We start from the raw sequence: 576,716 nt of genomic DNA, 5'->3' as shown, positions 1-576,716 counted from the left end.
ACTTTGCAAATACACAGACCCACCTGGTGCTATTTCCCAAGACCTAGGATTCACTGCTCTTGCTAGGATATCCCTTTGTCCAATTCCATTGAAGTGTCTCTCATCTCCCCTATACCTCGCAGTACATGGAAGCCAAAGACAGATCTATTCAGAGGCTGAAGGTCAGGGGTACTTCTTGTACATTGGAAACTGGGGCGGGGGGGGACTGAGGCTTACCTGCTTAAAAATACCTCCTTACCAACCTAAAATTTTAACATTTTTGTCTCTAGGTTTCATCAAGAAAATGTAAGACTGATACATTAATAGGACTGCACATTAACTCAGAATTTTTTCTGGGACGTGATGGGTATGTCATATTTCTTATCACATTTCTGAGATTTAGAAAAGAAATTTGTGCTATGCAGATGGAGTGTGGAGAAATTGTTAGGGCTTTGGATTGTTAAATTAATTAAACAAGGAGGTCATTAGACTGAGGAGGCTTTAATACCTTAGTAGCCTAAGTAAGAAAACCAAATCCTAAACCTGTAAATGCCTCAAGGTTAAGAAATCAAAACCTAAGGACAACCAATCACAAACAGCCAGCTAATCTTTCCCAAATAAGGCAGCTGCTTAAGGTATAACCAATCAAATAAATTCCTTGCTTTGCTTCTGTGACTTCTCTATAAAAGTCTTTTCGCTGGCTCTTTTCTGTGGTGCACCCAAAGCACTTTTGGTTTAGCACTGCCCAACTGGAATTGATTTTTGCTTAAATAAACTTAAAATTTTAATATGCCTCAGTTTATCTTTTTTTTTTTTTTTTTTTTTTTGCGGTATGCGGGCCTCTCACTGTTGTGGCCTCTCCTGTTGCGGAGCACAGGCTCTGGACGCGCAGGCCCAGCGGCCATGGCTCGCGGGCCCAGCCGCTCCACGGCATGTGGGATCTTCCCAGACTGGGACATGAACCCGTGTCCCCTGCATCAGCAGGCGGACTCTCAACCACTGCGCCACCAGGGAAGCCCTCAGTTTATCTTTTAACACGATAAACTCAATCTATACATTTTTGGTTAGGAGTTTCCTTCATGGACCAAGCTTTTCCATGGATAGTAAATGACACAGGACTTCAACAAATAGGTAAAAATTGGTTGAGTAAGCTTTGGAATTTTTGAGATAATATATGTAGTAGAGGAGGGACTTCCCTGGTGGTCCAGTGGGTAAGAATCTGTGCTCCCAATGCAGGGGGCCTGGGTTCGATCCCTGGTTGGGGACCTAGATCCCACATGTATGCCGCAACTAAGAAGCCCGCATGCCGCAATGAAGATCCTGTGTGCCAGAGCTAAGACCAGTGCAGCATAAATAAAGAAATATTTAAACAAAAAGTTTAAAAAATATATAGGTAGTAGAGGAAAAATATTAGTTTAATACAATATTCTTATTTATTTATTTTTTTGGTTAGAGTATAGATGATTTACAATCGGAATTCTTTTTAGGGAGGAAAATGACCTACAATAAGCAAAATATCTTTTGGGAGTAGAAAGTCCATGTTCATCAGCGCTGAGCTAGGCTGAGGTCTGGAGTGGTAGATTGACTAATTCACAGAATAAATGGACAGGAACGAGATGGTTCAGGTGGTAGGCAAACAGAGCTAAACTTGAGAAGAGGGGAAGTGGTAGGAGAGGGATCCAGCATCTGGAGGGAGATGTGAGCCCAAGTGGGATTGAAGAGGATTATGGCCAAAGGTTGTCTGCTATTATCTACAATGATGTCTGCATATTTTGTACTATGTCAGAAAATTCTTACTCAATAGTAGTTGTGGGTATATGACTGTTAATACACTAAAGTTATCACTAAAAATTTGACTTGTTACTTATAACCGTTGTGTTTAGGTTTAACTTCACACAACCCAAACCCCTAAATAGCAATGGTTATAAATACACAAAAGATTAGTTTCCTCTCTTGTAAAAGGTCTGAGGTAGGCAGTTCAGGACTCCTGTGGTTGCTCCACAGTTATCAGGGACCAGATTCCTTTTATCTTTCTGATCTGCCACCATTAGTGCACTCATTTTGAAAGATGCCTCATGGTCCAAGATGTCTGGGAGTGCTAGTCATCACCTCCGAGATCCAGCAAAACAAAGAGGAAATGGCAAAAGGGCTTGCCCAGCTGTCTGTCCCTTTTTTTTTAATAGACAGCCAATATTTTATTTTAAAAGATATATTTCTATTCACTTACTAATCAGTCTCCTTGAATTTGACTATTTTTTATTTTAATTTTTTTAACATCTTTTTTTTTTAATTAATTTTTTTTTTGGCTCTGTTGGGTCTGTTGCTGCACGCTGGCTTTCTCTAGTTGCGGCTAGCAGGGGCTGCTCTTCGTTGTGGTGTGCAGGCTTCTCATTGTGGTGGCTTCTCTTGTTGTGGAGCACGTGCTCTAGGTGCATGGGCTTCAATAGTTGTGGCATGTGGGCTCAGTAGTTGTGGCTCACAGGCTCTAGAGCACAGGCTCAGTAGTTGTGGCACACGGGCTTAGCCGCTCCGTGGCATGTGGGATCTTCCCGGATCAGGGCTCGAACCCATGTCCCGTGCACTGGCAGGCGGATTCTCAACCACTGCGCCACCAGGGTAGCCCAATTTTTTTAACATCTTTATTGGAGTGTAATTGCTTTACAGTGGTGCGTTAGTTTCTGCTTTATAACAAAGTGAATCAGCTATACATATACATATATCCCCATATCTCCTCCCTCTTGCGTCTCCCTCCCACCCTCCCTATCCCACCCCTCTAGGTGGTCACAAAGCACCAAGCTGATCTCCCTGTGCTATGTGGCTGCTTCCCACTAGCTATCTATTTCACATTTGGTAGTGTATATATGTCCATGACACTCTCTCACTTTGTCCCAGCTTACCTTTCCCCCTCCCCAGCTCGTCAAGTCCATTCTCTACGTCTGCAACTTTATTCCTGTCCTGCCCCTAGGTTCTTCAGAACCATTTTTTCTTTCTTTCTTTTTTTTTTTTAGATTCCATATATATGTGTTACCATACGGTATTTGTTTTTCTCTTTCTGACTTACTTCACTCTCTATGACAGACTCTAGGTCTATCCACTTCACTACAAATAACTCAATTTCATTTCTTTTTATGGCTGAGTAATAATCCATTGTATATATGTGTCACATCTTCTTTTTTCTTTTTTTGGAGATGATCACGGCCAATATTTTATTTTATTATTATTATTTTTTTATTAGTTTCTGCTTTATAACAAAGTGAATCAGTTATACATATACATCTGTTCCCATGTCCCTTCCCTCTTGTGTCTCCCTGCCTCCCACCCTCCCTATCCCACCCCTCCAGGCGGTCACAAAGCACCGAGCTGATCTCCCTGTGCTATGCAGCTGCTTCCCACTAGCTATCTACCTTACGTTTGGTACTGTATATATGTCCATGCCTCTCTCTCACTTTGTCACAGCTTACCCTTCCCCCTTCCCATATCCTCAAGTCCATTCTCAAGTAGGTCTGTGTCTTTATTCCTGTTTTACCCTTAGGTTCTTCATGACATTTTTTTTTCTTAAATTCCATATATATGTGTTAGCATATGGTATTTGTCTTTCTCTTTCTGACTTACTTCACTCTGTATGACAGACTCTAGGTCCATCCACCTCATTACAAATAGCTCAATTTTGTTTCTTTTTATGGCAGAGTAGTATTCCATTGTATATATGTGCCACATCTTCTTTATCCATTCTTCTGATGATGGTGTGTCACATCTTCTTTATCCATTCATCTGTTGATGGACACTTAGGTTGCTTCCATGTTCTGGCTATTGTAAATAGTGCTGCAATGAACATTGTGGTACACGACTCTTTTTGAATTATGGTTTTCTCGGGGTATATGCCCAGTAGTGAGATTGCTGGGTCATATGGTAGTTCTATTTTTAGTTTTTTAAGGAACCTCCATACTGTTCTCCATAGTGTCTGTATCAGTTTACATTCCCACCAACAGTGCAAGAGGGTTCCCTTTTCTCCACACCCTCTCCAGCATTTATTGTTTGTAGATTTTTTGATGATGGCCATTCTGACTGGTGTGAGGTGATACCTCATAGTTTTGATTTGCATTTCTGTAATGGTTGGTGATGTTGAGCATCGTTTCATGTGTTTGTTGGCAATCTGTATCTTCTTTGGAGAAATATCTATTTAGGTCTTCTGCTCATTTTTGGATTGACTTCTTCATTTTTTTGATATTGAGCTTCATGAGCTGCTTGTAAATTAATTAATTTAATCCTTTGTCAGTTGCTTCATTTGCAAATATTTTCTCCCATTCTGAGGGTTGTCTTTTCATCTTGTTTATGGTTTCCTTTGCTGTGCAAAAGCTTTTAAGTTTCATTAGGTCCCATTTGTTTATCTTTGTTTTTATTTCCATTTCTCTAGGAGGTGGGTCAAAAAGGATCTTGCTGTGATTTATATCATAGAGTGTTCTGCCTATGTTTTCCTCTAAGAGTTTTATAGTGTCTGGCCTTACATTTAGGTCTATAATCCATTTTGAGTTTCTTATTGTGTATGGTGTTAGGAAGTGTTCTAACTTCATTCCTTTACATGTAGCTGTCCAGTTTACCCAGCACCACTTATTGAAGAGACTGTCTTTGCTCCATTGTATATTCTTGCCACCTTTATAAAAAATAAGGTGACCATATTTGCGTGGGTTTATCCCTGGGCTTTCTATCCTGTTCCATTGATCTATACTTCTGTTTTTGTGCCAGTACCCTACTATCTTGATTGCTGTAGCTTTGTAGTATAGTCTGAAGTAAGGGAGCCTGATTCCTCCAGCTCTGTTTTTCTTTCTCAAGATTGCTTTGCTATTCGGGGTCTTTTGTGTTTCCATACAAATTGTGAAATTTTTTGTTCTACTTCTGTGAAAAATGCCCAGTGGTAGTTGATAGGGATTGCATTGAATCTGTATATTGCTGTAGGTAGTATAGTCTTTTTCACAATGTTGATTCTTCCAATCAAAGAACATGGTATATCTCTCCATCTGTTTGTATCATCTTTAATTTCTTTCATCAGTGTCTTATACTTTTCTGCATACAGGTCTTTTGTCCCCTTAGGCAGGTTTATTCCTAGGTATTTTATTCTTTTTGTTGCAATGGTAAATGGGCGTGTTTCCTTAATTTCTCTTTCAGATTTTTCATCATTAGTGTATAGGAATGCAAGAGATTTCTGTGCATTAATTTTGTATCCTGCTACTTTATCAAATTCATTGATTAGCTCTAGTAGTTTTCTGGTACCATCTATAGGATTCTCTATGTATAGTATCATGTCATCTGCAAACAGTGACAGCTTTACTTCTTCTTTTCTGATTTGGATTCCTTTTATTTCTTTTTATTCTCTGATTGTTGTGGCTAAAACTTCCAAAACTATGTTGAATAATAGTGGTGAGAGTGGACATCCTTGTCTTTTTCCTGATCTTAGTGGAAATGGTTTCAGTTTTTCACCCTTGAGAACGATGTTGGCTGTGGGTTTGTCATATATGGCCTTTATTATGTTGAGGTAAGTTCCCTCTATGCCTACTTTCTGGAGGGTTTTTATCATACATGGGTGTTAAATTTTGTCAAAAGCTTTTCTGCATCTATTGAGATGATCATATGGTTTTTCTCCTTCAGTTTGTTAAAATGGCTTATCATATTGATTGATTTGTGTATATTGAAGAATCCTTACATTCCTGGGATAAACCCCACTTGATCATGGTGTATGATCCTTTTTATGTGCTGTTGGATTCTATTGCTACTATTTTGTTCAGGATTTTTGCATCTATGTTCATCAGTGATATTGGCCTGTAGTTTTCTTTCTTTGTGACATCTTTGTCTGGTTTTGGTATCAGGGTGATGGTGGCCTCATAGAATGAGTTTGGAAGTGTTCCTCTCTCTGCTATATTTTGGAAGTGTTTGAGAAGGATAGGTGTTAGCTCTTCTCTAAATGTTGGATATAATTCTCCTGTGAAGCCATCTGGTCCTGGTCTTTTGTTTGTTGGAAGATTTTTAATCACAGTCTCAACTTCAGTGCTTGTGATTGGTCTATTTACATTTTCTCTTTCTTCCTGGTTCAGTCTCAAAACACTGTGCTTTTCTAAGAATTTTTCCAATTCTTCCAGGTTGTCCATTTTATTGGCATAATAGTTGCTTGTAGTAATCTCTCATGATCCTTTATATTTCTGCAGTGTCAGTTGTTATTTCTCCTTTTTCATTTCTAATTCTATTGATTTGAGTCTTCTCCCTTTTTTTCTTGAGGAGTCTGGCTAATGGTTTATCAATTTTGCTTATCTTCTCAAAGAACCAGCTTTTAGTTTTATTGATCTTTGCTATTGTTCCCTTCATTTCTTTTTCATTTATTTCTGATCTGATCTTTATGATTTCTTTCCTTCTGCTAACTTTGGGGGTTTTTTGTTCTTCTTTCTCTAATTGCTTTAGGTGTAAGGTTAAGTTGTTTATTTGAGATGTTTCTTGTTTCTTGAGGTAGGATTGTATTGCTGTAAACTTCCCTCTTAGAACTGCTTTGGCTACATCCCATAGGTTTTGGGCCCTCGTGTTTTCATTGTCATTTGTTTCTAGGTATTTTTTGATTTCCTCTTTGATTTCTTCAGTGATCTCTTGGTTATTCAGTAGTGTATTGTTTAGCCTCCATGTGTTTGTAAATTTTTTACAGTTTTTTTCCTCTAATTGATATCTAGTCTTATAGCACTGTGGTCAGAAAAGATACTTGATAAGATTTCAATTTTGTTAAATTCACCAAGGCTTGATTTGTGACCCAAGATATGATCTATACTGGAGAATGTTCCATGAGCACTTGAGAAGAAAGTGTATTCTGTTGTTTTTGGATGGAATGTCCTATAAATATCAGTTAAGTCCATCTTGTTTAATGTATCATTTAAAGCTTTTGTTTCCTTATTTATTTTCATTTTGGATGAGCTGTCCATTGGTGAAAGTGGGGTGTTAAAGTCCCCTACTATGATTGTCTTACTGTCGATTTCCCCTTTTATGGCTGTTAGCATTTGCATTGTATATTGAGGTTCTCCTATGTTGGGTGCATAAATATTTACAATTGTTATATCTTCTTGGATTGATCCCTTCATCATTACATAGTGTTCTTCTTTGTCTCTTGTAATAGTCTTTATTTTAAAGTCTATTTTTTCTGATATGAGAATTGCTACTCCATCTTTCTTTTGATTTCCATTTGCATGGAATATCTTTTTCCATCCCCTCACTTTCAGTCTGTATGTGTCCCTAGGTCTGAAGTGGGTCTCTTGTAGACAGCATATAGGTGGGTCTTGTTTTTGTATCCATTCAGCCAGTCTATGTCTTTTGGTTGGAGCATTTAATCCATTTACATTTAAGATAGTTATCGATATGTATGTTCCTGTTACCATTTTCTTAATTGTTTTGGGTTTGTTCTTAGGTCTTTTCCTTCACTTGTGTTTCCTGCCTAGAGAAGTTCTTTTAGCATTTGTTGTAAAGCTGGTTTGGTGGCACTGAATTCTCTTAGCTTTTGCTTGTCTGTAAAGGTTTTAATTTCTCTGTTGAATCTGAATGAGATCCTTCCTGGGTAGAGTAATCTTGGTTGTAGGTTTTTCTCTTTCATCACTTTAAATATGTCCTGCCACTCCCTTCTGGTTTGCAGAGTTTCTGCTGAAAGATCAGGTGTTAACATTATGGAGATTCCCTTGTATATTATTTGTTGTTTTGCCCTTGCCGCTTTTAATATTTTTTCTTTGTATTTAATTTTTTATAGTTTGATTAATATGTGTCTTGGCATGTTTCTCCTTGGATTTATCCTGTATGGGACTCTCTGTGCTTCCTGGACTTGACTGACTATTTCCTTTCCCATATTAGGGAAGTTTTCAACTATAATCTCTTCAAATATTTTCTCAGTCCCTTTCTTTTTCTCTTCTTCTTCTGGGACCTCTATAATTAGAATGTTGGTGTGTTTAATGTTGTCCTAGAGGTCTCTAAGACTGTCCTTAATTCTTTTCATTCTTTTTTCTTTATTCTGCTCTGTGGTAGTTATTTCCAATATCTTATCTTCCAGGTCACTTATCCATTCTCCTGCCTCAGTTATTCTGCATTGATTCCTTCTAGAGAATTTTAAATTTCATTTATTGTGTTGCTCATCATTGTTTGCTTGCTCTTTAGTTCTTCTAGGTCCTTGTTAAACGTTTCTTGTATTTTCTCCATTCTATTCCCAAGATTTTGGATCATCTTTACTATCATTACTCTGAATTCTTTTTCAGGTAGACTGCCTATTTCCTCTTCATTTGTTTGGTCTGCTGGGTTTTTGCCTTGCTCCTTCATCTGCTGTGTGTTTCTCTGTCTTCTCATTTTGCTTAACCTACTGTATTTGGGGTCTCCTTTGAACAGGCTGCAGGTTTGTAGTTCCCGTTGTTTTTGGTGTCTGCCCCCAGTGGCTAAGTTTGGTTCAGTGGGTTGTGTAGGCTTCCTGGTGGAGGGGACTGGTGCCTGTGTTCTGGTGGATGAGGCTGGATCTTGTCTTTATGGTGGGTAGGACCACATCTGGTGGTGTGTTTTGGGGTGTCTGTGACCTTATTATGATTTTAGGCAGCCTGTCTGCTAATGGGTGGGGTTGTGTTCCTGTCTTGCTAGTTGTTTGGCATAGGGTGTCCAGTACTCTAGCTTGCTGGTCATTGAGTGGAGCTGGGTCTTAGCATTGAGATGGAGATCTCTGGGAGAGCTTTTGCCATTTGATATTACATGGAGTTGGGAGGTCTCTGCTTGACCAATGTCCTTAACTCGTCTCTCCCACCTCAGAGGCACAGGCCTGACACCCAGCCGGAGCACCAAGACCCTGTCAGCCACACAGCTGCTAGTGTTGGAGGGTCTCCTGCAGAGGCAGGTGCTGGCTGTAGCTCACCGTGGGGACAAGGACACTTTGTCTGTCCCTTTTAATCAGTCTTCCCACCCATCCAACAACTTCTGTTTGCATTTCTTTAGCCAGAACTACTAGAACTTGTTTCTGTGTGGGAGAAAGATTCAGATAAAAATTTCATAAAAGATAAGAAATCATGAATAATGAGCATCCTTTTCCTGGATTTGTTTTATACTGATCTTCTGTTCAGATGAAAGTTCCATTAAAAAGGAAGGATTCAGAGGCAACTACTCAGCAACTTCCCTGCTTGATGAATATCTAATCATTTTTAAGATGCAGATCAAATGTCCCCTTCTCTATGAAGCCCTTTCCTAAATCACCCAGTACCTTAAATTACTTCTTCTTCTGCATTCCCAAAATATTTCACACTTACCTCTTCAACTGAATGTACTATACTGTATTATAATTAGATTTATACATCTGTCTCCTTTAGTAGATGAAAACTTCCTGATCCGACTACTCTTTGTACTTCTCCAACACCTAACATTATACTTGACACATACTGGACAACAAATGACACATGAGAATGAAAGTAGAAAGGTAGCGGTAGATAAAAACTGAGAAGCTCTGAGAAAAGAAATAGGATAACATATTTTAAGTGTAACAGTGTGACCAACTATCCCGGTTTGATCAGGAATCGGGTTTTCTGTGATTCCAGGCTTTCAGTGCCTTTTTGTTTTTTAAACATCTTTATTGGAATATAGTTGCTTTACAATGTTGTGTTAGTTTCTGCTGTATAACAAAGTGAATCAGCTATATGTATACATATATCCCATATCCCCTCCCTCTTGCGTCTCCCTCCCACCCTCCCTTATCCCACCCCTCTAGGTGGTCACAAAGCACTGAGCTGATCTCCTGGGCAGATCCCAGGCAAACTGGGCTGGTTGTCACCTAACACTAGAACCTGGTTGTCAACTCCAGAGATTCGAACCCTGAATCAAGCAAGAAAAAAACAAAGTCAAAGAGAGTGGCAAGATCATTTCTCTAATCGTGGTAGACGGAGTCCTTGACAGCTACAGAAAGGAATCTGGAGGCTTTGAGACTATAAGTCATCAGGAAGGGGTCTGATTACAGGAAAGATTCAGGGTTGTTTTTATTCAAATGTGGGATTTTCCCTATTCAACCCAGAGTTATACAACAGTGATGGATGTCAAAGATTGCTGAGTCAGGTAAGTCATGCAGGATACGAACATGATTTGATTGACATTTGCATTTCTTTAGGTCTGGCTCTGATTGTATACCTCAGTTGTATTAATTAGAATTAATTAATAGGCTCTGCTGCCAATAATAGCGGTCCAAAATACCAGTGACTTCGGAATTCCCTCACGGTCCAGTGGTTAAGACTCGGTGCTTTCACTGCCATGGCCAGGGTTCAATCCCTGGTCTGGGAACTAGGATCCCACATGCCATGTAGTATGGCCAAAACCAAAAAAAAAAAAACAAAAAAGGAAACAAAACCAGAAACCCCCCAAAACCCCAAAATACCAGTGGCTTAAACAACAGAGGAGTTTATTTCTCTCTTGAGTATATGACTGGATTAATAAGGTGGCTTTGCTCTGTAATGTCACTAAAGCTCCAGGCTCCATCCATCTGGTTGTTCCACCATCTCTAGGGGACTGCTCTTTCTACATGGTCCATTATGTTCCCATTCCAGGGCATGAGAAATGAGATGCAACCTGGGAGTTGTATACATCCCCTCCATTCACATCCCACTGACCAGGACTCTGTGGCCTCATCTAAGTGTGAGAGTGGCTGGAAGTGTCATTATTCAGAGTGGCCATGTGCCCAGGTTAATAATAGCATCTGTTACTTTAGAAGAAGGGGAGCAGGGATACAGGAATATCTAGAATTCTCTGCCACACTAGTCAACATAGTACCAGCAAATGATTATGCCTCACTGTTATAATAAACACAAAAGCAAAAAGATTTTGCTTTTCAAAAAGCATCAAGTGTAAACATTAATCATCCCTACAGAGAACCTGCCTCCAGCGGACTATGAGGTCTGAACCCAGGAATCACCTCCTCACAGGTGAGAAGAAGAAGAAATACACAGCCTGGCAAAGCAAAGACTTTAAACACCCAAACTCACAGGGTGATAGCAACTATCACAGAAACCCAAAGGCTGGAGTGAGGAGGAGGATGAAGAATGAAGAAAAATATACTAAAGCAAAGTTAAAGTGTGGTTGTTAAGAGCTAGAACACCTGGATTAATCCTGGCTCTGCCACTCACTAATCCTGATTGTGTGATCTTGGACAAGTGACCTAGCTTATCTGTGCCTTCTGTACCTAGAAAACTACTATAATAATAGTTTCCCACCTATGGAATTATTATCATAATAATCATATGTTATAGGATGGTAGTAAGAATTAAATCAGTTAACAAATTTCTTAGAACAGTGACTGGCACATAGAGGGCATTCAAAAACTGTTAGCTATCATCATTGTCTTATGGTTTCGTCGAGGGCTAGATATCACAAAGTCCAACCTAATTTTTTAATCAATCTGTAAACTGTTTACTTTCCTGGAACAAGGCATAATAAATTGGCAGATAAGTAACAGTAAAACCAACAAAAGCAAGGTTCTCATTTATGTACATTCTGAAGTGAGACGGATAGAATGATAAGAGTTTCCCATTTAGTTATTCAACAAATTTTTTAAATCTTTTTTTAAATTAAGTTAAGTTTAATTTTTATATAGTATGTTCTTACTAGTTATCTGTTTTATACATATCAGTGTATACATGTCAATCCCAACCTCCCAATTCATCCCAACACCACCCCCCCCCAACAAATTTCTATTAAATAGTTTCCATATTCCGGGTACCATGCAGGGTATTTGGAATTATTCCTTTCATTTATATGCCTTAAGTAGAATGCACTCTATAACGTGAAATGCAAAGAAAATATAAAGGATCATTCTTCTTACCCAATAAGAGGTCTGGGTGTGGCAGAGCTGGTCTAGAGTGACTTGGCAATACTATCAATGAACAAGGTCCCATCTCTCTTCCTCTTCTGCCATCAGAGTGATGACTGAAGTACTGCAAGAAAGGTATAGCAGAGAACAGTTTGACCAAATGCTTTGCCTTGCTGAAACAGGGACCACTAGCCATCCAGGCTCCAGTAGGTGGATCTTTAAAGCCCTCTGTCAAACACTTAGTTTCCCATTTTACTTGCAGCATTCCACTACAGCTTAGGAACTGGCGTTTGGCTTCTAATGACAGAGACTCAAACACCAGTGGCTCAGTAAATTGTTTCACTTTTCTCAAATAATGGCAGGCTGGGGTGAGGTGATCCAGGGCTGGAACAGAGGTTCTGCTGTGTCACTGGGGACTCAGGATCTTCATATCTTTCTGCTCAGTTATCCTGAGCATGTGCTTGTGGTACAAGATGGCTAATCCACTTCGTGACCTCTGCATTCTTAGCAAGAGAAAGAATGTGAAGGGCAGGAGACACCTATAGGCTGAGCACCTATCTTCCCCTTTCAAAGGCCTTTCCCAGAAGTGCCACCTAGCAACGGATACCTCATTGGACAGAATATGTGATCATTGCAGCTCCAGGAAACTTGGACAGTATATGTGATCATTGCAGCTCCAGGAAACTTGGAAAATTTGTGTTTTTAGCCAAGTCCAGGCACACTGCCTCTCTGAACTAAGTTGGAGATATTTCAGTAAAAAAAAGAAGGGGAGAAATAATATTGGGTAGGCATCTAGCAGTGACTTCCAGAAACCAATGGTCCACCAAGTACTGGGCTTCATCTCACTATATGAAGATGCATGACTGGCTTTTAAGATTTGATCCTGCAAAGGACCAACCATGGTCTTGAAAACATCAGATCAATACAGATTCGCCTATATCTTCCCAGACATCTCTTCTGGTAATAAAGATGTTTTCAATTTATATAAGATTCTTTCTCTGGTTATTTAACAAGTTAGTGGGATTTAAAAATGTATGAAAGTTGCTTCAGATCCATCACTGTCATGAATGATGTTCGGAAATATTTGCCAGAAGCCAAACATTTGAACAGCTTTAAGCATGGCATCAGAAAAACTACAATTACATTCAGGAAAGAACTGCTTGACATGTGACATTAAAATGCAGTTCCCCAGGCAACTGAGACGGAGATACATTCAATAACTCAGAGCTTCCAAGAATTGCTAAGATCATCCAGAATTTGCAACACTATTTATTTATTTTTCATTGACAGTTAAATTACCACTTGAAAGCATCTGCTGACTAGCAAACAAATCCTTTACTCCGGATAAACTAGGCATCCTCCAGAAGTAACTCCCACACTAACTGATAGAGGGGATCAGGGAGAAGGCATGAGCAGTGGAAATATGTGGCTGGATGTACAGCCTTGCCATCAGACATGGCTGTGTTGGAGATGGCACTCTTTGCAGATAAATGTTGGTCAGTGTTCAGATCATCTTTGTCTCAGATGACAGAACGCCAGCCCAGTGTTCTCATCATACATGAGTCTGACAACCTTTTACTGAACTGTGCCATTTCAGAATGCCTGGTTGGGAACTCAACAAATAGGTGTTTACTAGGAAACAATATTCAGCAAAATGCATTGTCTAAAGTATAATTCTGTACTTCCATGATCAGGGGTTGCACAAACTGTGCTTAAAAAAAAAAAAGAAAAAAACCAAACTCACAGTATTTACAATACAGTTTTACCTCACTTAACACAATCTATTACTGAAAAGCTTGAAACAAATCATATTCTTATGGATTTACATTATAATTTCAGAAATATTTTATTTCAACTTCTGATTAGTTTTCAGTTAATAAGAGATAACACTAAGTTTTTTCTGGTCTGTACTTAGGTTCCCTTAAGTAAATTAGCAGTTAAATACTCATTTTCCAAGGGATCTTTCTATAATCAGAATATTCTTTTTGTATTTTAAACACTCTTGCCATTAACAATGGCTAACATTTTTCACCCAATTGTTCTGTCTCTAGTACTGTTGCTAAATTCTCTACATAGATTATCTCAAACTCCCACAACAAGCCTATGAAGAATATTCTATTATTAGTATACTCATTTTACAGATGAGGAAACTGAGGCTTAAAGAAGTTAGGAAACGTGCCCATGGTCAACAAGCTGATAACGGATGGAGGCAAGGGCATGAACCCAGGGAGTGTGACACCTCAAATTGTTTCTTAACCACTACATGACATGGCCCTTATTTTTTCTAATTTGTGAGCTTACCCGGTTTTACTTTTTTTTTTTCCTTAATAAGTTTATTTACTTATTTATTTATTTTTGGCTGCATTGGGCCTTCGTTGCTGTGCCCGGACTTTCTCTAGTTGTGGCGAGTGGGGGCTACTCTTCATTGCAGTGTGCAGGCTTCTCGTTGCAGTGGCTTCTCTTGTTGTGGAGTGTGGGCTCTAGGCACGCTGGCTCAGTAGTTGTGGCTCATGGGCTCCAAAACGTAGGCTCAGTAGTTGTGGCCCACGGGCTTAGTTGCTCCGTGGCATGTGGGATCTTCCAGGACCAGGGCTCGAACCCATGTCCCCTGCACTGGCAGGCGGATTCTTAACCACTGTGCCACCAGGGAAGTCCCAACTTATTTCTTTTGCTACATGCAAAAGGATATACAATTGTCCCAGTACCATTTGTTGAAAAGGCTCTTTTTTACCCCCATTGAATTGTCTTGGCACCCTTGTTGAAAATCAGTTGAGATTAGGAACCAAGATGGCGGAGTAGAAGGACGTGCTCTCACTCCCTCTTGTGAGAACACCAGAATCACAACTAGCTGCTGGACAGTCATTGACAGGAAGACACTGGAACTCACCAAAAAAGATACCCCACATCCAAAGACAAAGGAAAAGCCACTTTGAGATGGTAGGAGGGGCGCAAACACAGTAAAATCAAATCCCATAACTGCTGAGTGGGTGACTCACAGACTGGAGAACACTTATACCAAAGAAGTCCACTCACTGGAGTGAAGGTTCTGAGCCACACGTCAGGTTCCCAACCTGGGGGTCTGGCAATGGGAGGAGGAATTCCTAGAGAATCAGACTTTGAAGGCTAGTGGGATTTGACTGCAGGACTTTGACAGGACTGGGGGAAACAAAGACTTCACTCTTGGAGGGCACACACAAAGTGGTGTGTGCATCGGGACCCAGGGGAAGGAGCAGTGACCCCAGGGGAGACTGAACCAGACCTACCTGCTAGTGTTGGAGGGTCTCCTGCAGAGGCGGGCTGTGGCTGTGGCTCACAGTGGGGACTAGGACACTGGCAGCAGAAGTTCTGGGAAGTACTCCTTGGCGTGAGCCCTCCCAGAGTCCGCCATTAGCCCCATCAAAGAGCCCAGGTAGGCTCCAGTGTTGGGTTGCCTCAGGCCAAACAACTAACAGGGAGGGAACCCAGCCCCACCCATCAGCAGTCAAGCAGATTAAAGTTTTACTGAGCTCTGCCCACCAGAGCAACAGTCAGCTCTACCCACCACCAGTCCCTCCCATCAGGAAACTTGCACAAGCCTCTCAGATAGCCTCATCCACCAGAGGGCAGACAGCAGAAGCAAGAAGAACTACAATCCTGCAGCTTGTGGAACAAAAATGACATTCATAGAAAGATAGACAAGATGAAAAGGCAGAGGGCTATGTACCAGATGAAGGAACAAGATAAAACCCCAGAAAAACAACTAAATGAAGTGGAGATAGGCAACCTTCCAGAAAAAGAATTCAGAATAATGATTGTGAAGATGATCCAGGACCTCGGAAAAAGAATGGAGGCAAAGATCGAGAAGATGCAAGAAATGTTTAACAAAGCCCTAGAATTAAAGGACAAACAAACGGAGATGACCAATACAATAACTGAAATGAAAGCTACACTAGAAGGAATCAATAGCAGAATACCTGAGGCAGAAGAACGGATAAGGGGCCTGGAAGACAGAATGGTGGAATTCACTGCTGCGGAACAGAATAAAGAAAAAAGAATGAAAAGAAATGAAGACAACCTAAGAGACCTCTGGGACAACATTAAACATAACAACATTCTCATTATAGGGGTCCCAGAAGGAGAAGACAGAGAGAAAGGACCTGACAAAATATTTGAAGAGATTACAGTTGAAAACTTCCCTAACATGGGAAAGGAAATAGCCACCCAAGTCCAGGAAGCACATGCCATACAGGATAAACCCAAGGAGAAACACACCGAGACACACAGTAATCAAACTGGCAAAAGTTAAAGACAAAGAAAAATTATTGAAAGTAGCAAGGGAAAAATGACAAATAACATACAAGGGAACTCCCATAAGGTTAACAGCTGATTTCTCAGCAGAAACTCTACAAGCCAGAAGGGAGTGGCATGATATACTTAAAGTGATGAAAGGTAAGAACCTACAACCAAGATTACTCTACCCGGCAAGGATCTCATTCAGATTCGATGGAGAAATCAAAAGCTTTACAGACAAGCAAAAGCTAAGAGAATTCAGCACCACCAAAGCAGCTCTACAACAAATGCTAAAGGAACTTCTCAAAGTGGGAAACACAAGAGAAGAAAAGGACCTACAAAAACAAACCCAAAACAATTAAGAAAATGGTCATAGGAACATACATATCGATAATTACCTTAAACGTGAATGGATTAAATGCTCCAACCAAAAGACACAGGCTCGGTGAATGGATACAAAAACAAGACCCATCTATATGCTGTCTACAAGAGACCCACTTCAGACACATACAGACTGAAAGTGAGGGGATGGAAAAAGATATTCCATGCAAATGGAAATCAAAAGAAAGCTGGAGTAGCAATACTCATTTCAGATAAAATAGACTTTAAAAGAAAGAATGTTACAAGAGACAAGGAAGGACACTACATAATGATCAAGGGATCAATCAAAGAAGAAGATATAACAATTATAAATATATATGCACCCAACATAAGAGTACCTCAACATATAAGGCAACAGCTAAGAGCTATAAAAGAGGAAATTGACAGTAACACAGTAGTAGTGGGGGACTTTAACACCTCACTTACACCAATGGACAGATCATCCAAAATGAAAGTAAATAAGGAAACACAAGTTTTAAATGACACAATAGACCAGATAGATTTTATTGATATTTATAGGACATTCCATCCAGAAACAGCAGATTACACTTTCTTCTCAAGTGCGCACGGAACATTCTCCAGGATAGATCACATCTTGGGTCACAATTCAAGCCACGGTAAATTAAAAAAAACTGAAATCATATCAAATATCTTTTCTGACCACAGCACTATGAGATTAGAAATGAATTACAGGGGAAAAAACGTAAAAAACACAAACACATGGAGGCTAAACAATATGTTACTAAATAAACGAGATCACTGAAGAAATCAAAGAGGAAATCAAAAAATACCTAGAGACAAATGACAATGAAAACACGATGATCGAAAACCTATGGGATGCAGCAAAAGCAGTTCTAAGAGGGAAGTTTATAGCTATACACCCCTACCTCAAGAAACAAGAAAAATCTCAAATAAACAATCTAACCTTACACCTAAAGGAACTAGAGAAAGAAGAGAAAACAAAACCGAAAGTTAGCAGAAGGAAAGAAATCATAAAGATCAGAGCAGAAATAAATGAAATAGAAACAAATAAAACAATAGCAAAGATCAATAAAACTAAAAGCTGGTTGTTTGAGAAGATAAACAAAATTGATAAACCATTAGCCTGACTCATCAAGAAAAAGACGGAGGGCTTCCCTGGTGGCGCAGTGGTTGAGAGTCCGCCTGCCGATGCAGGGGACACGGATTCGTGTCCCGGTCCGGGAAGATCCCACGTGCCGCGGAGCGGCTGGGCCCGTGAGCTATGGCTGCTGAGCCTGTGCGTCCGGAGCCTGTGCTCCGTAACGGGAGAGGCCACAACAGTGAGAGGCCCGCGTACCACAAAAAAAAAAACAAAAAAACAGGGAGAGGACTCAAATCAATAAAATTAGAAATGAAAAAGAAGTTACAATAGACACCGCAGAAATACAAAGCATACTAAGAGACTACTACAGGCAACTCTATGCCAATAAAATGGACAACCTGGAAGAAATGTACAAATTCTTAGAAAGGTATAGCCTTCCAAGACTGAACCAGGAAGAAATAGAAAATATGAACAGACCAATCACAAGTAATGAAATTGAAACTGTGATTCAAAATCTTCCAACAAACAAAAGTCCAGGACCAGATGGCTTCACAGGTGAATTCTATCAAACATTTAGAGAAGAGCTAACACCCATACTTCTCAAACTCTTCCAAAAAATGTCACAGGAAGGAACACTCCCAAACTCATTCTATTAGGCCACCATCACCCTGATACCAAAACCAGACAAAGATACTACAAAAAAAGAAAAGTACAGAACAATATCCCTGATGAATATAGATGCAAAAATCCTCAACAAAATACCAGCAAACAGCATTCAACAACACATTAGAAGGATCACACACCATGATCAAGTGGGATTTATCCCAGGGATGCAAGGATTCTTCAATATATGTAAATCAATCAATGTGATAAATCATATTAACAAATTGAAGAATAAAAATCATATGATCATCTCAATAGATGCCAAAAAAGCTTTTGACAAAATTCAACACCCATTTATGATTAAAAACTCTCCAGTAAGTGGGCATAGAGGGAAACTACCTCAACATAATAAAGGCCATATATGACAAACCCACAGCAAACATCATTCTCAATAGTGAAAAACTGAAAGCATTTCCTCTAAGATCAGGATCAAGACAAGGATGTCCACTCTCACCAATATTGTTCAACATAGTTTTGGAAGTCCTAGCCATGGCAATCAGAGAAGAAAAAGAAATAAAAGGAATACAAATTGGAAAATAAGAAGTAAAACTGTCACTGTTTGCAGATGACATGATACTGTAAATAGAGAATCCTAAAGATGCCACCAGAAAACTACTAGAGCTAATCAATGAATTTGGTAAAGTTGCAGGATACAAAATTAATGCACAGAAATCTCTCGCATTCTTATACACTAACAATGAAAAATCTGAAAGAGAAATTAAGGAAACACTCCCATTTACCACTGCAACAAAAAGAATAAAATAACTAGGAATAAACCTACCCAGGGAGACAAAAGACCTGTATGCAGAAAAGTATAAGACACTGATGAAAGAAATTAGAGATGATAGCAACAGATGGAGAGATATACCATGTTCTTGGATTAGAAGAATCAATATTGTGAAAATGACTATACTACCCAAAGCAATCTACAGATTCAGTGCAATCCCTATCAAATTACCAATGGCATTTTTTACAGAACTAGAACAAAAACTCTTAAAATTTGTATGGAGACACAAAAGACCCCGAATAGCCAAAGCAGTCTTGAGGGAAAAAAATGGAGCTGGAGGAATCAGACTCCCTGACTTCAGACTATCCTACAAAGGTACAGTAATCAAGACAATATGGTACTGGCACAAAAACAGAAACATAGATCAATGGAAGAAGATAGAAAGCCCAGAGATAAACCCACGCACCTATGGTCAACTAATCTATGACAAAAGAGGCAAGGATATACAATGGAGAAAAGACAGCCTCTTCAATTAGTGGTGCTGGGAAAACTGTACAGCTACATGTAAAAGAATGATATTAGAACACTCCCTAACACCATACACAAAAATAAACTCAAAATGGATTCGAGACCTAAATGTAAGACCCGACACTATAAAACTCTTAGAGGAAAACATAGGAAGAACAGTCTTTGACATAAATCACAGCAAGATCTTTTTTGATCCACCTCCTAGAGTAATGGAAATAAAAACAAAAATAAACAAATGGGACCTAATGAAACCTAAAAGCTTTTGCACAGCAAAGGAAAACATAAACAAGACGAAAAGTCAACCCTCAGAATGGGAGAAAATATTTGCAAATGAATCAACAGACAAAGGATTAATCTCCAAAATATATAAACAGCTTATGCAGCTCAATATTAAAAAAACAAATAACCCCATCCAAAAATGGGCAGAAGACCTAGACATTTCTCCAAAGAAGACATACAGATGGCCAGGAAGCACATGAAAAGCTGCTCAACATCACTAATTATTAGATAAATGCAAATCAAAACTACAATGATGTATCACCTCACACAGGTTAGAATGGGCATCATCAGAAAATCTACAAACAACAAATGCTGGAGAGGGTGTGGAGAAAAGGGAACCCTCTTACACTGTTGGTGGGAATGTAAATTGATACAGCCACTATGGAGAACAGTATGCAGGTTCCTTAAAAAACTAAAAATAGAATTACCATGTGATCCAGCAATCCCACTACTGGGCATATACCCAGAGAAAACCATAATTCAAAATGACACATGCACCCCAATGTTCATTGCAGCACTATTTACAATAGCCAGGTCATGGAAGCAACCTAAATTCCCATCGACAGACGAATGGATAAAGAAGATGTGGTACATATATACAATGGAATATTACTCAGCCATAAAAAGGAACGAAATTGGGTCATTTGTAGAGATGTGGATGGATCTAGAGCCTGTCATACACAGCGAAGTAAGTCAGAATGAGAAAAGCAAATATCGTATACTAACGCATATATGTGGAACCTAGAAAAATGGTACAGATGAACCGGTTTGCAGGGCAGAAATTGAGACACAGATGTAGAGAACAAACGTATGGACACCAAGGGGGAAAGCTGCGGGGCATGGGGGTGGTGGTGTGATGAATTGGGTGATTGGGATTGACATGTATACACTGATGTGTATAAAATGGATGACTAATAAGGACCTGCTGTATAAAAAGATAAATAAAATTTAAAAAAAAAGAAAATCAGTTGAACATAAATACAAATGTTTATTTCTGGTAGAGAAATATGCTTATATTATATCTTTGACTACATTCTTTCATTTGTTGGGTTCTCTACCTCAGAAACACTGATTATTCTTATGCTAGATCATCCTTGTCTTCTCTAACAGCTTTCATCTTTGTCTTTTATTCTGCATTCATTCCCATGCCTTTCTTCATGTCAACAATTACATTTTCAACAGTGTCTATTTTGTACATGGTTCTAATTAATCCCATAATAATGATGGTCCTCTATTTCCTTAGATCTGCAACTTCTTTTTCAATTCTATCATTTTATTATATTGGTTTTTATCTTTTTTTTTTTTTTTGCAGTACGCGGGCCTCTCACTGCTGTGGCCTCTCCCGTTGTGGAGCACAGGCTCCGGACGCGCAGGCTCAGCGGCCATGGCTCACGGGCCCAGCCGCTCCGCGGCATGTGGGATCTTCCCGGAGCGGGGCACGAACCCATGTCCCCTGCATCGGCAGGCGGACTCTCAACCACTGCGCCACCAGGGAAGCCCTTGGTTTTTGTCTTATTGAACTCAATGTTTTTATTAAGTTTTTCTGTAGCAGAAAACATTTGTGAGCCTCCATCTCCCGCCCTGCGCCAGCTGTCAGTGCGACCATAGTCATGTTCCATCATCGCTCTGCCCTTGCAGCACCCCAGCCTGCAATGTTGGGCCCCAGTGGGGACCTGGGCATGCCGGTGGAGGCAGGCGTGGAAGGCGAGGACAATGACTTCGGGGAAGCAGAATACACTGCCATTAACTCCATGTTGGACCAGATCAACTCCTGTCTGGACCACCTGGAGGAGAAGAATGACAACCTCCATGCCTGCCTCCAGGAGCTGCTTGAATCCAACTGAGGAGGCCCCCAGTGATGCCAGCCCCTAAGCTCGGGAGCCCCCAGCCAGGCCCCAGCCCTGCCTCTGTGGGCCAGGCTCTGGCCTGAGCACTCATCCTCTGGCTTAGACACCTTCTCCAGGGCTGGCCTATGGGTCTCCTTGTGGGTCTGCCTGCCTAGGCCACCCTCTGGTACTTCCCTTGGCGTGCCTGGGTCAGCCCCCACCTCCAGCATCCCCTCTTGGGGCCAGGCGTGGGCCAGTGACCCACCCACTTTGCCCACCTGCCCAACTCCTGCGTGCTCCCTAGTCTGCCCAGGCCTTGAGTGTCTGCATTAAACGGGTGTCAACACCAAGCAAGCAAACAAAACATTTGTGAAGAATTTTCTTCTATTCTGTGAGTTTGTTTTCAGTTGTATTTTTTGATGTTGTGCTTTTTACATGCTACATTATTATCTTTGTTTAGTTTTGTTCCATCTGGCCATTGTACAGTATGTTTGCACGGTTGCCATGCTGCTTCTCTGCCTCCTGTCCCTGCCTCAGATTATTGAGGGTGACTTCTTTGTGTTTCCTATTACAGTGGAAGCCTGTTTGTTTCCCTCATTCTGCTACAGTTTGGGGCTGGAGGAGATTATGTTGTATCTCGTTTTCCCTGAGGGATTTTGACGATTAGGACAGAATTCAGCTGTGGTGGCTGGACTCTCCATTAACATCCCCTTTTTAGCATCTGCCCTTTCTTCCGAGATGGTATTAAAGATCCTCTACCAGGGGCAGGTGACTATCTGGGGTATGTCTATTCTTCCCTTGTGAGGTACCTTTGGGCTGTGGATAGTTTTCTCAACTCAGTGAGGTGCCCTCGAGCCTTCCCTTCCATCTCAGAAAGTCAGCTCAGTGTTCACATCCTCCCATTTTCTCTCTTGTTCCATTCCTCCTCATTCAGAAGAGAAGAAACATAAGGGCTTCCATTCACTTTGCTTCTCCCTACACTTGGGGGATTTAGTGAGACATCTCAGGATTGCATTGACTCCACAGGCTAGCTTTTGGAAGTTAGGAGTGGAACAAGGACACTTTTCTTGTGTCCACCTTGTTATTATCTATGTCCAATCTTTAAATTATTTTTATTTATTTATTTATTTTTATAAATTTATTTATTTATTCATTTATTTAATTTTTGGCTGCATTGGGTCTTTGCTGCTGCACGCCGGTTTTCTGTAGTTGCTGAGAGCGGGGGCTACCCTTTGTTGCAGTGCATGGGCTTCTCATTGCGGTGGCTTCTCTTGTTGCGGAGCACAGGCTCTAGGCACGCGGGCTTCAGTAGTTGTGGCACACGGGCTTCAGTAGTTGTGGCGCGCAGGCTCAGTAGTTGTGGTGCACGGGCTTAGTTGCTCTGCGGCATGTGGGATCTTCCCAGACCAGGGTTCAAACCCATGTCCCCTGCATTGGCAGGCAGATTCTTAACCACTGTGCCACCAGGGAAGCCCTATGTCCAATCTTGATCCAGAATCTCCTCCAAAGTTTGGATTTCAAATAAAGAACCTTCATCAAGCACACTTAGAGAACTTTGCATTTTTTCCAATTACCATTGCCAAATGCCTAATGTTAGTTTACCTGTTACCCTTGGCAAGTGACTACGTATGTCTGTAGCCCTGCAGTATTTTCAGTCTTTGGTGCTGTGTATCTCACTCATCTGCCTCTCTGTTTTGCTACTGCCCTAGAAATGGGAGAACTTAAAAAAAAAAAAATTCCTTGGCTTTTTGACAGAAAGCAACTCACAGGTTGGGTCCAAGGTGAAAATGAGTCCCCTTACTGGGTTAAAAACATGAATGCTGTTGTAATTCCTGGGTGAATGCTCATAGTTTCACTGCTGAACCATTTTATGCTAATTAATTCTGTGGGATATATCCCTCCTCTTTTAATTTATTCCCTCTTCTTCTTCCTGCCAACTGCCAACTACCTACCTCCCAACCATCCCTGCCAACTACCTACATTTCACTGTTAAACAGTTTGCATAGTGTTCATGATTTTAAAGCTTCCTCGTATTGCCTTTGGGCATTTGGCTGAAATACACTGCCTCTAATTTACAAGTAAATATGGAACAAATCCAGAGACCTTGTACTAGTAACTGGCAATAAAAATGGTAATGCCTGGGCCTCCCTGGTGGCGCAGTGGTTGAGAGTCCGCCTGCCGATGCAGGGGATACGGGTTCGTGCCCCGGTCTGGGAGGATCCCATATGCCGCGGAGCGGCTGGGCCCGTGAGCCATGGCTGCTGAGCCTGCGCATCCGGAGCCTGTGCTCCGCAACGGGAGAGGCCACAACAGTGAGAGGCCCGCGTACCACAAAAAAAAAAAAAAAAAAAAAAAAAAAAAAAAAAAAAAATGGTAATGCCTTAGTGGCAGTGTTTATAAGAAAATGTTAATTTTTAGGGTAAAAATTTCATTAGAAATTGCTTTGGGAAATATATTAGTTAATGTTTACAAGTGTTTTTAAAGGAAGGCAAATGATTGCCACTAAAAAGAAAAATCTCATGGAAAGCATCTCCATTGAATCCCTCTGTTTTAAAAATGCTTCACTTGGTATCTTTATTTTCATTTGTTAAATACAAGGCCATCCTTTAATGTTGTCTCCAGCTTGAAATAGTTTGAGACCCAGTGGATAATTCTGACCAGGAAGTATCATTGGACAGTGGGCAGTGCAGTTAGAGGGAAAAAATATTATAGGACCTTGACGATGGGGATGGGTTGGAACACTGACAATAAATAGTAAGAGAGTGACAAAGAGTGACAAACATCCCTTTCCAAGGGATGTTCATATTTCTTGATCTATGTAATTTGATATTTAATGTATATAGAAATCCAATAACTATTTTGAAAAACCCCACTTACACCAATAATTCTTCTACTGCAGACTAAAAGTACCTAGGAGGCTAGGTATTTCCCATATTTCTTTCCTTAATGTTTAGAACAGGAATATGCCTGGAGCAGACATCCAATAAATACAAATTACTAATAATAATGACTGAGCTACTTTATTAGCATAGAATAATTCCAGGGGCTTCCCTCCTGGTTTGTCTGATCCTAAGCCTTAAATACGTGTTTATATGTCAGAAAATCAGCATTAGAAACTCTCTGGGGCAAATCATAAAATATTAATTTGATACATGTTTTAAAACTCATCTTTGGTGTTATGAAATAAACCCTCTAGTAAGAAAAAAAAGTCCATTTAAAAAATCTTAAACAGTCATAGCAGATGTCACTGGTTAAGAGTCCAGTTGATCAATAACATTTCACAATCTCTATCAGCATCAGGAGAAAGGCACTTAGCATGTCACTCTTAAAACGATCAGCACCAAATTTCCACAGCTGGGTTTCCACAAAGCGCAAATTGGTTTTTAATGAGACCCCTAATTTTTCTTCGCTCGCAAACCAATTTCTGCAGGGTCAAAGTTCTGGCCACCACAGATACCGTCCTCCTAGATATAGGGACTCACTTAAGGACCACTTGGTGTAACATTCCTCCTGACAGCGGCTGGAGGCAGGTGCGTTGGACATGTTTTTAACTAACGAAGCAATCGTTTCAATTCATATTATTCTCCTGCCCTAAAAGTATGAGTTGGTTTCCATACCTACATTTTAACCCAGTCTCTTCCCCGGCGAGGCCACCTGTTTGCTCATCTTTCACAGGGCGAGGCGACCAGAACACTCTTGATGCAGTGTACTCTTTGCCCTAAGAGGAGAGGGCTGACGGGGCACCCAGCCCTTGCCTCCCCTCGCCGAGGTTTCAGCTCCGAACACCTGCCCCCTTTAGGATTCGGTTCATCCGGCAACGGCCAGAGGGGTCCAACCCAATCCTCCTGCCTGGCGCGGGAGGGACTCGGACAAGGTCTGCGCCACGGACTCGGACAAAGTCCACGCCACGGACTCGGACAAAGTCCACGCCACGGACTCAGACAAAGTCCGCGCCACAGGAGCCGGCTTCCAGTGTACCCGGCGGAGGGCAGGGCGAAGGGGCGGAGCGAGCGCCATGACGCCAGGAGCCTCGGCCAATGGAAACGCCCCGCGGCGCCGGCCGAGCCGCCAGCCCATAAAAAGGAGGCGCTCCGGCACTCCTCAGTCTCTTCTGTTCCGGGCTCGGAGCGTACCCCTGTCCCGAGGCCTGCCTTATTCAGGTGACTGCGGTCCCAGCTCATTGCCCGCCGGCGAAGTTCAGTTGCAGCCCCTGACGCGTCCGAGGGTCCCTCCGGGGCGGCAGCGGCAGGTCCATGGAGAAGGGCCCGGGGAGGGTGCAGGCGAAGCCGCGGGACGCTCGGTGCAGCAATGGGTTCCCCGAGGGGGAGCCGCCGCGGCCCAGGCCCAGCACGCCCACCGAGAAGCAGCCGCGGCCGGAGAGCAAGAGCGTCCAGCCGGCGGACGGCTGGAAGGGCGAGCGGCCCCGCAGCGAGGAGGACAACGAGCTGAACCTCCCCAACCTGGCGGCTGCCTACTCCTCCATCCTGCGCTCGCTGGGCGAGGACCCCCAGCGGCAGGGGCTGCTCAAGACGCCCTGGAGGGCGGCCACGGCCATGCAGTTCTTCACCAAGGGCTACCAGGAGACCATCTCAGGTCAGTGCGCCCGCCGGCCGGCGTGCTGGGCACTGGGGAGGTGGCTGCAGGAAGCGCGCGCCGGCTCCGGGAAGTTTCCGGAGTTCCTCACTCTTGGCGGAGGAAGCCGAGTGCTGTCACTTTCCGAACCCCGCCCTCGGCCCTGGCCCAGCCGTCCGGCCAAGGAGAGGGCCCTGCGTGGGACGCATTTCGGGCGCGGTGGGAGTCAGCGGCCTCTCCACCCGGGGACTGGTTCAAGCGGCCCTCGCGGGGTCCTCCCCGCTCGCTGCACGCGGCCCTCTCCTCTAGCCTCGGGTTGGCGGGACCGCAGTCACAGAGCCTCCCCACGCCCCTTACCCCCGCCCCCGGGTGGGAGCCTGGACCCCTTGTCGCCTGAGCGCCCAGGGCCGGATGCCCGAGGAACGTGCACCTGGGCTCGTTGAAGTGACGGCTTCCTAGGTCATCTCTGCTCTGGAGGTCTCATTTTTGGTAGGTCTGGGGTGAAGCCTTGGCTTTGTGTGTCTGAAGCCGGGGGTGATTCTTTGCTGCAATCTCGGGGACCCTCACTCTCGCTGACTTGCCGGGGTACCCGGGTGTTCCGAAAGTCGTAGTTCTCTTTTGTTCACATCCAGTTCACTCGAGCTCAGGACTTTGCAGAATTTGGCATAGTTCTGGGCATGGGCTTTCCTGGAGTTTGAAGTGTGAGGTTTTTGGGGGGTTAGTTTGATGCTTAAAGCCTTCTCCGCCTTTTCTCCCCCACTCCCTAAACCCCAAAGCAGGAAAGCGGCTTCCTGGGAGTCGGGGAGTTTCGCTGGGCTGTGGGACCCGGAGTCCCTCTATCACCCACTTCCCACCCACGCATCCCAAAGGAGCCGGGTTGGCCCAGTGCTTTCGGCGCCTGAGGAGGGTCAGGCTTTTGCCCAGGAGGCCGGGAAGTAGGGGGCGCGGGGTGGCGGTAGAAAATGATTGAGGACTTCGCTGCCTAATTGCTGGGTGAGCGATGTTGGTCATTAATTAGAAAAAAAAAAAAATTAAAAAAGATCTGACTTGCACAGCTCGGACCAAGGGCGTTGTTTACCAGTTCACATCTTCTGTACCTCTTGGTGACATTTATTCCTTTGGCCTAAGAAGCCTTCTGCCTTCACCATTTCTCAAAGAATAACAGTGCTGCTTTGCAAGGTAACCTCCCTGCTCAGGTTATTTCCCCAATCAAGTTTCTGGAGACTTCCTGAATAGATTCTGGGAAGAACAGTTATTTTTGCCCAGTCTCCCCCACCCCAAAGGAAGAGTGAGAAATCAGTGTGAGAGGGGTGAGGCACATAAAGGAAATGACACTACATCTTAAAGCCAAGAAATGGGTATCTAGTTCTGTGTCCAAGTTTACTTTTTAAACCTTTGTTGGTAAAAGTTTGGAGCCTCAAATATAGAATTTCAAAATACAAAGACTGAAGAATAAACATTCTTCATTTGGTGAATATTCTACCATTTGGTGATATTCCACGATGTAATGAAGAAACATCTTCTTAGGGCCTTGCTCAGTCTGCCCCTTGTGGACACTGAAAGTGTCCACCGCACTTGGTCAGGCTTTGGGAATCGCCCTAATAGAATTCACAGGAGAGAGGGATTTCTGACCTCGAGAGTCAGGTCCTCCTGACTTTTGAGACCTAAAGTGTCTCAAAAGGTTTACTTAAGAAATGATTAGCAGAAGTTTGTCTCATGAGCCATAGGACTATTGACTGCAAAGAACACTTCATTCTACCTTAGAAGACAGTTCTAGTCAAGTATTAATTTATTATTTAAAAAGTCCATGGACCTAGGAACAGAAATCAGATGAGGGGGTCTCTAATCATCTCCCTACCCAAGAGGACCTGGGGGACAGGGTGGAATGGGGAGTGACTGCTTAATGGGTTCCAGGTTTCCTTTTGGGAAGATGAAAATGTTCTAGGACTAGAGAGTGGTGATGGTTGCACACATTGTGAATGTGCTAAATGCCACTGAATTGCACATTTTAAAATGGTTAAGGTGATGAGTGTTATATGTATTTTACGATAGTGAAAATGTCACACACCATTTAAGAATTATTAATAGCCATTAATTGAATATTTTTTATGCTCTAAGTGCTTTATGTGGATTGTCTTTGGTTAATCCTCATTTTTGAGGTAAACACTATTCTTTTACCCCATGTTAAGGAAACTGAGGCAGAGAGGTTGACAGCTTCAGATGGTAGAGCTGGTGTTGGAATCTAGGCAGCCTGAATGCAGAACTCTTACCTGCTTCCTTATGTTGCTACTTGGTGAGATATGTCAGTGTATCTTCTCTACTAAGCATTTCACACTGAGTTTGGACCTAATACTTGGGTCACCAGCATTAAAATAAGGTGGAGTAGAATGGAGAAAATCGGTCTATCATATGTAGTAAGGGTAAATGTTTTGAGAAGCTTACAAGTAGGTTTTATAGGTATGATTTTTTTTCTGTTATGTACTGGCTCCAGTGTAGAATGTAGTATTTCTTGTATTTGTTGTGGTCAAAAGTTTGAAAGCCTCTGTCTAGAGGATCACACTTAAGGGCTTAATATTGATTTCTTAGAGGTACATAAATAAAAGACAGAGAGGAGAGGATGACAAGGATGATGCTGAACTTAAAGGAATGAACCTGAAATGGTGGTGGTCCAGGCCTTGGACCAACCTGGGTGGGAGAAGGAAGGATACTTTAAATCTATAGAAAATACAGAAGTAAGTAATAGAGAAAACACTCCTATCCAATCCCTAATTTTTATTTCTTTAGAGAGTATAAGTCAATGACCACTATAGATTTTTTTGGATAGAAGCAAACTTCTTTGAAACTGTCACTTTTCTATGCTTGTAGATAAGATACTTAACATCTTTTATATCTCTGTATATTAATTAGTTGTTACTAGTGTTGACTTAAGTTTTGTAAAACATAAAATAAGTTGGTACTTTACATTCCCCAAATTATTTTTTTTAGCTCCTCTTGAGTGAATTGATGCTAATTTCTGGTGTTTGGGGAATTTGTCAGTTCTCCCTGCACTGCAGTGTATTTTCATGACCCTTGCGTGGTACACCTTTCTTTACTTTCCAGTATGTACCTTATTATGGGTGCATCTATGGTCACCTGTAATGGGGCTCTGTCAAGGTTGTGCAAGTCTCCTGGTTACTGTTCACCACTGAGCTGTAGCTTGTAGTAGAGGGAGGGCTGGAAGAGACACTATTCACCTCTCCCAGGAATGGCTGTCCTTTGAATAGCATCACAGGGTGATCCTTGGACCAGCTCATCTTTATCTGTTGCTATCCCATTTCAATTTAACCACATCCTAGTTCTCTTACACATTCAGAGAACCTTTGATGAGGTCTTCTTTTCTATATATTTCCTGTATTTCCACTATTTTTTAAATTCAGAATCCTAATTAAATCGGAGGGTCTGCTGTTGCCTGAGGTCTTTGATCTTCATGTTCTTGTGTCTGACCCTTCCCTTTCCCTGTCCTCTCCTGGGTATAAATGGGAACAACCTCTTAGATCGTATTATCCATCAAAGGTTAAGTGAATGTAACTTGTCTCATCAGTTGTCCTTTTTATAAGTTTATGGGAGTACACAAGAGTCTTGAGTCTTCTGTCACATTTCTAGTTGAAGTAGATTTTAGCTTGTCTTATCCAGGTTGCCAAGGCAGTTTTCATGAGTCAAGTTGACAGTGTCCCAAATTTGGGAAGCCTGTGAGCCTGTATATAATGCAGGAAGAGGGGATGGTATCACAGGTGATGGACTTCTTATAAATTTATTTATTTTATTTTTTAAATTTATTTTTCGCTGTGTTGGGTCTTCGTTGCCGTGCGCGGGTTTAGTTGCTGCGAGCGGGGGCTACTCTTCATTGCAGTGCGCGGGCTTCATTGCGGTGGATTCTCTTGTTGCGGAGCACGGGCTCTAGGCACGCGGGCTTTGGTAGTTGTGTCACACGGGCTCAGTAGTTGTGGCGCACGGGCTTAGTTGCTCCGCGGCATGTGGTGTCTTCCTAAACCAGGGATCGAACCCATGTCCCCTTCATTGGCAGGCGGATTCTTAACCACTGCACCACATGGGAAGTCCCAGTGATGGACTTCTTGACTGTTTCCCCACCCGCCTCAACCATGTTCACTACAAGATGACAACTATTCTCTAAAGCTAAAGCGAGGCAATTAGATAGTTTATTTACACAAAAATGAGCCTTAGCCACTTCATACTGAAATGTGCTAGCACTCACAAAAGGTTTTTCTTTTTGAATCATGAACATCTGTGATTTACCAAATCATACTGCCATGATGAACTAAGAATTGTAACAACTTCTAAGATGTGATAATACTTATTTATCATAGCCTCCCATATTGTGGCCTAAAGATGAGTTTATGTCCCATGTTTTAAAGTAGGTTGTAGAAAAGTTAATCTCATTATTGAGAGGTGCTATTTTAGATGTGTATAGTTCATTTAAATCTTGATTCACTAATAAGTTTCATTTCCATTTTGTTAATGAATACTTCTTACATAGGACTTAGTTCTGTGTATTGCCAGAAAAGGTACTATGAATAAAGAAGAAAAAATAACAAGACTATTGAAGTTTATGACTGGAACTTGGGAGTAGTCAAAGTTGATTAAAGCTGTTAAGAGTCATTGAGAATGGAGGAGAAAATCTGGTCTTACTAGTTTCTTTTAAAAATGTATTCTGTTAACATTTTTTTCTGGCCTGGGAGGAAAAGTCCTACACATAACTTTGCAATACTAAACAAACTGGTACTTGTTTTTGTTTCACTGGACTGCCATAAGAAAGTAAGTACCACATGGGGCTTCCCTGGTGGCGCAGTGGTTGAGAGTCCGCCTGCTGATGCAGGGGACACGGGTTCGTGCCCCGGTCCGGGAGGATTCCACGTGCCATGGAGCGGCTGGGCCCATGAGCCATGGCCGCTGAGCCTGTGCAGAGCCTGTGCTCCGCAACGGGAGAGGCCACAACAGTGAGAGGCCTGCGTACCGCAAAAAAAAAAAAAAAAAAAAAAAAAAGCAAGTACCACAGACTGGACTGTTGAAACAACAGAAAGCTATTGTCTCACAGTTCTGGAGACTAGAAGTCTGAAATCAAGGTGTTGGTGGAACCATACTCCCTCTGAAAATCACAGGGAATGGGGAGGGGAGTGCGGTCCTTCCTTGCCTCTTCCCAGCTTCTGGTGGTAGCTGTCAATCCTTGGTGTTCCTTAGCTTGCAACTGCATTACTCCCATCTCTGCTTTTGTCGCTGTCCAAATTTCCCTCTTTTAAGGACATCAGTCACATAGGAGTGAATCCACTTTATGCCTTATCTTACCATACGGTATGCCTTATCTTAAGTTAGCTAATTACGTTTGCAGTTACTCTATTTCCAAGGTCACATTCTGAGGTACTGAGCTTTAGGACTTCAACTTAACCTTCAACACAGTTTAACCTATACCAATGTTAAATGCTATTATTCATAAGACTGACTGGGAACTTTATAATTTCATTTAATTTATTCACTGAGTGCCAACCACTAAACTGAATGCTGGGAAACAGGCTCAGCAAAACCAGATATGGTTCCTTCCCTCATGGAACAGAGTCTTTTAGACTAAAACAGATATTCATCAGAATCACATGAATGACTGTGATTATAGATGGAGAAATCTAGTGATAAAAAGAACACAGCGGGGCTTCCCTGGTGGCGCAGTGGTTGAGAGCCCGCCTGCCGATGCAGGGGACATGGGTTCGTGCCCCGGTCCGGGAAGATCCCACATGCCGTGGAGCGGCTGGGCCCGTGAGCCATGGCCGCTGAGCTTGCGCGTCCGGAGCCTGTGCTCCGCAACGGGAGAGGCCACAACGGTGAGAGGCCCGCGTACCGCAAAAAAAAAAAAAAAAAAAAAAAAAAAAAGAACACAGCTCAGTGAGAGCATTTACCAAAGGAACTTGATCTACGCTAGGAGATGGGAAGTGTGGATGCTTGAACTGACATCTGAATAACAACAAACACTCCTGATTACTATGTGCTGAACACAGTTGTGAGTTCTTTACATGTATTGCCTCACTGATCCTCACAATAACCCTACGGGGTAGGTAATATTAGCCCTGTTTTTAGGGATAAGGAAACTGGGGCACAGAGAGAACTTGCACAAGATCATATCTGAAAAGTAGCAGCACTGGGAGAATGATAGAGAATGAGAATCATCATAATGTATTTAATTTTAATCATAGTATTGTACTGATTTATTTGAATCACCTCCCCTCCCCTTCCCTTTTTGTATCTTCTCTGCTGTTTTCTTCTCTTTTCTTTTCATTATTTTTGGCTGCGTTGGGTCTTCATTGCTGCGTGCAGGCTTTCTCTCATCACAGGGAGTGGGGGCTACTCTTCATTGCGGTGCGCGGGCTTCTCATTGCGGCGGCTTCCCTTGTTGTGGAGCACAGGCTCTAGGCACATGGGCTTCGGTAGTTGTGGCACGTGGGCTCAGTAGTTGTGGTTCGTGGGCTCTAGAGAGCAGGTTCAGTAGTTGTGGCGCATGAGCTTAGTTGCTCCGCGGCATGTGGGATCTTCCTGGACCAGGGCTTGAACCCGTGTCCCCTGCATTGGCAGGCGTATTCTTAACCACTGTGCCAGCAGGGAAGCCCTCTGCTGTTTTCTTTGTCCAGCTCTAGAAACTCTTCTATGCCTGGGCATTCCCCCACTGACTCATTTGCAGTATACCTCTATTTGTGTCCAGTATTTGGTTGAGTCAGACTGCAGTAATAAAATTTGCCAGGAGAGGGCAACTATCTAATCTTTGATGAATCCTAGGTTATGAATCCTAGATTATATGAACAATTCATAACTCCAGCTTATGTAATGAATATGTTCCCTATGGTTATACATTCTCTACTGAGTTTATGGCAATTAGGTTGAGGGATAATTTAGATTGGGGTTAATCAAAGATTGTCTGAATCAAGGTAAATTTGTTATACTCAAGATTGAGAGGACATTTACTCACTAGAATTTGGTTGTTATAGCCTCAGTCACAGTTTTTTAGAAGAGGGACTGTCTGTACTCACCTTTGAATGCCTAGCAAATTGCCCAGCACATGTAGATGACTTGATAAATGTTTGAATTAATTTCTTAAAGACAAGGACCCCTTCTTGGGACTTCCCTGGTGGTCCAGTGGTTAAGACTCCGTGCTCCCAATGCAGGGGGCCCGGGTTCGATCCCTGGTCAGGGGACTAGATCCCCCATGCCGCAGCTAAGAGCCCGCATGCTACAACTAAAGATCCCGCAGGCCACAACAAAGATTCCGTGTGCAGCAACTAAGACCTGGCGCAGACAAATAAATAAATAAATAAATATTGAAGGAAAAAAAAGACAAGGACCCCTTCTTAACACTTGTCTTTCTTCTACCACAGTGCTCTGTGCGTAGATGCTCAATAAATGCTGGCTTTTTTATACACTGAAGAAAAACATAGGGGATTAGCTTTATGGAAAAGCCATGGAAGTTATCTCTACTGGATCTCCTGAACACTTCTATTCTAGGCCAGAGGTCATCCTTTAGACATCTTTGTGTCCCTCATAGAGTCCTGTGCCTGTAGAAACTCACCTGTTTGGCGAAATGGCTTCTTCTATATCCAGTCAACATATTATTCCAAGGTATCAATTGAAGCAATTGGGGGGTTTCCCTGGCACATCAAAATTCTCATGGGGAAGAATCTCTAGAAAATCTGTCAGGATTGCAGTCAGTTTTTAAATTATTGTAGAAGTGTTCAAATGTACACAAAATTAGAATAGTATAATGAGTTTCTATGTGCCCATCACCCAACCTTTAACATAAACATAGGTCTTGCTTTGTTCCTCTTGTCACACACCTTCCCCCACTGAATTATTTTAAAGCAAATCCTAGGTATGTCACTTCATTGATAAATACTTTACTATATCTTGAAAATAGAGACTTAAAAATATTATCATACTTGAAATCAACAGTAATTCCTTAATATCAAATATCTAACCAATATTTACATTTCTTTGATTTTTCTCACAGGTATCTCTTTACAAATTGGTTTGTTTGAATAAGGATTCAGACAAGATTCACGTATTATATTTGATAAATGTTTTCAAGTTTTTTTTAAATTTGTTAGTTTGGTATTCTTTTTTATCCCCTAACAATTTGTTGAAGAAACAGGGTCATTTGTCCTATAGAATTTCCCACATTCTGCGTTCTGCTCGTTATTTTTCTCACGATTTAATTTAACATGTTCCTTTAGCGCCTGTGTTGATTATATACTAGCAGTTAGATTTAGACGCTTGCCTTCCTGCTTCTCCCCACTTCCTCCCCCACCAAATAACTCTTAAATTTAGTCAAGAATACTTCATAGGTGGTGGCAGGTGCTTCCATTGGTAAGCAGTTAAATATCTAGTTGTCTTTTTGTGATGTTATAATCGATTAGCTTTAAGTGTTATCGGTCTAAGTTGTCCATTACAGAGCTTTTCACCGGCATTTCACTTCACTTTAGAAGCCATTGGTGATTGCCTAGATCCAGTATTTTTTAGAAATTGAAAAATAATGATGTTTGGTTCTTTAATTCCTTCTGAATTTATTAACTGGAGTTCTTCTATAAAGAAGATATATGGGAACTCTTTAGGCCATCTTTGCAACTATTCAGTAAGTTTAAAAGTATTTTAAATAAAGCTTAAAGATATATAAGGTTGTTAATTTCTCTAATATATTTCCTTAATTCTGCACTGGAGATTGACCTAATTATGCCTCAATCTAGAACCCATAAAAGAAAATAATTGTTACTTTATATAAAAACTAAGAACTTTCACAGGTCAGATACCAACAGAAATGACAAACTGGGAAGAAATATTTACAATTCATATTGTAGACAACAGGATAATCATACTAATATAAAAGAGATGCTAGAAATTAATGTGAGAGAAAGGCAAAAAACACAATTGAAAAATTGGCAAGACATGTAAGCAGAGAATTCACAGGAAAGGAAATACAAATGACTTTTAAATACATGGAAAGATGCTTGACCTCACCTTCAATAAGAGAAATGCACACAGACCACCCAAAGATATACTTTTTCCTTGTTTGATTGGCCGAAGTCTAGAAACTTGATACTGCATTACATTATGGAAGTTATAGGGAAACAAATATTACTGTTGAGAGTGTAGCTATCTTTATGGAGGATAGTTTGGCAACATTTATTAAATACAAATACACATATCCTATTTGAAAATCCTCCCTCTGGGAATTGCATACACGAAATGACATATGCTCAAGGTTAGTCACTGCCGCCATGAAAAGAACCATCCTATATGTCTAGTCCCTTAGAATGGCTAAATGATGCAGAGGAGTTATGTTGGGGGGGACAATAAAATGTTTATATTGACATTAAGAATTGGAGGATACACAAGTGGTTATATGTCAATCAGAGATATGAACTGGGCAGATGGCAGACCAGAGTAGAAGCAAGACTTTTCACTATATTTTCAGTTTTTTATTTTTGAAGTATGTACGTGTATTTTCAGATAGATAAATTAAAAACATTGTGACAAAGTTGTTTCAAATCTAGAAGCAAAGGAAATACAACTTTTTAAGGGCTAGCTAATAAGAAAAATCTGGTTACTGAAAACCTTTACCCTGGAATTAGAGAAAAATAGTTAAATGTATATATTTGCAAGCTTGATCTTCATTGTGATCCATATAGTGTAAAGAAAGAGACTGAGTCTGAATGTGACCTTGTCCCTTAACTATCTGTATAATTACTGGCATGTCTCCAAACTTAATTTTCATCTTTCTCTTTTTATAAAGAATGGTAATACCTGCTTTGCCTGGGCTCTTACAAGAATTAAGAAGGTATGCGAAAAGCACCTGATGCTTAATATATTCCTTCTTTTATGATGAGGAAGAACTATGGGGTTGGATTAATTGGAAAGTGTTTTAAGAATGTGGGATACTCTGGAGCCCTGAGCCACCATGTAAAAAGTCCAGTTACTCTGAGGCTGCCATGCTGTGAGGAAGCTCTGCCACATGGCGAGGCCACAACTGGGTGTTCCAGCTGATGGCTTTAGCTGGGGTCCCACCCAACAGCTAGCACCAAACACTAGACATATGAGTAAAGATTCCTCCAGGTGATTCCAGTCCCCAGCCAACTGGTCGTCCCCACTGAGCCCCAGACGTTGTGGACCAGAGACCAGTCATCTTTCCTGTGCCTTGTCTGAACTCCTGACCCACAGAATCCCAGGACATAATAAAATAGTTGTACACCACTAAATTCTGGGATGTTTTGTTATGCACCAAAAGCAACTGGACCAGATTTTGAGATGAGGGTGGTTAGAATTTGCATTTGTGCAGAGGAAAAGGGAGTGACTTAAACAGGCCAAAAGATGGCATGGTGGTTTAAGGATAGAAATTCAAATTTGTGAATTATCAGTATAAAGCTGAGAGTTAAGCTTGGAGAGTGCCTGAGCTCCTCAAAGGAGTGAGAAGAGGAGATGTCAGCATTCCGACACTAAGGAGAGCGAGAGGAGAACCAGCAGAGACCGCCCTAAAGGGAGATGTGAGAGGCAGGAGATCCAGGAGTGTAAGTGTTGGCAGAAAATGGTTTTAAAAGGAACGTGGAACAGGAGGAAAAGGTCCCGAGACATAGTAGACTTGAGTCAGATTGCCTGGCTTCAAATCCTGTTACTGACCAGCTGTGCCTTAATTGCTTCATCTGTAAAATGGGGCAGTTAATAGTAATCATCCATCTTATAGGGTTATTGTGAGGATTAAGTGAGTTAGTACATATAAAGTGCTGAGAGAAATGCCCAGCATGTATGAAGTGCTATAGACATTTTGTCTGTGTTAGCAATGAGTACTGAGATTTTATTTGAAGGTGTTGTTAGTAGTTTCAATAGCTTAATGTGCTCAGAAACCAGATTGTAGGACTTTAGGGAGCAATTTAACAAATTACAGAAAATAAAATTTTTGAGGTGTTTTTTCCTGACTGGTAGGATCATGTGAGCTTCCCCTTGGTGTGTATCAAGGCAGCAATGTGCTGGTTGCTGGTGAATGAAAGTGTTAGGTGTTGAAGAGAAGAGTATGGGCACCCAAGCCCTGGGAAGTGGGCCAGGTTGTATGCGTGTGATCTCATATGATCCTCCTGTCAACTTGGAGGCTGTACTCATTATATAATAAGAGTTGGAAACTGAGAGGCCTCTGGTCAAGTCACTTGCCAGAGGGCACAGAGCAAAACCCAGGTGTGTGTGATGACAGTGCTCATGTTCCAATGGACACCGTGCCCCCTCAGGTTTTAAGTGCCTATGTTACATTTTCATATGAGGATCCATTTAAGATGTGAGCAGTGTAATCCATAGGCATTCTGTTTTTCTTCTTGAATTCTAGCAAACAGAAAGCCAAGTAGTTTTAGTTTTGAGGCATTTCTTAACATCCTGACTTTAAGATAGTTCATGAAATTTTTAATCAGGGGAATTTGTGAATAATTGCAAAAAATTTAGCTAAATTACATTCAGTTCAAAGGTGGATTAATACCTAACAGACTTTTCCCCACTTAATCTTTTGAGGGAGATATTTGAAAACCAAAATTTTATACATTTTGTCTAAAGCACATTTAATTATATTTTGATCATTTATACTTTACAAATGTGAGTCTGTTTTAATGGTTTTACTATTTGGAAACTTCAGTTCTGTTTTAAATCTTTGTTTTTAGGGTTTGTACTTTTTCTTAAATGCAGTTATAAATTCTTAATCTTTCCTTTTATTTAAAGTAATTTTTTCTGTAACTACAATGGTATGTAAATTTGAGATACAATTTATTTTATCTTCTCTGAATAATTAGGCAAAATAATACAACATAATTATGTTGCATCTCTACCAACTTACCCAATTGTGTTTCCTACTGCATGTTTGCAACTGTGTTGAAGTGCATACAGTTGAATGTTGTATATTCCTTTTTTTTATTTGTTTGCTTTAAAACATACACGACATAAAGTTTACCATTTTTAAGTATATAGTTCAGTGGCATTAAGTACATTCGCATTGCTGTGCGACCATCACCACAGTCTATTTCCAGAACATTTTCGTTATCCCAAACTGAAACCATATTCATCAACCAATAATAACTCCCTGGTCCCCTTTTCTCTCAGCCCTTGGTAACCTCTATTTTACTTTCTGCATTTGAGTATTCTAGGGACCTCATATGAGTGGAATCATACCATTTTGTCCTTCGTGTCTGGCTTATTTCAGTTAGCATAATGTCTTCAGGGTTCGTCCGTGTTAAGAGCATCTTTTTAAAGTTAGAAAAGAACCGTTTGGTCCTTGTTTGAGCCAGTAACTCATCTGTAGAATGTTGTATGTTCTTAAATTTGTAAGGATTTTATTTTCTTATTTTAAGAAATCTTTAGAATTGAAGATATATTAACTGTGTGCATATTTTTTATTTATCAAACATCAGGCCTGTGAATGACCCTGAGCTAACTGTTAAAAGGGAAGCAAAACTGGTTGGCCTTGGCTTGGCCCTCAGGGAGCCTCTGGTCTGTGCTAGCTGGGACCAGACACTAAGTTCCTGCAGAGAGGAGCAAGTGGGGTCCTGTGTGGTCAGAAGCAAGGTGGGTTCTTATGGTGGAGAGACTTGAAATCACAGATGACTATGGACGAGGTAGATTTTGAGCTGAACCTAGAAGGAAATTCATTTTGAATTTTTTTTTTAAACAAATAGTCCATGATAGTTAAGAGAAGATTATGCTTTTAGCTGTTCTGGAATAAAAAGAATACACTAATATTCATAGTTGTCTGTACCATAGAGTTAAAATTAAATGAAGCTTTCAAAGCAGGTTTACTTTAAACTTTTTAAAGATCAGCATGGGAAGGCATTAGGGCTGGCTTCTTTCTCTGATGTTTCTAAAGTCCATTTTGACCAGTCAGCCCTTCTAATGAGCAACTTTACCTGAACACATGTTGCTTGTCCAGGCTTTATAATCTGGTCGTTCATTTCCTCTTGCAATTCTTCCTTCTCATTAATCCCCTTGGTCACTCATGCCCCAAGTCCTGACTCTTATACTTCCTGAATATCTCTAGACTCTCTTACCTTCTCTTGCTCTGACTCTTAGTCATCTCTCACTTCTTTACTGGCTGTCTTGCCTCCTAGCTTGTCCTGCTCCCATCCATCAGTGCCACAGTGATTTTACAGACATCGAGTAGATCTCTTCCTTCCAGAAACACTTGACTGATTTCCTCCTGTCTTTCCTCACCACGGCTGTAATGTTTTGTTGTGTTCCAGCCTCTTGTCTGCATTTTTAAATTCTCTTCCATCACCACCTCCTCACGAGGGCAAGTGAGCATTTTAGTTTAGTGCATAGCTTAGTGCATAGCTTAGTGCATAGCCTGTTTTGAAAATCCACTCTGTCTCCTTCTCACACTGGAACTGGAGACTGAGGCAGAAGTCCTACATGAAGCTTGTTCTGCAATATTTGGCCCTTATGCCTGCTCTCTTCCTCTAATTGTTCCTCTTTTTTTTTTTTTTTTTTGGTTTTGGCTGCTAACCATGAGAATCCACCCCCCTGCCACCTCCACCAGTCAACACCTTTTGCCTCTCTAGAGTTCTGTGAACAAGCATCCAGGTTTAGGTGAGGGAATTGGCAGTTGCTAAGTTCTGGGTTGAATTTTTTTGAGATCTGGTTGGTCCAGATGCTGTTTCAGTGAAGTTCATGGCTATTGATGTGAGGCATGATCATACATGTATTAGTTTTTATTCTAAATAGGAATCAGAGCCCAGTTCAACAGAGGCCACTGACAAATGTCCCAAACAAGGAATTTGTCACTAAAATAGCTTAAAATACAATTATACCGATGGTATAGTTTGTGCGCTCGCAGTAAGATGTTCATGAGCAGTGATGAAGGTATTGGGTGCTGGAGTTCAACTGAGAGGCTGCTGACTCCGCGAGGACTCTGCAGAACTCCAGACCACTTTAAGGTAGAGCTGCTGTAGATCACACCTCTCTAGCTCACCACCCCTTCAAGATATAAGTGCTTCTGTTAATGCACAGGCAACTGTGGAGGAGTGCCACTCTGGTTGCCCATCAGAAACAATTTGCCTTTCAGCGATAAGGGTAAGGTGCAGTTAGCTGACAGCCTCCAGCTGTCAGCGCCTTCAGGATTTGCCTCAGTGGAGGCCAAGCTTAGCCCATGCTGTTTTTTTCTCTCATTTTAATATCTAACTCTTTCTTTCTATACCCCTCCAGCACAATAAACTGAGCCTTTTCAAGGGTGGCCCTTTACAAGTGAAGTAGTTCATAAGAGGGAGACAAGTCTTTTAGCTACATATTTAGCATGTTAGAAATGTTCACTGATACAATATTGATGCTAAGGGTCCGTTTGGTGTTTCTCAAACCATTTTAGTGTTAACAAAGACTCATCCTGGTATAGTGGGAAGAACAACTACTCTGGACTAGTCACAGCATCTGCACTAACTAGTTTATGACCCTGCACATGTCACTTTCAAGACTATTGTGGATCTGGTCTGCAGGGAAAGGCAGTTAGACTAGAGTTGGATTGTCTCGCCGAGGTCTCTGTAGTATGGGCACGCTTGTCGGCATTCTCTCTTTGCTCAATCTGTTGACTTCCAGCAGCTGACAGGTGAGGTCCTAGCAAGGACCTTAGGCTTCTTTTGTTGCTAGAGGTGCTGTTTTCCTTTGAAACATTCAAGCCACACAGATGGTTTCTATGGTAACAGGTCTCTCTTATTTTTCTTGTGACGCAGATTTTTTAAAAGGTTCTTCATTGATATGCTCTTTAGGGTTGGTGATCTTCTAACCTCTAGCCCCTTTGCTTGGACAAAACATTTATTTAAAGACTTTCCCCTCAGGAGTATTGTAGACATTTCTCCAAGAAGAGTAAGTAGTTGCTAGTCATACTAGCACTTGAGGTTTCAGTCTATTAATAAAGCTTTGTATCAATTAGAAGAGGAACTGTTGGATTCGTTGGTTAAACAGTAATACCAAGAAAACTGATACTCTGTTAGAATCATGACATTTTATTTTACTTTTAATTTTTATTATGTAAAATTTCCAAACACAAAAGTAGACAAAATTGTATGAGGGACAACTGTATACTTACTACCTAGATTCAAAATTAACATTTTGTCATATTGGTATGGTCTGTTCTTTTACTGAAAGCAAATCAGAGATGTGTATTTAGAGGTGAAATGTCACCCTTGGAGGTGTTTTTCTTCTTAACCGTTTATACTATCCTTAGTAAAACTAACTATTAATTCCTTCATATCATTTAGTACCTAATCTACATTCAGATTTCCCCAGTTGTCCCAAATGTCTTTCACTCATGATTTGTTCAAACTAAGACCCACTCAGTATCCATACATTTGCATTTGATTGTTAGGTTTAAATCTAGAAAAGTTCCTACTACCCTCCTCTCCCCGATTTATCAGAGGTTGTCAGCTATCCGGTAAGGTATTCCACCTTTGAGATTTGTGTGATTCTTTTCTTCTTGTTTTCATTTAATTTGTTTCTTTATCCTTCATATTCCTGGAAACTGGAAGTTAGGTCTAAAGACTTGATTAAATTCAGGGAAAACATTTTTATTAGGAATGCTGTTTTCTTCATGCAATATCACAATCAGGAGAGACACAATATTTGGATCTTGAAGATTGTAAGAGTCTAGTTGGTTTGAAAAGCTATCTTTTACTGGTTTCCTAGGATAAACTTCCATAGAGAAGTTCCTTTTTTTAAAAAAAGCCTTTTTATTAGTTTGAAGATTTAATGTGATTCTCCTTTCCCCTGAAACTGTTCCAGTTTGATTTCAGAAAGTAAAGGTCAAAGTAGCATTAAATTACTGAATTTTCCTGCATATAAACCAAATAAATAGTTGGTTAAACAGTATTTTGCAGCTGAGGTGCACCAGCTCTGGGCTCTAGCAGATGGTTGTTATCAGGCCACTCTTTGTAACTGCTCTCCTGGGCTGGCAGTTAGCTTGACCCTCTCTTCTCCTTCAGCCTCCGTATACATAACTATTGATATTTTATATTTCTTTTAGAGAATCTGATTTGCTCTCTTCATTTCCTTTGCTGTTCTAGGCCTTGTCACCTCATGGCTGCAGCAACTCCTGATTTGGCTTTCCAGCCACTGGGCTCACCAGGTTCAGACTTCTGGTGGCTGGTGATCAGGCTCTCATCTGGAAGTCAGAGGACAGGGGTCAAAGTCCAGCCCTCAAACCAGCAGTTGGCTCTTCTTCAGCAGGCACTTAGTCTTTCCAAATAGAGCATCCGTTTCCTCATCTGTCAAATGAGGATAATAACTTTTGACCAATGCAGAGTGTGGCAGGACTTGAAAGAGGTTATGAACTAAATGTAAATTTTAACTTGAACAATGCTCTAAAACAGAGGGGAATTTGGTTTCTGCCCAGTGCATGACCCATTCAGGCAGTGTACCTCTCCTTTTATTGTTTCTCACCTCTGTATTTCATCTCATATAGTACCTCCTTCCCTCACGCCCTCTAGAAAACCCTCTCTTCCTTTCCTCGTATCCATCCTTAAGGCCTGGCTCAAATCTTTATCTTCAATTTAGCCGTATTTCTTCTCCTGGCCCTTATTTTTCCCTTTATGTAAACTATTGCTTTTGTAGTTTAACTATAGTCATTCTCCAAATATTTTTACACATAGACGTCTTATTTCCTCAGATCTTAAGGTTCTTGAGGTCACAGTCTGACATATTTGTGTCCAGCTTGGAAATTAGTACAGGACTTCTATGAAAACATGATCATGTTACCTTTGAAACTGATTTCTAGTGCATTGGCTTTAGGGGCCAATTGGTTTCTTAAATGGCTGATGTTTTTTCTGGGAGATGGGTACAACTTTCTTGTGTGAGGTCCTCCTTCCTCTATTTTTTGCTGGGCCATGTGGTCCTCTCTGTCACCCGCTCTGAAGGTGGCTCCAGCTTCTTCCCTTTGTCTCTCCTTGTCACTCACCCCACCACCTCCCACCTCAGTCTCTCTTCCAGGCCTCCTGTGCAGAGCTCACAGTGTTCCGTGCAAGTTGTCACCCTGTGACTTGGTGACTGCAGTGAGGGTTTATGGTGAGGAATTATATTGCCCACTGTTTGGCCTTGCTGAACAGCAAATTAGAGCCAGTAGTGGGTCCATTTTCAACCTTCATCCACTCTCACCCCTTAAAAACCTACGCTCCCAGCTTGACTGGTTATCGGAATCATTTGGGTTTTTAAAAGACGTAATCCTGGGGTCATCCTGACACCCAGGGAATCAGACTTTGTCAGGGTGGCTTGGGAAGCTGTATTTTCCAAGGCTCCCTATGATTGGCTGCATTTGGGAGCCACTGTTCTAAAAGATGATCCCTTGTCCCTTAATCATTTGTCATGAATGATAGAGACTTGCACACCCTGCTGGGACTTATTTGTCGGATAGCATTACAAATGGTTCCATAACATCCGTCAGTGTGAAATCTCATGGCATAAGTGAAAGTAGGATGATAAGGGATGAGCCTATTAAAGGCTTTGAAGCAAATGGATAGTTTATCAGATTGGTGTGCTCTTTCTTTAGAACTGCTGCACACCAGACCTTGTTACCACCGTCTGTTTCGTAAATTTCATTTTCAGTGAAACAGCTGGATTGTGAAAGGTATACAGAATTATCCAATTAAAAAACTAAATTTGACAGGTGTGTATTTTTTTAATGATTCCTTGAATACACTGTGTTTCTTTCTTTAAACAGCCTTTTAAGGATCTTATTTTCCACAAATAAGGAACTTTTACCACAGATTTTCAGAGTAGTAAACTGTGACCAGAGTGAGAGTTCTTTGGCTTAGGTAACTTTGAGAGTTAATAGTGTATATGATTGGGAACCTTCAGTTTTATCCATGAATAAATCTGAATAGTTTAAAACAGGTGCTTTTCTCTTCCTCAGTACAGAAAGCCACTAGCCATTGCCGTGCACATCTCAGAAGCTCACCAGTGGAGTGGGAGGGGTAATTCTGTTGTAATTTGGCATCGATTTCCAACACTCGCAGAGTTGTGCAAACCAGGAACCTGAGAGTCATGTTGAATTCCTTTTTCAAAACCATCCTCTTACTTGTGAGGACCCTGCCACCCAGGTCACAGACTGCACAGAGCTTGAAAGAGAACTCAGGTCTCTGGACTCTTTTAACTCATTCCTTCTACTTTACCATACTACTTCTTGAACTACTGTGCGTGTGGTTCCCTAAGACCCAGTTAAGTAATTTTGGGTAGAGAGATTTTATGTGCTTCCATTTTCTCATTTCAGTGTTTTAATGTCTTATAGATAAACTGTAACAAACATTACTGTTGTGATCAAGAAAAAGGTCTTAATTAACTTCATATATGAAACTTGTCTCTCAGGGAGAGATGTTGTGTTCATAAAAACAGCTGCTGAGAGGATGGGAAGAGCATACTGCTACTGTATTTGCTGAAACATGCATATCAATACTCTTTTGAGGGCAGCCATCACATTTATTTCCATAGCCTTGGCTATGTATTTTTTCCCCAGCTTCATTAAGATATAATTGACATGTAACATTGTATAAATTTAAGATGTGCAACGTATGGATTTGCTAGACTTATATGTTGCAATATGATTACCACCCTTTTAAGATCTACTCTCTTAGCAACTTTCAAATATTTAATACAGTATTGTTAATTATAATTAAAAAGCTGTGTGTTAAATCCCCAGAACTTATTCATCTTCTGACTTGAAGTTTGTACTCTTTGACTAACCTCTTCCCGTTTCCTCCACCCTCCAGCTTCTTGTAACCACCATTATACTCTCTGTTTCTACAGGTTCGGCTTTTTTAGATTTCACATGTAAGTGAGATCATACACTGTTTGTCTTTCTCCGTCTGACTTATTTCACTTAGCATGATGCCCTCAAGGTCCATTCATGTTGTCTTAGCTATATTTTAGTTGCTTAGTGCAACATGGGAATTTATCTCTGCCAAGGATGGCAGGAAGGGAAATTTCCAAAATAACCGAACTTTGACTTTCTTTGCAATGCACTGGATCTTTCCTGCTGACAAACTTGCAGTTTATGAAGTCAGTTCATGGAGCATATCAAAGCTGTGCAGCTGCTCCGCCTACTTCAGCAGATGGTGCGAATGGTTGTCTAAAGTCATCTTAGTTTCTGTCATTATGTCAGTCTGTGGAATGTTCGGGTTCATGCTTATTTTGGCCAGTTTACAAATGTTAGCTCTGTCTTGTTAAGTGCAAAAAGCTGTGCCTGTTGGAATACTAACAAGAGGTGTATTACCGTGATGGAAATGAAAGCAGAGATAGTGATTTTCTTTTCTCTTTTAATTTGCTTTAATGTTGCTCTTACTCGTAGGACAAACTTTTCAAACAGGAGGTAGAAAACAGAAAGCTTCAGTGCCACACTCAGGGCAGAAGCCTTTGCTTTAATTGCAGAGTGTGATTTAGGGAGGTTTCTGAAGGCGTTTGCAGCATTGCATGAAGCAGGCTGTGTCTTCCCTGTGGAATCCTTCTCTAGTCCCAGTCCTGTGCAAGGGTAACCTCAGTTGCCTGCTTTTTTTTCAGGAGAAAAACAAAACACCAGCCTGTGTATGAACTCCTCAGTTTAAAAAATCTTTTTTTTTTTATTAATGAAATATCTCAAATATACAAGAAAAAGTATAAAGAACTAATTTAGCCAACATTCATCCTATTTTAGCAAACCTTAATATTTTACTATAATTGCTTTTAAAAATACAGATAAAGCTCATAGTTATCTCTCTCTGATCCTGCTAGCCTCCCTCTGCAAAGTTCACCCCCATCCTGAATTTGATCTCTTACTCTCATGCCTATTTTTATACTTTCATTTTATGTGTGTGTCCACAAACAACAGGTAGTATTGTTTCTACTTCATTTAAATGGACATACTCTTGTCAATGAAAAAAATTAATCAAGTCAATCTAAGTAAGAAATGGAAAATTTTATTTGAGCCAACCTGAGGATTATAACCTGAGAGACAGTCTCTCAGAGAACTTTGAGAACTGTTCTGAAGCGGTAAGCGGGGAGGTCAGTACATATGTGATTTTGACAAGGATAATCAAGCACACATCTTGGTCGAAGGTTACTGCTACTCACAAGGAAGAGATACCTTAGTTAATGGTTTTAGTGCTTTTCTAAGTAAGATGTATAATTGTCCTTCTGATGCACATTTAAATTCCTATTATTTGTTATTACCAATAATGTTGCCATGAGAAGTCTTATGTTCCCTTGACCATGTGAGTTTCTTTGGAGTCTTCTATTTTAAGGAAGTAAATCACAGGGTAAAGACTGAGATATTAATTAGATAAAATGGAAGATGTCAGTTTAGCTCTGGCTCTGTGCGTGGTGTGTAGGGTACTGTGTGGAAACTCCAAACTCAGCTACAACACTTACCTCCAAGGTTGGGAGAAATCAACCCAGATAACAGTGGTACCTGGAAGTACAATGAAGTAAGTACTCTATGCTGGTTGAGGCAACTCTAATGTTAGAGGGTTTGGGCCAGTGATTCAGATCTTTCTCCACAAAATCAGGTGGGCTTATCTTTGTTAGCCCCTTGAGTTGATTTAATTCCAGCCAAGAGTGAAGAGGCCTGATGCCTTGTTAGGTCTCACTCTCTGCATCTTGTTCTCTCTTAATTCGAAAACCAGTAAGCAGACCCCATTCTCTCTTTCCTGTCCCTTGGGATGGACGCATGTTCAGCATTCCAGGTCTTCTTCCATTGTCTTTAAATGCTGTCCTCCAGCAAGATGGATCATCTGTGCAATTCTGACTTCCTCAGAGATCTCTAATTTTTGGTGCTGATCACAAAACATCCAGGATAGTGCTAATTACTGTTAACACTCATGCAAAAGAATGTTCCTTAGATATAATTTTTCTTTTGTGTGGAATTTCCCCTAGGAGTTTCCTTTTATCCCAGCAGAAACAGCTCTGTGTTCCTTAATATATATGATGTATCAGTAGGAGCATTTTCAAGGTGTAAAGATTCTATGTAGCAGCACAGAACATGGAATACCTCAAAACAGCAGCTCTCAAAGTGTGGTTCCCAGACCAGGAGCATTAGCATCTTCTGGGAACTTGTTAAAAATGCAAATTCTCAGGCTCACCCAAACCTCCTAAATCAGATGCTCTGGGGGTGGGGTCCAGGGATTTGTGTTTTAACAAGCTCACTGGGGGAGTCAGAACTTCTGCTTCAGAGGGTGCTTAAATACTTACTCTGGGTCATTTGTGGGCCTGCCTTCATGCACTTTCAGGAAGGGACAAAATGCTTGAGGGATGGCTGCCCAGCAGGGTTGTTTGTTGTCATTGCTTAGTCATGAATGACATGAGAAAGGTATACTTTTATACTTTTTGTGTGTGGTGTTGTTATAGATAGGCCTTCAACTTTTGGAGGTGGCTTTGGTTTCTTTTGTTGGTTATGACCAACAGCAGGAAATAGAATGCCATAAATCCTTGTTTCCAGGGTTACCTCCTTGCTGCTGATAACAGACAGGAAATTAAAACAATCCATGATAGTGTTTTGTTCTTATTAGCCACAGATGGTAGCTTTCAGATATGTTGGAGCAAAACATAAATAAATACAGCAGGGAGACTTCATTACTGAAGAAAAATGATTAGGCTGGGTCAAGTTTATAGTCTGGGTCCATTTTAATGAAATGGGATATAGGCAAAGCATCAAGGCTCCGTTATCACACAAAGCATCACAGCGTATGGGGTCGCTAGTTGTTTTCTTTTTAGTTTAGTTTTGAGTATGTAAAACATTTACATGATTTCAAAGTCAAAATTATGTAACAAATTTTATTCAAAGATGTCTCATTTTATCATATCCCTTTTTGCCTGTTCTTTTAGTCCTTTATGGGTAATCATTTTTATTTGCTTTTTGATTTATTCTTCTAGTGTTTCCTTTTGAAGATAAGTGTATATATGTCTGTATATGTTCGTATCTCCTTTCGACTTTTACACAAAAGGTTTCATAATATACCACAGCTTTTAAACTTTTTTTGTTTTTTATTATTTTTTTTGGCCGCACTGCGCAGCACGCGGGATCTTACTTCTCCAACCAGGGATAGAACCAGTGGCCCTGGCAGTGGAAGTGTGGAGTCTTAACCACTGGACTGCCAGGGAAGTCCCTGTATGCCAGTTTTTTTTTAAAGTTAGCTCTATTAAGGTGTAACTTATATTCAATAAAATTTACCAACTTTATGTGCACAATTTGAATTTTGACAAACTCATAGCCACCAGTACAACAAAGGTTTAGATGGTTTCCATCAACCAAAAAAAAATGTCTTTATATCCTTTTGCAGCCAATCCTCTGTCGCACCTCTGTGGTCTCTGGTAAACTTTCTGTCTGCTTTCTATCACTATATTTGCTTTTCCTAGAATCTCACATAGTTTTTTGTGTGTGTATGTCTTTGACTTCTTTTACTTAGTATAATTCTTCGGAGATTCAACCATCTTAGTACATGTATCATTATTTTATCCCACCTTATTGCTGAGTAGTGTTCCATTGCTTATATATTCCAGTTGATGGGTATTGTTCTGTTGTGTGTTTTTTTTAGATTAATTTATTTTTAAAAATTTATTTAGGGCTTCCCTGGTGGCGCAGTGGTTGAGAGTCTGCCTGCCGATGCAGGGGACACGGGTTCGTGCCCCGGTCCAGGAAGATCCCACATGCCGTGGAGCGTCTGGGCCCGTGAGCCATGGCTGCTGAGCCTGCACGTCTGGAGCCTGTGCTCCGCAAAGGGAGAGGCCACAACGGTGAGAGGCCCGCGTACCGCAAAAAAAAAAAAAAAAAAAATATATATATATATATATATATATATATATATATTTATTGGCTGCATTGGGTCTTTGTTGCTGTGCACAGGCTTTCTCTAGTTGCGGTGAGTGGGGGCTACTCTTTGTTGAGCTGTGCGGGCTTCTCATTGTGGTGGCTTCTCTTGTTGTGGAGCACGGGCTCTAGGGGCACGGGCTTCAATAGTTGTGGCTCGTGGGCTCTAGAGTGCAGGCTCAGTAGTTGTGGCGCATGGGCTTAGTTGCTCCGCGGCACATGGGATCCTCCTGGACCAGGGCTTGAACCCGTGTCCCCTGCATTGGCAGGCAGATTCTTAACCACTTCGCCACCAGCGAAGTCCCTCTGTTGTGTTTTTTAAAAGTTTTTATTCTGAAATAATTTTAGACTTACAGAATAATGATAAAAATAGTAAGAGAGATTCTCTATATACCCTTTCCCCAGCTTCCTCTAATGCTAACATCTCCCATGGCCATGGTGCAATCATCAACACTATGAACAAAACTACAGGCTTTATTTGGATTTTAGTTTTTCTGTTGCTTTTAGTTGTCATGTGTCTTTAGTCTCCTCTAGTGTGGACAGTTCCTTAGTCTTTCCATGTCTTTTAATTTTTTAATTAATTAATTATTTTTTTGGCCACGCCGCGTGGCCTGTGGGATCTGAGCTCCCCGACCAGGGATTGAACCCAGGCCCACAGCAGTGAGAGTGCGGAGTCCTAGTCACTGGACCACCAGGAAGTTCCCTCCACGTCTTTTTAAAAAGAGTTCTTCTTTAGGTATTTTGTAGAATGTCCCTCAACTTGTGTGGTGATTAGACTGCAGTTACAGATTTTGGGGAAGAATTCCACAGAGGTGATGTGCCCTTCTCATGGTCTTATGTCAGGAGCTACATGATATCAATATGTCTTATTACTGGTAAAGTTAACCTTAATTATTTGATTAAAGTGGTGTCTGCCAGGTTTCTCCATAGTAAATTTATTACTTTTCCTTTTCTGCAGTCTGTTCCTTAGAAGCAAATTATTGCTTTTTAAATTCTGGTGTACATCAATGTGTATGGGAACATAGTTTAGCAACTCTCTTAATTATAGTAATAGTAATAATATTATCTGTTGCATACCCCACCTGCATATTTCTAAACACAAGTGGATTATCTCATTTAATCCTCAGGATACCTCTTTGAAGTAGATACTTTTTTCATGCCCCTTTTTTTTTTTTTTTTTTTTTTTGCGGTACGCAGGCTTCTCCTTGTTGTGGCCTCTCCCGTTGAGGAGCACAGGCTCCAGACGCGCAGGCTCAGCGGCCATTGCTCACGGGCCAAGCCACTCGGCGGCATGTGGGATCTTCCCGGACCGGGGCACGAACCTGTGTCCCTTGCATCGGCAGGCAGACTCTCAACCACTGCGCCACCAGGGAAGCCCCCCATTTTTTTTTTAAATATTTGTTACTGTTTTTCTATTTCGCTGTCCTTATTCTTTGTTCCTATTTTTTCCACTTTTTCTGCCTTTTGTGGTTTTTAAAATTTTTTAAGATGTTGGGGGTAGGAGTTAATTTATTTATTTATTTTTGCTGTGTTGGGTCTTCGTTTCTGTACGAGGGCTTTCTCTAGTTGTGGCAAGTGGGGGCCACTCTTCATCGCGGTATGTGGGCCTCTCTTGTTGCAGAGCACAGGCTCCAGACGTGCAGGCTCAGTAGTTGTGGCTCACGGGCCTAGTTGCTCCGCGGCATGTGGAATCTTCCCAGACCCGGGCTCGAACCCATGTCCCCTGCATTAGCAGGCAGATTCTCAACCACTGCGCCACCAGGGAAGCCCCTCATGCCCATTTTATAGCTGAGAAGATTGAGGCACAGAGTGCCTTGCCCAAGGTTCAGCAGTTAGCAATGGAGCCAGATGCTAACATAAGCCTAACTTGAGGGCCAGCATTTAACACGTGCCACATGGTTGTTGTCAGAGCTTAGAATGGGGTTGCTCTCATTTTTTGCCAGAGAAAACAAATGAACACTTCCTATATTTGACAATTCTCTTTTGTTCTTTAAGAAAAATTTTTTTGTTTTTACTTTCAGGAAGATTCCTTGTGTGACTAAAGATTTTAGTCAGCTATGCATGGCAGTAACATTACATTAAAATCATGGAAAACTCCAAGATACTTCAGGGAGCATTGAGGATCTATTTTTGGACTTCTTTCAAAAATAGGACTGAAGGTTAGGACAGAGTATTCAGAAGAGAAAACTGCTTTTGGAGGAATATTTACTTAAAGAATGGCCCTGAGCCTTTTCCTCCCTGGATTTTTTTAGCCTTTCTTAACCAGGGTGTCATGTTTATCTGTGTGTCCAAACCCCACATGTTCACTTTTGTTTACCACACTAATAACTGCTGTATTACACAGTCAAATGTGTCTCTGAATAGCCTAAATCGGGGGATGACAACTGCGGTTAAATGATAACTCAATATCTGTGAGCCTCTCTTCTGGTAGCAACGGAGCCACTGAAGGTCAGGCTGTGTGGGTGTACATTTGCACATCTTCCCTGTGACTCACTCAGCAGCTTGCCTTTCCAAGGGGAAATAGCAGTATGTGGCTACAAAGCTCTGTTCTTCTCCTCCCTTCTGTCTCATGCTGTGTAGATTGGGTATCCCTAAATCACTGAAATCACATACCTAGATGACTTGAATGTATCTAGTCTGCCAAGCTGTTCAGATATGAGTGCAGTTTTTAAAAATAAAGTTTTTGTTTCTAAATGTGTGTTGTAAGCCTGGCCATATATGACAGAGTCCACAGGTTAAACAAGACACTGTTCATCACCCAAAGCCAACCTGGACAGGCACACACATAAAAACTATGGAATTAATTTCCTTAGGAAGGGAGGAGGAAGGCAACTGTTTAGAATGAGTCTATGCTTGCATACAATAACTAGAAAATTTTATAAGAATAGAAAATTATTTGGGGTGGTAATAACAGAGGTCAAGTTTATGGGTATCTGGATCTAGCTTCAAAAATCAGAGAGGTAAGAATTGGTTTTATCTCAGATATAGTTTTCTACACATTTGTTATAGAGAAAGTGTTAGGTACAGGAAAATGTAAGGAAGAAAGTGAAAGTAGACCATTCCTATCACCAGAAATACCCACTCTTTTGTTTTGCATAATCTATCTCCTTTCTTCCCTCCCTCTTTTTCTCTCCCTCTCCTATGCTACAAATACATTGGTAATCCTGCATTTTCTATGTAATACCACATCATAAGGATTTTCCCCACCACTTAAAGAAAAAGACTTTGCTAATGTGGTGGGAGAAAAATAACTAGTTTTAATTTGCATGCCATTAATATTTTAGTTAGGATTAACATTCTTACGTTATTCTTATGTTGACTGTCAGTTCACACGTACCTACAGGGTGTTAGCTTTTCTATTCTTTATCTTACTATAAAATTGGAAACGTTACTAAAGCAAGCCTCTGATTTCAGATGTCCTAAATGATGCTATATTTGATGAAGATCATGATGAGATGGTGATTGTGAAGGACATAGACATGTTTTCCATGTGTGAACATCATCTAGTTCCATTTGTTGGAAAGGTAAGTTTTTCTATGTTGTCTCCTAACAGTGTTTAAAAGCACAATGACAGTTTTAAAGTTAGGATAATTATATTTTAAATTATCACCTGCTAATTCCTAATATCCCAGATATTTAGAATTACACATAAACATTTACTCTTTATCAACCCTACTAATCTAATAGCTGGAAATTAACAAAATAAAAACAAAGTAGCACAAGGCCCTCTGGGCAAGCATTTCACAGTAAATACCATGTTAATAGGTTAAAATAATGAGATTAAAGACCATCTTTTTTTTTTTAGGTAGCTGCTGCAGGCTCTGAAAACCTTTGCCCTTTATTTTGACTTGATCCAAGATATACTTTTGTATAATATGACATGAGCAGTAATGATTGCAGAATATCTTGTGGCAGAGGTTATAGTATTAGTGGGTTTAATTTGTTTCCAACCCTTTCTATTTTAGGAAAAATGAATCTGTGAGCTAGATAATGTTATCTAGTCTGCCGTAGTTAAACATACCTTTTGAGAACATGTGGGTTACCAAGAGTTGTCCTTTTCTCTTCCCTCCCCCATATCATAATTTTATTTTATTTTGGCTTTTTATTAACAATTTTCAAATAGAAGACTTACAGGAAATAGTGGTATGAATATCTAAACACCCATCACCTAAATTTAATGTGTTAACATTTGCTTCATATTTTTTTGACCGTAATGGCTTTTATTATGTTGAGATATATTCCCTCTATATCCACTTTGGTGAGAGTTTTTGTCATGAGTGGATGTTGAATTTTATCAAATAATTTTTCTGCATCTATTGAGATAATCATGTGGTTTTTGTCTTTCCTTTTCTTAACGTGGTGTATCACATTGATTTGTATGTTGAACCATCCTTGCAACTCTGGAATGAATCCAACTTGATCGTGGTGTGTGATCCTTTTTATGTATTATTGGATTCAGTTTGCTAACATTTTGTTGAGGATTTTTGCATCTATATTCATCAAAGATATTAGCCTGTAATTTTCTTTTATTTGTAGTGTCTTTGGTTTTGGTATTAGGGTGATGGTGGCTTCCTAGAATGAATTTGAGAGTGCTTCCTCCTCTTCAGTCTTTTGGAATAGTTTGGGAAGGATAGGTATAAGTTCTTTGTATGTTTGGTAGAATTTCCCCAGTGAAGCCATCAAGTCCTGGACTTTTGTTTGCAGGGAGGTTTTGTTTTTAAATTTTTTATTACAGATTCTGTTTCACTTCTAGTGATTGGTCTGTTCAAATTATCTTTCTTCTTGACTCAGTTTTGACAGGCCATAGGTTTCTAGAAACTTGTCCTTTTCTTCCAGGTTGTCCAATTTGTTGGTATACAACTGTTTATAGTATTGTCTTATGATTTTTTTTTTTTTTTTTTTGGTATTTCTGCAGTATTGGTTGTTATTTCTCCTCTTTCACTTCTTGTATATTTGGGTCCTCTCTCTTTTCTTCTTGGTGAGCCTGGCTAGAAATTTGTCTGTTTTATCTTTTCAAAAACCAGCTCTTGGTTTTATTGATCTTTTCTATTTTTTTTAAATCTCTATTTTGTTTTCTTTCTGATCTTTATGATTTCCTTCCTTCTGCTTACTTTGGGTTTTGCCTGTTCTTCTTTTTCTAATTCTTTAGGTAATAGGTTAGGTTGTTTGAGATTTTTCTTATTTGAGGAAATCCTGTATTGCTATGAACTTCTCTCTTAGAACTGCTTTTGCTGCATTCCATAGATTTTTGTAAGGTTGTGTTTTTATTGTTGTTTGTCACAAGGTATTTTCTGATTTCTTCTTTGATTTCATCATTGACCTATTGGGTTTTTAGTAGCATATTATTTAGTCTCCATGTGTTTGTTTTTTTGTTTTGTTTTTTCCTGTGTTTCTTTGTGGTTGATTTCTCATGTCATACCATTGTGGTCAAAAAAGATGCTTGAAATAATTTCTGTCCTCTTAAATTTGTCGAGGTTTGTTTTATGACCTAGTATATGGTCTATTCTAGAGAATGTTCCATGTGTGCTTGAAAAGAATTTTTTTTTTTAATGTAGTGTCCATCCTATAGATATCAGTTAAGGCCAACTAGTCTAGTGTCATTTTAGGACCTCTGTTGCCTTATTGATTTTCTGTCTGGAAGATCTATACATTGATGTCAGTGAGGTGTTAAAAGTCTCCTACTATTATTGTTTTCCTGTCACTTTCTCCCTTTGTTACTATTTTTATATATTTAGGTATTCCAAAATGGATGCATATATGTTAATGAGTATAATATCCTCTTCTTGTATTGATCCCTTTATTATATAATGTCCTTGTCTTTCTTTATGGACTCTGTTTTAAAGTCTATTTTGTTCAATATGAGTATTGCTACCTCTGTTTTCTTGTCATTTCTATTTGGATGAAATATCTCTTTTCATCCCTTCACTTTCAATCTGTGTGTGTATTTTGCCCTGAAGTGAGTCTATTGTAGGCAGTGCATTTTAGTTTCTTGTCTTTTTATTCAGTCTGCCACTCTATGTCTTTTGATGGGAGCATTTAGTCCATTGACATTTAAAGTAATTGTTGATCGGTATGTACTTATTGCCATTTGAAACCCTGTTTTCCAGTTGATTTTGTAGTTCTTCTTTGTTCATCTCTTTATGTTTTTCCTTTTGTGGTTTAATGGTTCTTTTTTATATTATGCTTGAGTTCCTTTCTTTTTGGTTGTTGTGAATCTGTCATGTGTTTTTGATTTGTGGTTATCCTGGTTTTCAAGTATGTTGACCCATAACTATATCTACTTGCTTTAAACTGATATTCATATCATATAAGTTTGAACGTGTTCTAAAAGATCTACATTTTTATACTCTCCTTTCCCATATTTTATGGCTTTGATGTCCCATTTTACATCTTCATGTTTATTCTTTTGCTGTTAATTCTAGTTATAATTGCATTTACAAATTTTTTTGATTTTTTTGCAGTGTAAATAATGTAAACATTATTTACAATGTCATCTTAGTTTCAGGTGTACAGCACAGTGATTCAGTTATTGTTTTTTAATCTATGTACTGGCTTATTTAAGTGATCTTCAGTCCTTTTATATATTTGCTTTTCTTTTTTTTTATATTTTATTTTTGGCTGCATCAGGTGTTAGTTGTAGCATGTGGGATCTTTCATTGTGGCATGCAGGCTCTTCATTGCGGCGCTTGGGCTTCTCTGTAGTTGTGGCACACAGTCTCCAGAGCGCATAGGCTCTGTAGCTGTGGCACACAGGCTCATTAGTTGTGGAGCATGGGCTCAGTTGCCCCATGGCATGTGGGATCTTAGTTCCCTGACCAGGGATCAAACCCACGTCCCTTGCATTGGAAGGTGGATTCTTAACCACTGGACCACCAGGGAAGTCCCATATATTTGCTTTTCCTATTGTGATTTTCCCCTATCCTATAGATTCTTTTTTGTTTTAATTGAGAACATTTTTTTAAATTAATTTAATTTTGGCTGCATTGGGTCTTCATTGCTGCACACAGGCTTTCTCTAGTTGTGGTGAGTGGGGGCTACTCCTTGTTGCAGTGTGCGGGGTTCTCATTGCAGTGGCTTCTCTTTGTTGTGGAGCACGGGCTCTAGGCGCGCAGGCTTCAGTAGTTGTGGCTTGTGGGCTCTAGAGCACAGGCTCAGTAGTTGTGGCGCACGGACTTAGCTGCTCCGCGGCATGTGGGATTTTCCCAGACCAGGGCTCGAACCCGTGTCCCCTGCACTGGCAGGTGGATTCTTAACCACTGTGCCACCAGGGAAGTCTCCCTATAGATTCTTGCTTCTCTGCTATTTAGAGAAGACCTTTCAATATTTCTTTAAGGGTAGGTTTAGTATTGCTGAATTCTTTTAGTTTTTGCTTGTCTGAGAAATTCTTTCTCTCTCCTATTCTAAATTATATTCTTGCTGGGTAGAGTTGCAGGTTTTTCCCTTTCAGGACTTTGAATATATCATGCCACTCACTTCTGGCCTGCAAAGTTTCTGCAGAGAAGTCTGCTGCTAGCCTTATGGGGGTTCCCTGGTAACTGACTGTTTTTCTCTTGCTGTCTTTAGAATCCTTACATTAACTTTTGCCACTTTAATTATCATATATCTTGGTCTGGGTCTGTTTGTGTTCATCTTGTTTGGAACCCTCTATCCTTCCTGTACCTGAATGTATTTCATTCTTTAGGTATGGAAAGTTTTAAGCCATAATTTCTGATACATTTTTGATCTTCTCTCTTTTCTCCATCTGAAACCCGTTACGAGTTGGTTGGCACACCTTATATTATCCCATAGTTCTCATATGGTGCTTTCATTTTTTTTGTTTGTCTTTCCTCCTGCTGTTCTGATTTCCATTATTCTATCTCTCAGATCACTTATTTGTTCTGTTTTATTGCTTCTAGATTGGTTTTTGTCTTGGGAATTGAGTTATCTAATTTTGATTGGTTCCTCTATAGTTGCTAGTTTCCCGTTACAGTGATCTGCATTTCTATCTATAATCCTTTAGCATTTTTATTACCTATATTTTCAACTTGGGGTCTAGTTGACTGGTAAAGCCTGTTTCATTATTAGTTCTTTCAGGGGATTTCTCTTGTCCTTTTAATTGGGAGTAGTTCCTCTGCTTTTTCATTTTACTTAACTGTTTCTCCTAAATTCATAAAGTTAATCTTCTGTGGTCTTGAAGGGGTGTTTTAATGTGGGAGTGTCCCTGTGTAGACTGTGTGAGTCCAGTATTTTTTGATGCAAGGGATGTTTTTGGTATGCATGCCAGCCACGTCTTTCCTCAAAGTGTACTGGCTGTCATCCTCCTGATAGCGGATGTGATTGGTGGTGTGTCCAGAGCCTGAGCTGGATGTCGGGTAAGGCCTCCTCTTTGCTCCGTGGCTGTCACACATGGGGTGGGGTGTGCTCCCCCATTGTTGGAGCAGAAGCCCAGAGGGCCAGGTTCAGTAAGGCTCCATGGCCCTTGAATGCATGCCCTGTCTCAAAGCATGTGACTGCTGAAGCAGGTGAAGCCCACATGGTCACAGTGAACCCAGGCACCGCCCACGCAGGTGTCCGCACCTCTGCTCAGCAGTAGCCCAAGGCCATGTCCCTTTCTCCGTTGTGTTCATCCCAGGCCTAGCTGTAGGCTGTGATGTGGAGTGGGCTGGTGCAGGGGGCCAGGGTGCGATGACTGCAGGAATCCAGGTGCTTGTGCTGCTGCCTGGGACCTGGGCTGCCTCTGTGGTGGACCTCTTCCAGGACCTATCTGCCCCAGATCTGGCACCGAGCTGTAGTGTGGGGTGGGCGGACCTGGAGTGCTCCTGGCAGGTAGTGAGCCACTGTTTACTCCTCCCCAGAGGCTGTCCACCCCAGACGTTTCTGTGGTGCCACCCAGTGTGTGTGCTGACCAAGTCTGCCATGGCTGGACTGCCCCTACTGTGTGAATGCTGACAGTGGACTTTGAGTTTTGGCCCAGACCACACCCCAGGCCCTCTGGACTATCTCTTTGCAGCTAGGCTGGGTCCTCTCTCAGGACTTGTCCATCCGGGATTCAGTGCCTAAGCCCTGTGTGTACTAGCAGCACCCCTCCCGGCCCTGGCAAGCGTTTTGGACTGGCAGTGTGGCCAGGTGGAAGCCAGCGGTGCCCTCTCTCCCGATTGCTGGCCAGCCAGCTTGCGCACTCCTTGCAAGCAGAGTCCAGGCCCCTCTAGCCCCTCTGTCTATTCCAGCAAACCTCCCAGTAGGCAAGGGGGCCCCTCAGGGCTTGGGCCTGCCCCTGTGGACCTTCCCTCCTTCACAGATCCCTCCCAGGGGCACCGGTCCTGTCCTGATGCCTTTTTTTTCTCATCTTACCCGGTTACACAGAGAACTTTCTTATAGCTTTGGTTATATAAGAAATCTGCCAGTTTCCAGTTGGTTTTCTGTATGAATTGTTCCAGGTGTAGATGGATTTTTGATGTGCCTGTTGGGGGAGGTGAGCTCTACATCCTTCTGCTCCGCCCTCTTGATCCTCCTCTTGCATGCATTTCTCTTGGAATATACCTAGGAGTGGATGTACAGGGACACAGGGTATACCTGTGTTCAACTTATTAAATACAGACTTTTAGTTTTCCAAATTGGTTGTATCAGTTTACATTTCATATACTCTCATGAGTCCTAGTCACTTCACATCCTCATCAACATTTGGCACTTTCAGTCTTTTTAAGTTTAGTATTCTGATGTGTATGTAGTGGTATCTCTTTTTAAAACCTTTTATTACAGAAAATTTCAAACATATCTAAGAATAGGTATATTAGTATATAACGTTCCACATTCCCATCAACCAGTTTCAACAGTTATCAGTAAAGGACCAGTCTTGTTCTTTATACGTCCCCACTGGACTATTTTGAAGCAAATCCTAGATAACATTGTTTTTTTTCTATAATTTCTTCCAGCATATTTCTCTAAAAGATAAGGAATTTTTTAAAGAAACATAACTGATTTGATTATCAACCTAAAAAGTTGGCAGTAAATCCTTCAATATATTGAAGTATGTTATAGACAACACGACTCTTCATTACTAATCATTAATACCTATCTCTAAAATATTCTTACTTATCCTCAGTAGCACTACCACAGACAAAAGTAACAGTAATTCCTAAATAGCATCTAATAACTAACTGCTATTTACATGTTTCCAGGTGTCTCAGCTGTCTTGTTGGTTTAAACCAGAATCCAAATAAGGGTTACACATTTGCACTCGCATTGCATTTGGTTGTTATTCATCTTAAGTCTCTTAATCTACAATAATCTCCTCCGCCAGCCCCACCTCCAGCCCCACCCCAATGATGTTCTTTACTGGAGAAACTAGTCCAGTTGTTGTCTAGGCCAGTTGTCTGTAGAGAGTCTCAGTTTCTGTGTTTGCTCCATTCAATCTCTGCATTTTTCTATAAACTGGATTAGATCTAAAACTTCCTAAGTTTAAGGTTAAACATATTTGACAAGAGTAGTTCATCAGGGTGGGGGTGCTGAGGATTCCGTATTCCATCACATGAGGAGGCATATATGATCTGGTAGTCATACAACTAATGATGCTGGGCCGTGACAGCAGGGTTATGTATTTTCAGAAATGAGGGAACCTTTGAGCTCATGGCTACCTTTTATTTTAAGTGAGAATATCAGGCTCAGGAAGCTGTGAATTGTCCAAGAGGACATAGGGAGTTAGTGACTTGGCTGGGGTCAGACCCAGGAACTTGATCCTATACTCAGCCTCTCTCCACTATATCCTCCTACCTTCTGCTTTGATTACTTCTGTGTCTGTGTTCTTACTAAGTCGGTTTTTAAACATACTGTTCAGTGATGATTGCCTAAAGCGGCCATTTACAGGGATTCCCTGGTGGTCCAGTGGTTAGGACTCCGTGCTTTCACTGCCAAGGGCCCAGGTTCGATCCCTGGTCAAGGAGCAAAGATCCCACAAGCCGCATGGCATGACCAAAAAAAATTAAGTGACCATTTAAATGACACGATCTTTGGGAAGACTAAAAATAGTATAAACAAATAAATTATAGCTCTGTATATAAGTGTATAAATTTCAAGTGGTACTTCTGTACCTTGGTTCTATGGGAAAGTTTGAACTCTAATTTTTCTTTGAAATACCCAATGTTCAGGTGCTACTCACCTTTCTCCTTCTGCTGAGCAGGAAGGCAATGAATTGGTATTCTCAGACTCCCAAAGCATAGTGCCTAATAGATGAAAAAAAACCCCCCACTAATTACTCCTGGATTATTCAAGTGTACAGTAAATATTAGGTGAACAAATGCAACAAATGCTGGCAAACCATGATGCAAATGAGTTGATCATTTTATATTAGGTAAATTGATTGCCTATAAGTGACCATTTATTAATCTTTTTGGAGAACTAATATTCTCTCATACTTAACACTTGGCTGAAAGACATGTAACTTTTTCATATTAATCATTGCTTTTTAAGATTATAGAAATGGCTTTGCCTTATAGTAGGTCCTACAAGAACTTAGGTCTTAGGATCCAGATTCTTTCTGAGTCACAACTTGTAGCTGTGTCCTTTTCTTCCTGTCAGGAGGATGGTGTTCTCTAGCAGCTTAGAAATGGGACTGCTCAGGATGACAAAGAGCACAGAGACCCTCTTTCTGTGCAACAGGGCAAGATTTTTAAGGCCACCATGATGAGTAGAATGGCAATATTTATCCCTACAGTTTCAGCCATTTAAAGGAGGTTTTCTTAGCTACATTTTAATGTTGCTGTGGGATAATTAGCACTTTTCTGAGAAAGTTTCCCCTCAACAGAGGAAAGATTTTAAGAATAGTATCAAGAGTTTAACTTCACCAGGAAATACCACAACTATACTTCAAATTTGTCATTTTATTAATAGTCATTCTTATTTTCCTTTTACTTAATTTATGTGATTTTTTAACTGCTTATGTAAGCGCTTCATTTTCTATGTCTTAAAGCTTCTAGATGTTTTAAGAATATGTTTTCATTGTGTTGAACTGCACTGTAAGTATACTGTATTATGTTTCCTTTCATCACAAAGAAGTACTGTGTTTTCACTTAGCTCATGATTTCTGTCTCTTCTCTGAAGGTCCATATCGGTTATCTTCCTAACAAGCAAGTTCTTGGCCTCAGCAAACTTGCTAGGTAAGTATGACTGTGTAATGAATAAGAGGACAGGTTTATAGGACCTGCCCCTACATGGTGAGAATCTTATCAGGCTTTGTCTCTTGATCAATGTGGATCTAACTTGGAAGGTACATTCCAACTTACTTTATAGTTGCAGAGACAATATATAGACAATAAGTATAATCTAAGACAGACTAAGAGGACCTGAAAACACAAATGCCCTTTCCTTCTCGCTCCCCTATTGCCTGCCTTCCTTCTCCATCTCCCACCTGCACATCCTTGAAGCCTTACCTCATACTTCTCTCTGTAGAGCCTTCGCTGACTGGAGAGGACCCGAGGGTGCATTCAGTTCAGCCCCCATTCTTTAAGGGTGTTTTAGCTAACTGCGGGGGAGAGGAAACTGGAACAGAGGTCTAACTGCACTGCTCTTTGATGTGGGGCCCTCAACCCTGCCTTCCACTGTACCTGGGTACCTCCACACATCTCTTCATCCTGTAGGACCAGTTGGTTCACGTCTGGTTCCGTTGCTTCTACAGACCCAAGACCATGCCTTCCTTGGCTTTTTCAGCTTTTTTTTTTTTTTCCCCCCTCAGCTTTATTCTGAGACAATACTAACTCTCTCTATTTCTCTTTCTGCTACAGTCTTTTTTCATTCTTTATCCTGTGGGTTCTGGCCTTTGCTACCATTTTTGAGTTTTAGGAAAGAGTGGTGATATATACAAGCATGGTCTCCTGTGTTTAACTAGAAGTCAAATTGAGGGTTAGTGTTCATATATCTCTGATAGGGACAATAAAATATTGGAGACTAGACCTAAATACCCTTTCGTGTAGTTTCCTTGTATAGAGTTAGCGAGTTGTGGGTGATGGGGAAATATTGGGAGGTGTCTGTGTTAAAGGAGAGTTAAAATGAAGGAGTAGGTAATGAAATGCTAGCAAGAGTCCCCCTCCTTCTAAAAATAAACCAAGCTAAGTTTGGATAACTTGACTGAGGTAAAAGTGACCATATCAAAATTGGAATAAACATACCTTTGTGATCAACTGACTATCTGTGGCTCTGATATGTTCCTGCTTCTTCTCCACTTAGACGGTCCTGAAATGGTGGTCCAGATCTTTTTCAATTCTGTGTTGGACTCTGTAAACACCGCCCCTGCAATCTGACGCCTGCTCTCCACAGCTGTTCTTTTTACTTTGTTTTCACTTCCACTTTCTTACTCATTTCTTCTAGGGATTAAGGAGAAAGTAGGTAGAAGAGACAAATTTAACTTCCCTAGTTTCTGACTAGTTTCCCTAGTTTCATTCCTACTTGGCAATCTCACTACCACACAGGACTACTTGGTAGCATGAAAGGATGTTCTTACATCATAAATATAATTGCTTCACTGCAATCAGGCTCTTAATACAAATGCAAACATGTTGGTGCCTTTCAGTGATCTGTACCCAATGGCAGTGCCAAGGAGTGGCTGAAAAATAGTATTGGTGGTGATGGGGGTAATCAACCTTATTATAATTTCTATTAGCGACCTCCTCTCCAATAACTTACTCCCAAGCGATAGTTATATCAGCTGCATACAAGTGTCTTTATTATAATTGGTTATTCTTACCATTTTATAATACATAGTCTAAGATCAGCAGGCGTGCTGTGCAGACACAGCTGTAGGCTCACTCCCCTGGTTCCCTCTCTTCCAGCAAGATTGCCAATCCTCCACCTTATATAGAAATCCTGGCACTGCTCCTGCCTGTATCAGACTGCCCATGTGTGAAAGGTGTAGCATAGACAGTTTTCATATTATAAAAAGCTTGGCAGACCACACTAGGCCATGGTCTTAATGTAAGCAGTCTTCTCTAGAAGACCATACTGTGTAGGCCGTGGGTAACACTTTATAGAAATGGATTCGAGAGTGATCTAGTGAGATCTTGGAAAAAGTGGTGACTTGGAGGTGGAAGGGAATAGTCTTTGGTTATTTCCTTTCCTAGTGAAAGGAAAAGCTCTCCAATAATTAAGCTTTTATGAGCAATACAAAGGAGTTAATTATTAGCATGGGGATTTGTCCTTACACTAATAGGATTAAAACGTAAGAAAAAAAAAATGGAGCAGTAAACCAAAGAACTGAACTCAGATATTTTGTAAAAATTTTGAATAAAGGGTCTGTTAAATGAAACAGGAGACTAAGATATTATCCAACTGCTTATTCCTTATAAGAAGTTGGAATATTTAGGGAATGAAGAGGAATAAATAAGGCTAAATGTCTTGGCAAAACTTCACTGCTCATTTTAATCTTGTATGTGAAGTTTGTTATATGCTTGCCTTTAAACGAATGACCTTTCAGTGCCAGGGAAGTCAAATATCAAACAGTAAAGCTTTAAGTAACAAGAAAATGCCAAAAGTGAGTTGATCTGGTTTAACTCTAGTAGAATTCTAGAGTAAATTTAGTTTGAATAGAAATTCCTTCTGCTGAAAATCCATTGAACATGTATTTTCTTGAATTAGAAAATTGAGTGAACACAATTAAATCTTGAATATAGAATTGTAGTGCCTCAGGTAGCCATGGTTCAACTGTTGGTCACCTACTGTGAAAGGACAATGTGCCAGTTATCATGGCTGCTAGAGAGAAGTAGGACAGAGCCACTGACCTCAAGGAGAGTGGACAGTACTCGGCAGCAGGTGCCACAGACGTGCCTGGTTAGGAGGTCTGAGTTCAGAGAAGCCAGGATGGCTGTGGCCAGGCAGGACTGAGGAGACCCAGAGGTAGAGGGCTGAACAGAATTCTGAACAGAAGAGAAATTCCTATAGGTATAGTTAATGCATAAACAAAGGCAAATCAGAGGGTAGGAGCAAGACATCTCCCAGTGGATGGGGAGCAGGTTGATTGATACAAGAGATTTAGGCAGAGGTGACTGGGAGATAGTTAACAAGGGTAGATTAGATCACAAAGGGAACATTAGATTACAAAGGGAACATTGTTTTCTTGTTTCTCTATGCTATAAAAGTGACATACCAGTTAAACTTAAATACAAGTGAGTGCGTAAAGGGAAAACTTTTCTTTCCTATTTCCATTCCCCACTAGAGATCTTTCACTATCCTTCTGGAAGATTTCAGTGCAAACACAAACATGTAGCCTTAAAACTACTAGCTAAACAAGGCAAAAGGGGATCATATCCTATATTCTATACTACTTTTTTTTTAAAACTTAAAATACCTTGAAATTCCTTGGACATCTTTTAGTCTAAAAAAGTTCCTTTTAATGGCTACATAGTATTTCTTTAATATAATTCATTTAACCAGTCTTTGATATAAGTATAGCCTACAGTTTGAGACTACTGTCAAAAATGGGAAAAAGAAGAACTTTGGTGAACACGTCCTTATCTATTTCCTTACTCTGAGTCTGTAAGATTGGAGTAGGATTTGCTGGGTTAAGGGTAGCTAAATTTTTGATATTACCAAATCGCTCTCCAGAAAAGATCATACTGATCTATACTCTAATAATAGATTAAAGGTGTGTGTTTCTCTACCCTTTTGCCAACACTGGCAAACACTGAAGAGTGTGAAACCCAAACAGGTAAGTAAAAAATGGTACCTGTTGTTTTAATTTTCATTTAATCGGGTGAGGCTGAATTTTTTCAGGAACTTCCTGCTCTTAGTCTTTGCTAATTTTTCCATTGGGTTGCTTGTCTTTTTATTACTGATCTGTATGAGCTCTCTGAATATTAAAGCTGCAAATAATTTTTCCAGGCTTGTCATTTGTCTGTTTTCTAGTAGTAGTTTTCATGAAGTTTAAAACCTATGTAACCATAAACTCATGTTTTTTGGGGTTATTTTTATGGCTTTATTTTTATATTTAGATCTTTGCTTCATCTGGAAATGTATTTTGGGGCAAAGAGTAAGGAGGAATCCATCCATTGCTGTTGTATGCTCACTGACCCCCTGTAACACCTCCACTTCCCTCACATCATCACCACGCTGCCTTCTTGCTATCCTCGCTGCCACTCTCTGGGCCTTCATGTTCCTCCTGGGTTATGTGTTAAATTCCTAACTCCTGTCCTCTCATATGCTCCTGTCCTCCTCATATGCTGCTAGGATGTTCTTTCGCAAGTGTGGATTTGACAAAAGCTATGGAGCTGCGAAGGGGCAGCATTAATAAAGTTCAAGCTTCTTACCTTAGCTGACAAGTCCCACTGTGATCTGGCTCTATTCTTGCTCTTCTTTCACTTTTTGCTCTAGCCACACTTGAGAATTTGCAGCCCAGTGTCAAGTCTAGCTTGTCAAGTTATATGAAGGCATCAGAAATACTTCTAAGGTTTGCAAGGGTTAAATTATACCATCCATCCATGGGTTCTTCCTGCAAAAGTATCACCAGATTACTTTCCCAGTTGCCAGAGGAGGAAGAGGAGAGAAAGCATAATGCAAGAGAAAACAGAGGATCGAGCACAGATGTTATAAGACCAGTAAGTAGGCTATTGAAATAAGCTGTCCACTGGGTTAAATCTAGTATCCAACCATGTCCCCCTTTTAAAATAATAAAATGTTAATAAAAATCAAGGCAAAATTTGTCAAAGGGGATAAAGTGAGTTCTCTTATTTTGAGAAGGTTGTATAATAAAAGTGGTCATGAATCTTCATCAAATGGGTTCAAAACAAAACATGAACTGGCTGAAATGCATAGAGAAACTGACAAACCTGAAAGGAGTAGGAACACTAATTACCTCTCAGTCTTTGAAGTGGACAAAAAGGATATACACAGCAGAGTAGTAGAATTTTGGCCAAAAGGTAAGCTTAAACTTAAAAAAATTGAACAGGCTGTTGTGTAACAAGATAACTAGAAATTCAAGATTAAAAACCCAACTATTTAGAAGTCAGAATTTTAAAAAATTCCTTAGACATGATAAAAAATCATGATGCTAACACTATATAAATTGTATACAGTCTTTACTACAAAGCCATTCTTTGGAACTAACACCAACCCTCCCCAAACTCTTCCAAAAGATTTAAGAGGAACCCTTCCAAACTCATTTCAAGACATTATCCTGATACCAAACCAGACAAGGCCACTATAAGAAGAAAATTACAAGCCAATACCCCTGATTAATATAGATGCAAAAATCCACAATATATTAGCAAACTGAAATCAGTAATTCATTAAGAGGATCACACACTATGATCAAGTGGGATTTATTCCAGGGCTGCAAGGATGGTTCAACATTTGCAGACCAATCAATGTGATACACCACACTAACAAAATGAATGATAAAATCATATCTCATTAGATGTAGAAAAGCATTTGACAAAATTCAATATCCATTCATGATAAAAACTCAGAGTAGAAAGGCAACCTACCTCATTGCCTGTGTAATAAAGGCTATATATGACAAGCCCACAGCTAACATCTTACTCAATGGTGACAAGCTGAAAGCATGAGCATCTATCATAAGTTGCTTATAAGTCTGAGAGAATAATTCTATTTAGAAATGAGGGGTTATGTAACTAAGAATATGCTTTAAAAACTTTAAAAAACAGGTTAAAGAAAAAGATGGACAGGAATGAAGCAAGCATTAGAAAACCTGGATCAGCTAGTAACCATTAGAAAAAGTAAAATTAATGTTGGGAGAGGGGTGGAGGGGAAGGGGCTGGACCCAGTCAATTTACTAGGCATTCCTTCAAACTTCTAAGTAACCACTAGTTTTCATGTTGTGTAAGTAATTCAAGAGCATGGAAAAACCTGAAAAGCTATACAGTTAATTAGATGAAGCTGTCTGTCCCTGATAACAAAGCCTGATAAAGCTGTTAATTAGAGACTACCCTCAATTATGAGTAGTCATAAAAATCCTAAATATCAAAAAACCTACTTCAGTAGGCTACAAGTACAGTTTTCATCATCCGAGGAGCTTTACTTCAAGAATACAAAAATAGGTTACATTAAAATTTGAGAACTACTGATTCCAAGAGTATGGTAAACTAGATTGTAATGATATCTTGGTATAGCATACTAAGATATAATGTGTTAACATTTCACACATTAGGGGAAATATGAAGCAGTTATTGTAAGAATCCACAAGAATTACCCAGCACTGGGGCCAAAGTCAGGGTTTTGTCCTCCCTATTTTCCCCTAAATATTCTGGGGAGAGCAGGAAGAACCACCCCTAGGCACATAGTCACAGGTGTGGGGTCAGAATTCACCTGTGTGGTCCTCAAAAAACCCAAGGCAGTTATTTAAGATGTCACTAAGGAGGTAGCCTTCTAGCACCTAGCAGAAACAGTGCATGTTTGGATACTTTTATCCAGGCTTCAAAGAATTCCCACAAATGTTCCTAAGAGCATGTGTTCACTGTAAGAAAAAGAAAGTCACCATGAGCTAGATTCAGCTAAAACAATTGGTCAAATAGGGCAGATACCAGAGTTATCAGATACGGAATATACCAGTGTGTTAGAAAAATAAGAGTACTGAGGGGGCTTCCCTGGTGGCGCAGTGGTTGAGAATCTGCCTGCTAATGCAGGGGACACGGGTTCGAGCCCTGGTCCGGGAGGATCCCACATGCCACGGAGCAACTAGGCCCGTGAGCCACAACTACTGAGCCTGCGCGTCTGGAGCCTGTGCTCCGCAACAAGAGAGGCCGCAATAGTGAGAGGCCCGCGCACCGTGATGAAGAGTGGCCCCCGCTTGCCACAACTAGAGAAAGCCCTGGCACAGAAACGAAGACCCAGCACGGCAAAAATAAATAAGTTAATAAACTCCTTAAAAAAATAAATAAATAAAAATAAGAGTACTGGAAGTTTGACAAAGGGGCAAGAAACTTTCAGAATTAGCTAGGCAGATTGGAAAAGGAACCAAATATAACTTGTAGGAAGAATAGATGTGATAATGGAATCTGAAGTCCAGTACACTCACATCAAACAGATTTGGCACAGCTGCAAATGAGTTAACACGAAGAAAGGTCTGAAGAAACTACGTGGAATACAACACAGACAGGTGGGAAGTATGAATGAGAGTGTAAGACATGGAAGACTAAGAAGGTATAATATGCCATTCATTGAAATTCCTGGGGGTAAGAGGCAATGGGGTAGGTGTAGTATTAGAGAAGTTAACAGCTGAGACGTTTCCAGAGCATATGCAGCCTATCAGTCTTCAGATTCAGCAAGCCTAATGGATCCCAAACAGGACAAATGAAATTAACCCCCCATCTAGACACAACATAGGCAAGAGTGCACATACTCAAATACCATAAAAGCAGCCACACAGAAAAGTGTTACCTACAAGGTAACAGCAACTAGACTGACCGGTGATTTGCCTATGGCAGTATTGAAAGGCAGATAAATGTCGGTGTCAAACTAGAATTCTATTCCCAATACTTACCTCTCAGCAAGTTATCTTGACAGATGAGGGCACAATAAAGTTTTTTTTTTAATTCAGTGAAGCTATATGTTGGGCTGCACCTTACAGGCCTGCAAGCCCTGTAGTTGCCCAGCCGCAAAACTGAAGAAAGAACCTAGAAACATCAACAGTTTAGTGGACAGAGGGATCTTCCTAGTCCGAACAAAGGTCCTGGAGCGACACCTCACCGTGCTCGGCAACAACCTTCTCTACTCGGGGTAGAAGGCTACCACTTATAGGGGAAATTGATGTCAGGTTGGCTCATCAGTTACCAGGGAAACTAGTGGCTAGGGCAGGGGGCAAGCACAGAGGCGGAAACTGATGAAGCCCTATAAGTAGGAGGATTGGATAGTCATGTGAGTGAAGCAGGGACTGATCAAGCAAGAGGACAGCCATCTTGAATGGCCTGACCATACCCTCTACCCTTACATACCCTGCACGACCCTTACAATCTTGGTCCACCCCTCTTCCGCAGTGTCCCTGGGGTAAGGTATGTAGAGGGGCACTGCAGCCGGATACCACAAATGCAGTACAGACAGCAGCAGCTAAAGAGTAGCAAGAGAAAGCAAGGTGCTTAGCTGGTCCATTTACCATAGAAGTCCAGAGGAGGAGGACAACGGCATCTCACCGTAGACCCAGCAATCAGACTCATTTTGCGGCGAGCCCACTGTTTGCCACCCAGCCCTGGAACAGATACCCTCCCCTCAGGCAAGGGACAAAATATAAGATGTTTAACAGGCACAACACAGGGGAGGTCATGACCATTAAGCAAAACATAAGCAATAATAGCATCCTGAGATAACGTGGTTTTTGTCCTGGCCTGCGGGACCACACCGCCTGTCCACCCTCAGTCCCCACAGCCATGCCTAGTATTGGAGAGGTGGTGTAACAACCGACCACAGGGTTAATATAAATGCTGCCTTTCTCCAGTAGGGGCCCAGATTAATTACCTCAGCAGTCTTAGGTGGGGCTGGGTAGGAGACAGGTGAAATCACTAAGTCCCTTTCTAATCCTATTCCCCAATGGAGCGGCAAACCCAAACCACCTGGGACTTACTGTCAGTTCCAGGGCCATTTTATAATGTGTTCCCCTTGGGGTTAGATCCTGTGACAAGGGCAAAAATGAGTTATTGTCCTTCTGTGGTCAACAGCTGAACTCGGATGGTGTTGACTAGTTACCTCTGGGTGAACATGATGTAGGCACTGGGACCACTGATCCTGGGATGTTCAGTTATAGTTTGTAGGGCTTGAGTTAGCCTCCTGGCCCATGCATTGAGAGAGCCGGTTTCCCATCTCAGTTGTTAAGTAGTCCATTCAGCCTTTCAATTAGCCGGCAGCAGTGAGGTTGTAGGGCAGGTGAAAATGCCAGTGTGTCATTTCTATCAGCCCATTCCTGAACTTCACAGCTGGCAAAGTGGATTCCTTGGTCACTATCGATGTCCACCAGGGTCCTGTATGTCACAAGCAGCTGTTCTAGACCCCAAATCATGGTTTTGTGCATTACTCAATGACTCGGGTAGGCCTTTTGTAGCGTCTTCCACCTACTGTAATGCACTGTAGACTGCATATGGCTGTTCCATGACACTATATGGTTGCTCCGCCCCCTTCCACAGCTGGGACCAGAAGCCCATGGGTACTCGTATTAGTTTGCCGTTGCCACAGACCCCAACCAAATCCTCCCAGGTAACTGGCCACGTCCAATTCGCAAGCCTGCCCCTGAGTTAGTATCCCTAAAGCCTGTGTCTGTAATTGTTTAGGGATGGTGAGTTGGGGTATGCTTGTATATTCTAGATATTCCAGGTCCTTGAGTTTTGTCTATGTTCACCAGCCAGCCCAGTGCAGTCAGATGAGCTATGAGCACGGGGCTGCTACTTTTAAATTGGAAAGAGACTCTGAGGATAACAGGCTATCATCAATATAATGGAAGAAGAAGGCATCTCTCATGGTAGTCAGCTGCCACAGGGCCCCACATGGCTAGTGGACAGCCACCTCGCGATTCCCGCCCCCCCGCAACTTTCCGTTCCCCACCCGTATTTCCTGACACCTCTGCATTCACGGGAGTTTCCTCGGCCTCCTGGCTGGCTCAGCAATTATTGGGCTGCCCCTCGAAGGCCTGCAAGCCTTATGATTTACCCAGCCTCGAGACTGAGGAACGAGCCCCGAAACAGTGACAGAGACATCAAAGGTTTAGTGGAGAGGAGGATCTTACTAGTCCAAAGCCAGGTCCTGGAGCAACACCTCACCGTGCGCGGCAACAACCTTCACTACCCGGGAGGAGAAGGAGGCTACTATTTATAGGCGGAATTGACATCAGGTTGGTTCATCAGTTACCAGGGAAACCAGCGGCTGGGGCAGCGGGCAAGCATGGAGGCAGTTACTGATTAAGCCCTATAATGAAGAGAATTGGATAGTCATGTGAGTGAAGCAGGGACTCAACAAGCAGGAGATATAGAGAGAGCAAGACAACAGCCATCTTGAATGGCCTTCATACACTATGTGATTATCTTTAATGCTGAGAAGACAAATCCAACACCTATTCTTTACTTGAAAAAGAAAAACTAGGAATAAGAAATGATAAACTGAGCATAGGGACCCTGTTCACCACATAATCATATACACAGTAGGCACTCAATAACGAATGACCCTCTTCTGGCACGGTCGCCAGCAACAGGCAGGCACCCGGGCTGGCAGTGAAATATTAGAGGCATTGCTGTTAGGGTAGGCAGCCCACCTGTGACTGACTTCATTGGCTGTCGCAGGTATAAAGAAGCAAGTCATCAGTTCTGAGTGGCACAGTGGGGGAAAGGGCCATAACATACCTCACAGGTAAGCTGATACTTAAATTGAGTCCAAGTTCATGACTAAAGGGCCAAATTTTAAAGAAAAGACCCTTCCTGTGAATTGCGATCCTCAAATGTGTAATTCTGTAGCCATCTTTACATTTTACAGCCAGAGTAAAAGACGTTGAAAGGGGAAATTCATCACTTGACAGATTGTGTTATGAGCTAAGATCAGGGGCTTTTATTTGGAGGGGGCAGTTAATCCTACTGAGTGCTTATGCAGACCTGTATTATAAAGAGATGTCTGAAGAAGTCTGTTTAACTCTAATCTGATTATCCTAATAGGTTTAGTTGGTACATAGTTGATATTTGTCTGCTATTAATTAACAAATAGTCTTTATTTTTAACGAGCTTTAAGCTCTTATTAAACAATATGATTAATTAGAACACATGAGATGTGACCTAAAATTGATGACATGGGAGCTTGAAAATTACTCACCTCTAATTGTTGTTTTTCCTAAGTGAATGTTACACTTAATTCTGTCTGTCTTTGGAGACTTAGGGAAGCACCACTGTGTCATGGTTGGTGGTCTCCTTTAGACCCTTCCTCTTCTCATTTACGTGTAGTTTTTGTATCTTTCTGTCCTCCTCCTATAAGCATTTATCTCCTGCCCAGACCCTACAATTACTTCAATAAAGCAATTATTCTTTAGACTTATGGGGAAGCCTTGCCAATTTCACTTCAAACAATTTATAATTAACTAAAACAATTCTTTCTTTTCTAGGATTGTAGAAATCTATAGTAGAAGATTACAAGGTAAACTTTGAAACTACTTTATTTACAGAAAAACATTTTTTATTAAGGAAAGAGTATTTTTTGTTCTTATTACAAGTGTAATACATATGGCTTATAAAAATCAAGGGAATTCCCTGGCGGTCCAGTGGTTAGGACTCGGTGCATTTGTTGTGGTGGCCAGGGTTCAATACCTGTTCAGGGAACTAAGATTCCCCCAGGCCGTGTGGTGTGACCAAAAAAAAAAAAAAAAAAAGAAAGAAAGAAATTAAAACTTTATAGGAATATAAAACAGAAAGTCTGCTGTGTTTCAAGCCTCCAGAACAAATCATTGTATTTGCACATTCCTTCACATTTTATTGCATATAGCAACATTTAAAAAATCAATCTACTTTTATTATAGTATTTGAAAATCGGTGTCACCTTCTTTTCCTCCTACTTTTTCACTTACCAAATCTTAAACATTTTTTCACATACATGTAACCATCTCATTCATTTTGCTGGCTGTTCAGCATTCCATTGTACAGCTACGCTGTGGCTTGATTTAACCAGTTCCTTCTCTGATATTTGGGGATTTTGTCAGTTTTCAAATAGAAGCAGTGCTGAACACTTAATGTTTTCAAAGATGTTGTTTATTCAGCACAGGAACTACATTATTTAGGTTAAATCGTTGATTTTCAACATTGCTCTAAGTACAATTCAATAATTGGACTGTAGCTCCTTTGTTAACCCTGCTTCAAGCTATTTATTCATTTACTTTACTCTGCCTCCACGGGGTGCTTGTTATCAATATTTGGTCAGTCTTTCTGCACACCTAAAGAGACATTCATCATCCTGATCTGTTCCCTTCAGTGATGCTGGTGGGCACCGGGGGTTCCTTAGTTCCCCTTGGCACGTGTACTGCAGGTGAGGGGACTGAACAGGGGCATCCTGTGGCCCAGACAGCAGAGCAAGCAAACTGGTAAAAGGTGGTGTGTCTTGGCTCTTAAACCTCACCAAAGTCTTGCTTTTTAAGATGTCAGATATTCTAGAGACAACAAAAGCTTCCAGGTCTCTGTTCGTGTCAGACTCTTAAACTGAGCTCCTTGTCACATCCACAGTTCAAGAGCGCCTTACGAAACAAATTGCTGTAGCAATCACAGAGGCCTTGCGACCTGCTGGAGTGGGGGTAGTGGTTGAAGCGACGTAAGTCCGTGTTTGCCTTTAATAATGTCCCAGTGGTGTTTTGGGCTGGAGGTGTAGAGAGTCATAGACTTAGGTGTAGTGAATTTGCACAACAGTGCAAATCAGTCTTCTCTTGATTTCTTCTTTAGCTCTTTGTTGCTACGAGCAGAGTTTTCCCAATATTTTGTGACACACTTGAAAAATAAAGAGTTGTACTTAAGAATAGGTACACGGGGCAACTGAAGACACTTCTTTAAGTTAGAATGAATTATGAGAATTGCGAACATCTTGTGGGCAGTTTTCACCCATTCTTTTGTCATGGCGTGAACTGTGCACTGTGGGTGCCGTCCAGCTTCACCCACTGGGGTCACCGTTCTCTGGATTCTGCCTGGTGAGACCAGCATGCCTCAGTATTTCTCGGAACACCTAAGCTAGCTTAGTGCTGTCTCGGTCCTGAAGATGGATCAAGTGAGAATCCTGAATTTCTTTTTATCTAGAAGTTGTGTATCTCTGTAGACACTTTGTATTAGTTTCACCCAGGAAGAAAATTCTATTTTTCCCCCTCCGACTGGATGCCTTAAGGACTCAACCACTGATAAGGATAAGAGCTGTAAGGCTTAGGAACTTAAAAAAAAAAAAGTTTTAGACCAAATTTGTCTAAGAAGTGACATTTTGATATACTTGGTAACTGTGAACTCAGTTGAATCAGATTTAATCTTTCGGGCTGCTTGTATTTTAAAAACCAAACCAGCAACTGTCTACTCCTTGAAGCCACGTTTGTTGCCTTGTTTTGTAGACACATGTGTATGGTAATGCGAGGGGTACAGAAAATGAACAGCAGAACCGTGACCAGCACGATGCTGGGGGTGTTCCGCGAGGACCCGAAGACCCGGGAAGAGTTTCTGACTCTCATTAAGAGCTGAACCTCAGCGTGTGCCACATGGTTTACAGATTGTGCAGCTCGTAGCATCATTCGGTCTTAACTGTTTGTACATTCCATTTCCAGTTGTTGCTTATCCCTTGTCATTAATTGTATTTAATAATTATTTAAAGCAAGTCAAATAAAGATAATTAATAAAGGGGTAATTAATCTACTTTCTTCTTGCCACCTTTTAGTGGCAACCTTCAAGCAAACTGCCAATAGTGTAAGTTACTTGCATAAAACCACTGTCTTTCAGGTAACCTGAGGGTGCTGGGAAGGGAGAAGAATTCATGTGTTTTGTTCAGAGTATGGTAATTTGATTCAGAAGCACAGGTGTGTTGGGACTGGGAGAAAACTATGACCAATATATTTATTTTATTCTCCCCAAACAAAAATGGCATAGTGCTTAAAATAATTTATGTACACTGTGCAGCATGGCTCCACTTTAATCATGTTTATTTAACTGCCAGTGATACTTTATTTTTTATATATTTATTTTTTAACTATCCAGTTGTAACATATGTCACCAAGGGAAGGTGGTGGAATATCTATGTTTTTTAATTTCACTGTGAGTTAAAAAAAGCAATTTCTACCTTCTATTCTTTTTAAAATTCAAGTACAGGGAATTAGTTCCTGGAGTTGTTTACGAGTGTATTCTCATGTCAGTATACAGGGATTTAGACATTTAACTCTCTGTGCCTTGATGAGAATATCACACCATTTAGAGTGTAGATACCTTTGCCTTTTTTTTTTTTTTTTTTTTTTTTTTTTGTGGTACGCGGGCCTCTCACTGTCGTGGCCTCTCCCGTTGCGGAGCACAGGCTCCGGACGCGCAGGCTCAGCGGCCATGGCTCACGGGCCCAGCCGCTCCGCGGCATATGGGATCCTCCCAGACCGGGGCACGAACCCGTATCCCCTGCATCGGCAGGCGGACTCTCAACCACTGCGCCACCAGGGAGGCCCACCTTTGCCTTTTTTAAAAAGCCATTATTTTATAAGGCTTAGTACTGACATTGCAAAGCTCTCACAGTTCTACCTTTACACGTTTCTTGGGAGCTTACTTTGTGAGTTCCTTGTAGATGCCTCAAAACTTTTTTTTTAATGTATCAAATATTTTTCTAAGTATTTACAGAAATTTTGAAAGTGTCCATCATTTTCAGGGCTGCAGAACCATAGCTTCCGTGAATATGAGAGAATGCAGAATTGCACTGTGGACTGCATTGAGCTATGTCCCATGTCTAATGAAAGCTGTATTGTTCGTGTCTGTAAAAAATGCACCGTCATTATCTGGAGTGATTGGAAGCTACTGGAAGTCGGTGTTCTGGTTTCCCTTGTGGTCCATGTGGATCTTGTCTTCTGTGTAACTGTTCAAGTGGGATAGGTCTTTTAGTCCAGGAAGCTGCTGCCTTATTAATGATTATCTTAAAATTTCCTCCACTGGGGCAGTGTGGGCCAGATTAAAACAAACAAACAAACAAACCCCAACTCTCTGCAAAAACAAACACAATTATTCTATGGAGAAGTCTCTTATTTGGTTGACATTGTGCTCTTCAAATTTATCCTGTTACCTTAACAAGGATTAACTATAATGCTTGCTGTAACTCTGGTGGTCCTGTCTCTGCCACTCTGATGCCATTTGGCTTATGCTAGGGCCAGATGGCAGTTTTTTTGTTTGTTTTTTTAATTTTAAATCTTCCCTACTTCTAGTTCCTATATATATATATTTTTACTTGGAGTTTCTAAAGTAGAGTGGTGGTTGATTCTGAGTTCCTTTTAAAATCTAACCTGATATAAACATTATCCTGCTTAACATTTAGAGATAGAATTAAACATTCAGCTCACGTTTGGTATTTTAAAGTTTTTACACCTGTGACTTGGAGGACCAAAGAAATTGTTAGCTGTTAATTCATCTTTCTGAGATCAATTGTATTCCTTTTTAATGACTATTTATTCTAACATTCCTTAGAAGTGTTCTCATAGAGGTCTACAGTATCCACAGTATTGGTCTAGAGTATTGATAAATGCAAAGTAATTACCTTGTCTGTTTTACTCTGGTCTGTAGTACTTCAAAATTACCTTTTCATATCCGTGGGCTTGAGTTCATTTTGGGGATTTTTAAGAATTTGATGGATTTAAATACACTGTTCAGTTTAATTGTTCAAATTGTATGTATATTGTTCCTGAAGTTGGTTTTATTCAAATTATTAAAGTGTTAATGACTGTTCTTGTGAAAGTAGTTTCTTTTTGAACCACTGCTATAGATATATCAATCAATTCAATTATTTTTACTACATTCTGTTTTAGCAAAGATACCATTTGTAAGGGCTTCTCTCCGCCATCAAGCTATTAGAATATAAATCCCAGACATAAATTTACCCCAGGCTCTCTGTTTCCCTTTGGTATTCAGTTTGGGTATTTCTGCCCTCACCCTATTGCAGTAATGGGAAGGACAGATCTGGGTTAAGAGTAAGGAATCGGAATGGCCCACGTGTCCCTGTTCTAAGCCTAACTTTGCATAACTGCAGCTCCTGAGAACTCCACTGCTTTCTGTGTGGGAGCAGCTGAGGAGGGAAGAGCTGGCTGGGGCAGGGAGCTGGGCAGTGCAGGGAGTGGAAGAGTTTCCCTCCCTTTTATAGGGAAGAGCCTGCCTGGGCAAAACTTCCAAGTAGGAGGAAAGGTTTTGCTGCCTCTTTTCTGTCCATGCCTGGTGACCACATCATTCCCTCTATTGGGTGGACTTCCCATTCCCTGCTCCACCTAGGCAGAGGCCCCAGCCGTCACTGATTGTCAGCCTGTCCAGGTGCTGGGGCCACTGGAGTGGCCTGCTGCTCTTTGAAGGACCCTGTAGCCTGTAGGTAGTGAACCTAATCACCTAAACTAGGAATGCAAGAAACATTCCTTTTCGTTTTTTGCCCCACCACGCAGCTTGTGGGATCTTAGTTCCTCAACCAGAGATCGAACCCATGCTTTCAGCAGTGAAAGCGCAGAGTCCTAGCCACTGGACCACCAGGGAATTCCTAAAACATTCCTGAAACCACAACTCACATGTCAATAAAACAATGAGCTGCTCAATAAGCCCAAGTTGCTGCTCCTGAGTTTTTTCACTAAAGAGTGAATTGGTTGAAAGAAGAAGAGAGCTGGAGAAATTACACTCCCTGACTTTGGACTATACTACAAAGCTACAGTAATCAAAACAGTATGGTACTGGCACAAAAACACAAATAGATCAGTGGAACAGAATAGAGAGCCCAGAAATAAACCCATGCACTTATGTTCAATTAATTTATGACAAAGGAGGCAAGAATATACAGTAGAGAAAAGACAATCTCTTCAATAAGTGGTGCTGGGAAAACTGGACAGCTACATGTAAAAGAATGAAATTAGACCATTCTGTAACACCATACACAAAAATAAACTCAAAATGGATTAAAGACCTAAATGTAAGACTGGATACTATAAAAACTCCTAGAGGAGAACATAGGCAGAACACTCTTTGACATAAATCGCAGCATATTTTTTTTGGATCTGTCTCCTAGAGTAATAGAAATAAAAGCAAAAATGAACAAATGGGACCTAATTAACTTAAAAGCTTTTGCACAGCAAAGGAAACTATAAACAACATGAAAAGACAACCTATGGAATGGGAGAAAATATTTGCAAACCATGCAACTGAAAAGGGATTAATTTCTAAAATATATAAGCAGCTCATACAGCTCAATATCAAAAAAATAAAAATAAAAAAATGGGCAGAAGACCTAAATAGACATTTTTCCAAAAGACGTACAGATGGCCAACAGGCATATGAAAAGATGCTCAATATTGATAATTATTAGAAAAATGCAAATCAAAACTGCAATGAGGTATCGCCTCACACCAGTCAGAATGGCCATCATCCAAAAGTCTGCAAATAATAAATTCTGGAGAGGGCGTGGGGAAAAGGGAACCCTCTTACACTGTTGGTGGCAATGTAAATTGGTGTAACCACTATGGAGAACAATATGGAAGTTCCTCAAAAAATAAAAGAGTTACCATGTAATCCAGCAATCACACTTCTGGGCATATATATCCAGAAAATATGAAAACTCTAATTCAAAAAGATACATGCACTCCTATGTTCACAGCAGCACTATTTACAATAGCCAAGACATGGAAACAACCTGAATGTCCATGGACAGATGAATGGATAAAGAAGATGTGGTGTATATATATGAATATTACTAAGCCATAAAAAAGAATGAGATGATGCCATTTGCAACAAGATGAATGGACCTAGAGATTATTATACGAAGTGAAGTAAGTCAGACAAAGACAAATATATATCACTTATATATGGAATCTAAAAAAAAATGATACAAATGATCTCATTTACAAAACAGAAATAGACTCACAGACAGAAAACCAACTTATGGTTACCAAATGGGAAAGAAGGAGGGAGAGATAAATTAGGAGTTTAGGATTAACATATACACACTACTATATATAAAATAACAAGGACTTACTGTATAGCACAGGGAACTATATTCAATAACTATAATGGAAAAGAATCTGAAATATATATATATGGATCACTTTGCTGTACACCTTAAACTAACACAATATTGTAAATCAACTACAATAAAAAATTTTTTTAAAGATTAAATTGGGTGAGTTCCTTGTTTTATCACTTAATGGAAGAGCAGTTGCAGACACCAAAGGTTTTAGAGAAGGGTGTCCATCGACACAGAACACCAAGATTCACCATGATAGGCCTGGTCCTGCTGATGGTGAAGAGGAAACTCTCAGTAGATGAGCTCAAGGGCACAGTGTAGATGCCTGACAGCCCCAACCCTTCCAGGGGCACTTGCTTTGTGTTTTAGTCTTTATTATGGAAAAAACGTACAACAGTAGACAGTACATGAGTACATGAGCCTCGCGTACCCATCATCCAGCTTCAGTGAGTCTCAACTCATGGTCATCATGATTCCTCCATCTGGATTTAAAAGCAAATCACAGACATCCTTTCACCCATAAATATTTCAGATTAACTAAAAGAAGAGGAGAGACTTCCCTGGTGTTCCAGTGGGTAAGACCCCGTGCTCCCAATGCAGGGGGCCCGGGTTGATTCCTGGTTGGGAACTAGATCCTGCATGCATGCCACAACTAAGAGTTTGCACGCCACAACTAAGAAGACTGCACACTGCAACTAAAAGGTCCCACGTGCCGCAATGAAGATCCCGTGTGGCATAACTAAGACCCGGCGCAGCCTAAATAAATATTTTAATTAATTAATTAATTAAAAGAAGAGGAATCACATAACCCAAATACCTTCATTATCACACAAAACAGTGCTTTAATATAAAATATTCAGTTGGCATTCAATTTTTCTCTATTGTCCCATAATTTAAAAAAATAGTTATTTGAATCAAAGTACAAATGAGGTCTATACACTGCAATCGCTTGACCTGGGCTTTTAAACTGTGGTTAAAGACACATAAAATTTACCATCTTAACCATTTTTAAGTGTATGGTACAGTAGTAACTATATGCACATTGTACAATAGATCTCTAGAATTTTTCATGTTGCAAAATTGAAACCCTCTACCCATTGAACAACTCCCCCCCTTTTCCCCTCCTCCAGACCCTGGTAACTGTTATTCTATTTTCTAAGAGTTTGCTTCAGATTCCTCATATAAGTAGAATTAGCAGTATTTGTCTTTTTTTTGTGACAGGTTTATTTCAGTTAGCATAATGTCCTCAAGAGTCATTCATTTTGTAGTATAAGGATTTCCTTTTTTTTTTTTTTAAAGAATTTCCTTCTTTTTAAAAGTTGAATAATATTCCACTATATACATATATACTATATTTTCTTTATCCATTCATTTGCTGATGGACATTTAGATTGTTTCCACCTCTTGGCTATTGTGAATAATACTGCAGTGAACATAACTATGCAAATATCTCAAGATCCTGTTTTCAATTATTTTGGATATATACCCCAGAAGTGGAATTGCTAGATCATATAGTAATTCTTTAAAATTTTTTGAGGTAACGCCATACTGTTTTCCATAGCTGCTGTACCATTTTACATTCCCACCAACAATGCACAAGAGTTCCAATTTCTCCACCTTCTTGCCAAAACTTGTTATTTTCCAGTTTTGTGATAGCGGCCATCGGAATGGGTGTGAAGTAGTATTTCATTGTGGTTTTGATTTGCATTTCCCTGGTGATTAGTGTTGTTGAGCATCTTTTCATGTGCATATGACCATTTGTGTATCTTCTTTGGAGAAATGTCTATTCAAGCACTTTTTTTTTTTTTTTTTTTTTTTTTTTTTTTTTTTTTTTGCGGTACACGGGCTTCTCACCGCTGTGGCCTCTCCCTTTGCGGAGCACAGGCTCCGCGGCCACGGCTCTCGGGCCTAGCCGCTTCGCGGCACGTGGGATCTTCCTGGACCGGGGCACGAACCCGTGTCCCCTGCATCGGCAGGCGGACTCTCAACCACTGCGCCACCAGGGAAGCCCAAGCACTTTTTATAAATCAGGTTATTTGATGTTTTTGTTGTTGAGTTGTAGGAGTTCTTTATATATAAATCCCTTATCAGAGAAATAGTTTGCAAATGTTTTCTCCAATTTTGTAGGCTTCCTTTTTACTATGTTGATTGTTTCCTTTGCTGCCCAGAAGTTTTTAGGTTTGGTGTAGTCCCATTTATCTTTTTGCCTTTGTTGCCTATACTTTTGGTGTCATATCCAAGAAATCATTGCTCATTCCAATGTCATGAAGTTTCCACCTCTGTTTTCTCCTGGGAATTTTATAGTTTCAGTTCTTAGGTTTAGGCTTTTAATCCATTTTTAGTTAATTTTTGCATATGATGTAAGGTAAGGGCCCAACTTCATTCTTTTGTATGTAGCTGTCCAGTTTTCCCAGCACATTTGTTGAACAGACTGTCTTTCCCCCATTGTGTAGCACTTGTACCTTTGTCAAAGGTCATTTGATCATACACTTGAGGATTTCTTCTGGACTGTTTGATTCTGTTCCATTGGTTTATATGTCTGTGCTTATGCCAGTACTACATTATTTTGACTACTGTAGCTATTTTTTTTTTTTTTTGCGGTACACGGGCCTCTCACTGCTGTGGCCTCTCCCGCCACGGAGCACAGGCTCCGGACGCGCAGGCTCAGCGGCCATGGCTCACGGGCCCAGCCGCTTCACGGCATGCGGGATCCTCCCGGACCGGGCACGAGCCCATGTCCCCTGCATCGGCAGGCGGACTCTCAACCACTGTGCCACCAGGGAAGCCCTGATTACTGTAGCTTTATAATATGTTTGGAAACCAGATGAGGCCTCCAGCTTTGTTTTTCTTTCTCAAGATTGTTTTGGCTATTTGGGGTCTCAGAGGTTTCATATGAATTTTAGGATTTTTTTTCTATTTCTGCAAAAAAAAAAAAAATGCCATTGGCGTTTTGATACGGATTGCAGTAAATCTGTAGATTGCTGGACATTTTAGCAATATTAAGTCTTGCAACTCATGAACATGGGGTATCTTTCAATTTATTAATGTCTTTAATTTCTTTTATCAATGTTTTATAGTTTTTCAATGTACAAGTCTTTCACCTCCTTAGTTAAGTTTATTCCTAAGTATTCTATTCTTTTTTATTAGCAAACTTTATTTTCTAAAGCAGTTTTAGATTCACAGTAAAATTGAGTGGAAGGTACAGAGATTTCCCATATACCTCCTGCCCCCCCCACATGCCCAGCCTCCCCGTATCAACATTCCACACCACAGTGATACATTTGTTACAACTGATGAACCTACACTGACACATCATAATCACTCAAAGTCCATAGTTTACATTAGTTTTCACTCTTGGTGTTGTACATTCTATGGATTCAGAGAAATGTATAATGATATGTATCCACCATTATAGTGTCCTACAAAGTAGTTTCACTGCCCTAAAAATCATTCATGTTCCACAACCATCACCTATTTTATTCTTGCTGATGCTATTGTAAATGAAAGTATTTTCTTAATTTCTTAATTTTTTATTTTTTTATGAGTTAACTGCATATTTATTCATAGCAAATTCAAGGACATTCAGTTGCAGTTGCCATTCATATAGATGTCAAAAATGCCACTTTTTGTTGTGTATACTGTGAGAGGTTAATTTCCTCTGTAGATTGTTCATTGGTTGATGTGTTTTCAAAGCCTTTAAAAAAATATTTTATTTATTTATTTATTTGTTTATTTGGCTGTGTTGGGTCTTAGTTTTGGCATGCGGGATCTTTGTTGCAGCATGCAGGATCTTTTCGTTGCGGTGCCCAGGCTTCTCCCTAGTTGTGGTGTGGGCTCCAGGGTGTGCAGGCTCAGTAGTTGAGGCATACGGGCTCTCTAGTCGTGGTGCACAGGCTCTAGAGCGCGCGGGCTCAGTAGTTGCAGCACGAGGGCTTAGTTGCCCCATGGCATGTGGGATCTTAGTTCCCCTACCAAGGATTGAACCCGCGTCCTCTGCATTGGAAGGCAGATTCTTAACCACTGGACCACCAGGGAAGTTCCTCAACGCCTTTTTTAAAGCTGTAGATTCACTTCTTGCTCCCTCAGTCCCACATTCTCCTTTACAAATTATTTGGTCATTTGCTTTTGAGAAGCCCTATGTTTACCCCCAAGGAATGTCAAATGCTGGAATGTCCATGGCTGTCCAACTAAGTGAAACTTCAGCTGACCAGAAGACAAAAGGGTTGTTCTCTTCTACAGTACTCCTCCATGACCTTGTATTCCTACTCCTGAGGCAGCCCCCCTCAGCCTGGTCCTGCTCAGCCTTTACCTTAGACACAGCTCTCCTTTGTTTTGTAACTCAGAGTCACCCTCCGAGGTATGGAACAGAGTTCTCTCCTTTTTTGGGAGGGTTTGTCCTTTCTGGACAGGCTTCAGTTTTAAAACATCTACCATGTGACTTCCTTGGCTTCACTGTGGTGTGTTCCTTAGCTGTCAAGATTTGGGTTAAGGAAGAATTGTTATTGTAGGACTGGAATTGGTGAATCCCACAAGACTGGACATCACTTTGTGGGCCTATTCCTGGGGAATTCCAAGGTTTGGGGGACGGTCGGAGTGTTTGGTTGCCTGACTTCAGTTACATGTCCATGGCCCTCTGAGTAAGAAGACCAGGCTCTGGCTGACTGGGGTGGGGAGGGAAGTGACACACCCAGTCTTGTATTTAAGTAGCTTCTTTTATGCTCTCCGTAACAGTGTAGTTATGACTTGCTTACAAATCCTGTTGGGATGACTCCTAGCACATGCAGTACACAGCCCTAATGCATCCATCTGCTTTTCCTCTTATTTCTACATTCTCCTGTTTGGTTTAAGCAATGTGTCCACAACTCTGACCTTTTGAGAAATCCTTGAACTTCAGGCACTGACCGTGCTGCCCAGAGAGCCATGGTTTGGCTGTTGATCAGTGTTGAGAAGGCTGTGTTGAGGGAGAGCTGTGATGAAATGCCAGGGCATGTATGAAAACTTCCTCTGAGGCTGTCACACTTAGGCTTTGTTGAGTTTCTCCTGATTTTAGAATGAGTTTCTTCTTCTTTCTCCCTTTCCTGGATCTTTTCATGTTTGAAAATGTGCCAAATGAATAGACAGATGAGATACTTTTCTTTCTAATTTGTCTTTTCACGTGGTTTCCAATGTCACCCATGTGATGACACTAATCTTTAAAGTCATATTTGATCTTGACTGGTAAATTTCTTTATGGGGATTTTTCTTTTTTGCAGGGCCATTTCACTTCTAAAACCCAGAGATAAACTGAATAAGAAACAGAAAATCTAGTAGATAAAAATCAGTTTAAAACGATCAGGGACCACAGAATTATTTCATAGTGGCCATTTGGAAAGTACCTTTAACTAAGGACAGCTAATTTCAGAGAAAAATTTCTCATTTCTGGGTCCTTCTGAAAGCTGATTCATCTGTGAGCAAGGAACATGTGAGCTTGAAGTTCTCATCCAAATCTTATCTGACCTTGTCTTGCTTAACAGTTGTCAAAATCACCATTTAATGAAGGGGTAGGAAAGAGAGACTTCTTATGTCAGTGCTTGATTATTTTAACAGAATTTCCATATAAATTTAATATTTAGAAAATAATTAGAACATTAAAAGTATCTGGTGTGCTTAAAGTATCGATAGGTCAACAATGAATTCTCGGGACTTCCCTGGTGGCACAGTGGTTAAGAATCCACCTGCCAATGCAGGGGACACAGGTTCGATCCCTGGTCCGGGAAGATCCCACATACCGCGGAGCAACATGCCCATGCGCCACAACTACTGAGCCTGTGCTCTAGAGCCCGTAAGCCACAACTACTGAGCCTGCATGCCACAACTACTGAAGCCTGTGTGCCTACAGCCCGTGCTCCACAAGAGAAGACACCGCAATGAGAAGCCCAGGCACCACAACGAAGAGTAGCCCCTGCTCGCCACAAGAGTAACCCCTGCTTCGCTGCAACTAGAGAAAGCCTGCGCATAGCAATGAAGACCCAATGCAGCCAAAAATAAATAAATAAATACATAAATAAAATTTTAAAAAACCAATGAATTCTCATGGCCTTTTTAACTAGAACACTGTAAAAGAGTGTTAAATTAAAATCAAGGGACTTCCCTGGTGGCACAGTGGTTAAGAATCCGCCTGCCAGTGCAGGGGACATGGGTTCCAGCCCTGGTCTGGGAGGATCCCACATGCCACGGAGCAACTGGGCCCGTGTGCCACAACTGCTGAGCCTGTGCTCTGGAGCCCACGAGCCACAGCTGCTGAGCCTGTGTGACACAACTGCTGAGGCCCCTGCACCTAGAGCCTGTGCTCCAGGCTCAATGAGAAACCCCATGCACCGCAACGAAGAATGGCCCCCGCTCACTGCAACTAGAGAAAGCCCGCGTGCAGCAACAAAGACCCAACGCAGCCAAAAAATAAATAAATTAATTAAAAATATATAAAATCAAGGTGAAACCCTGAATCCTGAGAACTGATAATTTACGTTTCCTGCATTTTAGTTTTTTTGAGGATGGAAGAGAAATCTTCCAGATTTAATGTTTTGTGTGTGTGTGTGTGTGTGTGTGTGTGTATGTGTGTACATGTGTACGTGTGTGTTTGTACCCTACATTAAATCCGGAAAAATTGTTATAAAGTGCTACTTCTTTTATGGGATGTATTAAACTTTTAATAGTACTTTCCACAAGTAGTATTTCCTCAATAGCTTTCTTAAGAATATTTATTTCATTTTATCGGTGAGCAAGTTGGGCCTCAGGGAGGATTAAATGACTTGCGTTCCTGCCACTGGGTTAAAGAGTGGAGGTTCCTGTCTTGACTCTCCATCTGTTGGTCATCTTGTTAACCAATGGGCCTAAACCATGAGGTCACCTCTAGCTCACCATTGTAGCTGGTTAATCTTTTCCAGTTGACCTCTGTAACTCTGAGGCCCCACTTTTTTGAATTGGAATCAGATTTCTTTTTAAATTTTAGATTGTATGATCATGGCGCAGCCACATTTAATTATTGTGCGGTATTTGCTAAAACTGAATTTCCTGCCCACAGAATGTATTGGCCTCAATCTGTGGAATCAGATTTTTGAAGATGTATGCAATTGGCTTTGCCCTTTGAACTCAAAAGTGCTGCTGGGAGTAATTTTAAGATAGGGGTGTGAACTGGCCACCTGTAGTTCCATCTGATCACACAGTCTTAAATGTTCATATTTTAAAAATACTGTGTAGAGATTTTAAACTGGTAATATGTATACTTAGCACAAAATTCAAACAGCACAAAAGGATGTTAAGGAGAAGCTTACCCACCTCCACCCTTGAGTGAGCCAGGCAACTGCTATCACCAGGGGTATTTTATGAAATGCTTTACTATTACTGCACAATGAGAACCCTTCCCTTCTCCAGCCAGCTGACTGTATGTTCTTCCCGATGGTAGGCTGCGTGGCTCTAAAGTGGTGAGTGGTCTCCGTAACTGTCAGAATGTAAGATCCATTACAATGATTATTTCTAGAGTTCTTTTTAAGTCAATGTTAGGTGCTTTCTCAAAAAAATGTTTAGCAAAAACTTCTGCCCCCAAAATGTGTTCATTTTACAGAACTTTGACTATCTTAGCAAAAGAAAAATGCTTCTGGTGAACTGAGTGTCTGAAGCAGAGACTCTTAAAATTTGGTTTTCTTTCACTTTTCACCCTTTTTTTTGGAATAGGCAATACATTCGTTTGCATAAAATGTGAACGCACAAAAGGATATACATTGAAAAGTCTCTCTCTTTTCCCAGCCACTGCTGGGGACACCCAAAACCACTATTTTTGTATCACCTTCTTAAATATACTTCCAAAAATATTTAAGGCACATGTAAGCAAAGTCATACACACAAAATTATTTCTATATTATATATATTACATATCTGTTTGCTTATTTAAATCAGGGGTGCTTGACCATGTGTGTCCATCAAAATCACATGGGGAGCTTTCAGATAATCCATGTGCCTGCACCCTAGGAGGACTTATTCACTATTTGTAATTGTTATTTTGAAATAAATCACAGGACTTCCCTGGTGCACAGTGGTTAAGAATCCACCTGCCAATGCAGGGGACATGGGTTCGAGCCCTGGTCTGGGAAGACCCCACATGACACGGAGCAACTAAACCCGTGTGCCACAACTACTGAGCCTGTGCTCTAGAGCCTGAGAGGCACAACTGCTGAGCCCACGTGCCACAACTACTGAAGGCTGAACACCTAGAGCTCGTGCTCTGCTACAAGAGAAGCCACCGCGATGAGAAGCCCGCGCACTGCAATGAAGAGTAGCCCCCGCTCTCCGCAACTAGAGAAAGCTTGTGCACAGCAACCAAGACCCAATGCAGCCAAAAGTAAATAAATAAATTTATTAAAAATTGCCCTTGATTATTGTGGTGGGCTCCCCCAGTTGTGAACCACCAGCCTAAGATACAACCATTCAGACCTGTGGAACCCACCAGGAAGCTACTGGGCCCATACCTAGGCGATTTGGGCAGGAGAACAGCTGCATGGATCACTCTGTGAGAGATCGGTTCCACCACCCAGGGTTAAGGGCATCTGCAACCACTCAGTTGATAAGTTTAAAGGTAAATTGCCTCTTAAAAGGGACTGTCTCCAGATTAATATGATCAGTGCTGCAATTACCTGTGTATAAATCACTTAGTTCTCTGGCCTGATTTTTCTAAACATATCCTACTTTTCTTCCTCTGATTTTTAGTTGTTCATCATACAAAACATAGAAAATATAGTAAGGCATAAAGAAAAAGATGAGGTACCCATAATTACGTAGCCCAGAAAGAACTACTGTTAACACTTGTTTTATTTTACTTACTTTTTAAACTGTGCAAATAATATATTGACACTTCTGGAGTATTGAAGCAAATCTATCCAGATATTACCTGTATGTGCTTCAGTATGTAACAGTAATGGATAAAGGGTAAGGAAAGATTTAAAACACACACACACACACACACACATTATTACACCCAACAAAAATCTACCATGATTACTTAATAACATACCCATACTGCATTGACTCCCTGGATTGTCTCAAATTTCCTTTTAGCATTCATTATTAACACTTTGATGTCTACTCTGCCAGTCTTTGCCTCCTGCTTCTCCCCATGTAACTGTCTACAATACTTGGATACTGTAAAGTACACATAGCCTTTCCCTCTCTTATCTTGGTATCTTATCCTGTAGATTTGTTTAAATGGTTACATGACATTCCATGGTAGAAATGTCCTAATGTTGTGATCAATTTCATAATGATGGACTTTTAGGTTGTCTCTGGTTTTTTATTACTATAAATAATGCTACAGTAAACATCTCTATTTCTCAAGAATAAAGCTCTAGATATGGATTTACTGGGACAAAGAAGTCACCACCTTTTCTCTCTTCCCTTCCCCTAAGTGACAAGAATAGATGGCTTAGGATGAGCTATTCACTGCTCATCCCCTGCAATGTATAGCTACCCTCTGTCTTATAGATAAAATTTTTATAGCACACAAATTAATTTCTTTCTTTACCTAAAGGTACTTTATACCTCATTTATCTTGGCAGGTTCACATTTTTAAATGGAACATTTTATCAAAACGATTGTAGATTTACATACAGTTGTAAGAAACACTATGCAGAGATCTCTTGTATACTTTGCCAGGTTTTCTTTCCCCAGTACTAAATTTAGCAAAACTATCATACAACCTCTCACAACCAAGATGTTGACATTGATAGAATTCACCAGTCTTATTCAGTTTTCTCCACTTATACTTGTACTGACACATGTGTGTATTAAGTTTAATGCAATTTAATTTTTTTATTTATATATTTTTAAATAAATTTACTTATTTTGGGCTGCATTGGGTCTTCATTGTTGCGCGCGGGCTTTCTCTAGTTGCGGTGAGCGGGGGCTACTCTTCGTTGTGGTGCGTGGGCTCCTCATTGCGGTGGCTTCTCTTGTTGTGGAGCACGGGCTCTAGGCACACAGGTTCAGTAGTTGTGGCTCACGGGCTCTAGAGCGCAGGCTCGGTAGTTGTGGCGCATGGGCTTAGTTGCTCCGCAGCATGTGGGATCTTCCCCGACCAGGGCTCGAACACACATCCCCTGCACTGGCAGGCAGATTCTTAACCACTGTGCCACCAGGGAAGCCCAAGTTTTATGCAATTTTATCACACGTATGGGTTGGTGTATCCACCACCATAGTCGATATTGAATGGTTCCAATGCTGCAAGTCCAGAGATAAAGTCACGCACCTATGGTCACCTAATCTATGATAAAGGAGGAAAGAATATAAATGGAGACAAGACAGTCTCTTCAATAAGTGGTGCTGGGGAAACTGGACAGCCACATGTAAAAGAATGGAATTAGGACACTCCTTAACACCTTACAGAAAAATAAACTCAAAATGGATTAAAGACCTAAAGGTAAGGGCGTATACTATAAAACTCTTAGAAGAAAACATAGGCGGAACACTCTGACATAAATCGCAGCAAGATCTTTTTCGATCCACCCCCTAGAGTAATGAAAATTAAAGCAAAAATAAACAAATGGGACCTAACTAAACTTAAAGCCTTTTGCACAGCAAAGTGAACCATAAACAAAACGAAAAGACAACCCTCAGAATGGGAGAAAATATTTGCAAATGAAGCAACCAACAAGGGATTAATCTCCAAAATATACAAACAGTTTGTGCAGCTCATTATCAAAACAAAGACCCCAAATAACCCAATCAAAAAATGGGTGGAAAATCTAAATAGACATTTCTCCAAAGAAGACATACAGATGGTTAAAAAGCACATGAAAAGATGCTCAACATCACTAATTATTAGAGAAATGTAAATCAAAACTACAATGAGGTATCAGCTCACACCAGTCAGAATGGCCATCATCAAAAAAATCTACAAACAATAAATGCTGGAGAGGGTGTGGAGAAAAGGGAACCCTCTTGCACTGTTGGTGGGAATGTGAACTGGTACAGCCACTATGGAGAACAGTATGGAGGTTCCTTAAAAAACTAAACATAGAGCTACCATATGATCCAGCAATCCTACTCCTGGGCATCTATCCAGAGAAAACCATAATACAAAAAGATACATACACCCCAATGTTCATTGCAGCACTATTTACAATAGCCAGGACATGGAAGCAACCTAAATGTCCATCAACAGAGGAATGGATAAAGAAGATGTGGTACATATATACAATGGAATATTACTCAGCCATAAAAAAGAATGAAATAATGCCATTTGCAGCAACATGGATGGACCTAGAGATTGTCATACTGAGTGAAGTAAGTCAGACAGAGAAAGACAAATATCATATCGCTTATATGTGGAATCTTAAAAAAGGCTACAAATGAACTTATCTACAAAACAAAAATAGAGTTACAGATGTAGAAAATAAACTTACGGTTACCAGCGGGTAAAGGGGGAGGGATAAATTGGAAGATTGGGATTGACAAATACACACTACTATATATAAAATAGATAACTAATAAGGACCTCCTGTATAGCACAGAGAGCTCTACTCAATGCTCTGTAATGGCTTATATGGGAAAATAATCTAAAAAAGATTGGATATATGTACATGTATAACAGATTCACTTTGCTGTACACCTGAAACTAACACAACATTGTAAATCAACTATACCCCAATAAAAATTTTTTAAAAAATCCTTTGTATTCCCTTATTGTAATCACACCCCCTCCCTTCACATTTTAAAAAGACTCTTGATAAATATTCCAGATTACTTCCTGGCAAGGTATTACCAGAATTGGATATCATTTAAAAATGTAATATATTACTAGGGAGACAATATTTTCACTGTCCTACCTTTATTTAACATAAAAGACTTTAACAGTCTTTTAATGCATTTATTATCAAATTGGGTCTCAAAGAGTATTACAAATCCTCTCCTAGAGAATATGGGACAGCCGTTTCTTTCATTTCTCTGGTTATCCAATACTTTGAAACATTATTTTCAGCAAAAATCAAATCACTGAAGCTGCCAAATGCAATAAGCATACAGACTTCTACCTTCAACAAAACTGGTACTAACTTTATAGAAATACTTTTCATGGAGTTGAGACAATAGTATTTTGCTTAATGGGGTTTTCTGGCTAAGGACAGACTGGAAGACTTTGCTAAAAGTATTTCTAAAAGGAATTTGATCTAAGTCAAAGGATATTTACCTTTTCTAAGTACATCTTAATGAAAAATAATTTTAGTTTCTTCGAGTGGGAGGTAATCTCTGGGAGGAGGGGCCCTCACAGTCTCTGTCTCTGAGAAATGAGCATATTCTTTCTGCTTGTTACTGGTCAGGGTAATCCAAGTAATCATGGCAGCAGGCTCCTTTTTTGGGGGTCAGAATTCTTACTGGTCTAAAGTGAATCAGTGGGGATCTACCTTGTATTATAAGCTATCATTTCTCCTAAAGGCAGAGCATTGCTGAACTTGGAATTGAGGCGATCATAAACCACAATATAGGGATGAAATTGGACTAGAAGGGATCTAAAGAAGAGTGTAGGGGGGGATAGGTGGAATTAGAAGGGACTGTCCTCAAACAAATACATCATGGGGAGTTATGTGGGCCAGAAAGGCAATTTAGGATAAATCATTCCCCAGTTAGCCTGGAAAAATGAACACATACAATGCATAGAAGATACAATTTAATTTTAGCCATGTAGTCGTACACATTTTAGATCTAGAAATCATATATGGAATATAAGCAAAGAAGATCTGACTCTGAAAGAGTCTCTCTCTCCATATAGATATATTCAAATTTAAAATATTAAATGCATATATCCCTTGCCTCAACAATTCTACTTTTGGGAATTTATCCCCTACATGTATTTGCATACATGTGAAAGTGACATTTGTGTACAAGGTTATTTGTTGCAGCATTGTTTGTAATAAGAAAGCTCTTATTTATAAGTCAGCTCTGAACCCAAAATATGTGAAATGACCTCATGAAGTTTGGGTTGTGATTTTTAACATACTTCTACCCAGAGATAGATCAGAGTTTGATCCACTGTCCATTTTTATCCCTTGGGCTCCCATGGAACAAAGTTCTGAGGTTGGGCAGGACTCTTGGTTGGTTCTTTTTGAGAACCCTTCAAGGAGATAGTTAGCTTTTCATTATAAGTGTAGCACGTGTCCGGGAGCTGTGGCATTCTCGACTGTATTTTACACTAGAGATTCGAGCAGGGAGGTTTGGGGGAATTTGTTCTTTGATAAAATGTTCTGTAAGCAGAGGAAATGAGGGCTGCAGAACTGTCTTCATCATCATTTCCTTCTTACTCTTTTCCCTCAGGATCAGAAGCAAAAGGCCAAAATCTACCTTATATAAATGCCACATGAGATATTACAATTTGGAAGGGAAGTTCAGGCCTGAGTTCCTGTAATTTTGAACAGACTGTTTATTTTTTTAAGCAACATCTGTGCTTCATAGTCTGTTTTAAAGACATGTAATTGCTCTCATAATTTGCAGCGTCCTGAGTTTGGGGAAGATCATTGTTAGAGGTCTAGAACTTCTGATAATATTGGGACACAGCGTTCCCCTTCTTAGCTTTTAAATACATGGAACAAAACAAAATGAGGTATAACTTAGAAATATAACCATGGAATACTACTTGTCTCTGTGGTGAGAAATATTTACATACTCATCATGTAAACACTGATTACTGAGGTATCTAAAAATTGTGAGAAAAACTCTCTTAGAGGAAGGAATATGAGTTAAATCCTCATCTGTCATGACGCAGCTTAGATAACATCTAAATTGAACAATCAAGAAAGAGCAATTATGCTCAATTTTTAAGTAATAAATACAGGAGAAACAGCTAACTTTTCAACTATTAAGATTTAACAGCGACTTTTAAGGTGTTGTCTGTTTAACTGGGGCGGTGGGGAGGACTTTTGCTTAATTATAAGCCTTCTGTCACTATTTGACTTTTTAAAAAATCATATGCCTGTACTTAATTAAAAGTTAAAAATATATCTATATCTTTATCGACATATATAGAGCCAAGAGAATAGGGTGACTACAGTGTCTGTAATGATTATTTGAAATATCTTTGAATGTTACAACTAAAGTAAAGTTTTTGGGGAAAAATGATAGAAGTGAAGTATGTGAATTCTTGGATGAAATAAAGGGGTCATTGCTTTCATCTAACCTTAGTTGGCCTGAATTTTCACATCTTTATTTCTCTGTAATTCATGGGCCTTCTGTGTTTGAGATCAGGGCTTGGCAAACTTTTTCTGCAAAGGGCCTAATAGTAAATATTTCAGGTTTGGCAGGTTACATGGTTTCTGTTGAGGCCACTCTTTATAGTATGAAAGATACCCTAGACAATACATAAGTGAATGAGTGTGGTTGTGTTTCAGTATAACTTTATCTATGGACACTGAAATTTGAATCTCATATCATTTTTATGTGAATATCTAATATTCACATATAACTTAGTGTTCTTTTGGTTTTTCTTCTTTATCATTAAAAAATGTGAAAATCATTCTTAGCTCCTGGACCTTACAAAAGCAGGTGGTGGGCAGGATTTGGCCAGCAGGCCGTAATTTGCTGACCTCTGCTCTAGCTGTAACACAGTTGTGTGGTTCCCCGCAAGCATAGCAAAGAGCTGTGGCCATCTGGGCTTCAAGGAGGAATTGGCATGGAATAGGTCAGCATCGGTTCCCCAGCATTCACAGTTATGGAAATTATCTTTAAATTCCTCACTGGCTGTAAAGAGTTAAACTCTGTTTCTTGTCTCCTGCTCCCTTATTCTCATTTATTTTTAATGTCTAATTATAGAAACATCTCTGTGAATGAAGCTATATTTCAGTGAGTCCATCATTGCTGGAAATTTCATTACCAGAGATAGGAATAGTAAGGTGGTCATAGATGTAGAGCCCTGAGTTCCCTTTGCTCCAGGAGAGCTGGATTGGGCCACCTTGGCTCCAGCAGCTTCTGAAGGGTTGGGCAGAAAGGAGGCTTCATGGATGTCAGGCTCTGTCTCCACCCACAGGTGACCAGCCCTGGTGAGTCCTGGGAGTGAGGTCCTGCCTGCCCTGAGAAGACCTCCCTAGAGACAGCACATAGCCCCCTTCCTTGTCACCATAGTTGCCATCAATGGGAAGGACACAGATCTTTCCTACATGGCTTTGTTCCCTTCAGTCTGTGTTGTGTGTTGGAATATAAAGATGAGTGAGACTGCCCTGTCCTCAAACCTAGTGAAGGATGCATGTCAATAAATATCTGAAGCACATAAAGAGCTCCAATATAATGTGGAACCCACAATGGAGAGGGGAGAGTGGAGAAAGAATGTGGAAGAGGTAGGCAGAGGCCCAATCACAGAGGTCCCTGCCTATGTCCTGCCCAGGAACTGATCTGGAAGCTGTGGAAAGCTGGCAGAAATGTGGATTGTCATCAGAGTTGGAGGACAGTGAGGTGAGCTATTTCATTAATTCAGAGAGGATAATGAGACCTCAACTAGATCAGTGACAGTGGAGGCTGAGGAGGGGATAGCAGACAGATTTAGGAGGTAGAACATGAAAGAGCTTGTCTGCAAACAGCTGAAGACAATTAGTGCAGGACAACCCCCAGTTTGGGAGGCTTGAGTGTCTGGGAATCACAGCATCACTGATTGCTGAGGTAATGATAATAAGAGAAATGGGCTTCGGAGGGTACTGGGAGTGGGGAGAAAGGTGGCTGTGGAGCCTTTGCTTAGACATGACCATTGAGATGGAACATCCAAGGGCAGATGTCTAGTAAATAAAGTTTAGGAGTGAGGTCTGGGCTGGAGGCAGAGATGTGAAAGTCAAGTGCAGACCAGTGGAGCCGAGGTCAGCCAGGGAGAGGATACAGAGTAGGGAAACTGGAGATGTGAGAACTCCCCAGAGACCATCCACAAAGGGACTCAGGGAACCCTGAGAGATGGGTGTGCCCAATGCAAAGATGGGGTTTCCAAAAAGAGTGAAAATGAGGAAATCAAGATGGATGTGTGCATAGATATGTGTCTGTGAGTATGTTTATTCTGGAGTTGTTCATAATATTGAAAAGTTGACATTGCTTAAATATCTAACAACAGGAACTAAATCATGGCATGACCCTATGGTAGACTACCATGCAGCTGTTAAAATATGAAAATCTATATGTAAAACATCAGCAGCAAATATACCAAAGTGAGTAATAGAAAATTCTCTTTTATTATTTATTTAGTACTCATACAAGTTTTCCTATTTGCCTCTTCTCTTTTTCAAATTATATACCATGAACTTGTATTGCATTGATAAGCACACCCATGTAAGTAGGCAGGACCACACTGCAGAAGTGCTCTTTGGGTCCGGTACCGGGGAAATCATTAACCTGGTAGCGCCAACGCTGCTCAAGGAGCGGATGGGAACAGAGGAGGTAGAGGCTGCAAGTGTAGATTCCTTTTTGAAGAGGGTCGGTTCTAAAGGGAGAGTGAGATAAAGGGGCCATATCTAGAGTGGATGAGGAGTCAGGGAGCTACTTATTCAGGTAGGAGAGTCTTGACCAGGTTCATAGGTTAAAGAAAAGAATTAGTCTCTAGGGAGATGTTGAGGGTTACAGGTATGAGACGGGATTATTGATGGGCTAGGGGCTCAAGGAGAAGGAAGGAGGAAGGGTCTAGAACTTATTTTAGGGATGACTTGTGGGCAGGATATGGGAAAGAGGATGGAAAGCATGCAAAGACATTTGATGGTGTATGAGTATGGGGAGCAAGGGTGGAGCCGGGTGCCTACTGAAGCGTTTCTGGGTGAGATGACTTCATGTCTGGGATTTGCTTTTAAATACTCTGTTGCGGGTGGGGTCAGGATGGGGGGTTGGGATAGATGAGACAAGATTAGCAAATTATTGATAATCATTGAAGCCGGATAATGACGGTTGACCATATAGTCCTAAATACTTTTGTGAACTTTCAAAACATTCCAAAATTAAATATTTAAAAAGCAGTCTTCTTACCCGAGGATAGCTGCTGAGTCTGATCTGACTCCTACCTGTGGCTATTAACCCAACTGTTCCCATTTACCTACCCCTGCATCCCAAAGAGTAGATGCTTCAGCTTCCTGGCTGCCTCATTCTTGTCCCAGCCCCTCTGGGCAGAAAGGGGCCCAGGGAAAGTCCCTGCTACAAATGGCTGGCTGTTTCTGAAGCAAGGGTTCAGTGGCCAAACTAGACACCTTAAAAAAGAAGGGAATCTTGAATGCAGAACCCCCAAGTAATCTTGGGCCAATAACATCGAAACATGCAGTAAACAGTGGGCTGTGGCACCACTTGAGCCCCCCTTTTACCCCCCCACCCCTGTATTATGCTGTCCAGAGGTTCTGTGGGCTGAGGGGTCTCTGGGCTTGAAATCACAGTAGAATGATAATTTGGGGAAGAATCAGCACATTTGTGCTTTGCTCAGATGTCCAATTCTCCGCCCCAGCAGCCGGGCATCATTCTTAGAAACTCATCTTCTCATGTAATTATAGTATCCAGAATAAAAACTTTAGACCTTTTTTCTTGAGATGATGCTTTTAAAGATTTTGTCACAGAATGAACATTCAGTGAATGCTACCTCATCACCATCATTCCCTGACTGCCTAGAATAGAACTTTCAAGCATCATAAAGTTTTAGGGCCGATACCTCAGAGCTCATTCCTTCCAGATCACTCATTTTGTAGATGAAGAAACTGGGGGAGCATGACTGACTTGTCCCAGGTCACACAACTGTTAGTGGCAGGTTTGATGACAAACTTTTCTCCTTGAACATCCCGGAGTGAGTAAATCTGTTTGTAATCCTTTCAAAGCCTGGGCCCAAGTGAAGAGTGATATGGTAAAAGAAACAGTGTCCAGGATCCCAAGGCAACTTACAAACAGCTCAAGTCCATTGCTTAGCCTTCTTTACAACTGTCAAGAGCAATACTACAAAGATACAGTAATCAAAACAGCATGGTATTGGCACAAAAACAGACATATGGATCAGTGGAACAGAATAGAGAGCCCAGAAATAAGCCCACACACTATGGTCAATTAAGCTTCAATAAGTGAGGCAAGAATATACAATGGAGAAAAGACAATCTCTTCAGCAAGTGGTTTTCGGATAGCTGGACAGCCCTGTGTAAATCAATGAAGTTAGAACACACCCTCTCACTATACACAAAAATAAATTCAAAATGGCTTAAAGACTTAAATATAAGACATGACATCATAAAACTCCTAGAAGGGAACATAGCCAAAACATTCTCTGACATAAATTGTATCAATGTTTTCTTAGGTCAGTTACCCCAGGCAATAGAAATAAAAGCAAAAATAAACAAATGGGACCTAATCAAACATAAGCTTTTGCACAGGAAAGGAAACCATAAACAAAACAAAAAGACAACCTACTGAATGGAAGAAAATATTTGCAAATTATGCGACCAACAAGGGTTTAATTTCCAAAATATACAAACAGCTCATATAACTCAATAACAAAAAAATGAAGCAAAACAAAAATCAAAGAACCCAATCGAAAAATGGGCAGAACACCTAGATAGACATTTCTCCAAAGAAGACATACAGATGGCCAACAGGCACATGAAAAGATGCTCAACATTGCTAATTATTAGAGAAATGCAAATAAAAACTATAATGATATATCACCTCATACCAGTCAGAATGGCCATCATAAAAAAATCTACAAATAACAAATGAGGGAGAGGATGTGGAGAAAAGGGAACCCTCTTACACTATTGGTGGGAATGTAAATTGGTGCAACCACTATGGAAAATAGTATGGAGGTACCTCAAAAAACTAAAAATAGAGTTGCCATATGATCCAGCAATTCCACTCCTGGGCATATATCCAGAGAAAACTATAATCCAAAAAGATACATGCACCCCTATGCATAGCAGCACTATTCACAGTAGCCAAGACATTGAAACAACCTAAATGTCCATCGACGGATGAGTGGATAAAGAAGATGTGGTACATAGATACAACGGAATACTACTCAGCCATAAAAACAAATGAAATAATGCCATTTGCAACAACATGGATAGACCTAGAGATTATCATACTAAGCGAAGTAAGTCAGAAAAAGAAAGACAAATACCATATGATATCACTTATATGTGGAATCAAAAATATGACACAAATGAACTTATCTACGAAACAGAAACAGACTCACAGATATAGCGAACAGACTTGTGGTTGCCCAGGGGGCTGGGGGCTGGGAGGAGGGATGGATTGGGAACTTGGGATTAGCATATGCAAACTATTATATATAGAATGGATAAACAGCAAGGTCCTACTGTATAGCACAGGGAACTATATTCAATATCCTGTAATAAACCATAATAGAAAAGAATATATATACGTGTATAACTGAATCACTTTGCTGTACAGCAGAAATTAACACAATATTGTAAATCAATTATACTTCAATAAAATAAATTAAAAAAAATAAAACTGTCCAGAGGATTCCATAAATCACATAATAAATCATAAATCACAGAAACAATGATAAAACCCCTTGCCTTCATCTACCATGTGTGCAGCGTTTCCAACTGCCCAGGAACATCCCTCCCTGTAATTCAAACTGTCCCCAAGTACTGCTCCTCTCTCCCTCCTCTCACCCATTCCTCCAGGAGAAAGGACCCTCCCTGTTTGGGAGGGGGAGGCAGAGGTGAAGTCTCTTGGCATTTGCAGGCTTGGTTTTTGCAGGCTGGCAGAGGAGGCAAGGCTGTGGACACTTTCATAATAAGATCTTATCATATCCTTAGAAGAGCAGCTGGGGGTGAGAAGGTAGTGATGATGGGTGGGGCATACATGCCCAAAGTGAGACCTTTTCAACAAACATTCAAGGAAAAAACATTGACTTGCAAGTTCTGAGACAATGATGAAAAGATGTTGAGAGAGCAAGACTGTGGGATACAGAGAAGGTAGTCAAATGGAGTTGCTTTTTTCACATGCTGGGTCCCTCAGCAAAATGACAAATGGTCCAGTGCATCCCCCAACCATGGCTTAGGACTAAGCTACACATCTATACACCTTCCTAGATCCTCTTCCATCAGCTTTAGAGTTGGTGCTGCTAGATGAAGCCTTTCCCTGCCACACATGGGCATGTCTTATTGGGCCTCTTGGCTATGCTTCCTTCCCAAGTAAACTTGAGATTTGGGGCTGGTCATCCTGATGTCCTGGCTTACCTTCTTGTTGAGCTGGAGCATTTAGTGGCCAAGGAAGGATGAATATCCAAGACATCACCTATGGCTAATCAGGGCGGGCCCTGCCCTCTAGGGATCCTGTGGAGGGCTGACCATGCCATGCTGGGTTCATGGAGGTCCGTGGAGGGAACATGTGTTGAATTACTGCAGCTCTGTCCAGGCTTTCCGGAGGATTTGGATGGAGTTGGAATCATTCAGTCTATAATTCTCTGTTTCTGTCTATGTGAAAGAAATATGAAGGGCTGAATCATATTCAGTCCTTCCTAGAATATATGTGCTTTCAAATAAATATGAAATGAAATTAAGGCCAACAAAGAAATACACACATTCTGCAGATAAATGAGTAAAGAGCGGGCTTCCCTGGTGGCGCAGTGGTTGCGAGTCCGCCTGCCGATGCAGGGGACGCGGGTTCGTGCCCCGGTCCGGGAAGATCCCACATGCCGCGGAGCGGCTGGGCCCGTGAGCCATGGCTGAGCCTGCGCGTCCGGAGCCTGTGCTCCGCAACGGGAGAGGCCACAGCAGTGAGAAGCCCGCGTACCGCAAAAAAAAAAAAAAAAAAAAAAAAAAAAAAAAAAAAATGAGTAAAGAGCTTTTATCTAGTCTTGTAATTAAGGATTAAAATGTTCTACTCTCACGCAAAACCTGCCATGTCTCATCCAGAGTAATTATAAAATTCCTCAACATTGTGACTGAGCCGTGGCTCCTTCCATCCAGGGCAAGATGCTCCCAGATCACCAGCTCCTATTCTACATGGCAGGTGGGTGAGAGCGAGGACTGTCTCCTGGTCAATCAACCTGGCACCCTACTGAGCTGGGATTGTTAAGCAGCAGCCGTGGTGGAGACAACAGTCCCCCAGGTGCACGCAGAGTGTAGAGAAGATGGGACCAAGGCGTGTATAGCGATCTGAGAAGGGAGCGTCTCTCATAAGCGCCCACTGTGTTCATTTCTTCATTCGTTCAACAAATCTTTAATGAATGTCTACTATATACCAGGCACAGTTCTAGACACCAGGGGCAGACCAGAGAAGAAAACAAATTCCCACCTTTTATGAAGGGTGCTTTCTAGTGGGAAGAGAGAAAACAGGAACAGATGATATATGGCCTGTCCTAGGGCTGAGCGAGAAGGACCAGGGGAGGGAGAGGGATGGGGAGGTTTGCTATTTGGGGTAAGTGTCCAGGAAGATCTTTCCAAATAGGTGGCAATTGAACAGAGTGAAGAGAGGATGAGCGATAAGAGGATACCTGTGGGGAGAGACTCCGAGGGAGTAGGAGTGCCAGGGCCTGAGGTGGGAGCGCATTTGAATTTGGTATATTTGAGCTACAGCAAGGAGGAAGCAGTGTATCTGCAGTCCAGGGAGAGAGAGGTGGGAGGTGGGGCCAGTCCGAGGGCCGTTTAGGACTTTCACTGAGTGAGATGGAGCCATTGGAGGGGGGTGATCAGAAAAGTGGCCAGATCTGACTTAGGTTTTACAGGGGCAGGGTAGCTGTTCTGGGGAGAATGGAGTAAGGGGGGAAGCTGGGCGTAGTTGGTGGCTCATTGGCTCATGATTTCCAAGTAAAAGATGATGGTGGGCTTCCCTGGTGGCGCGATGGTTAAGAATTTGCCTGCCAGTGCTGGGGACACGGGTTCGAATCCTGGTCCGGGAAGATCCCACAGGCCGCGGAGCAACTAAGCCCGTGCGCCGCAACTACTGAGCCTGAGCTCTAGAGCCCACGAACCACGACTACTGAGCCCATGTGCCACAATTACTAAGCCTGCATGCCTAGAGCCTGTGCTCTGCAACAAGAGAAGCCACTGCAATGAGAAGCCCGCACACCGCAAAGAAGAGTAGCCCCCACTCACTGCAACTAGAGGAAGCCTGCGCACAGCAACAAAGACCCAACGCAGCCATAAATAAATTAAAAAAAAAAAAAAAAAAAGTCCCTTTAAAAAAAAAAAAAAAAAGAGATGATGGTGACTTGGACCAGGGTGGTTTTGGTGGGGGTGAGAAAAGTGGAAGATTCTGGATAAATTTTAAGGGAGAGCCCACAGGACCTGTTGACAGATTGCCTGTGAGATGTGAGAAAAGAGAAGGTTCCGAGGGTGACACTAAGACCGTTATCCTGAGCTACTGGAAGAATGGAGCTGAGGCTCTAGAAGGGACACAGCTAAACGAGGCTGATCCAAGGGCTGGGGGGCCAGAGGCACATGGAAGCAAGGCTGAAAAACTGGAGTGTACCTATTTATTTATTTATTTTTTACATATACATGCATCTCTTCTTTTTCAAATTCTTTTCCCGGTTAGGTTGTTACAGAATACTGAGCAGAGTTCCCTGTGCTATACAGTAAGTCCTTGTTGCTTATCCATTTTGGAGAGTACTTATTGATGTACAAGTGTACTTGTTCTAATGAGGAAGAAGTTGCAAACTGGTGGCCCATGGGCCAGATCTGGTGGGCAGACGTCCTTGGTTTGGTTCTCAAAGTATTTATTAAACAGCTGAATTAGCTGGTGAGGTTTAAAACTCACGGCATTTTATATAAAAATCTGGATTTCCTGATCTTTTAGAAAAGTGGTAGATCTGGCAACCAGGTAACAGCTGATTGGCCCTGAATGACAGCTGTTCCCTCTGGCAGGGCATGCCCTGTTTAGTGGGCAGTCACGCCACTACTCCTATTATCTTACAACTGAGGCTACCCTTTCAGTGCCCAATTTTCTCATTTGAAAATGGGAATAACAGTAGTACCTACCTCTTGGGGTTGTTAGGAAAATTAACGGAGATAATTCATGTAAAACAACTAGAACGGTGTCTATTAATTGTTCAAAAATGTTTGCTCTTATTACGGTCATTCCTATTGCTGTTATTATTAGCTGTCTGTTCTTACAGGGCTCTGAGTTTGTAATGCTAGCAATGAGGATTTCAGAAAGCTGGAAGAGGATTCTGACAGGGGTTAAGAGGTGAGTGAAGCTTCCCTTAATAAACGATGGCACCAAACCAGAAAGCAGGAGAGGAGGCAGCACAGCTCCCAGACGCTTTAGAAAACCATGACCGCCCGAGCGCCATTGGCCCCACAGATCAGGGTTCATTTCCTTCTTCTGCAGAGCTCGGCACAGTGGCCTCAATCACCCGGTGACTCATCTAATAGCCCCGTGAGTTTGCCCAGCTTGCGGCGTCACAAATTACATTTGCAGTCTGCTTATCAGGCAAGCTAGGAAATTAAACCTAAGCGGCTATGGTGTTGCTAAGTAATATGGCTGCATACACAGACACCCGAGGCTCAGACCATCACAGCCCCATTAAAGCGTCATTTCCCACTGTGGCTAATAAGGTTTGAAACCTTCAAAGGAAACCTGCTGTTCTTTTTTAAGGTCAGAAAATGGGGTAACTTGGTTATAAGCAAGAGATAGAATTTCCCTTCCTAGATGCTAGGGGTGTGTGTGTGTGTGTGTGTCTGTGTGTGTGTGTCTGTGTGTGTATGTATGTGTCTGTGTGTGTGTGTCTGTGTGTGTATGTATGTCTGCAGGTGTGTGTGTGTGTGTGTGTGTGTGTGTGTGCTGGCGATACTAGCTCATGGCTGATGGAGGCGGAGGGTGGGGGTGGGGGGAGATCAGAGACAGCCATCTTGCCCTCAGGACCCCTCTGCCCTGGGCCATGAGGGCCTGGTCAAATCTACCTCTGTGTCTGGCACCTGGCCCTCTGGAGGTGTTTACAGAGTGGCTGTTGGCCTCCTTCTTCCTGGGGATACTTCTCAGTGGGTGTGGCACTAGGTGATGGGAGCATTCCTGGTGATTTCTCCCTCAGGGCAGTCTTTTCTTTAGGGGGCTTTTCTCTTTCTACAGCAGAGCCCTTGGGCCCAGAGTGGGGATCCTGGCCCAGGGGATGCTTGGGCAGCTGAGCTGGTCCAGGGGTTTCCTTTCCTCATTTCTCTCCGGTCAAACCATCTGCGTCCATTTCAGGGTTCAGCTCCTCCTGGATCCACCAAGTTTAGATCTTGAGGGCACAGCTCCCGAGTGAGCCAGTAGCTCCATGGCCACCTTAGTTCAGGCAGGTAGGGACTTAGCATCTTAGTATCTTCACCCACCCCACGTAGCTCTTCTGCAACCCCATAGTTACACTGGGCGGGGAAGTTGTCCAACGATTTGGGGCCATGTGGTCAGAGGTTTGGGGCATCTGGAGCCCTCCCCAGCTCCCCTCTCTGGGAGGACTCCCTCCATCTTCTCTGATTTGGACTCCTGGGATGGGGCAGGAGGGTGAAATTCCTCCTCCTTAATTTGTATTTTAAATCACATCTTCTCCACAATGCTGAGGATTATTCTTCAAGACTCATTCAGATAGGCTGGGCCTCACAGGACTTCTGGTTGCTGAGACAGACTTCTGGTTGCTGAGAAGAGGGTGGGGCTCATAGGCCCCCTGGAGGGAGATTCCTGCAGCACAGAGAATGCGGCCAGATCTGAGCTGTTGATAACCTGGCCTAGCCAGTCCCCATCTTCGCCAAACAGAAGAAAGTGGAAGGGAATTCCTTCTGGCATTTGTTGTATGATATGAGACTTGGCTGTGCCCAGAGGGGACAAAGACTTTCAGACTGGGGATGGCTCCCGATCAAACTTTCCATGAGGACGCATTCTTTCCATTTTTTTGGCCAGCTGCAGGCTTGGAGCCATCTCCCTGGGGAAGAGCTGTTCTTGCTCAAACCAGACTGCCCTGGGGGGCTATCTGGGCTGGTCAGTGGTCTGAAGGTTTTTCTGACATCCCCCTGTTCCACCCTCGCATATCACACCAGGAAACACTTCACCAAGCAGGGGTCAGATTTCAGTTCAGCCTTTTGTTTTAACAAATAATCAAGTTTAGATATTGACATTCAATCCTTAACTGCTAACATCCCATTTTGTAGTGCTTTGCAAACCTTGTGTAGCTGTGGACTGTGATTTGTTTCATAGGAATGTGCCTGGGTGCTTGGGTCTCATTGGTTAGTTCTAATATAACTATTTTTGCCAACGGTTTTCACTACTAATTGGCTACTTAATAAGTTAAAGAGCCGCATGATTTCTATCTCCTCTTCCACTATTTCCATGGAAGAAAATGCTGGCTATATTTAAACAGCGCCCATTTTATTTCTCTGGAGAGCAGACACTTGCTGGGTTGAAAAGATGTGTTTCCTTGGATGGTTCCTTTATGACTTCTGTTTGTCCTGCTGCTGGAAAACCTTCCAAAGTGTGAGCTGGCCCCAAGCTGAGTGTCTCCACGGCTCTGCTGACCTTCTGGTGAGTTGCTAAGCACATACATCTGCCTGTCTATGTACTTGCCCATTTCCAAGATTGTCAACTGCAGCTGAATTCCCTGGGCTGGTAAAGGGACAGGGGGAAGGGACCAGAGGCCCTGCCCACACTGGCAGGGTCCCAGGCCAGGACAAGAACAGCTTCAGGGCATCCTGATCTTCTGAGGGCCTTCAAGGCATCACTCTCAACTGTGGATAGCAGCTCCTTGGTGGAGCAGCCTTTCATTCTTGAGAGAGTCCCACCTCATTTAGAATGGTTTCCATCACTACTGTTGTTGGAATATCCTGGCCAAGTCTAGGGTACCCACCCTTCCTTCCTTTCCTTCAAAGTGAAGACTGGTAAGAACCCTAGAGATGGTGATGCACCTTTAACAGTGATAACCACTGAAGAAATCAAAGAGGAAGTTAAAAAATACCTAGAAACAAATGACAACGGAGACACGACGACCCAAAACCTATGGGACGCAGCAAAAGCAGTTCTAAGGGGGAAGTTTATAGCAATACAATCCCACCTTAAGAAACAGGAAACATTTCGAGTAAACAACCTGACCCTGCACCTAAAGCAATTAGAGAAAGAAGAACAAAAAACCCCCAAAGTTAGCAGAAGGAAAGAAATCATAAAGATCAGATCAGAAATAAATGAAAAAGAAATGAAGGAAACGATAGCAAAGATCAACCAAACTAAAAGCTGGTTCTTTGAGAAGATAAACAAAATTGACAAACCATTAGCCAGACTCATCAAGAAAAGAAGGGAGAAGACTCAAATCAATAGAATTAGAAATGAAAAAGGAGAAGTAACAACTGACACTGCAGAAATACAAAAGATCATGAGAGAGTACTATAAGCAACTCTATGCCAATAAAATGGACAACCTGGAAGAAATGGACAAATTCTTAGAAATGCACAACCTGCCAAGACTGACTCAGGAAGAAATAGAAAATATGAATAGACCAATCACAAGCACTGAAATTGAAACTGTGATTAAAAATCTTCCATCAAACAAAAGCCCAGGACCAGATGGCTTCACAGGCGAATTCTATCAAACATTTAGAGAAGAGCTAACACCCATCCTTCTCAAACTCTTCCAAACAATATCAGAGGAAGGAACACTCCCAAACTCATTCTATGAGGCCACCATCACCTTGATACCAAAACCAGGCAAGGATGTCACAAAGAAAGAACACTACAGGCCAATATCACTGATGAACATAGATGCAAAAATCCTCAACAAAATACTAGCAAACAGAATCCAAGAGCACATTAAAAGGATCATACACCATGATCAAGTGGGGTTTATTCCAGGAATGCAAGGATTCTTCAATATACACAAATCAATCAATGTGATACACCATATTAACAAGTTGAAGGAGAAAAACCATATAATCATCTCAATAGATGCAGAGAAAGCTTTCGACAAAATTCAACACCCATTTATGATAAAAACCCTGCAGAAAGTAGGCATAGAGGGAACTTTCCTCAACATAATAAAGGCCATATATGACAAACCCACAGCCAACATTGTCCTCAATGGTGAAAAACTGAAACCATTTCCACTAAGATCAGGAACAAGACAAGGCTGCCCACTCTCACCACTCTTATTCAACCTAGTTTTGGAAGTTTTAGCCACAGCAATCAGAGAAGAAAAGGAAATAAAAGGAATCCAAATTGGAAAAGAAGAAGTAAAGCTGTCACTGTTTGCAGATGACATGATACTATACATAGAGAATCCTAAAGATGCTACCGAAAAGCTACTAGAGCTAATCAATGAATTTGGTAAAGTAGCAGGATACAAAATTAATGTACAGAAATCTCTGGCATTCCTGTACACTAATGATGAAAAATCTGAAAATGAAATCAAGAAAACACTCCCATTTACCATTGCAACAAAAAGAATAAAATATCTAGGAATAAACCTACCTAAGGAGACAAAAGACCTGTATGCAGAAAATTATAAGACACTGATGAAAGAAATTAAAGATGATACAAATAGATGGAGAGATATACCATGCTCCTGGATTGGAAGAATCAATATTGTGAAAATGACTCTACTACCCAAAGCAATCTACAGATTCAATGCAATCCCTATCAAACTACCACTGGCATTTTTCACAGAACTAGAACAAAAAATTTCAAAATTTGTTTGGAAACACAAAAGACCCCAAATAGCCAAAGCAATCTTGAGCATGAAAAACGGAGCTGGAGGAATCAGGCTCCCAGACTTCAGACTATACTACAAAGCTACAGTAATTAAGACAGTGTGGTACTGGCATAAAAACAGAAAGATAGATCAGTGGATCAGGATAGAAAGCCCAGAGATAAACCCACGCACATATGGCCAACTTATCTTTGAAAAAGGAGGCAGGAATATACAGTGGAGAAAGGACAGTCTCTTCAATAAGTGGTGCTGGGAAAACTGGACAGGGATATGTAAAAGTTTGAGATTAGATGATTCCCTAACACCAACACAAAAATAAGCTCAAAATGGATTAAAGACCTAAATGTAAGGCCAGACACTATCAAACTCTTAGAGGAAAACATAGGTAGAACACTCTATGACATAAATCACAGCAAGATCCTTTTGGACCCACCTCCTAGAGAAATGGAAATAAAAACAAAGATAAACAAATGGGACCTAATGAAACTTCAAAGCTTTTGCACAGCAAAGGAAACCATAAACAAGACCAAAAGACAACCCTCAGAATGGGAGAAAATATTTGCAAATGAGGCAACTGACAAAGGATTAATCTCCAAAATTTATAAACAGCTCATGCAGCTCAATAGCAAAAAAACAACCAACCCAATCCAAAAATGGGCAGAAGACTTAAATAGGCATTTCTCCAAAGAAGATATACAGACTGCCAACAAACACATGAAAGAATGCTCAACATCATTAATCATTAGAAAAATGCAAATCAAAACTACAATGAGATATCATCTCACACCAGTCAGAATGGCCATCATCAAAAAATCTAGAAACAATAAATGCTGGAGAGGGTGTGGAGAAAAGGGAACACTCTTGCACTGCTGGTGGGAATGTGAATTGGTACAGCCACTATGGAGAACAGTATGGAGGTTCCTTAAAAAACTAAAAATAGAACTACCATATGACCCAGCAATCCCACTACTAGGCATATACCTTGAGAAAACCATAATTCAAAAAGAGACATGTACCAAAATGTTCATTGCAGCTCTATTCACAATAGCCCGGAGCTGGAAACAACCTAAGTGTCCATCATCGGATGAATGGATAAAGAAGATGTGGCACATATATACAATGGAATATTACTCAGCCATAAAAAGAAACGAAACTGAGCTATTTGTAATGAGGTGGATAGACCTAGAGTCTGTCATACAGAGTGAAGTAAGTCAGAAAGAGAAAGACAAATACCGTATGCTAACACATATATATGGAATTAAAAAAAAAATGTCATGAAGAACCTAGGGGTAAAACGGGAATAAAGACACAGACCTACTTGAGAATGGACTTGAGGATATGGGGAGGGGGAAGGGTAAGCTGTGACAAAGCGAAAGAGAGGCATGGACATATATACACTACCAAACGTAAGGTAGATAGATAGTGGGAAGCAGCCGCAGAGCACAGGGAGATCAGCTCGGTGCTTTGTGACCGCCTGGAGGGGTGGGATGGGGAGGGTGGGAGGGAGGGAGATGCATGAAGGAAGGGATGTGGGAACAGATGTATATGTATAACTGATTCACTTTGTTATAAAGCAGAAACTAATAAATAAATAAATAAATAAATAAAAATAAAAATAAGAGTAAAAAAAAAACAGTGATAACCTTTTACAAAATTCAGATCATAAACTGTTGCATATTCATGGTGGAAAAATGCTGAAAAAATAGAAAAGCACTATAAAGATGTAAAAATCACCCATAACCCAATGTTAACCCATAGATAACCACTAATAACATTTTGAAACATTTATCTCAGAATATATATATCTATATATACTCATATTTACATAGGTATATATATAATTTAAAAAAATGGGATCATACTATTTTGCACCTGCTTTTCCCATTTAACATTTTACTATAAACATTCTCCCATGTCATCAGATTACACTACATCATCATTTTGATTGCCTAACGTTCATGATATGAAAACGTTCTGATTTATTTAACCAGGTCCCTGTTAGGTGAACTTTAGGTTGATTCCAATATATATATTTTTGCCCTTATAATCACTGCTGTAATGAACATCCTTGAGGTTTCCTCTTTATATCAAAGTTAAGCACATTTTAAAAGACTTTGATTGATATTCCTAAATTATTCTGAAAGTGCATATTCCTGACCAGCTGTGTATAGACGCAATTTAAAATATACTTGTCGGGACTTCCCTGGTGGCACAGTGGTTAGGAATCTACCTGCCTAATGCAGGAGACACAGTTTCAAGCCCTGGTCCAGGAAGATCCCACATGCCGTGGAGCAACTAAGCCCATATGCCACAACTACCACGCCTGCGCTCTGGAGCCCGCGAGCCACAACTACTGAGCCTGCGCGCCTAGAGCCCGTGCTCCGCAACAAGAGAAGCTACCTCAAAGAGAAGCCCACACACTGCAACGAAGAGTAGCCCCTGCTCGCCGCAACTAGAGAAAGCCTGTGCGCAGCAACGAAGACCCAACACAGCCAAAAATAAATAAATAAATTTATAAAGTTAAAAAAAATTTTTTTAATACGAAAGTAAAATATACTTGTCAAGTTTATAGGTGAACAATGAGCATCTCCTTGTTAATATCTTGGATTCTGCGAGGTTAAACATTCTCCTTGCGGTTAATTGGCTGGCAGAGATATCTTGTGCTCTCTTGCTTCCAGACGATGGAATTTAAGTGTCATTACTTATCACTTAGCAAGATGAAATTGGGGTGTGCTGCCAGGGAGCTGAGGGCAGTTAAAGTAGTTGCTAGTAGCCTTCAGAGCCTAAAACCAATCTTCCTAAGTGTCTGTTTTCAGTCATCCCTGAGTGGGCCTTCTAATCTGAGGGCAGGGCTGGATGGAGCATGATTTGGGATGCAAGAGGCTTGGGGTGGCTTTGGGATGCAGGCAGGGTGCCTAGCTAACTAATAGACTGATTTTCTACAGCTCCAGTCCTTGCCCCTTTTCTTCCCCTCATTCATGCAGAAAATCATATGTCAAAAGTTTTTCATTGTGTTTTGTGGTGTCTGTTTCCTTGATGATGGGGTAAATAGAGTGTTTGGGGCCAGGGTTGATATTTCGAGTCTGAGGCTGGTGGATAATCTGTTGAGTAGGTAGTTTAGGCCCAGCTGTGTATGGATGCCAGGCTTCTGGTGTTTCTATGTATGCAGGTCCTCAGGCCCAGGTGATGGGCATGGGATCCACTCTGAATCAGACCTATAACCTGTAATATGTAACCAGCAATGTGTGGGGAGAACTAGCAGTCCTGGGGTGGTGTGGCTGGGCTTTGAGGAAAAGTAGATACTCTGTGCTCTTTTCATGATACAAAAATGACTTTAGTGCAACTCATTCTAGTTAGAAGGTCCAGGGATGAATCTGGATGGCAAAATCACAAGGTGTTTTGCCCCCAGTTCCAATAACTGAGTTTATGAGGAGAAAAGCAATGGCTGTGGCCAAGGCCTGGGAGGCAGGGAAGTCGGAGGGGACACTGGTTTCCCTTCAGCCGAAGCAGGTGGTGTGAGCTACGCACATGAAGCCTGGGCTAGAACAGCCCCTCCATCATCCCAAACCGGTAAGTGCTCCCAGAAGAGCTGCCGAGGTGTGAGAGAAACTGCATCATTACCCGGAATGTGGGAAAGAGGATGGAGGTTTTATGTATAATTTCCTGTCATCAGAATCCAATATAGTCATAAATAAGCTCGGAGAGGCAACCTGTAGGAGAAGTAAACACGAATGCCTCTCGTTTCTGAGGCGCTGGAAACTGAGAGGAATTCAAATTGCATCTTTCACGTTGGGTTATGACACTCAAGTAACTTGGCCAAAGCTAACTACAGTCGGCTGACATAAAGGGCCCTGCAAGGGGACATAATGCCATGGGGATGAAGACTTTTCACAATGGAAAAAGCAGGTGTGGCACAGGTAAGCTCTAAACTCTTCTGAGGTGATAATCCTGGACTCCCCGTAGTTCTTTGAGGGTCAGGGGATGAGGAACCCAGCAGGAACCACCTCACACCAGAGGGCCCATATCACAAAGGGGATGGAAACCCAGCAGGAACCACCTCACACCAACGGACCTGCATCACAAAGGGGATGAGACTAAGAATATCAGAGCATCGTGCGGGGATGTAGTCAGCCCTCCTTGCTGGGAAGGGACTTGGGGTCTTTTGGTGTTGAGTGCACAGAGGAGAGGCTTTGGGAGGATGGGTGGCACACACAGTTGGCTGCCATGGAGAGGAAAACTGCCTCCTGGAAGGCATTTGGTCAAACTTAGCACTGTGCCAGTATTTATTATTAATCACCATGAAACGGCTTTGTGTTTTTCATCGGGCTTTCTTGTAGATCTGGTTTGATCTTCCTAATATAGAATATTTTCCACAGGGTTATTTAATTTCAGTTTTTCAGACGGTATTTGACCAAGTGCTCATCCTCATGGGATGGGCAGTTTTATAACAGGCGTGTTGAGGAAGCTACGTGTGTTTTCCAAGCCCTGGCAGTGCATGTTTGAGGAGTTGGGCATGGACCCCCAGTCCTGATGGGGGCTGCGTACGGCAGGGTGAGGATCACAGAGTCAGACCACAGTAGATGCCATTGGAGGCTTAGCTTCCCTCCGCCTTGTAGACATTGAGACCTTGTTTTCTGCCCCAGGATGTATATGTAACTAGAATAGAGATCCTTTCACCTGAGAGCTGTTGCCTTTGCTGTTTCTGGCGGGTTATTTAAGCTCTCCAGCCCTTAGTTCTCATTTGTAAAATGAGATAATAATAGTATCCATCTCAAGGAATTGTGTGAAGATTAACTGAGTTAATACCTTAAAAAAAAGAGCAGTTAGCACAGGGAGTTTGCACTCAATGCATATTAACTATTATAATAACAATGATGATGACCGTGAATATTGGATTTCACAGATGGAGGCAGCCTAGGATCCTTAGACAGTTTCCCTGTCTCCAAGCAGGGTTCCAACCAATACTTATTTTACACCTTCATGGCCTTGCCAGGGACACGGTCAAGAGCCTAAGGGGAAAGGGCTATGGTTCTATCTACTTCTGGAGGGGGCTGATGGAAAAATAATCAAGCCTGTGAATTCACGAAATAAAAGGTCAAATGGGAAACTTGACCTTGAGAATTTCATTAATCTCTCCAACTACACTGAAGGCAGTAGAGAAGTGACTTCTCACAAGGGACCCCAAGAATTGAAAAAGCAGATGCTGTCCTCAAACTCTTGGCTCTGCTACTTATCAGCTGTGTGACCTTGGGCCAGTTACTTAACCTCTTTGAGATTCAGTTTCCTCATTTGTAAAATAGGAATAATACATTACAGGATTGCTGGAATTACTAAATCAGACGATATCTGTAGAGTTCTTGGAACCTGCTGAGGGCTCAATAAAAGCCAGTTTTCATGTCTGTTGTTGTGTTTATTATAAATGCTTATTATTATAAGCTACTTTATAGCTTACAGTTGACAAGTTGGAAACTGGTTACTTTCACAACAGGGATTGTCCTGTGATGGTCCTCTCTCTCACCTTGAAAGATGTTAACACTCAGGGGAGTTCCCCCACCTTGGCTGGACCTGACTCTCTGAGCCTGGTGCTTGTGCATGTGAAGATGGGGAGAAGGTACTTCCCACTTGGTTGCACAAGGGACCAAGTCATCTTGCCTCTGCACGGGTCAGAAATGGGGAATGGCACATGGTTCCTATTGGATGATAGGGACTTCTGAGGATTTTTTGAGGTGTCCAGACTCAAATCTTCCTCATCATTGGCTCATTTTGCTGGACAAATACATAGGAGTAGAATGGAAGGATTATGGGGTAGATGTGTGCTTAACTTTGTAAGAAGCCGCCAACTGTTTTCCAGCCTGGTTGTCCCACTCGATGTCCCCACCTGTTCAGCTTTATAGTCACTTCGGCCACATTTTCTGGTCTTCCTCATATATCAAAGTCAGTTCTTTCAAACTTTAAAAAATAGATATATATTTTTAAGAAGCAGAACCTTAAAAAATAAAAAAGGTCATACCTACACCCTCAATAAATACAGCAGATAAGCAGGTAGAAGTCTGGCTGAAGGGTTGGGGAGGTGCATGGAGCCTGAAGGCCTCTGTTTGCTCCGGGGCCCAGGGGAGCCCAGAGTGATGACCCCACTCTAGGTACAAGTTTGAGTCAGCTTTCATCAGATTTAACTTTCAGTTCAGTTCTGAGTCGACCACAGGAGCAGTGATACTGGCCAGGCCTGGGCTGCCCGCATCTCTGCCTGCCGTGGCCAGAGTTCTCCTTGGGGCCCTCCAAGCTGGCGGCAGAGCCCAGGCTCCCGGAGGCTGACCAGGCACAGCAGCCCGGCTGCGGGGATGTTTCCTGCTGGTTGGCATTGGTCTTTCCACCACCACGCTGTGTCACTTAAACTAGCTCCATCTCCAAGACAAACATCAGAAGCTGTGCGACTCCAGATACCAGGAACAAAGAAACAAATTGGGAACATCGTGTGCAAAAAAGATTTTAATAAAGATTAAACTGGCTCCGTGCGTAGATGCTGCCACTCTTCTCATTGGGATCTTGACAGTGATGTGGGGCAAGCAGGCAAAGCCTGAGCCCGAGGCGGTTTGCATTCCTGGCACTGACGCCGAGTGTAGCCTGAGTGGCGGCTGACAGCAGACGGGCCTTTGCAGGGGTGCTCCAGGGCTCCAACCCTGAGCTTTCTCAGGGCGTCTGGGAGGGCAGATGCCTGCGCCCTCAGCTTCACTCAGCAACCCCGGGCAGGGGCCTGAGACGCTGCATTTCACCAAGCTCTCCGCACACTCCCTCCTCCTCCTTCTACTTTTTATTATGGAAACATTTAAACATGTACAAAAGTAGATAGAATCGTATCATGAACTCCATCTACCCACAGCCCAGCTTCAGCAGTTACCGATATGATAATCTTGTTTCATCTCTACCCCGACTCATGCCCCTCCAAGTTATTTTGAATCAAGTCGCAGACATCCGATTATTTCATCCATAGACAGCTCAGTACATATGGCTAAGAGATACCTTTTTTTTTTTTTAAGGCATAACCATAGTATCATTATTATGCCTAAAAAATGAGCAATGGTTTCTGGGTGTTTCTAATGCAGAGTCAAGGGTGAGGACCACAGGCCAACTGGGACATCACATCCTCTGGTGGTAGGAGGCATGCCTGACGTGTTAGAGGAAGCTTGGCATTTTTAGAGGAAGCTGGCAGGAGCCTGACTTCTAAAAATCCACACTCACAAGACAAAATAGAGCAAAGTCAGGCTGACAACTTGCACTGCACAAGGGTCCCTGAGTATTAGGCCCAGGAATCTTGTCATCTTGTAGTCGAAGACTTCTAGTTAATTTTCAGACAAATTTTGTATTTTAACCTAAAGGGCAACTGATGTTGGGTTCCATTGGGGACAGTCTCTTGAGGGCTACCGGTCTGATGTCACTCTGCGGGCTCCCTGACATGACCCTAGGTTTCAAATGTCCAGTCAGAAAACTGGGATTTGATTTGTGGCTCTGCCGTATGAAGGGCTGGGTAGTTTCCTTGTCTGTGTTATAAGGATGACAGCATTGCCCCAGTCAGCAGGCAGGGGTGTGTGCTTGAAGTAATGACAGTAGCTGCTGTGCCAGGTGAGCGTGCTGGGAGAGTGCTCCCCTGCCTGGCTGTGCTCACCGCCTGCCCCAGAGCCTGGAGCCCATCCAGGCAGCTTTCCAGGCCTCACCTCCACTCCCAGGTCTCCAGTCATGGCTTCTTCCAGGTGCTGAGCGGGAGCCAGCTGGGCTTCCCTGACAGCCAGAGCCCCCAAGGCTGGTGGGCTGCACAGGCCCTGCTGGGACTCTTGCTTCACGTCCCCACCTTCTGGAACCCTCCAAGTGTATGGTGTGGATCTCCTTGGCTGACTGTCTTCTGTGCTGGTGAAGGTGTCCTTGCCCACACCTCCCAGTCCCCTCAGCAGTAAGACTGCTTTGGCCTTGACTCACCAGGTGTCCCTGGATTCCAGTGGGGGACCGGGAGAGAGGAGAGGGAGCTTTGCTGGTGAAGGAGGCTGCACAAGGGGGCAGCGAGTCACCAGGGCCTTCTTTTGCCGTCTCTCACAGGTGCATGCTGCTTGGTGGTAGAGGCATCCAGCAAGACGGGCTCGTCCGTGTGGAACACAGTGCTGTGAGGCCAAAGTCTCAAAGGCTCCCTGGTAACAGAGCTTCTTCCTCTCAGCAGAGACCAGAGTGTGTGCAGATCCTTGGAGAGTGGCCGAGGGAGGGCCTGGTGACTCTGAAGTCCGGGGATAGAGGTCACTTCTCTGCCTCCTTTTAGATGCTTGGGGAGACCAAGGTGCATCCCCAAAGGGCCATGTCTGTCCAGGAGCTACGGCTGGAGGGACGTTCTTCTACCTTTAGAGCCGGTAAGGCTCCCCTCCCCCATGAATCCCGTGCTTCCAAGGTGGTTCACGAGAGCCTCCTGGCACAGCTCTGGCAAAGGTGTTTAGGGCCTGTCCAGCAGGTCCGAGTTGTGACTTTGAGGGTTTGTCGAGCATGGGCATGCTGTAGGAGAGACAGCCTTGGCTGTGGAGTCAGGAGGCCCTGGGTTCCATTCCCTGCCAGTGGTGGAGCCTGGGGTCACGTGGTACAGCCTTACTGGAGGGAAGAGGGTGACATCTCTCAAAATCACAAATGCACATATCCTTTGACGCAGCAATTCCACTTGGGTGAAAGGAGAATACGTGCAAGGAGGTTCATTGTGCTGTATTTTTTTTTTAAAGAATGGATGCACTTATAAATGTATTTTATTTTTGGCTGCGTTGGGTCTTCGTGCACGGGCTTTCTCTAGTTGCGCTGAGTGGGGGCTACTCTTCGCTGCAGTGTGCGGGCTTCTCATGGCGGTGGCTTCTCTTGTTGCAGAGCACGGGCTCTAGGTGCGCGGGCTTCAGTAGCTGTGGCATGCGTGCTCGGTAGTTGTGACTCGCGGGCTCTAGAGCGCAGGCTCAGTAGTTGTGGCGCACGGGCTTAGTTGCTCCGCGGCATGTGGGATCTTCCCGGACCAGGGCTCGAACCCGTGTCCCCGGCATTGGCAGGCGGATTCTCAACCACTGCGCCACCAGGGAAGTCCCCATTGTGGTGTATTTGTAATAGCAGGAGACTGGCAACATCAAAATGCCCATCCACGGGCCATTAAATGACCTGTGGTTATTACATACAATAGACTCTTGAAAAGAATGAGTCAGCTCTGTACATTTACTGCTACAGAATGACCTTCAGTGATATTGTTGAGTGAAAAAGGCAAGGTTGAAAAGAGCGTATAACATGCTACCTTTTGTGCTTTTTAAAAAGGACTCCTTTGATACGCATAGAATATTTGTGGACAAGTTGCAAGAAACTAAAAACGGAGGTTGTCTCTGGCGTGGTGACCCGGGGGGACAGTGGTGGGGGAGATGTGTTTTTACTGTGAACTCCTTTGTAAGATTTGAGTTTTGCACCATGTGTATGCATTTTAAATAAATACATGTAAATAAAGTCTCTGGCATTTCTCTGGTATTTATGGGCTGGCTGTGTGACTCTGGGCAAGGTGCTTACATGCTCTGAGCCTCATCTGTAAAATCAGATAAGATTAAAGTCACAGTGAGAACTGGTGGATGAGAAGAGCCTTGTGCAGGATGTGGACATAATGGGGGTTCAGTGAGAGGGGCTTCCATGATTGTTTACTGGTTATGTTTAAGCTGTTACCATCCGGATGCCAGGGCGGGGAGAACAAGTCAGGCTAGGAGAGACATGATGGGGGAGGCTGTGGGCCCCTCAGAAGCGAGCGTCGCCTCTTTCTCACCCTCGCCTTCTCTGCAGCACCCCCGTCAGGCACAGAAACGTGTGCTGACTTGTGTTGTGCTGTTGATTTGCGCTGTGCTGTTCCCGAGCACATGTACGGGCAGCTGAGCCAAGACTGTCCACCAGAGGGCATCAGCCGCTGCGCTGCCTCCCCTCCCGTTTCTGGAACCACTTTTTCAGCCGCCAGAATGTGACAGGAGGTTTGCCAGGGAAAAGATTTAAGGTGAGCTTTTCTTCCTTTTTACATCCACTGAATACGCTGATTGGTTTCACTTAGGCCTGGGGGATTCTAGTCACCAAGGTGCTGCAGGAACTGGAGTAACACCCCTGAGGATGTGTGTGTGTGTGCGTGTATGTGTGTGTGTGCATGCATGGGCTCGCAAGCTGTATGACGTGTGTGTGTGTGTGTGCATGTATGGGCTTGCAAGGTGTATGACGTGTGTGTGTGTGTGTGTGTATATGTGCATGCATGAGCTTTCAAGGTGTATGACGTGTGTGTGTATATGTGCATGCATGAGCTTTCAAGGTGTATGACGTGTGTGTGTGTGCACAGGACCCTGGGTTGTGAGTTCTGGGTCAGTTAGCATCTGCCTGGAGGTTGAGTCTGCCCAGAAACAACCAAGCCGCCCCACGCCTCTCTGCCCCCAGCAGTCAGAATGCCTTACGTTCCCAGATCCCACCATCCCACCCTGGACCGCGACCTCTCCCTGGCTCAGAGTCTCCCTCATTTCTTACCTCCCTGTGGCTTTGTCAACAACCTCTGCCCAGACAGGAGAAGGAAGGAATCCCCAAGGAAATGCCATGTCCCAGGTTCATTATACTCCAAATGTTCTTCCCTCTGCAGGATGACGTCCCCCAGCCCTTACTGGCTGGGGCACTTAATAGGCTGTGTCAGCGCCCTTTGCCTCTACCTGCCTGCTCACAGGAGATACAGGGGGCTAGAGGACGTTTTCTCTCAGCAGCCCCTGGGTGGCATCATCACGGGAGCTCACGGTTCCCACCTCTAAGCCTACAGCCACGGCTGTAGATTCCGAGGGGAATGAAGAGATGGTCAATCCATAGGATGCCTGGGTTTGTGGGTTTTTCTAGGCTGGGAAGAGTGCTGGGAACGGCCCTGAGTTCTGACTTTGTAGCTTATGACTCTTGCTGTTGGCTGGTGAGGCTTGGACTGGACTGCACTTGGGGTTTGTAATAATGAAAATAATGTTAGCCAGTAACAGTCAATAAGAGCACAACCTATGGGACGGGCACTGTTCTAGGTCCTCTGCACACATCAGCTCATTTGCTCCTCTGAACAGAGGACTAAATATTTACCTCACTATGTATTTAGAACCCCACTGGGTATTACCCCTATTTCACAGATAAAGAAACTGAAGCACAGAGAGGCAGAGTAATTTCCCCAAGGGCACAGAGCTGGGAAGAGGCATAGCTGGGACTTGAACTCAGGAAATTGGGCTCTGAAGCCCCAGGGATTTGAAGCCAGTCTATTCAGTCTTGCAGCACTTTCTTCAAGGTACCCAGACGGGGAGTAATCCCATTTTCAAGGTGAGAGAAACTAGATTCCAAAATGGGCACAAAGCTTCTGCGTTCCTAAGATCTTCTCAGAGTCCTGGTCAAGGAATACCCACTTCAGAAAAAATATGAAGAGCAAAGTGTCTTGAAAATGTGCCCAAGTTGGGATTTGGGGCCCATCTGGGGGAGCTGAAGGCCCTTTCCAGCTCAAGGCCAGGGTCCTGTGGGCAGCTTCTCTGAAGGGACATCTGAAACCACAATAGGCACCAGGCACCTCCCACACCTCTGTCGGCTGGCAGAGCGGAAGTAGGAAGCAGCTTGTCCTCCTGGGGCTCCGCTGGCTGCAGGGAAGGGTTGAGCTGAAGCCTCTTCACTCCCGGCACATCCAGTGGAAGTGGGTAGGAGGCCGCTGCAGGCACTTCTGCTCTCTAGCACTTGTTCCTTTTTATTTTATTTTTTGGGTCAGATCCTCAGACGGTCAGGTTGCTGGCTTCCTGCTGGCTCTCCATTGAACCCAACCTTTGAATGGGAGATTGAGTCAGAGCTGCCTCAATTGTGCCTGGAAGGTGAGAACCGCTGCTCATAAAAGCACTTTTCCTAGCATTAAATTCCTCTGCGTTGGAGTCTTTGAACCTGGAGTGATCCACAGGTTGCAGCCCAGCTGGAGACGTGTGATAAAAGAAATTGGCCTGCTCAGAGCCCAGGGGGAGCTGACAGAGGAGGAGAATTTAATACAGTTGAGGCTGGGTCTGATTCTGAGGTCTGGCGATTCCACCGTGTGCCACGGGCGGGACAGGAGGTCAACCAGCCAGTCAGGATACCACCTGGTCCCATGAGGCCACATCAAGCTCCTCCAGATTTTGAGAGCTCGAAGAGAGACAGTGAACTTAGATAAAGTGACCAGAGTTTGTCTTGCTAATGTGCCCAGGGGGGTAAGGACACTGGCCAATCAGGGATCCTAGGACCTCACCCACCTGGGCAGAGGGGAGGATTACACTTTCCTGTGCCTGTGAGGAGACAGTGAGGAGAACTTGGGGCTGAGCCGCTGAGCAGTGGCTGAAGTGTTCGTGGCAGAGATGACAGGAGGCCCGACTACCTCCTGAGGGTAGTTCCAGGCACCCTGGGAATTGGGAGCTGCACTGACCATTGCCTCAATCTCTCTTTTTTTTTTTGGCTGCACTGTGCGGCATACAGAATCTTAGTTCCCGGACCAGGGATAGAACTGTGCCCCCTGCAGTGGAAGCACGGAGCCCTAACCACTAGACCGCAAGGGAAGTCCCCAGTGTTGCCTCAGTCTTAATGAAAGTGTCCCTGACAGCGTGGAGTCGAGGCCCCTTCTCAGCCCATCATGTCCCTGAGTTCTACTTGGTGTTTGTTCTCTTGCACCGACTGTATTTTAGTTCCCTAGGGAGCGCTCCATTTCACCAAAGCTGGATGCCCCAGAGCGCCCTACTTTCTCCACCTGTCTGGCTTCACCTACTCTTGCTGCTCTCATTCTGCAGAGGACTCTGCAATTCCTCTTGAGGAATTGGGAAGAATGAGTATTTTTTAGGCACTGACACAGTCTGCAGTTAAACATATATTTTTAAATGCCTGAGAACTTATTAACCACCTTTGTGCATGCTGTGGATTTGATATTTGATCTCAGCTACCTCATTAAATATTTTTGGAAAAATAAATCCTCAACAGGAGATCAGCCAAGATGGCAAAGTAGAAAGACCCTGAGCTCACCTCCTCTCATGGGCACACCAAAATCATAAAAATTTGCAGAACAACCATAGATGAGAAAGACCAGACCCTACCAGAAAAGATGTTCTACAACTAAAGACATAGAGAAGGAACCACAGTGAGACAGGTCGGAGGGGTGGACTCGCGATATAGTCGATTCCCATATCCCTATGGGTGATCCACAACCTGGAGAATAATTACATTGCAGAGGTTCTCCCACAGGAGCGAGAGGTCTGAGTCCTGCATCAGGTTCCCCAGCCTGGAGGTCCTACACTGAGAAGATGAGCCCCCAGAGCATTAGTCTTTGAAGGCCAGCAGGGCTTACTTTCAGGAGTCCCAGAGGGCTGGGCTAAATAGAGACTTCACTCTTAAAGGGTGCACACAAAATCTCACATGGTCTGGGACCCAGGGCAGAAGAAATTTGATAGGAGCCTGAGTCAGACCTACCTGCTAATCCTGGAGAGTTTCCTGGAGAGGCAGGAGGCAACTGCAGCTCACCCTGGGGACACAGACACTGGTGGCAGCCATTTTGGGAACTTGTTCTACCATATGGACACTGATGCTGGCAAGTGCCATTGTAGAATCCTCCCTCTAGCTTATTAACCCCAGGACCCAGCCTTGCCTTGGCCCTACAGCCTGTAGGTGCTTGTGCAGGGACACCTCAGGCAACTAACTGGTGGGGACACAGCCCCACTCATCAGCAGACAGGCTGCCTTAGGACCCCCAGGCCCACAGCCACCTCTGGACATGGCCCGGCCCACCAGAGGGCCCAGGACCCAGCTCCACCGACAGTGGGTAGGCACCAGCCCCAGAATCTCCTGGGCCCTGATCCAGCCCTCCAGAAAGCCTGCTCTAGCCCCTCTACCAGCTTCAACCATCAGGGGGCAGACACCAGACTCAAGAAAATCACTATCCCACAACCTGTGAACCCAGTCTACCCACCAGCAGGCCAGAACCTGCCCTGAGAGCAGCTAGGCCTTGACCCTGCCCATTAGCAGGTCAACACAAGCTTTGAGACACCCCAGACAGTGTACCCAACTGTGTCAAGAACCACCCCACCCCACCCCCAGAAATCTGACACCAGCTCAGGGACCCCTGGGCCCTGAAACCAGACACCAGGACTTGGCTCTGCCCACCTGTAGGCCAGCACTAACCCCAGGACCTGGCTCTGCCCACCAGCGGGCAGGCAACAACAATAGAGTCTTTTGGACCCTGACTCCATCCATCAGTGAGCCAGCACTAGCCCTGGAGCCACCTCCTGGAGTTCTGTAATCAGCCACCTCATGATGTGGTCCTGTCCACCAGCAGCTGGCAGCCTCCACAGGAGGCAGAGCCAGGCAACCAACCGGAATGGGGGCCAGCCAAGTCTACCAGACCACCCACATAGTCAGCATGCCACAATAGAAGGACACACACAGCCCTTGTAGGGGGAACCCTTAGGGCATACAACTCAGGTGATGAGGGGAGTGTGCTGCTGGGAAACATAGGACATCTCCTACAAAAGGCCACTTTTGCAAGGTCGGGAAACATAACCAACCTACAAGATACATAAAAATACAACAGCAAATTAGGCAAAATGAGGTGACAGAGGAACATGTTCCAGATGAAGGAAGAAGATAAAACCCCAGAAGAAGAACTAAGTGAAGTGGAGATAGGCAATCTACCCAAGAAGGAATTTAGGGTAGTGATTGTAAAGATGATTAAAGAACTCAGGAGAAGAATGGATGCACAGAGTGAAAAGTTAGAAGTTTTCAACAAAGAATTAGAAAATATAAAGAACAATCAAACAGAGATGAAGAATACAATAACTGAAATGAAAAAACACACTAGAAGGACTCAACAGTAGACTAAAATGATACAGAGGGATGGATCAGTGAGCTGGAAGACAGAGTAGTGGAAATCACTGATGCTGAACAGAAAAAAAAAAAGAATGAAAAGAAATGAGGACAGTTTAAGAGACCTCTGGGACAACATCAAGTGCACAAATATTTGCATTATAGGGGCTCCAGAAGGAGAAGGGAGAAAGAGAAAGGGGTTGAAAACATATTTGAAGACATAATAGCTGAAAACTTCCCTAACTTGGGAAAGGAAACAGACATCCAAGTCCAGGAAGCCCAGAGATTCCCACACAGTATTAATCAAAGAAGAACACACCAAGACACACAGTAATAAAAATGACAAATATTAAAGATAAAGAGAGAATATTAAAAGCAGCAAGAGAAAAGCAACAAATAACACACAGGGGCATTCGCATAAGGCTATCAGCTGACTTTTCAGCCAAAACTCTGCAGGCTAGAAGGGGGTGGCATGATATATTTAAAGTGATGAAAGGGAAGCACCTACAGTCAAGAATACTCTACCCGGGAAGGCTCTCATTCAGATTTGATGGAGAAATCAAAAGCTTTACAGATAAGCAAAAGCTAAAACTTCAGCACCACCAAATCAGCTTTACAAGAAATGTTTGAGGAACTTCCCTAAGTGAAAAAGAAAAGGCCACAACTAGAAACACAAAAATTATGAAAGGAAAAAGACCATTGGTAAAGGCAAACATACAGTAAAGTTAGGAAATCATCCACACAAAAAGCTAGTAGAAAGGTTAAAAAACAAAAGTAGTAAAATCATCTAGATCCATGATAAGCAGTTAAGCGATACCCAAAACAATTAGATGTAAAATATAATATCAAAAACAGTAATCATGAGGGAAGGACAGTACAATTGTGGGGTTGTTAAAATGCATTTGAGATTAAGAGATCAGCAACTCAAAACCTCATGGTAACCACACACCAAAAACCTATACTAGATACACACACACACGTGCACACACACACACACACACACACACACAGAAAAAGGAATCCAAACATAACACTAAAGATAGTCATAAAATCACAAGAGAAGAGAACAAAGGAAGAAGAAAGAAACAAAAATAGACCTACAAAAACAACCCCCAAACAATTACCAAAATGGTAATAAGAACATATATATCAATAATTACTTTAAATGTAAATGGACTAAATGCTCCAATCAAAAGACATGGAGTGGCTGAATGGATACAAAAACAAGACCCATATATATGCTGCCTACAAGAGACTCACTTCAGATCTAAAGACATACGCAGACTGAAAGTGAGGGGATGGAAAGAAAATCAAAAGAAAGCTGGGGTAACAATACCTTTATCAAATAAAATAGACTTTAAAATAAAGACTGTTACAGGAGACAAAGAAGGATACTACCTAATGATCAAGGGATAAATCCAAGAAGAAGATATAACAATTGTAAATATATATGCACCCAACATAGAAGTACCTAAATATATAAAGGAAATATTAACAGACATAAGGGGAGAAATCAGCAGTAACACAATAATAGTAGGGGACCCCACTTACATCAATGGAAAGATCATCTGGACAGAAAATCAATAAGGAAACACTGGCCTTGAAGTAAGTCAGAAAGAGAAAAACAAATACCGTATGCTAACACATATATATGGAATCTAAACAACAACAACAACAACAAAATGGTCACAAAGAACCTAGGGGCAAGACGGGAATAAAGACGCAGACCTACTAGAGAATGGACTTGAGGATATGGGGAGGGGGAAGTGTAAGCTGGGACAAAGTGAGAGAGAGGCATGGACATATATACACTACCAAATGTAAAATAGATAGCTAGTGGGAAGCAGCCACATAGCACAGGGAGATCAGCTCAGTGTTTTGTGACTACCCAGAGGGGTGGGATATGGAGGGTGGGGGGGAGGGAGATGCAAGAGGGAAGAGATATGGGGACATATGTATATGTATAACTGATTCGCTTTGTTATAAAGCAGAAACTAACACACCACTGTAAAGCAATTATACTCCAATAAAGATGTTAAAAAAAAACTGAACAAATTTTTAACAACAACAACAAAAAAAGGAAACACTGGCCTTAAATGATACATTAGACCAGATGGACTTAATAGATATGTAGAGAACATTCCATCTGAAAGCAGCAGAATACACATTCTTTTCAAGTGCACATGGAACATTCTCCAGGATAGATCACATGCTAGGCCACAAAACAAGCCTCAGTGAATTTAAGAAAATTGAAATCATATCAAGCATCTTTTCCGACCACAATGCTATAAGACTAGAAATCAACTAAAAGAAAAATACTGCAAAAGCACAAATACATGGAGGATTAACAATATGCTACTTAACAACAAATGGGTCACTGAAGAAATCAAAGGGAAATTAAAAAATACCTGGAGACAAATGAAAATGAAAACACAACGATCCAAAATCAATGGGACACAGCAAAAGCAGTTCTAAGGGGAAGTTTGTAGCACTACAATCCTACCTCACGAAACAAGAAAAATCTCAAATAAACAACCTAACATTACAACTAAAGCAACTAGAGAAAGAGGAACAAACGAAACCTAAAGTTAATTAAAGGAAAGAAATCATAAGGATCAGAGCAGAAATAAATGAAATAGAGACTGAAAAAACAATAGAAAAGATCGATGAAACTAAGAGCTGGTTCTTTGAAAATATAAACAGAATTGATAAACCTTTAGCTAGGCTCATTAAGAAAAAAAGAGGACCCACATCAATAAAATCAGAAATGAAAAAAGAGAAGTTACAACCCACTCCACAGAAATACAAAGGATCATAAGAGACTACTATGAACAACTATACACCAATAAAATGGACAACCTAGAAGAAATGGACAAATTCTTAGAAGGGTACAATCTCCCAAGACTGAACCAGGAAGAAATAGAAACTATGAACAGAACAATCACCAGTACTGAAATTGAATCAGTAATTTAAAAACCCCCAACAAACAAAAGTCCAGAACAAGATTGCTTCACAGGTTAATTTTACCAAACATTTAGAGAATAGTTAACACTTATCCTTTTGAAACTATTCCAAAAATTTGCAGAGGGAGGAACACTTCTGAATGTATTCTATGAGGCCACCATCACCCTGATACCAAACCCAGACAAAGATATCACAAAAAAAGAAAATTATAGGCCAATATCACTGATGAACATTCATGCAAAAGTCCTCAACAAAATACTAGCAAATCAAATCCAACAATACACTGAAAGGATCATACACATGATCAAGTGGGATTTATCCAAGGATGCAAGGATTCTTCAATATCCGCAAATCAATCAGTGTGATACACCACATTAACAAACTGAAGAAAAAAATCATATGATCATCTAAATAGATGCAGAAAAAGCTTTTCATAAAATTCAACATTTATTTATGATAAAAACTCTTCAGAAAGTGGGCACAGAGGGAACAAACCTCAACATAATTAAGGTCGTATATGTCAAAACCACAGCAAACATCGTAGTCAATGGTGAAAAACTGAAAGTATACTCTCTAAGATCAAGATCAAGACAAGGATGCCCACTCTCACCACTTTTATTCAACATAGTTTTGGAACTCCTAGCCACAACAATCTGAGAGTAAAAACAAATAAAAGGAAACCAAATGGAAAGGAAGAAGTAAAACTGTCACTGTTTGCAGATGACATGATACTATACACAGAAAATCCTAAAGACACCACTAGAAAACTACTAAAGCTCATCAATGAATTCAGTAAAGTTGCAGGATACCAAATTAATATATAGAAATCTGATGCATTTCTAGACACTAACAGGTACTATTAGAAAGAGAAATTAAGGAAACAATCCCATTTACCATCACCTAGGAATAAACCTACCTAAGGAGGTAAAAGACTTGTACCCAGAAAACTGTAAGACCCTGGTGAAAGAAACTGAAGACAACACCATCAGATGGAAAGATATTCTGTGTTCTTGGATTGGAAGAATTAATATTGTTAAAATGACCATATTACCCAAGGCAATCTATAGATATTGCCTTGGGTAATATGGTCATTTACCATAATATTTCTGTGAAAAATACCAAGGGCATTTTTCACAGAACTAGAATAAATAATTTAAAAATTTGTATGAAAACACAAAAGAACCCAAATAGCCAAAACAATCTTGGGAAAGAACAGAGGTGGAGGAATCATGGTCCCTGACTTCAGACTCTATTACAAAGATACAGTAAGCAAAACTGTGGTACTGGCACAAAAACAGACACATAGATCACTGGAACAGAATAGAGAGCCCAGAAATAAACCCACACACTTATGGTCAATTAATCTATGACAAAGGAGGCAAGAATATACAATGGAGAAAAGATAGTCTCTTCAATAAGCAGCCAGCTACATGTAAAAGAATGAAATTAGAACATTCTTAACACCATATACAAAAATAAACTCCAAATGGATTAAAGACCTAAATGTAAGACTGGAAACCATAAAACTCCTAGATGAAATCATAGGCAGAACACTCTTTGACATAAATCATAGCTATATTTTTTTGGATCTGTCTCCTAAAGTGAAGGATACAAAAGTGAAAATAAACAAATGGGACCTAACTAAACTTAAAAGCTTTTGCACAGCAAAGGAAACCATTGACAAAACGAAAGGACAATCTACTGAATGGTAGAAAATATTTGCAAATGATATGACCAGTAAAGGGTTAACATCCAAAATACATAAAAAGCTCATACAACTCAACAACAAAAAACAAACAACCTAATGAAAAATGGACAAAGGATCTAAGTAGACATGTTTCCAAAGACAAGCAGGTGGCCAACAGGCATATGAAAAGATGCTCAACATCATTAATCATCAGAGAAATGCAAATTAAAATCACAATGAGATATCACCTCACACCTGTCAGAATGGCTATCATCAAAAAGAACACAAATAACAAATGTTGGGAATTCCCTGGTGGCTCAGTGGTTAAGAATCCACCTGCCAATGCAGGGGACACAGGTTCAATCCCTGGTCTGGGAAGATCCCACATGCCACGGAGCAACTAAGTCCATGCACCACAACTACTGAGCCTGCGCTCTAGAGCCCACAAGCCACAACTACTGAGCCCTCGTTCCGTAACTACCGAAACCCACTGCCTAGAGCCCATCCTCCGCAACAAGAGAAACCACCACAGTTAGAAGCCCACACACCACAACGAAGGGTAGTCCCTGCTCGCCACAACTTGAGAAAGCCCGCATGCAGCAACGAAGACCCAACGCAGCCAAAAATAGATAAATTTATAAAAAAAAACAACAACAAACAAATGTTGGCAAGGATGTGGAGAAAAGGGAACCCTCGTACACTGTTGGTGGGAATGTAAATTGGTGCAGCCACTGTGGAAAACAGTATGGAGGTTCCTCATAAAACTAAAAATAGGGACTTCCCTGGTGGCACAGTGGTTAAGAATCCACCTGCCAATGCAGGGGACACGGGTTTGAGCCCTGGTTTGGGAAGATACCACATGCCACGGAGCAACTAAGCCCATGCACCACAACTACTGAGCCTGTGCTCTAGAGTCCACCAGCCACAACTACTGAGCCCACCTGACACAACTACTGAAGCCCATGTGCCTAGAGCCCATGCTCCGCAACAAGAGAAGCCACCGCAGTAAGAAGCCTGTGTGCCACAACGAAGAGTACCCCAGCTCGCCTCAACTAGAGAAAGCCCGCTTGCAGCAATGAAGACCCAATGCAGCCAAAAATAAATAAATAAATTTATTTTAAAAAAACTAAAAATAGAGTTGCCATATGATCTAGCAATTCCACTCCTAGGTATAGGTCCAAAAAACAAAGCAAAAACAAAAACAATAATTCAAAAAGATACACGCACCCTGATGTTCATAGCAGCATTATTTGTAATTGTCAAGACAGGGAAGCAACCTAAGTGTCCATCGACAGATTAATGGATAAAGAAGATGTGGCATATATATATATATATATATATATATATATATATATATATATACACACACACACAATGGAATAAAAAGAGTGAAATTTTGCCGTTTGCAACAACATCGATGAATTTGGAGGGTATTACACCAAGTGAAATAAGTCAGAGAAAGACACTGTGTGATATCACTTATATGTGGAATCTAAAAACTACAACCAACTAGTAAATATAACAAATAAGAAACAAAGTCACAGATATAAAAAACAAACTAGTGGTTACCAGTGGGGAGAGGAAAGGGTATTATTATACAACACAGGGAATTTAGCCAATATTTTATAATACCTATAAATGGAGTATAATCTTTAAAAATTGTGAATTACTATGTTGTACACCCGTAACTTACATAATATTGTACATCAACTATACTTCAATAAAAAAATAAAATTCCCCAACAGTTGGGAATTGGCCAGACAGGGACCCCAGGACCTTACCTACCTGGGTGCAGGGTAGGGCTGTGCATCTCAGCTCCCTTGAAGTCAGACGTGGCCATGTGACTAACTTTGGCGGATGAAGTATGAGCTGCCGCGATACTTCTGGTGGAAGCCTCATCCTTCTTTTCCTCTGCCGTGGTAAACATCAACACTCCAGGTGGTGGCAGTTGTGCCCGCCTCAGTTCCAGGGTGAGCTGTGTGGAGTAGAAGCCCCAGCTGAGCTGGGATGGACGTACTGCTCGGTGAGAAATAAGTCTTTGTGGTTTTAAGCCACTGACATTTTGGGGGTGTCTGTTACTGCAGCATAATCTAACTTACGCTGACAGATATATGGATAATCAGATGGATGAATTCTGGCAGATGGATCCTTCGGCTAATGTGTTATATATCCCAAGAAACAACATGGATTAACCTAATTAAAGTACAAGTCATTTCCAAAATTGAGTCTTTGTGGTAGGCATTGCAAGCACAGTTGCAAGTTAGTCGGGGGGAGAAATTTCGGAAGTGGCTCTGAGCCTGCTGAAACCCCACTGCTTACTCTGCCGGGCCTAGAGGATTCCCATAGGTAGGACGCCCAAGGACTGTGATGGGTCATGTGCTTAGTTCTCTAATGAGTGAATGGAGACAGCTGCCTTTACCCTCATCTACTAAAGAGGCAGAAACACGGTCGCAGACCACTTCGGTAAAAGAGGAGAAGCAGGTCCCTTTAATGGGTGGGTCTCACCCTTGGCTGAGCATTAGAATCACCTGGGAGCTTAAAATCCCCGCCCCTGGGTCACGCCCCAGGCGAAGTCAGAGTCTCTGGAGGTGGGATCAGCTTGAGCAGCTGGTGAAGCTCCCTACGTGATCTGTGTGTGTTCCAGGCTGAGCACCACAGCTGTGAAGGCTCCTCGTCCTCTAGCAGGGGCCATATTTTAACCAATGTTTGAGGCAGTCATTTTATAGAATTCTCCTGCCTATACCTGTGGCCTGTGTCTCAGGCTGCGACAGATGTTGGAAGGAAAAGGCCTGGAGATTCACCGCAGTCTCCTAAGTGCAAGTGCTCATATGGGGAGATCTCGGAGCCTGACAGCCAGCCATGGTCCCCTCCTAGCAGGATTTGAGAGTAGACAGACCTGGACTTGAACCCCTGCCCTGCTCTTCCCCATAACAGTTCTGTGACCTCGGACAAGTTGCTTGACATCTCTGAGCATCAGTTTCCTTGGCTGCAGTGTGGGGATAAGCTAATACCAACCTAACTGGCTTAGCATAATTGTCTCTGCGTAACTACCAGCTAGTAATTATTTCTCTCAGGTGACTTTTCTTGAATGATGAGGTAGGTCCAGTAATATAACAAATTCCACCTGCTGCCCTTACCTGTAGCTCACTCCTTCAGTGGTGAATGGAAGCTCAACTCCCCAGCTGCCTTAGTCAGAAACTGGGGAGGATTCTGGACTCTTCAATTTCTCTTTCAATCCCCACATCCAGTCCGTCATTAACCATGATGCTGTTGCCCACTAAGAATCTCATAGATCCATCCAGTTCTCCCTATCCCTCCCGCCACTCACTCAAGCTTGTGCGTCGTCTGAATGATGCCGTAGCCCCTGGTGGGTCTCCCGCGCGTCACTCTGCCTCTCCTCAAAGCCATTTCCCAGAATGCAGTCAGAGTGATCTTTCTAAAATATAAACCTGCCTATTAGATATTAAAGCAAATTTTTAAGTTGTAATAATTAAAACAGTGGGGATGCTGGTAGATGAACAGACAAACTTATCAATGGAAAGAAAAAATGTAAGTCTAGAAATAGACCTACATACACAGAGGAAGTTGGTATATTACAAAAGTGACATTTCAAATCAGAGGAGGAAAGATAGATTATTCAATAAACAGCATAGGCACAACTGGGTAGCCATTTTTGCATAGAAATAAAATTGGATCCATACCTCATACTTTACACAAGGAATGGTTCAAATGTATAAATGTAAAAAAGTGAATCCATAAAAGTACTAGAGGAAAACATAGTATATCTCAAAGCAAAAAGGGCCTTTTAAAATAAGATTCAAAATACAGAAGCCAAAAAAGAAAGGATCAAGAAATTCAACTACATTAAAAAAATTCTCAGTGGAAACAATCACTATAGGCAAAATCAAAAGACAAACTGGGAAAAGTATTTTAACTCATATCATAGACCAAAGGTAATTTCCACAATATAAAAAGAGCTTCTACCAATTATTAGAAAAAGACCAACAACCTGATAGAAAATGGGCAAATATATGGACAGACAGTTCAAAGGAAATTACGAATGACTATTAAGCATATAAAAATATGCTCACCCTCACTCAAATAAGTGAAATGCAAATGAAAAGGACATATATTATTTTTCACCTATTAGATTGGAAAATATTTTTTAAGTTGGTGACATAGGAATTGCTGAGAGGGTAAGAAATAAAGCACTGTCATCCATTGCTGCCAGATGTATAAATCTATGGAAGACAACTTGGGAAAAGTTAGCCAAATGACAAATGATAAATGTGATGGTTATCAGCTTGGCAAGGCTCTAGTACCAGTTATTTAATCAAACACTAATCTAGGTGCTGCCGTGAAGGTATTTTGTAGATGTGGTTAACAGCACCTAGAGTCAGGTGACATCAAGTAAAGGAGAGTGCCCTTGATGATGTAGGTGGGCCTCATGCAGTCAGTTAAATGTCTTAAGAGCAAGAACTGAAGTTTCTAGGAGGAGAAATTCTGCCTCAAGACTGAAGTATCGGTTCCTGCCTGAGTTTCCAGTCTTCTGGCCTTTCCTACAGATTTCAGACTCACCAGCCCCTACAAATGAGTAACTGCTTACAGTAAGTGCCCCATATCTATCATCTGTCTATCTATCTATCATCTGTCTATCTATCATCTATCTCTCTGTAATTTATCTATCTGACTGGTGTTTCTCTGGAGAACGCTGATATAATACCCTTTAATCTAGCAATTCCACTTTCCCACTTGTGGGAACACTTGTACATATGTGAAACGACCCATGTACAATGTATTTCATCATAGCAGTGCCTGTAACAGACAGAATGAAGGCAGCGTGAGTGCCCATCAGCACAGGACTGGTGAGATCCCACTAGCCCAGAGAGTTGAGCCCGGAGCAGTCCTCAGAAAGTATGAGGCAATGATAGAGAGTGGTTTCCAAAACTGATCTAAGCGGAAAAAAAGAAAAATAGCACGCAATGACAAACACTGTGCGCATTGTGCTCTTTTGTGTGTAAAAAGAGAGAAAATATATCAGTGTTTGTAAATGTATAAAATATCTCTTGGTGGCTACAAAAGAAACTAACCCTGAATGTCTGGGGGTGGGGTGTGCTGAGTGCCTGGGGCAGGAGGGAGGCTTTTCACTTAGGTTCTTTGTTCTATAAAACCAAAAACCTCATATGTGATCACACTGCTGGCAGGCAAGGGCAGCTACAGTAGTTAAGGTGGAGTCTGCACTTTTCACCACGGTTAACAAGGCCCTTTATGCCTCTGTCACTGGTGCCAGCTAGTCCCCAGGCCCTAAACCCACCACTCCCCATTCTCCGTTCCAGTCGTCTGTTTACTTATTTCTGTTCCTCAGATTCACAAGCTCTCTCTTGCCTCCAGATCTGGAATGCTCCCAGGCTCTCTCCAAGAACTACTTTTCATCAGGGTTGCTTCCTCTCTTCAGAGGAAGCTGGGAGGTTTGGTGGGTGTTTGACTTCCGTCTGCTGGGAAGAGAGCAGCAACCCTTATTCCCATGCTGCCCCCTCGTGGACACCCTGAGCCCTGGGCTCATATCATTCAGGCTAAGAGACTAAAAAGACCCCCCAGGGGGCCTGATGGGGCATCTCAGGTTTTCTCTGGGTGGCACAGGACAGATGGCTCACTGTCACTGGACTTTACCTACTGGGTCCAGAAGGACCTTGGTGCTTGTCCCCTGCAAAGTATCCTCTGTTTCCAGACATGTAGCTGGTCAGCACTTGGTCCCCAGGAAATCCTGTTGTAGGAGGAAGACAACAAAACTGGGGTCTGTTTCCTGAAGCCTTTTCTGGGAGATGGGTTGGATCTCAACACTTTGGAAGCACCTCTGGATAAATGCAGTGAGTGCAGGTGAATGAGGGCTTGGGTTCTGTGTCTTAGGAGAGCAAAGTGGAGTCAGTTAGGAGATGAAGCCATCTAGACCCCAAAGCACTGAACAGGAGAAAGCACATAGGGTGTGTTTTCTCCGCCTCAGGTTGGATATGCACCTTTGGTAATGGAGGGAGGGAAATTATGTCATGTATGCATTTTATTTCTCTCATCCACAATTTGCTGTCTTTGGACATATTCCATCTTGGATGAGTAACACAGGTATAGGTCAATGCCAAAAGGGACTCAGTCAGGTAGAGGTACTGGAAATCCATGTTTAGCTTTTTCCCAGTGAACAGATCTGGGATAAGCTTAACAGAAAGCAAAGTGGAGAGGTCCAATTGGACAGATTTGACCTTGGGGCTTTGTAGGTTCGTCTGACTTCACTCCAAGCCTGTTAGAATTTTATGGCATGGAAAACTGGAACTATCTCCCAAGGATGTTGGCACAAACAGGGACACCCAGTCCCGGCTGTGGTCCCCACAGGGAGGTTTAACTGGAACCTTTCAGCTGTCTTGAGTTCCAATAGCTCTGGTGGGACCGTTTCACTCACCAAAGCTCCGATTTTGTTTCTCCTGGATTGGACTTAAAAACATAAAACCTCAAAAAACTGTGGAACACACTATTTAAAAACATGCGCTCTGAGTCAAATGTCAACACAAAGCTGTCTTTTTATAAAGTCTGAGCTTTATAACGTTGCCAAAATATTTCTCTGTGGGTTTTAAAAGTTGAAGTAGAAACCACTGAAGAATGAAAAACATTCCTTGGAGGAAATTCTCAGTCATCAAATGGCCAGGTTCATATCACAGAGAAGTCACTGTCTGTGCACAAGGGCCCCTTGGGCAAGGCTGGTGGGCTGACAACCGGGAGGACAGGGAAAGATCACGCGCTCCAGCGGAGCCCCTTGGTCGTAACTGAGATGTCGTGCTGATGTTTGCCAAAGTTTGCAACTTCCCAGGCACCCGCATTTCCTACTTTATGTACCCGTGTCCCAAATGCGTGGGCAGACCCCCCCACACACGCACACAGAGGGGCCACCCTCCGGTCTCGAGACACTGGGCCAGAAACTGAGAGGAGGAGCATGAAGACCACTGCTCAAAGTTACCATGGAAACGGTGCTCTTTCACGTGACCCATTTCCAGCCCTTTAGGTTTGGGCTCTAACCTCCCACCACCGGTCCCATTACCTTCTGGACCCTCCTCTTCCTTCCCCGCTGACATGTCCCCTTTCTCAAGGATTGCGTTTTTAGCTCTTAGAAATGCCCAGTGAACAAAGCACTTGCCACTTGTTTAAAAGATTGGTTTTTTTGATGTGGGCCATTTTTAAAGTCTTTTCTTGAATTTGTTACAATATTGCTTCTGTTTTATGTTTTGGTTTTTTGGGCGTGAGCCATGTGGGATCCTAGTTCCCCAGCCAGAGATCGAACCCGCACCCCCTGCACTGGAAGGAGAAGTCTTAACCACTGGACTGCCAGGGAAGTCCCAGCACTTGCTGTTCTTGGGCCAATGTCTATGAATCTCTCAGATGTGATGTGATGGTTACTCCTCTGCTGTATTGCAGGCATTGTTAGCCCAGGGGAGGGAGATGTTGGCGTCAGGATTTCCACCGTCTCATCCTGAGGGCAATCTCCCAGTCTGATTTTGCAGGCTGATCCCAGAACTTAGGGAGCCAGAATAGGACTACTTTTTAGCAATTTGACAAAATAATTTTGTCTTTTGAATCTAGCATGAGATTGGGGGATTGTGATTTTTTTCTTTTATTTTTATTGTATTTTAAAAAAGAATTAGACTATGTGGGTTGGAAATAAACAGCCACCCCCTACAACTAAAATTCACATGTGGTTTGAGAAGCACCGAGTGAGCTAGGCCATCCTAGAGCTACAGTTAAGCATCCAGAGGCTGAAATGCCCAGGGAAGTGGTAGTTTTCAAGTTTTGTGATGTGTGGATGGAAGATAGAAAATGAGAGTGCTTGTAGAAGCCTGTGGAACGGTATCTGTGAGATCAGTGCCTGAGTCTGATGTGCTAGCACAGCTCACTGGGAAAAGGGGCCTGGACAAAGTGTGGGCTGACACACTGTGCTTTGGGGTGGGGGTGGGGGCCAGATCCACCCTGACTGTTCATCTTTCTAGAGGATTAGGTTCTGGTTATGGATGAGATTTTCGATACCCCCAGGCCCTCCCCTCAGCCTCTGGGGACAATAGGTCTTGGGCTGATCAGGAGTCAGGGCTACATATAGATGTAGTGACTGTTCAAGGGACAAAACCAAGGTACTTTCACAGGAGTTTGGTCCCTTTTTCTGTTCCCCTGGGCCGCCATTCTCATTAGCTTGGAGAGTATGAGTTGATTGTACCCATCTGTGCTCCTTCTGGATTCCTGGCTCAAACCCATCGCAGCCTCTTCCGAGCCAGTACGCTATATAGATATTCATCCCCTTTCAATAAATGCAATTAAATCTCTTTTTGGGAGGGGCTGCTAGGGGGAGTCCTGAAAACTTTACTACAGGAGTAACCTTTTTTCTAGGATTGAACATTCCATTACAAAGATGGCTGACAAAGAGCTATGGCTCTACTGATAAAAATTGCTAACTAACCCCATTTTGGGCACCGTGCTGAGCCCTTTATGGTCCCTCTAATCTCACAACTCTCTTATCTCCCCTCATTCCACACATTTCAAAAATGAGGCTCAACTTTTCTCTTATACACTATCCCCTCCTCACAGAATACCGAGATAGAGCTCATTTGGGTTATGGGAATTTAACTGTAGGAGGAATTTCATTTAATGTCTCAGCTTACAAGGCATTTCTTCACTTTTCCAGGGATCATTTTGGATTTTGCCAGTCTCTTGAGCAGCTTGAGTCTGGTGGAAAGGCAGTCACCGGATGGTCACTGTCACAATGTTAATTTGTGGTTGCCTCAGAGAAATCTCAGGTTGCTAGGTTTTGGTGGTAATAACCTCTGTATCCTATATTTTATTTTGTCTTTACCTTTCTTTCTTTTTTTTTTTTTTTTTGGACTAGAGTTTTAACTACACAAACCTTGAGTGTCACAGGCCAAAACCCAAACCAAACCCAAGGCTCAGAGAGGTTAAGTAACCTGCTCAAGATCACACAGCCAGAGAATGCTGGAGCCAAATTTAAACCCAGATTTGTCTCTCCAACCATATGCTTAACTGACATTATTTAGAATTTATATTAATGTATATTATATATCTTACTGGAATTACAAGTATTAAAATAAGATTCAAGCCATGTGTATTGAAAACCCCAAGGCTCCAAGGAGGCTACTGTTTATGCTGTGGTTAAGGGGTAAAATATGATTTCAAAGGCACTGAGGGTGGAGAGCAAGCTATAAACAGTACCACCTGCAAGGTTAGAGTTTTTATTTAGAAACATGCCCCTAAGTCAGGTGATACATTTATTGGTTACTCTGGGCACAGATCAAGCTGCATAAAATTTTACACCTCTCTCCCTACCTTTTTGTTAAAAAAAAGTAGCTCATGGTTGGAAGACACAGTTTTCATAGAATGGTCAGGGGGGACCAGTTTACAGGGATGTCAGGCTTATTCTTCCTGGCTGGCTTATTTCTAAGATTCAGTTCTTGTTTTCTAATTGACCATATTGAAGAAAATGAAAAAAGACACACACCAGTGTTACAAAACCTTGTATTAATCATTTCCCTTCACTTTCAATATAACGTTGATATGAAATATAGCCATGATTCTTAGTTACATGGGAGGAAATGAGTAATAAATACATTGTAGCAAGTTTAAACCACAAGGGTGTTTCACTGGTAACATTTGAAAACTGTACACTTGCAAAGAACAGCTTCTTCAAACATTAGTATATCTGTATATCAGTAAAGCTTTTACATGTAACAAACATGCTATTTCCATATATGACAAATTTAAAAAATATGCATTGCTTGGCAACATGAACTAGGCAAAAATAGTTCTTTGTTCACTAACTTTATACAGGAAAACAGGACGAAAGGCATGCATGTACAATAGGGATGCCTGCACGGGGCATGCAACAAAAGAAAGCTTTTTAAAAGTCAGCTTACATTAGGCATAAATACATGAGGGTTATATATTAATAAGGGAGGAAGTCTTCTGTTTGACATTATTAACATTCCTGTTTTCTTCCTATTCCTCCCAGAGGAATACACATTCACCTTTAAGTAAAGATAAAGGAATTACAAAAAAATAAAACTCACTTTGCAAACATCTCTGATGACTTGTAAAACAAAAAATCAACATTAGTGTTATCACAGCCCCATGTGCAAATTATCCTTCCCCAGGGCCTTCTTGTAACAGGCACACCTGAACGCCTTGGTTAGGCTGCTTCCCTGCACCCAAGCTGGGGCCGCCTGCCCAAGACCTCCCCAGAGGGCCACCGAGATGGGGGCTGCTTTCTCCTCCCCTCGCTGCCCTTCTGGTTGTGCGCCTATGCATTCAACCCAGCTCAGCCCCCAGCCCAGGCTCTCAGGGAGATCCCGGTTCCAGAGGGGGAACGTGCATCTACAAACCTTGCACTGGCAGTAGCTACAAGACGGGTAGAAGAACAGAAGACCCGGAGAAGGCTCCCATTCCGTAAAAGGCAGCCAACGACACCTCAAAAGAAAACCTTGTTTCCCTCAGTGTCTCTCCAAATGGCTGGGAGAGGGGCCCAGCTCCAATCCTGAGCACCAGGAAGGGGCCGTCAACACACAGCACTGGAGAGCCTGGCGCACACAGCCGCCCCCTGCAGGGCATCTAGCTTGCGTGCTGGCCCTTGGTTTAAACAGTGAAACTCAAAAAGCATGTGGAAAACAGAACAAAACATATCAGCAGCAATGTTTCATGTCTTGTACACAGTTCATGTGTGTCTTCCTACTGTTTCTGGTAAGAAACCACGATGAATAAAAAGCACCAATAAAACATCATACATGATAACAATATCGTAGAACACCACTGTCCCTGGGACAATGTAGAGATGTCAAATACACACTGCTTAAATCAGAACAAGGGGAGGAAAAAAACCCATGTAGTGAAATAGATTTTACTCTGAGATGTTTAATGTTTACTATTTACTTAATATAAAACAGTTGCATTTGGGGGTCAATGGGTAAATACAAAAAAAAGGCACTGCCGCTTTATTACTAAATATCCGACTTCACAGCCTTATATGCATGCAACTGTTTGATTTTTTTTTTTTTTTTATAAATAAAGTTCTTTTGCTTTAGGATTTTTAGATTGAGCTGTATACCTGCAGTCAACACAGGACTCAAAACAAGGTGGGGACAGGCTCCTAAAATTTATCAGAACACTCAACTTGAAAAAAAATTAAAACACTAAGAGCAAAACACAACTAAGTAGATAAATCTATACACAGTCAATGAAAAATAAGCTTTTCTTTTAAAAAAAGAATTATGTTGTTATTAATAACAGACTTTATCATGGTTACCAGCCATAGCAAGTTAATAAGTAACATATCCAAAATAATATCTCTAATAATCAGATAACCATTGTTTCTATATTCAGTGAAGGAATAAATAGAAATTCAGATTTGCAAATACTTTAAGGTCTTCTTCCTTTTAAAGGATTCATGCTAATGTGATTGTGTTCACAATCTGTTTTCTGAACAACCCGAGTGTTTATGGATATACGTGTTTTGCAGCAGATCTGAATGCTTTTTAATTTCTCCACAAGATGTGTTATACCATTGTTCTTTTTCTTCCATTAACGTTCTTAGCATCCAAAAAACACCTTCGCAAACCCTCTGGTCTTGCCTTTGGCCTTCAACATCTTTGACTTGTCCTTCCCGGCTCACACGATTGTCCATCCCAACACATTCCCCAAGTAACCCTAAGCTTGCTTAGAAAAGGGGAGCGGAGGGTGAATGTTAATGGCACTTGGTTAAAAAATATCAACTAAAAAATGCTGCCTCTTTCTGCAAATGAATTTGCATCTTTAGAACATAGTCACCCATGGAGAGCCCCCCACCTTTTTTAAAAATGCAGTGCAGGATGTTGTGGATTCAAATGTTCTTTGCTTGCTAAAGGCTCTCTGTGGTTAAGATGGTCCCACATTTTAGACCTTAAGAAGACTTTGCAAGCTTCACAACATCCAAGGCTGTGCTGGGTGTACATTTTCAATCTTGAAGGTAGAAGAAAGCTGTTTGGATTTCATTAAGGCCTTTTAAATTGTATTTACTTCATTATTTAAAAAAATAACCCCAAGCAAACGCAGTGATTTTCATGGTCTGATCTCTTTAATTTCGACTCTGACTTTGCTAAAAAACAAACCCCAAAAAATGGTACCAGACACCCATTCAATAAACAGGCCTCCTACCATCTCCCTGATCTCGCCTCTGGCTGAGCTGTCACACCATCACTTACACAACCCAATTTTCCAGCGCAGAGCACAGCTCCTCTTGGATTTCCTCTAATACCCTCCATTGCATTAAATTCCAAATGTAGCCTTTCTTGCCCTTAAGAAATAGAGCTATTACTTTTTGGTAGCGTAGTTTGTTAATCTCTCACCATGTAAGTAGTAGTTTTGTCTCCCTTCCATGTGGGTGGATAAATCAGCCGACAACACAGCAAATCCCTGACGTATGTGATAGAATCATCATTTCCATCATGAAGTCGACCTTTCTCACATCTTCTTCCACTGCCCACCTGGGACGTCTCCCCGCAGCTCTCTCTGCCACTTGCTGACTGACCGTTTATACACTGTTGCCGGACCTTGCTCTTCTCTTCCTCTTCCTCAGCGGTGAGCGAGCCAAGGGGCTGCAGCCCCCAGGCTGGGGTTCCTGCGAGCAACCCCCCAAAAGCGGCCTTTTGAGCTTATTACCTGGGTATTAAGGCCTCTTGCTAGGGAAAAATATCCATCCTTGCCTTTTCTCCTCCAGTGAAACTTGTACCCACCTGTGTGTGTGTGTGTGTGTGTGTGTGGACGAGAACAGGAGTGATAGGATGACACCCCACGGTAGGGTGGGGAGAAAGAGGTTCTCCGGGTGAGAAGCAAATCCAGCGTAGAAAGGGCAGCAGGATTCCTTTAGACTCTCTAGGTGACTGCGCGCAATCCCATAACCGATCACATGGTGGCGCCCTTCCCAGTGCTCCGCCCACTCCAGCCACATCCTCAACTCCACCGACACACCTCTCCCACCCCCACAGGTGGGAGACACAACTCAGGCCTACGTGACCGCTCCGTCTTCCCGAGAAGCAGAGCTTGGCAGCCATTTAAAAAGACAACCCTGCTGCTATTATAAAAATAGAGGGAAAAAATGAATCCATAGCGACAAATCCTTTACAAAAACCATAGTATGAAGAAAAGTTCTATCCCAACTCTTTACACATTATGTACCCTTTAAAGTTGTTATGTAAACAATACACAAATCAAAGTTTATCTGAAATTTTGTTGGAGGGAATTTCTCCCTTCCTGCCCCCGTTGCCATGTGGACTTCTTCTGCGGCTGGATTTCAAGCAGGGGCCTCAGGGAATCCAATCAGGGGAGACATAAAAGAGCGAGCCGCCGTTGTGCTTTGGTCGCAGGCATCCGTGCCTTCCTCCTGGGGCCTGACTCTGAAGGCAGGCTTCTGAGAAGGCTCCCAAGGGCTGGGGCTTCTGCCTCCCTCCCAAGTCTCTCATCTCTTTCCAAGCGGTACCCTCTTTTTTTTTCCCCCTCACTTCCATCCAAGAAGCCACTTGCATTCCCTCCACCCGTTCCCAGTCCTATGTTTCCCTTAGAGATCCCTCCCCATGCCCCACACCAAGCCATCCCACGACAGAAACAAATGACAAAATAACCAGTCCCAGGTCTACTGATATGTTTACAAGGACGACCTACGCTCTCACAAAATCAAAATGGGAGAGGGACCAGGGGAAAAAAAAAGGCTGCAAAGTATCTTGGAGGATTCTGTGCAACCTGAAGATGGCTAACACTGGACCCGCAGCAGTCGATTTCACGGCCAGCGCGGTCACTCTCATCTTCAGCTCTAGATTGTGGAGGTCCGGTCAACCCCGTCTGGGAGAGAAAGGAGGACACAATGGGCACAGGTGAGCAAAGCAATTCCATTCATGCCCACTGATTCCAGCGTCATGCACGTTGGACCTCCCAGTCTCTGAGGACAGATAAGGGTTAAATTCATCCATCCATCCATTCACTCATTCTTCACATACCCACCCACTCAACATAGCTATTTTTGCCAGGAGCCATACTGAGCCTGGAAACCAAGATGAAAAGACCTAATCCTCACACTTAGTCCAAGTATATATATATCCTAGACAGGACACAGACATGTAAACTGACAATGACATATGAGGGATGGTTGCTGTAATGGAGTAGGTACCAGGCACAGCAGGAACATGGGGCAAGGAGTGTTTAGGTTGCCCTTGGAAGTCAAGGATGGTTTCACAGAGAAAGAAAATGACTTTGTAGATGGTCTGGTAGGAGAAGAAAAGAGGAGGCAGGAGAGTATTAGGGTGGGGAGGGCATACAGCTCATGTACAGGCGTGATGCTGTTCATCAAATGGTGGGCCTGGGGGCGGGCTGGAGGTTTAGGATGAGGGACAGGAGGAGTGGCAGGAGATACGGGTAGAGAGCCAGCTAGGTTTTGCAATACACATGCAGGTGGACCTGTCCAGCTCATGTCCCTTTCTTTGGGAGCATCTCCCTTTCCCCCTGAGTCCCTGCTGAAAGGCCGGGGATGAGTGGTGGTGACTGCGATCCCTGATCACAGCTGAGCAGACCGGGGAGATGCAGCTGACCCAAACTGATCCAGATTCTCTGTCTCAAGAATCTGATCAGGGGCAGAGACACCAGGATGAAATTTTTTTTTGGCACCTGGAACTGAAAGATCCAGTGGACATGGAAGAGTGCCGAGGCCACCCAGCATATGCCATGTCGGTGTTATGGAGAATCGGTGAAACCAGGCTATAGAGAAAGTGGGGGACATGCCTGTCAGAGAGGAGAGTCCATGAGTGAGCCAGACCACAGAAGGAGTCGATGCCTGCCCAACCCCTTTTCACACGGGACTGTGGGAGAGTCCCCAGAATCAGACCATAAGGGTCTTGTGTACTATTAACAGGAGCTTGGACATAGGTAATTGGGGATTTATAAGTGGTAGAGTAACCAGATTTGACTTCAGAATGGTTTCTCTGGCATGGCTGGTGGCAGGTGAACCAGTTAAGAGGTCCCTACAATGGTCCATGCTAGAGTTTCTCCAGTGAGCAGAGAGAGGCATGGATTAGTCACAGGAGGTAGAAATGACGATGTTCAGTGACCACTAAATGAGGGCCAGGATGGGATGCAGGATGCCCCCCTGGTTTCGCTGATGTCCACATGTCAGTAGATGTGTCTTGGTCTAAACCTCCGCATCACAAGGCCCGTCTAGCAGAGGTGCGTCTAGATGCAGTGGGCAGAGCTCAGGTGTGAGAGGGGCGTGGCTGACTGTTCCAGGGAAAGCTGGAGAAGCTAAGTGATACAGGGGAGTACTGAGCCCACTGCAGGGGTCTCCTGGCCGCCTCATGGGTGGTGCCAGGCTGGCATCTTGCCAGCAGGGACTTGGAGGAAAAATGTTTCTTTCATTCAGATTTTTAATGAGATCACTGTCCGTCCACATAAGAAAGAGCACCCTGTTTCTGAGTTTGCCCCTAAGGTAACATTTTGCAAAAGTATAGTATAGTATTACCACCAAGATAGTGACATTGATGTAATCTACCCATCTTACAGATTTTCCCAGTTTTACTTGTACTCGTGTGTGTGTGTGTAAAGTTCTACATGATTTTTTGAGAGATTTTAAAGAAGGGAAGCAAATGGCCCCTGAGAGCATCTGTTGTTTCAGATTATCAATCCTAGAGGTCCCCAGATGTGAACGAATCACCTCTCCCTGCCTTCCACGCGTGTCAACCTTAGCCTCTTGAGTGGTGGCTCAGCAGTGGTAACTGGCTGTGGGAGAACAGTGAGTGTGTGTATATGTGCACACACGCATGTGTGGGTGGGGTGAGGGTGCAGACGCCACTCCCTCATCTGTAGAAGCGCAGTGCACACTCTTGCTGGGCCTCACTCGTCCATTCGTTAATGTCAACCTTTCATAGTTGTTGAAGTAGGAGCTGAAAACAAGAAAATCTCAACTAACCCAGCCCCAAGTTGCATTTTCACAGAATTCTCACCCTATACCTCATCCTCCAAGGGTGATGGTCGGTATTCACCTGCAGGGGAAATGACCAGTAGGTTAAGTCCAGACTCACCACTTACAGTTGTGCGGGTCGTGCACTGCACAACTCAAAGGGGCACCATTCACATGCAACCATCATAGGTTTTATCATTATTATGGCAAATTTCAAATGAAAGGCAGAAAAATGTCTTGAGAAAGTGGAGCCTCTTCCCGATTTGCACTTATATCGGCTATAAGTGGAGCTTTAAGTCCCAAGAAGAAGTGAGGAGAGAAGATGAGGAGGAATGACAACGGGATCAGGTGAAGCACAAACCCCAGAACATCCGAGGATGGACCGTGCATTCCTCTTTATGGTTTGATTCACTATGGACGCCATTCTGCCGGGCGGAGCCTCGCAGACTCATTCTGCTGGTACTGAGACTCCCTGAACACCTGGGGCCACCAGTCTCCTAGGAGCAAGCCCAGCAGAGCCAGATGAAAGCCTTAAATAAAGACTCACACACCAAGATGGCAGAGGCAACCCACCCCCTGGGCTTCCTCACCGGTTCTGTCGGAGGGGCCTGAGGATAGAAAAGGAGAGATGGATAGGGAAGGCTAGGGAAAAGTAGCTTAGACCAACACCGAGAGGGCAGCAGTTACTGGAGGAGACTGAAAGAGCAGAGATGCCAGCACAAAAGGATGGGCCCCAAGGCTTGGGGTCCCGGGAGCAGCCCCATTAGAATGGCCATCCTGGGATGTGGTGTCCTAGGAACTTGGACACCTCTCCCCCTCTTTTCTTGAGATGCAAGCAGAGGAACATCTTTTTATTTTTTTAATTTTTTTCTTAATTAATTAATTAATTTATTTAGGGCTGTGTTGGGTCTTCGTTTCTGTGTGAGGGCTTTCTCTAGTTGTGGCAAGCAGGGGCCACTATTCATCGCGGTGCGCGGGCCTCTCACTATCGCGGCCTCTCTTGTTGTGGAGTACAGGCTCCAGACGCGCAGGCTCAGTAGTTGTGGCTCACGGGCCTAGTTGCTCCGCGGCATGTGGGATCCTCCCAGACCAGGGCTCGAACCCATGTCCCCTGCATTAGCAGGCAGATTCTCAACCACTGCGCCACCAGGAAGCCCCGGAACATCTTTTACTGCCCTGCTTTCCTCTCCCTAATCATTTGTCCTCGTGTAAGATAACTTCACTCACTGGCAGAAATTCTGTTCCCAGCAAAGTCATCTCCGTTGGCACCTGGCAGGGGTCGGCCAGCAGAAAGGTGCTGTCACAGTGGGAGGGCACACCGCTGCCGCCGCACCCAACTGGGCCACCCTGAACCTAATTTGCATTCCCTGCTCAGGAAGCTGATTATGAGGCTTCCCACCAGAGAGGATTATTGAAAAAAAAAACACAGCAATAAAAAGGCTTAGGAGATTAACAAGATGAAAACATTAGCAAGCAAAAAAAAAAAAAAAAACAGTTCACAGATGTTTCCTGTAAAAATAGAAGACCAGGCTAAAAATGAAGTCTTTCAATGAAGACCTCCCTTTAATAAAGAGCATTTGGCATTACTGCTATTAATGATGCTATGTTAGTACTTAGTAGATTGATAACAGCTTCCAACACACCAGTTACCTGAGATCTGTCAAGCCCGGGGGGAGGTCAGTCCTCCTGGGTGACTCTCACAGGCAATGCAGGACTCAGTGGAGTCGCCCTGCAAGCCAGCGCCTGTCAGGTGTCAGGTGGGAGGGCACCTGGGCTGCCTACAGGGGGCTGAGCTTGGGCTGAAGGCTCAGGTCCGGAGGCCTTCCGTTTAGGACAAAATTGAGATGTAATTTGCACACCACAAATTTCACCCTTTTAAAGTGTACAGTTCGGTGGTTTTGAGCATATTCACAAGAGCTGCGCAGCCATCACCACCATCTAATTCCAGAATATTCTGTCACCCCCAAAAGAAATCTGGTGCCCATTAGCAGCCACTCTCCATTCCCACCTCCCTCCAAACCCTGGCAGCCACTCATCTGCCTTCTGTCTCTGTAGGTTTGCCTATTCTGGACATGTCACATTAAGGGAATCATACACGGTGTGGCGTTTTGTGTCTGGCTTTTTCACCCATTAGCGTAATGCTTTCACAGATCAGCCAAGTAACAGTACTTCATTCCTTTCCAAGGCTGAATGACATTCCACTGTGTGGCTATAGTGCATCTCGTCCATCCACATTCATCTGCTGATGGACCTTTGGGTTGTTTCCCATTACTCCTCAGGGGCCGTCAGGGTGCTGACCCAATCTCCTCGGTTACCTGGAGAAGAGGGGCTGGTGGCACCACACGCAGAGGTCCCAGGAGTGAACCAGTGGTGCTGCAAAGCTTCTAAGATCTGAACTGAATGGCCAAGGGAGAGAGAGTGGTGCTTGCAAACGGGGTTCCCCGGAACCCCAGCGGGGGGTCACGGAGGGAGCTGTGCACCCCACCGTCTGTCTGCTCAGAAGCCCTGGGAGGCCTTCAGCTAGCTCCCTTCTGGTATTGAGTGGAGGCTTTCTCCAGGCTATGGAGAACCTTGCATGGGTGAGGTCAGGTGGGTGCAGTCCCGGCCTGTAGTCTGCTTCACACAGAGCGTTTACCTTTGTCCTATTTGGTTTCAGGATAAGACTGTGTTTGTAGAGACTGAAAATCTAAACACCCCTGGTCAGGAGGACAAAGCTCTCTGGAGCAGTGGCTTATGACAGCCTTTCTTTTTGCTGCTGCTGGGCTAGCACAAATTGTGCCTCTCCATGTACCCGTCTCTGGCTCTGCGGTGGGTGAGCACGTCCAGACCGGACAGGGCTGTCGGGAAGGGTCACAGGAGGCCTGTCTCAATCTCCATGACTCACAGCCTCCCTGGAGGTTGGCAGGAAGGGGCGGATGTCTCTTCTCTAGTCTGCCAAACATCCCCAGGGCTGGCAGTGAGTCCAGGCCAGAGGAAGGCACCCGTTTAGTACCAGGAGGGCACTGAAGGCCTCCCAGGGCTGTTGTGACAATGCAGGGCTGCAGACCAAACACACAGTGGGATGACCCAGCTGCTTCTGGGAGCTCCTCCAGGGGCTGCAGCCCTGCACACCACTGGCGCATCCAACTAGACCGTCCCTGTCACACTGCGAAGGATGCCTCGGACTGCTTGGGGCTCTGGGCGTCGTGGAAGCCATTGGAACAGCGAGATATAAAAACAAGGAGGGATTTTGGTTTCAGAAATTCTATTTTTAGAGCAAGTTGGGATACGCTTGGACCGGACTGGGGGATCTAGTGCCGAGAAGGAAGGAATCCAGTGCTGTGGGGGAATGTTTCCACTAAAAGCCACGTCTTGTGTTCCTGGCTCCTCCAGTGCCCGCATTGGGCTAGGACAGCTGCGGGGCTGGGACTCCAGTGTGCCCTGGGAGGTGGAGCCCCTGGGGAAAGAGGGCAGCCTTGGTCTCCGGGGCCCCGAGACACCTCCCGGAGGAGGAGCAGCAGGGCGCTGGCGGCCACTGTGTATGGCGAGGCTTGACGAGGGTCCGACAGCACCCTGCAGCCGCTCTCCCTCTCCCTCGCTGTCCCCTGCCTCCTCGGCCTGTGCCCTTCCCTCTCTCCCGAGCTGTGGAGGATGGCACGTGGCTGGGGGTTCTCGCAGGTGTGCAATGCCATGCAGGGAGGGTGCACTCACCTCCCAGGGCGTGCTCGGTCATACTGAGGCACAAGGACTCCAGCCTGTTGTTGATGTCAGGTTCAGTCACGGGAAGCTGGAATTCTGCAAGGGACAAAGGGTTCCGTTGGTGACAGGGACTCTGAGAGCAAGGAGGAAGTAGGCATGGTGTCGCTGGCTCCACCTGCCAGGGTGAGGGTTTGGAGTGCCTCCCTGGGAGGACTCGGGGGGCGGGAGAGACCAACAGGGCCGGCGTGGAGGGTGAGCTGGACTCAGGTTCAACCAACCTCTGAGTCTGTTAGACACACTGAGTCCATTGTAGCTGGAAAAAAACTGGTGACTAAAAATAGCTGTCATGGTCACAGTCTGCCAGGCCTCTGCTCAGACCCCTCCAGCAGCTTCCCATCAGAGTAAAAGCCAACCCCTTGCCATGGCCTGCAAGGCCCCGAAGACCTGGCCTCTTGTTACCTCTCTGCCCTCATACAGCAACCCCTTCCTTCACTCCCTACCAGGCCCTTTTCTACCCCAGGGCCTTTGCACTGCTGTTCCCTCTGCCCAGAATGCTGGTCCCTGGACATTTCCATGGCTCACTCTCTGCCTGCTGTCACGTCTCTGGCTCTACTGTCTCCTTGGAAAGGACTTTCTGTTCATTGTATGTGAACAGAATTTTTCCACCCCATCCCTTTTCTCTGCTTTATTTTTCTTCATAGCCATCACCAACATCTGACATGTGTGTATTTGTCACCTCCTCCCAGTTGAACGTTTGCTTCATTGGAGCAGGACTTGGCTTTGCTCCCTGTGCCTAGAACTGGGGCCTGGTGCATTTCTGCTTCATTGCAAGGAGCAGGAAAGGGAAACCACAGCCTGTCAAGAGCCTCTTCTGAGTCCAAGACCCTGCTGGGTGTCCAGTTCTCAAGTGGGGCTCCCAGAGGCTAAGTGACTTGTCAAGGCTAGCCAGCTGACACGGAGCTGGGACAGGAACCCACATGGGTCTCACCCCAGAGCTGGTGCTCCACTGCACACTGCATGCCTGCCATGCCTGTCAACACTCTTAAACTCCAAGCACTGAGAAGCAAGGGCTGAGACGTCTGCTCTGCGGGTTCCCGCTACCCAGGACAATACTGTGCATTCTAACCACAAAGCCCCCTCTACCATGTGGACCCTCCCTATCTCTCCAGGCTCTGAGTCCTCCTCCTCCAAGGGGGAGGCACCCCTGAGCCTCCTCTGTCGTGCTAGGGCTCACCATCAGCACCTCCCCCATCCTCCCCATCCTGTGGAACTCTTGCACATCCTTAACTAGTTTGGAAGTGCCTTGCAGACAGCGACGATGCTCTCAGATATCTCTGACCCTCCCATGATACCCAGCCATGGCCTTCTGCACCCCTCATACCTGTCTATGGAGTGATGAAAAAGATGGAACTAGAAGGAAACTGACAGCTATTGTGAAACTCGGACAGAACTGTGAAATCCTATGGGGGAAGGCAGAAAAAAATCAGCAGTGGGATATGTTCTGAGTGCCTGGGGAGTCTCAGCGTTGCCACTGCCTTCCTGTGTGACCCTGGGAAGCTGTTCCCTTCGTTGGGCCTTAGCTCTTCTCTCTGTAAAGTAGGGAAAGGATCCTGCGGCCCAAACTGCAGGCCATTTCCTGGCTCCCTCACATCTCCACTAGGGGGCGCTTGGGGCCAGAGCGGGGAGGGAATGAAAAATGAGGTTGATGGTTTGGTGGGAGAGGAAGTTGAAACCAATGGCTAAACCAAAGTATTTGTTTTCCTCGAGGAGCTATACATTTCAGCCTTCCCTGCAATCTGTGTTCCCCATTACCAGCTAATTCAGAGGCAGATGTCGTTTCCGTTATTTAAAATTCTCAAAGAGAAGGTTGGCAAAATGGATCGATATGAACACTGGGGAGAAGATAAGGTTCTTTCTGACACCGGTTCCAGCATCGATGGGTCTGAAAGACAACTGTGCCAGTTCATGAGCAGACAGAGGACGACTGGGCTTCTAGGGAAGCTGGTTTCCCCACACCCCTATCCACCACTGCTCTGAGTAGGGTCGGGCAATTAGACAACCCAGAGGGAAGAGTATTTTAGTATTTTCATCCATTCATGTGAAAATCATATGCATGCAAAAATTAGCAGCCTTCAGGGTGTGAAATCTATAAAATAGAAACACAATTTTATATATAGCCAGTTAGCAAATAAAAAAAAAAAAAACCCAGCAGTTACAGCCATCCATATGCTCATTGTAAAATTTAGTTTACTCTCTAGCACTCCCCTTTAAACAAACACTGTGGAGAGATTTGGATAAATAAAGATGCTCGACATTTGGAGAGAAGTGTTTCAGCTGCAGGATTTCTTGCCAACACGCAGCAAAATGGCATTTTCCAAGCCTGGGATTGCGTGTTCCAAAAAAAGGGGGGCTGAGAAATGTGGGGCTCTCTGCTCCAGAATCTCCAAACCCTAGTGGCTGCTCTTTTAGGTTGAAAGTCGGCATGCTTGCTTTTTATCCTCCAGCTCTTCCCTCTGTTGCACGGGAGAGTCGTGACTCCCAGCCACTCTCAGAGCAGCTTTGAAAAATTCTAAGTCTTGGGAGAAGCCCGTATGTTCACACTCCAGAGTTTCCTAATAGTGTGACTTTTTAATTGTGTATTTGATAAAAACAGATCCGTGGCATCTCCCTGCACACATGAGACAGAGGGAGACCAGACGGGTGAAGAGCAGCTTTCCATCTCGGCTGGAAGCCCTCAGCCACGGGTGGCTTGGTGGGCAGAGCTCTCCATGCCCCGACTGAGCGTGTGGGCAGCTCCTGCCCACAGGTCCACTTGGACCACAGGCCTACTCTTGTCCTTGCTCCTGCTCAGCCTGGGGGCTCATCGCGTTTATCCTGGGCCCCCAGCTGTAATGGACCAGGCAGGTGTAGCTTCGAGTCTTCGGGAGGGCAAAAAGGATAGACTCTGAGCCTTCTGTCCTGTGGCCTGAGCAGGCCTGTTGCCTTAGCTCGGATGGCATCTCTGAGTACGAGGGATTCTTCCCCTCCCCATCAGACCCTTCCAGTATTTAGGATGTATTTGAGGATCCCCAGTTCTAGGATGCCCAAAGTCTAGGCTGACGTGGGACTTTCAAATCGTGCCTTTTCAGAAGTCCCACAAGAACAAGGACCGCCATTCAGGCCCAGGGTCAAGAGGATTCTGGAAGGAAGCAGCGCCCATCCCTAATGAGGTGTTGCTGCAGGGTCCATCTGGGGGACCCCCACGTGGCTTTTCCTTGGCCGAAGCAGCCATTGCAGCTGAGTCTCACGGCTGTGGCACCTGAAGTGTCCTGCCGCTCTCTCCAAGTCCCTGAGGCTGAGGTAGAGAGGCCAATGTTTTTAGGACTTTAGAATAAGAAACAAGTTGGGGCATTCTAGGAAAAACTTTGGGAATCCCACTTTGCCAACGACAGCTGAGGCCACTCTGCTGAGTAAACCAGGAGGGCTTTGAGTCTGGTTGAGTGAGAAGTGGGTGGCTGGAAGGCGAGAAATGAGGAAAGTCAGGCTCTTGAGGAAGGGGCAGGGAATGCAGGAGTGGGAGCTACACAACTGTGATGAGGGGAGGAAGGAAGATAAAGGGAAGGTGGGAACCAAGAGGAAAGGGGGAAAATGGTGTCAAAAAGAAAAGGGATCAGTGCGGGCAGGGAAATGGGCCGATGCGGCCGTGCAGAGCTGGTAGTGGTGGGCAGGCGGCAGGGAACACAGGTACGCAGTTGCTCCCTGAATCTGCTGTGGGGAATGGAGCTCTTCTCTGGGGACCTCACAACTAGACCTGCAGAACTAAGTGCTATGGAAATCCTATGGGACCCACATTTTCACAAAAAATGATGAGGAGGGCTTCCCTGGTGGCGCAGTGGCTGAGAGTCCGTCTGCCGATGCAGGGGACACGGGTTTGTGCCCCGGGCCGAGAAGATCCCACATGCCGTGGGCCATGGCCGCTGAGCCTGCGCGTCCGGAGCCTCTGCTCCACAACGGGAGAGGCCGCAACAGTGAGAGGCCCGCGTACCGCAAAAAAAAAAAATGATGAGGAGACTATGGTACACGACACTATTGTACCATCTTGCCCCAAGTCGGTCTCTCTGAATTTGGCTCTCAGAAGCAGTGGGGCACAGACCCAGCTGGGCTCTTGGCTGTGATAGAACTGATTCATTTGCCAACCTCCCTGGCCCATTCTCTGTCCGTCCTGAGCAGGGCTGTTTGCCTTGGATTACTAGAAGGAGGGAGCAAATGTTGATCAGGTACTCTAAGTGGGTCCCTGTTCTGGCCTCTGCTTCTGCGGGGCGGGGCAGCCCCTTGCACCCCCCCAGTAGAGCCAGTGCACTGACGGCACTCCCCCTCTCCCCTCTCTTCCTAAAGGCAGTTCTCTGGAAGGAGTCTGAAACTCACTCACACTAAGGAGAAGGGAATGATAACCGCTTTGTGCCCTACGCTCCCAGGTGTTCTAATGATGGAAGGATTCCAGTCATGAGCCGCTGCATAGGGGAGGTTTGCGATGCAGAACAGATGTGTCACATCATGAACTGCTGCCAGGTAAGGCACTGCCTTACCCATCTCACATCTGGGTGGTCCAGCACCAAAGGTAGTTTGCACATGGTTTTGTGCAAGGGAAGGACGGGGTCCCCTGTGAGGCTGCCCCGTCTACCTTTCTCCATGCTTTTCCTTTGAAGTCAGCTGCTGGTCCCCTCTGCCCTTTCCCGTCAGGCCCTCTAGGTGGCGGGGAGCCTCCGTGGCCTCCTAGTGTCACACCAGGGCTGCTCTGAGATCCTCTCTGATCCCACGGGTGGCGGAGCCCGGGGCAGCAGGGTCTGCTTCCAAGATAAGGTGTCATTCTGCGAGCAGTTTCCAAACTAATTTTCCAGTTGGGAAAACACCCTACCTCTCGGAGGAATATGATCCCTCTCACCAGGTGCCACCCTGATTTTGAGCTCGTCACCCCCCGGTGATGGTATCAGACCCTGTCCTCCTCTCTCTGGGAGGACCAGCTTCGTGTTTCTTACTCATCCCACAGGCCAGCAAGAGGCAACAATCACCGATGGCTCTCCTGGCTTGTCCTGGGAAACATCTCAAATCTGTCCACATGAGAATGAAGTGAAGAACCACCCCTCCTGCCCTGGCCTCCAAGGGGCCCATGGATTCTGTAGGTCCAGGAAAGAAAGAAGTGTCTCGCAAATTCAAGCAAGGTGACTGATGAATTGATATACAACTTGGAGGCTGGTTCTAGCCCCCAGGCTTTTCTTTATTCTTTGGAGACATTCCATCATCTTGATGGGATTATTTTAAGTTTATAGAACCCAAACTTCCTTAGTATTGTAGTCTTCAAGATTTGCTCAGATGAGTCAAAATGGGTGCTTTAAAGACATCTAATGGCCAGGAGGAAACCACTATGTTGGAATGTAGCACAGTTTTCTGAGTATTTAATTTTGGGTTGGTCGCACATCTCTATTCCACTTTGTGTTCACAATTACTATTGCTTGTGTAAAGATGAAAGCCACTTTCTGCCTTCCTGATTTCTGCCTACCTGATGTGATGCTTATGGTCTAGTCCCAGCCCCTGGCCCTCAGGCCCTAGATGCAAAGCCTGAGGAGGAACTTTCTGCGCCCATGGGGGGTACTTTCTGCAGCCTGCTTTCCCTTTAGCCAGGGATCCTGGGTCACAGCTGTGCCCTGCCTTGTCCTTCATGGCCATGTCTCAGGAATAGCCACGCCACATGGGCCAAGGGTGCTGGGCAGGACTTAGGAGTGGCTTCTGCTGAGCCCTAACCAGGGTATTTGCAATCAGGAAATATGGAGCAGTCCTGTCTCCGTGCCGTGGTTACTAGAAATGCCGTGCCTCATCAGGGCCTTGCTGGAAGTGGGTTTGTCATGCTCGGGTGAGAGGTTAATTAAAACAACAACAATAACCCAAGGGTTCTAGAGTTCTAAGTCCAGTATGTGAAGAATATTATTGAGAGACTTGCAGATAACTACCAGGAAAACTGAAAAGAGTTGGAAGTGCTGCTTCTGGAGATGGGACTATGGGCTGGGAGGGGAGGGCAGGGGGAGTCATTTTCTCTTACAAGCTGTTTGGTATTATTTGATTCTTTAACTATGGGAACAAGAGGCTTCATGGGAAGAGGGTGGAAACAATCTTAGGGCCATAGCTGACCTGAGCATAAGCCACTGTTCAGCACTGCTGTATAACAGCAGAGGGGAAACATAGTGCAGATGGGGGATTCATATCAACAGACCAAATGGTTCTTCTCCCAGGGATGGCCCAGCTCTTCCTGGTGGGCCTGGTCTGCCCAATTGAGATGGGGGACAAAGGGGATGACTGAGGACTTGGAAGAGAGCTGCAGGGAGGAAAAAAGAGGTAGGAAAGAATGGAGAAGTCTACAAGTATGTGAGGATTGGAAGAGAGTGGTCGGCTACGCGAGGGCTCCCGTGAGGTTGCCCGGTGGCTGGGCTGCAGTCCTGGGGCTGAGGTCAGGGTGAACTATTCATTTAAGGTGAAAGGTCTCGTGCCCAGGATGTCTTCAAATCTTGTCCAGATTCTCTTTTTACTGAGAATGGATTATACATAATTCTACATGAAAACAGAGGCTGGGACTAAATGACCCAGGGAGAAGGCCTTCACAACCCCCAAATTTTATCAAGTATTTCTTCCTGGGAAGAAAAATAGCAAGTATCAAAATGAAGAAAAGGCGCTTTAAAACAAAAATGAACAAATAGGTATAGAGTCCTAGAAGTCAAGAAGCAACTTATTATTTTTTTTTTTTGCGGTACGCGGGCCTCTCACTGCCGTGGCCTCTCCCGTTGTGGAGCACAGGCTCCGGACGCGCAGGCTCAGCGGCCATGGCTCACAGGCCCAGCCGCTCCACGGTATGTGGGATCTTCCCGGACCGGGGCACGAACCCGCGTCCCCTGCATCGGCAGGCGGACTCTCAACAACTGCACCACCAGGGAAGCCCGTCAAGAAGCAACTTTAAACCAGCCTCTGGACTATGTGGACGTCCCGTCCTTTCCTGACATACCTTATGCCCTGGTGGCTCCCTGCAATCAGCCCCCGCCCTTCTCCTCGGTGGCCTCTCCTCCTCCAGCCTGCCTTGCCTTCACTCCTCCATGTTTAGCCCTGTCTGACGCCCCCTGCTCAAAATCTTTTATCGATTCCCCACTGAGAGCAGCTGGAGTCTGAGCTCCTCGGCCTTGGATTCAGGGTCCCACCTTTGGCTGCAGTCTTTCCAGCTCCCTCCGTCTACTCGCCGCTACTTCAGCCTGACCCCTCTGCCGAGCCGCCGTGGGACTCGCTGTGGGACTTGATACCCTTGCAGTCTTGCTCTCTTAGCTCCTTCTGCTTGCAACTCCACCCTCCTCTTTCCATCCCTTCACCCTCTGCTCCCTGAAGCTCACCTATGGCTCTAAGAAGCTTCCTTGCCCACCCGGGCCACAGTGACATTTCCCCTCAAACTCCTATAAGACATGGTACAGAGCACGTCTACCCAGGGTGAGGACCTTCCTCTAGGTGCAATCCATGTAGTAATTGCTTGTGGGGCTTTGCATTACTCATGGAGTCTAAGAGGTCACCGTCTGCACAGAAAAACGTGCAGGCATCTGTTGGCTGTATGTAATTCTGGCTACTCTGTTTGAGGAGGCGTGGTCAAAGGTGAAATTGACACGAGGTGCACCAAGCTGCTCTTTAACCAAGTAAAGGGAAGATGGCTGGATCAGCGGTCACGTGTGCAAGGAACTCCCAAACCAGGGGGAGGTCTCTCAGCATCAGCACTGTCAAGTTTTCTTTCCCTGTCTCACTATCTACACATTCTCCCACGTATATACCAGCGACACACACACTACACATGAAACGCCTCCCAACTCCCCCCTGAAAACTCCCCAGTAATATGTCTGGGTGCATCAATCTAGAAATGTAACTAGGATCAAAAACACCCCCAACAGATCGCAACCAACTCGAGCTCCGTGTGCTGGCTCCCAGCCAACCAGCCGCTATTCACGCTGGCAAGGCACCGTTTAAAAAAGGAAAGGCTTCTATAAGCTCAAAAGAATGCATGGTGACAGTTGAGGCTAAGCACTTTCTGCCTGGGTTCACTGGGGCATCTGTTTTGGCGACCTGGCCTCCCCGAGAGGAGAGCGAGGGATGGAGGGCCGGGTCCTACCTGGCTGCTGGAACATCAGCATATTCTGTGGCGAAGTGTGCACAGGCAGCGAGCGGGTCCTTTGGACTGAGCTGTGGGTGCGGCTTGGCATGCTGTTGCTGCCCCCGGGGTTGGCGAACCAGAGGTTCTAGGGAGAAACACGAAAGCAGAACCCGTTAGTCTGGACACCTGGGGGGGCCCCCCAGCCAGAATCCAGGAGGCAAGTACCCTGGGAGGACTCTGCTAACTTCTGGGAAAGGGCTTATAGGCCAGCGCAATCCATCTGCTTACTTAGAGAGAGGGGCTTTCGATTCCGTTCAATCCCCCCCTTCCCCCCGGCGAAACGTCCTCAGCCCCAGCCTCCTCTCTAAGCCTCAGCTTAATCTGGACACCAACCTCCCTTGCTAGCTCCAAAACTCTTTTTATCCCTTCTGTTGCCTTTGCTTTTCCTATCACTTTTCTAGGAAATGGGGGGAGTTCTATAAATGTCTGCGACGAAGAGCACAAACTATTTCAGGGCTCTCATTTGATTTTCTCTGTGAGATTCTTACAATTTACTACAAAGCAAGGAGGAGAAAAAAGAACCTCTCAGCTGGCAAAGAGCTGGCACAACTCAGCTTGTGTGTTTATTATTACGCGGGTGTCCTAGCAGTGATTTCCTCTTGGACCCATCTGGGGGCTTCCCACAATGGTCAGAGAGTGGGGCTTTTTCCTACCCTGTGCTGCTTCCCTGGGGGGAGTGAATCCTGCCTGTCTTGCCAGGAACTGTTTCCTGTTTTTTAAATCAAGCTCTCATCCCTTAGTTTCTCGTGACAACCCAGAACCTCAGACTCACTTGGTGTCCCTCTAACCCCAGCCCCGACCTGCAGAGTCCCCACAAAGCAGGTGCTACATAGGTGGGAGGCGCTGGGTGGGAGGGCGGGAGTACTGGGACGAGGACCCAGGGCACAGGGGTTGTGGCTCTAAATCCCACGGCGAGAATCTCTGGGCAGCCTGGTCTTGACCGCCTGAGAATGTTTCAATTCTCCCTCTGACAGCCTTTCTCAGGCTCCTTCCTGTGGGTTCTCCACCACAGCTGGGACCATGACAAAGGAGCTATTTGCCTCAGATAAAAAGGCTAAGAAAGCCCTTAGATGCTCTGGAAGCCAAATTTGGAAGGCAGTGGGATCTGCTGGGGCAGGTCAAGGATCAAGGCAAAGAAAAAACAGGTCTTGCATTTCTTCCTAAAGGCCCTCCGTGTGCAGGGCCCACAAGGTTAAGGCGGTCGTGGGGCAGCCTAAATAAATCCCCACGAACCCAGTTGCTGCTGTGGCCTCGCTTTGTCTTCCCGAGAAACAGTGCAAACGACCTCTGAGCCACAGGGACAACTGTCCTCAGTCTAGCCTCCCTGGGCCTCTCCTCTCGCCTTGGGGTTGCCTGGGGGGACGTCTGGAGCCTCAGGCCCTGAGCTGGGCCTGCCCACCCTCCTCCCCGGGGCCGAGCAGACCTGTCTTCCTTGTTTCATGATGGTGGGGTTGGCTGCGGTGTTGCGCTGGGTGGAGCTGACGAATCCGCTGGTGCCCAGGAGGCCAAGGCGGGCGGAAGGGACGTTCCGGGAGGGGATCTGGTACTGGCGTGGGTTCCGTCTGCCCATGCCGCCGCCCACAGAGCCAGTCGTCGGGAGGGAGTTGGACTGCCCGAAGCCGCGGCTGTGAGAGCCAAGAGGAAAGAACAGGGGCCATCAGTCTCCCTCAGCCCTTCCCAACCCCCGGGCTGCCAGCAGGATGCCTCCTTGGGGTCTGCTCACATGTTGACCATTATGAGGTCTACAGGGGTCAGGATTCTATGACTAAATGACAGCTAACATCTGAGAGCTAACATCACGTGCACCGCCCTGGGACTTTGATGTTGATTCTTCAATCCTCACGACAATCCTATGAAGTAGGCACTCTATCTCCATTTACAGCTGGAGAAGTAAAACAGAGAGCTTAATCATTTCTCAAAGGTCACACAGCCATTGGGGGGCAGTGCAGGAATACGAGCCCAGAAGGTTAACCCGTGTGCTCTACAGCCTTCTTCCACCGTGTCACGGGCCCTGAGTACTCACGTTCCCGTCAAGAGGCCACACAGTAAGAAAGCGGCAGAGCCAGGATCTGTGCCCCTTCCTTCAGACCACAGTCTGGTTCTGATGTCTGTCTGTCCAGCAGACTTGGAAGGAGTGGCCTCTGAGCCCCACTACGCCGTAAGCTCCATGAGAAAAAGGATGGTGTCTGTCCTTATCAATCCTGCAGGTCCCTCCTGCCTGGATCAGCTCCTGGCAGTAAATGCAGGTGGAGTGAACGAATGAGTGAGTCTCTGGCATTATAATCACCTCTCCAAATGGGAGAGCTGACCCCATGTCTAGGGCTCTGACTCCAGGTGAAGAGGAGGGATATGAGAAGGAAGATGATGATGTTTGCAATCACTCTGGACCTAGGACACCGACTGTTCCCCACTCCTCAGGCCCTCCCCACAGAAAGACCCGGAGGTCACAGGCTTCGCCTGGGTCCACACAGGGAGGCGGCCGCGGACCCGTGGCATCGTGCTCAGACACCGTGCTCCCACTGGTCTGGTGAGCTCAGTGCTGAAGAACTCGTCCTCTCCAGCAGGCCTCAAGTTCTGGGAGGGTGCACAGCAGCCAGCAGGGTTTCAGGAACCAGCACATTCTTTCCAAGAAGAGTCAGCTTTAGTCATTCACCGATGTTTCAGTCAAAATGCTTTACCTCCGATGGCCACAAGATGGAATAGACTTGCTTTCCCAGCCACACAGGGGAGGTTTGTACCAAGCCTGTGTGGAGACTCCAGGAGACAGGGCTGACGTAGTTTAACCAGATGATGGGGAGGGGAGGTGCTGCAAAACAGTTATTTCCTGAGGGAGAAAGGGGTGTTTGTGTGTGTGCGCGCATGTGTGTGTGGTGGGGTGGAGCATCTAAGTCATCAGCACAGTTGATCTCAGAAAGTGTCTCTTCCTTCAAATTCCTAAATTTCCTGGGGGTGGGGTGGGGAGCAGGGAAGAGAATGCCACGGTGAGCTGGTGGCAACTGATTTCTGGGCTATGTTTTTCCACTTCTAGGCTTTTGTGACCCAAAAGAATGGTTCCCGATTCCAGTCAGAGGCTCATGTACACGTGGTGAGAAGGACACTCACGGATTCTAGGGCTCTTGGTTTATCTCATTCTTTCCCCCATTCTCCCCCTTTCTTCCTTCTTTTACTAAGGTTTAAAATGTTTGGTTTGAAAGAAGAAATTCGGGCCCAGAGGAGTCGAAGTAATCTCAAGGGATGGAATAGACCCCTCTGGAGTATGGACAACATGTGACAGGTGGACACAAGGATCAGGGGGCTGTTTTTTTTGGGGGGGGTTTGTTTTTTAAACTATGAAAACTAGTCCTTTGGTTTTTGGAGTCAGAATTTTGGCCACCTGGTATGATGATTTAGTATTCTCCGAAGATTTTTCCTTATTTAGTGCAGACAGCTTTTTTGCTCATCTTCCTTTTTGGTTGGATTTTTTAAAAGTTATTTCATATGCAAAACAGAGCAGTCAGCGAGTGATGCTAAAATGATTTGTGCTTCCAGGCAGGCAAGACTATATTCTTAAGCAATATAATGTAGGCAGAGGATTCTGTAATGGGACATTTAGTCACGGGAGAAACGTGGACTCCTAAAGTTAGCATTCACAGAGCTGGTAGAGCCCAGAACATTTTGGGGATAGGCCGGATGGAGGGGAGAATTTGGTTAGGCCGTCGAATGATGGTGGATCTCATCATGGTGTCCTAAACTTGGTTATTACAAAGTCAGGCTTATTGAGGGTTGCCACTGCTGGTAACTAGAGTGAAAGCTTAAGTCACTTAAGATCACGAGGCTTAATGAAATAATCATTCTTTCTAGGGAGAGAACAAAGTGACAAACGTGAGTTTTCGTTTCTCATTCTCTAGCTCTGCCCATCTGTGTCTTTCTGTGCTTTCCTGAATCTAACCAACTGAGTTCATTTCCTTGAAATGCATGAAAAGACTGATAAAATAACATTAATAAGAACCAATTAATTTGGGATTTGTGGTAATTCAAGGAGGGCCTGGGCTGCAGTTACTTTTGTATTATGGGAAAAACAGGTCTTCAAAGCAAATTAGTAGCATAAAAAGGTCCCAGAGGTAATATTTATGAGAATGAGTTATTTTCTGGAGCTTCAGCAACTTCCAGTTGAACATCCATAATTGATGACTGAATTCATTCTGATCTAATCAATAAAAGGAGGACCAACCTGGCAAACCTTGGGTTAGCCCAATTCAAGCATCAGTTAATAACACTGTAGAGGAGTCAAGGTTAAGGGGAACAGTGATGTGGACCAAGGACAGAGCAGGGCAGACAGAAGCAGCGGATGGCACTTTGTGGGGGGGAAGAGCAAAGAGCTTGAAAGCTCTGTTTTCATCTTCAACTTCTGAATTCCTTCCTCCTCTTGGAACTTGTCTCCCAAGCGCCTGGTGTTGCAAGAGGGGTCCGGATCTTCCTCCTCTTTCTTGGGGGTTTTGCTGACCTTACGAGAAGAGGGAGAGCCTGGGAAGGGGGCAGCCCCAGGGAAGAAGGCTAAGGAGCAGGGCTCGCCTTTCATCTGGGCCCCCAGGAATCCTCAGGGTGCACGGGTGGTCCAGCCCAACCCTCCAGGGAGGCTTGGGGCCAAGGAGCTGGCAATAGAGTATTGTTTTGTCTGACTGTCTTTTCTGCACATCATCCGGGGACCAGGAGAGCTGCCCGGCAACCGCAGTGGTTAAGAGCACTGACTCTGGAGCTGACGCTGGCCTGCCTGGTACAAATCCCGGATGCCACTGCCTCCCAACTCTTCTGTAAATTGGGGTTGATAATAGCACCTCTACCTCATATGGCTGTTGCAAGGATTAAATGTATTAATCTTCTTAAGTGCTTGGATACCCACTTGGCACAAAGTACATGCTAAATGTTTGTTTAATAAATAGCTGTGCTATGTATGCTGGAATATGATAACACTTCAATTTTTACATTAATCTTCAATGAAGACTTTTCACAAATTCCAACTGGCCTTATCTCCCTGAAGTAATTTATAAAACAGTGATGTTTCAAGGCACACTTATGCAAATAAATGCCCAACATTTTAACACAGACAGAGCTTCCACATATGCACTGAGAAATGAATTCAGAACTTGCTAGGTGCAAGCGAAAAAAATGAGTATTTAATCTGCTCATGTTGAAAAAAGTAAAATAGAATGTTGATTTTTCAGCATATCTGCATCATCAGCATTCCCTTGTCCCCCCCAAACTCCCTGTCATTGTTCAAGGCTTCACTGTACCCCTCCCCGTGATTCCTCCCCCAGATTGTCACTGTAATTCACCTTTAATATGCAATTAGATTCCTCAATTTAAAACCAGATTAAGGTAATGGATTCTAAAGTACAACGAGGCTTATTTTTAACTGCATCCAAGAAGCTGAAGTACTATGAAAAATCAAGAATGGTACGGCTCCACTCTTAGATTGCAGCTCAGACCAAAATAGACTAGCACTGGGCTCCTCACCCTGCCACCAACTATAATTAGCTTGTCTGCAGCCAGAAGGGAGAAAAAATTACACTACCACTTAAGGTGCGGAGAGAACAACCCGTTTGTGTCCTTTCAGAGCCCCCTGTTGTGGATAAACCACCAGGTGTTTTGTGGGCATTCATTAAATCGTATCCACTCCCCACTCGATGCCCATCCAGACTAATACCGTCATTTTGACCATGTAAACTGAGTTGCCACAGATCACATTCAGCTCTTCCTCTGGGAATTCTTTCCCTCTACAGCTTTTTCCCAACCCCACCTGTTTAAGGAATGCGATCTGGACTTGTCATAGGGCGCCCTGATAAACAAGGAATGATGCCCTGTGTAGTCCTGCCCCTGGAACCTAAGCAGACAGTGAGGTACTGGAACCACCATGCAGTACAAAGACTGAAATCCCAACATACTTTCTTTGCTGTCGATATCCTGATATGTCTAGAAGGGTTTTCCGAGGGAAAGACCGAAAGAGCTTCTGCACCTGCTGTTTCCATGACAACAATCGTTTTTTCTGTGTCTCTGTAAATGCCTGCAAAACAAACAGGATTTTTTAATGGGTGACGCAGCCTGGCATTAGAGGGAGAAACACGCGATTAATCGGGGAAACATTGGAGTCCTGCAGCTGCCTTTTCTTCACCTTGTTTCCAACCTGCTCCAAACAGCAGTCAGTTTTATTTGGGCACTGCCTGTACTGAAAATTCAAGTTATTTGACATTGGAGGTGCCTGGTAAGGTACATGCATTAAGCTTTCTTTTTTTTTTTTGTGGTACGTGGGCCTCTGTGTCCCCTGCATCGGCAGGCGGACTCTCAACCACTGCGCCACCAGGGAAGCCCCGCATTAAGCTTTTGACAACCTCGTTTTTGGTTGCATTTCTGGCAGATCCATACCCACTTTCCACTTTCCCCTGACTCCACTCTGGACTCTGTTTATTAACCAAGAATGAATTGCAAAATTGATTGTTGACTACTCGGGCTTTTAAAGGCATTTTCATAATCCATGGAAATGCTAAACCACTCCAAAAAATCAATCTGCTTGACGGTGTGTGTTCACCCTGGAGTGGTCTGTGGGGCTTCAGAAAAGGGAATGTACTCTCGGCGTGTCTGGCCTCTGCTGAGAAATCTCCAGTTAAAGGGCCCCATGCTCTATACAACCCCAGTGCACCATTCCTCACCTAAATTTTGTCTAAGGTTTAGGAAAATGGGTAGATCTGATGCCTTCTCAAGTCTTTTCTAGTAAAATTGGTGTTTGGGGATGCTTTACCTACTACTGCTCCATACGTAATGCACTCTCACCTATATCATGTGTCTTTGTGTGTACAGTCTATGTACTCAAGCGAAGCCCAGGGAAGGACTTCACAGGGGCTATGAGACCCCAAGGCGGGGACTCTCAAATTCATGATATATTAGGATCCCCCCAGGATACTGTTAAAATGCAGATTGCTGAACCTCCTCTCCCCACCAGAGCCTGATTTCATAGATATGGAGAGGAGTCTAGGGGGTTTGTGTTTGCAGCAAGTGCCCTGGGAATTCTGCTGCAGATAGGCCATGGCCATGTAGTATTCTAGATGGTGAGGACCCCACATGCAATATAGGAAACCCCTGTCAAGTGCCTAGAACTGTGGTCCACGCACTGTCATAAATCCACCGGATCTGACTGATTAGCAATAACAGTGATGGAGATACCATACCCAAGTAGTTCTGTCAATAAAGCATGAAATACTTTAAGCAGAAATAAATGAATACTTAGAGTAACAGACTATATGTCTGTTTCCCATAAAGGAAACAGATTCCTTAAACAGACAGAAAAAAATGACAGCTTTATTTTCTTCCAATGACATTTCATCTTTAAGGACCTGAACCCAGGAGAGTTATGTGAACAAAAGCAAGAAGACGTTAGTCATATTGTGGAAAAGCTACTGACGACTTGCCAACCCCTTCCTCCTGGCTGACCTTAGCCAGACGCCACTGAGCACAGTCATCAAGAGGGACTTCCCCAGCAGGCACTCAGTGCCCCGTTAGAGAAAAATGTGCTGACACGCCTTAAGGTGCATGGTGGAGGGTCTCACGGCTAAAAGGTGAGGATGTGGTTCTCCTCTGTGGTCCCTCTCACTTGCTGGTGATGCTCAGTGAGTGTCCAGCTATATAGGAATAGCTCCAAAAACTGCAAAAGTCAAGCATTTCTGCTAGACTAATAAAGGGATGGGTAGATTCTGCTTCTGACCAGCTTATTCAGTGAGGACACAAGATGCAGGTGCGCTGGTCAAGATGACTTGGGGAGGAGAGGAGAGTCCAGCCTAGTGGGTCAGTGGAAGCCTCTGGATGCAAATGGGCAGGGCTTGAATCCCTGCACGTTTTTTTTTTTTTTTGCGGCACGCGGGCCTCTCACTGTTGTGGCCTCTCCCATTGCGGAGCACAGGCTCTGGACGCGCAGGCTCAGCGGCCATGGCTCACGGGCCCAGCCACTCCATGTGGGATCCTCCCGGACCGGGGCACGAACCCGCGTCCCCTGCATTGGCAGGAGGACTCTCAACCACGGCGCCACCAGGGAAGCCCCCCCTGCACATCTTTATGCAAGTTACTCTACCTGAGACTCAGCTCCTTCTAAAACCTCAGGTTAATAATACATCATCAAAGGGATCTTATAAGGATTAAATGAAATTCACACACGAAGGGCACTTAGAATACTCAGAACATGCCTGGCTCTTCGTCATGGTTCACTGTGTGCTGCCCACAGACACTTGACTAGGTTTTTCGGTTGCATGGACCAGCCCTTTGGTGGCGGCATATGAATGTCCATCACATTCATAAGGTTTGGTATTTAACCACGGCCTTAAACTCCAACCAATGACTTCGAGGTCTCAAAACTACAACATTGAGCTGGTCTGGAGCCCACCTGAGTTTCCAAGTGACAAAGGAGTATATGGCTCACTTTACAGATGTGCATTCAAAGTGCTTCCAGGGACACTGGTTCATATGTGACATCTCCCATGGTGGCAAAGAGTACCCAAGAAGATGGAAATGTTTATGCCCCCTCAGAGAGGTCAGCTCATCCACTCAGCCGCGGGGCAACAGGCTCACATAGTTGGGGCTGCAGAAGGGAACGGGCCCCTTAGGAGTGCTGAGTGTGTGGCTGTTCCTCTCAGTCCTGGGAGCTGCAGCTGGGAGGCTTGGAGAGGAGCTAGACCATGGCTGGTAATGAGTGATTTCTGAGAGCTGTGTGTGCCTGCAAATAGCACTCAGTTGTGGGAGCTCTGCTATCGGCTGGGATGCCAGCGCCTCACCTCAGCCCGCGCCAGACAGCTCTGGGTTGCGCTGGCAGCAGCTTCCTCGGGGGCTGGAGGGGAAGGAAGACTCCACACTCCAGAATGCCCAGACACAGCCGGTCAGCCACTTCTGAGTTCTCTGTCCCTGTCAGGCCCAGACCCATATGTCTGTCTGGATGAAGATGTGTCCTACAGCTCTTGTGGCTGGATTACAAGGGTCATAAAGGGGGCAAGAGCTCGTCTTCCCAGAACCTTCTCAAGACGGCAAGGAGGTGAGAAGCCTGGGCTTATAGTCCAGGAGACGAAGCGACTGGTCTCAGAAATAAGACTCAGAACTTTCCTGTCCTTTTACTCCTCTAGGGAGTTGGCTCCTTTGTCCCTGGGGAGGAAGGAAGGTGTCTCTGCAGTCAACACCCTCCCATCCACTGGCTAAAGAACAGCAAGATCGGGCTGTGAAAGGGAGCCCTGTGTCTCGGAGCCCCAGTGAGTCTTCAGTCCAGATGGAGGCTGTGCCTCGACAGGGCCTTGCAGGGAGGGTGGGTTCTGCATGCACAGAATAACCCGAGGCTGTGTAAAATTATTCAAACGTGTTTCCTCTACTCAAACTCAAATCATAAAAAGCCTCACACACCATTTTCCCTCCCGAAGCAGAGAGCAGGCCCCTCCATCCTGACACGAATGCAGGCAAGCAGACAGGGCACAAGCTCCTTTCTGCCCGTGACTCCCGTCAATGACGCACCCCCTCCACTGCAGTCAGGGGAGATGAGCCCACACGGGGCCACCCTGGCACCTGTCACTTGGAGCTCCAGGGAGGAAAAGGGGAAAGACACAGAAAGGAGAGCCAGGATGCCCAGGGAGGGCATGCACGACGGCAGGAAAGGGAGAAGCACCAGGCCACAGCGTCGGGGCTGGCGTGGACCAATTAGGAAGCTACTGCACCATCCAACGGAGGCAGCTGGAGGACTCGTTACTTTGTCTCCTGGGCTCAGTAGACTGGAGGCGAGGTGGGAGGGAACTTGTCCTCCAGTACCTTCAAGGCTCAGTGCTGAGCGTGGGTGTGGAAGAGGAAGCAGGGTTCCGGTTTGCTTTTCCAGAAATGTAAATGCTCCCCTGATCAGACCCCGCTGAAGCCTACTCCGAGCATCCTCCGCCCCTCCAAGCGCTGCTCCCTCTGCCTGACTGCTCTCTTCCGCTTCCTCACGGACCAAGACTTTCCCACTAAGATTCTGCTCGCCTTTCAGGTCTAGCTTGGACGGAGTGTCTCTGGGCTCTGGGTAGGTACCCGCCACACCTCCTGGGCTCCAGTTCCTCGGAGGTGGCCTTATTGTCATATGTGTGGTGACCTGTTTTCCTTTTGTCTCACCCACTCCCCTCCCACAGGAAGCTCCCTAGCCAGGGGCAGGACCTAGGTGCTTAATAAGTATCTACAGAATGAATGAGCTCTAAAATCCATCCCCTATTCTTGTCTTCTCTCCTTCCTATCGTTTTTTTGCTGGCCCAAATGAGAGCAGTGTCAGGATTGGACATTGAAAAGGGTGAGTGGGAGTTTGGGTGGAGGTTATCTAGACACTGTCACACTGAGTGAAGTAAGTCAGAGAGAGAAAGACAAATATCGTACGTTATCACTTATATGTGGAATCTAAAAAAAATTGTACAGATGAACTTATTTATAAAACAGAAACAGAGTCACAGATATAAAAAAAAACAAAACTTACGGTTACCAAGGGGGAAAGCGGGGTGGGGGGAGGGATAAATTGGGACTGACATAGACACACTACTCTATATAAAATAGATGACTAATAAGGACCTGCTGCATAGCACAGGGAACTCTACGCAATACTCTGTAATGACCTCTATGGGAAAATAATCTAAAACAGAGTGGATATATGTATATGTATAGCTGATTCACTTTGCTGTACAGCAGAAACTAACACAACATTGTAAATCAACTATACTCCAATAAAAATTAAAAAAAATAAAAACAATTCTTATAAGAATCACAAGTCAAAATACAGCAGAATAACCACCAAACCACATACAACATACACACGGACACACATTATTTCTTCTGAACGCTCTCCTTTTCTCCCCGCCCTCCTCCAATTTTCCTGAGCTCAAAGGGAAGGTGTTTCCACACCCCCGGGGCTAGGTGGCAGGACTGTGGTTGGCCACCCCAGGCTTGGTCCCTCGGGCAGGCTTCTGGAGCCGGATGTTTCTCTCAGGCATTTGCTCCCAAGTCAGAGCTCAGTCCAGGTGAATCTTTGGACCCCAGAGTAATACACAAGCTGCGTTTAGGTTTGAAGCCACCACAGCCAAGTTCTGCCAAGCTATTATTAATGACCGCCCCCCCCCACTCAAACACAAGGTGCTGGAGACCCAAATGATCACACCACAGAAATTCTGAGAACCACTTCTAAGCAATGAGAAAAAGCAATTTCGTGAAACCTGTCACTACTCACCTCATGGATTAGACACTTGTCTATGAGCTGTAAATAGGAACTTATATTCTCCTCGTCGGGTCTGGAGACCAAGAGCTGTGTGCACACTGGGAATTAAGAAAAAAAAAAAAGGGAAGGTGAATTAGAGAAATGTACACCCATCCTGACCTCTGAGATCTACCTCTGATTTCCTTTCAGGACCAATATTTTGAGAGGTATGTGTGACTGTGGGTTTATGTCACGTTCACAAAAAAGGCCAGGAGGCTCCTCATTCCACTGAAGTCAAAGGCTTGGTCACCACAGGAGCCCTTGCCTCCAGAAGCCCCTTTGGTTAATTCCACGCATACCATTCTATATTAAGCCTTCTGCAACCCTGCCCACTCTGGGAGAGGAAGAATGCAGCAGCGTTGGAGCCCTGTCTTTGAAAGAGGTTCCTTTTGAGAGGGAGTTCAAAGGCATTAAAGACCATCAGCCCTTATCAGAGAGCAAGAGCCATAATTTTATGAATGAGCCGCACATCTCATTTGGAGGAGTGAGGCTGGCACATCTTTTAGGATGTGAGGTGTGTGGGCACGCACATGAGCAGGGAGCCTGCTACTCAATCACAGGAGGGTGATTTTCTCAAAGCGACACCCACATTTATACATGCACACCTACACACTCAAGGAAGTTCTCGTAGAGACAGAGCAGAGCTAGTCTGCAGGTGGAGGATACAACCCCCCCTGGACAGGTCATGGCCACGCTAGTGTAGCCCATTCTATTCTCATCCTAGAGGTCCTGATGCTCTGATTTTGATGGGAACGTTTAGAAGGCCAGGTGGAGATGGTTGGACAAAGACGTCAGTGAGAAGTAAAAATGCCTCACCATGAAGCTTGAAACCGGGCATCAGGATTCCTTTCTCTCCCTAATCCTGCATAATGAATCTGTCATAGAATCCCATTTATAGAATTTATTTCACATAGATTTTCAGTATAGCATTGTTGGTAATAACAAAACATGGAAACCATCTCAATGCCCATTGTGGCCCTGTTAAATTATGGTTTATGCATACAGGGGAATAGTATGCAGCCTTTAAAGAAGAATGAGGTGGTGCTTTTGTATTGCTAGAAATACTGAAAGCATATAATGTAAAAAAAACAAGCTGCAGAGAAACATGTAAGCAAGGCCTGTGTGTGTGTAAAAAGGATGCTCATGTGCTTGTATATGATTATAATGTTTTTGAAGGAATATTCCGCACCTTTTAGAGTGGTTACCTCTGAGGATGAAGATGGCAGGGCCTGGGGTGGGGGTGGGCGTATTTTTCACCTTTCACTGTTTTGTTTAGCTTTGATTTTTTATGTAGAGTATGAATTAATTTTATAATTTATTTGAAAGTAGTTAAATTTAAAAAAGACACCATGTCAGAGGACTGTGAGTCCCCTGAGGGCAGAGCCCACATGGGTCTTGTCACAGGGAAGGGGGGTGACGTACCACACTCTCAGATAACCACGCCCACCTGTACCTCCACCCACAGGGCCATCTGCTCTAATCCACACAGCAAAGAGCCCACTTGGGGGTGGGGGAGAGGGAGAAGGTGGCGGGACCCACCCTGACCAGGAAGCTACTGGCATTTCAGCTCCAAGGGATGCTACAAACCATCACCTCTGAGCCAGATTTCTACAGATTTCAGTCTTTTTAAGGACGTGTACTACATGGAGTATCTCACTGCACCTGTAAGATTCAGCTGTCCTTTTCGTTAGAACCCAGTTTTAAATGGTCTGAAATATTGCACAGTGGAAGAGAAAAAACTTGTTTCCCCTTCCCAAAGGAAAAGTACTGGTATTCACTACATTTTAAAAATAATCGAGATTTTTTGAGAAATACCCCATCAAGCACAAATTATTCTAGTGTCAGACAGGGTCAAGGATATGTGCATAAGGGCCGAGCACAGGGCAGTCACAGGCAGAAGGGGCGCTCTTACCCAAAGGACCACGTGGGAATTCTATGCTGCCTTACAGACATACACAGCGTGGCTGTGGTACCTTCTGTGGCCCATGGGAAGGCTGCCTTCAGCCTGAGTGTCCAAAGGCCCAATGAGCGCTCCGCCAGCAGGGCCCAGCAGGCCCTGGTCTGAGGAAGCGGGAGAGAAGGGAGCCAGGGGGAAGGAAGACGCCTTTGGGGATCAGAGAGCTCGGAATTCAGATCCAAATACCTTAACCTCTCCGGGCCGCACTTTCCTCATCTGTAAAATGGGCTAATGACATGTACTCTGGTAGTTCGCCTAGCACCCTGGGGAAGGTCCTCGGGAAATGGGAGCTCTGGTCAGTGGTGTCGAGAAGAGGAAAGGGGAGGCGGGAGAATCGGGTCCTACCTTTCCCCATGACACGTGTGAACTGCCCAGGGAGATCCCCCTCTGGCAGGGGGGTGACAGCCAGCTCCCCATCACAGCTGCTTAGCTGGTGCGGTTGGAGCCCGCCACTGGCCCCAGCCGAGGCAGTGGCTGTGGCTCCCGCGGCCGCGGCGCTGTCTTTGCAGTCGGGGCTCTGGCTCTCCGGGCCCATCAGCGAAGGAGGGTGTGAGGCCTGGGACTCCCGGCGGCGAGCCTCGGGGGTGGCGCTCGGGGAGCTGTAGGCTTTGATGGGAGTCAGGATCATTTGGTGCAGCTCCTGGAGGGGGATGCGCAGGTTGCCCCCCTCGATGATGTCCTGGATGGTCAGGGGGAGAAGACCTCCATGAGGGTCAGGAACTGGGTGACCCTCCTCCATGCCGCCCCGCCTCTTCCCGGAGCTGTTCCCACACAGGGCTCAGGGCTGCCGACCCCTTCATTAGAATGTTCTTTGGAAGAGCAACCATTTAAAACTGAATCATTCTATTGTTAGCCCAGGTAGAAAACTTGGAAAATACATACAGGTATAGCGAGGAAAATATGATCAGTTTAAAATACCACTATCTAGTGATGATCACTAAAATGATTTTGGTACATTTCCTTCCCTGGCTTCCTCAATGTCTTTCTTTAAAATGCATTTATTTAGTTTACATTCACACACTTTAGAAGCTGTATAACAAAGTTATACAGGGTCACATGGTGGCTTCCTGACCTGCGTGTGATTTGTTTTAGATGAAGGAACATGCTTATTCACACCTTCATTCAGCGCATGATACAGGCAACACAGGCAGTGGTTAAAAGCACAGTCTCTAGGACAGATGCCTGCGTTTGAATTCTGACACTGCTGTGTGACCTTGGGTAAATGACTTAACCTCTTTGTACCTCAGTTTCCCTGTGGATAAAATGAAGGTTACAGTAGGACCTGCCTCATCAGGTGGTTGTGATGATGTTAATATTTGTAAAGCTGCAGGTTTCAGTGTTATGTGCTTCTTTGTTAAATCTATAAGTATGTTTTGGGTGCTCTGACCTGCTGTGCACTGGGCTAGGCATGGGGATATGGCGGGAAGGCCAGTAGGGTTCCCTCAGGGACTTTACATCCTGCCATGAGATGAACATTCGTCATGCTAGAGACTAAGGCACAGGGCAGGGCTGCTGGGAGGGGAGGCTCCGTGACGGGGTGACATTGGAGCAGGAACCTAGTTGAGCCTGAGCTGCAGGTTCCCAGGAAAGAGCGCTCCAGGCAGAGGGCACAGGCACTGAGGTGGGAGCCTGGAGTGTGTGAGGAACAGCAAGGAGGCTGGGGTAGAATGGGGTGGGGGAGGGGAGGGGGTGGAAAATGAGGTCCAAGGAGCCAAGGGGGCCTGAGTGTAGGAGTCAGCAGTCCGGGGCAGGGATGCAAGAATTTCTTCTACATGAGATGAGAGCTGTATATACTATACAGGCAGACCTTGGACATATTCCGGGTTTGGTTCCCAACCACCTCAATAAACCAGTTATCTCAATAAAGCAAGTCACACAATTTTTTTTTTGTTTTCTGGTGTATATAAACGTTATGTTTACACTACACTATAGTCTATTAAATACTCGATAGCATTATGTCTAAAAAAGACAATGTACATACCTTAATTAAAAAATACTTATTGGGGCTTCCCTGGTGGCACAGTGGTTAGGAATCTGCCTGCCAATGCAGGCGACACGGGTTCGAGCCCTGGTCCGGGAAGATCCCACATGCCGTGGAGCAACTAAGCCCGTGCGCCACAACTACGGAGCCTGCGCTCTAGAGCCCACAAGCCACAACTACTGAGCCCGCACACCTAGAGCCCGTGCTCCGCAGCAAGAGAAGCCACCGCAATAAGAAGCCCGCGCACCGCAACGAAGAGTAGCCCCCGCTCACCACAACTAGAGAAAGCCCGCGCGCAGCAATGAAGACCCAACACAGCCAAAAAATAAATAAATAAAATAGAAATCTTTTTTTTAAAAAAAGACTCATTGCTAAATAATGCTAGCCATGACCAGAGTCTTTAACGAGTCATATTTTTTTTTGCAATAGTAACATCAAAGATCACCGATCACAGATCACCATAACAAATATAATAATAATGAAAAAGTTTGAAATATTGTGAGAATTACCAAAATGTGACATAGAGACATGAAGTAATAAGCAAATGCTGTTGGAAAAATGTCCCCCAAAGCCTTGTTCAACTCAGAGCTGCCACAAACCTTCAATTTGTTAAAAAGAAAAAAGAAAAAGGCAGTATGTGTGAAGTGCAACAAAGTGAGGTATGCCTGTAATGTATATAGCTGTCTGTAATACATACATGACTTTATATAATAAAATTAGATCCTCCTATACATAGAGTTTTATATCCTGGGCATTATTTATTAGAAAAGGAATGAAAGTTGATTCTGATAGACATCTATCTGTTTGCCAGATGCTCACAGAGGCTCAGAACAGGCTCAGATGCTTGGGGCTGGAGGTCAGGGGTTGGAGGGTCTTCCCTGGTGTGGTGGGTGGACCTGCCTTGCCACAGTGCTGCCCAATGCTTATGCAGGAGACCTCTGCCCGGGACCCGGGAAGGACCGTGACTATCAGGGCCCTGATTACCAATGAAGTATTTAATCTTCTGAGAGCCCAGAATAGCAAGGATCCTCTCTTACCAAGAAAAATTGCTTGATGATATCAAGGAACACAAGCTCATGGAACGTGATCATTTCTACACCCAGACTGCCCATCAATCAGTTAGAAAGAGGAAATCTGAGGGCGCAGCCTTGGACAGGCATGTTTCAGTTCTGGGCAGCAAAACACCGACAGCCTGCCCTGTCGCTGGCGGGAACCTGCTTTGTTCGTGGGTTGGAAGCAGAGCCTGAACTGTGCCTCAGCCTAGTTGGCACCCAGGGATTCGGAGGGAAGTGAAATGTTAAGTAGCCACCAGAACTGTCTCAAACCTGGCCAGGGCCACTATCCGGCCTATTTCAGGGGAGAGAATCCCATTTTCCTTTTAAAGAGGCAGGCTTCTGAGAGTCTACCCTCTTCCTTCTAAACCTGGCGGAGAGGGCCGTGTGTGGTGAGACCAGCCTGCAGCCTGTGTCTGCCAGCCTGATGCATGAGCCAGGACGCTCCTGGTCATTCCCAGTTTTCCCACTGCCCGGGCTGGACCAGCCCTTTCCCAGAGTCTGATGCTGTCACGTGACTGGTTCCTTGACTTTGGACCTGGTGATCTATCAGGGCATGACACAGGGAGGCAAGCTAGCTGACCTATGCCAGGAGAGCCCCTGCCGCCTTTTCTGACCAAACTGTGTGCCAACTGGGCGACCCCTGCCTCGAGGTCCTCCAGTTTCTGCCAGCCGCCCAGCCAGCACCTGGGTGCGGAAGGTCAGCCCTGACTGAGAAGGGGAAGGGAGAGGAGAGAGAAAGGATGAGGCTTCCCCATGAAAGCGAGCTGGGCAGGAGGAGCTGGCAGGCCCCTCTGGGTGACCACATGTACCCCTGCTGTGCCATCCCACGTGGCAGCTACCACTGAGGGAAGCTAATGCACACTTGTGATACTCTGTCAACTGCCACTGAAACCTTGTCTGCTCTTGTCACGTGGCATGAAGGCTTCTGTAGTTACTCAGTGATGGGGAAGGAGACCTGGGTTATGCTAAGAGCTGAACTCCTTCAAACAGGGAGCATATACTTGTCCCAAGTTCAGATCTTATTCTACTGGGGACAACTACACCAAGAAGGAAACCATAAACATAATGAATAACATTGGACACTTTCTGAAAATATCACAACCAGGAATCATGCTTTGTTTGACTTCTGTTTTGACTTCAAAGCCACTGTCTCAAAGACAACACCTGGCTTGTGACCAGATGGCAATACTCCTGCTTATGCCAGCCTCCGTGGGGTGGCACTATGACCATCCGGTTACGTTCCTGACTCCTCAGAGTAAAGTCCAGAACTCAGCACTGAGGGCCTAAGTTGAGAAGGAAGCTAGCTCAATCCTGTACCCTCGACTGGCTGTGGGAATGAATTCTCCATGTTGACAAAAACAGGGAAGCAGCCCAAGTCTCTACTGATCCTTCATACCATAAATATAATCCTGTGTTATGAACACAAAAAGAAGCAAAGCTGCCCGTTAACTCCCGTGCGGAGCCAAGGAGCTCGCGTGCGAGCAGAAGTGGGAAGGCTGGTCCTTCCTGCACAGCAGTCCACTCAGGCAGGCACAGCTCAGGGCCGACAAGTGGGAAGGAGGCTACAATCTGACAATCCCAGCCTTCCTGGCCTGGTTTTCTTGGGTCTTGGAGGAAGACTGGTTCAGAGCCTCTCTAGGGGCATGTAACAGACACAAGGTGCACGTCATCTGGAAGCGAGAGCTTTGGCTGCCAGTGGCGGCCCCGGCACTTACGTAACTTCCCACGGCTCTGTCCTTCTCTCTGTGGGAGAAGAACTGGACTCCTCACCCAACAGATAGCACTCCTGCATCTACTTAACTGTATTCTCCCTACGGACCGGGCACTGTCAGACACTGGGGGTCTAAAAACAAATATGACAGAATCTTCGCCCTAAGATGCTTACGGTTACCGGGACCCATGCAGTGTGAGGATACTGCCAGGACAGGGAGCAGTGGGAACACAGAAGTGTATGTGTGTGAGTGTGTGTGTGTGAGTGTGTGAGAGAGTGTGTGTGAGTGTGTGTGACATTCTGAGTGTGTGTGGGAGAGAGTGTGTGTGAGTGTGTGTGTAGGAGAGAGTGTGTGTGTGAGATTCTGAGTATGTGTGAGTGTGTATGAGTGTGAGTGTGTGTGTGAGTGTGTGTGTGTGTCTCCTTTCTCCAGGCCAGGTTCCCAGGCTCAGAGAATGGTTCAGCTTCATCATTTGGGAGTCAGGTGAAAAAAGACAGTAAATAAAAGCACATGGAAACATTTTCATTATAAAAGATAAATGCTGGAAAATCTGCCCTAGTGACCATTCTAATCTTCCCTTTACCTCTTCTACCAAATACCTTGAGAAGTCTACACTGCCTGACCCCACAGCCTCGATATCCTTTCACGCTCCCCGGTTCTTGGGTTTCTGCTTCCCCTCCCATCTCTCTGAAACCCTACTCATCATGGCTACCAGTGAGCTGCTGGTGGCCACTTCCAGGGGGCAGTGACAGTCCTCATGGGATGTGACCCCTCCATGGTCCCTCCTTCACTCTCTGACCCTCGGGGGTCTGTTGCTGTTTGGCCCCTCCATGTCCTCTGCCGCTCCCCACCCAGGGTCTCTTCTCGGCTCTTACCACTCGCCACACACTTCTGGGGGTACCAACCACCATCCACACACAAACGACCCGCAGCTGAGCCTTTCAAAGCCTTGTGGACTCTAGACTTGTTCTCCTGGACACTGACTTGTCGTTTCTGCCTGGGTGTCCCCCAGGCACCTCAGACTGCATCCGCCAAACTCAACTCCATTTCTCCCACACTATAGCTCCTCCTCTATTTTCAGTTCCCAAATGGCATGACACCGAAGCCCACACCTCCTGCCAATGCCCAGACTCCTGCTACCTGACCCTCTCATCCTTCTCCAGCGTCACGGCCCCCGCCCTGGCTCAGGGGCCCACCACTGGCCACGGGCTCCCAGCGAGTCCTCCCGCCAGCACTGGCTCCCCTCTGCTTTCCATCCTCACCGCGGTGGAGTGGTCTGTTACATCCCAGGAAGACGTCCCCACCAGCCTCAGCGAGGACGCGGATCACGCTGGATTCTGAGAGCACCACTACACATCTATCTGTGGTACCTCATGTCCTGAGCTCCCCGAGGGTGGGAACCACTGGTTTCTCACGGTGAGCCTCCAGTGGACGGGGGAAATCTAGTCCAAGGCAGCTGCTTAGTAAGTGTTCAGTAACTGAGCGTAAGCGCTCTGGACCTAGAGCTTATCTGCAGCAGCTGCTGATTGTGAACTAGCCACGGGCGGGTCCCGGCCATCTCCTTAGAAACCTCTGGGTTCTATGTGAGGTAAGAATGCCATAGGAGGCAAAGGCATGATGACAGCATTTCCAACAGCATAATCAGCTGAGGATGTCTGGGAATGTCAGAGAAATGGCTGATTGGAGCCTGTCGCTGGTGGCCTATGTGGGAACCGGTTACCGACAACCCTCTCCTTGGCAGAGCGGGAGAGGCGTGGCTCCCAGAGAAGAGGGAACAGGGCCAGGGGCTGAGTCCTCAGTGGATGCTGAGGAGAGCTGCACTCCCACCCCCAGGCCATCAGTTCCTGAAGGGACAAGCTCGCAGGGGTCTGGACTCGGGTGTTCCCAAGCAAGCCCAACGTGGTGGTCCACAGCTTCCCTCCTCAAAGAAGTCACACCGAGTAAACTCACCATGCTTTCTGCTTGGCCAGTAGCTGCTTTCAGACTCTGTATTACAGCTGTCATCTTTTTTTTTTTTTTTTTTTTTTGCGGTACGCGGGCCTCTCACTGTTGTGGCCTCTCCCGTTGCGGAGCACAGGCTCTGGACGCGCAGGCCCAGAGGCCATGGCTCACGGGCCCAGCTGCCCCGTGGCATGTGGGATCTTCCCAGACCGGGGCACGAACCCGTGTCCCCTGCATCGGCAGGCGGACTCTCAACCACTGCGCCACCAGGGAAGCCCTGTCATCTTTTTAACATTCCCAGTCCAGTGACCCAGGGAGAAGGTCTTTGTGTGGAGTCAACATTATTCTAGGTGTGAAATATAGGACACAGAAAGTGTCACAGACTTATGACAGGCTAGATAGGAAGTCAGTGGCACGTGAGGGCCGCCCGAGCCACCTTGCTGCCCTTGTGTTTCCACGTGCTGATTTGGTCCAGCGTTGCATGGAGTGGAGTCGACAGCAGCTCCATCTCTCTGTCCCCCAGGTGGGTGCATATCCTCAGTGACAAGAGGATATGAATGAGCTCTTGAAGGATGCTCCAGAAATAAGTGCGGAAAACATCGCTCTTTTACCAGAATGCTTAGCAATCTAATCCTTATGTAAAATGTTTTCTGTGCTTTTTAACAGATAAGGAGAAAACTGGCCTGTTGAATGTTCTCCCAAAGAGAACAGTTATATAAAAACGGCAGTAATCACTCTGTTAGACAAACTGCCTGGTAAAGGAGTTGATATAAAATTAAGAACAACAACAACAACTTCAAGGTCGCTTGGATAGGTTACTTGTCATTTGTGATTCACTTTAATTAAGAACAGGCCTTTCATCAAGGAGGCGCCTATGAGTAGCCTCTATCTATCCATCCAGAGGTTTAAAAACCCACCTTCCTTATAAAGATGTATATTCTGTAACTACATATTACTTTATATTTTATAAGATATGCATTCAGCATAATTTTATGTTGTCACACATCTTTGTGAATAAGGTAAAAAAAATTCCCATGACATTAAAATGTTTATGTGCTTACAAAACTTGCTTTAGCCTCACCTACCTCCATACTTTGCTCCCTTCCAAAGGCACCCTGGGATTACTGGAAGAGATTACAACTCAAGCTCTGAAGGCAGCAAATATCAGTACCTTCCCACCCACCACTCCCAACTGCCTCCTGACAGCAATATACAAGGATCTCCACACTGGGGCCGAGGCAGCACTGGCTCACAAGGTCTGCTCTCTTTTGGACCTTAGATGAACTCATAAAGTCACCAAGCCCTAAAAATGACATCCTTACTATGGTGACATCCAGATACAATGATAGGAAGAGAACATGCTTAGGCAGCACACAAAAAGGGATGGTAGCAGCGAATAAACTGCTTTTAACAATGGAATAAACTCTTTTTCAGCACTGTGCATTTTTTTTTTTTTTTTTTTTTGCGGTACGCGGGCCTCTCACTGTTGTGGCCTCTCCCGTTGCGGAGCATAGGCTCTGGATGCACAGGCTCAGCGGCCATGGCTCACGGGCCCAGCCGCTCCGCGGCACGTGGGATCTTCCCGGACCGGGGCACGAACCTGTGTCTCCTGCATCGGCAGGCGGACTCTCAACCACTGCGCCACCAGGGAAGCCCCACTGTGCATTTTTGAGAGGGTTCCTATCAGAGTCATAGGGACCCATTCTGGTAAGTTAATGTCTGAAATTTTTCTCTGGAGAGCCTACCATGCCTGTCTGTCAAATGATTTTGATCCTCTCTGTTGAAGCCTGGGGTTTACTTGGTGTTTGCCACTCTGGGGGCAGCTTTTCTCAAAATAAGATCCTTCCCTGGGTGGGCAGCAGGAATGAAGCACATCTGTATGTTCGCTACACTGATGTGTCAAGATTGCAGCCTCTAATTGTGGGCTGAACACTCCTTCATCTCTACAAACATATAAAAGGCAGAAGGGAATATATATAAAACATTTCCTCAGAGCTCTGGGATGGCCAGTTGTGGGATGCCTGGATGTAGGGAATAAGTACATTTCAGTGGTTAGATTACACAGAAGCATGTATAACCAGGAAACGTCACTTGAAAATCATTTCATTTTTTTCTGACTTTGGTAAGGAAACAGCATGATACTCTCTACAAGACCTGCTGATGACACTTTCAACTGAGAATCTCCCTTGGCCCATTTTCCCACGATGAAGGTGGAAAGGGTCCATCACCCGGTAATAACTTACCCTTTCCAAAGACTTCAGGAGGTTTTGTCTCTCTTTGAGCTTCTGAATACTGATGACAATTTTGTGTCTTGCACCTTTGGTAACATTCTATAATGAAGTAAAAGTTATATTTAAAAACATATTTTTAAGCATCAGCTTAGAGATTCTTGGAAGCTATTTAGTACTTTACTGCCTTCTTGGTTCCCACATGTGTGCAGACTAGTAAATATCCATTTGTCTCTCTCTTCAACATCCATTGTCATCAACCTCTTCTTACTAAATATTATAACTCCTCAATATCCATTATCATCGACCTCTTCTTACTAAATACTTTAACTCCATCTGGCTACACATCTGCCTGTGGCCTTTAGGAGAATGAGAAATAGCCAATTATCCCATCCAGCATGAAATTTCTTCATAGTCTTAAAAGATCACTTTTAGGTCATACACTCACTCCTTGTGTCCAGGTTTTATCATTTTGGTCCCTTGCAGTTTTCCTGAAGGTTCCAACCCCACACAGAGATATGCATTGCTTTCTCAAAGCTTTCCTATGTTTACCCATCTCGAGGAGACATGAAATCCAGTGCAGTTCTCACCTGGTGTCAGACAACACAGGCTAGTTTTTGTCAGTTTGCAGCCCCTCTTGGTTCTCCATAAGGAAAACTAGAATAGAGAACTTAAACCTATATTTCAGTCATCACTTCAGATAGAAGATTAGGATTCACAGTTAGGATTATGGATTTTATCTCCTTAACTGTGCATCAGTGGTGAGCCCAAGGATTGATTCAGTTAGACATTTGTTGACTAGAGAGACTGCAAATTTCCAAATAGAAGATTCTTTCTCAAATCAGGTCTCTAATGTAAACTTCTGATGACTCTTGCAAATATTCATAAAATTTCTCTTAAAGATGGGAACACCAGAGGTATTGCCTTTACTGAGGAAAACTAAGACTCAAATGATGTCTAAACCCACTCTTTAAGATGAAGCACTGGGGGCATATTTCTGTTTAGCCTTGACTTTGGGTTCAAGTGAATTTTTACTCTGAAAAGTCTGTGCTGGCCTCTGGCTTTGCCCTCTGTGTCAATTATTTCTTGTTTTTTTCTCAAGTCGAACAACTGATGACTGAGATTTTTTTCTCAACTCTGACCCAAACACAAGAATGCTCTTAGAAGAGGTTCTCATCAGTCCTGGGGATCTCAAGGAGTGATCGAGATAAACAAGCAGTGGGAGAAGTGTTAGGAAGTTGAAATTAGGGCCTTTCATTCTCTGAGAATGTGCAGTGACTCTGGGCTTTGTCTTACAACTCAATACTGGTATTCAGCCAGGCTTGCAGAGGTTAACTGTGGATACTGAATATGCAGTGGGAAACCAGGATCTGCTGGGAGGTCTGCGTCCAGACCAGCCATGCCCCAAATGGTATAATCTCCTCTTCCTGCAGGGGAAATACTATTAGCCTATTCAGACCATTAATTCTCTCAAATCACCGCTCAAAGGAAACTGAGGTCAATTTGAAACAGGCAAATAGCATTTTAAACAAGGGAAACAAAGACATTGGTCAGATCTATTTGCCCGAGCACAGCATGGTAGGAAACATGCTTAGTTTCAGGGGCTCTGCTGACTGTCCTGGGCTTCGGTATCCACAGAGGGAAGGAGGAACTTTGTCCTTTTATGGCACACAGAGGGAACTGACATGTGAGACCTGGGGTAATCCCATGCTCGATGGCTGTCCTATGTTATTTAGGGTGGTTAGAAGAAAATATGTTGTACAACTTACTGCATTCCAACTAAGACCAGTCTGAATGTGTTTTTGGACAAGTGTTGGGGAAGGTCTGAGACAGGAGCTGGTGCTTCGACTTCCTAACTACTAGAAGTCAGGTGATTTGTAACCGGACTGGACAATACACAACCAATCTGTCATCCTCCAAACCAGTCCTGGCCGGGCAGACAGAGGGAGGGGCCCAGGAAAACAAAAGCAGGGACACGGACTCTTTGAGGCCTTGGTCAATGTACTTCTTCTGATTCCCCCCTAGCCCCCTAGAAGTGTGCACCTAGGTTATTTCTTTTTCATATCACTCCTCCTCACCCTTATTTGCCCTGTGGTTACCCATCTCCTACTGGACCCTGAAGGCAAGAACCCAGCCCTACTCACCATGGCATGCTGGCCAGCACCTGGCAGTTCCTAGAACAAGGCAAGCTACTAGGTGGGTACAGGTATGGATTCAAACAAGGTCTGCCTTGGACTTGAATGTCAGGTTCCACCCGGGGTACCTTCTCAGGGATAGCCAGCCAAGCACATACCTGAGCCTCCAGCTGGCACTCAGTGAGGGCCATCATCTCCTCGTAGGTCATCTGGGAGAAAAGCGCAGCATACTTGTGCAGGCGGAGGCTTTTTAACCAGGCTGGAACATCTGTGGTGCGAGATGCACAGGAGATGGGAAGAGAAATTCAGAGGGAAACAGAAGAGATGACAAGAGATGTGGGAAGAGAGAAAGGAAAAGAAGGTGGTGGTCAGAGGGAAAAAAACGAAAGAAAAAAAACCTTTGTGTTACTACTTGTTTAATTTTGTCAGCAAATTACAGACTTAGAAGTCTTGATCTAGTTCTGATATTCCCACTGTTGGGCTCCCTTACTCTTTACACCAGGGGGCGGCTGACTTGGGGTCCATGGGCTTCAGAGCATACGGCAATTCTCTAAAATTACATCCCAATTTGTGAATACATGGGTGCTTTTCTGGGCAGAGGGTCATCCACAGCTTCTATAAGATTCTCAAAGGGATTCATGACCCCCACAATGTCAGGGATTCACTGCTTTAGCCAGACTACTTCATTTTTGATTTCGAAAGAAATGACTTAGAACATAAACTACATATGATGAGTCTTCATCCTCAGGATAATTTCTTTCTAGGTTTAGTGCAGATCCCCATATGCTGTTTCTGCCACTTCCACGGTGATAGGAAAAAATCCAGGCAGCAGCACTTTCCCCATGGGTGGAGCTGCTGTCATTCTTAGCCTGATTTTTCTTCTGACGTCCTATACCCCAGTGGGAGTAAGGGCATCCTGCACTCTAAAACTACCACATAGTGTGTGTGTGTGTGTGTGTGTGTGTGTCTGCTGACCATTTCTTCTAGCTAAGTCATGTATCTGGATGTGTCTTTGACCTTCTCCTCGTATGTCAACCACATATCAGGACTTGAAAGGTCCAAAGATTGCCTAGACTATGGGATAATGGGAATTCCAAAGCACATCTGAAATAATTCCTACATTTGGGATTCTAGATTTAGGAAAATTAAACAGTAACTGTATTGAAAATCCACAGGAGAATTATTACCTTGCTAAGTGCAACCAAAACAAAGCACTTGCCCATGCTCTTTTAAAGTCAGGGTTTTTGAGCTGATAGGATCTTTGAGAAGTCTCTAGAATCATCTTCCCCCACCCCAGCTCATTCTACAGATGGCAAAATTAAGTCATTAAATCTAGATCACAGGGCAACTATGTGGTGAAATAGGGACTAGAGCCAGGTTGCCAGATTCCCAGATTTTTCCTACATTGTATCAACTTTTTGTAGAATGAGGACCAAATAGCCCATCAGTGGGAAGGCTGAATAAACAGTGACTGTAAAGTCTTTGAAATGCTGAAGCACTGGATAAACATTATTCATGCTTTCTATGAATTATTATCCATTACTAACCATGTTGATCGCAAGATACTATCTATCGCTAAGTGCTTTATTCTGAGGTGCTGACAGAGTCCACAAACACTACAAAATAAGTGGAAACTTCTAATTTTTTAATGTTTAGAGTAGGTAACAGGGATTGATTAAAGAGGCCTGGCCTACTCTGATTATCAGGCCCTGCCACCTGGGTGAACCCAACCTAGTTTTAGGGAATGGGGGTATGGGGCGATCACCTGAAACTCAAAGATATAGCAGGGGAGAGTGGGCCTGGTGAGGTTACTTCTTGATTTGCAGTAATGTGAAGACCGAAGAGGAGGAATTTCTGGAGAAACAGAATTGGATGGCCAATGGCATTTTAAGAACAGACTCAGTCATCTCAGGCAAGAAGTCACTTGACTCTGTGCTTGCAGGCCCTTCATTCTACTGCGACAAGTGGAGAGTCCTTCTGGGACCATTGTTAACCACAAGAGACAGGGCTTCCCCAGACACATAGTACCAATCCTCACATCCTCCTCAACTCAAGCTGTGGTTGGATCAAGAGTTCAGGAAATCTGCTTGCCTCTGGTGACATCCTGGAACTATTCGACCAGACTTGATTCTCCGTCATGCTTTTGTTGCTGTTAAAACAATGCTAATACTTCCACAGAGTGAGCAGCAAATAGATATATCTCTGGCTTTTAGGCCACTGACATGTTACTGCTTTATCACCAGGTTTCACGTTTGTTGTTTACATCTTTGAAAGGTCCCAAGGAGCTGCTCAGAAAACTCAGTGATCATGATTCAGAGAAGTCTGGGTAACCCAATGCCACGCTTGGGTACAATCTGTCATAAAAGAATATGGAGCAACTTCATGGGCTAAATTTTCACTGGGTGCCCTACAGCTTAATCATGCAAAATCCACTGATGATAAAACAAATAGAATCCCAAGCTACTAAATCACAATGCAAACTGGGTGCTTTATAAGCCAAGGTGACAATACGGTGTTTTAAGAGTCGGGGAGAGTGGGGTGCAAATCTTGGCTTGGCAAGTCTCAGTCCAGTCAGTACTCATTCCTTTTTATAAAGGTATTTTGACAACTAGAATTTCCCTGGTTAGAGGGATGAAGAGCCTGCCTCGCTCATTTAATCAAAATGTAGGTCACTGGGAGTCGTTTCCCCAGAAAAGGTTCCTACACAGCTTTAGAACATGGTGAGTTAGGCCTTCCTGAAGAGTTATTTCTGGCTATGTTCTGGAGAAATGCAAGCTCTTCTTGGCCATATGTGCCTTGGGTAGGCATGTTGAACCTGCTCCTAGAGGGTCAGTTCCTAGCTCAGTGCCATGTGCCATCTCCTCCTGCAACGTGAACTGATGGACAAAGAAGAGGAAATCCCAGTTCTTAAGAACGTAGTTTACTAACCTTTCACCCCCTGGTTGGTGGTGAGGCACCTTCCTTTGCCAGGGATTAAAACAAAACTCCATTAAGAGGGAAACACACCAGAGAACTGAGTGCCTTGACCATTTCACTCCTCTGAAGCCAGGAACTCCAATGACTTGGAGGCTAGATTCTGTAAGATGTTGGCCAGGGATGAATTCTAACTAAAAACTCAGTTCCTTTCCCATGGTCCAGATACTACATGGTTGGATGCAAAGCTGAGAACCAGCTAACATAACCTCAGGCCTATGGTTGGAAGACACAGACCAACAGGGGTGTTTCCTGGAGTGGCTGATATGTGATTGAAAGCATGCATGCCGCCTGGGCTCCTGCCTCTGGCTGGTACACAGCCATTTAACTTCATCTGGGCTGTTTCTGACGGACATGCCAATGGAGGTCCCAGACTAGAAAGTTATTCTCTTATGCAGTGTGAGAAAGATAAAGATGATTTTACTACACGCTGGAACTGACTTCCTTGCCAAGTGTGGGAATCCTGATATTTGCTCACTCAACATTTATTGAATGCCTATAATGGGGGCTAGGCGTGGCCCTGCCATCAAGGAATTTTTAATACAAAAAAACAGGTAACTCACAAAAAATTTATAAAAGTCGCAGGACAAGTGCTAAGTCTACTCAAAGTTCTGCGGGGGGAGGGGGCGGGGGGGGAGGATGGGCACAGAACAATGGGCATTTGGGTTTGCCTTGGGGAGTGGGATAGCTTCACAGTAGCATTGGTCCGGGAGTCACTGGGCAGATCATAATGAGGAAGCCATCTCAGGAAGCAGGAGCAGTGCATAAGCAAAGCAGAGATGCAAGAGAGCATTCTAGGCCAAGCAAAGGCTTGGGTGAATTCTAGAGAAGAGCTTAGACATAAGACGGGACAAATAGGCAAGGGTCAGATGATTGGGATTTCTAATGCCGAACCAAGGAGAGTCAACCTTGGCTTGGGTGATGAGAAACTGTTGAAATCTGAGCAGTAGAGGCACAATCAGATGAGTATGTAAGAATGATGATGGCTGTCGATGTAAAGGCTGGGCTGGATGAAGTGGGAGTGGAGGCCAGGAGATGAATCCAAGCTCAGGAGGGCAGTGGCAGAGGAGAAGGATAGTATGTAAATCCACAGCACTTGAAGGTTAAGGAAGTACAGGGAATAAGGGAGAGAAAGGAGCCTAAAATTGTTCCTCTGAGTAGGTGTGGTAGGAAAGTACAGGGGAGCATCAGATTTGGGGTAAGAGGAGAGAGATGGTGAACTCCACTTTTGGTCAGCTGAGTGTCATCACCTTTGAGCCATCCAGGTGGAGAAGTCAACTGGTCAAAACCTCTGAAGAGGGGGCTGAGCTGGAGAACCACTTTCCTTGTCAGTAGCACATGGTAGTTGTTTTAGCCACGGAAGTGGGTGAGATTACTCAGGGAAGAGGGGAGAGCCAAGGTGGAGCCCTGGGAGCACCAGGCTTTTAGGGGAAGGTGAGCGAAGAGAAGCCCATGAAGGAAACTGACAAGGGCAAAGGGTAGGAAGTTTCTGGGAGAAAGCAGCACCATCCATGTGTGGACAGTGGACTCCCATGCCACAGTGTCCATCCTTATGAAGCTCCTCTATGTCTTGCTGCAGTCCACGGTGGTTTATCTTCTCATGGGCGTTTTTGATAATAGTGCTTCACCCATCTTTTATACGCTGGTATGTCTACCTGTTGGTCTTTACCAATGGGTCAAGTTTCCAATTACGCTTTCTATTTACCTTTTAGAGTTTGGGTAAATCAGCCCCCGAGAGGCTTTGTGGTGCATATTACAGCTCACACAGAAGCTGGGCTCCAGTTAGAACTTGGGCTGCTTTGCTCAAGTGCCTGCTGCTGGAATGGCTGAAAATATCATTCAGGTCAACAAGCCATGCAGCACCTGCCCCACAAACAAGGAGGTCCCACACGAGAGAAACATGGAACCAATATTGCAGAAGAGCTCAATATGGGGAATGATGTAAAGGGTATAGGGAGTAAGGCATCCCTGGAAGACAGAACCATGAACAGCCGCCTTTTCCACAAGAGGCTTCACTGTGGTGGTCCTGGTACCTGCAAATGGAAGAGCAACTCCCATTCGCCATGGAGAGCCAGGCTAATCTCAAACAACTCCCTCTCTCTCTCCAAGACATGACTACATCCTTGGTCTTTGAGGGAGAAGAACCAATGTAGGAGCAAGAAGGGACTAACTCTTCAGGGTTGAAGCAAGAAGGAAAACATGTCTTTCGAAAATGAAGAAGTCTAGCAGCACCATTAAGATAACTGAAGCCTGTCTATTTTTGGCCAGAGCGGAATGAACAGCCCCATTCTGTACCAGCCCCTGAGCAAAAGAGAGAAGATGCCTTGGTCTCGGGTCCCTGTGGAGCTGGAGCAGGCTCCGCCATCCTGGGACGTGTCCATGGTGGCCTCCGGCTTCCACGCTTGTGGGGAGCATGTGTGGGTCTTGGAAGGCACAGAGATGGTCGAGTTTGGGTAAAATACCCTCTTTGAAGTGTTTGATACAAACAGAAGGACTAAATTTCTCCCAGTTTCCATCGGCTATGACACCCGTAAGTGGTGTTCTACTCTTAGCCTGCTTTGCGTCAACAGCAGCTGGGTTCCACATTGACAGCTGTCCTTAAAGCACTTTAGCTGAAGACACACACTTTGTAAGAAATAGCAGCTGTAAGTCTCACAACCTTTAGAATTTGGGGGAATCCTGGGGATTCACTTTTCAAAGATATCAGGGCCTCTCAGCCTATCTGAAAAGAGGGAGCACAAGTCTGAGCCCATTAGGACCTATCCACACAGGTCGTATGTTGGCATTTGGGAATAAAGAAAGGGAAGTAAGTTTACTAAATCCTGGCCTTTAAGTTAGATGGATTCGAGACAGCATCTAGAAAGTCAGCATTCAGAAAATAGTAACTTGTTCCCATGACAGCCATGCTGAAAAGTGTCCCAGCCACAAAAGGGGCTGTGTCACTCCCTTGTCATCACTCACATCCTTATGACCCTCAGAAATGCTGTATTCACAACCTTTCTTACAAAGGTTTCTGATGAGTTCCTTTGTCTTACAAAAATAACACTTCTCCATATTTTGTTTTCCTCATCTCATTCTAAGAGAGGCAGAAGTTCAAAGGTCTACAGCTCAAAACCCCAAACCAGCTATTTCAGAATAGGCAATATATTTCCTTTGCTATGGAGAAAAAAAGTTTACATAAGTTTCATCTAAGAAAGGTTCTTTAGAAAAGAAAACCTGAGCCTATTTTCATGGTTCCCTCCGCTCTTAATCGCTATGTTTCTATCAAGGTTACTGGACCCAAAGGTTTCTTTTTTACCTTTATCATGTCTATATGCAAACAATGTAAGTTTAAATTACCCCTATATTTTTATACTAACGTAGTGCCACACCTCATAAGTATACCAGCCAATGTTCATTCATAATGGTGAGGCTGAAGCTCATCTCAAGAGGAACAGACCCCACCCCCCATCTCTATCCTTCTCACAGCGACAACTGCAATGAGAAAATCATGGAGCTTCTCAGTCTTAGGAGACTAAATCTATGGGCCTTACTAGCCAGAAGTCTAGTGAATTCCCCACATGAACTTCACCACAGGGAGGCAGAATGCTTACTGTGCAGGTGAGGAGGGGAGCCAGGGCTCTTAGGGAGGCTGAGCCAGGGGAGAGCATGGTGCTCTGTGGGCCTGGCTGGCGCGCCTCCACTGGAATCTTCTACAGGTGCCCACACTCAGTCGGCCGCACGCTGTCCTCCCAGTCTGTTTCTTTTCCGATTTACTCTTTGCTGTCGATGACATCACGGGCTACCCAGATGTCCCAGGCAAAAAGCTGGGCATCGTCCTAAATTCCTCATGCTCCATCCCTGTCTACATTCAATCAGTGCAATTCAATTCAGAGCTCTCTCAGGTCTATCTTACGAAGACCCCACGAACACGCTACCTTGTCTCCTTTGTTCGGCTTGGTCCAAATTCATTTTCCTCCTCAGGTACTGAAACATCCCCCACTGCCCAGCTGGCCTCCAAATCCAGAATCCCCTGCCCCTCCCCCACTTTGGTATGTCTCCCACTCTTCTGTTCAGGTCCTATTTCTAATATGTAAATCTAAGCAGTTCATTCTGCTGCTAAATTCCTTCCATGTCAGGATAAAAGCTCCAGTCTTTTGCAGTGCCTAGCATCCGGCTCGTCACTCTCCAGACATTGTTCCCATGTGCCCCTAACACACAAGCCATCGGATGATGCACTTGGTCAAGCTGTCTCATAACCATGCTTTCACGAATAATATTCCCTCTGCATAGAATGCCCTTCCCTCACCTTATATATCTGGCTAATCTGTAATCCTGCTCCGAGCTGAAGCTCCAGGCCTCTCCCCCTCCAGGAACTTTCCTTGACTTCCCTCCACTTTGAATTAGGGCCTTCTTTGCTGCCTGCCTCGACCCAGGGCAAGTCTCTGAGACAAGATGTTTTCACAGATGTGTACATGCATCAGGTCTCTGTTTGTGGCTCGCATGATAGTGAGTCCCTTGAGACAGGGACCATCTCCTTCACCTCTGTCTCCCCAATAACCAGTCCAAAGCCTCTCTCAGCAAGGGCTCCAGAAAGGCAGCTGACTTGCTGAGGACAAAAATGAAACCTGTTAATCGGTCTTTCTTCCCTCGTCTCTGTTCCCATAGAACAGCCATATCACTCATGAACAGCCCTTGCCTTCGGATAAGTCTTTAGGTGTTGGGTTTATACAAAATTTCTGAAGACATGATGCTAATAGGAGGGGCAGATGTACTTCTCCCACCAATGAAATTCTGTTCTCTATTTTCTTCTCCTTTCAGGAATTTATGGGAATGTCATTTTTTTCCCTCTTGGCCACCTGGAGGCTTTGTATGAGCAAAGGGGTAAGAGAGCACATTCTACTCATGTGATATGGAGGGGAGAAGAATAGAATTGAGTGTCAACTTAGAATCAAGAATCTTTCCCCTGGGATAAGTCACAGTGAAGCTTTTGCAAGGAACAAGGACAACTGAATTTAGAAACCACAATCAGCCTATTCCGTCCAAACATGTATTACTAGTAGCCTCCACAGGGCATGTTGAAGGGGAAACTTCCATATTACCATTCAGTGTCCCACTTCTGTTCATTAACTTCTAGTTGAGTAGCTGATCCCATGCTTCCCTGAGCCTGAGATATTAGTTTGAGATCTCTACTGCCAGGGACATCCACTCTGTGCTTCAGAGCTGACTTAAACCTTCAGGATGTGTGTTTACTATAAAAGGAAAAACAAAGCAAAGCAGGCAGATGATGTTAATCCTCTGAGAGCAGGAGCTGGTCTACTTGGGAGAGAACTTAGTGACAATCCCTGGCAGGGAACGCTGACACCAAGACAAAAAGAGGGAGAGATGGATGTTTGTGAAAAATAAAAAGGGCAAGAATGCTGGGCTGTGAGCTTTATTTCCCACTCTGGACCCAAGAGGCACATTCCTAAGGGACGATGTGTAGCCAAACCTGGCTCATCTGTCTGGATGAAAAGGAAGCCTCGGATGAACACAGCGTTTCGGCAAAGTACGCACAGCTGCTGTCAAGAAAGATGAATTCACACTAAATTAAGCTCCATTACGGGAATTTTTATTCTTTCCCCAAGGTGTGGGGTGAGGGCTGACATGCATCCCCTGGAGACTTGGAACTCCTCCAAAGTCTACTACAGATTCCTTGTTGTTCTCATAAACTGGGTGTCTAAAAAGTAGGAAAATAGCAATTAGATGATGGCATCCTGAGGTGGACCAGAAAGTAGCTTTAAAAGGCCAACACTCCTGCCAAAGGGCCAGGTCACAGAAAGGAAGAGACATGGATCCAAGAGGAAGAGCTAGCTCTCTTTAAAAGCACTTCATTTGATTTCAGATTTCATTTCTCAGAAAAATACAAATGAATTTGGAAATTTAAACCGGTGTCTGCTCTTGGACAGGGGAATCGGATGACACACTCTTAGGACTGGCTTGTTAAGGGTTGCTTCTGCGCTCTCCTGGGAGGCCATCCTGAACAGCGCTTGATGGTGGGGGTCCTCAGGGGTGGCCTTCGAGGGAAGCTGTTGCCAGGTGCAGCGGGGGAGGGGCATTCGGGTGGCATAAACACTGGCCCCGACACTCTAGAATGATGCTGTTTTCAGGTGTGGATGTTTCTACGGCTTGACCTACCAGCTGAACTGCAAATATACTTTTCCCACACATAGAACCCTCATCGTCTATTATGTTCCTTCCTTCAAATAGGTTTTGCCAGTTAATTCACTAAGGACTGTATACTTTGGGAGAAGGACCATTCAATAGGTCAGCAGAAGGTGGATATACACAGAAGAGGGTCCTCTGTTTAGTCCTGTCACCAAAGAGCCTGTTTTCTGACCACATGCCTTGGGCCTATAAAGAAAATCTTGGCTATCATATCTTATCTGTATCATTTTCAGATCGAAGAAGCTCTGAGGGGACAATTCTCACCAATTCTAAAAGAAGGAATCAAAGAAGCGGATATATGGCATGTTCCTTGAACTTTGGAATATTTTGGCTTTTATTCTAAAACAGGGATAGGACATTTATTCCATTTTTCTCTCATTCGTTTCTCTTTAAAAGCCTGCTCTCATGACTCATTTCTCACCTCGAAAGGCCAGCATGCAATGAACACACATTTACCTGCTTTGGGAGAATGTCTAAGGTATACAGAGGGCTTCACAACCAAAAACAAAGAAAGAAAACCAAGAAAAGAAAGCAAAAGGAAAAAAGAAAGAAAAGATAACGAAGCTCCTATAAGCAGACAGCAGACCCAGCATTCCTCTGGGTGAGGCCTGTGTCCTGGAGAACAACAGGCTTCCCGCAAGACCCTCCAAGCCCTTCAACGTAAAGGCCAGGCCTCCTTCCCACAGTTACCAATTAGAACTGCATGTAGCTTTCTTGGAAACCATCTGTCCAGACACTCCACTTGTCCAGATGCTCCATTTCACTCGGCAAGAAGCTAGTCCTGAGTAACCATGGCTTCTACCCATCTTGGGCCAAGCGTGGCTGAGCCTCCCATGCTACTCGTCCCCCGGGGCTCAGCTGCTTGAACACAGAACCATGTAGCATAAACTCAAACATGGGTTTTGGTAGGTCTCCAAAATTATGACACATTTCCCCGAGAACTGTGAAAGAGAAAGAAAAGAGGACACACATCCCCACCGTGCCAAAAGGAGCCATTGTTTTTGCTGCCTGTTAAACACCTTTAATGACCGATTTGTATCACCAGAGAGGGGAAAACATCAAGATGTGTCCCACCCACTCTGGGCACTCAGCACAGTATCCACCACAGATTGTGGTGGGTTGGGAGGATGCTGGCCTGAGCAGCTGGGAGGGAGGAATGCTCCAGGGAAGTGTCTTTGTGTCAGATTCATGTCCCCTGGTGGGCAAGCTCCATTTTTCAGCCTGGTGCTCACTTACAACCAGCACCTGGGCAATGGCGGGCATCTCCCTGTGCCACGCTCCTGTGGTGGGGAGGAAACTCAGTACACAGCCTCCTATGTCAACACTAGTTCTTCTCAAGGGTACGATCAGAAACAGCACAACCTCAGGACTATGCATGCCAGCAACGAGGGCACCCTCAGAGCCTCCCCTCAGCATCATAGTCCCAGGAGCACAACTAGCTCTTGTTTCTCCATCTAAGATTGTTATTAATGTGTCTCTGATGAGCATCTTTCCCTAAGGGCTTCCCAGCCCTTGAACAACTTGCATCTGAAACTACAGAATGTGCGTATCTTCTCTGAACCTACCACGGGTAATTTGGAAATCTCTATCTCCCGATGAGTATCTTTAGAAGAGGAGAGATGTACAGGGCAATGTAGGAACATTTACTTATGCTGCACAAAAGGCCTTTATCACCTGTATGCAAATCTGCTATCAGGCTTACAACACTGTCAGAGTCTCAGTGGTATTTTTTTCATGTCCCTTAAACAGATGCAGAGAAAAAGGGTTTGCAAGCTTCTTTGGATATCAAAGGAAAAGGGAGAGAGGAAAGAAAGCAACACTACGATTGTACACTAAGAGAGATTTGAAAAAAGATCCTGTGGTTTGTTTTGCTAAATTATCGACGGTTCCCTGGCCAAAGCAGTGAGGTAGAAGGCTGGAGCAGCTCAGCGTCTTTACAAACAGGGCAGAGCGAACGTACGTGCAAACAGTAGATGCTATCACCGCCAGCTGTGACACATTTAATTGTCTGCAAGTCACTGCATTCGGAAAAAAAAAAAAAGAGGGTGTTGACCTCTCTTGCTCTTCCCAGGTTTTGGCAAGAAGCCCTGGAAGGGGAATCCGAGCCCTTTCCTCCGCGGTCAGCTCCGTCAGCCTGGGGTGGGGTGGGGGGGCTCCTTCCTCTTCACTGCCTATCTCTCTTCTCACCCTCCTGATTCCATATAAAGGGATGGACTCTGTTGCCAGTGGCAGTCACTCACCTTTCATACCACTACCTTCTTCTTGGAATGTGTTACGAGCAGTGGTCTGATCTTCTAAGTGTTCACTCCCACCACTTCCTGAAGAGGCTACACTGCTTTGTGGTGACAGGGGGGCATGATCGGAGGGGAGGCACTGGGGTCCTCTAGCTCGTAAGTCCTCATGAGACATCCATCCATGTCCTAGAGGCTGGCTTGGCACATTGATGGGTGGGGTAAGGGACACAGATCGTTTCAAAGGGCTGTGGTGTGCCTGGCCTGAGAGAACTGGAAAAAAAAAAAAAATGAAATAGGTTATTCCCCCCCCTTTAGCCTGGGCCGCAGAAGAACCCACAGTACCTCTTCACCCTGAGACATGGCGCTGTCTTATTACTGCATCCGTGGGCATGGGGTGGCCCTTCCCTTCGGGGGTGATTAAAAAGGATGCTGTCTGTACCTCTGGGTGGCTTGGCCTTCTCCAGGGAGGCTACATCTAGAGTGCCCAGACCTGTGCTTTTGTGGGTTGGGATCTGGGTTTAGTTCCAACTCTAGAAATCAGGATTTGGAGTAGTAGCCCCATACATCAGGTGAGGCTTGACAGCCTGGCTAAGTGGCCATCTGCCAAGACTGAAAAGAACATGTCCTGGATAATTTTTTTTTTTTGCAGGGGAGGAAACACACAAAACCCGACATTACCCATGTCGTTAAGGGTGGACTTCTGGAAGGGCAGGCAGGCCGGTCATCGTCATTGGGGATCTTTGCTGGGCTGAGCTAGACGAAGTGGACTAGTCCTTCCAACCAGGAATCGGGGGAACCATCACCTCTGAAGGGGGTGCAGGCTCAGCCCAACACTACCAGGGGTACGGGACACAGCAGCTGTCCGTGAAAGGGCCGATTCTTTCTCTTGGCTTCGCAGGTTAACGCCAAGCTTTATACTGAAAACACTTCCAGGTAACAAGGCGTTCATTCAGAAGCCAGTGGGCTGCTCTCAGTAAGCCAGGACTGGTTTCTACCAGCGTGCTCAGCCCTTCCGTGCAGGGGGCAACATCTGCGTAGCCCCCATTTTTAATTTCTTTTCCAGAAAACCAGGAAAAAGCAACAACTCACATATAACTAGCCAAATTAAATTGAGGTCATTCAAGGCAGGGATTTAACCAAAATCAACGCCGAGGGAGCCGACGTTACCCTTGGTTGGTTTTTCTGGGCGTGTAAAGTGACAACCTTACAAAATAAGTCTATTCATAACTTTCTCTCTGAGCTGGCTACTGACAGGTCCAGTTTATTTTGACTGCTGCAGTGTTCACATGGAATTGAGCCACATGCATTTTTAAACATTTTTCAGGGAAGCCATTAAGTTCCATCTCAGGCTCTATCCCCTCCAATGAGGTATGTACCCTCCCAAGTTCGGACTAGCAATGCTTTGCTGGCGTTCATCTTTGTGCGTTTTTTAGTCAGCGGACCTGACATCCCAATGTAAGAAGTTCTGCTTTCTGTTAAACCGCATTCTGGTGGGGCAGCACCGACACAGAGACCTGAACAGCAGGCTCCCTTGCCACCCAGTTAAAAAGATAAAGACCAGAGCTGAAAGCCTGAGTGTTTGCAAAAAGTGTGTTTGGGGCAGTAGAGGTGAGGGCAGGCTGCTCCTGGTCAGCTGGCATTAACCAGGCCCTGAGAGCCATGGGGCTCACACCTCTGCTGTCAGTGTTTCCGTTTGGCTTCATGTGGCCAGAAGGGCCATCTTGTGTGTGAAAGAGGGACAATCAGAAGGGCTAGAAACTTCCTTATTAAGAAAAAAGGGAGGGAAAAAGGGAGCTGCCGCGTTTAGTATCTGTAACCTGAGAAATTTCTAATTTGGGTCAATTCTATCAAAGGCAAGGAATTATCATCTAACTTCAAAATATGCAAAGGGAACACTGTTAAAAATTTTTTTTGGATCCTAACAGGCTGAAACAGCTTGCATTTCCACTAAATTAGACTATGGAAGAAACTATTTAAAAAGGCTCCCTGGAAAATGCATTGCTACCTGGTTGGATCCGAATTAGCAAGAGAAAAAGAAAAAGAAAAAAGAAAAAGCAGAAAAAGAAAAAAAGAAAAAGGAAGCAGCAGCAAAAATGAAGAGGGAAGCCAATAGGAAGAAAAGCCAGACATCCAGAAAATTCATTTCATGCCTGTCTAAGTATTTATACAAAATTGGGCAGACTTGTTCAGGGCTGCCCCAAGTGCTGGGACTTTCCAGCTTAGATGTCTTTGCTTCCTGGTACCTCTGCAACCATTTCAGAATATCTGGTGGATGCTCTGAATGGTGCCAGCCAGGTGTGCCCAGAGGGGAAGCGGGGGCTCCTCTTCACAGCCAGGATTAGAGTGAGCCCGAAACCATAAAAACAGGCCTTGCCAAAGAGAGACGCACAGCTCAGAGCTGCTGGAACCCTTAGCATTCCACCTGGTTAGAGGCTATAACTGAATCCATAACCATGAGTGGTAACACTGCTCAGAGAGTCCCTGTTTCTGGATGTGGAGAACAATACCAGACACAGGTAGCAGTTGAATTCTGTTATTAGATGAAGCCAATTTGTTTCTTTCCACTGAAAGTTTTCTTAAAATCCATGCTCCCTCCCCACTGATGGGTGTCCTTGGGGAGGCTGTCAGTGTCCAAGGAATCTACTAAATGTTTACCTAACTTCCCAGGACTTATAGGGATTTGTTCATAGAAACCTACACCCATTTCTTCATATAACCTTGAGCTTGACCGAAACTACAGGGATTATGGCACAAACTTGGTTGGTCTTTGTCTCCAATAAAAATCAATTATACCTGAGGTACCAGGACCTTTTCCCAGGGACTTTCTACCTAAGGCCCCACCCTGTCTGTATCATAAAGATTCCCACAGCTGGCACCAAACTCAGAAATGTCCCCGTAGGAGCGAACATGCCATAGCAACCAAGCACAATGCCTCTCGTTAAGCTTCTGGTTTGGTTTGCAGAGAAGGCCGTGGATTGAGAGCCAGCGGGGGCCCACATCTACATGAAAGCCAAGTTGTACGGGGCAGACACCTCATTTCTCCAAAGGGAACTGAGGCCTGGAGGCAATACAGGCTCACCTTCCTGCGGGAAGGAGACTGGAGCAGGTGACAGGTCACCTGCCAACAAGGCCACTTTGGCGTGAAGACAAATCTTCAGGTAGAGGTAATGGTGACCGCGGAGCCGAATTTGGTATTACTTCAGGTGCTGGAGTACTTTGTTTGGCATAAAATAGCAGATGAAAGAATAAACGCCATGGACAGAAAGAGTGTGAGAAAACAGGCCACACAGCGGTGGAATGAATGAGGTGGCCCGGGGCAAAGGGTGGATGGCTGTCCCATGGCTCCTTTTTCTTTTCAACCGAAAGAACTCATCTGAAGTGGTGGTAAATAGACGAAGAATGGATATTCAGGCAAAAATAAATAAATAAAATTCCTTTCTCTATGAGTAGGGAGGGGAGAGCAGTGAAGTCAGGCTTCTGAGAAGCTCTTCACACTGTGTTAGCTGCCCCAGAATAACTCTAGCTAGAGGCAGACCTTTGGAATGTTCTCGCTTGCTGACTGCTGCACGCCAGACAACAGCAGTGCTCCATTCAGACTTAAGCTGCCCCAGAGTAATATTCAAATGATGCAGAATTAAACACACCTTGCCAAAAAAATCTCACTATTGATTAGAAGTTGGCGAGTTCCAGCTGAACCGAGGTCCTGAATTTTGTGACTTTATAATAATGAGCACTGGAGGGACAACATATTTCAGGGGGGATTCATTCTAACAATTGCCCAGGGGGGCAAAATTGTGACTCTTGCTCTTGAAAAAACTGAAGCTAAAACTTAATACTGTGTAGAGTGTATAGAGCCCGTATCGCTTATATTTTTAGGAATAGGAAATCTCAGGTATGTACACATATATATGTATGTATGGGTACCTATGACAGTAGAGTACTATAATAGTTGGAACATTTATAACTTCAAGTGAACTAAAAATAAATAATAAATATTGAGCAAGTCTAGTTGAAATATGGGAAAAGCAACTAAAAATAATCTTGCTTCAGCAGTGGAGCAGTATGATGTGAGGACAGAGGGTCTTATAATCTGGCAATAAACTCTGTCATACCTTATGATTTCTTTTTCATCTCCAAGCATCTTTCATGAGACTACTTTCAACACATTTTTAGGGGAAAATACGATACCTGGCGCTGTTCTTTTAAGTATTTTCTTGAAAGCCTGGAAATCAGATTTCTTTCCCCTTTCCTTTGACCAAACTTGACTTTGCCTTGATTTTTAGCTATTGAAATTAGGTTCAGGAAAAGACTTTTCAAGATAGACTCTTTTAAGAAAATTAGGTATAACTACTTCTCCTGCCTTCTAATATGACAAATAATGGGGTGTGTGGAAAGAGGAAGGTTTGGGATACGGGCCCAGCTTTTCCTTGGTCCACTGTTAGGTTAAGGATTGTACCCCACTGTCAAGGAGTGAAGTGATCCTCATACACAAACAGTTCGGACGACTGAAGCTCAACTCTTACACTGAAACTTTCTCCTAACAAACAGTAACGGAGATCTTTCAAAGATACGTTGCATACTCCTCTGTTTTCCTTAAATTTATACAGTGAATGCAAGTAATGCTTTAAAATTAGTATTATGAGCATAGATTAATAACATTTCAGAGCTGCAAGGCCCTGAAAGGCAATGTAATCCAATAATCCCTATGTTGTGAGCTGGGGGCCCCTGGGTAGTGGAAGGACCTGGGAATCCCTACGTGCACCGGTTAGTAGATGAGACGCTGTGCTATACGTGGTTTTTATACGTATGTAGAGAGTATTAAAATTAATAAAATATAAATTCATTTATATTTGCTGAATTCATAGCTCTTTTTGTCATTTTTTTCATCATCAGATTTGAAGTACAATTATTGTTTTACGGGGATCCCAGTTTTTTGTTAAAAACTGAGGCCCAAACTCAATAAATGATAGAGATGACTGCTATTCTCTGCTGTGTTTGCTGAGCTCCACGGGGAACCTAGTGGCCTCGGGAACTCGTATGCTTAAAGTCCTCTGGTGCCTTTCACAGTTACACTACCTCCTCAAGTTCACTCCACCACCAGGTCTCATTGCTACCACTGTGAGTTTCCACCTATCTCCAGGCTCAGCATTTGCCCTGGAGTCTAGAAGCTAGACTGCTGAAGCTGATTTCCTTTTGAATAAGGGCATTAAGTACACCCATACTCCTAATGTCATTCTCTTTCATCAAACCCAATAACCTGTCTTCTCAACCCAAGGTTGGGCTCTGCAGCCTCATCAGGCCCTCATGAGTTCAGCCACATAGACATGATTTGCAATTTCACTCTTCTTTCTTCTTAAGCCAGTCTCTCCATTTCTAATTCAAGAAGTTCACCTTCACAGAAATACTTAATGCTTTGTTAATTTTTCAAATTCTAGACACTCATGTGACAGAATTCAATCTAATTGCTAGTATGACTAAACTTTACAAAAACAACTCATTCTAATTTAGGGATTTTAAAAAATAGAATGAGGAAATCAAATATTTACATATTATTTTAAAATATTAACTTAGAATTTCTTTCCTGAATGAAAAGGTCCAGGTCAATTCCCTACTCGGGTGATACATGTTACGTGTGTCAACAGGCTATGAAAAAGCACGGGGAATATTCTACTTACATGTTGCTAATGGTGTACTTTAACAATATTTTCTAGACCTACTCCCAAAAGAAATTCAGAAGCATCAGTAGAACCTTTGGTGAATACACCAATTTGAGAGTTTTGCTGCAGGAGGTGGTTTGATACTTGTCAAGTTTAAAGGAGAAAAAGCTCAAGCCATTGCCAGCTATAAAATAGCTATGGCTATTGTTTCAAAGTTACTGGGGAGAGTGTTTCTGTTCATTCCCTTAGTTTAGGCCTGCTTAACAGGCATCTTTCGGGTGCCATCCCAAGAGTTTCTTCTGAGAACACTGATTTCAGAGCATCTAAGGAACTGTTACTGAAGGCTTTCCATTTTCAAAGAGTAGAGTTCTGCTAACACCACTTATGCATAATTCTAGGCATCTGCTTTTTAAAAAAGCCAACATCTTTGAGTAAGGCTCAGTGGCGAAATGACATTAGACCCTCGATTCCTCTTCTTTAGTTGGTTTTGTGGTGCCACAACCAGTAATCTGAGGCCCTGTGGTGGGAATCTTTGGGGAAGAAAAGATTAATAGTACTGCAAGAATACATAAAAAAAAAAAAACTTGGGTATTTAATCAGTGACATCATGCAAAAAAAAGACAACACCAGTCACATTCATGGCCAAGAACAGATTTGTGTCGGGGGTTGGAGGGGGAAGGGAATATTAATTATTACGGTTAAAATTAACATGCTCCATCTCATTGCTTCAGGGAATAGATTAAAAGCAAATCTGAAAGGTTATATGCCTCAACTCTGCATGCTTGTGCTCTGCTTCTTGTCCAAAAGTTTGGAAAACCAGTGCTCACAACATCTGGACACCAGAAGATGATTCCCCCAAACAGCTTTAGACTCCACCTCATCCTGGGGGAAGAAGAAAGAGCATGCTACAAAGCAAAGATGTAGGGGGCGGACCGGGTGTTCCCAACAAGCCCAGGGAGGAAGCCACACGCTCTCTGAAGAGAAAGTATACACTCGCCTATGCAACAAAACAAAACAAATGGAGGCTCTAGAAGAAGACAGAGCTGCAAAGAACATGCCAACAAGGCTGACAAATACACACTGCCAAATCTCTTTTTCCCTGTTCAGTCTCATTTTCATACCATATTTAAGTGAACGCATTCTGACGCAGGGAAAAGCACCTGGAGAGGTTTTTCCATGATGTGAGTCCTTGTCACTGGTGTCAGCCCTTATTACTCCACAGAAGGCTTGGCCTTTGGGCAGAGCAAAGATGTATGTTTCTGCCTTCACATTATCACTTAAACATTTAGGCTTTTAAGAAGTAAATTAGAATGTTTCTGGCAGACTTTTATTGCTGCATTAATCTTTTGTACATTTCATTTGTCCTCTTTTGTCAGTTTCTATAATGGCAAAACTGGGTGTCATCCAGTAGAAAATCCATTTTAGAAAACTGCTGTTTGACTTTACATTGTCATTATTTATAAGTTAGACAAGAAGCCAATATATACATTTTATAGAAATCAGTAGAATCTTACAAGTTGAACTTCAAATCAAGCAGTCCTAAAAGGAAACTGCCCAAATCCTCTCATTCCATTCTATCAAAACCAATGACACCAACTATGGAAGTAACTTGACACCACTGAAGCAGATGTTTCAGCCAATTTGAGGGACTGTGGAATCAACCCAGCCATTTGTAAGGTTCCTGTATATTGGGTTCACTTCTACTTTCTTGAAATATTTTCCTTTTCATATCTATAGTTATATCTATATGTGCTTAACCCTTAGGCTTCTTAGACCTTATGTTTGTCCGTGGAATTTCTACTCATGTGGTGAGTGAAGAGTTTAGACAGAGTTGCAGAATTTGAATCATTTTGATTATGACACCAAGTAAAGAAAATATTTGAGCCAAGCAAGTGGCTAGGAGTGGACTGAAGCAGCTATTTCCTTTTTTGTTTACCAGTGTGTCCATAAAAATGCTCCAGTCACTGTGTTTAAGGAAGAGACTAGAGAAACTCAGAAAGTTAGATGTTTGATGACAAAACTACCCTCCTACCCCTTTCTTAAAAGATAACTCTCAAATTGTAATCACTGTTACCTCAGCTCACATGTCTATCCAAGAAGTGCTTCTTAGGTTTACAAAATGCACTGTCCATCCTGTGTTTAACACTCCCCAGCTGCTGACTGATGCGGGTACCAGCAAAGCAATCCAAGTTTGGAACTGCAATAGCCAGGGTTTCATGACTGAGCAACCAAACCCCCCCTCAGAGCATCAATCCCAAGGCCACTACCAGAGTCACTGAACAAATCATCAGGGTATCCTTTTGCATCTTGACACCACCAGCAGCACTTGTCCAGAGGAGAAGGGGGTCACACTTAAAAGGGGCTTACAAAGGATACTTTGGAGTCTTGTCTACTAACTCCTGTCTTGAGCTGAACTACTGGCAAAGTCTTCACTGCCACTGGAGCTTAAAAGGCTCCCAGATAAGAGGGCAAGGTGGCTCTTAAATGCAACAGCACTGATTAGGCAAGGACTGGCATCATTAGAAGATGCCGAAATCCTACTGCCATCAGGGTCTCTACTCAGCACCAGCCAAACGCAGGACCGGTGCCAGGATTTCAGAGTGTGAAACTCTGAACTTGGCCTTGATTAAGCAGCAATCTTTTTTCTTTTCTTTCTAGTGTTAGGAGACGGGTTATAAATAATTAGAAATGTATTATGCAGTCCTGACTAATTCTTAACTTAGTTCCTTGATAGAAGAATGAGAACTGGAGATTCTCAGCATTTCGGCCGGCAATTTACTGATGAGGGAATTGGTTCTTGTTTTCATTAAAGCATTCAATCAAATGTCAAGTGTAACAATACACATAAATGACCATTCAAGAAAAAAAACCCCACAATTTGAGCTTACACTGCTAATTAGATTATTTGGGGGGGGGTGTTAATTAAGAGAAATTGGATGGTTTGGGTTCTCCTGGTTTCTTAATTATATTTGATTGCATCACCATGTGATTCAAGACAAGCTATTGAGGCTTCACGCATCCCAATTCCCACCTTCTCTTCACCTTCAGCCTCTTCTCAAATTCTAAACGGTCACAACCTGACCCTGTGGGTGCTGGGACACAGTGAGATTGGTACTGTGTTTGTAAAATTGATTTACTGCGGTCTGTAATTACACATAACGATTTGAATTTTTGACTTGGCACCGCATTTTTCATTTAAACCGGACCGTTCTTCTCTATCCCAGAGAAACAGCGTTTACGTAATTGCTCTCAACTCATCGACTTGGGTATTATAAATCAGTCCTGCAATAAAAGACTTCCAGAGACACTGCAAGCATGAGGTTCCTGGCATAATTCAGGCCCCAGGACTGTTCTAGTTTAAGGACAGGAATTGAACAGCATTCATTTCTTATTGGGTACGAGATGGGGAGGGCTGTCTGGAGCCTTAAGATCCGGGCAGCAAAGAGAACAGGCTGTAGGGCGATCAGGGGGGCTGGGCTGACCCCAGACAGCCAGCTCAGATCCATAGGTCTCTTTGCTTGTCTACTTCTATGTCCACCTTGACCTGCATACAAACTATACAGTGTGTGTTCCTCTATTATGTCTTATATATCACTGATCCTCCGTATTCACAGATTCTGTATTTGCGAATTCACCTATTTGCTAAAAATTTCTTGTAACCAAAAATGAACATTCGCAGCATTCTCATCGTCATTCACGGACCTGTGCAGACTGGCAAAAAATGAGTCCTTGGAGCACGTGTTCCTGGCTGGAGTTGAACAGGCCTTGTTGCTCAGCCTTCCCATGTCAGTTCTCATACTGTAAACCAGTGTCCTTTACAAGGTTGTTCAGTGCCATGTTTTTCTAACTTCGCTGTTTTTCGTTTGTGATTTACTGTTTAAAATTGCCCCCAAGTGTAGGGCTGGTGTGCTGGCTAGTGTTGCTCAGTGCAAGAGGCTGTGATGTGCTTTAGGGAGAAAACACATGTATTGGACAAGTTTTGTTTAGCATGAGTAAGAGTGCTGTTGGCCTTGAATGCAGATATTAATGAATCAACAATATGTATTAAATAAGATGTCTTTAAACATATATAAAATAATGTTATGTATTGATAGGTCAATGAAAATGTCATGAGGTTTGCAGGAACCTAGCCTAGTATTTCCCCTAGCAGCAGGGGGGTTCAGTGTTCGCTAATTCAGTGTCCACAGGGACTTCATAGAACATCAGCACTGCAACTAATGAGAACTGACTAATATAGATATGGAAAAAATTCTTCATTCCATCCTCCATCCTGGAGCATTTTTGTCTTAGGCTAGCAGTTCTCAACCTTGGCTGCACATTCAACCCCTCTGGAGCCTTAAAAAAAATCCCAATGCCCAGATCCCAGCCCAGACCAAGTAACTGAAAATCCCTGTAATGGAGTCAGAGCATTCATACTTTCTCATGCACATGAGTGGTTTTAATGGCTAGCCAGGCTGAGAACCACCATCCTGGGCTGTCTTCTTACCTCAGTGTTCCCCTCAAACTCTGCCCACATCCTGGACATTGAAAACCTCCCCAGGTTGGCCGCCTGGTCTTAATAAAATGCCCCCAAAGAATGGGCATTTTTTTACTCTTTAAGTCACTTCAAAAGAAAACATACACATCATCGCTTTCGCTTCACATGCAGAATTCTGCTCAGCCTCTTCAGTCCAGGATTTTATCACTCTTGTCCTGCCCTCCAGGTAAAATAGATATTTTGGAACCAGAATTCCAACGTGAATGATATCTGGGCAGAAATTTCTGAAGACTCCCTATACAATGTTTTGACTCCTGGGCAATAGTGCCTGCCTCTTGCTGTGGCCATTTCATCCTTGCTAGGCAGGAAGAGAGGGTCAGGGGTCAGCCTCAGGCTCTCTCTGGACATGAATCAGCTGCAGAAAGCTCTGAGTACATTTTCTCTTGGTCTGGAAATTCGGGAGGTGAGAGCATAACTGATTCACAAACAGCAAAAAATGTGTTCTAGACCCATGGACCAGTTGCATCAGCAACATCTGGGAACTTGTTAGAAAGGCTGGACTCTTAGGCCTCACCCCAGACCCAGAATTAGGACCTGCATTTTAAGATCCCAAGAGATTCGTGTGCACATTCAAGGTTAAGATGTACTGGCTACACACCCAGCTCTGACTTACTGGCTTGACACCTGTTCTGTTGACACTGGGGGAGGCATCATCTACATCAAATGCAGCCTACTGAAGTAAGAATTTGGGATTTGGGTTGGAAGACATATGGCCATTCTGTGCCTCAGTTTTCTCCAGCAGTAGCTATCAAAGGCTCCATCATAAGATTGCTGAAAAATTAAATCATTTACTGTACATGAAAGTGTTTTTTAAACTGTAAAGTCCTACAGAAATATTAGTTGTTAGTCGTCAGAGTAAGAATAAACCAATATAAACCAACACTGCTAACTGAAAGATCAACTCAAAGTACTAGTCAGTCTAATGATATTCATAGAGCATTTTCAGTGTATTATGTGCAGTATGAAAAATATCTCTGATTGCTTGATAGTGTTTCACAGATTTACAAGAGATGAATTTTCTACCATGGCCTGTTATACCAAAAGAAGTGTCTTCCTTGTTTTTTCAGAATTCTTATCTACAGACAATCTTTTCTCTGCCCCAATCAGAATAACGTTCCTTTGATTCAGACTCAACTTGGTCTTTCCTTTCCTCCCACTTATTTTAAGTGCTCGCATTTCATTTCCATTTTGGAGGGTCAGGGCACGTGAATCACCTTATTTTCCATTAAAGAAAAGAACCCCTCGGGCTTCCCTGGTGGCGCAGTGGTTGAGAGTCCACCTGCCGATGCAGGGGACGCGGGTTCGTGCCCTGGTCCGGGAAGATCCCACATGCTGCGGAGCGGCTGGGCCCGTGAGCCATGGCCGCTGAGGCTGCGCGTCCAGAGCCTGTGCTCCGCAACGGGAGGCCACAACAGTGACAGGCCCGCATACCGCCAAAAAAAAAAAAGAAAGAACCCCTCACGAGACCTTCTCTTTGTCCTGATAGTGGTAAGCAACACCGATTGCCAGAAGTCCTTATTGAAGATTCTAAGTACTTCCATTATATTTAGAAATTCAAGCTAAGAACGTATAACACAGCTAGGTGACACTGGGTTCCTCATATACAAAACAAGGAGGTTGGACTAGATGAACTCCTTCCTTCCTTCATTCATCAGACATTTGTTGGGTGCCCATGTGTCAAGCTCTACAAGCTGAGGGCACAACATTGAAAAAGCCATTACAGCCCAGAGGATGATCTCTCAGCCCCTCCCTAAGCCAATCTGCTATGATGCTATTAGCATATATATGCAGTGCCATTCTCATTTGGACAAGATATTTTCCTCACATTGTTTATTTCCCCCTATTTTTTAAAAAAGTCTGCCTTGTAATACTGATAGGACAGCCAGCGAGGGTGTCAGGGTAAAGGAGCTGCCAGCTGCTCACCGCAGACTACATTCTGCACCAGGGAAGGCACTAGCTGATCTCATCCCTCCCCTTCCTGGCTCACCCCAATGCTCTCCTTTCTCCCGCACATTTTAGGCTTTCACGGAAGGGTGACTGAACGAATGAATGCTCTGTGTCTTTAGTCTCTTTCTTTCTTCCCGGCCCTAGGCTGGGGATACTGTACTGTCCTTTCCCCAAACACAAGCCAAAAGCACATCCTTAGGACCACCTTTCCTGAACCTTCTCCCTGAAGAGGAGGCCACACGAGGGCGAGCACCACCGCAGCACCGGCTACCATCACTGAGGCCGGCCGAGTGTGGAGCGCTGCCAAATGCGTCCTCACACTGTTCCAGCCACTCCTCATTTAATGCCCTACGCGGTGGGTCTATCGTTACTCCTCCCCCACGTACAAACACACAAACACACGCTTCCCCGAGAGGAAGCTGAGGTGCAGAGGGTAAGGGGCTTGGCAAAGATCACACAGCTAGGAAGGGGAGAGGACCAGGTTTCAAAGCCCAAGGTTCCCTGACTTGCAAGCTTGCCTTGTGTTCTTTAGCCCAACTCCACACTGTTTCTCATGGAAGAAGGAACTCCAGCCCTGACACTGGGCCTTGACACTGAACACTCAATATCCAAAACCCCGAGCAGGCCCACTGCCTCCTCATTCAGGGTCTCATAGTATTCATCTGGAAAATAGTTCTAACGATGATAATACCTCTCCTACCCACCTCCCAGGGTTGCTGTGGGATCACATGCTGCCTGTATTATCCATCCATCCATCCATCCATCCATCCATCCATCCATCAATCCAATACTCGCTGAGCATCTGCTCTGTGTTGGGCATATGCTGGGTATTAGGAAGGATGACGAAGGCCCACTAAGATGATGTATGCAAGATCCTTTTGAAATAAACTTTTTACCTTCCTGCAACAAGGGTTTAAGCTAACTGCCTTATTCACTCACTCATCCAACAAACACTTAGCTAACATTTCTATGCACAGGGCACTATGCTAGTGACTAGGGCTACAGGCGCCAAAAAAGAGAATAATAAAAGACAGGGCAACAGATGCAAACAGTATCTTCTATCACTTATTAAGCCATCACCTTCTATCATTCAGAAGCACACAGCTGCTAGGAGCTGTAAGGCAGTGTTAATATTTTAAGTAACACTTTGCATGAAGGTGAAGAATTGCTGAAGGAAGTAAAAATTTTAGGTGATTTCAATTTCAATGAACTTGCTACAGTATCTCAAGGACTAATCAGAGTTTTTGAGGAGGTGGTAATGCACCAGGACCAAGAAGCCTCTCTGAATCCTGGCTCTCCATTTTAGAATGACAGTGTCAGGAGAAATGCATTAAAATCAGAAAAGCTCTTCTCTTCTTTCTTGCTTCTATGGTAAATGTGCATGTTGTTTCTTTGGCTATTCCATGCAGTCACTTAAAATCCGCAGCTCTGAGTAGCATGAAGATTCCCCATAACTGAATTAGAAATCACCTGCTCAGCTGCCTGGGAAGCATCTCTTTTCCACTTGGGCTTTCCCTGACTGGCTCACAGAGCTTATGGCTTTGGTCTTCTGTGGGTGTTCTGAGGACAGAGTCAGATGAGCATTTGCATAAAAAAGCCAAACCAAGATCCTTTCATTTTAAGTTAAAGGCTAGAGGGAATTCCCTGGAGGTCCAGTGGTTAGGACTCCATGCTTCCACTGCAGGGGGCACATGTTAGACCCCTGGTCTGGGAACTAAGATCCTGCATGCTGCACAGCATGGCCAAAACAAACAAACAACAAAAAAATTAAATGCTAGAGGAGCAGCAGACTTAAGAGAAATAACCTAGTATTTTTTCCCCCTTCAAAGATGTAAGATAACCATGAAGTTTTCCTAAATAGAAAGCTGTGCTTCAAGAAGCATCCCCATAAAATGAACACGGACTCACCAGGTGCCCAATAGGGTGGCTATAGAGCTCCTCATTCCTGAGTCAAGCCCTTAAGAGAATTGGTAGAGGCATAAAACAATGCCAATGTTTTATTTTTATTTTTACTTTTTTTTAAAAGATTTTTTGATGTGTACCATTTTTAAAGTCTTTATTGAATTTGTTACAATATTGCTTCTGTTCTTTTATGTTTTGTTTTTTTGGCCATGAGGCACGTGGGATCTTAGCTCCCCGACCAGGGATCGAACCTGCACCCCCCGCATTGGAAGGTGAAGTCTTAACCACTGGACCACCAGGGAAGTCCCCCTATGTTTTACTGAAAAGTCGTTGTTGTTGTTTAGATACCCAATGGAGTTGGTCCTGATGGGGTTTTAAAGATGGTGTTGCATTTCTTAGGCCCTTCCTCCAAGAATATTATTTTCAGAAGACTGGAAGGTGTCAGGAGCACCAAAATTTGTTTTCCTCATTTATTTAATCCCCAACTATCTCAGAATTCCAGAACTTTAAAAGAGGAAGGGACTTCTTTAAGAATATGATTTAGAAATCATCCAGTCTACCCCCTCGCCATTTTATCACTTAAGGAACCAGAGGCTGAAAGAGATAACAGCAATTGCCAGGGTCACTCAACAAAATTGATATTGAAGCTAATACTAGAGCCCCTATGTTTTTGGTCTTTATCATTCAAATTATATCAATGGTCATTAGTCTTTATATCAATGTCATTGATAGAGAGGGGGAGATTAATAGATCTGTGATTTAAAACAGATAATCCCTCGTTTAACACCAGAGTAACACACTGCAGGACCCCAATGTTGAGGCCTATGTACAATGTCATAAACAATGTAACCTAAACACAGCAGGGTCTAGGGTCTCCATAAACAACAGTATGCTATTGGGTTTTTCCAGAAGCAGAGCTGTTGCATCTTCACAGTGGGTTGGCATTTTCCAGTTCTGGGCACTCTGTGCACCTGTTTTTCTCATATTGGCTGCCTACCACTGTTCAGCCACCCGCCACTCAAGACCTGCCACAGGACGCTCTTGTTTTTGCCAAAGTGGTCAGAGAGATTGCCAGCACTGATGTGAAGTCAGGTATTGTCTGGAGATTGGAAAAAGCAACACCTTCTTCGGCCAGAATCTTCACCAGTGGAAGGCTGGTTTCTCTACTACAGTTAATCCTATTAATCAGTTTGGGTTGTATTTATTTAATTCTGTGGTTTGTATTGTGACAATATATTTATGCAGCTGTTTAAAACTGGGATGTCTATATGTATACCTGGAAGCCATCATTTATATACCTAATTATCTAATGAATTGACCAATCTGCCATTTGAAAAGATTGGGCAATTTCACAGGGATGTCACTATCGTAACACCTGGGCCCTAGAGATGGTGATTTATTGTTTATTGACAGTTTGTAATGATCAGAACACAGAATCTGTCATTTTAGAGCCTGCAAAAGCTTCAGGGATCATTTAATCAATCTTTCTGTTCGCCCCAGCCTACTTTCCAGATAAGACAATGGAAACTGAGGGAAGGTAGGTGACAGGCAGAAGGTCACATAATGAATGAGGAGAACTAGTTCCAGGAGTGCTTCTACTTGGAAATGGGATCTTCAGGCAGTCTCTTACCTTTCAAATGCAGACCTTAATTTAACAGAAACAGGTGACATCCTATTAGTAAAGAGATCACTATCAGGAAAAGTTTGGGCTTGAAGAAGGAGCTCTAGGGGAGGTAAGATATTTCAGATGCTTCTCAGTAAAGATTTTAACTTAAGAAATAGATTTGTCCCCATTTAAATCAATGGCTGTGAGTAGCATAAAGTTTGGTTTCAATACTTAATCTTCAAAGATTGAAATAATTATGCTTAAGATAGTTATCATTTATTGGGCTGTAAGCATTGTACAAAGAGATCTATATTACATGTCATTCATTCATGCATACATTCATTAAGTATTTATTCAACACCCATGATATGCCAGGGAGTGTTTTGGACAGTAGGAATACTATAGTGAACAAGGCCAGGTTCCCGGCCTCCTGGAATTTATAATCAAGTGGGAGAGATAGATAATAAACAAATCAACAAGTGAAAATAGACTTCCAACATATGGAGATGTTACTGTTCCTTCTGGAAACTCACTAAAAAGATAGCAAAGGCATAAATGCACAAGGAAAAGGACGCAGAGAAATGATGGGAGATGACAATGGGTATCAGCAGACCACTGAAGTCAACAAAATTTTGGAAGCTGGGAAACAGAAGGACATGAAGCTAACTGACTCAGTAGACCAAAGAAAGGGGACACATATGCCCAGAGCAATGGAAGCATGACAACTTACGCTGCAGAATTCCCAAGAAGTTTAGGACTCCAAGATCAGGTACCTCTGAAGGCAGAGGTGCTGGGAGGGGCTGAAGACAGGAGGTTTGGTAGAAAGTATGTCTAAGGTACAGGGACAACCTCAGATTCTCTCTCCCACCCCACAAAATCAGTCAACTATCCTATCTTTTTAGCACCTTTCTCCTGACAGCCCCCAGGACCCAGGCAGCCAGGCCTGTATCTTCCAGAAGGAGAAAAGGATTCCTCTAGGGGAAGTGGACTACTTCATGAGAAAAGAATTACAGCTGTGAGTCCCCAGGAAACAGCCTGGCCAGGCCCAAACAGATCTCTCCATGGTGAAATTCATACACACAAGTTCTAGTGCCTTCCTTTTAAATGAAAGGACATTTGCTTGAGATACAGGGTCCAAAACAAACAGAAAAATTAACTCAAGGAAGCACAGACAATGTTGGGAGCTGAAAAAGACTCCAAAACTCAACTGTAACATCTTTAGAGATATGAGAAAAGGTTTGCACTCATGAAACAAGAACAGAATGCAATACGAAAAGGAACATTCAAAGAACAAGAACACTTGCCATTTGAAAATATAATAGCAAAAATTAAAAATTATATAGTAGGTGTAGAAGACAAAGATATCAACCAGAAAGTAGAACAAGAAGACTAAAAGTAGAGCAAAAAGATTGAAAACAAGAAAGGGAAAGTTAAGGAAATTAGATGATCAAAAGAGAAAAGCTACTACCTGATTAAAATCAGAGAGAATTATTTTTAAAATTTGAGAAAATTTCCTAGAACTGAAGGAGCACAAGTTTTTAGATCAGGAGGGTTGGTGTAAAATCTTTGTCTTCAAAACAAAAAGGACTGTACTTAGGCTCAGAGAGGAATTTCACAATCACTCATGGGTGGGGATTATTACCCCCTTCTTAAATATGAGAAAATAAAGGCCAAGAGAGCTTAAGGCATCTCTCCAAGGTCACACAGCTAGTCATCAGTGGAACTGGGAATCAGTGGAATCAGTCAGACCCAGGTTGGTCTGACTCCAAAGCATGTGCTCTGAACCACAAGTGGATATTGCCTGAGACCTTTCTGGACTCTGATTCTGCCATCAGTGTAAATTAGCAACCCTGCCAGATCCATGCCACCATCATGTGTTCTTGAACTAGCCAAAGTATAACAGAGGAGGGAACGTTGAGAAGTATGGGATTATTTGCCCAAACTCTCCCTTCAATCGTAAAAACTAGGCCACCGCCATGGATAGATTTGGGTGGTGATGCAAACCGGGGCAATTCTGGAGAGTCAGACTCATATTTGAACTGTGGGACTTGAAGAAAAGCAAACTTCTCCAGCACCAAAGGAAGACCCAACTCTACTTGTGATAGGCTTAGAGATCAGGTTCCCAATGGGATCCTTATGACCATCATGGATTTGTTTGAGGTAGAGATTTCATCAAAGTTCCCATTGGAAAGATGTGGTGTTGGGAGTCTATAGATTTTTTTAAAAAATTTTAAATTTAATTTTATTTATTTTATACAGCAGGTTCTTATTAGTTATTCATTTTATACATATTAGTGTATACATGTCAATCCTAATCTCCCAGTTCATCCTACCACCACCACCACCACCCCTGCCACTTCCCCTGCTTGGTGTCTATATGTATGTTCTCTATATCCGTGTCTCTATTTCTGCCCTGCAAACTGGTTCATCTGTAACATTTTTCTAGGTTCCATTAATATACGATATTTGTTTTTCTCTTTCTGACTTACTTCACTCTGTATGACAGTCTCTAGGTCCATCCACGTCTGTACAAACGACCCAATTTTGTTCCTTTTTATGGCTGAGTAATATTCCACTATATATATGTACCACATCTTCTTTATCCATTCATCTGTCGATGGGCATTTAGGTTGCTTCCATGACCTGGCTATTGTAAACAGTCCTGCAATGGACATTGGGGTGCATGTGTCTTTTTGAATTATGGTTTTCTCAGGGTATATGCCCAGTAGTGGGATTGCTGGGTCCTATGGTAATTCTATTTTTAGTTTTTTAAGGAACCTCCGTACTGTTCTCCATAGTGGCTGTATCAATTTACATTTCCACCAACAGTGCAAGAGGGTTCCCTTTTCTCCACACCCTCTCCAGCATTTCTTGTTTGTAGATTTTCTGATGATGCCCGTTCTAACTGGTGTGAGGTGATACCTCATTGTAGTATTTTTGTTTTTGTTTTTGTTTTTTTGCAGTACATGGGGTTCTCACTGTTGTGGCCTCTCCCGTTGCAGAGCACAGGTTCCGGATGCGCAGGCTCAGCGACCATGGCTCACGGGCCCAGCTGCTCCGCAGCATGTGGGATATTCCTGGACCGGGGCACGAACCCGTGTCCCCTGCATCGGCAGGCGGACTCTCAACCACTGTGCCACCAGGGAAGCCCCTCATTGTAGTTTTGATTTGCATTTCTCTAATAATTAGTGGGGAGTCTATAGATTCTTTACATCGAAGACAAATCTGGCTTTCAAGCAGGCTTCTTCTAGAGTTCTAACAGCTCAACCAAGGGCCCCAAGTCTTTGCCAGTCTAGATGATTCCAACAGAATCTAAGCTGATTGATCTAAAAGAGGGAGGGGCAGAGGGGAAAGGTATTTCTCTGTATCCTCTTCCCAAAGTCAGGATTCTTAAGTGTTTCGTATCTCTCAGCCCATGCCATTTAGTTGGCAGAGAGGTCTCATAGGGTCAACATCTCCAGAAGTAAATCAATTACCTGATATGGTGAAGTGGAGTTGAAAAAACTGACCTGCGGGCAAAGCAATCTCCTGGGTCAAGGAATTTCATCAGCCCTTTTGCTTGGAGTCACACCAGTTTGAGAGTTTGACCCCTGAGTGTATAAAGCTTCTTGCTCCTAAGCCAGTGCAGGGGCAGCCAAAAATACAAAACCTGGGTTAAGTATAGGAACATATCTTTGTCCTCGGCCACTTGGTGGCTATTTTTCCAGTGAAGACCTAAGAAGTAAACATGAAATCCTTTACTTGCTCTGTCCTTTAAGAAAAAGCACTTGTTTCTCATGTTGACCTTTCTAAAAAGTTTGTTCATGCAACTGCAAAAGGATGGAAGGCAGCTCACAGGCAGACGTGTGGACGTGAATGAGGAGATGGTCACGAGCATGACCCCGGCGTTGAGCTACCCCAGTCGAGCGCTTAAAGAGCTTTTCTCTGAGCAACTGCTTCTCCAGTACCCCATAATTAGCCTGCTCTCTGAACTGCATACAGATGGAGTGGCTGGGGAAGAGGATCAAGGGAATAACTCTAGAAGCAAATAAAAATTATGCAGCTGTCTCCAGCTAGAGAGAGATCATCACCAACAGAAAATTAGGGAAAGAACTGTGACCATACAAAGCTTTAAATTCTTTCTCACAAATCACACAGATTAAAAAGAAAGCATTCAAGCAACACATCTTTGCTTGCAAGACATCCACCCTCACTGACTATTGACAAAACTCATTCCTGAACAGCCGTGAGCTATATGACAAGGCTTACCTTGAATTTAGGGTCTGTAGCTCAGATCCCGATTCAGGGACTGGCTGACCTCAGTCACACTGTCAGCCTTATAACCAAATTAGAGATACTCTTGGGAATCAAAACCTCTCAGACTTCGTAGGGGAGCCCACAATGCTTTGAGAGTCCAGGTGAATTTGGAGCTACCTTGCCAAAATTTAACAAACGGTCATTTTTAGCCAAAGATGCCATCATTGTACTTGCAGAGAACTCTGACTTTTACAACAATATTTATATATAACATTCAGTCGGGGTATTGAAATTATACTGCTAAGCCTGTCAGAGTTAATAACAATATCACAGGCACCAAACAATTTCTTGGATAACGATGAACATGTGTGAATAATCCCCTTTCTCACAAACTATCTCCCTGAGGCCTAATGACTACTCCAAAATTCTTCCAACTTTCCAAACATGCTGCAGTCCTGAGCTTCCTCCCAATGCACCCAGTGGATGCAGACCAGGCATCACTCTAGCCAGGCCCTCACATCCACATCTTTTCTCAGCAAGTTCTCTCTCCAGCTCCTGAAAGTATTTGGGAAGGCCACATTCTCTGTGTTTAGAAATGCAGCTTGAGGTGGGAGTTAGAGCCACCTGCCTACTAAGTCTGGAAGCATAGAATGAAAGCACCATACAGGATCCTTAGGGGTCACCCAACCTCATGCCTTGATAAAGAAGAGTTCCTGAGAGTGAAGGATCCCACACTGAGTTGGAGAAATCTTATTCTGTTACTTAAGGATCATTTTAATAAATGTGAATAAAATCCTTACACTTATTGCCAATTTAAAAAGTTATTCCTGTTAGCAATGGATCCCAAAGAAGCAACAACAAAATTTTACCTATTCTTATTCTTTCTTTTTCTTCTGGTCCATTTTAAGCTATTTAGTAAGATACATCACTACCACAGTCCTTATGGGGATATAGGTATTTGGGGAAGGCAGCTCTCTACAGAGCTGACTCAAAGTATCTTGATTTCAATTGAGCCTATTGGAAGAGCCGTGTCATAGAGCTGCCCTAGGAAGCCTATTCCACCCTAGTTTACCGCAGAGCCTGGGCTGGTGGATGAACCACCCCTTACTTGTATCAGCATTAACAACCAGTGCAGAAATAATAATAATTAGGGCTATTATCTGCTGGGTATCTCCTATTGGCAAGTGCTTTACATGCATTTTTCATTTAATCTTCACAACCCTAAGAAGCTCTCTTAACTCATCTTCACTTAACCAACTTACTGGACCAACCAGTACTTTCCATTCCCTTCCAACTATTCACAGATGCCTGTGGCTCACGGACTCTTTACAAACTAGAATTTACTTGTGCACTTCTGCTCCCATCAGCTGACTTATTGGTGTACCAAGAGAAGGTTGAATTTGTCACCAAATCTATTTATGCCAGTTGTACTTACTATTGTAAATGTATCACTTTAAAAAGTATAACAGAAATAACATATGAATTATAAATAAAGTTAACTGCTTAAAAACTTTGTTACAAGCTTTAGAAATATCCATTGTTTTACTTTAAAAAAATCTACTGTTGAATTCAGTGTTAGTGAGAAAACTATAAGCTAAATTATAAAAAGAGAAAAACCAGAATCTAGAAAGATTCTGTGCTCTGTTTTTGCAAATGTCTTCAAATTCCGGTTCCATTTTAAGGAAATCACAGACCATAATGCATCAAGGGTGCGATTTATACAGGAAAAACCAATAGCAGCCTCAGTCAGGAACCCTATCCTCAAAGAAAGGACCATCTCACGATACAAAAGATGGCACATGAATGTACTTACACTTTAAGTTAAAATAATATGTTTAAGGTCTTAAGCCTTTTTTATGATTTCCTGCTTTAAACAGCTATTGCAATTAACACATCAACCATCCACCCTATCAAGCCAATTAAGAGATCTCCTACCGAAATGTATTCCCATTTTATGGATGAGGAAAGGAGGTTTAGAGGTCAAGTAACTTGTCCACGGTCACATACCCAGTTATTGGTGGGGCTGGAATTTAAAACCAAGACGTCTGACTTCAAAGCCACGTTCTTGATTTTGATCAAGACTGCCTCATCATTTATACCCCAAACTTGAATACCTAAAATGCCACTTATAGCCTTATAATTCCCTTTGCATTGCAATGTCTTACCGTGCAAAGGAGAAGGCTAAAGTATAAAATAATCTGTTATAAATTTTTAGCTCCGTATGGGTTTTGCTGGGCTTTTCCAAAAGGATGCATCTCAGCAAGGTTGGCTGTGAAACAAATCTCTAAAGCAAACCCTGTGCTCTCATTGGCTCTACTCTCTAATTGTAGCCATGGAATTTGTCTATGGGAATAGTCCAGACTTTTGGCAAAGAATGACTATCCCAGGGTATGTTGGGAGTTTTAGCCTTTCTCCAATCCACAAAAATCCTTTATAGCACTTTCCAGATTTTGGAAGCCCCCTGCCTACCTCACTTCCCCATCTGCATATCCCTTCTCTTACTTGACTTACACCTGAGATTTTCTAAGACCGTATTTTACCTAACAGAATGTCGAGGACTGGGGTGGGGGTAGGTGATGGCAGGAATGAAACCTACAGTGTTCAAGAGTTAGAAAATATACCTCAGATTAATAGTAATTGCTTCTACTAAAATTTATCCTCACCTGTCACCATGAAATTCAAGGGTTTAATTTGCTTAATGTTAACTACATCAAAGATAAGCTACACTCATGATACATCTTTCCTCAGTGTAACCTGAGTTTGTCCCCAGAAATTTTAAAAGTGAGAAAAGAAAAAAAAAAAAGTAAATGCAAGATTAAAAGATTTTTTTGTCCCATTGTTCGTGGAGTAGCCACTGTTAGACTATAACTCTAAATCTTGTGAAATAATAGAAACTCTAAGACTACAGGGCTCAGAAAAAGTCTTAAAGAAGCCAGCCTGTTCATCTTCTTTCTCCCCTCTTCCAGGCTAGTCCAATTTAAGCCATTTATTCCAGCCAGAATCTATCCTATTTTTGAAGTACAGTGGGGAATTAGAAACACTACTGCCTTCCTCTGGAGCTCATCTAGTGTTTAGTAACCCTCACTGTCATTAGAGTCGAAAAAACTCCTCCTGGATAGGGGCCGGATGGTACAGCCTCATGACCCAAGGCATGTGTACCATGGGGGTTTTTGACTTTTCCCAAGCAGTGGGATCTCCGATGCATAATAAACTAGCAGGCTTCTTGCTTACTACAGTGTTTTTTCTGATTGTTCTTCCCCAATCCCCAGAAAACAAACACTAGACACAGCGAGGAAAAGCACTGTCCTGTAAAACCTTTGGACTCTTGGAAACAGGAGAAGGATCAGGCAGTGGCAATATTGGGTCCTCTGAGATATCACTGAGCCATCTTCACAATGTCATATCAGGAAGGCCAGGGCCATATTTAAAAAAAGGTTCCCCCAAAGGGGAAGGAAGCTGAAGCTAAAAATATATCATGCCAGCTGTTATAAATGCTTCTCAAAGGAAGCAAAGCAACTAGAGTTACCTCTTTGAAGAGCAAATGAGGGGTTAAGGATCTAAGGGAATTTTTCAGTTACATGCCAGGTTGGCTATGTTTTGGGGAGGAAGAAATTTTCCACCAAGAAAGAAAGTCTGTTGGTAAAAGACAAAATAATTCCATGAACATTTTAAAGGAACTCCAAAGGACACCAGTGGCTCCCAAGGCTTAGGATGGGGATCACCTGCAGCCTGCAAGACACAAGCAAGGTCTCCAAGCCTTGCCCCTCTTTTCAGTTTCCAGGAGACCACTTGCCAAGACCTCTTCTTATCAGGCCTGCCCAAAGTTGAGTGTTCTCTCTCCTCCCCTTGAGTATTGGTGTCCTAATGGGTTTTTACAGGATGGCTGGAATGAGCTCGAAGTAGCTGGCAGCCTTGTAAGAAAATGGGAAGGGCAGAGAGAAAAGGACTTCTTGCGCCAAATGGGCATCTTTGAAAGAGCTGGCCTTGGCTGCCTAAGGGGCTGATGGAATTGGTTTTTTTTTTTTTTTTCAGTTGCAGATCCAGGGTTCCCAAAGGAGCCCCATTTCCTGAGATCCACAACATCCCTCCTTTTCACCTTGCCCTGCTGAAGTAGTTTTGTTTCAGGTGTTGGCTCTCTGGGGCCCAGCAGCCATCCTTTCCATGAAGGGATGGACCCTCCACCCCACAGGAAGGCTGAGAAACAAGGATCAAAGTCCAAGAAATATCAAGGCACAGGATGCCCCAGTAGTTTTAACATTTTAACTTTCAATTTGAAATAATTACAGATCTACAAGAAACTGCAAAAATACTACATAGAGAGGTCTCATGTACCCATCCCCCCAGCATCGCCCAAGATGACATCTTACACAACTGTAGTGTATTACCAAAACTAGGAAACTGACATTAAACACAACACCCTTAACAAGACTATAGACCTTACTCAGATCTCAGCAGTTTTTGTACACACTATTTTTTTGGTATATATTTGTGCATCTTATCACCTATATAACTTCATATAACTACCTCCACAATCAAGATCACAGTATTTTACTAAAAGCCTGTTAGTATTGAGACCAAGTTGGTAATGTAAGTCAGGATGACTGTAAGGATTATGACAGAATGCTAAATGATCAATATTATCGCCAAATATTTAGTGAATTCCCAAGGACACTTTCTTATTTATTTTGGAAATTCATTAATTTCATGAACATTTGCCTAGTGAGCCCAGGAATTTATTAAGTCCCTACTGTTCAGCAAACGTTTCTGGCAGGGCAGGCAGACAGGCTTCAGCTCACATGCCATCTCTTATTGAATTATAGTGGCTGCCTTGAGGGGCATATTGAGGAGGACGCAGAGGCCACATCTGGGCTTAGCAGGAGACAGCCATTATCTAAGAGATGCTCTACCACAGGAGAGTGGCAGCTGAACACGTGCCAGGAATTTGCCATCTCCAACATTTCTGTGACTTTTTGAGGGTGTGCAAGGTGCTGGGAAAGAGGGATAAAGAAGACAAAACCCCTGTCCCTAAAGAGTTCATAATCAGGAAGGGGAGGCAAATATGTCAACCAAGAACTGGGACACAGAATGCTCAGTATATGAGTCAGTGCAAAGCAAGCATACTTGGGGTATAAGACTTGGATGGTCTGTGACATTGGTCAAGTTGCTTGGCCTCTCTGTGCCTCGGTTTCTTTATCTGTCAAACGGGAATAACAGTAATAGCCACATCGGGGGATTATAAGAATTAAATGAACTAATATTTATGTAAAGCGTTTTGAAGAGTACCCAGCATGTAGTAAGCACGATGCAGCAATTACTGTTAATTTACTTTTCATGATCTATGGTACCCTCAAATTTTTAATGTATTGCTTTTATCATCATAAAAATCAATCTAGATTAATAAAAGAAATACTAAGGTTCCAAGCTACACCATGAGACTGTAGAAGAAGTGGGCAGTTCAAATGGAGCACTTTGGAATAATTTTTGTAACGCAAAGTTTCTGAGTTCTTGCCTCAGTCTAGGCTAGCAAAGCTTGGCATGTTTTCAAATCCAAATGTAAAGAATGCTAAGAAAAATCATGTATTGGCAATGATTTGAATAGAAACAAGTTCCTTTCATTTGTAACTGCAGCACATAGTTTTCTCCCAGGTCAAATTCTGCCAGTGAAGAGTAGAACCTGGTTAGAAAGTCAGTCTGGGGCAATGGAGGTGGCACTGACCTCCCCACAGCGAAATTCTGTGGGCTCTTAAGAAAACCTGGATGGTTCTTTTCCTGGACAGTTTACTTTTTCTATGGAAGACTTAAGACAGAAAGCAAACCTAAAGATGCTAAGCCAGGTTCTAGGCATGTTGTACTTGGAATTGCTTGTGTTGGTCAATACAAAGGCCATGATTTGTGACAGCCAATACCTTGGTCCTTTCTGGTCCCACAGGCTCATGATGAAGAATCTGCACATTCTTGCTTTGAGTCATCAGACCCATGAGTAGCCTTAAAAGGGGAGCTAGGTACTGAAAATAGATTCTCCCCTCTCGTCTGAAACACCTTGATGTTCTCCAAAATGGTGTTTCATAGACTCTCGATTGTCTGAACCCATTCTTCTCTTATCTCATGGAAGAAAAGCCCCAGCTCAAAGATCCTGTGAGATCTCATTTGATTTAACTTCTGTAATCAATAAAAGGTACTCTCTCCTTTGTCTGAATGGATGAAAATTGGTTGATCCTTGTTAGATTAGGACATAGTTTTTGCCCTCTACTCTTAGCCTCATCTTAATCCCTTCCTTCAAAAAATCTGTGTGGTTCCATCATCTATTTTTTAATGTATCATTTTCTCCATCTCAATGTGCCAGCACCTTCTCAAAGTCAATATAAATCCAAAATCAAGCTTATAGCTAGTTTCTCTCCCTATCTTGTTTCTTATCTCTTTGGAATCACTAACTCAACTTTCTTCATCCCTTAAATACCTATCATGTGTGAAGCATTTCCAATTGATCTCTAAGATCTCTCTTTGAGAAATCCAATGGTCACTTCCTGGTCCTCATCTTACTGGACCTATCAGTAGCATTTGACTCAGTTGATCACTTTTTCCTTCTTGAAACCTTTTCTTCATTTGCCTTGACACACACACACACACACATACACACTTGCGTTTTCTCCAACTTCAATGGTTTCTCCTTGGTTTGTTGCTTCCTCTGCTTTTTCCCAGCCTTCATGTTGATGTGCTCAGGCTCAGCCCTTGGTTCTCTTCTCTATCTGCATCTCTACTATGGTAATCTCATCTCATAGTTTCATAGCTTTAAATATCACCCATGTGCTGAACTCCCAGATGTCTATCTTAGGTCAGTCTTCTCTCCCAAACTGCACGCTCATATGTCCAATTGCTTACTAGACATCTCTGATTGTCTAACAGATGTATAAACTCACCATATATGAAACTGAGCACCCAATCTTACCCCCAAACCTCCTCAATAAATAGAGACTTCCTCATTTCAACTGACGGCAGTACCATCCTTCCAAGTTGTGTAAGCAAAAACCCTGAAGTCATTCTTGAATTTTTCCCCTCACAACTCATTTATTCTGTCAGGAAATCCTTTTGGCTGTACTTTCAAAAACACATCTAGACTTGACCACTTCTCCCCCCTTCTACTGCAGCCATTCTGGTGCAAGTCATCAATGTCTTGCCTGGATTACTGGAATAGTCTCTTAACCAGTCTTCATGTTTCTGTCCTTGTCCTGGTACAATCTATTCTTAACACAGCAGCCAAAACAATCCCTTAAAACATGAGTCAGATCACATCACTCGTTTGCCAAAAATCCTCCAATGGGATTGCCGAGAGCAAAAGTCAAAGTTCTTGCAATGGCCCACAATACCCTGTAAGATGACTCCCTCCCTGTTACCTCTGCAACCTCTCCTACCGCTGTCTACCTCACTCACTCTTTTTCAGCCAGCAACCTCCTTTGCTTCTTCTCAAACAGCTGGTACTCTTCTACCTTGGAATCTGAAGACTTAAGGCCAAACCATTTTCTACTGCAGTGAAATGGTCACAGGAGACTCAAGTCCCCCTAGACCATGCTGCATGGTCTGGGCTCAGGAAAGATACAATGCAAATGAAGGCACAGAGTCTGGGGGTTAGTGCTAGCACTTTGCTTCTCACTGTCTTGCCTAGTCTCTCTCATTCATTTAGCAGACACTTACTGAGTGCTTACTGTTGCCAGCCCTAGCCAGGGCTGGGCATTTATGTACATAATCTCATTTACCCTCACCACAACCCTCGCAGGCAGATATCATGAATGTTCCCATTTTACAAGTGGGGACCTTGCTCAGAGAGGTGAAGTAACTCAGCCAAGTTGCAGTTAGCTAATTTCAGGTCTGAGATTTGGATGCAGGAAGCAGTGACACCAAAGTCCTTGTCCTGCCCACTTTGTCAAGCTGCCTCCCAGGTGCTGAGAAGATATTTGATAAAAGCACAAGCGAATGAATGACCCAAAGTATTGCAGTTTTGATAAGCACAATTTAACCACTATCGACAATGCAGAGGGGTAAAGCAATGACACTAATGTTTTGTTAAAGAGATGTTCTTGAAATGCAAGTGCTGATATGACCTAAGTGTTTGAATGAAACTTTCTGGAGGAGAGATCTGAGCTGTTATCTTCTTTAGTGATGCTCTGAAAAGGGGCTCTAACCCCTTTCTTCTCAAGATACATAATATAGTTACTTTGTTAAACCTCCAAGTCCTTTTCAGCTCAAGTACTACACTGGGCTCAAAGGCCTAGGAGGCCATGACAATCATCTAAGCATTTCCTCCCCTCTGCTGGGCGAGGTAGCCACAGTGAAATATGAAAGTGTCTGTTGACTACAATCTGATAACCATCTCAAATTGTACTAATCTTATCAAGACCCCGGAATGTGTAAATCAGCAGAGATGGAAATGTGATGACCCAAGACTAATTTCAAGACAAATGACATAAAACTCAACCCCTTAAAATACAAAAGACCAAGTTTTGAGAGGGTAGGCAGCTCAGAGCCCGCATCTCTCCCAGCTATCAAAGAGTTTTGTAACAATTACTGGATTCTGTCACTGACCCAGGAAACTCCGGCCAAGAAGCTCTGTCATCCCAGCCTGCCTGTGTCTGCTTGAATAGTTCAAGCCATCACTCTCTGTCACACAGAGGTTAGTGAAACTGTTCCCTGGATTACTAGTCTGTGAAAAAAACTGTCACCAGAACCTCTTACACAATAAACTAATGATGCAATAATCACCTAATTCCCCAAATTTGAAAATTATCAATATCTAAATAAAAAAATGGACGAAAGAATTTTAAACTCTCATGTTGTGGCATTATCAATGCAGTATCTTAAGTACTTCTTTGATTATTCCACTAAAGTACTGTTTCAATCAATGTAGTAAAAATTCAACACTCTTATGTATTTGAGAAAGCCATTTAAAAAGGCCCATTAGCCAAAAGATCCGAGTGGAGGTAGAGGCCAAGAAACTGTCACTGACAATCCTTAATCCTCTCAGATCTTTTAATTGGGGGTTCCTGCATGTTGACAGACACATAAGGTCTAACCGCAAAAGCTTTTCCCCAAGAAAGTTATCTATGCACTGACGCTGTCTTCAGGGACACATGCGAACTAGCATCAGGGAACTCTGTTTAATGGCAGGCCACTCTCCCACGTTGCCACTTTACAGAAGCACCAGTGGCATGTTTGTCACTTTGCTCAGCCTAAGTGGGGAGCCATAGAGAGGAGGACTCCTGGCCCTGGTCCCAGCTGTGGGCAGAGTACTTTGCTTTAGTGGTCAAAAGAGGAGGAGGCTGTCCTCTGCTCTCCCCTCCCGCAAAGCCATTCCCGCCCCACCTCTCCTAAGGGGTTAGACTGAGCAAGAGAAGGCCACAGCATCCACACCAGGCCACAGCACAGAGCAGCATTCTCAGTTAGCAAACCTGTTCCCCCTGGTCAGGAGGAAAAGTGACCCTGACAACTGGGGATTAAAACCAGGAGATGCAAGGGAGGGAACATTCCAGGGTGAAATTAAAAAAAAAAAAAAAAAAAGAAGAAGAAAGAAAGAAAGAAAAAAAGAAAGGAAAAGAAACAAAAGAAGTGAAAAGAAAGGAAAACGCACAAAGCCCATGAGGCTGTCTGGTTAACCATGGGTTAGAATCAGGTTTAGAGAATCACAGGGGAACTCAGTGTCTCAGCAAATCCAAAAACCCCAGGTGAAAGATAGCGGGTGAAAGGCATTTCTGTTTGTGGAAACAGGAAGTTTCCTTCTTTCACCACTTAATCTGTCTCATTTAATTTTTTCTCTTTTTTTGGTCTATTTGTAACCCGAATTTGGACCATCAATCATTTTTAGCTGCCCAGCATTTTTCTCTTTCCAGAGTTGAAAGAACAACAAAGATGGGGTCCAAAGAGCCCTTTCCCACAGCCAATTCCAATCAGCCCTTCTCTCCCAGGGTTACAGGGTGCTCAGAGCAGACATTCCCAGTGGGACATGCCACACACAGCAAGTCGCCAAACCAGACCACACTAAAGGGCTTCTCGGGGACTTACTTGTACTGGTGCTGGTTCCAATCGTATTGATTGTGGTGGGGACGGATGAAGAGGAGTAGAGAGGCACGTGGCCATTCTCACACCCCAGGCTTTTGTCCTGCCAGCTGGAGGCATTGATGCAAATCCCAGAATCCCGAGAGTTCTGCCACCCATTAAGCTTGTCGTCGGAGTTCTGTCTTTGGTGATAGTAGTGCGTCTGCCCGTAATCCACAGAGTCCGAGCGGCCTCGGTTCTGGCCGCCAAAGCTGGTCGACGTGCGGTCCTCCAAGTGGTTCAGCCACATGGCCAGAGCACTGCGGTCTTCCAACGAAGTGGCTGGATGGATCAAAGCATAGGACAGCAGCTGCCTGCTCTCCTCAATGTGCTGGTTGTGTTCAATGGAGTGCGCCAGGATTTTGGGCAGCAGTTTCATATACTCTACTTTTGCGTCGAGGTTTCCTGGCTTCAGCAAAGGCAGGTGAGTTAACAGGAGGGAAATCACTTTATCCTTGGACTCCTGTTGCCATTGGTTAATGATTCCTGAAAAGGAAAATATGCAGGGCAAATAAGCAATTACACCCACAGTGGCACCAAGCACCACGCTGTAAAGAGAATTCCTGGGGATTAGAGGCTCAACCTACGTACCCTGCATAAATTTTCTCAAAAACAGTCTCTGCATTGAGTTGGATAACTGACCTCAGGTTGTCAGGGGGCAGTGACTTCAATGAAACGTGAAACAAACGCTCTGAGATGTTTGGGTGCTCAATCTAATTCTCATGCAGGTCTCCAAAGAGGCTATGACCACTTCGGTACAAACAAATACAATTTACAGCCATTTTATTTCTTAGGAAAGTCTAGGCATACCCTCAGATAGGTGAAGAAGGAATAAGAAAATCTCCATGGAAAAGTGAGTATAATCAAGGGTCCATATAGTGGAGTCCGCGAAGGTATGGCTGCTTTCCCTTCCCCAGACATTTGTGGAAAGTAGCTGAGGCCCTGGCAAAGGCATTTGTTTGAAGTTGGTAAAACTTCCTAGATGGAGACATCTGTCAGGGAAAAAAGGACACCCCTCAGCTCGGTGAAGTACGCCTGCACCTTCCTCATGAGAAACTGACTCAGAAAATGACTGTGATCTCAAAGCTAGAATGAACAATAGACCCAAGACTTTGCTACAGTGGCACCTCTGATCACACATGCTAAGCAAGCTATTTTTCTTTAAATATAGAAGATCTGTTTGGTTATTTTTATTATGATAAAATATACATAATATTTGCCATTTTAACCGTGTTTAAGTGTACAGTTCTGTGGCATTAAGTACATTCATATTGTTGTGCAGCCATCACCACTATCCATCTCCATATCTTTATCTTCCCAAACTGAAACTCTGTACCCATGAAACACAGACTCCTCATTCCCTCTCCCATCCCCTGATGACCATCATTCTACTTTCTGTCCCTATATATTTGACTACTCTAGTTACTGTATTTAAGTGGAATTATATAGTATTTGCCCTTTTGTGACAAGCTTATTGCACTTAGCATAATGTCTTCAAGGTTCATCCATGAAAAGATTTGTTTTTCACACTCTCCCAAGGAACCCCTCCTATTCCCTACTATTCAAAACACAAATCTTTTGCTGTTAGGTAAACATGGATTAATTGCCTTAACTGGCCTTTGAAAAGTAGCTTGTTTTGGAGACCGATAGTTATCCATGGGGCCTGGGATGATAGGAAAGAAAGCTCCCTTCAGAAAAGTCATTCCGAACACCTGAACACCTCAACTCTGGCCCAGTGATGACTGTAGAAGGGCTAGGGCTTTCACAAAGTATCTGCAGGGTTGAAAAGGCATTTCTGGAATTTAGCAGAAAGGCTTCACAATTCTAGTGAGGCACAAACATACCAGAACAAGCTCAAGAGTCAGTGTTGACCATAAGCTACAAATGCACCAGCTGTGTAGGAAAAGGCCTCTCAAGACGAAGGGGTGTATTCAATGAAAAGTATCAGGCGAGAAAGACATGGTAGGTAATGAAAGAATGGGCTTCAGAGTCAGGCACACATGGGCATGAATCCCGGCTCTGTCACCTAACTGGCAAAGGAACTTCGCTAAGTTACTCAACCTCTGTGAGCCTCAACTCCCTCATCAGTGAAGAGTGCTACCAAGAGCACCTGTCCCTCCTTGTGTTATAGGATTCAATGAGGTAATGTATCAAAAGGACCAGTCAAGTACTTGATAGTGGAAATAATTCCTTCTATTTGTCTCTGCATTAGTCAGGCCCATGTTAGAGCCATGCTGGGTGGTTTCATATACCAAGTTATAAAAATAATAAAGGCCAGATACTCCAATAAATTTCTATTAAAAAAAACAGAGACCAGAGATGACCCAGGGAAGGTCATTAAAAATTATCAGAGTTGATACAAAGCTACAGTAATCAAGACAGCATGGTACTGGCACAAAAACAGACACATGGATCAGTGGAACAGAACAGAGACCCCAGAAATAAACCCACACACCTACGGTCAATTAATCTTCAAGGAAGGAGGTAAGAATATACAATGGAGAAAAGACAGTCTCTTCAGCAAGTGGTGCTGGGAAGTTGGATAGCCAGCCAGATGTAAATAAATCAATGAAGTTAGAACACACCAGCACACCATACACAAAAATAAACTTAAAATGGCTTAAAGACTTAAATATAAAACATGATACCATAAAACTCCTAGAAGAGAACACAGGCAAAACATTCTCTGACATAAATCATACCAATGTTTTCTTAGGTCAGTCTCCCAAGGCAATAGAAATAAAAGCAAAAATAAACAAATGGAACCTAATCAAACTTGCAAGCTTTTGTACAGCAAAGGAAACCATAAACAAAACGAAAAGACAACCTACAGGCTGGGAGAAATATTTGCAAGTGATGTGACCGACAAGGGCTTAATTTCCAAAATATACAAGCAGCACATACAACTCAATTATGAAAAAAAACAAACAACCCAATCGAAAAATGGGCAGAAGACCTAAATAGACATTTCTCCAAAGAAGACATACAGATGGCCAACAGGCACATGAAAAGATGTTCAACTTCGCTAATTATTAGAGAAATGTGAATCAAAACTACAATGAGGGGGCTTCCCTGGTGGTGCAGTGGTTAAGAATCTGACTGCCAATGCAAGGCACTCAGGTTCAAGCCCTGGTCTGGGAAGATCCCACATGCCATGGAGCAACTAAGCCCGTGCACTGCAACTACTGAGCCTGCGCTCGAGAGCCCGCAAGCCACAGCTACTGAACCTGCATGCCACAACTACTGAAGCCCGTGCACCTAGAGCCCGTGCTCCTCAACAAGAGAAGCCACTGTAATGAGAAGCCTGCATACCTCAACGAAGAGTAGCCCCCGCTAGCCACAACTAGAGAAAGCCTGTGCACGGCAACAAAGACCCAACAAAGCCAAAAATAAATAAAATTTTTTTAAAATTTAAAAACTACAAAGAGGTACCACCTCACACCAGTTAGAACTGTCATCATAAAAAAGTCTACAAATAACAAATGCTAGAGAGGGTGTAGAGAAAAGGGAACCCTCCTACACTGTTGGTGGGAATGTAAATTGGTGTAGCCACTATGCAAAACCATATGGAGGTTCCTCAGAAAGCTAAAAATAGAGTTGCCATGTGATCCAGCAATCCCACTCCTGGGCATATATCTGGACAAAACTGTAATTCAAACAGATACATGCAACTCTATGCATAGCAGCACTATTCACAATAGCCAAGACATGGAAACAACCTAAATGTCCGCTGACAGATGAACGGATAAAGATGTGGTACATATATACAATAGAATACTACTCAGCCACAAAAAAGAATGAAATAATGCCATTTGCAGCAACATGGATGGACCTAGAGATTATGATACTAAGTGAAGTAAGTCAGAAAGAGAAAGACAAATACCATATGATATCACTTATATGTGGAATCTAAAATATGACAAAAATGAACTTATCTACAAAACAGAAACAGACTCACAGATGTAGAGAACAGACTTGTGGTTGCCAAGGGTGGTGGTGGGGGGGGTTGGACTGGGAGTTTGGGATTAGCAGATGCAAACTATTATATATAGAATGGATAAACAACAAGATCCTACTGTATAGCATAGGGAACTATATTCAATATACTGTGATAAGCCATAATTGAAAAGAATATGCAAAAGTATAATATATGTGTGTGTGTGTGTATGTATAACTGAACACTTTGCTGTACAGTGGAAGTTAACACAACACTGCATTAATAACTCAACTATACTTCAATAAAATAAAATTTTAAAATATTATCAGAGTTGGAAAAGAGGTAGAAAGTCAAAGGTAAAAAATAATGGGCTTATAACTGAACAATATGAAGAGATACTTGACTTTTTCCAAGTAGGGATTTCATAAGGAGATGGACAGTCAACTACTTGAAGCAGAAGTCTTCAAATTGAAGCATGAGAGAATAAGATTGGATGTGAAGTGCCAGAATGACAAAAGACTCAGAGGAGTCACCAAGGAAGTCTCTACAACCTCCATCCTCAGGGCTTGAAGAATAGAGATAGATGGTCCAGAGAAGCACTGTCAGATAGAAATATAATGCGAGCATACGCAATTTAAAATTTTCTAGTATTAAAAGAAAAGTAAAAAGGAGGTAAAATTAATTTTAATGATATATTTTATTTAATCCATTATATCATTGTATTATTATTTCAACTTGTAAGCAGTAAAAATTACTGATGAAACATTTTACACTTTCTTTGTATTAAGTCTTCAAAATACAGGGTGCACTTCAGACTACCCAAGGCAAGCTACAGATTCAGTGTAACCTATATCAAAATACTAATGGCATTTTTCACAGAACTAGAACAAATAATTTAAAAATTTGTATGGAAACAAAGAAAACCCCAAATAGACAAATCAATCTTGAGAAAGAAGAACAGAGCTGGAGGAGTCATGCTCCCTGACTTCAGACTATACTACAAAGATACATTAATCAAAACAGTATAGTACTGGCACAAAAAGAGATGCATACATCAATGGATCAGAATGGAGAGTCCAGAAATAAACCCACACACATATGGTCAATTAATATACAACAAAGGAGGCAAGAATATACAATGCAGAAAAGACAGACTCTTCAATAAGTGGTGCTGGGAAAACTGGACAGCTACATGTGAAAGAATGAAATTAGAACATTCTTTAATGCCATATACAAAAATAAACTCAAAATGGATTAAAGACCAAATGTAAGACCAGAGATGATAAAACTCCTAGAAGAAAACACAGGCAGAACACTCTTTGACATAAATCACAGCAATACTTTTTTGGATCCATCCCCTAAAGCAAAGGAAATAAAAGTGAAAATAAATAAATAGAACCTAATTAAACTTAAAAGATTTTGCAGAGCAAAGAAAACCACTGACAAAATGAAAAGACAGCCTACTGAATGGGAGAAAATATTTGCAAATGATATAACCAATAAGGGGTTAATTTCCAAAATATATAAACAGCTCATACAACTCAACATCAAAAGAACAACCTGATTAAAAAATTGGCAACATTTTTCCAAAGAGGAAATGCAGGTGGCCAACGGGCACATGAAAAGATGCTCAACATTGCTAATCATCAGGGAAATGCAAATCAAAACCACAATGAGATATTACCTCACACCTGTCAGATGGCTATCATCAAAAAGAACACAAATAACAAATGTTGGTGAAGATGTGGAGTAAAGGGAACCCTCTGTTGGTGGGAATGTAAATTGGTGCAGCCACTGTGGAAAAGAGTATGGAGCTTTCTCAAAAACTAAAAATAGAACTACTATATGACCCAGAAATTCCACTGCTGGGTATATATCCGAAAAAACCAAAAATGCTAATTTGAAAAGATACATGCACCCCAATGTTCATAGAAGCATTATTTACAATTGCCAAGGTATGGAAGTAACCTAAGTGTCCATCAACAGAGGAATGGATAAAGAAGATGTGGTACATATATACAATGGAATACTACTCAGCCATAAAAAAGAATGAAATTTTGCAACAACATGGATGGACTTGGAGGGTACTATGCTAAGTGAAATAAGTCAGAGAAAGACAAAGACTATATGATATTACTTATATGTGGAATCTAAAAAATACAACAAACGAGTGACTATAATAAAAAAGAAACAGGGCTTCCCTGGTGGTGCAGTGGTTAAGAATCCACCTGCCAATGCAAGGGACACGAGCTCAAGCCCTGGTCTGGGAAGATCCCACACGCTGCGGAGCAACTAAGCCCATGCGCCACAAATACTGAGCCTGCGCTTTAGAGCCCATGAGCCACAACTACTGAAGCCCATGCGCCTAGAGCCCATGCTCCGCAACAAGAGAAGCCACCGCAATGAGAAGCCTGTGCATCGCAATGAAGAGTAGCCCGTGCTCGCTGCAACTACAGAAAGCCTCCTCGCAGCAATGAAGACCCAACACAGCCAAAAAATAATAATAAATAAATAAATTTTTAAAAAAGAAGCAGACTCAGATATGGGGAACAAACTAGTAGTTACCAGTGGGGAGAGGGAAGGAGAAGTGGCAGTACAGGGGTAAGGAATTAAGAGGTACAAACTATTACGTATAAAATAAGCTACAAGAATATCTTGTACAACACATGGAATGTAGCCAGTATTTTATAATAACTATAAATGCAGTATAACCTTTAAAAATTGTGAATCACTATGCTGTACACCTGTAACGTACACAATATTATACATCAACTATACTTCAATAGTTTTTTTTTTTTTTAATCCAGGGAGTACTTTACCACTGACAGCACATCTCAACTTGGACTAGCCACAGCTGAAATGCTCAGAGGCCGTGTGTGGCTGGTGACTCCTGAATTGGCTAGCACAGGGCTGGAGACATTCAGATGGGGAAGGCGGGTGGGAGGGCACAGATGACCTCAGCAGGTCCCTCCAAGCTCCCTATATTTAGCAAATTGCCACCTGACACAAGACAACCCTCATGCATTCCACTAGGTATACAGCCTTTCTTTTAAAGTTGCTCTGGGAGATGAAGAAAGCATCAGTTCTAACTTTCTCATCAATACCTTTTCAGCAAACACCCAGCATGTTTTAAATTATGAACATGCTTAGGACAAAGATAAAATCTATTCATTAAGCCCAAGGAACTAAAGAGGCACTGACAAGAAGCAAAGGGGCCTGAAGTAAAGATGGATCTATGTCCAACGCCAACACTGATCACACATAGCCAGTGTATACCCTGAAAAATGTATGTTTAAAAATAAAATTTGGGAACAACCTTTAATACAAATCCTTGAGGCTGAGGAACTCCCTAGCTTTTTTCCAGGTTAGTTCCCCGTTTGGCTATTCTACCCTTCCACGAAAGGTCAGCCTAAAAACAGTTTAGGAACAAAAACAAAACTTATCAATAAATAGGACTCAGAGTACAAACTAAACATGTTATCTCCAGGTAAGCCCTCTCTGGCAGGGATTAACCTGGGATCCAGAGGAGGAACAAGCACGGCAAAGAGGCTGCTGACCCTTGGTCCCTTCCAGGCCTGAAAAGGTTTTTTCTCTATCCTCGGGACAGGGCTTGGATGCTGTAGGGCTGTGGCATGGCCATGAAGATAACTATGACTTTTGTTTACTACCTCTGGGAACATGGAAATACGATGGCCTTCTGAGGGCTAACTACACCTACTGGATCAAACTGTTTCTGCCACTGCTCCAGCTGCCATGCTGAGAGCTAAGAGTACTGAATGTTTTCTGTGTGCCAGGGACTCTTCTAAGCTCTGTGCATGTAATTCCTCGCTTAATCCTCACACGAAGCTTATGACACAGGTCCTATTACAGCCTTACTTTACGGATGGGGACACAGAGGCACAGAGAGGTCAAGTAACTTGCCCCAGGTCCCCCAGCTAGGGAGGTGGCAGAATGGGGGTATGCAAATTAGCATAAAGATGCATAATGACTATCATACTAGAAGAGCTTGGCTATAAGCTAAATATATTAATATTTATAATGCATACGTAATTATATACTACATACATAATTATATACTACATATATAATTATATACTACACATGTAATTATATAATACATTAAAATATAATTATATAATATATAATTACACATACAATTAAAAAAATTTTTTTAATTAAAAAGAAAAATTTTGGCCGCACCCCATGGCATATGGGATCTTAGCTCCCCGACCAGGGATCCACCCCGCACCCCCTGCATTGGAAGGTGGAGTCTTAACCACTGGACTGCCGGAGAAGTCCCTAAAATGTTTATATGTACATTATATTTACAAATATAATAATGTAACAAAATTTTAAGAATACATGGATCAGCAGAAGAGTTGGGTCGGCTATGGAAGTGTAGAAAAAAAGAAGGTAAGAGGACAACGTACCTTCTGTGGTTTTAAACTATGTCCACTATGTCTTTGTCAGTCCTCTCCAAAAGGTGGAGCCAATCAACTCCCTCTGAGAGCAGGCTGGGGTTAATGAGTCACTTCTATCAAATACAGTGTAGCAGAAGTGACAGTGCGTGACTTCATGGATTAGAAGAGGCACTGCAGCGTTTATCTTGCTCTCTCTTGGGTTACTCCCTCTGGGGGAAGCCAGCTGCCATGCTGCGAGGACTCTCAAGCCACCCAGTAGGGACAGAGGTCTGGATGGTAAGGAACTAAGCCCTGCTGCCTGCAGCACCAACTTGGAAGCAGAACTCTTAGCCTCCGTGAAGCCTTCGGGTGACTACACTCCAGAGAACATCTTGAGGGGCCCTGCGTTGTATTCCTGAGCCAGAGAAACTGTGTGTGATAACATGTTTATTGTTGTATTAAGCTTCTACGTTTGGGGTAAAGATAACTGATACACCTATCTAAGTACCCCTCTAGGAAAAAGGAAGTTTTAGCCCTTTGGCTTCTAGTAATTCAGTCCTTAGTGCGAGGTCATTCCCATTCTGAGCTGGACTCATGAAGCTAACCTGTTGCCACTAAACATTCCCCTCACTTAGCTTCCCTCATCCTGGTTATCCACTCACCAAACAAACTTCAGACTATGATTTAGCTCTCCAGGTACCTTTAGGGAGAGGATGAACTGACCATACAGACAAGGGATTTCTAGATTCTGTGATGATGATTTTTCAGGACAACTGAATAAATGGTTTCTGATGATGATTTGGCTTCCTGTGGAGGCCTTCCTGGACTGAGTATATGGACTTTGAGAACACCTAGTCTCTCTGGCTCCTTTGAGTACATAAGGTCCCTCCTTATGGCAAATTAATCAGCCAGCACTGACTGGCTGAATCAATCTCTCAGGGGGAGTATCCCCAGAGCACTGACGAGAGTGAGAATCTCCACCTTAAAACAGAAGCCAGGCCCTGCGTGCGGGGACTTGGTATAGGAATGGCAGGTACCGCCCAGCTGCCCACTGGCCTTCTTTGTGTCATCCAGACCACCTTCCAGGCAGAAGGAGCCTTTACTGAGATGTGTATTCAAGGAATTCTCCTTACCAGGGAAGACCCAGGAATCCTCAAAATGTTCAACTAATCGATCACTTTTGTGATGCAGTTTCTATTATTATCCAGCCCAATATCACTCTAGTCGGTAGACAGTCTAGAGAACGAAGTCCAAGAACAATAAGGTTCAATGATGCCAACTCACCTCTATTACTTTCTCTGAATATTTTCTTTATTATTTCTCTGGATAAGCAGCAGAGATAAGAGTTTTCTGGATGTTTTATGTGGGTAAAAGCTAATGATTTATAATTTATAAACCAGTGACATGAGTAGTAAAAAAAATCTTGAAAGAGCTATAATTAAAGACCATGAGGATTAGGAAGCAGTCCCAGTGATTCTTGGAGTGACAAAGAAGGTGTTTAAATACCAAGTCTGGTATTATTACTACACAATGGTATGTCAATGTTTAAGGGCTCCAGTTGTTAGTAAATTACCTTCAAATTGTTATTTTATTATACCCTTGTTTTCAGTTTAATAACATTTACCATAACTGAGTTTCTCACAAGTGTATTTAGGCAATTTGCTCACGCGAGAAATGGCTGGAAATTAAATGCACACGTACAAGAAGTACTGGTTAAATAAATGTGCTAAAAAGGCAGGAATACAGTGGGTCTTAAATGGTCAAAAGCTCTCTGGAAGAATTTGTATTACAAACTCAATCCTAGACACATCATGTAATAAAGGCTTCTAACTGTAGTGCATCTTTGCACAAATCAGGGACCGAAGGACAGTGGGAATACCACATGCCATGCATTTGGTAGGGATGGGAGCTGAGAGGGCACCTAAAAAGTCAGGGGGAAAATAGCAAAAACCAACATGGCAAACAATGGGATTCCTGTGTTGGCACCTGCATTTGCCTACTGTCTCCCAAGGGATCCTCTTGAGCTAGAGATGGCTAAAGTAACATCCCAGTAATTTGGTGGAGCCCTGCAAGAGATGTGGATTAGACCAGTTGTGATGGGGGACCCCAGATAACATGGAAGTGGTGCTCAATGCTTTGAGCAGATACAAAAGATTGAGAAGATAGAAACCTCCTCCCTATTTTCAAGGAGGGTGATTTCTGGCTGGCAGTCCCCATGGATCCTTGCCTCCTGGTCTTCATGCCCTTGTGTACTCTCCCTCAACACCGAATCTGAACAGTTGTATGTGACCAACAGAGTGTGAAGGAGGTGTTCTGAGATCAGGTCATAAAAGGCATTGCAGCTTGCACCTCACTCTCTTGGTTCACTCTCTCTGGCGGAAGCTATAGCCACTCCAATTATGAAGACACTCAGGCAGCCCCAGGGGAGGCCGCCGTATGGGGAGGAACCCAGGCCTCCTGCTAACAGTCAGCACCAACTTGCCAGCCATGTGAGTAAGCCACCTTGGAAGTGGATTCTCCAGCTCTAGTCAATATCTTGATTGCAGCCTTGCCAGAGACTTTAAGCCAGAGCCACCCAGCGAGGCCATCTTAAATTTCTGACCCTCAGAAAACTGTGAGATAAACATTATTATGTGAAGCCATTAAGTTTGGGAGTAATTTGTCATATAGCAATAGTTAACTAGTTCAGGGAGCTTCATGTTACTTGGTAAAAAGAATCACTCAAAAATGCTACTGCAGGGCTTCCCTGGTGGCGCAGTGGTTGAGAGTCCGCCTGCCAATGCAGGGGACACGGGTTTGCGCCCTGGTCTGGGAAGATCCCACATGCCGTGGAGCGGCTGGGCCCGTGAGCCATGGCCACTGAGCCTGCACGTCCGGAGCCTGTGCTCCACAACGGGAGAGGCCACAACAGTGAGAGGCCCGCGTACCGCAAAAAAAAAAAAAAAAAAAAAAATGCTATTGCCCCTTGAATTCACTAGAAAGGCAGGGATCTACATAGTGGACTCCATAGCCCATTATAACCACCAGCGATTTCTCTGAAAGTACAATGGTGGTTAGGGGCTGGTCATTCATAGGCACCTGACCTTCCTCAAAGAGCAAGAACCAGACACCTCTGGCCCCAACAGATACCTATAATAATCCCTTACTGCTCCCAAGTGATCTTGTCATCTCTTCAATGGGGACTTTCCATCTTGGTCCCTTTTCTCCAGGGTACCAGCATGGCTGGGCAATCCAGGAGGTCTCCTTTGCTCCTGAAGGACCCAGGTCAGCAGTAACTAGTCCTGAAATCTCAAGTTAGGGTTGGGATTCACCTTCAGGCTTCTGACCTCCTCCTGGCAATGGCTAACTCTCATAGGTCTGAGGCTGCCCCACCCCTGAGGGCACATAAGACAGGCCAACTCCTCCAGCACTTGCCTCAGTTCTGACCTCTGGCCTGACGAGTATGCAGACAACTCCTAGAGTTGTATCTCCAGCACAGGTTAACAAGTCCCAAACTGAACTCTTGCTTTCACTCTCACTAGACCTGCGCCTTTGGTCTTCTTTTCTATCTCAGCAAATGGCTTTTCCATCTTCCCAGTAGTTCAGGTGGAAACCTTGGAGTATCCTCGACTACTTTCATCTGTCAGCAAATCCTATGTGCTGGATCTTCAAAATATTTCCAGAATCTAATTATCAATATAATAAGCAGAATGATCTTTTTATACCAGAAGATAGGTCATGTCATTTCTCTGATCAAACATTCCAATGGTAAAAGCCATAGAACAGACTATTAGCCCCTCTGGGATCTAGCCCACCCCCTACTGCTGTCCTTCATTCATGTCAGTCCATCCTGGCTCCCTTGCTGTTCCTTTACATGCCAGACCTGGGCCGACCTCCCAACATTTGCACCTGCCTGGAACGCTCTTCCCCCAGACCCACATCCAGCCTCTCTCAGTTCCGTCTTTGCTCACGTGTTACCTTCTTAGTGAGACCTTCTCTGTACACAATCTTCAACTGCCCACATCGCCCCCTCACCCTACACTCCCTATCCCCCTGTCCTGCCTTATTGTTCTCCACAGCACTTATCATGTGACCTGCTGTGTACCACACTCAGTTTCCATCTTTCTTTCTCTACTAGAATATAAGCTTCATGAGGGTAGTGATTTGTCTCCATTTTCCCTTGCATTACCATTTCCTTACTAATCATGTTTTAAAATGGCTATATAAAATTGTCCCCAGGCATTTTATTTGATAGTTTATTAGACTTCGGGATTTCTTACTCAAAATCTGAGGTTCTTCCTAGAAATTTCCTTTAAACAAAGACTGATGGACTGGGTGACCTGCAAGCAATAGAAGGTACCAACTGTCACCCCAAAACTCTTCAGTCACCTCTTTCTTGTTTGGCTCTGTGGAATTCTGATTAATTTTAGCTTTAACGTCAAACAGAAACAGGAATATGTAAAAAAGGAAAATAAAATGATTAGCTCAGTTTTCAAAATCTTTACTACATCCCCCATTTCAATATTCTATTTAGGATGGAAAATTTCCCCAAGTGCTAGAAAACAAAAGCATAATGGGAGCTTTTCCTGCTTGTAACTGACACCAATTAAAGTAATCTTCATGATAAAGATTTGTTAGGCTGAGACAGCAGAATTAAATGCATTTAATACGACTCTTTTGCAAACATCTGTTGAAGAAAGAGACAAAACCAATGCCAATAGGGCCGTGTTAAGGCTGTGGCGTGTCCAAATTTTTTTGGCCATAAGTGATTATGCTCTAATAAAACCTCATAGGAATGGGCCTCCTAAGAGTCATATAAATTAGAGATGAAGAAAATGTTACCTTACTCTTGACAAATGCAAGACAAATCTTTGCAAACCACATTCGGCTAGTTTTTTAATACCCAAAACCCCTCCGAGGAGAGGCGTTAAATGTTCCCAAAGCAGGAAGCTTTCCCAGTCGCTAATCTTCAGTGCCCCTCTCGCCGTCCCAGACCACCACTGACAAACCCCACATACCACAAAATGACTTTCCAATTGTATTTCAAAATAATGAATTAGCAATCCTCACGCTGACCTTGCAGAAGAGAAAAACAGGCTTTGCCCTCCTGCGCTTAGATTCAGGCCCTCCTCTATAAGCAGCACTGGAAATGAGAGCATGAAAAGAAGCACACTGTGGTCCGGGGAGCCTAACTGCCATGAGATTTGTTACCGAAGAACTCCAGGACCAAAATCCCTGGCAATGTCCAGACAGAGTCAACCAAGGAGTGTCAGGAGGACTATAAACAAGGCCAAATCACAAAGGAATAGTCTGTGCTCCATCCAGCAGACCCAACTGAACAACAGCCACTTCACACAATAGGTTTGTAAACCTCACAGGTCTGGCAAGGGTCAGAGTGAACCACCTCTGACCACGTGGAGACGTACTATGTCTTGAAATGAGTCTGGACTATTGAGTCACCGGGTCCCACACCTTCTAAAATAATGAGGAAGTTGCTCGACAAAATTTCCCATCTTGAGAGATGGGAATCCAAAGTGTGAGTGTGAATGTGAGAGCCCTGGGATGCATGTAAATATTGTCACCAAGGAACAGCACACACATATGCCCAAAATACCCATGTTGGAAAAGTTGATAGTAACATGTTTGCATCACTCCCTTAGGTAGGAATTCTTAAATACATGTACAAGTTATTCGGCAGAGGATAGAATGGACAAATTTGTGAAAGCAGGATATTTGAATCCATGGTCACAAATTAACTGTTAATGTATTTGAAAAGAAGGGCCTGGTTAACCGCCCAAGGACAGATTTGGTTGACTAACCCTAGGACGGAGCCAATCCCACCCTCTGGTCCTCACTACCCACAGCCCTGCAGAGGGAGTTAGAAGCACACCTCCCTTACTGCGAGTTAGAAGCCCACTTCCCTTACTGGATCTCTTGAGCTATTAGCCAACTCCAGGAATTTATGCAAAGGCAAGCAGAAAAGGCAGGTCATTTTCACCTCTTACTTGTGCACTGAACTCATTTTCAGGTTAGTAGGTCTGTCGAGGCAATCACACAGAATAAGACTTTTCAGATTTTTTGAGAAGGAGGGCTACTTTTTAATTTCTGAAGTTCTCCCGGGCAGTGGGGTCTGAAGGAGAAAAGGATGGTAAAGGATGTGATTCTCTAATCAGAAAGGAGAGAACATTTCCCTCCTTCTGGGCATCTCACTGTAAAATTAAACAGACCCACAGGCCAGTGGCTGGGCCAGAATCAGCAGGACTGACCAGATGAGGGCACTCTGCTTTAGGAGACTTTGTGGGAATGCTGCAGGAGAAGACAAGAGCTCAGAGCCCATAGTTATAATGTCTGTGGACAAGGGCCTCTTGCTCATGCTTCCTGAGTCTCAAACACACCATCTAGAATTCTAAACCCAAGGAAGACACGAAAACAGTGAGAGGACTTAGGCCACACTAATCTAGAGCAGGGAGTGACAGCAACGGCCTGTTTTGTTTTAATCTGGCTTTATGCCACCACCTTTGGAGGTGGATGTATTTATCCACTGGATATTTATCTTTGGTCCCTATCAGTGTATATGGCCTGGTTCTAGGATCCCTCTTTTTCAATGGGGTGTGCAGGGTCAGCGATAGCCATGGGAAAAGTTTTGTACCCCATAGAGAAGTCTGTAATACAAAGAATTTGGAAAGAATCAGACCAGAGGGGTAGAGAAATACTTTAAAGAGCTCTCCATTTATAGAACAGGCAACTCCGTAAGGAGTAGAATCTATTTTCTAAAGTAACTCCAGAACTTCCAGTATACCTCCAGCCAGGATCTGACACATTATTTACTAGAAAAACATGAAGAGCTTAATCAGTTACAACTATACCAAAAGAGACTTAACCTTGGCTGTTCAAATCCTAAGAGACTATTATTTATCATTAAATATTCTTTGCTGTAGATATGCCCTGTATACATCCACACTCACTCCCTCCTGCCCCCGCCATTATCCATGACATGGTTTAAGAATCTACCTCCTTCCTTGAATCCTGTTGATCTACTCTGGCCCTCACTGCTTCTCTACCACACTGTCTACCTCAGTGACATACGATACTCTTTCTCCTCCATTAGACCGTGGGCTCCTTGAGGGCAGGGCCAGTGCCTCCCACTTAAGTCTCTACTGTTTGTTTGCCAAGGACAGTGCTGATCACACATGCTTGCTGGACCAGACTGGAGAAAAGACACATGCACTTTTCTATCACAGCTGATGACGCAGATCTGTTCCTTCTTGGCTTCATCTGTCTCTGGTTAGGGTGCTAAGGGTCCATAGCAGAAATCTCCGGATCAAGGCAGAATGGTGAGGGGACACTGGGCCGCAACAGAAGGGGGGGTCTGGCCTCTCTTCACAAGTGGACGCCCCCCCGGCGTCTTCACATCAGCCCCCTCCCGAGGTCCTATCCACTGAGAGCCCTTCCCACCCACCCACCTACACACACACACACACACACACACACACACACACACACACACACACACACACGGGGAAGCCGAGCCGCCTGGAGACTCGGGCCCCAGTATGCAGATTACAAATGCCTAAGATGGGCTCAGTTGTCTTGGGGCTCCTTTCTGAGGTATTCGCTTCCAAGAACTGTAGGAGTACCAGGTGCTCTAAGTAACTTGAGGAAAAGGAAAAGAAAGATAATAAAGCATTGAGAGCACAGATTCCAGCTCTATTGTTTGGGTCTGGACCTCGACCTTCCTTTTAGTTAGCTGTGTGACCTTGGGCAATTCTGTACACTTCAGGGCCTCATCTGGAAAATGGAACACTTCATAGGATTGCTGTGCTGTTTGAATTATTTAATCTGTGTAAAGCATGGAGACCACTGTCTGGCCCACTGTGAATGTCCTCTAATTGTTAGCAACAGTCCCCATTATCTGAGGACCGAGGCTAAGGCTCCATGGGCCCCTCCCCTACAGGCTGGGGAAGGGGGAGGAGGGGAGAACAGGAGAGCCAAGAAGACCTAACACACTGGTTCTCCAAAGGTAGGGGGCTGCACACCTGGGAACTTGTAAGAAATGTAAATTTGGGACCCCTCCCTAGATCTACTGAATCCAAAACTTTGTGATTAAAAACCCCTTCAGGTGATTCGGATCCAGGCTTAAGTTTGAGAACCCCTGGTCAAAGGAACTAAGAGAAAATCGTAGCCTCCTTGGTTAAGGCAGCTCCGATTAATTTCCAGCCCTGGGATGATCTGCAAGTTAAGGCTGGTGTGAAACCAGATGGGAAAACTAATTTCTTACCAGGAGAAGGGCTGAGAGGAATCAATTCAAAGGGCAAAAGGAATCTTTTTTTTTTTTTTTTCCGGTACGCGGGCCTCTCACTGTCGTGGCCTCTCCCGTTGCGGAGCACAGGCTCCGGACGCGCAGGCTCAGCGGCCATGGCTCACAGGCCCAGCCGCCCCGTGGCATGTGGGATCCTCCCGGACCGGGGCACGAACCCATGTCCCCTGCATTGGCAGGAGGACTCTCAACCACTGCGCCACCAGGGAAGCCCAGGAATCTATTTTTAAGAGGAAGTTGCTGGATTAAAAAGTTAACCAACAAATAAGCCAGCAAAATGCCATAATATTTCCAAGACAGGGCTGATCTCTCAAGTTTTCTATTCATAGCCATCTAGCCAGATAAAAGGAGTGATAGCGCCTTCTAAGACTACATGGGGGAGCCACGATTTGGGCCATGTGGGTTTTAAGAGTGTTGTCAGAACAAGAAACAAAGTCTGACCAGGCCTGGGATGGCTCATGAATACAAAGAAGGTGAAAATTCCTGTTTTAAAGCATTGTTACCATAGAATCACGCCTTCACAAGCCACCCCCTCATCTTCCCAGAGTTCTGTGCGGTCCCATGGAGGAGGGTGGAGAGGGGTCTGCAGGAGACCCAGAGGAGCCTGGACCACAAAGCCAGGGCATTACCTCTAAACGGTTGCTCCGGAGAGCCGTTTAGTGAAGAAGTTATCAACTTACGGGTCTGACAATGAACCACGAGACACGTGCAGCAACAGGAGCAAAATTCTCTTGATTAGAGGACGATGATATTTTGCTGAGTGTGGGAGGGAGGGCGCAGACGCTGTACAGGTTGTATGGGGCTGAACACATTACACCTGAACCAGATGTCAGGTGAAAAAGTTGTGAGTTGATGGGATGGACACATAAGGGATTGCGCCAACTCCTCCCTCTCCACTTCGTCCTCGGCCTTTTCTTTCCTCCTCTGGTGTCCACTGGGCACAGATCAGCACTACTGAGTGTCCAGCTGGGTATTGTGATGTCAGAGGCATCACCCAGAGTGGATGATGCCTGAGGAGACTAGCAGCCCAGCCCTGTTTGGGGACACAGGCCTGATTTGAGCTCCCGTGACACCAAGCTCCCTCCATCTACCTGATCACATCTCACATCTCCTACATCTCCGGAAGTCCTTATCCTCCCCTCCCAAAACCAATATGGTGCTTCAGGGAAACTGAGGCACAGAGAAGCTCAGCCAGGGTCAGGCAGCCATACCCTAGTATGGCCATGAACAGTGCCAGAGCTTCCTGACCGCTTGTCCACACCAGTCCAGGGGACCCAGCTGCCTTTTATAGAAAGTTTCCACACACCTTCTATTCCTAACCCCGATCACAAGCATCGCCAGTCCGCATGCCTCCGAAGCACCAGCAGACTCTGTGTCACAGCCTTAGTAACGTGTCTCATTTAGGACCATGAGCACAACTTGTTTGCACGGGACACTGAATTCCTGATATTCTTCCTGGGCTGCTTTTTTGTTTTTATTTCAAACACGGCTAACTACTCAGGCCTTTTATATATCAAGAACGCTGACTCAATTCTCCAAGAAAAATAAGCAGTTTTACCACACACACAACTGTTCTTGGTCATCCCCAAGGTGCCAAGAATGTCAAGAGTCTGCAGTTTGAGGGTAGAAGAATACTTTGTTCCTAATGGCCCATGGTGAGGCAGGACCCAACTAACAAGTATTTGTTTTTATTTTGCAAGCTAACAGTAACAGTACTGATAAAATGAAAGATAATCTAATAAATAGATAATCTAATAAATAAATATATATATGTACATATACACGCACACATAAACACACATATATGTATTTTAAAGTTACCAGAATGTCTTGACTGAGATCTAAAATGGGTAGAGCCTTTGGAAGAAAAGGAAGCAAGACCCTCAGAATAAGATCTGCATGTGAAGGTGAAGAACAGACATATAACCTTCAGTACATGGCTTGCTCTACTAATCACTGAACAGATTCCAGTACCTAAATAAAGCCTCAGAAAGCACACATATGGGAAGAACTAGCTCATTTATAAAACAACTGATGGGCCAAGACAGGGAGTGCTCACCAGCCAATAAGGTGACTTGGTTCCTCAACATGACAGAAGTGCATTTTAACTGTGTAGTAAATAAAATAAAACTTCATTGTAAAAGAGCCCCAGTGTCCCCCATGTGATCCGTCTTTGCTGCCTCCTCATGTGACCGGCCTCCCAATTTAGAGCGTAACCAACTCCCAATGACCTGTAATAACACCATTCCCAAATTAGAGCTCTCAATTTGACTTGGCCTCGGTCCCTCCCTCAAAGCAAAATAAAGCATCCGTTTTCTTTTTTTCACATTCATAATACTCTCCTTTTGGAGTTGCCAACTCAAACCCTGTTCCAGTCAGATTGAGCCCTTCCTCTATTTTTTTTTTTTTCTGGTTAGCCAAAGAGCCTGATGGAAAAACACCAAGAGCAAAAACAAAAACAAAATCAGATGAAAATTCCAAGTAAGTGACATTCAGCTGGAAAAGCGATGATTCACATGCAAATAAAAATCTCCCTGAATTCACTGTTGTATGACGCAAGCCCCTGGCTTCAACATAAAAAGGGCAGAATGAAATCACCCACAATTAAACTCACTGTGGAATACTGGAATTCTCTGGCTAGGCCTCCCCAATTAATGATAAGAAAACCCCCAACTGTAACAGAATGAAGCTAATTGTGCTGGATCCCAGGGCATCCCCACCTCAGCTGACATTCACTGTTGGATATTCCCCATTCCAGCTTTCTCCACCTTCCCTCAGCCCTGACCTGGACCAGCATAGCCTACATGAAGATGGGGCTCCGGTCTCCCAGGGGCAGCCCTCCTTTCTGGGAAGACATCAGGGGATTGTGCTGAGAACCCTGGCCCTCTCACCCCCACTCACCACCACCAGATGCTAGTGTGCAAGGGAGCTTTCTTAGGAGCTCTGGGAAACTCTCCCCAAGACTAAACAGAGCCTTTGTCTGAGCTTCACACCATCATCAGCCTCTGATCTCAAGTCCAGCCAGAGATAGTTCAGCAAGTCACCTCCCCTGGCTGATAAATAATTTACCATTTCACTTTCCCTTTTGTTCCAAGGGAAAGTTGGTCAGACACCACTTTCTTCTTCTCCAGATGGTTCCCTTTAGGATGCACAGTCCATCTGCCTGAGAATCACAGAATTCTGGAGATGGAAGGGCCCTCAGAGATTCTCTGGCCCTTCCTTTACTAGTTGTGGGCCTCCCACCTTTGTTCCTCCCTGATGGTCACCTGGGCTGAGCCTAGCCACGGGGAGCCCACTTCCACCATCAAAGAGCTAGAATTATCGAAGCCCTAATCCATCTCTCTGCAACTTCTTTCCATTCAACAAAGGTCAGTTTTTCTGAAACTACAGAGAATAAATCTACAGATACTTGTACACTCGTGTTCATAGCAGCGTTATTCACAATGACCAAAAGCAACCCCAAAATCCATCAATAGAGAATAGAGGATGGATAAACAAAAGTGGGCCATACATACAATGGAATATCATTCAGCCCCTAAAAGGAAGAAAATTCTGACACATGCTACAACATGAATGAATCTTGAAAACATTATGCTAAGTGTAAGAAGCCCCATACAACAGACAAATGTTGTATGATTCCACTGAGATAAGGTACTTAGAATAGGCAAATTCATGGAGACAGAAAGCAGAATAGTGGTTACCAGGGGTTCAGGGGAGGGAGGATGCTACTGTTTAAACTGTAAAGAGTTTCTGTTTGGGATGATGAAAAAGTTCTGGAAATGGAGAGTAGTGATGGTAGCACAATATTATAAATATAATTCATGTAATAGAACGGCACACATAAAAACTTTTAAAATGGCACATTTTATGTAATGTCTATTTTATTACAATGCAAAAATACAATAAAAAATCAACTTCCCCTTTCACAAGATAGCCATCCCCCTAAATTTTCTTTTTCAGGCTAAAACTCCCCAGTTCCTTCTAATAATCTTTTTTGGGGGGGCCGCACGTCACGTGGGATCTTAGTTCCCCAACCAGGGATCGAACCCACGTCCCTGCTGTAGAAGTGCAGAGTCTCAGCCACTGGACTGCCGGGAAAGTCCCATCATCTTTAGATAATAGGATTTCTAGACCCCACGCCCTCCTGGCCACCATCCTCTTGGTCCAGGGTCCTCAGTGTCTCCCCAGGGTCTCCCTCAGAGGCACTCAGCTTAACCGCCAATCAAAAGGCTCACAGAATGGGCCCACGGCCTGCCTGTTTTGGCTACCAGGACAGAAAGGTCTAGGTTCAAAACACATGACCTATCCCACCCCACCCACCCTGCGGCTGCTTCCCCAGGCCCAGATCCATTTCCCAGACAGCTGTGGGCAGCTGCGGCTGAGAAGTGAAACCAGCAGAGGCAACTGGCGGAGGGGTGGGAGTGGGGGCAGTATCCCAGCTGAGCACACTCTGGCCTTTACACAGATCTCCCTCGTTTCTGTGGGTGTCTGGCAGATGAAAACGGGGCAGGCACAGGAGGCGTTTCTCTCCAGGCACTCGGGGATGCCTCTTATCAGCCACCCACCAGAACACACCAGCAGCCTGTGGCCAGCATCACGGGGGGCTCAGCCACCCCGGCTAGACCAGCCTCACTGGGCTTGAAGCACTCGCCCCTATCCGACCATCTGGAAAAGGTTTGAAAGTTTGAGGCAGGGAAAGTTCCCTTTTGCATTTTAAAGGATGTTGAAACTGAGCAGCCTGGGTGTTGGTCTGATTCCACAAGTGAGTAATCCATTTCCTGAAAGTAAACTGCTCACCCTTTGGAAGTGGACCAGGGATTTTGGGGTGCCATTTGAAGTGTCACTAGCTGGGTAATATTTACTGGCACAAGCCATGGAGCTTTTCTAGGAATGTCAGTTAATTTACTAAATTAATGACCCTTAAGGTGGCACCCTTAAAAAAAGTTAATTTGTCTTTTATAATGGGTGAGCAGTTTATGCCTGGGACGGGGTATTGGGGGAAGGGTGCTTCTCTGACTGCTTAGAATAACCACATCTAAATTAAAACCAGGCCTGACTTTAAAGTCTCTACCTTCTAACTTTTCTTGACTCCTGATTTTCTATTAAAATCTGAGCCAATGATGGGTTGACTTTGGAAAACTCTGTTTTCTCTGCCAATAATTTGCCTGGAGTTTCAAATGACAGGATTTGAAAAATCCCTTCTCTGTGAGTCTAGTGGCCTCAGGGATTCCATACAGATCTCCTACATCCCCACTTATTCAAAGACTGTGAGCCTCTGGATATACCTGGAGACATGCCTCCCATGCTCCTGTGTGGAACAATTTAGACTTTAATCAGGTGGCTTGGAAAAGCCTTTCACGTTGAAGAATAAAAAAGGTGATTTCTTTTTGGTTCAAATGATCACTTAAACAATCCTCTCAAAAAGACTCCTGTGCCTCATGCTTCATGAAACAGGCAATCTGCAGGAAGTAATCTAAATTTTCTGATTAAAACTGTTCAGACAGAAGAGTGTTTTTGGAGCTCTGCTGGAAGAGGAGTGTGTGTGTGGTGGCCTCTGAGGTAGGAATAAAGCAAACTGAGAAGCGATTCTCAGTGGAAGAATCATAGAAGTTTACGAAGCTGATAGAGAAAAGGTCACTCTGGATTCCCAATCTCATGCTCAGCCTCCCGCCAGCACTCTTCAACCTCTCTCAGAATGAGCCCTTTTAGTAACGAATTTAGGATACGTATGTGACTGTGTTGGGCTCAGGCATCACCGCCGCCACCCTCGGGGGTCTTCCTAGACAGAAATGGGGGTTTCTGTGACCCTGCCTGAACCCTGGCGTGGTCCTGTGCCTCCGACTGTGTTCTACCTCACAACCACTTGTGCCCGGGTTTTAGGCCAACCCTACAGTATCCTAGCATCAGATGCCATCTACCTGCTATTCCAACGCCATCAGGGGTACCCCGGGAGGGAGATGGCTGTGACTCCGAGAGACGACAGCTCTCCCCCAGTGTTCTGGAGCCTGAGCCTGTAAAGGCCAGAGCATCAGCACATACTTCTATCCATGGAGAACCAGGCAGGGTGCTCGCTTGGGTACACAGCTTCCCCCAGCAGGGCCCACCTTTCACAGCACTGCACAGCGGCTGGCTACGGAAGAAAACGATATGCTGGCTGCCAAGAACACAGGCTTGGTGATCCAGGTAGCCAGCGATGCTGAAAATGGTGTTTTTCTTTGTTCATTCGTTTCCTTCCTTTCCAACAGGCCTATGTACAAGGCAGCCTGGCTTAAACAGAAGTCACCGAATGCCTGAAAAATAGGGCTGGCCTATCCTGTTAGTAGAGTGGAAATTTGCTCTTACTTTATTTCCTTTTATGCTTTAATTTGGCACACATTTATTCTCCATTGCATTATCTTTCGTATTTATCTTTTGAAGAATGCAGCCATAGTCAGAGTACAGATCCGGAACAGAACATCATGGGATGTTGACTGTGTGCTGAGAAACTCCATCTTCAATACTTTTTGGAACAAAAGTAAATGCTTAAAATACAAGTGATGATCAGTAAGCATTAATATCAACAGGGTTACCAGGAGTTGGGAAATGTCAGAGAGATTCACAAGATGAGCCTTCAGTGGGATGTGTGCTGGGATGGACACTGGATGAGAGTTAGGGGTCCATGTATGGTGTGTGTCCCTTGGTTACCATTGGCACCAGCACTCAACAGCCCTCAGGAAACCACCTTATTCTATTTTCTGTGACTCTCTCCTGTACAGACCTGGCCTGGGAGATGAAGAGGTCACAGAAGAGAGCAAATGGACTGAAACAGAAGAGACAGGAGGCCGACAGGGAACTGAACAAGCCCCAGCTACTTCTGCTGCTTTCTGAGTCCTGGGAATAGGTATAACTTACAGATGTCTCCCCCTATAAACTCATACCTCAAGATTCTTCCATGCATGCAGCAGGCTCCCTACGACCTCAGACATTAAAGCCCATGTTGGGGGATGAGAACAGGGCTCCTTCTTCACCCAGGGATTCCTGAACCACACGTCCCTTTAATGGAATACCCATCTCAGGGGTATTCATAATATTCACCCCTGCACTCCCTGTAAGGCCAGTCCTGTGACCAACACTGGATGTCATGATAGCTCTCTTCAAGAGCTCTGCATTTCTTCTTAAAGTGGGATATTGCATCCGTCATAAATCTTTTTCCATCATCTGGAGCAGTGGTCCGTCACAACTTACTTCTACTGCTTGTCATTGGGGAGATTTCCAATTCCCACTTTGTTTAAACGTAAGGGAACTGCTGAACTGGTCTCCCTGAATATTTTTCACTTGGGGCTCCAACAAAAAGTGACTAAAAACTTTTCTAAAATCAGCGGTGCCCCACACACATAATGATCAACATGCACACATAATTACATTTACCTCCTCAACCTCTGGTTATGAATATCTAACATCTGTGGAGGACTTTCTTTAAAAGTTGGCAAAATCTCTATCTAAACATTAGCACATCTAATTTTCAAGACAAGTGTGACTAGGCAGGCGGTGAGAAGCTGAGGTTGGTGGAGGTGAAGCAATGCGCCCCGGGTCCTCTGTGCAGGCTTAATCCCCGCTCCCCAGCCTGGCGCTGCTGTCCTCTGGCCTCTCACTGTGAGGCTAGGCTAAGGCTTGCTGGAAGAAGGTCTGCACCGCTCGGCCTGACCTGTTCACTGTTTTCTTAGTTCTTACGAATGACTCTAAATGTCCTGGATGGACATCAGAAATTTAATAATAGTTTAAGCGCACATCCCAGCATGTCTCCAAAGCAATGGAGAATCAGATTCTAAAAGCAAATAAGACACTGCTTTATTCTCCTTTCTCTGGCTCTGCTGGCGGGGTGTGAGTGAGTTGGGTGTGTCCGGTGAGGGGAAAGAGCCTCCAGAACATACCATTATGATTATCTAACAATAACAACACTCTCACTGGCAGCGTCCACTGAAAAGATTAAGAGCCTGAGGCTTCTTTTACTCTACGTGGCCACAAGCTTCTGAAGTAAAAAACATAAAGTAAAAATATAAACTGCTTCATTAGGTCTCAGTGATGCTGGGTACTTTGATTGAGTTTTCTTCAAACTTTAACATGATGAACTGAAAAATGTGTTGGAACAGAAGTTTCTGGATCTTGTTTCAACTAAATCACTTTTCAATTTGCCAGAAAAGGATATTTAACAAATGTGGCTATATTTTAAGTAACTTAATTGAGTTAACTTTCCCTTAAAATAAGCCTATCAAAAAGTAATCATACGCTAAAAAGGCCTCAATACCCACATTACAACCCTAAATATCACCTCTGCTCACAGGCCGGGGACAAACACAATCCAAGTCTCTCAGCCACAGACCTCAAAATTACACCACCTTGGTAAGATGCAACTCCACGGCAGAAGCATTCAAAAGTGAGCGGTAGTTATTAAGGCCCAATTCTCCACGCATTGTCTTATTAAGTTTTATTTTCTCAGAAGTAACTATTTTTTGTCAAACCGAAGAGCTGGCAGTTGTATTAAGACTGTTACTCTTTCACTTGCATAGTTCTTATTCTACAGCTCCATAAAGCCTAAGAAAAGACTTCTGTCTAAAGAAATACACAGCGATGTCAGACATGCTGGCGAGGTTTCCTGCCAAACAACACGGGAATGAATGATGGTGAAGGACTGTGGAACAGTACACACACAAGGGAACGTGGCCCAGCGGGACTCTGAACACACACACTGCATCTTCTCTGGATACACACACACCTGTCCCACCATCTCTGCCTCCAAATCCTCCAGGTCACCACCCCATCCTGTCCTCTCTACCTCAGGTCGCAGACAAGATCCTCTTGTCAAATCCTGAAGGCTATCAAACAGAAAGCAGTACTTCCCCTCACACATTCTGAGAGATGGGTGGATCTGGTAAGGAGAAACAGATGGAAGAGTTACCGTGTGGAAACCAGCAACACGAAACAGCTTGCTTGGAAGTTGTTTCCCAACTGCACACGGGGTCTCGGGGTCATAGCCTTAGGTATTCAGCCTAGGAATGTAATAATCTCTTGTGCCTCAGTTTCCTCATAAGGAAAAAAACACCCTTCCATCACCAGCCACTTCCAAAGAATGACATGGCAAACATGATTTGTACATCTAAAGTCAGCATGAAGTGTAATGATAAGGCATTTGCTCTGAAAGTCCTTGTCTAAAGATCTTTACACCTATGAGCTAAAAGCTTCACTCGGGCTCAGGCCTCAGGGTATACTCTGAAATCCAGTCTTTGCCTAGGATCCTGCATCATCTGGAAAGGGAAGAAAGTTTAAATGTTCTTCGTTGCACATTGGTATTTTTAGCACACTTGGAAAAGATTAGACTGTTTTTCATGTAATTCATTTCTCATAATATTAGCACTTGTGTTTTAAGAGCATGTAGCAGGGACCTATTGTTAGAGAAGACAAGATTAGAATAAAATGGCTGAGTTATCAGGTATATTGCTCATTCTCTTCTGTTGCTGAAAATATCTCCTCAATGTCTACTTTCCAATTAGCAGCGCCCAAATATTCTTGGTCCAATGGACTTTAGACATATAAGAATCACCAAAAGCCAACTTTAAATATTTGACCTTCAGGGCTTCTCTGGTGGTGCAGTGGTTGAGAGTCTGCCTGCCGACGCAGGGGACGCGGGTTCGTGCCCCGGTCCGGGAAGATCCCACATGCCGTGGAGCGGCTGGGCCCGTGAGCCATGACCGCTGAGCCTGAGCGTCCGGAGCCTGTATGCCCCAACGGGGGAGGCCAAAACAGTGAGAGGCCCGCGTACCACAAAAAAAAAAAAAAAAAAAAAAAAATTTTAACCTTCAGTCCCAATCTCCAAGAATGATGGGCAGCCGGCTCATCTGTGAGTTTCCACAAAGTCCAACCAGTCTGTCAGACCCCAAATTCAAACCCAAGTCAGTAAAAAATAAGCGTTTGAATATCTGTCTTCCTTGTTTCTCCCACTTCTTCCTGCTGTCTATTTCTTTGTATTTTTAACTACTTTTAAATGTTACATAGCACAAAGAATGGGGAATGACACTTGAAAAATGTTTGGGGACAAGTTTGGGTCAAGCAGAAGGTAAAATAAAAGGTTGGGATTATCCAGGGTTTCAATCATCCATGCTCTCCCAGTAGACTGTATACTATATATATATATATATATATATATATATATATATATATGTAAATAAATGTGCCACATGCACACACAATTATAGATAGGTAGGTAGAGAGATAGAGGGATAGAGAGAAAAAATGAATGATATTTGGCTGTAAGTCATTAGAGACAATTTAAAAAGAATTCAGATATTAGTATAACCCCCAGGAGACTAATTCAGTAGACAAAAATGCCCTTTCAACCAAATAGTTCCAACATATGAGAGAATTTCCTCCTTTCACCAAAGCCAAATATTTTACTGTGCTTTAAAAGACTAATTAAAACAACATTGTGGTATTCAAGCAAGCGTGGGTTGTGGAGAAGAACCTCCACTTCATGAGCAGACACTGAATCTATGGCAAGAGTTATGCAGTAGGACCAGAGACCTTGCTTTGTTTCATTAATATTCACACATCCACTTGGTAAGAACTGTAGCTTGGAACTATGATTTCCATTACAAAGCCCCTGAAATGCCAGGAATGAGTCATGGCATTGTGCCTGGGCAGTGCACTGATTTTCTCCATTAACCAGGCGTACATACTGACAATTTCCAGGAGAAAAGCTGAATGAGTCAGTTTCAGGAATAAACCACATCAGAATGCTATGTGCGTGGGGGAGGTAGGGTAATAAGAATGGCGTGTTTTGGTTATTGTTTTGTTCTCTTTAAATAGAAGCATTCATAAAATGTATTTCTCCAAAGATTGCCAAAAGCATAGATCCATCCAATTACAAGGATTCTAACACCATGATCCAGTAGTTACCCAAACACTACGCAGTGTGGTAAAACTGCTAGGACCAATAATAGCTTCTCAAGGACAATTCCACAGCCCCTTTCACACACACTGCACTACCTTTTGACCACTTCCAAACACCTTCTCTTGTCCTGACTTTCTTCTTCAGGTGTCTTCCACTAGCCGGCTTTCACAGAGAAATGGGAAGGCGCTCGAAGATAACAAGTTGGATAACAAAATGGCCAGAATTCAAGCAGGTCATGGGCAGTGTTTCAGCAGGTACACACAGGCCTCTGGCTTCAGTGGGAAGCAAAATGCATAACGCAAGGCTCTAGACCATGGGGACCTCTTCTGCATCCTGGCATGCTCTCTCTTGCCATTCTAGCTAAGGAAATTGGAGTCCAGATGCCTTTAGCTGTCCTCTTTCTTGAGAATAGCTTCCTAGGTTTAAGAGATAACGACCTAGAACACTGTCATCCTGGCTATCTATTAAGAAGATTTTTATTTGAGTGTATTTTGGGAAGCCCAGCAAGGTAGAAATATTGAAACTGAGAAGAATCACAATAAACGGAGAATTGTGAATACACCAAAAGCACCTGTAATGCCAGAATGAGCAGTTAACGAACAAGGGTGATTATGAAGAGCCAGCCTATCTCTTTTCTAATAAGGACCTGCTGCAGTATTCAGGGGCTCCTTTGTCCAGGATTATACTCAGTTGTTCTACATCTTTCCTAGGACTGAGCCACAGGCTTGCTTTTTCTTTTTTTGGATTTGGCCTCCAATGTTTAGGCACGAGTCAGTACACAGATGAATAGATTAGCTGAGCTAATTTAAGGGAGCCCTACCATGGAAGGATTCTTTTTTAGCCCTCTATATTTAGGTTAAGGTTTGTGCCTGACGAGCAAGACACTAACTGAAGGGCTGAATTTTCTAAACCGTGCAAGGGAGGAAACGCTTTTATGAGATCTTCCTAACAGGCTACTCGCTTGTTCCCTGGGCTCTGATGTCCCCATAGCCACAGAGCCTTAAAACAGGCCAATTAAGGTGACCTCACTGATATTACGGGGTGGCTCTAGCCTCGTTTTCATAAATGCAGTGAGCACACACTGTGTTGGGGAACCCTGGCTGGTAAATATCCCTGCCAGACAAAACTTGATAAAACTTCATTTGATATGACAGCTTGATTGAATTGCTACCAGAAGTAATCATTGTGATTAAATCACAGAGTTCCTAAATCTTACAGTTGGTAACAAACTCAAGACTTTGAAGCTCTTCACTGCTGAAACATCTATTCGCATGTTCTCACTCTGTTGCTTAATCAGACCTAATGCGTGGCTAAGGAATAAGTTTAAAGTTTGGCCCTCAAGCAAACACTTCAGAAAGATTCCGTGGCTTCCTGGGTATAAAATAAGCTGCTCTCCATGGTAGAGGATGCTGTGCCTTCTTTTAAAATCTCTTCCCATCTCATTGATTTAGGTGTCATTTGGGGCATGGCTACATCGATGCTAAGGGATATACTGCACTGTCACTATGACAATGTGTCAATGGATTTCCTTCTCATTTAAAGGCATCTGCAGAAAGGTAGACTCCATCTGTGTCCTCCTGCTGGCAGAGACTAAACACCCGTAGAGACTAAACCAAGCCAGGATCCACTCAGTGTCAAACGGGCCTTTGGAGAACAGAATCAATTACCCACTGCCTTTTCTTTTGTTTCTCAAGTTTTAAGCAAGCTGCTGTTGCATTCTTACTTGTTAAGAGAATTTATATCCAAAAAGCAACTTAGAAGAGCAGCAAAGCTCCTGCTTCTCTCCCTAAACGTGGACTAGATTGACTTGGCAGCATCTTTGATGCCACTGAATATATTAACTTCTTAAATGAGGCAAACCTCTTTCCAGGTTCTTCTCACTCATTCCACAGGAACATAAGCTTCCTTTGCATAACCTCCTCTTCCCATTGAAAAGAATGAGAATGCCATGATTTAACATTTTGGCATTTCTTTCTGGATGCAAGTGGAATGCTAAAATGGATTTAGGTCCCAGTGGGGAGAAGTAAATGAATTTTTCACACGCCTCCCCTCCTTAACTGCATGTGCCCTAAGCACGGCTTTGTAAGACTCAGAGAGTAGGTTGCATGCTCAGATAGCATCGGAGGCTTCAGAAAGCAGGGAAGAGTGGTCCCCGGAGTTAAGGTCTGAAAAAGAAAGCAATCCAGATCCATGGGCTGAGGTCTGAAGTTTAACAGTAATGGCTGTGACTGTTTACACAGACAGAAGACAGTTATTTAAGGGTGAAATTTGATCTACCTTTAGCTCAGCCAAAATGATGATCCGAGAGAAGCGTTACGCATTTCTTCTTAGACTCAGCTGCTGAAGGGCCCGCACAGCGGCAGGGATGCCATGTGAGAGGCCGCTGCTTCTCCCCAAGGGCCACCCACCCTCACCCCAGGGCACAGGGCCCCACTGTAGAGCTTCCCCCAGTGATGCCTGGGCACCCCTGACAGCAGGTGGGGATTCAGTGGACTTCCCGAATGCCGGCTGAGAGGGTTAATGAAACCAGTCCAAACTTCAAGTGCTAAAAGCAACAGGCAGCCTGCTTTGCTGACACCATCACAAAACCCACGGTCAAGAACAAGACAGCCATTATTTCTTCACGATCCTGAGGGAGCGTCTATTGCCTGTATTGTTTTCTAACTTCGGAAGCACTAAATAAGGATAACTTTTGGTTCAAGGTATGAGACTGAATGTTTCTATGACCTCACTCTTTCTTACATAATATATTAATCAAGACCTTTAGGCCTAAGTTTGATAGAGCCAAATTCTGCCTCTGGACATGTGTCACTCCCACTGAAGTTGATGTGACTTGGCCGTCAGACAGCTGGGGGCAAACTTCACTCTTCATCAAGGATGTGATGGATAAGCAGTGGTTTCCAAGAACAGAATACAATGCTCTGAAAAAGAGCCACCAGAGGCGGATGGAAAAGATGCCTTTAAAGCTCACATCAGCAAACACTCCCCACCATTCCTGAATGTGCATGTCTACCTTCCTAGCTTGCAAGGGAACCTTTGAGCAATGGCCCCAGGCACCTCCCTGGAGATCATTCTAGATCTCAGGTGCACCACGGCTGCAGGCAGAATGCAGCCTGGGCCAGAAGATCTCTCTTCCAACCGTTAATACGGTGATATTTCACTCTCAGTCACTTTGTGGGAAGATGCATAGCAGGTTTCAGAGCCACAAATGAATGTACAGTGGCACTTTATCATTTCATTGTTCCCACTTTACAGACAGACTTTTATGGAAATTGATCTTGATTTGGTACATATATAGATGTATCGTGCTTTACCTTGTTCCAAAAAGAATTTTAAATGGCTTACATGTGGTCTTAGGAACTGCTCCCACATCCCCATAACACTTAAAAAACAATACAGTCGGCCCCGCTATCCACAGGTGCTGCATCCTCAGATTGGAATTGCGGTTCCGGGACCCGAGGACACGGAGGGCTGACTGTATTATCCTGTTGTAACTTGGACGATTCCTTAAAAATTGCATGTAGCCTTTACACAGCTAAAGTTGAAAGCAAATCAAACCTAAGGCATTCCAACCCTCCAATTTTTCACTTAAAAACAAATCCCAAGATGACGGGCATCCTCTCAGGGGCTCTGTGACTTTCTGCAGCCCTTTCTGAAGTCCTACTGACCCAGCTATGAGTGCGGAGAGAACAGGGCAGAGCATGACAGATTCCACGCCCGCACAAAGCGCAACACCCACAGATGACTGAAAACAAAGTCCCCTGTGATTGGTTTTGATCATCCCCACCTCCCCGCCACCCTAGGAAAGAGAGTAAAGAGGACTGGGTGCATCCCGAGGCTTAAAAGAAATAAAACAACAACGAAACAGCTGACTATACGCTAAAGAAAAAAATCTGTAATCTGAAAAGGAAGCAATCGTTGGGGGCAACGTGTAACGTTTCCTGCCCTCACCCCCCACCCCCACCCCGCCATGCCTCTGCACCTCCCACCTCTTTGTCCCTGACTTTAACTTCCTGCTGGGGCTCTGCTGCACATCTTCCCTGAGGTGTCAATTCAGGCCTGATAATCCAAGCTTCGATTTCACGGCCACTGGCATCTGGTTCATCGCCAGGTTCACTGGAACTGAGATGTGGAGACCTACCCTCAGACAGGTTCAGATTCTGGCTTCACGCACACTGAATTCCGGAAGACTGAGTACGTTTCACATTTTCGGTAACGTCCAAGGTTCCTGGCCTGACACTCAAGACCCCCCATGGTCTCATCCCGAGCTGCCTTCCCCCTCTCTCACCTTCCCCAAGCCCGTGTCTCAGTGTGGACTCTGCCTTGGCTCATGCAACACTCCATGTGGAAGAACACCACCCACCTTCCCTTGAAGGGTAAATCCATAGCTGTCCTTTGGCAAATTCATTTAACAAACACTAACAGGGGACTCACTGTGTGCCAGGCGCTGTGCTAAGCACTTTACCTATCTCCCTTAATCCTTGCAACAACCCTGAGAGGTAGGTACTATCGTTATCCTCATTTTAAAGATGAGGAAGCAGAAGCACAGAGATGTGACCTAGCCTAGCACTCAAGGAGCCGCAACCAAGTAGCAAAATGCCAAGGTTCAAACCTGGTGATCCAACTCCAGAATCTGCATTCTTAATGATGAGGCTAGGCTGCCTCTTTCATAAAACCTGCATGTCCCAACTCCAGCTAAAATTTTTCTCTCCTCCTAAATTCCATAGCCCTTTAGTGCTCTCTCTCTTATGGTCCTACCATTTTCTTCCTAACTTTCAAGACGTTTATGGGCGTTTCCTCTTTCCTGGTAGCAGGTAAGCTCCTTGAGGACAGAATCCATGTCTGATTCAACGTTGGCCCCTACGGTTCGCCCCCAAGCCCTGCACATGCTCCATGGGTGCCTGTCAACATTTGCGTGTTTGTAGGTGGAAGAGAGCAGACAAGGAGGGAAGAAGGGACCCACTCGGCTAAGGGATCCCCTGCTAGAGTGAGGAAACACCTCCTTCTTTGTTTTCATCCCTATGTGGCTGTGACTTTTATGTTTACTTTGGTTGTTCTTTTTTTCCTTTTTGGCCGCACCGCGCAGCATGTGGGATTTTAGTTCCCTGACCAGGAATCGAACTCACGCCCCCTGCATTGGGAGCGTGGAGTCTTAACCACTGGACCACCAGGGAAGTCCCTACTTTGGTTGTTTTTGGAGCAACTGTAGCTGCTGTGGTAGGGAAGGCAGGTAGTTTTGAAGACTAAAGCTGTGTGCTATGTGCATGCGAGGCATCAGCAGTCAAGTTCCCCTTTGTTCTTCCCAAATGCACAAGCTGCTTATAGAGGCAGCGCTAATGACAGTGATGTCAAGATCAGCAATAACAACAACAAAAACTCCTATCAATTATCATATACCCGTGCTAGGAGCTTGCTATCCAGTGTTTGCAATCCTTTCAATAACCCTGCATCTAGGCCTTATCATCCTTATTTTACAGATGGGAACCGAGATTCAGAAAGGCTCACTCTTTTGGCCAAGGTCACAAGCTGGTAAAACATATAGTACAGAGTTATAAACCCAGCTCTGCTTCCCTCAGGGTTGATCTGGGCTCCTGCAGGAGCTAAGAAGAGCAAGTCACCTGGCCTGTTCTTTCCCGACTTCCTGGACTCTCTCTGTGTTTTAGTCTTTTAGGTGAAAAGCTACCCTCACACATGCACGGTTCTTGCAAGAAACTAGATGAACAGTAACCTACTTTCACATTGCTCAGAGAGCCCTTAATTACTAGGAACAGACAGGATCACAGTCACAAAAATGTACCATGACATCTACAAGAGGGGGGTGCAGGTGGGGATGGGGGGCAAGGGATGGGACCAGACAGATTTGTTTGGAGTCAAAGAGGCAGAGAGAGAACTAAATGTTTTGCTTAGAAGAAAGAATAAATCACTTTTCATTAATCTATAAAGTTGTCTTAGTTGGGCCACAACAAACACTCAATGCGTTCAGAACTTCGCCACAAAAACATGTTACTGGTCTGGGGCATAAACAACTATTTTTCCTCATATAGGAAAAGCTGTGCTTTTCACCTCGCAGGGGCAGGGCAGGAGGGAATCCCTCAAAATACAGCACACACTTAAACATGGTTCTGCTCTGATTTATCAAATCTGCAATAGTATTCAATTCACTTTAGGATTATTGGCGCAAAGTGTTCTTTAAATGCATGCAAAATCATCTTTCCAATCTCCTAAGTGATAGGCTACTTCCCCTAATGTGCTCTTAAGCTCACGACAAGTTTAAATTAGACTTTTCTGTGTGTGAGAAAAAAGTGGTGCTATCACAAGCAGAAATACTAACAGCTACTGGGGGTTGAGTTAAAAACCAACCACGTTGCAGCTCAGTATCAAAAAAAAACCAAACAAGCCAATCCAAAAATGGGCAGAAGACCTAAATAGACATTTCTCCAAAGAAGATATACAGATTGCCAACAACACATGAAAGGATGCTCAACATCACTAATCATTACAGAAATGCAAATCAAAACTACAATGAGACATCATCTCACACCGGTCAGAATGGCCATCATCAAAAAAATCTACAAACAATAAATGCTGGAGAGGGTGTGGAGAAAAGGGAACCCTCTTGCACTGTTGGTGGGAATGTAAATTGATACAACCACTATGGAGAACAGTATGGAGGTTCCTTAAGAAACTAAAAATAGAACTACCGTATGACCCAGCATCCCACTACTGGGCATATACCCTGAGAAAACCATAATTCAAAGAGAGTCGTGTACCACAATGTTCATTGCAGCACTATTTACAATAGCCAGGACAAGGAAGCAACCAAAGTGTCCATCAACAGATGAATGGATAAAGAAGATGTGGCACATATATACAATGGAATATTACTCAGCCATAAAAAGAAACGAAATTGAGTTATTTGTAGTGAGGTGGATGGACCTAGAGTCTGTCATACAGAGTGAAGTAAGTCAGAAAGAGAAAAACAAATACCGTATGCTAACACATATATATGGAATCTAAAAAAAAATGGTTCTGATGAACCTAGGGGCAGGACAGGAATAAAGACGCAGACGTAGTAGAGAATGGACTTGAGGACACAGGGAGTGGGGAGGGTAAGCTGGGACGAAGTGAGAGAGTAGCACTGACATATATACACTACCAAACGTAAGGTAGATAGCTAGTGAGAAGCAGCCGCATAGCACAGGGAGATCAGCTCGGCGCTTTGTGACCACCTAGAGGGGTGGGATAGGGAGGGTGGGAGGGAGAAGCAAGAGGGAGGGGATATGGGGATATAAGTGTATGTATAGCTGATTCACTTTGTTATACAGCAGAAACTAACACCCTATTGTAAAGCAATTATACTCCAATAAAGATGTTAAAAAAAAACAAAAAACCAACCACACTAACAGTGGGCTTAAATAAAAGAGTCAAGGTCGCGTCTAACGATAAAAGCCCCCATTAAATAGTCTTCATCTGCTTGTTTCGCTGAAGTTGACATATAAGCTACTCATTACTAGTCGTGGTGATTTCAAGTCTATGACTTTTTCTTTAAGAAAGCATTCCACGGAAAGCACACGTTCTAGAGCAGCGGTCCCCAACCTTTTTTGGCAGCAGGGACCAGTTTCAGGGAAGACAATTTTTCCAGGGACCGGAGGGGTGGGGGATGGTTCAGGCTGTAATGCGAGGGATGGGGAGTGGCCCAGGACCCAGGGGTTGGGGACCCCCGTTCTAGAGGGAGCCTCAGAGGAGAAAGTGGCAACCTTCCCCTCTCTAAGGGACTCTGAGTTGGGGGTATGTAGACTCCTTAACAGACCCTGGACTAAGTCTCCTATAATGAAGAGACTATAAAGAAGAAGATGTGGAGCTGTGTTTGGGGAGTTTCACAGTAATTACCTTGCAACAGGGATCCAGGCAGCAGTTACAGACTCAGCAGCCTGGCCACTGCTCTGGCTTATAAGTGGTGCTTCTTCTCAGTTTAAATTAAAGGAAGATGAAACACAGCAGCCTAATCTAAATTTCCTCTGCTCAGTCATCTTGGACACTGAATTAAGCTCCCTGCTTCTTTCCGTTTCCTTCCCTGTCAGTCCTCCCTGACCCTACAGGGGAACACGGTAGAGGAGGAGCACAGACTCGGGGGCCAGACTCCCTGGGTTCAGGTCTTGATAAGTGTCACTCACCAGCTCTGTGACCTTGGGCAAGTTACTTACCTCTCTTGCCTGTAAAATGGGGCTGGTGATAACAGTACCTATTTCATAGGGATGTTATAGGAATAAACTAGAAAGGGGATTAAGTTAAAATAAAATACCTGTATATGTATAACTGATTCACTTTGCTGTGTACCTGAAACTAACACAACATTGTAAATCAACTATAACTATACTCCAATAAAAATTTTAGAAAACAAAAGAAACTTAAATAAATAAAATTAAAATAGAAGTGCATGTCAGTGTTAGCTATTATTATTTTTTTCTTCCTATCTTCTTTCATTTGCTTTCTTTCAACAAATAGTTGCTGACTATTCCCTAGATACAAGCCTCTACCTGGACGCTACATGAACTTTAAATATAGACAGGATAAAGTCTGCGCCCTCCAAGGAAGGACAGAAGGTAAAAAGTTATCACAGGAAAAAATCACCGGTCTGGGATTTGGGGAAACTGAACTCCAGCCCTAACACTGCCAGTAACTTCTTTATGGCTTTCTCGCCTGTGGACAAGATCCTTCTAGGGATCTTGACCAGAGAAAGGAATAGTATGCAGCCAGCCCTCATGTCATCTACCATGTCATCTGAGTGATTACACAGCCAGTACCACAAAAACTCAGAAGGAAGAGAAGAGGTTTCCTGTCCAGCCAGTCACAGAAGGCAGCACAGGCTGCCAATCTGTGCTCGACCCTGGAGCAAGGGGCGGAAGTAGGGAGATGGAGATAGGGGCAGGCTGTTTCCGGTGGAGGAAGGCACACGTGCAGACGCACAAGAGTATTTAGGAACTAGGAAAGACACTATTTCGGCTGTTGCCGAGAACTGGTTTTGGGAAAGCAGGAGCGAAGACACGCGAGGTCAGCTTTTGAAGGGCTGGTGCGTGAAAAAACAAGTGGCAGTTTTTGAAGCGCATGGCACGGTATGGGGAGATCCACCTGCTGGTGGCCACAGGAGGGAGCTGGGTGGAGAGAGAACAGTTGGAGGACAACTGCACCAAGAAGGCACAAGGACACAGGGTGAGGGGTGTCTGCAGCCTCGGGAGAGAGGGGGCCCCCATGGAGCAGCTGTCAGGGGGGTTCTCTTAACCTCTCTTATCCACAGTTCTCTCATGTTAACAAAATGATAACACAGTGAAGTGTAAGCACAGTGCCTACACGTGGTAAGGACTCAGTAAACGTTATCTAGAACATAAAGTGATGGATGTGAGTAAAACTGTCAGTGGAGAATTACTATTCACCTAGAAGTCCCAGTTACTGGTGAAACAAATAGCAGGTGACAGCAAGAAAGAGGGGGACCATGGAGACTTCCTCCAAGTCACCAGCACAGTGGGCTGGGAGAAGATGACCAAGAGAGCAGGCCATCCAGGAGAATGTCAGGATGTGGAGGCATGGCATGCATCTTTCCTTGACTCTTCAATCAGAATGACCTGGGGTGGCAATACTGCAGTTGCCATGGAGACTAGGGAGAGAATAAAAGCCAATGCCCTTCCTGGCCCTGGAGCCCTGATCTCCACACATGGTCCCTGAGGAAGAGATGAGGGGTTCTACCCTCATCTCTCAGCACAAAGCCACTAATGATGCCAGTCACAGATATCACTGCATCCCATAAGAAGACAGTAAGCATTATTGTTTCCATGTTCAAGGTGAGGAAATTGGGCTGAGGTCACTTGGTGAGCTGGTAACAGCTGAACCCAGAGCCTGGACTTTGTCTTGGACTTGAAAGCCTGTTCCTCTCCCAGCTGTTTCTCAGGCTGTTTTTACCCCATTCAGGCTTCACAAACAGATCTAAAACCATACTGCAAAATACAAGAGCATGAAATTGGAAATAAAATAGGTGCGTCTACATCTATTTAAATCCCATTTATTTTTAATAACTACTGAGGCTAAGCTTTGCGTGATAGGTGAGAAGTTGGTTTAAATCTTGATTTATCTCTTGGTTGACTAGTAAAATATTGTCATTCTGCTCAAGTGAAGAAAAGCCCCATCGAAAATGTCACACTTATTTAGCTTTTCTTAAAACTAAGTGTACACCTCTGGGGCACTTTCTTCCAGGGTCTTAAGCACCTGTGATTTGCCAGCTTTTAGTTTGCTGGTATATTCCATTCCTCCAACATGTGGGGGTACATATGTGTCCAAAGGCCTATGGTGACCAAAAGGTCAATGCTTACTCTGTCAATCACAGAGAAATTCTCATCTTAAGTGGGAATCATTTGTCCTTCTAGCTAAGTGTCTTTGACAATATATGCTATTTATAAATCAAAGGCATCTGGCTCTGAATGGAGGCTAATTACAACCACAATAAAAATAATAAATACAAACTGGTTAGCAGGAGGGTCTCCAGTATGAGCAAAAACAATTACGTCAATAGGTCTACCTTAACACGGAAGTTAATGAGACTATCAGGCTGTCGATCAAGGACCTCACAAAGACATTTTAAAATTAAATCCACAAGGCACTGCTGTCCCTAGTACTTCGCATAGGTCCCTCCTTCCATTGATCTTGAGGGTCCCCTCTTGACCTCAGTGGCCCAGAACAACACTTCTGGGGTTTTCCCATAATCATCTGCTGCTTCTTATTCCTTGTTCCACAGTTGGGGTAACCTCTAACTCTCAGTCTTGCTTAGTTACGGGGAACTTCGTGTCTCTCACCAGACTTAATCTAAGAACCCCAAAGTCTCTCTTTTACTAGGTTTTACCTGAACAACAGTGGAAGCAATTTGTCTCTTAAACTCACTCCCTGAGCTTTACGGTTCACACCCTGCCCAGTTGTGTCTTCTTATTACGAGGAAAGAAAATCCACTATTACTCGAAGTAAGGAAAACAAGATTCCAGGTTGAGACAGCCCCTTTCTTCCAAAAGCCTGAAATATCAGGTGAGGAGTTCTTTCAATCTGTTCAGAGTTTAGTCAGCACATTTTGGTTATTCTGGACCCAGAAAATCCTCAGAAACCAGGGTCCATTATGTAGGGTCAGAGAGATGGACATGGATGTTGATCAAACAGGAATTAAGGAGGATTGAGGAAATCCAACCAATTTCACCTGGAGATCTCTGTGGCCATCCATCTTTTCCGCCATCTGCTCCAAATTTGGACCTATGCCCTGAGAGGCAAAAGAAAAATCCATCCATCTTAAAAGTCCACTCAGGTGAAATGCCATTAAATTGCATTACTGCAGAACTGCAGAGAGAAACATTTCTTTTCTAGTTTATCTGGCAGCCATCAGTTGTTCCTCATTACCTTGAGAGAAGCATCTGGTTTATGCTCTAGAATAAAATACCTCACAATCTATCAAAATCAAACCCCTAACAGCTAATACTGAAAGGAAGGACGGCCCCTTACTTGTTGGAGGTGGGTGGATTCATGCTTTCTTATGAAGTTCATATTCTGGCGGACTTATCTTTGGGAGCCGCATTCCCTGGGTGAACAGGAACCCAATCGTCATAACTGTTTTATGATTTTAAGCATTCCACATTAGCATAAATTAAAGCACATTCATATGGCTTCTATTGTTCAAGACGACAGCCACCTCACTGTAAAATATTATTCTTCCTGAGGTTCTCAGATACCTCTGTTAACATGTCCGGAATCCACAGGCATTCTCACATTTTTCCTGCAGTTGTTTGTGCTCTGATACAGAGTCTAGACACAGCACAGAAATAGAGGGAGGTCCTTCCACAATGTTTTTAGACCAAAGAGGATAAAAAATGACTTAAAACACACTGGATTTTAGGACACTTCAAATAAGATTTCTTTCGCTATATCCTGATCTCACTTCATAAGAAATAGGTATATTCCTAAACCACCTAACGTAAGCCACATTGTAATAAAGCAAAGCTCGTTATTTAAAGGAATTCCCTTTCCTTCTCTCTCTCTCTCTCTCTCTGCTTAGTTCACATAAATAAACATATATTCAAACCGTTTTAAGCCAAAGATCTTATCTTTCGTGGAACAAGTGCTTTGAAATATATTGTTGTTCAACTCCAAATGGTTTCTCCTCTATTTCAGAGTTCTTTGACCTCAACTACATTTGCGTAGGGAGAGAGGAATAGAAAGAAGAATGGGAGGTGGTAGAGAGGGGAGAGAGGAAGAAGGGGAGAGAGGATGGGAGACAGAAAGTGAGTGTGCTCCAGAGAGCTTGCGCAAAGGGTTCAGCCTACAGTTTCCCTCAATTAGCATGTGTCCTTGGATGAGGGTGCTAAAGGAGGTGTGTCTGCTCTCTCCTCAGCCTGGCTCAGCTCTCTTGTAAATCACATAGTATAAGCATCTTGATATGCTCAGTAGACATGTATATTTTACACAACATGCCGCAACTAAAAAAGAAACTCTCTAATCCAACACATATAGTAGCTTGGATTGGGTTGACAATCTAAAAAAAAAAACTGGTTAAAGTATGGAATCATAAAAATGATACTCTTGTTATATATATCAACTGACATTTATTCATAGATATTTAAATATATGAGCGCACACTCATTCACAAATTTGGTACAGGAGCAATGCCTTGTCTTTGATGATGGGTCCAACTGTCTGGAATTCCCAATTGTCTTTCCTGTATAAACCAGAGATCTACTACGATTTTCAGGTTTAGTTTCTTAAAGAAGAAAACAACCCCCAAACAACTGAAAAGCAATCTGACTGGGGAAGCTGCCTAGATTTCTATAAATTTTCCCCTAATCTTTTAGAATTATCTTGTTTATACTTAATTTGGCCACAGTTTTTGGTTTTTAAAATCAAATTCATCATTGACAAGTCTTTCCAAGACAACAGTATAGTTTTCATAGAAACACTTCTCCTTTTCACACTCATATATATCTGTTTACATAATATTTAGCTACATGTCCTAAATGGAAAAAGTACAACTGGCATAAACAGGTTTGGCAACAAGCAACTCTCAACTGGCTTCCAACTGAACTGACTGGAGAAGGAGGAGGGCCCACAAGAGACCAGCTGACTACCCCAGCATGCCACAGACATCTGGCACTTGCCAGAAGGAAAAGAGCACAGCTTAATGGCTGAGTGGATCCAATGAGCTTCTCTGTACCTCATCAGAGGCTCATCCAAAGACATAGCTAATGATCTATTCCAATAATGGAGGGGGGAAAATGACCAAGTTGGACCTAGGGAGGAACTGTAGGTCGGTCTCTAACTTGATGCCTTCCTAAGACTTTGAAGGATAATTTGGGCTTAATTTTTTTTTTTGCCATTTGGAAGATTTTTTTTTTTTTTTTTGGTCTGCTTAATTTTTACCTTACAGACTATTGGATAAGCCTCCTCATAAGATGCAATAAGTAACACTGCTATAAACAGGACAGAAAGAAAAAGTAGCTGTGCTTTTGGCTAAACAGAAAGAAAAATGAAAAGACAGGATATACATTATATAAGTATATAAATATATAAGTCTATACTATACAGGTATGTATATACTTTTAAATATATAGTATATTATATGTAAAAGTACATATACTATGTATTTTAAAGTATATGTAGGGCTTCCCTGGTGGCTCAGTGGTTAAGAATCCACCTGCCAGTGCAGGGGACGCGGGTTCGAGCCCTGGTCTGGGAAGATCCCACATGCCGTGGAGCAACTAAGCCCGTGCGCCACAACTGCTGAAGCCCGCGTGCCTAGAGCCCATGCTCCGCAACAAGAGAAGCCACCACAACGAGAAGCCCGTGCATGGCAACAAAGAGCAGCCCCTGCTCGCCACAACTAGAGAAAGCCCTCGCACAGAAATAAAGACCCAACACAGCCAAAAAGAAATAAATAAATTTATAAAAAAATAAAAATAAAAAAATAAAGTATATGTATACTATATACTTTCTATAATATATACTATATACTTAAAAGTAACTATTGTATTTATATAAAAGTATATATGTTATACATTTTAAATACATAGTATCTATTATATAAAAATATATACACTTTAAAATACCTAGTATGTTATATATAAAAGTATATACGCTATATATTTTAAAGTATATATACCTGTCTATATATTATATATAATATACTACCTTTTAGTTATACATGTATATATGTTATAAATATAAGTGCATATACAGATGTCTATGGCATATACGTTATGTGTGTGTGTGTATACTCATCTGATGGTGCTTTATGAGGTGTGGAAGTTCACACTGTATCTTAAGATCCTTTGACTAAAAACTTGAATCCCTAAAATTCCAGCTGGATTGAAAAATCGACTTAGTTGCCTTGGTTCGGTACTTCAGATCTCAGTCTATCACTTTACTCATCATTGCTACTATACAGGGTTTGGATAAAAATATTCTGGATGAAAAGTATCTGAGGCTGAATCCAGTCTCAGTGTTGAGGAGTGAAAGCCCTTAATCGTCCATCCTGGCTAATTCCGCTTTGCAATACTTGCAGCTGTGAGGGATGGTATATTTAAAGGGGGTTTTATTTAGCTCTGGAGTTTTATTTATTTATGATTTATTATTTACATCCTGCCTACTTCCATGAAGGATTTGAGGCAGCTTGGCTCTTCAGTTAAGCCCGTCCTAAATCAGTTCAGTCACTTCTCCATCATACTGCTACATCCAACTTCAATGAGTAGTTTTCCCAGTGTGATCAATTAACTCGGACCCCTGTGGTCCGGGCCTTCCACTGAGCAACAAAGGCGGTGCATTTGCAGAGTCTGTGACCTTTGGTTTGCTGCCCAGTGCAGGAAGCCGCCCCAGCAGCACAGGAAATCCTGGACGAACTTCCCAGGGCATCCCCTTTGGAGGCCAAACCTCTCTGGAGGATGCATGGAGTGTGGAGACCCACAGGGTTGTCAGCAGCTCCACATCCTGTGTAGAGGGAGCAGAAAAGTGGTCTCAGGATCCTCCCTGGTGAGAATGTAGGGTATCAGTAAGTGTCCCAACCAGTAGGGGTCTCCACCGATATGTTCTATGATCACACACCCTTCTGTGTGAAGCAAGAGAATGGGTAAAGCCTTGACCCTGGCTACTATGGATCTCCACTCTGTCACGTCTCTGACTTAAATGGAATAAACGCTTACACAAAACTTTTTAAATAGCCATGATAAAAATGGATACCACCAGGGAAGGTGGCAGGTCTCTTGTGAACTGTGAGACAGTTCTCAACCATGACATGTCTCAAATGCATCTCCATAGGCTGTGGAGATATTGATCCCCTCAGCCCTCGAGCAGTCAGGGACGGCCCAGGGTAGCTGGGTGACCCCAGTGTGCTGAACAAATGTTAGCACTTTCTCACATGCCCGGGCACATAAGGGATTGAGAACCAGCCACAGCCATGTGGAACTGCAATCCTAAACATCTCTCTTTTGTACAGAGTCAGAGATAAGATGGATGCTACATTCCCAAGTGTCATTAATACTTCCTTGCCTGATTCCTCACCTATGATATCAGGCCTTCACAAGCACCCTGTGAGCAAGGCATCCCCAATTACAGGTATGCAAACTGAGCCTCAGAAAAGCCAAGCAACTTGCCCAGAGCCATCTTTTTCAAAGCATCAGACTGGCCCAGTTCTGCTCATTCTCTACTTCCTGCACAGTGTGTAGGACATGCCCAGCCATGAGGTGCACCTAATTCCCCAATCTGACCTCTCTTCTAACGAATAATCTTAAAAGATTATTCGTTAAGAGTAATCTTAACGAATAAAATTAACAGTGGAAATAAAAAATGAAAAGTAAGGACATTATGCTGGGAAGAGTTCCTTGGAGGAAGCCTGTGAATATGGACTGACCCTCATTTGGAGACTGAGTGGACACCACAGTGGGAGCATCACAAATGGCGGAGAGGGCAGGCAATACTGGGTGAGGAGGAGATTCTTCTTGTTGGGCAGGCTGTGATAGGGCCATGGCAACCCAGAGCAGGATGTCATACAAACTTTTGGAAATGTGGGTCTGAGGCTTGGGAGAGGGGCAATCTAAAGATGGGACTTGGCAGTCATTTGCTCAGAGAAGAAGGTTGAAACTTTGGGGCTGGCTAAGGCCTGGCAGGAGAATACAGCCCAGATCCAGACCATGAGGGGGTGTCGCTGAGCCTCTGTGAAAGGTCTGGGAGCTCTGCAGCTCCAGGTTAAAATTTCTAATGAATTAGAAAACAGATAGTTACACCTTCTCTTTAAGCACCTTTCACATCTACTTCGTGGGATTCAATGTAAGAAAATTCTTGATCTCAAGATCCTAGAACCTAAAGCTGAGCTGGGTTGTTAAGGGTAGCTTTACCCCGCAGAGCCTCAGCTCCTGAGATGAACGGAACAATCTTCAGACTATCCACGTCTACCAAATTGCAAAGTAGAACCCAAAGAGGACATTCTCATGCCCAAGGTATAGGTGGGAAAAAGGCTGGCTCTTCATTGGCTGATTTCAAGTCTTCATATGAAGTTTCTTGACATTGTCACTTATTGCACATGGCTGACCTGGCCTACAGGTGCAGCTGACTCCTAGGAAGGAGCTGGTGGTCATTTTACATGACTGCACCACTGCAGAGACAGACAGGTGCCCATGCCTTAGTAGAGAACCCAGCACAACTTTGACAGCAAGATTGCAACACTCTCTACAAAAAATCTTGACCACAAAACTAGAAATAGTACTTCCAGCTGACCTCAACTCTTCCCCTCTGAAAACCTAGCATCTGACTTCTCAACTGGCAATGAACAAGCAAGACCAACAGCCCAATCACATTGCTAATTCTAGCTGCCTTGGAAAATAAGGAAGGGGTCAGGGAGGAAATCTGTGCTTACAGGGATGGGAACACAACAGAGTAGTGAGGAAAAGCATCTATGTGAGCCGATAGTGTTACTTACAGAAGGAAAGTTTTACAAACTTATGGTTACCAAAGGGGAAAGGGGTGGGGGATGGATAAATTAGCAGGTTGGGATTAACATATATACACTACTATACATAAAATAGATAACCTTGGGCTTCCCTGGTGGCGCAGTGGTTGAGAGTCCGCCTGCCGATGCAGGGGACACGGGTTTGTGCCCCGGTCCGGGAGGATCCCACATGCCGCGGAGCGGCTGGACCCGTGAGTCATGGCCGCTGAGCCTGCGCGTCCGGAGCCTGTGCTCCGCAACGGGAGAGGCCACAACAGTGAGAGGCCCGCGTACCGCAAAAAAAAAAAAAAAAAAGATAACCATAAAGGACCTACTGTATAGCACAGGGAACTATACTCAATATTTTGTAATAACCTATAAGGGAAAAGAATCTGAAAAAGAATATATACAACTGAATCACTGTGCTGTACACCTGAAACTAACACAACATTGTGAATCAACTATACTTCAAAAAAAAAAAAAAGGAGAAGGATTAGCTGATTATCAGTTTTAGTTTCTCATTACACCACAGATAGGTGGTAAGTGGATTAATTTGCTTCAGTGGCCAATGTACCTGGAATATTTTATAGTAAAATATTTTAATGGCTAAAAACTTGTAATTTATCACTGTAAGTTTAGTGAAGAAATTGAAAAATGATCACACTACAGGTGCTAAACACATCTATAGATTAGATGGAATGCATGCATTCCTATAAAAGGCATCCTGAATACCAGTCAATCTGGCACTGACTCCCACTGGAAAATAGTTGTTAAGCTTCTCCAGGGGATGGAGAAATGGAATATAATCAGGTTATTTGTCACCTTGCCCTGTGGCTTAGCAAAATATGAGGAAGCACATAAAAAGCTAGTCACAGAATCAGCTTTACAATTATTTTTGCTACTTATTTTAAAGCACATCTACATAAGTGTCTCAGCATCACTCGCTATCTTAGCAGTCAGGTTCACGCCCGTCTGGTATGTCAAGAGCTACCACCTCCAGATAAGGCAAGTTCAAACTCAAGGGGAAAAGTCCGGGAAACAGTGACCTATGGAAGAGACCCAGACAGGAGTCCACCGCACTGAGAACAGAAGCCTCTCCAAAGGTGCACGTTGGGAAGAGAAGACTTGACAGCTTCAGATCAGAGTATCTCTCCATGTCAGCAGGGAACAGTACACAGTGAAAAACAATCTAGACAGAGTGACACGACATGAAAATCTACTGAAATGGTGAAGGGTAAAAACCGAAACCAAAGGTTACCAGAGAGTTGAATTCTACAGTAAGGAAAGTTAAAGGGTAAGAATCTAACCAATTCTGCCCATCTAATTTGTATTCATTTTTCCATGTCCACTAGCTTCCTCAATAATATTAATTATAATAATAATACATATGTATTGATCATTTATTATATGCCAAGCACTCCTAAGCACTTTCCACGTATCAACTCCTTTCCTCATCAAAACAAACCTATGAGGCAAATTCTATTAATATCTCCATTTTACAGATGACAACATTGAAGCAGAGAGGTCAAATAAATTACCCAATGTCACACACCTAGTAAGAGGTAAAGCCCGGATTTCCAGACATTTTGGCTCCAGAGCCTTTGCACTTAACCGCTCTGCTTCACTGTCTCTCAACGAGGAGGAATGTCCAAAGGAGAGAAAAAGAAAAAAAAAAAAACAATGGCAGTGAATACAATGGGCTCCCTAAATTGCTGGAATAAATTCAGTCTACCAGTTCCTGCTACTCTGAGCCTGTCATCCCCAAGGAAAGTGGACGCCATGATTGCCCTCTCCCACACCAGCATCCATCCTCCCTCACCCCCACTGTAGGGAGGACATGGGATTTGGGCAGACTGATTCATCGAGGTGGTCTCTGAAAAAGCATATCTTCTACATGTAAAGCAACAAGCCGGCATTTTTGTTTATGGATTAGCCTCCTCTGAACTTGGGAAGTGTAAGTCTTCCCAGATCATCCATGAGGTAACTGATCAAATCAACCTTCAGATCTACAAAGCTGAAGATCAGATCAGTCTACAAAGAAAAGAAGCAAAGAAAAGCAGTGTCCCTTGAAGCCCAACCTGAAATAGTCATTCTAATGAATAGCCTAATTCGCTTCTCCAAGAGAGAATAAAAATAAACACCATTTACTGAACACTTCCTATTACTGAGGATCTATTTCATAGGCCATCTTCCTCGTGCATTCTTCTGTGCTCTCCCCGGAGAGGGGGCAGGGGTCTACTAGCCATGGAGTGAAGGCTGGCGGTTCCCAAGTATCACAGGTCAACACTGCTTCTAGGACAAAATTTATACTGGCCTGTGGTTTAATAAGAAAAATCTGGACAACCCAATATGAGTTTTTCTGGAAGCTCTATGTGTGTGGTATAGAAGACTCTCCTTTATTCTGAGATTATATTCTTCCTACTTCTGGTGCTGAAATATCTTTTCTTTTATGAAAAGATTATAACATTATATGACAATTTTTCTACTGCTGTTTTTAATATCCTTACTTCCCAAGATGAAAGCTAACAACCCTATACTGAGCCTCCTGAATTAAAAAAAAAAATCGTTGTTAGATCATAAAATACCAAAGTGTAGGGTTCCTAGCCCGGGGGCTGACATCCTGGGTTTTGCTTGACCTCAACCACAGAGAAAATTTAGAAGACAAGGAGACAATTGGGTGGCTGGAATGTCCCCTGTGCTGATGTCTTCCCTGCTAAGTTCCTAGCTGACCTCCAGTTACTCCCTTAGTCCCCGGTGGCTGCTACCAATAGGGTTTCCCTATCCTTCCTGGCCAAGCTGACGTGCTGGGCAGAGTTCAGGACACAGCTTTAACTGTGGTTTCCTGATTAGCAGAGAGACTCCAGTTAGGCAGGAAGGAGTTCAAGTTTGAATATTATATGTCATAGTCATCTACCAGTTCTTAGGAATGAATACATCAACAGAAATGACCTGGAGCAAAAGAGTATTCCTGAGAAGATCCCCAACAACTCAGAGAGAGACTCTTGTCACTGCACTTCATCTTTTGTGTCTTCTTTTGACAAGAAAGTGACACATTTAAGACTCAGTTACTCTAAAATGTCATTTAAGCCAAACAATATTTGAGAAGGTTAACGGTGATTGAGAGACATGAGTGCTAACAGGAACCAGACAAAACATCTACATGACTTCCTGGCTAAGGAAGAGCGTGATGAGAAGAGACCCCAAAACAGGAGTCAGGAAATGGGGTAGTTGAGTGGTTCTGCCATTAGATTGCCTTCGAATCTTAGGAGAAACCATTCTCAGGTCTTCTACTTCCTCACCTGCAAAATAAGATGGCTGGTCACTCTGCATCCTAAAAATTCCCTGATTCTGTTCATTGTCTGGAGAAAAGAACAAAGGACCTTCGTGTGTCAAGAAGGATTGTGAGAAATAATACTGAAAACAAAACCTTGAAGGTAAAGTGGAAAGTTCCTCAGGGGTCTCAAGGCCCTGATCAGACACTGATGAAAGATGAGCCCCAGGATCGGAGCCCCAGGAACACCTCCAGAGGGGTTCTCCCCGGAACAAGCTTCCAGCCAGAGCTGAGAAATGAAGCATAGGGCCTGTATTGCTGAGACCAAGAGGGAGAAGGTAAGGAAGAGAGCAGGAAGAAAATAGGAGGGAAAGAAACATAGAAAAGGCAAAGGCCTAAAATAAGTGGGATCCTATGAGTATCAAAGAGTATGTGAGGAGAGAGCATGGATGAGTAGAACTCTGTAAGGGGTTGATAGCATATGGGGGAGGAGTGGAGAGGAAAGAAGAGAAAGCTGAAAAGAGAGACGGCAGAAGAGCAGAGGGTGAGCAAAGAAAGAAGGAGAAAAGATAATCAAGACCTCTGCCTCTCATTTTGAATACAAGTAGAATTTCTTAACTCTCCCATCACCCATTCATCAAAAAAAGTCACCAGATGTGAGGTCCCAGGGCATCCTGCCAAATTAAATAGAGAAAAGCTGCACCCTTACAAGATAGTATCATTTTCTATAATTCAGTGCATGCAGAGGCAGCCCATCTACACACAGATATGGAAGAAAAAAGTCCACAAAGGGTCCATAGCCTTAAAAAAGAAAAAAAAAAAAAAAGATTCTGGTCTAAGCTATCCAGAAATAGAACATTTTGATTACAAAATAAAAACTAGGTCAATAAGATAATGGACATGATTTAAATGAAAATCACAGTATTTGTAATGGGCTAAAAATGGTATCAATATTACTGCAGAGAAGGAATATAATTAAATGTATTTTTAAACAGCAGCTCCCCGACCCAGCCCTACAAATCCCAGACCGCCACCAGTATTTCTCCACCTCATCGCAGAGGAATGTGCTGGCATGCCACAAGTTGGTCTGAAGAATGCAGAGTTTCCTACTACTTTAGAAGATCCCAAATGACACTGGTGAGCTACATTCTTTCACTCGTAGGTCACTGTGATTCATTTATAAAGCAAAGAAATGGAAAGGTTAGAGATCTGACCATTTCATTCTTTTACCATTTTGACTATATGGCCAGGAAATATGCAATGGAGGTCTGACTGCCACAGTTCTCTCTGGTCCACTGAAACCAGGAGAATTCCAGACCATCATATGAGGTGGTTATAGATCCTAGGAGTTTAGCACAGGCTAGGAATTAAGATAAAGGGTGGAAGTGTAAATTTCTGGTTTTCTTTCTACAATTTGCGGTGTGAACTTGCAGAGAACTTTAACTCCTGAGTATAATTTATCTTCTAAACCCTCACATGGAAGGAAGGAGGCAAAAAGGAGCAAGATGAATTAGCCGGAAGGAATAATGTTCTGCACAGTGAAGACAATTACTACAATAAGCACACAAAAGTCCTTGGGCATCTCCTCCGATGTCTATACAGAAGCCAAGTCCTAGGACTTTGTTTATGAGGAAATATCAACAGCCCTTCCAAATTTGGGAGGCCTTCAGAGGTCAAATAAAGATTAAGTTGAATATATTACCACTCTGGAATATATATGTATACACATATAATGTATAGTATTCCTTATTTAAGGACATTGCATCAATATTTATATCATGGATATCTCAAATAAGCTATCAGCATGACTACATATACATATTAATCATCCAGAAGAGATTATTTACAAAATCTCTTCGTGGGTAGTGCATTTCTACTAGTAAGTTTTTAAAAAGAATCAACTCTTTAATATGCTTAAATTCCAACACACCAATTTAGTTGCAAGGCATTCATTCATCCGTAGAAAGCATAAGCTTACCTCCCATAAGGAAAATCTGTTAAATGACAACTGAACTTGTCAAACAAAAGAAGAGTAGAGAACTTAGTCATTTTATGTTACAACTCATGTAACTGAACTTCCTCAGGGCAATTAAGTGTGTGTGTAAAATATCATTAAGGTAGTGTCCACTTCACCCCCTCTTTACTTTGAGCATTATAATAAAAGGCATTTCAATAAGCAGTGAGTTGACAGATATCATAGCCATGATATGTCACTTTCTGTAAGTGACATAAGGAGCTCTAAAGGCCTGGTATTCTGAGTCAAGTGAAATAAGTCACTATAATAGGTCTTAAGGAATTCTAAACCAAGAGAAAGGCCAAAAATTTAAGGATCATCTGAGCTCATCCTATCACTCTCGGGGTTGTTCTTATTTATAGTTCCTCCCTATCACCAGGGCCTCTAAACCTTGAAACGGAAATAGTGAAGCAAAAGTATGGCAAGGGTTGCCGCAGACAGGGGAAACTTCTGCAATATCCAGAAAGCACGGAGCTCAGTTTTTCAGATGAAAAGCACTCAGTATCGGTTTTAACTCTGACCTTCCACAACCTCAGTCTGGAGATCCTGATAGGGATGAAAGAAAAGAACTAAAAGGCCAAGCAAGTAAAAACTACAGAAAGAATGCTCAGTGCAGGCATATGACATGGGCATGCCTCTCTCTGTTCCGTGAGTCTGGTGGGGGGGAAAACGGATTATTTATAGGGGAAGGGAAGGAGGATGACAAAATAAGCTCTTGACAAAGAGGATAAAAGCTTATGCTGGGAAAAGGCATCGCAGTCATTTGCATTCTCATGGGATGAACTTGGTCTAGCAGTGACTTGGGCATATTCTGGCTTCTCAGCAGGGAGGAACCAGCTGGGGCCTGGGGAAACTGGTGTTTTGGGAGAAACAGCTGCTTGAGCACGAGGGAAGGAAGTCCTCTTCCCTACTGCCAACCCACAAGACACAGAACTGTAATCCAGTCTCAGGAGCTACTATAATGAGACAAAGGGGGACAAGATTGAGTCAGTGCTGATTAGTGACCCAAGAGTTTGACAATGGGACCGTGCCAACAAATGCAAGAAGGGAAAACACCAGCCAGTAACAGTGGGATCCTCATCTAACAACAGGACTTGGGGAAGGAATTCTAATTTTATCTATTTAAGCAACTATTAATTACTTATACAGGTTTAGGAACAGGATGGACTGGTGAGTCAATAAGCGATGTAAAGGTTTCTCTATAAACAATATGTAAACCCTCTATTCCAAGTCTTTTATCTGATAAAAGTTGTGAGTCTGACGGATTTAATTCACTTTCATTCTCTTCTGTCAACTTGTCAGTGAACTACTAGAGAGGAGGTAAGTGGGAAGACAAGAAACTTCTCTCTAGAGCAATCATCCCCTTAGTAAGAGTTCTCGATAACCCTTCCCATTACCCTGTTTGTACGTTATAAGCCAGTAAGAATAATAGAAAACCTTCTCCTCCTTTTTAATAGCTATTCTTTCCAATGGCTAGAAGTCTGAATAGACTAGGAACTAATACCGAGTATATCAACACTGGCCATTTTAATGGGAAAAAATATGAAATATATATATTCATGTACATGGAAATCCTACATTATAAAAGCAGGCAAGATGATTATGTGTGACAAATACTTACAGTCAAATGAGAAAAAGTAGAAAAAAGTTCCCCCTTCTAAACTAATCTTTTTCCAGCGTACAATTCTCCTAAATTCTGACATTTATACTTGCTTCAAAAAACAATTTAAGTCAACACTTCCCACTCTGTTATTCTACCCTGAGGCATAAAAATTTATTAAATAGCCTAAAAATGCTTTCATGCACAAGGAGCAGGCAAAAACTGACTTGCACCATGACAAGGTCAAGCTATAGCCTGACTTCTACCCCGTCCTTGTGCTGGCACCACACTAACCTTCAGTTCTGCTTGCCCACTCTCTCTCCCTACCTTCCCCCTTCTTTGAGAACCACACCAAAGCCTCCCAGTGGTGACCACCACCACACTACGCCAGTGTCTTCAAAACACCTTCTCTGTTTCAACAACATCACAGTCAGAATTACATGTTCCTCTCCTGCTCAACGCCTCCTTCCCAAAACAGGACCCTGCAAATTCCTAAAACCTCTGTCCCACTCTTTTTTTTTTCTCGTTGATTCTTTTTTTTTTTAACATCTTTATTGGAGTATAATTGCTTTACATTCTTGTGTTAGTTTCTGCTGTATAACAAAGTGAATCAGCTATGCATATACATATATCCCCATATCTCCTCCCTCTTGCGTCTCCCTCCCACCCTCCCTATCCCACCCCTCTAGGTGGTCACAAAGCACCAAGCTGATCTCCCTGTGCTATGTGGCTGCTTCCCACTAGCTATCTCTTTTACATTTGGTAGTGTATATAAGTCCATGCCACTCTCTCACTTCGCCCCAGCTTACACTTCCCCTGCTGTGTCGTCAAGTCCATTCTCTACATCTGTGTCTTTATTCCTGTCCTGCCCCTAGGTTAGTCAGAAGCTTTTTTTTTTTTAGATTCCATATATAAATGTGTTAGCATACGGAATTTATTTTTCTCTTTATGACTTACTTCACTCTGTATGACAGTCTCTAGGTCCATCCGCCTCACTACAAATAACTCAATTTCGTTTCTTTTTATGGCTGAGTAATATTCCATTGTATATATGTGCCACATCTTCTTTATCCGTTCATCTGTCCATGGACACTTAGGTTGTTTCCATGTCCTGGCTATCGTAAACAGTGCTGCAATGAACATTGTGGTACATGACTCTTTTTGAGTTACGGTTTTCTCAGGGTATATGCCCAGTAGTGGGATTGCTGGGTCATATGGTAGCTCTATTTTTAGTTTTTTAAGGAACCTTCATACTGTTCTCCATAGTGGTTGTATCAATTTACATTCCCACCAACAGTGCAAGAGGGTTCCCTTTTCTCCATACCCTCTTCAGCATTTATGGTTTGTAGATTTTTTTGATGATGGCCATTCTGACCGGTGTGTTGTGACACCTCATTGTAGTTTACATTTGCATTTCTCTAATGATTAGTGATGTTGAGCATCCTTTCATGTGTTTGTTGGCAATCGGTATATCTTCTTTGGAGAAATGTCTATTTAGGTCTTCTGCCCAGTTTTGGATTGGGTTGTTTGTTTTTTTCATATTGAGCTGCATGAGCTGTTTGTATATTTTGGAGAGTAATCCTTTGTCAGTTGCTTTGTTTGCAAATATTTTCTCCCATTCTGAAGGTTGTCTTTTCATCTTGTTTATGGTTTCCTTTGCTGTGCAAAAGCTTTTAAGTTTCATTAGGTCCCATTTGTTTATTTTTGTTTTTATTTCCATTTCTCTAGGAGGTGGGTCAAAAAGGATCTTGTTGTGATTTATGTCATAGTGTTCTGCCTACGTTTTCCTCTAGGAGTTTGATAGTGTCTGGCCTTACAGTTAGGTCTTTAATCCATTTTGAGTTTATTTTTGTGTATGGTGTTAGGGAGTGTTCTAATTTCATTCTTTTACATATAGCTGTCCAGTTTTCCCAGCACCACTTATTGAAGAGGCTGTCTTTTCTCCACTGTATAGTCCTATTTTTTTTTCAATAATTTTATTTATTTATTTTTGGCCACGTTGGGTCTTCATTATTGCGTGCGGGCCTTCTCCAGTTGTGCGAGCAGGGGGCTACTCTTTGTTGCAGTGTGCGGGCTTCTCATTGCAGTGGCTTCTCTCACTGTGGAGCATCGGCTCTAGTCACGTGGGCTTCAGCAGTTGTGGCTTGCGGGCTCAGTAGTTGTGGCACACGGTCTCCAGAGCACAGGCCCAGTAGCTGTGGCGCATGGGCCCAGCTGCTCCGAGGCATGTGGGACCCTCCCGGGTCAGGGCTTGAACCAGTGTCCCCTGCATTGGCAGGCAGACCCTCAACCACTGCGCCACCAGGGAAGTCCCTCCACTGTATATTCTTGCCTCCTTTATCAAAGATAAGGTGACCATATATGCGTGGGTTTACCTCTGGGCTTTCTATCCTGTTCCATTGATCTATATTTCTGTTTTTGTGCCAGTAGCATACTGTCTTGATTACTGTAGCTTTGTAGTATAGTGTGAAGTCAGGAAGCCTGATTCCTCCAGCTCCGTTTTTCGTTCTCAAGATTGCTTTGGCTATTCGGGGTCTTTTGTGTTTCCAAACACATTGTGAATTTTTTTGTTCTAGTTCTGTGAAAAATGCCATTGGTAGTTTGATAGGGATTGCTCTGTATTTGTAGATTGCTTTGGGTAGTATAGTCATCTTCACAATGTTGATTCTTCCAATCCAAGAACGTGGTATATCTCTCCATTTCTGTGTATCAACTTTAATTTCTTTCATCAGTGTCTTATAGTTTTCTGCATACAGGTCTTTTAACTCCTTAAGTAGGTTTATTCCTAGGTATTGTATTCTTTTTGTTGCAGTGGTAAATGGGAGTGTTTCCTTAATTTCTCTTTCAGATTTTTCATCATTAGTGTATAGGAATACAAGAGATTTCTGTGCATTAATTTTGTATCCTGCTACTTTATCCACTTCATTTATTAGCTCTAGTAGTTTTCTGGTAGCATCTTTAGGATTCTCTATGTATAGTATCATGTCATCTGCAAACAGTGACAGTTTTACTTCTTCTTTTCTGATTTGGATTCCTTTTATTTCTTTTTGGCTAAAACTTCCAAAACTATATTGAATAATAATGGTGAGAGTGGGCAACCTTGCCTTGTTCCTGATCTTAGTGGAAATGGTTTCAGTTTTTCAACATTGAGAATGATGTTGGCTGTGGGTTTGTCATATATGGCCTTTATTATGTTGAGGTAAGTTCCCTCTATGCCTACTTTCTGGAGAGTTTTTATTGTGAATAGTTGTTGAATTTTGTCAAAAGCTTTTTTGTGTGTCTATTGAGACGATCATATGGTTTTTCTCCTTCAATTTGTTAATATGGTGTATCACATTTATTAATTTGCATATATTGAAGAATCCTTGCATTCCTGGGATAAACCCCACTTGATCATGGTGTATGATGCTTTTAATGTGCTGTTGGATTCTGTTTGCTAGTATTTTTTTGAGGATTTTTGCATCTATGTTCATCAGTGATATTGGCCTGTAGTTCTCATTTTTTGTGACATCTTTGTCTAGTTTTGGTATCAGGGTGACAGTGGCCTCGTAGAATGAGTTTGAGACTGTTCCTGCCTCTGCTGGTGTTAGCTCTTCTGTAAATGTTTGGTAGAATTCGCCTGTGAAGCCATCTGGTCCTGGGCTTTTGTTTGTCGGAAAAGTTTTAATCACAGTCTCAATTTCAGTGCTTGTGATTGGTCTGTTTATATTTTCTATTTCTTCCTGGTTCAGTCTCAGAAGGTTGTGCTTTTCTAAGAATTTGTCCATTTCTTCCAGGTTGTCCATTTTATTGGCATATAGTTGCATGTAGTAATCGCTCATGATCCTTTGTATTTCTGCAGTGTCAGTTGTTACTTCTCCGTTTTCATTTCTAATTCTGTTGATTTGAGTCTTCTCCCTTATTTTCTTGCTGAGTCTGGTTAATGGTTTATCAATTTTGTTTATCTTCTCAAAGAACAAGCTTTTTTTTTTTTTTTTTTTTTTTGCGGTACGCCGGCCTCTCACTGTTGTGGCCTCTCCCGTTGCGGAGCACAGGCTCCCGACGCGCAGGCTCAGCGGCCATGGCTCACGGGCCCAGCCGCTCCGCAGCATGCGGGATCCTCCCGGACCGGGGCACGAACCCATGTCCCCTGCAGGCAGACTCTCAACCACTGCACCACCAGGGAGGCCCAAGAACAAGCTTTTAGTTTTACTGATATTTGCTATCATTTCCTTCATTTGTTTTCATTTATTTCTGATCTGATCTTTATGATTTCTTTCCTTCTGCTAACATTGGAGTTTTTTGTTCTTCTTTCTCTAATTGCTTTAGGTGTAAGGTTAGGTTGTTTATTTGAGATGTTTCTTGTTTCTTGAGGTAGGATTTTATTGGTATAAACTTCCCGTTTAGAACTGCTTTGGCTGCATCCCATAGGTTTTGGGTCCTCGTGTTTTCACTGTCATATTTTTCTAGGTATTTTTTGATTTCCTCTTTGATTTCTTCAGTGATCTCTTAGTTATTTAGCAGCGCATTGTTTAGCTTCCATGTGTTTGTATCTTTTACAGTTTTTTTCCTGTGATTAATACCTAGTCTCATAGGATTGTGGTCGGAAAAGATACCTGATGTGATTTCAATTTTCTTAAATTTATCAAGGCTTAGTTTGTGACCCAAGATATGATCTATCCTGGAGAATGTTCCATGAGCCCTTGAGAAGGAAGTGTATTCTGTTGTTTTTGGATGGAATGTCCTATAAATATCAGGTAAATCCATCTTGTTTAATGTGCCATTTAAAGGTTGTGTTTCCTTATTTATTTTTATTTTGGTTGATCTGTCCATTGGTGAAAGTGGGGTGTTAAAGTCCCCTACTACGATTGTGTTACTGTCGATTTCCCCTTTTATGGCTGTTAGTCTTATGTATTGAGGTCCTCCTATGTTGGGTGCATAAATATTTACAATTGTTATATCTTCTTCTTGGATTGACCCCTTGATCATTATGTAGTGTCCTTCTTTGTCTCTTGTAATAGTCTTTTTTTTTTTTTTACAACTTCATTGGAGTATAATTGCTTCACAATGGTGTGTTAGTTTCTGCTTTATAACAAAGTGAATCAGTTATACATATACATCTGTTCCCATATCCCTTCCCTCTTGCGTCTCCCTCCCTCCCACCCTCCCTATCCCACCCCTCCAGGCGGTCACAAAGCACTGATCTGATCTCCCTGTGCTATGCGGCTGCTTCCCACTAGCTATCTACCTTACGTTTGGTAGTGTATATATGTCCATGCCTCTCTGTCGCTTTGTCACAGCTTATCCTTCCCCCTCCCCATATCCTCAAGTCCATTCTCAAGTAGGTCTGTGTCTTTCTTTCTGTTTTACCCCTAGGTTCTTCTTGTAATAGTCTTTATTTTAAAGTCTATTTTGTCTGATATGAGAATTGCTACTCCAGCTTTCTTTTGATTTCCATTTGCATGGAATAGCTTTTTCCATTCCCTCACTTACAGTCTGTATGTGTCCCTAGGTCTGAAGTGGGTGCCTTGCAGACAGCATATATACGGGTCTTGTTTTTGTATTCATTCAGCCTGTCTATGTCTTTTGGTTGGAGCATTTAATCCGTTTACATTTAAGGTAATTATCAATATGTATGTTGCTATTACCATTTTCTTAATTGTTTTGGGTTTGTTATTGTACGTCTTTTCCTTCTCTTGTGTTTCCTGCCTAGAAAAGCTCCTTTAGCATTTGTTGTAAATCTGGTTTGGTGGTGCTGAATTCTCTTAGCTTTTGCTTTTCTGTAAGGGTTTTAATTCCTCCATCGAATCTGAATGAGATCCTTGCTGTGTAGAGTAATCTTGGCTGTAGGTTTTTCCCTTTCATCACTTTAAATATGTCCTGCCACTCCCTTCTGGCTTGCAGAGTTTCTGCTGAAAGATCAGCTGTTAACATTATGGGGATTCCCTTGTATGTTATTTGTTGCTTTCCCCTTGCTGCTTTCAGTATTTTTTCTTTGTATTTAATTTTGATAGTTTGATTAATATGTGTCTTGGCGTGTTTCTCCTTAGATATATCCTGTATGGGACTCTCTGTGCTTCCTGGACTTGATTCACTATCTCCTTTCCCATATTAGGGAAGTTTTCAACTATAATCTCTTCAAATATTTTCTTTGTCCCTTTCTTTTTCTCTTCTTCTTTTGGGACCCCTATAATTCGAATGTTGGTGCATTTAATGTTGTCTCAAAGGTCTCTGCGACTGTCCTCAACTCTTTCATTCTTTTTTCTTTATTCTGCTCTGCAGTAGTTATTTCAACTATTTTATCTTCCAGGTCAATTATCCGTTCTTCTTCCTCAGTTATTCTGCTATTGATTCCTTCTAGAGAATTTTAAATTTCATTTATTGTGTTGTTCATCATTGTTTGTTTGCTCTTTAGTTGCTCTAGGTCCTTGTTAAACATTTCTTGTATTTTCTGCATTCTATTTTCAAGATTTTGGATCATCTTTACTATCATTACTCTGAATTCTTTTTTTTTGTGTGTGTGTGGTACGTGGGCTTCTCACTGCTGTGGCCTCTCCCGTTGTGGAGCACAGGCTCCAGATGCGCAGGCTCAGCGGCCATGGCACACGGACCCAGCCGCTCCACGGCATGTGGGATCTTCCCAGACCGGGGAACGAACCTGTGTCCCCTGCATCGGCAGGCGGACTCTCAACCACTGCGCCACCAGGGAAGCCCCATTACTCTGAATTCTTTTTCAGGTAGGCTGCCTATTTCCTGTTCATTTGTTTGGTCTGCTGGGTTTTTACCTTGCTCCTTCATCTGCTGCGTATTTCTCTGTCTTCTCGTTTTGCTTAATTTACTGTGTTTGGGGTCTCCTTTTTGCAGGCTGCAGGTTCGTAGTTCGTGTTTTTTTTGGTGCCTGCCCCCAGTGGATAAGGTTGGTTAAGTGGGTTGTGTAGGCTTCCTGGTGGAAGGGACTGGTGCCTGTGTTCTGGTGGATGACACTGGATCTTGTCTTTCTGGTGGGCAGGACCGCATCTGGTGGTGTGTTTTGGGGTGTCTGTGATCTTAGCCTGGTTTTAGGCAGCCTCTCTGCTAAGGGGTGGGGTTGTGTTCCTGTCTTGCTAGTTGTTTGGAATGCAGTGTCCAGCACTGGTGCTTGCTGCTCGTTGAGTGGAGCTGGGTCTTAGCGTTGAGACAAAGATGTCTGGGAGAGCTCTCACTGACTGATATTATGTGGGGCCAGGAGGTCTCTGGTGATCCAATGTCCTGAACTCGGCTCTCCCACCTCAGAGGCTCAGGCCTGACAGCTGGCCGGAGCACCAAGACCCTTTTGGGAGGTCTGAGGTCTTCTGCCAGCATTCAGTAGGTGTTCTGTAGGAGGTGTTCCACATGTAGATGTATTTTTCATGTATTTGTGGGGAGGAAGGTGATCTCCACGTCTTACTCCTCCACCATCTGGAAGGTCCTCCTGGTTAAGTCTTAAAATGTATGGATTTCTAGCCTCCAAAGAAACTTTTAAAATTCTCGGGCAGCCGTCCTGTCACGGAGTCACCTGAGGGCCAGGCGTCCTGTTGGGGGTTCCTCTCCTTGGGCCCAGAGACACCTGAGGGGCGGCCTCCTGTCAGGGGCTTCCCTGTCAGGTGTAGTCGCCTGAGGTCCGGGCGTCTGGTCTGAGTCATGCGGGGTGCTGGGGTACTCGCCTTCTCTGCTTCACAGCTCAGCGTCAGGGGGTTCGGCCAGCTTCTGAGGCCCAGGTTACGGCTTCCACCCAGATTTACACCTGGGACCCACGTTTACAACTTGCGGGGGTGGTGTCTATGTCTCCCACTCTTGAATACTCTTGTCAGTCAGCTTCTCTTTCTCTCTTCTGGCTCCTTCCTTCCCCTAAAAACCTTAATAAACCACAACTCATCAAATCATGAGACAACTCCAGGATCACATGTTCAACTGCCCACTTGACAGCCCCACTTGGATGTCTCATAGGCATCTCTAGCTTAATATGTCCAGAACTGAATTCTTGATTTTGGTTGTAAACCCCCAGTATTCCTTCCATGGTCCCCATCTCAATAAACGGTACCACTCACTTACTTAGCGCAAAAGCTTAGAATCACCCCCGACTCCTCTCTGTCTCTCACACCACATATTTCCTCCAACAACAAATTCTGTTGACTCTGCCTTGAAAAATTATCTCCAGAACCCACTGACTTGTCTCCACATCCACCATTGTTATGCTGGTCTAAGCCATCAGCATCCCTCACCTGGAATACTGGAGTAACCTACCTGAGCTCCCCGGTTCCATACTTACTCTTTCACTAAAGTCTATTCTCTGTACCACATTCAGAGTGGTCATTTACAAAGTCCAATGAAATTCACTGTTATCAAACTTTTCCAAAGGCTTCCCATCACACTTAGAATAGAATATAATCCAAAGTTTTACATGGACCATACGGCTCCTGGTAGCTCCATAGCCTATAAGGTTACGCCTCTAACTTCAATTACTACCACACTTTGCCTCACTCACTCCACTCCAGTCACTGACTTTGCTACTATTTTTTAAATGCTGTACAATAACTCTGAATGTTTTCTATGCACATGGATTAAATATTATCACTATGCAAATGTTAAATCTATTTATCCATCTACCAACCTGCTTCTCAGATATAGCCTCAGGATACATACTCTGTTTATAAGGCATCTCAAGCTAGATGTCCCTCTGCCAACAGAAATTAGTGCAGAAAGGAGCTGTTTTTCCATCACCAGGCTAGAAGCCTTGAAGTAGCTGCCAACCTCCACTGTACTTCAACCCACAAATCAGTCAGCTGCCAAATCCTGCCACATTCCCCACCACAGAAGTCCCGCTTGGCCCGTCCCTCTTGTTCCCTCTATTCAGTCTTGTGTCTGCCCCACTCATCTCACGCCTGAAATCCCACACCTCCTCCAGTTGCCCCTTTGCTTCCTCATATTGCTGTAACAAGTGTCCTTCCAGAGGGCTGACAAGGGCTTCTCTCTACACTCAAGTTCAGGTCCATGCATCTCAGCCTCCATTCCTGCCTCCTATGGCTTAATCCTTCTACTGCCTTCTACTGTCCCTCTGCTATCCAGTATGATAGCCACTAGCCACATGTGGCTATTTACATTTCAATTAATTCAAATTTAATAAAACTAAAAATTCAGTTCCTCAGCTAGTCACAGTTCAGGTGCTCAGTGGCCACATGTGACTGGTGGGTACCCTGTCAAACAGCACAGCTATTCAATTAATTGAATATTAATTCAGTTTATATCTTTTTTGATGCTTGCTCAGCTGTTACACCCTACTATCTGCTCAGTAAAGTTTACTATTTTAGACTGAATGCTCTTGGGGGCAAGGCCAATAGTTAATGATGCCAAGCATAGAGAGCTCTTTAAAAAGTATGTTTTAATAAGGGTAATAGCATAGTGGGAAAGCACTTAGGCTTTGGAATTACCCTGCATCTGAGTTCCTTTTCTGCCACTTGCTAGCCAGGGACCTTGGGCAAGTTATTTAATCCCTCATCATTCTTGGTTTAAGCATCTGTAAAACAGAGAAAATAATAACTGTCTTCCTCATAGGGTTGTTGTGATAATCAAATGAGATCAGACCTGTTCATCTCTTAGCAATGTTTGATACATGACGACCCCTCACTTATGTCAGCTGCTGCTGATGATATCAGTTATTTTCAATAGTTGTAAACAAAATAAACTTCAATACTTGAGGAAGTTGGAAGCAAGATGAAAGAGAAATCCTGAATACAATTGCTCTTCTTAGAGAGTCAAATGAATATCTTCACATACAATGTGATGGATATTACTTAAATATCACACTGTGGAAAATATGTATCAGAGTAACATAAATTTGAACATTTCCATTCTGCTTCTTGTATAAAAGCTGCATAGAGTTTCCAGTTCTTTGGAAAATTTATTTCAGGGACAGTGGAACCTTGCTTGGCAACTGAAACAACTTTCCATTAGTTAAATGCAAGAAGGATGATTTCATTTTAAAAGTGAAATGTGGAAAGTGGTTAAATGGGCAGGATATAACTAATCATACTAGTCTTTTAAAAAATCTGAAAAACAAAACAATAATAGAGAGAAGAAAGACTTATAATTGAAAGCACATGTGGGTGTTATTTTATATTGAGTGCTTAAAGGTTCATCATCCCAGTGAACAAATAAAGTGGGTATACACATTCCACGCATTTGGAGCATTAAGATCTCTCTCCCTGTCTTCAGTAGCTGAAATTCAGATGTGGGCCCTGAATGTGGGGTAGCTCAAGCAGAGAAGCCATTCATTAGGCCTCCTCTTGGACAGGTAGTATTAAAAGATCTTCAACTAGCTCTCCCCTGTATAATTGCATGGTTTGGATTCAGCCTCCCTCACTAAAACTTGACTCTCTGATGTGAAAATTAATGAAGTCATTAATGATACTGAGCAGAACCCAGGCAGCAGGGACTACTGTGGCTCTAAGGCACCAGCAAGCTAAGCTGGGTCATGTAGAGGAAGCTAACCCTGGAACCATGCATTCTATCTACACAGAGAATGGAGTCAAAATCATACAGCCCAAAATCGCACGATTCAATTTACTTGAACTTTAGAGGAAGAGTTACTGATTTACAATGAGACACAGAGTAACAATACAAAGGATGGAGTACTGCAACTAATTTAGGAAAGCCCCCAACACTTCTTTACTTTTGATCATTGTGAAAAACAAAAAAATCAAAGAATTATATAACAAAATCCTACCAGCTATACGAAAAACAAAAAAGAAAGATACAGGAAATCCTCTCCAGAGGTTTTTCAAAACATAATACTTCTTAACAGTCAAAACTCATTTAGAGGGAAATGGAGAAGTATCCTGGATTCTCAAAACTTGAATCATCATGCGAAAGTTTTTTTAAGTAAGAATGCCTTAAATGACTTTTGTTGTCATTTTTTAAAAGACCTAAAACAAAAGGAAAGCTTATTTTAATACTTTGATGCTTCCATAATGTTGAAAGTTATATTTTCTCAATTCTAATATTTTCCAGCAGAGTGCCTTATTCATTTTTCAGTGGAAGGAAATAAAATTCAATATGCATAAATTTAAAGTCTTGTGCTTTTTTACAAACAGGTTTTGTTCGAAATGTTTTTTTTACCAAGTGCATACAGTCACATATTGTTTTTATAATTAAGATAATTTAAAGAAACTAGCAGAGTCTTTTATAAATTCACATAAAAGATGTGTTGCATAGTTGTATATGTAGAGCTAATTTCTAACGCTAGTTATGTCTGGGCAGTGGAACTGGGGGTTCCACTGGGGGTTGGGAGGCAGAGAAATAAGACTATTACTTTTTCTTTTTTTCTTTTTAACATCTTTATTGGAGTATAACTGCTTTACAATGGTGTGTTAGTTTCTGTTTTATAACAGAGTGAATCAGCTATATGTATACATATATCCCCATATCTCCTCCCTCTTGTATCTCCCTCTCCCCCTCCCTATCCCACCCCTCTAGGTGGTCACAAAGCACCGAGCTGAACTCCCTGTGCCATGCAGCTGCTTCCCACTAGCTATCTATTTTACATTTGGTAAAGACTATTACTTTTTCACTTTAAATCCTTGAGGCCTATTCAAATTTATTTTTGTACCTATTTTGTATAATTCTTTTAACTGTACTAGTTAGAAATCAAATAAGTTAACTTGAAAATAATTAATCCATATTATTGGACATTAACCTTTTGTATCCATTTCACTGACTGTTACTTAATAACTCTAGGTAGCATTTTCAGCTAACTTTTCCTACAATTTGAGTATGGGATCACCAGATGACAGAGGCTCTCAACTGGTACAACTCAGTCGAGCTGCAAATGAAGAAGCTGAGACCCAGAGAGGTTAAAGGATTTGCCCATTTCTTCAAACTGCCTGACTCTGGAGGCAAGGCTCACCCTCAGCTCTTGGGCTTTTTGGTTTATGCTCCTTCTTTATCATAGCGTGTTGCCCGTCACATGTTCTACAGCACCACTCATGGGTTAATCGAAGGTCTGAATCATAATCATGAAGTTACTACAGTGTTACAAAAACATAACTCCTCTACAACTAAAGTTGTACACTGTAATTAAACCTTGAGCTTAAGGATGGTCTTGTGCAGAGGACCTGTATGTAGGCAGTGATGGGAGGACTCAAGATCAGGGATTCAGCAGTTTTCTGCCTGAATCTGACTCCTCCAGTTCCTAACTGTGTGACTAACTGCGTGTAACTTCTTCTTTTTTTTTTTTTTTTGAATGGTTCTTTTGTTCATTTGTTTATTTATTTATTTTTTGGCCACTCCAAGCAGCATGAGGGCTCTTAGTTCCCCAACCAGGAATAGAACCCGTGCCCCCTGCAGTGGAAGCGTGGAGTCTTAACCACTGGACTGCCAGGGAAGTCCCTGCATGCAACCTCTTATGCCTTCTTTTTCTCATCTGTAATATTGTGATAAAAAACAATATCTACGGGGCTTCCCTGGTGGCGCAGTGGTTGAGACTCCGCCTGCCGATGGAGGGAATATGGGTTCGTGCCCTGGTCTGGGAAGATGCCACATGCCGCGGGGCAGCTGGGCCCATGAGCCATGGCCGCTGAGCCTGAGTGTCCGGAGCCTGTGCTCCGCAATGGGAGAGGCCACAAGAGTGAGAGGCCCGCGTACCACAAAACAAAAACAAAAACAAACAAACAAACAAAAAACAATATCTACCTACTTAATGGAATTGTGAGGATTAAATGAAATCATTTATGTCAAGTACCTAGCCAAATGCCTGGTATATAATAGGTGCTCAATAAAAGTTAGTTATCATCAATCAAAATTTAAATTCATAAACTAGGTATAATTTAGAACCTTCCACACTAATTCCTGTTTTCAATCTATTACAACCATAGCCTCTTCCCCCAAATTTGATTATAAGTGCTCATCTTTGAGAAGATCTGCGTTTACCACAAGTTAGTAACCTCAGAAATGGCACACCTCCCTGTCTCATTCTTCCCAGCAGTGGGACAGACAAGCTCGAATTTAATAAATATGTGTGAAAACTCTACAGAATGGTAAAGTTTTCTAAACAGAAGATATACTTTTGTTTGTAGCCACCCCTGCATCATGGCTGGTCATTATGGTTTGCTCTCAAGTCTCCAGACCACCCAACTGACCTCTGACTGTGTGCCCAGCTCGCCACCAAAATGAGAGCTTGTCCCAATAGGTCTCTCGTGGGCCTGCCTGCCTTCCCAGCGATGTGTGAAGCCTCTTCGCTGGGCACCTCCCATCCATTAGAGCCCTTCTTTTCTCCTTCCCACTGGTGGAGAGGGCTCTTTTCTCTAAGCCAAAAGTGAAAAACAAAAAACAAACAAACAAAAAACCCGTGACTCATTTCTTTTCAATTCTCGAGAAGGCAGTTTTCCACTATTCTCTTCAGTAAAGAAGAAGTCAAATCCCTGTGACCTCCTTAACAAAAACACTCTTTGAAGGCACAACAGAATAAGCAATAACTGACAATTTAAACATACCTGGAATACTTTGCCACACATATTTCTCTGAGTGTCTCATAACACCACAAAACTTCAAACAGCATACCAACCCCTGCCTACCGGCTTAAATGGAAATTAAACTTTCTAAGCCCATTGTCAAGGCATTTCAGGGATATTTTAAAATACTTTCTGGATATGATAACAACAACCTATTGAGAGCTCCGGCTGTAAATCTTCGGGCCTAAGGAGACTTCCTAGCTCCAGGCTGGTACTTCCATTAAAGGGCAGACATTTGCCAACGTCTGGTTTAGCAACAAAGTCAAAGGAGCAGCTTTGGGTTTTGAAACCAAACAATCATGGGTGTGAGGCATGCACTTGCTGTGACCAACAACTGGGTTGAGAAGAAGGTTCACAGTCAATTCATTTGCGTGGAGTTAGACCAATAATGCGCTTACTCAGTGAGTTTCACAATTAGGGCAAACAATTCTGAAGGGTGTATTCCTTTTTTCCCTTTCTTATTGTTCTTTTTCAAAATCAGATTTGTTGAAGAAGAGTAGAAGTAAAGTCAACAGAGCAGGGGATGGAGTTCTTTTTTATAAATTAAGATATAATGGACATATAACATTTTATTTGTTTCAGTCATACTACATAATGATTTAGTATGTAGTATATCTGACACACACACACACAGGGAAATGGTCACCACAATAAGTTTAGTTAATATCCATCACCACACATAGTAACAAATTTTTTCTTGTTCTGAGAACTTTTAAGATCCACTCTCTTAGCATCTTTCTGATATACAATACAATATTGTTAACTATAGTTACCATGCTGTACTCTACACCCCCATTAAGTCCATAGTAAAGACATTTATCTTGTAACTGGAAGTTTGTAACTTTTGACCACCTTCACCCATTTTACCCACTCCTCCCACCTCACCCCTACCTCTGGTAACTACAAATCTGATCTCATTTTCTATGAGTTTGGTTGTTTTTTCTTTGGTTGGTTGTTTGATATTAGATTCACATATAAATGAGATCATACTGTATTTGTCTCTCTCATGTATCTCACTTAGCATAATGCCCTCAATATCTATCCATGTTGTTGCAAATGGCAGGCTTTCCTTTCTTAAGGTTGAATAACACTCCATTTTAATATGTACATCTTCCTTAAGGGATGGAGTTCTTGGAGCGAGGTTCTAACTAACTCCCCTGCTCTTGCCTGTTGTCTACATGATTTTTACCAAGTTGCTTGCTGATTCAATGCCTTATTCTTACTGAATATATGCCTTCCTACCCAGATATTAGAGGAACTAAAGATACAGTTGAATCAGTAAATTGCCTTGAGAAATTTGAGGAAAGGAAGTTATTTTCCTTTACAGTTCAGGGCTTTCCAACTGCATGTTGGATTCACTGCTGGGTTCTCCATCATTCAGAGGTTCTGGCGGGCCAATAACACTGTGTGATATATCTCCTAATATTTATTAGTACTCACCGGCATATGACACCATGTTCAGAAATGCAGGGTTTGCAGGTATGGTTACGGCAGACTTGCCTCCCCCTTGATTCAGAAAGCTTTTCTCTTCATCTGACTCTCTGCCCTTCCTCCTCCTCTCCCCCTCTCCCCCAACACCCCACCCAGGAACCAGGAAGCTGGATCGTCCACTCCACAGGATCTTTCATCCCTGTTATTTCAGTGACTAACACAGCACCAGGCACACGGGTGGTATTGAGTGAATGTCCGCTGAATGAATGAATGAACTTGGTATCTATTGCTGCCCAGGTAGCAGAGCAAAGATTTACCTGGATTTGGGGCCAGGTCAGCACCAGATGAATTAAAAAAGGATTCTTCTACAGCCAATGCCAGGCCAATTTGAGGGCAGCAGTTATGTCAGGTTCGCAGACATCTTGTTTTTGTGTCACCTATATCCACCTCCAATTCTCAGAGTATACCTGGTGCCACTCTTGTTGAATGGAGAGCCCTTGTATCATACTCCACTAAGACTACTTTTCCAGCCTAGACAAAGTCTCATCCTTGGTGTCATGACCTCAGTCCTCAGTGTGATGCCAGGAAAGAAACCTGGTAAGTAAGTTCAAGGCATAGTGCTAGGAGAAGACTAGATATATGCATTTTAGAAAGAGACTTAGAACTAATAGTTACCTTCCAACAACTTAAAATTTACCGACTTTTTAGTTAAAGCCTAGATAGAAAATTAAATGTCTTTGCTCCTCCACACACAATAAATGGCTCCATACGGAAACTACACTGGACTTGGAGTCAGAAGGTGTGGGTTTGCATCTTGGGTCTGCCTTTTACTGGCTGGTTATCATAAGCAAAAGATGTAGTCTCTCTGATCTGAAATGTTATCACATGTAAAATGGAGAAGGTAATGCCCTCATCTCATAGTGCTGTTATATTGATTAAACGCAGTTTAATTTATAGAGCAGCTTTGTTAAATATGATGTAGTAAATGAATGAGTGAGGTGAAAACCATACAGAAAAGAAGGGTCAAGAAGACTAGTCCTTGAAAATCCAAAATATAAGATAGAAGGGAAAATTAGTACCACATGAAATGAGTTCCAGAGGAGACTTGGGTTGTGATCTGTACAGCCTAACACATAATCATACTATCAAAATTACGAGGGGTCCCTGCCTGTAGACCCAGAATTGTTGGTGATGCTGGTGATGAAAAAAGAGATGATGATGATGATGATGATGCCTTTACTGAGTGAAGACCATGTACAGCACTATTCTGAGCACTTTATATGTTTTATCTTGTTCACACTGACAATAACCCTAAGAAGTAAGTAATACTATTATCTCCATTTTACAGATGAGAAAAGAAACAAAGGCCCAGAGAGTTTAATTCATCATACAGCGCAATTCTCTCCGAGCACATATGTTTCTTTTCAATAGACTGTTGAATGAGAGGAGAAAAGCATCAGGAAGTAAAAGCAGACTTTTATTCATCAGGACTGAAAGGTTGAAACCCAGAGTGGTGAAGTTCAAGAGCAGGGGTGGAATGAAGTTATAGACCCTGAGAAGAAACCTGGGAGAAACCTAGTGGAGAAGACCAAAAGGAAATTCTTTATTATGGAAGACAAAACCTAGTCTGCCTGGAAGGCGAAGGCCAGTAGGAAGCAAGGAGAATGTAACTGTTGGGAAATCAACAGAGATCAGACTGTGGCATTTCCCCCACAGCCTGCCCAATGCACAAGGCACACTAACTAGCAGGTGTTATTCTCCGAGGCACGACCTGCTGCTGTGACAATTGAGGACTGGGGTGAGGGCACACTGATGAAGCTGCTGCCATCCCAAAGCCTAGTGCCACCTCTGAGTATTCAGCACCATTCCTGTGAGCGATGACACGGGGAAACAGCTAGAGCTAGCTGTCACCACCAGACTGCTCAGGAAACCAGAAAGTCTGCAAACAAAACTGCCAGCTTCTTCACGACCACCCGGAACAGTCTAAATTCGGAAAAGGAGCCCCTTCTGCTGGGAACAGTTTCCCTCAGTGGTGAGTCCCCAAACAGGCTTGTCTTAGAGACCATCAACCAAAATGAGATCTATAAATCCTGACAATGTCTTTGCTGTTCTGTATTTTTCTCCTTCTAAATCAATAAATAATTGATTCTGTGTCAATTGGGACCTCTTACATCCCAAACACGGGTTAAGAGATTTCAGGGATTAGCTACAGATCTTTATGGTCATGAAACAAATTTACAAACCAGAGTAAAACGTGGAAATCCATGGCACAAAAACTGCCAGATACTGTTATGAGAAAGAGAGAAAGAGACACAGAGAGGCAGAGAGAGATAGAGAGGGAGGGAGAAAAGAAGAGAAGGAAAGAGAAAACACTTCTGAGGAAAGGGTATTTGGTCTTGTTTAATTGGGGGAAGGAAACAGAAGCCACTCTCTGCCTTGACTTGCTTGGGTAAAAGGCTTGCACTGGTGATTTGAAGGCACACGGAAAACAAAATACCAAGGTTATTTTTTTTTTTATCAAACACAAGTACTTTCCTCTAATGAGCCAATTTATGCAGACTTTTTGGCCAAACAGATCCAATGAAAATAAACACAATCACAAGGATTTGGCACTTTTATCAGGGAGTAGTTTGTCAATAGAAGAATGTTAGACCTCTTTACATTCTCATCAGTGAGCCAGATGTATTAGAACTAGAAAGTGGTAGCATGTAAGCATGTGTGTGTGAGTGCATGTGTGTGTGCGTGTGTGTTCTAATCAACGCCGACTTGACATTCAAAACATCTAATCAACGTAGGCAACTAGCAGGCACCACTAGCATCCTGAGGAAATGGATGCAGTGATATGAGCTGGCCTGTCTGAAATCCCAAAGCAAAGGACAAACAACCTAAAAACCGCGGGGTTGAACATGGGGAAGCAGGCTCTGCAGAGAAATGCTGAGAGATTCTGAGAGTGAGAGGAGCCTGTCTGAGGGGCAAGGAGGGAGCCACTGACACCACCACTGACACAGGTCACCCTGGCTGCTGCTGCTTCATGTGGCCCAGCTGGTAGTGGCTGCGAGGGGCGGCCCCCACTTGTGAGGCTGGCTGCCCCCCACCTCCTCCTCTGTCCCCTCACTCCCAACCCTGATGCCTCCATTGGAAGAGAAGATGGGGCTAGATGAGAGCAAGGTGTTTTAGACAAGCATGTAACACACACGGGAGAAACAAAGATGCTGAGATAGTTCACTAAGGCTCAACCACCATGTTTCTCTTCTTACATCTTCAAGACTGCAGGGTAGAGGAGATCACAACAAAAATAATAATAGCTGCCATGTATTCCATGCCCCTACGCACCAGGCACTGTGCTGAGAACTTCACATAAAATATTTAATCCAGTTCTCACGATAACTCTGTGATGCAGGTTATCTACCCCACAACAGAGATGAAGTAACAGGCTTAGAGAGATAAAAGTCACTGCTGGGAGCAATAAGTACCAAGTGGCACAGTCCAGAGCTGCTAAGCCATGTCCCTTCCTCTAGTGTGCCAACTTTGCTCAGCCATTTAGAGAGAGAAATGGGATTCTGTGCCCTAAGGTTAATAAACCTAAACTTGGTCAGATGTTAACAAATAATAAATGCCAAAAGGCAAAATCAACCCTGTCTAATATAAGGAGGAATGTTTTTCAACAGCAGCATTTATAATAGAACTGGCTACATGTCCACTCTCCTAGAACATCAGTAGACACTGGATCCAGATAATAAAACTAACTTTTCAATTTCTAGCTTAGCTACAAATTATTACAAACAGTTTTCATGATAACAGAAATTAATTTCAGGATTCTATTATAACTCAAAGTATAATCTCTCCTGGAACAGTAAGTGACTAGCTTAATCTCCTAGAGAAACCTTTCTTGCTGCTCAAAGATAGTAACGGAAACTGTTTTTTGTTGTTGTTGTTGATGTTGTTTTTTATTGGAGTATAGTTGATTTACAATGTCGTGTTAGTTTCAGGTGTACAGCACAGTGATTCGGTTATATATATATATAGTTATAGTTATATATAGTAATATATATATATAGTCTTTTTCAGATTCTTTTCACTTATAGGTTAATACAAAATATTGAGTATAGTTCCCTGTGCTATACAGTAGGTCCTTGTTGGTAGAAACTGTTTTACTTATAGACGAATCTGCTTTTAAATCAGGAAATTTAAAAAATAGCTTATTTGATCATTTATTATAACTCCTCTTCTTCTTTCACGTTTATTCTCCTTAAGAGGGACTATCCATAAGACTAAAAGTTTATAATATCCCTCACTAAATATTCACCTTCAGAATGGCAATATTCTAGAATTCTATTACTTAGGTTCGAGGTAAAATATTACTGTACACAGAAATTTGGGTAGGATTAACAGCCATCTTAGCATGACAAATGGGGCAAATTCCATGCACAACATTTTGGGAAACATCAGGTTAGAATGCTTCTCAGACCAGCTGCTCTGTGATGTGGCTCCCTGGTACAGTCACCCATGAGTCACGAGGATCACAGTTGCCCTAAGCCTGTGGCATTCACCAAGTGGCCTGCTTAAGCAAAGAAAGACTTTGCTTCTGCTCCTGGAGGGTGAAGACTCCATATGTTGTGCCATATTTTCCTTGTAGCAAAAATAGCCTTGAGGATTCACATCCCTTCAGGAAGGAACGATGTACGGATGGTGACCATTTGGCAAAAAGCTACCAGTGTTAGGTCTCTGTGCAATAACTGAGCTGTTCTGTTGCCCAAGACCTTCCTTAAACATAAGCGCAATGTGTTAGCAGAGAGGCTCTTGAGTCTGGGCATTGTTTATTGGCGTATGAGGAATTCTTAATAAAAATTTCAAGAATTCAAGAGATCCTCAGTGGCACAGGAAACAAAAGGGAAATAAATTTCATCTGCTGGGGATTCTAAAAGGCCATTTAGAACCAATTTAAGACAACCAGTGTCAAAAAAGGGTCAAGAAGTCATCACTGTGTCACTAACCAACCTACCTTCCATCCCTGCTCATTTCTCTTCTTCTTGAGAAGCCAGAACTGCTGGAGGAAGATGCTTCCCTTTTCTTCTGAGGATGCTGTTGACAGCTCTGCATCTACTAGGTGTCTTCCCAGTCTCCTCTATGCTGACACACAGTGCTGACTGCTAGATCTCTATTCCATGTGGAAGAAGGTAAGACTCTCACTTGACCTATGAGCAGCTCTGGACACAGCACATCATTCTCTCTTCCTTGGTGATCCTTCTTCATTTGGCTTCTAGGGCTCCACGCTCTCCTGGCTTTCAGCCAACCTCACTGTTGGCTCCAATTCACCCTCTTTGGCTAGTTCCTACACTTCTCTCTGACTCTTGATACTGAAATGACTCAATTCATAGTCCCTGTCTCTCCTCTATCTTCCCTCTCTCCCTTGGTGATCTCATGCAGTCTCATGCCCTATAGATGATATTTAAGGCAAACAACTTCCAAATTTATATCCCCACCCTTAATCACTCTCTTGAATTCTAGACTTGTATATCCAATTGCTTATTCAACACTGGACTTGGAGATATAATAAACAACTCAAATTCAATATGTCCCAAACTGAAAGCATTTTACACATATTAAGTCATTTATTCATAACCACCAGATGAGAATACTGAAATTACTCTCATTGTATAAAGAACAGTGAAGTACAGAGAGGTGAGATTACCTCCTCAAGGTCATACCTCTAGTGAGTGACAGAACCAAGAAGCCACCATCATCCTGAGTCTTCTCTCTCCCTGTCTTCCTCCCCTCTGACCCCCACACCCAAGCCCTTAGTCCTTTGTGTCCAACTCATTAGCAAAGCTCACAGGCTCCACCGCCCCCATCTCTACCACCACCCCAGGCATCCAAGCACCATGCCCTCTCTTGCATGGGTCACTGCAGTAGCTCCTAAGTAATATCCCTGCCTCCCTCCACTTGCCCCCAATTGTCTACTTTCAACCCCACAACCAGAGTGATCTTATAAAACCAAACTTTATTCCCTCTACTGGCTTCCCTTGCATGTACCAATAGAACACACTCCTGAGTAGAGTCTATGTGAACCTTGTTTTCCTGTCCAACTCACAGCCTGGTACCCTCCTCCTCCCCTGCCAGCCTTCAGCCACACTGGTCTGCTTTCATGCCCTTGGACACACCAGGGCCACTTCTGCCTTGTAGCTTAGCCCCAGCTGTTGTGACCCTAGATCTTACATGGATGGCTCTGTCTTATCATCTAAGATTTAATCTCAATGTCACATCCAAGGAGTGACCTTCCTTGACCACTCAATTTAAAGCAACCCCTCCCTCCACCCCACATACTTTCCCTTATATACTCTAGTTAGGACTGTGGATTGATACAATCTCTTCAGACAGCCAGCTGGCAATATCCATCAATACCTAAAGGCACATACATAGCCATTTGACCCAGCAATTCTACTTCTAAGAATTCATTCTAAATATAAACTTGTACATGTGTGAAATGATATATTTTGCAGGGTTATGTATTGCTGTGCTGCTTCTTATAGACAAACACTGCCAACAACCTTAATGTCCATCCATAGGAGCTCCTTAAATAAACAAGCCTATTACAAAAAATGGGCAAAGGACTTGAATAGACATTTCTCCAAAGACATGCAAATGGCTAATGTACACATGAAAATATGCCCAACATCACTAATCATTAGGGAAATGTAAATCAAAACTACAATGAGGTGTCATCTCATACCCATTAAGACGGCTACTATAAAAAAAAACCCAAGTGTTGGCAAGGATGTGAAGATATTGGAATCCTTGTAGACTGCTGGTGGGAATGTAAAATGATGCAGCTGCTATGGAAAACAGTATGGCAAGTCCTCAAAAAATTAAAAATAGAATTACCATATGATCTAGCAATTCCACTTCTGGGTATACACCCAAAAGAACTGAAAGCAGTATCTCAGAGAGATATTTGTACACCCATGTTCATAGCAGCATTATTCACAATAGCCAAAAGGTGGAAGGAACCCAAGTGTCCGTTGACAGATGAATGGATAAACAAAATGTGGTATACACATACAATGGAATATTATTCAGCCTTAAAAGGAAGAAAATTCTGATGCATGCTACAACATGGATAAAACCTGAGGAGATGTCAAGTGAAATAAGCCAGACACAAAAAGACAAATACTGTATTATTCCACTTATATGAGGTACCTAGAGTAGTAAAATTCCTAGAGACAGAAAGTAGAATGGTAGTTGCCCAGCGCTAGGGGTTAGGGGAAAATGGGGAGTTTTTGTTTAATGGATACAGAGTTTCAGTTTTATAAGATGAAAAGAGCACTGCAGAGGGCTACTGGTGATGGTTACACAACAATGTGAGTGTACTTAATACCACTGAACTGCACACTTAAAAATGGTAAATTCTATGCTACATGTATTTTACAATTTAAAAAAAAGCTAAAGACTTAGAGATCTCTAAGATACATGTGTAAGGTTTAAAAAGAAAAAGTTGCAGTAAAATGCATACAATACAGTCCCATTATATAAAAATGAACGTAAATATACATGCATAGAAAGGAGACAAATTGTCACCAGCAGTTGTCAGTAAGATGGGAAGGGGGAGAGGAAGCAGAATGGGAATGTTCGTGCATCACTGTGTGCCTCTGTATCGACTGAACCTGGTACAATAAGAACATATTTGTATTAGCTTCCTGGGGCGGCAGTAATGAACTGAGTGGCTTAAATAACAAATTTATTCTCTCCCAGTTCTGGAGGCTAGCAGTTTGAGATCAATGTGTCAGCAGGGCCACACTCCCTCTGAGACTCTGGGTGGAGTCCTTCCTTGTCCCTTCCCAGTTTCTAGTGGTGGCTGTCTATCCTTCCTTGGTGTTCCTTGGCTTGCAGCCGCAATCACTCCAACCCCGCTGCTGTTGTCATACGGCATTCACCCTGTGTGTCTCTCTTCACTTGGCATTTTCCCTTCTAATAAGGACACCAGTCATATTGGATTAGGGCCCACCTTAAGGACCTCATCTTAACTTGATCCCATCTGCAAAGACCCTATTTCCAAATAAGGTCACATTCATAGCCACTGGGGGTTAGGACTTCAACGTTTTTGAGGGGAGACAATTCAAACTATAATAATATCTGTGCTTAAAAAAACTATATTGTGTGTGTGTGTGTGTGTGTATGTATGTATGTATATATATATATATATATATATATACCACATCTTCTTTATCCATTCATCTGTCGATGGATATTTAGGCTGTTTCCATGTCTTGGCTATTGTAAATAGTGCTGCTATGAACATTGAGGTGCATGTATTTTTTCTAATTAGAGTTTTCTCCAGATATAGGCCCAGGAGTGGGATTGCTGGATCATATGGCAACTCTATTTTTAGTTTTTAAAGAACCTCCATACTGTTTTCCATAGTGGCTACACCAATTTACATTCCCACCAACGGTGTCGGAGGGTTCCCTTTCCTCCACACCCTCTCCAGCTGGCATTTATTGTTTGTGGACTTTTTGATGATGGCCATTCTGACCAGTGTGAGGTGATACTTCACTGGAGTTTTGATTTGCATTTCTCTGATAATTAGCGATGTTGAGAATTTTTTCATGTATCTATCTGCCATCTGTATGTCTTTTTTTGGGAAATGTCTCTTTAGGTCTTCTGCTCATTTTTCAACAAGACATGGAAGCAACCTAAATGTCCATCAACAGATGAATGGATAAAGAAGATGTGGTATACACACACACACACACACACACACACACACAATGGAATACAACTCAGCCATAAAAAACAGTGAAATAGGGCTTCCCTGGTGGCGCACTGGTTGAGAGTCCCCCTGCTGATGCAGGGGACACGGGTTTGTGCCCCGGTCTGGGAGGATCCCACATGCCGCGGAGTGGCTGGGCCTGTGAGCCATGGCTGCTGAGCCTGCACGTCCGGAGCCTGTGCTCCGCAATGGGAGAGGCCACAACAGTGAGAGGCCCGCGTACCGCAAAAAAAAAACCAAAACAGTGAAATAATGCCATTTGTAGCAACATGGATGGACCTAGAGATTATTATACTAAGTGAAGTAAGCCAGATAGAGAAAGACAAATATCATATGATAACACTTATATGTGGAATCTAAAATATGACACAAATGGACTTATTTACAAAACAGAAAGAGATTCACAGACATAGAAAACAAATTTATGGTTACCAAAGGGGAAGGGGGTGCAGGAGGGATAAATTAGGAGTTTGGTATTAACAGATACAAACTACCGTATATAAAATGGATAAACAACAAGGTCCTACTGTATAGCACAGGGAACTATATTCAATATACTGTAATAAACCATAATGGAAAAGAATATGTATATATATGTACAACTGAATCACTTTGCTGTACACCAGTATCTAATACAACACTGTAAATTAATTATACTTCAATAAAAAAAAGTTTTTAAAAAACTAATTTAAAAAAAACTACAGTTAAGCTCCCTTGAACACTCTACCTATGAGCCTTCAAGAGGATAAGTAAAGATCCTTTAGAGCAGCAGTCCCCAACCTTTTTGGCACCAGGGACCTGTTTCATGGAAGACAATTTTTCCACGGACCGGGGGGGGGGGGGGATGGGTCAGGCGATAATGCGAGGGATGGGGAGCGACAGATGAAGCTTCACTGGCCCACCCGCCGCTCACCTCCTGCTGTGCAGCCCACTTCCTAACATGGGTCCCCAGGGGTTGGGGACCCCTGCTTTAGAGGCAGTATTTCAAGAATTAAGAGCCTGGATTCAGGAGTCACACGGCAAAGGCTCGAATCCCAGTCATCCATTTACAAACTACGTAACCTTGGGGAAGTTTATTAACGTCTCCTTGCCTCAGTTTCCTTGTTTTAAAATAACAGCATCTAGTTCAGATTGTCAGAAGGATCAAACGAGGTACAAAGCGTTTAGGGCAACCTAAGCGCTCAATGTGAGCAATTGTTGTCATGGTTATCACCATCTATAGGATCTCGAAGACCCCTAGAAAGCATTCCTGGGCATAGAGTGCCTTTATGTTTGCAGCACCTACTGAATGCCCTTCTCCATCATTCCTTGCCCAAGAGTGTCATGCCTGACTTCACAGCTCCAGCAATTTCATTTGATATAGGGTTACACTACTGCACTAAATACTCCTCCATACAGCTATCCAACTCTCATCCTGGGTGTGATCCCAGCTGCAGTGTGGCAGTTGAGCCCTCTGTGGCTGACAGGGTCTCTGAGCAGTGCCACCTAAGCCATCAGGGCAGAACGCCCATCATATCACGTGCAGCCCACAGAGGGATGCAGAGTGGTCCTTGGCCTCAGACCTCCCACTTTCTGTGATCAGTGCCCTAAATTTGGATTTTGATCTTGGCCTCACTTGCTGCTAAATCTGTATCCAGTTAATCTTACAGGGTTGTGGGGGAGGAGCCATGTTGCTATGGCGACCCAACAACTCTGGGCAGAAGAAGAGAAGAAATGGAATCTCAGGATGGAGACCACCAAAGGTTCAGAAACTGCCATTTCTGCCTTTGTTTCACAGAAATGAATCTTGATATGCTAAAATAAACGGACCTCTCTTTTCTTTTTTTTATACAAGTTTCCAGCCATTGACAAAAATAAAAGCCTGCTCATACAAGTATTCTATTCACATGTCATTTCCTAACAGGATAGAAACTAAAACTCACACTTCATTCAGCAAGTCAGGAAGTCAGCTGATTTCCTTTAAAGCTCTCTCTCTGCATGAAACGAGCAATTGTCCAGTCTGGATTTTATACATAATATTACTTTTTGACCTGCAGTTTACAAATAAACTAACAGACACAAATAGAACTTGGGCCCTCTCATCTCCCAGTGGTTTAGAGGAGCCGGGGGAGGGCAGAGAAAGATGAAAGAAACTGCCTTGGGACGCTGAGACCTCATCTTCCAGCAACTTTTATGCTGTCCACACTGTGACAGAGCCGCTCACATACAGCAGAGCTGACTCACTAGATTTTCCTGTCTTTGTTTTCCTGTCTACATTCTGGTGGAGCTTCTAAGGAATAGTAAACGATTGAAAAGGTAAATCTCAGTCAAACAAACACATGAACGCAAACCACAGATTGTGTACCAGATATGCAGGCACTAAGTAATCGAAATTTGACCAAAAGGGACTTCCCTGGTGGTCCAGTGGTAGAGAATCTGCCTTACAATGCAGGAGACATGGGTTCGGTCCCTGGTCAGGGAACTAAGATCCCACATATCGCGGGGCAACTAAGCCTGCGTGCTACAACTACTGAGCTCGCGTGCCTCAACTAGAGCCCATGTGCCGCAAACTACAGAGCCTACGCGCTCTGGAGGCTGTGCGCCACACTGAGAGAAGAGAACCCGCAGGCCACAACTAGAGAGAAGCCCGCGCACCCCCAACGAAGAGTCTGAGCGCCCCAACGAAAGATCCCGCGTGCTGCAACTAAGACCCGATGCAGCCAAAAATAAATAAATAAATAATAAATCTTTATAAATAAATAAATAAAATTTGAAAACCGACTAAATAAAGTTCTGGTACACTAGCTCAGGCTAGGACCAGCCAGAGGACAGCAAATGTAACTAACACGTTTTGTCTCTGAAAAACTACTCTGGGTTAGACTGAGAACTGACATCTTAGGCAGCAGTTAAAATTTTCTTTAAAAGAAAAAAGGGTCAGAAGCACCCCTTGACCTGATTTTCTTTACTTTCTATCATTTTTACCTCCTTTTCAAAGACAGTTTTATTTTTGAGCTTGAGTGAGGAACAGAGTCAGTACTGGAGTAGAATTTGTTAACTCAGGGGTCTGGGAGTGGGAAGGTAAAAAGATGATGAGTTAGCTTGGTTATGATTATGTAACTTTTCTGAATTTCTAAGGGAATGGCAATTGCTCAGAATTACACAATAAGATTTTATGCGTAAACAGCTGAGAAAAGCAGGATGTGATCAGGAAAAAAACTCTGGAGCAGAAGTCACAGACTCAAGTCCTTGGTGTGGCTCTATCACTTAACAACAGCCACATAATCACAGACCAGTTAGTTAAACTTCCTGAATCTTGGCTGTTTTAACTATAAAATGGGTATAAAAATACCTGCCTTGACCTCAATAATTCAAATTGAGGAGCAAATGAAACCACATACATGAAATCCTTTTATAAACTATTAGGTACTGCTCAGTGAATGTATTATTATTTCGACTAGAATCTAGATTTACTAGATGTTCTCCTGCTTTGTACATCCTTCAGCCTCCATAGGAGTTCCTTATATCTAGTGGGGACAAAAACGCAACTGAAAACAAAAATATGCCAACCAAATATGCATATAGTTTTTTAGACCAACTTCCCCAAAGTTGGTTTAAAGGTAAGCTGTTCTACTTAGAAAGTCAAAGGAGTCAGCCATCACCCAGAAATCAGCGATGCAGCCACAAGGTACAGAACACCTGTAGGCAAGGCCGTTTTTCTTCCTGAATGGCACTTCCATAATGAGTTCACTCACTGTTGTGCAAGAGATAAAAAGTTTTAGTTCATAAAATTCTAGTTGGTAGCCTGCCATGTCAATTAGCTTCTTACTCTATGTTCATAGCATTAACACTAGATTAGAACTAATTACCCTCCAATTAACAATTTAGAGGCCATTAAAATATAGATTAGCATGAAAGAAATATAGTATCCTGTGGAAAGTTAAATTCTGATGGAAAGGAGATAAACTCTAACATCTAACATTAAGTGTGTTAATCACCCTGTATCAGGTGCTAAAAGAGGACATTAATTAAAGTAGAGCTACTACCTTTCCTGACTTCCTGAAACTTGTGTTTAAAAGGACAAAGTAACTCAGACACGCACACACACACACACGTATGTGTACAAACACCTAGCAGTAGAGCTGCTATCCAGTATGACAATACCAAACCTTGGTATTGTTTGAAACAGACTTTGCTTAGCATGTTTCAGAAACAACTAGAAGTTTTTAAGCAGAAGTCAAAGAGAGATCAAATCAGAGTGGGATCATTTAGAGGTGCGATGTATAGAGAAATGATGCAGGAAAGAAAATGAAGAAAGGAAGTGGGGGGGTCCTTTCTCCAAGAACACTTGCAAATGTGGAAACAGATTTTTAAAGAGGTGTGGAGGGACTTAACATCTCATTGTGTAAACATCACCTGGTGATCAGAAGAGTAACAGTCTGTCAATAAACGAGCCCCACCTGGGTTCACAAACAAATCAAAATGGTTTTTCCAGGTTCTAGAAGGAAACCATATTCTTGCTATTTTCGCCACTGAACTTTGCGGCAGCTAATTACAGAACGGCAGTGTTTACCTTACTTTCCCTACAATCTCACACCTAGTGTAGGGAAGACTAATGACAGTGTGGGGAGGCAGAAACGTGGGAGTAATTGCTCAGCAAGTTGGAGCACTTGCACTCTGGTTGCAACAGCAGGAAAGCCCATTATTCCAGTTGCCAAATTATGTCTCACTGGAGTCAGGTTTACAGAAATATTTATAGGATTAACAGAACACTATCACTGGCAGTTTCTTTGGGTTGCCTGATCTCCTGAAAGCTTTTTTTGTTTGTTTGTTTTGCAAGGGATAGAGGGTTGGGGAAGGAGGAACAAGGGAAGCCACCCACCAAAAAATGCTGTTAAAAAAGAAACGATTGGGCTTTTTGCCGCAGCACTGTAGTGTTCAGAAAAAGCATGGGGACCCAAACTCACGTCACTATTCATCCTAAAGAACAGACAGACTGACGATGGCTGTCAACTCCAGATGTGCGTTCCAAAGACTTCGATTAGCCAACAAAATCCTTACAATTGGAATGCCCTCTGAAAAGTTGTATTTATTTTTCTGATACTTTTTAAAAAATTATTTATTTTTGGCTGCGTTGGGTCTTCGTTGCTGTGTGCAGGCTTTCTCTAGTTGCAGCGAGTGGGGGCTACTCCTCGCTGTGATGCGTGGGCTTCTCATTGCGGTGGCCTCTCCCGTTGTGGAGCACGGGCTCCAGGTGCGTGGGCTTCAGTAGTTGTGGCACACAGGCTCAGCAGTTGTGGAGCATGGGCCCAGTTGCTCCGCGGCATGTGGGATCCTCCCAGACCAGGGCTCAAACCCGTGTCCCCTGCACTGGCAGGCGGGTTCTCAAGCACTGTGCCACCAGGGAAGCTCGATTTTTCTGATACTTTTTAAGAAAAACTACTGCATATCTTTCTGTATGCTTCAAGTTTTAGTCATTTGTGGTCACTTTCCCCCACAAAAATAAAATCTCTTTTCCCAGGTTGTCCTACATATTACAAAGTAATTGTGGTGCGCATCAATTGAATGCAGTAATTGAGAGTAATTGTACAGTCATATGAATAAAACTATTTGCTTTCTTGGCAGTTCTGTCAGTTCTCGGTCTATTAAAAGTCACAAGTGACTCAGAAGGAAAACAGCATTTACTTTCTAGGTCTCAACTGTAGGCTTTTTTACCAAACCTCAGTGAGCACATCATTTGCGCTCAGTTAAATTGGTTGTTTCTGAAATTTCCTGCTAGCATTGAAATAGATGTCAAAGCAGGTGGTCTCCAAAAGGTCTTAGATCAGTAATGCTTGGGATCCCTGGCTCAGTGAGGGTTTGTGTAGTAAGAGTCAATGGAAGTGGTTCTGGAAGAGACGTATGGAGTCATTCAGTAATACTTGATGTCTTTGTCCTTCTCACATTGCACAGTGATGTGTAAGTTACCATGCGACTAGAGAAGATATCATAGAAATTAAATAGGAGTGGACGAAATCAAACCAGTTCCATTAGACTGTCTCTTCACACTAAGTTCTTATGAAGACAGAAATATCCTTCTCATATTTTTCCTGGTTGCAAACTTAGAGGAGAAGGGTCCTGGGCAGCCATAGTCCATTTCCTTCCAACAGTTCAGGGAGAGTAGAAAGAATGAGAATATTCCAGGCCAAGAGATTCTAAAGGAGGTAATGCAGTAACAACTGGGAGCTCCCATATGTTGTCTCCAACTGTGTTCATGATGTTTCCACATTGATACCCTCCCTTAACTCAAATTCAGCAAGTCCAAATCAAGCTCATCCTTGTTCTCTTCAAAACAGATCCTTTTTTTTTTTTTTTTTTTAATGGTACGCGGGCCTCTCACTGTTGTGGCCTCTCCCATTGCGGAGCACAGGCTCCAGACGTGCAGGCTCAGCGGACATGGATCACGGGCCCAGCCGCTCCGCGGCATGTGGGATCTTCCCGGACCGGAGCACGAACCCGTGTCCCCTGCATCGGCAGGCGGACTCTCAACCACTGCGCCACCAGGGGAGCCCCAGACCCCTATCTTGATTTCTCTATTTCCACCAATGAAATTAGCCATCATTTTCCCAGTGTCCAGTGATTAATACTTTGGAACCATCTTTTACACATTTCCTCCGTTTTCACCAATGGCCAAGCTATTTCTGAACAAAGTTGCCATCATAGTTATCATTTAATATCAACAGATTTGGGCCCCCTGCCCCACGCTCCAATATTCACTGATATGGACTTGACTTAGCTGTGAATGTAAATGCTCTCCCACCTGCTCAGGGTCTTTAAAAAATGGAAGTGGGCTTTATGATACTAAAAACAATTTGGAAAGTACACAAGGACTACACCGAGGTCCTGCTGAGAAGCTAGAAACTGGAGAAGTAAGATAGCCTCTGAGAGACAAAACACAGGAGCAATACCTGGGACAGGTGTGTAGGTGAGCAAAGACACCTAATGGGACTAAAGAGCAACCAGGCCATCAAGACGTCAAAAGAAAAGAAGCTGGCCAGCCACGGGGTCACAGCGTATGGAAAGTCACTGGGGAAAGCATTGGCGGAAGCCATGCAAGGCCAGCACGCTCCTGGGAGCTGGGAGAACAGTAGTGAACAGAACAAGTCTCTGCGTTCACAGGGCTGTCAGTCTAGTGGCGGGGACAGAAAACAACCAAACTTAGAACATAATCCTTTCCATCCACCCAATTTCCCTGTTCTGATCCCCTACTCACCAAACAACCTTCTGGTATGATCGGCCTTTTCATCTAGGTCTGCTTGCAAGGAGAAAAAGCACTGCCCTGTGGCAGTCATATTTCTCACTGTAAATTCTCCATGGCCTGTTTTCACACTTTACTCTCATGAGTTTGGAGACCGAGTCTGCTCCTGGAGATGGATCTCCTCCGGGTATGTTGACATATCAGACCAAGGACTGGACCCAGGAGTGTGGTTCATTCATGGCAACATCTTGACATATTTTCACTTAACTTTGCCAAGTTCTCAGTCTACAGTAGAATCATGTGACTCCCAATGATCCCAACTGTACTCAACAAAGTCTGCCTTTATAGAAATGATCTCAGCAGCAGTGATGTTTCTGTTTTCAAAACAACAAAATCTATTCTAGACACTATCCAATGGGTTCCAACAGTTTCTAAATCAATTCATTATTCAGCTACAGAACTAAACCACTTCCATTTGCAGCTGCCATTCAGACCCATCAGCCTAGGAGGGCTGTAAAAAGTGCTCCTCAGACTTGACGGTACATACCTGGGATGTGGGCTCTGATTCTGTAGTGCTGGTGTTGGGCCTGAGATTCTGATTTGTAACAAGCTCCCAGGCGATGAGATGCTGCTGATCTATGAACCCCACTTTGAGGAGCAAAAATCCCATTACCCAGGCTGCATGACAGACCAATGAAATCAGAGTCTCAGGGACGGAGACCAGGAATCAGTAATGCTGAAAGCTCCAGGATGATCCTACAGGCAGCCCAGGCTGAGACAGACCGGCCTAGATGCCAGTCCAGGGCCAGGAGCCTTCCCACAGCCTGAATCACTGCTCCTGACACTCAAGAGCAAATCAGCAAAGCCCTGTCTGCAGAGGCCTGAGCTGATTCCTTTTTTTTTTTTTTTTTTTTTTTTTTTTTTTGCGGTATGCGGGCCTCTCACTGTTGTGGCCTCTCCTGTTGCGGAGCACAGGCTCTGGACGCGCAGGCTCAGCGGCCATGGCTCACAGGCCCAGCCGCTCCGCGGCATGTGGGATCTTCCCGGACCGGAACACGAACCCGTGTCCCCTGCATCGGCAGGTGGACTCTCAACCACTGCGCCACCAGGGAAGCCCTGATTCCATTTTTTGAAGTTCCTAATGCCAAGGCAGAATTACCCAAATTGTGGCATATTGTGAGTGTTTACATTTATTACACCAAAGCCTTTACACAAAGTACAACTTTACATGTAAGTTCATTTGAACATAACATCACAAGTGCACATCTGAGGCCCATGATAATCCTACATCCTACCTCCTCTGCCAGACCCTGAACAGTGCCTCCACCAGTTGCCTGGTTATTTGAGAAAAAATTTCTCTGAGAACTAGATAATAAGAATGCAAAGTGGAAGAGAGACATTATAACTATTCCTTTCTCAGTAAAACATCAAAATTGATGTAACAAAATAACTAACCCTAAATGATTAACTTCTAATTTAAACAAAAACAACAGAATATTAATATAAAGAAATAAGCTTTTTCCCCCACTAACAAGCTGTATCCTAGTGTCACTACCACAAAACTATTCCCATTAAGGAAAATTAGTTTTCTAAGTCAAAATCACGAAGATTGTACAAAGGTAGCACATTCTAATACATGAAAAATCAATGAAATATTTCCCTTCCTCCAGAGGAAAATTTTCATAAAAGAAATACTGATTATTCTATTCCTAAATTTCATAGATTATGAGTTACACAGAAGAACTAAATGAATGAATAAAAATAATTCTTAAAAGATTAATTGCTGCAGAATTCCCTCCAAAATATTGTTGTCCTCTGCTTCACTGACATATCAAAAGTGAGTCTGATTGTATTTGGACACTTTCAAATCAGAAGATTTCCCCCTTTTTTTCTTAGACAATGCGTTAGAAAGCATCAATGTTCTGTACATTTTAGGGAATAGATTTGTTTTTTGTTTTTGTTTGTTTGGGGTTTTTTGGGTAGAGGAAACTAGAAAGAAAGAATCTGATCTGGAATCTAGGGGATGCTTCTGTCCCTCAAAAAGGAGATCTGAAAATAAACACAAATTGAACAGCCTTCGGGCATTTTTAACCCTGAGGGTCTTGCTTGGTGATAGCCTTCTTGGGTTCTCTGTGTTGGTGAGTGCTAGCAAGTGAAGGCTATTCTGTGATTGTGCCATTTGGGTTCAAGAGTTGCTATTTTAAAAATTCAAACAGGAAATCTGGGAGTTGAAATGCACCAAACCTTCCCCTAGAGGTCACACCTTCAAAATAGCTCTCAGATTCATCTCTTCCTTTCTCCCTTCGTCACCTGATCTCATATGAAACTTCAGTTGAACATAAGGAAAAAGAAATGGAACACTGATTTTCCCCCCTAGGTTCAATTTTTAAATTACGCCTACGTTTGCTTATAAAACCCCATAGCTTTAGCCCGTATTCCTTGAGACTTCTTTCCTACCTGGTTTAATTCCAATTAAAAAAAAAAAAAAACACGAGCTCAGATCTAAAAACAGTGAAAATCACTCCACCTTATACCAAGAGAAGCTGTTCCTAAACTGGGAAGGCAGGGCCAATGCCATACAAATCTGCACTACTTATCTGTTGCCTCATTTGGGAATTCTCTGGGTAGACCACAGCCACCATAGCAGAGAGAATGCCACTGACTATTCTATTCACTTGGCACTTTAGGCAGGGCTGTTAGCCCCAATTTGGGGATCAGATTGACCTAGTTTTGATGATGATGATGGAGGCGGCACTTAACCAGTGCCTATTCTTGTTTCAGTCACTGTTCTCAGCAGTTTCCATTTGCTAATTATTTTAATCCTCAAACAACCCTATGGGATGGGCACTGATGTGAGGTCCCTTTACAGATAAGTTTGGGTTTGACAGCTGCTAACTGTGACTCCTAGGATGAGTTAGTTAAACTCCCAAATCCTTCATTTCAACATCTGAAAAGTGAGGGTGATAATATTGTCAATCTCGTGAGATGATGTATGGAAGGCTCTCCACACTGGCCTGGAGTATATATGGTACCCACTGAATGGTAGCCATCTATATTAGTTGGATGCCTGGAGCAAGAGGTGTTCACCAGTCTCATGGCTATACATCACCTCACATCACAGCTGAGGCTGAATTAGGGGGATGCTGTCAGTGGTTAGTGTGGCTAAATTTAAGGTCATCCACATGATAGTTCTCCTGAGATCAATGAAAAAAAGACAAACATCTCCCAAGTCCAAAGGAGAACAATATTTTTTAAAAGTAATTGACTTGCCTACCTTTGTTTTTGTCTTCCAGCTGAAACAAAAAAGGTTATCCCTAGCCACAAGCATGATCTCCTTCCCGATTTCTTAACATGTTCTAGATTAAATTAGTTCGAGTCATTCCTCCAAGTATATGTTATGTAGGGAAAGAACACCTGTTATGTTAAATACACTGAGTGCTAAGGCGTGCCTTACGGACACAGCCAGAAAAGAAAAATGTAAATGAGAAGGCAGGATCTCAAGATTCTCTCTCCTGCCTTCAAGGAATTAAAGAATTTAAAATATAATTTAGAATGCAGTGGTAAGAAAGTTGTTATCATTTTCAAAGTCTTGATAACAACTATATCTGAATACCCGAAACTGATCTTGGCTAATTAACATTTTGACTTGAAGTAATTACCTATTAATTATATCAATAAGTGGATTATCATTCTTAGCAATTTTTCCATTTATAATTCATGCTATTTTAAATCATTAACAGATGATGGCAGTTGTATTCACGTTGGAAAATATTCTACAAACCTACTCTCAAAATATATTTAAAGTGATATATTGATCCATAAAGAGGGGCTTTCTTATCTTCCTATATGAAAACTATATACTTTTTCAGCATTTAAAAAAAGACATGACTTTTTTTATAGAATGTTAGCCCTATTGTATAGTTAGCCTTAGGAAAAACTACATTACTTTATAGAGGTCCAATAAATAGTGAAATAAAACATTTTTCTTTCCTGCCCAAGACACCTCTAAGTAATCTTCCAAAGGACAAGTGTTAGCTTAAAAATAAAACAAACAAAAGGGGAAAAAAAGGAAAGGAAAGCATCTTAGTGATTGGCCAACTTCGGTGAGTACCAGTCAAGATTAGCAGCCCTGAGGGAATATACCTTAGTAACTGTACCTGGCTCTCTCCACACTAGAGAGAGATCCTGGAAAGATCTATTAAATCAAATTAACATTTAAAAATATATTTGGGGCTTCCCTGGTGGCGCAGTGGTTGAGAGTCCGCCTGCCGATGCAGGGGACACGGGTTCGTGCCCTGGTCTGGAAAGATCCCACATGCCACGGAGCGGCTGGGCCCATGAGCCACGGCCGCTGGGCCTGCGCGTCCAGAGCTTGTGCTCCGCAACAGGAGAGGCCACAACAGTGAGAAGCCTGCGTACCCCCCCCCAAAAAAAAAAAATATATATATATATATATATTTGAAGACATATTTATCTATGCTAACATAGGCTTAAAATCTCTAGATCATTTTCAAGTTTGAAGGGAGATGAATTTGATAAATGCTTGGGTGGAGGTAGTTTGGCTAAATCTGTGATTTCTCAATGTCAAAAGACTTATTTGATATTTCCTTTATGATTGATTCTTGGTAGGTATTGTTTAAAACCTCAAAACTGCAAAATGTACTATCTCTTGGTTTTGAAGCAGTAGTATGTTAGTAAATGTTTTAACAACTGATTCTCTGTGGGGTGAAAGGCAGGATTTATAGCATGTGCCAATTTCCCTGGTATTAAGACTACCAACATGGTTGATTTCAGACTACCTAGGTGATGTCATTGAAAGTGCAGTTGGGAAGAGTTGTTCTCTGTCAGCTCGTGGGAGGTGGTGTGAGCTGACCCTAGAACACCACTGGAAATAAAGTACGTCAGCGATACCATATAGCTCTAGGCCAGGTTTATTCTGAGTTGTACCAGAAGCCACCTCATCCAAATTGAAAGCACTGAATTGTTTCTTCTTATGGTGTCTGTCACCAAAAGACTAATAGTTTGGGGGCACAATCAATTGCCTACCCTTGAAAAAAATCAGGGTAATGAATGGAATGGCTCCTTAGAGAACAAATCCTCTCATACTAATCTCCTCCAATAACCCAGGGCCAGGCCTAAAAGGTATCATCTGTCTTGATGTCAGGAAGGCTTTATGTCTTTCCCACACAAGGTAGTCATCAATAAACTTGTGAAAACATAGTTTACATCGTGCTTAAAATCAGGTACCCAATTTTCAAGAAGTTTCTAAGCGAGGCATAGTTATGAGTTGCAGAGAAAAGAATTGTTTTGGGTACACTTACTGAATGGTGATCCAGGTCCAGTTTAAAGTTACCATCATCTGTGCCTGACTATTAATTCTATAGATAATGTGCAAGTAGTGGTAGTTACAACCCTGATGGAAAAAGAGGTAGGATGACTTCTTAAAACGAATCATGAAATCCAATGGCTCATCAGAATGACTACATGCAGTATGGGATACCAGACATTTGCTCATTTACTCAACTTCAAAGAAGACCAAAATGTGAATCCACCAGGGAACGGGCTACACCTAAACTATCTTCCTATACCACTTTTCTCTGAATTGTGAGGTTCTTCTTCCTCACATAATTTTAACAAACTAAGCCTGAGCTCATGTCTTTAAGAATATGGTTTACTGGGCTTCCCTGGTGGCGCAGTGGTTGAGAGCCCGCCTGCTGATGCAGGGTACACGGGTTCGTGCCCCAGTCAGGGAAGATCCCACATGCCGCAGAGCGGCTGGGCCCAGGAGCCATGGCCGCTGAGCCTGCATGTCTGGAGCCTGTGCTCCTCAACGGGAGAGGCCACAACAGTGAGAGGCCCGCGTACCGCAAAAAAAAAAGACTTCCGGGGAAGATGGCGGAAGAGTAAGACGCGGAGATCACCTTCCTCCCCACAGATACACCAGAAATACAGCTACATGTGGAAAAACTCCTACAGAACACCTACTGAACGCTGGAAGAAGACCTCAGACCTCCCAAAAGGCAAGAAACTCCCCACGTACCTGGGTAGGGCAAAGCGGAGAGATTTCTGCACAGAGGATCGGTGCCAACTGGCACTCACCAGCCCGAGAGGCTTGTCTGCTCGCCCGCCGGGGCGGGCAGCGCTGGGAGCTGAGGCTTGGGCTTCAGTCGGAGTGCAGGGAGAGGACTGGGGCTGGCAGCGTGAACACAGCCTGAAGGGGCTAATGCGCCACAGCTAGCCGGGAGGGAGTCCGGGAAAAAGTCTGGACCTGCCAAAGAGGCAAGAGACTTTTTCTTCCCTCTTTGTTTCCTGGTGCGCGAGGAGAGGGCATTAAGAGCGCTGCTTAAAGGAGCTCCAGAGACAGGAGCGAGCCGCGGCTGAAAGCGCGTACCCCAGAGACGGGCGTGGGACGCTGGGGCTGCTGCCGCCGCCACGAGGCCTGTGTGCGAGCACAGGTCACTGTCCATGCCCCCCTTCCGGGGAGCCTGTGCAGCCCGTCACTGCCGGGTTCCGGGATCCAGGGACGGCTTCCCTGGGAGAACACACGGCGCGCCTCAGGCTGGTGCAACGTCACGCCGGCCTCTGCTGCTGGAGGCTCGCCCCGCACTCCGTGCCCCTCCCTCCCCCCCGCCCTGAGTGAGCCAGAGTCCCCGAAGCGGCTGCTCCTTTAACCCCGTCCTGTCTGAGCGAAGAACAGACGCCCTCCAGAGAGCTACACGGAGAGGAGGGGCCAAATCCAAAGCTGAGACCCGGGAGCTGTGAGAAAGAAGAGAAAGGAAATCTCTCCCAGCAGCCTCAGAAGCAGCGGATTAAAGCTCCACAATCAACTTGATGTACCCTGCATCTGTGGAATACATGAATAGACAACGAATCATCCCAAATTGAGGAGCCAGGAGTCAGTGCTGTGCCTCCGAGGTGGGAGAGCCAACTTCAGGACATTGGTCCACAGGAGACCTCCCAGCTCCACATAATATCAAACGGCGAAAATCTTCCAGAGATCTCCATCTCAACACCAGCACCCAGCTTCAGTCAACGACCAGCAAGCTACAGTGCTGGACACCCTATGCCAAACAACTAGCAAGACAGGAACACAACGCCACCCATTAGCAGAGAGGCTGCCTAAAATCATAAAAAATCCACAGACACCCCAAAACACACCACCAGACGTGGACCTGCCCACCAGAAAGACAAGATCCAGCCTCATCCAGCAGAAGACAGGCACTAGTCCCCTCCACCAGGAAACCTACACAACCCAGTTAACCAACCTTAGCCACTGGGGACAGACACCAAAAACAACGGGAACTACGAACCTGCAGCCTTCAAAAAGGAGACCCCAAACACAGTCAGATAAGCAGAATGAGAAGACAGAAAAACACACAGCAGGAGAAGGAGCAAGATAAAAACCCACCAGACCTAACAAATGAAGAGGAAATAGGCAGTCTACCTGAAAAAGAATTCAGAATAATGATAGTAAAGATGATCCAAAATTTTGGAAATAGAATAGACAAAATGCAAGAAACAGTTAACAAGGACCTAGAAGAACTAAAGATGAATCAAGCAATGATTCAAAACACAATAAATGAAATGAAAAATACTCTAGATGGGATCAATAGCAGAATAACTGAGGCAGAAGAACGGATAAGTGAGGTGGAAGATAAAATAGTGGAAATAACTACTGCAGAGCAGAAGAGAAGAAAAAAGAATGAAAAGAACTGAGGACAGTCTCAGAGACCTCTGGGACAACGTTAAATGCACCAACATTCGAATTATAGGGGTTCCACAAGAAGAAGAGAAAAAGAAAGGGACTGAGAAAATATTTGAAGAGATTATAGTTGAAAACTTCCCTAATATGGGAAAGGAAATAGTCAGTCAAGTCCAGGAGGCACAGAGAGTCCCATATAGGATAAATCCAAGGAGAAATACGCCAAGACACATATTAATCAAACTGTCAAAAATTAAATACAAAGAAAACATATTAAAAGCAGCAACGGAAAAACAACAAATAACACACAAGGGAATCCCCATCAGGTTAACAGCTGATCTTTCAGCAGAAACTCTGCAAGCCAGAAGGGAGTGGCAGGACATATTTAAAGTGATGAAGGAGAAAAACCTGCAACCAAGATTACTCTACCCAGCAAGGATCTCATTCAGATTTGATGGAGAAATTAAAACCTTTACAGACAAGCAAAAGCTGAGAGAGTTCAGCACCACCAAACCAGCTTTACAACAAATGCTAAAGGAACTTCTCTAGGCAAGAAACACAACAGAAGGAAAAGACCTACAATAACGAACCCAAAACAATTAAGAAAATGGGAATAGGAACATACATATTGATAATTACCTTAAATGTAAATGGACTAAATGCTCCCACCAAAAGACACAGATTGGCTGAATGGATACAAAAACAAGACCCATATATATGTTGTCTACAAGAGACCCACTTCAGACCTAGAGACACATACAAACTGAAAGTAAGGGGATGGAAAAAGATATTCCATGCAAATGGAAACCAAAAGAAAGCTGGAGTAGCAATTCTCATATCACACAAAATAGACTTTAAAATAAAGACTACTAGAAGAGACAAAGAAGGACATTACATAATGATCAAGGGATCGATCCAAGAAGAAGATATAACAATAGTAAATATTTATGCACCCAACATACGAGCACCTCAATACATAAAGCAAATACTAACAGCCATAAAAGGGGAAATCGACAGTAACACATTCACAGTAGGGGACTTTAACACCCCACTTTCACCAATGGACAGATCATCCAAAATGAAAATAAATAAGGAAACACAAGCTTAAAATGATACATTAAACAAGATGGACTTAATTGATATTTATAGGACATTCCATCCAAAAACAACAGAATACACATTTTTCTCAAGTGCTCATGGAACATTCTCCAGGATAGATCATATCTTGGGTCACAAATCAAGCCTTGGTAAATTTAAGAAAATTGAAATTGTATCAAGTATCTTTTCCGACCACAATGCTATGAGACTAGATATCAATTACAGGAAAAGATCTGTAAAAAATACAAACACATGGAGGCTAAACAATACACTACTTAATAACGAAGTGATCACTGAAGAAATCAAAGAGGAAATTTAAAAATATCTAGAAACAAATGACAATGGAGACACGACGACCCAAAACCTATGGGATGCAGCAAAAGCATTTCTAAGAGGGAAGTTTATAGCAATACAATCCCACCTTAAGAAACAGGAAACATCTCGAATAAACAACCTAACCTTGCACCTAAAGCAATTAGAGAAAGAAGAACAAAAACACCCCAAAGTTAGCACAAGGAAAGAAATCATAAAAATCAGGTCAGAAATAAATGAAAAAGAAATGAAGGAAACGATAGCAAGGATCAATAAAACTAAAAGCTGGTTCTTTGAGAAGATAAACAAAATTGATAGACCATTAGCCAGACTCATCAAGAAAAAAAGGGAGAAGACTCAAATCAATAGAATTAGAAATGAAAAAGGGGAAGTAACAACTGACACTGCAGAAATACAAAAGATTATGAGAGATTACTACAAGCACCTCTATGCCAATAAAATGGACAACCTGGAAGAAATGGACAAATTCTTAGAAATGCACAACCTGCCAAGACTGAATCAGGAAGAAATAGAAAATATGAACAGACCAATCACAAGGACTGAAATTGAAACTGTGATAAAAACTCTTCCAACAAACAAAAGCCCAGGACCAGATGGCTTCACAGGAGAATTCTATCAAACATTTAGAGAAGAGCTAACACCTATCCTTCTCAAAATCTTCCAAAATATAGGAGAGGGAGGAACACTCCCAAACTCATTCTACGAGGCCACCATCACCTTGATACCAAAACCAGACAAAGATGTCACAAAGAAAGAAAACTACAGGCCAATATCACTGATGATCATAGATGCAAAAATCCTCAACAAAATACTAGCAAACAGAATCCAAGAGCACATTAAAAGGATCATACACCATGATCAAGTGAGGTTTATTCCAGGAATGCAAGGATTCTTCAATATATGCAAATCAATCAACGTGATACACCATATTAACAAACTGAAGGAGAAAAACCATATGATCATCTCAATAGATGCAGAGAAAGCTTTCGACAAAATTCAACACCCATTTATGATAAAAACCCTGCAAAAGTAGGCATAGAGGGAACTTTCCTCAACATAATAAAGGCCATATATGACAAACCCACAGCCAACATCGTCCTCAATGCTGAAAAACTGAAAGCATTTCCACTAAGATCAGGAACAAGACAAGGTTGCCCACTCTCACCACTCTTATTCAACATAGTTTTGGAAGTTTTAGCCACAGCAATCAGAGAAGAAAAGGAAATAAAAGGAATCTAAATCGGAAAAGAAGAAGTAAAGCTGTCACTGTTTGCAGATGACATGATACTATACATAGAGAATCCTAAAGATGCTACCAGAAAACTACTAGATCTAATCAATGAATTTTGTAAAGTAGCAGGATACAAAATTAATGCACAGAAATCACTGGCATTCCTATATACTAGTGATGAAAAATCTGAAAATGAAATCAAGAAAACACTCCCATTTACCATTGCAACAAAAAGAATAAAATATCTAGGAATAAACCTACCTAAGGAGACAAAAGACCTGTATGCAGAAAATTATAAGACACTGATGAAAGAAATTAAAGATGATACAAATAGAGATATACCATGTTCCTGGATTGGAAGAATCAACATTGTGAAAATGACTCTACTACCCAAAGCAACGTACAGATTCAATGCAATCCCTATCAAACTACCACTGGCATTTTTCACAGAACTAGAACAAAAAATTTCACAATTTGTATGGAAACACAAAAGACCCCGAATAGCCAAAGCGATCTTGAGAACGAAAAATGGAGCTGGAGGAATCAGGCTCCCTGACTTCAGACTATACTACAAAGCTACAGTAATCAAGACAGTATGGTACTGGCACAAAAACAGAAAGATCAATGGAACAGGATAGAAAGCCCAGAGATAAACCCACGCACATATGGTCACCTAATCTTTGATAAAGGAGGCAGGAATGTACAGTGGAAAAAGGACAGTCTCTTCAATAAGTGGTGCTGGGAAAACTGGACAGGGACATGTAAAAGTATGAGATCAGATCACTCCCTAACACCATACACAAAAATAAGCTCAAAATGGATTAAAGACCTAAATGTAAGGCCAGACACTATCAAACTCTTGGAGGAAAACATAGGCAGAATACTCTATGACATAAATCACAGCAAGATCCTTTTTGACTCACCTCCTAGAGAAATGGAAATAAAGACAAAAATAAACACATGGGACCTAATGAAACTTCAAAGCTTTTGCACAGCAAAGGAAACCATACACAAGACCAAAAGACAACCCTTAGAATGGGAGAAAATATTTGCAAATGAAGCAACTGACAAAGGATTAATCTCCAAAATTTATAAGCAGCTCATGCAGCTCAATAGCAAAAAAACAAACAACCCAATCCAAAAATGGGCAGAAGACCTAAATAGACATTTCTCCACAGAAGATATACAGACTGCCAACAAACACATGAAAGGATGCTCAACATCTTTACTCATTAGAGAAATGCAAATCAAAACTACAATGAGATATCATCTCACACCAGTCAGAATGGCCATCATCAAGAAATCTAGAAACAATAAATGCTGGAGAGGGTGTGGAAAAAAGGGAACACTCTTGCACTGCTGGTGGGAATGTGAATTGGTACAACCACTATGGAGAACAGTATGGAGGTTCCTTAAAAAACTACAAATAGAACTACCATAGGACCCAGCAATCCCACTACTGGGCATATACCCTGAGAAAACCATAATTCAAACAGAGTCATGTACCAAAATGTTCATAGCAGCCCTATTTACAATAGCCCGGAGATGGAAACAACCTAAGTGTCCATCATCGGATGAATGGATAAAGAAGATGTGGCACATATATACAATGGAATATTACTCAGACATAAAAAGGAACGAAATTGAGCTATTTGTAATGAGGTGGATGGACCTAAAGTCTGTCATACAGAGTGAAGTAAGTCAGAAAGAGAAGGGCAAATACTGTATGCTGACACATATATATGGAATTTAAGGAAAAAAATGTCATGAAGAACATAGGGGTAAGACAGGAATAAAGACACAGACCTACTAGAGAGTGGACTTGAGGATATGGGGAGGGGGAAGGGTAAGCTGTGACAAAGCGAAAGAGAGGCATGGACATATATACACTACCAAACGTAAGGTAGATAGCTAGTGGGAAGCAGCCGCATAGCACAGGGAGATCAGCTTGGTGCATTGTGACCGCCTGGAGGGGTGGGATAGGGAGGGTGGGAGGGAGACACAAGAGGGAGGGGATATGAGAACATATGTATATGTATAGCTGATTAATTTTGTTATAAAGCAGAAACTAACGCACCATTGTTAAGCAATTATACTCCAATAAAGATGTAAAAAAATAATAATTAAAAAAAAAGAAAAGAAAATGGTTTATTGCTTTCAGTAAAATTACTGACATAGTAATTCATATTTGCATGTTCGTATAACTTATTGATCATTTATGCATTTTAATGCACAGTTGTATTTCTTTCCGATTGAAAGAACCTACTGTGTTTGGGGAGCCACAATCTTTTCATGCACAATTGAGAAAGAAATACCTATGGAGAAATATCCTATGGAATACATTACCTCAAGGAAATGAATGACCTTTTCACCTTCCTTCCTTTATTCTCAGAGAATTGCAAAAAATGGTACCATATTTACACACCTCCACTTTATTAAATACATAACTTCAGTACCTTTAAAAAACCCTTTGGTTTGTAAATATATATTTTGTTACTCACCACGGTGTTGAATAACTGTTTGACACATAAGTAAATCAAGGATCAATTTTACTCAAGGGTAAGTTGACTGGAAACAAATTCCAGTTCTGGCTTCAGCTTTCACTAGCTCACATTCAAAATTCTCCTTTCTCAATTAAAGAGAATTATTTCTTTATTGCTACCTTATAAAATACAGTTTCAAATTTTTTTGAAAATTCAGAATTCTTGAAGTGTGCATTGTTACTTCAGGAAAAATAAACAAGGTTGGTGACAAGATAGGCATTAAAAGGCTCTGAATTTGTCAAAACAAAATAATTACATCAATTTAGCAATAATAAATCAACAATAATAAGTTTAATTCTATAAAAGCTTAGTTTAATCAAAGGAATTCACAAGTCAAGTTTCCATATTATTAAATTCTGGAATAAGCCAATGAGAGAGATTATGCTGACTATATCCACTTATCTAAGGATGGGGCGATTTGTTTTGGATGATTTGAGATATCACCTTGCCTCAATCAGCAAGCTTGGGACCTCAACCAGAGCCTTCCCACGTGCAGATCCTATGCTTTAAAGAGTACTGACACAACCACCAAGACATATGCAGCTTTATACAATGGCACAAAGCTCTAACCAGCAGAATAGGCTTCTAATGGGATAAGAAGAGCAAAATAGCATAATAGATTAGTATGTAATCTTTCTGGGAGATGGGTCTGTTCATGAAAAACTTAAGTTCTAAAGAGTTAAAAACAAAAACTAGGCCTTGCCACGTAATTCAATAGAGTTATGGAAAAAATTTTTCCCCAGAATATAAGAAAGTGTGGAGTAACTCTGAGTAGTTCTAAAGAGAACAATAAGACAGGTATAAAATGTGCATGAGCACAGGGAGCAAGGCAATTTATAACCTTTCCTATGGGAAGGTTTATATTTTCATTCTCTACACTTAAATAGAGGCAGCTATTTAATGGTAGTTATCTTCTCTGGAAATAATGTGTGGTTGATACAGAGTCTCACAGGATATACTGTAAATTGTATAGCCAAATATAAATACAAGTAAATTTTATTTGAAAGAGGATGGAGTACAATGAAATTTTATTCTTACACAGGAAATTTCTGATGAGAGAAGTTTTTCCCCACTCACTTCTATTATATAATTAAATCTGCCTTCCACGTGGGCAAAAAAGTTCCTGTAATTATTAATAATGTTTTATGTAATATTACATAATAATGTAATATAATAAAATAATGGAGTAAATCTTTTTGAAATAGTATATTTTTAACACTATCACTTTCAGGTAAAATATTCTTACTTATTAGTAATACCATATTGTGATTTCAAATAAGTCACAAAATAAAAATGATAAACATTAAAATAGAGAACAGAGAGTACCTAGCTGCAGATTTTTTTTGTATTCTAAAAGCTTATTTATATACAGGTTATACAGAACTTGCAACACCTTTTTTAAGAAACAATGCTATAAGAGGTGATGAGGGTCCTAGGTCAACCCACAAATATCTATGTAGCCCAGGATGTTCCTGAAATGTAGTACTTAAAGTATCCAGTCCTGAAGAACCACAGGTAACAATATTTCTATATGAAATAATTCAGAGTTCCAACTTGAAAAGTCAAATACATCTCCTGTGCTCTGAACAGGTGTTTCTCAAGGGTCAAGAGACTGGTTCATGTTTTTGTATTGTTAGGAAAAAGAATAAAGTGTCATCATTTACTAATCACATAATCTCAGGTATTTCCTCAACTGCAAAATGAAAGTAATGACACCTGCCCTAGTTACTTCAGAGGTTTGCTGTGAGCATTCAATGAGATAGAGAACCAGAAAATTACATTCTAAAACTACCTCCCTCCTCTCCTGGCAGGTAAGTCCTCATTTGACAGATGACCCAGAGCACACGGGAGGCTGGGTGACTTGTTCAAGGTTGCAAGGTGAGCTTGTGAGAAGCCTAGAGAAGCAGCCAGGGCCCTTGACTTCTGGTCCATCTCCCTCTGCACTAGATGTGGCATCTAACTTACACTTTTGGCAGTTAATCTTTATGGAACACACACTGGGCAGAGCACCGAAGAAAGGTGACAGTAATAATGGTACATTTTGAGATGACTGAGCTGAACTCTGGAGAACCATGTCCCGACCCTGGCCTCACCTCTGACTCTAGGACTTAATTAGACAATCACACAGCCACTTCCCACTTCACAAGCTCTCTCTCTTTAAATTGGGGTAAAAAATGTGGCTTCTCCAGTCTTCCTCTTAGGAGGCTGTTCTCTGGCTCTTATTTTAACGGGTAAATAACTGAAAAATCAATGAAATTTTGTTGTAAAGCTCCGTGTCCCTTAGGCAAAAAGGGCAAAAACTGCTTGCTTTTATTAAAGTATTACTGGCACCTAGAAACATTTTATGAAAAGAGAATAAATAGTAACTGTTTCCCACGTATTTATACAAGGCCTACATCAGGTTTTACAGCTAAGGGGATTCAACTGGTGTGTAAGGGGAAGAATGAAGAGGGAAACACACTAACTGGCACAGAAGACAAGAGAGATCCACACCAAGTGCCTTTTAAAAGTCACTTCTATTATCAATAGCTGATTTTATGGTATATATTTATGTCATTTAACAACCAAATTTTTGCCTTATCCATAAAATGCTTATTTTAAAGCTGAGGTTCTCAAACTTTTTAGTCTTAGGATCCAGTTCCACTCTTAAAAATTATTGAAAACCCCAAAGAACTTTTGTTTATATAGATTATATTTATCCAGATATACTATATTGTAAATCCAGATTAACTATATTATAAATTTAAATGAAGAAATTTTAAAAATATTTATTCATTAATTTATTTTAAAATAAGTAAACCCATTATACATTAAAGTACATAACATATTTTTACGAAAAATGACTGATTTGCAGAAAAAAAATTTAGTGAGAAAGGCCACAGTATTTACATTTTTGCAAATCTCTTTGATGTCTGTCTTAACTGAAGTCAGCTAGATTTTCATATCTCCTTCTGCACTCAGTCTGTTGTGATGTTCTTTCAGTTAAAGTATATGAAGAAAATCTAGCCTCACAGAAATGTAGCTGGAAAAGGAAGGAGTATTTTAATACAGTTTCAGATAACTGTGATATTCTTCTTTGATTAAGGCTAAAACGTCACAACTGGTCATTTCCTTAAAGGTTACTTGAAACGTGGAATCTGAATCTTTACTGATGAACTTGTACTCTAAACAGTCATGAGATAATGAGAGCGAAAAGGCAAATAATGTCTTAGTATTATTGCAAAAATGTGTTTGACCTTGCAGATCCTCTGAAAAGGTCTTAGGGATCTTAGGGTTCCCCAGACCACACTTTGAGAATCTCTGCTTTAAAGATACAAACTGTCTTATGATGGGTAACTGGTAGAATGAGGGATATACTATATGAAACTTAAGGAACATGGTGTGGAAGAAAGATCAAGTGCAAACAAATCAGTCACCCCTTGGTCCACCTTCATGTGGACGTGGGAACTGGAAAGCAGGCGTTATAAGGCAGAAGCCCCAGCTGGAACTCAGAAACAGTAGTTGCACCATAATGGTCCAAATATCTCAGACAGGGTGACCTTTTCAGCAATATGTGAGAACCCTTGGGCACATTGTAAAGACATTTTTATTGCATCATGACTGCTCACAACCAGCCACAGACCTTTAAACCAGCCTAGTATACATACACCATAGCCTACTACCAACAGAGGCAAACCAGAAACACCCAGTCCCATGGGATGCTTCATGTCATCCCAACCTGTTCCCACCTCCCTCCAATCTCCACCCAGCTCCCAAGCCAAGCCTTCTGCCCCTGGTATGCATCCTGTTCTTGCTGTTAGAATCAGCGAGTATATTTGCTTTCCTTGGCTCTTCCTCTTTAGGAGGACTGTGTCTCTTTCCACTACTGACTGTCTCAGGTAGCACCCCATTCCAACCTCCACACTGGTTTTAGCCCCTCACACTCAAGTCCTGATACCCAAGTAGATGAGTGGGTGCAGCTCCCTCAAAAGGGCCATTCAAGAAAACTGATATTTTTCAGTCTTCTTGTACAAATTTTTCTTTTTGTCTGTTTCTTAGCATAGTGTGACAGAGAACAGGGAAATAAGTCATTTTCATGCTATTAGCACATTTAGGAAACAGGCTTCCACAGTAATTAATCTAATGAAGATGACCCTAGACTGAAGAAACAGCAATTAGAGTTGCCGGAATAGACATTAGGGAAAATGAAGACATTTACATTCAAAGAAAGATAAGATTTTTAAATAAGAGGTAAAATTAATAACAGCCCAAATTCTATGGAGCAGGAAAGAGCTTCTAATGACTCAAAGAAGGCTGGGAGACATGCAGATTACACGGTCATATTCAAGTGAATACAAAAGTGATGGTATCCTATCATGAAAATATGGACATTAAGGGATAGGCTAAAAGAAAAGGAAAATTAGAAGAAACTGACTAGCTATATGCAATCTGATGGAAAGGATTTTCTCTGAATAAAAATTTTTTCCAGGTAAATTTTCAGTCGTTATTTTCCAAACATAAATAACCAGCTGTTTAAGTAATAATTCAAATTCTGTGCTATTCAGAGATGCAATTTGGAAACCAACAGAAACCCTGTTCCAGTGGTGTAAGGAACCCACTACTACCTACCCAGCTGACCTCAGCAAGGGGTCTGCACATCTGGGGGGTCAATCAAGGGAAGGCCCATCTGGGGGTTTCCATCCAGATTGAGATCTGTTGACACTAATTATTAGCAATAACAACAGCTCTTGCTGGTTTATTTCCCATCAAACTCAGTATGTTACTAGAATCTAGTATGTCAGGCTCTCTTTTTGACCTTATAGGAAGCCAGGGGACAAAACCAGGGGGGAAAAGCCTAACATAAGGAAGAGTTTCTTCAAATGCCTTCTCTATGCTGATTTCTATGTAAAGCTTGATCAAATGGTTTTCTGGGACCTGGGGCTACCTAGGGAATTTCGGCCCACTCTGGAAGGCAACCAGTGTTCTGAGCACTGCACACCCACCAGGCAGAATGAAGAGCTCTGTGAAACCTCGAAGGCCACTTGTAGGGCAGAGAAGGAATATGATTATTGTTGATGCTGTTACTATTAATAAATGGGGCTTTATGAATAAAAAGGGAAGTGAGCTATGACATTATTAACATCAATTTTCCCTTATTACTTCTTTGGTTTTTAGGATTTTTAGGGTTTTTTTCTTCTTTAAGACCCATATGCCCAGCCAAGAGTCAAAGGCTTCCTTTCGGCTAGAGTACTATATTTCTATGCCATTATTATATATAGCCTTGAGTAATCACAATGAATATGATTTTTAATGTACAAATTAAATGTGCTATAAATTCTAGATATCATCATGCTGGTTTTTAATCATTATTATTAGGGGAAACCTTAGAAAAAATTTAAGCCTATCATGGGCCCTATCAGCTTCTTGTTTTAATTCTGAAGATTTGGGCATATCTGCTGTTCAGAGAGAGAAAGAATCAAAACTTCCTCTTTTCCATCTGGTTACAAGTGCTTTTCATAGCTTATCTTTTCCACACTCATTCCTAAAAAATGCACTAGAGCTGAGCTATCGTGAGATTGTGTCAGAGTCAAACTATTATATCATTGACTATTAGCTATTTCACAGGAGAATCAAACTGCCTGACTTTTTTAAAAAAATCAGAATGGACTTTTATAGTAGTAAGACTTTGTCAACAGAGACTGAGTGCTACATGCAACTTGGCTCAAAAAAAATCGAAAGCTTCGGAAAATAACTTTATCACAGAAAACATTTAGCTGTAAGCAATATCCAGCTGGAGAGGCACAGAACCAAAGGTCAGAGAAATGTACTAAAAAAATAAATACTTTTCAGACACCGAGTGGAGAGAATAGTAAGAGCTAGTGTCAGCCTGTTGCTGTGCCAGGCTGAGCTAGCTGGTAAGTTCTCCGGTAAAGAAAACGCTTTTCTGGAATGATTATAATGGGTACTCTGTGAGCTCTGGGGCCTGGACTTGCTTTTCTATAGATGACTTTGTTCCTTCTTTACATTGTAAAGTTCAGTTTATATTTTTGTAGGAATACATTCTCATCATTTCAAATGACGATGCTGATTTGGCCACATTTAAGTTTCATTCTCATTTGAAGAACTGAGCCCTAGCTTGTTTGGAAGAGAAAATGCTACAAAAACTCTTGCTTCCTTTTGAAACTTTTATTAAATATTCAGAACTGAATGAAAGTAATCTAGCTCTGGAAGGGATGGGTCATATTTATAGAGAAAAACAAAAACCAGGTTGTGGAAAGATGGAAAGACAAAAGGAATTCACTAACCAGCTGAAAGTTAGAAACACACCATACATAGTCGAATCACTGTGATACTCCAACTAAAAATCAGCAGTGCCAATAAAAGAGGTTTCTAAAAGTCATAATAGGCTCCCATTTTTCAGAGAGTAAATAAATTCCTTACTGGGGAAAGATATCCACAAAGAGATGGTAATTTTACTTTTATTTCAAAGACTAAACAATACAAGATCCCACAAGCAAGTTTAAACACTCCAAGAAGATATTCTGAATGATTCTGCTAACTTTTGCTGTCAGTCTGACTCATGAAGGACTTAACTAACTGCACTTTCTTTGATAGCCAAGAAAGGTCCACTCAGAATAATCATGTGGCAGAAAAAAGAAGTGCAGTGTGGCCAAGAGGAACCTATGATGATTTATTAGTCAATTACAGCTATTTCTTTCAAACTGTGTCCTATTAAATTCACCTTCCTCTCCAGATGCATAAATTAACCCTGCACAAAAGCATGTGAATACCAAAAAGCACATTATTCTCCAGAGGTGAAACATCAGGGGCAGACCATATTGGAACTGTATTAGTTTCCTGTTGGCTACTGTAACAAATCATCATAAACTTAGTGGCTTAAAAAGAATGATACTTTTACTATCTTATACTCCTGGAGGTCAGAAGTCCAAAATGTGTCTCACTGGGCTAAAATCAAGGTGTCAGCAGGGCTGTGTTCCTTCTGAAGGTTCTGGGGGAGAATCCATTTCCTTGCCTTTTCCACCTTCCACAGGCCGCCCACATTCCTGGGTTCACGGCCCCCTTCCATCCACAAGGTCAACAGCAGCTGATCAAGTTTTTTCTCCCATCGCATCTCTCTGGCATTGACTCTTCTTCCACCTCTCACTTCCCCTTAAGGACCCTTGTGATTACATGGAGCCCACTCGGATAATCCAAAAGAATCTTCCAGTTTTAAGGTTAAACTAAGAAGCTTAATTCCATCTGCATGTGTGCCATGTAACATGAGATTTTCGCACGTCCCTGGGATTAGGATGCAGACATTTTCTGGAGGCTGTTATTCTGCCTCTTACAGGTACAAAGAATAAGACAAACATTTTACCTTCCTCTGCCTCTCTTCTGTTACAAACTGTCCAGCCAGAGTTACTCCACATTCTTGGGTACAGGCACCTCACCTTTAAAAAAGTGGTAATAATAAATCTTGCTTCTCCTGCTGTCCCCTCTACCTCTAAATCTGTGACTCTATGACTAACAATTCTGTCCATGTTTTCACCTAATAAAATCATAGCCTTCATCTCTCACTAAAAAGACAACGTCGGGTGGCTCTGAGTACGATTCCCTTCTTCCAGCTAGCTTAAATGCAAAATTCACAGCTCAAAGAATTTGGCAAGACATTTGTTCATTCATTCACATATATTAACTCAACACCTACTGTGTGGCAGGCACAGCAAGTCCAGTATTAAACAAAAGAGACATACTCCGTGCCCTACCTGGGCTTAGCTTAGCATTTTCCTATATTTGCTGGCAGGATACAGAGGAAAGCTATTTTCTACTATTTATGCCCCACTTCTTTTCAATACATATCTGAGAACATATGATAAAAACACAGGTGCAATGCGAATCTATAAAATCAGGCAGGGTGTAACAAAAATTAATAGTTATCATGACAGGTGAAGGTCTGGATTGAGACACTGGGACTCAAAGCAGATTTTCTAAGTTTTGTATGAGACATATCAATATACTAAGTGCTTTCCAATACATTATCTCCTCTGATCCACACTACGACTTGGTCAGGTATGGAAAGTGTTCTAATCATCCCCAATTGGCTGGTGTGAAATTCCCCAGAAAGCTTTAGTAACTTGACTAAGGCCACACAGTAAATGGCAAAGTCCAGGACTCAGATTCAGGTCTTAATTCAAATGATTTGCTCTCTGTCATTTTTGTGCTATTAACTGAGAGCCCTTCTCCTTGCCTGGCTTGCAGGATGCCCTGCTGCTTCTCCTAACTTCGAAGCCCTCCTTCTTCCTACACACTTCTTACTATCTCCTACCATGGGCACGGCCCAAGACTCCATTCTCTTCTCAGAGCTTGGACCAGCCCCTCTTCGTAAATGGAAACTATGTCTACCTCCCATGACTGCCTATCCCCGTGAGGAACTTCCCTCTGGCACAGAGCTCTCTGAGCTCCACCGCCAGCTCTCTCCACCTGCCCATCAGGAATGTCCACTGGGATGACGTAACCCAGGCCCTCTGCTCCATTCCCTGGCCTTAGCTCTATTCCCTATTTCCACCACTGACATCACTAAACTCCTGTCTCTCCTTCATATCTTGTTCTGTCAAGGCCTCATGTTCTCATGACTCCAATGGTAACCCAGCTCCAGTAAGAGTCATCCACTCAGACTCTGTGGAAGCTCCACTGGCCAGGCTACCCTCTGACCCCCACGTTCCGCCAGGCAAGAAGGAATACACAGCCCAGAGAGGAATTTCCCCCGAAAGTAGGCTCAAATGTTCTCTCTTCTTGGGTAGCACCAAAGACAACATTGGCAAATACATGAAGATGTGTCGACCACCCTTACACCTTCTTCAGCATTTCCACAGTGAGGAAGAAATCCAACTGAAGATTCCCTTCAGCCACCAAACTAAAGGACTACAAGAGGTGGGTATCAAAAACATGGTGCCAGGTATCATGAAGCTTGCTGAATGAAGAACTTTCTGAGTCACTAAATGTCTCTGGACTTTGAAAACAGCCTTTCAAACAGACATTATGAAAAGATGTTTTACAGAAAACCCTCAAGAAATGTGCTGAATGAATGCTGACGGTCTAGTGATGATTTCTAGAGCACGGAGACCAAACCGGGACTGTGCCCTTCACCTTTCTGAGGTTACCATGCCTGCCTCAGAGAAGCAGCCTTGCGCCAGCCTGACTGCGCAGGGGCCATACTCCCTGCCAGGGCTCAGCTCTGCCTCCCACAAAGGGACACGTTAGAAGCAGACACGTGCCACGGGTTAAGCAGCACCAAGCAACATTCCGCAAGCAGCTTGTAAACAGTAAAGTCCTATCAATCTGTGATGGGCAACCAGGACTGCAAGGGGCTCTCCAGTCTTGAGCTCTCACTATTGGAAACTACATGTGAGCCTGCCTGAGGCATGGAAGCAATGTTGCAAAAGCGTGTGAACACACACACACACACACACACACACACACACACCAGAACTAAGCCATGTAGAGGTCTGAGTTCTTTTCCTTACCATAGAAAGGACACGCTTTCTAGTTCCTAAAAGGTGGGGCTGATCCTTAAACGTATCTTTACACTTTCCCTCCTAGTACTGGGCTGGCCAAAAAGTTCGTTCGGGATTTGGTAACATCTTATGGAAAAACCCGAATGAACTTTTGGGCCAACCCAGTACTTAGAACAGTCCTAAGGTAAAAATGGGTACCTAGTAAACACCGAATTGAGTTCATTATTGCTTTATTCTAAGTTAAGCTCCACTCTTTCTCTACCAGAGAGTCAGAAGAATGAGGATAACTTGTTTTTAACGATTTAACAAGGATGTTTTAAGGACATGAATTCCTTAAGAAGTCTACTTGTAAAGTCAGTCATGGTGGAAAGTGATTACTGTGAAAATTCGATTTTTAAAGTTATATATATATGTGTGTGTTCTTAATGACCCAATCTATTTTTTAACCATTTTTTACTGAAGTATAGTTATTTTAGGAAAATACAGTTTATTCACAAAGATTTTTATGAAAACAATTAATTATAATAGTCAAATACCAAGCAATGGAGCAGTATAGAAATTACAGAGCCATTAAAATTATATTTGTAAAGATATTACAATGATAATACTCATCATTATGTTACTTTAAATGTAAAGGAGTGCAAAATTGTTTATAGAGTATGATTATGATCACAAAGATATTAAAAACAGCACAGAAGAAAACAGAGCAAAGTATTAACAGAAGTTGTGTTTGGATATTGGTATAAAGTGTTTTCCCTATTTTATTTCTACATATTTTCTAACCATTCTATCATAAACATTATTGCTTATAACAAAAAGTGAGTTATTTTTTAAAATGTTAAAATATCTGAATAGTCTCAGGCTTCAAGAAATGCTCAACACTGACTCTCCATGTTCTGCAAATTAGCTCTTCTTTCCTAAGCATGCACTATATACCAGGCCTGACCAAGTGCTTTATAGTCTTTACTTCTTAGTCCTAAGCACCACCTTAGGAGGAAGGGAAGGCTATTATCCCTGTTTTACAGATGAGAAAACTGAGGTACACAGCAGTTAAATGAACTTGCCCAAGGCCAGAGAGCTAGTAAGTGGCTGAGTGCAGTGTGAGCCCAGATGGTCTGCCTCAGAACTCATCCTTGTAACCCCGTGCAATGCTCTCTCTACAAGACTCTAGCAGAGACACTGATTAAAGTAATGCAACCCTGGCAGGTGCTGCAGCTTCTCTGGGCCTCAATTTCCTCATTTATAATGGCACCTACTCAATAGAGTTGTTGTGAGATGATACATGTAAACACAGTGCTGAACACGATGGCTGGCACACGGCAAGCACTCACTTAGTGTCAGCTCTGGTCATTTCTAAAAAAGAACCAGGGGCTTCCCTGGTGGCACAGTGGTTAAGAATTCACCTGCCAATGCAGGGGACACAGGTTCGAGCCCTGGTCCCGGAAGATTCCATATGCCGCGGAGCAACTAAGCCTGTGCACCACAACTACTGAGCCTGCGTTCTAGAGCCCGCAAGCCACAACTACTGAAGCTCATGCACCTAGAGCCCGTGCTCCGCAACAAGAGAAGCCACCGCAATGAGAACCCCACGTACCACAACAAAGAGTAGCCCTCGCTCGCTGCAACTACAGAAAGGCCGCACGCAGCAACAAAGACCCAACGCAGCCGAAAATAAATAAACTAAATTAAAAAAAAAAAAAAGAACCAGCACCTTTGGCCATGGGCCCAAACCTGCAGCAGGATGGGCAATCCACAGGGCCTCCTGAGAACTGTCCTGTGAGACATCTGCATCACTGTGGGGCTTTCCTTCCTATTTTAAGTGACGCAATGTAATAGCAACGTGATAGCTACTTCACTGCAATGTAATAGTATCCTTCAGTCTCCTTTTTTCAAAACTCTGCTTTTCACCAAAGCACATATTTTTAAAAATATATGCATCCAATCTTGCCTCCTTGGAATTATAGATGGCAAAGAAAATCCAGGTCGCAAATGAAAGTGTGACTGCCTTCAATGCCCCTAGCATGCACCTAGGAAATAATGCCAACTTATCTGGATTTAATGTTGATGAGTTAAAGACAGTTTCCATTAGATATGCTCTCCTGGTCTTTCGCTTTCTCCGGGGTGGATTTTCAGCATCCCGGCTCCTTGCTTTCTTTGCGGCAGAACCTCAAGCTGACAGATATTCATCCTGTGCTCAGGGAAGCTACTGCCACTGTAACTGTCATGTGAGCAGGAAAATTAAAATCACAAACAATGCTATTATTTTTCAGCAGGCTGCTTAGCTTACTAAAGATCAGTTTCTAAGTGGTAAAACTTAACTATTCTTAAGTCCAGAATCAGACAGATTGCAAACCTGAAAAGGTCTGGGCATGAGGAAAAATGGCTGGGCCACTGTCACGGGGTACCCACTGATGCTACTGCTCACAAATAATACACTGCAGTACACGGGTCTGAGACAGTAAAGCGGCCTGGAAATGCACATTAGCAGAGACAACTTCAAAGACTGTGATGCTCTATTTCTCAGTTGAGGAGCAGGGGCGGTTATTAATCTTTAATGGCACATAAATATGATATATTATTTTGTATGAGTGATAGATTTCATGATTTAAAAGAAGATCAGAAGTGCAATGGAAACTCAAACTTTAAAAGTGCATATTAGATAGAATATAAATTTAAGGCAGGGAGCTCTTTTTCTCTTCATTTAGAACTGATAAACAACGTTTGTAAGAGTTCATAAAATTTCAGACTACAAGAGACTGAAGACCACCTAATCTAATGGGTTTCCAACGGTGTTCCCAAAATAAAATTCCATCTTGCGCAGACACACCATAAACTCCTTACTCAGAACTGGGAGTTTTTTTTTTAAGAAAAATGATTTTTATTAATAGTTTACTATATTTTCAGAGAACTGGGAGTTTTCTTAGCACTGGAACTTCACTTTGTACATCAGAAGAGGGGCCTAAGTCTCTCCATTACCTGCCACCATCCCTGGTTCCTCCTTTCCTTCTTGATTCAGGAGACTCTTTCCCATCACTTGAATTGCTTCAATAAAGATACAGATTTAATTTATGTGTCTTCAAGAAGTTCAGAGAGAAATGTACCATGTGCCTTACAGAGACATATTCTATTTAAAAGGCATTATGGAAATCTACCATTCTTGCTGAAACAGTTACTAAAGAGGGAGAAATCAGCAACTTCAAATACCAAAAACTGGAACAGCCAAGCAAGGAGCAAACGGCTAGCCATACCTTAAACAACTGTGGTCAGCAAGGGTGAGCTAAGGGAATAAAGCACTCAAATAATAATAATAATAATAATAATAATAATAGTATATATGGGCAGGGGGCCTACAGAAAATCTTTGTACCATCCCCTCAATTTTCCTGAGAACCTTAAAGTACTCTTAAAAAACTGTCTTAATAAAAAATTAAAACGGGAGGGGCCGCGACAGTGAGAGGCCTGCGTACCGAAAAAAAAAAAAAATTAAAATTAATTTTTAAGAAAGCAAAAAATTCTTTAAAATAAAATAATGGGGGCTTCCCTGGTGGCGCAGTGGTTGAGAGTCCGCCTGCCGATGCAGGGTACACGGGTTCGTGCCCTGGTCCAGGAGGATCCCACATGCCACGGAGCGGCTGGGTCCGTGAGCCATGGCCGCTGAGCCTGCGCATCCGGAGCCTGTGCTCCGCAATGGGAGAGGCCACAACAGTGAGAGGCCCGCGTACCACAAAAAATGTATAATAATAAAATAAAATAAAATAATGGAAGTAGAAAAGATCTCCCTTTTTAAAAGATGCCTTCTATGTACCAAATGTACCAAATTACAAAAGAATCCTGTGTCCCTGGGAATGACTAATCCACATACACCAGTCCTTGAATAGTCCAACTACTTACTCATAGAGTAATACTAAAACAGGACACATTTGCTCCATCATACACTTGGCTATAGGCCAAATGCCCTTACAACCATTAAAAAAAATCAATTTCACAGGCTAATGGGCATTATGGGAGCCAAGCTATGCACACTGGACTCCAGACAGAGCTAGGCACTACCAGGTTTGTAAACACTAGCACTGATTAGTTTCTGCTAGCTCAAAGCAAAAGGTAGCTATTGTTAAATTACCCGAGAGCTCATTTATGTCAGAGTTCAAAACTCATATTCATACAACTAAATTATATATATTCTACAGTGTTCTCAGGTTTAATTATCTTTGGGCTAATGAAAGTAAGATAAATAAAACAATGACACTTTAAAGTAGTAATGGCACTACAACCAGTTTTATTTCTTTTTAAGTAAATCACTAGATTTCTCTATCAACTTTGTCTTAGCACTTGGGAACCCCCACGGCCCTGACAGAGATGCTACAAGTTAAAGGAAAGTCCAAGAGTCTTGGCCACTGTATACAACGTGCCTGGCCTGGTCTCTCCCTCCTACAAGCCCCGGTGGTGTTCATGTTTGTCACATGGCCCTGCCCCCCCCATCCAGGATGATGACATTAGGGTGGGCACTCGATGAATAGAAACTACTCTGTAAGTAGCCAGTGACCTACACCAGTGTTCCTCAAACTCTAATGGGCAGCGAATCACCCGGGGGTCTTGTTAAACTGCACATTCAGATGAGGAGGGTTGCACTTCTGTCAAGATCACAGATGAGGTCCATACTGCTGGTCCCCAGTCCGCACTTGAAGTAACAAGGACTTAGACATTTGGACTGACAGACATGATGCACTGAGACAGAAATCCAGCAAGTAGCTGTCTTGAGGGCCCAGATCATCTCAATTCTAGCCCCTCTGAGGCTGGAAAGTTTCCTGTTCATGGAGTCTCATGCCACTCCCCTGAGAACTTATTTGTATGCTTGCAATAGAGCCCCATTTCCTCAAGCCAGCTTACGCTGGCTTCTGTTTCATGTAACCAGAGGAGCCTTGACTAGGACAGACACAAAGGGACGTACCTTCATCCCTGAAGCCACTGTTGGTGCCATTCTGGTTTAAAATGGGGGGGGAGATTGAGGGGTGGGCATCTTCTAGCAATAAGTAAATACATTATTCCAGTTGAAAATAACACAGCAGTACATGGATGTGCTTCCCCTTTGAACAGAGATTTTCCAGTTAATCCTAAGGGAATGGTCCAGACCTGGAAAGATGTTCCAAGTAAAGGGGTTGCTGATTCCATGGTTACCTAAGCTATGACCACTCACTCCCACATCCCCCTTCTAAACCACAAGCCTCCCTGGGTCCAGCTGAGACTTTGAAGGAAGAAGAGAAGAAGTTTCTGGTACCACCTGGATCCCCAGGATCCTGCTGTCTTTGTCTTGCTTTCCCCTTTGTTTTTATATTGTTTCCTTGATATTCTCTCCATCATTCTTGCCAGATGCCTTTGGAGTTTTCTCCTTTTTCCAACGACATAGAATCATCATCTTATCCTAAAGTCTTTAAGTCACTCTAGCCAGACTGTAGCCTTATAACCCCAGCACCCATATCAGTTCTTATGAAAAGTGACATAAGGGTGTCTGAGTTTTTTCTCCAAGTCATCAGCCTTGGTTTCTGCTTAAAACAACAACTCTGCACCCAGACATGCAATTCAACTAAAAAATGCTTTATAAATTCTAACCCTAAAGGCTCCAGGGGAGCCCTGGGCTGTGAGATCCACTATTTAACCTCAACAAAGTCTACTAGCCGATTACTCTAACCCTTATACTGTAGCTAAGACAAGTGATGGCTCTTTGATTTACATGAAAATAAAAATATTTGCACAGTAGCCTTTATAACTTTATACTTTAAACTACAAAAATGTTGCCCAGCTTCAGTTGAGGATTGTATTCCTTTTTGGCCCCTATTCCTGTTTTTCATCTCTATCCAAATGTGAATGAATCAAAAAGGATAAAGAAATTCAGAGGGAAGCAGGAGACTAACACCAAAGACCAATCAATAATGTGACTGTGACAATAATGCAAGCAATGCCATTTTATTTATAATCTGAACTACCTACTTCCATAAAGGATTTTAAATGCCTTAAAATAAACACATGTACAGGATAATTGGAGTAAAGGAAAGAAGAGCTAATCCACATGGAAGAAAGGGGAGATAACTACCAGGAAATAGAGATGAGAGTTATTGTAACGAAGCACTAATTTTGGCTCTCAGCTTAGGAAGTCACAGCTAAAAAGGAAACATGATAGGTTAGGAATTCTCAATTTCGTAAATGTGGAAGCAGATGGATTTGTTAGAAGGGACAGTCCATTGTCTACTGCTGAGCTCAAAGAGGAATTTATGGCATAATCCCTCCATAAAATAAGGAAGGGGGACTTCAGCTGAAGCCAGGTGGCCATTTCCTCCTTGAACTGTTGGAAGAAGCCAAAGCCCAGATGCTGAAACCCAGATCTGTGCACAGCTGAGTTAGCATAGTCTAAGCAAGCTGGTCTCTGGTACTAACATGGCAAAACGGTAGCTCTTGGAGAACTGGAGTAACTGATGACCAACCTGCCCTGCAGACTATTTCCTCAAGGAAGGATTAAGGTTGTGATGAGCATTTCAAGTGCAGTGTGTGGATACTGATGGCTGATGTTCTGCTAAGAAAATGAAGGACACTGCCTTGAAATCTTACCAGGAAAAGGGCTCTACAATAGCTCCTCCAGGCAAGACCCATATTATTTGTCAGTAGCATGCTTTTAATAAGCTTCACATGCTAAACCAGTTACTTGAGAGATACCAGCCCAAAGTTCTGGGCAACAGAGAGAAATCACGTTAGTCTAGAAAGTAAAGAGCAGGGGTTCTCTGGTGGCTAACTCAAGTCACAAAAACACCACAGCACAGTACCAGCAGAATAACAAATTCTGAGAGAAATCACATCCTGTTGATAGTTCACCAGATTCCAAGCAGCTAGGTCAACGTAAGTACTGGGTGAACTTAATAAAGACTTTTTTAGGAACAAACAGAAAAACGAAACCCGTAATAAGAGCAACATCATCCTGGAAAATGTCTTCCAAAGATCCTAATTTCAGGTGTGGGCACTTAATGCTGCAATATTATTTCATAAGTAGCTGCCTCACCAGAATGCCTGGGTTTATGACAGTGATGTGTACAGAGGAGGGGCCTGGCTCCCCTTTGGTCTGGCAGAAACCAGGCATCTCACTTGCCTAAAAACAGAAAAGGAACATTTGGCTATAATTTAAAAAGAAGAAAGGCCAGGACACGGCTTTGCTTCCTGGATTTTAAAATTGAAATCTGATCTGCCAAAAGGTTGTTATTACTCACTCCAGTCTGGCATTAGGAAATGATGTGGTACAAGGTTTGGAGTAGAATAAAAGTAGGATTAATGATCTGGGAGTATGCAGGAGTACATGTCTCTTCTCTCCAAGATCTAAGACTACAAGTCCATAAATTCTCCTGAAATTTTTAGTTCGAATGGAGAAACCCCAGTGTTTTAAGAAGAAAAGAGGCACAGAGTTTTAATGGGATGTCCACTGAACTAATTAACCTGTAATTTGAGGACTAATCAGAAGGAACGCTACCTGAAAAATTTAGGAATAGTATTACTGCTGTTATTGATGATATGGGTATATTTGTATATTGCTTTGTAGTTTACAAAGTACTCTATATTTTCACCTAGGTATTATCTCATTTAATTTTTTTTTTTTGCGTTACGCGGGCCTCTCACCGTCGCGGCCTCTCCCCTTGCGGAGCGCAGGCTCCGGACGCACAGGCCCAGCGGCCATGGCCCACGGGCCCAGCCGCTCCGCGGCACGCGGGATCCTCCCGGACTGGGGCACGAACCCGCGCCCCCTGCATCTGCAGGCGGGCTCCCAACCACTGCGCCACCAGGGAAGCCCTCTCATTTAATTTTTATGATAATACTGGGAGTCAATTATGGCATTCTTCATCACTGAATAGGTGAGAAAATTAAGACAAGCCAAGTAACCTGTCCAAGATCATATAGACAGGGAAATACCTGGTCCAGAATTAGAACTCAATTCTTCTAATTCTAAATCTTTTATCATAGAAATTGGAGCCCGTTTCTCTTGATACAACCCAAGCACTACAATGTTTTTAAAAAATCTGCTCGTACTACAAAGAAAAAAATTTTTTACGCAAAATTTTTGGACTCCACATCAACTGATGAATGGATAAACAAGAGGTGATATTTCCATACAACGGGATATTATTCAGCCATTAAAAAAAGAATGGAGTACTGATACATGCTACAACATGGAGGAACCTTGAAAACATTATGCTAAGTGAAACAAACCAGACCACGTATTGTAGGATTCCATTTATATTAAAAACAGAACAGGGTTTCCCTGGTGGCGCAGTGGTTGAGAGCCCGCCTGCCGATGCAGGGGACACGGGTTCGTGTCCCGGTCTGGGAAGATCCCACACGCCGTGGAGCGGCTAGGCCCGTGAGCCATGGCCGCTGAGCCTGCGCATGATGTGCTCCGCAAGGGGAGAGGCCACAACAGTGAGAGGCCCGCGTACCACAAAAACAAAAAACAAAAAACAAAAAAAAACAGAACAATAGAGTCAGAAAGTAGATTAGTGGTTGCCTGGAATTAAGGGCGGGCACAAAGAATCTTTTACAGGGTGATGAAAATATTCTATAATTGGACTGTGGTAATGATTACACAACTGTAAATTTGCTAAAAATCATTGAATTGTACACTTCAAATGGGTGAATTTTATGGCATGTAAATTTTACTTCGAAGAATCTGTAAAAATAAAGATTAAACATTTAAAAAATTATGGGCTCCAATTTTCCCACCTATACTTTAACAAAGATAATTTAAGGTGCTGAGATTATTTATAATGATGGCTCTAGTAGATAAAAATGTAGTGTGTTCCTGTCACACTACAGGTTGACCTACGTAACAGGTTGACTTTATGTTGGCTTATGTATGTCCATATCTGAGACCTCACTTCTTTGAATAGTGGCTATTACTCCAGAAATATAGGTCAATATGACAATAGAAATTAAACATCTTAAAAATAGGTATATTATTTGAGAATATCTATCAAAAATGTAAATGTGCATTACCCCAGGGGCTTCCCTGGTGGCGCAGTGGTTAAGAATCTGCCGCCAATGCAGGGGACATGGGTTCGAGCCCTTGTCCGGGAAAATCCCACATGCCGCGGAGCAGCTAAGCCCGTGAGCCACAACTACTGAGCCCATGTGCCACAACTACTGAAGGCCGCACACCTAGAGCTCATGCTCTGCAACGAGAAGCCACAGTGATGAGAAGCACATGCACTGCAACAAAGAGTAGCCCCCACTCACTGCAACTAGAGAAAGTCTGCATGCAGGAACAAAGACCCAACGCAGCCAAAAATAAATAAATAAAATTTTTTTAAAAATGTGCATTACCCCAGCAATTCCTCTCCTAGGAATTTATGCTAAAGAAATCAGGGTAAGTACACAAAAGTGTGAGTAACAGGATGTTCCTGACAGTATTGTTTATATTAATAAACAGGTTGTTTATCTTCTTCTCTGCTTTGTCTTGATTTACTTATTTTTTGCCATGAGCTTGTGTTTCTTTTAAAATCAGAAAAATAAAGCAATTTTTATAAAGAGAGAGAGATAAAAAATAACTTTTGACATAGTAAAACTATTTTTCCTAAGGAAAAGATGAGGATCAGTGTTTGAAAATATGTGCATAAAAAAAGTACAGCACAGTATTTTATAATAGTGAAAAACTGAGACAAAACTATATTTTTTTCTGTCATAACAATATTTAACAATCATGATATCTTCATAAGATTGGCCACTACATAATCATTAAAGATGTTGACGTTTGCTTTTATTACTGAATACAGAAAGCCAATTATAAAAGAGGACGTATACAGTATTACCTCATTGTGTGTATGCACATAGCTATATGCATATATTTGCAGGGGGAAACTTTAGAAGGCTGTGGCTATGTTGCAATTAGCCTTGGTGGACAGGATAACATAATGGTTATATTAGGCAAAGACTCCAGAACCAAACTGCCTGAGTTTGAATACTGGATGTGCCATTTTCTGTGTATAATCTTAAACATTTTAACCTTCTTTGTGCTTCACTTTTCTCATTTGTAATGAGAAGAACAATCATGACTACCTCATAAGCCATTATGAGGAATAAAAAGGTAAAGCACCTATTTAGCAGAGGGCCTTGCACACAGCGAGGGTCACACACATGCTATCATCATCATCCTTGATGATGCTGGGGTCATCCATGGTTGCTTTTATATTTTATCTGTATCTTTCAAGTTTTCTACAGTTTGTGTGGGTTTTACATGGATTACTTATGTAATGTTTAAAATAACAAATAGTTGGGGCTTCTCTGGTGGTCCAGTGGTTAAGACTCCATGCTTCCACTGGAGGGGGCACGGGTTCGATCCCTGGTCAGGGAACTAAGATCCTGCACACTGCATGGCGTGGCCAAATAAATAAATTGATTTAATTAAATTTTTTAAAAAGTAAAATAACTGATGGCAGGGATTTGAACAGATGTATGTACACCTATGTTCATAGCAACATTATTCACAATAGCCAAAGGTAGAAACAACTTAAATGTCCATCAACAGATGGATGGATAAACAAACTGTGCTATGTACATACAAATGGAATGTTATTCAGCCTTAAAAAGGAAGGAAATCCTGATACATGTATACATTTTGAAAATATTGTGCTAAATAAAATAAGCCAGACACAAAAGAACAAATATTGGATGATTCAACTTATATGAGGTACTTAGAGTAATCCCATTCATAGAGACAAAAGTAGGATGCTGGTTGCCAGGGGCTGGGGGAGGAGGTATGGGGAGTTAGGGTTTCATGCACACAGAGTTTCCCTTTGGGAAAGACAAAGAGTTCTGGAGATGGCTGGTGGTGATGGTTGTACAACAACGGGAATGTACTTAATTCCATAGAACTATACACTTAAAAATGGTTAAAATGGTAAATTTTATGTTATGTATGTTTTACCACAATTTTTAAAATTACATAGCCAATCTTCAGGCTTAAGGAGAGGGGAACTATGAGTCCATTCATTCGGGCCCCAGCATGTACCCAGCTCTTGTGAAGGGACAGAGAAGCCGTTAGGAGGAAAGAATGGACCAAAGAGCAGAAAGGCTCCTCTCCCCATTTCCAGAGTCTCCTCATCTTCCCTCTGGTTCAGGGTCCCCTGGGCCCCACCTCAGCCTTTCTCTTTCCCTAGCACGCCCTTGTTCTGAAATAAGGGATGAGCTGGGAACACATGCCATTCAACAACCGTTGCTCTATGGAAAAGAATGAAACGTTTAAAAGAAAACTTAGAGACTGACCTAAAAGAGTAAAACTGAACTTCATTCATCTATGAAAAACCTTCTCCTAGTTAGTCTAACACTCAGACTGTGTCTCTAGGGACAAGATTGGTCTCCCTGTCTTTCTATTTCCTTTGTAGAGAAGTGTGTCTTCCAAGACATAGTTCATTCTCCTTCTAGATTGTGTGACTCATCTGTCCTTCCTTCTCTAAATTGCTTTGTTGAAGCCAGGTTCATGAACTCAAATGTCTACAGGGACCAGGCAGAAGCAATGTGGGTTTAAGACCACAATAGGGAATGGTGGGGATTGAGGCAAAGTGAAGAGCTCCTACCTGTCTAAAGGGGTAGCTACTACTAGGCTTAGCAGATTGTTTCCATACAGGACTGCATGCTCAATGCTCCCAAATTTTCCATTTGCCAAAAGAAGTAAAAAACTCACATTTTGATGTGGATCTCCCCAAAGACAATATAGATTTTTTTTAAAGAAAATACTGTAACCCAAACAAAACTCTTCCACATGGGGCTCCCTTTCATGACATCTGATTTACAGGTTAGTCTGCAAGAAAAAAATCCTAACAAATGAAGCACACCAGTTAACCCTTCAAATGAACACAGGAATGCTATGAACAGGGAAGACTACTTTTTATAACTTAAAGACTTTCCTCCCTGGCTGGATATTCTCCATTTGCCCCTCCAGATCCATGCCCCCCTCCTTCTTACCTTGCTCTGTGACCGAGGAGGCCACCCTCCTCAGCCTACATCTCTTGGCTCCCTGATCTCTGGGGTTTACTTGGGTCATCCAGTGGAATGGCCAGCAGGAAACCAAAGGAAGGGAAGAGAGAAAGGCTGGGGTATTTATCCCCCAGTTCCTGCTGCTGCAATCTTCCCCTGAAAGCCCACAGCTCCTGTCAGGCAGAACTTTCCTACAGCTAAACCTCTTACAAGTTACAAGAGATTCTCTCTGTCCTTGTCTCCTTAGGACCAAGGAGTGACAATGGCTTTCTATTGTTAACTCTAGGATGCTTTGCCAAGTTTTGTTGATTTCCCTGACCTCTGCCTAGATTTTGTTAGGAGTCCCTCTATTTCCTCCATTACCCTTTTTGAGGGAGCCAATCTCTTTCCTGCCAGGACCTGACTGGCACATCTTCCCATATCACATACCACGATGTACTTATGATATTAAACAGACAAGATCAAGATTCCTCCCTTCCACACCTACAAGTCTGATTCCACAGGGGAAAGAGGTGAGGCTACCTTGACTCTATTTTTTCTAGCTTTAAAAGATATTAATTCTTGAACCTTACATGAACTCTAATTTCTAAATCACAGTTCTGAATTGCTAAAATCCTTAGATTACCAGTCCCACTCTGGAACAGGTAACAGGAAAGGCAAAAAATGGTATTCTCCCACTAGAAATAAAATTTAGAAATCATATATGCTCCATAGGGCAAAGATCTTTTTCTTATGTTTTCTTGAAATGCCCACATAAGATGGTTAATAATTTTAAAATAATTTTGAAAGAGATGTGTCATTAAGACATGTTATATTGAAACTTTTCTTCCCATTTAACCCCATTAAACACTTTTAGGAGCAGGGAATTCCCTGGTGGTCCAGTGGTTAGGACTCCGCACTTCCACTGCAGGGGGCGCAGCTTTGATCCCTGGTCGGGGAACCAAGATCGCCCCAAAAACACTTTTAGGAGCAATGCTTAATCCAGTTATCTTAATATTCAAGTATCAATATCATACATTAGAGAACAAATGTATGGGTGGGGGGAGGAATTGGGAGATTGGGATTGACACATATACACTATTGATGCTATGTATAAAATAGACAACATATGAGAATATACTGTATAGCACAGGGAACTCTACTTAATGCACTGTGGTGACCTAAATGGGAAGGAAATCCAAAAAAGAGGGGATATATGTTTAGCTGATTCATTTTGCTGTACAGCAGAAACTAACACAACATTGTAAAGCAATTATACTCCAATAAAAATTAATTTAAAAAAGTATCATACGCTAAAGATCTGCATTAAGAGGGACACTACTCCTCTCAAGACTGTTTCTTGACCCCTTGTACTGTAGTTAGGAAGGTAAAGATTTTAGTCAACATTACTAGATTTTTCATTTCATTTTTAGAGAACTTTTCAGTCATTTATTCAGTAACTATGTATTAATCTATATACATTTAGCACCAACTATGTATCCATTCTGACTCTGAGGCTATGAGATATGAGGTCCCTGACCTCAGAGAACTCAGTATCTATGTTATTTACAAGACAATGAGATAATGCTTTAGTAGGCTGTGTCCAAATGTGAGAACATCAATGAGGAATCTGCTAAGTCAGTCTGTAGAGCTAAAAGGGCTGGACATCATAGGTGACCTCTGTGTTGGGACATGAAGGATGAGGGAGATGAGAGTGACAGGGGCAAGTCTTATAAGTTTCTCTCTCTAATACTGAGTATAGCTCATGGCACAGAGTAGGCTTTTTTTTTTAATGAATGAACAAAGTGGTATTTCACATACAGAAATTCTACTGTTTTCATTATTTAAACACCTATTAGAGTAGCAATATAATCATTCATGGTTGGCCCTAAACTGGAAATAGACCTTGTGAAATTCATTATTTGCAGTGTTCCCAAAATTAAAAGTCCTAATGTTGGCAATGTACATTCCTGTCACTTAAACTGCAATGCAAAAATTAAGCTCCAACAAGTTGCTGATATGTTAGTATGACTGAGACTAGCTTAATATTTTCCATTCATTCATGATTTAGTCATCTTGTCATAGTGACTATTTTAATGTGTTCCCAAGGGAAAAAGTACAACCACCAATTAAATCTGATTCAGCAATAAAAATCTAACCTCTGAATAATAATATTGGGCTCTTAACTCCTTCCTTTTCTTACGTTCTCCCTTCTGCTATAGTTTTCTATACCTAACAAGTTCTGTCCTGTTATTTGTACTTAGCATCTTACCTCTAACCAGGAGAAACTGCATGTGGTCTCTATACGTCAAAGGTCTGGACAGTTACTGATTACCAAATTAACACAAGCATTTTAAAAGATAGCATTTCTGGGCTTCCCTGGTGGCACAGTGGTTGGGAGTCCGCCTGCCAATGCAGGGGACACGGGTTCGTGCCCCAGTCCGGGAAGATCCCACATGCTGCAGAGCAGCTGGGCCCGTGAGCCATGGCCGCTGAGCCTGCAGGTCCGGAGCAGGAGAGGCCACGACAGTGAGAGGCCCGCATACCGCAAAAAAAAAAAAAAAAAAAAAAGTAGCATTTCTTTTCTGTATGTTATTCATACAATATATGCTAATATGGGCATGGAGAAATCAAGATGAGCATACTCAGCACTGCTAGCATGGTCATTCAGTGGCAAGGGGTATGGGTATGGGAGACTTCTGCTTTCTATGTTATACATATCTATTATAAAAATCTGAAAATCTACTTTTTGTTTTACAGCAACTGTATTTTACTTTGTAATACAAGAAACAGTCATTTCTTAGAGTAGGTAGGTACATGAGTCATCTTCCTGTATATGATCTGGTCTAGAAATTTCAGCAGATACTGCAGAAGAAATCCCATCAGAACTAGGGCAACAGTAATCCTTCCTTCGCTTTCACAGGGAACTAGTAATCCTACCACCCATCCAATTGTCTCCCACTTGCTCCTTCTCCCACAGCTCACAATGGGCCAGATCTAAGAAAACCATCTCTCTCCACTGCCTGAGAAACTACCTTTTTAAAGAGAAGCTGTATGTAGGTCCTTTCCATTTAAAGATGCTGGGTTTTTAAATTAATACCAAATATACTTGTTAAAATACAAACTTAAATCAGCTGGATAAAAACACTTATACATACTGGTTCAGGGGCACCTTAGTTTAGGTAGATGGTCACTATTCCAGCCTATAAGAGGGGCCATTTTTCAATCAAAATTAAGCAAAATTAAGTATTTGTAAAATAAATTTCCATTGGGCAAAGACTATAATTTACCAGATATTGTTTCTCCTGAAACCATTTTCTCCTTCCTTCTTGCAAGTGTCTCTTAAATTATCTAGAAAGTAAGTACCATTCTTTTACATTGCCAGTTTTCAGGAGTTTTTTTCTCTAAAAAAAAAAATGAATAGAGAAACATAACTTGTTACTGTAATTCATTTGAGACTCATTCTGGCTAGAACAAGAAATATTTGATGGATGGAGAAAAGAAAAATGACAATGAAACCAGCCACAGATATGAAATATAATACAAATCCCAGAATACAAAACTAATAATAATCATAGTTACTTAATCATGAAGAAATTAATTAGGTTAACCAGGAAGCACGAATAATAATTATGACAAGAAGAACAAAAACGTAAGCCTCTATAATTATAGAAAAGTAGAAATCATCTAAATTTACAATAACAGAGAAATGCTTAAATAAATTATGTATCATCCAAACAATGGAATGGTATGCATCCATTTAAAACCACATATTCAGGGGCTTCCCTGGTGGCGCAGTGGTTGAGAGTCCGCCTGCCAATGCAGGGGACACGGGTTCGTGCCCCGGTCCGGGAAGATCCCACATGCTGCAGAGCAGCTGGGCCCGTGAGCCATGGCCGCTGAGCCTGCGCGTCCGGAGCCTGTGCTCCGCAATGGGAGAGGCCACAACAGTGAGAGGCCCGCATACCGCAAAAAAAAAAACAAAAAAACACATATTCAGAATGGCAGAATGCTGATGTTACTGACGCTGAATGCTGGGTATCTAGGAATTTATCATACTGTTCTATTTTTTGTATGTCTAAAATTTTCAGTAAAACCTGTTTTATATAAATAGTTTCCTAAGACTATTTAGTAACGAAGGAAAATTCTCGTGATATAGCATTAAGTGAAGTAAGCAGGGGGTAAGCCAAATACAAACCATATAAAGTACATGGTTCTAATTTTGTTAAAAACATAGATATACACAGAGAAAACAGCTTGAAAGGAAATGCTCTAAAATGATAGGCAGTGAGTGGCTCTGGGTGGCAGATCAGTAATGATGATTATTTTCTTCTTTTACTTTTCCCTAAATGTCTTAACAATGAATGTGCTTTACTTTTGTAATGAGCAAAATGACAGACAGGAAAGAATTCATATTTGGGAAAGGAAAGAAGACAAGAGAGTGCAGCCCATGAGCGAGAGCTGGCGAAACATCAAGCATTCCTAGGCACTGCATGGGACGAAAAGACTGGGTCAAGTGGACCCTCTGAAGCTTGCAAGCTATTCAAGGAGATAACTTAAACATAAAAAGATACCTGATGCCACTGGGCTGCAGACAAGTGTTGAATGAGGAGTTCTTACAAGTGCTACAGTAGTTAAGAAACTGTGGGACTCAGAGCAAATAACTTTGCCTGAAACAGGGTTCCTGTAGAGGAGTAGTAAGAAATGTAACCTCTGTTAGGTTAGAGTGAAGGTTTTCAAGCTCATCAGACTCCATGCCCCCTTTATAATCTGTAATGAACATCACAGGTAATATAACGTAATGCACAGGCAATTCTAATAAATCAATGTTACGATCTAGCTGCAATATAAAGGAGAAATAAAAGGAAAATAATTTATAATGGTAGAATATACATTACAATATGTACATTTTCAGACACGAGATCTCCAGAAGACAAAATGAAGTGGTCAGATCCTCGCCCCTATCCTACAATCACTATGAATGCAACAGCTATGCACACCAACTGATAGCCAGTTACAAACCACAAGTAATGGTGCCAGTGTGGAAGGTGACTCTAGGTAAAGTCCAGAAGAAAAAAAAATACAGACCTCCAGCCAAGTTGTGCAAAAGTACCTTTTGCTTATAGCGTTGGTTGTAGGCTCTGATAATTATCAGTAGGGTTTTTCACTTCCCTGTTGCCTGGTGGACATTGGAAATTCAAGTGGGAAGCAGGGAAATTCTCCAAGGTGGACATCTGCCCCATGCATTGCAGGACTTCTAGCCTCCTTGGCCACACCCATTAAATGTCAGTAGCGTACCACCCCCTAATATTGTGAAAACCAACACTATCTCACAGGTTTCTAAAGTACCCCATAGAGGCCATGACCACCCTTGTTGAGAAGGACTGGGAAAGAATCAGCATTTATGCTAGGGGCACCTGGGCAGGACATTTTTCTCATGGGAAAAACTGTCTCCTGTCTCATGTCTTGCAGGATGTTGGGTATCCCATGACAGGTGCTAAAATCCTGTCATGGTGATAACCAAAGAACAGCCCTCATCCATCCTCTTTGGGTGCTACCACTTTGCCTTTGAGAGACACTAGCTGAGATCTTAGAAGGTTTGAATGACAAGCTACAGAAGCAAGTGGGGAAAGGGAAGGTCTGAGATAAGGAACTCTGACTTAAAACTTGCAAGTCTTTCTATTATGCATCTCTCAAAGAACTTAAGTTCAGAATCACATGATTATTATGCAAAAAAATGAAAACTATAATAAAAGCAGCCTTGAACACTTACTAACATCTAACTTTCTCTCAAATCCGAAGGCAACCTTTGGCTACTTCTAAGCTAGCTGCTGGAAAGCATGTCACCTGAGGGTCTGGGAAATACAAACTCAAGAGCTGACCACACTTGGGTTTTCATGTTACTCAAGTGGGAAGGCCCACTTGGAGTGAGGCATGAAAAGAATGTAATGTCACGCCTTAGAAAGCCTCGGCACAACTAACAGAGTGGCCATGACACAGCTGGGAGGGGGAGGATGCAAAGACACTCAGGAGAAAGAAGAGGGAAGATAAGGCTGTCTAATCAGTGTCTCCCTGCCTTATAACTCAGACCCTTTTAAGATAGACATTTTTAAGATCTCTCTGTCTCTTTACCCTGCTTTATTTTTCTTCATAGCATTTATCACCACTTACAGTGCCAGCACATCACAGGCATGCAAATATTCAGTGAATTAATTTATTCAACAAATACTTATTGCGTGCCTGCTATATTCCATGTTCTGTTTCTGATGCTGGGGTGGGAAAGCAGTCAACAAAACTGACAACACCCTTCTTTCATGGACTTTACATTCTAGAGGGGGGTTTGGATGATAAACAGATACATAATTTAATATGTCATATGGTGATGAACACGGTGAATAAAAGAAACCAGGGTAAGAGATTTAGAGAAGGTGGTCAGGAAGGTTTCTCTGAGAAGGAGACATATGAGCAGAGACCTGAAGGGCACGAAGAAATGAGCCACACAGACATCTAGGGAAAGAGGGAATTCCTGCCTTTGAAAATTAAAATGAAGCTATCATGATTAAAACAAATCAAAGCAATGGACTTTGCTTTCAAATTAAGGAAAGGGCTATGTCTTGTATACTGTGGGATCTCAGCTTCTAACACCACAGGTGTCGCTTCTTACCAAAAATATAGTTTTGAATAGGCACAAAATAAAATTAGTTAGTGAATGAACGACACAAGTCACCTTATTACCTTCTGGAAGGACACGCATACTCCCCACATTGAGAATCACTGGCTTAACTGATGTTAATATCGCTTGGCTTCTGAAATAATTTCACATAGAGTTGAGTCTTGCTACTTATATGGCAGCACAAATCTGATTCAGAATGGACAGAAAAATATCAACATGGAAAATCTAACCAAAGTATTCATACCACATATGGCTACAAAATTCCATCCCTGGAGTGAAAAGCATGAGGCTTTTTGACCCAGTAGGTGTCTATGAATCAGAAAGTCATCAGCTGTGACAGGCCTATTGCAGTCATTGTTACCATCCCCAAGTCTGGGCATTCCTGATAGATGAGTATGTAAATTACTCTGTCTTCAGAAAATTTCACACACAATGAATCACTCATCCATTTTAACTCTTGTCCCACCTTTAATGTGCCTTGATATAAAATGGACCAAACTCCAAAATGAGAACTTTCTAGGATGAAAGTACTAATTTGAGCTTTTGGGTATACTATTCAAACAACGCAAATACAGGCATATCTTAATTCTTAATACATAAGTTGTATACATTTTAGTAACTTAAAACTCTTCTGAAGGAATTAAACTAAAACTGAGCAGCTCCTCTTCCTTCCTTCTGGAAAACTAAATGATACCACACAGGAGGAGAAAATAAGCTTTTGATAGAAATATCACTTGCTCTCAAAAATCCTTTTCCTACCAATAGACTGACTGCATCAAAATCCTAAACTTCCGGACATCAAATCACATTATACAAACTGGAAAGAAAAAATATATATATGTGATAATGATCATAAATTAGTAAGTAAAAACAAATGCCCTGATGGAAAAAGAGACAGAAAGAAAGGATAAAACCTATAATTGAACCATAAATATAAAAAAAAATCATCAAAGAAATGTACCTGAAAATAAGAACCTAACAAAAATAGGTTTCTTTTGCTTGCTTTTAATTATATCCATTGTAGAAAAAAGTGTACAAGAATTAAATAATTAAATGTTCACAGGAGCAGTCATTTGCCCAAACTTTCAGAAGGACAATATGGTTAATATACTATAAACAAAATTGTAAGGATGTGTGACCAGAACTTGCATTTCTGGGCATGGATCCCAAAGTAATAACCGTGCTTTAAAGGCTGCTTATCACAGCATTGTAAAAAACTGGAAATAACCTAAATGACCAAGTATAAGGCTTTGGTTTAATAAATTATGGCACAGCCATGCCATGAAATCCTATAGTCATTAAAATACTGTTGTAAAAAAACTAATGGTGATGCATTAAAATATGAATGGTATATTAAGTTTTAAAAGGCAGTTTAAATGTATTTTTTCAGAGAACAGCATATAACACATGTATACACTACATATAAACACTACAATATGTTCATATGGTCCTAATTTTGTGTATGTGTGTAAAAAAAATTGTGTAGTGATGGTAGGAAAGAAGACTCAAATATATTCGAGAAAATGAGAAATAAGATTACAGGGGTTATTTATGTGATCTCTCTTTTTCAGTTTTTCCCCATAGAAACGTAATTCTTCTTATAAGAATGTTGGTTTGTAAAAAAAAAAACTCTTCTACCCAATTTGCTAGGACCTGATTTGCACAAAGTAATAAATCTTTTCAGACACAGGAGAAAGTACGCTTACTAAAATAGACTTCTCAGAAATAGCTTTTGTGACAAATTCCATTTCATCCATTTAATGCCCCTAATTCCTTATATTATAATATTATCTAGAATAAACTTAGATTGGAACATTTATTTTAATCAGAAAACATGTTAACAAGTGTGTTGCCAAGCAATTGAGTAAAGGGCAGTAACGGAAAGATCGAATTCAAGTAATTAAATCATATAAAAAGTTAAATAATAACCTAAACATAACTATCTATTTCATTCTATTGAACAAATTTTACTGTGAGTGCCTACTGTGTGCTAAGCACTGCACTGATAATTAATTTGACAGAGCCCTCTGCTAAGACCAAGGAACATTTAAGTCTAAAGGGTTCACCTGAACAGTTGCCCCTAAAGCCCAGTAGAACAACAGCTCCTCTGGTAAAAATTCCTCTGCTTCATAAAGAAGATCCTGGATATTTCATCCCTCAGCTGCTATGTCTCATCTGCAAAGCTCTCCTGTTCCTGCACACGCAAGACAGCCTACCCTAAACCCAAACCTCAACACTGACATGCGATTTGCCAAAAATGAAGTCAGTCTAGCACATAATCACAATTCCAATGGTAAAATAATGCAATGCTTTATTTGAATCACATTTCAGTGAACGCAGGCCAACTGAAGCCACCTGTTACTTGCATAGACCCCTCTTTTAGCAGCTCAACAAGAAAATACTATAAATATTCATTCTTTATAAATTGCTCAAAGGTCACTTTTAAAGGGAAGGTTATCAATGGGACAGCTGGCAATAGACTAGCTGTATTTTAAAGACTCTACACCTGCATTTTAAAAGGCACTGATAATAGAGATCATTGTAATGTACTATTACTACATTGGTGGGGAAAATTAATGGAAAATATTACTACATGTATAATTCCTAGGAGCATTATATTTGATAATTTAACCGTGAACATCAAAATCATTTAAATTCTATAAAATACTATTTGCCTTAACAGGGTGCACAGCTTTTCAAAAGGTTCACTGAATAATACCAGTGTTACAATAATACCAGTGTTACAAATAACCTCTTTAACCTGCTGTAGCAACAGTCTAGGTTTTCAACAGCTGTCAAAACAGATTCCAGCATCCATTCTACTCAAGTGTGTTAGAAGAAGATCTTAAAGCTGTCAGGAGTGTCAGGATGTGGGTAACTTAGTATAAAATGTAAACCAGCTGACTCCACCAACTACAGAGAAATGGAGAAAGCTCGCATCAGCTCAAAGAGAAAAGATCCATCAAAGGGAGTAGGATGGGAGGAGATCAAGTCCAAGAACAGGTAAAGTCCCAGCTCCGTGCTCAGACATGATGGGTTTTACCTAATAGGAGCCTTCAGATCAGGATTCCGAAAAGCCATATCATTCATTCCCCATAAAGGGGGGACATTTCCTAGATACATCCCTGGCGCTACTGGGGGCACTGCTGGTTCAGGACAAGGTTGCCAGAAGCAGCAAATAAAAATACAGGAACCCCAGTTAACTCTGAATTGCAGATACACCAAACAGGTTTTTTTTGTTTTTTTGGTTTTTGTATAAGTGCTATAAGTATGTCCCACTATTCATGGTTCATCTGCAAGTCAAAGTTACCTGGGCATCCTGTATTTTATCTGGCAACCTACACAAGGGTGATAAAAAAAACACAGGCCTTTCCTTCCTGGAGCCAACGTTTCAGTGAAGGATATCAAGAACTAAGAAAGGTAAACATGTTGAACTTTTTATTTTAAAAAATGTGTTCTTTATACATTTCACCAAGGTTCACCAGTTCTTAATCTTTGTCACCTTACATACGACAACCATTTGAGAATAAGTTGCAGACATCATGTCCCTTCACCCCTAAAGACTACAGCATGCATCTCTTAATAATAAGGACATTTTCTGATGTGACCAAGGCATAAGGATAATATTAAGAAGATTTAAAATTGATATAGTATTATCCTCTATAGTAGATAGAGCCCACATTTAAATTTCACCAATTGTCCTAATACTGTCCTTCACGGCAATATTTTTTTTCCCAATCCAGGATCCAATCCAGAACCCCATGTTGCATTTCGTTGTCATCTCTTTGTAGCTTCCTTTACCCTGGAACTGTTCCTTAGCTAACACAGTAAGTGCAACCCAATGTGCTAAGTGCCAAGCTGGTCGTGTGCAGAGGGGGATGTGGGAGCACCAGGGACGGCAAGTCACCTCCTGATTTGTCTTCACACAGACACACACATCTGCTCTATCCAAGGACTGAGAAGCTCATGAACACCACTAACCATTTGACTTCCTGTGGAGTTCAACAAAACACTCCAGCATTTCCTATTTTAACTCTGGGAATCCTTCTCTCTCAATGAAAAGGGGGGAGCATCTTAAAGAAAACCAGCAGCAGCACCAGTAGCAGCAATTCTTGTCCAGATTATTCCTACCGAAAATACTGCCAACTAAACCTATATGCACCGCGGTGATTTTCGTGTAACTCATCAGCACCTTAATATCAGAATCACACACGAAATCCAACTTTGATCTCACAGCTCACAGTTTCAATATTTTAACTGTGCTCAGATCATCTGCAAATACCACAATAATCTGGAAAATTTGCTAACACTGAAATTCTGCCACTAAAACAAAAATGTGAGAACAGCAAGTTTTGTTTAAAAAAAACAACAAACAAGAACAACAGCAAAAGACTGTTCTCCTTTTCCAACTAACGCTTGTTCCGTGAAAGGTAAAGGTGAAGATAACATTAAAGAATAAAAAGCAGAGTGTAATTATTTTCTTGTTTCGCTGAGGTATACAAAAATACTCAAAGATTTCCCACTGCATGTTGTAAGTTGGATAATAACTTTTACGAAAAAGTTACCTCTTTAATAATAAAGCTTAGGGGCTTCCCTGGTGGTGCAGTGGTTGAGAGTCCGCCTGCCGATGCAGGGGACGCGGGTTCGTGCCCCGGTCCGGGAGGATCCCACATGCCGTGGAGCGGCTGGGCCCGTGAGCCATGGCCGCTGAGCCTGCGCGTCCGGAGCCTGTGCTCCGCAACAGGAGAGGCCACAACAGTGAGAGGCCCGCGTACCGCAAAATAATAATAATAATAATAATAAAGCTTAAATAAAAACTTAACTATCACAAGTTTTTAAAGAATCCAGACCTGCCAATTCATGTATAGAATCCCTGTGGCATGCTTTCAATGGCTCTATGAACTCTCATACCAGAATATTTGCAGGCAGGGATATAGTGGTCACCATACAGCATTTCATGTAACTTTCCCCAAAAGAAATTCTTTAACACTGACATCTGAAGTCCTTCAAACTGGAAGAGAGCGCACTCAATGATCTAATCAATTAAAAGGATAAAAGTGGACACAAATTGAACTTTGACAAGTTACAGCCAGGCCAGCCTGTGGGGACTCCGGGCCATTAGCTACAAGTCTCAGTTGAATCATCAGATCCAGGCCTTGGTCCAGGCCCAGAGGTGGCTGGTATTCATTACTAGAACTGTGTGTTTATTTCAGCTCTTGCTAACAAGCAGAAATCCTGAAAAAGAACCCATGGTTATCTTTTCCTGGACCTCTTAAAACACCCACGTTCCCGAACTTTTTATCCCATTGTTTCAGTTGGTCATTTGAAAATAATGTCACCCCACATTTATATAACATGATTCAGCTTACAAAGTACTTTACACATAGGTGATCCCACCTCATCCTGGTAACAGCCCTGTGACTCTTGTAGAGGTAACTCCATTTCACAGATGAGGAAACTGAGGCTCAGAGAGTTTAAATCATTTTTACACAGTGATACATTTCTAAGGGATGATGCTAAGCTAACCCATGTCTTCTGTAAGGGACTGAAAAGTAACACATCTATTTCTCTCATCTGGCCTTTATCACATACCTGTTGGTAACAGCACTAGGATTATCATCTTGTCCTGTTTTTATTACTCAGTCTTTATGCATTTAGGTTTTTCTCACATCCAAGATGTAAGCCCCGTCTGGACAAGAGCCATAAGTTAAATTTCTTTGTATTCACTCATCCATTCTTTCAACAAAAATGTAGCAAAACCACTTGAGTCCAGGCACAATATTCAGTGCTGGAGGACAAAAGTGACTGAGACACTGACTAGTCTGGAAGATGAACAATGACAAGGTCTTGCGACAGATGCTGTAAAGGAGGTGACTGCAGGGTGCCAGCGAGCCCTGAGGGGTCAGGGGATGTTCTCAGGAGGACTCTCAGCTGCTCCGCCACACCGCCATGCAAAGGAACTGCTTCACTAACCAGTGAACGAAATCCTTCCCATAGGGGCCATAGGGGCAGTCATGAATGACACCCAGTTCTCTGCTGGGATTGAGGGTAACTCCAGTGGCTGAGTCAGATCCTGCATAAACCAAGAGGACATTACTGGAACTGTGATTAAAACATGCCAAAATAAAGCCAAACCTTCCTATGCTATAACTCTCTGTCATTTCAGAATATGAGTGCTAATCATTCTCCAATGAAAACAAATCTGTGTTTTATTGTGGGTAAAGAAACAAAAAACGGCGGCGGGGGGAGTCTGGAAACAACTTTGAGGAAGGAGACCATCCTGATGAACGCTTTGACAATGAGGTAAACAGAACATCTCCCATGCCCAGCACAGTCATTCAATGTGGTGACCATGGTGGCCGAGTCAGCCATGGGAAAGTTGTGGGAGATCAAGGTCTAGGACATAGATGGCCGAGAAGCAACTGGGTGTAACACCAGCCCTTCCCTACTAGCAGGTACCCTTAGTGGATCTCAGTCTTCTCAAATCTTCAAAAGAGGGGCTGGAGTAGACAAGGCCTCTTTCACCTCCTTAATTTTTATGCTGCTAGAAAATGAAATAAGTAGAATTCACTCTTAGACCAACTATATGTTTTCCTAATCTTCAGAAATTTTCCACCATTTAAAAACAATGGGAGAGCTTGTTTTAATTTACAGCCCTCAAGTTGGTGCTTTGCCCAATTCCAAATCCTAAGGAGATCCTGACCCAGGATCATCAATTGCTAGTTTGTCAAAGTCAAGGATACCACGAGCTATTAGATAACACATTCCTCATTCCTTCCTCTCTGCAGCTTGCCGAGCCTGTTTCCTTCACCAAGTCCTGCCTGTTCAGGCAGAGGCGGCAGAAGCCTCCCGTCCCATGAATCTCCCTAATAGGAAGGGAAATGTTTGAATCAGTGCTTTTCACTTAATTTTTTTTTAATGCCAGAGGAAAAAAGAAGCCAAGCCATGTCAAGCTACATAGGATTAAAATGTGATCAATAAGAGGGACATTAAAATAGACAAGCTGAAAAGAATTCTTCCAAGATTGAATTTATAAAATGTTATTCAAACTACCATTAAATATCCTTATGTACTTTTCTTTTAAACACCAACATTTTATTTACCCAAGAAGTGCAGGAGATCTGCAGCATTCTACAGTGACGAAGATTCAATATGGGCTTTTAGATCACAAACACCTCGATGACCTCAGCACATTTACAACCACTCTCAACCTAAGTTTCCTCATCTGTAAAATGGAGACAATATATAGTTTCTATTATATACACAGTATTTTATTATACTACTTTGTATTATGCACATACTATTGTACTATTTGTATTATCTACATAGTATTATGTTACCTTACTTTATATACATATATATAATATATACACACAAAATACATAATTCGGAAACCAGTTATTAATCACTTACTATGTGCTAGACTCTAGGTAATAATAAGCACATTATCTAATTATTGCACTATATTGCATTAATTTTTACAACCATTAGTTCTGCCTCTTCGTATCACTCATCTATTCAATAATTGAAGATAGTTGTGTGTGTGTAGCTATCTGCACAGCGCCCAACACCACAAAATGCTAAAAAAGGTGGGAGGGGAGAAAAGGTATCCATTACCATATATAAAGAATATCCTATAGTCACTTTTATTTATTTACTTTTCTGACCATGCCACGTGGCTGCCGGGATCTCAGTTCCCCGACCAGGGATTGAACCAGGGCCAAGGCAGTGAAAGCCCAGAATCCTAACCACTAGGACACCAGAGAACTCCCCTACAGTCACTTTTAGAACTACACAGAGGGAACAAAAAAGATTTGGAGACACAGATAGCAATTACCATTAACCTTTGCTAATAAATGACTGATACAATCAGAGATTATCACTGCTATTGTGTGACTCAAAAGAAACAAGACTGCATTTGGTTCGTTACATCTCTTCTTAAATGTGGTGGCCCTAGTCTTCATGGTGACTTAGCCTCACCACACTGCCTACTAAAAAAAAAGCACAGAAAATCACTCTACTTTGCATTTCCTAAACAAAGTGCCACAAATCTGTAGCCCAAACAGGCTAAGAAGCACAGGAGGAATATGCTGGAAATAATTTGAAGAAGACTTTTAAGACCTGCCCTTATGCATTCACTCCTTCATTCATTTATTCATATTCTCTCTCTCGTTCTTTCTCCTCTGCTCTGGACAGTTCTGGATAAGTTTTATCTTTATTCCTGATTCACAGAAATCATAGAATCTTAAGGTTAGAAGGGACTTTGGAGGTCACTAAGAGGTCACGCTTCTTTCCTAGAGAAATCCATACTGTCTCCTTGCAGTGGAGAAGCACATGGAGGCATTCTGAGGCCGAGCTGCTTGTTTCCTCCCTGACCAACAGAAAAATGACAGCTTCTACCTCATCTCAAAGGGGTGCTGGGATGAATATATGCAAATGATAATGTATGCAAAGAATTCAGTAAGGTGACTGGCACAGAGCAGGTGCACAAGAAATAGGGGCCAACCTTATTTAGAAGTTATTCTGTGCCCTGCATGATGTTGAATGCTTGTCCACCTCTGGTGAAGCTCAAGCCTCTGCCTCCTAAAGCAGCTTGTGACGTTGTTTGGGAGCTCTCACCATTGCCAGGTTTTTCTTTACTTTGAGCTAAATGAGCTTTGGCTTCCACACACTGCCCTCTATACAGATATGGAACGGAACACCTCAACTCCAAGCTAACTTTTCAGGCAACCAATGACAGTTGTCCTGTTCTCTGCTCATTTTTTTCCCCAGCCTGAATGTTCCCCCTGGTTCTCAAGTGCCTCACCATCCTCCTCCTGCCAGCCACATCCTGACTCATTCATCTTCCTCAAAGTGTGCAGTTCCTCAGAACTGCACCCCACACTCCAGGAACAGGCTGGCTTGCCGAGAAGACCTGTTCTGAATAAAATATTACTATACATTGCATTGTATATACAATGTACTGTTAAAAGCTTAGCGGCTTTGGGGGGCAACCCCCTTGTGACATTATTCATACTGAGTTCTAAGTCCACTGAAAGCCCAAAGTCCTTTTCGTGCACACTACTAATAAGCCATGTCTCCCCCAGAGGAGGTCTAGGGGACGCAAATGTAGAGCCTACACTTTTAGTGGTTTAATAGTCATCTTGTTATATGGAAATATTTTGGATCATGATTCTGTCATCAAGCTCTCAGCTATCCCTCTGGGTTCACCCACAGATTTGATAATTACACCTTCTCAGTCCAGTTTACACCCCATTCCTTGCCGTGGCCACCAGCTTCAGGCAGGTGAAACCTGACAGCACCCCACCTCCATCACGCCACTTCTCTCTAGCTCTCTGCCTTGGGGCTTCTCCAACACCATGCCTGGGACACTGTGGAAAGGATCAGCACGTGCACATGTGCAAACCTGGAAGTATGGGGACTTAGCACCCCGGGGCAACCCTTGACTAAGAGGAGAGGGGAGCCCGTGGATAAATGCCCACCGTGTCCGTCCCTTCTGAGGCACAGTCTGCATGGCCCTTCAGAGGGTCCCATGGGGCTGAGCCCCAGTGCCCATGACAGTGACCAGTTCAACCACACAGGCTTGTGTTGGCCTCCCCTCCTTCCCTGTTTCTCTCCTCCCCAGCCCCCTTTCCTGTTCCCCAGGATCACTGCCAAAAATAAACTGCCTGCACATCAGCCCTTGCCTCATGCTCTGCTTTCTTGGGGACCCCAGGCTAAGTTGCAGTCAACATGAATAATGATGTAGGACGTGTGAGCCTCAAGGCACAGCACCAAAGACCTCCCTTAAGGCTGACAGCGGCAGAAGTCACTCTAACGCCACCCAGCCCTCTTACGGGTGGGTGACTCTCATCCAGCCCTCCCAGGTCTCCATTTTACTCATCAAGAAATAAGAGGCTTTGTCAAAGGCTGTGCTGAAACTTAGATATGGAATGCCTACCAGAATTCCTGTAATCTGCCCAGAATACAGAAGACTGTCCGTAAATGTCAATGCTATCTCCCTTCCTTTCCTATTCCCCCACCAAAAGGGAAATGACATTAGTTCTCCATGACCCAGTCTTCCCATTCTTAGGAAAACCAGGCTGCTTCCTATTTCCTCATCCAAATGCTCATATATCAAGTTTCAGATACTCTTCTGGTATCTTGCACAGGATCACTGTTGACCTCACATATCCTTACAAGGTACAGAACTTACTTTTTCCCTCCTTTTTGCCTTCTCAGAGACATCATTATTTATGGAGGCTTCTGATGATTCCTCTATTATTCCTTCACAACTCTTTTTTTTTTTTTTGCGCTACGCGGGCCTCTCACTGTTGTGGCCTCTCCCGTTGCGGAGCACAGGCTCCGGACGCGCAGGCTCAGCGGCCGTAGCTCACGGGCCCAGCCGCTCCGCGGCATGTGGGATCTTCCCGGACCGGGGCACAAACCCGTGTCCCCTGCATCGGCAGGCGGACTCTCAACCACTGTGCCACCAGGGAAGCCCTCCTTCACAACTCTTGATAAATTCAAAAGTGGTTTCCCATCGCCATTCTAGTCACGTATTTAAATCACTTATTTGGTGCACATACTCACTCAGATATAAACGTATACAATGAAAGTACGTATTCTATATGTATTTATGCTGCACACACACACTTGAATTCTACTGACAAATCAGGATAAGCTGCTTCAGAAGTTCCTATGTTGCATTTTATGGGAGGATGCTGGGGAAGTAGGAAGAGTTCTCTCCCATCCGGTCTCTGGAGTTAACATTCCTGCTCTTACCAGCTCAACTTTACAGTCCATAGAGTCAGCACACACTCACACACAGAAATCTTTCCTGGAACCTCATTTTCCATGGGACACTGATCATTAGAATGCCTGGAAATTCCAGCAGGGGCACGGCCAAAAAGCTTGGGAAATGCTACAACATAGCTCAGATCTGCCTTTCTCAATCCCAGCCTCCATTCAGGCTGTGACGATCTCCAAGCCTGGGGAAATCACAGAGATTTCAAATTGCTCTCCTTGGAAAGTTAGTGTTGGGGGGTGGAGATGGGGTTTGGTGGGAGGGGGACCATCCACTTACCATAAGCTTCCATCTAAGTTTTCATTTGCAAACAAAAACCTTGCGATACTCATCCATAAAACTTGAAAGCCAATGCACCAATTACCTCTAAATTACCTTCCACCTCTAATAGCCTATGATCTTTCTACTCAAAGTGTGGTCCACAGACCTGCAGCAGCAGCATCACCTGGGAGTTTATTAGAAATGCAGGAACTCTGGGCCCCCCACAGGCCTCCTCAATAAGAATTTTCGGTTTAACAAGATCCCCAAGCGATCTGTATGCATATTAAATTTTGAAAACTAGTTTAAGACACTTTTACCTTTTTCTGTAAGTCAGCGGTCCCCAACCTTTTTGGCACCAGGGACCGGTTTCGTGGAAGATCCACAGATGGCATTGGTGGGGGGGGATGGCTCAGGCGGTAATGCAAGCGATGGGGAACAGCAGACGAAGGGCTGGCTCACCCTCCGCTCACCTCCCGCTGTGCAGCCCGGTTCCTAACAGACCTCAGACTGGTATCAGTCCGTGGCCCAGGGGTTGGGGATCCCTGCTGTAAGTGTTTAACATGTTTCTTCTTAACACTAGCTCTAATCAAAGTAACATATGGAAGCGTTCTACTAAAAGGAACCAAGAGAACTACTACTAAGAACTGCTAAGAACAAAGAGAACTACTACTAAGTCTCATAATTTTAATGGGTAATTTTAGGGAAAAAATTTTGGCGTGAGCTGATATGCTGTTTTCGTCCTTTAAACATGTTAGAAATCAGAGGAGTGTTTGGATTGCTCCTTCTTTCATTCAAGAATTCATTCCTGATGGACAATATGCACCATGCTCCCCTCTTTCTAATGTACTCATACTCATCTTTCAAAGGCCCAGGAAGGACTTCACTGGTGGCACAGTGGTTAAGAATACGCCTGCCAATGCAGGGGACACGGGTTCGAGCCCTGGTCCGTGAAGACCCCACATGCTGCGGAGCACCTAAGCCCGTGCACCACAACTACCGAGCCTGCGCTCTGGAGCCCGCAAGCCACAACTACTGAAGCCCACGGGCCTAGAGCCCGTGCTCCACAGTGAAGAGTAGCTCCCCCTCGCCACAACTAGAGAAAGTGCGCACAGCAACGAAGACCCAACGCAGCCAAAAATCAATAAATAAATTTATTTAAAAAAAAAAAAAAAAGGGCCTGGAAGCCTGCCCCTTACATGGTCCAACAGACTCCCCACTATATGTGTGGTTTTCTTGACAAAACTTTCATTAAAGGTACTAAAAAGGCAAGAATCTTGTAAGCTCTAAAGCACTTGTTGCAAATGACCCACTCAAGTTTACTTCTTCCATTCGTTACTTCTTGGATGACCCAACCCATCCTGTTCTCTCCACTTCACTCAAGTCCAGTTTTGTTCTCTCACTGAAAGCACAGCATTTAGCAACTTTTTACAGTCGAATTATTACATAAACAGATCATCCTTAGCTTACAACGGGGTTGCCTCCTGATAAACCCATTATGAGTTGAAAATGCATTTAATACACTTAACCCACCTAGCTTAGCCTTGCCCACTTAAATGTGCTCAGACACTTTCATTAGCCTACAATTGGGCAAAACCATCCAACACAAAGCCTGTTTTATAATAAAGTGTTGAATATCTCATGTAATTTATTGAATACTGTACTGAAAGTGAAAAACAGAATGGTTATATGGGTCCAGAATGCTTCTAAGAGTATTGGTTGTATTCCCTCATGATTGTGTGGCTGACTGGGGGCTGCCACTGCCCAGCATCACGAAGGAGGACTGTGGGGCACATTGCTAACCTGGGAGAAGATCAAAATTCAAAATTCCAGGAACAAGGGCTTCCCTGGTGGCACAGTGGTTGAGAGTCCGCCTGCCGATGCAGGGGACACGGGTTCGTGCCCCTGTCCGGGAAGATCCCACATGCCGCGGAGCAGCTGGGCCCGTGAGCCATGGCCTCTGAGCCTGCACGTCCGGAGCCTGTGCTCCGCAACGGGAGAGGCCACAACAGTGAGAGGCCCGCGTGCTGCAAAAAAAAAAAAAAAAAAAAAAAAAAAAATTCCAGGAACGACTTCTACAGCATACATATCGCTTTTGGAATCGTAAAGTCAAAAAATTGTCTAATGCAAACTACCATAAGTCAGGGATAAACTGTATGTATGTTGTTTTACCTCCACAACTCGAGTGTAAGCTCCTTGAGGGGAATCATCACACTTCCTTTGCCTTTGGACACAGCTCCCAGCTCTCGGCTGCAGGACTTGGTGAATTAATAAGTAGTGAGCAACTTGATCCCACAGTTTCTTACCAGATACTCTTCTCCAGGTACCACTTAACAGTCTTACCTATTGCATAAAAGAAACCACTGAATCGTTTGATTGATTTTTTTCTCCCTGCTAAACCAAGACAAGGAAAACTGTATTAAAATGATGATACCTAGGTGAGAACAAAGCCCTAGAACTAGCTTATGAGTCCCAAGGAGTGAAATGCTCCTACATATAATAAAAGCAGCAGGTTCTTCTGAACTCCAGCTGGCTCCGGGAGTGCAGTCTTCAGAGCAAAGCCCAAGCCTTGACTAGCTAACCTTGAGAGAAAGCTTCGCTCCTCTTCTGAAAGTTCTGCTTTCCTTGGGAGATTCCTGCCTCAGGCAGCTTCCACAGAAGCAAAAAATAGCTCAGAGGAGACGTCTGATTCTGCATCTTAATCTATGTGAACTGGATGAACTCAGTAAGGCCTTGGAAGGAATGATTAGAAAAGATGGAAAGAAAGGAACAGGCTAAAAATTCAAAGTAGTAATTATATTTTTAAAAGAAAAAAAAGGATTTTTATGAGCACCACAGCTTTCCTAGCAAATGACTTATGTAAGGCACTTCCCTCGTGGATGAAAACCTCCAAATTTTCCTCAGGTCAAGGAGGAGAGTATTTTCTCTTCTCTGGTTTTGTCAATTCTTATTAGAATTAAGCCTCTAGGATATACTGGGGAGTTTTCAGTTACTTCTCAGCCCTTCTGACACTCATTTCACTCTCAGTTTGTTTATTTAAACACAAACAAACCAATTTGACTGCTATAAGTTTGTCTGCCTTCTACTTGCTTTGATGGGACCTATTTATAACACATACTCAGTTGCTAAAACCTTTGAGCATCCAAGCTAACCAACCAAATGCAATTTATTTGCAACAAAGATCACAAATGTGTGTGACCTGCTCCCTGTCATCCCAGACCAACCCAAAGAAAATTACAACACCCAAAGTGAAAAGTGTTTCAGATATGAAGTCCCTAGATATTTCATTCCTCCAAATGATTTCTTTTTTTCACATTTACCAACTAAAGGTAAAAAGTGTTGACAAGTTATTTGGGAAAACTGGGTCAGGGCTGTGTTTCTTAGGACTCAACATGATATAAAATAGAGTAACACAGCTAAAATATAGAAGGTGGAGCAAAGTAGACTCATATCTTTTCAGGTTCCAAGTCACCTTCAATCTCTTCCAGATAATCCTTTAAATAAAAGGTGCCCTATCAGGACTTCCCTGGTGGCACAGTGGTTAAGAATCCGCCTGCCAATGCTGGGGACATGGGTCCTAGCTCTGGTCCAGGAAGATCCAACATGCCGTAGAGCAAGTAAGCCTGAACGCCACAACTACTGAGCCTGTGCTCTAGAGCCCACGAGCCACAACTACTGAGCCCGTGTGCCACAACTACTGAAGCCCGTGTGCCTAGAGCACATGCTCCGCATCAAGAGAAGCCACCGCAATGAGAAGCCTGAGCACTGCAACGAAGAGTTGCCCCCACTCACCACAACTAGAGAAAGCCAGCTCACAGCAATGAAGACCCAACGCAACCAAAAATAAATAAATAAATTTTTTAAAAAAGATGCCCTATCATTTAGGAAAACATTATTTATATAAATTTCATATTAATTAGAGGCAAATTTAAACCTGGGGGACAGAATAGGTCCTTACTGGATTGTTAACAAGTAGCTTCCAGCCAATAACAAGGTTTCATTAGTTCCATTCTACAGATGAGAAAACTAAGGCTCAGAAATTAAGTGACTAGCCCAATTCAAAATCCATACTCTAAGAATCCTCTAGACATATCCCCTCCTATGGATATAAATAAATGGTCACCTGGTAATACCTTCTTTTCCTCTCTATCTCAGTCCTTCCTTCTCCCCCATACAGCAATGCTGAGAGCAACAAAGCTGCCTTTGGCTGATGATGCCACCATGTGGCCAAAATGGAAATTGTCTGAACCAAACTTTGCCTCACTTCTCCCATTTTTGCCTCTCAGAGAATCATGCATATATTACAAAGCTTTCCCAAAAGTGTACACAGACACACACACACACACTCTTTTCATCTTTTAACTTCCTTCTTCTTCCCTCCTCATTCTCAGCACACCCATGCCTAAAAGTCTTCTTGGGTTCTCTATCATCTTTGCAGGATTAAGTCAAATTCCTTAGCTGGCAAAGACCTGCACACACATGACTTCTGTTTTAACTTCTCTCTCTTAGATCCCAGCATTCTACACCCTTTGAGCCACTCTGACCTCATTATTTCTTGCACACAACAAGGCCCTTTCATAAGACAACGTTTTTATAAATGCTATCTCTTCTGCTTGGAAAACACCTTCAAGCCTGGTCTCTACAATCCTTTTTACATACTGAACCAACTCCTATTCACCCTTCAAAACTCAAACATATCTCCTCTGCAGTGGAGGCTTCCCTGACTCCTCCAGGCAATTAGCTGTACATTCACAATGCTCCCAGAACCTGTCCCCTACCCCTTTTATTCCTATATCTATGTTTCTGTACCTGTGATATGGTATTAGTCATTTACTCAACACTTGGTATCTATGCACCAGGCACTGGAATACAGTAAATTACCTTTGTATTCCCACTGCATAACACAGGGCCAAGAAAGTAGTAGGCAGTCAGTAAACGTTTGTTGATGAAAAAGTGAAAGGAGACTGGGCTGGACTGAAGCTATACTGGGCCCAGCGTGAGGCATCAGGTGAATAAATTTTGTTTTAAGGCCAAACAAGCGGGTTAAACTTACCCAAGATAATCGTGAATTACAGCGGCCACAGCAAGAACTTTTAACCTGGATAAGCTTTTCCATTTATGAGGTGCCCTAGAGAAAATTGGTTCTTGGCCAAGCACTCACTAAAAATAGAAGAAGGAAAACTACTTTTCTGCCTCTTCATGAGCTTCTGGTGGCCAGGATAAGACCAGCTGGAACATCCCACTTGCTCCAGAGCCTGCAGAATCCTGGAGAAAACTGGCAGAAGAAAGCAAAGGCCGTGTGGCTGACAGGGTCTTGGTGCTCCAGCTGGGTGTCAGGCCTGAGCCTCTGAGGTGGGAGAGCCAAGTTCAGGACATTGGTCCCACAGAGACCTCCTGGCTCCACGTAATATCGAACGGCGAAAGCTCTCCCAGAGATCTCCATCTCAAAACAAAGATCCAGCTCCACTCAACGACCAGCAAGCTACAGTGCTGGACACCCTATGCCAATCAACTAGCAAGAGAGGAACACAACCCTACCCATTAGCAGAGAGGCTGTGTAAAATCATAATAAGGTCACAGACACCCCAAAACACACCACTGGATGCGGTCCTGCCCACCAGAAAGACAAGATCCAGCCTCATCCACCAGAACACAGGTACTAGTCCCCTCCACCAGGAAGCCTACACAACACACTGAACCTACCTTAGCCACTGGGGGCAGACACCAAAAACAAGGGGAACTACAAACCTGCAGCCTGTGAAAAGGAGACCCCAAACACAGTAGGATAAGCAAAATGAGAAGACAGAAAAACACACAGCAGACGAAGGAGAAAGATAAAAACCCACCAAACCTAACAAATGAAGAGAAAATAGGCAGTCTATCTGAAAAGGAATTCTGAGTAATGGTAGTAAAGATGATCCAAAATCTTGGAAATACAATGGAAAAAATACAAGAACCATTTAACAAGGACCTAGAAGAACTAAAGAGCAAACAAACAATGATGAACAACACAATATATGAAATTAAAAATTCTCTAGAAGGAATCAATAACAGAATAACTGAGGCAGAAGAATGGATAAGTGACCTGGAGGATAAAATAGTGGAAATAACTACCACAGAGCAGAATAAAGAAAAAAGAATGAAAAGGATTGAGGACAGTCTCAGAGACCTCTGGGACAATATTAAATGTTCCAACATTCAACTTACAGGGGTCCCAGAAGAAGAAGAGAAAAAGAAAGGGACTGAGAAAATATTTGAAGAGATTATAGTTGAAAACTTCCCTAACATAGGAAAGGAAATAGTCAATCTAGTCCAAGAAGCGCAGAGAGTCCCATACAGGATAAATCCAAGGAGAAACACACCAAGACACATATCAAACTATCAAAAATTAAATAAAAAGAAAAAATATTAAAAGCAGCAATGGAAAAATAAATAACATACCAGGGAATCCCCATAAGGTTAACAGCTGATCTTTCAGCAGAAACTCTGCAAGCCAGAAGAGAGTGGCAGGACATATTTAAAGTGATGAAAGGGAAAAACCTACAGCCAAGATTACTCTACCCAGCAAGCATCTCATTCAGATTCGATGGAGGAATTAAAACCTTTACAGACAAGCAAAAGCTAAGAGAATTCAGCACCACCAAACCAGCTTTACAACAAATGCTAAAGGAGCTTCTCTAGGCTGGAAACACAAGAGAAGGAAAAGACCTACAATAACAAACCCGAAGACCCATATATATGCTGTCTACAAGAGGCCCACTTTAGACTTAGGGACACATACAGATTGAAAGTGAGGTGATGGAAAAAGATATTCCATGCAAATTGAAATCAAAAGAAAGCTGGAGTAGCAATTCTCATATCAGACAAAATAGAATTTAAAATAAAGACTATTACAAGAGACAAAGAAGAACACTACATAATGATCAAGGGGTCAATCTAAGAAGAAGATATAACAATAGAAAATATTTAAGCATCCAACATAGGAGCACCTCAATACATAAGGCAAATGCTAACAGCCATAAAAGGGGAAATCGACAGTAACACAATCATAGTAGGGGACTTTAACCCCCCCACTTTCACCAATGGACAGATCATCCAAAATGAATATAAATAAGGAAACACAAACTTTAAATGATACACTAAACAAGATGGACTTAACTGATATTTATAGCACATTCCATCCAAAAACAACAGAATACACTTTCTTCTCAAGGGCTCATGGAACATTCTCCAGGATAGATCGTATCTTGGGTCACAAATCAAGCCTTGGTAAATTTAAGAAAATTGAAATCATATCAAGTATCTTTTCTGACCACAACGCTATGAGACTAGATATCAATTACAGGAAAAAAATCTGGAAAAAATACAAACACATGGAGGCTAAACAATACAGTACTAAATAACCAAGAGATCACTAAGGAAATCAAAGAGGAAATCAAAAAATACCTAGAAACAAATGACAATGAAAACACAAGGACCCAAAACCCATGGGATGCAGCAAAAGCAGTTCTAAGAGGGAAGTTTGTAGCAATACAATCCTACCTCAAGAAACAAGAAACATCTGAAATAAGCAACCTAATCTTACACCTAAAGCAACTAGAGAAAGAAGAACAAAAACCCCCAAAGTTAGCTGAATGAAAGAAACCATAAAGATCAGACCATAAATAAATGAAAAAGAAATGAAGGAAACAATAGCAAAGATCAATAAAATTAAAAGCTTGTTATTTGATAAGATAAACAAAATTGATAAACCATTAGCCAGGCTCATCAGGAAAACAAGGGAGCAGACTCAAATCAATAGAATTGGAAATGAAAGAGGAGAAGTAACAATGGACACTGCAGAAATACCAAAGATCATGAGAGATTACTACAAGCAACTATATGCCAATAAAATGGACAACCAAGAAGCAATGGACAAATTCTTAGAAAAGCACAACCTTCTGAGACTGAACCAGGAAGAACTAGAAAATATAAACAGACCAATCACAAGCACTGAAATTGAGACTGTGATTAAAAATCTTCCAACAAACAAAAGCCCAGGACCAGATGGCTTCACAGGCGAATTCTATCAAACATTTAGAGAAGAGCTAACACCTATCTTTCTCAAACTCTTCCAAAATATAGCAGAGGGAGGAAAACTCCCAAACTCATTCTATGAGGCCACAATCACCCTCATACCAAAACCAGACAAAGATGTCGCAAAGAAAGAAAACTACGTGCTAATATCACTGATGAACATAGACACAAATATCCTCAACAAAATACTAGCAACAGAATCCAACAGCAACAGTAAAAGGATCATACACCATGATCAAGTGGGGTTTATGGAATCCAGGAATGCAAGGATTCTTCAATATATGCAAATCAATCAGTGCGATAAACCATATTAACAAATTGAAGGAGAAAAACTATATGATCATCTCAACAGATGCAGAAAACGCTTTTGACAAAATTCAACACTCATTTGTGATAAAAACTCTCCAGAAAGTAGGCATAGAGGGAACTTACCTCAACATAATAAAGGCCATATATGACAAACCCACAGCCAACATCATTCTCAATGATGAAAAATTGAAACCATTTCCACTAAGATCAGGAACAAGACAAGGTTGTCCACTCTCACCACTATTATTCAATATAGTTTTGGAAGTTTTAGCCACAGCAATCAGAGAACAAAAAGAAATAAAAGGAATCCTAATTGGAAAAGAAGAAGTAAAGCTGTCACTGTTTGCAGATGACATGATACTATACATAGAGAATCCTAAAGATGCTACCAAAAAACTACTAGAGCTAATCAATGAATTTGGTAAAGTTGCAGGATGCAAAATTAATGCACAGAAATCTCTTGCATTCCTATACACTAATGATGAAAAATGTGAAAGAGGAATTAAGGAAACACTTCCATTTACCATTGCAACAAAAAGAATAAAATACCTAGAAATAAACCTACCTAAGGAGACAAAAGACCTGTATGCAGGAAACTATAAGACACTGATGAAAGAAATTAAAGATAATACAAATAGATGGAGAGATATACCATGTTCTTAGATTGGAAGAATCAACATTGTGAAAATGACTCTACTACCCAAAGCAATCTACAGATTCAATGCAATCCATATCAAACTACCAATGGCATTTTTCACAGAACTAGAACAAAAAATTTCACAATTTGTATGGAAACACAAAAGATGCCAAATAGCCAAAGAAATCCTGAGAAAGAAAAACGGAGCTGGAGGAATCAGGCTCCCTGACTTTAGACTATAATACAAAGTTACAGTAATCAAAACAGTATGGTACTGGCACAAAAACAGAAGTATAGATAAATGGAACAGGATAGAAAGCCCAGAGATAAACCCACGCACATATGGTCACCTTATCTTTGATAAAGGAGGCAAGAATATACAATGAAGAAAAGACAGCCTCTTCAATAAGTGGTGCTGGGAAAATTGGACAGCTACATGTAAAAGAATGAAATTAGAACACTCCCTAACACCATACACAAAAATAAACCCAAAATGGATTAAAGACCTAAATGTAAGGCCAGACACTGTAAAACTCTTAGAGGAAAACATAGGCAGAACACTCTATGACATAAATCACAGCAAGATCCTTTTTGACCCACCTCCTAGAGAAATGGAAATAAAAAAAAAATAAACAAATGGGGCCTACATCGATAGACAAATGGATAAAGAAGATGTGATACATATATACAATGGAATATTACTCATAAAACGGAACAATATTGGGTCATTTGTAGAGACGTGGATGGATATAGAGACTGTCATATGGAGTGAAGTAAGTCAGAAAGAGAAAAACAAATATCGTATATTAACGCATATATGTGGAACCTAGAAAAAAGGTACAGATGAACCAGTATGCAGGACAGAAATTGAGACAGAAATGTAGAGAACAAATGTATGGACACTAAAGGGGGAAAGCAGCGGGGGGTGGGAGGTGGTGGTGTGATAAATTGGGAGATTGGGATTGACATGTATACACTGATGTGTATAAAATGGATGACAGGATAAGAACCTGCTGTATAAAAAAATAAATAAAATTAAATTCAAAAACAAAACAAACAAACAAACAAAAATGGGGCCTCATGAAACTTAAAAGCTTTTGCACAGCAAAGGAAAACATAAACAAGATGAAAAGACAGCCCTCAGAATGGGAGAAAATATTTGCAAATTAAGCACTGACAAAGGATTAATCTCCAAAATTTACAAACAGCTCATGCAGCTCAGTATCAAAAAAACAAACAACCCAATCCAAAAATGGGCAGAAGACCTAAACAGACATTTCCCCAAAGAAGATATACAGATTGCCAACAAACACATGAAAGGATGCTCAACATCACTAATCATTACAGAAATGCAAATCAAAACTACAGTGAGGTATCACCTCACATAGTCAGAATGGCCATGATCAAAAAATCTACAAACCATAAATGCTGGAGAGGGTGTGGAGAAAAGGGAACTTTCTTGCACTGTTGGTGGGAATGTAAATTGATACAGCCACTATGGAGAACAGTATGGAGGTTCCTTAAGAAACTAAAAATAGAACTACCATACGATCCAGCAATCCCACTACTGGGCATATACCATAAGAAAACCATAATTCAAAAAGAATCATGTACCACAATGTTCACTGCAGCTCTATTTACAACAGCCAGGACATGGAAGCAACCTAAGTGTCCATCGACAGATGAATGGATAAAGAAGATGTGGCACATATATACAACGGAATATTACTCAGCCATAAAAAGAAACAAAACTGAGTTATTTGTAGTGAGGTGTATGGACCTGGAGTCTGTCATACAGAGTGAAGTATGTCAGAAAGAGAAAAACAAATACAGTATGCTAACACATACATATGGAATCTAGGGGGGAAAAATGGTTCTGTAGAACCTAGGGGCAGGAGAGGAATAAAGACGCAGACGTAGAGAATGGACTTGAGGACATGGGGAGGGGGAAGGGTAAGGTGGGACAAAGTGAGAGAGTGGCATGGACATATATACACTACCAAATGTAAAGTAGATAGCTAGTGGGAAGCAGCCACATAGCATAGGGAGATCAGCTCGGTGCTTTGTGACCACCTAGAGGGGTGGGATAGGGAGGGTAGGAGGGAGACACAAGAGGGAGGAGATATGGGGATATATGTATATGTATAGCTGATTCACTTTGTTATAAAGCAGAAACTAACACACCATTGTAAAGCAATTATACTCCAATAAAGATGTTAAAAAAAAAAAGAAAAAGGAAGAACTACAAACAAGATCTTATCTAGGGAATATCATCAGGAAAGCCTATACTCTTCTGCTTTCCTTTTACTCAATTTATGATCTAAAAAATCAACTAAGGTATGGCATACCTATACCATGGAAACCAAAAACCATAAAAACATAGGACCCACATCTTTGCCCTCTAATGAGAGTAAATACACCCACAAGCCCTTTTCAATCTCCACAATTAATTTTGTCTTTAACACTACCATTTCAGATAATCCTTTCTCTTGTATTTAATTATAAGTAGAGCAACAATCTCTTTGCCATTTATTTACTACAAACATACGCAATTTCCCCACAAAATATGCACTGTTTTGTGAATTAATAAACTTGTGGATTCACTTGTGAATCTCCATTTATTACACTATCTCCACTGGAAAAAATATTTCAAGTTCAAATGACAAAAGTCCTAAACTAGTGCCACACAATCCATTTTTCTTTGAAGATTTCCAAGTAAACTCAGCGGGTTCCATTTTTAGGTATCAAATGACATTTTAGCACCAAAAACAGAGAGCTACAAACTGAGACTGGCCAGAAATCTCAATGTTAACCTGGGCTGGTGGCTGAAGGGCACATATCTAAGGTTATGAGCATTCTGGAAACAAGCCTCTACTTTAGAGAGCTGAGCATGACCAGTACCCACTGACCAAATCCGGAGTAAAACACACACACACACTCACACAACACACAAACAAATCCATAAGGACTAACTCAACCATGTTCTTTGGATCTCAGATGACCACGAACCTGAGGCAAAGGATGAACCAGTGAACCACTAGAATCTCAATAAATGCTAAATTTAAGAGAACAAAAAGTTAGTATCAAAATACGTCCCATGGATCTCAAATAAACCATGTTTAATGTGAAGGATTATCTATTTAACGTTAGTCCTGTAGAAAACAGAGCCAAGTTTGCATTATTAGTAATTTTTTTGTTGTTATACTGAGGTCAAGCCCCAGATAAGAATTTCGTTCTCATGCACCAAGTTTTAAAATCTCTGAACACCAGAAGAAATATGTGTTTGTTCAATTGATGATTACAAAATAAAGTAAGTCACACATGATGATTTTGGTATAGGAAACCTCAGCCAGCCAATAAATGAGTCATTCTAAACAGCCTAGTTTTCTGAATGGGTAATAGCTTCACATGCCAAAAGAGCTCTGGAGGTTAATTACCTTGAGTGTTAATATTTCCAACATTTATGGCATATTTCCCTCTCTTCTCAAAGAGTGTATTTAAAAATTTATCTTTTTTGGTAGTTCACTCTCATTAATGGTAAATAGCCATCATGGATTTATGTTATTACAAAGTAATGTCTGCAAGTCCGATTGAGGGTTCCTACCTTAATATTCCCAAACCTTCAGGGCTTTTGTTCCCAACTCTCGTATCTAAAGTTATAATTTTTCTGTTTCTTTCCTAGTTGTCAAGCTGTCAGGGGTCACTTTTCACCACTGGTTACAGCAACTCCTCACCCCATTCTAAATGTGCTACCTCATATATTCTATGGATCATTTTTCAAATAAAAAAAAAAGTTAGGGTTGTTATCTAAAATAAGAGTAAGTTCTGAAAGAACATCTGAAGTATTCTCCCAGACTTTACGCCATCTATTCCAATGCTGAGTAGGCGTTTTTTGCCCCTTGCCTGGTACTTGGCTAGGTTCCAGATACGTAAGAGAGCTGTGCTCCAGACAGGCATTCTACGGCAAATCTCGATGTTCCTTATGATCCCTTAATGCAGAAGTAAACCAAACCATCACATGACCTCACTAATAAATTTCTGTCCTGGCCACATAACAAAACAAGTGCAAAGTTTCCAAGGAAGCAAAATATCCAGGTTGAAAGATTAATCCAGAAACTGGAAAATGGTCCCTATCTTACATAATGGTTATGGTTTCATATATCTACAGCATTTAGCATCATGAATAGGTAGGCAGCTTACACCAATAAGTATGGTTAAAAAAGATTTTTTGAGGGGAAAAATAACCAAATTATGTTTTTAAACTCACAGAAGTTCAATTTTTTTCTTGGTTTATTAAAGTAAAAGATTTTTAAGTTAAGCAACTTCTTTTTAATTCCATACATCTAATGGCTTCACTTACTAAACGGATGGCTGCTATGTTGGGAAAAGTTTTCTCCTTTACTCAAAGGGAAAAAATGTTCCTCTAACATTTGAGTAACCTAAGGATTAATTATCATTGTTTTAAACAGCCCCTACAAGCACTGAGGTCAAGCATTCAACATAAATCACTGTACTTAAATTCTGTGCATTCTATAAAACGCAAAAGTTTATATAACCTTGCTTGTCAAACCTGAAAAAGCAAAATCAAGCAGGTGATCCAGGCTACCCTGTCACATTAAGAATGGAAGTAAAGAGGGACTTCCTGATAGTCCAGTGGTTAAGACTCCAAGCTCCCAGTGCAGGGGGCCAGGGTTCGATCCCTGGTCAGGGAACTAGATCCCGCATGCCACAACTAAATAAGATCCGGCACGCGGCAACAAAGATCCCCTGTGTGGCAACTAAGACCGGCGCAGCCAAATAAATAAATTTTTTTTAAAAAAAAGAATGGAAGTAAAGAGAGCAGGTCATCAGTTATCCTAGTTATGTTTCCACACCCTTGTGAAGGAGACTGGCCCTTCAGCTATTTATAAACACAGAACTGAAAGGGAAGGGGGCCCTGCCACTGCCACCCTTGTGAGTAACCAACAGGGTGGGCTGTTAGGCTCAGGCTGAATCCCAGTGGGACCTGTGGGATCTCCCTCAGGATGGCCCACCACACTAGGCAGCACCGGATCCTCTGGGTGCAGTCCTGTCTGGTCAGGAAAAGGGCTGTGAGGATTTCCAGCAGTCACTGCCAGCCTAGGATTCTATATATGGAAACATCCCATCCTAGTGTTTCCAGCACCACGGGCACAACACCAGGGAGGAGGAGGGAGGAGCAGGCCAGCCCCCCTCTTGCTGCGCTGCCGGCACACTCTCTTTCGTGTCTCCCAGGCCCTGCTGCCCTGGACTGGACCCCGTCATCAAATGGCAGCCCAGCCCTCTGCTGAGTCTTGCAGGCTGGCGGCTCTAACATGGAACAGCTGGAAGAGGACCCTGCATTCTTTTCTCTGTGTAAACACTGGGGGCTCTGTTCACCCTCCTGCTGCAGCATGAACTAAAGAATTTTCCCCATGCAACATTACAACCAACAGACCTTTCCCCATCCCCCATCCTCACCTCCCACCCCCAGGCCCGGATATAATTTCAGTCTGTCACCACCCATGCTAGCAAACAGCAAACTGCTGAACCTTTCAGTACATTCACTTTCTATGCTAGTCGAGGTGTCTGTAAATACACTAGCAGGGTAAGAGGAAACAATTCTGTTATGTTCAGTAAAGTTTCCTGACAAAAGCATTAAGGACCCTGATTCATGCCTGCTCCCTATGAGACCCTTTCTACAAGACGTATATCAATATAAATAATGTCGTGATAGTTAAGTATAACCACGTAGTATACGAACGGCAAATATTTTAATAGTCTATAGCATCACCTACAAATTATTCTGAAGACAGAGCTCTAAAATTGGAATATCCGTGGGGAAAAATGAATAATAAAATTGGATTTTCATGTATTCCTCATACAGCCTCATCAAAGCTTGTCTTCTGAAGGGCAGTCCCAGGCTTCATGTGTTGCTGAAATCCAGAGAGCCACGTTGCCCAAAAGAAGAAGAAAGGGGGGGCGGGGGAAGAGCCCAGAAAATCCAGACTCTACGTGACCTGACTTACTTATTTCCCAGGAAACTGCATGAGAGAAAAATCAATCATTCGTACTACCGTAGCTACCACATGGAATGGACTGAGGGAGTTGACAGTGGGCAAAACAACGAAGCGGCCAGCGGAGGTTAGTGGGTGGCAGGGCCTGGGGCGGGGGCCGGTGGCGGGAGACGCCAAGGACCCGGGGGCCTCGAGGTTCTGTCGCCACGGACCAGCGGTCGGGGGGCGGGGCCAGGCCCGAGGCTGGGAAGGGGTGGGGGGCGTGGACAGGACAGCGGGACGGCGGCGGCCGCGCACTTACCGGGACTGTTGGCCTCGCCTTCGAGGACGTGCAGCTCGGTGCAGTCGGCCAGCGAGTGCTCCAGGCAGAGCTGGAGGAAGCGGGCCTGGGTCTGGCTCACGCGCTTGAGCAGCGACAGCAGCGCAACAGTCTGCTCGCACTCGTTCCAGCCCTTAAACCAGCCCGCCAGCACCCCGACCTGGTCGCGAAACATCATGGTTAGGGGGCGGCCCTCGGTCTACAAAGCCCCCTCCGAGCCCCAGCCCGCCCCGCCCGCCCCAAAGTTTGGTGGAGCCGCAGCCCAGCGGCCGCCGGAGACGCGTTCCCGTTCCAAGGTGGCTCTGGTGCCCGGACGCTGCAGGTACTGCCTCGGCTCCTGCCTCTCTCGTCTGGTTTCAGTTACGTTCTGGTGGTTCTGGCTGATTTCCCCAGAGATGATGACAGACAGTAGCACGGAAATGTTTTTTGTTTTGTTTTTTTAAAATAACGATTAAAAAAAATTTTTTCCCCACAAGGCACACAAACTGAAGAATGCTCTCTTCCCCCCCGCCTTCTTCTCGCAGCTTCGGGATGGTGATTTCCGGCGTCCCGGGGTCTCTCCCCCGCTGGGCGGCAGCTCGGACCCTTCACACCCGCATTCCCGAGTGGCGATCACCACTGGAAGGAGAGAAAAGGCTGCAGTGAGACCTCGGCCGGCGAGGGAGCGCGCGCGGGAAACGAGTGCATTAGAGGGGGTGGAGGGGGGCGCCCCGCGGGGGGTTTGGTCCCCCAAATTCCGGCCGCCCCCTTCGCACCCGGATGCTGGAGAGGAGCTATTCCCTTTCTGGGAAAGGCAAGAAGCCTCCTTCCCAGGTGCGTGAGGAGACCGCCCGGCTTCCTGTTGCTGCCGCTGCGAACGGCTAGTGCTCCCCACACACCCCACCCGGGGTGGCCTCGGGGACTGTGCCTGCAAACGCCCGCACCAGCAACAGATCTTTCTCGCGCAGAAAACTTGCAATGCGGCTGCGGAGGGGCGCGGGGGTGGGGGTGGGGGCTAATGCAAAGCAGAGGCGGAGGCAGCAGCAGCCCGAGTTCCTTCCTCCTCCTCCTCCTCCTCTCCCGCCTCCTCCTCCGCCACCTCCTCCTCCCGGAGAAGCTGCCGAACGGCTGCAGCTCCATCTACAGCAACAGCCAGCATCTCCACCGCCAGGCGCCCCTCTGGATTTAGGCCGTGAGCAGCCGCGGCAACAGCTCGAGACAAAAATAAACTCTCCCCACCCAAAGCTCAGCGTCCAGCGGGCGGAGGCGCAGCCGGAGCCCCGGCTACCCCGCGCCGCGCCGCTCCAGCCCACCCGGGAGGTCTCCGAGGGCCTGCTTCGCCCTGAGCGATCAGATGTGTGAGTGCGTGTGCGTCTGTGTGTATGTGAGTGTGTACGCGTGTGTGTGCTGTAGGCATCCTGCCCCCGCTGCCGCCGCCTACGGGCGGGTCTGTCCGGCCCACCGCCTCGCCCGCGCGTCCCAGGCCGAAGGCAGCACGGCTACGGGCGAACGCCGAGCGCGGAGACAGCCGAGCCACAGCACTGCCTCCCCCGGCGGGCAGGGCGGCTCCGCGGGAACTGCGGCTCCGCGCCGCCCGCACACGCCCCCGAAGGACCGCAAAGAAGAAAAGTTCGGTTTCGGGGGCTCCCCCAGTCCTAACCCTGTTCGGGTGGCAGCCAGCGGACGGCGAAAAGAGCCCAGCGACTCAGCCAGCCCTCGTGAGGCGGCTCGCTCCCAGCACCCCGTTTCCCGGCTCCCAGAACTTCCCGGCTCCCAGAACTTCTCCCCTCCGGGAAGGAAACCCAGTGACCCACGGGCCCCCTACCTGGGGCAAAAGAGAGAGAGGGCGCTCACCTGGGAGCGGCTCATCCTGGCGGCTCGCGGCCCCAAACGCGGGTCCGGGACCGCAGCGGCTCTCAGCGAGGTTGGGGGCGCCCGGAGCGCGGGCTGCGGGCCATGCCGTCGGGGCGGGCGGCGCTGAGAGAGTGCGGCGCTGCGGGTCCGGGCCGCCGCCGCCGCCGCTCCTGCTGCCTCCAGTGTCGGCTCGCGGAGGACTGAGCCGCCCGAGCCGGAGCTCCCCACATGCTACTGATTAACATACACCATTACATCATGGGCTTGGCAGGGAGCGCCCGAGAAGGGGGGAGAGGAACCCGGGCGGCGGCGGCAGCGGCGGCAAGCGGGGGGAGTCGGGGGAGGATCCCCGGGCCCGGCTTGCGGCGGGGGTGGGGGGGCGGATTCCTAAGTGGGGACCAGAAAAGGGGAGGGGAGCGGAGAGGGAGGAGCCGGATGGCGCAGAGGGGTCGGGTTGGAGGAACGGCCTGGCGGAGGGAAGAAGTTTGGGGAAGGGGAGGGGTCCAAGTGAATGCCTGCCCTCTGCTGCTTGCGTGTTCCGGAGGGGCCGGGGCGCTCGAGACGCCAGAGTGCAGGCCGGAGGGGACCCAGAGGGCGCTTGAGAGGGCACGGTGCTGCCACCGGCTGCTCGTCCTTGGGAATGTGGTTCACCGACTCCGGTGACCCCTCGGCCCAACTGGGGCCCGGGAGTGACAGAGACGTGGGGTCAAGGGCGCTGGAGGCGTGGACGGGTTCCGGGGGTCGAGGACGCGAAGGGCTGAGGAGGCCGAGGGGCGGTACGCAGTGCTGAAGAGCCCGGACGCCGGACGGCCCGGGTCTGAGGAGCGCGAGAAGTTCCCGGGCTGCTCACCCCTCGCCCGGGTCGGACCTTGGATGCCCTTTGCTCCTGTGGGCGGCCTCGCGGCTAGCCCCACACCCCTCTCCGGCCTTGCTCTCCCCTGGGGAAGCCGCCTGACTTCTGGGGCCAGCCGGGCAGCTACACCTGGCGCGCGGGCTGCGGCTGCGGCTCCGGCTCCGGCTGCGGGCCTGGAGCGGAGAGGAGCGCCGCCCCAGGCGGCGGGGAGGCGGGCGAGGCCACCTGTCAGCGCGTCTGAGTCGCCGGGCTGGGCAGCGTTTATCTGGCCCTGCAGAGTGCACGAGGCCGAGGCCGGGCAGAGGGCTTCAGAGGTCCTCGCCGCGCACAAGAGGATGGGGGTGGAGGTGCAGCGCCGAGGCCAAGCAGTTCAGGGAGGGCTGGGAAAGTGCCCTCGGGTAGTCTCGAAAGTAGAGGATTGGTTTAAAATACCCTAAAACCTAACAATCGCTGTGCCTTCTAATAGTAATCGAATATTCACGGGAGGACTTGATGACCAAATCCAGGCTGTCTCTGTGTTTTCAGTGAAAACAGTGAGCCCTGGAACATTTCTCCAGCAACTTGAGGCTTTCTTTATAAAAGTACTTCTGATAAATTAGTGAAGCCTATGCTTCAAATCCTGCCTCCCCTACTCTGGTTAATACAGTATTTCTGAAGATAAAGTATCTGAGATATTATTCCACTGATTTACCACTTCCTTCTTTAACTCCAGCATATGTTCCTGGATTTTCAATCATTTCTTCCTTCCGTCCTCAAACCTAGTTTCTGCACCGCTTAGTTCCTGTGAGACATGTGACAGCACCTAACCATCTGTTGGGGTATTGAAAGGTCTTGTGGAGCTGCAAAAATATAGGTGTTAACATTAAAATAGGGTGTGTGGATAATTTTCTTAAGCTCATCATTAACCAGCCAAGAAAGGTGTCTGCATAATTTAATGAATATTTTGCCCTAAAAACAGTTCTAGAGTCAGTGTTTTAATTTTGTTTTATTATTACAGAGGCAGGAAATCTTGAAATATTTTCCCCAAAACATTATTATCATTAGCTAGTACTTAGTAATAACTTCTATCAAGAAATGGGGAGAAGGTTTAGAGCATGGTGTATCTCAGTATATACCTTGCTATCAACTGCAGCCAAAGCAGAAGTTCCCTACCTGGGGATTTCAGAAGCCTCCAAGAGTGATTTTTTAAAAGAAAGTGAAAAAAATCAGTTTCATTAACTTATTTATTGTCACCTGCAGTTTACTAAGCGAATAGTAAAACTAAGAAACAAAAACAACAAACCTTGAGGCAAATTGAATTCTGCTTAAACTGAAGAAAGAAAATACTGCCACCTACTGGAAAAGTGTACTTCTTACAGCAGCCTGTGACCTAAGAAAAGATCTTGATTTAGCTAATTTTTTAGCTATTTTTAAAAAAATGCAAAGAGGAGCATGACTCATGAGTTGCCAGCCGGCCTTGTTTTTGTGGGTTCACAATACTTGTGATTTCCCTCACCTCTGGGACTTTTCCCTGACTGGAAAGGGAGTGGAGATAAAACCCAGTGATGCTGCTTCACTATTCCTCACAGGGTGAAGTCAGGATTGAAGGAAGGAAAGTAATACTATCAGCTAAATATATATTTTTGTCTAAATATGGACTTTCCTATTCGAAACTTTACCCAGTTTTTATGGATAATTAAGAAGTGGCTTTGGGATTGACATGTACACACTGCTATATTTTAAATGGATAACCAATAAATTTTTTTTGTAAAAAAAAAAGTGGCTAACAAGTACTAAATATCCACATGACTTGGAGTTTTAGAGCAAATTCTAACTTCCAAAGAACAGTTTATTAGGCGGTAATCTGGGGGGAATGGGATTTAGGTGAGCTAGAAACATGGCTGGCAGGCAGGGAAACCATTTCTTGGTTAATGGAGACAAGCCCAGGTGCTTCTCCATACTCTGTACACAGGAAAGGTGCAGAACCACTGATGAGCGTGGAGGCAAGAGTAGGCTACTCAGCCCAAGATGTAGAGAAGGAATTGACTATGAAAAGATTAAACTTGGGGGCTTCCCTGGTGGCACAGTGGTTAAGAATCCGCCTGCCAATGCAGGGGACACGGGTTTGAGCCCTGGTCCGGGAAGATCCTATATACCGCAGAGCAACTAAGCCCGTGTGCCACAACTACTGAGCCTGTGCTCTAGAGCCCAGGAGCCACAACTACTGAGCCTGAGAGCCACAACTACTAAAGCCCACGCGCCTAAAGCCCGTGCTCTGCAACAAGAGAAGCCACCGCAATGAGAAGCCTGTGCACTGCAACGAAGAGTAGCCCCCACTCACCGTGACTAGAGAAAGCCCACGTGCAGCAATGGAGACCCAACGCAGGTATTAATTAATTAATTAAATTTTTTTTTTAAAGAAAAGATTAGACTTGGGTGACTGAACAGAAGTGCCCAGGAGTGAGGAAATTTGAAGACTGATTGAAAGTGAGCCAAACTGGCATCTGCATCAGATAGAACTCTATCTGTGTAATATTTGCCACTGGGATCTAGTGTGCTTCCTGAAGAGCAGGCACAGCTACAGTAAAGTAGTTTCTGTGTTAAGAATATTATTTAAAATAATTGTAATGCCTGCCCTCATAAGGTCTGAAAATAACTGGCACATTACTTGGCACGTAGGAGGTACCTGATAAGTATTAGTTTTCCTTCTTTGTAGGTACAAATTAGAGTATGTTAATTTGCCTCATTTACATCTTGGGTCTGCCTCACACAGAAGCATGCTTTTTCATTCTTCAAAGACATGCCCTCTCAAAAGCCATGTAATAAGGCCGAGGACAGGATTGCCAGGGCTTGAATCAGGATTCAAGGGGTTGTTGAGAGAGATGTGGAGGAAGAAACTGCAGAACTGGTGACAGATGGAATGTGGGAAGGCTAAATCAGGAGTCAGGTCTGCTAAGATAGCAACAGTGAAAGGCAAGCTGGGTGAGGCCCAGGAGCCATGGCTTAGGGAGACTAAACTTGAGTTCAGATCTCATTAGAAGTTCAGAAATATCTCAGTGTTGGGAGGGGCACACATTCAGATAGGAAGCTGGTGTTCTGTTAGCCCAGGGCAGAGTGCTAATGGCCAGCACCAATTTCCTATACCCCTAGCACGTTTTTATACTGACGGGATCGTGACTGATAACTGGCCCAAGGTAAACCTGGCTGAGCAAGCCTCAGGTAAAGCACTGGGACTCTTGAGGAATCTGCTTTCACTTTTCACTGAAGTTCTTACGACTCTAAAGATAGTTTTCAAATTTTCTTCAGTTCCTCAATTTAGAGAGTTTTTCCAGAAAAAAAAGACTTCTTAAACCCAGTTTTAGGTAAATAGAATGCCATAACAGGTGTGATTATTTACTCTTCAGGAGTGAAACAAGAATATGAATTGGATGGACATGTTGAATCCATAAGGAAAAGGTCTTTTTTTTAAATTTTGGTAAAATATGTATAACATAAAGTTTACCCTTTTAACCACTCTTAAGCATAAAATTCAGTTGCATTAAGTACATTCACATTGTTTGTGCAACCATCACTAACTATCCCTTTCCAGATCTTTTCCATCTTCCCAAACTGAACTTCTGGGCTTGTTAAACAATAAATCCCCATTCTTCCCTCCCCTCAGTCTCTGCTAACCACTATTCTACTTTTTGCCTCTATGAATTTGTCTGTTCTAGGTACCTCATATAAGTGGACTCATACAGTATTTATTGTCCTTTTGCGTCTGGCTTCTTTCACTTAGCATAACGTTTTCAAGGTTCATCCATATTACAGCATGTATCGGAATTTTATTCCTTTTTAAGGCTGATTAATATTACATGAAGAAAACTTTTGAGACAGCTTTCTCTAGAATGGAGTTAGATAAGAAAGGTGAACTCTAGTTTTTAGAACATTTAGTCAGGTACACTGTCTTTCTGACTGATTTCTAAAGAGTATAATCCAAACCAATTAAGTGGTACTTAAATAAAATATAAGTTCAAGCAACTGAACCACAATTTCAAACACAAATGCAGATGGGTTCACACTTTTTAAAAATAAACAAACGTGTGAAATATTAAATTATATTTTCTTACAGTAAAACATAAGGCGTCATAGATAAATTTTCAAATAAATATAGTCAAAAGGTTAAATGTAAGTGCTGCAAAACTACTCCTATTTATAGGATTTGTATAGGTCAGGATTACAAAAGTGGAGCTTAGACCTTTTAGAGGGATAAATTGTCCCAGATTGGCATGAGAGAAAGAAAGTAAAAATTACTCATTGTAGAAATCATCAAATCCTAATTCTGATCTTTGTTGTTGATTAAAGAATTGCCAGTAGCTTTTCCAACTGAAAGTGCCATTGAAATGTGTCCACAGTTTTAAATAGCTGAAATTTTTTAATGTACAAGTCTAAAGTCATATTTCTATAATCTAAACAAAGATCAGACTCCCCTTCTCTTTTCTTTAAAGCAACCTCTGTGATGAGAATATTCCAAGACTGCTGGCACCAACAACTTTCTCTTTACCAGGTACTATTGTTGCATAGGACACATTAAATATTGATTAATCCCACATTTTTCCACATCCTTGGAATATCCCCATTCAGAAAGTTTATGAGAAACTGCCTGGTTATACATTTAAATTTTATTGCAAGATTTCTCAAGGCCTTCATTATGCTAAAGTTCATTGTGCTCTTCTGGAGAGTACAGTACATGGCAGGTCCTAAAGTTACTTGAGCCCAGAACACATCCTAGGTCTTATAGTATAGTGTTGCCTGGGATATGTTTGGGGAAATGCTGGGTCTGATAATGGGTTCAAGAAAAGCAATAAAAATGATGAAAGAATTTAAAATTGTACCCACAGTTCAGTGTTGAAAAACCATGTGCTTTTCATACAATGTAGGAAGGTGACTAGTGATTAAGAGCCCAAGCTTCAGGCAAAACAAAACAAAGCAGAACTGGATTCAAATCCTAACTCTACCAGTAGTAGATGTGTGATATGGGCTATTTAACCTCAGTTGGTCTCAGTTTTCTGTCTACCATAGTAAATTGAGCCAGGTATATAAGAGGTAAGATCTAATTGCTATCAATTAGAGTAGCCAGGAGAGAGACAACACCAATTATTTTATCAGAGATCATGAATATAAAGAGTTGGTAACTGAAGAGTCGAAAGGAAAACATGAAGGTATCTCACAGGAAGCAACTTCAGGAAGCAGCTACCATCCACAGGGCTAGGGAAACAAAATGAAGTTGGAATTATAAAAACTTAGAAGTTTGGAGGACAGGCCCTCAGAGCTGGAACGCTCAGCCCTCTGAGGAAGGGCTGTTGCTAGGCTGAGGCTGGTGTCCTAAGGTGCGGGTGAGGAGGCAGGTTTGGCAAATGTTGGGAGAACTATGATCTGGATTCAACTGCTGCTCCTGGAATTAACCACCACTGCCAAGGTAAAGAAGCGAGGCTCCGGTGATGATCACAGGAACAGGAAGCCAACATGAAGCCCACAGGAAACAGACAGGAAGGAGCAAATCCCTCCTTCCTCCTGTCTTCCAGTTTCCCTCTATTGCTCTAGTTTGCAAAGCCTCATAGGGAGCCCACTGGCAAAGCATAAATGTGGTTTGCAGAGCGTTACCCCAGCATCACAAAGCCGGTTGTAGAAGGGTGAGTTTGTAGCTGAGACGCAATAGCTTAACTGTTGGCACAAATACAAAGCGCTCAGAGCAAGGAAAGTATCTGACAGCTATTCCTCCTCCCCCAACCTGACTAACTGACTCAGTCCTATGCCTGGGGCAGATTTGCAGAGTTTCCATAGGACCTAGCTACAGTAAAGAGAGAGGAGAGTAAATGTCTGGAGGTTCAACTAAATAAATAAAACCAATAAGGTAGGCTTAACATCACAGCTCAAACTTCTAACAACTAAAACTGAACTCCTGGTTCTGCCCCCTTCCCCCTCCCCAAGATGCATTCCCCTCAGTCTTTGAAAATTGCAACATGGACAAGGTTACCTCCCTTCTTTGGCTCTCCAAGGTCTTCCCACTGCACAAAAGACTATCCTGACTCCTGCCCATGACAACACTTGCCCTCTCTCCAACCCCATCCACATTGCTCCTTCGTGTTTATACACTTCAAGTCACATAGGCTTTTTCTCTCCCTCTACTACCCAAGCTCTTTTTCACTTTGTGCTTTTTGTTCCTTCCATCCAATATGCTGTGCCCAGCCTCTTTTTTTTTTTTAACATCTTTATTGGAGTATAATTGCTTTACAATGGGGTGTTAGTTTCTGCTTTATAACAAAGTGAATCAGCTATACATATACATATATCCCCATATCTCCTCCCACTTGCATCTCCCTCCCACCCTCCCTATCCCACCCTTCTAGGTGGTCACAAAGCATCGAGCTGATCTCCCTGTGCTATGCGGATGCTTCCCACTAGCTATCTGTTTTACATTTGGTAGTGTATATATGTCCATGCCACTCTCTCACTTTGTCCCAGCTTACCCTTTCCCCTCCCGGTGTCCTAAAGTTCATTCTCTACTTCTGCGTCTTTATTCATGTCCTGCCCCTAGGTTCTTCAGAACCTTTTTTTTTTTTTTTTTAGATTCCGTATATATGTGTCAGCATACAGTATTTTTCTCTTTCTGACTTACTTCACTCTGTATGACAGTCTCTAGGTCCATCCACCTCACTACAAATAACTCGATTTCGTTTCTTTTTATGGCTGAGTAGTATTCCATTGTATATATGTGCCACATCTTCTTTATCCATTCATCTGTTGATGGACACTTAGGTTGCTTCCATGTCCTGGCTATTGTAAATAGAGCTGCAATGAACAATGTGGTAAATGACTCTTTTTGAATTATGGATGTCTCAGGGTATACGCCCAGTAGTGGGATTGCTGGATCGTATGGTAGTTCTATCTTTAGTCTTTTAAGGAACCTCCATACTGTTCTCCATAGTGGCTGTATCAATTTACATTCCCACCAACAGTGCAAGAAAGTTCCCTTTTCTCCACACCCTCTCCAGCATTTATGGTTTGTAGATTTTTTGATGATGGCCATTCTGACTGGTGTGAGGTGATACTTCATTGTAGTTTTGATTTGCATTTCTGTAATGATTAGTGATGTTGAGCATTCTTTCATGTGTTTGTTGGCAAACTGTATATCTTCTTTGGAGAAATCTCTATTTAGGTCTTCTGCCCATTTTTGGATTGGGTTGTTTGTTTTTTTGATATTGAGCTGCATGTGCTGCTTGTAAATTTTGGTGGTTAATCCTTTGTCAGTTGCTTCATCTGTAAATATTTTCTTCCATTCTGAGGTTGTCTTTTCGTCTTATTTATGTTTTCTTTGCTGTGCAAAAGCTTTTCAGTTTCATTAGGCCCCACTTGTTTATTTTTGTTTTTATTTCCATTTCTCTAGGAGATGGGTCAAAAAGGATCTTGCTGTGACTTACATCATAAAGTGTTCTGCCTATGTTTTCCTCTAAGAGTTTTATAGTGTCTGGCCTTACATTTAGGTCTTTAATCTATTTTGAGTTTATTATTGTGTACAGTGTTAGGAAGTGTTCTAATTTCATTCCTTTACATGTAGCTGTCCAGTTTACCCAGCACCACTTATTGAAGAGACTGTCTTTGCTCCATTGTATATTCTTGCCACCTTTATCAAAAATAAGGTGACCATATGTGCGTCGGTTTATCCCTGGGCTTTCTATCCTGTTTCATTTATCTATATTTCTGTTTTTGTGCCAGTATCATACTGTCTTGATTACTGCAGCTTTGTCATATAGTCTGAAGTCAGGGAGCCTGATTCCTCCAGCTCCGTTTTTCTTTCACAAGATTGCTTTGGCTATTCGGGGTCTTTTGTGTTTCCATACAAATTGTGAAATTTTTTATTCTAGCTCTGTGAGAAATGCCATTGGTAGTTTGATACAGATTGCATTGAATCTGTAGATTGCTTTGGGTAGTATACTCTTTTTCACAATGTTGATTCTTCCAATCCAAGAACATGGTATATCTCTCCATCTCTTTGTATTGTCTTTAATTTCTTTCATCAGTGTCTATAGTTTTCTGCATACAGGTCTTTTGTCTCCCTAGGTAGGTTTATTCCTAGGTATTTATTCTTTTAGTTGCAGTGGTGTTTAAGGAGTGTTTCCTTAATTTCATTTTCAGATTTTTCATCATTAGTGTGTAGGAATGCAAGAGATTTCTGTGCGTTAATTTTGTATCCTGCAACTTTACCAGATTCATTGATTAGCTCTAGTAGTTTTTTGGTAGCATCTTTAGGATTCTCTATATATAGTATCATGTCATCTGCAAACAGTGACAGCTTTACTTCTTCTTTTCTGATTAGCATTCCTTTTATTTCTTTTTGTTCTCTGATTGCTGTGGCTAAAACTTCCAAAACTATATTGAATAATAGTGGTGAGAGTGGGCAACCTTGTCTTGTTCCTGATCTTAGAGGAAAAGGTTTCTGCTTTTCACCATTGAGAATGATGTTGGCTGTGGGTTTGTCATAAATGGCCTTTATTATGTTGAGGTAAGTTCCCTCTATGCCTACTTTCTGGAGGGTTTTTATCATAAATGGGTGTTGAATTTTGTCAAAAGCGTTTTCTGCATCTGTTGAGATGATCATATGGTTTTTCTCCTTCAATTTCTTAATGTGGTTTATCACATTGATTGATTTGCGTATATTGAAGAATCCTTGCATTCCTGGGATAAACCTCACTTGATCATGGTGTATGATCCTTTTAATGTGCTGTTGGATTCTGTTTGCTACTATTTTGTTAGGGATTTTTGCATCTATGTCCATCAGTGATATTGGCCCGTAGCTTTCTTTCTTTGTGACATCTTTGTCTGGTTTTGGTATCAGGGTGATGGTGACCTCATAGAATGAGTTTGGGAGTGTTCCTCCCTCTGCTATATTTTGGAAGATTTTGAGAAGGATAGGTGTTAGCTCTTCTCTAAATGTTTGGTATAATTCGCCTGTAAAGTCATCTGGTCCTAGTTTTTTGTTTGTTGGAAGATTTTTAATCATAGTCTCAATTTCATTGCTTGTGATTGGTGTGTTCATATTTTCTATTTCTTTCTGGTTCAGTCTCAGAAGGTTGTGCTTTTCTAAGAATTTTTCCATTTCTTCCAGGTTGTCCATTTTATTGGCATATAGTTGCTTGTAGTAATCTCTCATGATCCTTTGTATTTCTGCAGTGTCCATTGTTACTTCTCCTTTTTCATTTCTAATTCTGTTGATTTGAGTCTTCTCCTTTTTTTTTCTGGATGAGTCTGGCTAATGGTTTATCAATTTTGTTTATCTTATCAAAGAACAAGCTTTTAGTTTTATTGATCTTTGCTATCATTTCCTTCATTTCTTTTTCATTTATTTCTGATCTGATCTTTATGATTTCTTTTCTCCTGCTAACTTTGAGGGTTTTTTTGTTCTTCTTTCTCTGACTGCTTTAGGTGTAAGGTTAGGTTGTTTATTTGAGATGTTTCTTGTTTCTTGAGGTAGGATTGTATTTCTATAAACTTCCCTCTTAGAACTGCTTTTGCTGCATCCCATAGGTTTTGGGTCATTGTGTTTTCATTGTCATTTCTTTCTAGGTATTTTTTGATTTCCTCTTTGACTTCTTCAGTGATCTCTTGGTTATTAAGTAGTGTATTGTTTATGCTCCATGTTTTTGTATTTTTTACAGATTCTTTCCTGTAATTGATATCTAGTCTCATAGCATTGTGGTCAGAAAAGATACTTGATACGATTTCAATTTTCTTAAATTTGCCAAGGCTTGATTTGTGACCCAAGATATGATCTATCCTGGAGAATGTTCCATGAGCACTTGAGAAGAAATTGTATTCTGTTGTTTTTGGATGGAATGTGCTATAAATATCAGTTAAGTCCATCTTATTTAATGTAACATTTAAAGCATTTGTCCTTATATTCATTTTGGATGATCTGTCCATTGGTGAAAGTGGGGTGTTAAAGTCCCCTACTCTGATTGTGTTACTGTCGATTTCCCCTTTTATGGCTGTTAGCATTTGCCTTATGTATTGAGGTTCTCCTATGTTGGGTGCATAAATATTTACCATTCTTGTATCTTCTTCTTGGATTGATCCCTTGATCATTATGTAGTGTCCTTCTTTGCCTCATGTAATAGTCTTTATTTTAAAGTCTATTTTGTCTGATATGAGAATTGCTACTCCAGCTTTCTTTTGATTTCCATTTGCATGGAATATCTTTTTCCATCCCCTCACTTTCAGTCTGTATGTGTCCGTAGGTCTGAAGTGGGTCTTTAGTTCTTCTAGGTCCTTGTTAAACGTTTCTTGTATTTTTTCCATTCTATTTCCAAGTTTTGGATCATCTTTACTATCATTACTCTGAATTCCTTTTCAGGTAGACTGCCTATTTCCTCTTCATTTGTTTGGTCTGCTGGGTTTTTACATTGCTCCTTCATCTGCTGTGTGTTTCTCTGTCTTCTCATTTTGCTTCACTTACTGTGTTTGGGGTCTACTTTTTGCAGGCTACAGGTTCATAGTTCCCATTGTTTTTGGTGTCTGACCCCAGTGGCTAAGGTTGGTTCAGTGGGTTGTATAGGCTTCCTGGTGGAGGGGACTGGTGCCTGTGTTCTGGTGGATGAGGCTGGATCTTGTCTTTCTGGTGGGCAGGACCATGTCTGGTGGTGTGTTTTGGGGTGTCTGTGACCTTATTACGATATCAGGCAGCCTCTCTGCTAATGGGTGGGGTTGTGTTCCTGTCTTGCTAGTTGTTTGGCATAGGGTGCTCAGCACTGTAGCTTGCTGGTCGTTGAGTGGAGCTGGATCTTTGTTTTGAGATGGAGATCTCTGGGAGAGCTTTTTCAATTTGATATTAGATGGAGCCAGGAGGTCTCTGGTGGACCAATATCCTGAACTCAGCTCTCTCACCTCAGAGGCACAGGCTGACACCTGGCCGAGCACCAAGACCCGGTAATCCACACAGCTTAGAAGAAAAGGGAGAAAAAAAAAAATAAATAAATAAATAAATAAAATAAAATAAAAGTTATTACAAAAATAATCATTATAAATATTAAAAATTAAAAAGTAATTTAAAAAAGATAAAAGAAAGAACGAAAGAAAAAAGCTAGCAACCAAACCAAAAAACAAATCCACCAATGATAACAGGTGCTAAAAACTGTACTAAAACAAACAAACACACAAAAAACGGACAGACAGAACCCTACGACAAATGCTAAAAGCAGTTATGCAGACAAAATCACAAAAAGAAGCATAAACATACACACTCACAAAAAGGAAAAAAAAATATTTATCTATATCTATAAAAAAAAGGAGGAAGAGAGCAACCAAATCAATAAAAAAATCTACCAGTGATAATAAACTCAAAATACTAAACTACGATAAACATAAAGCCAGTAACAAATTAGATGCAGAAAGCACACCCCAAGTCTACAGTTGCTCCCAAAGTCCACCGCCTCAATTTTGGGATGATTCGTTGTCTATTCAGGTATTCCACAGATGCAGGGTACATCATGTTGATTGTGGAGATTTAATCTGCTGCTCCTGGGGCTGCTGGGAGAAATTTCCCTTTCTCTTCTTTGTTCGCACAGCTCCTGGGGTTCAGCTTTGGATTTGGTCCCGCCTCTGCATGTAGGTCGCCTGAGGGCGTCTGTTCCCCGCCCAGACAGGACAGGGTTAAAGGAGCAGCTGATTTGGGGGCTCTGGCTCAGTCAGGCCCGGGGTGGGGGGAGGGAGGGGTACGGAATGCAGGGCAAGCCTGCAGCAGCAGAGGTCAGCGTGACATTACACCAGCCTGAGGCGCGCCGTGTGTTCTCCCGGGGAAGTTGTCCCTGGATCACGGGACCCTGGCAGTGGCAGGCTGCACAGGCTCCCGGGAGGGGTGCTGTGGAGAGTGACCTGTGCTTGCACACAGGCTTCTTGGTTGCTGCAGCAGCAGCCTTAGCGTTTCATGCCCGTCTCTGGGGTCCGTGCTGATAGCCACGGCTCACGCAGGTCTCTGGAGCTTGTTTAGGCAGTGCTTTTAATCCCTTCTCCTCGCGCACCCTGAAACAACAGTCTCTGGCCTCTTAGGCAGGTCCAGACTTTTTCCCAGACTACCCCCCAGCTAGCTGTGGCGCACTAGCCCCCTTCAGGCTGCGTTCACGAAGCCAACCCCAGTCCTCTCCCTGGGATCTGACCTCCGAATCCCGAGCCTCAGCTCCCAGTCCCCGCCCGCCCCAGCGGGTGAGTAAACAAGCCTCTCGGGCTGGTGAGTGCTGGTCAGCACCGATCCTCTGTGCGGGAATCTCTCCGCTTTGCCCTCCACACCCGTTGCTGCGCTCTCCTCCATGACCCCGAAGCTTCCACCCTCCGCCACCCGCAGTCTCCGCCCACGAAGGGGCTTCCTACTGTGTGGAAACCTTTCCTCCTTCACAGCTCCCTCCCACTGGTGCAGGTCCCGTCACTATTCTTTTGTCTCTGTTTTTTCTTTCGTCCTACCCAGGTACGTGGGGAGTTTCTTGCCTTTTGGGAAGTCTGAGGTCTTCTGCCAGTGTTCAGTGTGTTCTGTAGGAGTTGTTCCACATGTAGATGTATTTCTGATATATTCGTGGGGAGGAAGGTGATCTCCGTGTCTTACTCCTCCGCCATCTTGAAGGTATCCCTGTGCCCAGGCTTGTGACAAGGCTTTTTCCCTCAACCCTCAGGGCTCAGCTCAATTGTAGGCTCTTCAGAGAGACCTCCACAGACACCGTCCTATCTAGTTGCCTGCTAACTTGCTTTTTTTCTTCAGAGTATGCAGCATAAGCAGTATCATCTTATTTTTTTAATTTACTATTTGTTGTTAGTCTCCTCCAGTCATCCAAGTGAGTTCCACAAGTGCAAAGATCTCACATGCCTTGTTCATCCTCTACCTCTAGCACCAAGCACAGCAGCTGATCCATATAAGACCTTCTAAGTATTTGTTGAATGAATGGATGGTGTTCTGGGAGTACAAACATGAATAAAACAGAGTCTTACCAGTTTTCCTGACTCACTTTACCCAAGCCAGAAGCCTAAGAGCTATCCTGGACTCCTCCTCTCCATGATCCAATTTGATGAAGTCCTTTGGTCCTTATTGTTTCTCAGCTGGATTACTGTAATAGTATCTTGATCCTGATTTTTCCACATTTAGTCTTCCCCACATTTCAAACTACAGACCATCTTCCAAACTTATATATTTATTTATAAGTGATAGGCATGTTCTCCAGCTAATCCAAGATTAGTAAAATGTGATTTCTCATGCAGATAAAAATAAACATGAGTTCCAATATTTTCCCCACATTCCACTTTGTAGACTGCTACATTCAAAGCACCTCCAATACTGACATTTCCAAAATGCATATCTGATTATATTGCTTTTATATTTAAATTTATATTTAAATTTAAAGTATATTTAAATTACTGCAGCAATTCTTCAGTACCTTTAAGATTTGATTGTATGAATTTTATCCTTTGTTTTGTTAATATGGTGCAGCACATTGATAGATGTGCATCTGTTGAACCATCCTTGCATCCCTGGAAAAATTCCACTTGATCACGGTGTATGATTCTTTTAATGTATTGTTGAATTTGGTTTGCTAATATTTTGTTGAGCATTTCCACATGTAAAAGAATGAAGTTGAACCCGCTTCCTCACACCATATACAACATTTGACTGATTATAGACCTAAATGATAAAACCCTCAGAAAAAACATGAGTAAATCTTTGTGACCTTGAGTTAGGCAAAACCTTCTTACGCATGACAATAAAAGTGCAGTAACTGAAGAAAAAATAGGTAAGTTGGACTTCGTCAATATTAAAACCTTTTATGCTTCAAAGGCACCACCAAGAAAGTGAAAAGACAGCCCGCAGAATGGGAGCAAATATTTGTAAATCATATATCTGCTAAAGGCTTTGTATCTAGAATACAAACACTTACAAATCAATAACAAAAAGTCAACACAATTTTAAAATGGGTCAAAGATCTGAATAAATATACAAATGGCTAATAAGCACATGAAAAGATGCTCAACATCATTAGCCATTAGGCAAGTGCAAATTAAAACCACAGTTACACTGTAGAATGGTAGTTGTCAGGGACTGGGGTGAGGGGGAAATAGGGAGTTGTTATTTAATGAGAGTAGAGTTTCAGTTTTGCAAGATGAAAAATTCTGGAGATCTATTGTTCGACAATGTGATGTACTTAATGCTACTAAACTATACGTTTTTAAAGGGTTAGGATAGGATGGTAAATTTTATGTATTTTTTACCCAGTTAAAAAATTTTGATACCACTTCATACCCACTAGGATGGCAATAATAAAAAACATAATAACAAGTGTTTGTGAGGATGTGGGAAAACTGGAACACTATACATTGCTGGTAAGAATGTAAAATGGTACAGCTGCTTTGAAAACATTTGGGAAGTTCCTCAAAATGTTCATTGTAGAATTTTGATATGAACCAGCATTTCCACTTGTAGGTATATACCCAAGATTAATGAAAACATGTGTCCATGTGAAAACTTGTAGCCAATGTTCACAGCAGCATTTTTCATAATAGCCAAAAAGTGAAAAAAATCTAAATGTCCATAAACTGATGAATGGATAAACAGTGTGGTATATCTATGCAATGGAATATTATTTGGCAATAAAAAGAAATAAAATACTGATTTATGCTATAACATGGATGAACCTTAAAAACATTATGCTAAGTAATGTTCTGTGGCCAGTCACAAAAGGCCACATATTGTGTGTGATTCCATTTGAGATTCTACATGTGATTCCATTCCATGTAATGTCCAGGACAGGCAAATCTATACTATAAAGAAAGTAAATCGGTGGTTGCGTAGGGTTGGGGAAACATGGCAGGGATTGGGGGCAATGGCTAATGCACACAGGGTTTTTCGTGTGGGTAATCAAAATGTTCTAAAATTGACTGTAGGGGTGGTTGGAAAGCCTTGTGAGTACACTAAACCCTTGAATGGGGCAATTGTATTGATATGGTATTTAAACTATATTTCTATTAAGCTGTTAAAAAGAAAAAAATGGCAAAAACAAAAAAGGCCATGCAGCTTTTGCCTTGTTCACTAAAAACACTTACTCTTGGAATCCTGAGCCCCCATTTAAGAAATGACTATCCTGAGGCCACCTGGCTATGACAAAGTCCAAGCCACATGGAGAGGCCACAAGTTGTCCTAGCTTGGCCCGGCTTTCAAGTCATCACAGCCCAGGCACCAAATACGTAAATGTAGAGTCTTCAGATGATTTTAGTCCTCTGGACTTTGAGTCACTTTAGTCATTTGGGTCTTCCCAATTAAGGTCCCAGACAGGCCCATCCCTGCCATATCCTGTCCCAATACCTGACTACACAATCTGTGAGTATAATAAAATGGTGATGGTTTCATACAACTCCATTTTGGGATGGTTTGTAAAGCCCACGCTTCTGGTTTTCCTCCTACCTCACCATCTACTTCTCAGTGTACTTGTTCCTCCCAATCTCCCTGAATGCTGGAGTATCCCCTCAGTCCATGGACCACTTCTATTCCTGTGCTCACGTCGTCGGTGATCTCGTGCAGACTCATGGCTTTAAATGCCATGCTGATGACATGGCATCAAGAAAAGATGAAATCTATCAGCCAGATCTTTCCCCTGAACTTCAGAGTACTATATTCACCTGCTTATTTGAGATCCCTACTTGGATTTCCAACTGGCATCCAAAATGGAACAAGAACAAAATTGCTCTTTTCCTCCAAACCTACCTTTTCCCAATTGTTTCCATCTCAGTAAGTTGCACCTCTCAGCCTTGCAGTGGTTAAGGTGTCTTTGTCTAGATATACATAGCTCACTTCCTGGCCTTCTACAGGTCTCTATTATCCTGGTGAGGCCTTCCTTGACCATCGTATTTGAAGTAGAATCCTCACTTCCATCCTTCACATTCCCGACTCATTCATCCCAGCTTTGATTTTCTCCATAGCACTTAATCTCCACGTGATATATGATATTGCTTACTAATTTGTCTCTCTCTCTACTAGAATGTAAGGCCTATGAAGGCACGGGTTTTTGCCTATTTTTTTTTACTGCCGTATTCTCATGCCCACACAACGTGTAATGTCTTTGGCACTCGGTAATTTTTCAATTACTGAATGAATATTTAAATGAATTCAGGGAGCAAACAGAGATCAATAACACAAGCAGCGTTGACCTCAGAAGTATCAATATATATAATATACCTCCTCTTTTGAGGAAGAGAGAAAAGAATGTCTACTGGCTTTGAACATCTAAACAAAGCAGTAATGGTAATACCTGTCACACATAGAGCTTACTATATGCTATGCCCAGGTCTAAGCACTTCACATATATTAACTGGAATAAAACTCAACAGCCTATAGTTAGGTTCTATTATCACTATTTTTCTAGATGAGGAAACTGATCAGAGTGAGTGAGGTTAAATAATTTGTCCAAGGGACAAGTAGCAGAGCTGGGAAAAAACCCAAGATATATGACTTTGGGGGTCTATCATCTTCACCTACCTTTTGAAGGTTCTTTTCTGAAAGTGAGACAGCAGTGGTGGGGTACAAAAGTTGATAAGAGTGGAAGAGAAATAGCTATTGGGAGTTCGGTAGGGGGTCCATTAGGAAAACAATAAAAGGATTGTTGAGCAGCAGTGAAGACCTGGAAGCAACTAAGCAGAGAGGCTTCATGGTGGACTCCATAAAAAATTGGTTAGACCACTTGACCTTCTGTGGTAACAGCAGGAAAGAAACATAGTTGAGGTAAGCCAAGTGTGTGGGTTGCTGGGGCAGGTAGAGTGGAGAGGCCAAGAAAGCAAGCCAACATGGTAACACATTTGAAACAGTTGAGCCAGCAACACAGGAGCAAGTTCATGAATTATTAGAATAGACTCAGGGACCCAGAAACTAGAGGTCATGATGACAAGAGAGAAACGATTCAAGAGAAATATAATATAGGGAGATATGAAAAGAGAGGGGAATTCAGTGTTCAAAATCTAGGTAATGGAGTTAGGGAATTATCCAGTGGAATAAGGGCCATCTGAGGCAGGATTGAGTAGAAGAGGCTGAAATCATCTCCACTGACCCTTCCTAAACCCCAGATTACCTATATTGATGCTACAAATTCCCACAAGCCAAGACAAAATTTCATTCCACAGTTAATGAGATGGTTTAAAAAATACAATAGTCCCAGTGGGAGATAATTCACGATTATCTGTGATGTGATGAGATGATTTGTGTTGTGTCCTTAAGCAACAGTTTTAAGTTCCTCCCCTAGAGCTGGTTTCCACATTAAGAAAAAATTCTGAAGACGGATACTGGTGGTGGTCACATAACAATGTGAAAGTACTTAATGCCACCAAATTGTATACTTAAGAATGGTTAAAATGGTAAATTTTATGTTATGTATATTTCACTACAATAAAAAAGTTATGAAAAATGGAATAAGATTGCAGGTGGAAGCTATCTCAGATGAGAAAGCAACCATGTTATCTAGGACAGTTTAGGTACAAACAGATCTGTAAAGGGAAGCAGGATGGATAGGATGGGCAAAATGATCCCTGAGTATTCCCCCAACTGACCTACAAAGTGAATTTCCCAGATGAACTGCTCTACAGCTAGCCAACTGCAGCAGGGACTGTAGCTTTTGACCGCCCTGCTTCCAGGGATAGAAAGAGAACAGGGCCTTAGGAATTACTAAGATAGGGATATGCTTCTAATAAGCCATCAGTGCTTCTGTTAGGGACAAATACTTTGAGGTCAGGAGCCTTGTCTGATTCTTTGTAGCCCAGACTCCCAAAAGGTATCTGGCCCCTAGAAGGTATTTATTACATAGCTATTGAACATAGATGAAATTTGCTTTGGTTTATAAAATGGAGAATAGGTAATGTCTTTTTGAGAGTGCTATATTTGATGGGAATGAAATAATAGTACATAAACACACTGATACAAAGATAAGGCATTATTCTTAATACAAACAGGACAAATGAGGCTTGGAAATCTCCCTGCATGTCACAGTTTATTTGCCATGATCTAATTTCTTAGTGAGTTAAAGGTAATTTCCACTGAAGAAACAGGAAGCTCTGATTTACTTTTTTCTTCTTAGTCATCTTGGGAAAAGTGGGGAATGGGGCTTTTTTGACTATCAGGTTACTCAACTCTTAAGAGGATGTAACAAGGGATGAACAAAGTGATTTACTATTCAGAAGGACATGAGGTTTACTTAGAATAAAAAACATCCTAGAAAAAAAGAGTCACTTGTTTCTTTTAGTGATTTTTCTGGCTCTAAACCCCTTCAGTTTTGGATGGGTTCGTGTGCAGGAGGAACTCTAAGGTAAGGCATTGAGAGCCTCGCAGATCTTCCCTGGTAGGTCACATCCAGCTACTATAATCATATTGGACAATATATTTAATTATCCAATAAATTTTATTATCCATGTTTTATATATCTGCTTCCTATAAATGAGTATCATTTAAGTCTATGATACACTGAGAACAGTCAAGAATTGTTTCTTGCATTTATGATTTAAGAAGCTATATTTTAAAATTAAGACTTGTGTTTATGTGACTATAATTATAAGGAAAATTAGAAACCGAACAGCTGGATATTTATAAAAATGGTTATTTCAGGAAAGGATTTAAAGTTAGAAGCCCTTTCCAACTCTTTTGTAAACCAGAGAACATACAATTATTTTAAGAAGGATTTCAGTTTTACCCAACTGCATTCTAGGTTTTGTCAAAGGAAAAACATTCAGAAATCTTAAGACATTTACTTCCTCGAATTTTAGATGGATTGCTTTTCAGAATTTTTCTAATCAACATTATGTGAAATCCTCTAGCTGATAAAAGGCCAAATGTTTACATTCTTCTCAAGAGGTTGAATGAATTTTTATGCATTGCTCCAGAATGGGATTCCAGTATTTGCCATACTGAACAGCAAGGAATAATTAATTTTCACCATCCACGTATTGTACAAATATGAAGTTAAAATAGAATTTTCACGGACGGTTAACACTGTAGATTCCATGTTATGATTAATTCCAAGAACACAAGAACACTGCATCTTCAGCGGGAAGTGTACTTCTCAGTTGTAACAACATCCTCAGAGACTTTTCAGTTTGTCTTTACCTTGCTCTTTTTGACTGCAAAGTGCAAAAGATTCCCGAACAAATTGCCTGCACATTGGGCACTGCTGAAAATACTTAACACAGCCATCACACAAGCATGTGTGTCTACATGGCAAGAGCACCCAGTTCACAGTCCCATTCTGGCAAACCACGCAGTCCTTGCTATTCTCTTCTGGAGGCTCCATTTCACTTTCAGATAGTCCAGCCTTTTCCAGCAAACTTCGGTCTGTGTTTTTTTCCTCTGGAGAGGAACTGCTGGAGGGAGTGGAATTATTATTTGCCGACATGAAAAGTTGCTGAAAATCAAAGAAACAAATGTAAAGATATTACAAATGACAATTACGCTTCAAATCCGGGGGTCATAAGACGTGCTAAAAATTTATGAGCTAGCAAATCCAGTAACAAATAATAGCTAACTTCTATGATAACTGAAAAATATTATCTCTTTATAGACAGTCATTATTTGAAACTCTGCAAACAAAAAAGACAGAGGATAAAGACTAGAGGGTACAACTTACCTTAAGATCATGAAATTGACCTTGAGCCAGGAGTAAATACTGATATAATATTCTACAGGAGAGTTTATAAGTCTTATCAGGAATATGAATTACTGACACCATGGAAATCTAAAATAAAAATTGAACACCAGTCAGTACATACCTCCTTACATTATTTCACAGATATGTGAAAAATACTTCTCAAATAAAAATAAGAGGTTGATAAATTAGAAAACTTACAATAAATTCCTTAAATCACAGTCACAAAAGAGGACCCAGTTACATATTTTTGCCAGAATTATTTTATTTATACTCAAATTTACAAATTCAATGTCATCTCAGCAAAAATAGCAATTAGTTTTTATACAGCTGTGTAAGTTGACTAAAATTTTCATATGGAAAAATAAAACATAAGAACAGCTAAGAAAGGGGCTTCCCTGGTGGTGCAGTGGTTAAGAATCCTCCTGCTAATGCAGGGGACACGGGTTTGAGCCCTGGTCCAGGAAGATCCCACATGCCACAGAGCAGCTAAGCCCGTGTGCCACAACTACTGAGCCTGCACTCTAGAGCCCATGAGCCACAACTACTGAGCCCGCACACCACAACTACTGCAGCCCACGTGCCTAGAGACTGTGCTCCGCAACAAGAGACCCCACCGCAATGAAAAGCCCATGCACCGCAACGAAGACTAGCCCCTGCTCGTTTCAACTAGAGAAAGCCCATGTGCAGCAGCAAAGACCCAACGCAGCCAAAAATTTATTTATTTTAAATAAATAAATTAATTTAAAAAAAAAAGAATAGCTAGGGAAATATTGAAAAGAAAGCTATGAGAGGGACTAAGCTCAGTCAGATATTAAAGCATACTACAAAGCCTCTAAAATTAAAACAGTGTGGTACTGGCACATGAATAGACAGATGGATGGAACAGAATAAACAGTCCAGAAACAGACATAAGTATATATACAAATATGACAAAGGTAGCATCTCAAATCACTAAACAAAGAGAGCCTTCTTAATAATAAAAAGTATTGGGGCAACTGGATAGCTGTTTGGAAAAATATAAAATTGGATGCATTCCTCATTCCATACATAAGAATAAACTCCAAAAGCATAAGAGATCTAATTGTGAAAAATAAAACTATACAAGTACTAGGAAAAACATGTGAATTTCTTTTTAGTTTCAGTGTAGAAAAAGACTTTCGAACTATGACCCAAACCCAGAGGCAGAAAAATTTGACAAACCTAACTACATAAAAATATAAAATTTGCATGACAAAAAGCACTATAAGTAAAGTCAAAAGACATATGACAAGCTGAAATATATATTTACAACATATATCACAGACTAGGGGTTAATATCTCTAATATATAAAGAACTTTTAAAAATTGAAGAAAAAATGAATAAAAATCCTATAGAGAAACGGGCAAAAGACATGAACAGATAATATACAAAAAGATAAAAACATGGTCCTTAGCCATATTAAAAGATGTTCAATTTCACTCACAATATGATAAATGCAAATTAAAACTTGACTGAGATATAATTTCTTTCTCATCAGGTTAACAAAAATTGAAAAGCTTGTCAGTACACTCTGGAGAAATCATCACTCTCATATACTGCTGGTGGAAATGTGTTAAAAAAATATATATATATATACAACTCCAAAGGTACAATTCCAATGGAGGGGAATTTGGCAGTATGTAGCAGAAAGAAATGTATTTACTTAGCCTTCAACCACATAACCTCAACAATGTTAAAATACGGACACACAGGTTATTCACTGCAAGATTATCTGTTATTGCAGAATACTGGAAACTACCTGAATGTCCAACCACAGGAGATTGGCTGAATAACTGTCATACATGGATACCCTACACACAATAAAGTGCTAGGCAGCTGTAAGTGAAAAAAGCAAGAACATGTATAGTATATATAGGGTGCTACCTTTTGTGTAAGAAAGAAGGAAAAATAAGAAGAAACAGAAATATATCTGTATTTTCTTATCATTAGAATAAGAAACATAGGAAGGATAAACCAGAAAACAATGAACTTGATTATCTGTACAAGAATTGGGGTGTATGAGAATGGGGGTAAGGGATGAAAGCAACATCTGAGTATACCACTTTATATAGTTTTTTGACTTTTGAGAGAACTAATCTGAGTAATTTATGGACAGTTTTTGACTATAAATCCTCAGTTTGGGGCAGGAAATAAGGAAAGGGCAGTTTGAGGACCAAAATAATCATATTCAGTAATGAATTATAAACCACTGGGGGAAAAAGGAATTCATGAGGCCATGAGGATAACAAATAGATAAACAAAGAGGTAAATCGGAGGACTCTAGCTTGTAATAGAATGCTGAGGGCTGACTGGAGGGCTGGAGTTGGAAAACAATCATTTTGCAACCATCATGGTAAAGATGAAATCTGGTAAGAATCATTAATGGATATTAAATCCAGGGGGAAGTTTTACTAAAGAACAGGATATTTGTATGGTCTTAAAGTGCCTCCCCACACACTGCTTATTACTTGCAAGGGAGGGAAAAAAAGGAAACAGTGGAAAATTGGATAACACCTTGACTGAGAGATCAAAATTTACATCACCAATGAGGGAAAAGAACCTCCCATTCTTCTACAGGTGATGCCCTGAAACGCACACATCATCACCTGCGTGGTACACTGGCTGAGAATGCTCAACTCCAATCTAATCATGATGAAACATCAGACAAAATGAGAAATGTTCTATTTTACAAAAACAGTGTGTGCATGTGACTCTATTCTTCAAAAATGCTAATGTCATAAAAGACAAAAGAAAGGCTATGGAAGTGTTTCAGATTAAAGGAGGTTAAAGATACATGACAAATACAACATCTGACTCTAGACTAGAATCTGTACTGGAGGGGAAAACATGTTGTAAAGAATACTGTTAGACAGACTGACAAATTGGAATATATATTATAATACATTAGATAAAAAATTATACCAATGTTAGATTTATAAAGTAGATAACCATATTGTAGTTATACAAGAGAATATCCCTATTATTAGGAAAACACACTGAAGTATTTGGGTGTAAAGAATCATCACGTATACAACTTACTCTCAATTCATTAAAAAAAATATATACACATACACCCATAAATATATATGTGGGCAAATAGTGCAAATGTTAACAATTAACAATAGGAGATCAGGGTAAAGGGTATATGGATGTTCTTCTACTTTTTTATTTTTGCAAGTCCATAAAGAAAGTTAAAAAAAAACAACAACCCTATTATGGTTGTAAACATACAATATCCTTTACAGCCTTATAAGGATTTATTAATTTGGCAGTGACTTCAGAGGCTTTTAATACTAAATCAAAACGACAGGTTGGTAAAAGATAGTAATGTTATCACCTACTACTAACAATCCTGCCATTTAATTTAACATTAAAAGCCTCTGAAGCTACTATCATGCTGGTTATGAATATATATATAGTTGTAGATTTACATTTGATATGGAAAAGATGTTTAAAACATACTATTAAATGAAAGCAGATCCCAAAATAGTATGGACAATTTGATCCCATTTTTGTTTCAAAATTACATACATAAAGGTCTAGAAAGATACAAATATTCACAGTGGTTGTCTTTGGATGATAGAATACAGGTGATTTTCCTTTTTTCCCTTTTGGCTTATCTAGATTTTCTACTTCTATTTCCTGCCACAAACATGTATCATTTGAGTAGTACAGAAAACAAACTAGTATAATTTAGTAAAAATGAAAAAAAAATTTAAGTCAAGGTCTTGCAGTGACAATCCCTACCTTCCTTATCTACCTAAAATAACAAACTGGTTCCTAACTACACAATCTGAATGTAATTGATTACTGTTACAACAGGAGTGAGAGAGTTAAAAAATTTCTTTAGATTTAGAACTTCTGACCCTAGATAAAATACTGAAAAACCAAATGCCCAATTTGCTTTTAAAATTAAGAACAGAGAACATTCATACAAAATATACTAATATGCTTTAGTGCCAGTGTTAGGCCCCACCTGAGAGATAAGAGAGTGAGAAGCAAGGATTAACAGGAAAAAATGAAGGGAACCTACTGATAAGAACAGAAGATACAGGGAAGGACCCAGGCAGGGAGGTGTATACAAAGGACCTGAGAGCCAGGTACTTTGTCTGCCCTGTGGGAATAAGCCTCCCCCAACCATAGCTGGGCCAGTAGACTTCATTCCAGTTGCATCAGGGACCCGAAGCAAATCTTTCCCTGTTTAGAATGCCACTGAACTGTACACTGAAAAGTGGTTAAAATGGTCAACTTTCTGTTATATGTATTTTACACCTCCCAACACCAAACACACACACACACACACACACACACACACACACACTCTCTCTCTCTCTCTCTCTCTCTCTCTCTCTCTCTCTCTCTCTCTCACTCCTTCTCTGTTTAGACCGAGGAGGAAAGTTAGAAAATAAGGAAGAGTCTGAGTACTCAAGTTGACAAAGAGCACCAGCAGCGAGAGGGAAAGGAACCACAGGGGAAGCTGAGAGGAAGGTGACAGATCTGACCCTTTCTGTTTCGAATGAAAGCAAAGAAGTAGGGGAGCTTAGAAGAGATGGGGGACACAGTGGGGAGAGAAGGGCTATCTTGCCCAGGTAGGCAGAGTGAAGGACGTTAAGCCTGGACATATCAAACACCAACTTAATAGGTCTTATTTATCTTCAGTTGAAAAGAGTGGGAGGGCCAAAGGGAGGGAGAGGGGCGACAACCAGAAGAGCTCTCCTATGGACTATTCAGGAGCTTGGCTGTGAGGCTCTATGTGGCTCACTAACATTGCTTGGTATGACTTTTTTTTTTCACTTATCAAATTTACTGGGCACCTATTGTGTTTCAGGCACTCTGTTAGGTTCTGGAAATACACTGCTGTTAGTATGACTTTTATTTGGAAAAAACAAACTGACTTCAGCTCAATGGAACTTCAATTTGATAAAATTAACCCCGCTCCCCAAAAAACTACAGAGGCGTAACTTATTGAGCAGGGTCTAGATCTCCCAATTAGGGTGTGCACCTTCCAAAGCTCAATGTGTGCTGGTTTTGGTGAGATACTCCTGTTAAAAACAAAGCATACTGCCACAGGACTACAAAGGCTCAGAATCGAGGTTCCATCTCTTATTTCCTGAATGCCTGGGAGTTTTCTTTAGTCTCTTTCAGTGTCTATAAGACAGATGCCCTAACACACAAAGTTGTTGGAAGGAATAAATATGTTAATGGTAGCGAATGTACTTTGTATATTACAAAGTGTCATAAAAATGTTACCATATCTTTATTCATCAACATATCTATTTCATGCACTTCAGAAAAGTAGTAAATTGTGTATAAAGCCATTCTTATCATGATAGGATTTCACCAAAAGTTTATTTCACGTACAAGCTTCTACCATACTTATAGGAATGTCAGGTTCAGGACCTTTTAGACCTCTAACATGCTTTTATCTTCCTAATTGGGATAAACTACCAGACTAAAGAAATAATTAGCACATAATGAGAAAAGGAGATTACAATAATTACTGAAAATATAGGGACCAAACACATATAAGATGTAGGTGCAGCAGGGGCTATGATGGAAACAAGATGACTGCAAGCATGCAAAGAAAAGAGTGGATACTGTCTTAAAACCAAGCCCTTCAGATCATTACAATGCTTATTTATTCAGTGCTAAAAATGCTAGAAATAAATATGCTTCCTAACAGACCTTTTTCTATGTGGCAAAAATGACAGAATATAGGATGATGAAATTAATGTAATTCAATTCTATCTTTCATTTTCTAAATAAAATCATATTCTTGCAATCCATATGGAAAAAAACAAGTCATGCTCTGAAGGAGCATTACACATATAAAACGCATACAAGTGTACTTCTTCCCATGTATTCATTTTCCAAAAAAAAATGTGTCCAGGCCAAATGTATATCCTTAGAAATTAAAATAAACTTTTCTATTTCACCAAATAATTAAGAGCCATCATCCAAATCACTTAAAAGTTAATGTTTCCAGAATTTTAAAATTACTTACAATGTCATAAATTTCTCGGTTATCTTCATCAGCTAGGGTCAACAGCGCTACCAATGGATAGCGAGATCTGGGCACTGTACCAAAGTCTTCAATTTTAGTATCTTTTGGTAACTGGCAATATATTTCTTCTTTGCTGTCCTTTTTAATTCTTTTTGAAGATGTAAAGAGAAATTGCCACTATAAGCAAAAATACAACAATATACCAAAGGGTATAATAACTTAGCAACACTATTTTATCCATAAAAAGTCTAATGTCTAAAATTTTCATGTGCTAATGGATATATCAGATAAAAGGATACAAATACTGCTCTTGATAGAGATATTCACTATACAGAGCATCTTCTAATGCTTGAGGAGTGTTTATTCGGAAGCAATAAAAGTGCTTCTGCAGAGCTTCATATAATTTTTGAACACTGCACCCCCAGTAGCAAGTAAGGAGGCTATCTTCAAGGCAATCTGTTGTCAAAGTTATGCCAGCTGTGGAAAACAAACGAGACAAAGAGAAGAAAATTACCTAATGCTATTTCTACTACAATTATACATAGCCAGTAACAAAAGTTTCCTTTTGGATGCTGGCCAGGCTGATGGCAGTTAAAGGAACTCATTAAAGGGTATGTGCCTATAAATGAAGGAAATGGTCTCTAAAACAAAAGATATACAAACTTCAGTGTCTACACAATTTTGAAGCGCTGTCAGTAAACTCTAATTTACATTATTTTATATTTATTCTTGGAAGTTATAAAGATTTTTTTGATGACTTCAAGACTCTTCCCACATAAATTAAAAAAACTGAAATACAGTTCACTATTGATAACCTACCACTCTTAATAGTGTATATAATCCTAACTACAAGAAGTAATAGAGCTGCCTCTAAAAGTGGATGCATACAACCCATGTGGTCCAGAAGATGATCAGTGGAGCAGGAAAAATTTTAAAAAGAAATTGAGCGTTACTAACTTTAACATACTCATTGACAACACTGATATACTCTTGTCACACAGTTAATATCCCATGTAATATGCAAAATATCCTAAGGAAAGAGTGGAGATGCCAAAACATGGAGGGTTTAATAGTGATGCCCTCATTCGTTTGTTTGCTTTCAGCATAATAAAATATATTACAATTTAAGTAAACCTGATTAAGTGGATATGTAAGTTATAAGTAGACATTCAAATTATCTTATATAGTTTTGCCTATTTACCTAACACTTACATAGGACTTACTATGTGCCACCTATATGATTTTTTCCCTTGCTCATTGCAGTTGTAGCAATATTAAGTTCAAGGGCAGCAGCATCCAATGTCTCATACTGCTGGCAGTGCAAGCTGCAACATCTAGTGCTCAGTGACCATGGCATACTTACCAGAGCAAAAGGGCATCCCATGGTTTTGGTCACTGTTTCTGGCTGAACAGCCTTGGTCTCTGATTCTGGCTCTCCAAACCTACTGGCAATTCTGTAAGCTACTCAATGCCCTTGGAGTCATTTCTGTTGTTTGCAAATAGGAATTTTTATTGATACATTATGTATTTTTTAAAAGGTGATCAAGAGTATGAGTTGGAAGGAGATACACAAACACAAGCAGATGCTCTACAGCAGGGGTCCCCAACCCCGGGCCGCAGACCGGCAGCGGTCCGCCGTAGCCCGTTAGGAACCAGGCCGCACAGCCGGAGATGAGCAGCAGGCGAGACAGAAGCTTCATCTGCGGCTCCCCATTGCTCGCGTTACCGCCTGAGCCATCCCCCCAACCCTGCCCTGTGGAAAAATCTTCTTCCATGAAACAGGTCCCTGGTGCCAAAAAGGTTGGGGACCGCTGCTCTACAGGACACGAAAAATTGAGCTTTTCACTTTTCTTCTCATTATTCAGTAGTATGTACAGAGTCTCAGATTCTGAACATGTACAGTAGCAGCAACACAGAGCAATTTCTAACCATTGTTAAGCAAAAATTTTAATTGGCAGGAATTTCACATAGGTAATTGGAACAGAATTTGATTTCAAATTTTTAAATAATGCCCAACATCAGGTATTAATTCAAGAATAGAAAATTCAGTTAGCTATTTTTCTTGATTAACTAACTACTGAATAGCTGAAGAGGAACACTCTATTAATACAAATTTTATATATATATGTATATGTATAAATATATATTAAAATCACACATACTTTCTTCTATGTCACTAAAGAACCACAAAACATGAGGCAAGGAAAAAAAGTTGGAAGTAGATAGGACAGGAAAAAATATAAAAGGCATATAAAAAAAAGTAGAAAAAGAAAAAAAAAGGAACCCAGAAAATGATTTCTTAATATTATTGTATTACCGGCAAAAATGCAAAAAAATGTGAAAAGATCTATGTTTAAGCACTAGTTATATCAAAATGCTGGAACCCACCCAAATATCTATCAATAAGGGATTAAATGAATAAAATATGGAATACTTTTTTTTAACATCTTTATTGGAGAATAACTGCTTTACAATGGTGTGTTAGTTTCTGCTTTATAACAAAGTGAATCAGCTATACATATACATATATCTGCATATCTCCTCCCTCTTGCATCTCCCTCCCACCCTCCCTATCCCACCCCTCTAGGTGGTCACAAAGCATGGAGCTGATCTCCCTGTGCTATGCAGCTGCTTCCCAATAGCTATCTATTTTACATTTGGTAGTATATATCTGTCCATGCTACGCTCTCACTTCGTCCCAGCTTACCCTTGCCCCGCCCTGTGTCCTCAAGTCCATTCTCTATGTCTGCGTCTTTATTCCTGTCCTGCTCCTAGGTTCTTCAGAACCACTTTTTTTTTTTTAGATTCCGTATATATGTGTTAGCATATGGTATTTGTTTTTCTCTTTCTGACTTATTTCACTCTGTATGACAGTCTCTAGGTCCATCCACCTCACTACAAATAACTCAATTTCATTTCTTTTTATGGCTGAGTAATATTCCATTGTATATATGTACCACATCTTCTTTATCCATTCATCTGTCAATGGACACTTAGGTTGCTTCCATGTCCTGGCTACTGTAAATAGTGCTGCAATGAACATTGTGGTACATGACTCTTTTTGAATTATGGTTTTCTCAGGGTATATGCCCAGTAGTGGGATTGCTGCGTTGTATGGTAGTTCTACTTTTAGTTTTGTGGTACATGACTCTTTTTGAATTGTGGTTTTCTCAGGGTATATGCCCAGTAGTGGGATTGCTGCGTCGTATGGTAGTTCTATTTTTAGTTTTTTAAGGAACCTCCGTACTGTTCTCCATAGTGGTTGTATCAATTTACATTCCCACCAACAGTGAAAGAGGGTTCCCTTTTCTCCACACCCTCTCCAGCATTTACTGTTTGTAGAGTTTTTGATGATGGCCATTCTGGAATACTTTATAATGAAGTACTGTAACTCTTAAAAAAGAATTGAGCCATATCAAAATATCTGCATGTACTATCATGGAACAATCTTCAGAATATATTGTTAAATGAAAAAAGCAAGGTGGAGGGAGGTATATATAGTATGTTACTGTTTATCTCACAGGAGAGAATATCTATATATATGGGTTTACTTACACTAAAAAAAGAACAATGGAAGGATAAACATTAAAAAAACTCAACTTACAGAACATAGAAACCTACCCAGTGTGTTTGCTTTGTAAAAAGAATCAGAGTTCCAGCAATTCAGAGCTGCATACAAGACTTGTGTACAGACTTTGTACATCTAACTACAATAGGGAGTGTCAGAGTCTACTCACCACTGGATATTACTCATACTTTAACATAATATGTCTCTGAAATTAATAAGTTAACAAAAAGAACTACAGAATCTATAAAATTCTACTCCCTACAATCTTTCATAAACTTTTCTATTAATAGACTGACAAGAGAATGTCTCCCTTTAGTTCTTCCCACTTCTGTGCAAATAGAATTCCCATTCTTACATTTTCTTAATCTTCTATAATTCAGTGTGGACACAATGCCATCTTAGATCTGTTGATCTAACAGATCAATAACAGATCATTAACAAAACTGGGACACAGCCATAAACCAGAAAATTCAGAAGCCAAATTAGGCGAGGCAGCATGGATGTGATTTCTCTCAACCTGCCCTTATGTGCCTAGCTGTAACAGCCAAGTAAAGCACAGCACAAGAGATAGCCTTGCAAAAAACTGGGGAAAAAAAGGACTACAGTCAAATGAGTTGAGCCATTAAAAAAGGAGAAACCCTAGGGCAGAAAAGCCACAAACCTTGAAGAAGAAGCCCTGAGAAAGAAGAACTGTATACAAGGAGATCATGCATGAGGATAATAAAACCAGAGCGAGTACTGGGAGCTGAAAATTTTAGGTTGTAGGGAAGAGAGGTTCACAAATTCCTCCAAAAATGCTATGTGTGTCATCTTGCACAAGGCAGCTGTTTACAAAAGGACAGCAGAATTCCTGAACCACCATGGTTCTGCACATTTTAATCAGGAATGTTTTCTAAACAAGTTAGTTTCCTCTGTCCTATCTTGAAATTTGTTCTTCCTAAGTGCAAAATGTCAGAATGAACCCCTTATCCACCACTGGGGGAAAAAAAAAGGTCCTTAGTTCCCTTTAAGTCAATTCAACTCAACTAATATATCCTGAGTACTTACTTTTTTTTAAAAATAAATTTATTTATTTTATTTATTTATTTGGCTGTGTGGGGTATTTGTTGCTGTGCACAGGCTTTCTCTAGTTGTGGTGAGCAGGGGCTAGTCTTCACTGCAGTGCGCGGGCTTCTCACTGCAGTGGCTTCTCTTGTTGCAGAGCACGGGCTCTAGGCACGCGGGCTTCAGTAGTTGTGGCACATGGGCTCAGTAGTTGTGGCCTGCGGGCTCTAGAGCACAGGCTCAGTAGTTGTGGTGCACGGGCTTAGGTGCTCCATGCCATGTTAGATCTTCCCAGACCAGGGCTCGAACCTGTGTCCCCTGCATTGGCAGGCAGATTTTTTTTTCTTTTTCTTGTTTTGTTTTTTGTTTTTGTTTTTCAGCTCTTTTATTATGATATGCTTATAATGATTTTCTTTGTGTTTATTCTACTTGGGGTTTGTAGTGTTTCTTGAGTCTGTGGCATCAGATCCTTTATCTGTTTTGGAAAATTCTTGGTTACTGTATTACTTTTACAACATTCTCTCTCAGCTTTCCTTCTGGAACTAATGGGTGTGTTTGTGTGTGTGTGTGTGTGTGTGTGTGTGTGTGTGTGTGTGTAATGCTCTTTTTCATCATTATTCCTGAAGTATAGTTTTTCAGAAAGCCCTAACAAAAATCATCTGATACTTGTCAAATTCTCTATTCTTTGGAAGAATGGGACTCAGTATTTTGGTTCCACCTGTCCTAAGAAATTTCAAAAGCTCTGTTTAACTTCTCAGCCTCTCAGCTACTGTTTTCTGCTCAGCTTCTCAGTCTCTTAATTACTCAATTATAGACAAAAAAAATACCAAGTGTCAGGCTAATGGCAGGTGGACTCTTAACCACTGAGCCAACAGGGAAGTCCCTGAGTACTTACTTTTAATGTCATTAAAGCTTCTACCCTGGGGACATGGAAGCATCATAAACCCACATACATTAAATAACAACAAAGCAATCCCAACAACCCACGCCTAGTAAACAGAGCTAAACAACTAAGATTAAAACTGATTCTCTGCTTTATTTTCAAGTAAATCAGGTCTCCAGATGTTCACCCTTCATCCTCTATATGCCAGGCATCTTAGGTACAGCAGCGAAAATAAAGACTTGCATTTTTAAACTACCTATCTACACATCAAATGAAATAACCTTTTACAATCTCACAATTATTGCTCAGAATATTATTTCAATGTTCTGGTTAGACACCTTTAATAACATCCGCCATTCCACAGTTTAAACAAATGAATTTTATTCTACTGAGTATAATTCCCAGCAAAACCTTCTTATTTCCCCACAGAAGATAGATTAAGAATGACATGCATTGCAAAACTACAATGAGGTATCACCTCACACCAGTCAGAATGGGCATCATTAAAAAATGCTAGAGAGGGTGTGGAGAAAAGGGAACCCTCTTACACTGTTGGTGGAAATGTAAGTTGCTGCAAGCACCATGGAAAACAGTATGGAGGTTCCTCAGAAAACTAAAAACAGAATTACCATATGATCCAGCAATCCCACTCCTGGGCATATATCCAGACAAACCTATAATTCAAAAAGATACATGCACCCTTATGTTCACAGCAGCACTATTCACCATAGCTAAGACATGGAAACAACCTAAATGTCCATCAACAGATGACTGGATAAAGAAGATGTACATATATACGACGGAATACTACTCAGCCATAACAAAGAACGAAATAATGCCATTTGCAGCAACATGGATGGACCTAGAGATTATGATACTAAGTGAAGTAAGTCAGAAAGAGAAAGACAAATACCATATGATATCACTTATATGTGGAATCTAAAATATGACACAAATAAACCTATCAATGAAACAGAAACAGAATCACGGACATAGAAAACAGACTGGTGATTGCCAAGGGGGAGGGGGTTGGGGGAGGGATGGAGTGGGAGGTTGCGGTTAGCAGACGTAAGCTTTTTTTTTTGCGGTATGTGGGCCTCTCACTGTTGCGGCCTCTCCCGTTGTGGAGCACAGGCTCCGGACGCGCAGGCCCAACGGCCATGGCTCACGGGCCCAGCCACTCCGCGGCATGTGGGATCCTCCCAGACTGGGGCACGAACCTATGTCCCCTGCATCAGCAGGCAGACTCTCAACCACTGCGCCACCAGGGAAGCCCCAGATGTAAGCTTTTATACATGGAATGGATAAACCTACTGTGTAGCACAGAGAACTATATTCAATATCCTATGATAAACCATAATGGAAAAAAATATTTTTAATAATGTATATATATATGTATAACTGAATCACCTTGCTGTACAGCAGTAATTAATACAACATGGTAAATCAACTATACTTCAATTAAAAAAAGAGGGACTTCCATGGTGCCGTAGTGGTTAAGAATCTGCCTGCCAATGCAGGAGACACGGGTTCAATCCCTGGTCTGGGAAGATCCCACATGCTGCGGAGCAACTAAGCCACAAGCCACAACTACTGAGCCCGCGTGCTGCAACTACTGAAGCCCTCACGCTTAGAGCCCGTGCTCCGCAACAGAAGAAGCCACCACAACGAGAAGCCCGCGCACCACAACAAATAGTAGCCCCCGCTCGCCGCAACGAGATAAAGCCGGCGCGCAGCAACGAAGACCCAACACAGCCAAAAATAAATAAATCAAATAAACAATTTTTTTAAAAAAGAATGATATGCATTAGTATTTGAAAAATTAAAATACTTCAGTAAGCTACAAGTCTGCACACTTAAAATTTTTTTCACATACTTCAGTAATGCTACTGTTAGCATCTAGTGTGTTGGACATAGCAGAGAGGTCTTCTACTTACTGGGTATCTTTTCATTTGCTTCTAACATTTACAGGGTGGGCTCTATTTGAGACTTTTTCTGCATGAAAGACAGACTGATGGATTTCCTCACACATTCTAGCTCACAAGTGTCCTGGATTTGTTTGCTCATGATGTAACAGTTCTTCTTTTTCAGTGTTTCCAGGCTTGTGGAACTGTGCTGCAGGAAGGACAGCTTTGTGCTGGTGGATTTTTTTTATTGGCAGTCCTGCTCAAGAGCCAGATGTGACATTATATCAGGTCTAAGTACGTGTCCATAGAGGTTAGCGATCAGGAAACCACCACAGTTCTGCACATCTTAATCAGGCATGTTTTCTAAACAAGTTAGTTTTCTCTGTCTTATCTTGAAATTTGTTATTCCTAAGTGCAAAATGTCAGAATGAACCACTTATCCACCATGAGGGGGAAAAGAGGTCCTTAGTTCCCTTTAAGTCATAGGGTAATCATACAATATTTATAGGTAAGGAATAAGAAAAAGAAATTTTGTACTTTTTCGACATAAATCAAGATTTACTTAAGGTTGGACTTCCCTGGTGGCACAGTGGTTAAGAATCCGCCCGCCAATGCAGGGGACACGGGTTCAAGCCCTGGTCTGGGAAGATCCCGTATGCCGCGGAGCAACTAAGCCCATGTGCCACAACTACTGAGCCTGCGCTCTAGAGCCCGCGAGCCACAACTACTGAGCCCGCGTGTCACAACTCTGAAGCCTGCAGGCCTAGAGCCCATGCTCCACAGCAAGAGAAGCCACGGCAATGAGAAGCCCGTGCACCACAACGAAGAGCAGCCTCCACTCACTGCAACTAGAGAAAGCCCCCTCACAGCAATGAAGACCCAACGCGGCCAAAAATAAAAAACAAATAAATTAATTAATTTAAAAAAAAGATATACTTAAGGTTGATAACCCCTGTTGACTATGTACACTGATGACAACTGATTCTAGAAGTTAGAGGCTGGAAGATGACTAGACAAGAAGGTCACAGGGGCCAAGCAAGAGGATGTCAAGAAGGAAGGCCTGGCCAACCCTGCTAAACACTGCAGAGAGAGCACTAACTCAGGCCGGAAATGCGTCCCCTGGATTTTACGACTTGGGGGACCAGAGGTGGGGGCTGAAGTGGTAATTAGTGACCTTGGAGAAGGCCATCTCAGTACACGGATACAGGCAAAAATCAGACTGCAATCATCTGAGGCATAAAAGGGAACGAGCTAAGAGGAGAAGGCAAACGCAAACCACTTTTAAGAAGCCTGGCTGCAAAGGGAGGAAGAGAAAGAGGACAGTGGCTATAATAAGATGACAAGTTGAAGAAGTTTGGGGTTGTTTGTTTAGAAGGTACCAGAAATGTGAGCAAGTGTGAAAAATGATAGGGTCTTAGCCCAGAAATCCTTGTAGAGCTACAGAACTGTGTGGAGAACTGCCTACTCTATATCTCTACTTAACTGTCACAGAAGCATTTCAAAGTCCACAATTTCAAAACTGAATTCATTACCTTTCTTCCAAAACCTGTTGTTCCTCCTGCACTCCTTACCTTGGCAATAGGATCTGTCTATGGAGGACCCACGCAAAGAACTTGAATTTTCCTTGACTCTTCTCTCTTACCTGTCCCACCCTATGTTTTATACATAACAAACTACTTATTGTTTCTCTAATGTATTATTCTGTTTATCTCATTGCTGTGCTCGTGCTTCTCTCTCTACCTAGAATTTCTCCCAATCCCAAAAGATAAACACCTACTTATCTCAAAACTCTACTCACCAAAAAAAAAAGGTGGGGGGGGGAGAAAAATAAGCCAGAGAGAGACACACATAGCACGCTCCTCTTTACGAAGCTTTTCCCGTATATGCTTCCCCAAACTTAACCCTTTTCCTTCTTTCTTTTACTCCAGTGGTTCCTAGATAATCTTGCAGACAATTTATTTCCCCAAATACAGAAATAAACAACCACCATTTATTATTACCATTTAATACCAAAATACCATAATTTCAGATGAAAAGATGGCTGTTCTTCAGAAGGGTAGCAACCTTACATTAGCTATATTTATACTACACTGCCTTACTTTTCTCACTGCACTGAAGAACAATGAAAATGGCACAGTGTCCTAACAGACTTCTCTTATTAACACCTGTGATACTTTATTTTTCTCATACAAATGCCTCTGTTTACTAGTTGATAAGCTCCTTAGGAGCAAGGTTTGTGAATGATTAGTCTTTGTATCTCTGGTATGTAGCATAGCTTCTGGAACAGAATAGGGGCTCAATAAATGTTTGTTAAGTCTGAGGAAGAGAAAGCAGTAGAGAAAGAAATTTAAAGGGCTAAGCAGTAGAGAAAGAAAATTAAAGGGCTAATTAAAGGGTTAGAAAGAGAGAAAAATCTTTGGAAAATAGCGACCAACTTGTAATTGAAGCTGAAGATGGATTGGTGATCTCTAAGCCAAAAGGATTCTTGACTTGTCTCATTTGCTTTTTGAAAACTCTTGCATTGAACTGGGTCTCTTCCGAATTTCTCAGAATTACTGGAACATCCCAACCAAACCTGAAGAAAGGTAAAAATAAAATAAGACATAATTTTAATAAATATTGAAACTGTATATGTAAAGAATGTTGTGCTTTATTAGTTATTCCTCTTAATATAAGTATCAGAAAAATAGATTCAGTTACTCAAAATTTTATATTATATTGCAGAATTAATCCAAAACTAAGAGATATTAGAGGTCCCATAGAATTGCAATATATTGTTTGGCTGGCTGAATCAACATACTCTTGAAAACAGAGAGTTCTACTGTTAATTATTGTTGATTACAAAGGAATGCCATGATTATAGATAAAATGAACCTAATACAGTTGCAAAAAGATAGAATTATTGAATTTTTTAAATGAAATGAAAAGCAAATACATATTTAATGTGCAGACTATTTGATATTATTTATGGGACAAGAGAACTTTTAAACACCAAATATAGCCCTTCATTAATATAACATATTCTCTACTTTTAAATTTCATGTAAAAATGTGATAATGAACAGACTTAGAGGGAAAATGGAAGGGATAAACTCAATTCCTTATAAAAGTAGAAAGCAGCTGAGTTTACTCAGTTTAAACAAAACAACTCAAAATGAAAACACATTAGTTAAACCAGGGGACTTTAGGTTAAGATAGCACAGTTAGATCCATACTTTAATGGACTCTTTTCTCTCCACACACTTAGCAGTGATAGATGAAAAAAAAAATAAAAAGAGAAATCAGAAGGACCACACTGAAATGAGTAAACAAACAGCAGGTGTGTTTAAACAAAGCAATAGTACTGCTCAGCAATGAGAAGGAGTAAATTATTACCACAACCACATGGCTAAATCTCAAAAACAACATACTGTGCAAAAGAAGCCTTACATAGAAGAGTAAATGCTCTATGACTCCACAATAGGAAATTCTAGAGCAAGCAAAACTAATTTATGGTAGAAATAAAATACAGAACAATGGTTCTTCTAGGGGTGCAGGAGTATGGCTTGACTGGGAAAGGGCACAAAGAAACTTTCTCTGGTGATGGTAATGTTCTTACCTTGACTGAGGTTTGAGTTGTATAGATGATGTGTTGGTAACACTTAAGATTTGTACATTTCACTTTCTATAAAACTTACTTCAAAAGAAAAAAAAACAACTACAAAGAAAAACAAATAATCAACTCTAGCTAAAAATATGCAATGCTTTAGTACTTATGGATAAAGAGTATAACTTACTTCAAAGTAATCAAGAAATTAACATGGATTGATGGGTAGATAGAGGAATGGATGGATGGACAGATATGTAATAAAGACATTATAGTGAAATGTTGATTGTAGAACTTAAGTGATGGGCATATGTGTGTACACTATGTAATTCTTTTAAGTTTTCTGTATGTTTGAAAATTTTAATAATAAATTGTAATAAAAAAGAGACAGCTGGGCTTCCCTGGTGGCGCAGTGGTTGAGAGTCCGCCTGCCAATGCAGGGGACACGGGTTCGTGCCCCGGTCCGGGAAGACCCCACATGCCACGGAGCGGCTGGGCCCGTGAGCCATGGCCGCTGAGCCTGCGTGTCTGGAGCCTGTACTCTGCAAAGGGAGAGGCCACAACAGTGAAAGGCCCACGTACCGCAAAAAAAAAAGAGACAGCTGGGTTAAAAGACAAATCTTTATGGATCTGAAAAGGAAAAGAAATACAAAGTAATGAGTAAGGCTGATGCCATGGTTTGATGGGTTCTGAGTCTGGCAGCAGGCAGTGGCAACTAAGCCTTCACACGGTAAGAGGCCTTACAGGTTGTCCACTCAAGACAAGGGCCAGAGCCAGGTTCACAACTTGAATCCAGGAGCTGGGTTAGGCTTATATCAATATGGGACAGAACTTTCATTATAAGACCTACTCCCTGATGAGGGGGTCTAGAAATCTGGTTTAACAGCAAGGATGAGGACAAAGGAGGGGGGCAGGGGACTTTCACTAAAATTTAGGTTGCAAACTAAAATTTCAAAACACACGAATAAATCTAATGCCAAGAGAAAGCCAATAAAATTAACAAATGAAATAAAATTTCACTCTAAATGATTTTAATTTTATAGAACAGTTGGATAAGGCTGTTCTGTTCCTGCTTTAAAAAGCTGAAAAGCAAGCCTCTAACAGATCAAAGCATTCCAGGTAAGTTAACTGAATCCCAAAACAAAGTTCAGGAATATTTGTATGAATACAAAAACATCCAGCACCCAATAAGGTAAAATTCACAATGTTTAGCATCCAATAAAAAATTAACAGGCATGCAAAGAATCAGGAAAATATAACCCATAATGGGCAGGGAAATGGTACAGATACTAGAATTAGTAGATAAGGATATCAAAATAATTTTTATAACTATCTTCCATATGTCAAGAAAATAAGTAAAGATCAAGCATATAATATAGAGACATGGATGATATAAGAAAGATCCCAATCCATTTCTGAAGATGAAAAATACAATGTTTTGGGTGAAAAATACACTGGATGGGATTAGCAGCAGGTTAGATATTACAGAACAAAAGATTAGTAAATTTGAAGACATAGCAGCAGAAAGTATCCAATATGAAACACAAAGGAAAAAAAGGCTGCACAAAAAACCAAAACATCAGTGAGCTGAGAAGTTCAAGCAGTCTAACATACATGTGACTGAAGTCTGCAGCGGAGAGGAAGAGACAATACAAGAAAATTACAATACCACTCAGGAACATAAGTGTAAAAATTCTTAACAAAATTTTGGCAAATTAAATCCAACAGTATATAAAGTATATAAAGGTATGTCAAGACCCAGCAAAGTTTATCTCGGGAATGCAAGGCTGGCTTAACATTACATTAAAAACGTAATGTAATTCACCATATTAACAAACTAAAAAAGAAAAACCATACAATCTTCTCACTACATGCAGAAAAACTGCTTGCTAAAATCCAATGTCTAGTCCTGATAAAAACTGTTGGCAAACTAGGAATGTAAAAAAAGAACTTACTCAACCTGATAGAGGCAATAAAAAAAAAAGTATAGCTAACATCACACTTAATTAAAAACTGCTTTCTTCCTAAAGTCAGAAACAAGATACTTAATAGCCATGTATCCTTAAGCAATCACTCAACCTCTATGTAACTGTTTCCCCACCTGTAAATGTCTATAACAGGGCTTGGCACTATGTAAGTGCTTACAATGATAATGATGATGGAGTGGATTTAGGGGTTGGAAGAGAGAAAACAGAAATCCAGTAACTTCTCCTCTTTGATTCTCAGAATCAATTACCCCACAGCTTTTGTCTCCACTGCTCACCATTGCCCCAGTGCCCTTTAGAGGTCAAGTCAGGCATACAGAGCGGTAGGACAAAAGATATAACCTTCCTGTTACAGCCATAACACCTTCCCTTTCTTTCCTTCGTCCCTTGGAGTGAAAAAAAGCAAAGAAAAAAACACCACTCTATGCATACTCCTCATTATATTCCCTGGCCCTTTCCTCATTATTTAATTCTCCCTACCTCGCCCCACCCTTTTCTTTCTTTACCCATACTGCCTTACTCTTTATACCCACAGTACCAGCAGTAAAAGCTAGAAGTTAGATCTCATGGTGTTCATTTCTACTGTAGGTCCAAGTACTGTATTTCAGGTACTTTATAATGTTGTACCTAAAAATTTCAATTTAAGAATCCTTTAAGGCAGGGGTCCCCAACCCCTGGTACCGGTCAGAGGCCTGTTAGGAACTGGGCCACACAGCAGGAGGTGAGCTGCAGGTGAGCGAAAGAAGCTTCATCTGCCGCTCCCCATCGCTCACATTACCGCCTGAGCCATCACCCCACCCCTCCCCGTCCGTGGAAAAACTGTCTTCCACAAAACCCGTCCCTGGTGCCAAAAAGGTTGGGGACTGCTGCTTTAAGGTACAGAAGCCAGAAACCACAAAAGGCAAGGCTTTGGGGAAATATCTGGAAGCAGTCCATTGTGAGCATAAAATTCCTTTGTAAAATGCTTTTTATACTCCATAATTATTTTGTTTTAACATAAAAATATTATTTCTCCAAATCCTTACATAAAATCAATATTGTAGGAGGATATACCATATCTGCTCTGTGGCTTTGGATACACCTCAGAGTGAAACAAATAATTTGACACGTGCAGTGCTGCTTCTCTTTAAGCGTGCTTATCCAACACTGCTTGGCCCAGCATCACATCAACAGTTGGCAAAGCACATCTATTATTAAAAGAAATTCCTCTCTCTCGATTTTTAATTTCTCTGCTTCATGCTTAATCTTGGGTCTACATTTTCTAATATCCTAAGGTCCTTGATTTAACATCTTTTAAAGTTGTTGTTACGAATCTTGCTCAATCTTTGGCCTTTTTATATTATATAACCTTTTTACTGTGAAGGATAACATACATATAAAAAAGCACACAAAGTACTTTTCTGAATAACAAAATAATTGTTATTCAGGTTAAGAACCAAAATAATATCCTCAGAAAGTCTCCTTGTGTCACCTCCCACGTACTACCCTTTCCTTTTCTATCTTGATTTCAATTACTATAATTTAGTATATAATTATATAATTTACTATAATTTATAATTTAAATTATTATAATTTACCTGCTTTTGAACTTTCATATAAGTGGAAGCATGCTGTGTATACTTTTATTTCCTATTTTATCACATTATGTTGAAGATTCATTCTTGTATCTATACTTAGAGCATTTTTGTGGCTGTATAGTATTCTATTGTACAAACGTGCCATAATCTGCTTACTCATTCTACTCTTAATGGACATTTAAGTTGTCCTCACATCTTGGCCATTATGAATAATGTTTATATGAACATTTTCATAAGAGGCTCTCAGCACACATACATGTACATGCATTTCTGTTAGGAATGGAATTTCTCGGCCATAAGGTCTGTGCTTCTTCAACTTTGGTGGATAATCTTAACAACTGCTCTATGTGGTAGTATCAATTTACACTCCACCAGCAATGAATGAGGGTTCCCCTTGCTCCATATCCTTGTCAAAACATTATTAGCCATCCTGGTAGGTGTGTGGTGGCACTGCATTATGGTTCTAATTTCTACTTTCCTGAATACTAATGAGGTTGAGCACTTTTTATGTTTATTGCTACTTGGATATCCTCTTTTGTGAAAGCCCTTTGAAATCCCTTCCCTGTTTTTCTACTGGTCTACTTTTCTTATTTATAGAAAATTCTTTATATGTTCTGAATACAAGCCCTTTATTGGATATATGTTCAGCTCTTCTACACCTTGCCTTTTCACATACATAATAGTATGGGGTTTTTTTGTTTGTTTGTTTTTTTACATAAATGGAGAATGCTTTTTTTGTGTGATTTATTTTTGGCTGTGTTCGGTCTTCGCTGCAGTGCACGGGCTTCTCTTTGTTTCGGAGCATGGGCTCTAGGCACACGGGCTTCAGTAGTTGTGGCATGAGGGCTCAGTAGTTGTGGCTTGCAGGCTCTAGAGCATAGGCTCAGTAGTTGTGGCACACGGGCTCAGTTGCTCCGAGGCATGTGGGATCTTCCCGGACCAGGGCTCGAACCCATGTCCCCTGCATTGGCAGGCAGATTCTTAACCACTGCACCACCAGGGAAGTCCCATAATGGTATCTTTTGATGAACACGGTTCTTAATTTTAACACAAAAGTTATTAACCTTTTCCTTTAAGGTTAATGTTTTTGCTCTTTGGCTTTTCATTACTGCCTTATGTGAATTATGGCCTAACACCGCTACACTTCTGAATTACCATCTCAGACATTTTTGTATTCTTGTTCTCTTAGAGGAGTCAGCCAAGCATGGCTAGTGCAGCCAGCACTCAGTCAAGGCTCTGGGTCTTTATTTGACTTTGCCAGCCTTGCTCCCTTGATATCCTCATGCTTTGAAGGGAAAACAGGGGGTGAGGGGGATAGAGTTCACTGTGTAGCAGTGACATCCTAGCCTGACCACACCTCTTGTCCTAAACATCACACTTAATGTAGTCTAAGATCATGTCAGCTGACACACTGATGACTCACGTTGAGCTTTCAGCCTAGAATAACCCTAAACCTTTTCACATACCTGACCCATCGTGAACTTGCTCTTTTGCACAAAAATCCACAACTTTCACAGTTTAAACCTATTTGATGTGGACCAACATTTCTATCTTTAATGTATTACTCAAAAGCCAATATGCAGAAATGATTTGGAATAAGGTTAAATGCTAGAGACTGTCTAAAGAGCAATCCATAATTGGTGCTGCAAAATGGTTCTATAAAATGTTAGTAAGTAGGGGCTTCCCTGGTGGCGCAGTGGTTGAGAGTCCGCCTGCCGATGCAGGGGACACGGGTTCATGCCCCGGTCCGGGAAGATCCCACATGCTGTGGAGTGGCTGGGCCCGTGAGCCACGGCCGCTGAGCCTGCGCATCCGGAGCCTGTGCTCTGCAACAGGAGAGGCCACAACAGTGAGAGGCCCGCGTACCACACACACACACACAAATGTTAGTAAGTAGACTCTGTGATGTGTTTCTGGCCACCATCCTACATCTGGCCTTTTTCACATTTTTAGTCAAAAGCGTGAATAAAGACACTGATGCCCTGTGTATCAGATCATGGCTGATATGACATTAGAAGAAACAGTAAAATAGAAAATTGAGCAATTTTCTTTTCAATCAAATTCCATTTTTATCTTTTTCCACTCAAAGTCATTTTGGCAACTGTTAGCAATAGAATACCAACTAAATAAATGTTTCTTAACATTCATTACTTTCTCTTTTATATAAACTCAGCCTCCCACCCCTTTCTTTTCCATTAAGAGAATTTTCCATTCTCTTTACTGTTAAAATTTCATACTTAATCCTCCTGGAATTTTCTATAATTCTGTTTTTTTTCCCATTTCTAAAGTGTTTGTAGCACTTGTTCATACTGCTTAAACTTCCAGCACAGCAGTAACCTGGGGACTTCCAATTCTGTCCACACTTTTTCATATTGCCTGTACACTGTCCTACCCTGCACACACTTCCTAAGCTTCCACCCAGCAGCTGAATCAGAAGAAATGACCTCCTTGCCTTGTTGGAGTCTCACCAAGTCCCTCCTGAAAAAAATTTACTTTGAGGCTAAAGTGTCAAGCTCAGCAGTAAACAACTTTTATCACCCTTTCAGCCTTGAGTTCTAAAGTCAATTAGAAAACACACAGGCAGCTGTTAATCTGGGTGGGGGCGGGGATGGGGGGGAAGCTTCTCTCCTGTGCAATCTCCCAAAGTTGGCCTCACTTGGCCAGTTGGATACTGAGATTGGATCAGGATATAAAAAACATTCTTGGGGGAATCCTTGGTAGAGGAGGAGGGTTGTTTCTGGGCAAACTGATGTGCTAACAGACTTCGAGTAAATTACTCAATCTCTAAAATTCTGTGCCTTTAATTGTAAAAAGAAGGGTTAGAATAAGTTATTTTAAGGCCCTTTAAGGTTAGAAATGCCATTTCTAAGAGCTTTGTGTTTTCTTCTAGATTGTTCCAAGAAATTTCTTGCCAATAGAAGGGTCATACATTTTGTACCCTAAGCAAATACAAAATAACGCTATATTCTTTCCCTAAGAAGGAATGTGTACCTCATCACACACACACAACCTACTGCATTCGACAAGTAAGATGAGAAACAGTCAAGGTCAGTGTATCAGGAAGGGTTGGCAGGAGACAGCTATTTGGACACAAAGATTTTAATATACAGAACTATTAAAGTACTGGAGGACTGAAAAGGCAAGAAGGGGACACTGAGGTACCCTAGCAAGAAGCAGTTATCCCTCCGAAGGCTAAGGAAACAAAAGGAAGAGTGGGGATTATTACAGTTTAGAAGCTGGGAGAAGGAATCCCCCAGAGCTGGACCCAGACTTTTCCAGTAGGAGTGCTGGCCAGCTGGTGCTCATATTTCTGAAGGAGTGCAATAAGGCTGTTTCTAGGTATGAGGAAAAACTGTAAACTAAAACAAACTGCTGTTACTCAGGCCAACTGTCACTGCCAGGATGATGCCAGTGCTGCAGGAATGTAGACCAGGAAAATGAAGCAAACGGTTAACAGGAAGTCCAACCTTATTAAATATAGAGCACCTCTGAGTCCAAGTTTCAGTCAACCAAGTATGAGTTAACACTTTAGAGTTAGAAATTTTTTGAGAATACACCCAGATAAATAAATGTCATACGCTCTATTGTTACAGTCTATCCTCCTTGGCCTAACCTACTTACACTCCATTCTCACACATACTACCCAAATTCGCAATGATATAAATTAGCAAACTTTTGGAATTCTTTTAGAGGCTAGGCTATTTCTGACTAGGTCAGATTTTTGTCCCTGTCCTGAGGAACATGAAGAGATCTGGGCCTCGTGGCAAAAGGTAATAGAGGTAGGTCTTGAGTATAAACACCCTTTGCAAAGCAACTGCCCTGGGAGAGGTTATTACAGGATCTTCAAGCAAGAGAAGGCTAGTTTTCTCAGACACAGAAAGCAGGCTGCTTCCACCAAGAAGGAAAGCTCAGAATGACTGGGGTTTCAAGATTCTCAGCTCTGCCCATTTAGATGTTGCCATTCCTAGTTTCAGGAAGCTACTCTTTTCTAGTCAGTGTCCTAAATGAGACATTGGCAAGGCTATGTAATTCTAATACCAGCACAAATAAAACTGTGTTCAATTTTTAGCTTTGTGGCATGAAGTAAAGTGCTATAAAACCATAAAAACTCTTGATTCTCTAAGACTTGATCTGAGAGTTTAAAGACATGAGCTTGTCATTTCCTTTCTGTAAGTGTTAAGGCGCTTGGTCCCCCAAGGCACTTACTTCAGAAATCGTTTAATCTCAATCACACAGAGGTAGTAAGTTGATTAATTATGAGGCCAACACATGCCATGGATTACTAGAATCTTATTTCCCATTGGCAAGGAGCTAAGGAAATGACCAAACCCAAATCCCATCTTTGAAGCCCCCCACCCCGACCCAGGATCCCATTCTGAGTAACGATTTCTTATATATCAGTCCAGTCAAGAGACCAAAACCACACCAGTATTTTAACAGATAATTTAATGTAAAAAAATTGCTAACCAGATGTTGAAGAACTGAAAAGGCAAAAAGGGGACACTGAGCTTCAAAGAAGTAGTAACAGTGGGAAGCAACTATCACACCTAGGACAAGGAATAGAGCAAAGAGGATTACTACAGCTTAGAAATTTGGAGGAAAGACCCCCATGCACATGGGACTCAGATCTGAGTAAGGGATATTGAAATCTTTGAGGGGGTACAATGAGGCTGGTTCTAAGAGAGTGGAAAACTATAAACTGCGACCAACTGTTAATGCCAGGGTGAGGCACCATCACTATGGTGAGACAGAGGAGGACAAGGACCAAACAGGAAGCAGCAAGTCCTTTTGCCCTCCTCTAGCCTTCCACTCCCCTTCCCCTATAGGCAAAGCCTCATTGAGGCAGCAAGCTAGTAAAGAAGAAACGCGGGGGCTTCCCTGGTGGCACAGTGGCTGAGAGTCCGCCTGCCGATGCAGGGGACACAGGTTCGTGCCCCGGTCCGGGAAGATCTCACATGCCGCGGAGCAGCTGGGCCCGTGAGCCATGGCCGCTGAGCCTGCGTGTCTGGAGCCTGTGCTCCGCAACGGGAGAGGCTGCAACAGTGAGAGGCCCGCGTACCACAAAAAAAAAAAAAAAAAAAAAGAAGAAACGTGGTTTAGAGGTTCTGCCCCAGGCTCACAAAGCAGAGTATATAAGGGTGGTATGAAGCTTAGAGATGACAGTTTAATAATCTGCAGTCCAGAGGAAGCAGAGAGTAGCTGCAGAGTTAGGTTCACTGATTATTTGAAACTATTAAAGGATGTATATGGCATTTTGGTCTCCTTTCTGCACAGTGCCTGGTAAATAGCAAGAGCTTAATAAATGTAGCTATTAGAGCTCACAGAAACCATCACATAGTTAAATAGAGATACCATACTGCCGGTTGCATGATTCTCTGCTATTGCCACTGGGATTCCAACAACCAGGTGCTCCTGTTCTTTCTCCATTCCCACACAGTGCAAGTGGACAAGGGAAAAGTGGAAAGAAATGCAGAGCAGTACCGAGGTAAGAACCATGACAGAGAAAACAGATGACCAACTGAAATTATATTTGGGGAGGTTAAAAAAAATGACAAGCATAGTGAAAAAGCATAGTGGATTAATGGGTTTACCTTCTGCCTAGAGAACTATTAGATAGTTGATTTGATGAGATCTAGACGGTTTTCATTGTTTCTACTCAATGAATCTGTAGCCGTGGCTTAGGGCAGCAAATAAAGACTAGTAAAAAGGTTATTTAGATGGGCAAAGCTAACCCAGATGGAGAGAATGGGTGGGTTAGGCTCAAGATAACTGGTTAGGCCCAAATCAGGATGGAAGTGAGTGGCACTAACATGGTCTTGTGTCCTCAGCAGTGCTTAGTTCAGACTTTTGAAAGTTCTACAATTACCTGGGTTTCCACCCTTGTAAAAGTCATACTTAAATGGAGTGTTTAGATAATCATTAAGTTTTCAGACCAAGCCAAATTTGGCAGAGCCAGGATTTGAGCCTAAGTCTGTCTGACCCCAAAGTCTGTCTCTTAACCACCACAAGCATGAGGTTCCTAACTACCCTTCACCCACAGATGCCACCATCATTATCAGTATGGTCTTCGCTCATTTTCCTCTTACCAGTACTAAAGACGGACATCTGAGATACCTAATTAGTTGAATTAGGCCGACTGAAAATTAATTTTAAAATAATTAGGGCTATTGAAAATTAAAATTTAAGGATATAATGTAATTATCAACTAGTTACTTATGTTCCTTAATGGAGGAAAATTACACTCTTGAAGACAATAACACTAACATTATAGTCAATAAAAATCCTCTGTTAAGACAGCTTTTCTCACTTAGGCAACATCTTCCTAACTCCAATTACAAACTTTCTTGAAATGAACAATAGCAAGAAAGTCTGATGGGTCAAGAATAACAAATTGTGTAAAACTGGTCTTATTCTTCCCCCACCAACCAACAAGGAATTTTATGATCTACTGTTGATAGGGTGGAAAGCAGTGTGAAAACATTAAAACTTTACTTAGTTCTTAAAGATGGCATATTTTCAGAAATTGACCAGGGCTTGTGTCCTTTCTCTAACCTAATCACATATATGTGCTCAAAGGGTATTTTTAAACTCATTTTACACAGCCTGCTCTATTCGCTAGCATGTCTTCTCTGACCCTCTGCTCATGTATTCTCTGAAATGCTTTCTATTCTCTACTATACACCTTTAACTCCATTTACTTTTCAAAATACTCATTCTTCAAAATCCAGCTCATGTCTCTCTCCTCAGTGGATGAGGCCTGTAAGATGGTTTCAAATAGCTGTATTTTTAAGGCTTCCCTAAACATGATACAATGGCATCTCCTCAAGAGAGAAATTTTAGAATTTCTGAGCTAGAATTGCTCAGGGATGAGCTAACAGTCTACTCTCCTTGTCTCCAATAGGTAACGTGCCCTTACCCCTTAGTGTAACTTATCTCTAAGGTCTCTTCCAGCTCTAAAATTATGTCTTTATGGTTCTATCGATCTAAATATTCCTTCAAAAGGTGTGAAATATGTGTAGAAACCATTAAATTCTCAAACGGTAACAGAGTTCAGTCAGTTATAACTTACACTGTAAGATCTGAGGCCAAGTGCTCAGTTCAGGTCAGAACAACGATCAGCTCGGTTTACTGTCCACGTCTGTGGACTGTACCGCGGATGACGGGTTCACTCCGGGCACACAGTAGGCCCCAATTCCGGACAGAAGCCTGTTGTACAACCTCTCTATCCTAACACCAAGACCTGGCCCTTACTGGTTGCTTTATCGTCTAGAAACAAAGCTGGGTAAAATACCTCAATCCAGCACCACCCCCAGATGCGCGCAGCGACGGGGACCGGACGATGATGCGGAGCAGTGATGCAGGTGCGGTGTCCACCTTGTTTTCCTCCCGGAGCCAGTCGGAGTCCTCGGCACCGGCTCTCCGGCAGCCCCAGGTGCCCCAATCCAGCAGCCACCCAGCTCCTCTGCCCCCAGTTGCCCGCCGCAACCCCACTCCCTGGCTGTCCGCCCCGTCGTCCCTTGCCCCTGGCCCTGGGGCACTTACCATCCCAACACCAGGCCGGTGGTCACGATGAAGCAGGTAAAGACCACCGCGATGTAGAAAAGCGGCGAGTACTCGTAGAGCGTTACTAGAAACACCGCAGCCATCGGGGTCTCCTAAGTTGAGCCGGGCTCCAGCCGCTGAGCCCAGCCTAGCCCAGCCGGGCCCTCTCGGCCAGGGTAAAAGCTACTACGGTGCCCCGGAGCGGACAAACTTTGTAGATCCGCACTAGCCTGGAGCTCCGGCAGACTGGATAGGGGTAGCCTCGCGGGCTGCGGGAGCCTGCATGCCAATCACGAGGCGGCCTGCAGGGCTCACCCCGCCCCTCCCGCTCCCGTCCAGAGGGGCGGGGCCCCGACTCGCACCGCCCCCGGCTCATGGGCTTGGTGTCCGGCGAGCGTCTTATTTCGTGGTCTGTCCCAGCGGTCTGCGCTTGTCTGCGGCAAAGTCTGAATAGATGTTGGTGCCAACCCCGCCCAAGACTCAGGTAGTGTTTTCTGATGCCAGAGAGAGGAGGCACAGTCCGAAATCCACGTCCAGAGTCAAAATCCTGAGATCCTGCCTATTAGATCTGAGGCGGTTGTGGGAGGAAGAGGGCGGCCGGCATCTTAAGTTCTACAAAGTAAAATAACCCCACACCTACTCTTGTTTTATCTACAAAACTTACAAATAGGCACTGTACGAAACACCAAAAAGAGTCTCACAAGCAGTTTATAGGAGCGTTGTCAGCCTTTTCAAGTTGGATTTAATGCTAGAGGAAAATTAGCATTGGGTGTCAAGCTTCTCAGAAATATTTAATCAACTGTCCTCCCATATCCCTTTCTTTTTTTCCTCCCCTATACCCCTCAAATTAGAATTAGATATTTGAATATTTTTTGTATTAATTTTCACTTTAATAATAATTTTAAATACGTATTATGTGTATGTGTATATATGTGCATATATATACATATACATATATACAGTTGACCCTTGAACAACGCAGGTTTGAACTGCATAAGGTCCATTTATAGGTGGATATTTTTCAATAGTAAATACTATAGTACTACACGGTCTGTGGTTGGTTGAATCCGTGGTTGAGGTATCGCAGATACCAACTAAAGTTATACCCGTCTCTCTCAACACTTCCTTTGAGATCTCATGGGTTTGCGTTTGGTCCCAAGGCCACACCTAGCTGCCACGGAGTCAGGGAAACGCAGCATCCCCGCTACAGATCGGGGATTTGTTACCACGGAAGAAAGGGACAAAGGACCTAGAGATAGATAACTAGTAGTCCCTCCACACTCCCAAATCACCAGTAAAATTACTGTTGGAGGAAGATGAGCTAAATTTGTCCTGTGGCTTCACCTATCCTTTGGTGAATGACAATGTATTGGGTATTCTCTGGAGAGGTACTGTGTGAGAAGCTTGGTTCAACGACATAATTTTTTAAATTAATTAATTAATTTGTTTATTTTTGGCTGCATTGGGTCTTCGTTGCTAAGCACGGGCTTTCTCTAGTTGCGGCGAGTGGGGGCTACTCTTTGTTGCGGTGCGCGGGCTTCTCATTAAGGAGGCTTCTCTTGTCCAACAACGTAATTTTTAATGGCTACATATAGGATTTGTGAACTTATGTAGTTTATTTAATCGGCCCTCAATTGTTGGACTTTTTTTTTTTTTTTTTTTTGCGGTACGCGGGCCTCTCACTGTTGTGGCCTCTTCCGTTGCGGAGCACAGGCTCCGGACGCGCAGGCTCAGCGGCCATGGCTCACAGGCCCAGCCGCTCCGCGGCATGTGGGATCTTCCCGGACCGGGGCACGAACCCGTGTCCCCTGCATCTGCAAGCGGACTCTCAACCACTGCGCCACCAGGGAAGCCCTGGACATTTTTTTAATTATTATTAAAAACAACACTGCAGTGACATTCTTAAAGCTAAATAATTTCCTTGGGATAAATTTCTAGAGGTGGAACTTTTGGTTCAAAAAGTATGTATGTCTTAAGCCTTTGAAGAAACACCGTTCTCCAGAAATGTTGTACCAATTTATGTTCCCTCCCTTTTATCCTCGGTTTTGTCATCATTTGATATTGTCACTTAACAAAATCTTGGGTAATGTGAAAGGCAATTTTATTTCAATAAACAATAAAGAATTTTCATAATGAAAACAAAAAGGTAAGGAGTTCCAAGTGAAAGTGGTATATTAAACATATGCCTGTAAGTTTGCTCTCTCCCAAAACTCCACTAAAACTACATCAAAGGGATTTAAAAAATAAATCAACAAAAACAAGAAGAACAGGAAATAAAATAACAGCAGCAACATATTGGAAGATGGAAAACAGATGAACAAGGATAATTCACTAGCCAGGCTATTAAAGCCAAATCCCAAACCAGCAGTGGAGAAATAGACCCAACCTGACTCACACCAAAGAATTCTCAGAAAAAAGAACAGGAACTGACACAAATTTAACACAAGCCCTTATTTTCCACTTGGATAACTGCTACAACCATTGAAACTTGTAACTTTATTTCCAACATAGATTCTTTCTAGTACATTCTACACAGTGCTGGCAAACATTTTTTTTAACACACATATATATTTTTAAACATGTCGTATTTCACTCCACTGCCAAAAATTCTTGGTTGTCATGCTATATGTCCTTGAGAATGAAGTTCCAAGTTCCTTATTTAGCATACCCATCTCTCCATGACCCAGCTCCCACTTACCTCTTACTTATTCATTCAGAAAATGTTTATTGAGGGTCAGATATGTGCCAGACACTGTAGAAAGCAATAGGGATACAATAATAAGCAAAAACTGACACATCTCTGTTCTCATGGAGTTTATCATCTAATGGAAAAGACAAACATTAACCAAAGAATCTTGAACAAAATATAAAGGCAAAATTATAACTACTATTAAAAATAGGTACATGGGGCTTCCCTGGTGGTGCAGTGGTTGAGAGTCCGCCTGCCGATGCAGGGGACACGGATTTGTGCCCCAGTCCGGGAAGATCCCACATGCCACAAAGCAACTAAGCCCCTGCGCCACAACTACTGACCCTGTGCTCTAGAGCCCACAAGCCACAACTACTGAGCCCGCAAGCCACAACTACTGAGCCCGCGTGCCACACCTACTGAAGCCCGTGTGCCACACCTACTGAAGCCCTCGTGCCTCGAGCCCGTGCTCTGCAACAAGAGAAGCCACCGCAACGAAAAGTAGCCCCAGCTCACCGCAACTAGAGAAAGCCCGCACGCAGCAACGAAGACCCAAAGCAGCCAAAAATAAATAGATTAAAAATATAAATTAATTTTTAAAAATTGTTAAAAAGAATGATTCTGCTAAAATGCGTAACAGGTCATGTCACTCCCCTGCTCAATCTCTCCAAGGGCATGTCCTTGTGATGATTTACAAGGCTGTACAGAATCCAGCCCTCTAATCCCTCTGACCACACCTACAACTCACTCCAGTCATTTGACTGCTGTTTTGTCCCCTGTAACAACATGCATGCTTCTGCCTCAGGGCCTTTACAGTGCTATTCCCTCTGTGTGGGATGTTCCTCCAGATATCAACATGCCTAATCCCCACAGTTTCAAATCTTTGTTCAGACATGACCTTCCTAGTGAAGACTAGGACGACTTCCCTATTTAAAATAAAAATCCCTCATACCCTGCACTCCCAATCTCCCTTTTCCAATTCTTTACCCCAGCACAGTTCACCTTCTAACTTATAATATTTACTAATTTACTGTGCTATTGTCTGTTATCTCCCCCGCCCCCCATTAGAATGTTAGTTCTAGGATGGTAGGGATTTTAGTCTGTTTTGGATCTTTGCACCAGGACAGAGCCAATGGGTCCTCAATAACTATTTGTTGCATGAATGAATATGTAAATAATAGAAACACTTTAGCATGGCTGCCAATACAGAGAATGGAGGACTTAGAAAAATTCAGGCCAGAAAAGATTATTCTAATTCTGATCTTCCCTCGATTTTTAATTAGAATACTCCTTTCCTTTCGACCCTGATCTTGTCTTGACATCAAATGCTTCCCTGAGATAAAACACATTTCAATGACCTCAACACAGCTTAGTATTTATAGGTTCTTGGGTTTTTAATAGGGGCTACCCAGGCAGAAAAGTGCTAGAAAACAGTTAGAACTTTTCCCCCTCAGAATAACCCAAGCCCTAACAGCATTCCCAAACCTCATTTAAAATAGATGTAATTTTTTTTCCTGGTTCAAAGAATATTCTACAGACTGAGTTCAAGTAAAATTTCTGTACATAGTCTGTATTCATTTTACACCCCCCCACATAATAAAATAAATCACATTTTCATCATTGTCCTTTTCTTGTCAGTGTACTACTCTGCCCAACCTCTCTGGGTCTAACATGAGACCAGCCCATTTCATAGCCATTAACATTTAGGAAACATTAAAAGAACAACATGAAAGAGGAAAACAATGGCCTTACTATTTACCAGATGAAATGTCATGCATCTAAATGTTAATTTTCTCACTTTTTCCTCCAATTCCTCCTGTAGGTGGAGAGAAGAGATGGGAAAAGATGGGGGTGGGGGAGAATCTTTGTGAAAGTCTAATATAACGGGGCTTCCCTGGTGGCGCAGTGGTTGAGAATCTGCCTGCCAATGCAGGGGATACGGGTTCGATCCCTGGTCTGGGAGGATCCCACATGCCGCAGAGCAACTGGGCCCGTGAGCCACAACCACTGAGCCTGCGCGTCCGGAGCCTGTGCTCCGCAACAAGAGAGGCCGCGACAGTGAGAGGCCTGTGCACCACGATGAAGAGTGGCTCCCGCTTGCCGCAACTAGAGAAAGCCCTCGCACAGAAACGAAGACCCAGCACAGCCAAAAAAAAAAAAAAAAAAAAAAGTCTAATATAACTGTTCATGGACCAGTAAAAATCATTTTCTCTTCCACCATTTCTTATATGGTACTACATGTCAAATTTACCAGTTCCCTTGTCATAGTAAAAAGTATTGGGGCTGGGGGGCAGATCACTAAGAGAATGTAGTTGAGCTGTGGAATTTCTTATAGCTAATCCTTCTAGTTTTCTAACTTATGAGAAAACATAGGTATCGTATCAAATTAATTTATATATTTGAACTCTGATTTAATGCTACTTACTAACATGCTAACAATTCATTAAATTTAATATTAAACACAAACTTTAAAAATTCTAATAATTCAGTCTAATACTAATGAAAAAGGATGGAAGTGGGAGCATGTTCTGGAATTTTCTTTTTCTTTGCTTCTTTCACTCTTTCGGCAAATATGAATTGAGCATCTACTATGGACGGGGCATCATGCTAGCAGCTGGGGATAAGCTGTAAACACCGTGAGATCTTGCCTCAGGCAGCCTCTTTCATTGGAGGCACCTGTATGAATTCTGAGTTCGAACCTTACTTCTTCTAAACTACTTTCCCCATCACATTCAAAAGTAAACTTGCTCCAGTAAGTCGGCACCTCCTACAGAAACTTCTTAATGCGCGATTAGACAACGGCTCTAGATGAGAGCACTCATCTAGACATCAATCATCATTCAATCATACTTCAATAAATAAACACCATTGAGAAAAGAAATGTATTAACCAAGTCCCAGAAGCTGGTGGGAGTCGGGGGTAGGGTTCCGGAAAGGGTGGGAGGGAAGCCAGGGTTAACGCACACATTTACCACTGAAATCGTTGACTTAATCATGTCACCAGGAAATTGATCCCAGAGCTTGAGGAAAGTTAAAAGGAAGCAAAAACTGGCTTGAGTTTTAAGAGTGTATTTTGGCACGGTCGCCCACTCCCAATCAGACAGGGCATCCTCCCCTAGAGTGGCTGAAGAGCAAGCGGGCGCTCGCGTTTCGGCTAATTTTGATCCGCGCAGCCCGCCGTCCACCATCACGTGCCGGCCTGCCGCTGCCGCGTAGCTTGGTGGGGGCGGCTCTGCCAGGCGCCGGGCAGGAAGGGAGGCGGCTGTCGTGCCATTCTTAAAGGGACCCGAGGGAAGGCGAAAGGCTGCTGACGGCCGGAAGGAAAATGGTGAGTTGCTGCTGGGGAGGGTGGGGGCCGGCCGGGGGGCTGGGCCAGCCCGCCGGGCTTTCCTGTTTGCCAGAACCGGTCTCGGCGGGCAGCGCCCGGAGTGGGTCGGCGGCCGCTTCCGGCCAGGCTGCTGGTGGGTACCCACAGTCTGAGTCTTGGCCTCCGTCCGCGGACGCTGCCGCCTCGCCTAAGGGCAGCATCCTCCTGCCGGGCCCGGGGTCGAACCGCCCAGCGGGCTTGGCGACTAGGGTGCGGCCAGCGGGGGTGGGTGATTCTCACCGGTCCTTCTGGATGGAGGGCTCTAGCTGCTGCTGCGCTGAAGGGTCGGAGGGGCCGTGGGTCTGGCCCAGCCGAGGGCTCCCCCAAACGCCGGCTTTTCTCCCAGGGCCCGGGCCAGGCCCAAAGGGCCGGTGGACGCCGAGCACTTTCGGCCTGGCCGCCTTTGCGGGGGAGGGCTCGAATTCTGACTCCATCCTCTCGGCCTCGCCTTAGTTTCTTTTTCCTCCTTCCCCTGGCCTGCCTCTAAGGATTTCTCCTTATCCTTGCTTTCTTCGAGTTATGGCAGTTGGAAATCTTTTGACTCAGTGCTTTGGCCCTTGGCCTTAAAGTAAGTGTCAAAAGCTTAGTTTTGCGTGGTCTGGGGGTTCTGGCTTCCGTCTCGTATGGGTTCGACCCCGCACTCAAAAATACAGTGTAGAATTATATTAATTACCCAACGAGGATCTCCTGGATCTTTCCCATCGGGTTTTAAAATATGCTTCTCGTGTCTTTAATTACAAGCAAAACACAAAACTCCCACTGTTCTATTCTCTGACCTCCCACTCATTGCTCAACCCACTTCCATCGAATAGATCTTGTCTTGGTCACTAATTCCAAGGGACTCACTCTTCAATTCTCATGTTTCCTGACCTTTCAGCTGCATTCTGGGTGTTGATCACGCTCCCCTCTTTGAAGCATTTTCTTCCCTCGTGCTTCCCCCTTGGCTTCTAGGATCCAGAACTGGTTTTTCTCCTAGTCGTCTCCTGTTGTTGGTCTGTCTGTGTCCCATGCATTTCTCCTATCCTGTACATCACAAGTAGGAGTCCTAGGCTCCATTCTAATGCTTCATTTAACATTCTGTATTTTTTTCTCCTTTGTTTCTTACCTACACTCATAGCTTCAATTACCACTTACCTATATGTAGATGACTTGTGAATTTGTAGTGCAGACCTTGCTTCTGAGATCCAGCACAGATATTTATATCCCACTATTTAGTTAACATCCCCTGGGAAGCTTTTCCCCACTTGAGTGCCTCAAAGCCCCCTCAGTTTGTCCAAAATAGAACTCATCTCTTTCCCCTCAAACCTGGTGTTCCTCTGTGTTCCTTAACTTAGTGAAAGGTAGCACTGTTTAAGTCTTACACAAGCCAAAAAGCTTAGGAGTCACCTTTTTTTACCAATCCACCCCTCCTAGTATTGGCTGTCACCAGCTCCTTTGTGCTGACTAAGTGTGGGCTAAAGTCAGGCTGTCTGGCTTGAGTCCTGGCTCCCCTAGTTGCATAACTTTGGGGAATATACTTAACTTCTCTAAATCTTATTAATAAGTTTCTTGCAAATTGGGTATAATATAATACCCATCTAATGGGATTGTTTTGAGGATGAAGAGAGATCCATGTAAAGTACATAGCACAGTGTTTTCTCATAGCGTTTAATACATGTTAACAATTATTAACAGAATTCACCTGCTTCTCTTTATCCTCATCAGTCTGTCTAAGCTACTTTTCATCTCTCACCTGGACTAGCCTTGTCAGTTAACTAGTCTTGGTCTATTCATCCAGGTGCTCTGCCTGTTTCCTGCATGCAATCTGATCACTTTCCCTGTCACCACCTACTTAAAACACCTTAGTGGTTTCCCTTTGCTCATAGGATAGAGACCAAAATACTTAGTATGACCCAGTGGGCCCTATGTGGTCCAGCCCCTGCCAGCCTCCTCTTGTATGTGTTACAGCTCGTTCTCTGTGCTTGAGTCACACTGGCCTTTCGTTATCTTAGATGTGCTGTGCTCACTTTAATCAAACTGTTTTTACATAGGCAGTTTTGGTCCTTTAGATGCATTTTTCAGGCAAGTCTCCTGTAACCATGCCGTTGTCCACTAGTCATAAGTTGTCATAGCATCAAGTTTCTCTCCTTTCTAGCTCTTATCCTAGGTACAAACAAGTGTATATTTTTTTACCTGATGATTTTGATGTACGTCTGTTTTCTAATAGACTTTATAAGCTCCTTGAGGGGCCCATAGTTTTAATCTATTTATTTTATATAATTGTATCCCTAGCACTTAGCATGTGCTGACGCTCATTAAATGTTCATTGTGTGGATTATCCAATAAATGACCACTTGAGTTCAACTCTCCACTTTGTATGCTAATATTTACCATATAGTGTTGTTTTCTGGGTGTTATACTGATTTTTAAATGCTTCTATTGACTGGAAGCATTAGAGTTGGCTGAGCCGTGGTCCTTTTTCTTGTAGGAAGGAATTTTTGGCCTTATTAAGGTATTGGGAGGGGTGAAAATGAAGAAAAAAAGCAATATAGATTAAATCACAGCATGTTTTTCACTTGGTTTACTATTCTTAGAGTGTCAGGATTGCACAAGCAGCTCTGGGTATCAGAACTGTAAGATAAGACTCATGACAAATTGCTCTTTGCCTACAAAAATCTAAAGTATTTATTAGTTTCTACTAAAGGGTTCTATCTTTGGTGATGAAAGATTGGAAATTCTAGTTTTCTGATTTATATCTCTTTCTTGAAAGATAGGAAAAAATAGACTAGGCTTGAATACTGCTTTCAGGAAGCTCCATATGACTTAGCATTTCTTTCTCTAAAGAGAACTAAAAGGATGGACATACATGACTCCTGCAGGAGCCTAATTTATTGGCTAATATGTATTGGTGGGATGTACTTTCTAATTGTATAAATAGCACATCCTATGGTATATCGTAACTTATATGTTACCAGTGTTATGAATTTAAAGGACAACTTAAAATTGATAGCTATTTACTGTTGTAACATATGCTCTTATTTACCCAACACAGGATGAAAAAGCAGGCTTTTATTAAATTTTCATTTTAACTTAAAATTTGAAGCCTTAATTCTTTTGGATTGTAATGAGACATGTATTTGGCATTCATCTCAAAACTCTTTTAATTTTCTGAAGAAGTGGGTGGTGCGGGGAGACCCATAGATGAAGAGACCAAAGAATGTGGACCTTGTTTGCAACCTGACTCAATCAAACTCACTGTTAAAAAAGAAAAAAAAAATTAAAACAATAGGGAAATTTGAACTTTGAACTCTACTTGAATAATTCACTAGAATTATTATTAGTTTTTTTTTAGGTGAGATAATGTTATTGTCCTTATGTTTTTAATGGCACATACTGTCATTTTATTAATACATATTAAAATATTTATAGTTAAAATGATTTTGGGCCTTTCCTATATGACGGTCCATGGGGGCAGTATTGAGGGTTTTGGCTGAAATAAGATTAGCTATGTGTTGATAATGGTTGAAGCTGAGTGTTAAGTGCATAGGATTTCACTATACTATTCTCTACTTTTGTATGTGTTCAAAGTTTACACATTAAAGAAAAAGATTTCCATCCACATGCTTGCAATCAGTAGTGCATTTGTACCACTAAAAAAAGAGTGCTTTTGATAATTTCCTTGCCAGATTTCTGGAGAAGAGTTTCTAATATTTTTTCATAATTTATAAAAGGTTCTTTGAGTGTTTATATTTGTTTCATCTGGTTTTGCTTTCATAATTCTTAATAGCTCCTTTTTTTTGATCCCTGTAGTCATTTAATTAAGATATAAAATGTAATCGGTCTTTACTCTTATGGTTTATTTTTCATACTTTTGCTTCTTTTAATTTTTTTTCATAGTTGTGAGACTCAAAAATGAACTAAGGCCTTACTAACTCTAAGTGTAATAAGATGATTTTCCTGTTCTTGCTGCATAGTGCAAAAATATTATACTTTATAACAGCAATGATGCTTGACTTTTCCCTTATTCTTCCCTTCCTCTACAGTTCTGATGAAATTGCACATTATTATGTGTCTAGTTCTTTGAGATATTTAGTAGCCAAAGAGAAAGTATACCCGACATATAAGATGAACAAATGTGTATAATTTAATAATGTAGATACAAAGCTTGGTAGATGTAAAAGCTCTTTAAGTGTTCATGTGTTTCACGTTAATACTTTCACGTAATTACGACATTTGTAGGTGTCAGTATACCTTCTTAAAGGTATTAGGTTTTATAACTTTAACATGTACATATGTATATTGAAGTCATGGCATTTGATAACATGATTTTTTTTCTTTTCTAGAGTGAGTCTTTGGTAGTTTGTGATGTTGCTGAAGATTTAGTGGAAAAGCTGAGAAAGTTTCGTTTTCGCAAAGAGACGAACAATGCTGCCATTATAAGTAAGCTAAAAGCGATTGTCTCCGTTACATGGTCTTAGTTTGGAGTTTGGCTTTATCCTATAGCTACATTGAATAACCTGAACCTTTAGAAAGTTACCTCCTCCAGTTTTAATTCCCCCCCGACCAGCCCCCATCTGTCACTTTAAAAAATAACAGCTACTGTCACAGAACAGAGGCAGAGTGTCCTACCTCCGCCCTCAGCTGCCTACACAGCTCTGGAGAAGATGATCATCTTCTTGGTCACTTGGTCATTTGTAGTGACCCATCCAACTCCATCCTTTAACTTCTCAGGAGACTAAAAATAGCCTGGCCATTCATCCCCAGACAGACACCTTTGCCTACACCTAAAGTGGTACAGTTCAGCATTATGTTCAAAGTGATTTGAGGTCTTAATTCAATTGTAGACTTGAACTCTAGTTTCATGGAGAGTACTTTTAAGTGTCACTGACTTTTGACAGTAGAAAGAATGATTTGTATATTGCCTCTTCCACTGTGAACTGTATGTGATGTTATGCAGATATCTTTTCTATTCTTAGGTAACATTTAATATGTGGGTAGTGATTTAGAAAGATAAAGGAAGGATGAGGGGGTGAGAATGTAAAACTCTATATACCGTTAACAGAGATGCATCTGGCAGATGTGAATTAATGAGGTGGTGACAGCTTGTTGAATTATGGTTCTTTTACAAACAAATACTACAACGTAGGCATACAGTTCTTAAAAGTGACAATGTGTGTCAGTGCCATTTTGCCACAAAGAGTAAAGCTATTTGAGATCATATTGTGTCTCACAGGATTTACTATGAAATTAGTGCAAAATAAAAAATTGGATAACTTTTCAGAGTAATGGAAAAGAATACAGGCATAGATTATCTAAACATATTTCAGTTTGGCTTTGGGCTCTGTTGCATGTATTTTAATAGAGCTATCACTACTATTTGGTAATTCACTTTCTCAGAATACTCCTACTGCACCATGAAATCCTGACTCTGGAGAAGCTGGCAGTCTGGCGGTTGTCTGTCCTGACCCTTGGTCCACGTTTCGCTTGCAATTCTAACCAAGTGCAATAAACCAGTCTCAGTCACAGTGACCTTTTCAGACCTTTTCTTATCATCTAGGAAGTGCATTTGAGTTATGAAGATCTTCATATACACAGTAAATGTAAGGAGTTGACATAAAGTTCTAAATTAGCAAATTAGGTGCTGGGAATTCTGGGTAAAAGCTTTTAAATGCTGACTGCTTGTAGAGTCAAGCTTGTGTTTTATGCTTGTGTTTCTTCCTGTTTTAATTTTGGATGCCAAAAAAAGGGCTAGGACTCTGCGGGTTGGTAGATCAAGTCACATCAGAATCACAGTTTACTCATACATATATTTTTATTTTAGTGAAAATTGATAAGGATAAACGCCTGGTGGTTCTGGATGAAGAGCTTGAGGTTTGTTGGATCAGCTAAATATAGTTTTATCGTTAAGCAATTATTATTGCCCCAAAGGTGCTATACTAGTTACAGTTACTTCTAAAGCGAGTTCTAAACCTTTAGACATGATCATTATGCATGAAAAGCATGTGCTAATTATTGTGTAGTGCATTGTCTTGCTAATATAATCACCGTCCCTAAAACATTAATGAAATCCAGGGTAATAAGTAGTAGAAGTTAGGGCTATATGTCTGGTAAAAACTGAATCAACTTTATAACTTGCTTCTAAATTGGTTGGCCAGTAATTGAAAACTAAAGCCCTTTAAGCTAAGTGTTTACTGTGTCAAGTTAAGTAACTAATTTAGAGTGAAAAGAAATTAACTTTTTTCCCCTAAATCAGATATTGTTGTTGCTCTGAGGAGTTGGCTTACCTCACTCAGTATTTCCTGACAGTTGGAACATGAGCATAGACTACTCTGCCTCTCAGCCCCATGTTTAGTTAATACACAGAGCTAAACTGAGTGGGCTGGAGTAGGCTTTCATTGCACTGAGGTTTTAATAACCTCAGCTTATGTACAATTTAGTAAAATAAAATTTTATGTTGTGGTATGAGGTTATGAATTTATACCTATTAGTAGAATAGGTGCTTGGTATATCTCTTAAGAATTTATGGGTAAGAAAATGTTTAAAAGTTGTTTTCTTTATGGTTCCAGGGCATTTCACCAGATGAACTTAAAGATGAACTACCTGAACGACAACCTCGATATCCTTTTCTTAGTGCTTTAGAAAGATTTGTTTTTTTAAGTGGCCACCATTTTATTTATGAAGTTCGTTTGTTCAATTTTTTTTTTTTTTTTTTTTTTGCGGTACGTGGGCCTCTCACTGTTGTGGCCTCTCCCGTTGCGGAGCACAGGCTCCGGACGCACAGCCTCAGCGGCCATGGCTCACGGGCCTAGCCGCGCCGCGGCATGTGGGATCTTCCCAGACTGGGGCACGAACCCGTGTCCCCTGCATCGGCAGGCGGACTCTCAACCACTGCGCCACCAGGGAAGCCCCGTTTGTTCAACTTTTAAAAGGCATATTTTACAAAATTTTCTTCACCATGATCATGACCAAATTATTCAATAAAATGTATGCTCGTATTGGAAAAGAACCAAAAAATTAATATTATTTTTTAAAAGTTCCTTTTATTATTACATGTTTATAATAAAAATTGAGAAAGAGAAAAAATCCATATTAAATCTATACTTTTAATAAGTTTATTTGTGAGAGAGTATAAGATGTTATAACTTTTTGGGGGGGCCCATTTATAATTTTGTGGAAAGATAATGAATAATGTAGGTGTGGCCTAAATGGATAGGATAGAATTTAGCCACCCACTAGCTCCCCTGGTGCGTGTTTTCTTTCAGAACTTTGTTGATAAGTACTTGTCTCAAACAGAGCGGTAATTTTAGTTTCCTTAACTTGAGAAAAACCTTCATTGTGTATAGTTATAAGTATCAGCATGATGATGGAAGAGTTTCATACCCTCTGTGCTTTATTTTCTCCAGTCCTGTTGGTAAGTGAATTTCTTTAAATAGTGCATATTTGGTTCTGATCAAATTAAACCTTTTTTTTTTTTCTTTTTTCTTCTCTGCGTTACGCGGGCCTCTCACTGCTGTGGCCTCTCCCATTGGGGAGCACAGGCTCCGGATGCGCAGGCTCAGCGGCCATGGCTCACGGGCCCAGCCGCTCCACGGCATGTGGGATCCTCCTGGACCGGGGCACGAACCCGCGTCCCCTGCATTGGCAGGTGGACTCCCAACCACTGCGCCACCAGGGAAGCCCCTTAAACCATTTTTATACTAGACAAATTTTATGCTCGTTTTAAGGAGGAAAAGTGTTGAATAACCTAAATTACAGTATGTGCACACGCACATACACACATGAGTGCATCCCTAAAAAGAAGTTACTATAAAGCATCATCTCTTAGAACTTGCTTTTCTTAGGATAGATTCCTAGAAGTGTAGTTAGGTCAAATTGTACAGACGTTTTAAGGAATTTGAAATGTAATGACATTTTAAAATATCAAAAGTACATTTTCTTCTGTATTTTAATTTTATAAGTATGTGAACTATGTGTATGATTATGATATATATTTGGTGTTTATCTTTAAAATAGTAGTTACCAGTGATATGCCTATAATCTTGAGAATAGTCCCAGAATAGCTTAACATTGGATATTAAAATGGCTTATTGGTATTTAAAGTATCCATTATCACCAGAACTCCCACTGCCACCACCATTCAAGCCCACAATAAAGTTTCTGCTCACTGAACTCCTCCCTGAACTTTATTATTTGTATCATTTATGTAGCACTTAAAATATACTGCAGTCTATTTTTTAATTAATATGTAAACAGACCATAACCTTTTTTCAGAGTTAATCTCCTGACACTACTGACCCAACAGCATCCCAAAACCTATATATATTAGGCCTCTGTAAAATTGATCTTGATATTTACCGTCAAAACTAAGTGCTGAAAAGTTTTAAAGTATTTGCAAGGCTCTAAAAGTCAAGATCTTTAGAGATCTAGCCTCATTTATTTTTGCTGAACTAAAGCCTTGTTCATTAGTAATATAGTTGTTTCTCTTTGTGCAGGCAGTATGCAGTGTAAGACTCAAAATACAGCCTTTACACATTTAGACAGAAGTTTTTGTAAACCTGATAGCATAGGAAATCCTAAGTGTGTCATTTTTATAAAGTAAATAATGAAAACTCATCACTCTTTCAAAATTTAAGTCTCATTTCTACTCTGATCTGTCTCTTCCAGGATGTAAGCCTGAACAACAGATGATGTATGCTGGGAGTAAGAATAAGCTAGTCCAAACAGCTGAACTCACCAAGGTGGTATTTATATTTGACTAACTTGTTGAGACAATTTTTTCCCTTTGAAAATAGAGCAATACCCAAGTAATCTGAAGAGTTAAGTATTTCTTCATGTAGGTGAAAGTTATTTAGAACAGAGCAGTAAACTAGAGCTTTTTATTAGTTGGAAATAGAGTGATAGAAGTCTTTAACCAAAAGTGTGTTTTTGGAATGAAAATTATAAGTTGATTGCAAGAACTTGTATTCAGAATATAGGCAGCTTTAGAAAACTACTCAATCTATTGAGAATTTTTCATCTTCCATAATGTAATTTCTAGTAGATAAATGCAGCATTTGAAGCTTCTCTGGGCCCTTGACCATAGAATAAATGAACCAAATTCTGTGCAAGAATTCCATGCTATGCAGTTAACTGTATTGTTTCCAAATCTAAAATTAAATTTTTAAGGATACGTATTAGCTTTATTAAGTTAGAACATTCTGTTTCATATGAGACACCTGCTTCAAGATTTAACATGTTCCCATTGTTTTATGGCGTTTTTGAAGGTTAAAGGTAAGAGTGGTACTTGCTTTCAAACTTTAACTTCCATGCATTAGTTTGAGTTGAAAAAGTATATACATTTAACATTTCGAAACAGAATTTTACATCACTGGAATGGTATTAAATAATATTTCCTTTCAGGTTTTATTTTAAGGAGAGCATCAGGGTTTTCCCCTTGGGTGACTAATTACCAACCCAGGTGATGCTTTTAAGTGCCCTCTGCTTTTTCCCTTTAGCCCACATGATTGTCATTGATACCAGCAACTTATAGACACTACTTATCCTCATTTGGACCACGGGAATATGCTGGAGTTGCTCTAAGGGGATTGGGTGGTTAGGAAGGAGCTCTCTTAACAGGCTCATGTCTGTTCTAACCCTAGGCATGCCCTAAAGTGCTGGAATTAAGGCATTACAATTTACAAGTTACTTTTACAAATAATCTGATTGAATCCTCACCACAACTCTGTAAGTTGATGGTGAAACTCCTGTTCTTAGCTGGGAAAACTGAGGTTCAGAGGATGAATGACTTGCCTAGGGTTGTATATTAATACATTTCAGAGCTAGGATTCAAACTTTCATCTGGCCTCAAATCGCATCCTTTCTGCTCTATTACATTGTCTTTTTATAGCCGTTATACTTTCTGGGCCTGTGTGTGTTCAGATTCTGGCTAGAGATTTGTGGCTGTGGACCACTAATCTATCCTTATGGAAACAGCTGGTATTTCCTCCACTTGTGGAGGATCAGCACCTGTTCTTCCAGTTCCTAACTGGATTGATTTTAAGTGTGTATATTTGGCTCTCTCTTTTAGTGGGTTATATTTACAAAACTACTCTTTCAGAACATTTGTAGATTTGTGCTTTTAAGAGTTTTGATTTTATGCTGTCTTGATTGCTAAACTTTGGTAACTGAGGCCCTAGCACTTAAAGAAACGTAAAGGTATATCTAATTTACACAGATTAAGTCATGACCAACATGAAAGGAAGGAGAATTTGGTATTTAATACTCAAATATACAAAATATTTGATTTTTTTCTTAAGGTATTTGAAATAAGAAATACCGAAGACCTAACTGAAGAATGGTTACGTGAGAAACTTGGATTTTTCCACTAATGTGAACTTCTGTGTTTCTAAAGTATTTATGTATTAACCTGACCATACTGGAACCAGACATAAATACTTATTTATGCCTAAAAATGCACTGTTATTTACAGTTTGTTACCTGCAGTAAAGAAAAATTCTTCATTTGTTCAAAGTTTGAACAAAGGGGAAATCATCTTCATAGTAATGAAACTTTGTAAAGTGTTTCCTTATATTTGTAATTGTTAGGTGGACTACTTCTCTCCAGGGACTTTTTGCACTCTTGTGACTAATTTCTACAACTTATGGTTCAGAATTTGTTACTATTTACAGACACCATTGAAAAGTGGGTATTAGATTGTGATAGACAACAGTTGCCTCCTTTTGACAAATACTGGATATTAGCAGTTTATATATGAATATAGCATATTATCACTTGTCAAATCTTTGAAATCAATTTGGGATAGAAGACTTGAGTGACCCAATTTTGAGCCATGAATAATAACTTACTATAGTATAATCTGCATTACAAGCATTTTTTTCATCAATTCCATGCCTTCTTAATTTTCTATATCCTTTTAATCAAGTCCAGAAACTTTTCATCAATTGCTTGTTCTTAAGGTCTGGAAGTTAGATTTTATAATAAAGTTATGACTATTAGGTTCTCTTCTTATGGAAAATAGTATTTTAGTCTTAGAAATTGATGGATTGTAACTAATTAAGGGTCTCATTCCTGGTTGTGTCATTTCTAGATAGTTTTGAATCTAGGTTAATAACACTTTATTTATAAAGCACCTCTTAATGTTGTCCTGTGAATACTAGTTATTTTACATGTGTTAATACTGTGCCTTTGATTTGTTAGCTTTAAATTTAGTTTAAGACTCTTACACTGCCAGTATTCCAGATTTGGTGAAATTAATACTTTTGTAAAGGGTCCAAGTAAAACAATTTTCCAATATGTGTATCTGAAATTTGTAATAAAATCAACTTGATATTTTAAAAATTCCAACTATCCACTTGGATTGGTGAATATATGGCAGTTGAGAGTTATAATTTGGGGCATATTTGTGATTAGTTTTGTGCCATAGGAAAAAAAATGGTTATCGTAAAACCTTGGCCATAGTTAATAACAGTAACACGTCAATAGAAATCTGATCTTACATCCTAAATGTCAGAAGATATTCTAAACTGGATACCTGTCTTGTTAGATGATGGCATCCTTGACATTTTTAAAGCAAGGATTCTGATATATAGTGTACTTTAAAAACATATGAGTAACTGTTTAAGATTATCTTGACATTAATTTGACAAAAGGTCTTGAGACACTAAAGACTACCCAGATTTGGTGAGTGAATTCTTTTATTAAGAATATCTTAATCATTTCAAAACTAGCAAAGGCTTTTTTTTAATGTTGGCGTATCTCCCATTCATATGTGCTTTGTGTTTTTTTAAGGTTTCTGTGCCAACTTTAATAAAGAGGTGAAGATAGTTGGAATTTTCACAATATTGAATCTTCTATTCCAACACTGTTTGGCTTCACTAATCTAAAAAACAGGAAGCAATAGGAAGTTAGTTGGAGATGAGGAAGTGCTAGAGGGGGTATTTGTTTTGGTTAATGAATGGGAAGGGTTCTTTATTCCAATTTCCAGAGAGAGAGAACTTCATCCAGGAAGTTTAAGAATTCTTTAAACAGCTATTTTGATACTGGAGAATAATGCTTATAATTCTGCAGAAATGCATATGTAATCCAAGTGACTGGACACTTCTTCTAATGTTTTTGAATGAAGGAAATGATATTTTGTTTCATCAGGTTCGCAGCAATAAGAGAATCTAGGGCTGCAAGAATGTATTTTTTAGTGAGGTTCCTTATTTTGTCTTGCATGTTTTAGGTGTTGTTGTGTTTTTTTTTAATTTAATTGGAAGGTCCTCCATAATGTCAGATAATATTGACCTCCATACACAGAACTCTTAGCTCCCCTTTTCTCTAACAGGGACAAAGAGCTGTGATAAACCATGCTTTTTTGAGCTTGTCTGACTCCTTATCGATAACGTGTATTTTTGCAAGACAATAGATGAGGCTAGGGAATCAGTAGAACATTTTTTTCACTTCCTTGGTCCTATAGGGAGAGTTATAGATTCCTTGTCCTAGAGTGTTCTCTGTTTTTTATATATATTTCCCTTTCATCTAACCAAATTTTGCATTGTTCTTTTAAAGTATATTTCCTATTTAATCTCTTTTTCTGCCTTCTCCCTAATAGTAACTCCAGATTTTGTAATTCCAGTTTTTACATTCCATTTCTGGTACAGCCATTCCCATTCAGCCTTCAAACTTCATCTTTCCTTTTTGGCAGCTGCTTTTTTCCTGGGAACCTCCTTCATGGTCTTCTAAGTCACCATTAGTTTTGAGATTGTTGGCCTTGTATAAGTTCTGCATAGCATCTAATGTTGTCAAAATAGAACTGACATGTTTTTTAGTATGATTTTTGTGGCAACATAAATGACATATGAAGAAAACTGTTCTCAGGTGACTATGCTGAAATTCCAAAATGTCAAAGAGTTTGAATAGTATTCACTTTGTTCTGGTATTGAAGCAATTATGTTAGGAAAAAAGTTGTTTGACTGGCTGTTTTTGTTTAATTGACTTCTAAAATAAATGTTCAAATTGTCTATTTCTAAAAAGTTTACTAAATGCCTAGTGCAGTTAAACATACTCTTGTTTAAGAGGGTGTTGCTGAATTTTGTATTGTCATTACTAAATGATCTTTGTAGCAAAATGTCAGCACTTTTCTCTCCCTTTTTCTCTCCTATTTTCAGGAGTTGAACGTAGCCATAAACTGTATCCTGGTCTGACACTTTAAAAATTTTCCAGTTAAAGGAGTTTATTGCCAAATTAAATTTGGCTGTCTTTGTTCCCCACTCATATAGATAGTAAGGAAGGGGTTCTTAAAAATATGTCTGGACTACCTTAAAACACGAGCAATGTCATTAATCCATAATGTGGACTAGTGATGAAAAGATATTTTCATAAGAGTTTAAATGCTGATATTTGGTGGAAGTAGAGAGTAACTCGTAATCTATCAATTCAAATATTCTTAGTATGGTTGCTTTCCCTGTTTGTTCAATAGACTGATAATACTGGAATCTACAGAATTTGAGCCTTTACAACTTATGTGAAGAAGTGTCTCAAACATTTCTGGACGAATCTTATTTTGTATTTCTGGAAAAATGTAACTCTTTTAGGCCACTTAACATCAGTGCCCCCAAGTTGAATATTCTTGAGAAACTTGTTTCTTATTATGCCATTTGACATTTCAAATCAGTGATCATCTTCCTATGATATTTAAAACAACTACATTAAGGTTGTGATAGAAACTGTGTTTTCTTGCTTTTTGGAGTATAGTTCATACATGTGTAATTACTTGAATATTGTTTGAGATCACTAACATGCCAGGGTAGTTCCCACTGATTTAGGTGGTCCAATGTAATCTCATTCAGGAGGCTTGAAACATTAATGGTTTAGTCTTGTGAATTTTAACAGTTTCCTGTCATCGTTTAACAAAATCAACAGCTGGCACAACTTCTGAAGCTGTGGTTTCAGTCTGTGCGAGTTCATATTGCATGTTTATTTTGGACAGTCTTCTGTTAAGCATGGTGCTTGTACTGGTTTAAATAAAATGTTAACATGAAAGGACTTATAGCTTTTCATTGTTTACTTGCCTCCTTTCCCTTTTGGAGTTATTTACTGTTACCTGCCGGGCTCAATTGTGGCATCTGTGTGAACCACACAGATTCAGTTGTTTACTTTATCTGGAAAAACCGAGAGGCAAAATAAGTGGATCACTTGGCAAAAGTAGGAATGGGGGAGGGAAAATATAACGAGATTATAAAAATTTCTAAAACTTGGTCTGATACTAAAATGGTTTGTTTGTAGGGGCAGAGGGCATTATTTCAAATGATGAATGCTTGCTTTCAAAGGGAAGACTGTAAGTTAGAGGGTCTGTGTATTTTGTAGGAAATCAAATTAAATTGAAGGATCTTTTATTGAATATGGTTTATCACCATTTATTAAACGTCCGTTAAAGACCCATTCTGCCTATATCACAGACTGTTGTCCGTGGTTTGTGTGTCATGGGTATCTATTGAATGAATACAAGTCAACAGTACTTAACATAGTATTTAGACTTTACCATATACTTCTTGTGATTGACTATGTAGTAGTCACAGTTTGTTTACAGTTGTGAAAGGAGCTCTTTTTGCCTTCCTATATTCAAGAATCTCACAAGGAGAATTGGCCAGAGGAAACATCTTCCTTATTTCTCAAATTTAGCCATTTAGCTACTCACGGCCAGCTCCTAAATTTTTTCACCTTCATTGTCTTTTTGTCCTTTTCAGTTTTCAGCATCAAAAAGCATTTCTAATCACTTACCCTCACAGTGAGGGCCCGCTCTCATTTGCATGAGGGCGCACCCTGAGTGGATACTCTTTCCTTGTGTGGTATATTTTTAGCTATGTTGGGAAGCCAGTTAGAGGAAAGATCTTATCGCTGAGCATCAGGGAGTTCTCTCATCCTTTGCTTGAGATCTGCCCCTAGGCTGCATGAAAGCTCCCTGCTGAGGTAACCCTCTTTTCCAATTACAGGAAAGAAAACGCAGAATGTCTGGGTTGCATCCAAAAGCCACCATGTGGTGCCCCGACAAAGCAGGGGGAAGGCTGTGTGTGTGTGTGTGTGTGTGTGTGTGTGTGTGTGTGTGTGTGTGTGTGGGCGGGGGGCGGTGGATTCTACACACTGTTACCTACACAATTAATGTGTGTGTGTGTGTGTCAGCGAGGGGGGGTAGGAGTGGGGATGGGGACCGGGGCGGGGCGGGGGGCGGTGGATTCTACACACTGTTACCTACACAATTAAGTATAGATTCTGTTACCCTGGAATTAAGTCCTGCCGTATTGTGACCTATTCCTTACCTGTAATGGATGGCGGATCCCAATACACCACAGACCTTTGTTAGGTAGAAATACCCCTGCCACTGCTCCTTGCTGAAGGGGCAAGCCTTTAGGCAGCCATGGTTTGTCCCACATGGTTGTACTCCTGTCTGCAGCTCCCTCCCCATCGTCAGTACACACAGGATCTCTCCCAAGGGCCACCAGCCTCTAAGATGTTGCCTAACTGGAAACACTGAGCTGGGCCAATTGCTTTCCCAGTGTCCGTCTTGTTACTTTATAAAGAGGTACAATTCAATTATAGTTCAATTCCTGATATTGGGACGATGATCTCATTCTCTTGAATGAGGCCATTAGCAGTGGGAGCTGAACTCGGAAGAACGCTATTAGATGGATTAGAGGCCAAGTGCAACCTACAGAGCAGAGGGAAAGAAGATGCCAGCTGGGGAGGTATAGAATGAAGCAGGTGTGCAGTGAGCAGCTGAATCATGTCAAAGATGGAGCCCTGAATTGAAGGGCCACCCTCCTGGCTTCTAGGTTCCTAGAGCCTCCTTTGATCCAGGGCCACTCTTCAGAGTCCCCCTCTTTCTGAGGCCTGGTTGGTTGGTCAGCTTTTTCTGGGTTCCTCTGCATGTCTATCCTTACTAGAAACCCTCCATGACTTAGGTCAATGTGGACATGTCTGTTCACTTGCATAAAGTACCTAACCCCAGCGCTACCTCTGGTTTCATCTGCCCCTATTCCCTACATTTACACTATCTCCAGCCCAACTTTTATACCAACATGCCCTGGCCCTATCCCCCACCAACAGAAACACCTCTTCCCCATGCTGCTGCTGCCTGCCAAAATCAGTGATCTTCAAAAAGCATCTCAAATGCCGTTTAAACCATGAAGTCTACTGTTTGTTGGACTAAATACAGCATCTTCTTAAAACACACACACACACACACACACACACACACTTTACGGCCAGGAGCCCATTGCCCAGGTGCACCCTCAGGACAAAACAACCAACCCCCCACCCCCGCAGTCCCCATGGGGCCAGTTCCTTCCAGCCCTGTGGCTGTCTCCATTCCTTGAGACCTGGTAACTGGCTTTGACAGAAACAATCTCTGCTTGATGGCGGTATGGCTCCATAAATGCCAACTAAGCGCCTAACCCTAAGCAAAAGGTAGAAAAGGTCTACCACTCAGAGAAATCCAGAGACAGTTTTAGTTATCTCTTTTCTTGTCTCTGGAGGAATTCTCTGGCTCCATAGCTTTTCTGGTCGCTCTTACGAGTTATGGAATTATGCTCAGTTTTTCAGGTAATACAAATTAAGTCTAGTCTAATGTCAGAACTTCAACATCTTAACTTTCTTTAAAGCTCCCTCCCTCCTATCTCCCTTTCCTCTACTCCACCTCCTTCAAGCTTGTTCCAGGCTGGGAAACCCACCGTGTGACGTGGGGATTGGCCTGTCCCGCATTATTGCCATGCTTTGCTCCTCCATTCACTAGGTGTCTTTGGGCCCTTGGGGATTGGAGGAAATGGGCAACATAAGGGAGCAGGAAAAGACTTATTAACCTGGTACAGATGTAACCTGGAGTTGGTGCCCTCTCGCGTGGCCAGTGTCAAATACCAACTTCTTTCCCCCATGGAATGATTTCATGGCTTTCTTGCCAATTCCCCCAGTAGGGGCTTTGGCTGCAAGACCCTTGACTCGGGTCATGCCCCCTATGACTGGTGACTTTACAACCGTCCCTCCCAGCTCTTGGCTTCTAGCAGTCAACTCTGGTACCCTCCCTTTGTTTCTCCAGTCTGGCATTTTGAGCAGGGCCTGCAAGAAACACGTGTCTTTGCCTTGCTGCCGTCGGGGACGGTACAACTCTCTCGTTCTGCCATCAGGGTCAGCTCTCAGATCTAGCCCTGCATACCTCTCTCATCTCATTTTGTCCTATTCTAGCCCACTACACCTGAGCCAAACTGCCTTATTTTTGTTCCTCCAACAGCAAGCTCAGTCTTTCTCACTAGCTGTAGCTTCTTCCTGGGAAGATTGCCCACTTTCCCCTCTGCACACCCCTGATCTCATCCCCTGCAATATTCCTGTGGCTGGCTCCTGTATTCTGAACTGAGCTTAAATGGTGCCGCTCAGAGGCTTTCCTATCATCCTTCCTAAGGTGGCAACACATTGATACTCACGGCCCATCTGTTCACATTCTCTGCATAGCACTTAACCACCATCTGATATTTTTCTAATTTATGTAACTGGTCTGATGAAGGATTCTCAAACGGAATATTATAACAAATTTTTGGTTGTTTTTTAAAAAACTGTTACCTCTGTTCCTTGTCAAGCCTCTCTTTTTCCCTCTGGTTAGAAAGCTTCCTTAATGATATATTTCCATAACATGTCAGTCGCTTAGTTGTTAAAAGTGCCTTTTCTGTTACTAAGATTCAGTTCTGTTCCTTTTAAAAATTCCGTCTCAGATTTGATTCAAACCTTTTCTCCCCATCAGCACAGGCTAAACTTGTGGCTGGCGGTGGTAGGGAGCACCCGTCCTCGGTCCCCTTGCACTGCCTTTCTCACTTATCCCCCTGGCGTGGGGATGGGGAAGCAGGAGACAGGAAAGGTGTTAGCTAATGCACCTGCTCAGGGCAAGCTGACTCTGTTCTCCTAGAGGGGTTTCTTCTTTGAGCATCCATCCCGTGCTGCTGGTGAGTAGGTTGCTTGCTTCTGGATGTCATTGCTTCTTTATTTAACACCAACTGGCTGTGGTTCCAAGAGTGGGACAGGTATTCAAACAATGATTCTTTCCTGGGGGTCATCTTTTGGATTTTTAGATGTCTTTTGGGGGTTTCTTCATGATTACTCTTTCTACGAATTTTGTTTTACTGGATTAATAAGTATCATTTCCCCCCATTTTCTTAGTTTTTAATGTATTCATTGCTATTTTTTGCCCAAATACCCCAAGAGATTAATAAAATGCCTAGAGCAATTCTTCCCAATACTTCAGCATATAGGAAAAGCTGTCAGTTCCCTTCTCCTTGGAGCCCTACTTCCCTGACTCCCATCTTCCCTCTAAATCTGCACACACACTGGGTGCTCTGTAGGTATGAGGCCAGATGTCATCCTGAAGTTTCCCCCTCTTGCCTCTTAGTTGGAGCCCCTCGGTTGGATCCCATGTATTCCCTCTCTTGTTAACTCATTACGTTGAGGCTCATGGCACATGGGAGGAGAGCTTTTGTGTTTCTGAAAATGTTTTTCCTCCATACTCACAGTAAATTTGTGGTTTGGCTGGTGTGCCAGATATTTTTGGTTTGCTTCTCCAGACCCACTCTCTGCCCTTCTCTGGTCTCTGCCCTCAAGGAGGCTGATGTTTAGAAACTATATCAACTGGCTCCTTTGCCTTCTGGTTTCTTTTTAATTTCAGCCAATCTCTAAGAAGGATAGGGGGTGAGGATAGGGTATTTATTCCCTCCACCACTCCATTAGGGCTTCCACCACAGGCTATGGCCCTCCACTGAAAGTCATTCCTGCACTCAAGATAGTTCTCTCTACATGATCTGCTTTTTCTGAATCCTGGTAACCACCACCTCCTCTTCATCCTTGGGCCTGGTGATGGGAACAGCAAAGCTTTGAGGACTCCAGCATCCCTTCCCACTCTTTAGTAATAGCCCTTTTTCAAAACCCCCTCAAATTATTTGAATTTAGAGTGGCATCTCTTTTCTGGGTATTAAATTCTAGGATGGAAATCAGTTTCCCTCAGAATTTTAAGGTCATTGCTCCTCCACCTTCTACCTTCAATGTGCTGTTAAGAGGTCTGATGGGGCTTCCCTGGTGGCACAGTGGTTGAGAGTCTGCCTGCCGATGCAGGGGACACGGACTCGTGCCCCAGTCTGGGAGGATCCCACATGCGGCGGAGTGGCTGGGCCCGTGAGCCATGGCCGCTGAGCCTGCGCGTCCGGAGCCTGTGCTCCGCAACGGGAGAGGCCACAACAGTGAGAGGCCCGCGTACCGCAAAAAAAAAAAAAAAAGAAGTCTGATGCCTGTTGGACTCAATTCTTTCATAAATTACATTCTTCTCCTCTCAGGAAGCTTTTGGGATCTTCTTATTTCTGGTGTTGTGAAATGTCTCTGTGATGAAACTTGGTATGGATCTGGTTTCATTCATTGTGCTAGATATCTGATGGACCATTTGAATCTGGGGATTCATATTCTTCAGTTTGAGGAAAATTATTTCCCATTATTTATTTGGTACAAATTAGGTACAGGCTTAATTTATATGATACATACACAATCATAGTTGTCAGCAATATTTGTATTTGTATACATACTGATATTTTCTCTTTAAACCTGTTTTCTATTCTAGAGAAGAATCTCCAAACAAAATCTCACCATGACTTAATTTCAGTACTAGCTCTTCATGTAGTTTGTAGATATGAGCTTTTATTTTATTTTATTTATTTATTTTTTGGGTGCGTTGGGTCTTCTCTGGGTGCGCGGGCCTTCTCTAGTTGTGGTGTGTGGGGGCTACTCTTTGTTGCGATGCACGGGCTTCTCACTGTGGTGGCTTCTCTTGTTGTGGAGTATGGGCTCTAGGCGTGCGGGCTTCGGTAGTTGTGGCATGTGGGCTCAGTAGTTGTGGCACATGGGCTTAGTTGCTCCGTGGCATGTGGGATCTTCCTAGACCAGGGATCAAACCCATGTTCCCTGCATTGGCAGGCGGATTCTTAACCACTGCACCACCAGGGAAGTCCCTAAATATGAGCTTTTAAATTGTGAATGTTCTGTTCTGTGTGGCATGTTTTACTTATACACATGTAATAGGAGGTGTTGATTAATAGGAGGTTGTTGTCCTTGCTCTATGATCAACTAAACTAGAGCTATAAGACTACAAATGCCAATGGGTTAACTTCTATCTGGAGATTTCCTAAAAGGTGGCACGGCTATTCTAATGCTTTCTTTCTCCCTTGAATTGCCCTTATCATCTCATCTAAGCCCAGGAACCAAGGATTGGTGGCTCTTCTCCAGTTTCATCTGCATTATCTCTTAACGTGCAAGTACCTTTCTTTTTCTGAGATCTCCAAAGTTTGCCATTGTTCCCAGGCTGCCTGGAAGTGATATCCTTGACCACCTGTAAACCTGGAACCCTGTAAGCCTAGAACAAACTCCAGATCAGTTCCCAGTAAGGAATATGAAGTGGATTCCATATTCCCATTAAAAGATAAACAGAGGCACGTTAAAATTGACAAGAGTTTATTTGAGCAAACAGTGATTCAAATCAGGCAGCACCAAACTGGAAGGGATTAGGAGCTTTCTAAGGGAAAGGCTTTTATAGAATAGAGGCTGAAGCAAAGCAAGGAAATTTTTTGACTGGTTATACATACTTAAGCAATTGCCTTATTTGGAAGAGCCTAGCTAACTGTTTGAGACTGGTTGTTCTAGCCAGAGCAACTAGGCAAGAAAAAGAAATAAAAGGCATCCAAATTGGAAAGGAAGAAGTAAAATTGTCTGTTTGCAGATGATATGAACTTAAATATAGAAAACCCTAAAGACTCAACAAAAAAAACTGTTAGAAGTAATGAAGGAATTCAGTAAAATTGCAGGATACAAAACCAAGATACAAAATTCCATTTATTACAATTCACTAAAAACAAACTATCTAAAAAAAAGAAAACAACCCCATTTACAGTAGCATCAAAAACAATAGAATACTTAGGAATAAATTTAACCAAGGGGGTAAAAGATCTGTCCACTGAAAACTATTAAGACATTGATGAAAGAAATTGAAGAAGACACAAGTAAATGGAAACATATCCCATGTTCATGGATCAGAAGAATTAATATTGTTAAAATGTCCATACTACCCAAAGACATCTATGGATTTAATGCAATCTCTACCAAAATTCCAACAGTATTTTTCATAGAAATAGAAATAAAAACAATCCTAAAACTCATACAGAGCTACAAAAGACTCCAAATAGCCAAAGCAATCCTGAGAAAGAAGAACAAAGTTGGTGGCATCACATTCCTTATTTCAAACTTTATCACTAAGCCATAGTATTCAAAATAGTATTGTACCAGCATAAAAACAGACACATAGACCAATGGAACAGAATCAAGAGCCCAGAAATAAACCCATGCATATACAGTCAACTAATATTTGACAAGGGAGCCAAAAATACTCAGGACAGGATAGTTTCTTCAGTAAATTGTGTTGGGAAAAGTGGATATTCACATGCAAAAGAATGAAATTGGACCCCTATCTTAGACCACTCACAAAATTAACTCGAAATGGATTAAAGACTTAAATGTAAGACCTGAAACTATAAAACTCCTAGAAGAAAACATAGAGAAAAAGCTCCTTGACATTGGCTCTTGGCAACAATTTTTTGGGTATGACACCAAGAGTGCAAGCAACAAAAGCAAAAATAAACAAGAGGAACTACATCAAGCTAAAAGCTTCTGCACAGCAAAAGAAACAATCAGCAAAATGAAATGGCAACCTACAGAATGGGAGAAAATATTTGCAAACCATCTATCTGAGAAGGGATTAATAACCAATATGTATATTAATAACCAATATAAGGAACTCATACAACTCAGTAGCAAAAAACCTCAAACAATTCTATTAAAAATTGGGCAAAGGACTTGAAAGACATTTCTCCCAAGAAGACACGCAAATTGCCAATAGGTACAAGAAAAGATGCTCAACATTACTAATCATCTGGGAAATGTAGATCAAAACCACAATGAGATATGACCTTGTACCTGTTAGAATGGCTATCATCAAAAAGACAGAGATAACAAGCATTGTCAAGGAAGTGGAAAAAAGGGAACCCTTGTGTAGTGGTGGTGGAAATGTAAATGGGTATAGCTACTATGGAAAACAGTATGGAGGTTCCTCCAAAAATTAAAAGTAGAACTACTGTAAGACTCAGCAATCCTACTTCTGTGTATTTATCCAAAGGGAATGAAACTACTTTCCTAAAGAGATACCTACATCCCCCTGTTCATTGCAGCATTATTTATAATAGCCAAGACATGGAAACCACCTAAGTGTCCATTGATGGATGAAAGGATAAAGAAAATGTCACACACACACAAACACATACACAGAGTAATATTATTCAGCCATAAAAAAGAAGGAAATTCTATCTTTTGCAACAAGAGGAATGGCCCTTGAGGGCATTATGCTAAGTGAAGCAAGTCAGACAGAGAAAGACAAATACTGTATGATCTCACTTATGTGTGGAATCTAAAACAGAAGAATTCATAGAAATAGAGGGTAGAAAGGTAGTTGCCAAGGGCTGGGGGTGGGGTGGTGGTGGAGGGAACTGGGAGATGCTGATCAAAGGATACCAGCTACCAGCTATAAGATGACTAAGTTCTGGGGATCTAATGTACAGCACAGTGACTGTAATTAACAGTACTGTATTATGTACTTGAATGTATTGATATATTGCTGTACTGTTAAGAGAGTAAATCTTAAATGTTATCACCACACCAAAAAAATAGTAATTATGTGAGGTGATAAAGGTGTTAACTAACCTTACTGTGATAATCACTTTGCAATATATGTGTATCAAATCATCATGTTGTGCACCTTAAACTTACATATAAGTCAATAATATCTCAATAAAGCTGGAAAAAGCATTTTAATATATATTAGTTTCCTTTCAATCATTTCCCATGTATTTTAAAAAGATAATTGTATATGGTATGTATCCAATTTCATGAGTAATGGAATTATACATTCTCCATTTAAAAAGGAACTATTTATAAACATAATTAGATAATTTTATAATATTTTTCTTAGTGCATATGTCACAGTTTACATAACAATTCTTTTATTATTGGGTATTTTGGTGGTTTCCAATACTATTGCTAGAGATATTTTTGTGCAAAAGGCTTTTCCATGTTTTGGATGATTTTCAAGAGGGTTATTATACTGAGGAGCTATGGACAAGGGAGCCTTGCCGATACCAAATACTTTCATTTATTTAAAGTACTACCTAATTTGATTTACCAAAATGGTAATCTTTATTTTTAAATTGGCTTTTTCTTTGATTACTAGAGAGAGTTTATTTTCTCATATGTTTATTAATCAACTACAACTGTAAACTGTGTGACCCTACCCTTTGTCCATTTATCAACTGGGGGTTTAGAGTTCATTTTTAGAGAGTTTTCAGTGTACTTATTCATCCTTTGTCTTTTTTTTTTTAACTGAGAATATTTCAGTTTTCTTCTTTATTTTGGTGTATTTTGATATATTGAAAATTTTATTTAGTTTGTAATTGACTCTGTTGATTGGGTGGGTTTTTGTGTGTGTGCGTGTAAGATGTAACAGACTGGTTTTAGTTTAAAAAGTACACCCACGCCCGGAGATCTGACAACGCTATGCGTTCCTTTATTTTAAATGGCTAGCCTTGAATTTAACTAATTATATGGTATCGAGAGAATTTAAATTATTAATGTACCTCGACAAAGGTTTTAACATCACTAAAAATATTTTTTTCCAATAATTTGGGATGCCTTCTTTAAAAAGCATTCAATTATTATGTGGAATTGTGTCTTTTTCTGGAATAATTATTCTAAGATATTGATATGTTTGTTGACTTTTGTGCCTCAATCATACTTATAATTATTACTGCTTTGTAAAATGTTTTCAAATCTCATAAAGCTAATTTCTTTTCATCTTTCTTTGTTTTCAAATATTTATTTGGTATTTTCAAGTATTCTTTAAGGTGAATTTTAAAATAATGTTCGAAATCTCATTTTGATTACAATCGTGGTAACATAAATTAATTTGGGAGAAAATGACATCTTTTTAAACTTCAATCAAGGAAAATCTTTCCGTTAGCTCTTTTATTTTTCTCAGTGAAGTGGTATCAAATTTTTTTTTTGCATATTGGTGGCACATATTCCTTGTTGAAGCTGCTGGGTATTCATTTTAATCCATCTCTAGTCATGGGATTAATCGTGAGATTCCTCCCAGGTGCTCCCAGTCAGAAGTACCTGACCCAGGGATGGTTGAAGAGGTGAGTGTCATTGAGACTGGAGTATGGCCCAGGAACTGGAAGCACCTAGCTTGACCTGCAAGACTGAATTTTCTGGTTTTCACGTCAAATGCAGAAGTTTGTTGATCCTCTTCCATAAGGGTAACAAAGCACCTTTCTGCCTGTTGCTGCAGTTGAACTGCCTGACCATGGACTCTATTAGCCTTTTCTCAATCTCACCACTTTGGCTTTTGCTCAAAACCAGTTAGACTTCCCTTTACTCATGGGTCATCTTAGTCCTTCCTGCCTCATAGACACTCTCATTATGAATTCAGATTCAGTTCCTATTACAACCTTTTTGGCCTGGGGGTGGTAGCGGCTCCTGGCTATCTTGGGCTGCAGTGTACTGCACACCCCCTTGTTAGTTTCCTTCAGCCCTGCCCACAGCACTGCAAACAGCCCAGTGCACTGCAATGTGGTGCGTGTCCAGGCTGGCACCTGCCCCAGCCTGGCCTGGCCAGGATGCGGCCCAGCTTCCAAAGGAGAGTCCTTATAACCTTGGATGTGAGAGGTGGAATCTCATTACTGTTCTACTCACCTGGGGCTCTCTCTGAGAAACAAATGGAGCTGGTCCAATAGAACTGGAGGAAAATGAGTTCTTTTAAAGTTGTAAACCTTGGACTTCCCTGGTGGTGCAGTTGTTAAGAATCGCCTGCCAATGCAGGGGACACAGGGTCGAGCCATGGTCTGGTAAGATCCCACATGCTGTGGAGCAACTAAGCCCGTGCGCCACAACTACTGAGCCTGCGAGCCACAACTACTAAAGCCCGCATGCCTAGAGCCTGTGCTCTGCAACAAGAGAAGCCACCATAATGAGAAGACCGCGCACTGCAACAAAGAGCAGCCCTGGCTCGCCGCAACTAGAGAAAGCCTGCGCGCAGCCCGCGTGCAGCAACGAAGACCCAACGCAGCCAAAAATAAATTTTAAAAAAAGACATATTTTAAAATAAATAAATAAAGTTATATACTTGTTACTTAAAAAAAAAATTAAAGGGACTTCCCTGGTGGTCCAGTGGTAAAGATTCCGTCCTCCGGTGCAGGGGACGCAGGGTCGATCCGTGGTCGGGGAACTAAGATCCCACATGCCGCGGGGCAACTAAGCCCGTGTGCCACAACCTCTGAGCTCCCAGGCCTCAACAAGAGAGGGAAAACCTGCACACCACAACTAGAGAGAAGCCCATGCGCAATAACGAATGATCCCGCATGCGTCAATGAAGATCCCAGGTGCTGCAACTAAGACCCGATGCAGCCAAAAAAAAAAAAAAAAAAAAGCCAAAAAAAAATTTAAAATGTTTCTAATGACAAAAGTATATAAAGATCTTAAGAGGGTACAGTTTAAAGATTAACCACAAAAGAGCGTAAAATTCAAAGATTAACAAATGATAAAGCAGATACACATGCACTCATTATCCAGCCTAATCACCACGTGTAGAAGCCCTGAGAATGGTGCTCCGCGCTAGCTAAAAAGCACTCGCATGCACCACAACTTGCTGTGTTAGATCTGCAAGTTTGCTTTTTTTTTTTTTCCTGTTTTCTGAGCCAGTGGAGTTACTAGACTCCCAACGTCGGGTTCTGTGATGTTTCAGGGTCTAATGAGGTTGGCTTAGGATGACATGAACAATAGATACAACAGCAGCCAAGCAGTGAACATACTGAACTTTTGACTGTTATTGAGTTTGAATAACTTCCCATTCTTGTTTAGGAAGAGAAGCAGGCTCCTGTGGGGAAACCAGCTTCTTTACTTCTGCTTAGACATGGTTTTGATCAACTCATTCTTGTGTTGTTTATGGTTCCAGCTTACCCTGGGATTCCACTTACTCCTGGGTTCTGTTGACTGCTTTCTCTTTAGTGTCTCTCCATGTGTGGCCTTGCCCCCTGTTGCTGAGTGTCCTTGTATATCTCATATTCAAACTCCCAGAGACACAGGGTCTGTGTGACACCCTAGGGGATATGGTTCTGGGAGGGCGGAGCAGCTCCCAGGCAGCAGTACCTGGCTCCTCTACTTCTCAGTCTATCCTCAGGATAAACTTCCCTAAACCCATGCCATCTGGGCATGACTCTGTTCCTTGCAACCCCAATGGGCCTGAATAACCACTCACAGATCCAATTGGCAGAACATCCAGTAAAGGAAATTTTTTTTTTAAGGAATTTTGCCTTTCTAAAAAAATTCTATTTATTTATGGCTGTGTTGGCTCTTCGTTTCTGTGCGAGGGCTTTCTCTAGTTGTGGCAAGTGGGTGGGGGCCACTCTTCATCGCGGTGCGCAGGCCTCTCACTATTGCGGCCTCTCTTGTTGCGGAGCACGGGCTCCAGACGCGCAGGCTCAGTAATTGTGGCTCACGGGGCTAGTTGCTCCGCGGCATGTGGGATCCTCCCAAACCAGGGTCCGAACCCGCGTCCCCTGCATTGGCAGGCAGAATCTCAACCACTGCACCAGCAGGGAAGCCCCAGTAAAGGAAATTTGAGAGCAGTATCTATAAGGAGACTGAAACACAGGGGGTGTTCCAGTTACAACCTCAGGAAGTCACACCTAAAGAAGATCAAGCACTCCCCGGTGCTAAAAGGTGGCTACATAATTTCTTGAAATAATTATGGTGTTTTTCTCTCGTATTTCCTTCTCCCCCTACACTGTGAAGGTGGCTAGGCGGTTTAGGCTTCCATGCCTCGGGGATTTTTGCAGACAGGACAGAAAGAAGAAAGCCATTTGAAGCCAACCACTCTCCTTGCCCTTTATGAGAGCCCTAATTGCACTGAAGAGACTCTGCCAGGTGTCCCAGAAGGGGAGGGTGATGTGTGAAGGTTTTGGGGGTCCAGGAGAGAAAGAAGAGAGGATAGCTAATCAGTCTCCTAAAGTAGAAAGGGATGAGAAGGCTGTGGATCTTGCACAGCTGTGGATAGCTAGCATCTAGGCACTGCTCTGCTCAACCAAGACAACATCCCCAAGTGGACCACACAGACCCTATCTCTCAGGGAGTTTGAATGTGAGATATACAAGGACACTTGGCAACAGATGGCAAGGCCACAAATGGAGAGACACTAGGGAGAAAGTAGTCAACAGAACGTAGGAATGGAGATCTGTGCCCTGTTCCGTGGGCCCTGGGGAGGTGCTGACATAATAGAAAGGGTGACCCCAGGGTGCCTGTGGGGGGACCAGAGTTTCCAAACTTGGCAATGATTCTAATACCTGCCAGTTCTGCCTCTGTGACCACATACATTTCCAAGACTCTAGTGTGACACTGGGAAGGGGGATCCCCAATAATACCTGGTACACAATCTTTCACGAATTCAGTGGAAGCAGAACTGGAGTTAGAATTAAGTGTTTTAAAAACAATAAAGAACATAGCACCTTCTCTATGACCCAGCAATTTCACTAATATTTACCTAAGAGAAATGAAAATATATGGCCACAAGAAAAGACTTGTACAAGAATGTCTATAGCATATTTATCTGTAATAGCTCCAGAATGGAAATAACCCAGATGTCCTTCAATAAGAGGATGGATAAACAAATTGTGATGTATTCATATGATGGAATATTACAGAGCAATAAAAGGGAATGAACTACTAATACAGCAACAACATGGATGAATCTCAGAAACATGCTGAAAGAATCCAGACATAAGAATACATACTGTATAATTTTAATGATAAGGTGCTCTAGGTAAGACAAATCTAATCTGTAGAGAGAAAACAGATCAGTGGTGGCCTTGGGCTAGGCATTGGGAAGGGGCACAGTGGAACTTTTTTGGGGTGTTGTAAATGTGGAATGCACTGATTATGGGTGGTTACCTGAGTGTATAATTTTGTCTAAATTCATTGACTATGCACTTAAAATGGGGATATTTTATTTTATGTAAATCATACTTTAATAAAGTTGATTTTAAAAATGAATGAGGGACTTCCCTGGCAGTCCAGTGGTTAAGACTCCGGGCTTCCACTGCAGGGGGTGTGGGTTCGATCCCTGGTCGGGGAACTAAGATGTGGAGCAGTCAAAAAAAAAAAATTTATGCAGCCTTAACCCAATGATTTAGAAATGTATGTGGTAAACAGAAAATAACACAAACAGCCATCAGCTCTGCCCCATACAGAGCAGCTGGAAGTCAGACATCACTCTGGAGGGCAGGAGCTGCCTTTCCCTAAAACCCTGGGCTGGGGAAGGGCTCCTCCTTGAAGCACATGGGATGAGGGTCATGAACCCTTGAACAAACTCTACCAACAAGAGGAGTGGCTTGAGGGGCAACCAATATTTTCTGCTATACCTCCCATTCTTCTCAGCTCCACGGCTGTTCTTTCCAAGGCTTACATCTCAGACACATGTCTAGATCCAGGTGCCACCCACAATCACCGGGTGAAATTGATTTTCCCCCGAAGCAAACCAGAAACATTGGGAACCGCTGGCCTACTCTGTGCTCATTAGTCAACGTAAGGGCCCAGGTCCTCCCCAAACATCATAGGTTCCTTATGGTATATGTCATCTGGATGACATGTTCCATGCCTGTGGGAGACCTTGAGTTGGTTGAGGACAAATTCACAGTAGTGTTGGGACTCTCCCTTTACGTTCCCACAGTGTCTTTTTTTTTTTTTTTTTTTTGCGGCACGCGGGCCTCTCACTGCTGTGGCCTCTCCCGTTGCGGAGCACAGGCTCCGGACGCGCAGGCTTAGCGGCCATGGCTCACGGGCCCAGCCGCTCCGCGGCATGTGGGATCTTCCCGGATCGGGGCACGAACCCGTGTCCCCTGCATCGGCAGGCGGACTCTCAACCACTGCACCACCACGGAAGCCCTACCACGGTGTCTTTGAGGAGCCTATTCATTCCCTCTCCATGAAGAGCGTGCGTGGTTTACCAGCCTCCTGGGCCAAAGAAAGAGGAACGTCTCCTCGGCAGGGACTGAATGTGGTGCTGAGCGGGGTGGTGAGCAACACTCCCACTTGGAAGATGGATGTGTGAAGACGACCTGCTGTCGAATGGAAGTTCTCAACAGACACCAACGGAAAGGAAAATTGAGCTCAGCTGCCAGGCGCTCGCTGGAGTTTGGCAAGGTGGTGCTGGTTCCCAGGGAAGCTTGCAGCCTGCTTGAACTCACGTTCTCCTGACTGCTCAGCATCTCCTCTTCCCTCTTCCTCAGCACTGGCTTTCTTCATCTAGTCTAAGGGGCTGGAAAGTTCTCTCAGGCGTGTATCTGAACTTTTGGGATCCAATTCTTAGACTACATGCTTTGTATCTGTGGGCTTTGTTTTCCAGCTCTCTGGTGGCTGACCTCCGCCTGTCTGGGCTGAGGGCATGGGAGTAGAGGCAAATGATGGAAAGACAACTTGAACAAAGGAAATTTGAGTGGGGGAAGAAGAGAAGGGGGGAGAGGGAGTGAGTGAGCGAGCAGAAGATTAATATGTCTTTGCAATATCATCCAGCCCCATCCATAGATGTAAGTAGAAGCAGGAGCTTAATTCACCACCTGCTACAAGATGACTCCCATGGGCTAAAAAGGGTTAATGCAACTTCTTAAATATACTGAGAATTGTTTGCACTTTCTGCTCATAATGGTCCTCCAAAATGTCAAGTAAATCCATTCTTTTCCTTGACGACTGCCTCATCTATGGTTGGTTCATCTAATTAGCCATTTGCCCTCATTAAAGTCGGTGTATTTTCTAACTGATTACAGTTGTGTAATATTGTCTGAAGCAGTGTTGTCCAACAGAACTTTCCGCGATGATGGAAATAGTCTTTAACTACATTGTCCAATAGGGTAGCCAGAAGCCACGTGAGGCTATTGAGCACTTGAAATATGGCTAGTGTAGCTGAGGAACCAAATTTTTAATTTTATTTAATTTTAATCAATTTAAACAGCCACGCGTGACTAACGGCTCCTGTATTAGACTACACAGGTCTAAAATTTACCTGCGTGCACTGGTAAAATGTAAAGGGGGCTTCACACTGCCCCAGCCTCTGAGCGAACCAGTCAGCATTCTATCTGACGTAGAATAAACCTTGTCGGGACACCTAAAATGCTACACTTGAATGAAGTTCAAAATTTCTCTCGCCCATTTTTTCTACTTTCTCAGGTGAGTCGTCCCTTCTAGAACTGAGGGTGGGTCCTCGGGAGACAGTTCCCCTTTGTGTGATAAGGTGCTGGACATAGTTACCAGGCAAGGGAAAGATACATTTCAAGTATTGACCTGAAATAGATTGCCAGATGTTTCTCCAGCAAAGATGGGTTTATTCCAGATCAGTAGAGAACTGCAATTCGGGATCTGCATCCACATGCAATTCCCCAAAATGGCAAGGGAGGAAGAAGAACACTTTTATAGAGGGGAAAAGGAAGTTGGGAGGACTATGGCAAACAAAGAGCCCACAGCTTTTAATTGGCTGAGTCCTTGCCAGGAAAGAGGAGGAGTCTTTCATCTTCCTTTTGGGCTCTGCTGTTATCACAGGGCGCGAGAGCTCCCTTGCTGGTCTCCCAACCCTATTTAATTCAGGTTTCTGTTTATTAATTTTTTTCACAAATGAAGCTGGAGAGGAGCTTGTTACCAAAAGGTAGGACCTCGAGGTATATCGTGATGAGACATTATTTTCCAAAGTGTAGATGGGATTCATTTATAAGAAGGTGGCTGGATCTCATGGTCTGGCTTGGACAATTCCACGTCAACTATTGTTTCCCCCGACATCAGGAAACTGCCTCTGCCCTCATTAGATCATGAGTTCCCCTGGACAAATATTGCCCATTGCTGTATTTTGCCATGCTTCTGTGGCCTGTAGTACTGTATATGTCTTCTTTGATGCCTTCCTTTCTCTCACCACTGCATACAGTCAACCAAGTCCTACTGAGCTTATCTCCTAAATATTATCAAATATATTCACTCCTTTCTCTCCCAGCTTCCACAGCTTTAGTCAGAGCCACAGCAACTTTTGCCTGGATCATTGCTATGGGCTCCTTGCTTCCAGTCTCATGCTTCTCTAATGGGGGTCACTGCGTCCAGCTGAGCAGTTTATATACTGCAAAAGGTGGCTGGCCAAGGAGGTTAGTGGGGCTGAAGTATTGCCTGCATTCTTGTGCACGGGTACAGGAGCTCTGTTTATCTGGAGAGAGTACCTTTGTAATTTGCACAAAGGTGCCACATAATCCTCATGTCTATCCAATGTGGTAGCCACTAGCCACATGTGGCTCTTTAAATTTTTTTTTAATTAAATTTATTTATTTTAATTTTTGGCTGCATTGGGTCTTCGTGCTGTGTGCAGTCTTTCTCTGGTTGCGGTGAGCGGGTCTACTCTTTGTTGCGGTGCACAGGCTTCTCACTGCAGTAGCTTCTCTTGTTGAGGAGCATGGGCTCTAGGCATGTGGGCTTCAGTAGTTGTGGCAAGTGGGCTCAGTAGTTGTGGCATGCAGGCCTTAGAGCACAGGATCAGTAGTTGTGGTGCATGGGCTTAGTTGCTCCGTGGCATGTGGGATCTTCCTGGGCCAAGGCTCGAACCCGTGTCCCCTGCATTAGCAGGCAGATTCTTAATCACTGCGCCACCAGGGAAGCCCTGGCTCTTTAAATTTTAATTAATTAAAATAAGTAGAACTTAAAGTTCAATTTCTCAGTCATACTAGCCACATTGCAAGTGCTCAATAGGCACAAGTGGCTATTGGCTACTATATTGAACAGTGCTGATAAAGAAAATTTCCACCATTGCAGAAAGTTCTCTCAGACAGCACTGGATAGACTGCTTCTAAACCATTCTCTATACAGTTTGCTGGTGTGAGCGATCTTTAGCACAAAGGTAAACATGTCCCTCTCTTGCTTAAAAGCCTTCAGTGATATCCATTTCCATCAGCAGCAATCATTCAGCAGGTGGTGAGCCAATTTTGTGGGTGACAACCAACATTAAAAACAAGACAGCAGGGAAAAGCAACAAATAACATACAAGGGAATCACCATAAGGTTAACAGCTGATCTTTCAGCAGAAACTCTGCAAGCCAGAAGGGAGTGGTAGGACATATTTAAAGTGATGAAAGGGAAAAACCTACAACCAAGATTACTGTACCCAGCAAGGATCTCATTCAGATTTCATGGAGGAATTAAAACCTTTACAGACAAGCGAAAGCTAAGAGAATTCAGCACCACCAAACCAGCTTTACAACAAATGCTAAAGGAACTTCTTTAGTCAGGAAACACAAGAGAAGGAAAAGACCTACTAAAACAAACTCAAAACAATTAAGAAAATGGTAATAGGAACATACACATAGATAACTACCTTAAATGTAAATGGATTAAATGCTCCAACCAAAAGACATAAACTGGCTGAATGGATACAAAAACAGGACCGTATATATGCTGTCTACAAGAGACCACTTCAGACCTAGGGACACATACAAACTGAAAGTGAGGGGAAGGAAAAAGAGTTTCCTTGCAAATGGAAATCAAAGAAAGCTGGAGTAGCAATTCTCATATCAGACAAAATAGACTTCAAAATAAAGACTATTACAAGAGACAAGGACAGTACATAATGATCAAAGGATCAATCCAAGAAGAAGATATAACAATTGTAAATATTTATGCATGCAACATAGGAGAACCTCAATACATAAGGCAAATACTAACAGCCATAAAAGGGGAAATGGACAGTAATACAATCATAGTAGGGGACTTTAACACCCCACTTTCACCAATGGACAGATCATCCAAAATGAATATAAATAAGGACAAATGCTTTAAATGATACATTAAACAAGATGGAGTTAATTGATATTTATAGCACATTCCATCCAAAAACAACAGAATACACTTTCTTCTCAAGTGCTCATGGAACATTCTCCAGGATAGATCATATCTTGGGTCACAAATCAAGCCTTGGTAAATTTAAGAAAATTGAAATCATATCAAGCATCTTTTCCGACCACAACGCTATGAGACTAGATATCAATTTCAGGAAAGAATCTGTAAAAAATACAGACACGTGGAGGTTAAACAATACACTACTTAATAACCAAGAGATCGCTGAAGAAACCGAAGAGGAAATCAAAAAATACCTAGAAACAAATGACAATGAAAACACGATGACCTAAAACCTATGGGATGCAGCAAAAGCAGTTCTAAGAGGGAAGTTTATAGCAATACAATCCTACCTCAAGAAACAAGAAATATCTCAAATAAACAACTGAACCTTACACCTAAAGCAACTAGAGAAAGAAGAACAAAAATCCCCAAAGTCAGCAGAAGGAAAGAAATCATAAAGATCACATCAGAAATAAATGAAAAAGAAATGAAGGAAACAATAGCAAAGATCAATAAAACTAAAAGCTGGTTCTTTCAGAAGATAAACAAAATTGATAAACCATTAGCCAGACTCATCAGAAAAACAAGGGAGAAGACCCAAATCAACAGAATTAGAAATGAAAAAGGAGAAGTAACAATAGACACTGCAGAAATACAAAGGATCATGAGAGATTACTACAAGCAACTATATGCCAATAAAATGGATAACCTGGAAGAAATTGACAAATTCTTAGAAAAGCACAACTTTCCGAGGCTGAACGAGGAAGAAATAGAAATAAAAAGAGATCAGTCACAAGCACTGAAATTGAAACTGTGATTAAAAGTCTTCCAACAGGGCTTCCGTGGTGGCGCAGTGGTTGAGAGTCCGCCTGCCGATGCAGGGGACACGGGTTCGTGCCCCGGTCCGGGAAGATCCCACATGCCGCGGAGCGGCTGGGCCCGTAAGCCATGGCCGCTGAGCTTGCGCGTCCGGAGCCTGTGCTCCGCAACGGGAGAGGCCACAACAGTGAGAGGCCCGCGTAACGCAAAAAAAAAAAAAGTCTTCCAACAAACAAAAGCCCAGGACCATATGGCTTCACAGGCAAATTCTATCAAACATTTAGAGAAGAGCTAACACCTATCCTTCTCAAAATCTTCCAAAATATAGCAGAGGGAGGAACACTCCCAAACTCATTCTACGAGGCCACAATCACCCTCATACCAAAACCAGACAAAGATGTCACAAAGAAAGAAAACTACAGGCCAATATCACCGATGAACATAGATGCAAAAATCCTGAACAAAATACTAGCAAACAGAATCCAACAGCACATTAAAAGGATCACACACCATGATCAAGTGGGGTTTATCCCAGGAATGCAAGGATTCTTCAATATACACAAATCAATCTATGTGATAAACCACATTAAGAAATTGAAGGAGAAAAACCATATGATCATCTCAGTAGATGCAGAAAAAGCTTTTGACAAAATTCAACACACACTTATGATAAAAACCATCCAGAAAGTAGGCATAGAGGGAACTTACCTCAACATAATAAAGGCCATATATGACAAACCCACAGCCAACATCGTTCTCAATGGTAAAAATGGAAACCATTTCCACTAAGATCAGGAACAAGACAAGGTTGTCCACTCTCACCACTATTATTAAACATAGTTTTGGAAGTTTTAGACACAGCAATCAGAGAAGAAAAAGAAATAAAAAGAATTCAAATCAGAAAAGAAGAAGTAAAACTGTCACTGTTTGCAGATGACATGATACTATACATAGAGAATCCTAAGGATGCTACCAGAAAACTATTAGAGCTAATCAATGAATTTTGTAAAGTAGCAGGATACAAAATTAATGCACAGAAATCTCTTGCATTCCTATACAGTAATGATGAAAAATCTGAAAATGAAATTAAGGAAACACTCCCATTTACCACTGCAACAAAAAGAATAAAGTACCTAGGAATAAACCTACCTAAGGAGACAAAAGACCTGTATGCAGAAAACTTTAAGACACTAATGAAAGAAATTAAAGATGATACAAATAGATGGAGAGATATACCATGTTCCTGGATTGGAAGAATCAATATTGTGAAAATGACTATACTACCCAAAGCAATCTACAGATTCAATGCAATCTGTATCAAACTACCAATGGCATTTTTCACAGAACTAGAACAAAAAATTTCACAATTTGTATGGAAACACAAAAGACCCCGAATAGCCAAAGCAACCTTGAGAAAGGAAAATGGACTGGAGGAATCAGGTTCCCTGACTTCAGACAATACTGCAAAGCTACAGTAATCAAGAGAGTATGATACTAGCCCCAAAACAGAAATATAGATAAATGGAACAGGATAGAAAGTCCAGAGATAAACCCATGCACATATGGTCACTTTATCTTTGATAAAGGAGGCAAATATACAATGGAGAAAAGACAGCCTCCTCAATAAGTGGTGCTGGGAAAACTGGACAGCTACATGTAAAAGAATGAAATTAGAACACTCCCTATCACCATACACAAAAATAAACTCAAAATGGATTAAAGACCTAAATGTAAGGCCAGGCACTATAAAACTCTTAGAGGAAAACATAGGCAGAATACTCTATGACATAAATCACAGCAAGATCCTTTTTGACCCACCTCCTAGAGAAATGGAAATAAAGACAAAAATAAACAAATGGCACCGAATGAAACTTAAAAGCCTTTGCACAGCAAAGGAAACCATAAACAAGATGAAAAGACAACCCTCAGAAGGGGAGAAAATATTTGCAAATGAAGCAACTGACAAAGGATTAATCTCCAAAATACACAAGCAGCTCATGCAGCTCAATATCAAAAAACCAAACAACCCAATCCAAAAATGGGCAGAAGACCTAAATAGACATTTCTCCAAAGAAGATATACAGATTGCCAACAAACACATGAAACGATGCTCAACATCACTAATCATTGGAGAAATGCAAATCAAAACTACAGTGAGGTATCACCTCACACCAGTCAGAATGGCCATCACCAAAAAATCTACAAACAGTAAATGCTGGAGAGGGTGTGGAGAAAAGGGAACCCTCTTGCACTGTTGGTGGGAATGTAAATTGATACAGCCACTATGGAGAACAGTATGGAGGTTCCTTAAGAAACTAAAAATAGAACTACCACAAGACCAGCAATCCCACTACTGGGCATATACCCTGAGAAAACCATAATTCAAAAAGAGTCATGTACCACAGTGTTCATTGCAGCTCTGTTTACAATAGCCAGGACATGGAAGCAACCTAAGTGTCCATCGACAGATGAATGGATCAATAAGAAGTGGCACATATATACAATGGACTATTACTCAGCCATAAAAAGAAATGAAATTGAGTTATTTGTAGTGAGGTGGATGGACCTAGAGTCTGTCATACAGAGTGAAGTAAGTCAGAAAGAGAAAAACAAATACCGTATGCTAACACATATATATAGAATCTAAAAAAAAAAAAAAGTTTCTGAAGAACCTAGGGGCAAGACAGGAATAACGACACTGATGTAGAGAATGGATTTTAGGACACCCGGAGCAGGAAGGGTAAGCTGGGACCAAGTGAGAGAGTGGCATGGACATATATACACTACCAAATGTAAAACAGATAGCTAGTGGGAAGCAGCAGCACAGCACAGGGAGATCAGCTTGGTGTCCACCTAGAGGGGTGGGGTAGGGAGGGTCGGAGAGAGACGCAAGAGGGAGGAGATATGGGGATATATGTATATGTATAGCTGTTTCACTTTGTTATACAGCAGAAACTAACACCCCATTGTAAAGCAATTATACTCCAATAAAGATGTTAAAAAAAAATAAAAACCACCTAAGAATAAAAGAAAAGAAACAAACAAAAAACCCCTCCAAAAACAAGACAGCAAAAAAGAATAGAAGGGCAAGTACTCGTGGATATTTAGTTTTGTGAAATTTTTGTTTGTTATATCTGTATTTCTTTGTCTCTGTATCCAGATGTCCATGTCTCTATAATTCCACGTGTGTATGATGTTCTGCTGTGTTGCAATGAAAAAGACTAATTGTGTGTGGTGAGCAAAAGAGATTGAAAAACATGGGCTTATGGGATATGAAGTCTGAGCTCCTTAACCAGGCATATAAGGCCCTCTGTGATCTAAACCCTTGATGACCCCTAACTCTCAGCACTGTCTTGTCCACGAATTTAGAACTGTTTAGGTGGTTTCACCTAAGACACCGAAATTTTTTTCTTTCTTTCATCTCTGTGCCTTTGCTCACGTTGAACCCTCTGCTTGGACGGCTGATCCTATCGTCTCTTTGCCTGGACAACTTCTACTCATGTAAGCCTCAGTTTAAGAAACATCTATTCCAGGAATCCTTCCCTGAACGCTGCAGGGTGGGCTCGCCGCCCTGCTCTGACCTTTCATAACATGCTGCAGATGTCCGTTAACAGGGTAATAATGCTGTAATGATTTATTTAAGTATTCATTTCCGGCACTATACTAACTTCTTTCCGTGCTAGTACTATTTTACTCACCTTTGTATCTCAAAGGAGAAGTACAGTACCTGGAACATACTGGCACTCAGTCAATGAATATTTGTTCAAAGAATAAAGGAGCGAAGTAGGCAAAATAAATTAATCCTCTATGCAGACAATACAAGTGCATGGCGGACTCCGGCCACCGGAGGGCGCCTTGCACCGGGGCTGGTGCGCAGGCGTGCTGGGAGGGCTGGCGCCCCTGCGGCGGCAGCGGCGGCGGTCTGGGTTGTGGTCGCGGGAAGTGAATGGTTTTACCCAGAGGGCCCTGCGCCGCCTTTCTCCGCTGGCCCCGGCGCTGCTCCCTGCTCCTCCTCCCCGGCCATGGCGTTCACGTTCGCGGCCTTCTGCTACATGCTGGCGCTGCTGCTCACCGCCGCACTCATCTTCTTCGCCATTTGGCATGTGAGTAGCCGGGGCCGGGGAAAGAAGGGCGAGGTGGCGGCGCAGCCTCTTTTCGCCCCGGGCCCGTGGTCGGGGCGGCCACGGCCCTCGGAGGTCCGCACGCCCGGGAATGGGGCCAGGCCGGGGCGGTGCCGGCCGCGCGGCCAGGGCCCTGCGCGCCCTCGGTCCGCGAACCGGGGGCTTCAGGTCCAGGAGGAGCCGAGGCGTCCGGCGGCTGTCTGGCTGCGCCCGCTGTGTCCCGGCGCAGGCCGCTCCCGCCGCTACTCCTCCCTCGCCGGGTGGGGCGGCCGCGGTCCTAGCGGGCCCTGAGGGACAGCGCTTCGCTGGCCGGCGCTGCATCCCCGCGTTCCCTCGTCCCTCGGGAGGATGTCAAGGGCGCAGAGGGGCGTGCTACGTGCTCAGCCGTAATGAAGTTTGCCGAAATATTATTATTTAATGCAGATTGCCTTTGTTTTCTGGTGTCCACAGGAGTGTGGCCCAAATGAGGTAGTTATAACCCACTTCAGATAAATTTCCAGCTCTACTTTTCACGCACTTGTTGGGTGCTCTTCAAGTAGAATCACCCCCCGGCCCCCGGCATTGTCTCCTGGTGAACTTTGATGCCGGTTGAATTGATTACTTTGTTGACCGTTATCTCCGAACTTTCCCCCTAAATCATACTTTGACCGACAGGTTTCTCGAGAGACTTCCTAGCCACCTCTGTGTTCGGAGTAGCCGATTTAGTAGAGGTAGTTTTAATTTGATTTTGAAAATGCTCAGAAACCTTACGCTTCTCTAGGGTAATTTTTTTTTTTTCTCTTTTACTCACATCATGTTGCAGGACAGAAGCACATCCTTACTGGTCCCTGTAAGGAACAAGTTAAGTTCCCTGTGAAATACAAGAGATTTTTAAGGATTCCTGTTTCTCTAACACAAAATTAGAAGCAGCCTTTTGGACATCAGCATTCATTAAAAATGTATCTTATTTTTGCTCTGCCCTCCATATTCTAGTACCTTCTGGGATATTGGTCTTAGTTTGAATGATTGGGCATGTTCACTCTCGTGTAAATTTTCAGTCAGGTTTCATCATGCCCATAGCAGGGATTTGTTATGGAACATACAGGGGCAGAGTGATTTACGTGGTGGCAGTGTCTTGTGCAAAAAAAAAAAAAAAAAAAAAAAAAAATTCTCAAATCCATTCCCTTTTGCTAAGGAGTGTAATTACATTTGTAATTATTTGAAACCCAACTGCTTGTGTAGTGGGGGAATGCTTATGTAGGCTGCTCCCTCAAAATGCTTTGTCAGTAGGAACCCATAACTTGAAGAGCATTTTGGGCTCTTCTTTGGTGGAATAAAGACAATAAGTAAAGGTAATTTGGGATGCATACTAGCTCTGCCTTAGTAAGCCTCTGATGAAACTGAAATGTGTGGTTCCCTGCCGTTTGTAGATGAGGAGTTAATCACTTCCTGCTTGATGGGCACTCTGTTTTCTGAGCTGATGAGGATTCTTAGAAGAGAGCTGTGGATGGCTTACATTTTGAACTAGATTGTGTTTTGCTAAGAAAACCTGAACTGCACTTTAAAGAAAAAAATGGGTAATTTAAATGAATATGTGTTTGGGTAATTTAAATGAATATGTGTTTGGGTGAAGTAGGTGATTTTAAGTCCTGTTACAGAATTAAAAATTTGTTTGTACTCCACAGATTAGTGGAGAGCTTATATTCTTAGGGATTTCTAGTAGTTCAGAGGATTGTGCATCCTTTGGGAAAAAATAGAAAATTCTAAATAAAGATATAGTTTTAGTTTTTCTGTTAACTATGTAACCTTCAGTTTCTTTTCTTTTTTTTAAAACTTTTTATATTTTTAATTTTTAAATAATTTATTTTTGGCTGCATTGGGTCTTCGTTGCTGCACGCGGGCTTTCTCTAGTTGCAGCGAGCAGGGGCTACTCTCCGTTGCGGTGTGCGGGCTTCTCATTGCGGTGGCTTCTCTTGTTGCAGAGCATGGGTTCTAGGAACGCGGGCTCAGTAGTCATGGAGCACAGGCTTAGTTGCTCCGCAGCATGTGGGATCTTCCCAGACCAGGGCTTGAACCTGTGTCCCCTGCATTAGGCAGGTGGATTCTTAACCACTGCGCCACCAGGGAGGTCCCCAGTTTATTTTCTTAGGTCATTTTAAGTATCTGTCAGAAGACTCATCTGGAAATTTCAAGTATAAATTCAGAAAATCCAGTTTATGTTAATTGTTGTATGGAGGATTTTTTTTATGCTGATGGTTACATCTCTCAGTTTAGTCCTAATTCATGTGATTGATGCTTTTTGGAGAATAGAGTTGGGAGCATAGATTTGTTTGAAAGCTAAAAATGCAGAAGTCATTCTCCAAAGATGTGCATTGAATTTGAAGGTATCCTGAATTGTGTAGTTTGCTATCTTTAGGGATTGTTTGTTTGCTTTGTTTTTGCACTTTTTTGGAAAACTTTGTGAACGTCCTTGTCCAGACGCACAGTCACAGAAGATTTGAAAACCACTAGTTTAAGAATCTTTTCAGAAGAGTTTTGACAACTCTAGCTTATAGCACTCAAACAGAAACCCATTCAGCAACATACGCATTAAAAGATCCTTTGAAATCACCTGAAGAAACTGTCCAGTGGGAAAAAAGTTAAAGCATAAGTTTCATACTCTGCTAGTAAATTGGATCTTGTTATAGGGAAGTAATTGTATTTACGATCACAGTCAGTCCTTGTCTTAAACGTTATTACTAAAATGCATTGGGAATATATCACAGCTAATGTCAGGTAATTGACTAATTATATCCATAAATAATCAGAAATTAGATTAATAATCAGAAATAAATAATCAGAAATTAGTATCTCCTATTTGTACATTTATATTTTTAACATTTATATGTGTTAGGGGTCATTAGCAAAGGAAAATGCCTTTTGGTGAGTTCTGTACTTTTTTTTAAGCATAGGACTATTTTTTCCTTTTTCCCCCCTTTCATTCAGTAAATATATTTTTTTAATATTTATTTGGCTGCGTCAGGTCTTAGTTGCGGCAGGCGGGATCTTCGTTTCGGCATGCGGGGTCTTTCGTTGAAGCGTGCGGGCTCAGTAGTTGTGGCACATGGGCTCTAGAGCATGCAGGCTCAGTAGTTGAAGCCCGAGGCATGTGGGATCTTAGTTCGCTGACCAGGGATCGAACCCGCATTCCCTGCATTGGAAGGCGGATTACTAGGAAGGCCTAATAAAAATTTTAATGAAAGTAGAAATAGAAGGAAAATAATTAAACATTAAAATGTAAGTTCTGTGAGAGCAAAGATTTTTGCTGTGTTCACTGCTATGTCACAGGGCTTAAAATAGTGCCTGGCACCTATATAAGTGTTCAATCAATATTTACTGAATGAGACTACCCCGGTGGTCTAGCAGATTCCAGGAAGGGCAGATTAAATTCTTTGTCCCTTGGGTGACTGGTGGCAGCAACTAAAATAGCTCCCCCATAAACTTGGGGCCTTTGGCTTCTTATTTTCACACAAAGTGATGTGTCACCCCTATTTGATTTTTAGTGCATTTTGACTTTGAAGTTCTGTGTTCAGTGACCTTAAGTGTTAAAGCCACATTTCTTCTCAGAGTGCAGACAGAAACATTCTTGATTCTTGCTGTTTTTTTTAAATGGTATGATATAAAATTTTTATTTATTTACTTATATTAAAGGATAGTTGATTTACTCTTGCCATGCATTTTATTTGTTTATTATTTATTGGCCACGCCACACGGCATGTGGGATCTTAGTTCCCCGACCAGGATGGGACCTGTGTCCCCTGCAGTGGAAGCATGGAGTCTTAACCCCTGGACCGCCAGGGAAGTCCTTGCAATGCATTTTAAGTGGACGAGATCTTTCTCCCCTTATCATATTTATAACTGTTTCACTCATCACACCATGAGAAGCTGGCCTTACCTGGGCTTTACCCTTCTTCAGTCTTTAGTTTGGTGACCGAATGAAAGGACCTGCATGTGGTAGGAATACACAGAGGACACGAAAGGAGGTCAGATTGATCATGTTTGCAGTGCCCTTAAACAGGCCTGCTCCTGCCTGTGTGGTGCCTTAAGGTGAATTAGAATAAGATGCCTCTTGAGGCACAGGATTAGAAAAGTCCTTCCTCCTGAATAGCCCCTGTTGCAGAGCCCATGCCAGGGTGCTTGGCAGCAGAAGCGTGCGTGGCATTGTGCCCCCACCTGGCCTTTTGTTCTGTGCAGAAACTGCAGTACTGTATGTGGTGGTCCTGGCTGTGGAGTTTAATATTCTCTTAGTGTTCCTCTATTCTGAGGCTATTTCTTGAATTTCCAAATCGAAGCAGGACTGTGAAATGTATGTGCTTAGGTACAAATGGGAACAAATTGAAGCATACAAGCCCATTTCTAGTGTCCCGCTGAACACTGTGACAAGGGAGGGACATGCACAGATGATTAAAAACACTTCACCCTGAGGGGCACACAGTCTAGTGGGGGGACACAAACCTGAACTTAAATCCTCTCCTCCAGTATGAGAAATGCCAGCCTGATAGCGTTATAAAGCCTTGTGCTATGTGGAGATTAGACAGGCGTGCAATTATTTCTGCCCAAGGGAGTTAGGGAGACCTACAGGGAGGAGTTGACATAGGAAGAATGTTTGTTTAGGATAAAGAGGAGCTTCCATAAATAGTCATGGCTGGGGGAGAAACTATTTCAAGCAGAGAAAATAACTTTAGTGGAGGCATTGAAAAAACTGAAAATTGAAGGTATTTATCACAGTGGTATCAGATTATTTTAATGATAACAATATACAAGTGTTTTCAATTCTTTGAATGTGATTCTAGTTATTTATTAATTACCATATATTGAGCTTACTGTAAACTGGTACATATAAAGTTGCTACACTTCTGCTTTTGTCCTATTAACTTACTTTATTCAGTTTTTGTTTGATGGGGCAGGTTTATTGCTGCTTTTTATTAAAGTGAGAGATCCTAACTATTTTGTTTTTATTTTAGATTATAGCATTTGATGAGCTGAAGACTGATTACAAGAATCCTATAGACCAGTGTAATACCCTGAATCCTGTAAGTTATAATATAGGCTATTTCTCTAGATTTTTAAATGGTTTTTGCTTTTAAGTTGATATAATTTGAAAATGGCCAATATTCTCAGTAGCATGATAAATTTGTACTTTTTGAAGTAGGCAGAATTTTAAAAAATATTCTTTTTCCTATCCTGCTTGACTATTCTATTATTAATCTGCTGGTGATCTTGTCAGCTGTCATACTAACATTCTTCCAATCTGCTTTTTACATTGTCGGCCAAAGACAGTTGAAAAGGTCAAAAAGATTAAAAGAGTCAAAATTGCATTAAAGGTGTGTACTGCTTTTTAGTTTAATGTTTTAATGCTACGTCCATTTCATGGGGAGGGTTAGGGCGTTTGTATTTGTAAACTGTTCTGTTCAGTGTGCTTGTTCATATGCCTGTTGAGGTTTATGATTTCATGAAATTTCATATTTTATGCAAATGTTTGCTTGCTGGCCCAGTCAAGTAGGGAAAGCTGTTAAATGCTCATGCATTTAAAAAAATGTTATAGCCATAGGCACTTCGATATTAAATTATTAGGTGCAGTGTTTGAAAGTTGGTTAACATGAAATGACTTTAATAGGTGAGATTGTTCTTTTGTGGTAACTTACTCTGAGGTAGTCTGTAGGTGGAGTCTTTAGTACCGTATCTATTTTTATCTTTGGTTTTGTCTATTCTGGAATTTATTTATTCTTTCAGCAGCTGTTTATTCAGAGCCTTTTAGGTGGATAGCTCTGTTCTTAGGCTCTGGAATCTTGCAGTAAGGCTTACCTTTGGATTCATGCTGTCAGAATTTTGTGGATAACAATTTGTATACAAATGTCTACATAGTTATTTCTAGTATCTATCCACTCTAAGTTTCTAAAGCAGACCTGTCTTCCACTAAGTTCTGAGCTCTTCTGGATTTAGTTATAATGTGGCCCCATTGTGCTTAGGGGTTTTATATATATATTTGACTTCATTTAGTTTACAGGAAGATTCTCCTTGAGCCTGTAGGTTTGATTTTTGCCTAACTGGTCAGAAACTGAAAGGATTTTTGTAGGAAAGCAGTGAGTTTGTCTTCAAGAAATAGAATGTAATAATTCATCTTTAAACATTACTTAATGAAGATGAAAACATGTATAGACTTTAGCTGTGTAAAACTGTAAAGCACTACTAGCATGCTAGAGGGATTTTATCTGGAAAGGGTCTATAAAGTTGGTTTGCTACTTTTATCATTGTTTCCTAGATAAATAGCCAGGATGGAATAGATTCCTGGTTTGTCTTTAAAGAACTGCTACAGTAAGACTTGATGTAGGTACAATTAAAAGTAATAACTTGCTGTTTCTCTACTCTTATGAAGCAAAATATGAGATGAATCTGCTTTTTCACTGGAAAGTAATGATGTTCATTGTAAAACATCTTAACTTACTGTTTAAACTAATTGTTACCAAGAAATTAACAAACTGAAATTTCTCCTTTTGATTGTTTATTAATAGTATTCTATCTTCTTTGGCTTTTCATTACGTCAAATAACCAAATGATGATGAAGATGGTAATAGCTGAAATCAGATGAGGGCTTTACCTGGGTTTTTTCATTCAGTTTTCATGACAATCCTAAGAGGTGAGTATATTATACTCATCAATAGGAGAGTAAACTGAGGCTTAGTGATATTCAGGCACTTTGCCCAGGGTCACACAGCTAACATAGAGTCAGAATTCAAACCCAGACTGCCTGATTTTTTAGGTTTAGATTCTTGTATTTTCCTAATTTACTATAACTTAAGAGGGACTAATTTCATTTTAAAATATAGAGTGTGATTTTTGGCTTTTTTTTTTAATGGAAAGAAATTGTCACTTTGTGCTTGGGACATCCTAATGCTACAGTGGATTGGAAGGAAGTTTCTACACCAGCACAAGTTGTGTTTTGGATAGGGTGCCGATAATTGGCTTAATAGCAGTGCATCTGACAGTTTTCCCTATTGAAAATTTGTTTTGACAATTCTGCCAAAGTATGGGGGAAGACAAATACCACTGTATTTAAAAATGTGAACCTTAACTACAGAATATTATGATTTGCATGTTTAAGTACTATCATTTCAGCCATATTTGCATGCGGTGTTTATGGATACTAGTTTTTGTGTAAATGTGGGTTCCTAAATGGAATCATTTTGTGCCACTAATGGGGAAATTTCGTCATTAAAGAATGATTGAAGAGGACTGGTCTTCATGAGAGATGCATAGTAAAAGTATCTGGACTGTTTTGAGGAGAAGGGAGGGAGTGTGGCATTTGTTTCATATTAAAACTGGTAGAGTTGCAGATTAGCTTTATTATCACTCTTATTAAAGAATATTGTTTAAGAGCAGTAGGGATCATGCTTTCAAAATCATTTTCTCCCCATACCCTAGTCTGGAAAACTTGGATGATGATTTGTATTGTTAGATCACTTGGTTTTAGAGGGCCAAAATAGGCTCATTATATTTTAAAGAAAAATCTTTAATTTAAACTAGTATTATAAACAGCAGCTTTAGTGGAACTCCTAATGAAATGTATTATATATTTTTCTTGGTTTGTCCTGGTTGTAGTCTTTGTGTTCCAAAGATTTTCCTATGGATATTTTCTTGCAGATGTTTAACTTTGATCTTAATTAAATGCTGGCTTAATGGTCCATGTTATTTACATGTTTATATACATGTGCAGAGTTTATCTTGTTATTATATTACTTAAATTTGTAGAAAATATCTGGTTAGTGGTATAGATTAATTGGTTTTACTGGAATTTTATTTAAAATAGTATTAATTAAAAACTTTGCTTTACAGCTTTGAATGGGAAAAGTAATTTGGGAGTGCTAGAAAATGGACTTGAATAAGTAATATATTATTTCTACAGCTATAGTTTCCTCTCAGGAAAGATCTGATGGGACAGTGCAGCACATTTGAGAAACTGGCTTTGAAGCTGTGACTTGTAGGAAGCTCTTTGGCTGAAACTTGAAATGAAAGGTTTTGGTATTTATATTTAACAGAGTCATTAGGCTGAAATCTGTAGGATGAGAAAGATAATTTAAAGTAAAGCATGAACTCTTGGTCATTTTACAAAAAGCATTTTGCTTGAACTAATTTTTCCTCACTTAATACTACCTGCTATCAAAAGATGTATTTTGTTTTTGAGTTCTGAGCTCCTACTGGTCTGCTGTGTTTGTAGCCCTTCATTGGAGAAAGCAGGCTGAAAGAAATAGGAAGGCCTTGTAGGAATGGGAACTCAGGAACCGGGAGAATTCCAATTTCATGGTTCAGATCTTAGTCTTTTCCCTCCTGCATTGCAGAAAGCACATCGTTTGCATCTGTGCACATTAATGTTCTTTCCCCCCGACTGTGCTGAGATTATTGGCTGTTGGCTTTCCATTGAAAAATTACTTTTGTGGTAATGTGATGTGGTTTGCTAAATATTGTATATGTAACATCCTTGGTTTCTGTTTAAAGGCTTAAAAACAGTAATGTGTAAACTTCTAAAGGGGAGTTTTGTTTTTGTGGATTTTTTTATATCATGTTGCATGTGATCAGATATTTCATTTTTGTATTTTCATCATTCTTGAATGGTGGAAAGAAAAAATATTCTGAGTGATTAGCAAATAACTGTGTTTGAACAATCTGGGTGGTAACTTTGTATAATTTAACCTGTTGCTCTAAGAGTTTGGGTTTTAAATTTTAAGTTATATCTTATTCTTTTAGTGCAAGCTATATCCTCTGGTCAGTTGGCATATAATCCTGCTTTTGTTCAAAAGCTTAATATGGAAATAAAACTCAGTAGCATCTTTCATTTCTGATTCTAGGAAAACAGTGATTTTTCATTAGTGAAACTTAGTTGCCACCTGCTTTCCAAATTAGCAGTTGATTTAATGCCAAGGCATTTTTGATAACTGGCTTGTGTTTTTCTTCCAGCTTGTCCTTCCAGAGTACCTCATCCATGCTTTCTTCTGTGTCATGTTTCTTTGTGCAGCAGAGTGGCTTACACTGGGTCTCAATATGCCCCTCTTGGCATATCATATTTGGAGGTAATATTTAGATACACTTCTAATACTTTTCCTAATTAAATTTTAATTATACTATGGTTGATATGGTTATCTTACATGCTAGTCACCTAAACGAAATTAGTTGGCATTTATTTTTAAAACCACATGGATGCACAAATAACTGTGTTAATACCTCTTATGGAGCTTATGTTATTATTCTTTAAAGGGTTTTTTTAAAAGTGAGGTATAACTTACATAGGATAATGTGTGAACGTCTAAAGTGTGCAGCTCAATGGATTTTTACATATGGATACACTTGTGAAACTACCGCCCAGATCAAGATATACAGCACTTCCAGCCCCCAGAAGAGTCCCTTGTGTCCCATTCCAATCAGTTAGCCCTGTACTTTCATAGGAGAACCAGTGATCTCTTGCAGCTTAGATTAGTTTTGTCCATCTTTGAACTTCATATAAATCAAATTGTACAGTGTGTCTAACTTCTTTCTCCATGTTTACTTTATGACTTTAAATTTGGTTATTTATAAAAGATTCATATTTCATAACTTCTAAATGTTATATCTGATCTGTATAGCATTAGAGTGTTTTGATTTAGATAGGCATGTCAAAATCTCATTGCCCTTGATTTTAGGAAATACATACAGAAGAAGTATTTAAGAGTAAAGTGGTTTCACATCTGTAACTGGCTCTAAAATGGCTCAGAAAAAAATGTACGTGTATTTAGAGAGAGAACAGAAAAGAGAAGGACAAAGCTGTGTGGTAAATGTGAACATTTGGAATATCTTGGTGAAGTGTTCTTTATGTTAAAATAAAAAGTTGAAAGAAAAAATTGTATTTCCTTTTTACAGTTATTCTTAATTTTCTTGGATTTCTCAAAGTGTAGAGGAGACCAGATATGACTTGTTTAACCACCTTGTTCTCTGTAGGGGCTCCAGTTTTAAAATTAAGATGATAAAAGGAAAGAACTCCACCTAGAACTAAAAGTATGCTTCCCAATGTGGACCACCTCTCATTGTAACAAATATTATTTGAGAAGAAGAATGCTCCCTTGCATCCTGAAGGTTAGCTTCCATTCTGAGTGGCTAATCAACTGTGTTTATTACAGGTATATGAGTAGACCAGTGATGAGTGGACCAGGACTCTATGACCCTACAACCATCATGAATGCAGATATTCTAGCATATTGTCAGAAAGAAGGATGGTGCAAATTAGCTTTTTATCTTCTAGCATTTTTTTACTACCTATATGGGTAAGTTTAAAAAACAAAACGAAAATATGATTTCACTTTGCTGCCAGAAACATTTGCAGGCATTATGGTATGAACACCTTAAAATCCACTTGAAGAATAACTCATGTCTTGAACGGTGGTACTGATAACAGCACAGTGCACACCAGCAAATTCACACACATTGAATAAACTGGTACTTGTCAAGGCAGCCAGCTGATGTGCAGTCAGAGGCAGAAGGTTGGGTCAGGGATGCTGCTTCCAAAGTCTCAGACAGTCAGTGAAGGACAGTCCTCATTCTCCATGGCAGAGCAAGAGGATATGGCTGTGTGCGTTTGCAAAAAAGTTTCTGCTTGGCTTCAGTGTCTGTCTCAAGATTATGTTTAATTTTTTCTTTATCATTCTTCATAAACTGTACACTCTACCCTTTATTTTCTGGTTTGCATGATCCGAATGGGATGAAGGAAAGAAAAGTTCTATCATATAGGATGCTGCAGTTATTTATTTATTTTATTATTTATTTATTTTTTTGGCTGCATCGGGTCTTAGTTGTGGCACACAGAATCTTCGTTACGGCACGTGGGCTTCTCTCTAGCTGTGGCGTGCGGGCTCCAAAGTGCAAGGGCTCTGTAGTTTGTGGCAAGCGGGCTCTCTATTTGAGGCACGCAGGCTTAGTAGTTGCGGCGTGTGGGCTTAGGTGCCCCAAGGCATGTGGGATCTTAGTTCCCCTACCAGGGATTGAACCCGCATCCCCTGCATTGGAAGGCAGATTCTTAACCACTGGACCACCAGGGAAGTCCTGATGCTGCAGTTATTGATTTTCCTCCCTTTATACTGTGATGGACTCATATCATCATTCCTCTAGGTCAGGGTTTCTTGATCTTGGCACTGTGATATTTTGAGCAGGATAAATCTTTGTTGTGAGGAGCTGTCCTGTGCATTGTAGGATGTTTAGCAGCATCCCTGGCCTCTGCCCACTAGATGCCAGTAGCTTCTCCCTGCCCCAGTCATAATAACCAGAAATGTCTCTAGACGTTTGCCAGATGCCCTCTGTGGGGCAAAATCAGCCCTGGTTGAGAGGCACTGTTCTATGTGTACTGTAGGTGGAGGAAAACGGCTGCTTATTAAAACTAGAAATGGACACGGGCGAGTGTGGAGTTATAATTTTTCTTTAAGCTTTATAAATACACTTTTCCCATTTTTTATTGATAAATACTCAACTGGAGAGGAATTTCTACCTGATTGTCAAAATATGAAGAAAATTAGTTGTATTAGATGTAATTTTGGCAGTAATTAAGTTTCTCTTCCCTCTCCTTTTTGTTACTTGAAAACTTGCTTATTTTTTGTTTACATCATACTGGTTTCCATTATGGAAAAGGGTGAAGTGCTAGATTTGAATTTATGGAAAATGTATTTTTATGATTTTAGACGTTATATTTGTGAAAAATGAGTGTCCGTTAGTACACCTAGAGACGTTCATACATGAAACAAAGATAGTGAAAAAGTTCTGAAAAGTGAAATTCCATGTGTCCTTTTAATTTCTGTTCATTTTCAGTTTTTAGTTTCTATAATAAGTGTCTGGAACAGTGCTGGCATATAGTAGGCACTTAAAACATATTTGTTGAAAGAAGGAAAATAAATGAATGCTTGAATAAATGATAAAATTGGAGATGTAGAGTTGTGGGAAAATATTCACCAGGAGATGGTGGCACTACATCATTCATTTGTTTTAAATTGTCCATCAACACACATGCACACACACACGAGTCCAGGCGGGAGGCCCAGCCAACACAGTGCCTTGATTGAGGAGAAAGAGAAGGGCAGACACCCAGTCTGGGGGTCATATCAGCCACGAGCCCCCATAAGAGCAGCAAACTAAGTCCCAGGCCTGTCGATGGAGTAGGGTATCACCCCCACCTGAAAGGCCTTTCTGAGAAGAGCCGGGGACAGCCAGCTGTCTGCCCGAGGAGAATGGAAACAATCGCCCAGATCACGAGAGCCCACAAGTCCAATCTGTCTCCATCATCTGTCCTCAGGCCAAGCACCAAGACCATTGACCCATTGGGCCCCCTCCCAGGCTGTCTGTGAACCTCTGTGAGCCCAGCCCTTACAATGAAGCCCATTGTCTTTCTTTAAAAAGCAATAGTAGGGACTTCCCTGGCAGTCCAGTGGTTAAGCCTGCGCTTCCACTGCAGGGAGCACAGGTTTGATCCCTGGTTGGGGAACTAAGATCCCGCATGCCAGGCAACAGCGCCAGAAAAAAAAAAGCAATAGTAATGGATAAACATCATATTTAATCTGTGGTCCATCCAGACAATGGAATATTATTCAGAGATTAAAAGAAATGATCTATCAAGTCATGAAAATACATGGAGGAAACTTAAATGCATGTTGCTAAGTGAAAGAAGCCAGTCTGAAAAAGCTACAGACTGTCTGATTCCAAATATATGATATTCTGGAAAGGGCAACACTATGGAGACAGTAAAAATATCAGTGGTCACCAGGGATTAGCAGGGAGGGAGGGATGAATAGACAGAGCACAGATAATTTTTAGGGCAGTGAAACTATTCTGTATGATACTGTAAGGGTGGGTACGTTTGCCAAGCAAATATACGTTTGTCAAAACCTGTAGAATGTACAACAGCCAGTGAACCTTAATGTAAACACTGGACTCTAGTTAATAATGATGTGTCAGTATTGGTTCAGTTGTAACAAGCATACCACACGAATGTAAGATGCCAGTAATAAGGGAAACTGTGTGTGTGTGTGTGTGTGTGTGTGTATCTGTGTCTGTATGTCTGTCTGTGTGCTGGGAGCGGGAGGTCCATGAGAGGTCTCTTTACTTGCAGCTCAATTTTTCTGTAAAGCTAACACTGCTCTTTTAAAAAGTCTATTAATTAAATAATGATAACAAAAAATAAATAGTCTGTCAAGTTTGCTCACCTCCTTGCTTTGTATTTCCATTTAGACACACATGCTTTTGAACCATGCCTCTCCCACCTTGCCCTTCATGTAGGATCAAATGGTTATTGCTTTTTATTTTGCTTGTTGGTCCCCTTTTCTTTTTTAAACTTTCTGCTATTGCCTAGAGCCTTTCTCTAATGGGAAAGTTCCTTGATTGATCATTCCTGTCTGTAAAATGGGGATAATGGTACCTACCCTACCTCCTAGGACCTAACAGAAGGCCTGGCATGAAGTGAGCCCTTGGAGATGCTCACTCCTATTCTTAGACATAGCTCTGGAGCAGTGTGCTGTTTGGATTGCTTCTCTAAGCTCTGATCCCCATTAAGCTTTCAGCTGTGCTGTTCTACTTGCTAAAATTGGAAAGGAAATAGGGGACAACTACAGCACATGCACTGAGCCAATCCTACCTTAGGCAAAAGTCCATAAATGCAGATTAAAATCATACTGTGAACTTGTCATTCATTGGTCTTTCCATTTTCTGTGATGGTGTGATATCATGAACTAGTTTGCTATATAAAGCAGACTCAACTTTTTGGTGCGCTTAGTTTTTATAATTAGGAATGTTTGAGTTAATAATAGCCTTTTTCTTCTTTTCAGCATGATCTATGTTTTGGTGAGCTCTTAGAACAACACTCAGAAGAACTGGTCCAGTTAAGTGCATGCAAAAAGCCACCAAACGAAGGGATTCTATCCAGCAAGATCCTGTTTCCAAGAGTAGCCTATGGAATCTGATCAGTTACTTTAAAAAATGACTCCTTATTTTTTAAATGTTTCCACATTTTTTGCTTGTGGAAAGACTGTTTTCATATGTTATACTCGGATAAAGAATTTAAATGGAATTACGTATAAATTAATATAAAATGATACCTCTGGTGTTGACAGGTTTGAACTTGCACTCCTTAAGGAACAGCCATAATCCCTTAAATGACTGCATTAATTATTGACTATCCTTAGTCCATTGGAAGCTTTTGTTTATAGAAGTTGTAGGGCTCATTTTGGTTTTATTGAAATGCCATTTAATTATAAATTAGCTGTAGATATCAGGTGCTTCTGAGGAATTGAAAATATATATCTGACCTGTGGAAACTTCATGGGTTTCCTCATCTATCATGTAGGTGATTATATATGGATGCATTAAAAAAATGAGTGGGATTTTTTTCCCTTTGACTTGAAATATTATCCCTGTATATTGCATGAATGAGAGATTTCCCATATTTCCACCAGAGTAATATACTTGCTTTAATTCTTAAGCATAAGTGAACATGATAGAAAAATATATGCTGACTTACTTGTGAAGAATGCATTTAAAGCTATTTTAAATGTGTTTTAATTTGTGAGACATTACTTATTAAGAAATTGGTTATTAGTGTTCTAATCTGGTGGTAAAGATGTTAAGAGTTTGCAAGTACTTTAGATTTTCAAAACTGAATGAGAGAGAACATTGTATAACCGTCCTGCTGTTCCTTTAGTGCAATACAATAAAACTCTGAAATTAAGACTTATTTTCAGTGCATTGTTTTAAAGATTACAATAGCTATTCTTAAACTTGCTTATTCCAAATAAAGACATATCACTGTCAATTTTTTAAAAAGATAGTAGAGTATTACATTTTTTTAATACCATGCTTGGATCTAAAAAGGAAGATTTTTAAATGGTTAAGCACATTACCTTCTTTTGTCACTTGACAAGATTCATAAATACTGATGGCACAGCATCATCATTTTTCTTACCAATTAAAAAAAATTATTGTGAAACTTAAAATGTTTAAAATATTTTTTTTCCTTTTTGAAACAGCATGTTTTAAGGTAAAATGACTTATAAGTTTGGTTTTTTTGCTGCTGCTTGTAAGGCAGGTAAATTATAATTATGGCTTGCATGTTTCCGTAAGCATTCTTGTGCTTTATTTGGGATGAGGAAGTTAAGGCAATTGAAAATAGTTTTAAGTGGTTCAAAGTTTCTTCAAGGATCAAAGAAAGAAAACCATAGGCAGAAATTCCACATAATGATCAAGGGAGTTTATGGATGTGTTTGTGGAAGTCTTACTCTAAGTACCCCTTGAATTAGATGCTGTACTGTTGTATTCTCTACTAGTGAAAAAAATGCCTCTCCACCTTTGGGAGAGTGGCTGTTACTGTTTTGAGATTGGGTAATGGGGGTGAATATGTTGAAGAAGAGGATGTAGAACCAGAAGAGTGAGGAGAGTCCAACCATTTCATAATAAGAGACGCTTTAAAGACCTTGTCTTTTGTAGTCTGGAACACGCTTCGAGGGATCATCAGTTCATGCAGTAAATTGTTTACTGAGCCCTTGCCAGGCACTGAAGACTCATGATCTGAGTATAAGCAATAATTCAGTTTCTAATCCACCCAGTTGTACCAGCTTGCACTCATTTTTCTTTCTTGTTCACAAGAACATTTGATCATGAGAGACTTGGCCAAGTCTTCTGTACTTCACATAGGTTTCCTGGGGCAGTTACTTTTGTATTCCTGTCAAAGCATTTTCATGAGCCCTTGCTGTCTCTTAGCAAACACCACTTTCCTTTATAAGTTAACATTACTTTTAATAATGTATTCCACAATACTCCCCAGGATTAATGCAAGGTTTACTGTTGTAATTTGTGGAAGCCACCTTCTCATGCTTCAAAAATTAGATATGTAGTCCTTAGCTGATTCCTCAGATGATTGACAATTGAGGTTCACCCATCTCAGTGGTAGATTGTTAGTTCCTAGGCATGTGATTGGGTAGCTGGATGCTCTCATAATATCTACTCATCTTTACCTTTTCCAGTGTTTTATGAAATTAAGTCACTTACCAAGAGAAAGCAGAAACATAATATTTGCATTTGACAGTATCCCACTTGTTCTTTCCCTTGCTCTGAGTTTGCTTTCTTCCCCCCATTAATCTGGTTTGGGTGGCCCTAGCCATATTTCTATTTTTCCTGCATGCCCAGCTGAAACGTAGTTAGCCTGGGTTTGTAATCCTTTCCAGCTTTAGTCAGACTGCACTCTGTGTAGCCACAGCTGTTTATTTAGGAATTCTTTTTTCCCTGGTTACAATTACTTTTGCTATTGTGTGTTTTATCTTTAAGAGCGTTCCAACTCTCTGAAACCATTAGTGTAACACACTGGTTTTTATCTGTATCAGCAGCTCCTTGCTGTTGGTACAGATTCTCCTGCATTAAAAATCTTATATAACAAATGTAGTCTATTTAGCAGTTATTCTACTTAGTAACAATACTATATCATGCCAACATGTCCTATTAGTGTTAAGGAGGTATGGGGTAGAAACTTACTTGAATGCCTGAATCTGAATTTTATTAATAATGTTTGATGATTTTCACAATATTTAACTGATAGTACCCACTCCCTATCCCAGGACAGAGGAGAGTTGGGTCACAGGCTGTACATAAACTGCTAATTTGTTTGAAGTTTGAATTACTTTTCATGGGAAGGGGGTGGTGATAGGAAATGACCAGATGATCCACTTTTGAGACATACCAGGTATTACTGAAGCATTTGAGAAGCCTCATGGATTACACCATGAATTGCCAGACCTACCAGTCAAGTTTAGATACCCAGGTAATGGTCTTACACAAAGCAACAGAGTGCATGGCAGTTTGTAGTATGTGTCTTTTAAAGCCTGTTCAGTATTTTCCAGCTTGAGGACCACTTATGTTAGTAGCTCTCATCTTCTCTGCAGATCAACAACATATTTTGAAAATATTTCAGATAATTGCATAGAAAGGAAGTAAGATATAGATACACTTTGAAACTAGCAAATTATTTTCCTTGATACAACACTTCTCTTTTCCTCCAATTATATATATTCATGAACAGTGTTCATGGAATATTTTTGCCATAGTACAAAGAATGACTTCTGTGGATTTCTTCTTACACCCTGGAGGAGGGTGGGCTTTCATTTCAGGTATGGCTATAGCATAGCAGCATCAAGCCCATTAAAATAATCTATTTAAAAGTTTTCATCTAAGTTACTTATTTAAAGTGTGCATCTCTCAGTAATCAGTTGTACAGTATAATTGGAAATCAGAAGTTTTGACAGCCGAAATATTTTAAAACAACACTCTTTTCAAAGGGGAAAGATAGTAATGTCGAATAATTTAAGCTCTTTTGTTCAAACCAGTCATTGATCTGTGGTCAGACCAGCAGCTAATGAGTCTCTGGCACTAGTATTATAGCTTAGCAGATGGTTCTGAACTAATACTCTGGGGCGATGCTAAGAGAGAAAAAAATGGGGTTCTGTTTCTGGATATGTTGAATAGCTTTCTTAGAACAATTTTACTTTGATTAAAATGAATGGTTTTAAAGCTAAATGTCTGAAAGGAGTAAACAACTCTGCTGCTTGTTCTGCTTGTTTTTGGAAAATAGTATTAACCACCTAAGGTGATCTGGGGGATTGGAGTGAAGGTTTTACCCTGCTTTAGTTTCATTAATGCACATTGTGGAAGATGTAGAGAACATCTTGACATGGAAAAGAATAAGTTAACGTTCATTGTACAGTGGTTTCCTAAATTTCTTTGGTTATCATGTTCTTATATTCTGGAGAAGAAAAATTTCTCAAATAATAAATTGATGACTAGGTAGATCTTAAAACTACTAAGGGAAACACAGAATATAGTTAGCCATCTGTGCTCATGGTTTGTTAGATTTAAAATCTAAGTTAACCTTAATGGTGCTGTACACCATCCAAAGACCTGTACACCATGTACAGCCCTTATGTTGTCCTGCCTTCTTAGAGCTTGCTTGCTTTATTTTGCTTTTGTATATTTAATAAAAACTCTCAAATGTTTCCTTGTGTAGTTTGTGGATAACAGTTGAGTTTGTGTTGATTCTATTTCAGCAACTAACCGGCTTGTGTATGACGAGGATTCTAGCTGGTCTGTCTCCCCTCCCCCATTGTTTTGAGGGCTGTCCTGCAGATTAACCAGAGAAAATGCTTTTCCAGGAATGTTGGAATTACATGTTATTAAACTTAATTGTATAATTATATTTGAGTAGTGACATCCCATGTTTCTTTGTTATGGAATAATTGATGTTTTTCCTTATACCTAGTATTAAAATAGTTTAGTCAAGCATTTTAAATGCGGAACGCTTAACAAGCACTTGCAGTGGAAATTAAGAGATGCATGCACTTTGAAAATTTAGTTGATTATTAAAGGATTTGATTAGTCCATGCCAATACTTATCTTCCATTTTCTTAAGTATTCAAGAATAAGCTATATGTTTATATTGGGAGAAAGCTAATATAAGATTTGGTAATGTCAATTTCAATGACTGTTTAAAGTTTAATGGAGTATTGTGATTTTTAAACTGTATTTGGTTATAACACCAAAATCATGAGGAAGGTCAGTCTATTATTGCAGCCTGTACTTTAAAACATAAATAAATAACTTTCTAGCTATAACTTTTGGCATTTATTACCTTGGGTAAGAAATCCCTAGGGATATGCAATTCTCCCACCTTCCTTAATAGTCTTATAAAACCTTAAGTTCTAGAAGCATCGTGTATATAAAAGTATTAAAACATTGATTTTATATTATGGTACATGCTGGCTCTCTGGTCTGAAGTTCCCAAACAGCACTAGTAACTGTTTTATTCTCTAATGAAATTAAAGTAGTCCATCAGAGCAAGAAGAGTGACAGAGTAAGACTTTGGGTAATTATATGATTATTTAAAATTAAGGGTTGATGTAGTGAGATTTGCTTTGTCTTGTATGGAAGTGCCTCTCACTGTTGGTCACCTTTGTGACTATCAGTAGCCAAGAGAGCCGTGGCACTCTGCAGCAGTGAAACCGAGATCTCTTAACTTTGACTCACTGTATGATCCTTGTCTACAAATGACTACTTTCAGTAGCTCAACATGGAATTTAAAGACAAAAAGACATGTTCAGTAGCATAGAGTGAAGTGAAGGAGTGAGAGAACTGGAGACTTAATCTGTAGGTAAGTGCTTTTATAAAATAAACGTGGAGGAGGGATTAAATTGATTCTGTGTAGTTCCTAGGGTGAAAAAATGGATGCTGTAAAAACAGAGCAGCTGCCTGAACCAATTGGAATATTCCAGCAAATGCTGGATAAACACCTGTTGGGATGATCTGGTATTGGGAGGGAGGTGACGAGATGATTCATAGGATCCCTCACAATTCTGTATGTCTATGAAGTAGAGAAAACAGTGGGAGAAATTTTCAGAGGAATAGAGGGTAAGAGTTATTTAAATAATTTTAGCATAGCTACTCATACCAATTTTCATATGTATTACTATGTCATATGCTACCCAGTAGTTACCGATAATATGAGGTAAGAGTGTGGTAAAAAATAAACATATATTTTTCCATATGCTTTTTTCAGCATTGCCTCCAGGTAAAATACATCACAGCAGCTAGTGCATTTTTAAAAGGAAAATTGTATACCAGTTTTTCTATCTCCTATAAGAGATGAAAGAGACACAATGAAATTTGTCAATAAAAGCTTTAAGAATATCTGCACATATACATGTACATTCATTACATTCAGTTTGATAACAATAGTAGTTTCATTTCAATACAGATGTTGGAGAACTCAAATTTCTGCCATGGTCATATATATATGCTATTTGAAATTCTTTTATCTAGATACAGATCTTGAGAGTGAACCTCTTGATGATAGGTGTGCAGCTAGTTTGTCCCGGAACTCATGAAGATAATTATATTGCTGAAAAAAGTAAAGATATATTGAAATACATTGTAGAAAGCTGATTACCAGAGTAGTCATACTAGTCGGAATTGGGAATCAAAAAAATACTTGATAAAAACAGTTCTACATCCTTTTGCATAAGGAGGTATTTCTATCTTGAGGAAGTTTTATCTTTCAATAAAGCTACATATAGTGTGAAAAACTTGTTTTAAAAATCTCTAAAAATTAGGAGGTAGCATGAAATAACAGTGTTTTATAAATCTTTAAAATCCTTTCTCCCTTTACTGGCAGGAGGAAATAAGATTAAAAACACATGAAGATACTCTTTTTGCTAATGCATTTTCCCCTGGGGAGTAAGTACAGGGGAGAGGGCACTTTCTGCAGCAATTAACAGCAGCGTATTCAAGAAAATCTATTTCTTAATTTACAGAAGCCTTAGTTTTCTGCTTTTGGTGATGATAAAATCCATTTGGAACAATTTACATAGTAGATAATATTAAAATAAAATCACTAATCTTAACAGATAAGGAAAATAAAATCTTCAAATAATTCATTTGGAGTTTTAATAGCTGCCCAGAGGATATTCTCCTCTGCCAATAATCTCATTTTGTATTACTGGTTCAGAAATTGAAATTGCATACTGCTAACTTACATCAGCACAGAGATGGAAAAAGCACGTTTGCCCCAGAATGCTGAGGTGATAAATTGACAGCCCATATTAATGTGGGCTTCATTCTCTCTACAATTAAAGATGTAAAACATACATATACATATGTTTGACACCATGTATTTTGTTTTGTGTCAAAGAGACACTTGGGAACATGTTGAATATGAAGCATCATTTGTTAAAAACAGATAATAAAGGGAGCTGCTTCTGTTTTCAGAACCCGCTCCTCAGACTTCATCCTAAAGTTGAGACTGGGTAATTGGGAAAGGAAGGCAAGTTAGCTTTACAGATCTACAAATCAATAATATCCTTGGGGCTTTGCTACTGCAGTGTTTTGGTGTTAAATAGAAAGTAAATGTGAAAGATGTCACTTAGGTTATCCACAGCAAAGGGTAATTAGCATGGTTTTACATTTTTTTCTATTATAGTCATTCGTCTATCTTTGTTAAATGTTTTGGTGATACAGTAATAGGATCTTCATGAGATCTTTTTGGTCAAAAATATACCCAGGAAACTACCAAGTTTATATTAACTGCCTCATTTTTCCAGGTGAGAGGATCCATTCCCAGAACAGAATGGGCAAAAACTGAACAGTAGTGGATCCTGAAAGAGTAAACTGGAAAGTTCAAATTTTTCATTATTTTGTTTGAAAAACTGAACTTTTTCAGACGTCCAGGTTATATTTAAATGTAAATTTTTAAAAAGTCAAAATATAAATAGGTGATACATGAATAATAGAATGCTTTGGATTTTCATTACCCTTTTGATGAGGTGTTACACTGTGACGGTCTGCCCCTGACCACAGCCTCACGAGAACGGTCACCCTCCTTACCCTTATGGTCTGTATTGCTCCAGACCCTCTCAAGTCCCTCAGGCTGTCGATGGCTTGCTGCGGTGATACTGTGTCAGACAGGTATAGGAGGAGACAAGCGGCTACTAAATAGAACATGAGACAAAAATTGTACACTGCGTGTAATATATATTCTTATAGTATATTATAAATTAATGATATGCTTATACTTAATTCAGACTTCTGTTTGTGCAGAAGACTGAGTTTGGAAAATGAATTAAAAGACTGAGGCCTTTTAGTATGTGTTTTTGACAAATTATGATTTTAAATGACTGTGGTTGAATTAAAATTTAACATTGGCTTCATTCTTTTTTTTTAAACAGCTTTACTGAGTTATTATAATTCATATCCCATACAATTCATTCAAAGTGCACAATTTAGTGGATTTTAGTGTATTCACAGTTAAATGCAGCCATCACCACAGTCAGTTTTAGAACATTTTCATCACCTCAGAAAGAAACCCTGTACACTTTTGTTATCATCCCTCTATCACCCATCACCCCTCCCCTAAGCAACCACTAATTTACTTTGTCTTTGTGGATTTGCCTGTTCTAGACATTTCATATATATGGAATCATATGTGATCTTTTGCGACCAGCTTCTTTCACTTAGCATAATGTGTTCAAGATTCGTACATATTGTGGCACATATCAGTACTTCATTCCTTTTTATGGGTGAATAATATTCCATTGTATGGCTATACATTTTGTCTATCCATTTGTCAGCTGATGGACATTTAGGTTGTTTCCATTTTTTGGCTATTATGAATAATGTGGCTATAAGTGTTAGTGCACAGGTTTTGTCTGGACCTGTTTTCATTTCTTTGGGGTATATGCCTAGAAGTGAAATTGCTGGGTCGTAGGGTCACTCTATGTGTAACTGTTCGAGGAAGTACTGCCTGGCTGTTTTCCAAAGCAGCTGCACCTTTTTCACTCCCACCAGCAGTGTATTTAGGTTCCAGTTTCTCTACATCCTCTCCAAAGCTTGTTCTCCATTTTTTGGATGACAGCCATCCTAATGGGTGTTAGGTGGTATCTCACTGTGGTTTTGATTTGCATTTCCCTGAGGACTAAGATGTTGAGCATTTTTCCATGTGCTTATTGGTCATTTGTATATTTTGTTTGGAGAAATGTCTGTTCATATCCTTTGCCCATTTTTAAATTTTTTAATTGTCTTTTTACTATTGAGTTGTAAGAGTTCTTTATATAGTCTGGGTAAGTCCTTTATCAGATATATGGTTTTGCAAATATTTTTTTTCCCATTCTGTGGGCTGTCTTTTCATTTTGATAATGTCTTTGAAACACAAAACTTTGTAGTTTTGATATTGTCCAACACTAAAAGGAATAACTGTTACTCCCACTGTGGTATTTCATTAGCTGTTCCCCCCCACCCCAATACATTTTTTAAAAGTTTAAAGTTAACATATATAACTTTGTTTTTATGCTTATGTTACCCATGGATATTATTTAGAAGTTACTGTCAATATCTTAACACCTGCAAAGGGAGAACATTAGAAAACAAGACAAAACACAAGAATGCAGGTGCTAAGACCTGTAAATTATGTTTTGTAGAATCCTCCAAAACAATGCTGAAAATACCTCTGACTCCCACCCAGGCTTTCTAGGGAACACCAAATTTAGGGCCTTAAATAATCCTTTGGGTCTTAGTAGATATTTATTGTGTTTCGTCTCATTTTCATACAAAGTGAGCATATGGCCCAGAAACACAAGTTTTCATACTTCGAGGTTAAAAAAAACAACAACTGAATAATAGAAATAGATTTCTTACCAAGACAGGATCTTCCAAGTCCTCCATAACAGCTGAAAGGGAAGTACAGTTTTGAAGTTTGTACATTTTCATTCCATCCCAACAATTACAACCAGAGACTTGCTCTTTCTGCCTTCTATTTCTACTCTAATGCCTAGCACAGTGCCTTGTACCCAGAGATTAATAAATATTTTTGAATAAGTCAATCAAGAGCAAAGTGTGCTTATTTGTTTGTTGGGAGGTATTCCGTACACTTATAAGGGACAAAGAAGGCAGGGCCTTTTTATTGACCTCTTTAAACATCTGAGGAGTGGAACATGTTACTAAACTGATAGAAATCAGACTACTTTTACCAACTGCCACTTAATTTTTCTCTAAACAAAATCTTAGTGGTTATGGGACAGGTCCGTATGATAATTCTTCATTCATCTAGAAAGAGTAAAGAGGTAGTGTATCCTAGAGGTTTAAAGCCTGGGCTCTGGAGCCCCACCGACTGGGGTTGAATCCTGAATCTGTCACTTATTAGATGTGTGAACCTAAGTTATTTAACCTCTCTGGGCCTCAGCCTTTTCACCTATAAGATGGGGCCAGCAACAGTACCTATGTCACAGTGAGGACTGAATGAGATAAAGCTCACAACAGCTTGGCACAGAGTAAGAGGTAAATGAGCGTTAGCTGCTATTATGTAGCATTGTGAAGAAATGAGCAGTTCTGTATAACTGGACTTGCTAGAAAAACAAGGACTGATTCTTAAGCAATAAAACCATTCACTTTAATCAGTTTCAAAGATCCTAAAAAACTGCATTCCATACTTCCTAACTTTCTCAGAGGGTGTACTGATCCTAGTTCAGTGCTGACAACTCATCATGAGCATCAGTTACTGTGGTGTATTTGTAGATGGAGCTGTAGATACATGTCTTGTGATAGGATGTGAAACAGAGGACCAAACAGGTACTGACCCCTGTATAACTGATGAACTTGCTTTCTACAAAGTGTCCCAGCTGTAGGCCTGTTTCAGAGACGAGGCTCTACTGTATAAAGGCAGAGAGAGGTAGAACATTTTAGTGGCTTTCTGCAAGATTAAGATGTACCACTTTTGGGACTTCCCTGGTGGTGCAGTGGTTGAGAATCCACCTGCCAATGCAGGGGACACAGTTTCGATCCCTGGTCCGGGACGATCCCACATGCCGTGGAGCAACTAAGCCCGTGCGCCACAACTACTGAGCCTGCCCTCTAGAGCCCGCGAGCCACAACCACTGAAGCCCGCGCGCCTAGAGCCCGTGCTCCGCAACAAGAGAAGCCACTGCAATAAGAAGCCCACGCACCGCAACAAAGAGTAGCCCCCGCTCACCACACCTAGAGAAAGCCCGCGCGCAGCAAGACCCAACGCAGCCAAAAAAAACAAAAAAAATTACTTTGTATTTTGCTAGCTTTATCTTTACTCCCATTTGATTGATTCCTACTCATCCTTCAAAACCTAGCTCAAATTTCAACTTCTGAAATGCCTCTGTGCCCCCCCATAGAAACCACTGCCATCCTGTGTACTGCCTCGTATACACCTGTTTTGAGTATTATTACACTTACATGATAGTGTCGTTGGCTGTGGGTTCCTTGAGGGTGGGGACTGTGTCTAGAGTGTGTGTTTTATATTCACAATATTTCATACACAGTAGGTGCTATGGGTTGAACTGTGCCCCCCTGCAAAAGATATGTTGTACCTAATCGCTGGTACTGTGCATGTGACCTTATTTGAAAATAGGGTCTTTGCAGATATAATCAAGTTAAGATGAGGTCATTAGGGTGGGTCCTAATCCAATATGACTGGTGTCCTTATAATAGGAAACACCCTATGAAAACACAGACACACAGGGAGAATCATGTGATGACAGAGGCGGAGGGGAGTGATGCAGCCATAAGCCAAAGAAGGCCAAGGATTGCCGGCCACCACCAGAAGCTAGGAAGAAGTGAGGAAGGACTCTATCCACGGTTTCTGACTGAAGATAGCCCTGCTGACACCTTGATTTTGGACTTCTAGCCACTAGAACTGGGTGGGAATAAACTTCTGTTTTTTAAGCGACCCTGTTTGTGGTCCTTTGTTACAACGGCTGCAGGAAATGATGTAACAAAACAGGCGAGCAGTGTTCACTGATTTATAAAGGAACAAAAATGTCCGGGGAGGACAGACAACAGAACAGGGAAAAAAATGTACCAGACCCTGTTTCTGAGGGAAGAACTCTAGAGCTGTTTAGCAGTGTGGGCACCCAAAGATAGTAGAAAGGATAGAAAAGCATCTTTGTCCAAACAAACATTAGTCACTGTAGGGACACCTCTGAAAGCTCTAGGACAATGAAAATTTCCAGTCATCAGATGCTTTATTTTATGGGAGCCTGAAGCATTTGACATACGCAAGATTGCCCATCCACCTTTCCATTCTGTTTGTGTTCAAACACCAGAGCATCTGGTTTGCTAGAACTTGCTAGAGTAGATTTTGTTAAGCTTTTCTAAACTGAGCTAGTTTGGTCTCTAGTAATCTTTCAGTAGAGGCTGCTTTCAAAGATTCGTTTGAAAAAAAAATCTCAGAATTGGTTTGAAAATGGGTTCAAAAATTGTAAAATATTTTTCACTGGCTCCATCTAACCACCTAATGCTATTGTACTTAGATTTATCAGAAAATTTAGCACAGGCAACTATTTATTCTAAAATTTTGCTTCTACAATTAGTACTAGATGAGAGATGATGTGTTTCTATAAAGTTTGGAAACTGTAGGATGTAGGATGGCTTCTAGTTATTTTTCCCCTACTTTGCAGGTGATAGTTCTCTATATCAGAGTTTAGTTTGGTCACAAACAGATATGTGTCCCCAAAGACCCTTGTACTGGTTGGTTTGCTTTCAGAACATGAGCTACTGGCATGAAGCCCTGGGGCTCTTGGTCTAAGGAGAGAGAAGCTGGCTGGGCTTGCCCTTTTCCTAGGTGCCTGAGACTACTCAGTTATTTGGTATAGTCTGTATACTTTCTAGCTCAAAGCAATGACCTTAGAGCTTTTGAGGTATTACACTACTTAATGCTCCATCTTGCTCCAGAAAGGATTAAGAAGATTAGGATGCAAAAAACAAACAAAAAAAATCCCAAAAAACAAAAAACCAAAAAAACCCCAATAAGCACAAAGACCTATGTTTAGTAAATGATGAGTTCTCTTTGCTCTTCACAAGTACCTCCTCACATATTAGAATAAGTCTATAGTTTTCTCCTTGTGGCTGGCTCCCCTCTGCTCTGTGGGTCTCACTTCTGTATAACTAATGTTCCTTTCCATGGCACCACTTAGAGTCTTTCCAATGCTACTGTCTACTGCTGATTGTCACTTTCTTCTTCCTTTCTCCAAGCTACTTTTTTCTTTTCTTCTCATTTTTTCCCCTTAATCCATTTTCTTTTGTTTTAAACTTTCATACCAGCAGCTTATTTACAGCCACTGACAAACGATGAGAGTCCCTCTTTCATTCAGGTAGCAAATTCATATCATCAAATATAATTTTTAAGTCCTGTTTTTAGGATTGCTCATTGCTTAGGGATAATTCCTTTGCTGTTAATTTTTTTAAAATGGACTTTCTTGCTGTTGGAAGAAACTAAACAACTGAAAGGCCGACCAGTAGGTATGGTGTTACATAACAAGAATGATGCCCTCACCTTTTTGGGAAGGAGAGGGTCCCAAAATCATGAGTAAAGGTCTAAGACAAAAGGAAAGAAAGCAAAAAAAAAAAAAAGCCTGTTACCCTGTCCTAAAATTTCCTAATCTACTCATTTATTGTCCTTACTCTTCAAAAGTAATAATGGTACATAGCACAGGGAGATCAGCTCGGTGCTTTGTGACCACCTAGAGGAGTGGGATAGGGAGGGTGGGAGGGAGGGAGACACAAGAGGGAAGAGATATGGGAACATATGTATATGTATAACTGATTCACTTTGTTATAGAGCAGAAACTAACACACCATTGTAAAGCAATTATACTCCAATAAAGATGTAAAAAAAAAAAAAGTAATAATGGCAAATATCTGAGTGCTTGCTCTGTGCCAGGCATGGTGCTAGTACTTTTCATGTATTATCTCCTTTTGATCCTTGCAACAAACTATAAGGTAGGTAATAACTGCATAAGGATGCAATAATTTGAGAAATCATTTTGACTGGGACATTTTTCATGTAGTATATGGAGAAAAGGAAAACATACTGTATTAAGGTTTTTCGGTTATTTTTAAGGCAGATTTCAAGCTCCTCCATTATGTCACAGCAGCTGGCTATGTCAGGAGTGCCTCCATCTGGAATCGGATGATGATGAGTGATAATTCCATTCTGATGGTAGAGGTCCACAAGGTTTGGAACTCTGTATTTTAACAGTTCCCCTCTGGTGCAGAAAACAAATATGTCTTGTATACCATAGCTCTTTAGTTCTTCTGCAGACCAAGATACACAAGGACACACATGGACAAAACATTACAAATTTAAATACAGTCAGGAGGGAAAATATGGAGTTAAGTTCCTTAAGCCAAACAAACTAAGTAAATAACAAATGATAACCTTTGAAGTGCTCATTGATAATCTAAAACAATACTGATCTGTCTTCAAACTAGGGTAAAAACCAAGTCACTAAGCACAAAATAGTAATTAGAAACATCTGAACCAAAAGGTTATTAAAATGAAACCTGACTTTATAAGTCAAAATGTTTTTTTACTGGATTGTAAGACATCCATTATATTGCTGTTTTGAAAAAAAAATTTTTTTTACAATAAATACTGCTTTAAAATAAATTGTAAAACACCTAATATTTCAAAATAAGAAGGAATGATAGCACATTTTTTCCCATTTTCTTCTCACCAAATCAATGGTGTTTGCTGTGTACAAGTCTGTGTTATTTTGTTTTACCCTAAGCACTGTATATAAAATCTCCAGCACAGCCATGGTGCCAGAGCTCTTGTATTCTCACCTATTGTACCACACCATCATGTATTTAATTTTATGGACTAGGTTTCTAGGAAATAAAGCATTAGCTGTATGAAAATTATGTGACTTAGTGAATTTCAGTATAATGATATGAACCAAGCGAGAGTAGCAGGCCATTCTGTTCACTGGAGCTTCCTTAGGGCAATATTCACTACAGAGCATTTGGTTCATAATGAATAATTCTGACTCATCTGATTCCCCTTTTTCTCTCCCCACCCACTAAATCCTAGGACATTTAGCTATTTAAGTACAAAGTACTTTTTAATCATGAAACTCTAAACCTGTACTTGAAATATGGCTAGTCCAAATTGAGATGTATTGTAAATGTAAAATACGTATCTGATTTCAAAGACCAAGTACCAAAACACTCCTATCTCAATAATTTGTTTTATACTTAAAACCCATTGAAATGATACTATTTAGCCTATATAAGGTTAAATCAAGTATGTTACTAAAATTAATTTTACCTGCTTTTACTTTTTTAATGTGGCCCCTAGAAAATGTCAAAAGTACATATATGGCTTCTATTTGTGGCTCCCAATATGTTTCTGTTGGACAGTGCTGCTCTAGGTAATACTATTATGCTTTTGTACTTGCAAAAGGGTTTAACTTGTAGTTGACATCCGTAACCATTTTTAAGAGAGTAGGTAAATTTCCTATTTGCCTCTTGCACGCATTGAATAATTTCTATTATATAGTAGATTTCAACTTTCTCAGAAAGGACTCTGAGGACAGACAAAGGAAGTGCTGCCAGGAGAGTCTTAGGTATCCCCCTTCAGACACTGTCATCTGTTTCGTATATTGGATTCCATTTAAGATTTCATTGGAAGAAAAAAAGGTTTGGTAAAAAATTGGAAACTCCTTTTACAGAAGAGACTAAATGAATAGGGTTTTCCAAAATGTGCAAGATTGGCTCTGGAACCAATGACTTAAATGATATTTTGCTCATAACTGAATGTTCTCCAAATGGAAATTTCCTACCATGGTGGGTATCTCTAGAGCAGAAAATCTCTACAAATACTGCAAGGGTCAACTAATCTATTAGTCTTTTCTGGTAGGTAAATTAAAGAAAGTATATTAGCAAATTGATATTCTAGGATAATTAGGACAGAATTTTAAGATTTATAAAATCTATAGTGGTCAAAATCAAACAATATATACATTTTTGTATTGGTTTATTATAAGGACATTGGTAGGACTATCAGGCTTGAGATATTCCAGGCCAACCAGAATAAAATATTTTGGAAGTCTAAATTTGTTAGTATCATACAATATATAAATTCCAAATTGGGACAGGTTATCAGGATATTTGTAGGATTATTAGACTTGAGGCCAAGAACATCCTTGGGCATGTAGAGATCAGACCCTATTCCATCTTTTCCACCTAGACACTGGTTCTGTAAATTTTCTATGTGGGATGGACAATTTCAATACTACCTCTGGGTTCCCAGCTCAGGCTTAATTTCCAGTATCACAGTCAAGTCTGCAAAGAACAGTATGTTCAAAGATCTGGGCAGGGCTTCCCTGGTGGCACAGTGGTTGAGAGTCCGCCTGCCGATGCAGGGGACATGGGTTCGTGCCCCGCTCCAGGAAGATTCCACATGCTGCGGAGCAGCTAGGCCCGTGAGCCATGGCCGCTGAGCCTGTGCGTCCGGAGCCTGTGCTCCACAATGGGAGAGGCCACAACATTGAGAGGCCTGTGTACTGAAAAAAAAAAAAAAAAAAAAAAAAAAAAGATCTGGGCAGTGCAATGTCAGCTTTCTATTTACATACTTTTCCCCCTCCAACTTATACATTATAACTCAAATGCAGTTTTTATGTATAGAACTACAATAATCAGTGAAAAGCAACACTATGTTTAGTAAATGATGAGTCTTCTTTGCCCTTCACAAATACCTCTTCACATATTAGAATAAGTCCATAGTTTGAAACTTTATGAAATACCAAACATTTTTTTTGGAAAATTCAGAAGAGACTACAGTTTGTTCTTTTTTTTTTTTTTTTTTCTGTACGCCAGCCTCACACTGTTGTGGCCTCTCCTGTTGTGGAGCACAGGCTCCAGACGCGCAGGCTCAGCGGCCATGGCTCACGGGCCCAGCCGCTCCGCGGCATGTGGGATCTTCTTGGACCGGGGCACGAACCCGTGTCCCCTGCATCAGCAGGCGGACTCTCAACCACTGTGCCACCAGGGAAGCCCCAGTTTGTTCTTTTTGACAAAGAGATTTTTAGTATTATTTTTTAAGACCCTATTAAGATGGTCCTGTCATATTACACCTACCTGTATCTTTTTGGATATTTCTTCTAACATCTCTAAATTTACAACCTGTAAGTAGTAACAAGGCAAGTGCAAGAGTCAGTTTCTGGTCATAAATAACAAGTATATTAAACACATATATAGCTACTGTAGAAAGTCATTACACATGGTCACTTATATGCTTCAATTCCATTCTGAATGGGAATTTAAATTTCTTACATTCTTAGGAATATAATTCCAGGGATTCATAGATCCCAGCTGAAGGAACTCTTAATCCAAGAATTCTTTATTCCGTGTCCTTTCTGTAACAAGTACCTGGCTGTAGTCCTTAGCCTCACATTGTACCCCTGTGTTACATTTTATAAGATAGGTAAATCAGAAATGTAGAACTGTGAATGTGGATGTGGAAGGGTTGAAGAGTGGGTCTATGTTCCTTTATCTGTAGCCCACCAAGAGGGTTTCCAGAACGGAGTTCCTATGCTGATAGTCTGTGAACTTCTCTTACTGCTCAGTACAGAGAATTATATAAAAAATAATTTCTAATATATCGATAGTGTCACCTACCTGGAAGAGCACATAAACCAAGAAATTGAGAACAGTTCACTCGTGACAGGGATAGCCTGAAAGGAATAAAACTTTATCAAGTTTAGTTCAATTTAAAGTTATAGATGGACATTTATACAAACGTGTGTGCCTGCCACTAAATGAAGGTGTTTTAAAGTTTTACAGCAGTCACAAAACAAAAATTCATAGTTAAATATCAATGTATTGGTCACAAAAAGGCTTAGAAAGACTAGGAGTTTTAAAATAGGAACTTATCATTTGCTTTGTTGCAATTTAAGTCTGAAAAGTGGCAAGCTAATTTAAACTAATTTAAAGATAGTAATGCCTAGGTTGCTTACAGCTAGTATAAAGTGTACTTAAGTTGTCCTGTGGTTTGTTACCTGAGATATTTTGTGTTAGTAACCTTAGGAAATAAGCTGGAAAATGACCATCTGACAATTTCATCTCCAGCATTCATTCAAAATTACTATTTTAAGATTTCTTTATAGGACTTCCTTAAACAGATACAATTTCATAGAATAAAAACCACAGGCTACCTATTCTTTGTTGTAATGGATTTTGGTTAAAATGAAATAATTTCAAGAAATCCTATTCCCAGTTTGCAGTGTCTGGGGACAAAGCGGGCAGAGGCTCACCTTGTCTGCAAAACAGAAGGTGAATTTAGAGGAAAATATGGGGCACTGTATAAATATCACCTGACTTTGAAAATTAGATGAGTTTTTGAGTTCGAAGGCGGCTTAGAAGGGGAAATGAAAGTTAATTGCTATTTGATGGCAGAACAAAAGAACTATAGGGACAACACTTTTTTTCTCTTTCTACAGCAGGGTCAGTGCTTAAAGAGAGAGATTATTGCACTTACAGGGATTGTAGAGAATCTGCTGTAACCGTAAGTCGCTGCCAAAATTCAGAAGTTGATTTTATATAAAAACATTTGTTTTTGTTATTGTATCTATGGTGATGTGGCTTTTATCTTAAACAGGGTCTGCTGATAGATGCATTATTGTGGCAAGTAGTTCTAGGACTGGAATAAATGATAACATAGGATATCTCATCCTATGTTTGGTACACTATTCTTTTGTCATAAAAGAATAAGAAGGTTTTGGTACTAAATGGGAGCTCATTCAAATCTTAACTCCTTGTTTCTATTAAGGTTTTCTCAATGTATAAGGAAGGAACTCCCACCACTGCCCTTACCCCCCCAAAAAAGCTTTATTCTACCATAGATAAGAAAGATAAGAATTATATAATCAGCAGAAGAGAATCATTTTCAATATGTAGACTAAATTCTACAAAGATTATTATGTACACATCAAATATTTTAGCTCATCATTGATCAGAAAGGTTAACATACCATGATATGTCAATTGGAGTCTGTTCATCTTCAATAGGCTCTTCGTCTGATGAGTCAAATTCACTTGTTTGCACTGAACTAGGCTTCAAAAGAAATCAGTTATGTTAAATAACTGTAAAGAATATTTACATATAGTTTTAGTATAGCTGATCCTTGCTTAAAGACAAACTGATGCATATTTGCAATTTACTCAACCTGGAATATCAGAGAGGTCAGCAATATCAATAATAAACTATTGCTGTTTACTGTCTTATTAATAATTACAGCCCCATGTAGTGGAAAGAGTGTTGGATTGGGAACCAAGAAACCTGTCTTCTGGTCTTGGCTTTGCCACTTACTGTATAAACTTGGACAAGCGATGTCAGTTTCTACTGGATCTCAGTTTTCCAAAACTATAAAGTGAGATTTATTCATTCACTCATTCACAAACATTTCTTGGACACCTTCATTTGCCAAGCTCTGGAGATGCAAAGATCCATAAAATAAATAGCCTGCCTTCAGTATAATTGGAGAGACAATGTGTAAATAGATTCAAAAAAGTTAGAAGTGCTAAAATGGCACTATGCCCTTCAGAGCAGACAAGGGAGTGACTGCTTAGGGAGCTGGAGAAAGCTTCACAGAGGAGAGATCCATTAGTTGGGTTTTGACGGATGAGCAGGAGGTTTTTAAGCAGATAGAGAAGTTAAGGCAATTAAGGCAAAAAGAGAAAGGGCTTTGTACAGTATAGTTCCTTGGTGTCCGCAGGGGGTGGGGGGGATTGGTTGGTTCCAGGACCTCTCCCCCCACCGCAGGTTCCCAAATCCCCAGATGCTCAAGTCCCTTACATAAAACGGACCAACATGGGACAGTTGGTCCTCCGCATCCACGGACACCGAGAGCTGACTGTATCCAGGAACTGTGACATCAGAGCAGAGAAGAGGAAGCTAAAGGAGTTTTCTCTACCCCATTTCTCAATAAATAACCCCCAAACAGCCTAGCAATTTGGTTGGTGGGTGGGTGGGAGTACAGGTGGAATAACATGTCCCTAACTTTGTGAATCACTGGCCTAGAGAGACTGAGATGAACTTTGTGTGCTGATCTAAGGAGTTGAGAATCACGTGGGAAGCATTTCTACATGGAAGATGTGTTATAGGACCAATAAAAAACACACCTTTCTTCTACTTCCTAGTTGGAACCAGCTGAGGGATGAGACCCTGGAGAGGCAAATGGAGATCAATATATCAGTTTTATTACTGAGTGTCAGATGCAGGATGGAGGATGTGGCTTTAAAGCTGAGGTCAAGTGGGCTTGTCAATTCTTCACTCCAGAATTGGACTTATCCACCCAGGCACAGGCAGTGATGGACAACCCATGGCTCCCCTGTGGCAGAGAGCACCCCAGATAGTACTCTCTGCAAAGAGAAGGGAAGGAAGGGTTGAGCTACTTGTGTTCAGTTCCTCCCAAACTCAGGGATCAGATCACTCACTCTTCCCCTTCCGGGGACAAGTGTAGAAAGAGGCCAGGAGTGAAGGACAGCTGATGTCCCTCCACATGGAAATATGGGGATTAGCAAGTGTAACCGCCTAATGTCTTTTCTAGCTCTGAAGCTATATTCTATCCTATAATGGTCTTATTTGTAACTGCCAGATCACTTTACAGAGCCAATTTAGGCCATGGATTTGAGTTGCTTTGGGTCTATCCGTATTATTATTATCAACTCAACTCAAATGGAGCCCTTTCAACAGGTTGTCAGCTCTGGTGGTAGGTGATGTGAGTCAGGTGGGGCTTCAGCCCCTTAAGCCTGTTTTTTCTTTCTTTAAGGCAGTTTTGATGATTCAAGAGTTTCAGTCTGCGTGGCCCATTCACTCAGGCTCTCCCAGCCAGCTTTACAAATCCTAACAGAGTTGGATGTTTCTGCTTCCCCAAGCCCAGAGATTCTTAACTCCAGGGAAAGGGACGCAGTGCCAGGTGGCCCCGCGGAATGGTCGCCGTGGTGACACACCCACAAGCTGGGGGTGTTAATCATCTTTCAGGAAGTTTTCCCCGTCCGCGGAGAGGACTGCTCCCCAGGGGGCCCAGGGCATCCCAGGATATGCTTTGGGGCTGGGGTATCAGGCTGAATGATGCACGGAGACACTTAAGCTCTCTATGCCTCAGTTCCTTCGTAAAACGGGGCTCAACCCTCTCTGGCAGGGCTGTCGTGAGGCTTAGGAGACCCCGCATGCGACAGCTCACAGCCCACAACAGGCGCACAGCCAATGTCTGTCTTCCCCTCGCCCGCCTCCGACCCTATTCCTTCGCTGCCATCCTTCTCGCAGGTCCCGGGAAGCGCCACCTCCCTTTCCCTGGACGGTTACTGCGCGAGTCGTGTCGCAACCAGGATGGGGCTGTCCCCGGGCTCAATAAATGGCGTCGGGGCCGCTCCCATCCCTCCGGCTCGGTTCCTCCAATCCCCGGCCCCACTCACCGGCTTCATAACTGGCCGCGACATACAGACCGACCTCCTCCACCCTCGGGCAGCACCAGCGTCTCAGCCTCCGCCCCGCGCCGTCTGCCCCTCCGCTCAGCTCATTGGTACATCCTTCTGTGAGGTGGGGCGAGGCTTCTTCTTGGAACCAATCGGACACTCTCCCTGTTTCTTACTCCGCCCCCGGTGCCCAGGCTCGGCCTCTAACCGCTCATTGGTTCCTACGGGGCCTTTGAAACACGCGCCGGAGGAGGGCCCTGCTGAGTGTTGATTGGCTGGGAGGGCGCCCTCCTCCCCCCAGTTGGGAGCCGGGTGGGGCGGGGAGAGGGGCGGAGCGATATCTTCTAAAGGCCGCCCCAGCTCTGTGGGGACGCTGGAAAGCGGTACTTTCTCGAGGCAGGATCCGAAGCGGTACCAGGGTAGGGAGTTTTGTTTGTTTTTTAAAATTATTTTTTATTTTTTAAGGGCATGATGGGAAGCATTGACCTGGAGCATCTTGTGAAAACACACCACATCCTGTAGACTTTATAATTGTGGTCATATCTAGTCATATAAATACTATGGGAACCGCCAAAAATCCAGAATATAAACATATCTAGTATGTTTGATATTTTATGTTCCTTACCATTCCAGGATATATACAGGTTAGGATGTAGATCAACCTTCCTGTTAACAAAATATCAATGAAATAGTATGTCATGAAGAGGAGATAAAGTCTCCAGATGGTTTTAAGTGCTAGTTTCTAAGTAATTGGCTATTATGTTTAAAAAATATGTTTGATTATTCTCTCCCCCATTCTCCAGTCCCCATTTAGTTGGCCATGGGGAAGAAGGTCACCTGGAGCAATATTACCTGCTGATGTGACAAAAATATGCAGAGCTTTCAGCTCCTTGACTCATGTTGTGGAAACCAGTGGGTAGAGAGCTAATGGGAAGAATTCTTTAGCAAAGAAGATAGCACAGTTTGACTTAGAGACTGTATTAGTCAGGGTTCTCCAGAGAAAATAACCAGTAGGATATGTACATGAAGAGATTTATTTTAAGCTTGGCAAGTCAAAAGCTGATAGGGGAGACTAGGCGGGGCTGGAGACTCAGGAAAAAGTTGTAGTTGGAGTTCCAAGGCAATCTGCTGTAGAACGAGGTCTACCTGATATTGCAGGTGAAGTCCAAAGGCCATCTGCTCCAAAATGCTTGCTTGCCTTTTTGTTCAGGCCTTCAATTGAGTCAATCAGGACCACCCACATTATAGAGGGGAGTCTGCTTTCCTCAAAGTCCACCAACTGAAATGTTAATCTCATCCGAAAACACCCTCACAGAAACATCTAGAACACATTTTGAGCAAATATCTGGGCACCATAGCCCAGCTAAGTTTGCACATAAAATTAGCCATCAGACAGGTCCAGTCATCACTGAACTTGATTCATTAATTTATTCAGAAAATATTTATTGAGCATCATCTGTGTCCTAGGTACTATTCAAGGAATATCTGAGTGAACTAAACAAAGTCCCTGCCTTTATGGGGCTCACGTGGTGCTGGGGGAGACTGTCAGGTAGTGATATGTGCTGTGAAGAAAAATTAAAACAAGTGGAGTCTGATGAGGATGCTATTCTAGATAGAAAAGTCAGGGAAGGCATCTTTGAGCTGTCACTTGAGAAGCACCCAAATGAAGAGATAGAGTGAACCATTTGAATATTTAGAGGAAGAGTTTTCAGTCTGCCTGAAGAGTAAGGAGGTACAAAGCCCCTGGGGTGGGAATGTGCTAGGTGTGTTCAAGGAACAGCAGGGAGGCCAGTATGGGAGAAGCTGATTGAGTGAGGCTGAGAGAGGTAGGCAATGAAGCAGGGCCTTGTGGGAGGCTTAAGAGCCTCTTTTCTGAAGCATTGAGAGAGGGTCCAAGGAAAGACTGGGATCTGGGCTCCAGGTACGTACTTTCTGGGTGGGCTTCAGGATGTTTGATACTCCCTCATTCCCTAACTCTCTCCTTCTTTCCCCTTCTCCCAGTGTTGTCTCCACAAATCTCTTTAATCTTCAATATCAGACATCCCTTCCATTTCCTCAGAACATAGCTCCCCCCTTTGGAATTAATGAAATCCCAGCCCCTTCGAGTATGGTACAAATTCTGCCACCTCTGGCCTCAGCTGGATGTGAACATAGTCTCAATCTGTTCTAGCTCCTGCTGATTCTGCAGAGAGGGGAGGATGAGCTCCAGTCCCGTGGTAGGAAGAGGGTAGAAGGTGGAGGGCTGGAGTAAACTGGGAGCATTACAATTTCTGTTTGTTCTCTCCACCAGCAGGGCCGGTCTAGGCTTTCTCTCTACCCAGAGACAAATACATCTCACCTCTGTGATACAGGGTTTTCTTTTTTTTCTTTTTTGTCTAGTCCAGGGTTTGGCAAGCTATGGCTCATGGATCAAATCTCACAGGCCTGTTTTTATAAATAAAGTTTTATTAGAAGACAGCCACACTCATTGTTTAAGTATTTTTTTAAATTAATTAATTAATTAATTTTTGGCTGCATTGGGTCTTCGTTGCTGTGCACGGGCTTCTCACTGCGGTGGCTTCTCTTGTTGCGGAGCACGGGCTCTAGGCGCGTGGGCTTCCGTAGTTGTGGCAGGAGGGCTCAGTAGTTGTGGCTTGCGGGCTCTAGAGTGTAGACTCAGTAGTTGGGGTGCAGGGGTTTAGTTGCTCCACGGCATGTGGCATCTCCCGGACCAGGGCTTGAACCCGTGTCCCCTGCATTGGCAAGAGGATTCTTAACCACTGTGCCACCAGGGAAGTCCTCTGGTTGTTTAAGTATTATCTGTGGCTACTTTTGCATTACAGTGGTAGAGTTGAGTAGTTGCAGCAGGGACTGTATGGACTGCAAAACCTAAAATATTTACTCTCTGGTCCTTTACAGAAAAAGTTTGCCCACCCCTGTGATATAGTCTATGAGAAAAATGTATATTTCTTCTAGTAACATGATTTCAACTCTGTTTCTTGAAAAGGAAGAATCCTGGCCTTATTATGCTAAAACATTCTCCTCTGCTTGGCTTGGTCCCTTCATTATGGGGGTCCCACATAAACTGACATGGGGTATGGCTGAACTATCTGGTTAAATGGCATCATAGTAACCTAGTTTCTCTCTAATCCCCAAGATTCTCCCTGGAGAGGAGGAGTGGGGGCTGAAGTTCAGCCTGCCACACCTGTAGTCTTCAGTTAATTTTTTGGTGTGTGACTCACGGCTGTTAACAGAAATGTGTGTGGTCAAAACAATGTGGAGGATTTATCCAAACCATCAGAGGGAAAAGTGTTAACATATGTTCACAGACAGATGAGTATCTTTAGAGATGCTCAAAGAGAAATGAAACATGATTGCCATCAGAGGTTGTACTTGGATGTATGTTTTACAAATAGATCCATATTTTAAAAATATTTTAATATTAATGCTAATGGATTTGACATGTGTGTTAGGGAGAGAACACTGGAATCTTAGAGTTGACTGCAACTTGGAGAGATCATACCTCCCCATTCGTGACATGCCAAGTTTAAAAATTTCTCTTGTCCTGACCATTGGTTACAGTATATAACATCTGCAGTAGGCATATGTTCTTTTTCAATTGCTTCTTCCTTTGGTGAGTTACTCCTGTCTCATTTCATGCAGTCTTGTTGGGCATGTGACTGGGACTGATCCATAAATGTTCCCTATTCCTCTGGTCACAGTTAATGGTCCAGGGAATGCATGTGACCCCAACTGGAGCATCCTTCCTTGTCTTGTGTGCTTTGGTTGCTGGTATTCTTATTTTCTTCTTTACCTTCCTAAGGTCTCTGTTTTACCCCAGAATGATGATGAGTTCTAATTTGCACTGGATAACTGGAGTAGATTGTAAAATATATTTAAAATATCATTTAAATTTTAAAATGCTATTGTATTTTATAGTGGGAATGGATGTAACAACTTCGTTCATTCCACAGACTCTTCTGTCCTGTGACTTTGCCATGCTCCGTTACGAGGTGGAGTATAATACTCCTCTTAAATATGGGCTGGCCTTAGTGACTAGTTTGACTGGTAGAATATACCAAAGTGATCAATGATAAGCTTGATAAAATTGCATCCTCATGTATCCAGCTCCCAGATCAAGTAATGGAACATTACTAGCCCCCAGAAGTCTCCTTCGTCCACTAGCCACCCCAGAGGTTAGATCTGGTTTGATTTCTGAAACCATTGCTTAATTTTGCTTGCTTACAAGTTGTATATAAATGGTCTTTTGTGTCTGGCTTCTGTTGCCCAGCTTTGTGTTTGTGAGATTCATTCATGCTGTTGTGTGGGGTTGTACTTGTTCATTCTCATGGCAGTATTCTGTTGTATGAATGCTATAATTTATTCATCTCATCTACTGTTGATAGGCACTGGGTAGTTTCCAGGGCTGGGCAATTATGAATAGTGCTGCTAAAAATATCCTTGTCCACGTCTTTTGGTAAGCATATGTACATAATGCTGTTGAGTATATAGTAGGAGTGGAAGTGCATATGTTCATCCTTCGTCAGTAGGGCCAGTTTTCCAGAGAGGTTGTACCAATTCACGCTCCCACGGGCTGTGTTAGAATTCTAGGTCAACATTTTGGCCAACATTTAGTATTGCCTGTCTTTTTCATTTTAGCCATTCAGTGGGTGCTAATTTCAAATTGTCAAGAGACTAACACTAATCAGTTGGATATCAGAGAGAATCAGTAGATGCCATTCTTTAAGAGGTAGCAAAAGTTCCATAATTTTTAGGAATTTTTGGAAAATGTTTTTGTACTTTGTTATCATGTGTAAATATTTTATGCATTATTTTATAAACGTCCATATCGTTGCAGTGTCTATATTTTGAGGGTACATACCTACTTTAGACCGTGAAACTACTGATATGAACAGAGTGGCCCTCAGTTTAGGAAGCTTCCCAAATTTAGGCTCATCAGTGAGCACCTTGCACTGTGATGGGAGAAATATTATTTAAGTTTCCCAGGCATCCCCAGCTTGGGGCTAAAATAAAAGTCACAATAACCATCCTTTTTTTTTTTTTTTTTTTTTTTTTTTCCGTATGTGGGCCTCTCACTGTTGTGCCCTCTCCCGTTGCGGAGCACAGGCTCCAGACACGCAGGCTCAGCAGCCATGGCTCACGGGCCCAGCCGCTCCACAGCATGTGGGATCTTCCCGGACCGGGGCACGAACCCGTGTCCCCTGCATCGGCAGGCGGACTCTCAACCACTGCGCCACCAGGGAAGCCCACCATCCTTTATGAAATAATATTTCTCTGGTTCCTAGTCTATCTACTCTATGAAATTGCAGCCCCTGTTTATTCCTCATGCTAGTTCAGTGCATACTCATGGATGACATCCCGTATGCTCAGAAAGTCAAGAGCAAGGCACCCGCTGTCTCTGGCTCTCCTGCTCTCCCTTGCTTGTCGGGTCACTGCCCAAACCTGGAGCAGCAACCATGCTGACACCCGCCGAAGGTGCTGGGACCACCGCTGACCACTGACGTCCCACCCATCTGCAGTGCCAACTGCACCTTCTCTGTCGCTGCTGAAGTGGCTGGCACAGGATTTTGCTAACACTTGCGTCTTCAATGTCCCCTGGAGATTTTAATGAAATAGCTCTTTTTAGTTTCACTGGCTGTTTACAGCCATGGAACTTGGGTCACAGGATGTTGGGGGTGGCCAACACTGAGCAGTACTGAGAATTGTCCCTCCCCTCTGGCTCTGTCTTGATGTCATGGAACCCAATTTGTGTACTTTGACTTTCTCTTCCTTTAGGGTGACTTTCTTCCCAGGAGTCCTCTGGCCTCGCTGGGAAACAATCCTGATGAGATTATCTCACCCTCTGCCAGCTGTGCTCAGGTATGTCTGAGTCCCGAGTGCTTAGTCTCAAGCTGGGGTGACCTCATGTCCGGTTTAAACCTTAGCCCTGGTTTATGACTGTTGGTTGCCCTGGCGTAATTATTAACAGCTCTCTCTTTTACTTTCAAAAGTGTCCAGCGTGAGGTAGTAACATATATGGACCTTCTCTCTCCAGCCATCTTTAGGAAAGTTATCCAGAGGTAAAACAGAAGCAACAGCACATCTTAGAACAGTCAAGAAATAGAATATATAGGAAAGGGTTCTGAATGCCGAAGGCTGGGTGTGACACTGCAGCTACGGCCTCGTTTGCTGCCCCTGCTTTTCCTCCCAGCCCCACGGCTGGCAGCCACTTGGCTCCACCTACAGCCTGGTTTCTGCTCTGGTTTTAGATGGTTTCTTCTTTTTTTTTTTTTTTTTTTTGCGGTACGCGGGCCTCTCACTGTCGTGGCCTCTCCCGTTGCGGAGCACAGGCTCCGGACGCGCAGGCTCAGCGGCCATGGCTCACGGGCCCAGCCGCTCCGCGGCATGTGGGATCCTCCCAGACCGGGACACGAACCCGTGTCCCCTGCATCGGCAGGCGGACTCTCAACCACTGCGCCACCAGGGAAGCCCTAGATGGTTTCTTCTTTTCACAGGGAGATAGAAGGAGAAGGAGTAAAAGGCTCTGAAAGTCAGTTGGAGGTTAATACCTGCGGTGAGGGGGTCCTACCTGGTGTGGCCTGGGCCCAATTTTGCTAATCTGGCTTTTGCTGTCTTCCTGAGACAGCTTCTGTTTCGATCCTATCTTAGTTCTGAATGGAGCCCTGATGATCTCTTGCCATTTCCCCTGTCCCTGGCCTGCCCTGGACCTGAATTCTGGCTCCTGACCCTCAGTCACATGGGTTCTGCTGTCCACGGCCAGCTTTCTCAACACGGCCTGTCCTACCCTGTTGCCTGCTTGCACCCCATCGGTGTCCCCTGCTCTTTGGAAGCCGTTTTGTAACCTCTGGTTGCCCTTGCATGCTGGGTTCCCACCAGGAAGGCGGGGTGCTCTAGCAGGAGGGGAGAGGGCCTTGAAGTCAAAAGACCTGGCTTCAAGTCCTAGTTCTGCAATGAGCTGTGGGACCTTGGACTAATCACCTAATCAGCTGACCTGAATTGCAATCTCCTCATCTGTAGCATGTGGAATGGAATCACTACTTGAAAATGAATGAATTGACTTCTGAGCTCAGAGAGTTTCCTAGTGAGTTTGTTTGGTTATGAATCAGTTATCTGGGGCTGGAATAATCCTTGGGAGGTCAGATTTCTGAACTTGAGGAATCAAGCCTCTACAAAAAAAGAAGCTGGGGAAGAGAGCCTGGAACAGTTGGCTGGATTTTCCATTGTTGTCTTAGGAGAAAGTTTGACCAGCTCCTGAAGCTGGGCTATTCACCTGTCCCAGTTGCTTTCAGCCCAGAGAGGCCTTGAATCAGACAGTTCTCACAGGGGAGTGTCACTAGCACCTTTCTCCCATCTTCTCTCATTGGTTTTGGGAAACCAGTTTGAGAAATTTGCCAGGAATGGAGAAGAGTCTTAAATTTCTGTCTTTCAGTAATACTTAGTTCATTTTCAATAGAATCTAAAATAGGGACTTCCCTGGTGGCCCAGCAGTGAGGAATCCGCCTGCCAATGCAGGGGACACAGGTTCGGTCCCTGGTCTGGGAAGATCCCACATGCCACGGAGCTACTAAGTCCGTGCGCCACAACTACTGAGCCTGCGCTCTAGACCCCGCGAGCCACAACTACTGAGCCCGTGCGCTACAACTACTGAAGCCTGCACACCTAGAGCCCGTGCTCCGCATCAAGAGAAGCCACTGCAATGAGAAGCCCATGCACCGCTGCTCGCCTCAACCAGAGAAAGCCCGCGTGCAGCAACAAAGACCCAACACAGCCAAAAATAGATAAATTTAAAAAGAAAAAGAAAAAAGGGTCCAAAAATATAGAATCTAAAATAAGGAGAAAGAGCATTATTTTCATCACATCGAAGTGAATTCAAAATGAGTTGGAAACAGGTATGTTATAAGCATCCATATTAATGATCTAAAATATAAAACAGAAATTGGCAAGGCCAACCTGATTATAGTTCTGTTCTTCCTGGAATGGGAGATAGCAGGTGAGAAAAGTAGGATTTCAGAAAACATCTTCCTCCCATGCAGAAATCCCCAGTGTGGGACTCAGATCTGATTAAATGAGTCAGGCTTACATTCATTACGGTATATTACAAACATTTTTCAGCATTCAGAAGTGACTGGTGTCTCTGTGGATTTGGCCAGTTCCTGGCAATTATGCACTTGGATGCTAGTGTAAACCAGTGTGCCAAGCGCCTGGAATGACGATCCATGTCTGAACAACTTTCAGTCTGGGAAGGATGTTATTCAAACACCATGCTCCTTCCCAAGATGGCCAAATCCTGGTTACAGTTCTATCCTTTAAATCTATTTATCCTGAAACCTGACCGGAAAGGATATGGCCACATCCCTTGCCCCTTTCAGCTTCTGCAGCAAACACCTGGGGGACCTTGCATGTGCTTTACAGCGTCTGTCTTCAGATTTATCAAGAAGTAGTTCCGTGCCTAGCGCCTTAATCGGAAAATCACATTCTGAACATAACGTGTCAGATGGATTATTAGAAAATGCTAATTTGTTCAGAGACTGTTAAATCTGGAGTCCTGGCCAAATCCTGAACTGAGTCATGGCGTTCTTTTTCTGAAATGTCCTTCCACTTTAATTTGTATGAGTATTAACCAACCTGTCCTCCACTGTAGCTGATTCACACTTGTTCTTTGTGCTGCAGCCCTTTATTAGGAAGAGAGGCTGTCACGTGGCATGTTCTGTATAGCAGTGGAAGCTGGTGCAAAAACTTAACACTTTTTAGGAATTTGATCTAGGACTACCTTGGCATATCTGGAGAGGACGAGAATGTGTGCTCTCTGAGGCAGGAATTTTTGTCTCTCAATGACTGTGAACAGCATCTAGACCAACATCTGGCTTGAAAGAGCCGCCGGTAAATATTTGTTGAATGAATAAATAAGTGAATAAATAATTATAAGCCCACCCTCTTCTTTTTTTAAAATTAATTAATTAATTTTTGGCTGTGTTGGGTCTTCGTTGCTGCGCTCAGGCTTTCTCTAGTTGCGGCGAGTGGGGGCTACTCTTAGTTGCGGTGCGCGGGCTACTTATTGTGGTGGCTTCTCTTGTTGCGGAGCACGGGCTGTAGGTGCGCGGGCTCAGTAGTTGTGGCTCATGGGCTCTAGAGCACAGGCTCAGTAGTTGTGGTGCATGGGCTGAGCTCCTCCACGGCATGTGGGATATTCCCGGACCAGGGCTCGAACCTGTGTCCCTTGCATTGGCAGACGGATTCTTAACCACTGTGCCACCAGGGAAGTCCACCCATCCTCTTCTTAATTGCGCAGTAAATATCATCTTGTCCGTTCCTTACTCTCTTTTGTTTTCTCACTCTGTTTTTATTCAGTTTACACAGAAGGCATTTAAAAGCATTTCTCTACCAAATGGGGCAAGTTGAAAGCAAATATGGCCTTGATGGGGGCCTTGTGGGCACTTGTCAATCTTTTCACTCATCCCTCTTGCCTCCCTTCCTCGCCCAGCCTTCATGCCTCTCCTCTAGAAGTAGCCCTGCTTCCCGGCTCGGCACATGGCCTGGCCTTCCTTTGTCTGCACCTGTAACATTATGTGGCCGCGGCAATGCTCGCCTCCTTCCCCCTGGTTTGAATCCCTTCTATGTAAGACAGACTCCTTCCCTTCTGTGGAATCTTGTAGCACCAGTTATTTCCTCTCTTCCGCCAGCTCCTCACTATTGACTTCCGCAGAGCCCATAGGAGAGCTCAAGTCTTTCCAGTGTTAAAACACACACAAGGGCTTCCCTGGTGGCGCAGTGGTTGAGAGTCCGCCTGCTGACGCAGGGGACACGGGTTCGTGCCCCGGTCCGGGAAGATACCACATGCCGCGGAGCGGCTGGGCCTGTGAACCATGGCCGCTGAGCCTGTGCGTCCAGAGCCTGTGCTCCGCAACAGGAAAGGCCACAACGGTGAGAGGCCCGCGTACCGCTAAAAAAAAAAAAAAACACGCACGCACACACACACACACACACACACCCATACCCATACCCATACCCCAAAACAAATACCCCTCCCCAGCCCGTCCAAACTTGCTCCATATCACTTTTACCCTTAGAGCCTAGTTTTTCAATAGAAAGGTCCGTATTCAGAGATTCTACCTTCTCACTTCTTTTAAATCTATTATTCTTTGCAAAATTCAGTAAGAAAAAAATGTTCTTTCAGAAGGCAAATACAAAATCAGAAAATATGTCTCTCCTTTAAGAATGGAACCAGACATTTTTCTTCCTTGCTAGGTAGATTTCTTAGGATAAGAGCATGAATCCCAAGTCACGTTGCATTTTGTCATCACAGAACTTTCCATTGGCAAAATCCCTTGACGACAAAAGAGAAAAACACGAGAACAATCTTTTATTGTAAAACTTGTTTATAACCCAAGAGGAAATACACATCTGGAGCCCTTGTACTGGAGTTTGTTTTCAGGTTGAGGGACTGATGAGGTGAAAAGAAATGATGGTTCTTCAGCTGAACCAGTTGATGAAGAATACAGTGAACCAGCAGGATGTTTGCTAATCTTTCTTTACGAGCATTATTGAAAAAGGTATAGAAAGACCATGTAAACGCCTCCTGGTTAAAGGGAAGAATTCTAAATGCTCTCTTCCTCCCATGACAGAGTCCTTATAAAGGAATTTCTGTTTTTTTCCCCTGAATCCTAAACACAACACAGTATCTCGTTCAAGAATTACCTTCCCGGGCTTCCCTGGTGGCACAGTGGTTGAGAGTCCGCCTGCCGATGCAGGGGACACGGGTTCATGCCCTGGTCCGGGAAGATCCCACATGCCGCGGAGCGGCTGGGCCCGTGAGCCATGGCCGCTGAGCCTGCGCGTCCGGAGCCTGTGCTCCACAACAGGAGAGGCCACAGCAGTGAGAGGACCGCGTACCGCAAAAAAAAAAAAAAAAAAAAAATTACCTTCCCGTCAGCCACACTCAGAACGCCAGCCTGTACCTCTGGAGTTCTTCTCATGTGCTCTGCACAGGTTCCATCCTGATGACATCCTCCTGTCACATGCAGTGGACATTGCAGGTGACTTGTCTGTGGTCTTTGATCATGATGACCCATCCCTTTGTGAAAGTCCCTCTTCCCTCAGTTCTGCAGCTGTCGGTTCTCCTAGCTCCTCTTTTCCAATTCCTCCTCCTCTGTCCTGGAAACTCGGCCTTCCTCAGGGTCCTTTCCTTGGCTTGCTTCTAACTCCCCATACTCACCGTTGGCTGCCTTAGTGGTCCTTTCACTGCCAATAAGCCCATGAATTCCTAATGTCCACCTCTGGCCCTTACCTCTTCTGAGTTCGGACTCATGTGCACAGTTGCCTTCCACCTTGATGGCCCTCAGGCAGTAAAGCTGAAGAGGTACAGGGCTGGAATTATGATCTCTTCCTCAAACTTGCTTTTCCTCCATCTCACTGTAGCCACACACCTGAGGGTCATTCTAGCTCTCCCTGTCTCACCCCATATTTAATTGGTGGCCAAGTGTAGCCTTTTCAACTCCTTACTACCTTTCGTCTTGGCCCCCCTTCTCTCCATCCCCACTGCCACTGCCCCGGATCCGACCTTGTCACTTCTCACCTGTAACATGGACAGTTTCCCACCTGCCTTCCTCCTCTTGCTCATGCACTTCACCAGTGCATTCTCCACCTGGATCTTTTGGTGATACCAGAGGGATCATTTTAAGATGCAAATGTGATCATGTCACTTCCCTACTGAATACACTTTACTATTCCCCACTCGTGAGGGTGTCAACTAAGGAAAGTCCCTTGCCATCCAGCTCAAGAAAGATTAGGTCATTAGCCACTGCAGCTGCTGACCTCCAACACACCCTGAATGGAGTTCAGGGTGGAGATCAGGAATGAGGCACTCTGTGCTTCGGGAGAAACTGGCAGAACAGGCCTTCAGATAGTTAGATATTTTCAGGAGAAAATTTTATGAACCAACTTCTTGCATCTTCTCATATCTAGAAAAGCACTAAAATCATTAACAGGGACATCTGCTCCCTCATGACTAGCAACAAACTTCTGCTGAAATGTGTGCTTGATGGCACGTATCCCCCCTTCACCAAAATCATATATATACTGGCCTCCCCCAAACCTTTTCACAGCAGTTCCTCAGACCCATCTGAGAGGCTGTCTCCCATGCTATAGTCCTCAGTGAGCCCCAAATAAAACAGAACTCACAGCTCCTACGTTGTGCGTTTTTCCACCCTTGAGCACAGCATAAAAGATTGTTAATTGGCTCCCTTGCCTAAACTATGCATCTTAACTTTCTTGGGGGAATCTCAGACCCAGAGGCCTACAGTGGAGGGGACAGTGGGGACCAGGTGGGGATGTTGTGAATTAGAGAGTTCGAATCCCATTTTGAGGGGACACTCTTTGGCTCCAGCCAGTTGTTGCCAGGTGGGAATTTGGGCACAGTACAGCCAAATCAAATCAACTTTTTGTGTGTGTGTGTCTTCAGCTTTCTGTTTATTAAATGTTAGAAACTAATTTTAAAAATTAAAAAAAACATCGTGTGGTAGTTCACTATGAAAGTGAAAAAGAAAAACAAACAATCTGTGGACCAAAGTAAACACACCTGTATAAGATGGTGCATGATTGATGCCTGTGTCTGTAAGCTCCCCCTGCATCCTGTATCTCAGCTGCATGCAACTGCTTCCAGTGCCCTAAAAGTGTCTTATACCTCCTCGCCTTTGTTTCTGCTGGCTTGCTCCGTTGGGAATGCCCTCTTTCTTCCCCACACTCTTCCCATCCCACCCACACTCTTCTCCCAAAGAAATGCTAAGGAATTTGGGATTTTTCCTTATTCGTCAAGACTCCCCTATAGGTCCTTTCTCTCTGATCCATTTCCTGACATTCCTTCACCCCATTTTAGGGAGAACCAACTCTCTTTCTTTTGCACTCCGATAGGTTTTATGGAATTTTGTTTTTATTTTTTTATTTGTTTTCATGAAACAACCTCTAGACTTTAAGCTCCAAAGGGATAGGTTCCATGTCTAATTTATCCATATACCCTCAAGACTTGCACAGTGATTGGCACAGAGTAGCCACTTAATAAAAAGTTGTTGAGTGAATAAACTAGACAGTAGTTAGTTGCCAAGATGTATACTTTCTAAAATTGACATTCACTTTAATTCTTATCAAAAAGTGCCAAAAAGTTATTTTATAGTTGAAAACTTAATATCATTCCAAAATCCTCATAAATACTGATGCCTCTTCTGCAAGTCAGTCTCCAAAGATGTCCACCAATGAACATGCCTCCCAGTATTCATGCCCTTGTGTGGTTCCACCCCCCACCCCCCACTTGAACCTGGGTTGGCCCTTTGACTTGCTTTCTGATCAGTAGAATGAGGTGGAAAGGACACTGTATGACTTCCAAGCCTGGGTCAGAAGAGGTCTTACTGCTTCTGCCTGAGTTTCTTGGAATTCTTGCTCTTTTTTACTCTCTCTGGGAACCCAGCTGCTGTGCTGTGTGGAGCTCAAGTCACATGAAGAGGCCATGTATAGACCCCTGCTGGGCTCCCAGCCAACAGGTAGCATCAACCACCAGCATAGGAGTGGGGCATATTGGACATCTAGCCCAATAGAGCCTGCAAGTGGAAGCCATAGCCAACTTTGCAGTGCAACCGTGCAGACATCCCAAGTGAGAACTGCCCAGCTGAGCCCATTCAACACACAATCTGTGTGAGATACAATTAGGTTATGAGCCAATTAAGTTTTGCCATGGTTGTACAACGATGAATAGCCAGAGCATCTTAGAAGTGAATAAAATCTTCTGCTTGAAATAATTATGTTAAGGATAGTTTAACCCAACTTGCTACAACTGACCTTGGAGTTCTGTGCTACATTATTTCACAGAGAACCTACTAGACCTCATGCTTCAATGAGAGTTTTTAAATGTGCAGTGTCCTTCATTTGGAGAGTTATATACTCCTGATACATTTACATATTTATAAAAAAATCTTAGTAAAGTTTTCTGACAGGCTCATACACATCAAATTCTTACACAGCGAATAACGTGCTGATGAAAAAATGCCAGTATAAATTCCATCCTGTAGTAGCCAGTGCATTTTTCATTTCATTAGAATGAAATTGTAGAAAAGATTTTCTATGGTCCTTTCTATAGAGGAGTCATTCTTTAGCCAAATAATATATGGCAGATTTCAGTAAACAATATTTATTTAGCTTTTATATGTTAGATAGTTCTCTTGCCCCATTAAAAAAATTAAGCTATAATTTATAGACAGTAAAATGCACCATTTTTAGTATACAGTTGTGCAAGTTTTGACAAATGTAGGCAGCTGTGCAACCACCATAACACTCAATACAGAACAGTTCCATAGCCCCCCTGCCACCCCCCCAAATTTCCCTGGGCTCCTTGGTAGTCAAGCCTCCCCCTTGATCACTGATCTTTTTTTAAAACAATTTATTGTGATATACATATAACATAAAATTAACTATTTTAAAGTGAACAATGTAGTGACATTTAGTATATTCATAATACTGTACAACCACCATCTCTGTTTAGTTCCAAAAATATTTCCATTATTCCAAAGCAAAACTCTTTGCAGTATTCTCTCCCATTCACTCCTTCCCCCATCCCCTGGCAACTACCAGTCTGTATTCTGTTTCTATGGATTTATCTCTTCTGGATATTTCATATAAATGGAATCAGACAGTATGTGAGCTTTTGTGTCTGGCTGCTTTCACTTAACCTAATGTTTTGGAGGTTGATGCCCTTTGTAGCATGCACCAGTACTCCATTCCTTTTTATGGCTGAATAATGTTCCATTGTATGGATATGATGCATTTCTTTGTCCTTATAATTTTGCCTTTACAAGAAGGTCATGTAAATGAAATCATATAGTCTGTAGCCTTTTTTTTTTTCAGTACACGGGCCTCTCACTGTTGTGGCCTCTCCCGTTGTGGAGCACAGGCTCCGGACGCGCAGGCTCAGCGGCCATGGCTCAGGGGCCCAGCTGCTCCGCGGCATGTGGGATCTTCCCAGACCGGGGCACGAACCCGTGTCCCCTGCATCGGCAGGCGGACTCTCAACCACTGTGCCACCAGGGAAGCCCTGTAGCCTTTTGATTTCAATGAGATGTTTTGATCTTTGCTTTTAGAGTGTATGGGTACCTTCAGTAGTCCCTATCACTTATGAAACTGTTTTCCTAATGGTTCTTTGGGGGTATGATATTTTGGGGTCCTAACTTGTGTGTACCCATCTCCCTCTGCTTCATTGAACTTCCTCAGTTTTACACTGAGGCCCTGCCCAGAGCCTGGGCACACAACATATTAGTTGCTATTGATTTAGGGAAAGGTTGTTGGTGTGAAATCAGAGGACACACGTGTCTGATCCTTCACTTTATATTCAAAAGCCATTTTATGGGTATAAGTAAGATTTGCAAAGCATATATAAGGAGTCAGGTTTTCTCTCCTATGAGCTGATAGTTAGGGGCAGAAATGAGAGGATCAGATGCCACTGTGTTCCCAGAGAAAGGAGCAGCGGCTGCCTCCCACTCGCTTTATGTGCTGGGGGAGGGTCAGCTATACTAGGACATTCAGATGTGTAAGGGGATATGAGGAAGGAGGGAACTTGTGACTATGTACAGGGTTGGCTCTGAGAAAGCAAGTCTTTCCTACTGCACCGGTGAGATGTCCCTGAGGATATGTAGATAAGGCAACAGAATGTGTCAACACAGAGAGGGCCTCCACAGCCTGCCTGCCTGGCTTCCTGGCCGAGCATGCCTTAGGAGAGCAGACACGGTTTCACATCTCTCTAGAAGGGCTTGGGAGATCGCCAAGAAGCAGAGAGAGAGCAGGTGGGCCTGAAGGGGTCTCTTGGTCAGGAGACCAGCCGTGGTGAGAGTATGTGCTGTGTGGCTGGGGACCAGATGGGATTTCAGCCCCCTCAGCAAACGCTGGGCTGCAGGGTCATCCATCTGAGCCGAGGACCAGACGGGGTCTGAACATCTCAGCAGAAGCCGTTGTACGGCAGATAATGGCAACAAGGGACGGGATGCCTTCTCCAGGTGTCATGATGCTGCACGAGCCCCAGGAGCTTGAAAACCACCCAGGGAAAAGGAGGGGGAGGAGAAACTCCAGACTGATTTTAGACTTGAAATAGCTAAATGTCTTTGGGAGCCAGGAGTGTAATTTCTGCCAGCAGGTGGAATTGGAACTTGAGATAGAGAATATGAGGAGTAGACTTATTAGTCTCTCTGGAGCTCAGTCTTTTCATCTGGCAAAGACAGAGGTCATTCAGAGTCCCTCCTTTATACGGTTATTGAGAGCGTTAAATGAATTGATGTGTGCCCAGCATTTAGGATGGTGCCTGGCACACAGCGAACAATAAATGTTAGCTCTCATTATCTGCAAAATGCATACATATGTACATATGAATACATACCTCAAGCAAACAAGCTGAAAAACAGGAAATGATGGGAAAATAAAGACAGTGCTTGAACACCTCATCTATTGCAGTTCTGTGCTACCATACAAGTGAACCAGGAAATCAGAGTTCCTGCCCTTTGGAGCTTTCAATTTAAGAAACAATGAAACTTCTGACAGTTTCTATTGTTGTTGCTAAAGCTGAATTATCAGTACATATTGACTACCTGCTGAGTGAATTAAGACAATGGCAACCACAAGGCTGGCTGGTATTTCAGGCGTGGCTTATGGGTCTTTGCACATGGAGGGTCGCTTGGATCTCCCACTCAGCTTTGTGCCTTTATGGGCTTAACTTTATCAACTTACCCACAGTGGGTAGTCTTCCTGTGACCGCCCCTCTCACTTTTTCTCTGTTTCTCCCTCTATATATATTACACATAAAAATATTTCCTATTCAGTCACCTTTCCTGTTCAGTAAACCTTTTTAGTAGTTTCAAAGATTTATTGGTCAATTAGATAATACTGTATCACTGTAAGTGTTATTGCTAGTAATTAGTAGCCAAAATATTATATGTGATATAGTTTTCCTTGTGGCTTCCTTATTCATTCCTATTTTGCCCATTCTAACGTTTTTAGGATCGTTAACCATATTATTTTTTTTACCCTTCACAATTCTGTAGTTATGGTTAGTGTCTATCAATGTTTACTATAATCCTGTACTATTGGCTTTCAGCCAGTTAATTATTGTTGGAGTGATTTTTAGAGAATTGGCCGCCTTCCTGAGTACTGGCTTCAGCCCTTCTCTCTTTTTTTTTTAATTCAAACAGAAAGTCACAAAAATTATAATCCTCACCAGTTCACTCAGTCCCATGTAATTAATTCTTTTTATCTTGATCTTTTCTTAGCACTTTTATGAATTCATCAGTTTTCCATTAGAGTTCTGAAAATGCTTATTCATTCAGTTCAGCAGTATAGTCAGTTACCAGAAACCTGTACTTGTCAGAGTCTTTTCCATGAATTCCTTGAAGATGAAACCCTTTTATAGGAACATTTTTGCAAAAACATCAGAGTACACCCAGAACTGTCTGTAAATGACAAAAGACTTGAAAATGACCATGGTTAAAGATTTGATGAAAGTTCATAATAATGCAATTGACAAGGAAATTTAGTTATTTCTGAGCTACACATTTTAAAGTAATAACTAGAATGATGACTTATAACATTATACCAGAACATATAAGATTTTTAGGAATTTCATGTAATGTCTGAAACATTTATATTAACATATTTCCATATAAATTACCCAAAGAAAGTTTAGTATTAGTTTTTTTAAAATTTTTTAAATTTTATTTTATTTACTTTTTTATACAGCAGCTTCTTATTAGTCATCCATTGTATACACATCAGTGTATACATATCAATCCCGATCGCCCAATTCATCACACCACCACCACCACCCCCCTGCTGCTTTCCCCCCTTGATGTCCATACGTTTGTTCTCTACATCTGTGTCTCAACTTCTGCCCTGCAAACCAGTTCATCTGTACCATTTTTCTAGGTCCCACATACATGTGTTAATATACGATATTTGTTTTTGTCTTTCTGACTTACTTCACTCTGTGTGACAGTCTCTAGCTCCATCTGCATCTCAACAAATGACTCAATTTAGTTCCTTTTTATGGCTGAGTAATATTCCATTGCATATATGTACCACAACTTCTTTATCCATTTGTCTGTCGATGGGCATTTAGGTTGCTTCCATGACCTGGCTATTATAAATAGTGCTGCAGTGAACACTGGTGCAGCCCTTCTCTTGATCATCCTACTTTCCTGTTCTTCAGGATTTTCAGGCAGTCATGGTTCTCTTATTGCATTCATTATGCAAAAGTTCAAAACTTAGCCCTGTGAAAAGAGCAGAGTCCCTGGTCTGTTTTCCAGCACCAAAACCAAATAAACCATAAACAAAAAGTCCATTTAAAAAAAATCCACATTACATTGGGAAAAAGCTTTTTTTATGATACTAAGTCTTCTCCAGGAAATCACCAGACCTGAGGCCCCTGCCGAGTTTGATTTAGACCCTTATTTGTTCAAATGGTATTACGTTGATTTTGGATAGTGTATTACAGAGCTCAGATGCTGCTTCTTTCTGTTTTAATGGGGGGTCGGGGGAGGATCGCCTTTTCTTCCAAAATACTCACGTTTTTCTCACATGTCACAATTCATTTGTGACTAAATCACTATAGTGAAGCACTTGGAAACCTTTTTATTCTGGAGAGTTCTGGGTACAAACACATCCTACAGTGGCGATGAATATCAGGCTCCTGCATCCTCCAAGGGAGAAGGATGTTCTGGGTGATAAACCAAAAGGTGGCACTCCAGCAGGCTCTTTTAGCTCAAACAGAAGCAAACGCAAGGACAGGAAAGAAGCACTCCAAAGGCCATGGCACGCTGCTCTCAGGAAAAGAGAATCAGTCATTTATTTTTAAGCCATCTATCAACCAGCCTCTACATGATCTTCACTTTTTCTTTTTTCCCCCAGCTTTATTGAGATATGATTGTATATATTTTTAAAAGCTGCTTCTGACCCCCTCCCCACTGGGGCAAAGGAACTGTAAGCTACAGACAGTCCAGCTTCCTAAGACATTGTGAGAGCCGATAAGGAGAAATTGATGTCCTCTTTAAGCTCTTTCCTCACTCTGCTTCCCCAATTGCTTTCACTTCGTCAGGAGAGCGCACTGCAGCAAGGTCCCTCCCGCGGCTTGCTGGCCGGGGAGCCGAGCGCCACTGGAATGTGGGGCTGTGAAAACCCGGGATGGGAAGCCCCGAACAGCTTGCTGAATTATTACTCCATTCTCTGCCAAAGCAGCGGGAGGCAAGATGATGAGTGAGGGAAAGAGCCCGTGGACTCCAGTGTGGGCTGAGGGAACCAAAACAAACACGGAGAAGACAGGCCAATATTTAAATCTGCTTAAAGGATGGAGCGCGCAGGAATGTTTGACTCTATTTTGTCTAGGGAACAGATTTCATTTTTTAAAGACCGTCCTGGTCAGCGGAAAGCAGCGCGGGGAAGGCGTCTGTTTTTCTGCCCCCTTACCCACGTCTCTACCGGCTCCTAGGGACATCTCCCCCTTTCTTTATTGGTACTTACCGTGTCCTGGAAGCTTTATAAACTGAGTTGGGTTCTGAACTCGCATGCCCTGTTTAGATGCCCAGTGCATCTCCCTGTTCTTTCTCCTTCCCGAATAAACTTTGCCTAAGAATATTGGGGGAGAGGAGTAGACCGTGGAGGGAGCAATCAAAGCATGTCACAAATTCTGATTTCCCACTTTGCATGTTGCTCAGCCCCGGTTGAACAGCGTTAATCTGGACAGAGAGAGCCTCTCCTCACGCCCTCTCCAGCTGTTGCATGGTGCCTCTCTCTGGGTGTTTTTTTTTTTTTTTTTAATCCCTTCCTTGCATATTCTTATTTTTTAAAAATTCCAAAAATTTTTTATATGTATTTTTTATGGCCGCACGGCTTGTGGGATCTTAGTTCCCCGACCAGGGATCGAACCTGGCAGTGAAAGCGCCGAGTCCTAACCACTGGACCACCAGGGAATTCCCTGGGTATTATTTTTTACCACCTTACACAGATCTTCGTTCTCCACTCATCTCTCCACTTTCCCACTCAAGGCCACCCTCTCAGACTTCCATTGCATTTTCAAACATGTCCATACCATGTTCAAGTGGTGGTTGCCAGCTCTCCCCTTGGCCTCCTGCCACTGTCACTGGCCAGGGGAAGTCAGTCCCTTACCTCCTTGATCTGTGGTTTCATGGCAAGTACTTTTCATTGACTTGCTACCAAGTATTTTGATGAACACGAGACGATCATTCAAACACATGTTCTGTCCTTGCAATTACATAATGAGATGGAATGTTGGCAGTGAGAATATATGTGTATATGTGTACACACACACACACACACACACACACACACACACACAAACCCTCCTTTTGGTCTGGGGAGGGAGCTTATTACCCCAAAGGGCAGAGAGTCAAATCTCTGTTTACACTATGACTGTCCAAGAAAGCTGCCAATTTCACTTCCTTTTTCTATTTTTCACTTTCAGGAAAGTGTTGGAGGAGCTAGCTTATCATGGGTGGTATGGGCTTTGGGGATGGTAATCTTTCAGTCACACTATTAATAAAAGTAGACATTTTTCCAAGCTTAGTCCGTTCAATAGTAAAAAGCAATCTAGGCTCATAACTGTAGAGGGCGCTCATGTCTTAATAATAGCCCTGCCATTGCTGCTAGAAGCAGCAGTGAGGTGGTGGGAAGAGAGTAACCTTTTATTACTAGATTATTTTATGGGAAAGGATATAAGGTGCATTTAATTTTCATATCACCTCTCTAACTTCTTTCTTCTTATGAATAAACTCGTCTAATCTGTATCCTTTGGTTACAGTTTTGTTAAAAGTGCACCAGCCCTGCCCAGTGAGAATTCTTCTCTTTAATATATTATACCTTGTACTGGTCCTGCCCCTGGATAACTGATACTGTGTGTGCAGGGAGCTATAGGTGATCTTCCAAAAATGGCAACTGGAGCAGGACACTCTTTGCATAAAAACCTTTAGTGGTTTTTGATCTCATTTGGAATGAACCCCCCGACCCCCTTCTTACTGTGCTGACCAAGGCCTTATAGGATATAGCCTCTTTCGACTTGTCAACCTTCTCTCTCTCTCTCTCTCTCTCTCTCTCTCTCTCTCTCTCTCTCTCTCTTCCTTCCCTGATGTCCAGGCCGAATCTGGGACAGTTTATGTACCATACTCAGTGGTCCACACTCAATGTCCTCCTCAATTGCTGCTGTATCTGCTCATTGAGCCCATCCACCTGTCTTCCCATGGCTGGCTTCTTTCCACTTCTCAGTCACTTGCTTCATATAAATTCCTCAGAGAGGTTTTCTTCTTTGTCTGCCCTACCTAAAATAGGCCCTTCTGCACCCAGCTTTTTTTTTTAATTAGAAAAATTTGAATTGCATTATGATTCACATAACAGTTTACATAGTGTAGAATTCACCATTTAAAGTGTACAATCCAGTAGGTTTTAGTCTATTCACAAGATTGTACAATTGTCATAACTACCTAACTTCAGAACATTTCCATAATCTACCTACTGTCCCTATGGATTTGCCTACTCTGAACATTTCACACCCACTTCATTTGAACTGTTAAAGCACCCTGTTTGTTTCCTTTCTGGCACACATGCATTTTTTTTTTCACATCTTTATTGGAGTATAAATGCTTCACAATGTTGTGTTAGTTTCTGCTGTACAACAAAGCTATATGTATACGTTATCCCCATATCCCCTCCCTCTTGAGCCTCCCTCCCACCCTCCCTATCCCACCCCTCTAAGTCGTCACAAAGCATTGAGTTGATCTTATGCTATGCAGCAGCTTCCCACTAGCCATCCATTTTACATTTGGTAGTATATATATGTCTTCCCCTTCCCCCCCACCCCGTGCCCTCAAGTCTGTTCTGTATGTCTGCACCTTTATTCCTACCCTGCTACTAGGTTCATCAGTACTGCTTTTTAAAATTCCATATATATGTGTTAGCATATGGTATTTGTTTTTCTCTTTCTGACTTACTTCACTCTGTATGACAGACTCTAGGTCCATCCACCTCACTGCAAATAACTCAGTTTCGTTCCTTTTTATGGCTGAGTCATATTCCATTATATATATGTGGCACACATGCATTTGCTTCCTTGTTTATCATATATTCTCATGCTCCATGAATATGAGTAGAGTTTTTTTCCTATTCAGTCAGCCTAGCAATGCAGTGAGCTCAGCCTCTTGTTATGGGAGCAAATCAATGTGGTGGTGTGATCACCCCTGGGACTTTTGCAGAAGAGAGTCCTCCTGGGGCAGGATGACCTCTAAGAGGTCTTCTAGTTCACAGCTCCTACACTTTTGTGCAACATCTTTTTACTCATTACATTTCCAGGAGCAGCTCTTTGAGGCTCCAGGTCTTCCCCAAGTATTTTCTGTTTTTCACTTGCAACCCACAGGTCATAATTGATTTAATCCCATTCAACAAAGTGCCACACTGGGCTTCTAGAAGACTCTGAGGGTTGGGATCATGCCGGAGCAATAATAACAGTAACATTCACGAAGCATGGGTCACGGGCCAGGCATGGAAATGCGTGTGCTATCTGCATTTTTTCCACTTATTTCAATGGTCTTATGACAACCTTGTGAGATAGGTATTGCTATTATCATCCCATTTTGAAGATGGGAGCACTGAGGCCTAGGGAGTAGACACATTTTACTCAGCCGGCTCTTGGCACAGTAGGGACTAGAGTCTTGCAGTCAGACTCCAGGGCCCACTTTCTTAACCGCTTTACTCTCTGTTCAGCTTCTTAGGTTACAGCTATGTGTTTGCTCAAAGTTCAGCATAATGTTTGCATGAAATGTGAATATTATTGCATTGTTAAGATTGTTCACAGCAATGATACCATAAATAAAGAAATACTCCTTGCAGTTCTTAGCAGAGCAGCAGAGCAGCAGTCTTTGTTATATGGGATTCTCTGCTGCCCTCTCGGCTAGGGATGTGACCAACTAGTGTTGTTTGGAATGCCTTGGGGCTCTGTTAGCTTTTGTGCATGGATGGAGGGAAGGATTCCTGTCAGGGACAGAAGTTCATACTTCCAGAGCAGCTGGCACTTGGAAGAGTGTGGTTTCCTGCAGGAGGGTTGATCCCCAGGAAAACTGCCTCTGAACAGCTTAGGCAGTATATGAGTCAGGGTTCTCTCCATATATATATATATATATGGAGAGAGAGATTGAGAGAAAGGGAGAGAGGGTTGTTTTGTTTTTTAATATGCAGAGTGGGCTGGTTGGCTGGAGACCCGGGCATGAGCCGAATAGTAGTTCAAGTCTGAATGCCATCTGTGCAAAATTCCCTCTTGCTCAGGGTCAGTCAGTCTTCTGTTCTAGTCAGGTCTGCAACTGATTGGATGAGCCCCACCCACATTACCACAGGGAGAGTAACCTGCTTTATTCAAAGTCCACCAATTTAAATGTTAATCACATCCAAAATACCCTCACGGAAATATCTAGAGTGATGTTTGACCACATGTCTGAGCCCTGTGGCCCAGGCAAGTTATCACATAAAATTAACCATCAAAGCCCATACTTGATGCTTGGATCCAACCTGGGCTAGGCTGGAATGCAAAGGGCAGCACTGCTGGAGAACTTTCTATTTCTCATTTGGTGAGGGGAGTCCAGCTCCCATCTACTGTAAGTTACTACCAGTCGGCTCCCCAAGGGCAGTGCTTGTGGTTAAGAATGTGTGGTTTGTCCAGAGAACAAGCACTTGCCTGAGACCCATCTTTTGGTTGGGGAGGGGGTACATGAGCACCCCACTTTTTAGTGACCCTAAAAAAGGCCCACTTTTTTTTTAGCTGGGTGGGCCTCAGGGACCTAGTAATCACTCACCCAAAGAGGACCCACTTGGTGCTGGCTTGAGCCATCTCTGGATTGCATTCATTTATTCATTCAACAAACATTTGTTAAATGTTTATTATGTGCCAGGCTCTTTCTAATTCTGAGGAAACAGCAGTGAACAAAGGCGGACAAAAATTGCTATTCTCAAGAAACTTACGTTCTGGGAAGTGAAGAGAGACAGATATTTAAAGAAAACAAATAAATTTAAAAAGTGCCATAGACCATCTGGTGATAAGTGCTGAGGAGGAAAATAAAGGTGAGACAAGAAATAGGGAATGCCATGGTTGGCAGTGTGGGTGGGAGGCTGGTGGTTTGCATTATGGAGTAGAGTGGTCAGGGAAGCCCTCACTGGAAGAAAAGTTACCTTTTGAATAAAGAGCAAGTCATGCAAATAACAGGAAGAGAACTCCGGGCAGAGGGAACAGCCAGTGCAAAGGCCCTAAGGAAGGAGTGTGCCTGGAATAGAATGAAAGGGGAGAGAGTAGTGGGTGGTGCAGGTGGAGAAGTAGGAGAAGGCCAGGAGGAGTGGGGCCTTGAGGGCCACAGCGAGGGCTCCAGCTTCTTCTCTGAGCGAGCAGGAAACCACGGGAAGGTTTTGTGTCCGGGAGTGATGTGGTCTGGCTGCTCTTATGAGGTGTGTGTTTGCGGTGGGGGGCAGGAGGAGTGTCTCCATCCATTTGGGCTTATATAACAAAGTACCACCAGACTGGGCGGCTGGTAGACAACAATTTATTTCTCGCAGTTCTGGAGGCTGGAAAGTCCGACATCCAGGCACTGGCAGATTTGGTATCTGGTGAGATCCACCTTCTGGTTCATAGACGGCTGACTTCTCACTGTGTCCTCACATGGTGGAAGGGGCGAGGGAGCTCTCTGGGGCCTCTCTTATAAGAGCACTAATCCCATTCATGAGGGCTCTGCCTTCATGACCTCATCACCTCCTAAATGCCCCACCTCCAAATGCCATCACCTTAGGGGTCAGTATTTCCACATATGGATTTTGGGGGGACACAGACTTTCAGACCATCGCAGGGAGTGTGAAGCAGAAGGAGGGAGACTGTTTTTGTTTTGTTTTGTTTTTGTTTTTGTTTTTTTATACAGCAGGTTCTTATTAGTCATCCATTTTATACACATCAGTGTATACATGTCAATCCCAATCGCCCAATTCAGCACACCACCATCCCCCCCTACCCCGCGGTTTTAGGAGGGAGACTCTTGCTGGAATTCAGGGAAGAGATGGTGGTGCCATGGACCAGGTGGTGGTGAGAAGTGGCCTGATTCTAGGTCTGATTTGAAGGCCAGGCCAACAGGATTTGCTGCACAGAGTGTGGCCCCTGCGGAGCGTGTGCGCAGTTTGGGGAGTGACTTGGTGGGTAGGGTTAACATTTACATTCCCATCCAGCCCTCTTGCACCTTTACAGTCGAGGTGAGAAGAAGATGGCCTTAGGTTTTTAGGATTCTTGCTCTCAACAAGAGTGACCGAGGACTGCCTTTGGGGCTGTTTTAGGATGCGTGACCAGGTCTCAAAGGGATAGAGACCCATCCAGGGGCCGGTGGTTGTGGCCAAGAGTAGATTCACCCAACCACCCACCCTCCAGGCTCTCATGCGCTGTGGACATACGTGGCCCCGTGGCCATTCAAAGGAAGTGACCTCATCAGTGTGCCTTTCAAGCCACACAGGATGGGTCCTTGTGCGACATTCAGCCATCGCTCTGGTTTACACCAAATCCAACAACTTGTGGCCTGCAGATCCTCAGTATAAATAGTTGGAAAAGCCTGACCTTGACAACCTCATTTCTCATTCCTTTCTTGTTACAGGTAATAGAGCTGAAAATGTGGTTTTAATTATAGCACTAATGAAAACTGAAAATCCAGACAGACACTTGACGAACTCTGCTGTGCTTTATATTACATTTGTGCTAACTACAAAGTGCCCAGCTGGGTGTAACATTATCCCTCTTTCCTCGAGCATCCGCCTGACTGAAGCTGTATAATTGATGTGTACTTTGGCAGGAGGTCAGCTTAAAGGGTTTTTTTTTTTTAAGGTTTTTTTTTTTTAAAGCATCTTTAACGGTATTTTGGGGGAAAGGAATACGTTTATTACCTGGGCTGGGAGAACATTTCTCTAGGTTGCCTGACACTCCCCACCCCCATTCCAAACTTCTTCTAGAGTATTCCACACATTACCTTCAGGAACTTCCAGGGCCAGAAATGAGCAGAGACTTACTTTAACTTGGAGCCACGTACCTTTGTCCTTGGCCAGTAACGCTGCCTGGGTGAAGCGACACCTTACCATGCAAACCTGTTCAGCTCTCTGTGCCTTCCTGTCAGAAGGGTGTGTGCTGTGTCTATGAAAGGGAGAGTGATGGTGGCCGGGAGAGGGGGCTGCATCCACGTCATGCGTCCATCTGTCCTCACCTGCTGGTCCATGGCCATCATGGGGCCTCTAAGGAAGTTTAGTCAAATAAATTACAGGATGCCCAGTTAAATCTGAATTTCAGAGAAATAACAAATGATTAAAAATTTAAAAGTATTTCTCCTATTAAAAAATCTTAATATTTAACTGTTGTTTATCTGAAACTCAGATTTACACTGGGTGTCCTGTAGTTTTACTTGTTGAATCTGGCAACCCTACTCGACAGGGTTTCTGAGACTGCATAAGGTTTCTGTAAGGACTTCTAAAGAATTCTCGCCCATGGCTTAAAGCAAATATAGATCCTCATTTGGAGACAAGGTAAGGTTACCTCTGTTATAGCTCACTGCGGGCTCCATTCACATCCCACCTGATTAGGAAATCCCTCTCTCATCCAGCTCCTTAGGTCACAGAGAATGCCATGAATCCACCCCCAAAGGTTCTAGAATGATTGGAATTCATGGCATTGCCTACCTCAGAAATAACAGAAGTTTCTTCAGAGACCCACTGATGGTAATGGCATCTTTACTGACTTGGTTGGTGACCTGGTCAAGCTGCAAAATCTCTTTCTTGTTTAATTTATGCTCTTTCCGTTTTTATTTAAATTTTTAAATAAGTAGTATCTATTCATATTACATATACTGATTTCAAGAAAACATAAAATGTATATAGTAAGAAGTCTCCTGTTCCCTTCTAATGTCCAGCCATCCAGTTCCGTTCCCTACTGGCAACAAATACTATTAATTATTTAGTCTTCCAGACATATGTATGTGTATATATGCAAATTAGTATATGTCTTCCCTCCTCCCCATTTCTACATAATTGTTAGCATACTGTACCCACTGTACTTGTTATACTGAAAGCATCCTCCTTTTAAAATTTACTATATCTTAGAGATCTTGTAGTATCATGACATAAAGACCTTTCTTATTCATTTTTTATGGCTGCATATTATTACATTGTGTGGCTTTATCATATTATTTATTCAGCCTCCTTTTGTTGGACATTTACATGAATTCCAGTTGTTGCTGTTACAAACAACAATACAGACCATGTATCATTTTGCATGTATGTGAATGTATCTTCAGTTAAATTCCTAGATGTTTGTTGAGCCAAAGAGTGTATACATTTATAGTTTGCCGAATTTCTCTATTAGTTTCCTATTACTCCTGTAACCAATGACCACCAATGTGGTGGTGTAAAACAACACAGAACTGTTATCTTACAGTTCTGGAGGTCAGAAGTCTTTTTTTTTTTTTTAATTATTTGGTTATTTATTTTTGGCTGCTTTGGGTCTTCGTTGCTGCACGTGGGCTTTCTCTAGTTGCAGCGAGCGGGAGCTACTCTTTGTTGTGGAGCACGGGCTCTAGGTGCACGGGCTTCGGTAATTGTGGCGCACAGGCTTAGTTGCTCTGCGGCATGTGGGATCTTCCCGGACCAGGGCTCGAATCCGTGTCCCCTGCATTGGAAGGCGGATTATTAACTACTCTGCCACCAGGGAAGTCCCCAGAAGTCTTAAAATCAGGGTGTCAGCAGGGCTGTGTTCGTTCTGGAGGCTCTACAAGAAGAGTTCATTTCCTTGCCTCTTTCAATTCTAGAGGCTGTCTGCGTTCCTTGGCTTGTGACCCCTTCCTCCATCTTCAAGGCCAGAAGTGTAGAATCTTTAAATCTCCTTCTTTGACCTCTGCTTCCAACATCACATCTTCTCTGACTCTGATTCTCCTGCTTCCCTTTTATAAGGACTCTTGTGATTATGTTAAGCCCGTTTGGGTAATCCAGGATAACCTCTCATTTCAAGATCCATGACTTTAGTCACATCTGCAAAGTCCCTTTTGCCATGTAAGGTAACATATTCACAAGTTGCAGGTTGGCATGTGACCATCTTTGTGGGTCATTATTCAGGCTACCACACTCAGAGAATTTGTACCAATTTAACCTCCCATCACAGAATGTGCATTCACACTGTTCGCAACTTTACCGGTCTGGTAGGTTAAGTAAATGGTAACTCCGCATTAAATTTTAAGTTGCATTTCTCTTATTGATGAGTAGGTGGATGGGGAATCTATCTGGGAGCCCTATCCTTCTTTCCTTTCTTCTTGAACTGTTCAAATCATTACTTATTTTTCTATCAGGTTTTCAGTTGGGAAATGACTGTATGTTGGAGTTTCTGAGAAACAAACTGCACATATTTTTTTCTAGTTTGTCATTTCTATTTCAGCCTTCCTTATAAAAGCTTTTTTTTTGCCACACAAAAGGTTATTTTTTTAACTCTTTATTTTATATCAGAGTATAGTTGATTAACAATGTTGTGTTAGTTTCAGGTGTACAGCAAAGTGATTCAGTTATGCATATACACGTATCTATTCTTTTTGAAATTCTTTTCCCGTTTAGGTTATTAATAATATTGAGGAGAGTTCCCTGTGCTATACAGCAGGTCCTTGTTGGTTAGTTAGGTCTTTGTTTGATTTTTATGCAGTGAAATTGATCAAATTTATTTATGGCTTCTAGGTTTTATGTCATGGTTACAAAGATCTTCTCCACTTCAAGGTAATGAAAGAGACACAATTTCCTTTTAAATTTAAATAAGTAAAAACCAACACAGGAAACATGGTCTTTGTTTAAACGGCAGAAAATATAGATTGATAACAAGATAGAAAGAAAACCACTTAAAACATGCATTCTGTTGTTTATTCTGTATAAGAGTGGCCTACAGATTATAGTATGTTTGCAAGAGGGGCATGGGCAGTGGGTTGCTGAAGCTGGCCACGTGGCTTCGCCAGAGCAGTTGAGCCTATTCTGAGCATCTCTTCCCAACACCACGTTCAGTAAAATCAAGTTGATAGCTTAAAACTGATCATATTGAGACTATTTACACTATGGAAATTGGTAAATGCCACAAATCAGGGCTTTCCTCCTGGGGAACCAGTGGTTAAACATTTACCAGCACACGACTAGAGGACTTTTCTAAAAGCCTTTTAAAAAAATCCAAGAACTGATTTTATTTAGATTTTTTTTGTTTATTTGGGAGAAAAGAGGGGGGGGGGAGGGCTCATGGGGATTTTCTGTGTGTGGAGGGGGCAGTTTTATTTTTTTATTTTATTATTATGTTTTTATTGGAGCATAATTGCTTTACAATGTGTTAGTTTCTGCTGTACAGTGAAGTGAATCAGCTATATGTATACATATATCCCCTCCCTCTTGGACCTCCCTCCCACCCCGCTATCCCACCCATCTAGGTTGTCACAGAGCACCGAGCTGAGCTTCCTGTGCTTTATAACATGTTCCCACTAGCTATCTATTTTACGCATGGTAGTGTATATATGTCAATCCTAATCTCCCAGTACGTTCCACCCTCCCCTTCCTGCCCTGTACCCACACGTCCATTCTCTACGTCTGTGTCTCTATTGGGGGGGCAGTTTTAGATCGGTGGTGTCTCTGTATATGCACACGCGCGCGCGCACACACACACACACACACACTAAAACATCATATTTTATATTAAATCTGGTAACCTGCCTCTTTGTCTCCTTAATGCTATATTGTTGCCACCATCTTTCTATCTCAATAAACATTTATCCAAGGCATTATTTTATAATTGCATAGTGTGCCACAGAATGACTTACTGCATTTGGCCAATCCTCTCATATGAGACATTTACGAAACTTCTGTCTGTGTCGGTTGCCTCCTCTGGTTGATATGATATTAGGCTACTCAACTCTCTCTCAAGGATGCGGAATTTATCAGTGAGAACACTTGCAAACAGTGCTTTCATGCCTTCAGATATATGAGACCTTTACAATGTTGGCATTACTATTCTAATTACCCCTAAATGGGCAGGCCTTTTGGGAGATACCTTGGTTTCATTTAGTATAACCTGCTCAGATCCCTTGGAAACATAAATTATGGAGCTATATATGTGGCAACAACAACTTAGGAAGAAAGAATGCTAGAACTAGAGATGTGGATTCCAAGAGACAAAAGCCCTGCAGTGAGACAGACAGGGAAGGTGACAATTAAGCCATAGATAAAAATAATGAGGATAAATCCCATCAACTCACTGAGTGGTTTCAGACAGGCCAGCAGGTATGGAGGATTCAGAGTGGGGATAACTGGAGAAGATAAATTTGGTCTAGGAGACAAAGTGAGAATGACACTTCCTAGTTAGCACAGACTTTAAAAAGTGCAATACAATAATTATTTCTCAAGGATCCAAAATATCCTTAACCCTGCATTAGGTGTTTTGGGGAATTTAAGAGAAGTATAAGGAATGAATGGGTGGACTGGTTTCAATCAAGGAAAATTTGGAATTTTCATAAGTTCATAAGCACCTTTGAACAACCACTTTGCAAAGCATCACTTTGATTTTTCTGTGTCTGGAACCACTGGCTGCTGAGTATGCTTTTGATGATGACATACAGGATTACCACACTCAAGTCAGTTCAGAGTTATCCTGTGACTTTATTTGAATAACATAATTGCTCTGAGTGGGATTCATCTACAAAAGCGAGGTAGGTGCTCTAAATTTTTTCAACAAGTAGTACTGAGAAAGAGTATTACTAATAGTGGAATTTTAATTAGTGCCTACACCAAAGCTTTGAAAAGAATCTTTTGGTGTTTCTTTGGGTCTAAGAGTAAACAGGCACTACCTAGTTGAAATACTATATAGTCTCTGCGGTTTCTGATTCTTAAAACATTGTTGCCACTGGAAGGCAGTGTTGCCCAGTCACCGTGTTCAGCCAAGAACTTGGGTGGATTTGAAGATTTGGCCTGAATTTGTAAGGAATTCAAATGAGGCCAGAGAAGTGCTTTTATCTCTGCCTCTTTTCTGAAGCTGGCAAAGATCCTGGGCTCCCCATCGATGTGCCATCCCTGTTGGATGTTTCCTCCCATCAGGTGTGCTGGCAGTAATTATGTGAAATCAGTCGGTGGGTATTAAACTTGTGAGACTTGATTCCCTTTGGTCTCCACTTTTCTTACATGTAAAATGGGACCGTCAGCTCTGGCAATCTTATAGCTTCATTGAATAAAAAAGCAGATGGTGGGCTATCCAAACAATCAGATAGAAACAACTTGATCAATGAATTATACAGGTATCCTTTCAGAAATCTCACTTTGACTATTAATTTTCATTAGACCGAGTTGTTGCATGATTATCCTAGATATTTTTTTTTCCTTATCACCTATTGCACCTGGTAGAATTCTAGGTCAATCATGAGTTATCAAAGAAAATTTGTTCAACAATTAAATAGTCTTTTGGCATTTTTTTCTTCTTATCAACAAATATTCAGGTAATGTTTTGATTTAGAAACATACTTTAAGTTAGGGAGTATTCTCTGTTGATTTTTTAACAGTAGACGTCTCCTCTTTAGACTATTAATAATAATCCCTTCTCTTTGTACAGTGCTTTAACAATGTAAAGCCTTTGTATATATCTTCTCATTGGAGTCTCATAACAGTCTGGTGAATTTGGTAAGGGAGGAATCATGATTTCCATTCTGATGCATAGGAAACAAGTTCAAGTTGAATCATGCACCCAAAGACACTTAATCATCTTCCAGTTCTAAACTGTGCTTTCCCCTTCCTCATACACACAATGTATAAACAAAGGCCCCTTCATCTTGCAGGCTATGGTAGTAAGGCTGGAATTGTAGCCTTTTATTCATGGCAATTTTTTGGTCCCATCTTTCCTCCCTTGCTTCATAGACAAACATACCTGTTTTTGGTTGTGTCAATAAATGATCAGCACAGCATGATTTTTCATGGACTTTTAGAATGAATAAGAGGCTCTATACATTAAAGGCTTTCCACTTAGGGGAGCTTTATTCTAAAGAGTGTTTCTGTAGAAACGTTTTTTACTTGAGAGACTATGGATCACTTTTCAAATGCTGAATTGTCTTATCTGAAATACATTCCTACCTGTGCTGAAAGACACAGGTATAATCAATGCCTTGATCATAAGGACAATCTTTATCAGATGTGCCTTAGATCCCCAAGAGCCTGAGGGGACGAGAGAGAAGGCCTTTACTAGTGTCAGAATGTGATCCGCCCCCTCGTGGACCAGGCACGAAGGAAGGTTTCAGCAAACTGCCTCAGAATCCCCCTAATGCCTTCTGTGTTTTCAGCATCAGATAATTAACATATTTCTAGATGTAAGTCACATTAGTTCAGTTGATGCCTTTATGTCCTGCAACTTCTTAGGTTTAGTGTCATTGTGAAGATGGAAAGCTAGAACATACCAGGCGGTAAATTAGTTAATGAGGATTCCTTTATCTAGTATACTGGCTATCAAAATGGATTGGAAATTGAATTCACCTTCTTCACTGCCCTCCAGCAAGATTCATCAATGAGGAATAGTCTCTCAGAAGTTGCTTAGAAAAATCAAAGTCAGATTTACCAGTGGTATTCACACACAGTTTGTACATACCATAAGATAGGGTCCTTGTATCCTTGAGGAATCCAGCTCTGTGCAGGTATGCTTTTAAGGAGACTAGAGTCATTATAGTTGGTGCACTTCTTTTTATGTTAACGTGCTGTGTGATAGTGAAGGGGCTCACGTTGTGCCCATATCATTTAATAATGTATCACAAACATGTAGTTTTAATTTAAACTTTTTTTCAAAAATTTAAAAGTTTTTTCTGAGATAATTGGAGATTCACGTGCAGCTGTAAGAAATAGCACAGAGAGAGCCAGTGTGCACCTTGCCCAGTTTCCCCCAGTGGTAACACTTTGGAAAACCCTAGTGTAATATCACCACCAGGATATTGACACTGATACCACCCACGGATCCTGTCCAGATTTCCCCAGTTTTTAACTCGTACTTGTGTGTGCAAGCATGCGTGTGTGCATGTATTTAGTTCTCTACAGCTTTATCACTTGTGTAGGTTCATGTATCCACCACCACAATCAAGACACTGGAGAGCTCCATCACCACCAGCATCCCTTGTGTTGCTCTTTTAGAGCCATACCTGCCTCCTTCCCACCCTGTTCCCTTCCCTACCCCCTGGCAACTATTAATCTGTCCTCCATTTCTACAATTTTGTCATTTCAAAAATGTCATATAAATGGAATCATACAGTACGTAACCTTTTATGACTGCCTTTTCCCACTCAGCATAATTCCCTGGAGATGCCTCCAAGTTGTTGTGTGTGTCAATAGTTGGTTCCTTTTCATTGCTGAGTCATATTCCATGGTATTGTTTAACTGTTCACTCATTGAAGGACAACTGAGTTTTTCCAGTTTTTGGCTATTATGAATAAAGCGTCTATGAACATTTGTGTGCAGGTTGTGTGTGAATGTAAGATTTCATATCTCTGGAATAAATACCCAACTCATAACAATTTTTAGGAGTAACAGAAGTAGTAGAATTTGCATTCTGCCTTCCAGAAGATACTTTCTTCTAAAAGATGATCCATTTCAGCTTGTGTAGAGACTCAGACTTATAAACATGTCTTGTAGACATGTATATTATTTTCATCTTGTCGTAGGTGAGCAGAGAATCTTTTTCCATGAAAATAATTTGAATTTCAGTTCATTATATAATGTTTCACTCATTATATAGATGAGGTATAAGTATTTTAAAAAGAACAAAAAAGATGTGCTGGCAGGGCTTCCCTGGTGGCGCAGTGGTTGAGAGTCTGCCTGCCGATGCAGGGGACACGGGTTCGTGCCCCGCTCCGGGAAGATCCCACATGCCGCGGAGCGGCTGGGCCCGTGAGCCATGGCCGCTGAGCCTGCGCGTCCGGAGCCTGTGCTCCGCAACGGAAGAGGCCACAGCAGTGAGAGGCCTGCGTACCGCAAAAAAAAAAAAAAAAAAAAAAGATGTACAGGCAGAGTTATCACTTCCTGCCTTGCCTTCTCACCTGTAAACTCTACGGTTATTTATTTGAAGTATCTCTATTGTTGCCGTGTTGCATTATAATCATCTATTCATACACCAGACTCCCCACCCCAGTGATCTCTCAATTCTTTGAGAGCAGGGTTCCTGTCTTAATCATCTCAGTAATGCAGGGTAGATATTTAATACACACTTATTAAAGACTCTATTTCTTTTTCGCATATGACAGTTTATAAGTCATCTAATATGTTTAATTTTCGTACAGCTAATTAGATTAAAAAACTAGCAAAAATGTAGCCTAATATCTTCCAACTATGCTATTACAATCTTATATATAGAAAAACTCCTGATTAAGACCGTGCTTTGGAGAAAATTGGAGAGTGGTTTAGGATGAAGCGAATTTATTAATGACAAAAGTGATATAATCTACTATTTCACATGAGAGAAAATAGATTAAGAATTCAACTTTTCCCTGGGTAATGTCAAAAAATGACATAACCCAGCATTTAAGCCCAAACCTACATTTTGTAGTGGGATTAGCATGTGTGACATTTTTTAATACTTTACATTTTGACAGTTGGAAGATATTTAATATTACTTAAATTTAGGTTTATACAGGGTATGATTTCTGCAACACTCTTTGGAGGCGATAACCGTCATGGCAGGAAGAGTATCAGAAGTCTAGGATAATTTTATTTTACCATCAGTGGTTTGAGTTTGATATTTTATTTTAAATTTCATGATGCATTTCTGGTATTAATACCATAGCCTTTGTATATTACATTGCTTTGGTCCTCACTTAAGATGGTAAGGCCCAATGGTCCTGGAGCCCAGAGTTGGCTTTATTTATAAAAATAAATTTAATTTTATTATTATTATTATTATTTTCTGGCCATGCCACACGGCTTGCAGGATCTCAGTTCCCTCACCAGGGACTGAACCCAGGCCATGGCAGTGAAAGCCCAGAATCCTATCCACTAGGCCACAAGGGAACTCTAAGTTTAACTTTAAAATATCTATATCATAAGGAAATTATTAACATAGAACAATGAAATAATTATACAACTATTTAAAACTATAAATGTGAACTTCTCCCATAACTCTTTTATTTCTAAAAGTAACAATATTTAATAATTGTCTTATGATCTCTCCTTTTGCTACTTCTACTAGGCATACATATTGATACCTAAAGCTGCCAAATGACAGAAAGGTTAGAAAAATTATGTTTTGAATAATATAAAAAATTAATTTTCTGAAGTAGTCCACACATTCTGATGTGCTCTGACATGTAACATTGTCCTTTTTTTTTTTTTTTTGCGGTACGTGGGCCTCTCACTGTTGTGGCCTCTCCCGTTGTGGAGCACAGGCTCCGGACGCGCAGGCTCAGCGGCCATGGCTCACGGGCCCAGCTGCTCTGCGGCATGTGGGATCCTCCCGGAGCGGGGCACGAACCCGTGTCCCCTGCATCGGCAGGCGGACTCTCAACCACTGCGCCACCAGGGAAGCCCCACATTGTCCTTTTCTTTAAAATTTGACAAATGTTCTATGAAGGAGATTATAGATATCCCGCCTACATGAAGATTAGAGAGAAATGATAAACTCTTCCATTCTTGACATCTTTTCTATTATATTTTGGAGAGTTTAAATTGGTAGGCTAATACGTGATATTGTTTTAGAAGCAGCAGCAATTTATAGTTAGGTTGAAGCAAGTTCTGGTAATAATGACAGGTGAGGTTCAAGACTAATCCTCGGGGATCTATGCAACATGGCAAACAATACACTTTCCAAGACGTGTTTGAATTATGAATCCAGTGGTGGGCAGTCTCTCAGTTCTGTGCAGAATAGCTTTGGTGTGTGTTGATGGAGCATTTTGTACCTGCGATTCAGAACTTTTATGAAGGCCAATACCCTGAAACTCATTCAAGCAATAAATTCACTTGTCTTTGAGTTTACAAGGCAATAAACAGTGAAGGCCTTTGACCTTAACATTTACTGAATACATTTGCAGCAGTTGTGTTTATTGACAACTATTTATAGGGAAGCTTTGGGCACTGAATTTCTTAAGGGGAGGGGAAGACAGATCTTGCGGGTTGTTTTTTAAAAATAAAAACTATGAATTTAATTTTTGGCTATTGGACAGATTTTCAGTTTTGGAGTTGGTACCTGATTCTAACTGCATGCAAATCATGCTTCGGGCAAGACATGAGAGGACCAACAGTGGAGTAAGTGCCTGCTTGTTCAATTCAATGCGTTCGCCACTCTTTGAAAGTAGGACAGAGAGAATGGTAAAGATATTTAAAGAGTTTCCCCAGGAATTCATTGTATGTCATGGGGTAAATAACTTCTCTTCTGTATAAACATACTGGGTCTCCCTAAGATGTTGGGGGAATTTATTCATCCCAAGGACATTATGCGTTTTGAGTTGCATGAGTTAAAAACATGAAAGTAAAAGAGGAATCCTTATTATTGAAGTCATTGCTATGCCATGAAAAGGGCAGCCTGTAGCTCTTCTTTATTCCTGAAAGTTGGGAGGGATTACTATTGCTCCACATTGCAGATGGGGAATTAGGTGCAAAGTGATTAGGAGTTTTGTTTCTTAGAGGGCGAGTCCTAGTGATGGGTGAATTAGAAAAGATGCTGCAGACACCTGGGATACAGGGCAAGAAGCAGCCATCATGGGAAGAAGGGCCACTTTTACTCAAGGAGATTCCTCTGAGCCAACTTTTCACTGTAGACTCAACCACAGTTACATCCCACCAGGAGGAAGCATGTACTTACAATGGCCGAGGAAAGCAGGTAACCTCTTATGATCGCGCTATTTGAACATGTTTGAAATAGGGAGAAATCCCTTGCTGATTTTGGTAGGGCTCATGCCTTGGAGAACATGATGTGCTGATCATTATCTTAACATCTGGTGGTGGTGGGAGTACTTGAGAGGGCAGTTAACAGAATCCATTCCTCCTAGATTCCACAGTAACACTGACACCACACTCTTAGATGAATTCTGCAATAACAGCGCTTGGCAGCCTTGTAGTTAGCTTAAAAAACTTCAGCTCACAAAATTCTTTGCAAGCTTTCTTCTCACAGAAGGAGTGAACTGCAAGCAAAACAAAAGAAGTATGTGTTCTTTGGGTCATGTTGTCACTTTGTGTTAGATGGTGTATCTGTGGACCCCCTCCATTGAGGCTCCGGCTGCATTTATGCCCATTGGCTTGGATCTGGGCTTATGTATCTGTTTTAACAGGTTGTGAAAGAAAAGGTGAGGGGAGTGGGGTTGGTTTAGCTAGCTAAATCTGATGTTATGGTGTCAGTGGTTAATGGTTCTAGTTAGCTCTGCCTAGAGAAACATAAGTGTTTCAACGACACAGGCCACCCTCCTATAAACATGGTCATTGTTTGGAGAGTAGAGGAATGGTGTGAATGACTCAGGACAGTTCATTCATTAAGACTGGAAAATAATGGAGTATAATGGAGTATAATTATAAAATATAAAATATAAAATAATGGAGTATAATCTGCAAAAATACTGAATCACTGTGCTGAAACTAATATTTTAAATCAAATATACTTCAGTTACAAAAAGACTGCAAAGGCAAAAAAAAAATTATGCATTTCAACTTAAAAAAAAAAGACTGGAAAGGTGATTGCCAGAGCAGGTGCTACTGTTAGAAATCAGTGAGTGAGGTTAAGGACCCATAACTGGAGTCACTTGTTATTTCATAGAAATCAGAGTTTTACACTATCCTTTTCCTAATTATCCTATACTCATTAAGTGTTTGATAGTTATTCCAACTTTATAGTCACACTCAGTACAACATTTCAATATGGTCACGTCCCATTGCAGTTAATTTCATCTCAACTTAGTCATTTTGGTGGCATGGCTCTGGCCAGTAACTGAAGACAGCACTGCACACGGAGCCACGGTGTTGTGCAATGATATTAGTTGGGCATAGCAAGTAGCTGCTTTCTGAGGTTATCATGTGTAATTCCTTTTTCCAGTTCAAGAACATAGCTTGTTTTAAACAACTTTTTGAAAGGCAGCCAAAGAAAAGGTTGGCTCAGATATGCCCTTACCAGCCTTGTTTATGGGATATAGCATTCCACTTCTTGGAGGAAGATGATAAAGGAAAGCTGGCTTTGGCAGGTGTGTAGGAATATGTGTTCATGTATTTAAATTCCGTGTGTAAGAGTAAAGCCCAAAGAGAAAGACTGAAATAGAAAACCGTTACAGTGGGATTATTGATTACTATCTTATGTTCAGTTACAGGTAAGAGTGAAGTTCTAATAGTTGTTAATGAGAAGTGTACATTAGTGAGAGCTACCTTACAGAGGACTAAGTGGCGTCACTTCTTTTTTTTAATTTTATTTATTTTTGGCTGCATTGGGTCTTTGGTGCTGTGCAACAGGCTTTCTCTGGTTGCAGCGAGTGGGGGCTACTCTTCGTTGCAGTGTGTGGGCTTCTCCTTGCGGTGGCTTCTCTTGTTGCGGAGCAGAGGCTCTAGGCGCACGGGCTTCAGTAGTTGTGGCTCGCGGGCTCAGTAGTTGTGGCTCACGGGCTCAGTAGTTGTGGCTTGCCTGCTCTAGAGCGCAGGCTCAGTAGTTGGGGCGCATGGGCTTAGTTGCTCCGCGGCATGTGGGATCCTCCCGGACCAGGGCTTGAACCCATGTCCCCTGCATTGGCAGGTGGATTCTTATCCACTGCGCCACCAGGGAAATCCCACCACTTTTGATGGACTGAGGTTGAGGCAAGAATATCAAAAATAACATGAAGAAGATTTGCAGGACTTCTATTTTCTTTCCTGATCATGCTTATCAAATGTACAGGCAAACAAGAAAATTTTCTTTGAAAGCCTGTTTCTCAAGGGAGGCAGAATTGTTTTTGTGATTCGGCTGATCTTACATTAACTCTGGGGGCACTCACCTCAAAAAACGAAAAACGGGAAGCTTAGCTCCCTGAAAAAACCAGGAACTCCCTGAAACAACTCGAAACTTCCCAGAAAGTGGTGCACACAGCCTACTGTCAGAAACAAACAAAAAACAAACCGAAAGACTGTGGAAACCTGTTCGTTAAGCATCGAGGGGGAAATGACCTCGGCCAGACAGTCTAAACACAGAAATGCTGGTCAGGAGATCAGATCCACAGTCGGAAGGGGAGAAGAGGCTGATAAGACTGCAAAGAAAGCAGCGTCAGTCACCAAAATTGGTTTCAGAGGTAAAGTGAGGAGGGCCAGGATGTTCATGATACGATCACATTGTGCCGCTGAATCCTGGCACACACCACATCACAGGAGCTGTGACTAAGAGGCACCGTTTAAATAACCCCACATGTGCATGGGCCAATGTGGAGCCTACCAAGTCGTGCTTCGGTGCAAAATGAAACACGTTCTCATTCTCATTGAATATGAAACAGTCTTCCTCCTTTGCAACAGGGCGTCTCACCTCTGTAGTCAGTGCCAACAGGTTGGTTGTATAACTAGGGTTATGGATGATCCACATTTTGAACTCAAGATTCAAGACACACGAGGCTCATATCCAGATGTTAATAGGGAGATCGTATTTTGTGAAACGGGGGTTTTATGTGGCATGACTTACCCTTTCATCGAACATAGGTGTACTTCAGGGAGCTTCAAGACGAGATCTTTTCATGTTTCTCTTTCTCCTCTTGGTTTCTTGGAAATGTAACCTTTTGGGGGGAAGATGGCAACTTTGAACATTTCCTGTGCGTTTAGGAGTTTCTAGGATGTCAGTTTCTGGCCCCAGTTCCTCCTGTGCCCATAAGGATAAGAGGTGAACAGTGGGGAATCTCCGGGCGCCAGAGTCAGTGGTGTGAGCGGGCCTCACCCCTCTATGTGGCCAGACGTTTGAGAATCGCCCTTCATTACTTCTGATTCTGCCCACGGAGGACACAGATACGAAACACCACACGCCGGGGGTTCAGTCGAAGCTAAAATGGATTTCAAGGTGTTCTGAGGCTTGTTTTTGGCCAATCTCAGCATAGCGTTGCTGACAGGGAAGTGTTCAGGTGTCCACATGTGGAAGCCGAACATTGCTGCTGAGTGGGAATTGTCAGTAAGTGGAAATCAGTGGCGGATACCTTAGCTTTTCTTCTTGTTCAACATTAATCTCAGGACTACGTTTATAGGCTGATTCCAGATGTGCTTGACTCCAAGGCTGAGTTTTCAGAGGTGACAGGTGGTGTGTTTACCTCAGCAGAAAGAAGGTCAAATTGTATTATAGATCTCAGGGCAAATGTCTGACTATCCCAGGGGAGTGCCTGACGGCTCATTTGGCTGCAATCTGGCCCAGAAGCTGGAGGAGAATGCTCACCCCTGGGAGTGGGGAAGAAGTGTCGTTCTCAACGGCTGCGATAGAGGTCGCAGCTTGAAAGGAAAGTGCTTCATTGGGGAATGAAATACGAGCTTTTAACGTGGTGTCCCCCGGGGTCATTCCTCTCCGTGCACCACTCTAAGCTTCTGGCTGGCTCTTGGTGTTGTTATTCTGCAGCCGTGGTATTTGGTGAGCTCTGTTTTTAGGAACACTTAATTGGTTTGACCTGCCCTACTACTTCTTACATGAGGGGGAGCATTCCAGGAATAGAGCTCCAGACTCGTGCCCTGCAAACCTGAGAAGCGTACAGACCTCCTTTAAAGGGACAACAGTGTCTTCCTGCATCTCTGGTGTTGACTCCCATCCTTTCTATTATTATACTCTATATACACATAAAGTTGGACATATATTCCTAATGCTTACAAAACCAATACTATTCAAAATAACTATTAATCAAATAGCGTGGGTGGTGTCATTTAGCTAAAGTCGACATCCCTGATTCACGGTAGAAATGCAAACTTGAGATCCAGCCCGGTATTTAATTTGTCATTTTAACGTCAATGATGCTAGCTCAGAGAATTTCTGTACATGCAAGTGAGCTGTAGGAAAAATATTGGTAACTTCAAGGCATTGATAGTTTAGAAAAGTCAGACTTCATAGTAAACCTAAGATTTACTGAAAATAAATATTCAAATACCAATTTTAATGAGGCATCAGTTAATTGTGAGGTGTTTTCTGCACTAGAAAGTAAGACTAGCATCACAGTGGATTGGCATCTGCATCAAATTGGTGTCTGGTTCAATGATTGTTGAAATTGGGACTAGAAATATTCCTTATGGGTTATTTGCTATTATGGTAACAAAGTGGTACAGATAGTTATGTACAAAGGCAGGGACCACTCAACATTTTAGCTTGCATTGCAAATGGAATACAGACTGTTATGGCAAAGGTTCTTTTGAGCACCTTATACCTATATTGCTATGTGCCTTGTGATGACTCAGACGAGCAAGATGATTCAGAATTTGCTTATGTTACAAATCTGAGATTTTGTCATGTGAAAAAAAATAAGTTAAAAATTCTAGTAGAGCACAATAACCAAAAGGTGGAAACAACCCACTTGTCCATTAACGGATGACTGGATAAATAAAATGTAGTATATCCATACAATGGAATATTATTCAGCATCAAAAAGGAAGGAAATTCTGACACATGGATCAACATGCATGATCCTTGAAGACATGCTAAGTGAAATGAGCCAATCACAAAAGGACAAAATACTGTACGATTCCACTTATGTGAGGTACCTAGAATAGTCAGATTCATAGAGACAGAAAGTAGAATGATGGTTGCTGGGGGCTGGGAGGAGAGGGAATGAGGAGTCAGTGTTTAATGGGTACAGAGTTTCAGTTTGGGAAGATGGAAAAGTTCTGGAAATGGATGGTGGTGGTGGTTGAACAATGTGAATGTTCTTAATGCCACTGAGCTGTACACTTAAAAATGGTTAAAATGGTAAATTTTATGTTATCTATATTTTACCAGAATAGAAAGATTCTAACAGAGCAATTTCAGATACCCAGGAATGCTGCAGTCTGAGAAACACTGCTCTGGACTGTGAGTCTGGGCACTGGGGCCAGTCCACTGTTCTTGGGGAAAAGAGGAAAAGATAGGCGGTAGTATTAGGGTTTCATAAAGCTAAGTTTATCAATTTAAAAAGTTTTCACTGGGCTTCCCTGGTGGCGCAGTGGTTGAGAGTCCGCCTGCTGATGCAGGGGACACGGGTTTGTGCCCCGGTCCGCGAAGATCCCACATGCTGCGGAGCAGTTGGGCCCGTGAGCAGTGGCCGCTGAGCCTGCACGTCTGGAGCCGGTGCTCCGCAACGGGAGAGGCCACAGCAGTGAGAGGCCCGCGTACCGCAAAAAAAACAAAAAAACAAAAAAACCCCAAAAAGTTTTCATTTATGCTAGGCTTATGTTTATGCCACTTCGTCTTTTTTTTTTTTTTTTTTTGAGGAGTGGGGATACTTAAAATCTTCTTCCTTTTGTGGAATGAGGAGGGGAGCAGCTGATGATGATGACTTTTTCTCTAAGGTACTAACTTAGCAAAGTAAGTAGTTGGGAACACCATGTTGCTTCCACCAGTTAAAAGGTTATGGAAAACACTGATTAGTGAAATCCCAAAGTCTTGGTACTGCTGCTTTTAAAAACTGGCATGTGGTCCTGTTATTCCTCCCCATTTTGATGGCTATACTTACTCAAGGTGCATTGAATAGGAGAAAAATTATAGCTTAGCATTCTAGAGCCAGATTCCACCATCTCCCTTAGCGGCCTTTGCAAAACATAAGGACCTATACAGATGTAATCTGTTGTTAACTCTCTTTCAATATTTATTGAACACCTATGGTAGGCTTGGGGAAACAAAGATGAATAAGGTTTAGTCCCTGCCCCGGAGGAGCCCATGGCCCAGCAGGGGGGGGCAGTCACATAACCAACTATAACACACGTGATAAATTCTGTCACAAAGAGATGGACAAAGTGCTATGGGAGCACAAAGGAGGGGGTAGTAAAACCGTAACATTATCCCAATGTTTTACAACTTTTGTAGTAAGGAAATATATTGTCTAAGACTTGAAGTCAAACCTTTTGGCTGAGGGGTGGGCCCATTTCCCCTCATTTTGACCCCAGATTAGAAAACAAATCATCCCCGCAGGACGTGGGCAGCAGTGGATCGTGAATTCAGGGTGAGGATCTGTGACGAAAGGCAAGTTTGAGGGAGATGGCATGTATCGAGGCTCAAGCATGTCAGAGGGGGGACTTAGGGGCTCATGAGTTGAGTGGACCAGACAAGAATCAGGGTGGCCCAGACCCCAGAGAACAGAGCAAGGCAGGAGGGCTGCACGCCAAGCCCATATAAGGACCCCGTGTGGCAAAGGGGCAGGAGGACAGCTGGGGTACATTATTAAGAACTGAGTTGAGGGCTTCCCTGGTGGCGCAGTGGTTGAGAGTCTGCCTGCCGATGCAGGGGACACGGGTTCGTGCCCCGGTCCGGGAAGATCCCACATGCTGCGGAGCGGCTGGGCCCGTGAGCCATGGCCGTTGAGCCTGCGCGTCCAGAGCCTGTGCTCCGCAACGGGAGAGGCCACAACAGTGAGAGGCCCGCGTACCAAAAAAAAAAAAAAAAAAAAAAAAAGAACTGAGTTGATCACTGAAACAAAGGGAATGACTCTGTAGGAAAAATAACAAAAGACAGTGTTTATTGAAGCTTACTGTGTTTTAGGCTCTGTGCTAACATCTTTTATTTAATCTTCACAGGAACACCGGGGATATTAACGTGGTTGTTATCCCCATTTTACAGGTGAGATAACTGAGACTTAAGTCACTAACTTGCCCCAAATCACAAAAGTAGGACACTGTAGAGGTAGAGCCGGGGCTTGACCCCAGACCTGCAGGACCCCAAAACTCGTTGTCTCTAGACTTACCTCTCACGCCAGTGCCAGCACCCTTCCGCCTTCCAGCTGAGTGTCTCCAGCTGGATATTCCACAAGCACCTCACATTTAATATGTGAAAGTAACATTCACGCCTCTGCTGTCCACTCTGGCCAGCTTCCCTGTTACTCTTGTCCCAGGCTTAAAGCCCCAGCTTGTTCTTCCTTTCTACTTCTTGCTTGCCACATCCAGAGGCTGGCTGGCCTCGGCGTCTGATCCAAACTTTCCATTCCTATTGCCACGGCTGCAGTCCAGCCCCACAGGGCCTCTCACCTGCTAATTTGTCCTGGGCTATTAGTCTCCACCATCACCAATTAACGAGAACTCTGCTGCCAGATAAAGCTGCTTTTAAAGCCCAGCTCTGATTACATCACACTCTTTGCTCAAAATTTAATATATGAATAATAACAATGGATTTCTTCCTGTGGACTTAAGAGTGTTCAGCCTCCTTAGTTAGGCAATCAAGGCCTTAAACGATATTTCTCAGCCCAACTTTCCAGAGTTAAATTGCATTGATTACCTTCATATCCTTTTTTTTTTTTTTTTTTTTTTGAGGTACGCGGGCCTCTCACTGTTGTGGCCTCTCCCGTTGCGGAGCACAGACTCCGGACGTGCAGGCTCAGCGGCCATGGCTCACGCGCCCAGCCGCTCCGCGGCATGTGGGATCTTCCCGGAGCGGGGCACGAACCCGTGTCCCCTGCATCGGCAGGCAGACTCTCAACCACTGCGCCACCAGGGAAGCCCTTCACATCCCTTTTTGCCCCATATATTCTTTTTTTCCAAGCAAACTCTTCCTGATGCCTCACCTTTGACTCTGTGCCTTTATTCGCGTGCTACTTACTATTTGCCTGAAATGTGCTCTCCATCATCTCTACCTGCTCACATTCTAACTGTTGTTCTGGGTCAGTTTCAGATGCCAATTCTTCCCTGAAGACACCCCTCTCGTTCCTATTGGGAGTGACCTTTCTTTCCTTCGGATGCTGGTGACATTTTATACAGTGTAAGGCAGTAGTCCCATGCTGTCTTTACTTCATATATACTTGCCCATTAGATTTTTGACTTCCTGAAGACAGGGATCTTGTCTTATTCCTATTTTGGTTCTCCTTAGGGCCTAGACCGGAACTCAGATATGCATTGAAGGAATGAATGGGGTTGGAAGAGGTTGGCAGATGAAAAATTGGGGAGCTGAGAGAAAACTGGGTTCTAGCTGCATCATCCATACTTTAGATGCCCCTAGAGTTTTTCCTGAAGAAATAACTCCAACTTCTTCCATATAATTTTGTCTTAGGTTTTGCTTTGCTGCTGTCAAATCACATTGTCTTCCTTCTGCATCCAATCATTCTCTTCACTCTCAGAAACTGTTCCATCTCGGGGCTTCCCTGGTGGCGCAGTGGTTGAGAGTCTGCCTGCCGATGCAGGGGATGCGGGTTTGTGCCCCGGTCTGGGAGGATCCCACATGCCACGGAGCGGCTGGGCCCGTGAGCCCTGGCCGCTGAGCCTGCGTGTCTGGAGCCTGTGCTCTGCAACAGGAGAGGCCACAACAGTGAGAGGCCCGTGTACTGCAAAAAAAAAAAAAAAAGAAAAGAAACTGTTCCATCTTTTAGAATTAAATCAACTCTCTTCAATCATTCCAGAAACTCATTTATACTTATTTCAAGGATTTGTGTGTTATATATTCTCAAAATACTCTTATCGCCTGGTGTCATTTACATTTGGGGTGATTTAAATTTGTGGTTATGCGTCCTTGTCCTATATCCTGTAGTTATCTCTTTACTGAGGTCTGGGCCATTGTATGGCACAACATCAGGGTCACAACGTCACTAGCCTGTGTGGATGGTGTTCTCTGGAGTTGATCAGTACGCAGCCTGATCAACAGTATGTGGCAGCCCTGATTATGGACCATGAAAGTCAGGTACGTGTTTGGCTGGTTTCTGGTCACTTCATAAGTCATCATGGGCTCATTTGGATCCTGGGTAGCTCCAGAGGGGTTGAATGGGAAGCCAACTGCATGCTGTTTGCTTTAGCCACTCACAGAGTCTCAGGGAATCAGGCTCCAGTTTGGACATCCAACCCTTGTCTGGTCTGTTACAATGCATGCAAAGACTCCACAGACTGCTGATGTGAGATCTGGGAGCCCAAGAAACCACTTGCAGGTGCTAAATTTCCCATTTGGGTATTCAGATTGGCATCAAGAGGAGAAAATACTAGGAATCCAACAGCATTGCCAATTATGAGGAGTGAGTTGTGGCCTTTTGTGTCAAAACTATGTGCTTGTTTAAGCCCTGGGTACTATGGTGATCGATCCTGTGTAAACACAAAGACAAATAACGCTTTATATTAGTCTACCACCTGTGCCTGTCAAGTTACCTAATCGCCCCTTCATAAGCCTACTTCTCGTGGAATAAATGTACCAGGCAGTGTAATGAGATGTTTTCTCTTCGAGCATTTGGGACTGCTTACTCCCACTTGGGATGCCTAGCCCTCTGAATTCCACGGCAACTAGGCACGGGGCTTTCCTGAAGAGGAGTCATAGTGTGCAATTTTCTTGGAACTCAATGTGAGTTTGAAAGGAAAAATGACCCAGAGGAGGACAAGCAAGAATAGACAGCCCATTAGCAGCCGAACCATATGACAAAGTAAAAAGCAGCTTCAGAGCTGTCAGCGCAACAGCTGGGGGATCATGCCAAGAAGCCAGATGCTGCTGCTAAAATACTATTTTCCACAAAGTTTGGGCCTGTGATGTTCATCTCAGCCCCACGTGTGGCCCTGGGCATGGGGCTTTATTGCTGGATGAAATAACAAAGTCGAGGAAAAGAGGGGGGCATTGCGTGTATGCCTGGGGGCTGACTTAAAAAGTTGAAGCAGACAATAAGATGTGGAAATCCTGTTCATTATAACCTACCAACATTATTAGAATTTGAACTCCATACATACCCCCTCTACAAGGGATTTATTTGGAAAACTGCCTAATAAGTGGCATATTTTAATTTGGAGCTACATATTAGGTTGGTGAGATCCCACTGCTAGCTCATCCTATCCAACTTTCTAGCTTTTGTGTGTGTGTGTGTGGTCCCAGGAATATTCATATGTGTGAAGTATTCCGGTATTGATCTTTGTCCCAGATAAGTGGAATTTGTTCTCATTTTACAGGTGAGTGCACTGAAAAGAATCTTAAAGGAATTCAAAGTGGCTTGCTTAAAGTTCCATCTGACATCTGTAGGCATAGAAGTTCCTGAGTGCTGAAGCCTTTTTCTCAGCACTTACCACAAGACAGCATTTTCCTGCTCTTTCCCTCTACTTGTTTTACTCCCCCAAATTCACCTGTTTCCATCATGTGATCTCTCCTCTTTCCCCACCGCTCTGGAATCATGATATATGAAACCAGTGTATTTTCTTTCATACCCAAAAAGCTACTAGAGGACTCATTTCTTGACTTTTTGGAAGAGAAAAGCAGTTTTTTAAAAAGATTATTTGTACTGGAGAGAAGTTGTGGAAACAGGCTGAACGGATACTTTAAAAAAATCTCAGGGTGTGAGGGAATGATTCTTTGTGTGTCAGGCAAATAGAGCAGTCTGAAGACAAATTGTAGAAACCATGTTTTATGCATTTCCAAAAGATCTGGGGGGATGAGAGTACTTTGCCTCCATGTAGGGGAGCTGGGTTGATGGAATTTCTAGGATATCTGCTCTTGGTTTATTCTCCCCACTGACAGCAGATATGGGACTAACGTAAACTATTGGATCACGTAAAACTCAGATACCCTGTAGCTGGTAAGGAGTGTGGTTCTGCCTTGGCACATTTTTATGTGGTTAGGATAGTTTGAAGATTCTGGGGCTTGCTGGTCAGGCCATTGAGCACCTGGGGGTGAATTTCAAACAGGCATAAGGAGGCCTTTTCCTCATTGTTTGTCTCCCATTTCTGAGCTTTTCTTCTGTTATGGAGCAGCAAGGAGATCTCACTGCCTAGCTTAGCTTGGGTTTTCTTTCAAAAGCAGAGCCAACAAGAAGAGCTTATGTGAAGGTAGTTTATTTCATGAAGTATCCTAAGGGATAGGAGTGTGTGTGTGTGTGTGTGTGTGTGTAGGGAGGGTTGGGAATAGTGAGACAGGGAGAGAGGAAAGCCAAGGCAAGGGTACATATTAAGATGGTTACCACTGTACCAATCCCACTGGGAATCCTCTGAGGAGCCATGTAAAATGCACCCCAGAATCATTCACCCGAGGGACAGAAGACAGGAGCATTTGTCTACTGCCTCCTCTGCTCCATAGGTCAAGGGTTGTCCCATGAGATTAACTTCCTCACCCTTCCACGTTTCTGCATGTGTGAGTGCCAATGTGTTTTGCGCGACCACTGTGGCAGAGATGCCCTGGGCAGAACAGGAGTGATCCTGAGTGCAGCTGAGGCAAGGTTGCTGCTGGGCACACCTGGGTGCTGCTGGTTGCCATGGCAATGGCTGGAGTCAAAGGTGGGCTGAGAGGATCTGAGGTGGAACACGAAGGTATCTGACAGTCCATGCCTCAATGGAGGTGTGGCCCCGGGCATCTCAGGGTGGCCTTGAGATTCAGGGCAAAGCACGGTTCTTAGGTGGTAGGCTCTCCACAAGACTGTGTTGACTTCCATCTGTTTCACTGATTTTTTTTCTGAAGTTCTGCTGTAGGACTATAGGATGCTGCATTTTCTCCCCATTGGTTTTAGACACAGGGCTTCAGCTTGTCACTTCCTACATTGCCTGGTGTATGAGTCAGGGTCCCAGGGGCACACTCAAGAGGGCGAGCCAAGAGAAGAGCATAATCACAGAGGTCTGGGTACAGTTCAGGGAAACCAGGACTAGCGGGAAGTCCTACCACCTTTAGGCTGCAGGAGCAAGAGGACGGAGCAGTTGCCAAGCCCTGGGAGCTGGAGCTGTAGCTATAGTAGAGGCTGCATGAGGGAAGCCATGGCCTGGAGACCAGTGGGAAAGGAGCTGGGAAAATAAATACCTTGATTTCACTCTCCTCTTGGCCTCTGATCTCCTGCTGGTGCCCCCCCGCATTGGCTGACCCCAACCAGAAGCCAGAGGACAGGGAGCCCAAGATAAGGACCATGTGGGTCAGCCTTTCTGGGCACAGAGCAGAGTGTAGAAGGGTAGAGAGTGGATCTGGAGGGACAAATGGAAGATATCCAGTGAGGCTGGCGCACACTGTATGTTGGCAGTTTATGGTCCAGTGCTATCTTATCGGTTTTTTGGGTGCTATTCATACCTACTTAAAGGTAGCTTGCTTTAGCACAGATAAGGAATCTTTAGCCCTGAGAAATGACTGGCTTAGTATCGATCTAACTTGGGAGGATGTGGCTCAGAGTGTGGCTAGACAGATCACTGTGGGATTTTAAAACATTCAAAGTTCCTTAGAAAATATTTTTTAACAATGAGATTAGAGAGACATTTATTTACTGTGTAAAAATCATGTTGGCCCATAAACAAGGTATAGAAGGGGAAAGATGAGATTCAAAAGCAAGTTCATGGTTTGCAGTGTTGATAAGGGAACTTTTCCTTCTCCTAATTTCCTTTGTCACTATTTTAATGCAGTTTTTGCAATAAATTAAAAATAAAGAGAAGCCACTAGTTACTAGATAAGGTTGTTTGGACTTCTGGACAACCATGCTGGTTTTTCCAAGTATCTTGGATAAGGAAGGCTTTCAACATGAATATTTCTTGCCCGAGTCTTGGAAACTTAAACTAGAATCCATGTGAGGTTCATTTAACAGAGCCCTCTAGGTTTTTAAGCATTTTTTTCCCCATAATTACTTCTGTTTTCTTTATAAGCAGTTTTATGGGGAGTGGAGGGGAGGTATTTTCCTTTACCCCTTCAAGTGGCTTTGTGCCCAGTTCTCAGGTCACTGTGGATGCACAGAGTGAGAGGCAGGCTCTTACACAACTTTAGTTCAGTGGGATATCCAATGTTCTGAGGCCTGTTCTTTCTTTGGGGAGGCACAGGGACAAAAGTTACATGTTGTGGGGAGCCAGGGCTGTTTCAGTCCACTGCAAAGAGCAGGAGCTTTCCCATCTCACCTCTTCCCTGCTGGGGTGGCTGCCGCACTCAGCAGTCAAAGCTGGGTGTCACTAACATTTATCAGTGCGCACAGCCCAAATGCTGGACTGTGTTTCTAGGACATGACCCTGAGAAGTGGGGATGGGTGGCTTTAATACATCTTCTTCTAACCACAACTGCAAACATGACTCCAACATCTTTGGACTGTCATGAGAACTGGCCCTGAGAAAAATGCTCTGGTTGAAAGGCATTGTTTCTGATCTCATAGACTATGACCCGTTGACAAGTGATCTGAGCTGAACTGGCTCAGTGGCCTGGCTTCCAGATGTGAACTCGTAGTTTGGTTTTCCAGCCCTCTCATCTCCATTTGCCCAATAAGGACACTTGAAGCTTTTTTTTTTTTTTTTAAATAAGTTTCTTTATTTCTTTTTTATTTTTGGCTGTGTTGGGTCTTCGTTGCTGTGAGGGGGCTTTCTTTAGTTGAGTGAGCGGGGGCTACTCTTCGTTGCTCTGTGCAGGCTTCTCACTGAGGTGGCTTCTCTTGTTGCGGAGCACGGGCTCTAGGTGCACAGGCTTCAGTTGTTGTGGCTTGTGGGCTCAGTAGTTGTGGCTCGTGGGCTCAGTAATTGTGGCTCACGGGCTCTAGAGCGGAGGCTCAGCAGTTGTGGCGCACAGGCTTAGTTGCTCTGCAGCATGTGGGATATTCCCGGACCAGAGCTTGAACCTGTGTCCCCTGCATTGGCAGGTGGATTCTTAATCACTGTGCCACCAGGGAAGTCCAACACTTTTTTTTAAGGGGAAATAAGTAGCTGGCTGGTTCCTGGCATGTATCTGATATCATCAGGTGGGGACTGCATCTGAAGAGAATTTTGTTTGTATGAAATAGAGATACCTACTATTCTATCTAAACTGTGACAAGACAGTTTTCTGTCTTAGCTCAGTGTCAGGAACCAGTAGAGGCTTAAGGCAGAATTTACCTGCAGTTGATTATGGCCTCTGGATTTATAGCATCATTAAAAAGACTACCTGGTAAAGTTTCTTTGCCTAAGTGTGGTTGCTCAATATTCTTATCCTGGGTAAGACATTTGATGTTGAGTTGTCTGAAATGTCTTGAAGTTCAGCTGTGCATTTGAGATGGAGTCCAATTAGACAAGGCATGGGCCTATGTCCTGTGGGAGGAGAGTGATGTGGAGTAGAATTGAAGACCTGGGTTCTGTAGACATGCCCACAGACTGTTTTGCTTCAGTGCCAGCTTTCTTGCCTTTGGAAAACTGGAGTTGTGTTTGTGTGTACAGTCTTCAAGCAACAGGCCATGTGTCATAGTAGAGATCTTGGTAGCTTTGGAGTTGGATGGCCTGGGTTCAAAGCTTTACCTGTAAATAATCCCGGGGACTAACAGCAAGATAATGGACTTTTATGTGCCTTCTTTTGCTAATTTCCGAAACAGAATACTAATTGCTTACCTTGTGGGATTCTTGTGATACTTGAATGAAACAGCACGTCTAATTATTTTATACTAAGTTTGCTTTTATTTAAATTATTGTAAACTAGGTCTTTTCCTGCCTGACTCTTATCTCACTTCCCCAAACCTCAAATACAAAAAATGGGAAATATGAGAGAGAAGGTGCTAAACCCCAGAGAGAGAGTGTCTGAGGCTGGTGATCAGGAAAGGTGTATAACTCAGCATCCCGATTGGGAGGGGATGCACGGTATCAGCCATATCTGCAAAGCATCCTTTAACAAGCACAGGCAGAGCTCCAGGCTGTTTAAAGGAGCTCCTTAAGCCCACACATCAGAGGTGGGAGTCCAGTTTCCCCAGGGTTGCCATCCACCCTCCAAGGCAGAGTCACCGGACAAGTGATTCCCAGACCTGGCCTTTTCTCAGGCCCTGAGTCTCTGACCGAGAACTCCCTCGGGCTCTGCTTTGTAACTGTAGCTGGGCACCACACGAGACCAAGTGCAAGTGCAAGGACAAGACAAAAACATTAAGAGTTGTTTCAAAATCGGAGACAAATGTAAACTAATATAAAAAAAATAGCACTCCCCTGACCCTGTATCTTTGAGGTTTTCAGGGCCTCAGAGCTGTCTAATGGATTGCTTCATGGTCTAATCTGCCTTGTGTTTCTCTGAATTTAGTGATGCTGGGAGAGCAGGGCACAGGACTCTAGGAACTGAAACAAAGAACAGAAAAACAAGGAATGCTTGGCAACAGTAAATTTTTAAAATATTTTTTGTTCTCTTCTCAGAATATATCACATCATACTCTTGAAAAACAATTCATACAGAAAGGTTTTTCAGAGAAATTAGTATGTGTGTGTATGTACAAAATATCTATGCATCTGTAAATTATTTATATTTACCACTGATAGACCTTGCTTATCACATTAGAATAATAAGGAAAACATTAGTTTAAAAAAAAGCAGATTTAAGTGCTTTCCTCTTCACTCTCTCTTCCTCCCTCTTTCTTTGAAGATTTGTAAAATACATCTGCAAGATAAAATTCGGGGATGGTAAAAAAAAAAATCATGCTTTCATGGTTGATACTTAACAATTTGGAAATGAGATATTTATTTGTTGTAACTTTAAAATTCAATTCATTGTGTTTATCGAGCACCTACTAAGTGCCTAGAAAAAATCAGTACACAACTCAGTTCTTATTTCTAAGGAGTGTAGGGTCATCATGTCAGAGGTAGTTGGAGGAACTGGACCCGCAGTAACTAGAGACAGCAGGAGAAGGGGGGCAGAGAAGCATTATGATAACATGAATGCGTGTATGCAAATGCTAAAGAACTTTCGAGGTGGTCAGGAGAAAATGAACCGGTGATGCCTGGAAGACCAGAAATGTCAGAGGTAGAGTTGGAGATGGAACGTATGGGGCTTTTGAGAGATTTTCTTCTCCTTACAATTAGGCCTTGTAAGCAACTGTAAATAAAGCCGTTGTTTGTGTCCACACGGAGCTTGGCACACACGGAGGCCAAAGATTGGAGCAAATGATATATGCCACATTTCCTTCCTCCCCTGAGTGGAGGATGGAAAGCCCTTCTCACTTTGCTCCAGGAGACAACAGACGTAACTGATTTTCAATGAACGCATTGTCCAGCTGCCAGAAACAATGGCCGGATCTTAGCCTCGGCCATCTTCGGAGATGCGGCTCTGGAAGTGCAACGGCTCCAGGTTTTGCTTATTCTCTCCGGATGCCCGGAGTGGGGCTTTTGCACGTCGTGGTCTGTGCCTGATTTCGGCGGGTTGCACAGTATCAGTTCTGATGCTCTGTTTTAATTTGAGGCCCCCGGGATCCTTCCTGTCTTCCCGTTTAAATGTCACCACTCAGGGAGGTCTGTCTGGATTGCCTCTATTATTCTTTGGCCCAGCATCCTGTTTATTTCGTCTGAGGCACTTTTCACAAACTAATTATTTTGCTTCTTAGTTTTGATGAAGAGAGCGTTGCCTGTATAATAAGACAGCGTTATGTGCCAGTAGTTTTGGAGAAAGAAAGGTTAAAGCCTCAGTAGGTTTTCAGCTCTCCTTTGGAATAGCCTTCTGGAAGTTTACTTAGGACCATATGTCTGTCTCTCTTTCCCTTGCTGAGCATCACAAAGTTTCCTCTTTTCCGCCTGAGCGTCACGACTCCGTGGCCTTCCTCTGAGAGGTGCTTAGGCCCCTCTGGAGTAGTTTCAAGGCAGCCAGGCACTGGGAGCGGTGGGTCCAGTCTCTGGGCGGTGAACGTACTTGTCCCGTCTGTGCGACGTACTTCTTATCAATGACAAAAACGTATTTCAAGTTCCAAGTCTGTGGTCTCTTTACTGCCTCATACAGCTGGTCTTTTCGTGTCTGTCTCCCCTATTGGATTATTCACAGCGAGAGGAGAGGGCCCAGGTCTGTCTTGTTGTTTGTTATATTCCTAGGCTGAAGCATAGTATGGGTCTGACCCATGCGTGCTGGGTTCTCTGTCAAGGGAGATCATTGCTTCTTCCCTTCCCTCTAGCCACACTTTACCTCCGAAGCGCTTCCATCCCCCAACAGCTGTGTAGCCCACCTGAGCCACCCAAATTTTCAGGGTGAAGAGGAACGTAGAAAAACTGCTTCTAGTTCTTCCTCTAATTAGTTTCAAGCTCTCTTCTGGGGAGTTTGGGGAAGGAGTGAGAAATACAAAGAGTCCCAAGACATTCCCCCTGAGCCCCCACCCCCCCATTCCAACTTTCCCGTGCAGGCTGGTGGCAGTTTGTTTCTCCTTGGACCCTCCTCGCCTCTCGCCCTCTCTCAGGCCGGCTCCCTATGTGGGCTGTTCTTCTTGTTCTTGGATGCTTGGATCGCTCTTTATCTACTCGCCATCTGTGTAAGGGGATCCTGCCAAGATGATCAGATGTGAACTCAGCACCAGAAACATTTTAATTAATTTATGGTGATAAAATGCGAAAAGAAAACCATTGAGGAAAGCCTGGGCCAAAGAAAATTAAACATAAGAGGAAACAAAGAAACCAGAGCCATGTGGCCTTGGAAGGAAGGGTCCGGTTGGCAAAGGAGCCAGCAAACACTTTCTTTCTCTTGCCCTCTTCGCTTTTTTAATAGCACCCAGGTGGAAAAGCCACAGAGGGCCCAGGGACTCGAGGGGGTGTGGGAGAAAACTGAGTAGCCTGCTATTGGCCTAGACTTCTTGATCAGGGCAATTGACCACGGGTATGTAGAAGACACAGTGCAAGGCTGCAGGATCGCAGGCCCCCAGGCCCCCATGGTAGCAGGGATGGCCAATTGTTTCAGGTAAGCAGAGGACGGAAGTTTCTTAAGCTGCAGCTCTGAAACACTTCCGTGGATGTAAATAGTGGTTCTCAGAGGATGGGGATGGAGTGATAAGATAGATGTTTAAGGTACAAACTTGCAATGAGTAGTAAATAAGCCACAGAGGTCAATTGCACAGTATAATGAATATAGACAACATTGTGCTATAATTATGTAATGTAATAAGTATCGCTAAAATGGCAATCATGCTACAATACATAAATGTATCTAAGTAAAAAAAAAAACCCTTCAGTGGATGTTTAAAGAAGTCTGTATTTAAAGTAAGTATGGCTTCACTGCAGCCTAGCAAACAGTATTTGGGTAGGGTAATGCCTATATTGGGAAAATCCTAAAGAAAACCAGTATTAGCTAGCTTTACCCCTCCTAAGACAAAAACAGAACAGCAGTACCTATGTGTAGGCTGCTGGGTCATTTGAGTGATTTGCCAGGTTGATTTGATTTAGTATTTCTTCCTTTTCCCTCTTTTTTATGTGAAGCACCTACTGAGTGCTGAGTAAAGACAAATTTCCCAGTCACTCCTTCTAACTGAACTTTAGATGAAGATAAGAGAAAAAGGGAAAACACTTGTGAACCAGCACGTAGGAATTCTATCCAAATAAGAAATTACTTTGTTTCTAATTTATGCAGATATTATATCTTTATAGATTTGATGGTCTCAATCCAACTGGTGTAATTCAAGGAAAAAAACAGACTTTTAAAAGCAAGTGGGAGAAAAATGTAGCAGTGAAGGGGAAAGATGGGGACTCTAATTGCAGACAGGGAGAGAAGTTAGACTTCTTAGGGATTTAGAGGAATCGAGAGAACGTATGGCCTGATTGTCCTAATTAGGAGGGAACTGTATAAAACTGAATAAATAAATTCATGTTGAACTTTGTAAGGGATTATTTATACAGCTGATTTAACAGAATGATAGAATTTTAGAGTTGTGACGTCATACTATGGGTCTGAATCAGAACTACCTAGAGAGGTGTTTTTTTTCCCTTTAAAAGAAAACCAGCATTTATGGGGTGGGGCATTGGCATGAGCATTTTGAGAGAGTCTGATGTGTGAGAGAGAGTTTGTTAAGAGAGTCTGATGTGGATTCCCATGAATTTATTCTTCCATTCATTTCACATGTATTGAGTGCTGGGAACACTACGGTCAGGAGAAAAGGACATGGTCCCCGCTCTCACGGAGGTGTGGTCTGTGGGGAATGCATGACTCTTTCATTTTCAGTTAAAGACACTGTTATTCTGAAAGCTTAAGTGACCTTCCCTGGATAACCAAATTAGGTGGTAGTAAACTGGAATGGAACTGTACCCAGATCTCCCAATTCTTATTTCCATGTTCTTTCCACTAACTACCCTTGTTGATTTTTTTTTTTTTTTTTTGCGGTACGCGGGCCTCTCACTGTTGTGGCCTCTCCCGTTGCGGAGCACAGGCTCCGGACGCGCAGGCTCAGCGGCCATGGCTCACGGGCCCAGCCGCTCCGCGGCATGTGGGATCTTCCCGGAGCGGGGCACGAACCCGTGTCCCCTGCATCGGCAGGCGGACTCTCAACCACTGCGCCACCAGGGAAGCCCCCCTTGTTGATTTTTTGATGATCTTTTATTTAGGCTAATATTAAAATGTTTGAGGTTCCAGTTGTACTCGAAAAGCAGCTAGGTTTGGATCTTGTTTGCTATCCTTGCTCTACCATGTGTTAGCTTTATGACACTGGGCACGTGTGTAACCTATAACAACCTCCAACAGAACAGAACTTAGACTAGAACCATGCCTACCACACTGGTGGAGGGAGTGGATGGGACTGTTGAGGAGACAGCATAAGCGGGAACACCTGTCCAGAAGCTGGGACTTTGGGAGAACTCATTTACTGCAAGTTCTGGCCAGTTCTTTGCAGGAAGTCCCAAAACTTCCTGGGTATTGCTGGGGGTGGGGTGCGTGGGGAGTTAGCTTGAGTACTGGCAGAGTGACCAAGTCTACTTCACTCTTTGGAACATGCCAAGTCAGTGTTGGGCACGTTGGCATCAGCTGAATCCTGCCATCCAAGCAGCGGTGGTGCACTTAGAATGCCAATGGTTGGTCTCTGGGGCTCATGACAAGGCACTGGCAGCCTTTCCAGAGCAAGCCAGAAATTCACTGGCACAAGAAGAGTCTGAAGTGAGAAGGCAGCCCTGGAGACAGAGCCAGGCGTGCAGTGGCGGTGATTACAGAAGCTCCTACTGAATGGCTTCTTGGTTTCCTGTGCAGACCCGTCAGCCTGCCCCAGGGCATGTTGTGGTTACTTCCCAGGCTGCCTGCTACTGACCAGCTCAGCAACCTTGGCCACGGCCTGAATCTTGAGTGACTTTCCCTGTCAGGATAGAAGTCACCACCCAAACTTGCTCCAGGTATCAGCACCAAATCTTGGGACCAACTTAGAAAGGAAGAGATGAGAAGAAACTGGTGGGATCAAGGTGGAGCCATCTGTACCGCCAGCAGCAAGAATCTGATTTAAAATGTAGCTCTCCACAAGAGGGAAGAGATATGGGAGCATATGTCTATGTATAACAGATTCACTTTGTTATAAAGCAGAAACTAACACACCATTGTAAAGCAATTTTACTCCAATAAAGATGTTAAAAAAATAAAATGTAGCTCTCAAAGCTTTTTCAGATCTTTATTATTTAAGAGACAATATCACCTCTCCTAGATATATGAACAAGAGAAATCATATACATGTTGACCAGAAGACACATAAAAGAACGTCTATGGCTACATTATATGTAATGCTGGACACGACTCAAATGCTCATCAACAGTAAGAAGAATAAAGTCATGGTGGTATAATATAATCACACAATGGAATGTATAGCAATGAGGATGAACAAACCCTAAATACATGAAACAACAAGATGGACTCTCACAGACAAAATATTAGCACAGGAAGCCAGATGCAAAAAAGTACCCACACTGATGCTACTCATATGATGTTTAAAACAGGCAAAACTTATTTATGATGTTAGAAGTCAGGACAGTGGATACTTCTGATGAAGGGCAGTGACTGGTGGGACATGCAAAGTAAGTTTCTGGGGTGCTGATGATGTGCTGTTTCTTGATCTGGGTGTTGGTTGCATGGGATTATTGAGTTTGTGAAAGTTCATTGAGTTGCATACTTAGGATTTGTGCCCTTTGTATCTGTACATTGAGCTTCAGTGAAAAGTTTACAAAAAGGAGGAGGATGCAGGCTTCCCTGGTGGCGCAGTGGTTGAGAGTCCGCCTGCCGATGCAGAGGACACGGGTTCGTGCTCTTCTCTGGGAAGATCCCACATGCCGCGGAGCAGCTGGGTCCATGAGCCATGGCCGCTGAGCCTGCGCGTCCGGAGCCTGTGCTCCGCAACGCGAGAGGCCACGACAGTGAGAGGACCTCCTACCGCAGGAAAAAAAAAAAAAAAAAAGAGGAGCATGTTAATATTTCCGCACCACTATGGTCATAGATTGCTCCCTGGACTGGAAGTCTGCACTGTGGTTTTTCCACCAGTAAAATAATAAAGTAAAACTCGGCAGTTTCTTCTGTCTGGGAGAGAGTAGGCACTCAATACAGTTGTTGAATAAATGAAGAATGGGTCATAGTTTTCCTGTGGGACAGGTAAGCTATTAGGTAAGAGTGCCAGGGAATTTAAAAAGCGCCCCTAGGGAAATTTCTATTATCACAGACTTTTATTATCTAAACCATGGTGTCAGACCTTGAGGAGGGGAGCCTCACACCTGTGCATGCCATCTGGCTTAAATGCGCATGTGCAAGGTCCGGGTCCTCCTTGTTGCTGTGGAGAGCAGCCCAGATCCGGGATGATGTGGAACCTCCCTGTAAGGAGCATTTCCTCTGTTCCATAGCCCCTGGAGCCCTTCATTAGGCCCAGTCCAGCTGCATCTTTGAGCTCCTCTCTCTGTAAATGGTGCCTGGTCCTCTTCTCTTGGTCTTTGATGAGTAAAACGTGAGTAGGAGATGTTTGACCTAGGGGCGTGGCTTGTGGCAAGGCAGGAAATACCTCATCTTTTTTTTTTTTTTTTTTTTTTTTTTTGCGGTACGCGAGCCTTTCACTGTTGTGGCCTCTCCCGTTGCGGAGCACAGGCTCCGGACGCGCAGGCTCAGCGGCCATGACTCACGGGCCCAGCCGCTCCGCGGCATGTGGGATCTTCCCGGAGCGGGGCACGAACCCGTGTCCCCTGCATCGGCAGGCAGACTCTCAACCGCTGTGCCACTGGGGAAGCCCAATACCTCATCTTGTTGGGGTACAAGAAAGGGAAATTAGAAGGCCCCGTTAACCAGTATAGGCTGACTGAGTCCAGGTCTGCCAAACATCTTCCAGGAAGTGTGATGGGGCGGGGACACAGACCTGCAAAGAGGGGCAGATCTGTGGTGGCAGCAATTCAAGTCGCCCTAACTCCAGCCCAGGTGGAATCTCTTTCAGTCCCACGCACCTTCTAGTCAAACTTGTTAGGAGGGCAAAAGTGTCAAGGGCTGTAGAGCTGGTTTAAGCCACGTAAAAGGCCTGTTGAAGTCATTTTCCATTAGAAGATTGCAAATGGTGAACATGAAATGTGCATTCACACAGAGACTCTGTCCTATCCGTAAAGCCTGGATTTTGCTCTCTTTTTTTTTTTTTTTTTTTTTTTTGCGTTATGTGGGCCTCTCACTGTTGTGGCCTCTCCCGTTGCGGAGCACAGGCTCCGGACGCACAGGCCCAGCGGCCATGGCTCACAGGCCCAGCCGCTCCGCGGCATGTGGGATCTTCCCAGACCGGGGCACGAACCCCTGTCCCCTGCATCGGCAGGCGGACTCTCAACCACTGCGCCACCAGGGAAGCCCTGCTCTCTTTTTTGAAGGCTCAAAAAACATCATATTATGCAACTCAAATCCAACAAACAGCACAATATCAAGAAACCTTTGAAACTGGGTGACTCCTTTGTCTCTAAAGGTAGCTGTGCTTCCCTTGGCCCTGGTGAGACGGACCAAGAAGTCTTGGTTTTCAGAACACAACCCCAGAACTGGGTTCTCAACGGCTGTGTTGAGTGCGGGCAGCTACATGCTGATGAGCTGTGAGCTGGGCTCTCTTGGAGATTTGCTTTTTTCTGATGATGAAGTTGCTTAATCAGCTTGTGTAACAGGAGTATGTCTGTGTTTTGCTCAAATGTCAGATAATGATGACATTTGCACAGAGATAAAGTCAAAGGGGGCATCCTGCCTTCCAAGGGCAGTCTGTTTCACAGGGTCTCGTGAAGCCCGTCCGGAGGCCCAGACACCCCAGCTCTGATACTCGGATCTCACTCTGGGTGTTATCCTCGGGGGACAGCCGTCTTTAGGGTAGGTGCGGTGGTGACCTCTTCCTTTGCATTGCCGGGGACTGAGGGGAGAGGGGTGGATGCAGGGCTGGGGTACGGGAGGAGAATGGAGAAGAGTTGGGGGGCGTAGTGTTTGGAACCACCAGAATAGGCCAAGAGGCTCTAGGCATTGAAAGACAAAGCAACAAACATATCATTAGCACTAAGCCCTGGGTCTGCCACTGACAGTTCTTCCCCCTGTGCTCCTAACACTACCTCCAAGAGATCCATTTTTGGAGTGACACAATGGTTTCCCTTTTATTCATTTGAGAGAGAGAATGAGGAAAATTGATTGTAAAGATCCCTGCAAATCTGGCTATGTCAACTTGGGAAGGTCTGTGGTCATGTTCCCTGCGGGCCTCAGTTTGCTTCTCTGCTGTAAAGCAAGAGTATTGGGCTCTCCCATCTCTCAGGTCCCTTTCAGCCTGAAAGTTCTGCATTCCAAAGTTTCTTCCAAACAGCTTCCCTGGGAGGTGCTATCACCAGAGGCTTCAGTTAAAATCCAAAAATGTCTCCTATGAAGGATAACGTTGTAAGCCTCACTTACACAAATACCTCAGCTGAAATGTGTTTGCCAAATATACTCGATACTTTGAGGATCCAGGACACAGGCTTGGTTCATTTATGTTGGAGGAGAAGAGAGGAACATTCAGTAGAAAGGGGAGCTGACCAATAAACTCAGGGTCGGGTGATGTTCCGTGGCAGGCACTCTGCCCACCGTCGTACGTGAAAGGTTATTTGAGGCAAATGGCAAGATTTCTTTATAACCCTTATAACTGGCATCGGGAATCTGAAATCCTTCGTGACCCATAGCTGGAAAGAGAAGGCACCCAGCCTTTGAGGTGGACCCCAGTGATGCCCTTCCTTGTATTCACACCCATGTGTTGTCTCCTCCCCTTGGGTGTGGGCTGGACCTGGAATCTTATACCTAATTCATTGTAAGGGTACTGGGGGGGAGGGTCTATTACATATTTGTCATCAATATACACATATACTGAATACTTCTAATTTTACCAGTGAGAACCAATTTCTAACCGTCGTTATCCTTGTAAACAAGCCACTGTATTCATTTAAAAAAGCAACGGGGGCCCACTTCTGACATTGAGCGTATTAATTTGCAAGCCTTGAGTTTGACTGAGATATGGATTTGAAGCCTTTGTAGTAGCTGCCTCTGGATTATGGGTTTTCTGAAGAGAACTCTAGCTGACCTCTGCAGGGCTATGCATACTTGAGTTCAATGTTTTCTGAGCTTGGGCAGCTCAACCCCAGACTTACAGCCTAAACCGAGGTACACACTCAATGTCCCTTTGCACAGGCTGAAGGATCTTAAAGCAAATTAGAGACAAGTGATAAATAAGGGTAGGTTTGCAGAAGGGTTTTAATTTCTTGTTCATATTGATGGCCTAAGCTTTAGTCTCCTGTTTTTCTTTCCATTTACTTCTTGCTTTCTCATTCTTTATTGAGTACCCTGGGGTCTTTCTGACACGTGATGGGAATAAAAGAGATTTCTTTTTTTTTTTTTTTTGCGGTACACGGGCCTCTCACTCTTGTGGCCTCTCCCGTTGCGGAGCACAGGCTCCGGACGCGCAGGCTCAGCGGCCATGACTCACGGGCCCAGCCACTCCGTGGCATGTGGGATCTTCCCGGACCGGGGCACGAACCCACGTCCCATGCATCGGCAGGTGGACTCTCAACCACTGCGCCACCAGGGAAGCCCAAGAGATGTTCTTTAGCCAAAGGTTACACTTTCATACTACTCCAAGCATGGTTCAGAAGAAGAGGTGCAGAATAGAGGGAGGGTTTGAGGTGGAAGAATTGCTCTGGCCGTCTTTGGATTGCCAAGGCGTCTGAGTCCCTGGCTGTCAGAGGTTGCACAGGTGTAAGTCATGGCTCAGACTGGGTGGGTGTCCCAAGGCTCCATCTGCACTGGACATCTGGTCACCGGGCCCCTGCTTTTGTGAAGATACATTCAGACTGGGCTGCCCGAGCACATCAAGAATGGCCAGACGCTGTGGGGCTGGGCTGCCCAGGCTCAATGTTGTGAAGAAGTATAGCTCAAAACAAAGGACAGTGCTGGGACCTACATTCTAAACACTGTTCTTTTAGGCGCTCTGCCCAGCACCTTTGGCGACGAATCAGCCCATTTTACACTGAAGATCTATAGGCTTCAGGGTCCTTGGAGGGCAGCTGGGTGACCTAAGGCAGCAAGCTTCATTACTAGATAGAATTTTGGGATTCCAGGCCCCAGGGAACACGTACTCTTGTCAAAATACTCCTAAACTGGTAAGCAATGGGAATCAAACATCTTAGATAAAGATTTTTATTTGCCAAAAAAAAAAAAATTGATCAGAAAGCTGCTTCCTGTTGTCAGAAAGGTTTCTCTTTCCTGTTTTGAAGGAAGCAACTGGTGCTAGGCAGTGGGCTTCTACCCGCCTCTTCTCAGGAATCCATCCACCTTAGAGGATCCCATGGGCTTCAGCCACCCGTTAGCGTTCTACCTTTGCTGGTGGTGACTGATTCCCTTTCCTCCTGCAGACGAGAGTTTTCAAAGTAACCCTGAGTTGGCTGAGGAATTGCCTTCCAGCCCGTGTACACATCGGTTTGGTGGCGATGGCTGGCATAAGTGCAGTGCAGCGGCTCACGCACTTCCTGAGAGCGCCGGCACCCATTAGACATGATTTGTGTGATAAGCGGAAACGGCCTCGCCCTCTGGGAGCCCCCAGCCTCTGCGTCCCTCAGCTGGTTGGGACTGCTTGGACTGGGCCCGTGGAAAGACCTGCCCCTTCCTGGCTCGTCTCCTCGGGGCTGAGTTTGCGCTGACCAAGCTCCGATTGTGTTTTGCTTTCTAGCCTGCCTGGGTGGGTGAGAAAGGAGCAGGTTTCTTTTGGGTGGGGAGGAACATTCCTTTCTTCCTGTGGGGAAGGTGGTATTTATGTTTCTCAGAAAAGAGATTCCTGGAGAATAACATATTGCTATATGCTTTGGATGTTTGGGATAAAAAGAGAACAATTTAAGCCATCTATTTCTCTTCTGAAGTGCTGTCAGAAGGGTCAAGAGGGAGTACAACCTAGGAGAGCCCTTCTTCAGATTTAGTGTGTGAGGAAAGCAGTGGTGCTGAATTCTGCTTAAAATCACCTTGGAGCTTTAAAAAAAAAAAACCAAAAAACACCAATGCTGAATTCCACCCCAGGCTGTTTAAGTCTGACTCTCTGGGCTGTGAGGTTTGAGTCTTGGTATTTTTTAAAAGCTCCCCAGGTGATTTTTATGTGTGGCCAATGTTGAGAGCCACAGCAGTAGAGTATTGTGTAGCTTATATTAGAGTGTGAGGGAGTTGGAATCTTGATTACCTGGGATTAATGGAAAAAAGAGAAAATACCTTCTTTGAATTGGGCATTGTGCTGGGCACTTGCCTTATATTATCCCATAGTCTCCACAATGACACTGCAAGGTAGGTGATGTGTCACTCTCTCCGCCTTACAGGAAAGGAACTGAAGCTTAGAAGGATGAGCCGATTTGTGTAAGTTCACCCAGCTAGGAAGCAGTGGAGCTAGAATTTGTGTAAGATATGTCTGATTCCAGAGCCACTAAGCCATGTGCCCCTGCAGAGGACCTACCTAGGTGCTGATGGAGGGGAGGACCCAGGCTTCAGGGGGATGGTGTGTTTATGGCTATGGCAATGGCACAGTCAATAAAGACAGGTAATTTCAAGATGGTTTCAAGGTTCATTGCTGTGCAGCTTTCATTGGCCCTTCACACATTGCCTGCTGCTGTTGTTTCCCCTTTTCCCTTTCATTTAGTCCTGCTTCTTCTGGCTTTCCAGAAGATAAGCTGGGCAGGAACACAGTACACATCAAAACCGGAATTCATTGTCTTTCTGTCCAAACCTGTTTCTTCCCCTGTGAGCTGTGTCCTGCAGAGGTTCACCTTCATCCTACCAGGCGCTTCAGCCTGAAAACTGGGACTTGTCCTTAACCCTTTACACATCATTGTATTCCCCCTTCCCACACATGTTGATGATGGATGAAATCATTTGATGATTTCATTACAGGAAAAAGAATGCCGTTCATTTAGAAACAGGAGCTGTTTCTAAAAAAGAATGCTGTTCATTTAGAAACAAGTTTACAGTGTAAACTTTTCTGAGTGTGCCTTTTCATACAGTTTTGAGGTTTGTAAGCATGTTACTGTTCTACCTATTCAAAAAACGAAATAAAGTTAGCAATGTAAAGAAGGTAAAAAAGCATCCTGAAACTAGATGAAAACTGAAGCACATGAACCCAGCTGTGTTTCAAATGAATAACATTACCAAAATAAATGGGGGAAAAAATAACCAATTGAAGTAATTCATGAACACAGTATATTGGACTAAATACATCCAGTCTTGGCAGGCTGGGGAGATGGAGAGAACAGCAAACAAGTCCTCAACTCTTTCTAGTAGGTTTGTTTTGGGGAGAAGCCCTTCTGAAACTCTTTTAGGTATATTATAGGATTGAGGAATGAGTAAATGAGTTCATATTAGTAGGAACAATAATTAGTTGTCACTGTGGAATAAGAGAGGTACAAATGTGGAATGGGGAAGTCAAGAAAAGAACTCTGTGGGGATGGATTTGAATTTGAGGCATTGGTGTGGACTCAGAATTATGTGTGTGTATGTTCTCTATGGATACATACATGTATATATCCTAGCTTTGTCCACTGAAAAGGCCAAGAAGTAATGACACCCTAGTAACAATAAGCACACTTAGTACCCAAATCTTGGTCCCTAATGCCATTCCCCAATAAAAGGAACCAGGGATCCTTGAAGAAATGGCTGATTCCAAGGCTGAGGCAGGGTAGGTATGGATGAACCTGGTATATTTTTTATGTCAGAAAGTATGAAAATGCTAAAAAAAAAACCCAAAACCCAAAACCCAATGGGGTATATCACTAGGACACAGAAGTCAGTTTGAAGGGATGTCCAGTGGTCAAAGCAGAGATAATCTGAGCACTAATGTTAAAGACAGTAAGTGAATTATAAAGCATTGAAGAAAAAGGAATCCGTGAGTACATACTGATAATAAAGAGATAAATACTAAAAAACAAAAACAAAACCAAAAACTATGGAGGAGAAGGGAGGGCTCTTGCCTATAATGGAATGTCAACTACCTACTGGTAATCATGGAAGGAGTGCTAAAGTTGAAAAATCATCATTTTTGCCTAATCTAAAAATGTATCCCCTCAAATTGCTTATTAATAGCAAAGTAAAAAAAATAGCCACTGTACATAGAATGGAGAAGTTGAAAAAACTTCGACTGGAGATCAAAATTCATATCACAAATTAGGGATGGAAGGACATCCTATTGGGTCCTAGAGTGGATCCTGTACTGGAGGGGGGAAATGCTATAAATGACAGTTTTGGAACAACTGACAAAATTGGAATTAGGACAGAAGAGTGAAGTATTGAATAAAGGTTAAATTTATTGAAATTAATAGCTATACTGTAGTTATAGGAGAGAATATGTATTTCTATTCTTAGGAAATATATCCTGAGGTGTTCAGGGGTAAAAGTCCATGAGGTATGTAACGTATTCCCAAATGGCTCAGAAAAGTAAGTATACACACATACATACACATACACATATGTACATACTTTTCAAAAGAGCAAGAGTAAGAAAGCAAATGATAAAGCAAACGGCAAAATATTAACAATAGGCAGGTCTGGGTAAAGTATAGGTGTACTTTATACTATGCTTGCAGCTTTAAGTTTGAAATTATTTCAGAAACAATTATTTAAAAACCTAAGTAATGTGAACTCTCTCAAATGTGCTATACTGTATACCAAATTTTAACACTCAGGACACCACCAGTTTACAAACGGGTATTCTCAGCAAATGTAACACAGTTATTTTTAGTACAATGAGTATGCACTAAGAATGTAAGAAATTTATTTGTTCTATAAGCTGCGATCACACCTAACATTTCATAGCAAAAGGGTTCCCCCTACTAGAAACAGGTTGAAGACCACTGATGGATGGGCTGAAGAGCTGAATTCCTTAGAAGGCATCCAAAGTCCTCATGACTCATCTCTGATTTACTCCCCACAGCCCCCAGCCTCGCCCATGTCTCTCAGCTTCTTGTACCTTCCCTCCAACCGCTCTCACAGTCCCTTCACCCCCTTCCGTTGCATTCCTGTGGGTCACTGTGCACGGTGTTTCCTCTGCACGCCCTTCCCCTCCACACTTCCAAGTGGTGAACTTGTTTTCCACCATAAAGGCATCTCCTATGAAGCCTCCCCTGAGGCCCCAACTCCAGCCCAGGCAGAGGGGATCACCCCTGCTTGGGGCCATCTCTGTATCTTGTGTCTGCCTGTATTGTAGCAATTACCTCACTGTTCTGTAATTATTTACTTCCTTCCCTGTCTTCTTTGAAATACCCCTTGAAAGCAGGGACCAGGTCTAGCTGGGTTTTCCGTAGGTGTGTATAGAGAGGGGATTGCAGTATGGTGGAAATCAGTGGCATGCTGGAGCTGGCTCGCACCTGCTCAGCCAGGCTCAGGACAGCATCTCTTCCCTGCTCCCCATTTGGTGACCTCAGGGTGGTAGCTTGAAGCTGGCCAGGGTGGGAGTATTTACACCACGGAAATGTGCACCCCTTCATAGAACCAGTGGGGAAGGGTCCTTTTCATTCTGGTGCCGAAGTGGTCAAGATGTGAATCTGGAGGTTGCCAGGGTTGTGCTTTCTGGAAAACCCAGTCTGAGAAGATGATGCTGAAGCACAGAGAGAAGCACAGGAGCAAGACGTAAAAACAAAGCACTCGAGAATTTCATCCGTCTACACTTCCCTCTACAGGCTAGGTCTACACTTGCCCCATAATTCAGTCAGGTGAGCCAATAGATTCCCACCTTCCTCCACTTATTCTGTGTTTGAGTTGAGCTAGATCAAGTTGCATTTCTATCATTTGGACCCAACAGAGATCCACTGAATCCTCAATTGTTTTGAGGAGTTTGAGAACAGAAATAGTCGCATGTATTTTTTATTTCTCATGGTACCTAACACTGTCCTAAGCGCATAGAAGATGCTCAGTAAATCCATCAGATCCACTTTATGGAACATCCACAGTGGCCTGAGCACGTGGTCTGGCTAACTGAGTCTGCTTGTATTTGTTATGCTGAGGAACACATCACTTGGTGTGTTTCAATACTTAACTTTCATTTGTATAATATTGCAACAACCAGCCCCTTTTTTTAAACATCTTTATTGGAGTATAATTGCTTTACAATGGTGTGTTAGTTTCTGCTTTATAACAAAGTGAATCAGTTATACATATACATATGTTCCCATATCTCTTCCCTCTTGCGTCTCCCTCCCTCCCACCCTCCCTATCCCACCCCTCTAGGTGGTCACAAACCACCGAGCTGATATCCCTGTGCTATGCAGCTGCTTCCCACTAGCTATCTGCTTTACATTTGGTAGTGTATATATGTCCATGCCACTCTCTCGCTTTGTCACAGCTTACCCTTCCCCCTCCCCATATCCTCAAGTCCATTCTCTAGTAGGTCTGTGTCTTTATTCCCATCTTACCCCTAAGTTCTTCATGACCTTTTTTTTTTCTTAGATTCCATATATATGTGTTAGCATAAACCAGCCCTTTTTATCCTACTGATATACATAGAGAACATAGGTTTTGAACCCCAAATCAAGACACATGCATTGACAGGAAGCAGTTTGAAAGATATAGTTTAGAAGCTGAAATTGTGACATTCCTGGGATATTTTGCTTGTTTATGGGGACAGTTAACTCACAGATAGCTGCACGTATTATATGTTTTTTTAAAAATTTGTTCTAAGAACATTTTTAAAGAATTTCACACCACCATTGGGTTAGATGCTCCCAAACAGGAGAGGAAACCAGAGGCACCCAAAACATAGGTGATACCTCTGAATCAGATGCCCAAAAACCTGTTATCTCTTAACACCCACGCCATAAAAAAAGGCATAGTTTAGTTCCAAAGTTCTATTTTAGATTTGGTTTCTCAATGACTTTAAACCTAAAAATAGAAGTGCACCAAGCAGACACCTCATTTTTCAATATAGAATTAAGTTCTGCCTGATAACGGATGGATACTTTCCACATTAATGTAGAATGTGAGCATGCATTGCGAGATAGTGTAATGCACTCCAGGAACCGACGGTGATATATTTAGATGCTGATTAGAAGTAAAACTGATACATCATCCCTTATAATGTACATGAATAGTACCAGTGCATAACAGTGCCTCTTGGGACTGAGGTCATTTATTTTTCCTCCTGGATATATTGTTTAAATCATGTTCTCTCCCTCATGTTATATATTAAATTGTTTAATGTAAGCCATAAGAGAGCAAATGTCACTAAAGGTCTCCTCCCCTTAAAATCTGAAGAATCAAATCTTCTAAAGCAGGTGACCTGTCAATTTTCATTCCTGAATGTCATTGGTACGAACAAGTTTTCTTATCAGTTCATTTCACATTTCCAAATCAAATGACTATTAATCTACAACATCTGAGCTGAGAGACTGGGGGCTTCCTGACTTTTATGCAGGCTGCTTTCTGGGTCCCAAATGTGTGTCCACATGAATGAAAGCTTCTCTGAAGTTACTAGGAAAATCAGTTCATTATTAGAAAGTTTCTTAAGAGGTGAAGACCATTTAAAGTCAAGTTGATAATAAATCCTACAATTATTTTTGGAAAATATCTTTGTGTGCATGTGTGTGTGTGAATCGTGGTGTAAGAGTGAAGCAACAATATATCTTGGAAAATAGAATGGGCCAAAATTAGGCTGTTCTGTTCTGTTATCATAAGTACCTCTTCAGTCTCGAACTACGACGATAATAATCACCATCGATGAGGTTTACAACGTGTCTGGCATTGTGCAAAAATTTCACATATATCATCTCATTTAATCTACACCAAAATAAATCCACTATGAGGTGGTTATGATTATTCCACATCCAATCCATCAGCAAAATTTTTTTTGTCTCTGCCTTCAGAATATCTTCTGCATCTGTTTCCTAACACCTCTCCTGCCACTGCCTGGCGTAAGCCGTTCTCCTCTCTTGCCTGGATTACTGTAAAAGCCTCCTAATCAGTCTCCCTGCTTCCCTCTGGTGTCTGTGGTATTCGTTAGTGCAGTTCATCCCATTTTCCATCTTGCAGGCACATGGTAGGATTGTACTTTCCCACTGCCCTTGAAGTTAGATGTGTTCAAACGATTTGCTTTGGCCAATGAAATATGAGTGGAAGTGATGTGTATCACTCCCAGTGACATTGCAGAGCCTGTGCGTGAGTCACCATGCTCCCTTTTCCCTCTGTCGTGGTGATCTGCAGCGATCCAGATAGAGGCTGCTCCATCCTTGGGTCCCAGAATGAGAAGAGGTGGAGCAGAACCCCAGCTAACTTACAATGGACACGAAGTCTGAGTGAGAAGTCAACTTTGCATCTATAAAGCACAAAATTTTTGTGGTTGTTGATTACCTTCTCATTTTATAGGTTTCCCAGGGACTTGATTCTTGTGGAAAAGATTATGTCAGATTGCAACAAGAAAAGATGACCTCACCTATCTTGATGGATGCACTTCCCTTATATTCTTGTCTACAAACAGCAGCTGGAACCATCCTTTCAAACATCCATCAGTTAATGCTACTCAGAACTTCTAAAGACTCCTCATCGAAACAGAATGAGACCCAAAGTGCTCACTTTCAGGCCCTTTATGATCTGACTCCTTCTTTGACCTAATTTCCTACTACTCTCCCCTCACTCCTTTTCCTTAAGCCACACTTGTCGCCTTGTTGTCACCTGACCATTCCTCAAATGTTCCTGCCTCAGGGCCTTTGCCCCTGCACTTTCCTTCTGCCTGGATGGCTTTTACACAGATATTATGAGGCTCCTTCCTCACTTTATTATGGCCTCTTTTCAAACGGTCCCTCCTCAGAGAGGTTTTCTTTGACCTTCTTATCTGGAATAGCAACCCCAAACTCTAACTCCTTACCCTGCTTTATTTTTCATCGTATCACTGACTGACATTGTAGTTTCAATTTCTTTGTCTCTTGTCTGTGTTCTTCCTGAGGGTAGGGATTTTTGCTTGTTTTGTCCACTGCTTGAGATTACTGTACGTCACTGGCCCACTCCAGGCACTCAGTAGATATGTACTGAATAACTGTGAGCCCCATTTTACACATTCTGAGAAGTGAAGTAACTTGGCCAAGGTCACACAGTAGTTAGTAAGGGAGTTGTGATCAAGCCTTGGCCTCTGACTTCCACGTGCTCATAAACTGGAATCTTGTCCTCACAGCATCCTGTAAATTCCGTAAGCATGCATGAACACTGGCCTTTGGGTCATACCAGCTGTACTTCTCTGGTTTTCATTCATGAGCCTTGAGGTTAGGATGAATGGTTTTGAAAAGTTGCACACTTCGTTGTGGTTCATTTTTCACGTGGGTCGTAATCAGTTTTCTAATTTCATCCCTACAATATTCTCTCGTGCTAATGGAGAAGACTTGTCTGATAATAAGTAACAAATCATGGGTGATCCCAGAGTCACTACTTGCAAAATGAAAGGTTTCTGTACTTTTCCTTGAAAATGCCTGCTGTTTTGGAAACCTACCTTGAACACCAAAGCGATGCAGCATTTTGAAGAGCCTTATGCCTCAGACTGAGGCCTGGAGGAGCCCGTGGGCTGGGCTGGGCTGATGTGTTTGGTTCCTGGAGTGTAGGGCTGCCATCCACACCCTGCTCAGCCTCAAAGCCCCCCTGGAGCCAGGCTTGCCCTGCTCACAAAGTAGACCCAGGGAGATACCACTGAAGCCAGTGCCCGCTGGATAGATTTGTCAGTAAACGTTAGATTTGCTCAGAGGATCAGCCAATAGCTGCGGTTGAGGTTTTTATGGAATCACAGACCTTTTTTTTTTTTTTTTTTTTGCGGTACGCGGGCCCCTCACTGTTGTGGCCCCTCCCGTTGCGGAGCACAGGCTCCGGACGCGCAGGCTCAGCGGCCATGGCTCACGGGCCCAGCCGCTCCGCGGCATGTGGAATCTTCCCGGACCAGGGCACGAACCCGAGTCCCCTGCATCAGCAGGCGGACTCCCAACCACTGCGCCACCAGGGAAGCCCCTGGAATCACAGACTTTTGAAAGAGGAATTGTCCTATGAAGTTCATCAGACCAGTATTCGCAGAGTGTGGTCCATGGACTGTCTGCATTAGATTCACCAATGGTGAGTTGAAAATGGAATATTCCTAAGTGCCACTTCCACACTACTGAATCAGGGTGGAGCTCAGATCTGCATACTGAACCAGCTCCCCAGGTGTTCCTCATGAACACTCAACTTGAGGTCTAGTGCAACCTTCTTATTTTATAGGTTTAGAGAACTTGAGGCCTAGGGATTGGATTCTTGTGGAAATGTTTATGGTAAATTGCAACAAAGGAAGGTGAAAGTAATTTTCAGGGTAAAATAAAAATTTGTCATCATTCATCTCTTTTTTTTGATAAGAATCTCCTTAATAAAAAAAAATAGACAGAAAAACACGGGTCCACATAGGAGGCATGAGGCAAATAGAGGTTTTCTCTAATATTCCTTGAAGTTGGTTTTCAGATTCTCTGCACACCCCATTCTAGAGCTGTTGACTCTTGTCTGAAACAACAGCCTCCCGTGAATCTGGTTCTTGTGTTTGCCAGCAAAACTGAGGCTTCTAGGAGTTAGGCAGCAGCTGGAGAAAGTGAGAGGAAAAGTGAGAGATTAGAGAAGAAAAAGAAAAATGAGTCAACCCCAGCAGATTATTCATCAAAATAAATATTGTGAAGAGCTTTTTCAGAGGCCCTCATGCCATTAGGCAAGGGAATAAATGTAGAGTGCGTTAGAGAACCTCCTGTATCTATGTGGACTACCTAATTATTTTTTTCACTGGTGTGAAATAAGGCTTAGGCCTTATCAATCAGCCCAGGAATGACTAATGATTGGAGAACAGAAGATTCTCTGTAGTTTATCCTTTGTATCAATACATGAAAAAAAAAAAAACCTAGAATTTTGTGGTCAACTGTGGCTTTAAATGAACAGATAAGAGCCCAAGTAAATGGAAGCACTCCTCCATTCCTAAGGGAAGTTGGTGAACTGCCCACATAATTTGCTGATAAAGGCCCATCTGTTAAAACAAAGTAGAGTTGCATTGGCAATACATTTCAGCCGGAGACCATAAGTGGTTATTTTTTCTTGACAGTCTTGTTGGCTTTTTTTTTTAAGCCCCAGAAAACTATTTGAGAATGAAATATAGATGATGATATTGGCCTTAAGTTACTGTTACGCTTTCTGCTGGGAGAGAGAAAAACCCGTCGGCCCAAGTCCTCTGGTAAACACCGTTGCGTGATAAATTGTTATGAGAATAAAGTCATAAGGAAAACTCAGCTTCGCAAATGACACACGTAGAAAAACAGCAGATGTCTGATGAAGTAAAGAACCGACTTATTGCCAAGACCTTGAAAAACAAAATTAATTTCCTTTCGTCTTTGATAATGGTGAGGTAATGTAGTTAATAGGAAGAGCCTGCCACGCTCAAGTAGTTATAAAAGGAGAAATGTTCACCAGGCACCAGGTCAGAATCCTCAGTTTTAGTTGCTATTACTCTCACCATGTTGGTTGCTAGATGAGGCCAGTGAAAGAAGCAGGGAAATTGTTTCGTGTTGTTTGCAATGTAAATAGGCTTGGGCTCTATTAGTATTTTAAGGAGATATTTCCTTATGAGGGGAAAAAAGCAGTTAAATCAGAGGTTTGCCTCTCACAGTGATTTCAGATATTTGAAGCCTTTGAAAATCATTGTTGGCGAAAAAGATACTCACTCCACAAGAATAAAAGTCTTATTTTACAGAATAATTAAATTTCCATATGGAGGAGACTGCTTGGTGTTTAGGTCAGTGAGGCACATGGCTAGTGTCGTTTTCCATCCAGGTGAAATTTTAAAGCACACACTAGGGAAAATAATTTATCTACTACTTAAGCCGTGAACAATTTCTAGGTGGGTGCAACTGTCTCCTTTCAGCACCATCTAAAAATAATCAAGGCAAAAGCTTATTTTAAGGAACATCCAACTCTTGCTGGCATCTTGAGTTTCAGAATGTGGTTGTTACTCAGTTTTCTGGTTCCAATAAACTAGGTTTGAAGTAAGCAGTGTGGCAGGCAGCCTCACTCTGGTCTCAGCATCAGAACTGGCCCCATTCTACTGCACACCTGCGTTTGTTTTGTCTTCTCTGAACTGCATGCCTTTTGAACAACCTCTTGGTGAGGTTACTCAGTCTCAGAAAGGGATATAGCCCTCTTATGACAGCTGGTGGCCAGAAAGTCAGAGTATCAGCCACTAGAAGCACCAGTTTGATGGGGTTGATGAAGTGCCCCTCCCCACCACCTTTGGTGCGTTACCCGGAATGTGTGTACATTTGGGATTGACAGTGTACACGTGGGTACCTTGGGGGTCCCTCTTTCAGTGGCTCCACCAGCAGAAATTGCAGACAGGTCAACACCCCTGACCTGGAGACTGTTACCTCAATGTGAAGGCCAGAGTTCTGAACTTTCTTTTGGTATTTTGAGGCCCGTCTCCCTTCTCTGGGCGGGATTCTTCTCCCTTGAGAAAAAAACTTTGAAGAACTAATGGATGGGTCTTTTCCAAAGCCATGATAGTTTATGTTGAAATCTGGGAGAGATGCAAGCTTTATCTGTTTTGTCTGTCCTTTTCCTTTTATTTTCTCTTTTCTGCTTCTAGACCATTTATATTGGAAACACATTTAAAAGGTCCTTTGTTTATTATTTTTCCTTTTTTCCACTTAATTCATCTGGTATAAATTTGGGTTATCTAGGAGGGTAAACCTGACATTATACCTGTTGGCCTAAACTCCTTTGCTATCATGAGAAGCTGCCTGGTCCATGATGTAATAGCAAATAAAAACTATGTTCGTGATAGGAACCACTTACAGAGCATGATATCGTAAGAGTGTAAAGTGCTTTTTGTACAGCCTTGTCAAATTGTGACTATCTTGTCACAACAAAAAGACAAATTAGGTACTGAGAATAGCCCCATTTTACAGATGAGGTAACTGAGGCTTGGAGAAGTTAATTAATTTGCCCAAGATCGCAAAAAACTGTTCTGTGCCAAAACTGGGATCCCAAGGCCTTTACTCTTCACCACCAGGCCACACTACTTCCCAGTGCTCTCCAACATTGTGTTTTCTTTGCCTTTTTTTTTTTTCTTTACCCATTATCCCCTGTTACCCAGGAGTGGGGAGATGTCTGGTGACTTGGACACTTGCTCTAGTAAACTGGCCTGAGAGAGAAGGTCCACATGCACACAGGCTCTCCCTATGGTGAAAAGGCTCCTATTAAATTCAGTCATTTGGTTAATACACCATGGAGGCTGCTGAAAGTTTCCTGTTAGAAAGACGGGTCAGGCTGTGGAAAATCCTTCCCCACCATAATGTAACAAGTTTGAAAGCTGTTGCTTTTTTGGTTGAACTGGGAGATTTGGATATGTCTTCAAAACCTTCCATCTGTTGCTATTTCAGCTGGGGGATTTTTTAGCTCAGTAGTTAAGCCCCAGAAGAGATGCAAAGAGAGCCTGCGAAGCAGAGTCGTAAATCTTAAACACTTGCATTTTCATACACATTCAAGCAGAAAGGAGTGAGAACTTGGAAGCTCATCTTACAGAAGAAGAAATTAAGGGAGGAACTGGTAAACTTCATGTAGAAATTGGGGTGGGGGGGTGAAAAGGCAAGTGGAAGGGACAAGAGCTTAATAGGTAGATATTCTTATGATGATTTCTGGGAAAGAAGAAAGAAAAAAAAAAAGAAAGAGACTCAGAATGATCTACATGATGGGCAGATTAAGAAAGAAAAGTCAGGTATGCAGATAAAAGAATCATAACGGTCTGAGGGTTGGAAGAGAGTAAATTATTTCCTTTTCTGTTTTTCTCTGAAATATTATCCTAATGTTTTTATAGCTTTGTTTGAATGGTGTTGATGCCGAGATAGCTATTATTATAGAAAAATTAGGAATTGTAAACTTCTGTATACATTTTACTCTTAGGAACATTAAATTTTCAGCCCTTCACATTACTTTTGGTAGAAATTTACCACAAAAAAGGTGGAACTCAGCTTATATCTTCCATAAACGTGAGCTGTTTGTCACTTGGAGCAAAGAGCAAGTTTCTGCAGGTGCTAAACCTCAAATAATTCTGCTTTCTTTCCTTGGAGTTGATGAGAACAGTATTTGAAAACCCAGGAAAACTCATGAACAACCTGAAGTAGTTGTACTGTTACAAATAAACACTGGTCTAGAATAGGTAGGAAGGGGTTGGAAGCTATAACTACAGATCACATGACACAAATGCTTGCACAGCTTTCAAGGACATCACACGCTTGTGTACCACGAACTGATTCTCTTTACCACATCGATGTTTTGGCTTCTCAAAACAAAGAAGTGGTTAAAAGCATGGGCCTTTAAGGTAGATGAGACAGACAAGCTTCAGATACCAGCTCTGATACTTACACGTTCCATGTGTTTTTGCAAATCACTTGAGACTCAATCTCCTAGTATATGAAGTAGGGATAACACCCCCTACAGCATAGGTTGGCCGAGCAGACTAATGTGAGAATGTCTTATGCACATTCCTGGCAGGGAAGGTACTCACTAAATGGTAACTATTATCATTATCTAGAGGCTAAATATCTCTAAGCATTTTAATATGTGGGCAACTTTGTGTTTGGAAACTAGAGAAGCCCCCTGAAATCAGGCAGGTCCCACAGCAACCAGAGGCTAAGCAGAGTGTCAGGAGTTTGAAGTCATTAATGCTCTTCAAATTCCTTAAATAACAAGTCAGATATTCCATAGTCTCTCTGGAGAAGCTGTGCCTTTCCTCTGAGGAACACTGGACAATTCATTCATTCATTCATTCATTCATCTATTGTTTACTTAGCTCCTACTGTGTGCCAGCCATTGCTTAGGTGCTGGGTGTTTGAGAGTGCAAAAAGTAGGTGAAGTTCACCCTTCATGGAACTTATATTCTAGAGAGAGGGGAGGGCTAACAGTGAATAAACAAACGCAGAATATTGCTTGATGATTATAAGTACTCTCAAGACAAGTCTCAGGGGAATGTGATGGAGAGTACCTGGGTGGAGGAGGAGGACTGACTCAGGTGGGGAGGTCCAGGAAGTGTCTCTGAGCAAGTGATTATTGAAGTAAGAAATGAAAGATGAGAAAGAGACAGGGACGAGTCTTCCAGGTATAGTGAACAGCAAATGCAAGCACCTGTGAGCAGGCAGGAGCTTGGCATGCTCAAGGCAGAAGGCCATCATGCCAGGAATGTGGTAAGGGAAAGGGACAGTGGTGCAGGCTGAGATCTTGGGGAGAAGACAGAGACAAGGAGCAAAGGATGAGGGAGGGGAAGAGGGGGCACTGAAGGAAACAGTTCCATGAGCAGATTCCAGTGAAGTCCCCCAAAGCGGAGGCTTCCATTGTAGCAGACTCCTTGCTCCTCAGGCACATGAGAAAAAGACCAAGAGACTAATACCAAGGGGGCTTGCCAGGAAAAGGAACACTAGAATTTCGGTGGTAATTTTACTTTGGAAAACAAACAAAAAAAGATCCTTATTTTATTAATCTTCCTGGTGGGCCCAGGTGAAATGCGGCCATTGGAAAGCTTCTGAAACACCTATTTCAATTTCTCCTCAAGAAGGTTCTCAAATTTTTTATATATATATATATCTGTATTATATAAAATTATGTATATTATTTTATATATATATAATTTATATATATGAACAAATTATATATATATCTGACACATATATCTGTATTTTTATATATAATGTATATGTAATTTAATATATAAATATATATAATACGTTATATACACATAATATCTACCTACCTGTTTTATACATAGTCATATTTCTATTAAAGGCTCAAAAGCAACCATTTCAGTATGTAGCAATTTTGATATTTTTGAAAATAGGAACATGTTATATGAAGTACACCACTTCCTAGAAATAGATGTGTAGGCAGTATTTCAGCCTTAATTTCTCCAGACTTTCCTTGCCCATACAGGACTCACATGCTTGATGGTTTCCTGCCAGGTGACATGACCACAGAGCACACAGCTCTTTAACTCTGCTGGGGAAGGCATGGTGCTAAAGAGGCCAAGGTCATGGGGTCAAACACCAGTGGCTGGTTATCCTTGTTTTGTTACAAGGCCAAGAATTCATTTAGCTTGTTTAGGCACATGTGCCTCTGGCTGTGAGGAGCCCAGGTGACACGTGTGTCAGTGGACAAGGCAGATCTGTTGTGGCCACAGGCGCGTGGGAGAGCAGGAGATTGATTCATAGTGGCCTCCACAGAGACACTTTGAGCTGAGGCTTCTCCTTTGACAGCAAAATCCTGTGATATTTGAGAAATCTGATGGAAAGTCATCTTCTGGGAAATGTTACTTTTCATGGAGTCTTGCTCATTGGGCAAGTTAGTTCTCGCTGTGTTTGCTACACGACTCTGGCCTATCCACTGTTTCCATGACTCTACTCAACAACTTGGTTTAATTAACATTTTAACGTAAATCTCAGCACATGGCAAGACCTACTTCAAATTATATATTATTGAGGGCAGGGAACTAATTTGATTTTCTTTTCTTTTTTTCTTAGGAAGCAGAAAAATAAGTTATTTCAAAAGAGGGCAGAAATAAGATTCATCCTGAGCACATACTTTTGTGTATCTGTTGGGTCACATCTTCCCTCGGAACATGTTCCCTTATTGACTGTCCCACTGGAGCCTTAATTTGTCTTGTAGCAGTTTTTAAACACCTCACTGATTCCCATGTTGTAAGCAGGCAGGAGCCATCTTCAAATCCACAGATTCCAAGGAGAGAGTAACATCTTTCTCGGAGGAATAGCACTTTCTACCTCAGAAGAGTGTGTAAACGTTTTATGGAGTCGGCACACTTTAGGTTAAGTAGATACATAATTTTTCAAAGTGTAAAAAAGACGGTAGGAAAAAATACTTCATTGTAGAATAAGATATTCAAACATGGTGTGAATGTTTAAGGCAACTGATGGCCAAAATAGGTGAGTCCAAGAAGGTGGTCTGGGTTTGGAGGTGCTTTTGCATCTAGAGGAATTCTCTTCATGACTTCAGTGACTGAGCACTGGAGAGGGAGTCTTGTCCCTCAAGGCCAAAGATGCTTGAGATACCAAATGG

At 42.4% G+C, this 576,716-nt stretch overlaps 6 protein-coding genes across 9 annotated transcripts; 3 read left to right on the top strand and 3 right to left on the bottom strand.

The window, feature by feature from the left end:
- Window positions 1-25,798: 25,798 nt before the first annotated feature.
- On the top strand, window positions 25,799-74,144 carry GCH1 (GTP cyclohydrolase 1; the record flags this gene model as incomplete). The annotated part of the gene is made up of 6 exons (XM_079700867.1): window positions 25,799-26,138; window positions 52,387-52,496; window positions 61,048-61,103; window positions 72,014-72,045; window positions 73,122-73,206; window positions 73,982-74,144. The coding sequence occupies 6 exons, from the start codon at window positions 25,799-25,801 to the stop codon at window positions 74,106-74,108; spliced, it is 750 nt and encodes a 249-aa protein (XP_079556993.1). The 3' UTR covers window positions 74,109-74,144.
- A 65,306-nt stretch (window positions 74,145-139,450) lies between these two features.
- SAMD4A (sterile alpha motif domain containing 4A) lies at window positions 139,451-369,251 on the bottom strand (the record flags this gene model as incomplete). Of its 3 annotated transcripts, none has more annotated exons than XM_079701092.1 (12): window positions 139,451-139,656; window positions 145,451-145,534; window positions 153,603-153,729; window positions 155,068-155,269; window positions 159,566-159,684; window positions 164,878-164,963; window positions 167,207-167,540; window positions 175,794-175,880; window positions 178,072-178,181; window positions 189,313-189,576; window positions 219,242-219,760; window positions 369,056-369,251. In XM_079701092.1, 12 exons carry the CDS (start codon window positions 369,249-369,251, stop codon window positions 139,628-139,630), a joined length of 2,157 nt encoding a protein of 718 aa, XP_079557218.1. In that variant the 3' UTR covers window positions 139,451-139,627. The 3 variants fall into 3 exon arrangements, with proteins under 3 accessions (XP_079557218.1, XP_079557219.1, XP_079557220.1); XM_079701093.1 differs by having other exon boundaries at window positions 219,248-219,760; XM_079701094.1 differs by lacking the exon at window positions 189,313-189,576.
- A 21,360-nt stretch (window positions 369,252-390,611) lies between these two features.
- CGRRF1 (cell growth regulator with ring finger domain 1) lies at window positions 390,612-419,641 on the bottom strand (the record flags this gene model as incomplete). The annotated part of the gene is made up of 6 exons (XM_079701046.1): window positions 390,612-391,180; window positions 391,403-391,510; window positions 397,447-397,594; window positions 397,746-397,923; window positions 407,284-407,423; window positions 419,538-419,641. The coding sequence occupies 6 exons, from the start codon at window positions 419,639-419,641 to the stop codon at window positions 390,860-390,862; spliced, it is 999 nt and encodes a 332-aa protein (XP_079557172.1). The 3' UTR covers window positions 390,612-390,859.
- A 5,870-nt stretch (window positions 419,642-425,511) lies between these two features.
- GMFB (glia maturation factor beta) lies at window positions 425,512-436,096 on the top strand. Its single transcript, XM_079698921.1, has 7 exons — window positions 425,512-425,553; window positions 429,915-430,011; window positions 431,393-431,442; window positions 432,138-432,187; window positions 432,900-432,982; window positions 434,236-434,309; window positions 435,867-436,096. Exons 1-7 carry the CDS (start codon window positions 425,551-425,553, stop codon window positions 435,936-435,938), a joined length of 429 nt encoding a protein of 142 aa, XP_079555047.1. The 5' UTR covers window positions 425,512-425,550; the 3' UTR covers window positions 435,939-436,096.
- Window positions 436,097-463,457: 27,361 nt separating this feature from the next.
- Window positions 463,458-477,657, top strand: CNIH1 (cornichon family member 1; the record flags this gene model as incomplete). Of its 2 annotated transcripts, XM_079699428.1 has the most annotated exons (6): window positions 463,473-463,553; window positions 468,554-468,622; window positions 468,866-468,913; window positions 472,542-472,654; window positions 473,735-473,878; window positions 477,416-477,657. In XM_079699428.1, 6 exons carry the CDS (start codon window positions 463,473-463,475, stop codon window positions 477,441-477,443), a joined length of 483 nt encoding a protein of 160 aa, XP_079555554.1. In that variant the 3' UTR covers window positions 477,444-477,657. The 2 variants fall into 2 exon arrangements, with proteins under 2 accessions (XP_079555553.1, XP_079555554.1); XM_079699427.1 differs by lacking the exon at window positions 468,866-468,913 and having other exon boundaries at window positions 463,458-463,553.
- Window positions 477,658-483,435: 5,778 nt separating this feature from the next.
- CDKN3 (cyclin dependent kinase inhibitor 3) lies at window positions 483,436-497,953 on the bottom strand (the record flags this gene model as incomplete). The annotated part of the gene is made up of 9 exons (XM_079699176.1): window positions 483,436-483,522; window positions 485,004-485,107; window positions 486,810-486,841; window positions 491,009-491,231; window positions 494,058-494,102; window positions 494,598-494,653; window positions 495,949-496,031; window positions 496,773-496,843; window positions 497,818-497,953. The coding sequence occupies 9 exons, from the start codon at window positions 497,951-497,953 to the stop codon at window positions 483,436-483,438; spliced, it is 837 nt and encodes a 278-aa protein (XP_079555302.1).
- Between the last annotated feature and the right edge of the window lie 78,763 nt (window positions 497,954-576,716).

Source organism: Hyperoodon ampullatus, assembly GCF_949752795.1.
Source record: "Hyperoodon ampullatus genome assembly, chromosome: 3".
Lineage (NCBI taxonomy): Eukaryota > Metazoa > Chordata > Mammalia > Artiodactyla > Ziphiidae > Hyperoodon > Hyperoodon ampullatus.
This window is presented reverse-complemented; position numbering and strand designations above follow the sequence as displayed.

Bases quoted from the DNA above. Each gene is read 5' to 3' on its own strand.
- GMFB (XM_079698921.1), top strand. The intron at 430,012-431,392 runs GTAAGCTAAAAG...TTTTTATTTTAG, and splicing joins GAACAATGCTGCCATTATAA to TGAAAATTGATAAGGATAAA. The intron at 432,188-432,899 runs ATATCCTTTTCT...CTTGAGAAAAAC, and splicing joins CTACCTGAACGACAACCTCG to CTTCATTGTGTATAGTTATA.